Raw genomic sequence first — 494438 nt, forward strand, 5'->3', positions numbered from 1 at the left:
TTTGACAGACCAGAAGAAAAACAACCATTTAGATGCATGAATAGAAATGCTAACACTGTAGAGTACAAGTTAGGGTAAAAATCAAGACAATGACCTATGACACAAGTAACTGAAGTAAGTGCTAAGCTTCAGCACACTTTTTTTTTAATAGGTTTCAAGCCTATTTCAACTACACATAAACTTGAAAGAGACATCAATGCTTTTGGAAAAGATACACGAACTACAGAAGGTAGTTTATTTTGATTACCTCCAGGGGCAGCTAAATACAAACCATTACATCATTAATGCATGTAATCGATCAAAATTTACATGTTCAGAGACATTCATTTAAGGCAGTAGTTGGTGATACTATTGTTCAAAGGATGATCCAAAATGTGTCCAGATAACAGTAGACTAAAATAGTGCTTTCATTATCTTTATTTAGAAATTAAGAGTCAGACATGGATAAATACACCATTTCACCAACAGGAAGGGAGTAAGAGTGCTCTACTCTTATTAGCCAGAAAGAGAAGTACAAACCAGATTCATGCAGACTGTTTATATGATAAAGCAGTGAAAGCTTTTCTGATGTTGGCAACAAATGCAGAAAAATTGTTAGTTTCTCTCAGTTTAAGCTGTAACTCTGCCATACAGTCCAGAGGAGGAGTACAGGAAGTCACTAAAATGACACAAATTTGCCAAAGATTAGACTACTACTAAAAGAATAAATCATTACTAGTGTTTTCCTGCACCTATGAAATACTGACGTACTTTGTTAACTTTCTATGTTTTCATTTCCACCTGCATTATTTTTGAGAAGCCTCATTTTCTTTCAGCAAAGAGAAAGCCTCAAAGAACATAACAGGTTTTTTGATTTACTGACCTCCCACTCAGTGCTGTGCTCCTGCCTGAATTGTTACAGCAATTTCCAGGAATCCATAGCCTGCTCAAAAACTGAAACACATTCCTAAACAGTTTTGTTGCTCTGCTGGCAAGCAGATTGTAAACTGATGTAGCCCAGCGTGTGATAGACTTAACTTCAGCAGTTTAAATCTGAATTAGTAAAATTGGGAATCTGCTCAGTTCATACCAAGGGGCATGGCAGAGCCCCAGTAACACCTGTCTAGAAGCCATCCAGCACTCAAATTCCACAACTGAAGTAAAATCCATATAGCTAAACCAGCTTTGAGATCCAAAAGGCTGTGCCCTTACAGAAGGGGAATGCTGGATTTCAAATTTTATTCTTTCACCTATGTCACCCTTTTTCTGCCCTCTAGGCTTCTGGAACAAGTTGAAATATGCCTATCAGCATACACATCCGCTGTAGCAGAAACAAATTACAAATGAAGCATCCTCATCTTTGTATATGGTCCTTCTCTTGCTTTGCTTGATACAAAGTAAACAGCACCTCCACAAATGGAGGGCAGTGAATATAAGCAGTCATATTTTCATGTAAGTTAACAAGATAAACATAATTAATGAAAAAATATTACCACTGCAAGATTTTTCATTTGGCAATTGGAAGATAAAAAATTACAACTAAACTGCACTTTACTCCCCCCCTTTTTTCAAACAGAGGTGTCAGATTCAATTCTCTTACTTAAGTATTCAAAATTCACATACCTTCATAGTCCCCTTGTTCATTTATGGAAAGGGTACAAATGTACGGCTTATCAGGATCTTTGCGGTCAATGTGTCTGAATATGAACTGTAATTGCTCATCTAAAATAAACACAAACAGAATTAATTAATACCACTAACCTCTGCTGCAGAGTCACAGTGATGACTAAAAATCACAATACAAAGTTAGTTTCAATTAATATTCCTAGAACACTTAGAACTTCTTAGACAAATTAAGCAACCCTGGCCTTTTTGCAAGACAAATGCATTTTAGCATATTTTGCCATTTGAGGGACAAATGTAGCAGCTGGACTAAGCCAACTGATCAAGTGTGTAAGCTGTGTGCTCTTCACTGCACAATCCAACATGAACCATATTGTATCAGTGCACACAGAAACTACGGAAAATACAGAAACCTACCCGGAATTCTACGCATCTCCAACGCAAGATGCTCTTTAAACAATGCTTTAATCTTGCTCACTTTTTCCACTTTCTCCTCGGCAGCTTTATTTTTTGAAGCTTTTACTAGAATTTAAAAGTCCATTGTAAGTAACAAAGGTAAAACAACCACATAAAAAACCATTTAGAACAGCAGAAAAGCCACAAAGACCAAATGTTAAAAACAACCCCTCCTTCAATTAAGAAAATTACTTATCCTTTTCTTACTTACTTTCCATTTTCTTCATCAACTCTTCTTCAAGCTCTTGGATGCTGTCAGTCAATTTCTTCTGCTGCTCTTGTTCTTGATTTAGCTTTGATTTTATTTCTGACAATTGCTGTTCCTTTTCTGCTATATATTTGCTTTGCTGGAGAATCTCTGAAAGGAGGCAAGAAAATATGAACATATACAGTTGATTAAGTATGTCCCTGCTATTTAAAACTTAAGTAGTTTGAAATTATTTATATTAATAAAACACAGTGGAATGCATGCTACCACAGCTGCAGAGTGAAGTCAGCTTAACTATACCAAGAGCCTCAAATGAAAACTTAAAATGAAAGTTATTCCTAAAAAGCTATGAAGTATGGAGCTGCTCTGAGACTTTAATGAGATTAAATTTGTTTCTGGTGCCAACACTATACACATCTTCAAAGCAGGAAGATGGTGGCTCCTGCCCACAGGTAATGACAGAATGCCAAGAATGGAAACACTGACTGATATGAGAGTTGCAATCATTTTTACCTGATATTCTGAAGTTTACAAAATTCAGCTAAGTTAACCCTAGACTGATGAGCTGACAGTATTCTCTTACTAATTCGGAAAAGACATAACTACACAGTACTTAGCTTTATTAAGCAATTTAATTTACTTTTCCTACTGCAGTCAGAAAATTCTGATACTCTATTGTTTTAAATACTTATGCTCTATGCAGAAAACATATTTTTGCATCATCAAGGAAATTTTTCAACGAATTGCTTTTGACTTGAAATTTACATTGTAAATTCATATTGTAATCAACCCATTATGTTTGGGTTTAATTCTGTCTTCACATTCAAAAAGGTAAGTAATAACATCAGAATGAAGTTAAACATACATACTATTCAGGTGTATTAAGTTAATTTTATAAAGGTTGGACATAATAAATAACTGTACCATTTTCACACTCGTGAATTTTGTCAATCATCAGGTCCTCTTCTTTCAGCTTCTTGGACCATTTCGCTGTAAGGGAAAGTTACTTCAGTTATCTGAAGAAGATTGACGACAAGTCGCAAAAAGCAGAGTTAACAGGAGCATAGAGCCTTTGTACCTGCAAGAGCTTCTAAAGTCTCCTTGCACAAATCTTTCAGCGCTGAAGTCTGATTGTTCTGTTCAGTGCCATAACTGATTTTAAACTGGACCCAAAACTCTTTCATATCTCTTTCAAAGAGTGCCACTTCATCTTCCGCCGGTGCGTTACCCATAGCGCCGTACCGAACCTGGGGGAGAGCAGACGTCAGGACACGGGAGGCAGAGACAAACGCTCGGGCCGGTTTTACCGCCTCGCTGGTTGTTCAAACCTCTTCGCGCAAGTGGTTTTGTTGTCACCGTGGGCTCCGTGGGAGCCGCGTTTCCCGCGCTCGGTTCCCGCGCTCGGTTCCCGCGCTCGGTTCCCGCGCTCGGTTCCCGCCGCCCCTGGGCGCCCCCGGCCCGCGGCCGCCCCCGCGCCGGGCCCGGCCCGCACCCACCGCGTCCGCGCGCGCCGCTGCCCGCCGCCAACGGCCGCGCCCGCCCGCCCGCAGCAAGCGCGCCGCTGATTGGCTGAGCGCCGCCGGGCCGGCCGGCCGTTGCTGCGGTAACGGGCGCGAGGCGTGGCCGGCGTGAGGGGCGCGGCCGCCATGGTGGCGCGGGCGGCGCCGGGGCCGCTGCGGGGCCGCTGCGGGGCCGCCCCTTCCCTCGGGGCTGGTTGGGATGGCTTGTCGGGGTCTGCTGGTGGGGCGGTGGAGGCGAACAGCCTGTTCCCTGCTGAAAAAACAGCGGCTCATTTACGCTCCTCTGAAGCCACAGTTCATGGAACCCATTTGCGGTAACTGGTCATAAATTTTGTGAGTTTCCGATTTGCCTTCTAATTTTCCCGGCTTACATTCTCTCAAGAATGTGGATGAAGCTCGTTGCGACGGGAGAATGACGCGCAGGGGTGATTGCAGTCCTTTTTGGTGCGAACAAAACCAGCATACAGTAGCCCTGCCTGTACCCAGTCAAACATTGCCATAAACGTCTGTCATAGCGAGTTTGCTCTTTATGGCAGTGTGACTGGTTTTTCTCCAGTTGTTTATAGTCCCTTTTAGCTCCTGATAAGCACTAGTTTGTGGTCTAAGATAGCAGCCTTCAGTTTACTATGAAAGCTACTTTTAATAATTTTGTTACCATAGCTAATGAATTTGCCCTAATTTTAGTTTATGCTAGTGGTATTTAATCCCAGAATAAGGTATATTTAGGATAGCTTTGAGGATTGCTGTCTCATTACTATCTTCCACCTGTGCCATGCTTAGTAAAGTCTGAGCCGGGACCACCAACTGTTAGTTCCACTACTCTTACATTAACTTTTACCCCACTGTATTCCTGTCTTGTTTGATTTGGACACACTGTTCTCCAGATTTCACAGTTTCCTCAGCATTGTTCCTAAAGCTAACAGATCCCTGTTTCTTACCTACTTCACACTTAAATGTACTGAAGTTGGGCTGGTCCAAGGATGATTATCTAGCCAGGTATGAATTTGGGCACTATGGAGCTATACCTTATGGCTTTTTTTTATTTAGGAACATTTCTTGCCTAGCCAATTGTGTACTATTGATATAAAGTTTCAGTGTTGCTCCTGACATTATTAGCCTTTATTATTTGAGCTCATAACTTTATGAATACACAATTTTCCCAGGCCCTGGAGTTTAGTAAATACAAATTAAACTAATCTAAACAAGTCCCATTTTCTAATCCATAATCTTTTGGTGGGTTCTACAGCTGGTTAACACAGATAATGGGTTCACCCCACACTAGCAGGCACTAGCTCAAAAATGTTAGGTGTCTTTTCTTCATCAGTGAAGTTCTTCTAGACTCATTGGTCCTATTCCTTTGTTTTACACTTTCACTGTTTCAGACTAAATATAGTCTGTGACATTTACTGGCAGAATCCATACCTTAATTGATCTCTTTTCTCATTCATTTAGAGGTTTTGAGAGACATGAACTGTACTATAACCTATCTTCAACCTTTCCCACAACTGTCCACCATCAGTTTACCAAGTGTGTGTTTCAGAGAAGCACAGTGATTTTAGCAAGTCCTAATTTTCAGTTCAAACTGATGGTTTTTGCCAGCTACAAACAGGAATATGGCCTCATGGCCCAAACTAGTGCAGGTCAGATGCTTCTTCAGTCCTCTTCTGGGTCTGATCCAAGAGGCTCCATAGACAGAAATGCTGGCAGCCAGCCCACCATAACTCTAGGTCAGACAATTGTTCTGCAGTGTTGTTTTCTAAATGTCTGTCCTAGGAAGGCATGGAGTAGTCACGGATGGAAAAAAGTTTCAACAATGGTTTACCCTATTTAACAGTATGAGCTTGGCTGGAGACCACTAATTGTGCTATTTCTGCATTTTCCAGCTCTTCTTGGGTGTCATTTTAACCTCAGGCTACTTGGTTAAATTCAAGTTGCCAAGGGGCACAGCAGCAGCCACAGAGTGACAGTTCCCTGCAGTCAAACTGTAGGGCAGAATGTTGCCAACAAAAATCTGCTGCTTTATTTTATTGGTAACAGAATAGCAGTCCTGGCCAGTTGAGTGCTGGGTTAAAAGGCAGCTGAAAAGTCTAGCTCAGGGTTGGAGAGCTACTGCAGCTTATGAGGACATTCTAAAGGAGCACAAAATTGACAATCTGGTACTAATGAACTGACTCAGCTACTTCTTGTGGCAGGTTTCTGAGTCCCTGGGCTATGGTTGGCATAGGGCTAGTTTTAAGAATTGGAGCAGGCTAGTTTCAGGGATTAGAAAATTACAGACAACAATCTCATTGGAAAGGAAATTGAATAAATGGGTTGGAGATTGTTGCCCTGATGGGTTCAGTTCCATTTCTGCCTGCAGTTCATGGAACTTGAAGGAATTTTATCCTAAGTTGCTTCTAATTTCTAAAAGGTAGTTCTTCATACTTAAAATAAGTAAAATTCCTTAGATGTGACTTTTTCATAGACTTGCCAGATTTGTATTCCATGCATGGTTTGCACTTATAAACACAATGTAATTACATTACTAATTACATTACTAATGTAAACAAATATTAAGGTCTGGCAGGTCTGGTTATTGTTATAGTGCACAGATTAGTTTTGTTGGCTTTGTGTGCTTGCATAGTTAACTTTATAGCAAAGAGTAATGACTGTACTAACTAGGAAAGATCAGATTAAGGTGGCAGAATAAAGAGAAGGAGACTGGGCCACGTTAACTATTGCTAAACCTCTATTGGTCAACCCAACCCTAAAAAAGCCTGGTCCAATGAGGAATGCTTGAGGACATGGGATAAGAAAGAAAGTAAAAAATGAGAGAGAGAGTGCAAGCTTCTTGAAATATTCTTCTCTTCCTAATTAAAAAATTAAGGTGTATCTTCTCAGTGTTCTACTTGGAAAACATTCCCACCTGAGAAAATACCTGTCAGCTGTTGTATACAGTGTCTGTGGTGAACTTAGTAAATTGCTTGTTAATCCTTGTAGTTGTTCCAGTGTTGATGGAAATACTGGTGTGGAAATTCATGTTATTGTTCAATTAACTAAGCATAATGTACCAGAAAGTTAGGCCCATTACATAGGCCTCCATTAACAGTGGTTCAAAAAATGTTTGCTTTGGTCATTTTTCCATGCCTTGCAAACATTTACTTAAAAGCATCTGTTGACTGTTATGTAATATTTGCTCTTATATGTAGGTGCAAGGCAGCTGTAAACATTTTATCCTCCCTTCAGTGGATCATCAGCATGACTCTTGCTTTTACATTTTATGTGTGTTTTTATTTATATATATATATATATACACACACACACACACACGTATATATGAAGTCTTCGGTTTTGTTTGTCTTGGAAGACACGGTAAATCAATAAATTATCAATAAATTTAAAAATATATGAACACATAGCATTTGAAAGGTTTTTGCTTTGAACTAAGAACTTATTTATGTGGAGGCCAAACCTTGACTCTCCAATATCAAAATAAGAGAAAGCTTCAATGTAAAAACTTCATTGCTTACATTTTCTGACCATTTTGTATAGCTTATTAGGTTTCCCTGCAATTCCCCACACTAAAGGATAGAAAATAGTTTTATTTCATGTATTATCTCGAGTGACTTTAAAGCACTAGGGGGATTACAGAAGCTTTTTGCAGTGCTTTGCATAGAGGAGTGAGGGAGAGTCTATTGAGGAAGTGATTTTCCTTTGTCAAACAAGTTATTAAATATAGTATATCAAGTCATGTTTCACCATCTTTGTTGGTTATTACAGCTTGGAAGGTCTTTAGTGTCTCAGACATTTATTGATTGTGTAATATGACAGGCAGGACAAGAGATTATGTCAGTTACTGATTTTCTCTTGGATGGAGCAGGATCATGACTGATTCTAGGCACAGTGAGACCTGCCTCTCCAACAGAAACCACATACCTGTTCCAAAACTTCCATGGTATCTGTTTTGTAAATTGTGGATTTGTTGAGGTTTTTTAAACATCCTTTATAAATATGACTCCTCTGGTATCTCTAAGGTGAGGATGTAGGAACTTCTGAAAAACTCAGAAAGAATGTAGGAGAAAATGAAAGCCTTTTCTCTTGCTGTTAGTCTTTATTATGTCAAAGGTTCTTATCTTTATCTGAGCATAAGAATCAGCAGCAAAATCCTGAAAGTTAGTATCAAGAGGTCTTCAGCATTTATACTAAAAGAGGTTACTTTGCTGAAACATTGCCAAGATATGTCTTCAAACACTAAATTCACAAGGTTTCTGGAGAGCCAGTGTGCCTGAGGGGTTCTGTCTGAAGACTAGTTCAGCCTAAGCAGATGCATCAATGTCCTAGTGCATAGATAATATGGATGGGTGGGTTTGAATTTATAAATAAAGCAAACACCCAAGAAGTTATTGCAATTATTGCAGTGCCTCTGCACATCCTGTGTCAGAGGCAATTTTTCAAATACCACTGGCTGAGTGGTGCCATTAAAGAGAGACTGTAAAATGACCTATTTTATTACTTGGTAGACTCTCCTGAGGACATAAAATTGTATCTTGATGGAAACTAAGGTACTGCAAAGTATTTTTTCCTAATAGAAAAATAATTATTTTGACTTAACCTCATAATTGTTGCTCTTTTAACCAAGTACTAGAAGTAAGATGTCTGTTATTCAGTTGCCGACTGACTTGGTGTTTGCACTCATGTTTAAAGCTAAGTGTTCTTGCTAAATTAGATTGGAAAACAGAAGAAGACCTCAGATTTTCTACATTTCTGCATACTACACCCAGACATGTCTAAAAGAGTAGGTTTTTTTATTGTTATATTGTGTTGCTTATCTTTAAAGGCAAGATACTTTTGCAGTAAAAAATGTAGCAAAAGAACATTTTCTTTAGCAATAATGTACAAAGAGTTATTAGAGAGAAATTTGAATTTGGAAGGGTTTCCCTTGAAATCAGATAACACTAGTTAAAGTGAATAATTTGGTCAGTATATAGAGAAATATTGTAGTTATTGAGAAGCATCGCATAGAAACTTTTAACTTTAAAGTTTTCTATATGGCTAGTGCAATTGGTAGCAATAAACATGTAGGATTTAAATGTGCTAAAAAATGTCTGAAACGAGGCTATTATTAGCTAAAATAAATGGGAGTAGTTAAAGTAAATGTGAGATTGTGTCAGGAAGAGAAATCTTCTACATCCATTTAATTGTCATGCCTTATTTGTTTTATCTACTTAATGTTTCCATGTGATTTCCCTGATCACACATCATGAAGCTCTCTTAAGCCATTAAACCCCTCTTCAGCAAAAACAGTTAAGTAGTTCATATCTTTGCCTCCACAGCTTGTGCAGTTTAGCTTGAAGTGCATGGAAAGAGTTTTTGGGAAGTGTGCAGTCTATATATAGAGCTGCTTTTGTCTTCTAACTTACACTGTTTCAGATATACAGATAATAATTTGATATAAGATATGAATACATCAGAATATTAGAGCCTGATAAAGAGCTTAAAGTTTTCCTCTGATGGTATCAGAACTTGGTATCATCAGGCTTTTAGTATCCATTTAATCACTTGTAGAAAAATTTCTTTTCATGAAGCCACCTCAAATGAACATGCTATACTACAGTTATTAGTACTAATATTGATAAATCTGATATGCCAATATATTGTCTGCTGTAATCTTTTAAACTCCTGCTGTGTGGCAGAATCTGTTTGCTCTTGGCTGTTGGCTCTGGAGAACTGCTGTGCTTCACTTTGGAATAGTTCAGGGAAATTCTCCTGATTATCTGCTCCCAAGCTTGCTCTGGTTTGTACAGCAGGTGCCATTTCTGTCAGGCTGGGCAGCACGAAGGGGGGCTGCAGCTCCTGCAGGCAGAGGGGCACAGGACTGGCCTCAGGTAAGCAATGCCTGCGAATGGCAGTACCAAAAGATGACTCAGAGACTGAGTGTCATCTGCTTTGGGCCCTGGGTTAACAGGCCTCTTATAGGAAGGAAACAATTGTTTTTCAGTATTTTAAGAATATTGGTGCTTTAAATATAAATCTAGAGCTCAACAGCATGGTTGATATATGGATACTGGTTGCATTTTCCCTGACTGAAAAAATGTGTTTTGCAAAGTATTAGTTAGAGCCAAGTTCTGTTTCAAAATGAAATGTACAGTTTCAGTGACAGTTCTGTGAAGATCAGTAATTTGTGTATTCTTTCTATGCTTTATACAGGCAACACTTAATGAAGTACACACATTAGTAAGATGTCCATCCTGCTGAGAAATGAACTGTGAAAAAGTTTAAGCAAATATATTCCAACTGTTCCTACAAAGGATTGCACGAGTCACACATTTTATTTCCACAAAACTTTCCCCACAATTTGCTGCTGCTCAGCATGTACTTCACTTAGCTTCCCACAATTAAAATTTGCAAACAAAAAAGCTTTCCAGTGCTAAGAGACTCACATGCTTTCCCAGAGATGTGGAGCCACGTGTTTTGGGAATGGCTGGGTACACCACGCCAATATAATATAAAGGCAATGTCAATCACCTTCTCTCACTTTTTAATAGCTCCCCTCTATGATTCTCATTCTCTGTCACTAGAAACTTAAGATTAAAGGAACTTTACTATATTTCAAGTACAGTTTAATCCATTAATATGGATCTCCTTCACAGCAATGGAGTGCTTATCATTCAGCATTTACAGAGGGACTACAGGGCTTACCAGGATTTCCTTAATTTTATGTCATATGTTGGTGATCCTCGGAATATATTTTCAATTTATTTTCCTCTTTGGTTTCAGCTCAACCAAGTGGTTGGTACTAAAATGATATGGGTGGCTGTCATTGGTGATTGGTTCAACCTCATATTTAAATGGTAAGAAGTTGGATTTGTTTTAAAATTTGGTATTTTTAATAATAGTTACTATATGTACCTCAAGTTCAGAAAACTTTCTGTGAATAATGTATTAGTAGATTTTCCCTGGTAATTATAAAATAGGAATTCAGAATGAAGATATTTAAGATATTTGAAATAACATTGTAATAAGATGAGAAGAACCTGTAGAACTATTATAGAATAGCTTTGCAAATATAACTCTTCTTCATATTCTTTGTATGATTATTAATTATGCTTTGCTGAGGCCTTCTTAAGTAAAAATATTTTCATTTAATGTTGTTTTGGTTTTTTTTTGGGTCAGGATTTTATTTGGCCATCGCCCTTACTGGTGGGTGCAAGAAACAATGATTTATCCTAATCAGTCAAGCCCATGCCTTGAACAGTTTCCTATAACATGTGAAACTGGACCAGGTAAGAAATGCTGGAGATTTCCTTGGTGCATTTGATAGGTATAACTGCTTCAAGCGGGAGAGAATGGGACTTAGGAAGGTCTTATATGATATAGAAATCTCAGAGCTTATGTATACAATAGAATACCAAAACAAGTAGAGGAAAAGGAATAAATACAATAGATATTTGCTGTATGACAAAAGTATTTCTTTCATTGCCTTTAAAAGATGCAAGGGAGGGGGACTTGCTTTAAAAAAAAATACTACTAGAATATGAACTGGCATATTGAAAATAAATTTTCACAAAATTTGTGAAATATATTGTTTCATGTGTTCCAGAGCCCAGGGCTGCTGAGTTTGAGGGCGTGTTTGCTGTTGCAGCAAATATTCAAACCCCATAAACTAAGTAGAAGATTCAGGGTAAATGACAATAGTCTCAGCAAGTGGTTACATAATGTATCACAAGTGGAAAAGAACCAGAACCAGACACTGCCACTGAATGTGTGTGTGTGGGAGTATGTGTATAAATATATGGGGAAAAATTATTTTTTAAATGTACCTTTTCGATATATTTTCACTTTTTATGTCTCATTATCTTCTCTGTGGAAATAAAATGCAATACTTATGAAGCTAAATGAATTTGTGCAACCCTAATTATGTGCAATAAGATGAACTTGCATTGAGCTAACTGAATTTAGTTTAATTTATTGTGCAAGAAAATACTGACTGTGGAAATTATGTGCTTTGCATCTTGTCAATGCCACTGAAAGCTTTTAAGCAGTTTGCATAGCTGAATTCTGTTAATAGTACCCTGCATTGCATCCTATTTTAATTGTGAACAAGTAGCTTAAGCCCCTGTATTAGGCACATTTTAATAATGCCTGGTCTTTATGTAATCTGCAGTCTCTTTCAAGTTTCTTCATTTGGGACTTAGCACAAAATATTGAAGTCCTTCAGATCTTATCAAAAGCCTTCAGAACTGAGCCCATTTAGTGCTGTGTAGATCCGAGCCCTGGCTCAGGAGACAGTCAGTGTGTTTCATTTTGATTCATTGAACTAGAAGGCATTTCTCCTTGTCACCGTCTTTCTGAAAGGTCATTCCTATTTCTGTCCAGTGAGTACAACTGTCATATTGATTCCTTCTTTGCACTTCTAATGACTTTGAGAATTATGCTGGACCATTAAGAGTGTCACTGAGCTGTTTCTCATTAGCAAGAGGAGGTGCTGTCGGTGCTGGTGTTATGTGCATACAGTCATTGTATGAGCTTACGTGGTACTTCACACACTTTGAAAATAGCAATTTATATTAAAAGATAAGAGAAGCAGCCATAGACATGAGAAAAGCAGATCCAAATACTGCTAGGATAGCCTGAACCCCAAACTCCATGTCTCAGCAAAAGGGAAGCTGAGGGAACTGTTCACGTGACTACACAGCAAACAGTTGAGGACCTGAATTTGGTTTGTACTTCTGGAATTAACTGAACTAAAACCTGGCAGCCATTTGTTTTCTGGTATTTGTAAAACTTTAAGAATATAAATCTTAAGGTGGAATTTATGCTGTTTCAAGTAGGTAATTTGCAGATAAACTATGAAATACTATTCCTAGGTGACATTTTCCCAGATGAAAACAAAGAGAAGCTTTTCCACTGCTGACATACAATGTTACTGCAGTGACATTTGTTCCACTGTGAAGTTTAGGAGTGTACATCTGATAGGAAATTAACAAAAGAGCTGATAGAGTGACTCTAAATGTACTGCCAAGCAGAACAGCAAAAATGAATGCAGGGAGTCAGAAATCATTGTGCTTGTTCTGCCTAAACATTTGCTTTACTACTTCACTGAGATATTCTTTTACTCTGTGCACTACTAGATAGTGCTGGCTCATATCACATTCTTGAGCCAAAATTATGTCTTCTGATAGTGAAATAACCCTGTCCTTTCTTTTTTGTCTCCACAGAAAGCCAAGATGTAAAGGTCCCAGATTTACAGATTCAAATTATTTAATTTTTTCTTCCCTATTTTGATTTGTGGAATGTAAATCTGGTGAACATGAGAAAGGAAGTGACAGAGTGATTTTAGGAATCACTTCCCTTGCATCATGCCAGCATACCTTGTTTTATGGTGATTTTCACAGTTGTAGGAATTTCTCTGTAGCTTCATATTGCTTCCAGTAAAATTAAAATTTTACTTTTTTAATTAAAACAAGTGACAGATATATTATTCTATCTTGGACTAAAAAGAAATCACTGTTGTTCTCTATATGAGAGAGTGTTCCCTGTTATAGACTGCTGTAGGTAGACTACTGTGTGCTGTACTTGTGGGTACAGCAATTAGAGCATCATATCATGTGCCAGTTTCATTGGCAATCTGCTTTTAATCTGGTTGGTATTTTACAGCACCTTAAAATTTATAAAATTTCTCAAAGTAAAGCATAAAGACACATTGTTTCCATGCTTCAGATACATTTCTAAAATTATTACAAAACTACTCAAAATGTTAATTACCTGCACTGTAATATTGCTAATGAGACACAGCTCACAATTGTTAACACCATGGTAATTGCAGAAGCAATATAAGATAAAAAACAGCTTGGAAGTGCAATCTAAAGTTATACTAGTACTTTAGTTTAGAATGTTACAAAGAGCTAAATTTCTGTTGCTCCTGTTAATTATGGGGAGGTTCATTCAAAACTTTTCTTATGTGATCCTCATACATAATTTCTACATTCCATGCTACAGCTCTACGACAGTCCTAGGTGATTTTTAAAATTTTTAAATCCAAGTAATGGGAAAATAATATACTTTCCTTTCAAGATTCCAACTTACAGCAGCATAAAATGAGTAAGCTATTACCTTTTCTGTTTCAGACAAGTATTATGGATTCCTTATAGGTGGACCTTCTGAAAAATTCATGTGGCAAAATTAACTTTTGGGAAACAGTTCACATTCTTTCAGCCTTTGTTAGCCATTTCCCTTCTAAATTATTAGGTGCCTGAGTAACTACCAGTAGACATTTTCTGTATGACAGATGTCACAGTCTTCATTCTTGAGTTGAATATTTCCTTTTTGTTTTTACTAGGAAGCCCATCTGGACATGCCATGGGATCATCCTGTGTCTGGTATGTAATGGTCACAGCAGCACTTAGCTACACTGTTAGGTGGAAAGATAAATCAGCTGTTACCCTTCACAGGTTAGTGTCTTTCCTTGATTCCAACTCATTATATTCAGATATTTCTTTAAATACATGCTATGTTTTTAATGGACTTAATTTAAAGAAATACTCACAATTTGTGTGTTTTCTGTAAAAACCAACAACCCTTTGTTATTATCTACTTCAACTGAAGAAAAAGTATATTAAGAGGATTTATCTGTTTTTATAGTCTGGTATTTATTTACAGACATTGCATACAACATCTCTGAATCAGTCCTAAATCTTAAGTGCTGGAAAGTTTTAATTCTATAATTGTCACTATGTGTTGGATTTTTTTGGTTAGTACATGAATGTACTGCTTTGGTAGTCATCCTTCACCCATTTAAAGCAAATGCACATAATGTTGACAAAATTCACTGTAATGTGTTGCTCAGCTCTGTGGGAAAGTCCTGCAATTGCTTTGGTGGCTGTTCTTTCTAAGGCTTCAAGGTTGTTTTCACACTGTGTGAATTTTGTCATGAAATAATTGAGTTTTGCATATAGCAATAATTGAGTTGCATATAGCTATGACTTCACAATGAGAGATATGTTTAAGATATTAGTCCTAATTTAATCTGCCACTGATGACTTCCATCACTTAAACTGCAGAGGTGTCTTGGACCTAAAACTTCTGAGATCTGTTCATGGAACCGCTCTTGATAATGTTTTAGTACTGACTTCTAGTTTTTAATGATCTGATTCTAAACTACTCTACTTAGTAAACCTCTGCTGGTAAAAGCATGAGCCTTACATGATGGGTCTTGGGATAAATAAGTAGATGAAATATCTTGTCTTAATTTTTAAGCATCTTCCTTTTACCTCTTAGACTAACATGGTCATTCCTCTGGAGTATTTTTTGGATTATCCAGATCAGTGTGTGCATCTCAAGAGTATTCATAGCAACACATTTCCCTCATCAAGTTGTTCTTGGAGTATTTGCTGGTAATGCTGCTATTTTTTCTTTCCTTTTTAACCTATATGCAATTTTTTTTAAAATATGAGATAAGAGATTTTTAGTAGTTGGACTTGTCTTTCAGCCCCAGTGTTGCCCTCCACTCTCTGGAAAGTCTGGGGTTTGATAATAGTCCGAAGGTAAAATTTCTGAGGTAGAATGTACCTGCTGCCTATGTAATTCACAGTGACGGGAGTGAGCCCTTGTGCACCTGCCAGTTGATGCTGACTTTATTATAGTGTCCACACTGCCTCAGACTAGCTCTGACTGCTTTGTACTGGCTGCATCTGATCTTTAATTGTGCTACCTGTGTGGAGGAGATCAGAGAGGAAGTTGCTCCTACATGGCTCTGACCTTTCCTCAGAGGAGGAAGCTATTTGGGTCGCTTCAAATGGTGTCTAGTTGCAAAATAGCATGTGTGTAATGTGGACAAACACAGAACCATGGGACAAAATGGAAAAAAAATTGTAAATAGCAGGACAAACTCCCCTGGGTGATTTAAGATGCTTAAGTACATTTTAATTGGTATTCAGGGAGTCCAAACTATAAGCTGTATCTCTGGTATCTATCTGATTTTTAAGGAGGGTGACCAGTGCATTTAGCAGGGGCTTCCTGCTCATGTTCTCTCTCATGGATGCAGTGCACCTGGGCAGTGCTGGTTAACAGCTTTCCCTCTTCACAACCAGGATAAAATGAGTACAAGAGAAGATAAGTGTGTTCTGTGTCTTTTCCTTCAACACTCAAAGCCTGTGTGGGAACTGGTGTTGAATTCTGCATTGCTGGAGCCAGTCTTTGAGTGAGGGACTCTTTTGGAAAAGGAATGTTCCAGTTTACATCTAATATTTGATAGGTTGTCATCTGGGAGATGCAGTCAGGCCTTAAGGTATGCCTCATATCAAAACCATGTAGTGCTTGGTATTTTTTTTTTCCAAAGTGGCAGTTTTGAGTGGGAGGAAAGGTTTTGTAATGTACTGCAAAAGTGGTAAATTGTGTGTGTATATGTGTATGTATAAATATATAACTATATAAATATATAGATAGATAGATATAGACACACGCGTAGATATTTATTACATATTCTTCTGTCTTGAAAAGTCAAATTCTATAGGGACACTGTAGAAAATACTTCTTCAAAGTACAAGTGTGTTGTTCTCTCTAACACTGGGTTTCTAATCCACAGGCATTCTTGTGGCAGAAGCATTTGAGCATACCCCTGCTATTCAGACAGCAAGCTTCAGAATGTACATCAAGACAAATTTGTTTCTTTTCGTCTTTGCCCTTGGCTTTTATCTATCCCTCAAGCTTCTTGATATTGACTTGCTATGGTCTGTTCCAAAGGCCAAGAAGTGGTGTGCCAACCCAGACTGGATAAACATTGACACAACTCCATTTGCTGGACTGGTGAGGAATTTAGGTGCACTCTTTGGTTTAGGTCTTGGAATTAATTCTGAAATGTTCATCACAAGCTGCAAAGGTAAAAATAGCTGCAAGATAAGTTTCCGCATATTGTGTATAGCTGCTTCTTTAGCTACCCTGCAGCTGTATAATTTTGTTAAGATACCTACTCATACTGAGTATTTGTTCTACATTCTCTCTTTTTGTAAGAGTGCAGCTATGCCTCTGACTGTAGTTGCCTTGGTTCCATACTGTGTCCACTCGTTAATGGGGACAACTGAAAAGAAACTGAATTAGGTGAAGTTTCAAAATGGTTAGCAATGTAGGGATGGATGTGAACTGTTTGAGAACCCTCTGCAAAGGCAGTTTTGCTAATTCATTTAAAACAAGAGGATGCCACTGCATCTTTGATGTATTCCTGGTAAGTAACCAGTACATCCAAAATCAGTACACTTAAGCAGCTGAGAAATATTAGTTGCTGATTTTATTCCTAGAAATATTGCAAGCGCGCTGCAGTATGGTTAGAAATGGCCTAATACTCTGGGTCATAATGAAGTTTTAAAGTATAACCAACCATCTTTATTTAGCTATATGGTGGTATTTTAGTTCTGCCCATCTCTAGCTAGATAATGCTTCAAGCATGAGTTGTACATAGTGATACTCAATATTTCATTTTTTTATAAATAGATACTGTGTGTTATACTGCTACATAATGGTGTGACAGTATCATTCCACCTATTGTACGGCTGTATCCAGACACTGTGAAAAAGGCCAGCATAGTTATAAACAAGGCTTTATATTTAATTTATTGAGCTTCCTGAGCAAACCAGCTTCTGATTAAGTCAGATGATAAAAAGAAAGTTTGGACTCTGTAGAATATATTTTTGCATTACTGTGTGTTTTTTGTTACTTTTACTTTTTGAAAGTGGTCACATGAATCATGAATGTTACAGATCACACCTTCAATAGGGAAAATGCTTAAATATGGTGTAAAAAACCTTTGGTTTCTGTACATCTACACAGAGCAACAAATGAAAAAAGTTGTCAATAATTAAATTATCTCAGTATATGACCTCAAGGATGTTGTTCATGCTCCTGTATTCCAAAGGTAATTCCCTGCTAGTTCTCTCAGATCCACAGTCACAAGCCTGAATCATTGTTAGTAGTTGAGTAAATCATGAAAATATAGTTGCAGACTGTCACTTCAAGTTTCTATTCTTTGTTTAACTAAGCACACAAGTAACTAATATGTTGACTATATGTTTCTTATATAAAATGGATTTTCTAAAGGACTATTTTCCATTTTATTCATTATTTGGCATCTATTATTGTATATTCCCTTTCAGTGCACAATCTTTAAGCAGTATTTTGCTGATACCATCTTATAAAACTCTCTTTCTCTGCCTCTCTCTACATATGTGTGTGTGTGTGTGTGTGTATATATATATATATATATATATATATATATATATATATATATAGTCTTAGTATGCCTGGCTATTATATGAGGAATGAGGGTGCATATATATGATCTGAAAGCAATAAGGCTTAGAAGATGTAAACATGATATTGCTTCTAGACTTCCAATTAGGTAGGAGGTAATTGAAAGAATCTTATTTAATTGGGTAAACAAGGTGAATAGTTTGATGTTGGCCTTTGGGAATGAACAAGATAAAAATTACAGAAGCAAATCTGAAACAGGCATCCTTAATTAAGAGCCTAGTAAGACTACCATGACTTAAGAAAATTAGTAATCTACTTTAAGTCTGAGGAGTATTCTGCTTTGTGCATTTCCTGATATCTTCTCTAATGGTTCTCTGAACTTTTTCCTACAGCAGCTGACCTGAAACCATTCTTTTCTATAATTGTGACTCCTTAAACAAAATCACTAAATTCATGGGTCTAGACACAAACAATGAAGAACAAAGACAGCTATGACAAAGATTTTGTCTGTGTTCAAGTTACTGTGTGCTTTGTTATTCCCTACTAGTGAGACGACCTACAGCGGCATTGAAGAGCAGTAGCAGGTTGATTGAGGTGTTGTTCTGTTCCTGGCTCCTCCTAGCCAACGGTAGGGGATTCTTCATGCACAACTGTGCAAAGTTCTCACAGGCAGCATTTGCATTTAGTGGCAGTTTTAACCTGGGAGTTATGGGTAGAGATTACATTTCTTGGCTTCTAATCATGTGAGAGTCTCTGTTTCCCAACACTTACAAAGATTCTTGGTGCTTCTGTTGGGGTAGACACAACCATAAATGTAGAATGACAACTGGCATTCTGCAGTATTCTTCTAAGCTCTGTAAAGACAGGTAGGAAGATGTGAGCTCTCAGTCACTTTCTTGGAGTGTCCTCTTAGTTCATTATGTAATTTCAGTGCTTCAGGGAAAAGGACATAGAACATCTTCCTGTCTGAACCACCTCTTAATTTTTCTTCAACTATTAAGACATTATTAAATCAAAGAATGGTGATATTAATATGAATAATATCAAATGAATAAATTTAGTGTAATGTTGCTAGTAACTTCAGAAATTAACTGACTGATAATGCAATGGCTATAGGATGCTTTCTAAGCAGCTGTGTTGTTGTGGTATGGAGATTTGTGTAAGTGCTTGCAGAATCTCCAAAGAGGGCTCCTGAATCCTCAAACAGAATTAGCATTTTCAAGAGACGGGGGAAAGCGTCAAGGTAATTGTGATCTTTTGAAAGAATTAGAATTGAAAATCAGGAGCCAGTTGTTGCAGTGAAATAAACCTGCATGTCCCTTACTCAGGTTTCAGTAAATTTATTGCAGTCAAAAATTTTTGTCCAGCCCTTATTTAAATAGACTGTATGACCTTACTAAGAGCTCAAATTGTTAAAAATTTAAGCTGTAATTCCACCAGGCCTCTGCAGGTTTTTGAATTGTTAATATTTGGAACAGATACAGCACATATACGCTTGCAGGATGAGCTGGTGACTCAGCTTAGTTTGAGCCACAAACCTTTTGAATTAAGGTTTTCCTGTTAATAAAGAGAGTGGAAAGTGTAGGACTGATCCCCTTGCTCCCACTAGTGGGATCCGAGGAGAAATTTAACCTTTTATTCTTGACTTAGAGATGCCAAATAATTCCTCACTTAGAGATGCTCATAATAGTCTTGGGAAAATGCTATTCCGAAAGTACTTCCACCTCTCTGCAGAAAGATCTCATGAGGCAGGAGTTATATGAAGTGAAGCTGTCCCTTGCTTCTCATACAAATTAGCTGACAAGTTGTCATTATATTCAGTTCACAACACTTGCTACTATGCAGCTTTTCTTTTTATCCTCCCCTTTCCCTGTTTAGCCTTCTTGGTGGAGGGACTCTGGGCCCAGACACACTCCTACCCAGAGCAGTCTAGTTGGAGCAGGAGCTGTATTTATTATAGCAGTACAACAGAGCAGTCACTCAGGTGCTATCCCAAAACCGTATCATGGTTATAGCCACCTAGAGGAATAGGGTGTTGGAAAATGCAGCTGCTGTGGACCATGCAGAGAAGCATACAGCAGGAGATACCAAATCACACTGTCTACTGTCAAGAGTAGTAACTCCGGTCTGCTTGAAAGATGTAAGCAAATTACTTGGGAATGGTTCGGAAATATTGTCACCAAGACCCAGGGCTGGGACCTTTTACCACTGAGGCAGCTGCAGCAGCAAGACCAGTCCAGCTCTGCACTGAGCATTCCATCTAGGCTTACTGCTCATGCCCACGCACCATGTAGTGCCACCTGCAATGCAATCCCTTTGCCCAGGTACCAGAGGTTTTTCAACAGCACATAGGAACAACATGGCAGAACATGGTATCCAATTACACAGTGAGTGTATTCTGTTGGAGTAGCACCCTTCCCAAAATTTCTGTTTCCCAGCTACCTGGAAAGAGGATACTGTTACACTGAAGAGCAGCAGCACAATCACCCAGCTTGGGCTGTGGCCCTGTGCTGCTGCAGGCAGCCAGCAGACCCCTGCACAGGCAGGAGTTGGCCTTCTCAGCAGCTCCATCCTGAACAGCTAACCCTTGTCGCAGACATGATACTTCCTGGCTGTTGCCACATACTCATGTGCTTGGCTGAAGGGTAAGAGAAGAAATGCTAGAGCACAAAAGTCATTAAAAAAATACAATCTATTGATTTAATTTGGTTACAAAGTTATTGCCCCTTATGAAAAAGAATTATGAAATAAGTTTACATAGTCATTGTAATTTTTAATGAAGAGTAATTATTTTTCCATGGCCTTAAATAATAATATTAATTAAATATCACATACACATGTGTGCAGGTTATTGATAGTCAGTCTGCCAATAGTTTCCTGAGCCATCAAACTACTTAGTGCTTAAAAGATTAAAAAGATTAAAGAAAATAATGTAGCTTTTACTTTTCCATTTAAAATACAGACTTTCTTAGAGAGATAGCCATTTCAGTGCTGGCTGTGTGATTTCAGTAGGGTATGTGGCAGTGATTCTGTTAATGGACTTGTATAAAAGTTGAAATTGGATTTTGCTGCCTGGAATTAATGGATGTATCCTAATAAACTTTTTACACTTACAGCTCTATTTATGTACTGCTACTGTTGCAGTATTTTATAAGAAGTGGTGTGACTTACCCACCCAGCCCAGATGCAGATTTTAGGACATGGAGAATGACTTTTCCAGTTGATACACTGTTGTTTAAAATCAATATTTAAATACTGAAACTGTAGTCTAGACTTTCTTTCTATCTGCTTTTCTCCAAGATCCTAGTCACTAAAGGAAACAGTCCTGCTCTGCTGCAGACAATAACACATTTCAATGAAACGTGTGGTAGATACTACAATAAACTGTGACAGATACAAGTTTCTCCCAAATGAAGCTCCTTCCTGACCTTTTTCATTTCTGAACATATTGTTACTCTGTTTATCAACTGTATTTAATACAAAGAACTAACTATTTTTTCCACCTTCACTCATGATTGTATTACCTTCTGAAGAAAAGAACATATCTATCACCATTTCAGTAGAAGTGGTTTAAATAACTGATGATTAACCATAGAATTTTACATTAATTTAACCAAGGCATTTATTCCTATTCAAAAATATTTCTGACAGCTGATTAGAATGTGCTAGGTGGAGAATGGTGGGCTAGGAAATTATGCTCACCAGCTTCTGTTCCTTACCTTGGTTGCTTTCCTTTAGTGAAGCTGCCTTCTTTGTAAGTACTGACTGTTTGTTGAAGGGGCACAGCTGTGTCAGTGCTGCAGGTGCACACAAGGGAAGCCCAGCCTCCCCCAACAGCACCACTGATGTGTGTGGTACAATGGGTGAAAGAGTGGGACTTCTGCATGCACAGGAAAGGCCTCTGCTGAAATTGTCTGCAGACCAAATGTTAGGACAGATTTGACCCCTTCAGATGTACAACAGCATTTGAGGAGTTGTTTTCATTCATTTAGCTTACCTAGAGAAAGGGCAGTTTCCTGAACACCAGTGTCTTCCTTGATCACTAGCTGAGGCATGACAGAACTGTGCAGTCTGACTGCAGGTAGTGGCAACTCCCCAGATCACCAGGAAAGATCTTTCCCAGTTTCAGGCTTTTTTTCCCTTATCAGTGGGCTAAGATACTTCCTGAATGCATCAGCCTGTGCTTAGTGCCTTGCATGTGCTGGACAAGTGTGCTTGATGCAGACAGCTACATACATTCAGTGTTCTACAGATTTCACTGTATTGTAGAGCACTCCCTCTGTAGTGCAATGGAGCACCAACATACACGTACCTACCACAAAGTATTTGCTTACAGAAATCTTACAAAGTTAGAATCACAGTAATTCAGCTAATTGGGGCTCCAGTAGTAACAAGCTTCCAGTAGGCTCCTTCCATAGCCATCAGTTCATCATGAGTGCCCCTTTCAATGATGAGTCCCTGTGACATTACAGCAATGATATCAGCATTCTGGATGGTGGACAAGCGGTGGGCAATGACAATGCAGGTGCGCCCTTCTCTGGCTTTATCCAGTGCTGCCTGCACAGTCTAAAGGCAAAAGACAAAGTGTCAGAATAAAAATGTGCAAATACAACAGAGCTCAGAGCTAGAGGAACCCAATTGCTTTAGATTAATTGATCATATTGCGTAAGACTTGTAAAAGGAACAGAGACTAAATCACAGGTTTTGATATTGATGTGCTTAGCTGGGACATGCACTCTGTTTACCAGTAGTACAAACAAGGGACAGCTAAACATAGAGGTAGAAATTAAGGCCTTTACTCTGCTGCCATACTAAATGTCAACTGAATGCCTTGAAATCCAGGCAATTAAGACATTTCTGAAGAAGTGGTAGTTTAAGAGCATTTGGGGCTGGCTGCATTTTCTTACAGCTGTTCCTCCTGCACTTCTTGGAAAGATCATTAAAGGAGAAAGTGCTGAATTCACATTGTGGAATAATGTTCAATCATGCAGCAGAGTATGCATCTCTATAGAACAGAAAAGGTATTGTATGTTGTAGGCCATTGTGTTAACTTTCCCTTATTGATTATCACTGTGCATTTACCTTTTCACTTTCCGTGTCTAAGGCAGATGTAGCTTCATCCAGTAATAAAATTTTTGGGTCTCGTATGATGGCCCTTGCTATGGCAATGCGTTGCTTTTGCCCACGAGACAGCTGGGATCCCTGAGCCCCAACATTGGTTTCGTATTTCTGAAAAATATACAAAATGAGTATTTTATTCAGGTGTAATTTAACACACCAGTACACAGCTAAAGGAAAAGCAGGAGAGAGGAAAGAAAACCACTGCTGACCACTTGCAGAACCTGGGAATGCAGAAACAATGTACAGCAGCAAACATGTTTGGGGTGAGGTTTCCAAGCTGTGCTTTGTTTGCACGTGGCCCTGAGGCTCAGGCAGCACAAGAATGAGCTTGGAAGGAAAATGTGATAGCAAAATGTTGGCTATTTGTCTGAGGCAAAAAGAATTCTCCCTGCCCTAGATTTAGGAGAAGAGGCTGAAAGTGATTTAAGAGCTTTCTAGAAAAGTGCTTTGTGTGGGTGCCTAAATTGTATCCATACCTTATATGTTCTTTTTATATTCGTATTATTTTAGTGCATTTAAATACTTCTCAAGTGTACACAAGCAGCCAGCCACCTTCAAATATTTTTGTCTAAGTATCATGTCCTACTCACAAGGCAAATCTCCCACAGCTATGAACAGGATTTATGTATTTGCCTACTGTGTAAGAATTCAGTAGTAACTCACACCCAGACTCTAAGGAACACAACAAATGGTCACAGCACCCTCTTGCACCTACTGTCACAGCTGTAAAAGGACATAAAAGGTGCATGCATGTAGCAACTTCAGCTGGTTTCAGAGCAACTCCTGCAATGAACACTGAGCAGCCAAGGTCTCGCAGGTACTTACGTTAGGCAGAGACATGATAAAATCATGCAGTTGAGCCTTCTGGGCTGCTTCTATGACTTTTTCCATCGTTGCTTCTTTTGTGTTACTGCCATATTTGATATTATCAGCAATGCTGCAGTCAAATAGCACAGGCTCCTGTGACACTATTCCGATTTTTGATCTAAGAAACTGCACATTTACGTTCTTAGAGTCATGTCCATCTATTAACTATGAGAAAATGGGAGAAAACTTGAAACATCATTACAAAACAACAGCTTGCAATACCCAAATAGTTTATCGCAAAACTAGATTATTTAACCATGTCATTAAAACACAAACACAACTGTTTTAAAGTGACTGGTTGAATTGCTTGTCTCTGACACCTTTGTACATGATGTGTATTTTGTGGTATGGCTTTGATCCATACCACAAAATACACTAGACCATTTGCTCAACAGAAGTCCTAGTGAACTATTTAATTACTTAAGTTTAGGCATATGCTTTATTGCCTTTCTGACATAGTGATCACCACACAGATTTTTTCCAGAGAAAGATAAATCAATCTAGATGGGTAAGTATTTACGTTAGGAAAACAAAAAAACATTCTAAGCTATCAGTAATTGAATAACTGGAAGTTAAATCTAGGCAAGTTCCGGGCACTTTGTTGCTCCATTCAGACTTGATTTTGCTTGTGCTCTCACAATTCACAGCATACATTTGTATGTTTCATACAGAAGCTACCAAGGCAAATTCCTAATGCATGGGAGTGCACCTGAGGCATGGAGTTCTCTTATCTTGTCTGAATATGTCTGAGACAATACTTGGGAACTGTCCAAATAGTCCACATCTGTCCTTTTGAGAAGGAGAGGAAGCCTCCAACTGTACCTGTATGAGCCACCACTGCTAGGCTGCACAGTAGGACTCAGGCAGAAGGCCCTTGGAGCACTGCTGAAAACCAGAGCACAGAAACCACTTTTTCTTTGCTTACCACACTTCCTTTCTCAGGGTCATAGAAACGCTCCAGAAGTTGGACACTGGTGCTCTTACCACAGCCACTACTTCCAACAAATGCCAAAGTCTGTCCAGGCTTAACAGATATAGAGAGTCCTTTTAGGACCTGAATATCAGGCCGAGAAGGGTATGTGAATTTACAGTTAAGAAATTCAATGCTTCCCTTGAAATCATCCTGGTGAAAAGAAATAGGAGAAAGATGTTACAGTGAGCTCAAGCTCAATCCTGAATTGTAAAATACAACTCTTCTTCAGATCCATTCCTGCCTCTTTTGCTTAAAATTTGACATTTGTACTTATGAAATTATCTCAGAAAAAGTGAAAAAAACCATACTGGAGTAGCTGTCCTAGAGGTGAAGCTATTAGTCATAACACTGTTACTCTGCTCATGCTTCCCTGCCTGGCACTGGTCAGAGACATAAATTGGAAATGCCATTGCCTTGCAAATGGGCACATTTTTCATTTTAATAAAGACATTATGTATAAAATAAGTAATTTCAATATTCTGGGTCTGACTTTCCAATTCACCAGAAACTGAGCATTTTCATTTTGTCTGACTCAACAATTCTTTGCCTCCTTATGAACACCCCTCACCAGTTTTATGTGAATGGAAAAACCTCCATTATAATCAGTAATAGTAAGGTTTGTCATGTAAAGCAGTAAATAAAGCTTGCTGTTCTTTGAGTCATACGAATCAGTTCCATTCCAATTTACAGGACTTTTACACTGATAAATTCCTAATGCCTGACTTTACACTACACTTTCTGTCTAGTACAGAGCTTGCTTCCAAAACAGCAAAGAAAAATAAAAATTTTACAATAACCTTCTTGTAAAGCATTGATCCTCATCGACTGCTAAGTCACTAGTGCAACATCTATGCCTGTAGTGAGCTGACTGACATCACAAATTACACATCTCCACTCTTACCCATTTTTCCCCTTTTTCACTGTAAACACTGATTTTAGGCTGTCGATCAACCAGTTGAAAAAAGCGTGCGGCAGATGTTTTGGCTTTGGCATAGTTTGGGGTATAGGAAGAAGCTCTTCCCAAAGCAGTTCCACTGGTGACAATTGCAGAGATCACCCTGTGGGGAAGGGGGAAATGGTCATTCTTGGGAAGCCATCAGGAAACAGAACACCACACCAAGTCCAGAACTTTTAGAGACCTGTTTGTGGCTCTGAGCCAGCTCTCACCTGAACACAAAGCTGTAATGGAGCCCCTCAGCGTTAACCAGAAATCCCCCATATCGGTAAGAGACGGAGTTGGCAATGAACACAATGCTCTGGGCAAAGCCAAAGCAGAGTCCGTACACATGTGCTTTTTTGATTGCAGCTCTGTAGGGCAAATCCAGGTGCTTCTCAAAATTGTCAATAAACATCTTCTCTTTTCCTATCCCAGCTACTGTTCTGATATTAGAGAGAGCTTCACTGGCAATCTGGAAGAGGATAGAAAATTGGGTAAAAGCTCCTAATTTTTACTTGGAAAAGTAGAGTGTGGCCTCACAAGTGCATGATTCTTTCATGAACTTAGGACACTGATGCAATCTATAAATTCATTCAGACATGATACAGACTGGCCAAAACATCAGATGGCCTAAAGAGAACTTTTCCTACAAGCAATTACCTATTGATTTCCTCAAGATCATTGCTCTGCCTGCTCCACTGGAGCTGTTACTGTAAGCACTTTCAGGGAATCAGGCATGTGCTCTCACTTGTGACTTATTTCTCATAATGTGAATAAATATGACATCCACAAAAGGAAAAATTGTTTTAGGAACTTCTTTGATTGCATGGATTTATTAATTAAATATGTTTATTTCAATTGGTTTGTGTTACTTTTAGCAATAGTCAGAGAAAGAGTTAAAAGGGATAGCATCCCCAACTTCCAATTCATCAATTGTATCCACTTGAATTTACTAAGTTTCCTCACCTGGTCACCCTCCCTCCCCCTCTGATATCCAAAAGGCTGATGAAATGGAGCATATATATCTTTAGTGATACAATTTCCAAGATTTTTATCTTGTACATAGGCAAAGAGTAAGCAAATGCTTGCCTATGCACATAGAAAAATGCAACAGAGGAAATTATGAGATAATCCCCACAGAAACTTGTGTGGAACTTTTTTTAGTTGTAGGCTTCATAATGTAATTTATTGCCAGTCAGAATTTGGGTTTATATCCCAATAAGAGAGTACCACAGTTTCATTTACAGAAGTAAATTGACAGCTTGTTTGGTCCTAATTTCACCCTTTTAATAGCAAATAATTTTACTAAGAAATTGTTTTAAAATACTGTAGTTTACTTGGACTTTGATAGTAGATTCATAATGTAACACATTCCTTTGGGAGGCAGCTTTGGTATTATAGCTTATGAAAGTTTTCAGCTTGTAGGAAAAGATCTGAATGTAGACAATCAGAACTCCAGCTTCAGGGTTTTTTTTTTTCCTGGCCAAAATTGAGAGTCAATGTCTTGCATTATCGTTCAATGTAAAGATAATAGGTTTGAGCAGATAATAGTTATTGTGGATTGGATTGTGCAGATTTTCCAATGTTTAGCATGGCTCATGAGCATTCACTTTGGAAGAATTCGGTGTTTTTAGCATTTGAATGCAGTGCTGGCAAATAAATTAGAAAATAACACCAGACACAATCAGTCATTACCGAAACTGCTGAAACATTGCTTAAAATATTACTTCATCATAGCCTCTGGGTTGTTCTATTGAGAGCTGTTGCCTTGACTCATTAGTGAAGTTTCTCTCCTTGTCAAGAAGTATTTTAAGAACTTTGTAAATAACTAATTATTCTGGGTGCAGGCAATTGGTCAGGTCCTAATTCTTAAGATGGAAGGACTAAGAGCTTAATTCTTAAGCTGGTGCGACCCACCAAAGGAACAGCTGTAACTGTCCTCTCTTAAATCTGCATACTGATTTGTGGTTCAGTACCAGATTCTCAGGTGTGAGCATTTCTAGGTGAACGGCTATCACTGCTTTCTGAGGGCAGCTTAATCACAGGTCATCAGCAAATGGGAGTTTAAATAAAAACCAACAAAGGTGAACTGGACTGCTGAGAGATCTGTGTCTACCACTTCAGTCCAATAACTTTTGCAAGGTCAGTCACATTCCATGCAGCAAGTGCTGCATGGTTTAACAAGCTGAAATATTGCAACTTATTCACAAAGCATTGCCAGTTTCATGACATTTGAATTACTGATGGTCCCTAAAGACTGATTTTTCATCTACCTGCAACTGAAAATATAAATTAGTCTTTAAACAGCATTACCCGTCCAGTAGCTTCCAGTGCTTTCTTGTCCTGTGAGGCAAATCCTGTCAGCATTTTAGCCTGCACAGCTCCAGATAAAGCCAAAAATGGCAGGAAACACATTATTACTAAACTCAGTTTCCAGCTGAAGTAGAAGGCAATGACCACGGCCACCCCAATGTTAGTAAAGGAATTGACAATCATTCCTATCTGCGATCCAGTTGCCTTTGAAGAAAAGGAACAGACATCATTGTTTGTACTTCAAAAACAAATTAAACAAATTGTCCTATAAAATTTTAGAAAACTGTAAATTAAAATAACATAAGACACTATCAGCTAGACTGCACTGGAATTTATCCAGTCTGGATATACTGTTTCCAGTTTATCGGATCAAGAGAGGGACTGCAAATGTCCTTTGATCCACCAAATTTTCCATTGAGAATTCAGAAGATTGTTTCTACTGTTTGTGGGAAAGATAATGTAACTACTGAAATCTGTTACCTTGGTTCCCTGGAGAATCACTAATCTGAATACATTTTTTAGCCTCTACATTTATCCATGAAGATATAAATAATCAACAGGACCATTTTATAGCTTAGCTATTAACAACAAAGCCTCAGCAGTAAGCAAAAATCAGTAAGCAACATCACTGAAAAGGAATGAAACCAAGTTGTATTTCTGCCTACCCCTTTATTAAGGAAAAAAGTTAAATATAGCTTTGACATCATCTTTATTGAATATATTGAATTTGTCTGCTCCTTATATACTTCAACAATGCTATTCTTTCTAATAGACTTATTTACTCAAAAGTAATATTCTTTCATAGCAGTAAACAGCACCCTGAATAGGAACAATATTGCTATGTGTTAGAATAAAAATGTACATTTGATATGCTTGATGATTTTCAGTCAAACTCATTTGCAGGGTATGAACTTGCCAGCACAAAATGCTCATCATCTCCTCCTCCTCTGACCTGCAGCAAGGTCTGCGTCAGGCAGCGAAAGGTTCAGGGCAATGCTGCACAAGTAGCTCTGGTCTCCCTCACCCCCTGCAAGCTGTGGCTTGGATGGCTGTGCCTCACTGCTTTGCCTCACTGTTTTTGCTTCAAACAAAGATGACTCTTAGGACATTAAATGGTTCAGTCAGAGTTTTGCAAGTTTATTTATTTCAATTAAAATATATCCTGTAAGTGCCTGTGAGGTTTGCAGGAGGTTTCTCTGATTCTGTAGAAATTGGTGCTGACAGGGCTTTTGGAAACCTCTTCTCCAAAACCCCCATTTAAAGTTTTTTAAAACTAACTTACAATCTTCAGTCAAGCTGAAACATGACAATTTTTGCAACAAAAGAAATGTATATATCTTCCTTGTTTCTAGGAAATTGCCTGCATTGCAGCCCAGCAAAATGGCATCTGACTCACTTTTACCTAAATTCAGATAGGGAGCATGCATAGCTCAGCATTATTTAACCCTCAGCCACTGAGGAACACTGTGCATGCAGCTAGTGTCTCACTTTCCCAAACACTGAAAACTGGCTGCAGGATTCCCAGCTGGAGCACCAGCCAGTACTGCAGATTGGTTTTTCAAGTGGGTTGTCAGTTTAGATCAATATTGCCACAACATGCACAATACCATGATGGAAACTGGAAAACATGGGTATTAATGACTGTCAATAACATACTATTTTGATGTGTTTTTGAAATAAACACTCTAACATTGTGGCAAAAAGCTAATTAATCTCCAGGAAAAAAAAAGAAAATCAAACTTCTACATTGGGTGTTTCTTCCTATCCCATTGTTTGTTGGTATTTTATTAATTTTTGAGTCCATTTTTGTACTTTTATGGTATACTACTATTGGTTCCTCAGTGGCAGTCTATTAATAGAATCAGCTTAATTGGCTTACCAAGAACTGATCTACACTGATCTGGCTGGTTGCATGGTAGCTAATTTCTGTGACAACATGCCAAAATAAGGCTTCAATCAGTGTCTATAGTAAAATGATTCATAAAGTGCCAGGTCTTACCCCTTGGACCTGTGAGGCATCTGTTGCAAGCCTGGTAGTCAAAGCACCAGGGCTGTTCTTCCGGTCATCAAACCAACCAATGTCTTGCCCAAGCATAGCCTGGAAACCAATTTTCCTTAACCGTCTTGTAAGCAGCTCACCAGATTTGGCAAAGGTGTATCCCTGGGGTACATGAGAATAAAAACAGACTGTACAAAGAGACACCCACCAAGAAAGGGTGCAAAACCAAAAGTATGTATTGCTAAATTGGACTATTACCTGGAGAAACTGTGTGAAAAGTGAAAGAACTCCAACTAAGACAAAGAGCACACAGACACCATTGATCTGGTTTTTTTGGTCTTCTTCATCAAGAATGGAGAAGGTCTTTGAAAAGAAATAAACAGAAATGTCAGTTTTGCTGTGTGACATATGTACTTGACTCCCAGTTGCCAAGTGCAGAAACCCATCCTGCAACCAAAGCCAGAACACAGAGATCTCCCTCACCCCCTGCAAAGGTCAGATTCCTTGTTTTTCCTAAGGTGAGCCTGGGTTAAAACATAATGGGTTTTACTCCTGTTAACAAGTTCAACAAGTGCTTGGTGTCTGCATGCACTACTCCTATTTGTGACCTATTCCTGGTTATAATTAACCACTCACCTCCCACTGTAAATAATGATAACCAGAGAATAGCAATGTAATAAACAGCATAGCAACAAAGCAACAGTAAAATCTGTCCTGTAAAATCAAACTATCCCATTCTGCAGCTATCCTAACATGGTCAGTTATGTTTTTAATCTGTGCTCTTCATTAAAAAAATAACACTGATCATGCCAACATGCAGCATGGATAATAACAGCAGGTTTATAAAAAAGAAAGATTTGTTGCTGAGGTGTCCATATTCAAATCATGTAAGTCTCATCAGTTTTAGTGTGGACTATCTTTTATCTGGAGCCATGGACTCCATGCCCAATAGGAGTAAGAGCACACCTTTCAGTTGTGTTTCACTGGAAAGATTCCATACTCTGAGACAATTCTACAGGGAGAACCAAAGCATAAGTAAAAGAAACTACTGAAAACTTTGTTCAAAAGGTACATACACAGTATTATCTAGTTCTTCATTGCGTTTTTGGGACTTATTTCTGAAAACCTTCAGGGCAGACTTAGCTAAATTTATCCTTTCACTTCATAGATATGGGGATTTTTCCCTCACTTCCCCAGCATATTTGTCCCAGAGTACAAGCCCACGTGTCTGACACAACAACATTGCAGATAATTTGGGCAGATCTGAAAGCAGATGTATATTCCATCTGCCTGACTGCCTTGTCATCAGGCAGAAATATTTTAAGTTTATGAATAATAAAACACAGATATTGGACTTCCCTCATGTTAATTATGGCTTGCTTTTTCTTGCAGCCTCTCTCCTTTGATAGACTGAGGCCTTCAAAACCAGGAATTCATCCTTGGCAATGAAAGTGTTTAGCATTGTTAGCCCCAGACCTCCCAAGGTCTAGAAGGCTCCTCTCCAAAGGAATCAAAGGTTAGATTCACTGTGGAATGTGTAAAGTAGTGTCTCACCTGCTGTCTAGTGAAAGCCACAGTCCTTGACATGAAGTCTGGACACACAAAAAGTGTTTGGAGGTGGCACACCTATGCCTAAAGGCCAAGGACATCGGGCAGAAATGTTAAGTGGATCAACAGTTCCTGGAACATCCTTTTTTCTCCTGCTCATGGGATCTCACTTAAATGCAAAACTGCTAGTAAATGTAATTCAAAGTTCTAAGCAACTTTCTAGAGAGAAATGTCTAAGCCAAAACAATACCCCAAAAAACCAAGCAACAGAATGTCAAACTTTCTTTTCATAGATTGCTGACATTGCTCTTAGAATCCTTTTCTACCAGGAGCTCAAATGCTGGGTCATTCATTCGTCCGTTCATTCATTTGCTTTTTCTCGCCTGTAAGGTTCTTGATCTCCAACATCTGTTTACATTTTAGGGCATATAGTTTTGCACCCATGTGTCCCAACCATGACCTATGCAAGTGAGTGGAAACCACAAGTTTTATCCTACATCAGATGGGTACCAAAACCACAAAAAACCTGTGGCATTCCCATTTTGTTCCCAGTGAATGTGTTGTTGCTTTACTTAAAAAGATACAGCATGAACAGATGGGATTTCTCTAGCCTAATTCTTGAAAATTCAAGACACTTTCCTAGGCACCAGTTAGAGCAGCACCGAGTATCATCAGGCAGCCCTCCAGTTTCCCACCAACTTGGCAAGCATTTCCCTAGAAAGCTTTTACACAAAAGATGAAACATCCTTTTTTCTATCACCACAAGTTTTTGAAGAAATAAACACTCATGGCTCAACTTGGCAAGTTTCAAGAGAGGTGGTGGTGGTGGATTTTGATAATATTGTTATCTTTTAGTGAATGTTAAAGTTTAAAGCATATTCCTGCTTCCTGCTTCCAAACCTATTGATGTAAGCCTACTCTTTGCTGCTGGCTGTGAACCCAGGTATAATTACCTACCTCTCCCTAGGCATTCTGCAGGGAGCAGGCAGCAAAAAGGTGCCTGAAATATGTAAACAAAAAAAGTGAAGTATTTTTTAGATCTGATCCAAAGCTTTCTCAAAGGCTTTCCAAGTCTGTATAATAAAATTCTGCAGAGAATGACCTTTGGATGTGTCTCTCTCCAGTGTACCTGCATGTGAGGTACTTTTTGTCTCATCTAAAATAAACTCTATGCAAGTATAGAAACCCATTCCCAACAGTTCCTGGAAAATGAACAAAAGAGATAATGAAGAGCACATGACAAATGCTGATAAGCTTACCCCTTCAAAGAGCTCTAATTATAGTTTGATGACAGTGATATAAATATATCTACTGAATAATTGTTTATAAGCAAGAAGGTTAACCCCATTTTCACAATGACATCTAAAAGATTTGCCAAAACATGTCAAGTTGTGCATCATATATTCACTCTCCTCAGTTTCAGAGCTAAAATACACTTTAAAATGTTACCATAACATACCCCAAGAATCTGACTGAATAACAAAGCATAGAGTGGATTGACGGCTCCATTCACAGCTGCTGCCAGAGATCCAAGCACCAGGTAGGGCCATTCAGAGGCATTGTATTTCAAAATTCTGGTAAATGGTACAGGCTTGGCATCTTCCTCCACAATAGGTTCCTAAAAAAAACCAGGTTGGATTTCTGAAGTGAATGCATTCCATCAGTGATTCTTTGCCTTTGACAGTGAGATAAAATAGTTAGCCTAGTTTTTTAAGCTAGTGGCCCACACAGCTGCTCTAGCTCCGGACAGGAGGAGCAGAGATGGTTGCTGTCTGGAGCTCTTTTGCAGCCCTAATAAGTCAAGTTTACTTAAAAACAACTTAAATAAACATCAACCTTTAACCATACCTGGGGAAAAAAGAGATTATTGTCTTTTGCAGCTCTAATTGTTCCAGCTGCAGAGGTTATTTACAACCAGTTTGAGATTTTCTGCCACTGAAACTCAGGTTATTCCCTTTCAGCTGTCTCCAGACAAGGTGTGATGAAATACCCAGTGCCAACTCTTAAATTCCTTCCTCACAAGCAGCCTGTTTCTGTCACTTATTCAATCTCTTAAATATTATTTTAAAGTATTGTGAGTGACCACACTGATCAGACTGCATCAAATTAACAGGTATGTGATATCATTAAAACAAGAGATATTTCAGACTGACAGCTGGATTCAGGCTTTTTACATTGTAATTATGCCTCCCTTCTGTGAAACATCCTCAGCCTGTATGCTGAATTCCCATAATTATGCCCAGTAAGGGCAGAATATTCATCATCAAATTATAACTTATCCTTCAGTTTGATTTGTGCAGAATTTTTCTAACACTGTGTGCTCAGCCCTGCTCCTCTTCCTAAATTCATATGACTGGAAACAGCCAGACAAAAAAGACACCATGAAGACTTGTCTTTTGGAAATATGCAGGGAGGAGTGGGTGGAAACATCTTGTATTTTTTCTTTTTTTCTGAGCTGTTGCCAGAATGACAGCACTCAAGCCCTCTATTTATCCACAGAATAGACTTGGCAATAGCAAGAAGGGTAACTTCTATCTGCTGCTCTCTGTACTGAACATGCAAGTTGATGCAGGGAGCTTCATAGGCACTTTGGAAACCCACTGTGCTTCTACATATTCTATATAATTTTAAGGCATGCTGGCTGGCCTTTATTTTCTATTCCAGTTGATTGCATGAGGACACTGAAGCAAAAGGATTTTGGGTTAGGTTGCAGTGAGGGTGTCTCTCTGCTCAAGTCTCCAGATGATTTTTAGATGAAAGTGAATTTATTCTTTACTGAACAAGAAGCAGTGCCATTTGTACCACTGAGTGCCCATTAATTACATTTTGCAGACTGAGCCGTTTGCTTTTTGTCACTTAATTCAGCTTTTATGATGTATGTTTTTCAACTAAATCTACAACATAGATCAATTTACCAACAGGTAGAGAGCAAATGGCAAAATTTCTCTGCTAGAAATTTTATATTTTATAACAATAATCAAAACAGCCATCAAAACACAGCCTAGGGTTTACAAAGAGATAAGAATTGAAGCTGTGGTTTTGTTTAGGGGGGAGAAAAGGATCAAGCCAAGATGTACCTGCCAAGAGCTCCTAAGCTACAAGCACATAGGTACAAATGATCATTAATGAGTAATATAATATATTCAGTTGAAAATTTCATAACAAACCATTGGACCTGACCTTTTTTGCTTTTCCATCATCTTCTCCGTAAGGTGTAAGATAGGTAGACTCTGCAGGATCTCCTCCAATAGACAGTGGAGGGTCAGGGACCACATTTGAGAGCTGGGATCTTGAGCGCTGCCGAAGTGAAGCTCTGCAAAGAGAACAGCAATTGCCTGTTCTTTACAGCTTAGTAAAAACAATAATTGCTTGCAAAGCAGGTGCAGTTTTCATGTCAATTAAATCAGAATGCGCTGAAGCAATTCATAGGAATCCCACAGACTTTTTCTTTCTTGAGTATGTTCTCTCAACTTCTTCGGAAGAAAATAGCTCACCAACTGGGACAAATACTTTTCAAAATCATATTCCACGCACACCACTCAGACATTGTCTTAGATGAACCATGTACTGTGTATTTGTTAAGTAAAACTGGTGTGTCCTACTGCATTTGCACAAGTTATTAAGACACCAAGTAAAATCACTGATACCACTACCAGTAATTCAGTCCAGCAAAACAGGATGCTGAAACAAAGCACCTCTCTCTCTGTCAAAACATAACTCTGTAATGTAGGAGATGTATTCATTTGCACATGCCTGACAAAGGCTTGCCTGGAAGAAGTAAGAAGTGTCCAGCTACAAGACAGTCTGGCTGTAAAATGCTTTAACTTTCATCAAGTAGAAGCCATAATAAAAGTGTGCTTGTGGATTGCACAGCAAGTAATTTTTCAAACAACTGGACAGAAAGTGCAGTAGATATTACAGCTAAGGCTGTATGTTAGTAATATCAAAACCAGAACATTAACAGAGTAGATCAAAATTGAAGAGAAGGTACTGTGGATAGAAAGGACCAAAATTAAGAGCCTTGCTACTTATCCATGCATTTCAATCAGTAACATTATCACTCAAGCTATTTCTTTGCAAGAGAACTCTATCTCAATAAAATGCTTGCAGCCCCTCGACCCTCTTTTACACAGTACACAGAAAAAGGATTTATTAGCACTATTAGGATTTTGGAATAGTGGGATGAAGTAGAAACAATGAGAGTAGTCTGGAAACATTGAGATTTACAACCATTTTTAAGACTCACCGCAAACTGGCCTGATAGCTTCCTCTGCTGAATGACTGGACATTCTCAAGATTTGGCTCAACCACGTTATTCTCTGCTGCTGCAAAATACAGTATATAGAGCTCTGAAGTTAGTGCCAAAATCGAATACAACCTAAATACACTGTGGTTCTGCGAAAAAGTGTATAGCCTCCAAGTTATAAATTGAATACTTCATAGAAGGAAAGGGGTATAATATAACCTTGCTACTCAACCTACATGTCTCACAAGTTTTATATTTGTATTTGACATAATGAAGTTAACTGAATATTAGCCCAAGGACCCTCTCACTTTGGATGTGACTTCTAAAGCATTTTTACCTATTTTAACCCTGCAATTGCTCTCTTATTTCAAGCTAATCATATCTAATGTATGCTTCACAAAAATACAACAGATCATCAGATCATTCTATTGAACCTTAATTTCCAGAGGCTTTGATTCAAATCTACCTCCATCAAAACAAATGTGATGATTTTAGCAAAATCTGTCATGTGCCTGAATTCCAAAAGCAGGAGAACTCGACTTTTGGCACTCAGTGGAGTTATCAAATTATGGATATTGCAGGTCAGAACTAATATTTCAGGGCAGACTTATATTAGGAAGGTCTTTCAGTGCATATGCAGCAAAACCAGTCTGGCCAGGGCTATCAGTGTATTACTTCTATGAATGATAAAATTCAGCCATAAAAGCAGAAGAAAAACACAAAAAAGCAGATACTAACCCTTATAAAAAGAAAAAAAAAAAAAAAAAAACGAAAAAGAAAGAAAATCTGCATTCTGTGGGATTTTACATGATTTTATAAAAGAAAACAAAATGCTTACTTTGTGTTTCTTCTGTGTTAGGTGCAGTATCTCCTTTGCTTTGTAAGGTCACCAGCATGAAATAAACCCCTTTCCTCTGCAAGAGCTCCTCGTGAGTTCCTCTCTCTACAGCCCTGCCGTGCTCAAACCCAACGATGACGTCGGCTGCTCGGATGGCTGACAGGCGGTGAGCGATGGAGATCGCGGTGCGGCCGAGGCGAGCCTGAGGGAGACAGCAACAGCCACACTCCCAGCACAGCACACTGAAATGCTGGCAATGAGCTGTGCAACCTAAAGCCTCATCAAATTAACTGGAGTCCTTCTAGTGGGCTCACTTTGACTTTAGCTCCACCCACAGCCCACAGAGAAGTATCTGTTTCTGGGCAAAGGGAGCTATAGGTTTCTGTTGATGTCCCAATGAAAGTAAAAATTATTCTCAGTCCATAATACTAAGGTTCTACTTGTACTTATAAAACAGTTATTAAGAAACCCTTCTGAATGATTTGTTGCAATTCAGGAGCACCATCTGCAGAGTGCATTAGAAATAATTTCTGCCCTTTTGAGTTTGATTTTTGCTATACTATAGCAAACCTTATGAAGTGCTTCTTGGACAATTGCTTCACTTTCATTATCCAGTGCTGACGTAGCCATATCCAGGAGCAGGATTTTGGGATTTCGCACCAAAGCTCGAGCAATAGCTATCCTCTGTTTTTGACCTCCACTCATCTGGCTTCCACCCTCTCCAACATGAGTGTCAAATTTCTGTGTGAAGGAAAAAAGTTAAAATTAAAAAGGTAAGAAAAAAGCCTGTTAAGATCCTGGTGAAGGTATTGGCAAAATGTCTGAGATTTGTCCTTGGAGTAGACTTTAAACAAAAACATAGTTAATGCAGCAGATTCAAAGAGCAACAGGTGAAATAACTTTCTTCATAATGTACAAGATCATTTAACCTGAATCAGGTTTTCAACCCCATGCCAAAAGTATGCACTGGTTAAAAAGGTGAGACATTCTGGTTCAGCTTGAAACAGCTATGTCAGCAGAAGCTGAAATGAAGAGGAATCACCCACCCACTCTCCATCAGATGACTCACAAGCAAAATTTTCCTGGCCTTGTCTGCTGATGACCTGTGACTCGTGAACACTGTGTCTGTGATTCATGGACACCATACTCTGGTGGCATTGGGTTCAGGTAGAGAATTAAATAAATACACAAAGTCTGGCATATTGAGAGACAGAATAATTATTTTCACTTAGAGCTAAATATTTTTTATTATTCCATTTCCATGAAATAAATAGGGGCCTTTGAACAGCCTTTCAGTAAATAGTTTCCTGGAAGCCTCAAAGTGCATAGATGAAGGATAAAGACAATGTACTAATATTAGTTAATGGTACTTGAATCTTGTCAATAACATTCACTGTTGTTACATGTCATTTTCAGAAGCTACTTGGCAAAATAAAATTCTAGAAAAGTAGAGAGCTTGATACTACCCAGTTTGGGCTTTGTAAGGAGGAATGATTTAAGCCCTGTCATCATTAGGAAAGAAACTGCAGAAGAAGGAACCTCCAGCTGGCTTACAGAGCTCATACAAGGAAGTGAGGTCATGAGTATCAGTACAGACAGATGAAAAAATTAACGCTGGCTAGTGAGAGGCTGAGCTCTACATTGCTTTTGGCCTGAACAGAAACAGATCTCCAAAACATGAAAAATAGAAATTTTTAAACCATGCTATGATTATTACCATGATATTGAATGTTGTGTATATGATTCCTGAGAACTAATTCTTCTCGGGGTTGTATTTTGGGGTGGGGAGATGTTTGCTTTAATAACTTCATGGCATACATGTAGTAAGACCTAAATAACTGTAGTCAAAGGAAAGGTTGTTGCCTCCTATCTGTATTAATCTTCTGCCCTTCCACTTGAGCACAAATTGCTGCAGGCTAGGAAGGACAAAGGGACAAAAAGATTCCTTTTTCTTATCAAATTCTGCCAAACACTTTCCAAGGCAGAGCATACCTGTGGTAAGTCCATGATGAAATTGTAAGCATTGGCCTGTTTGGCTGCTTTGATTATGTCTTCCATGGTAGCCTCGTCCCGCCCGTAGCGAATGTTCTCTGCAATCGTGGTGGCAAAGAGCACCGGCTCTTGTTCAACTACGCCAATCTGTGAGCGCAGCCACTGGATATTCAGGGAACGAATGTCATGGCCATCCAGGGTAATCTACAATGAGAACATGGACACAAAATCAGACATTATGCCCTCCACTTGAGAGACAAAGAAGGACACACAGGAAGTGCAGGGCCTGTGATGCTGTGTTTCCATGACCAGCATAAATATCAGCTTTCAGATATAGAAGGAGGCAAAGCAATGGTGGTAGTATTGGCTCTTGGAGTTGTGCTATTTGATTTCATTTCCCATTTCTGCTTGGCACCAGAAATAAAACCAGGTGAAAAGTAATCATGAAAGTGATTATTATGTTATTTACAATAATTTGTTTCTTTGTTTTTTTATATATTCAAATACCGGTCAACATGTATGTGATTATGTGTTCCTATTTGATATAGGAATACATAAATGGATTGAGAATTTGGATAGTTATAATTCATATTCCTAGCCAAGCCATTACTAAGTGGTAATTGCATATACTTAAGTGATATTATGGGTTAATGCTTAAATGTTCAATACTGTGTTTTCCAGAAAATGATAATTCAGTAGTGACAAATGTTTTTATAGGTATAGTTTTTACACAGATTTAGCACTGAATTTTTATTTTCTCCTAACAGTTTCCTCTTTCACATAATTGTTTTTATAAGACTATTAAGCACAGTTTTATAAAAGAAATGTGCAGGAAGATATTTCACTCATTTGAAAAATAATTGGGGAAAAAAAAGAAGACATGAAAAGGAAGTTAATAGTCTTCCTTCCCACCTTGGAGAAGAAACCATGCCATTCTTTCAGTTTCTGGGGCCAGAGAATCACATTCTAGGCTGGGACACTCACCATGCCATCAGTGGGGTCATAGAAACGCTGGATGAGCTGTATTGTTGTACTTTTCCCAGCTCCACTAGCTCCAACAAAAGCTGTCGTCTCTCCTGCTTTAATCACCATATTAAGATTATCCAAAATCTGGATAGGAAAAAAATCAGAAACAGAATCTATCTATTTTAATTCTCCCACAGTCATACAGCCAAATGAGTATATTCTGTACCTTAAACTAAAGATTCAAAACAATTTTACAAAATTCAGAAAAGTATTATGAAGGAAGAGGATAAAGCAATCCACATATTTTTATACTGTTTTAAAACTTTGCAGATGTAGAGCACTCATTTCTACAACAGGGAGGCAGATTTTGACCTTTCATTGTTCCTGTTAATCATTAAGAACTAGTCAAGTTAATACACTAGAGAAATTACTAAATTGTATTTCATTTTAAAGAACACTGTGTGTGTATTGCAAATGTATGCTACAGCATAAATATTAAGAATATAACCATGAAATTTTATAGAAAAATCCGATACAACATGTACTTCCATCTTTAGAAGTAATAGCACCAATATGTTTGTCCAAAAACATGCTTTTCCAAGAATTTGTCAATTTAAACACAGGAGTAAAGAAATAGTGGAATATACAGCCTACAATCCTGCCCCTTTCCTAGCCTTTTAATGGGTCACATGGTGCATCCTAGGGTAATGGAAGAGTTTTATAAAAGCTCCTTGCACCATTCAGTTTAATACTTTGTGTTCTATCTCGTACACATTGATACAAGGGCATCACTGATTGCAAGAGAAGCTGTACGCAGGTGAATTTGCCCAGAATTACTGGGATTTTATGTTCAGCAGCAAGGAATATGCAGATATGGCAATGGATATGTCAGAATGGTAAAATAAGCTAACAGTAAGCAGAAGAACAGTTTAATGGAAGAATTATTCAGTCTACTTTTAAGCAAAGAGTCTGAACTTCTGGAAAATCTAGAGATTGCTGACAGAACCAGGATATTTTTCTTGTTTACAATAATTGTGTTCAGAGGATGGGTGATGAATAATTACCTTTATGTCTGGTCTGGATGGATAATTGAATGTTACATTATGAAATTCAATTTCACCTCGTACTTTATCCAGCTTGTAGCCATCTTCTGACATGCAGTCAATGGTGGGTTTCTAGGATTAAATTTATTGGGTTATTTATTTGGTGTTAAACAGTCAACAGTGCTGCAGTAGATAAATACAATACCATACGAAGCTGTGGCACTTCAGTTAGAACAGAACTTAGCTGCATGGAGCCAGCTGCAGGCTCTGCCCCAGGGACAGCAGGCAAGGGACATGGAATTGAGGGCCAGAGTGATGGGGGAGTTGTCACTGGTGGGTAGCACAGACAAGAAGGCTGCACCTCTTCTCATTGTAGGCTTACTGCAAATATCACAGCCAACCATTCAGGCAGTTTTTGCTGGAACTGAGTAGATGACTGACAGAAGCATTTTGACCAAGCTAATTTAGCCAGCTCCTCAGCGATAAAATGGCATTACCACACTCCAAAACTGCTGCAAATCTTCAGGTCTCACCACTTGGCAATTAAAACATCCATCCTTGTACAGCCAGTCCTAAGAGCTGAAATACTGAAGTTTTCCTAATAAATGCTTTGAGTCTCGCATAGTTTTGGTCAGGTCTAGGGTATTGTGGACTGCTAGACATGAGCAGAGAACTAAGAGAAATTTGACGAATTACAAAGAAATAAAATTTTCTAAGGGTGGATTTCTGAAGCATGGAATATAGACAGTAAATTAAAATCATAGCAATGAATACTTGATAACTGAAATGTACATGCTTTTTTAATATAGCCTAACAGATTGAAAGGAAAGTTAAAATGAGAAATATGTATGGTCTGAGATGTTAAGAACAACTACAAGATTGGTTCCACTTTAGGAATATAACTTACTTAAATTTCAATACTCATCTATGAAGAAGTTTCACTGATCCTGCAAATGGGAACCTCAACATGACTAGTTTTAGTGCCAGGGCAGAGCTGTGCTTGTACTGTCTAATCACAAATCTACAAATGTGGCAAGCGGATGGATCCAATTTTGTCACCCTTTCTCTAGATAGATGAAATGTGACGTTGGTCTGCTTTTTTTACCCTAAGGTTATGTGACTCAGCCTTATCCTGAATATTGTGATTAATCCTTACTGTTGCAACCCTTATGATTTTAAATTTTGTCTCAGAAAAGCACATTCCTAATCCATCTCTATTTTCAGTTCATTTTAGAGCTTTAGCTTCTGAAGTGTATATGTTTTATCATTATTACAGAGGTTTGAAGGGTTACTAAAAACCGTCAGCATTACCATAGCCTTATGTGCTCTGTAGAAGAAAAGCAGCATTTTAATGTGTTTACACAGCTTTCAGCATAGTAAAGCTTGTCAGAGATAGTACATATGTTAAGAAATCAACAGTACATTTCCAACCACTAAATTTATAAAGCTATAGAAAGGAATCCTCAAGAAAGGAATCAATAAATTTCTGTGGCATCTCACAGTCTCTTATACAATTATTTCAAGCATCTGTTTAGATAGTATTGTGATTAACATTTGTGACAGCTGCATAACCAGTGCCTGTGCTCGTTTGATCCCATTTTTGCTCAGGGTAGCTCTGGGACAGGTGACAGAGGCCACCTTCACCACTAATGCCAACAGAGCCACAGCTTGTGATGCCATCTGGAGGCTGGGAGCTATGGGATGGCTGCTGCAAGTCTGGTTGCAGAATGGCTATTACTGCCTGCGTACACCTTCCATGGGCCAGCACTGGTAAGTAATTGCATGTAAGGAGAAGTGGGAAGAAGGAACAGCAGCAGCTGTGGTAAAGCTTCAGAACTCAGAACCAGGCCACTTAAGAAACCTGTTCAATGTGTTCTTTGAGCCCATGTGTATCCCACTAGACTTTTCTATTGCACAGTCAGTTTTTCTTTAACTGGACTCATTTTTCCTCATTTACACAGCAGATAAAACTAGTACCACTTCAGACTTATTTAATTATTTTTGCACTACAAAGTAACACAGCTTAGAAATGCATTACTTACTTTATCTATTGTCTCAAAAATGTTTGTTGCAGCCCCACGACCAGTGGCAAAGGCTTCCAGACAGGGAGATGCCTGGCCAAGATTTAATGCTCCTATTAAAACACCAAAGAAAACCTGAAGAAGTGGAAAAAGAAGTTAACAAAACATGACATCACATTTTTATTGTAGTTTACAGCTTAGACAGGCAAACCCAACTACAGTAGCTTCATGACTTCTCATGCATCTACTGAACTGAAGTGATTCACTATATGAGCATTATTAGCCAACAAGAAGGCAGATAAATGCATTTCAGAAGGTATTTTTGCTATCTTTAACAGCTCTATTTGAGGCTGAAGTAAATCAACTCATACTTGTCTTTGCCTAAAAAGTATGCATCTAGGTATTTACTGAGATGCCACTGATGTATTTTTAAGCCATCTCACGTTTGACTGGGTGCCTTTTCCTTGAAACAAGTTCTGGAACAGGACATTGGTGGGAAGTAGATTATTTCAGGGATGCCTTTTACCAGTAAGCAAAATAGAAAAGAGCTTAAAACACTGTATTACAGCTCCTGTCTCATCCGGTACCCACAAAACTTACTTTTGAAGGAGGTACCAGCTATAGATAATATTTTTTCTCTGTCTCACAGAGAAATGAACTGTAAGCGTTGCTACCAACACTATATAAGCCACTTTTTGAGGTGAAATTATTCTATTAGTGCTACAGGTAGCACATTACCAAGTGGGTTCACAGTTTTAAATCCTTTTCTAAGAACCAAAATGAAGAGTTACTCACTAATGACCATTTTCTGAAAGCCCACGGATCCCCTTTTTGCCTAAGCCTAGGACAACATGAGAGAAAATGAGCAACAGCATCTGCTCTTCCTGGGAAGACTGACAGACAATAAAGGCAGCTGGATACAGTACTGAATATCAAAGTACTCTTGAGTCCAAGAATTCACCCTTGGTGTGAGGCCTTGCGATCAGAAGTAAGTGAAGCTGTAGCATATCAACTAAAATACAAAAGTGTTTGCTCCAAATTTCCTAAGAGCTGCCAATACTTTATTTCTATGAAAAGTTTTTCTGAAGGTTCTTAAATATAGACAGGAACTAAGACTGCAAATGCTGTCAGGGGCTTCAAAGAACAGGACACTGGAAGGTGGTGAACATAAAGAAGGTAGAGGCTTATTTAGCACTTTTATACGACATAGATGCAAATTATTTCATTGTCTGTTTCTGCATTGTATTGTAAATATAGCTTATTCTTCTCAATGCTACTATATGGGTGTGCTTTTGAACACTTTTTGACAGGTTTTTTCCTAGAATTTACACTGTTTTACTTCTTATAATTTCAATTACAGAGGTGTTTTGGCAGAACAGATTATAAGGGTTGGACAATGTCTTTGATGTAGGCTTTTGATCCATTTTGTTGCTTTATTGTGGGTGCTAGTTTGAACATTCACCCTGAACATAAGGAGACATGGAATGTTGTGTCTGGTATGTAACCATTTCCTCTAGCTTGGCCTGCAAATTCTGCTAAGAAGCAATTGAGGACCCAGCTAAGCTGTTGGATACAACACAAACAGAACTCAGGATAAATGGGGCAAACTGTATAAGGAAACACTACTGTTGAGAAAGAAATAAAAGTACAAAGGACTAGTTCTCCTTTACAGTATAATGATGTCTACTGGGAATATCCCTATAGCTAAAGTGGAGGAAGCTACTGAATGCATACTGTGCACTGCAAATATCTGGGATGTGAAGTCATGCCTTACATTTACACTCAGCTTCACTACTAGCTAATTTCCTTGTGGGAATGAGTCTTAAAGCAAGGGGTTTCTATGCCTGTCAAAGTCCATCATGAACATGAAGGAGCACGTTCTGTACACCTGGCAGAAGAAGAAGGGAAGGCAACACTTAGTACATCTCAATGCAGTATGGCAGGTGTATGACTTTTTGAGAGAGCAGGAAAAGCATATTTCAATGTTTTGTATCTAGAAATTCCCCCTCCTGCCCCCTGCCAAACTAGGAGTGTATGGTAGACAATACGAAGTAGAAGAAAGATGACTGTAAGCTGTGAGGAAGGGCATAAGGGAGACTCTCTCCATTGACAGCTACAGTTTTTCAGCTACAGAGTAGCTCCACACTCTTTGCCATTTGTCATTTGGAAGCACTGGACTATAGTTACTATGAACAAGGCAAAGAAATTGCTCACTGTTTTTCACAGCACTACCTCATATCAACTATGGTATTGAGAGCAGGTGCAAATTATTTCCTCCTTAAACAGAATGACTTAGGTTTACAATGTTCTCAGAGTAATGTGTTGAGTTCCACTTACTCTTGCACTGCATGCAGCAGGTGGTTGAAAACTCTTATGGAGTGCAACAGGCAGAGAAGGAGCAAAAGATGTCTCATCAGAATACTCAGAACTTACTATGGTTCAGGAAAAGTTGTTCTGAGTTTGGACTGGAGTCTGCCATTTGGGCAGTCCTGGCTTAAGCAGCTAACCAAAATACCTGTAGATGTTGGCTTCTTTGCATTGAGGCCAAAAGTGTCTAAAGCACCTACTGTGCAGAAGTGAAGTGCCATGCAGGTTAATATAGTTTTTGTACATGCTGTGGGAGCCACAGCCAGATGTGCTTTTATCTGCATACATGTTTACATGGCCTTTTAAAAAACAAAATAACAACAGGAAATGGCTTCTCAAAGGAACACAAAGTGTTCATGAGACATTAGATATGACAAGACTTTCTTGAGTTAGGTATCTCTTTACCACAACATTTTTCATCATAAAATTCTTCAGAAAGCAAACATCCCAGAAGCCCCATGCTGACCCACAAAATGGAAAAGCTAGTTTCAGACTTCTGATAACTGTGTAGGCTGTCAAATGAAGGCATTATTCTGATAACCATATGTATTATTCAAAATATTTAAAATAAACATTTTTTTTATATTATCCAGTTGTGTCATACATATAGTGAGTAATGATCTTTAAAAGACATAAATAATGTTTGTTACCATGGAACCATCAGATACCAGAACAGATATGTGTTCCAGAATTATTATTTTAAAGAACAGTCTAGAAAAGTTGCATCAAGCTAAAATGAGTACCTGCAGAAGAGTGCCGGGTGAATATTCTTCTTCCTCAAGGACAAGTTTAGAGCCATACCAAAAGGCTAATGCATAACTTAGAAAAACTATAAACCACATGTAACCACTGAATAATCCCATTATAATTCCTTTTCGAATTCCCCAGTGCTGAGCAAACACCAAGTTCTTATCATATCTGTAGAAAGAGAGAAAAATAAGAGGTAATTAAATATATTTGGCAGAAATTTCAAAATTAGGAAAGATCATATGAGGCACCTTTGATGACTCAGCAGAATGTCCACACATAGGTCGAAACAGAATCGCTCTGAAATGAGAGAGCACTGCTGAAACCAGCAATGTTCCCAGATCATTAAATCCTTGTATATTCCAGTGTAATAAGCACAAGAAGAGTGACACTCATTGCAGATACCTCATCATGGGGTTTGGAATTTTAGCAGATTAACACAGGATTTGAGAATTCGGCCAACACTCCAGAGCACATTGTATAGCCATGTTATGTTTTCATAGAATTTAAGAGAAATTTGCAGAAGAAAACCCTGATGTTTTTGTGATGAAAAATGATGCCATGATTGAATGTCATCATGATGATGTCCTGATGAAACTAATTCTCCTACTTAGCTTGAAAATACTCAGAGTTTTCAGATATGCTGCAAAAGTGATACATCAGACAGCATCAAGGGAAAAATTTGATAGAATGTTCCTACAAGTAAGCATGAATTGAAGATAGTATTGCTGATGTTTTATTTCACTGATATTAAATTGCTTCAGGAAAAAGAAAACAGAGACCTTAGAGTTTGTTCAAACAAACCTTTCAACTTCTTTCTTCTCCCCACCAAAAGCAGCCACTGTTCTGATGGATGAGAGCACTTCATCAGCCACAGCTCCAGCTTTTGCATAAGCCTTTAATTCTCGGCCTGTTAGTTTTGCCACAGCCTACAAAAACATAAGCAGTTCTGGTTACACCTGAACTCCAGGTACAGAAAAGGACAGTGATGAGCAATGCTGGCTATCACCCTGTGCTGGCTGCTCTGCACTGGATCACCTCCTGCACTCCAAGCAGGCTTTTATTAGGCATGCTGCACACTCGAAGACTTAAGTCTTCTAGTGCCAGGGCATACACCTTTGTATGTTTTGCAACAGCTCTGCTCCAAGAGGCTAGAAAGGGCAGCTAACTCCTGCTTTCCCTGTTTCCCTCCCTCTCTCTCTCCTCTCACTAGGCTGAAGCAGATTGCACACTGAGGGTTTGTGCACAGTGGGAGGAAGGGAGAGCTTAAGTGTCAGGAGCAGCCCTTTAACCACTGTGGCAGACCCAACTTCAGGAAGAAGAGGTAACTGTAATGGTGGGAGAGGATAAAAACAGATGTTGCCCTCCAATGTGCTTTGTTTTGTGGGCTAGTAGCAAACAGATCCCTACACAGCAACCAAGAGCTCACTGGATGCCAAAAGCTTACATAAGACTCAAAAAATATTCAAATCAATGGAAGAAAATTTACTGATTTACAATTCTACACAGAGATACCACATTGACTTAGGAATGAGATATCATTAGAAAGTGTAATGTGTCAGTCTTTCCTTTCTCTTTCCAAATACCCTACCCCTTGCATCTATTAGTCCTTTTTGAAGACAGGAACCAGGCAGATTGACTTTGGGCCTATTTTCTTCATGGTGTAAAACAAAGACTTGGGCTGGAAAGGCTCATAATGAGGAAAAGCTTAACAGTAGGTATGTGACTGGAAAGAGATGGGTACAGAAAAGCAAGAATGTAAAGGGAGAAAATTACAAACATAAAGGGGAATAAGGTGGAACAAATGAAGGAAAAACATTTTGGGTTTTATTTCATTCCCTGCCAAGCTTTTGCTCTCCCACTTCACATAAGTCATTATTCATATCAGCTACTTGCAGCCAGCACAAGGTGCTAAAGGAGAGCTGGAAGACAAGAAATTAGTCACAGTTACATTAGATGTTTGATAGCAAAATGATAGCAAGCTGTTCCTGACGTGAAAGAAATGAGATTGCCAGAGGAATGAACCCAAGAAGAATGAAGAGGATGAGCAGGAATTACCCAGCTCTGCTGAGTGTGGGAGAGGACATGAGAGGGCAGAGGATCCTGCAGTTCCCCTTTTCACTGTCCTTTGTATAGTGAAAGTTTGTAGGAAGTGGATGGAGAAGCAGAACAGGAACAACTGGAGGAGGTGCAGCAGCTTCTGGGAGCAGGGACAGTTTGAGGTAACTCTGAGAAGTTGTTTTCAACCATTTTATGTTTCTGAAACTTAGCACCCATAAAAGTCACTAATTTACATAGAGAAATCATGTCCTTTATCTTGTAGCCATCTAAAGTAGGTGTGCAGTAATTGAGAAAGGTAAGGGCTAGCTTCTGATCTCAGCATTAATACCCATCCACAGGACCCACAAGAAGGTAAGCTTACACTCCCCTCTTAGCAGCAGGATTTATTATTCTGGGAATCAGAAAAAACAAAGTGAGAGCGAAGCCCACCTCCCCTCTACCACACCTCTCCCTCCATCCCTCAGTGCTACTGGGACCATAATCTGTCTCTCTTGACTTTAAAGGAGTTTAATCAACTTCCCCAATCCTCACAGCTTTCTGGCCAGATCTTTCCTGTTCATTATTGCTCAATGTGAACCTTTCACAGTTCACTTACCAAGCCATAGAGAGCTGCTCCAACCCCAAGCAGAGGGCTGACTGCAATGATAACCAAGGTCAATTTCCAGCCACTGACAAATCCCAATAGGAATCCACCTACAAAGGTGGTTATGCGCTGGATGAAGATTGCTGCTTGATCAGCAATAGCCTCATTAATTTTGTTAACATCACTGGAAAACAATAACAACAGCAACAAAAATCAACACAAGAGTGGTGAGCATAACTTTTGTTTGCGTTGCAGGTCTTGGCCTCATTTGGGTTACTTGCTTTTCACTGGAGAGAGCCCATTCTCATCCCTGTTCTTTCACCGTTACCCCATACAAAGACCCTGGAGTACAATGAGAAAACCTGATGCCTTTGCAATGGAGAAGCCTTTAAGGCATGAATATTGCAGAGAATATACTGTCCTTTCCCAGGAAATGTTCTGGCAGCAGACTCATTCACTAGCTGGCTCTTACTACTGTGCACCAGCTGATTCAGGAAGTGTGCACTGGCAGCCAAATTATGGATCACTCTGAAAGGACTGGGCACAAAAGGAGAAGAGAGGAGAGGACAAACTGGAAAAAAAAACCCACCCCAAAACCAATCTGACACATTCACTCACACACACACACGCATTTGCTGTCAGACAAGGCATGAAAGGGAAATAATATGGTTCAACAGTTATGGTACTTAGTACAAAGATGGGAGAGTCTGGTTGCTGCTCCCACGAACATAGCTGTAATTTTACTAAAAGGTGTTTGTCACATGCCTGATTATTGGCATTCTGCAGTGTTTGGAAGGAATTACAAAATGTTTTCTGTAGCATATGGGTTTCTTAAATTACTTACTCAGAAAGTCGGGTGTTCAGTTCTCCTACAGATGTACAGTCAAACCAGCCTATATCCATTCGCATTATTTTCCTGAAATAAGCTTTCCTGATTTTCTGTATCTGACGAGCTGCAGACATAACCCAAAAGCAGATCTGGGAAAAACACAAAACAGCTGATAATTGCAGTAAAATTATTTCTACTCCAATCAAATCAGAAAAAGCAATTTGGCTATTATGGGAAAGGTTATTTATAAAATTACTATTCAGGTAAAATATATTCTGACTACATAGACATGATAGCTCTTTTGATCTTTAAATAATGCAACAATTTTATATAGGCTCTGGATCAGGCATTTGTCTCAGTTCTGATAAGATGGGAGGAGAGGCAAGTTAAATTACTTATGCTGTTGCATGAATGCCATATGGACAACATTTTTTCCATCTACAAATATAAGTAATACAGGGATGGCAGCCATCCTACCTCTGCAAAATTCTTGGGTTGTTTTCAGGAAGGAGATTGAAAAGTGATTTTTGTGATAAAAAAGCTTCAAAAGCCATGGGCCCTTCAGCAGACTATGCAGGAATCATCCAAGCTTTTGACTCACTTCAGTCGTAAGAACTGAAAAATTACTAAAGAATATGTAGGGTACAATTCTTCTCCAACGTTAGTTTTACACTAATATTGCTCTGTAACCTCTCTGTAACAGAAACAGGGCTCAACACAGTTGAGATGCCTACTGGGAATCTGCATGCCCTTCAGCTGTTTTGGAGGGCATGTGGATTCCATAGTAGCAACACTTGATCAAGTATTGCTTGTGGTGTGGGTAAAATGCATCCTTTTGCAAAGGTATCCATGTGCAAATCCAAGGAGCTCTCAGATTGCCAGAGCTAACATATTTCAGCAATGGAATGAGAAAGGAAAGCATCTGTTCTGCTAAGTAGTTAAAACCAACATAATAATTATAAACTTAATTATTTAGTGATTTAAACTTTGAAATCAAAATGGAAAGCAAAATACTGACTTGGAGGTATCCTAATATAAGTATGGCACAACCAATTCCTGCATAGTATCCTGCAAACTTGGTCATTTCATGTTCAATGTCCAGCAGCCTGAAAAAAGAAAAAGGAAACAAAAAGGCAAAAAGAAGTGAGTAATACTTTTTAAAGTTTCTCACACGTTTCTAATCTGATGCTTCTTCAAGTTATATTCAGACCAGGGGGCAGTCAGCTTGTTTTGCATTGTGTCCCAATACCAAGGCTATTGCTAGTGGCTGGCTTCCTTTTTCTGGCTGTTGCACAGGGGGTGGGAGCTGGCAGGTACCAAAAAAAGCTCCATGATCATGGAGCACCCCTGTAGTCTCCAGGAAATGCCCCCAGACTGCCTGCTCCAAAACAGCACAGGTGAGAGGGTGTTTCAGAGAAGAGGTACCCAACAAGTTCTCATTAGATATTGAATGTGCTTGCTTTGCACCATTATAGCAACTAATAACACTGGGATTTCAACTACATTTTACAGGGAGAAGTGAGGGCTGCTGAAGTCAAATAAAATAAAATTTGTACCATAAGCTTGCTAACCTAAAATGATCATTGTTCTGTTACACAAGTAGTAGTGATAATTACTCTTAACATCAGTGAAGGGCACTGAATTGCTGCTTTAGCATTTAATCTACTTTGAAATAGGTTGTTCTAAGTTATGCCTTTAGATAGCTTTTTAAAAAAACATTTGCAGAACAGCAAATTTTATTTAATTTACCAAAAATTTTGTATCCTGAAATTTTAAGCCACAAGGGGACATTCTGCACCTGAATTGATCTCTGACAAAAAAAGTCATGGAAAGAACTTAGGTTGTTAACCTAAGCTATCTGACACAGATCTCCAGAACAATTTTACATGATAATTAAGAATGTGGAGCAGATCTTTCTAGACACTGTGCCAAGACACATGATAAATAAGGAGGTGACTGGTGACAGCCAGTGTGACTTCAATAAGGGCAACTCATGCTGGACAAATTTGGTGGCCTTCTATGAAAGCATTACAGCATTGATGGATGAGGGAGGAGTGACTGACATCATCTACTAACTGGATTTGTGCAAAGCATTTGTTATTATCCTTGTCTCTAAACTGGAGAGACATGGTAGATGGACCATTAGGTGGATAAGGAATTGACTGGATGGTTGCACTCAAAGAGTTGCAGTCAAGGGCTCAATGTCCAAGTAGAGACCAGTGGCAGATGAGGTTTCTCAAGGGCTGGTATTGGGAGCAGTGCTGTTTCACATCTTTGTCAATGACAAAGTAGACAGTGGGTTTGAGCGCACCCTCAGCAGGTTTGTTGATGACACCAAGCTGTGTGGTGCAGTTGATACACTGGAGAGAAGAGATGCCATCCAGAGAGACTTTGACAGGCTTGAGAGTTGGGACTGTGTGAACCTCATGAAATTCAACAAGGCCAAGTGCAAAGTCCTGCCCCTGAGTCAGGGTAATCCCAAGCACAAACAGAGGTTGGGTGGAGAATGGATTGTGAGCAGCCCTGGGGAGACAACTGGGGGATGCTGGTGGACAAAGTTCAGTGTAACCTAGTAATGTGTGCTCTCAGCCTAGAAAGCCAGCCATGTCCCTGGCTGCATCCAGAGCAGAGTGGCCAGCAGATCAAGGGAGGGGACTTTGCCTCTATATCTGCTCTGGTGACACCTGGAGAGCTGCAATCCAGCTCTGGGGGCCCCAACATAAGGAGGACATGGACCAGCTGAAGCACATCCAGAAGAAGGCCATGAAGATGATGAGCAGACTGGAGCAGGCTGAGAGAGTTGGACTTGTCAGCCTGGAGAAGAGAAAGATGTGGGGAGACCTTAGAGCAGCTTCCAGTGCATTGAGGGATTCTACAAGAAAGCAGGAGAGAGATGTTTTACCAGGGCATGGAGGGGAAATTACTTTAAACTAGAGCAGTTTTAGATTATAAAGAAATTCTTCACTGTGAGGATGGTGAGACACTAAAACAGGTTATCCAGAGAGGCTGTGGCTTCTTCATCCACAGAACTGTTCAAGGCTAGTTTGAATAAGGATTTGAGCAACCTGATATAGTGGAAAGTGTCCCTATCCATAGCAAGTGGATTGAAACAAGGGTATGATCCCTAAAGTCTCCTCTAACTCAAACTATTCTATGGTTTTGTGAATGTGTCCTGCCAGGTCTGTAGTTTCTGCTTCAGAGGTACAGAGGTCAGTATTCTATCTGCCAGCCCATCTCCAAAGGCTGGCTTGGATGTCCTGGAGCAAAATAATTATAGTTTGTCCCTGGTCAAATCTACACCTACATCTAAGAATATGAATAGCTTCTCATGTGCCCTGAATTTCAGAGACCTTTAACAAGTAACTTTTAATTCCAATTGAGTATGTAATGAAACATCACTTAGGGATTAGAAAACTCTTGCAATGATGCACCAAGAAATGATTCTTAGGAAAGGTTACAGGTTCAAATTTGGCCTTATCAAATATCTCTATCTGAATGAATTATCTAGACTCCATTTATTATATTTAATGGAAAGAAACACCCAGTCTTATGGGGCAATTCTTTTGAACTGCCTCAGACATCCCCCATAAGCTAAGGTGAATTGCATTCTAGAAATGCTCATTTCTCTCAGTGACAAAAGTTTAGCTAACTTGCTCAGCAGGCACTTACAGGTAATTAAGCTCTGACCAAAATGACCAGAAGTCATTACTACCTACAGTGTAATCAGAGAAAATAATGAACTCAGCTATGTAATAGATATATCTGTTATCTGAACAATCATAATCGAAATATAATCTTGCTAACAACTGTAAATGAAAGACAAAGATCCAAGCTGACCTGTCCCTTCAGATAATGCCAGCTCAGAAACAGGACTATGTAACAAGAACCATGCCTCTTTTCTACCTTATGATGAACAGAAAATATAAGATTTAGAGGCTGAACAGGACCTTCAATAGCAATGCATTCTCTGACAAGCTATGATAACAATGGGAAAGAAACAAATACATCCATACTTACCCACATCTTATTGTGGCGTTCTTTTCATTCTGATGAATAGTACCATTAATCCACACTATGGTGTTATTTATACATGTCTTGTTTGGGTCTTTAAGCTCTTGCATTTCAATGTCATATTCGATAAATGTGTCTGCCATTGCACCAAATACAAGCAACACAGCTGGTTGGGCTACTCCATGAACAATAGCACACAAACTACCAGCAGCCATCATTAAAATCTCCATAGATGACGAAAAACGAAACTAAAGAGGGAAGAAAAAAATACAGTCTCTACTGAGAGGCAGTCTTCATACCAGTTGTGTAGTGATAAGTTGTTAATTGGGTGGATCAGATTAAAAAAAAATCTCTTTAAATTTCAGAATTGTCTTCAATATAGAAAGAAGACAAATCTCTCTGTCCAATCTAATCTAATTACATCTGTGATTACAGCCTTATAAATTATTACAAGCTTCCTTTTAACACGTGAATGAATGTATTATCAGATAACATTAATAGCTCAATATCGTTCTGCATTATCATCATTCCAGAAACTAGGTAAGAGAATAAGAATAGTAACTATAATTCATATATATAGTCTTCTTTGCAGACTTCCAGTGGAGAGAGTGGGAGAGAAGGAAAAAGCCTTAGGGCATTATGTAGAGCCTCTGAACAGAGTTTGACAATTTCTCAAAAGTATGCAGTGCTACGGTAGGAAGCCAAACATCTCAGAGCAAGTTTTCATAGCTAAAATTCTAAAATGCTTTGGCTGAGCCACACAGTTGTGGATTGGCTCTTCATGAGAGAGAAATGTGTAAAAAAGTGTTTGCACACACGTAGCTTGGCAAAGATACAGTGATTTAAGTTGCCTTTGTCATGATTGTATGAAATCTGATTCTCAGGGTGAAGTCAGGTGCAAATATATAGATTAAATTGTCCATAGAGAATATCAGTATCAAATGCTATACATTTTAAAATAGGAGTGTCAAGAGGAATCATAGCCTGCTGAAGAACCAGTCCAGGTTCTGTAGGTGCTATAATGTGCCCTAGAGAAGAAAGGGTGGGAATTGACAGCATATATGGAAAGGGACATTAGGGCAAAGACAATATAAAGGGAAACCAGTTAACACAAAAGATAAATAAATAAAACATCCTTCTACAAAAAAAAGAAGAAAACAAAAAAAAAAAAAAAAAAAAGAGCAGAAAACTGTAACTCTACCACTGTTTCACAAACCTTGCTCATAAGAAGCCTAGGAGTTCACTTGATTAAAAAAAAGGCAAACAGAAAATGCACAGATATATGGTATCTGATCTCTCAGCACATCTGAAGCAAACATACTGTATTTACCAACTGCACTTCAGAAGTTAAATATCTGTGCAAAAGAAGTCACAGATTTCAAACCTCTCTGCTTGCCCTCTGTGGGAACAGACTGTTCTCTCCACCCTGCCAGGATTGGAGATACTTAGGCAGGTACATCATTGCAAGGGATATTGCTGTACTAGCATTTGGACATATTACAGACTGACTGGGCTGTGTGCAAACCAGGAGTAGTGAGATCTCTTAGCTGCATGCTGCTGGGTTGGATATCTCTTGACTACATTTATTTTAAAATTTATATGAACCCAATGGAATTACATCAAAGGCTAGATGCAACTTATACCATTGAGTATTGTGCATCCACAAGCTGCCACTGCAACACTGCAACCAAATTTTCTAAAACCCATGGAACAATTATGAGGAAGCTAAATTATCTGCCAAATATCACACAGCAAATTCTTGGCAGAAATAAGAATGAACCAAGGTCACCTAGCTCCCTGCTATGCAACTTAACCTCATTTCCATATATGTACCTGTAGCTTAAATATAATGTGTTTAATAGACATTTTTGACACTAAACTGACAAGACAACAAGGGGTTCTAGTGAATTCCCACTGAATTTTATTGATAGGATTTCAGGCCAAAAGATTTAATCCTTAAAAGTTCAGGTCACATCTATACCCCAAAACAACGTTATTGGTTATTGTCACATTAAATATTTACAGACATTGCTTTCATTACCAGCTGAAAGAAGCCAACACGAACACTGTTTTCTTTCTTCTCTGATGACCTTCAACAAGAGAAAACACAAAATCATAAACTTGTAATTTAGTACTTATTTTATTTTACATACAAAGTATAAATAATTGAATTTAACTCACATTTCACTTTTCTTCTCTAAAAAAGGTTCTTCATATGCGTAGAAATTTCTGGCACAAAGGATAAAATTTTTCATTATTACTTTTACTTTCTTGGTTGCTTCTCTGAAATTACATTTTACTTGAGTCATTTTGCCCAGAATTTTCAGAGACAAGCTATTTCTTTCAGATTTCTTTGAAACCAGTGATTTAATGGTTCTTTGAAACTTTAGACAGAGACTAGAAAGGAGGGTAGGTTAAACATCTCTAATGGTTTATTCTTTGTTCCATAAGCAGCTCCTCAATGCATTGTTCCTATAATGTGGATTGTGGGTTCTTTGAGGTCAGCTAAAGAAAAACCTACTGCCCAAATTGTTGGTTAATCCTTCCTTTAAGACAGAGAAAGTTCCTGTTGCCATAGCAAGGAATCATCATCAGCTCTGTACACTCAGTGATGAACGAGTAGGGATATTCTGTTTGTTGTGGGTTGTTTTGGTTTGGTTTTTAATGAAGCAAACTATTCAAGCTATATTTGTCATAAACTATTTTCAGAAACCAGACCCTAGAAAGCCTAAAGGAAACTTTCCTTCAGGTATGTATATATCACATGCATTTTTCCATGTGAAAGTCCAATAGAACTTGCATTTCAAGGTGGAGAGATGTAGTAGACTTCTAATAGTGGGCTGGTGCTCTCTTAGATAGGCAACCTGACAATGGGAAAGATTAAGAGATACTCTGGTTTTCCTGTTCTAGAGGTAGCTCCAAGACTGGGTACACTGTGTCAGAAAGAGTTGGCTCAAATTATAGTACTGTTATTGTCCAGCCTGCTACAGCATTGTCCAAAAGTCTGGGAAGGAGGCTCTTAATTCCAATCAGACCTCTAATAATAGCTGAAGGCCAAATTCTCTAAATAGTCCCAAATTTTAACTATTCCGAATTCTACACTTAAATCTTAGTATCTGAGATAATTCCTTTTGTTTTAAAATCTCACAGTTAAGTTTAAGAGAAATTAATCAAGTCTGATTAAAATTCCTGAAAAAGTGATTTCTCAAACTAAAAACACAAAAGAAAGATAAATTTGAATATCAAAACCATTTTCAGAAAAAAGATCAGATTGCTGGCATTTATGTTTTTAAAATTTCTAGGACTGCTTTGGTCTACCTGTTACAGTTGTATCAAATAAGGGAGGTCAATCACTAGAGAACAGCTTTTTTTTTTAAAAAAAAATATTCCATCAACTTCCTTGAATAGTCATAAAAATATTGATTGTTTCAATCATGTACATGACTTACTCTGATTTCTTGAAGCTGTTACCTGTGAGGGAAAATAAATGCAGTCTAGTGAGTGATTATTGTTAAAGTACATAACCTTCTATAGACATGTGAAACATAAAATCTAGAACTCCATGGGACCTGATTATTCCTGAGTTATAAAAATCTTGTTCCCACTAATACATAAGCCAGGATGTGGTTTAAACTAAGAACATTATTCAGGACATTTACCAAAAGTAATTTTCATTGCCAACTCTTTGCTAATATTCAACAAGTCATCTTGGACACTGCCTCCTTAAGGATACTAAGCTAATACTCCATGCATGCTCCCTGAAAGGAGTGGTAGCTCTTCACTCTTGTCTTCACAACTTAGAGACTGCAAATCCTGTGGAAGATGAGCAGTTGTGGTCTTGGAGGGTAGGATTAACTTTCCACACTGATGTCTGCTCTTGAGATATAGTCTAAGGAACCATAGCTTAGAGAAATGGAATCATTACTACAAGATATAATCAAGCTGTAGGACAATTCCTTAGTCCTCAGAAAAGGTCAGGATTTAGCCCCCTTTCAAAAGATGTTGTGAAAGACATAATAAAGCACAGCTTGTGTAATCAGGGGCCCAAAGAAGGGTCATCTAAAGGTTTGATGTAGAAAATATTTGTTGTACATCACTTAAGATGACAATGAATAAAGAGTTAGTGGGGTTTTTTTTACATTTTTTTAACCATTTATTTATTTATTTATATTTTTTGTACTTATTTTTTATTTTTATTTTTACATCAAAATTTGGATAACCTAAGGGCACTGAGCATATGCACTTTGCTCAATTACGATGCATTTGCCAGTTCAACATTAAGTTCAGAACTACAGTTTGCATTTCAAGCACTGCCTTCCTTTCTTCACATCCAGAGACTCATCACTGAGCATGCACAGCGCTGTTTCACAGAGCAGTCACAGAGGAAGTTTGCATCACAATTCACAGAGGGTACAAAGAAGTCGCTGCAATAACAAATTTTATCTCTTTCATTTTTCTACCCAGGGAAAGAAGACTTTTCCATTACCTCCATTACAATGTTAGATGGCGACAGTCTGACTTTGGGACTGAGGGAACAGCTGATGCATCTCCTTTTTAGGGTTAATAAGATAACTTTATTTGGCTTTAGTTAACAATTACTCTAGTGGCTGTATTTTGCTCTCTGTTACTTTGAGATGGTAAAAAATATTATTTCAGTAAGGGCACACATATCCCAAGAATCCCAGACATTTCCCAGGAAAGTTCTAATTTATAAAACTATTATTACAAAGGATCATTTGGTGTGAGAAAACCTTTCTTTTGTGAAGAAAGAATATATCTGGTTATTTGAAATTTGGCAGCAGGTAACAACAGTAGTGGTTTGAAATAATTTCTGGAGAAATCTTTAAGGTTTATCAGAAAAGTCAAGGTTTAGAGAAAGCTCCTTCTATGGGCTGGTAATGCAAAATATTTTGCAAGAAATAAAGGAAATGGCTAGTAGAAGGAAATTGGGAAAAACAAGAGCCAAGTGTAAAACTCTCTGAGTCATGAATTTAGAGAACAAAACAAGCACTCTCCAAATGTGAAAAATCCCTAATCTATGAATTTGAAGAGGGAAACAAGAGCTTATAAATGCTATTCAATAGTGGAAGAAATTGCAGGCCAGCTCCTGTGGGCCAGCAGTTTTTAGGCAAAGAATTTATAAGAGAAGAATTTGGAATTATATTAATTTGAAAGAAAAAATAGATGAATAATAGTTCACACTGAGTACTGAAAAAGTAGAAAAAGAAGATAGACCATGATGTTAATAGAAAAGAAAAGAATGCAGGGAAGATAAAAGGAAAAAAGCCATAGTTATCTTTGAATGCCCAAATAAATGTTGAAAGAGGAATTAAGGCATTTAAGAAAGAAATTTTACAATTTGAAAAAACAAAACCAAAAAAACAGCAGAGACTCAATGAAAAGCTGAAAAACACCAGCAAGAATTTGAGTGTTTACTGTTAAAGTGAGAACACACAAAGAAGAAGTTCTGTGAGAGTCAAGTGATGAGAAATTGTACTCAAAGAGTTCCCAAATAAATCTCTCTCTTAACTACACTTACATGTGTGGTGTTCAAGGGTTGATCCAGAGAGGGCTAATCCTAACAAATTTGTACAAAAGGTGGTTATTGAAGAAAGCCTCACTGGAGATGAAATCAATTAGCAGAATCCCAGTGGGGTTTTGAAGCTTTATCTGCTTTGGGAATGGTGTTCTAGCAGTTTAACAACCTTCTCCTTACATTAAGCAGAAAACAGGGTGTATTTCCAAGGAAACCAAGAAACCAGAGGCAACCTCACTTGATAGCCCAAAAGAACAACCCAATTGTCAAAAGAATAGTCTTTTGCCAGTAGATGGCCTTTTGCCAAAATCTTATAACAAGTAAAAGCAACAAGTGTGTAAAACAAACAGGCAGACAAAAAGCAACTCCTCAAACCAGCAAGATAAGTCTAAGCAGCCTGGGAGTTCCAAGTAAGTGTCTGGAAGAGATGAACAGTTTTCTGTCCCAGAAGTTGGCCAAATCCCATTAATCTGTATTGCAATTTAGCTTCCATTACAGACTACTGTTTTGCTTTCCTTTATAATTTAAGATCTGTATAAATATTTAACATCCTCTATTTTTTTTTTTTTTTTTGCTTTTCTCAGGTCTTAGAAAGAGAATTCAAAATATTTAGCAGCTTCTCTTCATGTTTCTCCTTGACTCTTTCTGCATTTGGGCTGACAAAATGGAAAAATGCATATTGCAAAGGAAAAATGGAAAAAAGGACAAACTGATAGAAGGAATGCAGATCTTAGCTTTAGCTAATATCTTAGAATTAGCTCTCAAGAATTCTGCCAAATATATGTATGACTACAAATATGAGTATTTGATGGACTAAAGCGTGTGAGACAGCACTTTTTACTTTTTACTTTTTTTTCTTCACTAGAACCCTTTTACTTATACAATGAAGTACTGAGTGTAAAAACCTATGTACATACCTTGAACTTGTCAGTTGACTCATAAAGATTGTTCATGAGTAGGGATTATTATATTTTTTACAGAAAAGTTTTGGGGGCAGCATACTTATGACAGCAGGTACCATATAACACTATTTATTCCACAGACTATTTGCTTGTATTCATTCTGTAGACTACATCCTTCACTTAAGGCCACCCACCACCTATTTTACATGCTTTATAACATAAGGAGGTGACAGAGGAATAAACTTCTTACATTTGCCATCCGAGTCAAAAGCATAATTATCCTCTCCTAATCTCTTGATGCTGCGCAGAACTACTGGGTCAGACATGATTGTTTACTTCAATCAAAAGTCCTGAAAAGAGATGGGGTGTGGGGATGGGGAGAAGAGTATCAGCTTACATTTGTCCGTGAACATATAACAACATCATGTTAAACTCCCCCTTTGCCTTCATGATCCCAGGTCAGCACCACTGATTACAGCAAAAGTTGTAACAGGACAGATGTTACAGATTCAGTGAAACCACGGAGCAGAAAAACACCTTGGAGAGTGCCCAAGCCACCCCTGTCAGGCCTCTGAGGCTTCGGTGCTTCCTGCCTGGAGCAGAGGCTGCCCTGCGGGGCTAGCAGATCCTGGCAAACAGCCCTGTCCCCAGGGATGGCTCTGCTGGAGTGAACTACTGCCTCTGTGAGGGTGGCATCTGGGAGGGTAGCTTAGAGGCTGAGACCATACCAGGACAGATCCTGCCTCAGTTGCAAGGGAGCAGCAGGACCTGCCCCTGCCTTGTGCTGTCCCAACTGGCAAAAGCTGGGAGAACCATGACAGGGGGCAGCTGGGGCTCAAGAAGGGAGAATGGTGGAAGCCCCAGGGCTACATTGACATCTGCATCATCACCACCAGCTGCACTCCCACGGCTCTTGGCTACCAGAGCTGCTCCTCTGGACAGTTTTATTCCTGTAATCACACTGACATGCTGAGCAGCTATCATATATAAAAAGAAATAAGAAGACAAACTTAACACCTTTTTGTTAAAGAACTGCTTTTATAAGGAAAAATCTGCCAGGAAAGCCTGGCATCCAAGATGCACCTAGGGGGAAATGCTGCAGAAGTCATCCCCAAAATATGCCCTTTCACAACCAATATTATCTCATCTACATATTTGCTTAATGTAATGTACCCCAAGCCACAGTTAGTGCACCTTCTTCCAGTCTTTAAGTATCAACACTTACATGATTATACATCTATATAAAACGCTCACAACCTCTCATTTTAAGCATATTAAGCATTTAGATAGCATAGTACAGTAGTTCTTATTTCATTTTAACAAAGATTTATCAATTTTGTAATTGATAATTTTAACTTTTTTTAAGCCTGAATGCTGATACAGTTTTAAGTAACAGGAAAAGTGGAAAACCCCAATGATTGACTGACTCAAGTGTCCCACATTTCTGAACATTTTTCCTACTTTTTCTAAAGCTCAACACATCAACTACTGTCCTGTTCCATAGGCATCATTCATTAGCTCACTTAAACAGATTAGCAATCTGTATAGCAGATTAATGTGTTGCACTTGATTATTAAAATAACCTTCCTCAGCGTCTGAATGTTTAATAGGGATCACTTAGAACATTTTGAAAAATACTGTTGCAATTTAAAATCAAGATAATAGAAATTAGAGAAAATAGAAAGCAGTAGATCTACCCATGTGTGTGTAGAATACAATCTAGTAGCAGAGAATAACTCAAACTGCACTCAAATGAAATAGCATCTTATTCTAGCTAGTTACAGTGCAGTTGCTGGATTTTTGAGAAACAAAAATCTTTGAGGAACTCAAAATCCAGATTCAAATAAGTAATACTGGAAAATGCTAACAAAGGAACACATCCTGTAAATGGAGTAACATTAGAACCTGATCCAAATCCCATTGAAATCTATTTCAAATCACCTCTTTATTCAGATCAGATCTTTATTTAACATAAATGGGAGTGGAGGGGTGGAGAAAAAAAAAACAATTAAAATTGGACCTGAAAGCACTATCCTTCATGTTTCTCTGAAGTTAGGTTCCTCACATATTGGTGATAGCATTTATGCAGAAAGATATATATTGCTTCAAAACAGAACTTAAATGTCTTATTCTTCAAACAGTCCCATTAAAAAATAATAAATTAAAAAAAAAAAAAAAAAAACCAAACAAAAACCAATAAAAACCACCAGTATTAACTGTGCACAGGAAATGCGGCATTTAGGTTAAATTGTCCCAAAGGAAAAAAATACAAATACCTATCAACTCAGGAAATGTCATCAGTTAACTCTGAAATAACAAACAGGATAAGTTTGTTACTCACCTGTGGCTGTGAAAAATCATAGGGTCATAAACAAATTGCAAGGACTCTGTTCAATTAGTCAGTGAAGCACTCAAGCATTTTCCAGCATATTTTCATTATTTTAACCCATTTGTCAGAACTGAATCTTTTAATTGGGCACTGGCTATTTGCACCTGGGTCAATAACCTTGCGGTCACAAAGTATTCGGTTCATTGACATCTAATGGAGGGTTTAAATTTGACTAATGCAATCTCAAAACAAAGTTAGTGCACTTGGAAAACAATTATACATGAGGAGACCAGACAGTTCTCTGGAAAACAACTCACAGTTGAATGCACAGGAAGAATTATTATAGCATAATTTTATCAGCAACTTTATTTGCCAGACAATAATTGTGTATGCTCTTGTCCCCACTGTACATTGCAACATCAGCTGAATAACATGATAATTGGTTCAGAGATTAAGCTGAATTCAGATTAAAAACTTGCTCAAAAGCTTGGTTTTCTAACTAAGATTGCCCATCTCCACATGGCTTCTAGCTTTTTCCAGTTTTTCCTTTCAAATGAAGATTTTACAGCCTGGAAGTTCCTGAGTAGTAGTGAATTCTCATTGGATACAACTCCTCCATGGATTTTTCAATAAGGGACACTGATGAGGACAGACAGTGCTATGACCTCAGACAATATCACCACATAGCTTAGAGGGAAATGGCAAACAGGGGTAGTTCCTCTCTGAAATCAGTTCTCACTACAGAGGGCCCTGACTGACAGGACAAGATAGAAAGACTATGTCTCAATCACAGTGATTGTCAGTTCTCTTAAAGTCTTCTGTGCTCTCTCACTCCCTGTGATAAAGCCTCATGCCCAAAAGCGTGTCACAATTAAACGTAGGTAAGCAGAAATAAAGTTTTCCTTGGTTAGCATCATTACTGTGTTTACAACAACAGCACAACTAAGTGCAAACCCAGTGTCTCCTCCAACTATTTTATAAAAAGAAGTCTCCAGCTATACCACTGTACACAGCACAAATTTGAGAATAACACTATTGGAGATAACATCACAGTGATAATAATCTAGTCCACCACGGCACAGAAGCAGAGTAAAACAGTTACTTGCAATACAGGGACAGTTTCCTTCATGGTAGTGTAAAGCTGGAAGAAAAATTGTATGATGAGCAGAACTCTGCTTTATTTCAATCCCCACTGACAGCTTCTTCAGGAGCAACATGACCAAAGGCAATGCAAGGCTTTTGGTATTCAAGGTACTTTAGCAGAGTTCACAGGCACACTCTTGAGGAGTACTTTGGTTTTTTGGGGTTTTTTTTTGTTTTGTTTTGGTTTTTTGTTTGTTTGGTTTTTTGTGGCCTCTATTAAAAAATGCATGTAGATCTTTACATTGCAAAATCTAAAGGTCCAGTCTGTCTGCAGTCATCTGTGTCTAAAAACATATAGTGCCATTTGAGACACCAGAACATTTACACAGGACTGATAGACACCAGATGGGCCAGAAGAAACCCTACCACCAGCCAGAGGTCTTCCCTAAAGAAGGGATTTTCTAAGATATGTAAATTGGTTCTACATACTTGCATTTAGGCAGCCAGACAGCCTTTCAGACAAGTCAGATAACTAATGACCTATTGCATTGAGAACTAGGATCTGAATTACACTGTCAGCTACTGTACATGCACATTCTCACTCTGGGAAGCAGGTAAAATAGCTCACCCCTCTTTCATTTATGGATAACAAGCTGAAAATTCAAACGAATCATGAATGAACCTTGCAGTATTTGTGGGGCTGAGTGCCATATAAAGACAGAAGTGTGAGTACAGCAAAAAGTCCAACAGTATAAATATTAATAATGTCTAAAGCAATGAAATCATAGGGCAGCCTTCAGGAAAGATATGAAAGCTTTTGGAGTAAAGGTTTGTTGTGTTCAACCCAGACTGTTCAAAACAGCATTATGTAATCCAGCAAAGATTACAAAAGAGAAAGAAATTATTTGAAGTAAGCTTCTCCATGATATTAAAATGTAATATGGAAAGGAGTACTTTCAAAAAGGTGAGGCAATTTCCAGACATTTTTGTCAAAAAAAGCAATACCTATCTCACTGAGAAAGCCTTGCAAAGTCACATTATATCTCCTCATAATTCTGACTTTTTGGAAATACTGTCATACGAAAGGCTAACATTACATGCACCTGCACCACAATATGACTATCCACACATATTTGGTCTATAAAGATTTATTCAAATTTCAGTTAAAAATTAATTATTCATGTTGGCATGTAGTTTTGAGTGAACTCCCAAACAGAAAAACTTTTATCTGCTGATGTAGTCTATGTGCTCAATGTGTTTTTCCTGTCATTATTGTTTGCTTATTTATTTAGAAATCAAACAAAAATCAAGTCCCTTTCTTCTACTAGCCCCAGTGATGGACCAGCTATTCAGGACCTGTCAAATAGACACTTGCCAAGCCTGTTGGAGCAAGGGCTGTTTGTCTTTTGATCCTTGGACTTTCTTGTTTCACACAGAAGCTTTTTAGAAGCTAAAGCTTTTTATCTTTTCTACACCAAGATTACTCAGTTAAAAGGATTGATTAAGGAAACAAAGAAATTGTGAAATTAAGCCATCTACTCAGATCTTTATCTTTAGGAATTAAAGTTTGGTTGATTGAATTCAATCCCTGTCAGACCACAATGCTGTGAGACACTACCACTGCAAATGTTAACATTTGTAAGAAAATATAAACAGGATTGGAGACAGGGCACACTAGCTGTAAATACATTAATTAAATTATAAATGGAGGAAAAAATATTACTTGCCTAATGTATTCTTCCTCCACTGCAAGGAGAACCAGACTGTGCTGACATTTACTCTCCTGGGACCACACATCTCATTTCCTCAAATGCTAGCAAAAGAACCCAGTGACTTCTGGAAAGAAGCAAACCATGGTATGCTGTGCTATGAGCAGCAAAATCTGACCTGTTCACAAGGCTGTATGAGGCAGGTGAAGACATATTTAGACATATGTTTTTAAGGACTAGAAGGGACATCTCATGGGGGAATATCCATAAGGTCCACAAGGTCAGAACGTCCTGGGGGACTGCATCCAAAGAACCTGGATTTGTTTACTTGTTAGAGTCAGCACAGTGTGTGTTTCAACACCTTCACCTGTCCAACAGGAATAACTCCAGCTTCTTGCTTTTCCCTGGAGAATAAAATTTCCTTCCCCAGTGTTATGGTTCAAGAATGGCAATTTTTCCTTTCTAAGAGTCGGAGATTTCATTACAAAATACACCTAAGGAATCAATAGGAAATCAATCAAGGTCTGCTTTCTGCAGAAAAAAGCCTGTCTCATGTCAAGCTAACAGAAAACTATGAACAGAGTTCAGATTTTCCTTATGTGATTTCTTTTCCAGTAAGGTCCTCCACATGCTGTGTTCTGAGAGAGTTGGAGGAAACTCTGTGAAGGAGGGAACTTATTGGGAAAATTGCCCATTTTAATATCTTCTAAGATTCTAAGCAGGTTCTATTCAGCTTTCTGAAATTACTTTCTGCAGATCAAAAGCAGTTTACTGAGAAAAAAAAACAAAAACAAAAATCACAAGAGAAGAGAGAAACTCCTTTTATGCTTTTCTCTTCTACCATTGCATGGCAAAGGATTGCTACCCACAATAGCAGGATCCCTAACCTGACACTGATTGAGCAGTGTTTCCCTGCAACAGGCTTTGCATGCTGGTGGAGTGCTCTTCTGTGGTCATTCCAACCACCCTGTAGAGCCTATCATTAGAATCAGGCCAGACAGGGCTATGCAGGCACTTCAGGCAGGCTTGCCCTGGAGAGGAAATTTTTGCCAGCTATCTGTTGAGCTCCATGTCTCCAGCGAGACGCATGCAACTCCTGGCTGCCCCAAGAGTGCTGAAAGTACAACCAATACTGCAGTTTGTGGCACTCATGAGTGGGAAAAGAAGAAAGAATTTTCAGGCCCAAGCCAAAGGGAGCTGGGAGAGAAACTGGGGGGGAAAAGCTGCCCAACATGTAGAGGATGAACTAAGAACTCTGCAGCTCTTTCAGGGACCAGCCAGACCACATGTCACCAGGTAATCTGGGACAGTCTGCCATTACCATCATCCACTCAAATGTATGGGCAAGATCATTTCCAGCTCCATCCTACCACTTTACTTGGTTTCCTCAGTTTTAATTTCCTACTCATTCAGTAAGTTTCAAATCAATTTTCACAAGAAAGCTTATTCATCAATTTGCTGTTGAGAATGGTTTTTGCCCAAGCCTCCTCGCTGACTGCAGCACCTGGCACCACAGAGCACTGTGAGTGAAGAGGTATGTGAAGGGAAAAGAAATTCTGCTGCTATGTTTATGCAGTAGCACTCAGAGCTGGATCAGAAGTGCCCACCAGATTCTGGGCCAAAGATTAAGTAAACAAGACGCCCAGCAATCATATGTTAGCATCTGTGCTCATTCAAACTGTAGAGATTCTGTTTGTACTATCTGAACATTTATGTGAGAAATGTTGAAATTGGTTTGTTCCTAGTATCAAAAAACTGCCCCTAGACTAGTAAAAATCATTTAATCCATTACAGTTTTCATACATAAAGAGGTATTTTAATAGATTAAGTCACATCAACAATAACATGATTCACATGCAAAAGCGGGAGGTCTGAAGCAAGCTCTATTAAATCAACAGAAGGACTCCTGCTGATTTCAGCACAAAGCACAGATCAGTCCTTTCAGCTCAGTAGATTAGTTCTCCTTAATGAGCCTTGACAGTCCCCCAGGCTCTTTAAATCACTATATATAGCCAGCAATGCTTATACAACATAGGTAAGTGAGGCAGGCATAGAGCATGGCCAGAAGATTAATACCAAGTACATCCCTAAAATAGACAGATCACGGTACAAGTCATTAGCAATAGCAGGGGGAGGGGCCCTGTTGATGTGCTGATTAGGAAAGTACCACCAGACAGAATTTATGAGATTTTTTTTTTTAAGGTCTTGGTGCACAAGTTTATGAGCAAATTGGGCTGTTTTTACATTCTGACACTGGAAATAACTGGTGAAGGCAACTCATGAGCACGTGGAGGTATATACTGAGCTTGCAGATGTCTCCCCAGAATGTGAGTAGAATTTACAGCTACTGTTATAGTAAGCTGTACTTATTACATGCATTTGCAGGATATCAAAGAGAGCTAAACATTTGTTTTCTAGTGCACAGAAAAGAGAATATGCAATCCCTTCCTTTCTAGAGTAATTTTAACAATTGTTGCTTATCTTAGTACCTACAGGGTCTGAATAAAATGCTGAGAAACGCTCTTCCCAATATGTGGAATCTTTCCCTACTTCAATTGTCAAATAGTAGGTTGATGACCTAAGATTTTAAATGGTTTTGTTTTCCTAGGGCTTTTATGATGCTGTGGTAAAAATGTGAAGTGCAAGCCATACAAAGAAGATACAATCACAGAGTTTTCATCAGCTGAAAACTCACTGCAACAGACTACATTCATTTCCCTACAAAATGCTGTGTAGGAGAGTTTGGAGGTGTATTTCTTTTCAGGTAACATATTAATAAGGATCCTAAATTATTTGTTGACCACCAAACCAAATTATCACATATTTACACAGCTTACCAAAAAGTACTGCTTTTCCATGGAATGGAAGGGAAAAGCTCTGCATGTGCAGGAATAGCTCACCTAAGAGATCTGATGTTTTGTGCCTGCCAGTTTGTTCAATTGATTAACTGAAAACTAGAGGTTTGTAGCTATGGAAGAGTGATTCTGGAGAGTTGCAGGATGATCTTTCAGTGGGCTGCCTGATATATAGAAACCTTCTACTGTGTTTTGTGTGAGTGCTCATTCTGAAGAACCACAGTACCTAAATTTCCCATTGGCAGCTCTTCCTCAGGATGCCTGGCAGGTCATTCTACCCATTGCAGAGCACTGACTTCTGGAGTTTTGCACTGCCTGCACAGTGAGGGGTGAAGGAATCCAAAGCACACACAGGCCCCACTCTTCACCCCAGCCTGAAATTCTTTGGCATAAGCAAATTCCTGTGTGAGTAAATTAACACCCTCCTTCGATATGGGGTCTATGTGCTTCAGTTTCCTTTAGTGCAGAGCAGCAGAGGGATGCTGTACTTTGCAGTCATCTAGAGATCTTAGAGGGCTCTCAAGGCAGTCATGCTGCTTTTCTCTAAAATCAATTGCTTTTATAATGGCACAAGAAGCCAAGCACTATCACACAAGTTCTCAATTTGCCAGGCAAATATCAAAGTTTGATGGAAAATAGAATTTGCCTTTAGTAATTTACTGGCTACATTATTAATCCAAATGCAATATTTATGAAGACAGATCAATACTCTTGAAATATCATGCTGACATTTTCTCTGGAAATGCACTGTTTGCCACTCCATGCAGCTATTTCAAAATCAATATGATCTTGGGAAGCCAAGTGGGGTTTTTTGGCTTTTGTAGAACTTCACAATTCTCAAACAAGAGATTTTGGATTACATTGTACATTCACAGAATTAGAGGATTTTCTTTTAAGAAAACTTTAACAGAGACTTTTTCTCTTGGTTCTGACCCCAGGCTCCTTCCAGTAATGACATCATCTAGCAGAATACATAATGGCAGAAGGCTCCAGCAAAGCAAAACCTACCAGGATGCCCAGGTCACTGTGTTGCTGGAGAAGGAGTGCTAGTATGTGGCAAGAACTAGGCAGTTAGGAAATACAGACTTAATAACACTGGCCCAGGGCTGTCAGGGAAAAGAACAGTGGAGACTCCACAGTGCTGCCCTCTCAGCTGTCTCCCCTAGAGTCTTTTGTCTTACAGAGCTTCTGTGCCAGTTATTGCTACATAAACAGAGTGGCTAACACTAACCAGAGCAATTCCAGGCGTTTACCTTACTAAAACCAGGTTGGCATCCTGGTCAAACACTCCAGAACTTATCTACAGAACTCAGTTTCAAATTTAACTTGCTTTCCAGTAGTGCAAGCTCACTGACCACTGCTTCTTCCGTACAGCATAGCCAAGAAAGAAAAATATGATTCACAAGTCCTGTTTTCAATTAATTAACTGTGCACAACTTGAAATCTTTTGTTTCATTTTGTACTGAAAAGAAGGAAACTTAAGTCCTAAAGTTGTGTATATATCTCAGTGCACTAGCTTGCCAAATAACTTACTGTGATTTAGTGGCACAAGGATACCAGAGGCTGTTGACAGCAGCTGCTCTCTTTTTGTGTCTAGAACTGAATTCTAAATGGGCAAAGGAAATGTCATTGCCTAGAACATCACTGCACTGGGGGATCCATGATCAGCTGCTGCAACATTCTGTTTTCAGACTTTATTTTACATTACAAAAGCCTTCATTAGCCTGAGTGCTTTCACATAGTTGTAGTGGCACTTTGTCAGATCACTCTCTGAGTCCTCAGAAAATAAATGTCACCAACACACGGAAAAATCACACATATTATTTCAAAGTGCACACATTCAGGAACACTGCAATCTTTGTCAAATTTAACAAGGGCATTCACAACAAGAAAGCCAAGTGTCTAATCAAAGTACCTGAGTTAAAGGGCTGATTACATCAACCTCAAAACAACAGTGAGATGAGCCACTAAAATAAGCAGTGCAAACATCCCAAAAATTCACTGAAAGCCCTTCTGCAAACTGCAGTAGAAGGAGAAGAAAACTCTTACTTGCATATATTTGCTTAATGATTTAAAATCAGAGATCATTAGTCAATAGCTCAGAAGTTCATATTGATGGATACTGAGGGACTCAAATATCATTAAGTGGTAATGAATGTTGCCATTTGTTATACTTTATTAGCTTTGAAACTGATTTAATTATTTAATGACAGTTCAACATCCATTCACTATCAGATTCTGAGATTTCTTCCATACCTACATGGTGATGTGACAGAAAAATTTAGGATCTGAATAAATGCAAATCAGTTCATGAACTCAGTAGGAACAAGAACAACAGATAGGCTCTAGCAAACAGGCCTAATACATTGAGCTTTCTTTAACATTCATGTCTTGAGATAGAAATAATGTAACACAGAAGACAGCCTTTAAGAATGTCATTTTAAAGGTGAGATGTCTGCACATTCCACTTATGTAGGTAAGTAGAACCTAGGTGACTGCTTAGAACCTGTAAAAAAGTTTCTCTTAACAGGATGTCTGGAATATGCTTATTTGATGTCCTATAAATATTTACTTTAATTAATTAATTTGGTTTCATTATTGAAAAAACCAAAATACAAATAGAAAACTAGTAATCAGATTACCAAGGTTAGGAAACCTTGAGTTTTCTTAGTGGCCTTTTTTTTTTAGGCAACATCTCCATGCATTTCCACATTTCTTTATACAAACACACTTTCTATATAGTATGTTCTGCTGTGCTTTGTATTGCTGCTAAACAGGCAACAAGTGACAGAAGATTCAGGCACTGCCCTAAAGACTACCTTGTCTAAGGGGCAGAGAGCAAATCACTCACTGACACACAACGCAAATCACATAACAAATTAGTCATCAGATCCACCACTGCAGCTTACACTTCTCTTGGGTTGTTCTTGGGTTCAATCAGCTTCCGTGTTACAGATAAGAAAAGCAATCTTGGTAGCGTCATACAAGTGGTCAAAGAAGATTATCCTTTTCCCCAGGGGAATTCCTCTCTCTGGCATCAGCAAAAATAATGACCAATGTCCACCAAAAAACCTTTCAGAACAGGCAAGGTCATTCCTTTCAGTCTGAAATGTCCTTAAAGGACAGAGTTGACTAGAAAGTTTGGTCAGCAAAGCTTGAAAACAGCGAAAATATATTGAAAAGAAAAATACAGAAGGTTTTGTCGAGGTGCACATTATTCATGGTTCCCGATCACATTGTGCCAAAGCTCCTATTCCTGCTCTCCTCTAACACAGAGTGGTCTGGAAGGGTTGCAACCAGAAACAAAGTCCCTTAGAGGAGTTGCCTCAGCAAATAGTTGAGCACATTTGCTTCATTACACTTCTACATCATTAATTTACTTGCTTGTAGCTCTCACTTTCAGACTCGCTGCACATAGCAGTTTTGGCTTCCATACTTTCTCCTATCATTTACTGGATCATCAGGGACAGATGCAGAGTGAGAAACCTCAATGGAGAGCATGTCTTCATAACAGGCTGTGACACTGGACTTGGAAACTCACTGGCTAAATGGCTTGACAAAAAGGGATTTTGTGTCATTGCTGCATGTGCCACAGAAAAAGGAAGCCAAGAGCTACGGCGCTGCTCTTCGCTCTCATTGAAGACAGTGAATCTGAACTTGGCAGACTCCAACAGCATTGCCAGGGCTGTGGTGTTTGTGACTGAACAGACAGCTGGCAAGGGTAAGTGACAATGCAACGTCTCAGAAAGATGATTCAATATAACCAAATCTGGTCTAGCTAAAAGGTCTGTTGCCTCTCTACTCACTGCAGAGGCATTTTTAATCTCACTGATGAAACACATTCACTCCTCAGCTCTGTTATTTCTCTCAGTTCAAAGATATTCTCTCCATTGCTTTCACCAATGGGATACCTAAAAATCTACTTCCTTGGTCTGCTAAAACCAGTTTGTTCCCAGGTGTGTTATTTAAACTCCTTCTGGTGTTTAGTACCAGTGGAAGGAAGGTAATAACTGGTAGAAGAAAATTTTCTTGACAAATTCAGCTCACTCAACTAAAAATGGTTAATTCAGGGCCTCTGCAGTACTCCTCTAGTAAAGAGAAGAGTATATTTTTGCATGCCTGGATAAGTCTGATATTTGCATTGTACTCAACAATTGCACTGACTGCAACAGTTAAACACTTGCAATTTCAGCCAGTTTTGTCGGAGTTGTTACAGAGGTAACTCACTATCCCTATCATACACCTCTGAACACTCCTGTAATAGAGGAAGAGTTTAGCTTTGGTTACCTATGAGACTTCAGTGATGGGTTTGGCAAAGGCTAAAAAGATCTGCATGGTAAATATATTCAACTGTGGCAATACACATTTATCACATTGATAGCTCAGACTAAAAGGTTACCAAAGGGCATCACAGCATTTTAAGTACCAGCTGTAACACACAGTTATACCAACTATTCAATAGGCTTATTAATAAATTAAGTACCTAAAACAACAAAACATGGTCTTCTACCGTGAGATTTCTTCCTCAAAACTTGTAAAAGGCTTTTGGCCTTATCACGAGTATTCCAAACCATTCTTGAATGCAGAGATTGAGAGCATGTTTAACAAAAGTATTAGCACTTACCCCCTCCAGCAGGCTCTTGCTTCCAACTTGTAGAAAGCTACACATTCTCAGCCAGGACAGCCACTACTAAGGCTTTCACCTCAGTGTGTACGACTGTTTATGGAGGCTGAGTGCTGGACTTTCAGCCTCTCCCCTCAGCCACAGGCTGTCCTCAGCAAACTCTTGGAAACGTCACTATTTATCTAAAGTTCCTCGAGTAATTTCTAAAGGTAGTAAAGCAGTATTATCAATACACAGGGCTAAACTAGTATCTTTAGAAGCATTGACTAATTCTACACATTTGGTTCAGACCTTTAGACCCCAAACCAGAAAATCAGTCTCTCCACTTCTATGCAGACTATTTGATTTTCACAAGAATACAAATGCATATTAGGAGCCTACATACCTCAGTGGATCTCGATAATAAAGCCCAGCATGGTGGCCCACATCTCCAAACAAAATAGTTTTCCTTTAACACTTTACCCATGCTCTTCAGCAATTTTAACGTGTAAAAAGTAGACCATCCAAGCAAACCCCAGGTAATTGTATTCATCTCACTGAAGCTTTTGCAGACTGTGTGCACACATGATATTCCAGGGTAAGATATTGCCATATACTGAAATAAATAGCTTTGCATTCCTCCTAGGGCTTTTTGGCTTGGTGAGCAATCCTGAAGGAACAGCACCTGTAGGACCCACCGACTGGCTGAGGATTGAAGACTTCCATTCTGTCCTGGATGTTAGCCTGCTGGGATTGATTGAAATCACACTCAAGCTTCTGCCACTTCTGAAAAAAGCTGAGGGAAGAGTTGTCAATCTAATTAATGCCAAAGGTCTTATGGCTTTTGTAGGGGGTGGCTACAGTCTGTCCAAATGGGGAATGGAAGCTTTCTCTGACACCCTACGGTGAGTAGCCATGAATGCATGAATCCAAGAACAGATTCCAGACATGCTGAGGAAGGGTGACTGCATGTTTGCCCATTTTTATTCCTCTCTGGAAATCTTGCCTAAAGGGGAAAAGAAAAATAAGAGGACTGGTCACTTTTTTAAGATTTCAGTCTCCAGTACTATGGACAGACCCAGAAAGAAATTACACTTGGAAATTTTTCATGTCCCAGACAAGTTGTTAGTGTGCAGATTTCAGGCGTGTAAATCCAGTGCATACCTGAAAGTAAATAAAAAATATAGCCTGGTGAGACATCCAGTTTCTCGGGCAAGTTATACTTGCCTGTATATTTTGCTCTCATTCTCCAAAACAATCTGAGCTGGGCAATTCTAGACAGCAACCACACTACCAAAGGTAATTGTAACTTCAGAAAATTAGGCTGAACACCCTTTGCTGAAACAGTTGTACTGCACTGCTTCTAGAAAGCTAAGGCCCAGCCCAGTGAATCAAGTCTTCAGAAGTCAGAATGACTAGGAAAGCTGGTTTCAAACCATTATGAGTACTTACTTAAAAAAAGCATATACCCCAAAGAAATAGAAACTAATGGCTAATGTACATGTGTTCCATTCCTTTATACACTGTAGAACATCACTGCCTGGGTCTCTTGAGCTGCCCAGCAAGACAAAGATGTAATTTTCACCCCAAAGGAGTTGCACTGCAACTTGAAATTACATAGAGGGAGCTATACTATGAGGAACCTTTATTGCATTAACATTTAATAATTTAACTATAGCCATTTAGCCATAGAATAAAGAATAAGTTCTAATCCAATTGAAAACTTTTTCACTTTTACTTTTTCTCAGACACCTAAATAATCTGCTGTTTCTGTGAACTAAAAGGATGCAACTATATATGAAATTGTCAAACGTTTTAGTATGTTAATCCATGACTAAGATGCACCTGTTTGTTACACCCTTTGCAAGAGTCCAACACAAACCACACAGAGAATTGTGAATCTACTTGACACTGCTTTTTTTTCCTCAGTTGTCTGTTCTGTTTACAGAACAAATACACTGCTATGAATCTAATTTGAACCTTTCAAAATAATTCTGATATAAGAAGATAATAATCAAATTCTCAAATATTCATGTGACAGATTTTCAACTTACTTATGATTCATAGTTGTGCCATTATTGAGTGGTCAGGGAGATTACTGGGGTTTTTTTCTTCTAGGATAGAAATACGGCATTTTGGAGTGAAAGTAAGCATTGTTGAGCATGGTTTCTTTAAGGCAGAAGATGTTAATTCAGATGCCATTGAGAAATACCTCCTCAGACTTTGGAACAGACTGACTCCTGAGATCAGGGACTCCTATGGAGAAGAATACTTAGTTGAATGTAAGTAGAAAAAGGATTGTATGAAAGCTCATAGGGGATATTATCAACATATATAAATACCTGAATTGAAGCTGTAAAGACAAAAGAGACAAGCCCTTTGTAGTGTTGTTCAGGAACAGAACTCAAGGCAAAGGGCGCACACTGAAACACAGGATATTCCAGCTGAACATTTCAGTGTGAGGGTGACTGAGGAGTAGCACAAGTTGCCCAGGGCAGTTGCGGAAACCCCCTCTTTGGAGATACTCAAAACCATCTGGATATGTCCTGTGCAGCAGGATATCTAGGACAGGTCTAGGTGACTCAGCTTAAGTAGTGGGGCTTGGTGCCAGCAGTCCCTTTCAACTTCAACCTATTTATGATTCTGTGAACATTTACTAGACATCATTAATGCTCATTAAGGACCCATCACTGACTGTTCTTCACTATGTGTATGCTTTGTTTATTGCTTATTGGCATCTGAAAAGTTAGTGCAGTGTGATACAGAACATACTGTATGGAACTTCTGGCTGATAGTATGGGACAGGGAGGTTTTTGCTTATTGGACTTGTGGGTTTCACAGCCTATATTGTCTCTGCTTTGCTGTAGCTATACTGCTCTCAGCACTTGAGGCAGTTGTTTAAAGCAAGCCTGAAGCTGCAGCCAAACCTTTGGATATAAAGAACGCTCTTGCAGAGATGTTGCATATAAATGCTTTCAGGATTATTTTTTTTGTTTACAGATATAAAAGCCCAAAGATCATCAGTGAAAAGACTGTGTGACTATGATATTTCTAATGTCATAAAATGCATGGAACACGCCCTGATAGCAAAGTACCCCAGGACACGATACAGAGCTGGATGGGATGCAAAGTTCTTCTGGCTGTTTCTCTCCTATGCCCCAAGCTGTCTGTCTGACATGCTGTTGCGTATTACACTTCCAGTTCCAGCAGAGAGCAAGAGACCTGTTCATGGAGTTCTAATGAATGTCTAGTATTAACACAGTATCAGCTGTGCAGAAATAAATATCTACCCTATCAAAACTAGATGTCCTCTTCTTTACCACTTACTAGATTGTTAAAATTCTTTTCAGAAGACACTTTCTCCATCCCTCACCCCACCTTACCTGAAATTTTGAGTTCATAGGTAGGCTTGTAAATCCAGCACGTTTTTGAAGGCTGTTGCTCAGATATGATACCTCTATAGGATCTGCATTCATAAAATTTTCAGCTACAAACCTAATTAATACTATTCACACAAGACATGAACTCGAATAATAATAAAGTCCAGCTATTGCAGCATATTCCAGAAATTACAGTTATAGTATCTGGCCCCTTGATTATTCAACTCTGCAGGAAAAAAACCACAAGCAATTTTACAGATATGCAATTCTAGGAAAAATCATAACTCAACTGCTTTATACAAACAGAATATTGAAATGCAAACTTTGTCTTCCTAATATTAGTATAGTTAATGGGGAAAATACAAAAACAATGTGTATTTGTATTTCCTTCATCCTCAGTGTTCTGCAAATTAAAATTATTATTATTTAACTTATCAGATGAAATAGGTCATTAGAGTAGGCTATAGCAAATTCTTTCAGTTGTACAGAGTCTGTTCAGAATGGCAAAATGTTAGCTGACATTACTGTGCCTTTTGTACACTATTTCTATCTCTTAATCTGTTGGCCAGAGGCTCACCAACTGGTGCTCCTAGAGATATTAAAATTGAAGGGGTAAAGGTTTTATTTGCTGAAGTGCTGTGCTGGTGATTAATCATTAATGTGCAATTCAATTAAGCTTAAAAAAATACCATGTGCAGGTCAGAACTCCAAACGAAGAAGTTTCATCACTGTGTGTGAGAGGGCATGCTTGTGTGTTTGCAATGAGCAAAAAAAGGACAGTATGTAAAAAGTGCTACTAACCTTTAAGTATTTAATTGAAATTCTATTCTCTAGCAAATGACTTCAAGAATAAATTTATTTTACTTCATTTCACAATAAATACCTGCAGAGAGAAATCTTTCTATCTGGTCTGGCAGCTCTAAAGAGAATGTACATGAAAAAATTAATAGTATAATTTATCAGCATAGTTGCAGCATACAGACAGTTGTTAAAAATCTCTAAAGGTCAGCTTTCTTTGAAACAGAATGAGTCCAAAATTTAAGACTTCAAGCAGGGACTGTCCTGATGATGGAAAAAGAATACAAGTGAAAAATGAAGTTATCAGTATAATCTAAAACTTCTGTTGTACAAAGTACCAAAGCCTAAATTTTACATAATCAGAAGGGTACACTGATGAAGAGTACATAATCAGAAGGGTACTCAGTAGCTATGCTACTGAGAGGAGGAGTCCCAGTTGAAGCTTAGGAATCTTCACCATCAGATATGCTAAACAACTAAACCTACATACTACCTAACTGCAGAGTAACCCAGGGACTGTTTTCTTCCATATCTGAAAAGTTAAAACTATTACAGAGAAAAAAAAGTATTTCTGATACATGGTTCACATATTAGCAGTTTTCACCACACTGGTTCCAAATCTTTGACAAAAACTATTCCCAAAACTGACACTACTTATTCTCGTGGCATGCAACTGCAGGCAAGTCTTCTAGAAGAGTCAGCCCTGCCTTCTCCCTTTAAAACCCTGTGAATTCTTTCTTTAAGAACAGCACCTTGCATCTCAAATAAATCCTTACTGATGTGTCTGCTGTGTTGCAGACTCTAGGGAATTTTCTACATTAATGCACTCAGAAAAAAACTCTTTTAAAAACACATAATGTGCTTAAAAAAAAAATCAAAGCATCAGATTCTGATATCAGATATGAAAGGTAATTGAAATAAGGTTTTAATCACTTATGTCGATACTACCTTGATTGTCAGTCCCTCAATAGTAAGTTTCCTGTTTCAAGGGCCAGTTTACTGAATGTGTGTAATAGGGCAGCTTTCACACTTACAGACATACAATGTCAAAGACAGCATCTTACAGGAAGAACTTTAGACAGTTATGTGAAGCAGTAAGCACTATTCTTGTTTTACTATATCTAAAGCATTGTTGTTTTCATCTCAGAGTGCACGGAAGTCTCCATAACTGAAAAAAGTACATAGAGCCTTGACACAAATTATGGAATAGGAATATGATAAAATAATATGTTTATTAGACTTATTCAGCAGCATAATTTTCCAGTTGTCTTTTCTAATCAAAGTATGTTACAATGTAATTACAAGCATTCTAATTAGAAATAGTATATATTTTGAGAATTTATATATAAAACAATCAAAAGCAATCAAATAGCAAAAGTCTCAATCATTATAAATTCAGGAATCTTTTGTATGAGTAGCTAGCCTGGAATGCTGAAGAACATGGTCCTGTAATTGGAGTTTTCTCAAATGGTTCATGTTGTAGAAACTATCTTGGCTAATTAATAAAAGTGCTAAAAATATTAACAGTATATTCTGATAGAAGGTTAGAAGAACAACCAGATAACCACAAAGACTGCATTAGTAAAAATTGTTTCCCTTTCTATTAATATCCACCTCATGAAATAAATAGTCAATAAAATTAAATTTTCACATTTAAAAAAAACCTGAAGAATTTCTGAAATGAACCAGTATCTTTCATATTTTGCTGTTTGGAAATAAACTGTTACAGAAACCTAGCTACTTCATAGTACAAATTAGTTCCAGAGACTTCAGCCAAGAACAGAGGTATTCCATTGATGAGCAAGAGAAAAGCTCATTAAGTAGTTGTGGCACTAAAATCTAAATATATCCAGTCTTCATAGGAACACTATTAATGGAATTGTGTTAATTGGAACCTAAAGGAAAAGTATGTGTCTTATAGATTAAGAGGAAATTACATCAGGCAATTAAAATATTGTAAGAACAACATTTTGCACAGGTAACTAATCAGCATAATAATGCTGCATTGACTCTTTCATCTTTTGTTTAACACAAGATGAAGAGATACCCATTTTTATATACAGTACTATATAAAATAGGTGGCAAAGATGCCCAGAGCACCATCAGAATTTTCAAAAGGTGCTGTTATATAAGGTACACTCTAAAGACCCTGTAAATCAGTAATGTTCCTTTATGTGCCTTGTTTGGTTCTCTTTTTTTTTCAGTTTTAAGCATTTATATAATTAATTTAATTCTAAATATATGACAAATTCCATACAAATTTCTATTAGCAACATCACTGAACAAGATAATCTTAGAAAAATTTACAAATGTACAATATATTTATAACATTACTTTCAGACAGCTTCAGTGCAAAGATATACATATAGTACATCACGATAATTGTTCATAAAAATAGAAATTGGCATTTGTCAAAAAAACAAGGCATAGTTTCAATGTACGTCTCCAGCCACTGGCTAAGAGATGTAGATATTTTTATAAAGCATTTGAATGTGAACCTTAGACTTCTGTTTATAAAAAATATATGTGCAAATGGATGTGTCTAATTTTCCCTAAATGAGTTACCTAGTTACACCACAGAGTCCTCTTTAACAAGGTTGGCGGTGTCTTTAAATGTATCCTCTGTTGCCGTGTAAGCTATTGGTTGGTCTCTCTTCAGAATAATCTTGGGAGGCAGTGAAGGAGAATGGGTAGGGACATTTTCTGTGTTCTGTTGCTGCTCCTTTTCCATCTGCAACATGAAAATAAAGCCTTACATTCTAATGCACCATACATCCAACATTAGCTTTCAGAAACGGTAAATAAATATTCCTAAAGTTAAATATCATGCTATAAATTATTTCTGCAAAACACCACCTGTAACAAAATGAAATGCTAATTTCACCTTAGATAGTACAGCTGAGTAAAAACAATACTAGAAACTTACTCCATACACTAGAACTTCTACTTTAATGCTTAATGACAGGAGCAGCTGTGCCACCTGAGCTGAGCCTGCTCAACACCTCATTGTGCATGACATTTAGTAACCTCTGACAACCACTTCAGTCCCTAACCTGAACTGGAATTTCTGTGCTGTCCCACATAGCAGCAGAATCTACCAAAATTCTTTATCCTGAAAGCAAGAACAAAGTTCATCAGTACATTAGCTGAAAATAGAATTATATAATATAAACAATACCTCTGCATATATTGGGTTTTCAAAATTAGTGTTTTGTTTCTTTTTTCTCTTGAAGAAACTCCACTTTGATTCCTGAAACACAAAAATTATTAGAACACCACACATTTTTCTTGAAACTTCTCTGGAAACTGCCATTACAGTGTTGGATTCCACTTGCACTGACTGCTACCCCAGTGACTTCAGATGGATGTTCTTATATCACTATGTTGTAATTCTAAGCATGGAGCCCAAATTACTTTTTTCGTTAGATTACCAAGTTATTTCACCTAAAGAAGTATTCACAAAAGATTAGGCAACAAGAATTACTGAATTACTTCATGAAAGCCTATATTCCAGACAAGTACATCAAAAAGGAAAAAACTGTCTTGAAAACAACATAAGGGAAATCATTGAGGGACATGAAACTACAATAAATTGACTGCATCAGCCTAGCAATTCAATTTTTCTGATCTGGAGCAGAAAACAAACAAGGCAGTCTTAGAGCATTTTTATTTCCTACCGGAGGTGCATCTGTACTTTGAGGGGTTTCGTTTGGGCTGGTCCTTCCTGTGGTAGAGATCACAGAGGAATACACAGGATTTTCAAAATTTTCATTCTCCTCACTTCCAGCTGCTGCTACCTGCAGGAGAAGAAAGAAAATCAACATTCTTCAAAGAAGAAAAGGTGGACATAAGGGAAAATGAAAGGTAAAAGTCAAGCAAAAATTTATCTTACAAGTGTTGGCCGAATGACTGTAACTGCTCCAGCTGTGCTGGCTCCACTATCTCTGGTTGTATACATTGGATTTTCAAATGTGATTGGTTGTTTCCCCGACTCCACTGCAAAGTTTTCATTCTGTGGAGGAAAAAAAACCAACAACTACAGTGCAATAAACACCTCCATACTCCTAGGAATTAATATGTAGTCAAACTCTACATCTTGAGAACACATGTTTACTTTCACATAGGCTTAGACAAAACCTTTATCCATTAAAATCACAACATCAATTTACTTCTACTCCCTGACTTGGCAGTTTGGATTACTGATTGTTCCAATATTATCCCATTTTCTGGATGGACAAAAATCCCCACACACATTTTAATACTTGATTCAAAGTATTTTATGATGAGGAAAGATGACTTTCACAAATCATCCCTTCAACAGGGAAAAGATATCAAAGGAAAAAAAAATCCAAATAAATATTTTAATTTAGAGACTTCAACATGTCATACAAATTAATAAGCAGTAACTGATATACAAAATAATAGGATTCATTCATTTTGTCCCAGCAAGGAGATTACTGTATTTTTTGAGACAAAGCAGTGTGTCCCCTCAGTTATGTCAGATGGGTTACAGCAGGTAGGAGGATAATGAAAACCAAACCCCATCCAGATGCACTTGTCCTGCTCTTTGACACAGCTTCATGACAGAACCAGCAAGGAATAGCACAGGAACAGTACAGCACCTAATTCCTTAAACCTGCTTCATTTTCATAAACCACTGCTTCATGCACAATGGACTCATACTTTTTGCTACCAGAATATAGCTTTTTAGAACACAGTAAACTCTTGTCAGCTCCCTCAAACTAGATTGACTAAGAATAGCCTCACGGAAAAATATTCAACATCTACTCATGCATATATGATGTTAAAATTTTAGGAGGCACATGCCACAGTTCTTCACTGCTGCACACTAAACCCTTTGAATCCTTTCCCAGTGAACATAACATTTTTTTTGTTTATACTCTGATTACATAGGGAGAACCAACACCACATATGTAGAGATAGTCTGTATCCAGATCTGTTATTGGCAACGTATTAACTGCATTGCTTGAGCTTTAGTATGTCAATATCAAGCCAGAAAATGTCAAGTACAGCCAAGTTTTTTGTGCATGAAGAAGATTTGGGGTAATATACAAGCCTAAAGCTATTTTTCTAGTATTTGCCAAAATGCTCATGTGGATGTTTTGTTACACAAGCTGCCTAATTTTAACAATTACTGTGTTTCTTCATCTAGACAAAGGTCATACTAGGAGGTTATCTTCTTTAGCTGTTTCATTTCATATCTATTCACCACCAGTTTAGGGAGTTTCCACCTTATACTTGGCAGCAAGTGCTTACTATTCAAACATATCCATGATCTGTTTCCTAAAAGTAAAAGTCGTTTGTACATTGTACTTCTTATGGTAAATGGGAATAACACAGGAATCTGCTGTTTCTCAGATGTGTATAACAAAATATGGATGAAGTAGAGTTACACTTTATGATGTCCCCATAACTGTTAAACGTTATTTGTTTAAACTTTATAAATTAAGAAATTTCCAAATCTATACTGTATTGCATAAAATAGTAAATAGTGGTTAGGAGCGAGTTTTACCTCCGAATGCTCTAACATACCATCTGGTTTTGAAAACTACACATTTTAAACTGTTCTATGGAGCACAAAGGTCCCAAAAAATTCCAAGTTACAATGCTGTCATTTGTCTACTCATTCTCTTTATATCCCATGAACGTACTAAAGACAAAAGAGGATAATTTACTTCATTTATGCTGTATAAATCTTGGAAAATTGCACATTATTTTAAAGAACATTGTATATTTGTCCTTGCCTTCAAATTACGAAAATCTATTTCAGGAAACTATCAATCATTATTCACTTCTTTTTTTAGAACACATTTATCATCCCACTATCATTTTATATATAAAAGGCTTCCTTCTATAAGCTACTAATTACATTAAAGAAGACAATTAAAAAAATTATTTGAGAGCTAAACCTTACCATTTGCATTGCTCTGTCTATAGCAGAATCTCCCCTAAAGCCAGAGACTCCTATGTCCATAGTCACATCTGCTCCAGATCGGAAAGTTACCCCATTGCCATTTTCATTAGATTTTACAAGACTGCTTAAACTATAAAAAACCCAAAACAAACAAATAAAAATAAAACAAAAGTAGAAGAGATTACACAAGAAAGAGAGTTTATAATACAGGTTTTTTACTTGCTCTTCTAAGCATAATTATCACTTTGAATTTTGGCAAGCTAGCATCAGAAGTTGTTCTGATCAGAAGTTCATCTCAAATACCTTTGTGTGGTCATGTAGACATCAAATGATGTCAATGAAATAAAATTTCACAAAATGTACCTATATTTTGACCACTCTTACTTCAGTGCTCATTTAAAGACAAATGCATGGACTCAGTTATATACACGGATCTACTCAGTAACAAAGGATGACAATAATGATCAGCTATGGTATTGCTTGGAATGAAAAATACACTGGAGTTTCTGCAACACTGCACTGCCCATATTCCACAAGAATGGGCACACAGCAAAAAAAATTGATTTTTCAGAAATACTTAGAAACAAATATACATTTCCAGTTCACATGTCCACAGCCATTCCTGTTCTGAAAGTCTTCAAAACATACCTTGGTAGTTTGGGAAGCGCTGGTAAAAGGGAGCCTGTTCGTCTGTAGTTAAAAAAGCCTCCAACTGCTAACACTCCAATTATTATGATTAGTATGACTGTCAGCAATACTGCTACTGCTGCTGTCAAAGACAGAAGTATAAGAAAACATTCAAGCAAGCATAGTTCAGTGCAAAAAAAAGAGCCCAGAGAATTAGAAGCCTGACCCTGAACAGGTATCATGGTGAGGTATTACACATTCTTTAGCTCAAATGTCAAGTGCAATATATTCTTGAAGCTTACTTGTTCCAGGAGGGACTCCTTTTGACAATCCTATTTCACAATAATTCCCAGTGTATCCATAAAAACATCTGTAAATGTAAGAAGGATAGCTGACTGAATGCTTTTATTAAGTTTGAGATCTCAGCTTTATGATTATATTGTGAAATGTATATCTACAACCCAGAAATTTTAACTCCATGCACAATAATTATATATTGCACTGACTATATGTAAATATATTATGTCTCCTATATTCAGAGAACTAAAAGTGAAAATAAAAAGTGCTGAGTCAGAAGATCTGGTTTCAGTGGAGCATTGGTGGCACCTGCTGGCTGTTCCAAGCTACAGTTATTGAGAGTTACTTTTCCATTGTTATAATTTTGGGGTATAGCATTTTATTAGAATCTTCAGAGGTTTGCCTTTTTTGGGTTTTGGTTTTGTTTGGGCTTTTTCCCCCCAAACTGATACATTTACATTACTTATTGATTGATATTTTTATGCATATGTTTTTTCACAGTTGTTATAAAAATGCTACTGCAGATGCATGACACCTTCTGAAGTGTTTCCAATCAATTTCAGAGTTTAATTTTTTCCTGAGACTAAACCAGCACAGTCTGAATGAGGACTACCCTAACAACATACAGACTTACTTGCATTTGGGAAGACTGCTTTCATCTATATAGCATGTTCCACCATTCATGCACCTGCAAGCTGGTGGCATTGTGGGAGGGGATTCAATAGCTGCAAAATTCAGAAGCCATATATGCATTATCAAGACATCTTCAACAGACAAAATAATATCAATAATGCATTTTCTTTGTCTCTATAGATCTTGCATATGCAAACTCACAGGCTGCTTTTCAGAATTTTTTGGTTTTGATAGCACATGTGCTTGCTGCTATTTTTTTCTCCAAATTGGCTTAAATTAATTGAAGCAAAACCTCTTCTCAGAACATAACAACTTCGTAGAGTGTAGGCACAGTCAGCTCAAGAGCTGTGTGTCTGCTCACTTTCTTTTTGTCACACAATACAGCCCAACACCCTTCTAACCTCTGCATTCAGAAAGCACCAATGCTTTCTCTCTTTTGTCCAGGCCCTTCCATTCTACCAGCAGGAAGTTGTACAGAGAAGGCTAAACTGGAATGCAATTACTTATGAAGAAAAGCAATGGATAGATATACACATAGAGTAAGAGCGTTATTCTAATGCTGAATCAAATGGGGGAAAATAATCATACTAGTATTCAGTAAGAGCTCTGGATATCCTGTCAGAAAAGTGTACTTAACAAGGAAAAGCCCTGGATCTGAGCCATTATTATAGGCTATAGACTGAGGATGGACATAGATCATAGTATTTTGTCACAAAATTTTTATCAGCCAGAGGAAGGAAGTATGTTGCTACAATGTTTCTTACAGGTAAAACGCCCTTCAAGTAAATGGGGCACAAAAACCAGGAAAGGCAGAGGTTATACAGGCTGTCTCTCAGTAGCTGCAATAGAACCAAATAAACTAAATATATGTACAAAAGCTGTTTGGTCACCACACAAGCACAGTTTTCTTAATTCCCAAACATTTTATATATATATATACATATATACATATATATACATATACATATATATATACATATATATACATATATATATATACATATATATACATATATATAGTAGTGTGAGTAAAGAATATCAAATTCAGTGTCCCCAGAGCAATAAGCAACCATTAGCAAATGCAATCAAACACAGTTATTGATCCCTAACTTAAATATAAATACATATTGCATACATTCATTCACTATTACATATTATCATAACCTCAAATTCAGTGTCCCCAGAATAATAAGCAGCCATTAGCAAATGCAATCAACACACTTATTGATACCGAATCTAAATACATATTGCATACATTCATTCACTATTACATATTACTATCACCTCTTTCTGCAGATCACATGGCAATAGGAACAAACACTAATAATTATTAAGAAAAATGTAATTTAGAGGTAAGGCAGGGTAAAATTGATGCCATTTTCTCTTTCAGTGCAATTAGAATATAATTCAGAGAAGATTAACCATAGGAAAGATGCTACAAATCATAATACAATAAAGATATGTTACAAGGACAAGTATGAGAACATCTGGCTACCACCCACACCACTGAAAGGTAAAGTGGGAGAAATAGAAATTCTGCAGTGATATTTTCACTATTTTCAGTGAAGGCTGAGAAATTCTATTTGATTTGTGCTCCTGGAAGCTCTGTGAGGGTTTTTGCTACAATGCAACAACGAAGCATGAAATTTTAGTGCCTAAAAGGCTTTCCAGATTATAATTATCCAGAAGTTATCTCCATCTACAATCTTGCGTTCTGTAAACTTTAAGTTTCTATGACACTGATTAAGCAAGAGATTTTACAGAATTGTAAATAAAATTGTTAACATTATTTTGTCAGAAATTCTTGGTTCTGAAATCAAGGCATTCTTAAAAAAATATTTTGGTATTTTAAAACAAAAATCAGAAAGTGTGACCAGTTTTGTAACTGGGTCTTCTCTGGTTGGACTGACAGACGTATATCCATTTTACAAATGGCATGCAAAGACATTAAAGAAAACATACAAGATGACCACAAATCAGTGATGACCGAGAATAAAAGCCAGATATTCTGACTTACCAATATCTATTACATCAGTTAGCTTATCTTTACATACTTCTAATTCAGTAATGCATTTGTATTCCTAAAGAAAAGCTTCTGTTGCTTTCATTTCCAGTTTGACAAATTATTCTACCTGCATCACAGTCCGTGCTGCTGCCTTCTAGGAACCGAGTCCCTTGAGGACATGAGCAGGTGTATCCTCCTGGTCTCAGCAAGCAGAGGTGGCTGCAGACATCTTTACAAGGATTAGGCACTGAAAAAGTAATAAAGTGATAAAAATTTGAAGAAGCAATGCAGCATATTCCTGAGGTAAGGCAGCGCAATTCCATAGTCAATTGTGTCAACACACCACATTTTCTCTCTGCCTTTTCTTACACCCTTACATTCTAAAGGGAGTGATAATGGCTGCTGAGAGCCCATATAGCACCAGGAACAAACCACTCCAAGTATTAAATGACCAGCACTTTACCAGGATAAATATATATTATGACTGTCCTCATGAGGGAGGGGGAAAAGAGAAATGACAGGGTCATTTTCAGAGACTCAAAAGACCTGTGTATTATGTTCCACTGTTGATTTCATTTTGGCTGTGCAGAAAATACTTGTCAGTCTCTATTTAATTTTTACGTTTTCAGAAACTAATATTATCATTTACTAATAGACATGTTATCAAAAGTTTACTAAGCTCTTTGCAGATATCAATACCAACTTCAGTTTCATAGCAGGAAATGGCTTACTGGGATCCTGATTACCCACCTGATTGATTGTATCTGTGCTGGTGATAGATGCGCACTTGGGTAAGCCATGGATTTACGGTCAGCACTTTCACTTTTTCTCCACTTCCAAATTTATCCTTCTTCCAGACTTCTCCTCGTTCTTTAGCTATCCAATATAAATGGCCTTCAAAGACATCAAGGCTGTATGGACTGCCCACTTCTCAAAGGAACCAAATAACAGACTGTAAGCAAGCAAATCTCCAGTAAAACAGACAAAACTTCTGTTCTTCAGCTTAAATACATGATTTATTGCTTTCATTTTAAGACACATGCCATCATATATTTATATCCTCATGTGCCAGACCTCTTCATGTCTCAGTGTCCACACGGACGATACTGATTAATAGTAACCATAAAAAAGCAAGAATCTAGTTTTCCACATTGTTTCCTATTTGGGTCACAAACTCCACTCTGGGAGTCCAGTTACCAGACATCCCTGAGCCTGATGTGTCATTGATCATTTTATAAAGGAGAAACTACTATCAAGACTTACTGTTTGAAAAGCTCCCAAATGTAGCCCCACTTGTGAAGCCCAAGTGCTTGTTAGCACACACCTTGCTTACTATTAATTGCATAGTACATTCTTACCTCCATGTAGTACAACGGTTCTGTCTGTCCCATCAGGTTTCATGGATTCAATTATGTTTTCTTTAGAATCACTCCAATAGATCCTATCATTGTTCAAATAATCAATAGAAAGTCCAGTTGGCCAGCCAAGGTCTTCCGAGACCAGCATTTGTCTCTGTTGTCCATCCATCCAGGCACATTCAATCTTTGGTTGCCTTCCCCAGTCAGTCCAATACATGAGCCTAAAAGGACAGAATGAGAAATGGATACAGTTCAGAATTTGGTCACTTTGGAGTATCCTTTGGAGTTTCATGGAAAAGGTCAGCAATGGTAAAAAAAGCTGTTCAGCAACTTATGTTTTACTGATGTGACTGGGACGGTCACAGAGATCTCACTGAAAAATAAATACCAAAAAAACATCCATCAGTCACAATAAAGCTGTAGCATCCATGTCACTTCACGGAGTTATGCTGCTGTACTCCAACTGAGAGAAGCACATACCAAAATATCTCATGATCTACCATTTAATCCAAATTGCAGCAAGCCCAGCTATTGAATCTACAAGTGCATTTACATTGCTTTCCCCCATGGAGGAGGCTATGACTGTCCTGCTTGGAGCTGGTGAACAGACACTCTCATCTATTTCCCTATTTCAATAGTAACAGAAATTTGCTGGGCACATAATAATGTAGAAAAGCGATTTTTATTTGAACCATCTGGCCTTATCACCAACACAAGCATCCATGTTAAACCTAACCCTAAAATGCTTTCTCATGCTCACAAATGTTGCAATGTTAGTAAAAGGAAGTTCCAGAAAACATTCCCTTAGTCTTTCCTGAAAAATTTACCACAGTGGGTTTTTTTTTGTTTCAGATAGTTTTGAAAATAATTCTGGTAAAACCTGCAATACTCACCCACGTTTTGGATTGACAGCAATAGCTGCTGGTTGATCGAGGTGAGAAAAAATAAGCCATTTTCTATATCGTCCATCTAATTTTGCCACCTCTATGCGATTAGTCCCTGAATCAGTCCAGTAAAGATGTCTGAATTACATAAAACAAAACATTCCAAAAGTAAATAGTTTATACTTGGAAGAGGAATAAAAAAAAAACTTAAGAAGAAACTCTAGCAAACTTGAAGAAAATTAATATAATGAACCTGCACTGATTATTGAACTTGTATAGAATATACAAACCCTTAATATAGGTAAATTTAGCAAATGTCTATGATCTGTTGGCTCACTTGTTTTTTTCCTGTGAAAAAGTTTCTGCAGCTACCTCTGGTCCCTGTCAAATAATCATCACAAAGGGGCTACTGAAAACTTTCATTGTTACTTTTAAGCAGCAGAAGTGGCTAATAAGCATCTTTAAAGACTCTTGTTTTTCAGGAGAAGCTGATGTTCATTACAAGTAAAAATTAATTAACCATGTAATTTATGCAGCAGCTCTGGAGATATGCAGCTTATTAGTTCACAGCTCCTCTCCAGACTTTTGTCTTCTGACAGAGATACTAATGAATAAATTGTTCCCACATCAGATAAAAATGCTTTTAGTCCTAATAAACAGGGTGCTCAGTCTACTCTTTCTTGAATTTTGTTTGTCTTTATCATCATGCCTTTATAATTTTTTGACCTTAGATAATAAACAAACTCATTATTATGCACTCACTAATCACACAGTGCCTTCTGCTTGAATAAATTATCTCCTAGCTGGCCTGGGAATGTGAAAAAATACTGTAATTTCTATTTGGCAGATGAGCAGCAAGACTAAGTGTCTCAAACCATGTGTAGCATTTTATATAATGTGCAGATAATGAAATGTTTTTTAAAATACCTTTCAACATTGTTCTGAAATCAGTGCAGCACTATGTTTGAAGTGCTGAAGTTGCTCACCAAGATGAAGTTGAAGCCTCACAAGGATGCTTGTGATATATATCCTGGATGCTTGCTCTCATGACCATATAAATTTCTGAACAGAATTCACACACTCCCTTTTTGCCTTCAGAGACATTTTGTTTTCTAGGTGCCTCCAGCTTATGAAGCAAACAGCAAAATAACCTGAGGGCTAGCCCAGACCCTAAAATTTATATCTCTAAACTGCTGGAAGGAAAGATACAATTTTTCACTCCTTCTCATCATTTTGTATCCAAAATCTGGCAATAGCATTCAGAAGGTTGACTAATCTCTGTAATTTCTGCCCACTCAGCTTCAAACAGAACCCTGACTACATTTCATAGTGTTCATCTACAAACATCAGGTTCCTCTCAACATTAATACCACATGAGCTACAGCTATGCCTGTCCATCACATCCTTTAACAGTTATATTGCAAGATGAAATGACACCATAAACATCAAACTCCCATGAGTCAGGCCCAACTTTGTCCCAGCTCTTCTCCAAGCTAGTAAAAAAGAGAGTGATCTCATGATTTCTATGATTAAATTTAAAAAATTAATCATAGAAAATTAATCATTAGCCCATGTTTTAGGCTAAAAAAATCCACAGTCAGTAGAAGAGACAAAGACCTCTGAAACACACTTACAAAAACCTAACCATTTTCTGAGAAAATGCATCTATTCATCAAACTTCAGAGCTACTTCTGTTTTGGGGTTGCTCATATAGCACAGGGTTGGTAAGGAATGGGCAAAGATAAATATAAAATTCCACTGTGGGTTGGGGATCTTTCCTTCCAACAGCAAAGAAAACTTGGTCCCTGGAGCGTACCTGAGTCATTGAAGAAGAATCCACCTGACATGGACGCTCATGTATTATTTCTTTACTGATGAACAACTGATCTGGCAGTCGCACAGAATATGTGATGCAGTCAGCCACATGCACATCTATTAACCTGCTGTCTGGGCAAGGACAGCTTACTACATTGTTCTGAACTACCTTCAGACTAGACATATTCAGAGACAATTCATAAGGAAGAAAAAAGTGGATTTTGCACAGCCAGATCAAATTCACAAACTGACACATTGAAGGTACAGCATTTTTCTAGTTTTTCAGTATACTTACCTTCCAACCCAGTCAACAGCTAACCCATCAGGATTAACTATATATTTGAGATTCAAGTCAACTTCCTTTGTTGGATTGTTCCTACTGCTGTCAAATGTGGGGAGATAAGCACGTTTGATGGCTCCAAACTCAGAACCTTGTCCCAGAATGCTGAAGTACACAATACCTTAAAAAAAAGATGAGAAATGTCTAGTTAATTGTAAATTTGTTGAAAATTCCAATTTTTCTGAGGCTCTTATATAAAGTTACCAGCCCCATTTATTTATGAGTAAGGTTGTGTTAATGTGTAAATTTTAAAGTCATCCATCATATGCAAGATACACATCTAAAGTCATCCTGAGCTAGATTATGAAGGAATATATATCACATTTTTCAAGAGCAGATCTTAGCTCTGAAAACTTTACACATGACTTTGAGAGAAATTCAGACTCTCATAACCCTAGGGAATAAGTATGGCCCAGAACAGTGGCCCTGTGGAAATAGCAAAAAAAGGGAACCTGAGGAAGAAGCAGAAATATAAGTTAATACAGGGATGTATTGGTCATTCCTGCTTAGTTTAAGTTCTTGCAAGACTTGGGCCAGGTTTGGGAACTGCAGAGGCTTCTATTGCAGCATAATCCTAAAGAGCCACAATTCTACAGCTAAATTCAAACTAAAATGAAAGGCAAACCAGATCAAAATCCAGCTAAACTAAATTAAAGCTTCAAAAGAAACCACAGTGATGCTGGAGAATGAGTAGAGGGGAGGGGTACATTCAACAGAGACCTGGCCAGTTGATCTAATTTGATTTTGCTTTCCAGTGTAAATTAAACAGCCATGCTGCAGAAATGCATCTTCTTAAACCAGCCATTGCATGGCTGACTATTAGCATACTCACTCAAGCCCATCCCTTCAGGGTCCCAGTCATAATCCAGAGCTTGGATGCGCTCCTGGTTATCAATATAGTCAGAGTACTGCTCTGATGAGATATTGTACCTTCGAATCCGCACATTATCTGGCAGCAGTAACAGTGGAGGATTACCTGGTAAACAATCATGAATTTATTCTAATGTATTTCTCATTTTAGAAAAAACAGATGAAAGTCATTTCTAATTAAAACTAAATGGGATTTTCACACGTTGCATTTGTACAAGAAGCAGAGGGAACCTAGGGCCTCTTCTAAAGCTTCAGAGCTATTCAAACTTCATGGCTTCCCAAAATTAATAAAAATTTAAATGTTTACCACTTAGGGTAGTATTAGCCCTTTCACCATAGACCTTGAATAGAGGTCTTACAATTCCTTAAAAATTTTTAAACATTACATTGTTGGCATATCACCACATCTCAAAACCAGAATGCCACTACACACTACGTGGTTCCACTCTCCCCCTCAAAGTACAGCAAACTATTTTGAAAATACAAATAAATCGTCAATCCCTTAAGCCATAATATGTCCAAGTTCTACCTTATAGTTTGTGACTTCTAATATCTCCATATTCAGATTAATGTTCTCATGGCCTCAATTTAATTTTGGGTTAGCCTGATAACATCTCATCAGGCCCTCATTTATGAGGTCTGTGAGATTGTATGACAAAGAAGGTCAGAGTTCTACTCTACAGAAATAGGACGTAGGCACAACAAATTTCATTGTTACCAGCTACAATTATATTATCTTCTATCACTTAGCCTTCAACACTCTGTGTGTCTAGATGAACAAAATCTGTGAAGAAGGTTATCAAAGAACTGGATTTCTGACACAGACACAAACAGGCAGCCAAGCAGAAACTGAAGTGTAAACGTCCTTTGCATTTTCAGGCTAACACTCAGCAGTAAACATTTGCTGAACTAGGCCCCTGGATGGGCAACCTGGAGACCTCATTTTCTTGTAGTATTTTTCATATTACAAATAATTTCTAAGTTTCAAAACCTCCAGTAGCATGTAGGTTTGGTCACAGGCATTCTGTTCTGAAGATTTTACCATTTGACTAGGCATACCATATTTCTATCATTTAGCTCTTAAAGCTGCTAAAGTGTAACTACTTTTCTATATACAGTACTGCTTTTGGTTTTTATATAACACTGCTCCATTGTCACTTTTTTCTATTACCTTCATCTCTTTATTTTTATTATTAATGATCTATTACTATAATTTTCTGAGTCTCCTCTACCTATTCAAGGACTGCCACACATGGTAGTCACTGCATTGAGGTATGATAAAAAGTCAATGACTGATTTGAAACATTGGCCAAAGTCCTTCTGTTTGTGTGCATCAGTCCATGAACAATGAATGGCAGCCTGTCATTGAACTGCCTTTGATTTATGCCAGTTGAATGCAACTTTTTTCAGATGCATTATTTTGCTGAAAAAATCTAAACTTCAGGAATAGGCAACATTAATTTCCTTCTGACAACAGGTTTTTGTTTGCAGAAAATTTCAGGAGAAATGAAGGCAGGCATACAAATCAAGGTATCATTTCAAATGTTTACAATTGGAAACAGAAATGAGCACTTTCATTCCTAATTATGGAATAGGTGGAATACACAGATAGTATTATCTTACAGAATAAGGTTTGGCTTTCATTATCCTCTTCTTATAAAAGACAGGATTACATTCATGAAGTTGCTATATTGCATTTGCTCTTTATAGGTTGCAGTCAATCTCGCTATCAGTTAACATACCATCAGCTGCACACTGTTTCCCTTGTTGATCACCCACAGACTTGAAGCCATCTGCACAGAAACATTCATAGCTTCCTTTGGAATTCTTGCAGTCCTGGGTGCATGTTCCAAAGATCTCACACTCATTGATATCTAGACATAAGAAGATAAAAGATCCCTAAAACTTGATTTATTTCTTGTTTAGTCTTTAGGAGTCTCAGGGGTGACCTCATCACTCTATTCCCTGAAGGGAGGCTGTAGTGAGGTGGGGGCCAGACTCTTTTATGCTGCCTGCAGTGAGAGGAGCTGAGGAAATAGCCTTGAGACAGGGGAAATTCAGATTAGATATTAGAAAAAAAAAATTCACTCTTGGGTGGTCAGGCATCAGAGCAGGCTGCCCAGGGAGGTGGGAGAGTCATCTTCCCTGGAGGTGTCTCAGAGGCATCCACATCTGGTGCTGGGTAACTGTTTAGTGATTTAGGGGTTACAGTGGTGGTGCTGGGTTGATGGTTGGACTGCATATTCTTAAAGACCTCTTCCAACCTTGATGCTGGTCATCTTTACTCCATGAAATGGTAGGTTTTTGCCTTCCCCACATACTTTAAAAGACCAGTGACCTGATCTAAGTGACCCTTAAAATCAGCAGCTGTTATCAAACAGAACTCCTCATCACTCATCTGCTGTTTACCATGTCTTAACTACAGATTGCCATTAATTACTGCAATCCTGCTTAACAGGTTTTATTTTCAGAGATGCATTTTTGATCATGTATTTTTGTGTTGAATCAATAAGGAAAGATGAGGTATGACGAAAATGAGATGCAAAAGCAAAGCTTTCTTGAAATGACAAGACACATAGTCCTCAGAAACAATATCAGCAGGCAGGAAAGGGAGGAGTGGCCTTGGATTGTGTTTAATAAAGCTACACAAATTATCCACAGCAGCTGGGAGAACTAAACAGACGGGTTCTCATGAAAACATACTGAAACACCAAGTGGGAAGGTACTATATCGCATGACCACAAACCATGGCCTTTGAGTAGACTCCTCACCACATCTTATCTGCATAAAATTCAGGACAAAAATATGGCACAACACACCTTTCCTGTAGGTCTGTTCGAGAACAGAACAGAAGGAGAGTATAACCTGCAATAAGTTTGTTTTCAATAAGGAAAAAAAAACCTATCACATTTCTATCACTCAGATTGCACAGATATGACAAAACTTATGTGCTGTAAAACAAAAACATATCTACCAGCCACCAAAAGCTTAAAGGAAGTCTTAACTGTGGAGGCAATTTTTTGTTGAATGAGGAGGCATACATGTTAGAAAACATGATTCAGCAGCAGACCATTTTAGGAAGCATCTGATAAATGTATAAAAATCCTGCTAGAATGTGAAAATGAGTGATCACATTAGAATGATGAAGGGACAGGTCACTGAACACTTGTGAGACAACATTTTTAAGATTAGAAATACCTTCACAGGAGTTGCGATTAGTTTCACTGGCCTTGTACCCTGGCCTACAGGAACAGATAAAGCCTCCTTCATTCAGATTGGTACAGTTGTGTTCACAGATATTTTCTGCACAAGTTCGCTCTGTTCCAGGATCTGAAAGAACGAAAAAGAAAGCAAGCAAATAATACAATTATAGCCAAAAAATGAAGTGATAAGGGGGAGGTATAATAATTTTGATTATTGTTACAATTAAAAATAGTTTTCAGATAGATTAAGTTAGTTTGCTTTCTTTTTTTTCCTAATTAAGATTAGAAGACAATGGTAACCAGTGGTTAAGAGAGCTGTCAATTAGTGGAGAGAGTCAGGAAAAGAGCCATAATCACCAAAGCACACCTTCCTTAACAGAAATTACATTCTAAAGTACCACCAAACTGCAGAAACTGCAGAACTTAAAAGATTTGGATCTAATGCCTAACTTTGACAACAGGGCACATTCTTATCCAGTGCTTTCTTATCAGCTGAACAAGAAATATTCTCAATTGACATCATGCATAATACAGGCTCTACATTATTAACATCTGGAAACTAGAGAGAAGGTGATATGTAGTTCATGCCAAACCAAATCTAAAGTCTACTGCAGTCAGTACATGTCATTGTACAGAAAGCACTGCCCTTTAAAACATTCCTATAATGGAAAAGCCAAGTCAGGGATAATAGTCTGTAACAGATAATGAAAATTACACGTCTGAAAGTACATATAGAATTCTATTGGTTCATATATACTCTATATATGCATAAACTACTTGAGTACAAATGCAAATCTGTTATATAATCAGAAAAGATAAATAGTATGCTCATTGAAAGATCATGAGGAAAAGATACAGATATAGGGCAAAAACTTTACATTAAGTTGATTATCTCATTTTTACGTATGCATTCAAGTGCTGATTAAATTTAAACAGCTCAATTTCATACACATGTAGAAGTATAAATTCGTTGTACACATACACACACAAATATTCCACTTTCATTATAGCAGGTATTTGATGTTGGAAAGGCTCCAAATGCTACTATCTGATCCGTATTCACAATTATCCCCAAAGAGCTGAACACAGACATCAGAAGGTGTCTGTTTCACACTGCTTCATTGCCTTTTTATACTTCTATATTTTCATCGAGTCATTGCATTGGGCTATATTACCTAAAGACCACTGGGATGGAAGTTGCCTGTTTCACACTGCTTCATTGCCTTTTTATACTTCTATATGTTCATCGAGTCATTGCATTGGGCTATATTACCTAAAGACCACTGGGATGGTAACTGAAACAGAGAAATCAGCTGCTTCAAAATGGACTACACTATAGGCTTCCAAGTTATTTGTGTTTTGGAAGTCTGCTGGATTGTAAATCACCAGTGTAGCATCTGGCACACTTTCACTTGATGCCATCACAGCCTGACAAATTGAAATTACAAGTGTATGCTCATATTAACAACTCTGCAGCTGTATGCTCATGTTACCACTCTGTATATTACCACTCTGCATCTTTTTATTGACATAAAAAGTTAGGGATTTGGTTTGAGTTTTTTTGAGATTCATGGAATACCTCTCATCTCAAAGTTCAACTCAAAGGTTTTACATTTAAATAGTTGCTGGGAAATATATAATAAGTAGTTCATAAAAGCTGTATGGAGAATCTGAGGGGGCCAACAGACAAAGGACTAGTGGTGCTTGGAAAATTCTGTGGTCATTTCTGTAAAAATTATAAAGAAGCATCTCGGTATATTTTTATTTTTAACAGGGCTAGAGCAACATATATCAGTTCAGAGTCTGCCCACTAATGACTCCATAGGTCAGTCTATTGCAATTATGGTTGAAGTAGATGGATGTTCTTGCCTCTGTAACACAACCTATTTAAAAACAAGATCAAAACCAAGATAAAATATTTTATTTTTTTGTGATGCATAAACACTCTAAGCTAAAAAAGACTGTGTTCAGAGCACTGAATTTCATGGAATAATGGAATCATTCAAGCTGGAAAAGGTCTTTAAGATCATCAGGTTGTACTATAAACCAAGAGCCACTAAGCCATGTCTCTAAGCAGCACATCTATACGTTTTTGGAAGACATTTACAAAAAATGAAAACGGAAAAGAATTAAAACAAAATAAACTAAAATAATGAAAAAATGAAAACAGTAAATATTGTCCTTGCTAACTAGATAATCCTAGAACAGGCTTATTAAAAAACAGTAAGGAAATTCACACAGGCTACTTAAAAAACAATACTTCTTAGTATGGTATTCAAGAAAAAATATTCATTGCTTTCAGTTTCAGAAATATCTATTTCAACAGCATTGTAATTTTGTATTTCATTGATATTATTACTTACTGCAGCCTATTTCATCAAAATGGTCTCCACAGTCATCGTAATTGTCACAGACATAATGTAGGGGAATGCAATTTCCATTACTGCACTTGAATTCTTCAGTTTTACAAGGTCTTGGTGTTGGCTCTCTACCTACAATCAAGAAGAGAAATATTCCTCTGTCACAGTTTAAACTACGAGGTACCAACCAACAGCCGTATTCCCCATTGCTAATGGGGAAGTTGATGCCATCTGGTAAAACAGTGGCAAGACTACTTTAGAAGTCTGTATAAAGTAAAAACCATAAACAGGATGCAACATCCTGGTTTCTAGTCACACTTCCATAAACTGAAAGAAGTCCTGCTGTTTTATAAAAAAAGACAGAAGGAAAATTCTTCTGTCTGTTAATAGTTAACAGTAGACTAAACTTTCCTTTTAATAGTGCAAACTTACGAATATCCTTTAATGATATACTTCATATACCTAGTGCAGACTTCAAGAAATTATAGAGATATTAGTAAACTATTAGCATTTAGAATATTGTACAATAAAGCCAGCCTATAAAATCATTAAGCAACCAAAAATATGATGACACTTTAAAATGTACAGCACAGTCAGCGAAAATGATGTAAGATATCTGAGGGCAAAAACTTAGTGAACATTAACAGAGCTGCTGCAGGGTCTAGGCCTAAATATCACGACTGTTAATATGTGCCTCAACTTCAGGAAGTATTACCATTTGTTTATTTTAAAAGTCCCACCTGGCCATCCCATCCAATTTTATGATACAGCCAAACTCTTTCCTCTTCCTCCTTTTAGGTACAGTCCATAATAAAATGAGCAAATATGTAGCTGGTGCTTATAATAAAATCTAGTATTGTTTTGAAAATCATGCTCTTTACTTTTCAGACAAATGTTTGACTATTTTTGCTACTTGTACAGAGAGCTATAAACACATAGTACCAATAATCATAGTTAAAATTATTTCACAGTGAGCTCTTGTTTTCATTATCTAAGGTAAACTGTGACATCCCTTTGGTATTATTAATTATTAAGCACATCAAAATTACTGAATTTCATGCTCAATTTTTATAAACGTACAGTGCTCCTCTTTCTCGTCACTTCCATCTCCACAGTCATCCTCCTGGTTGCACAGCTCATGACTGTATATACAGCGATTGTTCTCACACCGGAAACGGAACGGAGATTCACAAGCAATATCCACTAAAAGCATAGAGGTCAATCAGTCACACTTTGATACTTTAGGCCATTGGGTCACAAATTATTCATATCACTTTTCTCTTGGAATATTTTATATGTTTTGTATATTTCAAAAGGTGAGTCAGACAAAAAATATTTTCTGAATATTTTGGTGATTGTATGTTAGGATGTTACATGTTTTTTTTATCAGAACACAGTACCTCATCTTTGGCCAAAGACAAATTCTTTAACTACATATAAAACTGAGGTTTCTAAATTTGTTTATGAAGAAAATTGACTGGAAATCCAACATACTATTTAAGTACATAACTGACAAAACCAGTTTAAGTAGTACCTCCAACACCTAATTATTAGACCTCAAGTCAGGACTTCTCAGTCATATTTACAAAGATGTCCTGACAACACTAATAGTTTTGAAAGTTCAGCACCTGTGACAATATACATTATCTGAATTAATCTTTTATTTCAAGCTGAGGTTCTTATTTGTGATAACCAACTTAAAAAACATTAAATAGTGACCTTATCTCTCTGATATGTTTCCTCTCTCTGCTTTCATAACCACATACACAAACATCTGCAAAGTGGTGAGAAATATTGTCACAGAATTAAATGAACATGCATGTAAAGCAAAATTCTTAGCACTTCTCCCAAGTAATTACAATTTATTTTCTAATTGATCTATCATATGTAGAGATTAAGCATATTGTTCATTTTAATATAATTCCTCTCTCTTACAGCAAAGGTGAAGTTCTTCATCAGAGTCATCTCCACAATCATTATCCCCATCACATTTCCAGTATGGCTGAATACAGACATGGTTTTTGCATTCAAACAGCATGGGTGGACAGTATGTACCATTAGGATACCGTGTTGCTGAAAAAAAAGAAAATTATGACATTTTCATTTACAATAAAAACTTTACATTTTCATGAAAAATATTCAGTTCAACCCCATATTAGTCTTAAAAACACTTATCTCCATAATAGGAGATACTATGAGGTGCTTCAAAGATGTAGAGCAACAACAGGCTGCAAGGACTGAAGACTTCTTCACAGCTACAAGTAATTAATTCAGGTTTAAATGAAGAGTGAAACAACTTATGTTATAAAGCTTTTGAAAATAAATTAATTTAGCAAATGCTACTTGAATTTTTTATTGACAAATCTAGTTCAATGAAAAAGATAATTAACCTCACTTGCACCAAACAGGAATGATAGAAGAAGCACATAAGCTATGTAATTTCAAAAGGAGTCACGTTGATATAGCAAGAAAACCCCACTCATATTCTGTAAACTGTGAAAGGAACTTAACTAAACCAAAGAAAAACCAAAAATATTATTCTACCACCCTATATAAATAAACCATACCCTCGCCCTTTCAATGGCTTCTCATACATTTTGTCCTCCATTTAAGAACAGTCAATTGTTTTATAACTCAGGTTCTGAAAGACAACTGCTGCTATGTATGTTGCAGGATGTGGCAACCATCAGAAAAATAAAGATAGTACTGTGCAAATGCCTTTCTTACTTAAAGCACAGGTGTCAAAATTAAATAAATAGCAAAATGTACAGAACTAGCCTGATACCAACATAAAGAGAAAGGAATTCTCCCAAGTACTGAAGCCTAAGATCATGGAAACATGTAAGTCAGAACCAACACAATCACCCAAAAAGCCGATGTCAGTCAATGCAGATAGAGCACAGAGGAAATATTTTCATTACAACTGGGAACAATACTTTCTGGGTAAACAGCTGCAGCTGTAGATCCAGGCAAGCTACAGATATTTATTTCACAGTAGATCAATATACCAAAGGAAAACAGAAATAGAAAAGTATATTATTTCCTTGGGTTCACTGATACTTTAGGACACTTTACACTACTTTGAGTATTATAGAAAACAATCACATTACAAACCTTGTTAGAATTTGGTACAACTGAAACAGTTTGGTTCTTGCAGTGCTTATGGGATAGTGAAAATTTTTAATTAAATCACATGTGTATCTTCTCCTGGACTTAGTAAACACATTAATTTCCTACCTTCAAGAATGTTTTTACAATCAGTGTAAGATATGGCAACCCATTATTATATTACAAAACTGATTCAAAATATTATGCTTATCCTGAATTTTTACTGAAATCACTGAGCATTGCAGAATTCTATATCTCTAAAGAGTCATCTCATTAAAAACAGGGAAAAGTGCAAATCTTTCTGAAAGTGAGCACAATGAGCATCGATTGTAAAACTTATAACTCACGGCAAATTGCTTCATCAGAGAAATCAAGGCAGTCTGCATTTCCATCACATCTGAAGCGCTCTGCAACACAGTGTCCACTATCACACTGGAAATAACCTGGGTGGCAGGTTCTTAGCTCTGTAAAGATTCAGAAGTAACTGTTGGAATGTCTTCTTGTCCAAAGACAGAAAAACTTTTTATGTTTTGAGAACAATCTTCTAAAAATGCTGGAAAATCCCAGACTACTAAAACTGTGGTATTCTCTACTTTTGGTGGAGTGACTAACGAGACAGGGTGAACATTACTTCTGTAAAGACGCTTCCCATAAAAGATCATTTTGCAGAATAATTTATTATTAGAAACATTAAAAACAACAGTGTGAACAACTAAGAGGTAGCAGTGAGATAATACACACCACAGTCACGTTCATCTGAATTGTCTTCACAGTCGTCATCGTGGTCGCAGATCCACCGGGAAGGGATGCAGCGCAGATTGTCACAACGGTATTCACTTTCTGTGCACTCACGAGGACCTTCATTTAAAATCAATGTACAAATAGGAAAAGTTTCCCAGATGTAGAGTTAAACATCCATGCCTGTCTCATTGAACCAGACAAAAGTAATGTGGGCAGAGGTAAAATCTTAAAAATTAAATTATGTTGAAACATCATTACCCCCAAGTACTCCTTAAATATGTTAGATATTCCATGTCCCTCTTGACACAGAAAAAAGGAAAATCACTGCAGACTTTGTTTCAACACAGAATTACACAGAAGCTTTTAACTCAAATAAGAGAAAAAAGATCCACTATTATTGTTTAAGAAACTATACATTTACACACAGGATAAAATTCAAATGTCACTTCTCAGTGGAAAACAGTAATTTGTGTTACTGTGATGACTGGATGAATTAGTGTTTTTATGTAACCAGAATGCATCCTTGTGATATCAGTGTGGTATTTCAGCAAATAAAAGAGAGACTACCATATAAAACAAAGAAGGATTGTATTTTAGAGCTGTCTTGTTCTCATAAAAAATAGAAGGATACCTAAGTCACAAGTGAGACTATATAATTATGAACAAAACAAGAACTCACTGCAGTTATGCTCATCAGAGTTGTCTCCACAGTCATTATCTCCATCACACTTCCAGCGCAGCGGGATACATCGATGATTGTCACAGCGGAAATCTCCAGAAGGACTGCAAGTCATCTCCTCTGAAGTGTAGACAGTTCGCCAACAAAACAGCACACATTAGCATAGTCTTTGCCAGGTACAGTATTACTGAGGACTTTCAGCAAATCTGGGTGTTTGCAAATTGAAGAAATATTTTAAGCACAAAGTTACATTGAAATTACCTTCTCCAAACTTACCACAGCCTTGTTCATCACTGTTGTCTCTACAGTCATCATTGCCATTGCACACTGCCCACAATGGTACACAACGGTAGTTGGTTCTACAGCTGAACTGCGTGTGATTGTCACATCGATAAGCAGGTCCCACTGAAAGAGGCAGTTGTCAGAATTAATGGTGTTACTTAGCCACTAACTGTCCTCCTTGCTTTTCTTCCTCTCCTAATCTTTTATGACTTATAGTCAATTATTTTGACTAAAAAGAGCTGTCTGATAATTTTAGTGTTGTAAAAGAGAAAGCATTAAATGTATCTGATTTTACTATCTTTTCCAATCTATGTTGCTTGTACTCTGCATATGCTACAAATCCATCACAGGATGAAACCACACTCATTGGGTTTTCACTAAACTATTCAGAGCTGGTGGCACAGGCAATAGCCCCAAATGTGGAAGCCAGAGGAGGCAGCTTCTCCTCAGATGGCAAAAACTTGGTCACAAGTTCTTGAAGATGCCCATTCGTTCAGAGAGATTTGCTACACCATATAGGAAAAATCCTAGCATCAAGAAAGTCAGAGTGAGATGCTGCCAGTTTCTGATAATCTGGCCAGCATAAATAGGCTTTCTCTCCTTCAAGAATAAGTAAATAGTAAATTATCACATAGTCTCTGTGTTTTCTAACACTCTTTACTACATGAATGCAATTAGGTTGCAGAAAATACTCCTTTCCAATAAACTTTCAATCTCAGGAAAATTAAATTATATGGCTCAACCTGCTTTTAGTACACTTTAATGTAGGCATTTTACTACAGCTATGTACTTACTGCATTCATGGAATGGCTCATCAGAGTTATCACCACAATCATCATCCACATCACACTTCCAGGACTGTGGGATACAGCGGCCATTGTCACATTTAAATTGGCCTGGGGGACAGGTCCTACTGGCACAGTGAGCACTATCTTCATCCGAGTTGTCACCACAGTCATCCTCTCTATCACACTGCCAGGCTTCTGGGATACATCGTTTGTTGGCACACTGCCACTGATGAGTTTCACACTGGTGATTAGCTGAAAGAATACAGATCAGCTGTTAGGATACTGAAATTTACAGAAATTATCTGCTGCTGCTGTATCAATTGAGCCCTTATGCTTACATCAACAGTTAAAAACAAAGCCAGAAAGAAATTTAAAATTTCACATACACTTGCCCAGTTAAAGCAGTTAAAGTACACATTTCTAACTTCACATCACATTTTCAGCCAAGCTCACTAAGGCTCTACAGTTTTCTAGGAGCAAGACATATACTACCTTCCCCTAAAGCAGAGGAAAGTAAACCCAGCATTCAACATGATTTGAGGCAGGGGCTCCCACTCACTTCACAGAGGGGCTAAGTGGCATTTTGCCTCTGGCCATGCTATCAGCTTAGCTGTGTATTGCCTGATAAGCCTGTTTCTCTATAAATGAACATGACAGAAGACATAAGAGAAGACCATGCTAATATCAGCTGCACAACCTACAAAAATATAACCTCTATTCCCAAAGGGCAAAGCACTGAAAGGTGGTATCAGCAGTGCTGGCAAACTGGGGTAGCTCTGAAAACAGAAGTCAAAACTTTACTTTCAGAATTTCTTACCATACTCCACTCTACTAACTTCTTTTACCTACATTGCCAAACTGTTCAAGAGAAAACAGTGTATTACAATTTCCATTGATGTTCTAGGCCAAAGGATTCTGTTACCATGCACAAGATAACAAGTGAAAGCAATTACATAGACCTAAACAGATTTTTATTGTACCCAGTATGTTATGCTGTACCCAGCATTACACAGCTGCCATACTTCTATTTTTAAACTCCCTTGTGGCGCACTTAAAATCTTAGCTATATGAAACTCAGTTAAAATGGACATTTCATTTAATTCTGTCATTCTTAGAACCACATTGGAATGGAAGACAATGACCCTATCAGTTATATAACAACACTGCTTTCCCCTTGCTTTATATTACTTGCTTGCAACTGCCAGACCTACATTATTTACAAAAAGAGAAGGAAGGATATGCTTTTTAAATTAGACATAAGTATGTAGAATAGCATAGGTTTTTAAGGAGCTAACATTATTCCACAAGCATAATTATCTTACATTTCTAACAAAACTGCTATCACAAACCACTCTACAAAACCAATCTTCCCACATGAATTGGATTTTGTGCAATGCAATGTAAAAATTTTGTCCCGTCACACAAAGTAGAACAGAGGGAAAATTAGACTGACCTGGGCATTGGGAAGCCCTAGATACTTCATAATCACCATATTTTTACTCAAAGCAAAACAAAGTGAGTCCTGTTTCTAATATTTTATACCTCAGATTGTAATTTACCTCAGTGCAAATCTGTCTTGGAGGTACAGGGACTGTTTATGTTTTGATATAGTACATTTCTGCTCTCCTTTACCCTGCTTTCACAGAGGTAAATTGCTCCAGCAGGTGCAAGACTACCGAATACTGCATCTATCTCACTTTTTTATCTTTGAAAAAGGGATAGTGATTATAAAATTTACATGTTGATTACATGTTTTATACTGGCAAAACAGCTTGATTTATTTGTTGGAACATACCACAAAGTACAGGATCTTCATCTGATCTGTCATGGCAATCCGGCTGGGTATTGCATAAGAAATGTGAACTTGTGCAGTTCCCATCATTACACTGGAACTGCCCCACAGGACAGTACCGGTGCGGACAGGTTGGGGGCTCATCAGAGCCATCTCGACAGTCCCTCTGCCCGTCACATTTCCACCAGATGGGAATACACCTACAGAGAGAAAAGTGTGTTCTTTATTGAGGATATGGCTTTACAGATGTGCAACCATTCTTTTACAGCACAAAAGACAGTCTTGTCTTAGTGATATTTCTTGAAACATCCAACACATCTTAAATTTTATGTCTTCTATTTCATATGTCAAATGCTAATAAAAACATGCCAGAATACTGTCACCAGAAACAGATGATAAACATATTGTATTGGTGGACCTGTAGAAGGAAGTTCACAGAAAATAACTAAAATCTAATTTTTATGTTCATTTGTGGTAATCCTCACTGATATTTTTTAGATCAATCATTTAATGAGGTAATATTTCAATAATTCACCCAAACTTTAGCACAAAAATTTTCACTAGGGATTATCATTATAACACTGCTTCAAAAAGCAACCCAATAAGCACACCTGACTCATAGGCTCCAGGGCAATACATCAGTATAAGAGCTCTTATACCACCATTCCTCTCCCTCCACTGCTGTCTCAGTAAAAGGGGTTAGAAATGTGCCCTTACATCAGCTAAATGGTTTTCCTGGGCCACTGGCAGACAGTATATATTTGGTAGAAACAAAAACATTGTAAAATATGTTAAAAAAAAAAATAAATCCGGGTTTGAGAATTCAACAATAAATTGTTTCTGGAGGTACATGCTTCTAACATCCCAAACTTTGCTACATCAGTAATGCCTATAACAGAAAGAAAAGTTTAAAAGTATTACTTAAGGAACCAGCCTAGAAGTATTTTTCCAAAATGAAAGCCTGTCTTCCTGTATTTTCCTGGTTTTCTCTCTGCAATGTCACAAATTCATAATGCGAACAGAAGGAAGCCCTAATTTCCTGCCCTTTTGAACAGACTAAACTGTAAAATATATCCTTAAAAACACATGGAAAAAGCAATGGTGAGCAGAGGACTTACCTCTCAGTGTCTGCACAGAGAAACTGGGTGCTAGAGCACATTGGAAGGCAGTGGGCTGTATTGCCGAACTGTATGACCATGAAGTTATCGGGACATTCACAGGAAAACCCCTGACCACCAGCTTTTATTAGGCAAAGATGGGAACAACCACCATTATTTGTGCCACAGGGATTATTAACTGGTTAAAAAGAAGAATAAATATTACCATACTTTGTAAATTCCAGAACACAAAGGTTTCAATCTATGGTAGATTCCTCTAATACTGTTTTGAAACCTTAAATATAAGAGATTGAGAACCAAAACCTAGATAAGTAGGCATTTCACAAGAGAAATATATGTTGTTTCATGTACACCAAATCTATGCTATCAAGCCATGATGTTTTAGAAACTAATTTAAAATTATGCATTAGCAGTCACTGCTTTTCAAAGAAGAAGCAATTTATAAATGTAAACTAGATGCCTACATTTACTCTGTGCATTTTATTCCACTCAGCAAAAGCAAAAGTTGAGTGCACTCAGAATCCTTTACAACTAGTCCCCAAATAACACCTGACCTTCTAAATACAAATCTAATTCTGTTTTCTCACCAAATGGTTGTCTGTATGGATGGTAAACATGGATGTCAAATGGTCTGTGCGTGGTATTCACAAGAACAGTCCTTTCTGATCCATCATATTTATTTCCTTTTTCAACTGTCCTTGTGTTCCAGTCAGTCCAATATATTGTGTCTTCAAAAATTGTTATTGCAAATGGATGAGGTAGAGTCCCATCATATACTGTGTGACGATGATGTCCATCCAGGTCAGAGTACCTCCACAAAGAAAAGTTTGCGCAAAACATTCAGATAAATGCTTAAACTTCTTTCCACCTTTTCTCTTCACATATTACACATGCTTATGGTCTTTCATTACTGGTGACCAGAAACATGCAATGTAGAATTGCAGCTTCTTTATGCCCTGAAGACAGATCACCATCCTTAGCAAATTCATTTTAATATATGGAGGAAAGAAAAACAGGCTATTTCAGGAAAATACATGGAATAGAGTAACATCCACTGATATGTATAGTCCTCCAGAAGCACATTAGCTAGAGCAATGAAATTTTGCACATTTATTGCCTTAAGAGTGAGTTATTTTTGTCACAAAAGAGACTAGCTTGCCTAGATAATTCAGACTGCTAATAATGAAACACTAGAGACAATAATAGGCTTCCCATATTCTTAATTTTACGTCTTTCTGATTTAGAGTCTCCTTTGCTGAATTATCTTTGACAAGATTTTACATTTTTCTATCACCTTGCCCATATATGGGGAAATTATGAAATACAAGAGAAGAGAGAGAGAAACATACATATAATTAACTTATATTTTTAAAAAGACATCTCTAATACTTTATCATAGAAAAGGCTGCCAGAAGAATTAATGTAGAGAAGAATAAAATACAAATATAAATCTAAATGTGCAGGTATGTATGAATACAAATATGAACACTAACATAAATACAAGTTATTAGTTTCAAAATATTTCAGTATTGTGAGGTTTTAAAATCATTTAAATAGTCAGATAACTATTGCTCATTTTTACTGCTATTTAGATGGGAATTTTCTAGTACTAGAAGCAATGTATAGATTTTTCTTGATTGACAAAAAATCCCATTTGCCAACAGGAAATTCCATATCATACTTATGGATATTCAGACACCTTCTAAAGGTTTGTATACAACTTACTAGCACATAACTAGCTTAGTTACAGCTCAGTTCTCATCTATAAGCAAAAACAAGAGAATCAAAAAATAGGGAATTTATAGTAAATTTTGCTTTGGTTCAGGTTGTATAACTAGACACAGAGAAGTTGTAGATTTTAGTACAGCATGTGAACTTTTTCACTGTAATTTTTGGACAATTTTCACTACATGTAGCAACTCGGTTACTGTGTATCATCTACTACTCCAGACATTTTGACTCCAGTTTTCTATAGAGTCAGTGGACAGAATTATGTATTCTTTTTACAGCACCAATAGTCTCCCACCACAATCTGACATGAGTGATCATTCAGTCGTTTTAATATTTTCTGTGTACATACTCAATATAATTTAGATGGGCATCTGTCCAGTATAGCTTGTCATTGGTGTAATCTATGGTAAGTCCATTGGGCCACTCTAACTTTGTAGAGATGATTACAGTCTTCTCCTTGCCATCCATGCCAGCTCGTCCAATATAAGCTCGATCTGCCCAGTCTGTCCAATAAATCTGTCTGTTCAAATGAATACTTAGAGTTAGGATTGTTGAAGTAAATACTAGAAGCCATGCCTCAAATTTAGTATCTCCTGCCACAGAAGTAAAGCAGAGATCGAGGAAGAAAAAAGCTAACATTTTTTTTAGTTTAATTGCTACAGCAGACACTTGTGCAATTACAATTTAATTCAGTCAGCCCCAACACTTACCAAATCATACACATTTCTATCAACCTTTTTAGCCTTGCAATCAAAACTTCCTAGTCCATATGGAGCCAACTTCCACTTCCAATGGTAGCTGACAGCCATGCATATACACCCACAACAGGAAAGCTACTATTTCTCCTAAGCTGCAAATAAGTACTAATGCCACAGAAATCTAAATGCAAGCAGCCCAGATGTACTTCAGATTTTCAGAATAGTGCAAGATTATTTGCAAAATAAAGGAAAAGGACTCTTGGAAGGTCATACCCATATTTTGGATGAACAACAATTGCTCTGGGATACTGAAAACAGAAAGTATTGTTGGCATCCACACACCGATCCACCAGTTTTTTCCGGAATCTTCCGTCAAGTTCAGAGACGTAGACACAATCTCGGTAGGCATCCACCCAGTACAATTTTCTGAAATATTTTAGAGTTAATTTATTAAATATTATTTTTCCCCCTTTATTTCGCTTCACAGCATCTTTTTTTTTTTCTCCTAGAAGCAATGTATCCACTGTAAAGAAACACATACTTCATTGACATCTCTTGTACACCATGCTCCAGGCTGCCCTTTTCACTTCTGTTTTCCTTGTAACCACAATCAGTGGCACCAAATTTAAACTTGCAGGTGCCCAGTTGAGTAATAATATACCATTTGCCTACAAATTCCTAAACCTCTCTTCCCTTTCTGTCCTACCAACAATGGCCAGGAGCAGGAAAACAGACAAGCAGTGCAATGGACTGTGACCAGGGCTGTAAGGCATTGTAGACAATCCTCAACTATTCCATGTTGCCACCACTCTCTCATCAAACAGGTAGACAAGCCCTAAATAGTTTGACACCCTAATTTAAACTTCGCCTCGAATTTTCTAACACTTCTATTACTTTGCCTGGGAATTACACGCAGCTGTAAGCCAAGAAATCATACAAGCAGAAGTAATGATTTTTTTAAAAGCCTGCATCAAAGCAAAGCATTAAATTCAATTAGAACTACAGCAGGACACTTTCAAATTCTTTGCAGAGCTGGTCAGCTCCAGCATTCACAGTGTCATTCCAGAAACAGCCTGACAGATATAATTCTGCCTATATTACTCTAAGTAGCACCATTCCCACCAGGGAGGAGGAGAAAACAGTCTTCTCCAACCTGCATCTCATGGCATCCTTTAATCCTCTATCTGCACAGAAAACAACTAGGAAAATTCAACCATTGTACTGTTCTTCAGCCTGCCTAGAACACCTAAACAAGAACTGACTGAAGACATAACTAATGGTAGCTGAAATAATTCAAAAGCTGTATTAGAAATGAAGCTGTAGGACCAGTTCAGCTAAAATTTGCCTTTTGTTTCATCATCCCTACATGATTCATGAAGCATTTGGGGCTGCTGGCAACATTAATTATCATTAGGTTTAGAGACAAAGCGGCTTAAAAATTATTATATGGACATATTCATATATAAACATATAAGCACACTCATATAGGTTCCAAACATGTCATTTTGAGCATTTCTTATAGGCTTACAGTCTGATCTATGTTATTTAAACTAGTCATACTTATATCACTGCACTTGAAAAGCAAGATGAAACACAGCAACACCACTGTCAGAGAGGCCACAACATGACAGAGGTTCTATGGCAGTAAATCAGACTACTTTTTGAAACACAAAATTTTTAGGCAACCAAAAATTTACCATAATGAGATGTAATTGTAAAACACATCATCCATATGCTGGCCTCCTGACAGAAAATTATTTGGATCATGTTGTTTGAATGTGTCAGTTAAAGGTGCATTTTTCAAGAGCCAAAGACACACACTCTTAACATTGGTACAGGAGCTAAGTTTCATTAAGGCTTACTATTACTTACTTCACTAGTTAGCTTTCTAGTTACCTGTTAATTTTGTTTATGCAGAGCAAAACCTGCATGCCAATCCCAACAACTGCTAGCAAACATGACAGAGCAAGTTTGACAGAACTGCAGTATACTACATATCAGAGTAATTTAAGTGTTATGTATTAGATGCTGATAAACTATTTCAGCGAAGTTGTGTGGCACTGCATCCACAATCCAAACTATTTCACTACTCATCAGGAATTTCACATGGAGTAGGGAAAAACCCCTAGGATAAACTCCTTCACACATGATTTCTTCAGTAGCTCAGAAAGACAAAAAATGTATTTTCTTACCTGCCAACCCAGTCAACAGCGATACCTTCCCCGTTGGGCACATCATCACTTATCACTGTCTCCTTATTTGTCCCATTTAGGAACATACGTTCAATGACATTCCTCCCCACATCAATCCAGTATAACCTCTTTTCCACCCTGTCAAAGTCCAGTGCCACCACATTTCTCAGTCCTTGCAAAATGAGAGAGTAAGACTGGCCATCTGCTGTGAGATTTCTCAGATAGTAACGGTTGCTAAAAATAAGGTATGGGGAGATATTACTATTTTGACGGCAACTTTTTCCATCAGGCTCCCGGATATAGCCTGGGGCACACTTACAGATGTAGGAGCCAGCTGTGTTCTCACAAATCTGGCTACATACTGATGGAGTTTCATTGCACTCATCAATATCATCACAAGTCCGTTTATCAGACATAAGTTTGTATCCGGGATGACAAGTACAGTAGAAACTTGTCTGTGTGTCTGTACAGTCATGATCACATCCACTGATTGAAGGGTCACTGCATTCATTTACACCTGGGGAAGGAAACGAGTTCTATTCAAGGAGCCAGCTAGCAGAGTAATAGTGCAGTCACTTTCCAATGCATTCTGTTTCTCTCTCCTTGCTACCCCCTGAAAATGCTGAACGTGGATGTGGGCTGCTGTAATAAAGGAAAAAACTAAACAACATAATCTAATATAAAATTATTCTACCACCTCTGAAGTCTGTCACAAAACACCAAGTTCAAAGTATGGACTATGGCATATTTTGGAAATGCAAGGGCAATGCATAACAATGTATGAGATACAGTTTGTTTATATCATTAGCTTATCGACATAGTCAGTTAAAGCAGTACATGTTAAGCATGACTTAATTAAAGCAAGAAATTTAAAAGTTACATTTATTATTATTTTAATTTCTGAGGGACAGCCATGGAATAGATATGATTGGAATTAAGGAATTGTATTTTTTCAAAGGCGCCTAAGATTTTTAAATCAGACAGTACAAATAAATCTATACATACCACATCCTTTTTCATCACTGTTATCTAAGCAATCATCCAACCGATTGCAGACTTTAACCAGCTCAATGCAGTTTCCATTGTCACATTTAAAATGATGGGGAGAGCAGGTTGCTTCTGGTGTACTACAGAGATGTTCCAGCTCATCAGACTCATCACCACAGTCATTATCCCCATCACAGATGTAGGCTTTGGAAATGCAGCGCCCATTCTGACAAGTAAACTGGTGCTGTTGACATGGTTCATAGATGCATCCTCTTTCATCACTGCTGTCACCACAGTCATTCCGCCTATCACACCTGAAGAAGAATGAACACTCTCTTCAAATATAAGAAGACAATCACGGTCTTCAGGGAAGATGGATACGAACACTCTTCCACTTTCCAAAGAAGGTTGATATTTTTGACTCCAATAGAAGAGACTTTCAGAAATTGAGGTAATATTGTATAGTCTGATCTTGTGAGTCCTGCTAATATTCTCTGTGTGCATTACAGGCTAGACAGAATCACTCCAGGAGAGGTTACTAGTGACAATAGGAAGGATTAAATCCTAATGGTGAGCAATAGGAATATTAACAGAAAATTCTAAAGCATTTTCAAGCCAAAGCTAACGTACAAATGCAGAGCAGATAGTTTCATTACAATATGTAGATCTAATTACAACTAAATGGTGTGAAAAAAAAAGAGGTTGAATTAGCTCCTTCACAATAAGCAATTTTGGGAATTTCTACAGCTGCTTGGGTAGTTACAAACCTGTATGTGTTACGGATGCACAAGCCATTACTACAGGTAAATTCATTTTCTGTGCAAGATCTTCGTGTGCAGTTCTGGTGTTCATCAAGAGCATCACTGCAGTCAGCATCACCATCACAGACCCATGCCCGAGGAATGCACCTCCTGAGCGGGGGTCGGTTGTTGGCACAAGTGAACTCTGCTGCTGTGCAATTGCGATTTGCTGAAGGAAAAGCACATTCACTATGTGAATTATATTCTGTGTATATGACACCTTCCTCCACCACCCACACAAACAGCCTGTATATCTATCCACCCATAATCCACAATACAGCCATGTCCTCCAGCACATGGAGAGATAGATACCACTGTACCTTCTCAGTTACAAAACAGCACATTGTTCTTCGTGGAGGCTGACTGGGAGCCAAAGCATTCCTTAGGCAATGCTGACACGTGCAGAAATCTGCATCCTACTGGATTCTCAAATAAGCTTTTTCAGCCAGATTTTCTGGGAGCTGAATAGCCTCTATTCCCTATTTTGTTCAAGGTATTCTGTGCTCCAGGAAGCAAGCAGAGGTAGAAATATTACAGCTAATAAGGGCAAGGACTACAAGTATAACCAGCTGTTCTCATAAGAATCAAGGAGCAGGACCAGTCCTGGTGAACCTCCTTCCCTTTCTTCACCCTCTGAACAGATATGCTTATTTTGTTCACTAGCTTTTAAAGATATTAAGCCACAAACACGTGGTAATTAATATGCACAAGATGCAGTGCATGACTACTAGAGAGCACCTCCACTGAAGCTGCTCTAGGTGCCCAGATCATACACACAACCCAGGTTAATTATATCTCCATTTCAACTCAACAATTCAAAGAAGAATAATTGCAAAATTAGAACAATGTTTTGTTGGGGTTTTTTTACCAGTAAAATATTCAATTTCCATTCAATATAATGAAAATGAAGGCATAGGAAGATTGTACCTCATGCTTAATGTGCATCTTTATGGGGTAGAAAAATTGGCAACGAGTGAGAGTTTGGGGGTTGGTTGATTTTTAAAAAATATTTGCAGGACAAAGTGGAGTATCTACTTGCATTAACCACGTACCACAATTATGTCTTTGATCCTCATCGCTCATATCCCCACAGTCATTATCACCATCACAGATCCACGTTGCTGGGATACATCTGCCATCATCACATCTGAACTGGTCATTTGAACAAGTCCGCATTTGGGGCACTTAAAAATGAACACGATCACTGTGCTTGTTAAACTAACCTGCACTGCCATGAAATCTAGTGGTGAGTATTTCAGGGAGAAGCTTAGGACAGTGAAATGTAAAATTAAAGCTTAATTGTAAAACAGTTGATGTATAAGATGCAAAACATTTTCTTAAGCTGAAGATGCAACTTCAAAAATGTGCAAAGTGAACTACCAGCCCTGCTGAAACCACACAAGAATCTTGCCTTGGTTTATTCTTACTTTTACAGTGAAATTAATAACTATGTTATAATACCAATTGTCACCAACTTCAGTTAGCTCCTTTTCTTTTTCCCTGGAGACTGCTGTCCTTTTTTTCACCTCCTACCCTAGTCCTCTGCTTATTCCCAACAGTTTCTATTGTATATACAGGATTTGTTTACTGTAATACTATGATACCCATATACTGTGTCAACACTGTTCCCCTCTGCATCCCACATTTCCTTTTTCCCCAAATGTAATACTGCATCCACACTTTCTGTACAGCATGACATCAGCTTTTACATGGAAAACAATACCAAAATGCTTGCTCTTTTTTGCCATTTGATTCACTACCATCATAGTCTTATAAGGATAGAAGGTTATATATTAAGAGTAATCACATTACAAGCAATCAGTTGTTGCAACTAAAACCTTCATATTCCATACACAGCTTTAAATATTTAAAACTCAAATTACTCAGTGACTCAGATTAGAGAGAGTGAATAAAATCCTGAAGATAATTATTTTCCACCTAGTCTGGATTAAAGCTTTTGCCTATAAGACAAATTACTGATTTGCCATAGCCCATCATGTTGTATCTTCTGAGTACAGACTTACCACAAGAGGCAGGTTCATCAGAGCCATCAGCACAGTCTATCCCTTGATCACAGTACCAATGAGCAGGAATACAACGTCCCGATGTACAACGAAACTCACTATTTGTGCAAGTCAGAGAGACTGGAAAAAAAAAACCTATGTATTACTTTGTTTTTTTCTGCTACCTTTCCAACTGTTTAAAGATGCTTTTGAGTCCATGTTATGCAAAAAATATTCCCCAAATAGTCCCCAAAAAAGAAAGAGAAAAAATTATGCTAGGAAGGATGTTTTTACCCAGGCTCTCTGGAAAGAGTTCATTGTACAACTAGCTTGATATTTGTATGCAAAAAAACCCAAAAAAAAACAAAAACAAAAAAAAAAAAAAAAGCACTTGATTTTACTTGATTTTCTCTCTGGGCATACGTATCAGCTAGTAATTATACAGAATTTGTCCTGGAAATAGGATTGCATGCAGCAACTGTACATATATTCTACATTTATACTCAAGATCTGTGCATGGGAAAATGACCACATTCCGGTGTACTCATTTCTCCAGTGCTCAAATCAGACATAACAGACTCCATGCTTTACAGAAAATCAAAATGTGCACTAAGGAAGCAGTATCTTATGGTAGGAAATTTTCCTCCAACCAATTTTTCGTCACTTGCTGGTAGGAATCTTTCCTTGCTGGCAGTGAAGAACAAATCATAATACTGAGTAGATCCATCTCAGCATGCTGCAAGTACTCTCTGCACTTTAGCCAAGCCCCTTGAACCTGGCATGTATAATGGGTTTTGGCAATTTCTTCAGTAGTTACCAATACTTTCCTGTACCTTCTGATAGTTTCAAAATAACAGAAGGATTAAGTCTGGCCTTTTAACTTGCTCTTCCTTGTGCCTTTAATGATGGAAATCAAAGAGTTAACTATTGCTCATTAACATCTTAGTGTTTCTTTCACCTCTCATTCTCTCTTCCCCTCTTCCTTGCCCTTCACCACTTCTCAATTTATATAATTTAGCAGGATGTAAACAGTAGAAGGGACAAAGCACATCTTTGACAAGCAGAACAAGGCTCACAATAGCCACATAGTCTTGACACATTGGTGTCCATAGATAAAAGTGGCCACATTTTGGCTACAAAAATGGAACTCATATTTTAGAAAAACTGTAGCAGTTAGTTCAAGGAATGTATCTTTAGAAAAAATAGTGAAAGCAACAATAATCTACTCAGGCAATATTAAAACTAAATCACAACCTGAAAATATCCATTATGTTTTACAAATTGATCAATAGTATTTCATATGGGAAAAGTACTACCTAACTTCTACCTAATAAAAATGTCCTAGCAAAGTTAATGTGGTTTGTAATTAAGGCTGATTCAAAACTAGGCACTTCTATATCCTAACTGGAAGATACAATAAAGAATGAATAAAATGCTAAAGCATAAGCACATAAAAGAGCTGAAAGAAATTTGAGACCATAGGAAAATTCAGTCAGTTCAAAGGAAGAATAATCTAATGTTAAAATTATGGAAAAAGACAACTCTGTATAACACTTAAGTGCGAAACACCTTGTAAAACAATAAAAAATACAGACCAAAATAAGCAAAAGGAACAATCCTCAAATGCTCATGCATATATAACTTCAGTATTACAAAAGTAGATGTTTTGAGAATAGTTGGAGTTATATTAAAAGAAAAGAGCAGTGGAATAAATTACAGAAGTATGAGAAAGTAACAAAGGCCCTTCAACTCTCTAAACTTACCACAGTGAGTAGGACTCTCATCACTCATATCTCCACAGTCATTATCACCATCACACAAGTACGTTCGAGGAATGCAAATATTTGTGCTTTGACATTTTGTAAAACCAGACTGGCACGTACGCTCCGCTTTAAGGAGGAGGGAAAAAGCAAAAGTGCTTTAGAGATGTTTTAAACACTGTTATGCTGTTATTTTCTTGAACTGAAAAGTAACCAGTATTGAACTAATCACAGTTTACATCATAAAGAAAACAAACATAACTGTTAACTTTTATAAGGCATATAATTTTTAACTGTGCCATGATGGCATCACAATATACACTCCTGATTATTAAATATAGTATAATTAATAGAGCATGACAGAAAATAAAAGGCCATTGTCAAATTCCAGCTAATGCTGCAAAAACATAAACCCTGAATCCAAGTTATCCAAAACAATAGTTTTGAAATGCATGGAATTAATCACAAGAAGTAACATTACATACTGCATGAGCATTTGTTGCTTCAAGACAAACTATTTACAGCAATATTTATTATGTAATATCTTAGGTTGTTTCAGAACACGATTTAGCAACTCTATCTGCTTCAAACAGCCCTAAACAGTACCTGTAATGCAAATTTTATAAACTTTTATCCTTCTTGTTGATTTTGCCAGATTTCTTCACATAAAACCACATTTCCCTCTTTCTTCATCTAGAGAGTCGGATACAAATAGGCACTATGTACTAAGGCTCAACTTACGACAATTCCTCTCATCTGATGTGCCATTGTCATAACAGTTGTTTACTCCATTGCAGACATACTGAAGGGATATACACCTTCCATTATTGCAAGTAAATTCTGTGTGGGAGTCACAGGTTCGGAACAAGCAGCCAAGCTCATCACTGTTATCTCCACAGTCATTGTAGTGATCACAGCGGTAATGATAGGGTACGCATCGCCCATTGCCACAGGTGAAAGCTGTTGGCTGACAAGTATGGAAAGCTGCACAAAATAAAAAAGAAGAAAAGTAGGTAAAATGTAATCTTAAGTTCTCTGACAAAGTAACAAGTAAAATCACAATATTTTTACCTGCCAGGGCAAACACAGCTGCAAAACGGACTGCATGAAAAGTAAAATACATATTTAAATTAAAAAATTAGAAATTGGCTATACATGACAAAAATTCAATACTACAGTGCTTCTGGATTCTAAAGCAAACCACTAGTCTTTCAGACCTCAAAACTGTGAGCAAGCAAGGGATTGTTTCTAAACTACAGGCACAAGATCCATGATCATAAAGTGACAGAGACTACAGAACAGGCAAGACAGAGTGTATTTTCTAGAGCAGTTATTTTAAATGCTTACCACACACACTTTCCAACTCATCACTGCCATCGCCACAATCATTGTCATTGTCACACTTCCACCGCTCAGAGATACAATGTCCATTAAGGCATGTGAAGAAACCAGTATCACACCTGGTACCATTATCCACAATACAGTGCTTGTTGTTATTAGCTAAATACCAGCGACCTTCAGAGGGGCACTGACATTCTGCACCAGCTGGACCTAAATTTATGTTTGAAATTTAATTTAAAAAATAAAAATAGGACACAACAAAAAGGAAACAAATTTAACATTAATGTTTTATATAGGTTTCCATGAAAGTGTTTGCAGTTGTAACACTGGAAAAGGCAAAGAAATTTTCATAATTCCTATATGATCAATTTACTTAGATAGTAGTGTGGTGAAGCCAGATTGTTATGTCAGTTAAGCATATTGAAACCCACAAAAGTTATTTCAGGTTTCCTTAGAGGAACTGAGATCAGAATTTGGAGTATCTCAGTAGTTGCTTGCTGTCCAAATGCCTTTTTGGCAGCAAGATGCCATGTGATGCTTTCAAGTATCACAGCTATATCCACAGAGACTATATCCCTCAAAATCCAAACAAGTGTTCAAAATTTCTTGCAATAGACAAACTGCTCTTCTCAAAATTAATGAGAAGTTTGAGCTGTTTTCAGGCAAGATAGATCTTTAATGGTATTTAATATGCTACAAAAGAAAACAGGCACTGAATGACTTTTGCAAAGTCAAAGATCATAACTTTGAAAAATCTACAACACATGAAACAGCTCTGTAACATTTATGTAAAGAAATAGTGAACATAGATTTTTAGAATGTCTTGTAGGAATCATCTGATCAGTAAGACCATGTACTCTTAAGGTAAGCATATCCTGCAGCACACACTTTATGTCTCATCCAAGGAAGGTTTAAACCCCAGAAAACAATGCTTTGGTTTAAGTTAGAGAAACCCATAATTTTCACCTGTGAGGATTCTCAGACACAACCCCTAGGTGTGTTGGTGGAGTACCATGATCTTAAATGGCAATTATTTTGATTGCATTTATAAATAAAATAGATATTAAATATTTGTGAACACTAAGAAATATTTCAGCTGTCCTATGTGACTAGAATTGTAATAGTGTAAACTCTAATACAGGCAAGAGTAATTGCTTGCAGTCATCAAGTATAACAGTTTACCTGGTGCACAGATGTGACTGCAGCCACCATTGAACTGGTTGCAAGGGTTCACACACTGCTGCTGCTTACTTTTTGCCCAGACATGAATATCCATTGGTCTTTGTGGAAGATTCATGATCATCACAATCTGATCTGAACCATCATACTTATTAGCTCTATAAATGCTTCGTGTGTTCCAGTCTGTCCAATATATGTGCTGATCGAACACTGTCATTGCAAATGGATGCAGAGCAGTGCTAACAATCACCTCACGATTTGTACCAGTGAGAGTGCATCTCTCAATCTTCTGCCTACAATAACAAAGAAATTATTACATCTTAAAGAAGTCTTTTAACTTATGCATAAAACTATGCCCTAATTAGTCTGGCAACTAACATCCAGCATTTCAGTAGTGTTCACCAATATCTCAGGTGCTGCTATGCTCCCCCAACTCCATTAACTAGAGTTTGAAACAGAAAAGTGTCTGTTCCATTTGACATCCTGAATTCCTCTTGAAATAGACATTCCAAGTGCCTTGCCCTCCTGCATGCAGATAAATCCAAACAGCCACCTTCTTCCCAGAAGAATCCATAGAGACACAGGCCACAGGATTTATTACACGACAGAGAAAACTCTTTTGATACAACAAAAAAGTCTGAAAAATAACTTCTATGCTGAAGGAATCAGAAGGGAAATGTCTGATTGCTGTAGTGGTTTCTCGGAGACCATGGGTAAATTTGAATGCTTAGAAAATGAAACAATTTTTTAAAACTTTCCTGCTGATGGAAATTCTGTGGCATAAATTCAAGGGTAGAACTCTGTCTGGTAGGCAACAGCAAGAATATCAGACCAAATTCCACAGGTGATAGACATGAACCATGAGCAATGATTACTGTAAAATGTGTACTGTGATTGTATTTGTTGGAGAAGACACTTATGAAAGTCCTGAACTGCATGTAAGGCAAGCTGACAGTGGGTACAAGTGTATAAGGGACAGAACAAAATCTACACTGTGACAGAATATAACTTCTTATTGCACACTAGTTTCAACATTAAAATTTGAGATTGCATTTCTATTAAGTAACTCATTCTATAATGTCAAGTACCAAATCCAACTGAAATGCTGAAAACCAGCCAAGAAATGAGGAAAAATAAATAGAGCTATTAAAATATTAACTAAATGTAAACCAACAAATGTGTTATCAATACATACAGATTTGCATCGGCCCAGTACAGCTGCTGTTCTTCATAGTCCAGGGTGAGTCCATTTGGCCATACCAAGTTTGTGCTCACAATGGGTGTTCTGAAGTTTCCTCCAAGTGTAGCTCGTTCAATCTTTGCATTTGAACTCCAGTCAGTCCAGTACATATACCTGTCAATAACATAATTATATTTTCATAAAACAAAACTCACAAACTCTGCTTTTGCTGGTATTTCCACCCTCATGTCCCTCACTGAAGTGTGCATTGCAAAACTACAGGAAAAGATCTTCTTCCTCTATTTTGGCTCACACTGACAAGGGAGTCTTTTAGAGCGATCACTGGGGTCCACTGCAGTGAACTTGAGAAAATTTTTTCCAGCTCCTATGTGAATCCAGTGAAGTCAGTTAATCTCTTCCTTTTAATTATATCACGGCAATGAAATTAAAAGCACACTATCATACAGTAATGCCCCATCATCTCAGGAAATGTTCTGATACTGAAACAAGAATTCTTCTGAAGCATTCAAGGAATACAACAGCAAAAGGGTTAGGGTTATAGAAGTCTCTGGCAGTCTTTGTCAAAGTCTAAATTGTAGTTTCACCTGCAGTCAAAACACAGTGCAACACCTACCCTCTGCAGGGATCTAATACAATGGCTCTCGGCCGTGGCACCCGGGCGATCACTGTGCGGTTTGATCCATCTTCAGCCATTGAGCTGATGGTCTGATTGAGGTAGTCACTGTAGTAAATTCTGTTGTTGATCCAGTCAAAGGCTATGCCATCCGGAGTCCCCAGGTCTTAGGCACATGCAAGCAAACACATGCAAGCTCAGCACGGTTTCCTGAGATACTTCAGCACTCTTCATCTATTACAATTTGGCTACACCAAAGACTTTGAAATGCCATTGGTACCAGTGCAAATCTGTCCATTTAAAAACCTAGACTATTAGTACTTGGGAATCAGGCAGGTCTAGGTATACAATAGTGCTACAAAGACCTTTCTCTCACATAGATTTAAGTTCTGGTTGCTATTCTTCAAGTAGCAGGAATCCTCCCTCACTCCATTATATTAATTTATCACATATAATTTTAATTTATTATGTATCATTTTATATACAAAATAATAACTATCCAGTTTTATATTTCCATTTCATTGGGATTAAGTTGAAATAAGAATCCCAGAAAATGAAAAAATGAGAAAGAAAAAAGAGCATTTTACTAGGTATCTTAACTAAGTGGTTGACCTTGACCCTTGGCATAAAAATACCTGTTGAGCTAGTGGTAGGTGCTGCAGGTAATTTTTTTTTTTAATCTCTGATTACTTTGTACCATATTTCAGTGCACTTACCAGATGCAACTACAGTTGGAGAGCTAATTCCTGAGTAAATACTAACATAACTGATTCTTCCTGTTCCTGAAGGATAACTTTGTGTAAAATATATTCGGTTGTTTATGCTGTCAAAATCCAGGGCCACAGCAGTTCTTAACACACTGACTGTGCGGAAGGGAGGACTGTGGTTTTCAGGATCTAGGTGGATACTTCTGAGGGCATTTTCAAGAGCAAAAATCAGGTAATCATCTGTTGAAATGGAACATCTCTTGCCATCACTGCCTAGTGTTCCAAAGGCACAACCACATTTCGGTGTCTGAATGTCAGGGAGGGCAAAACAGAGGTGAGAACAACCTCCATTGTTGTCCAAACAAGGATTGCTGTTGACATCAAGGGGAGAACGTGACTGAAAATTACTGTTGTAAATTGTAACATCCCTTAGCCAATTAATGTTATCTCTTATTACTGTTGGCTGATCAGTATTGCCTGGCTGCTTGCTGGCTTGAAAGATTTTTTTCAGGTTTCGATCCACCCAGATCATGGAGTTGCCGAAGATAGTGATACCATACGGAGTTGGATAGCGACTGCCATAACGTACTATTTCAACATCACCACCATCAGGCTGAATTCTTGCAATCATATCTAAGGAATCATCCACCCAGTAAATGTAACCATTGCTGTGATCTATGGCTAACCCACGAGGTGTGACAATGCCCTCAGACACAAGAACTGTTCTGTTGGTGCAGTCAAGAAAAGCGCGTTCGATCTTCGGATTTTGCCCATAATCTGCCCAGAAGAGATATCTGTTTTTTGGGTCAACTACTATGTGTCTTGGCATGTCTATGGTAGTTTTCAGAAGCACACGGCGATAAGTTGTGTTTAAACGCAAAACTTCTATAAAAGTCTCTGTCAGGAAGGCATTTGTAAAATAGAGATTTCCTGTATACAAAAAAAACAAAAAACAAAAAAATCAGAAAAGCAAAAGAGAAAGTTAATATTAGCACCAATACCTGAGAAACACAAGTTGCTAAAATACCAAACCACAAAATGAACAGCCATCATAAATATGTTAGTAGTTGGAAGCATAAAGTATTTGTCTACCATCTGATGAATTAGAAAGAAGACAGCCAAACTGACAGTAGTCAATTAATCTCTAAATTCTCATGGATGGTCATAGGTATCAGTAGTACAGTTGCCTTTTAAAACACACAACTATGTAATCCATGTTATGGCACAAGACTGTACACAGGAACTAAATTGAGTGTTTACAGCAGATGATTATCCTAAAACACATCCCAACAAGCCTATCAATCAACTGAAGAACTTTTGCAAAACATATATACAGTACATATATATACAAAACTAAATTATTAATGGCAATTGTTGATTAATACTTTCTGAAGAGTTAATATTTTAATTAATCCTTAATATGTTTAAATAGGAACAGGAAGTGCACATGTGGAAATTATAGTTCAAAGATAAAAATTTCTTCTGCTTTTTTTACTTTTCATTATAACGTATGTGTACACAGCAATCTGAGGGTAGATAAAAAGTCTTTTCTTATTTACAATGTCATAACAGAGGTTTTGTGCATTCTTCTTTGGTACATGTTTTCACAATGGTAGTTCACAGCTATGTACAAACAAGAACAGAGGCCTAAGAAATACTAAAGCACCAGGAGGGAAAAGGCTTTATACATCTGCTCTGACAAACTACACATTTACATATATATATACATACACATAAACATAAGAGCCATTTACTTCCTCTTTTTTTAAAATCAGTCCATTAAACCACAAATTGAACCATAGTACTTCCATTCAAAATAGTTCCATTAGAATCTGCTTATGTTAGTCTAAAAATTTTATAATATGTAAATAATAACATTCTCCTAAATTCAGCTGTGCTTACCTGCTACCCAGTCAATTGCAATGCCACGGATCCCATTTCGTCCTATTCCATTTGTAACAACATTTCTAAAATAAGAACCATCAGGTTTAATTTTACGTATTGCATTCTGAGAAGAAACTGTGCTACTGAAGTCACACCAGTAAATGAAACCAGAAGGCATGTGAACATCCACATGAAGTGCATTTCGTCCTGAAATATTTTGAAAAGTATTAATTAATGATTTTTATATAAACAAAATTATTTAAAATATGTGCTGTGCTAGAAAGAAATGCCAAAATACTAGGCATGACAAGATTTTTTCCTATTATAATATTCACATACCTCTTCCTGCCAGTGGTACCATGGCTTCAGAGTGATCTGATGTCTCTAAACTAAATCCTTTAATTGCAGAGAGCATAGAAACAACTACAAATGAACTGTATGGGGAACAGGTTCTGTTGTCAGGATTTAGCTGAAAGCCAGTAGCACAGGCACAGGTGAATAATCCACCAGGTACAGGCAGGCAAAGCTGCTGGCAAACTCCAATATTATTACTGCAGCCATTTGTGGAACCAGCAGAATCTGCAAAAGACATACATGGCAAAACAAAAATCTCAGCTGTATCATTACAAATGCCCGTGGATATACACTCAAATACATACACTTATATAGTATTAACAATCAGCTGTCAAAAAAAAAATCTTAATCAGAATAAATTTTAGCACAGATGTGATAGCAATGAGTTTACTGGTCTCTTGTCATCTAAAATCAATGGGGCCAACAATCAGATAAAACAAATTAGAAGCTAAAGTAACAAAATTTCTTTGTCAACATGACTTTAGTAAAACTACATGAGCCAATGGATGCCTTAACTAGATGGTGAAGCATGTCTTTACCAAAACCAGGCAAAATGCTTTTGACACTTTTCCTGTAAGCCAAATCAAAGTGTATCCTTTGAAAGAGCAACCATTCTGTCTTTAAGGAAAGTTTGAGTTTTTGCAAGTTGAATATCCTGAAACATCTCTCTAGCAAATACTCACTGTCTCTGTAATACACACGCAGGCTCTTCAGTCTTGGGACATTATCTCTCAGTACTACTTTGTTTGCACCAGTGGCCTTGTCAACTCGTTCAATTACTTCATAATCTCGATCAGTATAGTACAGAAAGGTACCGTACACAGCAACTCCCCAGGGATGAGAAAGATGAACCACCAGAGTCACACGATTTGTACCATCCATATTGCCTCTCTCAATCTAAGAAATAATTTTAAAGATGAAGATTATATTTCCTATAGCAACAGTTCAGTGTTATAACATAAAACTAAAATGCAATGCATGATACTAAAATCTCTTTTGTGCATGAAATCTTTAGGTACAAGGTAGGAAGAAAAGGCAGGCAGTATATGATTTCTGATGTTGTACTTTTGAGCTATCCAGATTTCACTTGGTCCTGCAACTCCCACTTATAAGAGAAAGCTGAAGTAACTGAATCACTCATGCGAACCATAGATGCAGAGACAGGTAAAGAAGCAATTATTAAAAAGCATCTCCTACCATTCCTGTACTTGTAACAGCCCAGTACAACTTTTGTTCCTTAATGTCAATGGTAAGGAATTCTACATGGTCCAGGTTGCCAGTGAAGAGAGTTTGTATGCCTGAGCCATCCATGTTTGCACTGGCAATCTTTGCTGGGACTCCACTGTCAGTTCCCTGGTCTGTCCAGTACAACTTCCTATAACAGACATTTTCAGATCTGTTAGCAAAACTGGCAAAAGAAATCAGTGGACCAGAGTTGCTTGAGCATATGATTAAAACCAATTCCTCTGTCAGTCTAATACTTCAGCACATGCTGAACAGAGTTCATGTTGAATCAAACCACAATGAAAACAAGCTTATTTGAGAAAGAGAAGAATGTAGGCTCTCTCAACAAAGAGAAACACCTGCTTCTCTTGAAAGAGAGGAATGCCTCTTTAGAAATTTTTAGAAATCCATAACCTCACCTATTTCATCCCACCATACTATCAGCAGGTAAATACACTAGAGTATTATGACAATAGCATAAAAGGAGAAAAATAATAATTCTGTTTCACAGATGGCTGCAACATTTCAGAGTGAGTTTGGTTTCAATTATCAATTAAAACTACAGAATCAGAAAAAATATAGATGAAACAGAAAAAGGCAATTCATTCTTTTTGGGAAAAAGCAGCAAAATTATATTTAGTGTTATGCTTTTTGACATGACAATTTTCTCATATAATATGTCTGTCTACTAGGCTCAAGTCAGACATCACAAGATATTTTACAGAAAGGCTTTGGAGTACTCTTTATTCTTGGTTCCCATTTTTCAGGGATTTTTTCACAATCATAATATTCTGAGATTTTTAAATTAAAAAATGGTACTATACAAGCATATTAAATTAAAGAGGATGAACATCTATGTAATAATTTAGGAAGCTATGCACTTATTTTTTACAGCTTAAAAAGAGTAAATAAATTCTGCACAAATATGAAACAAACAAAACCATGTCAAATCCAGGATGAAACCTGAAAACCCTAAAAAACAAGAAAAATATGGAGAATACACTCATGAGCAAATACAATAGCAGTTTTGGAAATTTACCCTCTTGCTGGATCAACTGCCAAGCCAATTGGTGTGCCAGCTCCCAGAGAGGTGCCATCATTGGTAATCAGTGTTTTCCTGTACATTATGTCACCATTCAGCTTCAGGACCTATGCAAACATTGAACTTATCAGACCATACAATAATAGAACTTAGAATACATCTTCAAATTACAGGAATGAAGCCTAAATCATCACAGAGTTGAAATTTCAGAAGATTTTCTCGAATACCATGAAGCAAAAGCACATTGTTCTGTGCTCTAATCACATCCCTTTTCTATCACGAACCCTTGAAGAAGCTGTTTGCAGCTGAGGACCTGCCTTTGATAACAAGGGAGGATCCTAGGTATAGAAACAGTTCATCTTTCAGTTTCCATAATATCTTCAAGGCCTGAATGGGTTGATGAAATTCTGATTTAAGAAGTATCCCATTTCATTTGCTCAAATTGCCTTTTAATTTAATAGTAGGCATTTATATCTTGGAACAAGAGCACTAATTACTGAGTTTATTCACAGTCATTACTGTATTATATATTACTTATCCTCCATTTCCCTACTCTGAATGACAATTTTATCCTTCACATACCATGAGAATGCTTGTCTCTAGGAAGCTACATGGTATGTTATCAAAGCATTTGGGAATGGATCTTACTGCGTTCAATGGCAGTATTCCTTTACTATCAGAGGCATTGCATTGGGATCATTGTTTGAAGTAAGGATAGTAACAGCAGTAACTCTAGTAATCATAGATGCTGGGTGTTAAACACCAGAAGCCTAACACGTAGGGAGAAAAAGAGAGATTTATATGTAAATAAAGTTTGCAGGCTAGATCTATGCACAAATAAAGTGTCCAGAATATACTGCTTTCAATCTTTTTGACTATGTTTAAATTTAAGTTTCTGTTCAAGTTTGTAAAGTATTTTTCTACAAACAGATTACACTATAAAATAAATCTAGTTGAAGTTTTTAATGAAATAAATATTATTAATTTCAATCTGTATACGTAGCAGTGAAAAGTCTAGACTCTTATTTTCCAATTGTCCCTGTTAAATAACTACCTCAATTGACTGTGTCCCTGGGTTACTGTAATACAGGTTTGCAGATATCCAGTCTAGTGCCAGACCAACAGGAGCACCAATAACAGCTGCTGGAGCAAAAACTGTCCTGTTGGCTCCATCTGACCTCACTCTGTGAATTTCACCCTTAGGGGAAAAAAAAAAAAAAAAAAAAGTTAAAAAAATGTCAAGAGCAGAAAACAGTCCTCTATTCCAACTGCACTAGCACTTCGTTTATACTGCAATCTTTTCTCATGCTATCCCAATTCTAGGAGGAAGAAGGCAGAGTTAGAGATAGGGCAGACCCAGGAACATAAAATGGAGCACAGAAACTAGAGAAGTATCTTTTTGGCAGAGGGTGACCCATGACTGACACAGGTGTCTCAGCTCTGTTTGGGAGCAACAGAAGCCAGAAGCCTGAAGCCTACAGGTCAGGGATACAGCTGGGGGGCACAGCCCAGACACATTTCTCAGGCTTTGTCAAGAACATCCTAAAGCAGACATAACACCTAACACTTGGTCTGCAAAGGCACCCGCCATTCCACTTCCCAGGATTTAACTTGCTGTTAATGTATCTATCAGCTCTGGACCTCCTACACTATTGTATATGTCAGCTGTATCTGCTGGCTGACATCTGTAAAGAGTAGTTTTTCAGACTGCAGGGAGGATGAAACACATTCGTAAGTACTTAAGTAGTTTCTCAGGCAAAGATTTGCTTAAATAGGTCTATTTAAGTACTTCATTGAACTAAACATTCTAACTTTAAAAGAACAAATAATTAAACAAATTGTAATTTCTTTATTAGTGGCATAGAATACACTTTAAAATTAGTTATTTTTAAAACTGTATTTACTTCAGAGCTGCAAAATGCAAAGAAAGCAGGTTGGGGAAAAAAACAAAAATCTTGTGTGGATGAAACATAACGAGTTTGTGTGAATTCTGTTCAAACATAATTACAGAAATATCCTTATCATACTTCTCCAATACCTAATTATTGCTTTTCTTGACAAAAAGAATTGGTTTTAAGTTTCCAAGAGGGAAAGGGACAAAGCTTCTTTGCTTGTCCTAGGAAAACAACCAAGCAAGTAAGAAAAACTTAAAAAAAAAAAATCAGACAAACAAAAAACCCACCACACCAACAAAAAACATGCTAACATATTTCAGTCCAAAACACTTTTCAAAAATAAAAAAAGGTTTTAATTTAGTGCATATTTTGAAAACAAATACTAACTTACTGGATTTTCAACCCAATAAATCATCTGTTCAGAGTCATCAAAGTCAACATCAACGCCATTTTGAACTCCTGCTATTGGAACCATAGCATCATTTGTCTTCTCCTCAGGGTTCAGAGAAATTCCATAAATTATATTATCTCTTACAGCAATAAGGAAAGGGTGTTCAACTGTGAAAACAGTTAAAGAGTAATTCAGAGTTGCTCCTGGTCAAGAAAAGGGCATTATGATATGCTTTCCCCCTCCCACTGAAAAGTTCCCTGATGCTAAGAATGGCTCAATATTACCAGTGATGTTTTGAAACCACTTACCTTGTTCCCTCACTAGGAACAAGGTTATCAGCTACTTAAACTGCTGTAACATTTTAAGTTTCAGCATTGTGTAATCATAATGCAAATTCTGAGCAGAAGGAAGTAAATAAGGCAGGATCACTCACTGTCAGACAAAAGAAGGACATTTGTGCAGCTGCTCTAAGCTGCTTTTTCAAATTTCTGAGAAGAAGAATCAGCCAAAGCTCTGAGGATTCTGCAGGATCTGCCTGTGGTAGGTTCTAATGCATATTAAGCAGGACCCACAAGCACGGAACAACATCACAGTGGCAACTGTTGATCATTATTATGAAATATAAATGCAGTACTATTTTCTTGGTTTATCCCTAAGGGAACAGACATACTCATTATGGTATATTTTCCTTTGGGTAAATTTGTACCTTTATGCTTAAATCTTACTAACAAAGGGCAATGCATCATGTGATCTGAGAAAATGCATCAGAGAGCTGCCGAGTGAGAGTCAGAAACTGCATTTCTCATCTGCTAGGGACTAGGGGAAGAGAATCTCCTGAACACAGATTCCCTCCACTCTTCCTTTAGCTTTGGTATTTGGAGAACAAATCCTAGCCTCTTCTTCCCATAGGCACAAACTACCACTTAACAGGGAACTGGGCTGCTGTAGAAGTAACCCATTTCCTCTTTTATAATAGATCAAAGACTTGGTTGGATGGTTTGATTTTTATTTTCTTTACTGGCTGCTTAACACATTTATATAAATTTTTCAGTAGAAATTCTAGCATGAAAAACCATAAAACAGCATCACTGCACCTCTCAAAAATTATTCTCCATACTTCTCTCTGGCTTTGTGAAGTATTTGTCAAATCTAATTTACTGCTTCAAGTTTTATACCTATGCAAATCTATACAATCTGATGATTCCTCATTCTTATGATAGAAAACAGAGCAAATTTGCTGAGCTATAGAGACATAAAAACTGATGTAGGTTCATCAACTTGGTATTAATATTAATATATTAATAACTTCTGCAATTCTTAAACTTAATAGAATTTGCAAGAAAAATTATAGTTCACATAATATTTGTGTATTGTTATATTAAATATGCACATGTACCATGTTAATACAATATTTTAATATACAAAAATTCCATTGTTTCCAAGCCAGCTTGCTACCATCTTTTATATCAACCCAAAATGTAGTTTAAAATAAAGTAAGTACAAAGGCAAGTTTTCTTCATCTTATATAAAGCTAAAAATGGTGCAATCCTGGAATCAATGAAGTTGGTACTATTTAATGTGCAAAATAAGCAGAGACCAGCAATATCACTCTTTGTAGAGACACTGGGCAATCAAACATCTGCAGTGAAAGATTGTGCTGACCTATTACAGTAAACAATGACAGCAAGGATAACAGTAAATATTAGTAAAGAAATTACAAATATCCATTTGTGTGTAATATTATCATAAAATAGCCTGAGTTGGAAGGGATTTTAAAATCATTTAGTTCAAACCCTTCTGCCATTGGCAGGGACATTAATCATTAGCAATTATTAAAATACTTTACAATTAAAAGAATTGGTATATTTTTTAAAACTTTTTCTGGTGTGCTGACCTTCATCAAATACATTTTTTTAAATTACCCAAATCGATAGCTATTTTCTACATACTGTTTTAACTGTATAAATTAAATCTAAATAGAAAAAAAATAAGCCCATATAGTTTAAAAGAATTGTGCTTCACAGAAAGATACTGCTGTTTCTCTCTTACAGAACACTTATGCCAGCAAAAGGCCCACACTTGTACCTAATCAGACACAGAGAAATTTGAAACGTGAAAAACAGAGATAAGAAATGTCAATAGCTGAATTCAGTGGCAGAATTGGGTCAACCTCTACATGCACATGTGCTTCATCACTGTCATGTTTCATTTTTTTTATCATGATCCCTCTATAAGCCTGCACATAATCAAAAAAGTGCAGATTTCTAAAAGAATCCCTCTTTTTTGTAACAGATTAAATAAATTCACACTTCATTTCAAATTATATAAATTGGTAATTCCCTTGCTGCTGACTAAGAAAACTGTGAATGCAATACAGCCTTTTAAAGAGCACATTGCTAAGTATCAAGCAGGAAATTGTGAGGTTCAGTGAATTTTAGGGCGAAGAACCAAGGTTAATCTAAAACTGGAGCTTGACTAGTGAAAGGCAACATATGATTCACAGTCAGGGGCAACAAAGAAACCAACTTCAGTGACCAAGGAAGTCCCTTTCAGTCCTACATCCTGACACTCTTACAGTTACAACCCATGTTTCCAAGCTGAATACTTACAATGTACACAACGACCTGCCACAGTATGTTTTTATTTTTAACTGACACTAAGCTCCTTTGATTTGTATTTCAACAGCCAAACATTCCACATGGTGAGAAACTTTAAAGTGTGGCTTCTTTAAAAAGTTTGTAAGAAAACTAATTTCACCCATTTTCCCCCAATGAAGAATCTGAATCTCTCATTCAGTCCTTTCCCAAAACTATCTCCAAACCATTAGGCCAAGTATATTCCATGTGTCCTAAATGAAGTCTGTCTGTAGTGGCCCAAACTGATTTCATGAGCAGCAGCCCACAGAAGCATGCATTTTGCCTGGGAAAGGGATGGATTTGACAATATCAGGTCTTTTTTATCATCTCATTAATACTGCCCTACCTCTCATGCAGTTCCTGTTATCAGGAGAAAGGATCCATCCTGAAGGGCAAGCACAAGAAAAAAAAAGTGGTCCAGATGAAGAAAGTAAGCAGAGGTGGCTACAGGGGGATGATGCACAGGAATTAATACCTGAAAATAAGAAAGGAGCTATTAGCAGCTATAACAATATAATCAACTAGAGAAAACATTTTCTCTCCTTGCTACTGACATTAACCCAGAACTAAAACAGTTTTGCTATTTCTTTAAAATTAAAATAATGAAATTATTTCTAAGAACCACAAGCAATACAATGTACTTGTGACAGTATAGAATTTTCTATGGAAAACCAGTATATTATCATAGTGATCTTTGGAATTTTTATACATCACCAAAAATCTTTCAAACTCCATTTCAAGCTTTTCTTAACTGCATGGAAAAACCTGTAGAATTTGCAGTCCTTGATTGTAATAACCCTTCTACATGGGGAATTTAAATTATTTGCTCAAACTTCTTGGAGAAACTAAAGAGAAAATACTTGCGATGTCTTACTCAAAGATAGTGGGAATTGAATGCCAAATTTCTTAACTTACTTTGAAACTGTGAATTAAAAGTTGTAAAATGTAAAAAAAAGGCACTGAAGAGCTCTCCTGACTGCTATTATTACTATACACTAAAATTCAATCTAAACCACTTCCACAAACTTGCTGCTGAAGATTTTTCAGAATGAGTAATCTTCATAAGAAAACAAAAATCAGATTTTGAGTACATCCTTAGCAATGACAGCAGACCTCATTCTAAAAAGCTTGGAAGTTCCAGGAATTTATATTAGTAAAAATATAAAAACTAACAAGAACTGAAAACAAATTAACATGACAATTAAATAATGGTATAAAGTCAGAACTCAAACTGTAAGAAAATTGCTCATATTATCAGTATAAAAAATCCAAACTCTGGTTAGTCTAAGATCTAATGGTTTACAAAATAAGAGAGAGGATGACAGTTTTATTACTGCATCTGGAATTTCAATCAGCATGTAATTATTTCTTCATTTGTCAACACTGGTATGTTTTGCTATTCTGCAAGTACTCTATTCCCTCTTTTTTTGCTTGGCCACATAAAGTACAATAGAATAATTGAGAATGAAAAATTATAAAATGTACTAAATACAATGAAGAAAAAGAAGAAAACGTTCTCCAGGGATCGAAATTTTTTTAAACCTTAGGTTGTAAGATAAAACCTCTCAAACCCTAATTATGATTAATCAATTAATACTATGCCCTGCTAAGTGAACAATTTACAGTGAGAATAGGTGGCTCTAGTTCTGAACATGTCTGAGGAAGGCTCTGTTCTAAAACAAATCTAGCACTCAAAGTACTAGTGCCTTACTCAGATACTCAGGGAAGTCTCCACGTTCCCTGGCATGGCGGTGTATTTTGAGGAAAAAAAAGGAAAAAAAATGTAGTATTTATTAGCTGGAAACACTCCATACAGAAGAAATATAACTAAAGCTTAAAGATAATATTCATATCAACATGCTCCCCCACTCTTCAAGTCATGCCATGAAATAACAAAAAAGTCTGACATGAAAGACCTAACAGAAATAATTTAGGGGTTTTTTTAGTCTTTAAGCTGCAAAAGATCACCTGCACAAGATCTCAGAGAAGGCTGATGACAGTAATCTTTTCAATAAGAATAATTACTGCGCAAGAAATTGAATCTAGTATGCCAGAGAGAGAATTTTTTAAACTTAAAATGCTTTCCAAAAATGCTTCCATTGTCTTGTAAAAACATTCAGAAGTGCAAGAAAATGTCACATACTACCTCCTTATTATTTTTTTTGGCTAGTCATCATCCTGAAATGCTGCCTAGGTGGTTGCTTTCCTTAACACCAGATTGAACAGTTGCAAGTCAATAGTATGAATTATTTGTTTGTTTTAACCCAATCCATTTGCTGAAAAGACTTGGTGTTCCAATGCATGACACAGTGTTGGTGTTCCAACTGCATGCTTCTTTCTGCAATTACCAAAGTTGTGTTGAGGAACTTACCATGAGGCTGCTTTACAGGATGGACTGCCACAAGACCCAAGGGTTGGTGAATGTTATAAATCATAACTGTCTGGTTTCCTCCATGCCATTTGTTGGCCCGAATTACTCGATTAGTATAGCGGTCACTCCAGTACACAAAATCTTCAAATACAGTTAGACCATGTGGATGCTGCAATATCTAAAAAGGAAGGTCAATTACCAATTTACTTCTGGAGATTTGCAGATGTAAAGCTTGCAATGAAGTAACAACAGAGGTGAGCATAATTTTAAAATAAATAAATAATGAAGCAACTGTGTCTCAAAAGACATTTTTCAGAAAAAAATGAACTATCATCTATTGTCTAAAAACATTAATACATTAATAATGAGGAAAATATTTTTTTTAAAAGATGGAATTCTATATAGACCCTGTGAGATGAAGAGAATGAGGAGTTAACAAAGCAGTCTAACTACTTTGGGCAGAACCCACAGATAAAGAGCTAACTGTAGATTTTCAAAAGCACAAGAGGAAATGACTAGTGAGAATTATGGACCTGTCAAGAACCTGCATCCTTGATAAGCTCCCCTAAAATTTACCAGAGGATCAAGGAAGGTGATTTACCTAGATTTCAGATAACCAGGAGTGGAAAGATTGCCTTGGCTCCTATATCACACTAATTGTCCCTCCAGCCAAAACTAAAAGCCTCAAGAGCCAATTATTGAAAACATTCACATGGTTATTTATACCAGTTTCTGTATGCCAGCTGAACATCTGCACTATTTGTTGGTACAAGGACAGTGCCACAAGCTGCCAGCAGCACTTTACTGGGAGATAGACTGTAAAAGGAATGATCTTGATGGAGTTGCTGCACACAAGTCATAGCACAAAACCCTTCACTGCTGTCAAGAATAGTAGCAGTAATCAATCACAAAAGACAGGGAAAGTTTTTCCAGGCTTTCTCTACTATATTTGCCTACAGAAAATGCACCACCTAGTAGCAGCAATGTCAGATGTCACCTTCAGATTTCATACAGAACAGATGAGAAAGCTATAAAGCACCAGGTCTACAGCTACAAACTCTGCTGGAGATCTCCTGAGAGACTGAATAGGATATGCAATTTCTCTTTTTACAGCAGCAAGAAGCAGAAAAAATACTTCACATCTGCTTCACTCAATAATTTTGAAGAAAAATACACCCAAGTCTATGAAAATATATTTTTAAGTACTATCAGCGGGGACACAGAAAAAGAACAGTTCCTTATTAATGGCTTACCAGATCACTTGCAACCACCTGTCGTCTGTTGTTTCCATTGTAATCACAGAAATCGATATAATCAAGATAAGCATCCGCAAAATAGAGAAGTTTATTTGGATAATCAATGGAAAGTCCATTGGGCCAGTAGATTTTATTATTAATAATCACTGTGCGCATATTGCCATCCATGCTGGCTTTTTCAATTCGAGGGTTTTGGCCCCAGTCCGTCCAGAACATTACATGAGCACTGAAAAAGCAACTCATGGTTAGCAAACAGGGAAAAACATAGCTGCCTATTAAGAAACATTACATTAAGAATCTTTAGCCAAAAAACAGAAGCAATCTTTCTATGAACAGTCCTACACAATGATACTGAAATAATTTATTTTAGCAACATGCTTACTGAAGATATTACAGTAATTTGTTATAAAAATTCTTTTAATACTTCTAGTGCTGTTTCTATTTGTCAATAATAGCAGCATATAGAAGCTACTGGTGTCACTGGTTTTTAATTTTTATTATAATCTCATTCTCTGGTTGCAACATAGTAATTTAATACAGGTTTATATTCTAAGAGGTATGCATTGATAATGTTAACAGCACTGAAACAGGCAGTAAACAGAGTTCAAGGCATTGCAAACCTTAAAAAAGAGAGTAAAGTTTTGTACATTAACAATTCTAATTATCACATTAACTCTATACTACTTGCTGTCTGAAATGGGAAGGTCCTTTTGTGATAACAATACAATCTAGATAATTATTTTAGACTTGGAACTACAACTTGGAACACATGACATGAAATCACATTAAGTTTATGGTATATCACCAACTGAAGTGATATAATTTTGAACTAATACCTCTTAACTTGGAAGCAAATGTAGAAAAATCTTTTAAGGTAAAAAACCATCTTGTTACACTGAAATAGAGCAACGAATCACCAATAATTACTTCATGACTTGAAATATTAATCAACTCTGTAAACACACTAAATTGTTTTAAGTTCTCTTCCACTAGTCATTTACAACTCCAATACAATTTGGACATGTCTCAAATTTTAATAGTTACATCATAAAATAAGCATCTTACTAAAAATTCACTTGAATAATCTTACTCAGTTCTGGGATCTAACACGAGTCCTCTTGGGTTTGTTATATTTTCACTGATCAGCACTGTCCTGTGGCTCCCATCCATTTTGGAGACTTCAATTGTTTCCAGAACAAAGTCTGTCCAGTAAAGGTTACGGCCCACCCAATCTACTGCTATACTTTCAGTCACAGTGACACCGCTGTCAAACACCTGTTCAAGAACAAAAAAAGCAGGTGGGGGGGAGGAAAAAAAAATTATATTAAATTTTACCCCTTGCATTTCTATAGATATGGAAAATGATTAACCAAGTTTTCAATATCTTCTAGGTCTGTTATGCAGAATGAATCACAATGTACATATTCAAAATGATGGCAAAGCATAAACCCAAACACTCCGACTGACTTCAGCAGGTCTATTGAAGAAGTTAGAATTTACTAATAGGAAATTTACTAATAGGAAAACCAGTTCATATTTTGATGTCTAAAAAAGGACTTCTTGAAAGCATTCAGTTTCCTTTTTCAAACAGCTACATGAAATGTTAGCTTAGCATCTATAAAGTTGTTTCACTTTGCCTCTGTTATCTCTCTTCTTACTATATTTGGATTCCCTCTTCTCCTTTGTGAACTGAAGATACAGGGTCTTCACTTTCTCTCCACAAAAGACAAGAAAACTTACTCAGCAAAACTTACTATTTTTCGGTCAGTCCCATTTTGGTAAGAACTCCAAATTTTATCCTGTGTTGTATCAGACCAAAAGATACGATCTGTGACTGAATCAAAATCAATAGCCACAATATTTGTCCCATCCCGAACCAGAGAATAAATACTGTGTGACTGAGAAGTGATGTTATCCACAACAATTTGGTTACGACTTGCCACCAGCAAAAGAAGATTCCCAGATTCTGTCAGAGGAATAGAAATTAAAATAAACCAATGAGCTATTCAACAGTAACTGGGAGAAAAATAAATACTGAGTAATTTAACATGACTTTATAGCATCAAAACTGTAGTATCTAGACATACATATTGAAATAACAAATTCAAATCAATTCTTAAGCCAAGATACAGTATCATATCCAGTCTGTCCATCCTGACTTTTAAATCTAGCTTCGCTTTTCTCCATAACTCCTTTTACAGATTTCCCTTTCCAGGCTCCTATCAGGACCTTGGGTACCATTCCATCCTGTCTAACCAGTTTGCTGCTGACATCCAACGCTCATTCCTCCATAAACCTCTTTCATCTCCTACTCCTGATTCAACTCCCAAAGTTTTTGGTACCTCCAATTAATCTTCTCAGCCTGGTCTCCCTCCTTTGTAACCTACCTTCTCTTGTTTCCCCCTTTAGACCATGTGGGAACAAGGGAGAAGATACAGATTACAGGAAAGCCATAAACTGCTGTAATTAGGTTGCACAGATAAGATGCTGAAAAACAACTGAAGAATAAAAGCCACAAAGACAGCAAAGTACAAGAAACTCCCTATTAGTAATGGCCAAGCCTATGTGCAGGGAAAATGCAAGTGTCTTCCACAACCTGACTATATCCCTAAACCAGGAAACCTGTAGAGACGAATTCCACTAGGTTTATGGCTCCTTTGCCCTATCAGTGTAGTACAAAAGAGACAGAGAACAACAGGCATCTAGGCTGTATCAGTGATGTTTGCTCCTTACGAATGAGAAAACTATAGAATAGGCACCAGTTAAGTACTGGGATTTAAATACTTTATGAGCATTGAACTTTATGAACAGTTAATTTTGGCCTATGGCTTACAAGTCTCTAGATTTGCTTTTCTTCAAAACATTCTTTTTGACCATTCCAGGCTAAAAATAACAATGTTCATTTAAACATACTATTTCAATGAAATATTAGTTTCTAATTAACCCTACAGCTGACAGTTTCAATTCTCAAGGTAATCTGCTATAAACAGCTCTAAATGGCTGTTTACATCAACTTTTTAAAAGAGAAAATATCATAATGGCAAAGTGTTAGGGGTTAGGACTTTTTGCTTTCTTTCAGGGAATTGCTTTCTTTCAGGGAAATTTCTCCCATTTGTTGCTAAGAGACAGTAACAGCTAGTACTTAAGAGAGACAAAGGACATAGGGAAGGAGAAGGGGGAGAGTGCAGCTGGCTGCCTTATCTAGCTGCGGGGCATTCTCTCGGGAAGGGCAGCTATAGCTGGAGATTTTGGCTGGGGAGTGAGTGGCTGGGTTGGGCTGGGCTCGTCTTGCTCTTGAAGCCCTCAGCATCACAGGAGGACGCTCGTCGAGCTGTTGCCACTGCCACGGCCCAGCCCTGTACTGCTTCTTCCTTACTGTGGGTGAGCCTCTGCTTGTAAGAACAGCTGTTGGACTGGCACCTTATTAACAGCCTACCTCACTAGAAAGGACCCTCACCATGTACCTGAGTGCCTCAGGGGGAAACCCGGGACCCTGAGCCCGCTCCAAAGGAGCCTCTCCTGGCTGCACGGGGCTGGGCTGCCGCTGCCCAGACCTGCCGTTTTTCTGCCATTGCTCCGGGTTTTTGCTACACTCTAACCCCGCACCCCTGCCTGCCGTCAAACCCCTGTGTCTCCTGCTACAGCTGTGAAGTTTCTGATACATTTCGTTCGCTGCTCTGGGGTTCCCGCCGCAGCCGCCTCCCCGCCCAGCCCGCCGCCATCGCCCGTGAGGGAGACGCGGCCGAGCCCGCGCCACAGCGCCCCCTGCCGGCGCAGGGGCAGGCAGCGCCCCTGCCGGGCCGGAGCCAGCAGCGCCCCTGCCGGCCGTGCCCGGAACTGCACCGAAGGGAAGCGCCCGCGGCCGAGCGAAGGCGGCCCCTGGGCCGGGCCGGGCCGGGCCGGGCTGGGCCGGGCCGGGTTCGCTTTGCTTTGGTGCTGCTGCCATTGCTGTTGGTTGCTTGTCTTGTTAAATACATCTACATGTGTATATATATTAATAGAACTATTACTCCTTTTCCCATATCTTTGCCTGAAAGCCCCTTAATTTCAAAGTTAAAATAATTTGGAGGGAAGGGGGTATTATTTTCCATTCCAAGGGAGGTTCCTGCCTTCCTTGGCAGACACCTATCTTTCAAACTGAAACACAAAGCTGGACAGTTTTCAGGTACTGCTGTCATTCTTAGACTGACATCAATGTTTCTCACCTGCTACTTTACAAGTTCTCCCATTGGCTTCTAGAATATATCCTTCATCACAATAACACCTAAAAGATCCTCTCTCATTGTAACAGTGCTGACTACAAAAGCCTGGAGGGTCACATTCATTAATATCTTCACAGGTCTTGGTGTCATTTGCAAGCTGGTATCCAATAGGACAGGTACACTGAGCTCCAAAAGGTCCTTGAATACATTCATGAGTGCAGCCAGCATTATTGTCAGAGCAGCTTTCCTGATCTGAAGTTGGGTTGGGGAAAGACAAAAGCAAATAGTCAACAAATGCTTCCTATGATAAATATAAGTCTTTACAATTGCATTATCAGCCAAAGACTGCTACTAAAATAACTGCAGAATCGTCAGTTATGCAGTGTGAGAATGGACTGTGGTCCTTATGCAAAATGCAAGATACACAGTGCACATTAAGGCAGGTAATAACATCCACTGAATCCCATCAAATGAATGCCAAACAGAAGGCTGTCTAATTATATACAACTTTGTCAAAAATAGCTAGAATTATATGAAAATTCACTTTACCACTCACTCCAATCCTAAAGCTGTATAAATAATAATTTAAAATATTTTATAATCATACCTGGCTGGGGTTCATCTGAGAATGTGCATTGATTAAAGAGAAGAAGGAGGAAAGAAGGAAAGAAAAAGATTATGTTTAAATCAATTAATAATCAACATAAAAACAAATTCTGGCTACACATTAACTTATTGATTTTAATCATGATTCTTGAAGTTAAAAAATTAAAAGAGAATATTAAAGACTGAATCACATTTCATCTGAATATAAAGCATATTATGCTTTAGTGAATGTGTCCAGGAACACAAATTCCCATGTAGTTAAAGAAAAATCTAAAATCAGTGGAAGTTACACTAGAATTCAGAGCACAAGATTGGACATAGCAAATTAATTCCTCAGTCATCATTGTAGTCTCTTTTCATTGAAAACAAGTTCCACTTAGAAATTTGAGCTCAAATTACACTGTTCTTACATTTCTTCCAGAAACATAGTGATATTAAATAGAGCATGCTGAATATTCCATTTATTTCTGAAGACATGACACATAGTCTATAGTAGATGCTTGAAGAGTAACTTACTGCACAACGGGGATTCATCAGCTCCATTAGGACAATCAGCAGAATTATCACATACTTTGCTGAGATTCACACAGATACTGTGACCTGGACACTGCCATTGCCAGCTGGGGCACCGGAAAGGTTGAGTTGGACAATCTCTCTCATCGCTCATGTCCCTGCAGTCATTATCACCATCACAGATCCACGCTCGATACACACAATTGCCATTATCACAGCGGAAAAGCGATGGAGGACATGTTCTGGCAGGACACCTGTGATGTTCATCTGAGCCATCTGCACAATCAACGTGGCCATCACATTCCCAGTTATGAGGAACACAACTGCCATCTGATTGACACTGGAATTCATTCTGGTGGCACATCCCTGGTGGTCTTGTAGCTAGAATAGTGACATTCAACAGTTCAGAAGCTGTTTCAATTTTAGACAGAGAAGCAAAACCACTGTGTTCAGTTCATCTCTTATATAACTCATTACAGTGCTATTAAGAAATGCATTGCTTTCAGATCAGGACATAGAATCACAGTCAGTCAATCTATATGACATTTCAAAATGTGACTAATTTAACTCCTACTTTATAATGTGGTCAATAAGGCAATTCAATTGTTATACTTTGAACAAGCACATATTTATACCTATGTACCTGCCCAAAGCTACAGAAAATCAGTTTCTCTTTTACCACCATGTGTTGTAACATTTTAACTCATTTAAGTGTAAAAAATTACCCAAAAAGAAGTTTTAATCTAACTCTCATGAATACCAGGTTTTCCAGATTAATAGACTTTATTTTACTTTAAACTGAAATGCCAAGTATAACAAAATGTTATAGCTAAAAGGAACTGTCCTCTTTGCTTGGACCAACTACTCTTGCCAGCATAATCTGCTTAGTCTGCTCCAAGATGATTAGAGGGATGAAGCACCTCTCCTACAAGAAAAGACTAAAAGAATTGAAATTGTTCAGCCTGGAAAACAGCAAGCTTGGGGGTGACCTAATTGTGGCCTTTCTTATAGACTCCCTTCAAATACTGAAAGACGGGGAGAAAATTTTTAAAAGGGCATGTAGTTAGAGGACAAAGAGGAATGGCTTCATACCAAAAGAAAACAAGTTTAGATTAGATATTAGGAATAAATTCTTTACTGTGAGGATGGTGAAGCACTGGAACAAGTTTTCCAGAGAAGTTGTGGATGCCATATCCCTGGAAATGTTCAAGACCAGGTGGGATGGGGCTTTGAGCAACCTGGTCTAGTGAAAGGTGTCTCTACCCATGGCAGGGGAATTGAAATTAGATGACCTTTAAGGTTCCTTCCAACCCAAGCCATTCTATGATTCTATGACATTCTTGCACTGGAACCCGTGTTTGAAATTCCAGCTCAGGAAGATGATGTAATGACAAGTTTCCCTGAAAAGAATATTAAGATTTCATAGACAGTATTTGACATAGCAGATTAAAGGAAAGTTCTAGAAGCACCACTTAATAATTGAAGTCTTTCTTTCAGCATCAATATACTTACGGCAATCAGCCTCGTCTGAGTGATCGTTACAGTCAAAGACACCATCACACTGGTAGTAGGTGCTGATACACTGGTCTCCACTTAGACATTTAAACTCTGTGGCACTGCAGTTATATACTACAAAATTTAAAAATATTGAATGTTATTTATTTCTTTTACAGAGCTAGACTGCATCAGATTTACCCTACAGATGCTTAAGTCTGATATGGTATGAATTCCACTGAAGAACTTAATTTCCCTGAGACACAGAAAATGCAGTGACTTTGTAATTCGCAGAAAACGGAGGAAACATATTTTCAGCCCTCCACAAGCAGCTCAGAGATCAAAAGCATCACAAACAGGATTAATTTATGGATAGGTTTATTATGCATTCTGCTGTCTTGGAGCTGGTAATATGAGATCTCCAAAGTCTCCTTTAGGGGCAAGTGTGAGGAAACAATAAAGAGGCATTCAACAAAGAAAGTTACACTTACTGCAGTCATGCTCATCAGCACCATCTATACAATCTTTGTCTCCATCGCAGACATAGAATGGGTCAATACAGCGATGGTCTGGACACTGGAATTGCCTGGGCTCACAAGTACCTGTGAAAGCTATTAAGAATGACAATAAATGCAAATGTGTTTCTTCCCTCTCTTTTGAAATCAGCATATTGCTGAGAAAGTAGAAGAACATTATCCCTAACTTGCAGCATATAATACAGCAATAGCAATCATATAAATTATAAGTACTAATAAATTAATATCAGTTAATTATTCATTTATATGTAGGCTTGGGCTCATGGAAAAAAACCAAAAGATTCCACATAGTGATAAATAGAAAGCATATGCAAAAGCTACTATCTTACTTCTGGTAAAAACTTCCAGCCTAGGTTAGCTGACTACACCACTAGCCATCAGTGAGATCACTTATGAAGCAGGTGTTTAGAATATCTCAGTTTTAACTGCTTTTTGGTAATTACAGGGGATGACATTATGCAGCACCATGATATGATTATCACATTTGCCCCTTTTTATTTGTTTTATTATTTTTCTGCATTCTACTTGGCCTTTGGATCTTCAAATTAGACAAGTTTTCCATATCTTAAGGACTACAAAATATCAATCTAAATTAGATACTAGCCCTTTTTTCCCAGTTTCATTTATCATCCTTATACCAGCAGATATGTCTGTGAAAATATGCACAGTTGACTATAAAAACAGATAATCATGATACTCACTGCAGTTTTTTTCATCTGAGCCATCACCACAGTCATTATCAGTATCACATAGCCAGATTCTTGGAATACATCTTCTATTATCACAGGTGAAGTGGGTTGCAGGGCATGAAGAGGATCCTTGTGTAGGACAATGCAATTCATCACTGCCATCAAAACAGTCATTATGTGTATCACAGTGCCAGTGACCTGGAATACACTGTCCGTTGGCACAGGTAAAAGCTGAAGAAGCACAAGTATTGTCTGAAAAAAAAAAAAAAAAAAAAAAAGTCTTTATAAAGATCTCCAAAACTTGCCTTTCCTGCAACAGTTATCAGTACATTTATTACACTTACAGAATGCCAAAAATATGCATCAAATTCTGAAGTGCACATTGCTTAGAATTAAAATGCGTTATGCAACATGCTGCAGAACTGAATACTTACAAACTTTCTTAAACTGCAAGAAACAATAAAAAATTACACAGTTAAGCACTCCACAACCTAATGAACAAGAAACGTAACTTCTTCTAGCAACCATTTGCTCTATAACTTTCCCCAAAAGATATTCTAGTTATGCTAAAATGGCCCATTAATAAGAAACAGTTTATACCTCAGTCATACTAGTTAGTCCTGTGCATTAGGGAGCAGATTTTACTACTGTGTCCTATTTTCTTGTTTGTGATTTAAAATAATTAACTCTGAAGAAGTACCAGATACGCCATAAAAGCCTCTTCAATATATTCAGTATCTTATCCTCTCTTCAATGCCTTATCAACTGTGATTATCTCACTGTTCTCTCAGTTTACTTGAACAACAAAATATTTTGTGTGAGACATCTTATTGTAAAACTAGGAAATGAACCACTGTGCTTTTAATTTACTTAACTGTTAAAATCCAGATGTAACGAATGGATTGACATTGCCCAAATATTAAGAAAAATAAATATTTTATTCTGATGTTAAGTGAAATAAAAGGTGCTTTAATCTTAGAGGAAGGTTAGGCAATTCATATGGTTTTGCTATTTTTCTTATAGTGCTATAAGTATCTTCATCTTTACCAAATGGCTTGATCCTCTCCATGCATCCAAAGTAGGCAAGTTATTAATATTCCAATATCTTTCAAAATTTACAAAAAAAATAATAAAGACAACATTTTTCTTTAGAAAATAAATTTTTGTTTCTCTGTAAATTGAATTTTGAGAATAGCGAGATATGAATATTTTCATGCATTGTTTAGGTGGCTGGTACTGAATCCTGTATTACTTTGATATAATTTTCAAAGTAGTTTTATTCCAAGTAATTTCTAAAGTAACTATTTTCCCAGGAAGATTTCAGGATTTATTCATAGATGCAACCCTAAAAAATTGTAGTTTATGAATGAAGCCATATTGACTCATTACATTTCCTGAACTGCAAACAAGGAACACTAACTGCAGATTACAGGGATTACTTACTTAAAGAACCACAGTTTTGTTCATCACTGTTATCATGGCAATCATCAACACCATCACACTGATAGTATCGAGGCACACATCTTCCATTACCACAGGAAAATGAGTAAGAGCCACACTGCAAAGTGGGTGGCTCATTGGATGGATCTTCAACACATGCCAGTTGATTTGGAGCCAGCTTCATGCCATAAGGACACCCACAAACTCTCTGAAAGTTTGGCACGGGGAAGCAGAAATGGCTGCAGTCTCCATTGGGATTTGTTCCTCTATTACAGTAGTTAGAGCCTTAAAAAGTGATAGAGAAGATCAATGCACATACTACAGATAACATTTTGGGAACTATTAAAAGTGCACAATAACTGTAAAAAAAAGTGCTGTAGCAAGTCCTGGTTTTGCACACACTGCACAACAAGGTCAAACTCATTGACAGCAATAGTAGCAGTAACATAAAAGAAATGTTGTATTCTATATACTCTTCCTGACACAAATGTTTATGGAAGCTGAAAACATGTTAGTAATTTCATCCAATTTTCTGACTATTTTCAGCAACTGTCTGGAAATAAGTATACTACCACAAAAGACAACCTCTGTCTGACCAAGGCTGCGAGACCAGATGCAATATTTCAATACCAAGTAGTCAGTGAGCCTTCCATTTAATCATGTTTGATGAGTGCATTGGCTGTTTCACAAAATCAACTACAATACTAAATCCTTGGCTTAGATCATAGAATCACATAGAAGTTAAGAAAATACAATTTATAAATCACCATTTTAAAAATTAAAAAATTAAAAATTTAAAATCGTGATTTATACATAGTAATTATTGAAGAATAGTAATTTGATTAGTAAACATTTACCCAATTCCTAAAATAAATAATTTAGTTTAAATAAAACTTCTACCAGAAAAGGAGAAATACAAAATTGTAGTTGGTGATACAATTACACAAAACACAATGAATCATAATTTCATTTTGCTCACTTGTTAAGTACAGTAACAGAAGGGGTAGAGGGAAACTGCATCTAGTCACAAAGCAGTGATATGATAATACAACGGATTTAAACAACTGGAAATAATCAATATGTGATTCCAAGTGCCTGTGCTGCCTCCTTTGCATGTCAGTTATAATTCAGTGAAGCCATTTATAGATTTAAAGCTGGAAATATGCTGTCCTGACATTTTGTCTCTTATTTCCTATTTCATATCCTCCCTCTGTAGAAGAAAGAGGCTCACCTATTTGGGAATGAGCGTCGTATGCCTTAACATGCATAATGTTACTAATGCCCCTCCTAATAATAGTCATTTCTCCTCCATCAGACTTCCTTACTCGAACTATTCCACCAAGTCTCCAATCAGTGAAATAGGCATAACCTGTTTTGAAAAATATTTAACATATTATACAGAAATAGGACATAAAAGATCAAGTATCATAAAAAAAAAACCTAGAGGACTTTTCATGAAAATTTAACCATTTTTCATAACTGTTTCATGAAAAAGACAAAAGGACCTTCACCACTTATAAAGCTGTCAAAGTGAGCCTTCAGTCCCAGGCAGACATAATTTAGGAAAGCCTTCTCAAATTTTACTGAAATTGACATATAACACACCCAACTAGAATTTCAAATTCCAAGGCAATTTTAAGTAATCCATTAAGACTACTTCACAGAAAATTTTAGCGTCTTTTTGAAGATATTTTTATACACAATCAAAAAGGGTCACATACTGAGATCTTTCTTCAGACACAACATAAATTCAGTAATAAACTTTACATATAATTATTAGAAATCCTGAAGTGCTGACCATCTCTGAAGTGGTCATTCACTTTGTCTGTTCAGCATGAATAGCTCACCTTGGAAGCTCTAATTAGAACAGCATATCTGACTTGTTGCACTACATGAATTACCTGACCTATCTAAAACTATTTTAAAATAAATATACATTAAACCAGTTCTAAAAACAAGCAAGAAATACTAAATACATATTTTTAGTAGAAATTTTCAAGAGTGCTTTTTGAGAAAGCCAGTATTGCAAAATCTCTGTCATTTTATGTCACAAGCTCACAGATCACCATATGAAAAGAAAAATCTGTAGTAATGATAGATAGTATTTTTCAGTGCCAGACTTACCTCCAAAAATTGTAAGGCCAAATGGGTGAGTCATCTGAGTAATATGTTCAAGAGTCCGTCTGTCGAGCCCATCAAAAGTGCTGTGCTCAATTTTATCAAAAAAAGCATCCACCCAGTACAACCTCAGAGAACTAGAAATAATGAAAGTGTTATCTCTTTTTGAGTGACATTATATCCATTATGAAGCAGTAGCATCTTCTTAAATAATAATCTTTAACCTACAAGAAGGCAGGTTAAAGGTAAGGTAGGTTAGAAGGTAGAGGTAAGTGGGGATGGATTCTGAGAAAACCTTTTATTTTAAGGCTTTTCAACCAATTGAAAGATGAGATCTTCAAGAAGAGTACCAGCGCGTGCAATCTGACATCATTCCTTTATTTTTACTTCCTAAGAGTTTAAAGGAAGAAACATCTTTGCTCAAAAATAGCCTCTTTGTGTTGCCCATACCTCCAGTCAATGGCGAGGCCATTAGGCCAGCCCAGCGTTGTATTGACAATTGGCAAGGCATGGGATCCATCACTCCAGGCCCTCATGATTTTTGCTGGACGGAACCAATCTGTCCAGAATATATACCTGAAAGGACACATATCAGAAGACATACAAAATAAATTATATAATTTGATTAAACAGAGCAAACATTTGAAACAGCATTAACATTTTTCTTTGTATGACATCTTTCACATAACTTAAAATGATACCATTTCATGTTGTCCTTCTCCTCAACTGGCAGTAGTACCGACAATTCATATATATCCTGTATACAACAACCAGAATATTTTTAAGTATTATATTTGTAAGTATTTGAAAGTCCTTCAGATATAAAATACCCATAACTTGGTTAAAACTGTTAAGATTCTCATGTAATTACTGACAGAGAAATAGAATGAATCAAAAAGGCATCTTCTAGCATGAATGCTACAAAGAATTTTCTCCTGATCCATTTAACTTATGCTTACCATCAAAGAGTTGAAGTTAATGTTAAATAATTTTATAAAGCAGCAGAAAAAAATGTTGGGATATCCAAGGATCCAGGTTCAACATTATTCTTACGAGATTACTTTCAAAATAGTGTATTTGGTTACTCATGAAAAGTCAACATCCAAGAATGAAGAAATTCAGTACAACATTATAAAGCCAAACTATGCAGTGAAAGAAACACTGTCTTGGCATTGGCAAAGAACACAGAATATGGAATTTGAAAGTAAGCATTTCCATCAAAGAAAAGTAGGGCTTTATTTTGTGTATGAGTCACATATTCTAAAGTCTGTATCAAATACAGATACGTGGGTTCAATACAGATATGGTTCAAATAAAGAAATTCAGAGAGATAAAACTACAGAACCAATGTTAGCAGTCTGTGAATTGAAAGTATATTAAAAACAATTGAGCAAACTCCATCTTTCAACAATAAGAATGATACAAAGAAACCAAGTTGTTTTGCCTTTTTATCAATGAACAGGAGTAAAAGGAAAAAAACAGTGCTTTTAAAGAGAATTCTTTCTTCTGTCATGTGGAATCTCTTTCTGTCATGTGGAATGCCCTTTCCTCTGGGTGCTGAATCCTAGGCTGGAATAAAACAAATTAAATAAAGACAAGACAACTGAAAAGAGATGGTATTTTGAAAAGAACAAAAATCCAGAATCAGATGTAAATCTGATCTCAGCAGTTCTGTTTAAACCATGAATTTGTACATATAGTTTAAAATGGGAATTTAAACTTACCCAATAACAGGATGAACCACTATTGAACGAGGGTTATTTAAATTCTGAACAATAGCTCTCCTGGATTTATCTGCCAGCCTCATCACACTAATGCTCCTGTATCGAGGATCTGTCCAGTAGAGGTTCTTTGAGATCCAGTCAAAAGCTAGATCTTCAACACTTTCCACTCTATTAGCAGTCAAGATCTCTCTTCCTAGAATTTATAACACACATAATGATTGCAAATGCTTAGAAACAGGGGAAATAATAAGTACAGTATTCTATTGATGAAACTTGTGGTTCCCTTTGGCAAAAATGCTACCTCTGTGCTACTTAATATAAAGACCAATAACCAAGGAGAGAGTGGAGTGCTCTTTGCTCTAGACAAGGTGTATCTCCACAAGCACAACTGGAAAAGAGGGGAAATAAAGACTAACCAAAGGTCAGAGAAAAATCTGTCATTAAGTTTACACTGAGGGTTTTATAAATGAAAGTCAGTAAGGTGAGTGCAGTAAAACATCTTTCTCAACAGCCAGACTTTACCTGCTCTTTGCATAGTAATGGTCAACTGCAGTCTACCATTAACCTGACCCAAGGCAGCAAGGATGGCAGAAGACTATATGCTGACATTTGATCATCATTATAAATTGGAGAGAAACATTCTTTACACTAGCATAAATAGGATTTCCAAAACTCTCACAAAGTCTATCTTCTTTTTCTGTATTACAGTAGCAAACATCCTGCATTCCAGGTAGGGAAATTAAAATAGAAACACAGTTTCTTACTACTGAATGGCATAGTTGTCTGCATAAACAGACTGGTGAGGGCAAATACCAGTTGTGAGAAGTACTACAAATAGTTCATTCACAAATACATTCAGCAAGTTTGTTAAACAAGAGAATTCAACAAACTTAATATAAGTTCTACAAACATTTTTGAGAAAGATTTTTCAGGTTACTGAGGTCACACTGAGATTTATCTGTACTTCCTCATAATGTGACATTTCATGGGTTTTTTTGAAAAATATATATTAGTCTCCTTACCATAATTACTCTACAATTCCCAAGCATGAGTCTCACCTGAACCATCAGTTTTTTGTTTATAGATCATGTCTTTACTTGTGTCTGAAAAAAAAATTGTGTCATCCTGAGCACTGAAGTCAATTCCAACAAAGTATGAAGGGCTCCCTGTTACAGGTATGATCACATCTTCCTGGGTGGAGAGATTGAATGGGATTCCCCGCACTGCCATCTGGGATGAAAACAGCAGAAACTGTCGCACAGCTGTGAAAGGAAAAATCAGACACAGACTTTACTGATTCACAAGGGGGGACACCTAAGCATTAAGAAAAGCTTTGTTTTATTTTCGTAACACTAATAGCCTGGAAGTGGAAAAAAGGAGAATGAGGAAATAGGGATTTAAATACTGACAAGACATAAAAACTGAGGAAGAAAACCAAAACCCAATCCAGAATATTAGGCGATGTGGTCAGGTGTTCTTCTTTCATTGTTACTGTGGTCCTAATACACTTTAAAAGAAATTATTATGCCTATGGAAGCAGAAATAATCGTCCGTAGTCTTGTTTTTATAATAATATATAAAAAAATAACTTGCAGGCTTTATGGTTGAGCCACCATAAAACTAGACAATATCTGGGGTAGCCAGATAAATGAATGGCCAAATACTAAAATTATACACAATATATGTGACATACATTCTCAGTAGATACTCATAGTAAACATGCACTAGTGATAAATCTGCACTCAAATAAGAAGCAGAAGATTGCTGATAGAAACACACACTCCAAAACAATCTATTATACTTGCCATGTGCTCAAAGGGGGAAGACCAACCTAATCTGCACAATACTGCACAGGAAAGCAGGTTTATTTATGTTCAAACTCATTCAAAATCTGCATATTAGCAAGCATTCATGTTTGATTTCAGGATTAAAAGTTCAATCATACAGCTGTCTACACACATTCCATATTTAACTCAAAATCCTCTCTAAAGGAGGTGAGTTTAAGTTGTGGCTTGTAATGAACAGCAGCAGAAATGATACATTTAAAGCTGTCAAAAAGAGTTGTGGTGAAAAGACAAAAAGTCCTCACTATATTGAAGCTACTGAAGAGAGGAAAGATGTTCTAGAAAAGAGCTCTACAGCTAATGGAGTAGCATTACTTCCAACAATTGTAAGGCATTTTCTTACCAACACAATGGCGTCCATCCACGTGTAGGTCAAAGCCCAGGATACACCTACAGCGATAACCTAGGCCATCATTATCAGTTTTGTGGCTGAGAACACAGACCTGTTCACATCCCCCATTATTACTTCCACAAGGATTTCTTACTGGAAAATAATACAGATAGAATTATAACTTCATCTATTAACCGAATGGCATTATTACCTTGATTTTTCAGGATTTTCTCTAACATCCACAATAAATCATATGGATTATGTGAGAATTACATCACAGGGACAACATACTTCACCAGTTCTACTGTGGAATGCATCGAAGTCACAGAGGTAAACACCATTAAGGAATTCAACTTATACAGACACACTCAGCACACGGCATTAAGGCCATAATTTTGGCTATAGTCTTCTGCACATAGACCTACTTCAGAACTATATCTCACAGAATTGAATAGTAGTAGCCTTTTCACTGCATTCATTGCAGTGCTGAGGAAAAAAATCCTAAGCACCAATAGTACTCAAACCCACAGGTTTGACTCCACCAAGTATCAGACTATTTATAAAGCTCCCCCTCCTCTTGAATGTTGCATTTGACAGTTCATTAGCTACAGAAGTTGGATGAAACAACTGGGTAATAAAATCAGCCCAGTTTTACAATACAAATTTATGTATCATAATTACAGTTCCTTACAGCAAAGTAAAAGTCTCATAATTTTTACCAGTTTTTGGTAACATGCTTCCCAAATCTCCCTTCATAATTTATTTATGGTCTTACCAAATGGCTGCCTGGCAGCGTGGTAAACTGTCACTCCATAAGGTCTCAGAGAAGAGTGGTAGATCACTTGAGGGTTAGACTCCGAAAACTTGTTAGCTTTCACCACTGCCATTTTGGTCCAATCAGTGAAATAAACATTGTGTTCAAATAAAGTGATTCCATATGGATGAGGAATCAGTGAGCCTCCATGAGCTACTGTTCTCCTGTTATAAGAATGATTTAAAATTATTTACTGAATATTACCTAGACAATAACATAATTAACAAAAAAAAAAGAGAATACAGTATTTTTAATTAATTCACTGGGCTTTGTTTTAACAAAAGTACTACTTTTGTTAAAAGTAGTACTAAAGTACAAATCTTCTTTGTAGAAAAAAGAGAAAAGCTATTAAAGTACAAATCAAAAAGATCAAATGAACCGAAGAGACAAAGCTAAACATACAGAGTTCATCAACCTAAAGGATACAGCAGTGAAAATAGAGAAAAAGTGTTAGCAAATTCCAAGAAAATACAGTGAGTAAAGGTGAAAGGGGAAAAGATACAAACATTAATTTTATAATTCAGTAAGTGAAAAAATACATTGAACAATAGACCTGTAAAATGAGCAGAAGACTGTATTTTGAAGTCAATACATAGAAGGTATCCTAAAGGGGACATTTTTTCTTGTTTTGAGTAACTGATACTAATCTGATAAAAGGATAAGCAGACTTGTAAACAACATTATGCTGTAAGACAATCTCATAAAAACTCAAGGACTCCCTTCTTGCATGCTGTGATTTAGTCTCCCCAGCATCATTATAAGGTGAAGGATGACTTAATTTTTGACAGCAAAGATTTATAAAATGTAAGAAAAGCATTTAATACCTACCACACAGATTAGTGTTTTGAAGTGGGATAGTTTATATAAATGCATTCATGAAAAAAATTGCAAAGAAATTATGATGGAAAATAATGAACATAATTGAAAAATAATAAAAAGCAAATGCTCTAAAAAATGTGTACTGTACTGATAGACTATAAAATGTACATTATAAAATAAGGGCAGGAGGCATTCAAGGTCAAAAAAGAGCAAAGAATTAAAGAATGTCTAGAAGTAGCATGACACCATAGAGACAAAGGTGCATCACATTCATTATGCTGTAATTTTCATCCATTGTGTATCTCGTTTTGTTAGATAAATCTTTTTTTGAACTAGACATAAAATAATCAGTGTATCTGTAGCCACCAAGGAATAATATTTCACCTACCTTTGAAGTCCATCATAAGTTACAGTCTCAATGTAATCAAACCGGCTGTCAACCCAGTAAAGCCTCTTTGACACAATATCCAAGGTTATCCCAGCAGGCCAGCCTAATTTTGTTTTTATCAAATCCTGACGATTTGTACCATCCATGAAGGCCCTCTCCACTTTAGGATCACCAGACAGACTGTCCCAGTCTGAGAAAAACAAATAACTATAAAGAGATAAAAAAGAAAAAAAGGTCACATTTCCTTGAGATTTTGTAAGAAACCCCAGAATTTCACATGGAATTTTAAACCAGCACCCTTATGGAACAGAATTTGTTTCTCAGCTGGCATACTATGAAAACATACTTTATACTTTCTACACAAAAAGTAATTTTCATTTTCTTTTATAGAATAAATCCATAAAGAAGCATGCTTTCACCCAAAAGACCTCAGAAGTACTAGTTTTCCTTACACAGAACTAAATTTACTGCCAGAAACATACAAAAGCAGCAGCCATGACTACAAGTTGCATTTGAAATTCCTCTTCCATTCTCTGAAGATCCATGTTTTCATGGTTCACATACACTTTTGAAGCATATGGATTAGGAGACACTAACTTTCCTGGCTTAATTTAGTCTCTTTATTTCGGATAGCGGGAGATCTGTGGGTGGTATCATAACTGAAATCTTTAAGGATAATACTCCTCTGCAGGGCAATTCCACGGGTCCTATTTTCAGTGCAGATCATGCACACACAACTCCAGCCATGAAACAGATTCCACACATCATAAATAAATGCATTGCACAGCCCTCTCATAAATTAAGGTGCAGAATAGGTTAGGATAGAATGCAAATGTTCAAAATATTTTATATCTGTTTCTAAAATGACCACTCTTGCTGTTTCCTAGTTGTTTTCCATTACATGGCGATAAGGGAATTTCTGACATCTTTTGCCATTATCTGATAAGTATCACTTACCCAACAGTTGGATCAAGTGCTATTCCTCTAGGATTTCCAAGATTTTCAGCAATAAGAGTCACACGGTTTGTTCCATCCAAATTAACCATATCTATTCTGTTCACACTGGTCTCAACCACATAGAGTTTATTGTTAATCCAATCCACTGCTAGATTTTCAGGTGTGTCAACTGAAATATTTAAAACTTCTTGGAAATCAGAGCCATCAATATTAATAGAAAAAACCTGAAAACAATGCAAATATTGTCAGTAACCACATGATGTTTTGAAGCACAAGTCACATGTTATTTGTCATTTATCACCTCATTGATCACCATTCCAAAACTATATCTGTATCTGCCAGCAGATACAAGCAAGTTACCATCTAAGTTATTCCTTAGGTTAGGATGTTTTGAAAAGATCTGGAAACCAATGCAAAAAAATTGCAGAAGGCTTGCCTTCAACTACTATTTCTGCAAACTGGACAAGATAAAAGACTAAAACATTCTTGTCTGTTAGCAAGTGGTTTAAAAAAAATAAAGAGGAAAGTGAATTTGCTTTCCTAGAATCTAGCAAAACCCAGTATTTTTATTAATTGAAAACAAATGATCATGCTTTGATAAAGCTCTCAACAGTGGCCAGAAACAAGAGGGGGAGCTCTTACTACAGCTTCCACTAAGGGGAAATAGCAAAATGAAGAAAGTAAGAGAAAGCTGTCCATCCTCACAGTAAGGAGGTCTGAGCTTGTGGTCTCCTTTATCTAAGGCTAATTTTAAGAGCATCCTGCTCAAGAAGAATAATGTTGTTATTTTACAAGCAAGTTCAGAGCTAATGAAATAAACAGTCCAAACACAATAATTTTACATATACAGTAATTGTGTGATTATAACACTGGGTAATATGAAAAGATTTTTTTTTTTTAACAACAGCATGAGATTTGGAATGCATTTAAATGAAAATAGAGATGACCAAGTAAATACATGCAAGAAAAATAAGAGCTGAAAGAGATGTTTAATTTTAAATATTCTTCAGTTCCATGTAACAATAATCAAGATAACCACTCAACTGTGTACTCTGTTCATTGGAAACCCTGTTGATGAAAGAGCTTATGGGCATTAGGTTATCTTGCAGTACACTAAATGAGATAAAGATGACACAAAACACAACCCACAATTTTCTGGTTTAGTTTTGTCTTAACCTTAAAAAAGAAAAAAAAAAAAAAAAGAAAAAAATTCCCTAGTAATATCATTATTTTAAGACATCAGGTGGAAACATTCATCATTTAAGAAAATTCTAAATGCAAATGTTTTCATCTGGATAGTCTAGCTAGAACTTAATTAGATTAATTAATCTTAATTAATTAATTAGGACTAAACTATATTGGCCAGATAAAAATGCAGTCCTGGCCATCTGGGGTGTGCAGCAAAAAAACCCTTATTCTGTTTTATTTATACCTATTACAAAGACTGAATAAATCTCCTGTCTCATAAAAGTGCCGTTTTGACCATGACTACATTCAGCCATTGACAAAGCAATTGCAGCAACAGGAACCTACTGCAGCCGCAATAAAAATGCCAAAAACTGTGAACAAGAGAAAATTGTTCATACAAATCTTGTCTGACTTGAAAGCCACACAGTGAATGTTCTTTCCACAGAACCAGCATGGAACTGTGGTGAGAACTATAGTTTTTATTACATGTCTTAGTAGGTTCAGAATTATGACAGTGACACCAAATTGATCCATCAATGGCATTAGCAGGGGCCAGGTCACAGATTCTCCTTCACTCTGCATGACGATCAACATGAGGACAAAGATTATGAACTTTCACCATTTGATCTAAGAGTTTCTTTGGTTCCCATAAGTTATGCACAGAAAAAAAGAACAAGGGTGCCATCCAACTTCCACAAGAATCTCCGGGCTGTTTTTTTTAAATGACTTTGTGCTGCTGTGTCTGGAAGCTAAAATAATTACTTTAAAAAAAAAGAGAAAAGAGAAAAGTAACACAATATTGGCTCATTACACAAAATACTGTCAATATTTGTTATTCAAGCTCAATTACAGTGCCATTTGAAGTATATGAAGAAGTCTGATTTTTATCATCTTAGAAGGCACACAGCTTTTACATTTTAAATGATCATGTTTCAAAAATTACTGAGAAAAATTTGCTCTGTTTTGAAAGAATGTCTACTATTTCTCTTAATTAGTTTTTTGGACTCAGTCTCAAGTAAAATTAAAAGTTGCTCAAGACATTCCCATATAATAGGATTCTTTGTTTAATATATCACATGTAATAGTATAGTAGAAAAAATGCAGTCATTAACATAAAACATTTCAAGGAGCTTTTTTGTTAGAAAACAAAAATACAGCCAGCTTTGGCTCTCAAAAATCAGGGCCTATCAACACATTCTGCCTCTTGAAGTTCTCTACTTCCAGGTACACAGAATTACAGTCATCTTGAAATTTCTACTAACCTTATCTTGCACTGTGTCAGTCCAAAAGATTCTGTGCAGGTAAAAGTGAAAGTCCACTCCAACTGCAATCCCACGATTCTGTGACTGCACCAAAGTACGAAAATTTCTTCCATAAAGATCTCCAATCAGTAAATCACGGCCATTGGAAAAAATAATCGATGCAACACCAGCTGAAAGCAGGAGGGACAGAGACGGGATTTTTGCAAAGGGGAATTGCAATATATACATTCTGGTTCATACTGGTTCAAACACTGGACACAAAGTCTTAAACAGATGCTCTCACTACAACCTGTATAAATGTTTCTACGTGAGTGCTAACTTACTATGATTTGCCTTTGGTTTGTACACTAGGAGCAAATCAGGCAGTAACATGTATTAAAGCCATACCAGGAAAAACTTTTATAAAACCCCTGTGCAAACACCAAAAGACTATTTCTATTAAAGCTAAAATGAACCCAGTGAAACTGACTTACAGCAAGTACTAAATTCTCCCATTTATAAGAGAGAAATACTTAGAAAATGGTGAGCTGAAGACTGGTCTGCAGATGTGGCTGAAGAAAGAAGGGGGAGGGAACTGAGCAGTTCTTGCTTCTCTAAGAAACAAGACTGCTAATCAGCTATGCCAAGCAGGAACTCCCATTCCCACCAATTTTCCACAGGTAGAAACACCTGCCTTACACAATAGCCTGTTAGGACATTACATCTCCACAAAGCAGAGTTTCCTGAGGCCTGCTTTCAGAAGTGAGCAGGAAGACAGGAGAAGCAGCCTACAGCTGATGAGGAACTACACTCTGAGTTACAAGTATTCTTCAGAGTTCAGACTCTACAGCACGCAAAGCCAAGAGCATGGCTTCTCTCACAGGCAAGTGTTTGATCTCACCATTCAGCAAAACCATCTTCTGGCACAGTTCTAAAAAAAATGAGATTTCCTGATTTCTTGACAACATTAAGTTCTATAAGAGAGCATGACAGAAAACTGTCCCTCACAGAAGTAAGATTTTTTTTTTTTGTTCAGGAGTGCTCTGGCAATAACCTTGCAACTCTGCAGAAGTCAGGGATTCTGAAAAAGCAATGGAGCCTAAAAGACATTTGTTGATTAGAGAAGAAGCAGCCCTGATGAGGCAATCAACACCAACCTACACACACCAGTAGATACAGAGCTCTGACATTTGCTGATATTCTGAAAGCTGTCCTGAGCATAAGTCCTTAAGGGCAGAGTTAAAATCAAAGAGAGCTGTGTGGCACAGACATTAAAACTACCCCATTTTACCTAGCCTTATCTATTTGCTCAACAAGAGACTTGAAGTGCACTAACCTGAAGTGTTGGCCCGACAATGCCGGTGATGCTCTAGGAAATAACCTTCAACACAGTGGCACTGGTGATGTCCCACACGATCTTCACACAGCTGGTCACAGACACCCCACATCTGACAGTCATCGAAATCTGTCAAGTGAATAAGACATATTTATAAAATACACTCTGTAACTTCAGATAAAATTCATGTCGTAATTAAGAAGCTGCAAGTTTGTCCTCTCTGCTTGCTTTATATCTATTTGCAAAACTAAAGCATGAAGAAAGAGTTTTTCCACGGTGTTTCAGTTTTGTATTTCTGGATAACAAAACACCTGTGTTTTCTGTCCAAGGACCTGCCCGTAATTCTGCCCCTTCCCTAAAAACTACTAACCAAAAAAAAAGAAAAACACCACTAAACCACACCTGCCAGGAGAAAAGGAAAAATCATTTGAAGGGATGTCTACTTTCCACAATACAGAATATGTCTATGAAGTATTTTTCCTGCAAAAGATCTCTATATTGGCACACACAAAGACTTGGCAGGATTTAAGCCCACTCTGAAGGTGAGATCCACCTTTATTTCAGTGCAGTACTTAAGCCTTTAATTCCTATTTGAAGGCAGTGTTTATTAGTTCAGATTTAGTACCATGCTAATAGGTATCTGATTTACAATTAAAAGCTCTCTATGCACCAGAACCAGCAAGAAAAAGTTCCTTTTATCATGCAAAATGCCATAAAAGTAGATTACTGGATCTGGAATTATACAGTACTGTCAGCCATTCCTTCATGACAAGTTTTGCTCTGGTCACAAACATATGCCTAGATTTCAGCAAACCAAAATACATTGACTCAGATTTACAAGCCAAAATCTGATACCTAGGTTTACAGGGCAGTCAAAACAACAACAGAAGACTCACTGAGACTGCACCAGGTTTGGGAATGTGCACTTCATTTATTTCCACAAAAGCATGAAAAAATTGCGGAAATTTCATTCCTTATTTCTCTGTCTCTACAAAGAACAACCATTCTGCCATTGCAGCTTATACAGCCTTAGGCCACCCAGAATTCTCAAAAATATAAAAATCTCATTAGAGACTGAAATACTTTCAATGGCACATCTGAAATACTTTTAATGGCACAAACACCATAGCTTGGGTTGAAAACTCTTAATAACAGATATTTACCCCTTCCTTTTATTAGGCAGTGCTAACTTTCATTATTCTGAAGTTACTCATTGCCAGCTACTGAGAGAAGTAATTTGTGCTACCAAGTTACAGCAGCTTTACAGTTATCTTTGCATTCTTGGAAATATTCTTTTTCATGTAAATTACGTATATACTGAAACCCTATAGAAGACACAACCTTTCCACAATGCAAATACAAAACACCCTTTTTGTTTTGAAGTATAATGTTCTGCTGTCTTCATATACAACCACTTTCCAACAGTAACAAACAATTCAACATCATTAACTGTTTTTCAGTGTGTATGCAACACACATTACTGAGGCAGAAACAAACTCTCTCAATGTAAACACTTAAAGACCAGTAAAAATTTTTGATAATAAGCCAGCCACCCAACAGTACATATTTTTAAACCTAATCATGCTGTTACTATGCCTTTAGGTCAAAGTGGAAGAGGCCATTATGGTATCTCTCTGGTTGGTTTCTGTGTCATCATGCTGCCATTGTGCTACTAAAATGTTCATACATTTGCTGACTCCTGAGATTTTTTTATTTGCCAATACATCCACACAATTTGAACTAACTCGCCTTCCTGGAATCTAAACTTTCCCAATGGGTTGTGAGAAGGTACAGGACATGTGTAATCCCTCGACTTTACTCACCAACACAAGTACGACTGTCATTGCTGCTGACTGTATACCCTGCCGGGCAATAGCACATCCCTCCTGATGGAGAGGAATGACAGCGATACTGGCAGCTCAGCACAGCGCAGCGTGATACGTCTGAAAGGCAAACCCAATATTTCAGAAACACACCTATTCCCAGAAGAACAGCTTTCTGCCTTATTAAGAGTTACAAGGCTGAAGTCTTTCCTATGATGAGCCTTAAATTTTAAGTACAGTTTTTTAAAACTAATCTGCAGAGAAAATGATGTATTAAGTTCCATAAAATCACATGTATTTACATACAAGCAAGCAAGAGCATGGAACACAGAAGAGAGGTACTGTTTTTAATAGGTTATTAGAAGTGAGTTAAAGGATAAGCATCAATCTTATATGTACCACCAATAGTAAGTAGTGTATAAAAAGGTGACCAGAGGAAGCCATCTGTAATGCCCCTAAACGTTCCATGGTTCCTCCACAAGACCTACTTATAAGCAGCACATCCTTGAGCTCTATCTATTGGCACATAACCTCATCATTTACTCTTCTATGTGAAAAACCCCTAATATGTAATATTAAGAAGACTATGTATATCCTTCCAATGTGTTTGAATATACTGTTTGCATTGTCTTCATGGACAAATGCTGTTTTATCCTTTCCTTCTCCCTCTTCCTCTTTTTTCCTGCACTACTTCTACTACTATTTAATAAACAATTCAGTGGCAAGTGAGTAAGTTGTGATTGTAAAACACTTGACAAAGAAGGAGGTGAAAGTCAGCATTTTCCTTTTCCTCAAATTCTTCTGTTAAATGCCTTGCTTTGCAGCTCATATCTGCTGTAACTACCAAACTATTCATCAAAGCAAGAGGTGCATTTTTACACTAAAGTTTCATTTCCTCTTATTTTTTCTGTCCTCCTATTCCAAAAGGCTTGGTTTTGTTAATAGGAATTTTTATCTTCCTAAAAATTAAAATACACTGGTCCTTGTCCTCAGAGGGATTTGATATTTGTAAGATTAGAGTGAAATTAACAGGAACTATACTTTCTCATTGCCTCCAACATAAAAAACACAGTGTACCACTAACTGGAGAAACAGACATCCGAGGTAAAAAGACATTTTTTAAAACTATAATCTTTAAAGTGAAGTAATCAAAGTTTAGGATATACTGGATCAATGCTATGTTCTGATCAGCACAAATCATTACTTCTTACACAAAGGGACAAACAGATATTTAAACTAAGAAGGCATATAGCACACCTTTCCCTGACTTCACAAACATATTTTAGGGTATGGAGAGCAAGTTAAAATCCTTATTTGTAAAATTTCATGTACAAATTTTAAAAAAAGAAATTGGCTCTTTGCAGCATATGTGCCTCTTTCCAGTCAAAACGTTGCTAGGGAAAATAGTGAGCTTCCTAAATTTCAGTATTGTTTAGGAGACAAAAAGGTGAATGTAAAAAGATGTCAACGCTGATGTTTCTGCTATTTTGTCTATGTTTTTCATTCTAATACATACTGCAGTGTCTGCCTGCAGTGATGTTAGTTTCATCTTCTCCTTCAGGGCAGTCTGCAGCTCCATCACAGACTTTCCCAATTGGAATGCAATGCCCTGATCCAGGGCAGGCCCACTCTCCGGGGTAGCATTCACGGTGACCACTTTCTGTGGAAAAGAAAAACAAGAATAATTAAGAGTACATTTCAAATACTAAAATTTCTTCTCTAACAGCTTCCCAAAGCACCTCTATCTTTCGATATCCCATTTCCATTTCTTGCACACAGCTGGGAAAGACTATAAAGAAACATTATCTATAATTGTCATGCTTTCTTTTACATTCAAACTACAATGCCATTGATACTTAGGTAGACAACATATGAATCCCTTTATTTTTCTGTTTTGTTAGAAAAGGTAACAGCATTTAGCTTTAAACTAACCAGTGCACCAGAAAGGGAACTATAGTTTTGTGGTTTCAAAACATATAAATGCTATCTGGATAAAAAGAATTATGTTCATCACAGAAATGGCCAATGAAAAAGAAATCTCATTCACACTTTCATTCGTTAAAGCTTCTGTTTCTCACATGACAAATCTTGGCAGGATCTGAGTTAATTTCATTTTGAATCAATGGAGTTTGGTTATTAGAAGCCTCATGTCTCTTAACAGATGACCTGAAAAATTTCTACAGGCAGAAGAACCAAAACAAAACAGAAAAGAGAATATATAAAAGAAAAAAAATATATACTGCTATATGCTAAACTTAGTTTGCATCATACTCAGTATCACAGTAATTCTCACACACAACCAAAAAATATTGCTGAAGTTAAAAAAAGAAATAAAAATGAAGGTGGAATTATAAGGTTTTAAAATAAATTAAAAGTATTTAGAACATCTTGACTGGTCTAAATTTCATAGATGCAGGTTAGTGCCGTCTTCCTCTGAAAATACCATTGGAAGTTAGCAAAAGTATTTACCACATCCTCTTTCATCTTCGTTGTCTTCACAATCATCGTCTCCATCACAAATCCAGCTCTGATGAATGCAACGGCCACTTGGGCAAGTGAAGAAGTTGCCTCTGCAAGTTGCATAAGCTACAGAAAGAAACATAAGAAAATCTAATTGCTCTAAACAGCTAAAGGGTTAAAAATAGCAACATTGCCTCATATACAATCATTTATTATATTGCTTAAAAAATTTAGCCAGTTCCGTATTTTATATGTATTGCAAACACTGCTGGTTTCTTCTCATTTAGGTATGAATTACCTTTGGTTCATGCTAAAATTAAGAAGATGACAACAACAAAAGTGTGACTATATGTATTAAGAACCAGACTCAGAACCAGTGACTCAGTCCAGCAAATTCAAATACTAATGACATACCCAGAACTTAACAGCTTAGGACAAATTCTATCAAAATAGCACTGCAATTTTCATCTTTCTGTACAGAAGACTACTTGTAGAACAGTGATTAGCTTTTGATAGCTGTACAGCCAAGCAATCTGCTTCCTGCTATCTGCTTGAACCAGGTCTCAGTAAAACAGTTAGAGAAAGTGGGAAAAAAAAAGAAACATCATACTGCAAGAGTTTTCATCACTCCTGTCTCCACAGTCATCATCATGGTCACAGAGAAAGGCTTGCGGGATGCACTCTCCATTAGCACACTGGAACTGTGTACTGGCACATCCATGTGCTGAAAAAGATTTTATCACAGAAACACATACAGAAAACCTGTTTAACTCCAAAAGAAGGTCTATAAAGCAAATTTGTTTGGGATCACTCTGCACAGGGGACTTACTGCAATTAGCTTCATCAGAAGAATCTCTGCAATCAACTTTGCCATCACATCGCTGGCTTGCATTAAAACATGCTCCATTTGCACATGATAACTGTTCACATCTTGGGTAGTCTAAAATAAAAAATCCTTTATATTAGCATGAAGTTAGATTATAATTAGTCATATCCATCTAGTGTCAACAGACTATCTTTGTTTAAAGGTAAAAGGGAATACAAAACTCCATTACTAGTAGTCCTGTACTAGTAATCAATTTATACAGTATACTGTCTTCTCCAACAAATATTAAAGAATATCTTCTAAATGGATGCTACAGAACCTTGCAAGCAACAAAAGAAAAATTAAATGCTGTCCCACAGTCCAAAAAGATTTGCAACCCAAGCACTTTATAATATGATAGAAAGCAATGGAACATAAAAGGAGGGCAAGCAGTGAACATTTTATTCTTTATACCTCAGTTTTGCACTATCCCAATCTTAATAAAAGTATTTAGATAGCAAATTATTTCCTGAAATTTACAGTTCCTAGGTCCTCTTCAAGTGTCCTGAGTTCTCAAACTCAGAGACCTCAGGTTTTAATGGTTTTGTACCAATTAGGCCAAAGATATTAAATTTCCAGGTTCCATGAACAATTTTAGAAATGTCGTTTTTTATTACTTGCTTCCCTCTTCACAAAAGAAAACAGATTCTGCAGAAACAATGACTTTTTAGGTTTTGGATAGTCTACTTATATAAATGACTTATATGTAAATACAAGAGATCGTTTCAAATGTTTCAAATTAAAACAAATTCTGAGAACACTTATTCATACAAGCAGTCAGGAAGTTCAGTGGAAGTATCCAACTAATTAAGCATATGCACATGCTAGAGTTGAGTAGGAGAACATGGGCTCATAGTTTATCTTGTTGCTATGTAGACAAAAGTAACATTTTTCAGTCAAATGGCAAGTAAGAAAGCAAAGAATTGTTAATTTTAGAAAGCAGATTTATTGAACCTTTGTCTCTATACAGAAGATAAATTAACTCAAGACACAGAAGAGCCAAATAACATTTGCATCTTTTAAATTTTCAGTTTGAATACTTATCCCATTTTACTTTTCTAAGAGTTAATAAAGCAGATAGAGAAGACTCTCAACTAGGCACATTTTCATTTAATAAAAATAAATAATAAAAAATTGAAATAAAAATTGGGAATGTAATCCTTGGAATATAAAATTGCTTCAAGCAGATATCAAGAAACCTGCAATTTTTCCAAACAGTGGCAAACTGTTTTGCTTGCTTCTGTTGTTCCGTGTATTACCCACAAAACTTCAATTACCTATGGAATAGGCTTATATGATTTTAACTGTTAAATGGTTAAAATGAGAGGATAAGTACTACAAATCTAACCTATCTCCCCAGCTGATTAATTTACATTTCATTTGTTTTCACTGCAGTTAATATAAGGTGGCAGCCTGCACTAGGAACAGTGTGTGGCTAAGCGAAGAACAGTACTTACAGAGTAGCAGGGTTCCAGCTACAGCATTACTGTTTGTGATAGTTCCCAGTCTTCCATTCTGAAAGTCTGACAATGCAAACATGTTCCCTAAGCATTCTCTGGTCCCACTTCTCAACCAATCACCTTTCTAACACATCCTCTTCTTGCTTCAGTTAGGCTCAGATAAAACTCATAACGCTTTGGAAATAGCATGGGTTTTGAAGTGTTACCTCTGCCTACAGAAAGGACTAAAGAAAGGCCTGACCTGGGGCCAAGTTTCAAGTTCACCATGGAATTAATGCTTTTTCCTTGTCTGAAAGCAGAGAAGGCATCAGAGGAGGAACCATCAGGAGTTCTATGGGCCAGCAGAAACAGCTACAGAAGTACATTGTATTACAAGGCAGATGGAAGAAAAGGAAGAATACAAGGTATGTGCTTGTAAACGCACTGAAGTATGAAAGCTTCCACATGTTATATAATGGACAGTTTTGTTATTTTCCTCACTTTTCTTCACATCCCACAGAAATACCTCCAGTAATGTTCCAAACTGTTTCCAATGGACTGATGTCAAGTAAATAAACGACTGAACCCATTGCCTTGCACTGCCTGTTTCTTCAAGAATGACCAGGCAGACTAAGAATCTAGCCAGTATTTTTCTCAAGCTTATATTAAACTCCCTTACAAAAAGGAAAATTTTGTCAAAGTCTCTCCAGCAGCAGGCCTAGAAGTTCCCTCAGCCTAGCAAAATCATTATTATATTATAAAGTCTAGTATATTGTATAAACACAATCACTATAAAAAAATACCAAGAAAAGACATAAATAAAGACGTTTTGAAGATACTTGAAAACATACATTCTGACTAAATTGCTCTTTTGCTAGAATGTGAAAAAATGCTTCTTTTATTCTCTTTTCAAAACTGGTGTACAGATTCTTTATTTTAATTATACTAGCACAAGCAACAACATTTTTGAAAAGCCTGACACAGATTAATGTAAATTTTATCTTTGTATAGGTAATCCCATTTCCAATCCCTTGTCAAAAGACCAAGGTTAGTAAATTATAGTTCTGATCACAGCCTGCTCACTGATCTGAAAGATATTTTTCACTGCATTCTGCACTGCAGATTGTGCTCTTTGTATCTCATAGTATATTATTATAATCAATTGGTTTTTATTAATTATTTGGGGCATTAAGATAACTGGCAAACACCAGCACAAATTACAGATGAAGCATCTTCCTCCTTGTAACTGTTGTGGGGCAACAGTTGTGAACATATTTAAATGGCATCTTTCAATGGCCACATGGAAGATGTTTGAAGCCTATGTCACAGGGACTGCCAAACCCACATTATTTTGCACTCTGCCTAACACTTCTGCTCTGCAAGCTGGAAATAAATCCATACAAAAACAGCAGGAGGAAATAGTTGCAACTAGCATTTGATTCAGTACAAGCTGATTTCTGTCACAGTCAGCAGTGCAAGCTTCTATAACCCTAACCCACGTTACAAGGAGTAGAAATAACAGGAAAAGAAAAAAGGTAATTTCCTACTAACAAGTGTCTTTTTTTGCAACACGTAAAAACATTTTACTAAATAAAGTTAATTAAATCTTTTGGATTCACTGCCATGAGTCACCACCCCACAGTGGGCAAAGCATTGCCCAGACAGCTCACAGCCTACCAGAGACACCAGGAGGGAGACTTACTCCAAGCCCAAGAGTCCTATGAGCTACATGATACCAGGCAGTGTTCATAGCAGAGATGCTTTCAGAGCTGGCAGACAGACCAGACCCTCATTCCTGGCCTTAATTCCTGATTTTGATCCCTGAGACTCTAGTCTTTGGCCAGCTGCCTTAGATTGCTCCAGTTTTGCTACTTCCCTGTCCCAAACTCTTCCTGGTGGAGATACTTCCTTCAGCCTGAACTTCTCCCTCATCCTATAGCTGCTACATGTAATTTTTCCAACATCCAGAATATTAGTCTCTGACTATGACCTTTTTCATCTTTCTTGGACTACATCCCTTATGATGTCCTCAGTTGTTGATCTCTGTTCACTTTCATCTTGGTCTCTGCAAATTAATCCCAGAGCAGGCTGCCCACTTCCTGACCACAACAGCTATTTAGCATAGCAAAAAAGAGGCAGGAATTCACAGGTTAGACAGCTGACCTATGGCAGCAGCTCAACATCAAAATTAGAATCAAAAATCCAGTGTATCTTGGCCCACTCTCACCCTACTAGCTTCCAACATCATGCCTTTAAAGAAGTGCCCCTTTCTCCCTCACAGCCTCAGTGGAGCACTCAGCTGCCACAGCAGTATCCAGAAAGATTATTCTGTAGCAAAGAAAAATGGATATGGCTGGGATTTCCATTTTCAACTATGAAGCTGAGGCAGAAGGAAGAATTCTATCTTGACTGAAAGAAATAAAGTATGTACCAGAAAAATTACATCAGCTGTCTACACCCAAAAGGTGTTTGCTACCCCAAATAATCTGCCATTTCATTCTGTGTTTCTAAAGTTTTAAAATTTAAGTATTTGCTAGCTGGTGACTATTCAAAAAGCTAGAAAATAGTCTGATATGTGTATTCAAAAAAAACTAAAAGCCATAATTTTATGAAATCAAAACAGCTTCAGTGCACTAATTGTATGACCTGTAGCTGAAGCATTTGTTCTGATGTTTATCTTAGTCTCTGCATGGGCAGTTTTCCCTTGCTGTTAATCCCATTAGCAATAAAATGGACTAAGGCTCTGAATTCTTTTGTTCTGGCTTTTTACATGTTTAATTGCAGACTTACTTTATATTGATGACATTTTGCATTTGACTACTTTCTTATATGATGTAACTTCATTCATATTCAAGAATAAAACTATCTTCTTTACAATCTAAAACTGTTTTCAGACAGATGAGTGAATGCAAAGCATAAGTAAAGAGACCTAAGTTTTCATTTTGTTATGCTCCATGAAACACCAAAATCAATTATAAATAGCTTTATTCTTGTGTTGTTCATGGATGTTTCATTTTTATGAAAACTTTTAGTTCAAATTAAATAAGGAGAATTTAGTGACAAAGGAAAAGGCCAAAATAGTACTATTCCTCTTACATTTGTTTATATCAGATAATGTGGAAAAGGAAATACATTAAACACTGGGGAAAATGATCATTCAAAGCAACTATTATAATCTGCTCCAAAACTAATACACTAGTACACTAATCTGTACTATACAGTTAATGATAAAATCCCCAAATTGTAAATTTTATTTTATGGCTTCTGAAAGTTCCAGGCATTGCAAAGACAAAAAGCAAATAAAATTAACCAGCCTTCCTCAAGAGTCTTGTCATTACATTTTTCTTGGATCCTCTTGTCTGCATCACTGTCACATTTCTTTAAACTAGTCTAACTGCTTTCAAGGTTCCAAGTCACAGTAATTCTTCTGTCTCAGAGGGACTGTCAACACATATTCTAATAAACCAGAGTAGAGACTGTTGAATGACAGGAGGCAATCCCTCTCCTTGGGGCTAAACATGCTGCCTCCACAACAGCCATGGGGCCCATTGGCTGATGCAGAAATGACTGGCTTTCCCCCACAGCAGCAGAGTGCTACTGTTAACGTATTTAGAGGGCCCTTTCCTAACTGCCTTCTTAATTTACCTAGAGAATGTTAAACATTAAATTTCAATTTTCAAACATCACAGCAGCTTCTAGTTTGAAAAAAAGAGTTTTAAGTATCATCCTTAGGACTCCACTCCCAGACTGACATAGATTTACTGCATTATAACAATCACACCACAGCACCTGGCTGTTCCACACTATATTCGATGACTATTCACAGGTATCTCAGAGATGCTCAGCAGTTCCAGTTGTTTAATTCACAGATAATATATTTTTAAAACAGATATCTTTTCTTCAGGATGTTTCCATGTGTGACAGATTTGCTAAAGTTACCAACTTCATTTCTTACTCTAAACTTAAAGAGGAAAAAAAGCTTATCTACAGAAGATATTCTTCCAGCAATGAGATGGGTTTTGGCTTTTAGCCATTTGTATTGGTGACTGTGAGTCTATCACATGAAAATTCCAAGCTGGGTGACTTAGCAACATTTTATTCCAGAGTATCATATAGTCCTAAATACCCTTTCATTCTACATAGGGACAATTTCAGCCATTTGTGAGCCAAGAATAAACCATATTAGCAGTCAGATGACCATATAGTCTTATTTTACACAGCATAGGTATATGCCCTTTTTTCCCTTAAGCACAGCCATTAACAAAATTTAATTTCTTACTTCTTTGTCCATCCATTACCATCCCAGCCTCTTGCCCCACCTCCTGCCCTGGGTCTGGTTCTAAGTGGAGTTTACAGGTTTGGCTGTTTCCCAAAGGCACATTATGTTCTCTCAGGTGGAATAGCAACTTGTGTGTTAGAAATCACTCAGGATGTGTGAAGCTTTTCCTTAAGACTAACAATAAACAGACATGCCTGTTACACACTGTTGTGTAGGTATGATACAAAAGCATTTCTGAAAAACATGGCATCTATTGTGCCAGCTTTACTTTCCATCAATATTCAACCTAGGCCAGGATTTAGGGAGACTGTCACCTGACAGGGAGCCTCAACTCTGGGGAAGTTAGGGTGAACAAAAATAAGTGTCCATCTGCATTTTGCTGGCACAATATAAACAACTCATCTGAATACAATATGACTAAATCATTTTCACAGGAAGCTCTAGAATAAAACGCTTTTAAAGGGATCAAATCCCCTCAAAAAAGTAATTTAGAGTCAAATTTTGCTTTTATGTACCAGTTATAACTACTGTTGATTTTATATGGAGTGTGCAAAAACAACTTGGAAAACTTCAGAAAAGTTAGTGCCAAGTGTCCCAAAGCCATAAGACAACTAAACATGATTGCCTTTGTACAGTGCAATATTAATTATCTTTCAGACAATTAGAAAAAATATGGCCTGATCCTGTGGTGGCAGTTTGCACTTGAATTCTGTGGTAACAGATCTGTATCAGAACATCAGCTCTAATACACAGAAGAATCTGAAATGAAACTCTTGTAACAAAAAGCATATTGTGGGCTTCCTGTCTATCAATAAGCCCTTTAATCTTACAAATGTATTAAAATGCCACAGAGAGATGAGATGAAACCAGATCTCATGCTAGGAGTTAAAACTCACGGCAGACTCTTTCATCTGTTCCATCGGTGCAGTCCTCCACTCGATCGCACTGGTACGCGCTGGGGATGCACTGGCCATTGGAGCACGTGAACTGCTGACTTGAGCACGTCCTCCCCGCTGCAACAAACAGGCACACAGTCAGTCTTCCCTACCAACCAAGGCTTTTTATCAGGAAAAATATTTTCCTTCTTCTTTAACTACTTCATCTTTCTCATAAATATCAATATAACATATAACACTTTATCCCCCTATAACTTGGTGTGTTCAAGAGGACTAAAGAACACTTGATGAGCACACAGCTCTGGAAGGGCTCCTGTAGTCTGTAAGGTCACTGCTTTTCTCCACTGAAGAATTGACCTAGGTTAAAAAGTACCCCCCTATTCTGCCTAAAACATTATATTACCAATTCTCACTGATTTAAAGTTTTCTCTTATTTTATTTACTATGTCAAAATCCGTCAGTAACTCTAAGTTATTCAGTCAACTGGAATGTCACAAAGTAAACACCGCAAAGTTGGAGGTAAGGCACCAATTTCTAATATAGCCAGGGCTTCAACAGTCAGAAATAGTTTGTATATATAACTAACGGAGGATTGAGAATGATTATGTCTCTTCTCCTGACAGCTGTCAGGAAAAAGCAACCACATAAAACTGTTCAATTGTACTTTGATTCCACTACAGCTAAATTGTGCTTTCAGTTCTTAGGCAAACTAAGATGAATCTGTGAAGATATGGTTGAAGGACAAGCTAGCTACTAACTTTGCCTTCCTTCTGCCCCCTGCACATTTGTTTCTTTCAAACTCATGTTGTATCTCAACATCATCCCAGTCTATATGTTGGCATCTTGTCATCTGCTGCTCTACAGGGGCTCTCTCTGGCACCTTCTGTCAGCAGTGTTCCCAAACTAAGATCAGCTACTGGGATACTAGTGTCATGAGGAAAAACAAGAGCATGACAGTAAAGTAAAACAAATTTCTGCACTTATGACTTCCAGAGCTGTCAGACAGTTTTCCCATGAAAAAGTTTTAATATTTCAAGGAGGAAAATCTCCCCTAGCTTTCCCAAACACTGAGATAAAAAGTCCCTTTAGAACAACAAGAACAAATACCAGGAAATGTCTCAAAAATGGCAGCAGCACAGTGCCACTGTGTAGATACTGACACTCATGATTAACCAGTACATGGTGAACAATGTTACAGCGACCCAGTTCCAAAGTCAAACTCAGAGCTTGTGCTCATTTTGCATTTTGTATCTACAGATTCTTTAGTTAAAACATAACCAGCAGTTGTGCTGACTCCTTCTCAGAGCAAGAGGGGAGCAAAAGTTATCTATCATTCAAAATTTTCCATCCTAAGTGGGTTAAGATAAAATCAAGATACAAAGGCAAAAACCAAGTCTGTGAGCAAAATCCTTCCAAAATAAGCATTTTAACCTCCCCAGGGGTTGGTGAGTAGCTCCAGAGCTGTTCAGTTCAAAGAAGTTATCAAAAAATTATACACACAATCAAAATGAAAATAAATTCATATTATATTCATCACTTAGAGTAACTTTTAATACTAGAAATGGCAGAAAAACCATCCTTCAGAACACTACATTTCTTCTCTTGTCTTATGCAATAATGCAGAGAATGTAATTTGGTGCAGTAATCAGCTCAATTCACTGTTTACCACTCCAGTATGTCCTTATAGCCCTTCAAATGCTTAGTCATGAAAAGTAACATATTTTATTTGTCTATCAATACTAAGAAAAGAGCAAAGCCTATGGCTGTCACAATGAGGCTGTTAAGCTATTTTCTTGATCTAAACTGTACAAAGAACACTAAATACTTTACTTGGAAACAGCAATTCAGACATGAATAATACACTGTTTAGCACATTTAAAGTGCAATACTAATCAGAATTATGTTCTAAGTTTAAGCTGTACAAATGAGAATGAAAGACTAGACTCCCACCAGCCGCCAAGACCATAGATATTTCTCCTCTCTGAGTGTGAGAAAGAATGGCTCTGTTAATTCCAAATAGTAATGCTACTAATAGCATTGCTGAAAATAATACAAGAATACTGGCTAATGTTTGCTGATTATTGATAATTCCTCCTGTTTTATATATAAATATATTTCAAAGTCATCTAAAATAATTAAATTTTGTTATATATAGTTCTGAGATGCCACTGTGAATTTTTCTAGCCAATGGATACAGCAGATACAGTAATATACATATTTCACCATTTTTTTAATTACTGAACTTCTTATCAAGTATAAAACTGGTATATACTTTGTATTTTTTCTCTTTTTAATTAAAAGAAGCATGAATAATTTTCAGATTCAAGACCTGGAGATATCTTTCTAGACATATTTTCTGTATTTAATCTACTTCAGATTATTTTATTTCTGGAAATACTTTAGAAAGACTTCTGTACTTACAGAGGAGTTGTTTCTGTATGTTCTCAATATGCTGCCATGTAAATTACATTATTTCACAAAGCTGGTATAACACTGGAAGTCAAAATACTTACGACATTGTTGATGTTCATCAGAGCCATCGTCACAATCCTCCTCATCATCACAAACCCATGACTGTGGAATACATTCCCCATCAGTCTGACACTGAAATTGATTTCCTTCACAGGTAGGTTGTGCTAGTGTAAGCAATGAAACAAATTGTCATTTCACAGACATCTGTGGAAGCACTTTCAAAGAAAACAATAGCGTAAGGGAAAAGGAGGTCTAAGATTCAAGTATCAATGAATTGTAATGTCCATGAAACACATGAAGCATTTAACAGATCAAAGAAAATGGACAGACCAGAGGGGTGAAATTGGACCAGCAAAAGGATGCTCAAAGGCAAAATTCAGCTTAATAAACTGCATAGACTCTTCAGCCTTATCTCCTGGAGACACAAGCTCCTCTAGAAGGGACACCCAAAAAAATTTTCAGGTTCTGAACTGCCCTCTAGCAGAGTCCTTTTTTTCACTTTTGTCTAGAGTCACAGTAGCTTCCCCAGTTTCACAGGAGGTCTGTTCAACTGCTCTCACTCCACCTCTTCTGCTTTATCCCTGGTAAGAACATGATCTCCCAAAACAATGCACACAGGAACAAGAACATGATATCCCAAAATAAGGCTCACTATTCTTCCCTGTGAATTCATGAGGCAAAAGTGAGGGTCAAATCAGAACAACTTGAATGCTGTTGCTCCAGCTCCACTCTGTACTCTTCAAATAGACAAACAACAGGGAAACATCAAAGAGAAAGATCAAAATAAGTGTTTGAAACTGTGTCACAGCTTACTCCATTCCTAGTTAATACTCCTGGAAGAATCTCTAGTACAACACAGTCCAGTAAACAGGACTCTGGTCTTTATCATCTCTCTTCTCAGGATTATGTTTTTGCAGAAATACAAGGTCAGCTTTGTGCTCATGGGATGATATGCAAGAACAACTATCAATGTAACCAAAGCACGAGGGAGAAAACTAAAAAAAATTGTAGATTTAGAGTTGAAAAGTAGAAAATAACATCAGTAGTAAACTAATTAGAGGGATAGAATTGATCACATACTACAGACCAGTACTTCATGTATACTTTTTCCCACTTCAAGAACCAAAGAATAATCTTTTAGCATGATTTGAACTTTAGACCAGTTTTAAACAAACTTACTAGGCACTCATGTGCCCCCCTACTTATAGGACATTAACATATTAACTAACTAAAAAAAAAGAAGTTTAATTTTCATTATTGCTGTGGGACACCACTATTTTGTCTTGCTGGTTTAAAGCAGACTTCCAAGCCATGTCAATGGCCTCCAATTAATGACATGGGTCAAGCAGCAAAGGAATAATATCACTGTAAAAAAACATATATAAATTAGTCTTACTCCTTATAAGCTGAGGGGTAAAAATTGGCCTAATCTGTAAGTGGGCTGATAATTGCATTAACCCACAAGACTCAAAGAACACTAGAACTGAGAAGGTGAAATACCAGCAAGTTCCTGAAAACAGACTGGGGAGAGAAATTCTCCAATTTCAAAACTTGTCCATTCATCTTAAGAGAATGTTGGACCATGGATATTACAGTCCATATGAATAAAATTGTTGCCTGTGAGCTGCTGACACAGCATAATCAACTCTAAACAATTAGGCATGACTCTACTTTGGGCACAGTAGGTACAGTTAGTTGTCCAGGGTCTGAAAAATCCAAAGATTTGGAGCACAAGTGATGTTGGTGGTAGCTGTATGTACATCCAATATTCAGGATTACTACACTAACAGAATACAATATATTTCTACCTCTACTCAGAACATTAGTCATAATATGAAACTGCATTATTGGACAGTCAGATTTTTAAGAAATTATTAAAGTCATGTTAGAAGCTGACCACTACTTGATTTTCTGTGTACCAAAGCCAAATGAGCTCATGGAATAAGATTTAAGTAGATTCTGCAGTATCTCATGACAACTTGTCGTTTTCTCCTAATTCAATATTCATTCTTGTACCATAATTAAGTTGAGCACATTGGAATCTCCCAATTTCTTAGACTACAAAGGAGTTGCTGCGTATTTGTTTCACTTACGGCAGCCAGCTTCATCTGTATCATCCGAGCAGTCTCTGGCCCCATCACACCTCCAGTCTGCAGGAATGCAGCGACCGTCGCCGCAGCGGAACTGTCCCCGCTCACACCCTGCGGTGAAACACAGGAACCCAGCTTAGCACTACCAGCACATCCTAACACACAGTGAAATCCAGCAAGAACTCAGATTTATCCACTGCCTGGCAGCATGGAGAATGGAGATAAAATGATAATACAAAAAATAATACAAAAGATAGTACAAAAACATTAAAAAGTATATATATAAAGAAAGAGTTCTATATACCCAGTCAAACAAACTAAAAAGCAAAGAACCATCTTCAAGTATTACAGTAGCCTCCAACCAAATAGTTAGAAAATTCCAGTAATTTTAGCGTTTGTATATTATACAAACAAAACAATTACAAAAAATGAAAAAATAATCCAAAACAAGTCTCAGAGGACTTACACTACAGAAACTTATTTAGCAGGAATGCGTCAATTTTAAATTCGCAAGCAGTATAGATTTTAAATAAAGGTAGGGCATCATTTTTGACATTATATCTAAGGGTTAAAAATTAGTGCTCTCCCAAGTGTATGAGGATTTAAAACACACAATAATAATCCCATTAGCTGATGTGGAAATCTTGTTTCAGTGGTAACTGCTTGAAAGTATAGAAAGGTCTCAGTTTTGTTTTGCTTTTTAATAATGCCTTCATACTTTAAATATTTCCTCTGAAGTACAGGAAAGCATGTCTTGAGTCAAGATCTGAATAGCAAATAATTTTTTAAAAAATTATGCTTTCAGACATTTGCGGCTGATCAAAAGCTATCCTGCTGTCATTCTCTCCTGCTTGATCTACTAAGGATTAAGACCTGATAAAGAAGCATTCATTCCCAGGTGTAAATGCAGCTGGATCAGGCCTTTATTAGAGTCAACTAATGAAATCTCCAGTCTGTAAGAAAGAGAAAAGGCACTGTTTCTGGACTTTCCTTGTGACTACTGGGTCATAAAAAGGGAGTGAACAGTTTTATAGATCCTCAAAACAATAAGCTACAATATAATTAGGTTCAGCAGAGCTCTGTTTCATGTTAACCTGTTGTCAGCACCTCAGAGAGGGGAACACTGAAAAAACCTGAAGTAGTATCAAAATCCAATTCTGAAAAAAAATCCCATTTCCTGATTAAATTAATATCTATACAATAAATTTACATCTTTCAGTTCTTCTGAGTGATCTGTCCAGAGAAGATAACCTCAGTATACATAAAGCACAACCACCTATTTTGTGAATTCATGATGACATAAATAACATGCTACCTAACTTTCATGTAAAACCAGGCATATCAACACTGTCACATAAACACAGTTAAGTGATGTATTCCTCAGGGATATAGGCAAGCTACTTTATGCAAGGAATGTTCAAATCTGATTGTCTGTTAGTGACACCCTGATTTATAATGTATCCTGCAAATGGTCAAAAAATTTCACTTGGATAAATGGTGGTACGGAGTGGTACAGGAGTATGTTCACCTAAATACCTTCTATAGACTAATGCATGATGGTGGTTGGTGGTGCAGGTCTGGGGTTGGTGGTGCAGGTCTCTTATCAACTACCTTTAAAACACAACAACCTCCCTTGCAAAAATGCCCTGAAGGAATGTACAAGTTCACTCTGGAATCCCAGGCCCTCTCCCTGAATTTTGCCCTACAAAGCAACATTTTCATATAAGATTAGCAGTTAAAGCTCTAACAACACTACATATAACCCACCATTTATCAATTGCAACTACAATGCAAAACAAGTACTAAATCTTCTTGTATATTTAGCATATTATGGCTATTGAGAAATATTCATAGTCACTTAAAAAAGGAAGTTACAATATAGAAATATACAAATCTGCATCCACATGATTAGGATTTTTAATGAAACATGCTTATAAACAAGTAATATGAGCAACTTGTATATTGTTTCTAAATAATAACTAGCTAAAAAAATTTAAGCATGATGTAGAACAATAATTTATTTTGCCTATCTTGTATCAAGTTCTTATAGTTAAACATACCTTTATAGTGATTAAAATGAGGTGATAAGACTGATAAACCTTTTTCAAAGCAGTATAAACACAGCAGTCTTTGTACAGTACCAGAAATGGTAACCAAATGTTAACAGAAAACCTGCAAGCCAGAAGTTCTGCTACTCTCTATAATACTCCTCAGAATTATAATTTGAGATGCTCACACCTATAATTCTTCAGCAGACCTGTTACAATTCATTTAATTATGACTTAATCTTTACAATGTTATCTGTTGTGCTTACTTATAACTGAAGGCAAAGAGCTCTGAAACACCTAGAAATGTTATGAAAGACTAATACATCAATTATCACTATTTTATATTACGTTTAGAACAAAGAAAATTACCTAGCAGATAATTATGTAGATGCATTTAAAAAACCCAGCCTTTGAAAATCAGTAATATGAAAGAAGCAAAAGTGATCTGCAGTACTGAGGGCAATTCTCAAAAAGGTTCTAAAAAGCTTGTGTTTCAACTGTGAGCGAAAACAATTCTAACTTTGATAAAGGAGAAAGCAATCAGGGGAAAAATACATGACTGCAAAGTTATGGCTACAAATACCCAGGAGAAAGAACCAGAATGAAAGAAAAATAACCATGTCAGTAATAACCAGATTTGGTATATTCCATGCAATGTCAGCCTGCAGCACCTGGGTTTCAGTAAGAGCAGGGACTCTCAGAAAAAAAGGGGTATTCACTTGTTTATTGATATTATTTGAAGCTTCAAGTCACTGACGAATTAGTAATCAGTAGTTTTACAGAAGGTTTTCCTTTCAATTAATTTTTGTGGGTTTTTTAAGTGGTAAGGTAGCTCATTAATCAGTCAGATATTACTAAAAAATTGATACTAATGAACTAATTGCCATAGAAATTCAGATTTACTCTAACAAATGCTGATAGGAAGGAAATAACCGCTGAGTTTTAAAATGAGCGATAAAGTAATCAGTCTTTGTTTTCATATTTAAAATCTGCTAATAGAACAAAACTTTTGGAAGTTCAAGTTCCAGAAATTATTGAATTTTTGGTGTTGCTATACTATTACTATAATTCAGTTTCAGTGGTGATTAAAGCACTACTGAAATATGGGTTAAAAAATGCATGGCAGATCTTAATAATCACAACAGAACATATAAAGAAGAATCTCTTGGCATTAACAAAAATAATTTTGAAAGGAAAAATTGGTTTCAACTGCTCAATATTAAGGAAAACACCAAAGAATTAACAAATATATTATATCAGCTTTAATATAAATCAGTCTAATACTGAAATTGCAAAGCAAAGATCAGGAGCATCATTGGAAAAATGTTGACCAAAGCACTATTTCTAAACTTCTTGCTATACTTACTATCTTGGGGCTTCATGCTAAATTGGTCACTGGAATTTATATTGTTCTCTGTGTCTGGGATTCTCTTGTAAGAGACTCTCAGTGGATGTTTGAGATTGAGCATTTGCCCAAGTAAAACAAGAAGGCTTATGTTACTACCTCTGGAAAAGCTACTTGCAGAAAGGTTTTGTCAGGTAGTCATTTTCCATTGGAACAGACAACATAGTTGTGATTTTATCAGAGGGAAAATTGAGCTAATTATTAACAAAACACTTTTAATTTATTAAAAATATGTGCATCTTCTACCACTATTTACCTTATTTTTCTGCAACAATTGTTGCCTGCATATGTACCTATAAGTACCCTATGGTAAACCACTGCCAAAGAGAAATCCCACTGCCACTAGGGGATGGTACTCAACATTCACACCACTAATGAAAGTTACTCAATGTCACAGGGAATTCCAGCAGGAGAGAGGTTAATAGCATCACACATTTCACAGCACAATGTTTTAACCCACAGGGCCACAGTCTTCAACAAGAAGGCAGTGCACTTCACCCCTCTCAACCTCCACTGGGCTTCACTTCATGTAGAAACATTTTATTTCAGAATGAAAGCTAAAATTCAATCCTTTTGTATTAAAACCAGAATGCTATGTTTGGCTTATAATAGAACCAAAACAGCCTTATGCTTTGCCCCTCTGTGTTACTTTTGACTCCTTGCAGTACCTCTCTGAACAGTTTTAGTCTTTTGTATTATTTTCATACATTTTCTACCTGCCCATTTAACCTTGAAGTTCCTCACACTTTTAACTCTGACTACACATCTTCTGAATTAAACTCTGACTACACATCTTCTGAATTACATTTGTCATCCACAGATTAAGGGCCATGACTGTTCATTCTGACCACACAGAATAGGCCAAAACCCCTCATTTGTTCTTCCTTCCTTGTGCTTACAATGCCTTTTAAAACTGCTAACAATTCCTTAGCAGTTAAGTCTGAATGAAGAATTTAAAGTAATGAGGAATGTATTAAGCCCAGGGTAGATTGTACCACTCTCAAACTGTCCACTCAGAAATCAAACACTGCTGCAATCAATTTATATTTCAGAAATCAACACTCTCAACAGATTTACTTGCATCTAAAAAAGTATGTTCTTCCAGGCAATATTTTTTCAACTGAGCAATTACACTGGTAATACATCTTCTGGTTTTCAGCAAGTAAATGCAAACAGACTGTGCATTAGAAACCTCTTCCACACAAAATTTACAAATAGAAAAATAAGTGACAAGCTCTTTTTTTCTCCCTTTCTGGCTTCCAAAAAAGGGTACCCATTTGGCCCCCAAATAGAGCAGCCCACTCTAGGGGCCTTACAGGTAAAAGAACCCTCAAGAATCACCACCTTCCATCCACTTTGATGTTAGATTTTTGCCTAGCCTAATTACATGTCAAACAGCCTGAGGTTTTGGAATGCTCAAGGGGGGAAGGCTGAAATTCTGGAATTCCATCTCTGTTCCCCCTCACTAATGTAGAAAGGGGCAAAATTCTAAGTTTAGGAAAAACCTTTAGCTTATTTTCAAATAACTCCCTTTGATACTAAAAAGCAGTATTCTTCTAGCAATTATAATAGGAGAATGCACAAATATTATTTAATAGATAAGGAAAATAGAGTATGATTAAATTATGCTAACTTTCATATATCTCAACATGATACTTAACTTTCAGTCTTTCTACACTCTTTAAACTTTATTACATTTAATACAAACTATTCATATTTTGAAAAAAACAACATAGACCACACAAACACTATTACACAAAGTAACAAAAGGATAATCTGCAATTTTCAAGCCCTTGCAATACAAAACATATTTTGTACCTACATATCTCTAAATTAGATTAAAGAAATAGCTTTTACAGGCAGTATCACCAAAAAGGCAGTATAAATGTGCATCTGCACCCACATCACATGACTGCGAGATCTTTATAGACAGGTTGATAGGCAGACAGGACTAGTCAAGGGACAATTTGAGGTAGAAAAGCTGAAGTGCCATGCATTGTTAAAAGGGAAGTGTAGGATTTCTTTTACTGAATTATCATCCAATTACATATAACAAGATCATTAGTAGTAAAATAGCATCTGTAGACTCAGCAGCTGGCCAAGAACTCCGTGTGCCTTGCACTGTACACTCATGTAACAAAAAGGGCCATGCCCTGGATAGTCTGTATATAATGACAACAGGCTCTTGAACTGCCGTGGGTGCACCAACGTCAAGAGGCCAAATGGGCCTGTTCTTCCTTTCACCAACACAGATTCATATTTTATTTTTAATCTGTTAGCAGTCAAAAAATCAGAATACATGAGTGGCACACTCTGTTTTGCTGGTATGTTTATTAGGCAGTTCAAGAATCAAGGCATATGTCAGATTAATTGGGGGTGGGAGGCAGGGGGCAAAAAAGGACTGAACTTGAAGCAGAAATCTGGTTTTTCACCTGTACTAGCAGGACTTATTTTTGAGTAAACCACATTCTGTGTTCAGCACAATGATGGGCATCAGAAACTATAATGAACAAGTTCTACTCTAATAGGCAAGATCCAATACCTACATTTGAAATTTTTACTCACTGATTTTAAAAGCACTTTAAAATTCAAGACCAAAAGTGAAAATATTGTCTTTCATTATGGACTTAGAAATACCGTGTTTCCTTGCAGCATCAACATATTTTTATGCTTTGCCTTTATTTGTCATGCAGGAAAAAAGCCCAGCAAAATCTACATTATATTCAGGGCTTTGTGTCTGCATGTTCTTGCACACACAGATATTTGTCAACTAAAGTAATTGTTAAAACTAAAGCATCAAATATTTTAATAATGCTCACATGCAAAATCTTTGATAAAAATACTTAAAATCATTGTATTGAATGTTAAACTATTTGTTTTCAGTTAATACAGTTATAAAAGGGCTATAGATTAATTTTTGCTAATGCCCCAACATAAATCCAGGAATTAAAGAAATTCAGGATTTTAATCTACTGAAACTAAGCAGGAAAGCTTTCCTGCAAAGAAAAAAGGGTTCAGATATCCTGCAAACAAGTTCAAACAAATGACACTGTAAATGCTTCCTAGCAACATCAAAGATATTCATAATCCTCATCTCCTATACCTTACTTCAGTTTTATTAATTGAAAAAGCAGCAAATGCAGCCTGATAAAAATGGAAATGGTTTATTAATTTGTTCTTAACAAATCTATTCAATTTTTTTTTTCAATTTTAAGGCTGAACCAATGAAGAGAACAAGCACTCTTTTTTTTTTTTTTTTTTTTTTTTTTTTTTAATATACCACATCCTCCTAGGGAAGAAACATATCACCTCCTAGGATAAAACAAAGAAAAAAAATTAAGTTGTTTTTGTTTTCCTTAAGACTCTGGTATTCAGAACAAAATAACAATGATTTCTACATTACCACTTTCAAACCAATTATTCTGGGAAAAGTAAAAAATAATTAAGATATTTAGTGTTTCAAAGTTATTGACATTGATTCTAAATGTAAAAAACCCAACCTTATGAATTTAAAACCATGACAGTTTATTTATCATACATGCTCACAAAAAGTACATATCCATACTATGTGTCTTTTCCATCATACAGTACTACAAACAAAATAATAAAAATTTGGTTACTTTATAATTTTGTTTCAACTTATTTTGTAAAGCAACAAATGAACGTTTACTATCTTTTCAGTCCTATAACAAGGCAGGAATAAGAAATAATCCTTTTAAGCAAGGACTAATTCTAATAGACAGGAGGCAATACTCCTTTCTACTGATAAAGTAAATATTCTTTATATTGAACAGACCAGGTTCCTTCTTTCACTTAAGTCACTGACAAATTTCTTGTACTTCAGTGATAACTGAGGCTAAGCCATTAATTTTTCTTGGACACCTTTTTTAATCTAAACTGCACATAAAGTACTTTCCAGGAGGACACTAATAAAAACTATTTGTACTCCTTAGAGATTTTAGTATAATTATTATCTGTATGGCCAAATTCAAGAGAACCAGTACTTGCAGTGCTGCTGAAAGATGAACCTTCTCAATATAAAAATGTGTTTCAGATGTTACATGTGAAGAACGTGTTCTGCCTTCAACTGGATAACCCCACCCAGTTGTCTTGACATTAGGTGTCTTAAACCACATAAATCAGTTGTGATTGTGTTAGTTTGGGAAGTGAAGCAAGAACTGTGGATCTCTAGGGAATCATGCACATCCCAGCTCTCCTAAATCTTAGTAGCTTCTTTTCCATGAATGGCACATTAAATATGCAAAAATCTGTTCTAATTTACCATATGACATAAAGAGGAAGAAGAACATGCAAACACCATAGAAATAAAGACAGTCTCAGTTACTCACAGAAGGAAGCATCCCAATCATTTTCATAAGAATGAACCTTGCTAATGGCCCCAAGGCTGCTGTAGAATAACAATTGGGTAAGAGAAGTTGGGAGGGAATATGACCAAAAGAGGAAAATCTTCAAGACTAGGAAGTATTTACAACTACATAGTATGTGGGGGGAAAAAAAGTGCTTAAACAACTTAGACAGAACATGTACAGTATATATCACTGAGAAAGTCAGATACAGTATCAGATGATAAAACAACCGCCTCAGGAAGCTTTTATCATTTTGAAATCCTGTACAATTTTTAAAAGAAATTTGCAAACCTGTGTGCTGTTTTTTCTCAAAATTTGACCCCATGCTGAGATGATGACCTGCATTCAATTCTGTCATGCTCTCCTGAAAGCTGATGAGTCATTGTACCACTAGGAACTGGCCTCAATAAGAGCCTCCCTGGCAGTTCATGACGGTGAGATTTTTTTTTGGTATTTCTTTTCTGCATCATTGCTAGAAGGAAAATGGCTATGCAACAGGTAACATTTTGCCAAATTATAAAGCTTACTATAATTTTATATTGCAAGTTATTAAATGAAAAATTAAAGCTGTCATGCAAAAAATAGTCCACTTTCCCATACACATAATAAACACGGTAAGCATATAAAATGAAAGATATTTCTGTCTTCCCACCATAGAACCCATATCCACAATAAAATTCTTTTGCATCATACGAGTAAGACTCTAGATTTAAAAAAAAAAAGACAATTTAAACTGTGTCCCAAAGCTTCACATGGCACTAGCAATTTTGCACAAATTTTAAAAATTGCAACAGTTACTCATTGCAAACTAAACATGTGGGATCATTGTCAGAAAAGCAGAACTGACGTGTCAGTACTGAATAGATAGACCACATGCTACAAGTATCTAGTGTGCTACAAGTATCTAGACATTCTAATGCTGCTTGCTACTACCCATGACACTGGGAACTACATCTATTCCTTTGGATGCATTGACACATCACATTTCTCCCTTATTCAGTAGTGACTCTGTTTCAGTTAGCACCTAATGGCTAGTCACTCCTTATCAAGCTTCCCCACAAGGAAATTCCATATGTCAAGGCAGACCTGATTAAATGATGGATCATAGAATCATAGAATGGTTTGGGTTTGAAGGGACCTTAAAGATCTAGTTCCACACCTCCTTCCAGGATCACCTGAACTGAAACAACAATGTTGACTGATGTGCTCACACAAAATACAGTTTTATCTCAAAGAACCTGAAAGTGTACAATAAGAATTAAATAAACCTTTGGCTGCTTTGTTTCTAAGTGTAGCATATTTTCTTTCTAGTTTTTGGTTTAAAAAATAATTTAAGAAATCCTTTTACACAAATAGTAATATTAATGAGTGTGCCACATTAAAAAGACAGTCCTGGAATTCATGAGAAGAAGATAGAAATATCATCTTCTCCTGAAATATCTCTTGAAATATCATCTTCTTAAACATTACTCTTCCTGTCAACCCCAGTGGAAGTAATTAATCTATAATTTCCTTTTAAGCATCCAAATCCAAAATCTGTAACTCTCAGATTTACTCACCCATTTTGACTTTTTAAGGATGCTTTATTCTGCTGTGACTTCCCTTCATTAGTGGCTCCTGAGCCACTATATTAAATAATTCTTACTTTAAATAATTCATAAATTATTATGATATAATAATTAATAAATTCATATTTAAAGTAATTCTTTAAATTACATTCACAAGCTACTCTAAGCAGCATTCCAGGCACAGAGGTTAATAGTAGGGAAGAACTTCTCTAGCTTGTATAGCTATATAAACCCTACACTTTCAACATGCTTGGAAACAAAAGCATAGACATACTGCACCCTGTCCTCACATCCAGAAGCAAGCACAAAAAACTACAGGAAAGGCATACAGTGTCTCCCAGGTACCTCAGTGGTGACACCCAACATACAAATCACATTGCTCAGAGGACTGCAGGCATTTGCCTACAGGTCTGCATCCCTTAACTTTTAATCCCCTCCTTGTAGCAATACTTTGCCATCAGTCTTTCACAATGTCTGCTAGAAGATTGCAACCACACCTGTTATATTGCTGTTCAGAGAGTCAGTAACTATCTCCACGCTGCCTGTTTAAAGACAAGATTTTTCCTTTAACAGAGTGATCAATTGGGGCTTTACCTTCTTATACTGTCTTACAGGATTTAAGTCTCTGAAAATTCTTAACTCCTATTAGAAAAAGTTGCATAGCCAAGAACTAAAAAGTTTCGCACCTGTTTCCAGTGATGCTTTAAAGGCTGACTTCACACAGAAAATTAATAAATGCAAGGCTAACAAACACAGCTCAAATATTCTTATGGAAGACACCACAGACTTTGTCACTCATTTCAGACAAACTGGAGTTTATTTCACATTAAAAGGTTTAAAAAAGTATTAGCCCTTGCAGTAGTAAAAGTAATTTTTATTAACACAGCTAGAAGGCCAACAAGAACTGCAGCAACACTCCATGTGCTTGGTTGTGATCCAAATCACTTATTATATTGCAGGTTGAGAACAGCCCTACAACCCTGCTCAAAAGTGAACATGTGAGCAGCCCCATTCAAGTCAAGCCATCTGTTCACTCAGGACAACTTTACAAAATGGTTTCCAGCAGCACTAACACATATTCATTCTAGCCCTGATAAGACTACTCTCATTCCCAGCATGGTAAGGTTTTTAGCAGCAGCATTAGACAGTGGTTGCATGGCCAGCCTGACTTACCATAGGAAAATGGAGTGTCTCTTTCTCACTCTCTTTCCAACACCTCTCCTTATACATGATGCCAAAGTTCCCTTTCTTTTCTAAACTCCAGTAGCTACCAGGCCTTTCTTTCTGCATGCTGCTCAAAATCCCTAAGCCATAATTCCACAGGTCGGGTTTATTTTCCCCACAAGTTTCTAAGTGAAAGCAGTTCAGAAAAGGTCCAATGAGCAGTGGCAAAAAGCAAAAAGTTCTTGGTACTCAAGGTTGTCAGCAACACAAGCACAGTATGTTGGAGAAGAGAAGGAAGATGAGTGGGGACATCCTGCTCCCAGGAGCAGTGAACTATCACTGCTCATCACTTCTCATGAAGCTTAGATGACAAGGGCTTGAGCAGATCAAAATGGGTATTGAATGATATGAACTTGACATAGTAGATTTCCTTCTTTGGGACAAATCCAAGACATGCATGTCTGTATTCCAGTTCTGCAGGCCTGATACTTCCTCAAAGTAAACTGAATTTTCTATGGTATATTTATTTGAGTTGATAATATGCACCATAGTTTCTGAAGATAAAGACCATTATCTAGATTCTAAATACATCAGTGAATATATCAGTTCCTGGGACGTCTTGTGGTCTATGCCAATTTTTTTTTTTTTTTTTTTTTTATAAGATATGCCACGGAACACAACTAAAGCCCCAGCCTTCTTGGTTCACAAAAGCATGACCCAGCAATCCCCATTAAAGGGAGTCCCAATTCCCATTCTCTGACTTGACTCAGCAGGATGTAGTATCATGACCTGGCTGTGCAGGAAAATAATTGGGCAGACATGCTGCTGCTGTAAACTGTGATATTTTGCTGAAGATCTGGCTTCTTGATTGTAAAACAAAGGCAACTCAATCATGTTAAAACTATAAAATAGAACAGGTCATAGAAATAGAACTATTTCAGTCAACTTTTATATGTTGTTTCATTAATCCAAAACAGAAGTTGTAACAGCGATCCTTTGATCTCTAATCCACTTTAAGCATTGCAAAACAAAGAAAACATTAAAACCCCTGAAACCAACAGTAAAAGCTTAAGGAATACGCTAAAGCCTATCCATTTGATTTAACAATTCTATGCTTACTCATTAAACTTTTTTTTTCAGCTGTTCTATAGGTGTACTGAATCAAGGGAGAAAAAAGTTGTTAAAAAAAATTAACACTATCATAACAAAATGGACTTCAAAATGTATCTCATACAATGAAGAGCTATTTAAAGAGATGTTTACTCTTCACTGAATCATATTTTCTGCCTTAGATCAGTACAATTCGGTAATTTCTTTGAAATTAAAGGAATCACACTGGGTTGACTCAGAAGAAACCTTGTTATTCTTTCATCTAGAAACAGCTCAAGGTATTTTTAAGAACAGTGTATTATTATCAAATTATATGAAAAAGCACTTTAGTTTTAAATAATTTTAAAAACAGCTTTTATCTGCCACATTCAGTGTAAGCTATTAAAAAGTAACTGACAAATTATGATTGTCATCACTAATTAGTCAAAGTGGAATAAAAACATCCACTTCTCTTTAAATAGAGGTCAACCTGTAGATCCTTAATTAGAAGAGACTTTTAATGTTTTTCAACAATGACAACGTCAAGAAAGTGTAAGCTCCTTTGAAACATCCAAAGTACTATATAGTTCCAATATGTTTTAAGTAGAGCTCCGAAAGAGAAGATATAACTACTGCTTAAAAAAGTGATAGTACAGTGTGATTTAAGTTACATATTTGTCTATCTGAAAAGTTATCACAACCACTCAAATCTAAAAATAAGTATTGTAGAAGACTGAATGGATCCAACAACCTATATAAAATAAACTACAACTACAGCGTGCCTGCTTACTGCTCAATTGAAAAGAAGAGTATTCAGATTTAGAAGAACCTCCAGGTTCAGTGTTAAAGAAAGAGAAGTTAAGCGTGCAAGAAGGTGCATGGAGGGGAAAGGCTCCGAACAATACAAGTGATTTCATGTCAACCCAGGAAGCCCTAAAGGAAAAAAACTGAAAGGCTGTAATGAAATTGCAGTCTACCTTTACCCCAAATGAATCTTTGCTATTTCCTGCAAAACACATGGCAAGTAAATCTGGATTAAAGTAGGATTTCATTGCTCAAATTTCCAATCAGTTCAATTTATGAAAGAAGGTTTTGGGTTGTCTTACAGGGAAATAGAAGCATCACACACATCACACATTTATCTTACTTGAAATCTCCTTGGATGCTCTGTCTCTGTTTTGTCTTCAATCCTGTAGCTTAATTATTTACTGTAATTCTAGCATTTGGCATAGAACCTAAATCTAACCAGGTGTCATCCAATTACTGCTTTCAATATTTAACTGAAATTCTGGGATTTGACCCATTCTTTGCTTTAGTTGATTACTTTGCAAATACCTGATATGCTTTACTGAACAGAATACAGAAAAAGAGTGAATTATTAAGAAAATTCAAGAGATGTCCTAGAAGTGGGCTATTCATTAAAAAGAACAAAGAAAAAAAAACCCAATACCCCTGTTAGTGCACAGAAAAACTCATTAAAATGTAAGAAGACTATAACGTGTTTCACTGACAGATACTTGCAAATTGTCAGGCCTCACAAAGTAAACCAGTTTAGAAGCCAGGTAGATAGACACTCAGGGCAATTTGTGCTCTTGATTTTGTGTGAGTACATCTCCAAGAGAAACCAAGAAAATTGTACTAGCGCAGGATTATGAACACTGAAATGCACAAAACCCAGCAAATTGCATGTCAGGATTGCATCAGTATATTTATATTTCTTGCCATTCTTTTTCCCTTCCTGTTACTTCCAAATCCTCGGTCCCCAGTCACTCAAGTTTTCAAACTCTAGTTCTTGGCAGAGGTGGAATCTTACAGACAGGCTTCTCTGTCATTTAAAAGTGCACAGTGCTGTACAAGGAAGTATGAATAGTGACTCTGACCTGTCGCCCATAGCAATGTCACTGTACATCATCCTACAGAAAAATTAAATAATTTTGAATGAAAACAATATCTAAAAAACACTGAATTATTGATTTGGAGATTGAACTATTACAATGCCTTATGGAAAACATGTTTCTCCATGACTTCCAGAAAGAACTGCTGTAACTCTTCTCTACTTGGTCTTACCATACCTATTTCTTAATGGCCTGCCACACTTCATGCAAATGTTCATTGTGATTATATATCTTATCACACCATATGCATTCATTCTTAGAATAGTCTTCATTCTCAGATTAATAGAGACCTCATAATGGTAAAAAAATTTTAGCCATATTTGCCTGGGACGTATCAAGCTGATAATTTATCATTGCAGAGGTGCAGGATACAAATCAAATTTGGTGCACTAACATCCATCCATTGTCTGTAGTTTATGGCTGAGTGTGAAGCACTTTGATATTCCCCAAAACAAACATAAGCAATAGTCCCACAATGCTCCTGCTTGACACTGCCTTCACTTAACTACTTTTTAGGTTCCAGCTACACTTTTTTCTGACAACAATTACCCCACAGACAACAAGACCTATAAAGGCAGGAGAAACAGACCCTGTACTGCTGGCAATTACAAAACTTTTTTATTCTGTTTATGAGCACTACAGTTACTCTCAGTAGAACCAGAATTAGGTAAATCGCAAAAGAGTACTACCAATTGAACAAGGTGAATTGTGTAGGTGAAATTCTTCTAGAAACATCCATCTTATATTGGGAACACTCAAAAATTGCCAAAAAAAAAAATCTCAAAAAACATCAGTGAAGTGCCTTTGGAAATACTGAGGATAAGGCAAAATAAGAGATTTTCACCATTTTCCTTCAAAGGCTTGGGATTGCTTTCATGGTTCTTCAAATTTTCTTTTTGAAATAAGAGTCTGACATGATCTTAGCATTCAAGGAACTGTAATTTATGGTTAACAAATATTCCACTGCCATAATCAAAGTGCAGGCAAAATACCTGCTATCCAGGTATTTTCCTAGTATCAGTCACCCATTACTAAAATTATAGTGTTTGATTTCCACAGTTATTCTACTGTGGAGGCAGGGGGGAGGGGAGATTGGGAGAAAGAGCAGAAGGAACATCATAAAAGTAAAAAAAAAAAAAATCTGTATGGATACTACTATGGATGCTAGTTCAAAGCCTATCTCTGCTTGTTCTGTCATGTCTTTTATCAGATATGTTCTGGACAATCAGAAGCAGTTACAGAACAACAACAAAAAAATTTTATCTGTACTGCAAGTTCCATTCTACCCAATGTAAAATAATAGTGCATAGGATTAATTCTGCCCAGTGTGACCTCCTTGGCTGGAGTTTTTGCAGGTCTCCAGCACATTAGCTATCTCTTATTTCCTTGTTCATAAGTGGGAGCTGCTAACAGCAGTTGCTGTATAATTACTTAGTTGATTCTGTCTAAGGAGCTTAAACTAAGAGTTGAGCAAAGAAAGCAGATTAACCATTTGAACACACACGTAATATGCAGACACACACAGAAGCAGCAGAACTGCAGGTCAATAGGCGGGGCGGAGGAAAAATGCACTTTAGCCACTCGTGCTCCAACACGACAGGCTTGATTTTCAGTGCAAGGCAAATAAACAGCTGAAGAAGGGGAGGCAGGGATATCGGCTGCAGAGGCCGGAGGGAGGACTTGGGCACACGGCTGCTCCATCCCCAGCAGCCAGATTAGCACTGGAGGAGCGGCACTCAGCCTGCTCTGCCAGTCACATGCTCCTCCATGTCGCCTAGCAACAGTAAAGCCCAGAGAAAAAGTTCTCCCTCTCTCAACTTCAAATCTGCGTCTGAGACCGACTGAGGGGAGCTTATTGTGCTCCAGACTAAGCATCTGTTTCTTTCTTATAGCTTTCTGTAAATGACTGCATATACCACACGTACGCAAGCATGTCCATGCATAACCCCCTGCCCCCCGACCCAACCTGTCTACGTGCAAGTGCTGTGCACTCCTCAACAAAAACAACTCTAGGTACAATTTTAGTGGTTACCAAACCAGCTCGTGGAATGCAGGTGAACTCTGCTCTGTAAAATCACCCGTATTTCAGTAGCAAGAAAGGCACAAATACCACAAGGAAAAAACGCAAAAAGTCTGGGGTGGTTGGGGTTTTTTTGTTTTGTTTTTGGGGTTTTTTGGTGTTTTTTTTTTTGTTTTTTATTTGTTTGGTTTTTTGTGGGGGTGGTTTGGTTTTTGGGGTGTTTTTGTTTGCTTGTTTTTGGGGTTTTTTTGGCCTTATTCACAGCCAGTAATCAGGACTCGCAGAAAAACCTGCCTGTTGGCATTTCCATAAAACCATGCGTTTAGACCGTGGAATTGCAAAGTCTGAGATGTCCATCAAAAATTAGCCACATTTGTCTGTTGCTTACACACACAACTAGGGAAAAAAAAAGTTTCTACAAACTAGAAAAACAATCAAAGGAAGCATCCTACGATAATCTGAAATCAAGATGAAGTTAAGCTGAAGAATCGGTGATGTTTGCAGTGCTTTTAAGGCGCTACTTACTTTTCCACAACAGAAACCGACTCCATCAAATGACTCCTGGAAAGAGCCAACTGTCTCCCCTAACTATTAGAAAGAACTCCTTGAATCAGTGCCTGTTAACCCTCTACTTTCAGTCACCTTATCTTTCTCTTATAAAAGTCCCCAGAGTAGGGATATGCTCCTTACGGTGCAATTTCTATTCCGGAGAGGCTGGAGCATAGCACTTACCTTGGCAACTGCCCTGCATCAGGCATGCAGTGAATAATATGAGCAGTTTGCAAGCAGTTGTTGCTCTTCCATCCATCCGATGGTGAGGTCCCATCTGGGTTGGGATGCTCCAGCTTTCTCAGAAGCTGGCTTCTGGACTCCGGGGTGCTGATCTGCACAGCACCAGCACAAGGAGCCTGGTATCTTTTTCTTGTCCTGCTAGTTGCAGAAGAAAGGCGTGTTCGCCTGTTGAGACATCGCGTTTTCTATAAACTCCCACCCTCCAGACATTGCATAAAGCTCTTTATACCCGGCGGCCCCGGAACCAGCATGAGGGAATCAGGCAGTGCTCCAGGCCCTGCGGCCACAGGCTCCCTCTGCCCCTCCTTCCACACTTTGCAGGATAGCCAAGATGCTTCCAAGACCCTGCACTTTGCTCACTTCGTATCAGAGTCCATTGGTGCTGTATTTAATGTGCTCATCTATTTTGAGTAGTTCTGGGAACTGCGGGTGGCAAGTAATGAATGTCATAGGTTTTAGTGTCCCAAATAAGAAAAAGTATTTTTGATAACTCTGAAAAAAAATCTAGCATCTACTCACTGATGCAGACAGAGGAAAAGCTTAGAAATTAGTAGTGCTCACAACAAACACTATGAAAGGAAAACTGTGGGGATGAAATTTACTTTTGCACTTTCTTAGCAGATAAAATCAGTTTGGTAAAGTGCTTTAGCTGTGAATTCTCAAGATACCAACTAGAGATATGCTCCTTTAGTTTTAACTCTCCAACAGTGTGTGCAATACACAAAGAAATATCTCCCTGTGTTTTACTGCTGCCATTTCAGGAACCATATACACTAACAAGGGAAGAGTAGTGTGTAGGATCACAGGGAGAAGATAAAGATTAACTTCAGGCTGGAATGCAGCCTTGGTAAAAAGAACAAACTTTTTAGAGGCTTTGCTTGCAGGATCAGAAGCATCATATATAAAATGCGTGGAGTTAAATAATTTTTTAGTAGTCAAAAACAGTCTTTCATGTTGGAAATTTAGTTATGCCAAGCTATACTTTCTTCATATATGTACACATATGCACATGCACGTCAACAGTGACTACTGTGCATACATATCATGAGAGAAGGATAGCTCTATTTGTCTTCCAAGAGGTTCTGTCAGATTAATTTTAATGACACCACCTTTACAGATACCACATATCTTTTGCATTAGCATCATGCCATGCTCATTATACTGCAAGGGCTGTTTGCTGATGCTGCAAAAGAACTTAAGCAATATTTCAAACCTTAATTCTTCTTTTTGCCATGGATTGCAAGTTCAATAAAAAGGTAGAGGTGCCTGTATTGTTCCTGCAGAAGTTGCACAGGAACATGTCGCTGCTTATTAGCAGACTGTGATTTCTCTCCAGGTCCTGTAGGACGCTAATCCCTCTAAACCTTTCCGTAAAGGCTTTCTATCTATCAAGATAGTAAAGAGGGGGGTGGGGAGAGAAGATGTGGAGCATAGGCTTTTGCAAGGTTGTGATTTATGCAGGTTCAGGGCTGTTTGGTGTGGTGGTACGACACAGCACCGGGGTCAAGCCACAAGAAACACTGGGGGCAGATCAGAATATTCAATTAGCTTCCTGGCACCTCTGAATCACAAAGAGAGGATAAGATCTCTCCATCACAAGATCCAGAGCTGCCGGGGGAGGGGGAGACATGCCCTCTTCAAATCTCCCTCCTCCCTCCCACCCTCTCTCCTTTCTCTGTAGGGGAATAGCGCCTGAAACATTCCTTTCTGCACGGAAGGTCTTTTCCTATTGTTGTTTTCTTTGTGTTTCAGTGTTGCCAACTTACTGGAATTCTTGTCGTGGTTTCACAGCAAGGCTCAGGCTGACCAAACGGAACCAGCTGCGTTTGTGTATGGGGCCGCTGCTACTTTAATCTCCCAGCAAGGCCGATGGGGCGGGAACGAAGGGATCCTCAGAGAGAGGAGCAAGCAGATCTGTTCTCTACAGATGGGTGCCTGCAAAGCCAACACAGACTGACCGTACTTCATTAGAAGAGGAATTGTTTAAAGCAGTTCACATCCCAGCAAGAGGCAGAGAGGGTAAACAGTGCTTGGGAGCTGCATCCCCAGGCCAGGAGGTATGTGTAATCTAATGTCACTGTACGCTTGAAGTGACCTGGATGCAAGCTTTGGGAGGCACCTACCTGTTTCACTCCCTCACAGCTGGCAGCCAGAAGGTGTGTTCCTGCCCCATTCACCATCACCATTTCTACACATCTGTTTTTCCCATAGGTGAGAGCCTAGAAGGAGTCTCCAACAGGAATGGTGGCGATGATGTTGACAGTGAGCTGAGATGGTGGGTCATGCCCTTCTCACCCATTATTCTTTGCACTCACAAGACAAAGTTTTCATTTAGAGACATATAAACTGATAGGCCCAGATATTTTACTGCTGAACAATAGTAACAATGGAACCAGCACAGGAGAAGTCTAACCTCTATTTACTTAAACTAAAATTTTCTCCTCTCACTTTACCATGGCACCTCATCATCCAACTAAAGGGACCCTGTCTTGCTGGACACCATTGAATGGAACTTCTTCAAGACTAGATACATCAAGACAAGAATAAAAACTCCTCAAGGCTTTCCCATAACTACACCCAAAATTGCCCACGTAGGTGCAACACATCTCTTTTTCTCATCTTTCTGTTGACTGTTCCTGTTGGCAGCTCATGATTTGTTACTGAACTACACCTACGGATTTTCAGTTGATTATGCATGTTCAAGAAGATGGAGACTAGGTCTGTTCGAAGGTTAGAAGGAGAAAACATAGGCAATGCAGTTGTTCATTGGGCTCTACTTTTGATTTAAAATACAGTTTGGGATGTTTTTGCTTGCCTGGTTTTTAGTGTAAGCAAGCACTCAGAAAAGCAGTTAAAGGTGTAATTTAGAACTAACAACGACACTGCTTACTTATTAAAGATATCTGCTAAGCAAGGAAGTTAAAAATTAAAAGGCTTCATTTTTGACCAAAGTTCAGTCTAAATTAGTGTCCAAACTCGTGCAGTTCTTCACAGACAGAAACATCAGGGTTGATATATGACTAGATAAAGATAGAGAGCTGATGGTTAAGGAAAGTAAAAAACATATATACTTTCACTATAGGAAAATGTGGATCAGATCTGTAAATTTGTCTCTTCTGAACTTCTTGGAGCTAGGGCAGTTTACAGAGGCTAAGGATCTGTCCAGTGCATTATCCAATAAGGCTGTAATTGCCATTGGCATTCAGTAATCTTGTGGTCAATCTGTCCTCAGATAAACCCAGGTGCTTCCACACAGAAAACATTTTAAGTTACAAGCTATGTTTCCAATTCACATTTAAAGTTTAATCATTAAATCCTATGCCTTTATCATTACAAGGTTTTTTTTTGTTTTGTTTTGTTATTTTTGCGCAATCATGCTAAAGCAAGGCTACATTTTAAATATACTAAAGCCATGCTCATTTTTTTGGGAGAACACTGGTAATGACAAATCCTACAAATCTAAACTAAAGACAGTCTCTCTGCCTGGGCAATAACATAAGTACCAAACAGCAGCAATTAACTCTTCAAATTTCATCCACCTTTGCTATTCTACAATCTAAAGTGTCCAGTTTCTTTAACTGAACCTTAGTTTTATAGCAAGCAACAATGTGTGTGTGTTTGAGTGTGTTAGAGTCTTGCTTTCTTAACAGACTATTAAAGGCAGGATGGGCTCTTCAGAGATACTATTTTTGAGACATTTCATTCACCTAAGGCCCTCTTCAGTTTGCATCAAAGACAGACTTCAGGGAAAGCAGATTAAGCTGTTTTCATGGGGATCCACAGTAGCAATGTGTATTTGCACTTCACCATTTATTTTTTTCAAATACATGTGTTGTGAGCAGATGTTTCCTTAAATCATGTTTTAGGGAACATGCATCTTATGCAAAGAACCAGTATTAATTTCAACTTTACAACACACAAAAAAACCCAAACAGACAATGGCCCCAAGTTCACCAAGTTTCTCATATAAGCCACATCACATTTCACAGTATCTAAAACAATGGAAATTGTTTGCCAGGAAAGTATTTTCTTCCAAGGATTTAAAGACAAAAAAAAAAAAAAAAATCCACCTAATCTCAAACTAAGAAAAAGAGAGCCTTAGTTGATATAATACCCAAACATCTAATGCATATTGGTAACTAAAGCACAGATTTCCAGAAGACTAGATCAAAAGTGCATCTCCAGACCACATGAAAGTGAGAAACATTAAGCTGAGGAGAGGTGAATTGGTCCAGAACAGAAATCAGAGTCAGAATTGCACAATGCAGCTAGCACTGTGGTCAAAAGTTTCCTCGAGGTCTTCTGGTTAGTGACATATTATAACTTCTCTCTTTCAACCTGGCATTATATTACTGCATCCTGGAACAAGAAGCAAGAACATGGGAACTTTTTTGGTAACTGCCACTGAACAAGTGAGACTAGTAGAAACACAGTCAGTAAAGGAGCTTCTGAAACACCCCAGGTATATTTCATCTGCAGAAATAGGCCTGTGTTGGAGTTTAACAGTAACCATGTAGAGATGACAGAGGTTTTTTTATTCACCTGGAAGGCAGAAGAAAGTGGAGAAAGATTAAACAGATTACAGTTGTCCTTTGGTCAGAACTGTCTGGTCCACCCTGGAAGTCCCTGTTCCCCATCCTGGAGACACGGTCACAAAGTAAGGGCAAGTATGCTTTACCTCAGCTACATCTCTAACTACCAAAGATCATGGTACTTACCTTACTACAAATAGATTTCTTTGGAACTTTCTGTTTCTAAAGAACAAAGGTCCTTATTTTTGCTCCAATTCACTGGCCCTTCAGTGCCATTCTGCCCTGCAAGGAAGCAACAAATGGGATTTGTACTTGAAAAGGAATGGGAGGTAAAGAAGCATTTACAAATTACTTATCTAAAATCTTTATAGGGAATTCACAAGGAAAAGAGGATAGGCTGGAATAACTCTGAATCTCCTTTACTCTTTTAATTGTTTTACTTTCCTATTAATAACAGGTGTGAGGTCTGTTCAGGATAAACATCTTTGTAATTGAGACTCATACTAAAAACAGTTAGGTCTCATTCCTCCAACAGCTAGGATGAAATGCTTGAGAGATCACAAAAGCAGTCAGTCAAAAGACCTGAGAAAAGATAAAACAATAAGACCACAGCAGTATTAATTAGAATTCCAGGCCAAACCCAGGGTAATAACAGTAAACATATGAGAACATGGTTTAGCAGTATAGGGGTTGCAGTTGACAGATTCTCACAGTTTTGATATGCATTTCAGAACATCAATGTTCACCACTGCTCACTTTATAAAAAGAGTTGAAAATATGGCCTAACTCTGAACTTTCTAAACAAACCTCCACACTTACTGAGAAAGAGAATTAGACATCAATAGGATCAATAGGCCTGTTAAACACCATCTAAGAACAAAGTTACTGAGTGTATGGTGAAAGTATAGCTACTCCGTAACACCCTATGAATGACAACCACTGATTTGTATACAGAAAGATATTTGTAGTATAAATATATTTTTATGTTAAATTAAATGGAAAAACACAAAGAGAATTATAGCTCAATATAAGCCACACTGTAGCAATTCTTAACTGATTGCTAAGGAACAATACCCAAAATATTTGGTTCCAAAATAGCACCTGATTCAGTCAACCTGCAAAACTACTTTGACAAGAAGAGACCAAACTCATGAATGCATGAGGTCAAAAGGATTACAATAATTAAAAAACCTAACCTCTCTCCTCCTTGGGGGACTTGTTCACAGGAATGAGATATAGGACAGTTCAGTGAGCACAAACTTTGGTAAGCAGGGTGACTGGCTTGACTAGTCTACCCTTCCCCCTTTATCCACTTTCCCTCAGAGCTGTAGCACAGCCATTGCCAGTCCCTTTTGTCTCCTCAGTTAGGGGAGCACTGGCAGCTGTGCCCACTCCACAGCACAGCCCCACAAATACACCACAGAGCAGCAAACAGCAGCAGGGACACAACAGCCTCACAGCGGCTGCACTGCTCTGCCGGTGTCTCAACAGCTTGTACCTTACTAGCCAGGAGGAACAGGACAGCATGTCTGGAGAAGCTACCACAAAAAGAGTATATAATAGTGTTTTTATAGTCATTTTATGGAATACAAAATTTTGAGGCAGAAGTTTGCCATTAAAAATAGCTTGATGGCGTGATTTATACTTCGCAAGATAGCTAATTGAATTCCTCCTTCCTTTCTGCATATTTTTTTTGCATTCAGAAGTTATTATTGTATAATCTAGTTTCAAAATTTAAGATTTTTCCTAGTTAGGATTCATCTAAAGACCTCGGAACAGTAAAGGCTACCTCCTGTTCCTTTCCTATTTTGAATACATGGTGATCAGCATTATAAAGGATGAGATCTCAAAAGCCACACGGAAGTTACTTTCCCAGTAAGAAAAAGAACTTTAAGAAATTTCAGATATGCAACACTTGAGTTTCTAGTGCAGCTGCACAGTAGCATAAGCTGAAGAGCATATTCAAGAAACTGAAACACATTCTTGACTCCTTTTGCCCAAGTTCTCACTGGAACAATAGTTTGTGAGTTCTAAAAATACGTATAAGAACAGCTAAACAATATACACATTGTAATTACCAATGTCTTAAAATACTTTGGAGGGGTTGTTTATTGTTTGGGATTTTTTTTTTCTTTAAAATAAATAATTGTGCTTAAGTGTCATTGTAAGCCAGAAGCTATTAAAATGAAATAGGAAGTTACATACCACATCCCCTAGTACTAAAACTTCTTTGTTCCTTAAGAGCAACTTTAATACTTAGCCTTCTAGAAAAATTGAAGCTATGTCACTTTGTGTCAGACACTTGAAGAGATACTAATGAAAATGCCCTTGGTCCCCATAATCCTCTGTGGCTGATTAGGTACAGTACAAGAAGTTGTTTCATTATTTTGAAGGCCATTAGCTTGAGCCCTCATATTGACCTGAAAGTAATGTTTTATTCATATTGTAGTGTTGTAGTCAAAACTCCAGAAATAATTAAAAGGACAAGTCTCAAACCTTAGACCTTTGATTTATGAAGCTGCTTACCCTGTTAATTATTGCATGATGAAAAAAGTGGAGTAGGGAGCCAGCAGCTCTGATATATTATTATTGCCATCTTCCTGTGAAAAACTGATGGATAGTCAAATACATATCAATAAGAATGTCTTCAATTCCACAAACATTCCAGTTATTCCCATGGGTCACAGTTAAAAACCTTCCTTCTAAATTTAAAAAATAAAATAGACATTAGGTTAAATTCAGGCTCCATTAGACTTTGGAGACAAAAGTCCAAAGTTCAATAGTTCCAGCTAAGATTCATCAGCAGTCAGTGAACAGCTACCCATAGCCATTATTCAAATGAAACACAAGTTGGCTGCATCTACTACAGGTAAAAAAGAGCATTTTTTAATAGAAGATGACAAAAACCTATGCCTGACTTTAGAAATTAGGTTTCTAGTTTTCCTAGATGTAAGCAGGAACTCATGGTAGTCAACAATCACTTCTTCTAGTCAACTTTTCAAATAATTAGTCCTCTGAATTTTTATTAGCTGTTATTTGAGTGGTGTTCACGGTTTGATACCTTTTGAATGTAATTAAATTATTCAGCCTGAAGTGCAAAGGTATGTACATTATGAATGAATGGTACATACACATATGAATGGTAAAGTTTTTAAAAAAAATTGTTAAAAATCTGTCATCATCCAAGAAGCAGACAGTGATATTAAGAAATACTGAAATAAAGACTAATGAATAGAAAGTCTGCTGATCCGTCTTTACCTTTTCTGGCAAAAGTATATCTCCTCTCTTTATATCCAGCAAAGAAAAGTAGTGAAAATTCAGGACAAAGATTTATGCCCTCTGTAATCAACAAAGGCATCCCACACCATCCTTGCAGTATAGTTTAGTCATATCTGTTCCTTTATGCACCTTGTTGCCAACAGCCACTGTGGATTCCATCTTGCTAGGGATTTGACAAGTCTCCTAAGTGTGGCAATACATTTTCTTTAGATAATCTTTTTAATATTTTAAATCAAGCGAGATAAGTGAGCTTCAATGAAACTTACAGAATACATGCAAAATATGCAAAACTCTTCTCATGTTTTACTGTCATTCAACTTTTCCATGTCATCAGACTACAACTGCTTCAAATATTGAAGCACTGACTACAGTCAGCAGAGATTCAGATAATATAGTCTTAGTGTCAGCACTCTTCCATTTCTGCACTGAAGTATTTTTAATAAAAAAGAATATTAAACCCACATTTTGCTCTCAGAGCTACAGCACCAATAACCACTTACAGTTCTCTTAAAGGACATCATGGTCTTCCCTTTATTTATGTTGCTATACTTGCACTTATCCCAGTACGGATCACATATTCTTCTACATTGCTTTTTGCTTTTCCTTCATTCCCAGTATATTTTGGTCTTCCTAATATTTCATTGCAGGCATTAATCTGCTTCTTTAAAGATTAAGTTACAAGAGACAGCAAAAAGGAATGCAAGCAAAACCAATATAATCAATAAATGCAGAAGTCCTTACTACTCTCACAGCAAAACATTTGCTTTTTATGTGAACTGACATTGATCAAGTTGCACTAGGAGATACAAGGTCAGATTCACAACTATGAAACTGCTGATTTGAACTAACTTACCAGTATAATAAAAACCATACAAAATTAATATAGTTTAAGATCACCAGAGCAAATCTTACTCCAGCACACAATTAGAACACATAACAGAAAGAGATGAAGGTACAATACTATAACCTCTGTATTTTCCTACTTCACAGGGATCCCTGGAAACTATGTATTTCATTGACTACTTACCATGCCTGTGATGTTTAAATCCCCATAAACCAGGATTAGGAAGGGACAAAAGGTACTTTAAAGACAACCTGTCATTATCTCACTCTCATCCTGAGTTAAACACAGTGAAAAGACTAGGGATTTGTGGGCAGTTTTCCATTTTTGTTTGACCTTTAGGTTTTAACAGTATATGGTTATATTAGAAGAAAATTATGCAAAATATTCTCACTGGGATTCATCTAAGGGCTAGACAAAAAGAATAAAGAAATAAAAAATTAGAACATGTCAGAAATTACTGATTTCCAGGGGGACACAATTGCACTCCATACTCTCAATCATATACTGCAGGAGGTGCCCTTTTTTTCCCTCCATAGCAAAAGGTAGTTTCTTATGGGTCAAATTCCCATATCACCCCAGCTCATGTTTCACTATTTCTAAATACAGAAGGCATAAGGATATTTCAAATAATTTTTTTCATTAAAACCTATAATCTAGGAGACTAATCATATTTTTACAGCGTTCCATCCAATTAACTCTTTATTCTAATTGAACCTTTGTGTGCCACCATCAAATGAGCATGTAAAATTATTTTAACAATTTTTATTAATAAGGCCTGAATAATAGTTGCACTGGAACCCAGTATTTCCAGTATTTTTATGCAGTCTAGATATTAATTTAATCTTTGATTTCTATGTATGGACATGCACAGATGCTAAATACAAATTGTAAATGTTTTCTCTCTATGCAGGAAACACAGTAATATATTAACTGATGCTTGCAACATACTTACACAGATTTATGATAAAACCATTCTGCTACCATAGCAATTGCTAGCTAGCTAAGTTCCATCTATTGCATTCAAAATTTCAAAAGCTTCAACTACATTTTAAAGAACAATTAGCAATGTCTAAAAACCGGATAAGCATTTGTAGGGTAGGAAAATCCAGTTCACACACTATGATTTAATTCTGGTATCAAATCACCAATAGAAAACTAGGTTCCAAAATACAAGATTATAGGTATGATTTACAAGGACTATGGGAGTTAGAAAACCTTCAGCCCGTCCTGCCTCTTGCTACCTCTCTTCCATGGCATTCCCCTCCAGCTGCTGAGCAGGGCTCAATTGTAAGCAGCTCTTAAAATGTGCATTATGGCTACAGACAATACAGGAACACAGCTAAATTTCATGCAGTATAATTGAAAATATCTTCATTGAGTTCAATTTATTGTGTATTTGTGAAGAACAAGAGTAGACAAATAAGATGTTGGCTCAGAATACAAGTTCAGTTATATCCGTACATTTTACAAAGAAGAACAAAGAACTAACCCAGTGATTTGGGGACAGGAGTAAGGAAGAAGAAAAACAATGTGGGTGCATTTTCCAGTGTCTCCAACACAACCTACTCTCCCACATATGGTCAGTCTGAATGTGCTATATATAGCATAGAGACTCTCATACCAGATTCCCTAAACAGAAGTTTTGCCCTCGATTAAAGCACCTACAGAAATAATGAATTTGATAGATTTTTGACACATTGCTGACACATGCTTGTGGAAGCTCAAAATCAGCTGACAGAAGGTATTGAGCCTTCTATATAAAAAAGTTCAATATTAGGGACTTCATCATACACTGTTCCTCTTGTAGCATCCAAAAGTAACTCTGTTCATTTTAGAATCCAATCACAGAACAAAGAGGCCAAAAATACATGCAAACATCTATAAGCAATTTGAATACACTAAATATCAGTTTAGTGGGTTTACCCTAGAAGATAATAAAATATTCCCTCTTAGTTTTAATGTCATTTTTATCTTTATATCTTCATTCCCCTATCTGCAAAACAAAGCAGAGATCGTAACTTTAAACTAATAGTCAGTTTAAATAAGCCAAAACTAAATTAAACAATCTGTAAGAAACCTCTCAGGTTTTTGTTTGCAGCTCTTTTAGTATTTGATTTACACAATTTTGCACAGAGGATGAATGACAAGAAGGAGTCAACAGAATCTTTTCTATCATCTCAAATACAACATCAAAACAAGAGCTCAGTTGCACATACACATTTGCCAAAATGAGCTCTGTTTTCTTTGAATTTGCATTTGCGTATTTGCAATTGTGCACATGTTAATAGTAGACACAAATTCTGCAGCTAGAGTCTGCTCTTTTTCTCAGCAAATTTCTTCAGGTGAAAAAGTGGGAGATGGTTGGAAGGAAGCCTGGTTCTTTTAATCTTATCTAAGCAGTCCTGAAAGGAGCTGCAGCTGAAGATAAGGGATGCCGAGTCACATGCCTTTTCTCCCTTGGAGTTTGTATTGTGTATGGGGAATGATCCCATTTCTGTAGTGCCAATTTGAAGCTACTGCAATTCCAGCATCTTTACAGGAGATGTTCCTGATATGCACAAATATGAAGAGAACTAGGCATGGTCATAACATTTAAATGTGGCAGTAAAATTAGGACTACCATCTACTACCACTGCAATGCCATGTTAAAAAAAAAAAAAAAAAAAAAAAAAGCCATGCTTTGCCTTTGAAGTGATCTTTACTTGGGCTGTCCCTGGCTAAAAGGGTTTAAGAGGAGGAGGTAAAATTTTTTCTCATCTCTGAGGTGACATTTAACAGACCTGGGAAACAGACATCAGCTGAGATGGTCTACTCAGGAAGGACTATGCCATGAATGACTTCTAAAAGCAAATAAAATAGCAATGCATTCAGTATATTTAAAGTATCATTCTTTAACAAAGTACTTCTTCCTTCTTGACTATATCTTCTTCTTGATACTAACTGTTACCAACAGGGGTGAGATGGACCAAATACTTGACACAGTGAACACTGTAGCAAAGAAACACAATACTCAAAGAATGCTACTTCAAAATCCTTATAAACAGCAAATTCCTCCTGCTTGCATTTGACAGAGTAACTCGGAACTATGCACAGCATGCTTCATAATATACAATGATTAGAACCAGGAGCAAACATTCACATTTGAGGCAACATCACCTTTTTTCCCCCCTCAAATTATTTTAAAATCCTTCTACTAAAGCTGCATATATTTAGAGTGGGGTAAGAAGTTCAACTCCAGGATAGAGTTCTCAAGGGGTTCTCAAGCTAAGGAGGCAAAAATATCTAAGATCCACTGTTTTGCATCACAGCACAAGTAACAGGAAGGTTGTGTAAGTGGTTGCTGCTTTGTCTAGGTCAGGCTCCATGAGCATGCAGAAAAAAAATACTGCTGTTTGCGAACCTTACTGCATCATCCATCACTTCCCAGTTCCCAGTTATAGCTTAGAACCATCATCCCAGGACTCAGCAGCCTTTACAGGTATATGGTAGTTGTTATTATATAACTCATGAAAGCAAGTTTTGTACCATATTTTGAGCAGTTCTGTCCCACAGTGCTCCCAGCATGTCTAAGGTGTACAAATCACTGTGAAATAATTAAAGATGCTCCACAAAAAAAAAAAAAAAACAGTCACTAATCTGTAAATTAAATTGAGTTCACATATCCACATAAGAAACTGCCTAGAACAGAAAAATTTCATGAAGATGTTTCAGGATCCTACTCACAGGCACTAAGTCTTTCAATGTTCTCATATGCAGCTAGCATGTATATTTGAAGGTCTCATCTCAACATTTCATCTCAAGAATATAAGAAAATACAAAACAAAGAAGTTTCTTAACTTTAACCTGAAGGAACATTCCCTCCCAGTTAATCAGCACTACCACCTCATTCTTGAAAAATTTTATCAGGGAAAAAAGATTTCCTGAAAATGTGAGCAATGAAAGCAGTTAATTAAAAGAAGTGGAGAAGAAGCAGACTGTTACGTTATCTTTGGATCCAGAAAAAGACAGAAAAGATGAGCTTGTAATCTGCTCACTTTAGATAGCTACTTAAATTAATTTCATTTAACTACAATTATATTTTACACATTCCTTTTAATTTGGTTACTCTTTTTTGAAGGTCTTCATACTCTGAGATGATTCAGAGAGTATGAGAACTCATTTTAATAGCTAAAATATTACAGAATATTAAGTCACAAATAGAGTGTAGCAAAACTATTTTACTACTATTTGATGCTCTGTAAGTAATGTTTTTATTTCCCTGTCCATCAGGTGAAGATATGGCTAACATGAGAAAATGCAATATAGCCTTAGACATTTATTCTGTATGCAGTATCCAAAGCTCAGTACAACACACCTTTGTGAAGAGACTGTAGAAATCATTGTTTAAAAATCCACTTTATCTTGCACAGTACAGAAGAACTGAAGATTTTCAAGAGGTTTTCAGAAAAGAAGGCTGAAGGTCTGTCACGTTACAATAACAGTAAAAAGGTCTAAGTTCTTATAAAAAGGAAAAGTACATGCAATATACTAAGCAGCCTAGGTTACCAACTAACTCTCTCTGCCATTGCAATAGGTGACACTATTCATACAAGAGATCTTTTCCATGCTTCCTTTTTTCTCTACTTCAAGGACACCTCTGGTAGCCCACACCACATTACAGGAGGATAGATCAGCTATTCCCATCCTGATATTTCTAATCCATAGGTAGTACACAATGCCCAAATAGACCATTCAAAAGAATACTATAAAAACATCTCCCATATTATGTGTTTTGGTCTCTTTTTGAACCAAATAGCACTGTAACTCCTGCATTACATACATTTCCTGCAGTTTTAAAGAGGCTGTTAGCTGTAGTACTAAGAGCCTTGCTCTCAGTCATCTCGCAGCCACCCTGTGCACTCAGTAATAACCATGCAACCTTCAAACGTGAATCAAGGCTGACACCCCGTGGACATATCTTGCAACTGATTTGTTTGGTTTTTTCCAACCTGACTTTTTTTAAGAACTGAGATTCCACACTGAAATTTTACTCCAGACCTTCAGGACCCTTCTGAAAAACATTTGAAAATATTCATTTGTTCAATAAGATACACAAGACATAAATAAATCAGCTGAAAAGTCATATTATGTATAAAATTACTTGCTTTCTTAAGAGCCTCTAACAAGTCATTTTGTGTAGCACTACACACAAGCATTTAACAAGTTAGGAATCCTGCAAGCTTTAAAAAATTTAGATAATCTAGTCCCACCTCTATAATCGTTACAGTTAATATATGATAATACCAAAAGCAGAGTAGAAAGATGTTTTGACATTAAAGCTTTGTGGTAGGTAAACTACTTCAGAAATAGACATCTATTTTCTGTATTTCCACATAATCCTTTTTACAAGCATTACAAACTGTAAGCATGGTATTAGATTTGAGTATTAGTGATTATTTAGAAACCACAGTATTAATACACACTTCTAGCCACTGAATTTCAATCTAACACCAAGGGAAGTAATTTTTTGTGGAAATAGAATACACAACACATGTAAAAGGACCCCTTACACATCAAAAAAATAAGTTCACTTTCTCTTTCTCTTGCTTCATTTATTTCAAAAGCACCAATTCTACCAAAGACAAGTCAATTTTGTTTGGGGGAATATCATTAAATCTAACAGAGATAGGTAACCTATGCACATGTTTGCAAAATACTGCAAAACAGAGAAGACATCAGCTATTATGATTTTGTCCATGCCTGGTTCCTAAACCATGTCTTCGCTACAAAAATATGTTATACTGTACTGAATGTGTCACATAGATTTTGTGAATACTTAAGCATTTAAAAACCCAGCTTCACGCTGCAGACTGCACTCCCCTCACTCCTGCAGAGTATTCTATGGCTATCTCAGATGCTTAAGCAACCTTGTAAGTCAACTTCAGTAGGAACCAAGTGTGTAGTTCAGAAAGCCACAAGCCATTTATTGTCTCCACTCTGGGAAAACATTACTCTCAACTTAAATCGACTTCAGCCTTCCGAGCTGAGGAGGTCTTTACAGTAGCTGCCGATAAGAGGCAAGCCGGTTGCACTCGGGAGAGGGTTGGGTTGGTTGTACGCAGAGGTACTGCAGCACTTTCAGCTCGGCGCAGCAGCTCAGCGGCAGCCGGCAGCCAAACGCCGCCCCCGAAAAGCCGCGGACACCGAGCGCAGCCGGCGGCGCAAGGCCGGCACAGCCGCGCGTCCCGGCAGCGCCGCGAGTCCCCGCCTCGGGGCCGCCCACTCGCTTCGCTCGGCAGCTCTGCCGCGATTCAGCTTCCACCGAGCGTCGTTTTATCACCCACGTATCTTAAAGCGCCTTTTTAACCACCTTCTGCTATAAAACAAAAATCAGCAGGCTTGGTGCAGCACATGTTTAACTATAAAGATGATTAAACACTGCCTACTGCCATCAGTTGCACCTGCGCAATGACATTCAATAAAAATTGCATGTCTTTGAGTTCTTAACTCACCAAGCCATACTACAGACTCCCTCAGCCAATGTGTGCCTACACATAAAAACCTATCTATGGGCTGTGCTACAGGTGCACCAAAAGGAAAGAGCCGTTTGAACACCACAAAAATTAATAGATAAGATTTCTTCCTAACACAACTCCACAAAAATGCTGTTTACATTCTACATGTTTTCATTTAGAAATCATAGTATAATTTGCACTGGAAGGGACCTTTAGAAGTCCCCTAGTCCAACCCCCCTGCAGTGTGCAGGGTTACCTTCAACCAAATCAGGTTGTTCAAAGCTCCAGCCAACCTCCATCAAATGTTTCCAGGCATGATATATTTACCACCTCTCTGAACAATCTAGTCCAGTGTTTTATCATCCTCATTGCAAAGAATGTCTTCCTTATATTTAATCTACCGTCTTTTAGTCTAAAACCATTACCCCTTTTCCCATCCCAACAAGCCCTGCTAAAAAGTCTATGCACATTTTTCTCATAGGTCCTCTTCAAGTACTGGAAGGCCAACATGAGATGTCCCTTGAGCCTGCTCCTCTCCAGACCAAAAAACCTCAACTCTCTCAGCCTCTAAACATATGCTTAAATATACCTTTCTTAAAAGCTCTGAACAAAGTAGAGGTTTACTAGTTTATGAGCATGAAGGCCTACCCCTGCCTCCACTAGCACAGCATTTCACCTCAAGCAAATGCTGCCTAATAGGGCTGATGTTTCACTGAGAGCTCTCTGAGGGGTTTGTCAAGAGCTGTAGATACCCACTGACACTGAGATACCTACCAGCACTCATGATGACCTGTAAATAATAGCACCAATTCTGTCAGGAGCAGCAGAACAGCTGCATCCCCAGGGCAGGGGGAACAGGGAGTCCCAAATGGGACAGCAGAGCTGGGCATCTAATCCCATTGCCCACAGCAAGGGACATGGGCTGGGAGCAGCCCCTAGCCCAGGGCATCTGGCACCAACATAGAACAGGACAGTGTGGGACACTGACATACCCAGACAAGGCTGTGGTAGAGCCAGTGACCCACCTGCCCTTGCACCACTGTGGACGAGGTTGATTACCTCAAGCTGAGCTGAAACGGAGCCCTCATGAGCCAGGGGTGGGGGTGTCAGCTCACGCTGGTCAGGATCATAAAAGGATCTGAGAGCTAGTTTACAAACACAATTACTGCTCTGAGCTCAGAGGCTAATGTATGTTACAAACAGTTTAAAAATAGGCCAAAAGATCAAATTCTAATATTTATATAATTTTAGAGTTATATTGACAACAATAGTTGTAAGATAAAAGTGTGCCTCTTTACAACACTATAAATAATCACCTCTCTGAAAGACAAAATCTTTTCCCAGTATGAAAAGGATCACAATTTTAGAACAGTATAGAACATGACTTTTTCTACCAAAACACTGTCATTTGCTAATATGGTGTACCACATACAGCAACATGCTTTAGCTATCTGATTATATTTCTAGCAGAGTTATTCTACTTAAAATTATTGGAAAATATCTTCTCAAAATATGCTAGGTGAGATTAATCATCTGCTATTTATTGCACCTTCCTTAAAAATACATGAGCTTCCACTCCTTAAAAATGTAATTACTGTATTTTAAAGAGTTTTGTATTGCTAATATTAGTTATCAAAATGCAAATCAGGCAGGTGGAGGAAAATAATTATGCAAAGTGTACTGTACAATGAAAAGTAAATGGTGCGTAACAGCAAATTCAAAATAATTACTTGTCAAATACATTTTCATTGGCACCAATGTAGGAAATCAAATGAAATCTTTAAGAAATAATTAATTTAAAAAATATTCTTGATCTAGTTAAATGTTCATGTTTGTACCATCAAATGTTAAGTCAAATATTTAGTACATTAGAACTGTAGCTGAACTATTTTATTAGCATGCTTTCATTCTCTTGTTAGGTTAAATGTTTCAAATACTTTTGAAAATAACTTGTTTATGTATAGATATGCTTACGTACTTAGGCTGCAAGATGGAAAATATCTCTTGGCGAGGGAAACTGAAAATGAAAGGAGAATTATAAGAATAAAAGTAGAAAAAAACCCCAAATACCTTAAACACAAAACAAAAACTTTGATATTGATACTGCATGCAGATTATGAGTATTTAATTACCACTAAAATTCTCAGAGTGAGTTTTTGGCTGTATTGTCTCTAGATACAATAGGATAAAATAGGAAATTACTGAAGACAGCCTCCTCCCTTGTATGCCTTGTTAGAGTCTTTTTCTTGCTGCAACTCCTGAAAAAGATTGCAGAAGAGCAGTATTTAAAAAGAGGAACATGGAGAGCCACATTGATACCAGCTGCAAAAGAAAAAGACATGTTTACTACTCCAGTCTCAATCATTAAATTCTGTTGGGAACTATACAAAGAGCAAGTCTCTGCCATCAAAGCCTTTGCTTATAGCATTTTCTGTGACAACAGGTTCAGAGGAAAACAGCTGATTTGCTTTGATCAGCTCTTTCAGACTACGTGCTCAAGATCTGTACCAAAAAGCAAAGATAAAATTCTGATTACTGAAATCAATAGTTCTGCAACTGCCTTTCTGTACATCAGTATTTCATTACTGGTTTTTATAAGGCTGTGCATTTGATGATCATTTTTCATATAGAATAACGAAGTGAAGTTGCCGAACATAAGTCCATATTAAAAAAAATTAAACTGTAGCCTCAAGTGTTGACAAACTGAAGTCAATTTGTCAAGACTTAACCATTATTAACTGACTGCTCAGTTAAATCCTGGGCTGTCAAATTCACTAGAACACATTTTGTAGTCAAAAGGTGGAATACAGGTTTTTATCTTTCTTGAGATACAATCCTTGGTGAAGTTCTGATTTTTAAAACTTTTCTTGTTCAATTACTTCAAGTATTTGAACTTTTGAACTGTTTTTTCCCAAAATTTGCCTATGTGATACAGGACTATGAATGACATTCTTTATAACATTTCTCTTTAATATCAGGATTCAAAGTGTTGTAAATTATGTACTTTCATTATTTTACAAGTTCAAGTCAGGTAGGTTTTTGTTTCTTCTGGACACTTTGGTCATATACTGACTTGTAAAATATAATAAAATAAATACTCCTGAAATACCATTACACCATGATGCAATCAAGTAAATGGTCAAGACAATCTTGAGGCCATGAAACACCAGAAGAAGTTAATGTGAAGTGTGTGTATTTTTAACAGTTTACAGCAGACTTGATATGTGAATTTTTCACACTGAGGTAGCAAAAAAATGCAAGCATATTTCAGGAACTTCATGTCAAGTTCTTTGGGACCAAAAAAATTACCACTAGAGCAGAGGAAAATCAAAGGCATGGTCTATCTGCTTCATGCTGCTCCCACAAACTGGCCTCCCTGGTGGTTCAGTATTCCTTTAGCATACAGAAATATTCAGATGGCATTTTGCCAGCTGTGCTGGCTCATGATAATTCCATATCCAGTGATGTTGCAGGCTTGTAGGACAGCTGAAGGGCTAGTCAGGACTCTATCACATTCTAGTGACATGATATAATGCTAGAAGACACTAGTTACTCTATCTTAAGAGAAATTACTCAAGGCTTCTCAGTAATGTATTGAGATTTCTTGAACAGTGGGTGAAGGAGTCACAGTTGAGCCAGACCAGGCTCAAGAGAGGTAAAAAAGGCAGGTACCCAGAGACAGAAGGGAGGGGCAGGTAAAGAAGAGAGCTCTGGAAAAGATGTTCGGAACTGTCAGCTTGCTGCTACTTCTGCCCATCACGCAGCAATAGTGAGGGCTACTGCTGACACAAGAGGTCATGCTACACCACAGCAGTGACATCTAAGCCCCAGCTCTTCATTCAGTGCCTCTTCAAAGTGCTCTTGCAACCTCATGTAGCTCTGAAGCTGTCACCACCTATGCAATGGTAATGCCACCAACAAAGGGGTATAAATATCACCTTTTTTTCCTTTCCTAAAAGTGCTTAAACACACTCACTTGCAAAAAAGTCTTGCAGATCCTTCTTCATGATGCCTTTCCTCATGGTTCTAAAACTATAAGGAATTCCCTTTGACTGAGTATAACCTATTTAGATGTGATTTTTAATAGCTCTCATATACCCCTCTATTCTTTGAAAAAAAAGTGTTAGACCTAATTTCAAAGCTTTGAAATACTGGCAGCTGAGAACTGCTGGAGTTTAAAAAGTGATGGAAAAAAATCCAGAGATCTGAATATGCTGCTATATCTGTGATCTCAGCTTCAGTTGGTGCAACCATAACATAACCTTATATTCATGTCAGTCTTTGACTCCTGCAATTACCAGTCTTAATGTTGGAAGCATGTATGAGGTAAGATAGCTGGGCCCAACTTAGTCATCTAAGTACAGGAGTCTGTAGTGTCATCTCCCAGAGATGTAAAAAATACTAAAATATGTTTAAATATGAGAGGAATGGAAATGCAATTGTGTGCAGAAACATCCAATATCTAGATGCCTCAAGAAAAAATAAAACACATTTTTACTCCTTTACAAAAAAATATTAAAATTTAGCAATAAATTTATAACACTTAAATGAAAGCATGAATGTTCTTTAGCATATGTTTTAAAGCATTTAGTTTATTTTAAAAATACATACAGAATAATGCCATGAAAATATTAAATATGCACTTCGTAAAATTTGTGGTACATGAGGCAAGAAGTCTTGCTGTTAATTTTTATTTTTTATCTCAGATGTATCAGGGCATACATATTTTACATTGGTATCATTCAGGTTTTGATAAGCTGTCACTATAAGAACAGTTCAGGTATTGAGATCTTTTAAAAGTTCAGAAGACTGCAAGTCTAGAAGTGTATTGTGTTATGTCACATAGCTGGAATTTTGGACAGAATAATACCATGAAAACAGGTATAAAAATGTGGAGGCCTCACTAAGCTTTTAAAGTAGCACCTGGCCAAGATAAAAAGAGAAAAATTTGTCCCAAAGGTAAACATTATTCACCAATAAAAGGAAATAGCCTGAAGCCAGGAACTTGCTACTAAACATGCAATAGTTTAATAGTTACTTAATTAAGAAAATATTTGCCAGCTATGTTTTGAGGTAGGAATTAGCAGAGAAAATGAAAGAATTACAATGCTTTGCTTATGAGAGGAATACAATCCCAACCATAAATAATGTGCTTTTTCTTGCTAAAATTAGAATTTTTTCTCAGTAAGATTTAGGGGATATGGGAGATTTATTATACCTTTATTTCAGTTAAACACCATACACTTTGTGTTCCTAAATGAGAAGATATAGCCTTTTCATTCCTTGCCTTAATCAAAATCTGAATATGACAGTCTAAGCACAGAAAAACCAAAGTGGATGGAGAGAAATAAACATAAATTCTTTCCAGCCCTGAAAGAAGATTCTTTCTTAGCTGAAATTGTGGCACAAATAGCTGTAGCTGAGTTAGTTTCAGCTTAGGTGAAGATAAGCAGCCATACAATATGTAAAGTTGCATTCAGTCATCCTAGTTCACCCATTTTTGGACTAATTACCGGCAAATATGGAAAATAGAAAATGGGGTTAGAACCATAACAAATGGCTTCAGCATCCAGCTGCATTGTCCTACCAGTCTCTCTCATATATCTAAACTGGAGCCAAAGCTGCATTCTTTCCCCACAATCTCCTCAGCTGCCTTGCCTGTGCCTGTGATAAGTGGGCTGAGCTGGCTGGACACTGAAGATGGAAAAGAGGACAGGAGTTAGCACTGGGTTCTCTTTGTGTGCCTGTTGGTGGAAAATTGAGTCCACTGTAAAAGAAAAAAGGTATTTCTGTGAAAAAAGCTACTTGTTTAATATGTTAATTTGGAATGCAAAGTTGTCTGAGGATTTTTGAAGAACTAAGTGACAAGCTGCAATCACTGGTAAAAGAGATAGCCTTCAGGACCCTTAGCCACCCAGCTTAGATTTTGAAGGCATCATTCTATGTGTCAGTCATTGTTCCCTATTACAGTCTTCAAAAGGAGATGTGTGACAAAGACAAATCTGCAGAAACTGAAACTGGCTTTCAGACTGGCCTACCTATTTTAACCACCTGATGATGGACAGTTTCACCAGGAACTGAAATCTCAATTGGCCAAGTTCATGGGACAGTAAATATCTTTTTAGTTCAGTAGTTAAAAGTAAGCGCTCATTATGAAGAGATCCTTTTAGGTTTGAAAGGGATCCTTCAGCCATCAACTGCTAAGATGATGTTGACAACATGATGCCCATTACAAAACGCTGCCTAGTCACACATGAGAGATGTGCAAAAGTATGAGGGTAAAGTGTGTATCATAGTGATAGGAGAGGGTGAACAGAACTGGGCTGGTGTGTAGGGAAAAGTGTTGGGGCAAGAGCAGCCCTCTTCCATTCATGTCCCCGTTCCAGATGAGGATTTTCGTGTGTAAACGGCTGCGGGTGCTAAACCTAGAATGCATAAGCACAGCCTCGGGGGGAGGAGAGGAGCGGCTGGGTGCGGAGGAGGGGGAGCCAGGGTTGCTGTTTTTTGCCTTTCTCTTTTCTGCTGGCCTCTCCTGACATATGACACCGATTCTCACATGAGCTTGCCGCCTGGCTTCTCCCTCCTTTTCTCACAGAGCACCCATCACTGGGAGGGTAACGCAGCTGCCAGCGAGCCCAGAGCAGCATCCTGAATCTCTGCGCAGTCTTTTGCTTAGGAGCATTGAGGTAAGGACCCCCTGCCCTCTATGTCTGTGTCTGTGGGCACAGGAATTCCCACCCTAACTATCAGAAGCCAAGAAACCCTGCAGCCAAAGCTGTGTTAGGGAATTTTATGAGTGAGATGACTTATGCTCAATCATGGGAGGTTCATTCTTGCCACCAAAGTGCCCTTTGGGTATGCACTGTAGCTATCTGGGGAGAGTTTGCAGGGAGATGGCAATGAAACCGAAGTGCAGCAGGAATAATTTATCAGAACATGAGCAGCCTGTGAGCTACTCTGGGTGTGCATGTGAGTCCAGGACAGACAGTTATAATCCCTTCTGAAGGAAAAAGTCCTATCAGTAGGTAGCTGCTGAACCTAGGCTCAACGCTCTAGGCCCACATCCCCAGGATTGCACAGCAGGTACATTCATGTCTTGACAGCACCCTCAGGCCATGACTGCTCTCCATAGGACTGTTGAGGCCAGGGGCGTGGGATAGTGGGGAGAAATGTGCACAGCCGTCAGTTCTTAAAGTAAAGAGAGCAGGGAAAAACTGAGATTTGCCTCAGTACCTCTTTCTTTCTATCTCAGCCATGGAAAAAGCAGGTTTAGAAAAAAAATACTTCTGTGAATTACACTTGGGGTTCACAGTGCATCCACATGGGTACAGCCATGGCTTGTACAAATGATACCAGGCAATGAGAGAGAACTGAAATGTGTTTGTACAAGTCTGTCTCCAGTGTGTCATGTGCTAGAACAATATGCACTATGCTTGAAAATCATTCTAGTATGTCTCCATTTATTATTTATAGTGTGTTTTTGAAAATATTTTACCCAAAGAGAGTTAAATCAGCTTGTTTTTAGGGATGACAATTTAAAATACAAGACTGCGAAAGCAACTGCTAAGCAACAAGACTGCTAATGCAAGACTGCTAAGTTGAAGAAAAATTGAATCATGTTTTATCATTCTTGTACTGCTGTGCTTCTGTATTTGTGTTTTTTAGGAAACAAACAAATTATGTTTCTCAGATTCTGGTGGCTTTTATGGATAATTGAACATCATGAGTTTTTAGCAGAAAATCTCAGGGAAGAGAAGATATATGGATTGAGAAGATCAAAACCTAAACGCATTCTGTCAAATATTGTAGAAAAATATCCCAGCTCAAATGATCAAGGTGAATATTGTCATTTTAAAATTGGTGTGATTTTAAACATCCTGATTTATTTGGATTTTGGACTACAGGTTAACTTTCCTTTTAGATGCTTATAATCAGCCAGTATAATCAGTACTAACACTCACTCATTCAAAATCCAGCTCTGTCAAATCACATTCCAGTGTCTTGTTCAGTAAAGCCTCATTTTCTTATACATTACTTCCACCTATGTTGGTAGGATATACAGTGAATTACCAGACAAGACGACAGAATGAAATTTAAAAAACACTACAATATTTCTCATTTCATACTACAAGATATCAACACACCTTCAGTTTCTTACTCAGCTCTATGTTCTTGAAAGGTTCACACTGGTGAACACAGATGTCATCAAAACTTTCCATAATCCCAAACCCACTCTTCAATCCTAAAATACATGTAAGGGTAGAATGAGATTTAGAATGAAGTCGCTCCACTCACCTACATATCTGTTTATTCTAGATGAAGATTGCATTCTGGAAATTGCTTTTTTACTGGACAGCTCTGAAAGTGCTAAGGACTATAATCATGAACAGCAGAAAAAATTTGTACTGCAAACAGTGGACAGAATGCAAAGTCTGCAGCTTAGTTCTGGACGTACCCTGCGCTGGAGGATGGCCTTACTTCAATACAGCAGCACTGTTTTTATAGAGCAAACTTTCCATGACTGGAAAGGTCCTGAAGCATTCAAATCCCACATTGCTCCCATCACCCACATAGGTCATGGCACCTACACAACTTATGCTATAACTAATCTTACCCAGCTCTACATGTCTGAAGGGACTTTGGGTAGTGTAAAAGTAGCCGTGCTTTTCACTGATGGAGTGGATCATCCAAGAAACCCAGATATTTTTGCAGCTACAGCTGATGCTAAACACCAAGGAATTGTATTTTTCACAATGGGAATGACCAGAGTGGCTGAGGAGGATAGCAATGCTGCCAAGCTCCGGCTCCTGGCCAGTGTCCCAGCATCCAGGTTCGTTTTCAACCTCCAGGAGAAAGAAACTGTGGAGAAGGTTCTCAAAGAAATGGTAGGTATGAGAAAGAATTTGAAATAGCGTTAGGAACGTATGTAAATCTTATTTCCAATATTTGGAAAATACATTTCTTCAGTATACCATTGAAGAAACTTGTACATTTTACATGTTAAACCAGCCCAATTTTTAATGAGATCACTGTGCCAAAATACAGATTTCCTTTCTCTTCCCACCATTCAGATCTTGTCATCCAAAATATTTGAGACTGCAAACTGAATTAGATTTAAACATTATTTTTATCTTTGTTTTTCCTCTTAAGAAAGGCATTTCAAATCTCTTGTCTTAAAAAAATAATTTTTTTTTAGATCCTAGTGCTTTGTTCTGTAACAAATAGGAAAGTGAAGTTGCCTTTTGTATCAGAAAAAGATGCAGCTCTTGTAGAAGTGAAAATAAATTTGCAGACCATGGAGATAGCTCAATTCAGATGAAATTTGAACTTGATGATAGATATCTTTAAATTTCCATGGAAAATCTACCCTATAATAAAGAGGAGATATGTAAATTGAGCTTGAAGCTTTGTTTTGATACCTTTCTTCTCTATTTAAACTTAATATATAAAAAACATTCCCTGCCAAGTATGGAGAATAGAGCCATATTCTAGCCTATAACCCTGGTGAACAAGCTGTGGATGGAGTCCATAGCTGAGCATGTATAGAGATATAAACTAGAATTATAAATAACAACCAGGGGACTTCTGCAATGAAATGAACACCAAAGTGATCTCACACAGGCCCTAGAACATGCCCGTGTTGGCTTTCCTGTCTTCCTGTCCTTCACTTAGACAGCCTTCTATTTTGCATTGGTTCCCTGAAGAGCACACTTCCCATCTTCTCTGGTACTATTCCTGCTTCCTGTGTCACAGTAATCACCTCTCAAGTAACAAAACACACTTTATTTTACCTCTTCTAAACAGGCAATCATCCTCAGGTGCCTTCTTTCAATAACTTGGCTGCTGTTTGGTTTAAATAATATTCTAGAGATTGCTAGAATGTAAGTTTAATTGATGTTAATCAATATATTTATTGTATAATTTAATTACCTAGTTGCTGAATCTATTTATTTTTACATCTTGCAGTGTCCTTTCTGTAGAGATGGATTAAGATTTAAGTTTCTAATGTTGTTTTCAATATCTGTCTTTTACAGAAAGACCTGTCTGAGGAAGAGGTAAATATTTTAAGTATTTTTTTTCCTGTGTAGACTTACTGCTTTATATAGATATTTACAAATAAATGGAAGCATAATTCAGGAAAACTGATAGCTCAGGAAGGTGGTTAAATGCTGAGTCTAATGGGATTGTCTTCAAGTTAAACATGTTTTTGAATTTGCAGGACAGAGCTTTAATTTGCTATCCTAAGGTAATTTATTAATGTATTTAGAAATTAATAAGTTAATAATTTCCTAATTACTAATGTAATTTGCTAACCTAAAGTATTTAAAAGAAAAGAAAGAAACTGTGTGTGAGTATTCAGGCTAGCAAGAATTTGCTGATACATCTTGACATGTCCTCTGACAAACTCAGTGAAAAAGAAAACATGATGCAGAGCTGAAGACAGGGCAGTTCTAACCCTTAACCCTCTTCCTAGGTAAGAGGGTTTAAAAAAGAGTAAGATCTCAAAGCTCCAGCACTGCTTTTTTTCACTTTGTTCATGCTGTGTCACCCTGACTTCTGGTTTTGATAGGTCTGGTTGGCATTTTGTGGGGAATAAAGTTAGTTTTCCTTTTAAAGATGTTAGGGCTATTTGAGGCAACAGTTATCTCAGACAAAAAGGGTTCTCCTAAGCAGCTCAAGCAAACTGCTAAATAGTATGAGTGTTCGAAAACTTTGAAAAATTCAGTTTTCACTCATTTCCACTGACATGTTAATTTTTCTCCATCAATATAGAAGTATTAAGACAGTCAATGTTAGCCTTGGAAGACATATTGTGACTAATCTGGATATTCAGATAAGAATAATTTTTGAACCCTTCACTTCTAGACATCTTTCAAGATGAGCAGAGGTTTAATAAGTAACTAAACCGAAAATAAAAATTACATTCTTTATCCGTCCTTCAAAAATAACTACAGTATCTGTGATAATTCTGTCATGATCTTAAAGATTCAAAAATATCTTAAAAATCACATAAATGCATATCATAATGATGTTTGACTGTGACACCTGATGGTAGATATGACAGAAGAGAAAGATTATGAAGTGTTATAATGAGTTGTATTAACTAAAAGTATATATCCATACATATTTTGTTTATAGATCTAGCTAGAACTAAACTATGAACTATCCTGCATACAATGGAATTAAGTAAAGGGATGTAAGATGCTTTTTTTACTTCATCTCCTTGGCTATCTCTACAGTTCCTAGTAATGAAAACAAAACAGACACAGCATAAACTGACCTTATGAAGAGTTTGGAGGTAAAGCCATTATCAAGATGATTGAAAATTTAGGAGTAGGAATGATGCAAAATTTTTGATGGAGTGTTGGAGGCCACATTCTGGATCAGTGGTAAACTGATAGTTAAAAGATTTCTGTAAAACATGTAAATATAATTATTGGCAATTACAGGTGTATTTAAACTAGCCATACAGTAACTTAAAGAAAATGTCAATGTGTTTTCTATCTGTTCCATTAAAATGTGCTGATTTTTACTATTTTCATTCAAAGTGTCCCCAGGTTGACACATGTAACTGTGAGAAGGGGGAAAGAGGCCTTCCTGGTCCTGCTGTAAGTGGCTGTTACTCAAATAACTGATAGACAGTATAAGTTAAAATGTAATTCAGTGTTAAAAAAATTTAAAGAAATTATTTGAACCCAAACCTGAGACAACAGTAGTTCAAGGGTCAATACATACTCCTCCATAGTTACATTGTGTGAAGATGCCACAGCAGCAGGAAGTGCAGAGAGAGACCTGAGAACGCCATGAGACACTCCCTCTGTGTGGGAACAGATAGGATGAACACTGCGGTGTGGTGACATTTTAGCCACAGCAGTATGAAAGGCAGAAAGGAGCACCTTTCCTGTTGCAATCAGACAAGACTAGCTGGATCTAACTAGCCTCAGATCAACTATTAATATCCAAAAAACTGTTTGAAAGCAAGAGAGAGAGCAAAATACTGAAGCATTAGGAACAACTGAGACAAGAATAAAATGGACTGGACTTCTTTCAGAATAGTTTTCAAAGAGAACTCCTTAGCAAATCTAGGGGCTTGCTTCATACAAGGCTTGGTGATCTAAACTGCAGGGCTTATATTTCAAAATGATCTGATAATATCAAAATGATCTGATATTATATCCTTGACATTGAAGAAAAAGCACAATAGTACCTTATAGCTCTTGCTCAAGGTGAAGGGACAGTGTCAGAGCTTGAAAGAGAACCCTAGATTTGCCCATCCTCATCCTTTTGACCTGAATATCCTATAAAGATACAAACAGAAAGACACTCTGGGTTTGTGCAGCACAGTACAATGCACTTTAATTGAAAATGTTCCCTCTACTGTGTGCAAGTGGCAGTTTTGTTTGGATTAATATCTACTGTCTTTACTTGGAAAGTGCCGGTATTGCTTACACAGAAGCATACACCCCAAAGAGTTGAGAAGAAAACAAAACATCCACTTAGCAAGATGGGTAGTTACAAAAACAGTTGATCACCTCTTTTCTTCAGAGAAGAACTGAACAAACTAGTTTCGTTTATAACAAAGACAAAAGAGAAAAATTACTGCCTGTTGAGTTGGTCCTGCTGTTCCCAGATATTCAATTTCAATGTTATAGTAAATGCAGAGATTTTGGGAAATAAATCTATAGGAAGAAAATATCTTAAGTTTGAGGAAAACAGCATATATATTGTAAAACACAATTATGCTTACCAACATATATAAGAATTGTATTTTGTTTTTTTCAGGGTAAAAAGGGTCGCACTGGGGACGATGGAGCTCCAGGCCTGAAAGGAGCAAAGGTGATTGGTTTTTCAGATTTAGGAGGAAGATCTGTCTTGTCTTTATTTCACTGTTCTTGATGTTGAATTATTCACAGGGGGACCCAGGTCTGAATGGAATCCCAGGACGAGATGGAATAGAGGTAAAAAATATTTTTTCTCCTTCTCCAGTGAGCAATGTTCCTTTAAGGCAAAATACCCCCTTTTTGTTTTTTTTTTTTTATTGTTATAAGAGCAAATTACAATTCAGGTTTACCATCTAATGATTCATTAACATTAGAAGAACTGAAAACATTCTCACTGCTTAATGAAAAGGAACAATTCCTTCTTATATGTGTGATCTAGAAAATACTTCCCAATAACACATAGTGCTTCCAAAACGTTGTAATGCTCTGATATGATAATCAAAGAACATTACAGAAATTGCCACTCTGCCTGAATAATCTGGGGCTTATTTAAATTTGACAAATAAAGGACTCTGTGTATAATAGCAGTGAAAAACTTGAATGAAATATATATAGGAAGTGTAGGACCAGTCTCTTAGCACGTAATTCTGAATTCATTCACATATTAATCCCTCTACTTTATGCTTTCTTATTTTTTCAGTACATCCTCTTTAATTAGTAACTTTTTCTTGTTTTCTTATTTTAGCATGTTTTTCACTAAGATGGAAATATCAACTCTACTTGATCTGCTTTTACATCACCAGAATCCCAGTCTAAAATGATACATTTATGCAATTTATTTACCCATACAACAGCATCTGTCATCACTAAAAGGCACAGTACTTCAAATCATATTGCCATATTTATCAGAGTCATCCTTTCTATTTGAAATGCTATTTTTCTGAAGAGAGTAGAATATTAAGGAAGCCAATACTCATGTTCCTACTTTTGGATTATATCTCATCACAACCTGCCTTGCTTTTTTGTTTTCCTAGGGGAAAGCTGGACATAAAGGAGAGAAGGTATGTCTTTTAGTCAGAATTGATGCCTACATCTTTGTTGGTATTTATTATATATAGTGCCGTATTTCTTTTAAGTAGTAGTAAGGAACAATAACATCATCTTAGCAGCTGCTCCACAAGCTGTAATAGAAGATGCAACTGTTCCTCCATGAACTTGCCATACAATTGCTATAATATGTCCTGAATAGTATAACATTTAGGTTTTCAACTAAAGTACCTAGAGAATAAGGATGATATGCCAATATAACTCATAAATATTTATTCCTATTCCTTTCCAGGGTGAAAGAGGTGAATGTGGAATCCCAGGAATAAAAGGAGACAGAGTAAGAAGCCACAAAGTTGTTATGTTTCCAAGAAATACAGTTAAACCACAAAAAAATACAATTCCCTGAATAACAACCATGATGATAGATTTAAGGCATATATTAGTTCTAAGGTTGAGGGAAATAGACATCTTATAGTTTTGAAGTATGTAGTAAGCAAGGATACCATTTTTAGCACCTTTCTGAGCTCTTTCTACATTTTTGTATGATTCCTCTTACGGCCCAAGGCTGAGCCTGTTTAAAACAATGGTAAAACTCTAGCAGAGGCAGAAGGCTTGAAATAGTAAGCAAAGGGAATGAGACATAAAAATGAAAACTAGATTTCTAACTCCAATCTTTAAGATTTTGTGCATAATTGCTTTAACTATTTCAAATAGAGCAAATAATAGTTTCATCCTGGATTACTGGTCCTAGATAATTAACTCTGTTCATCATTATGCTGTACTTTGATTACCAGTCAATTTAAAAATATTTATTTAATAGTTTGTGGTTGCTGAGCTTCTCTGAAATTTAATTTTGATTTTAATGTAAAGATATTTAAATAAGATACCTTAGTAAAAATTTTCCTAAAAGTTTTTAACAAAATCTAAATATACAAAAATATATAATCTTTTTTCACTTATCTTTCAGGGTCCTGAAGGTCCAGTAGGCCCCAGAGGAGTAAGAGGGATACAGGTAAAAGAAAGAAAAAAGAAAGAAAGAAAAAAAAACCAAACTAGCTATGAAAACAACTATACCTGGTTCCCTGGGATTCAAAGATCTGAAATAACATCATACTCCTACTGACATGGAATCTTTGAGTTGCTGAGTTCAAGACACTCAAAATCAATCTTCTTAAATAGCAAAATTAATACCATCTAGAAGCAATCTAGACAAATAAATCATCTTTATAAATCATTCAGTCTCAAAGACCACAGCAAACACACTTCCATAAAGACCAAAATCACTCATTTCTCTTTCAGTGTCTTAACTATTTCATTTCTTCAAGAAGTACATGGAAAATCTTTAGTCTCTTATCATCCCAATACTCTCAGACTAATGGCCAAGAAGCTTAGCCCATCATAGATGTTTCAGTACATCTTGAATGTAGATTACCTTTAATTGCATTCAAAAAAAGGGAGAGACAAATTCTCTCCCCAAATATCAGAACCAGCTCCAGCTGGGTTGAGTAGCTAAAAATATACATGCATCACAAAGAAAAGCTTCAGTTCTGATGTTTAAAACTCTTATTTCCATGCAGACTTCAGCAAATAATAGATTGTTTTTCAAGCTGCCATTTTTATGAAAGCTTGAAAAATCTCATTGAAACCACTCCTGTTTTAATAGGGTCTGCAAGGACAATCTGGAGATCAAGGGCCTGAAGGCCTGCAAGGATCAAAGGCAAGAACTGTTTTATTTCTTCTCTTAATTAATGTTAAAAATTATTAATATAGCCTCACAACAATTATGGTTTTATCCTTATATTCAATACTCTTCTTGTAGTGGATACAGCTTAACTTGACACAGATAGCAAATTGTGTACTTTTTGCATGCTACATGGTTCTTAAGAAAGGTATTTATTACTTTGCTCTTTGTATAGAATTCAGGTCCAAATCACACTCCCATCTTTATTAATCAACAGTTAAAATATGGTAGAGTCACAGAGTACTACTTAGCATTGCACTTCTTCTGTTTTCAATGTAAAACTCTTTTTTCCCTAAGTGCCAAATAGGAATCCTGTTTGGCATCTCAAATCAAGCCTTTTCTTGAAACTGAATATTCTCAAGAAGAATTCTGTAGTTCAAAAGGAATATTGTCCTGAAGAAAAACTTGAAAATAAGTGTATAAGGGACATTATTTGTTATCTCTCTTGAAATCTCCTTTGCACCAACTGATCAACAGTGATACACAGAACAGCTGAGTGTCAAAACTTACATGCTATGAAACATTTTTCCTTTCCTTAAATCTCTTATCTTTGTGCATGATTAATTATTACAAGAGAATTTTGAAGCTTTGAAAGGATGAACAGATGAAGTACTGTGTAAGACAATTCCAATGGGCTGAAATTCAGGATGCACTAAAAATTAATCTACAATGTGAATTAAACTGATTTTCCTAGACACCAATTTATAAGCAAGAGTGTTTTCATTCTTTGAAAGGGTGAAAGAGGTCTTCCTGGGCCACCTGGCTTGCCTGGAGAGACTGGAATAGGACTACCAGGCCCAAAGGTATAAAAATCTCATCTTCTGTATTGCCTGTATTGTAAGGATAAGGACCAGGACAACTGAGCTAATAGTCTTGCTGATTCACAAGAAAATTCAAGACCATAAATGCTGGTTTTGTGGTACTAGAAAGGTATTTTGTATGTTACCAAAACTGTTTACAAACAGTTGTGAACAAAATACATTTTCAGTATATACTTTAAAGGATTTTTTTACAGTAGTTGTTATGCCTGACATAAACTCAACCCAAGAAGAGTATGGTTAGGTAAAAACCCATTCATAGTCTTAAACAGAAATTAATCTGTGCAAAACAGGCTTGTTGGTTTAGATGACTGGCATAAAAAGAACGGAAACTCCGTGATAGAAATACTGACTTCTTGGGAAAGGACAGTAAGTGATACATGACTGGGTGTATGAAGGGAATAATTAATCTTTTAGACTCAGCATTGTCTTCTCTCAAATGCAGAATTGATGCTGTCCTCCAAAGCTGTGAAACACCCCAGTTCAATCCTGCTGGGCCTTGTGTGGTGTATGACTCTGAGGACACTCAGATTTTCTCTGCTGTTCCTGTATTCTCCTACATCTAATATTTCAAGCACAAAATTCCTGATGAGTTGTTATATGCTGCACACATAAAAATACCTAAATCAAGTATATATCTTTCTTTGAAGGGTGACACTGGCTTGACAGGAAGACCGGGCCCTGTTGGCCCACCTGGAGTTGGTGAGCCAGGATTTATGGTATGTCTGGTTTTTTATTTGGTAGGAGGAAAGCAGGACAGAAAGCAAGAATTCTCAATGCTTCCCCATAAAAATGGGGAAGATTTAGCACACATAAAAATGTGTGCTAAATTATAGCATCTCTTTTCTTCCTTCTATTTCACACTCTTATAGGTATTATGTTGTCTGACTCTCATTTCCCTCAATAAACTGGAAATGTTTTCAATTTCTTATCTAATTATCATATCTCCAAAACAGGTATGAAAATATAACATCTGATGCAAAACCACACAAATATATAAATAAATCTATCCCCTGATAGATTTAGCAGTGTTAAATCCCTATGTGATAACTTTGAAGTTGACTGCTTTTCAGTATCACTAGAACATTAACATCAGCATGGCTTTGAGGAGGAGACTTTCAGAATTTATAGTAGGTTTGGCTCTGAAATCCCTTCCTGCTTTTCCTTCCTTTCCTCTTCCTGGCAGTTGTAAACTCCATCTCTTTGTAGTAAGAAGAAAACCAGCATGTCAATTTTATGGTCCTTTATTTTTAAATATCAGGCAACACCTTTTACTGAACTATTTACAATACAGCAGACTTAAATTCATTTCTCTTTACCTGGATGAAAGATTTCTAGTGTAACCACAAGGGAAATTTTGTTCCGTTTTTTCACAAGTACCTTGTCCCTGTTAACAAGGCAAAATTTGGAATAAACATTTCATAAGAGGTGTTCCCATGAAAAAGAGAATCATCATTTGGTAGGTGAACTGACTGATTTCAAATACAGTACTGGAGAGCAGTGAGTTCTTGCTGAAGAGCCCAAGGAAAAGAGCATTACAAATAAGGCTGGTGGTAACAGTCAGTCCAAGCACACCAGTAACACTTCCAGTCTCTTCAATAACAGCACAGAGCAAAGACCCACTCTATGGGGGAAGAGGTTCCTGTGATGTGAATCTTCTCTTGCCAAAACAATACTGCTATAACAAGAGATTCTGATTTAAAAAAATATATTCTAAATATGCTTCTTTTATTTATTTTAAAGTGTATTTGCTTCAAAAGAAGTTCATTTTAATGGCTTAATTGAGTCCAAACATCTATACCTCAGGAATTATTCTAAAGCTCTGTTCAGAAGGATAAGCATATTTAGGCTATACAGAGACAAAATCTACCAGCATTCTGTGATGTGTGTGTAACCCCAAGCAATAAATCTGAGAAAAAAACTTTAAAAAACAGATGCAAGAAAACACTGTGAAGCAAGCTCAATATGCAGAGGTGTTGGACATGCATTTTTTTTATTTGCCCCTTGTGCTTCTATCATATGTTTTTTCAGAAAGAGAAGGACGTGCTATTTCTCTCTTTGCCAATTACAGTCACATCTTTCTATAGCTATGTCTCTTTCAGAATTACTCTGTGTGGGCTTTAATCTGGATCTGTAGCTCATGATTATACTGATACATTAATAAGGATTAGTAAGAATTTGTAAAATGGAAATTTAGGGAGTGAAGATTTCCAAAATGTAAGGAATAGAAATTTCATCTATATAATCTGTGATTCCATAGTAACCTGAAGGGTATTGTTACTGCTACAGGCCAAAATACTCATCATTTATTCACTGGGAATGCTGTGTTACTGTATTATTTGTAATAGATTATAACTACAGCAACATCTGAAGACATTACAGACAATGACATAGAATGCACTGCTGTTCATCTGAGTGATTAATATGTATTCTAGGTCATTTTAAACTTATGTTAACAGGGGCCTCAAGGACCACAAGGTGTTCAAGGAGAAAGAGGTCCACCAGGAGAAGGGCTTCCAGGAGCAAAGGTACAACAGTCAAAGGGTTCTAAGACCAGAGCAGCACCATTAAATGAGTGCATGCCAAAAAAAGTCCATAGAAGGCACAGGAATCTGAGAAAGTACCTTGTAAACTTAATTAAAATTTTACATCAAACAATCCAATATATTTTGATGGAATTCACTTGGTCCAAACATGACTTGTAGGCACAGCTAGCCTTTGGGGCCTGTAAGCCAATATTTAATTTACCTGATGCTTGATTTGTGGGATCTGAGCCTGGAATGAATTCAATAATTTTAAAACAGCCTCAAGCATTTGACTTTAAATAAAATACCATTAAAAGGTTCCTAGATGAAAAATTTAGCAGTTTGTTGTTGGCTTTTTTCCTTAGTCCTTATATAGGGATCTTTACTGTCACTATAAAGAGAGGCTTGTAAGCTTCTTACATACCTCAGCCACTGGCTTCTGCATTTTAGCAGAAGTCTGAATTCAGTTTATTGGAAAAGAAGGGTGCTGTTACTAATTTGCAGATCCAGTGGAAGTAATGAGAGTGGTAGTTGTACTTACATGAATGGACTTACTAGAAGATTCTTTTGCTGCCCACTGAAAACCAGTTCCTAGGCTGTTGTTGCCTTTGGTTACAATAACAAAGTGACACAAATTGTATGTGAACAAAATGAACAACTAAACAGTTTTCTCATTTTTATATAATTACCAATTCTGCTTGAGAAAACAAAAAAAATGGTTTCACAGGTGCAGAGACAACTAAAAATCAGATTTTCTCTGAGAGTAGCCCTTTACTAAAAATCTTAGCATTTCTGCTCAGCACAATACTGTTGTCAGCCAGATTGAAATTTAACTGCTGATAGCAACATAATATCTTCAAACATATAGTGTGTATTTTATGATGATGAATTATATAAATTATTTAACCTCATTGTTGATGGCTTGTATCTGCTTAGTAGATCTCATGCATGAAAACTAACAAAAATACAATTTGAAGAAAATGCATTTCAAAATCACTCAATTGCCACTGAAACACCACAACTAATAACTAAAACACAGTAACAGAGCACAGTGGGAACAAGTACAGATGAATGCATAATCTAACTAAAACTATTAAGCAGTAGAGATGGATAGGCAGAATATAATAATCAAAGTGGAATTCTGTCATCATTATTGGAACTCTTCATTCTATAAAAAATGTACTACTTTTTACTGCCAAGTCTGACCTGGAGCCAAGCATGTATCAACAATGTCCATTGTATCTCTAATCCAATCTGTGGCTGCCAAGCATGTCAGTTCTTTGGTTTAAAACACATTTTAAACAGGTGATTTGTTAATCTCATCAAATTTTACAGTTGCTTTCTCCACGACTTCTTACTACAAGTTCACAATTTAGTAAAAAAGATAATGAAGGCAGATGTTCTAAAGCATCAGGAGTAAAGAATGTTATTTTAAACACAAATCCTCATAATGAATTTCTGTCAAAATTAAAATTATGGAATTGGTTACAAAGGATAGAAAAAATCTGTCTGGGGCATAATTTTATTTCTTGGGTGATTTTTTTACAATTTATACAAGCTAACATCTGCCTCTATATGTTTTCTTAAGAGAAGTACAGGAAAGCACAATATTTGTACCTAGTAACTGGCACTTTCCCCAAGACCACTGTTTTGTAAATGAACATTTAGAAAGACAATGACATTTACAAATAGGCTTCTATAACAATACAGTCAACCTAGTCTTCATTCTGGCAAATGCTTAGTGGGAGCCAGATCCTCATTACCCCACTTCAATGAGATTAACCCATGGAAAAAAAAAGTAGAATTCAGTTTTTAGTTAACCTCAATACTCAGCCCTGCAGGCATTTAAACCAGTTGTGGTTTTGCCATTGATTTGAGAGGAAGCAGAACCGGACCTTAAGTAATTGAGGTAGGCAGAAAGATAAAGAAGAAGCTTGTTCAGCTCTTTCCTCAGCAATTTCAAATTGCAGGGCAAACGCTTTTGAAAAGATAATCACTTTGGTATCCTGGAACACAGATCCAGGAGCAGTTTTCTGGTTCTTTTCATTTTGGTTTTCATTATGACAGAGCAAACACTGTCTCTAGTTACTTCAGTGAGAACAGTGTGTCTCCACAGTTAACTTATCTTTTCATGCAGGGAGATCGTGGCTTTGATGGACCAAAAGGCCCTCGTGGACTTCCAGGCATCAGCATAAAAGGTGAAAAGGTGAGCAATAAATACACCAGGGGATTAATGGAGTGCAAATAAATCTAATACAGGGAATACAGGGTTGATACTCACTACAGAAGACACAATGAGGAAAGGAACCCATAAAAGACACTGAAGAATGTGGTATTTAGTTGAGATTTATGCCCAATAAATTCTCCCAACCCATTTTAACATCTCCTCATATTAAAATAGAGGATGTTAGAAAAAGCATCTGATTCTGTGTAAAATTTAAGGTTTAAAAAGGGAAAAGGAGACTAGAGGTTGTTTGCAACTGACCCAGTGGAGAATAAATGCATGTGTGAAAGATAAAAGGTCAGATCCACAGCTTTACTGACTTCTTCAAAAGAAGTCAACGTGTACTGACTAGCATGGGAGGTGTCTCAGATTGTTTCTGTATCTTTGCACAACTAAGCAACTATACTTTGTTTGCCAGGGTGACTGTGGTCCTCCTGGTTTACCAGGATCAGTTGGATTACCTGGAATTGGAATTCAAGGAGAAAAGGTACAATTTCCCCCTCACCCCACACTTTAGTGTATAGTAACAGATATTATTTTATTTTTTTAATAATTACTTAACTACTCTTCCCAGGGAGTGGAGGGCCCAAAAGGACCACCTGGCTCTAGAGGGCTACCAGGACAGGGGATACCTGGACCAAAGGTCAGGGAATTTTCTGAAGTAAAAGCTACTGTGCTGTTTGTATCATTATGTTTCATGATCAAGAAATGGTGTTTGGAATGGAAATTCAAAGTAATTTCCTGAAAGATGTGACAAAGTTCTGGATGACTGATGGCTATTAAAGCATGGTATAAAGGAACTAGAGGTGAAAGTGGGTCAAGCATCCATGACAAGTAAAGAACTTTGCAGAATCAAGTATCACCTCTTACACTTGAAGTGATTGTGCAGGGATATGATCACCACTGCTAAAAAATAAAAAAAAAAATTAAAAATTGTCTTTTAATGTCATATATGCTCCTGAAATATCAGATCTTTGCCAGGAAAGATTCCAGGGGGCATACAAGTGTAGATTTACAGCATTAATAATTTCCACCAACAGCTCTTTGGCGACAGCTCAAAATATGTGGCAAATTCCCAATCTTTGTGACCACAGGTTTAACACTTCTTACTATAGAAAATATTACACTAATCCTTCTTAAAATTTAAGCAATTAAACATATGCTTTTATATTTTCCATAATAATGCTGTTAAAAACTAATATCTGCTTAAGGGTGAACAAGGCTTGCCAGGAGAGACTGGAGTGCCAGGAGAAAGAGGTATTGGAGAACCTGGTTCTAAGGTACATTGTTAATAGAGGAATTATTTAATCTATTTATTCATTTTGATTATAAATTTATAATTCCTGAGTATACTTTCCGAAGCCACATAAAAGCAGGTTTAGAAATAACTTTTAAGTTCTTAATTTTTTGAATGTTTAACACAGACTTCCAATAACCTCCAGATACGGCAGCATTTTAAATACTCCTGTTCTGTAAAAAATAGTAAGACTTATGGTGACAGGAAACTTCCACCTGCCTGGCTCATGCTCAAGTCACTGTTGCACACAGCTCACCTACAGCTCTGTGCATAAAAGCATCCAGAATATTAAACAGCTGCCAGAATTCACAGCCCCAACTGTAAGCTATGCTGTAGCTTACACCAGAGAGGTGAAAAAATGCTCTGAACAGTGGTTATTGTGCTGCTCCTTCCCTTTCCACACAGAATATGGTGGAAACAGAGCAGCTACATCCTCACACCTTCATATGAGAAACAAGCTGTGCTGGTGGACAGAGAGAACAGTTGAGTTGCTAAGAGGAGAGGAAGCTATAACCAGATTATTTTACTGCTGAAGTGCCCAAAATAGTCCCACTCAAGTGCCCAAGATCAGTCCCTATGTCATTAACAGCCAAATTAACACAGAACAGGGGAATTGATGATTTGCTCTTGTTTGTTAGGGATTTGTGACAGGGGCTGGAAAAGAAATTATTCAATTTCTCTCTTTAATTTCACAAAATACAGTAATGCCAATTGAACCCATTTGACCCCAGATTACTCTAAAACCAGGTCAGGCTCCTGAATCTTACATAATAGGGCCATGATAATTCCACTTATATTGTTTTGCATTGATATTAATCAGCAAGATGTCAATCATTGTGTCATAGTAAATTCTATCTGATATTTCCTTCAAATGCTGCCACTTAATGAAATGGTTACAATAATTTTTAAGAATAAGCTGAATAATTAATAGCTAATAATTTTAATTGCATATATAAAATGCACAGTTCAAAACAATCAGATTGTAGGATAGTACCAAGTAATAAGAACTGTCTTTATAAAAAAAAGACAAGACTTCATATGCATAAATGTTTTCTACAAGTGTATTTAAAGTTTAGGAAAAAAATTAAATAGATTTCCTTAATTCAAAGAAGGAATAGTACTGAGTCTTCATTTAATAGAACTTACTTTTTACTGATGTAAGGGTGATCCAGGGCCTTCAGGACTGGCAGGTCTGCCTGGTCTTCCAGGAGAAGATGGAGCCCCTGGACAAAAGGTTGGTTCATCTCTCTCTGTAATCTGTCTCCTTCGCCTCAAGCATTGCTACTGTTCTCCTGTGCTGACACCCAAACCTAGAAGAGAAAGTGTTCATGGACAAGGGGAAAAGTACCACATTTTTTTCAGAAAAAAAAAAATCTCTCTTGAATATACTTTTTTAGGGAAAACTTTACTTTTTCTAATTTTTTGGGGTGGGGCATTGCCTTATCTTGTTTACTCTTGTGTGCTTTGTGTAATTCATTAAATGTCCTGCAGCTCAGGAAGGAAACCACTAAAATGGCTATGGTCAAGCTTTCATGGCTTTCTGACCGTGTTTTTTTCTAAATTCAGAAACTCCATTATTTAAGGTTATATACTCAGAGTACAGCTGTCACTAAGGAAATGTGTTACTTCTCGCATTCCACACGGAGTTGAACAGTGCTTGCTTCCAAATATGGGAAAAAACACCTGGACACACCTGACATCAGTGGGAGTTTTCTCATTGATTCTGAAAGGTCTATGGTTTTAATGAACTTATTCAAGGGAATACAAAGTTCATCTTGCACCATGTCCATGCAGTGTTCTGAAACACTTCTTTGATTTTTCTATTCAAGGGTGAACCAGGGTTGCCTGGTCTTAGAGGTCCTGAAGGTGTTCCAGGGATTGGAATACAGGGGGAAAAGGTGAGGATTTCTTACTAAAGGTGTCACTCAAAATTGTAATGTCCCAGGAATAGGTTTGTCAAAGACGTCTCTTTTTTTTGTCCAATAGAAGTAGCAAAAAAATATTCTGGACTCATAGCCATTTCATTTTTGTTGCAATTATTACAGCCTAGTAATCTGCTTGAACAGCCGTTTTCCCTTTAGAACTTTACACTATTCCTATCTTTTCTTTGTGATCAATTGATTTGCCCTATTTGCCTTCAAATTAAAAAAAAAGTACTAGCAAGTGTATTATATTTTCCTGTTTTGATTATTTTTTAATATATTTTTAATGTAATACTTAACTTGCTTTTCAGCTGCAATTATTCAACCTTTAAAATTCCTTTTGGCTTTTATTTTTCTCACAGTATTCTGTGGTAAACTGGTTTATTTAACTTCGTATGAAATCTATGTCATTTTAATTGTAAAAGTCCAACACTGGACAACTCCTGAGCAGAATTAACTGACTTGCCAATGAAGGCAATAGGAACAACTCATGTGCACCACCTACAAATAGAAGTTTGCTATTTTTCACTGGCATTTACAACTGATTTCAGTTAACACATTTTTAAATTATTTGATGCATTGACATGTGTGACATGTCTTTTCCATTTTTGTAGGGAGATCAAGGACAGAGAGGAATACGTGGATTAACAGGACCAACAGGAGTGCCTGGACCTGTTGGACCTAAAGTGAGTTTATTACTATGTTATATTTATAAAATAGTCTTCCAAAGCTGAACATTGTTCCAGATTTCAGAAACAACTGTTCTAGAGTGAACTCGTTTAATTATAAAATAATTACAAAGAAGTTCACCAAAGGCTTCTCTTATCGAGAATCACCGGGATCCCTACAAACTAGCAGTGTTTTTTAAAAACCTTTGCGTTTACCATATTGCTTCCCTGTTGGTTTGCAAAAAGTAAAGGTATATACTGGTATTTTTATACTGAAATATTTGAGAAAATAGTATGGTGTATGGCATATAAATACATGACAGGACTTTATTTTCCCTTACACTGACTCATGGCTGATATTCTTTTATGGATTTGTGTTTCTGCTAAAATGCTCAGTACTTATTGAAAGTGAGAGAATAGCTACTCCAGGTTTCTCCTCCAGTTTCTTATTTTGCTATTTATACACACAAGAGTATTTCCCCAAAAAAGAGCTAAAAAAGTAAACTTAAAGAGAAATTTTAAGAAAATCTACTGTAACAGAAATATATAAAAGTTTTCAGTATACCTACACAGCTGGGCAGGGAGTCTTGAGCACTGTATGTAGAGGACCACATCTTGAATACACTAAGAAAGGGACTTCTAAAACCATGTTTGTTTAGTGACTGAGAAGAATCTCATTTCAATGGAGAAAACAGAATATTGTTGTTAGCAGTTCTCCAAGCAGTTAGATTGATCTCTGCATAGAATAGCTTATTAGAAGTTCTAATAGAATTTTAATGGAATTAAATGTAAATTGTTGCATAAATGTTTTCTCTATGTGATAGTCATACTCACTTTCAGAAAAATCCATTGTTTTTTTTCTCCTACCTTCACTGCAGGGGGAGCCTGGTGTACCAGGACGTCTTGGGATGCCAGGCCCTCCTGGAAGATCTGTGCCTGGACCAAAGGTACCATCCACATTCCATCTTCTAGTGCTTAGAAACCAAGGGTGAAAACTGAAGTAGGCTATGTTAATATTTGTGTCAACAATTCCAGCCTTATGAAGTCAGCTAAAACTTCTTCTGGATTGCATCCAGTCAAGTTACCACTGTGCCCTAGTATTAAATGTATGGCAGCTTGAAGTGTGGCCTACCTTTGCTCATTTCTTTATTTTGAATAACTCTGGATATCAAAGCACATTTGTTTATTCTTTGTATTTTTTCTATTTATTCTTTCATTTTTATTTATGCTTTTGGTGTTTAATGTTTGCAATAGCAATAAATAAAATTAGCTGTTATGCTTTTTATACATGAATTTGTATAAAAGAAACCCACCGCCTGTGGTGTTTAATAAGATATGTAACAGAGGATTTATTTTCTTCATTGCAGGGTGACATTGGCTTACCTGGTCTTGCTGGACCAATTGGAGAACCAGGTTTTGGTCTTCCAGGGGCAAAGGTAGCTCCTAAATTGTTAAACTGATTTCTGATACAACTGTAAAATAAGGCAGGAGGATTTCAGTGAAGCAACAACAAATCTGCTAGGATGGCCACAGCATTTCACTGACATGTTCCACAGTTAATGTGTGTGTCCTACAACTCTGGCAGATGTATAAGGATTTGCAGAGCTGGAAAACCATGGATGGTCAATGCTCCAGAGTCTGTAACTATAACCTTTCAAATGGTAGAGAACCAGGAGAAGAATGTTTCTAAATGAGGAGGAGTGAGTTCAGAGAGAGCACACGATTAACCCTGCTTAGAACAGCCTACATGTAAATTACAAGCAGTTGATTTCTCTCAGCCAGGCTCCTTTGCTTCATTCATAAGTTCACGGTTAACTTCATAACATTCATAACACAGGGTTTTAGCGTAAGAAGAACATGAATATGTAGCTAATCTCTAATGGCTTCCATATACCACTGCCTCAGTGGTACCTAGATTCAACTTTCATAAGCCATTCTTCATTCCAGGAAAGATCTTGTCTGAAGACCAAGAAACTCAGGACATATAAATCTGTGTTTCTCTAAATATACTGGATTCTTCCTGCCCCTCCCCCACCTTTTTTTCTTAGTGAGTTTGACAGTACTTTTGAATACATCCCTAATCCCTTGTTCTTTCAGGGAACTGAACAGAGTAACAAAAGCATGAGAAACATGTGACAATCACTCTCTCTTTTTGATTAGTCAGTGGTTTTCAAGATTTTTACATTTCTTTTCATCAGGAGGAGATTATGCTGATGGAATCACATCAATTTCTGGTGTAGTCCAGTCAATTCAGAGAACTTCATGTTGTCCCATTTTTGGGGATCTAACAAGAATTAATCAACTGGAAGCACATCTTTTGGTCAGAGTTGCAAGTCTCTCTCCCTCAGCCTTGAACCCCCCAAAAGCTCTTTCAACTGGGCAAAATTGCATGTTTCTGTGACTACATTCTTCACTTTTTGCTGTCTTTGTCAGCACTAGTGGCTCTGCTTTTTCTTAGTTCTTAGACACACAACCATATAGGGTAAAGCCATAGAGGGTCAAGCTTTCTACATCCTATTTAAAAAAAAAATTGCATGTGTCTTTTCTTGATGCTGTTTTAAATGTCCGTATTTTGGATAGCTACAGGAACAAATACAATCTTGATCATCCATTCTATAGCAACTGAGCAAATCACTGCACCCCGCAGTGTGGCTGGGATGGTTAACATCCTGAGTTTTCTTGGTAAATCTGTTCCTGAGATAGTCCAGCTGTCTGGATCCATGAAAGGAGATTGGTTGTACATTTCCCATAGGAAGATCCTCTTATACTCAAAAGGTTTAATGAAGTTCCACAGCACTATAGGAAAATAGAATTCTAGAACAAATGATGATAAATATACGGTAAATACAACTGAAGTAATTTCTTCTTATATGTAGGCCACAAATGACAACAGACAGAGGTCTTAAATATATTAAAATTAGCGAATCAGATGTGTAGATCATGAGCACTATTAAACGTCTCTGGTTTAATCCAAGATTAAATAAACCTAGAATAATAATTCACATAGTAAAACACATTAGCCAATAGACAGAAAAAGTCAAATGACAGTATATTTGCCAAATAAGTTTCACTTTCATGGATAATTTCCTGCTAGCAATTGTATTGGCATTCACTCAGCTGTTTTTCCTGCCTTCATCAGGGTGACCAAGGCCTTCCAGGACCCCCTGGGCCTTTTGGGCAAAAAGGAGATGGTTATCCTGGCCCACCTGTAAGTTTATGGATTTTTCTTTTACGTGAGTTGGGAAGAAATAAGTGCTACACTTAAGGGATTATCCTCCATGTCTGACATGCTAGGAAGTATACATTAGTATATATATGCATAGGCCTAATGCTGGTCTAAAAGCCTAAAAAGCCTAAGACTCCTCAACTGAGGAAATGCAGTTCAACACAGAATAAAATGCAGTATCTCTCTGAAATAGCACAAGATCATCCCTGTTCTTCACTTCTCTTGATTACACCCTGTAGTATATTCCAAGTGGGTTCTTTTTGCCTAAGTATCACTGATGTTTCAATCAGTTCCCTCAAAATCTTCCTGTAGGGTCCTGTCTTCTGCCCAACCATACAAAATTTATTCCCAAACAGGAAAATACAATCTAGCTAAGCAGCTGGATCCATATACATCCTAGAACCACTAAAAAAGCAACTGGTGTGCTAAGAGCCAGAACTAATCTACAGAGGCCTTTATTGGTAGATATAACCAATCCCTGAAAAAAGGATGCAAAGAGAAAAGGTTCCTTCTTCTCCCTTCCCTGCACATGTGTGCATCACTGGCCTCACATATCCAGTCTGCTCATCAGCATGCTCCACCAGCCCTGGCAGTTACCTGCCCGTGCAGCAAGGAAGTCTCAGAAAGATTGCTGGCGACAGTCAGGGAGTTTGGACCACACATATTTGCATTTGCCTATGCTAAAGACAAAAGTAAAAGTACTTGCATTTGCCATGCTGAGGAACCAAAATGAACAAATATTGACATGGAGATTGGAAACTGATTTATAATACTTTCTGATATTTTTGTGCAACCCAGCAAAGAACTGCTTCTGCAACTGCCTCTCCAGATTAGACTCCTCTGCCTTCAAAAACATTCAAGCCCTTGCATGACATGCAACACACATGTAAATGCTACTGACACTACTTCTGGAACATCAGAGTAAAGTTTAACCAGTTGTAGATCACAGTTATCCCATTAAGAGACAATATAGTTAAGATACTACCATATAAATATTAACAAATGCATGTAGTCAATGTAGCTGTAAATTAAATTCATATTTTGTCTGTGCATACAATTTCAGGGCTTGCCAGGCCTCCCTGGGATTCCCGGTGAGCAAGGCCCAGATGGAGTTGGACTGCCAGGGCCTAAGGTAAAGACTTCAAGATCTAGAAAAACAAATGCTTGTGTATACTCTACTTCATAGACATACAATTCCTACCTATAGGTCAAAGTCAGAATACTTATTTAATCCAGCTTTAACTTTCTTCTCGGTATATAAGAGATCTTTTTTGGTTTATGTTTGTTGGGTTTTTTTTGGGTTTTTTTTGGGGGGGAATCTGGAGTTCATTGTATAATATGGGAATTGTAATTCCTGTGTAGTTGTGCATAATTGACTTGAATACATTTAGACCACCAGCCAGTGTTTATCCCAAATAACTTACTTGTCCTGCCAGCAATATCCTTGGGTTAGCCTTGTTTGGACTTGCACAGTGCAGTTCAATAGTTCTCTTCTCTTTATCTCATTTGGGTATAACAGATGCTTAGAGTTCTAGAGATATGTTAAACTTTGGTATTCACCACTTATTTCTTAAAGTATTGACTTTCAGGGTGATCCTGGTAGTAGAGGACCAGTTGGCCCTGCTGGTCCCCCAGGAAAAGGCTTGCCAGGACCAAAAGTAAGAGATTTAAACAATTGTGTCTCTCTTTGTCTAATTTCTAAAATAAGGGGGGGAAAGTATACTATAAAAATGTGTGATTATGTATAGACATCTGCATGTTTTCTGTCTTCACTGGAAGCAACTAATCCAACAAATAATCTTTATTTTGTAGAAGATCAAAACTATTTCTCGTAACTAGCCACAAACCATAGCCTCCTTGTGGACGCATATGATAAATGATAAGGTGATAACCATGCAGTGAAGATCAGTGACAAAACATTTAGCTCCTGGAGACACTAGCAGCAAAAATTTTTTCAGACCTATCATTGGTCAGAATTAAGGGCTGGGCAAGCACTAGTATGTCTTGCTTATACTATTGTTACAGCTATAGGTTAAGTGGGATTAATTCCTCTTTTTTATTGTATAAATCAGATAATCACCTAATAGCCAGTATGAGGATTGATCCCTGCAAAAATGATTATTTTTGTAATTATTTTGTAACCGTTACAAAGCACTGAAAATAACTGTAACTATAAAAAGCAATTTTCACTGTGAAACCTCTCAAATTGGAAACTCTTGTGCTCCTACAGCTATTTCAAAAGTCTACTGAATACAAAAGAACTGGTTTGAATGTAAATAAAAAGGAACTCAAGAACGTCAAATGCAAATATTATGCAACATCATAATGAGTTACCTGCACACTGTGACTGTCCTTGAGATACAGTTCCCATTGGCAGGAAGGTGGGGTCCAGCAAAAAGCAGTGGTGAAGCATCTTCTCAGGCAGCACTAATGCCAAGAAAGCATGTGCATGGGATCCTTACAAATGAGGAAACTGAAAATTTCATGCAGGAATAGTAGAATAGCAGTATAGACATAAAATTAATATGTACTATTTGGGTTTTGATTGCTTCCTGTGAGTAACATGGAAGGGGAACATTTTTTCTTGAGTTCTGTTGAAAACTAGCTTATAAATTAGCAACAAGTGTTTATTTGCAATGCCACATTAGTATATATATATATGCACAGACCTTACTGTATAATGGTGGTAAAAGATAAAAAAACAACAATAATCTTCTCTTAAATTTTAATTCAGTCCTCAATATCCCACCAATACAATCCATCCTTCAATGCAGCATATATCTCTATCAGCAAGGTGATTCACGTTCACTAAGTATTAAGCCAAGTGACTCCTTCAAAGGATAAACTGGATTATTAAAATCTGATAGAGGCCAAAAAGAGTCTTTCTCAGCTAGAGCAATCTTATTACCACTACTTATAAAAAGACATGTTTGGTAGAGGAAGGACAAGAAATTACAGAGTAGTATAACAATTTATTGTGTATTTTTGTTCTGAACATTCTCTAGGGAACCATAGGACGCCCAGGGCCACCTGGCTCTCTGGGACCTCCTGGTGAAGGTATTCAAGGAACTAAGGTAAAAAGACTCAGTGTCTTCAATATTTAACCTGCGCTGAGTGGTCAATCTGACCATCACAGTGTTAAGAAGATTTCACATTGTTTCTTATATGAAGAGAGCCTCAGGCTAGAAAATGAGAAGGATAATGTGAGCATCTGCAGAACATGTTCTGTCTACTGCTGCAAACTAGTCCAAGCATGTGTGTGTTGAGGAAAGAAGAATGAACTTTTATCAGTTAAAGAAACCTTTACAAAATTAAAAATAACACTCCCTCTGCCTCAACTCTCATGCTCACAAAAACAGTCTGAATTAGTTATGATTAGTTATGTGTACTGCCACTCTATTCTATTCAGTAGAGAAAAAGTCTCCATCCTGAATGTGTGTACTAATATTTTTTCCTTGTAATATGCACTTTTACCCAAAGCATCAGTCCGATGAGACAGACTCAAAAGATAGAAATAAGAAAGGTAGAATGAGAAGGACTAAAATGGTATGGAAAGAGGGAAAAATTAAAATTGCAATCAAATTTAAATTAAATCCAATCATGATCATATGGGTTTTCAATACTATGTATCTTTATACTGAAGTACTTGAGAAATATAAATTAGCCACTAAATTGTCTCAAGTGCCTCAAGATCCTTGTTAAAATGCAGTTTGAAAAGCTTTCTCTTTGAACATTTTAAATGACTGTGTGATTAAAGATTACAAAGGGTTAATATCACTACCTGGATTATCATTAGGGGGAACAAGGTATTCAAGGAATGCCAGGACCACGAGGCCCCCCTGGAGAAGGACTTCTGGGAGAGAAGGTATGATATCTAAATCAGAGATAATAGTGAGATAATACCCTAGATGGAAGCCAACACACTCAAAATGCTCTTTTACAGTCAGTTCTTATTGAAGGCATGTGAATTCTGTGTAAAAGGAGTCCCAGACACCAGAAGATTATATTATTATTATTATATTGTTATTATGTTATTGTTATTATATTGTCATTAGAAGTGATATTATTATTTTATTATTAAAATAAATATTAGATTTAATACACTTTCTTTCACCTACCTGCTATGCAAAATTTTGTGACTAAATCAACGTTAAGAAAAAGAGAAAGGGAGGCTGGAATCAGTGTTTAGGTGTGATTATAATGGCTCAGAAAGGCTGTACAAAGTCCCATAGTCTACTAAAAATCAAACCAAGATACACTAATACATCTGTTTGTTATGCCAAACACCTCTTCTGGGCCAAAAAGTTTTTCAGAGTAATATTCTCTTTATTCATTCTAATGAATTAATTAGCCCTTGGATTAATTCATTCTAATGAATGAAACCCTTGGATTTCTTTTCTATTTCTCTAGTGTTATCTTATTTTTCTAAGGCACAGATAATAATTTCCATCATGCAATAGCACATGAAACCCCTTAGTCTGCATGTAGTTGTTTGAGATGCTTCATTGTTCACTTGAGGTATTTTTTCCCATAAAAATGCTTAGCCAATACTACAAGTTATTAATGAAAATCACAAAGTACCAATTTATTTAAATGATCTCTAACAAAGATTTCTAACACACGTCACAAGATTAATGCACATTCAACAAAGACCACAAGAGAGAAATATGAAGGGTAACAAAAACTGACTTACACTTTCTGTCTGCTTACCACCATGGTTTTAAAGGGAGATCGTGGAGCCACAGGTGACAAGGGGAAAAAAGGAGAAAAAGGTGATGTGGGCGACCCTGGTTTATCTGGAGAACCTGTGAGTAACTCAGGTTTATCACAGATGTTTTCGTAAACCACTCAGAAACAAAGCTGGATTGTGTGTTCTTTTTTCTATTTAATTACATATAATCTGAAATATTTAAGAAACTGAAACTATTAAAACTTTAATAGAACAAAGATATTTACTTGATTAATACCCCACTTCCCACTTGGATGTGGTTTCTTCCTTATGGCACTTGTCATGGTTTAACTGCAACCAGCAACTAAATACTGCACAGCCACTCGATCGTCTACTGCCCAGCACAGGTGTGATGGGGAGGAAAATCCAAAAAAAAAAGGTGAAATGAAACCTAAACAACCAGAAGACTCATGGATAGATATAAACTGGTCTAATAATTGAACCAAGAATAATTATAGTCACAATAATAAAAAAGCCAGGTGATGCCAAATAAGATTGCTCAGCACCCGCTGCTGGATGCCCAGCCCACGCCCGAGCAGTGCTGGGCCAGTTTCTGTACTGAGTGTGCCCTCCCATGCTCTGGGATATCCCTTTGGCCTGTCCAGCTCAGCTGTCCTGGCCATGCTCCCGCAGCTCCTTGTGCAGCTTCTCACTGACAGAGCATGGGAAACTGAAAAGTCCTTGACTATGGGTAAGCATCACTTCTAATATCCAAAACAACAGCGTGTTGTCAACATGATTCCCATAATAAATCCAAAATACAGCACTGAACCAGCTACTAAGAAAATGAACTCTATCCCAGCCAAAACCAGGCCAGCAGTGAAAGACAACTGACAGGCAGTGATCCAGTGGGAGACTTGAGGTCATCCACTTCCCATAAACCACCGCAGGAGGTTGCAGGTACTACATGCACGAGGCAGTGCAAGTGCATCAGAAGCACACGTTTTCTAGTTTAACTTTCTACTGGAAAAATATTTTTCTAATAATGGTATTGCTGAAGTAGTGTTCTCAATTACAATGTTACTATGTAATTGCAATAGCTTAATTAGAAATCACTGTTACAGGGCAAAACTGGACCAAAGGGAGACCAAGGCCTAACAGTAAGCAAATTCCATTATTTAAATCCCATTCTAGCAAGATATAAACAACACTCTCAGATGAAACATAGCCTTTTAAAGAGCTTTCTGATTAGAAGCCACCTCAGTAATAATATAGAAAAAAAGCTTTCTGATTTTTTCTTGCATACTTTATGCTGAAATGGAATTAAAAGTTCCTTGTGACTTTAGATGTTTTTCTGCTATATGTTCTTTTATAGCTCATGTTAGATCACCCAGGTGTGTACTTGCTGCAGGAAGGTTTTTTTGAAAGTATTTAAGAGTATAAAGAGCAAAGATCTTCAAATTGTCACGGTCTATCATGCTATGAACTTATTTATATTTCTGCTAAGCCTGTACCACATTTGAGTCAAATTCAGCAAAGTATGTCAGTGAGTATATAAATGCTACTACAGTTTATGATGAAAGCTGAGAAGCAGTAGCAAAAGGTTGTATTTGAAAGACTGACTCAATACCAGATGAGTCCTGTCATGCACTTCAAAAAATATAACAAATGATTGCTCTAATACTGAGAAACACTGTTAACATGTCACATAAGCTATCATTTTTCTGGACAGACAGCACTGAAGGCAGCAGTTTTGGGGTTTTGTGCTGATGAAGTCTGCGTAATAGAGTGGGCCAGGTACCTCAGGGCTGATAATTCCCAATTACATTCTGTTTTGGTGCTCAATTGTTTTAGATAGAGATGTTAATGTGTTGTCAAGTTATTTACTCTTGTATGCATCTTTGTATGAAATAGTTTGTTGCAAAATCTCCCTTTCCCAAGGAGAAGTTTCAAAGTTAAACAGTAAGATTTTTATAAGTCACTGGAGGACACAAATATTAAACAAAATCTTTGTTAGTGTCAATATTATACCTCATTTGAAAGCGGCAGATTGTAAAATACTTTCATATTTTATTTTTTTCACATCCAGAGAGAAGACATAATCAAATTAATTAAAGAGATATGCGGTAAGGACTCGGAAAATCTTTATGTTCAAACTCTATAATTCCTTCATTACATTTGCATTCTTCTCTTTTCCAAAAGCATGCCAAATCAAGTCATTGTGTTCTGGTTTTCTTTTATTTTTCCTTTGTAGGTTGCAGTATTAAATGTAAGGAAATTCCTATGGAGCTTGTATTTGTGATTGACAGCTCTGAGAGTGTGGGACCAGAAAATTTTGAGATTATCAAAGACTTTGTAACTGCTTTAGTAGACAGAGTAACTGTAGGCAGAAATGCTACCAGAATTGGCCTTGTGTTATACAGTTTAGAAGTTCGACTAGAATTTGGTCTCAACAAGTATCCAACCCGCCAGGATGTTAAGAGAGCAATTAGGAAAATGCAATACATGGGAGAAGGCACTTACACAGGAACTGCTATCCGCAAAGCAGCCCAGGAAGGATTTTCTGGTGCTCGAGCAGGCGTGCGGAAAGTAGCTATTGTGCTAACAGATGGTCAAACAGACAGGAGAGAAGCTGTAAAACTAGATCTTGTTGTTCAAGAGGCTCATGCAGCAAACATCGAAATGTATGCAATAGGAATCCTAAATACTTCAGATCCAACACAGGTTGAGTTTGTACGTGAGCTAAATTTGATTGCTTCAGACCCAGATGGAGAACACATGTATCTCATTGATGACTTTAACACTCTCTCAGGTGCGTTCATTGAAGTTTTATTCTGCCTCATATCTGATGCTTCTCACAAGGGTGCAGGGTGGGGAGAAGCATTATCTTTGTGGATATGTTTTGATGCTGCAAAGTAATAGGAATCAAGAGATAGAGATCCCCTTTGTTCATGGTGTTACATTATGGGGCAACATGCCAAAGGGGAAATGTCACCCAGTCTAGCAAAACATCTACTTAAACAAGTTTTCTAAGATGAGTAAGTGCTCATGCACTGAAAATCTGACTGTAAATCAGAATGAAACCCATTGTCATAAATGCCACTTGTTCACTTTCCTGGGGAAATAACCTGCTTTCACATGGTTATTCATAGCAGCAAAATAAGCAGCTATTTTCCCATTAGTAGTAGTTGCAGTAGCAGTAGTAGCAGTTATTTTCCCAACTAGTCGCTGTTACTAAGCTTAGATGAACAGCCTTACGTAGTTCACTGTATTTTCTACCATGTAGATGACTTACATGCTGGCAAATTTGTGACCAAAAATTCCATACTCCAAAGAGTCTAGAATAATCTTCTTAGATGCATGTAAACAATCCGAAGGAGTTCTGGATTACATGTGTATTACTGACATATATAAGTAATCCAAATTTTAAGAATACATTGAATTTCTCAGTATGGTAAGTTTTTTACTTTTTTTTTTTTTTTTAACAGCTCTGGAGTCCAAATTAGTCAATCAATTTTGTGAAGATGAACATGGCACCTTAGTACACAACCATAATGAAAATGGTGCAAGTATAAGTGGGCAATCCTTCCATTCAGTATCTCCAAGTTCTCTACATTACATACTTCAGAAGAATAATATTAATAGACAATCACTTTCAGCACAGACACTTAGAGTATCTACAGTAGAAAGTCCTCTGAATCTTGGCCATCTTCCTCAACCATTAGCTCCGGTATGAAAATTCAGCAGGCTTTAACGAGCAGAAGTTTAATAAATATATATCCTTCTGTGCCACTTAATGTAATTTGTACCATTTCCCTTAATTTTCTGCAGGACAGGTACTTTAACTTGGTATGCTCAGAGCTGGTTGTTCCGAGTAAGAGCTCTGATGTCGCATGAAGGCAATTAACTAATAGCTATAACTTATTCCTGATACTGTGACAAGGATTCTTTTATTTAATACAATAATATTTGTGCCACAGTGTGAATCATAACAATATTAAAAAGCAATTACACTGTTATAATTAAGTCTAAGAACAGTAACTGAACTCAATTGTAGATTATAATTTTAAGTCTATGAATAGATTTCTGTAAAGCTCAACTAAAAAAAAATATTTATCCAACATTTAGATATGACAACTTTCCTGGTAAACCAACCAGAATGTAAAATTCTGATTCTTAACACTGAAATCAGTATAAATGGAAAGGAAAAACACTAGAAAATCTCTAAGTCATGCAGGGCTTGTTCATTTTGAAACACTTCACAGTATCTTGAAAGAAAAAAAAAAAATCAAATGCTTATTTCAGACCAACGTACCTTCTGTAGTCTATGACACCTACAAAGAAGAACAAGATGAAGAACAACAGCCAACCCTGCTAACAGAAAACACTAGAGGTATTTCTATTGTCATTCATTTCTTAATTTTCATTTTTGGCTGATGAAAAATCAATGTCTCATTCTGTTTCCTTTCACCTGCAGCTGTGTTACCATTATTGTCATCTAAACAACCAACATCCACTAAAGTGATGACATCATCACTTTCAACTGCAGGCCCGACACCAAGACCTGGTGGGTAATAGATAATTTTTCATTTTGTTACCTCTTTGCCTGGTACTAACTTTTAATAGAGCTTTAAATCCAAGTAATTTTGTTTCATTCTCCAAAGATTTTGTGAGTCTGTAATGTAGAAGAGAAGTAGTTTCAGGATTTTATAACAGATCTAGTTGCAGTTCTTGTCTTCCCAAGTTCTGGATCCCACCGCTCGACTTAAAAGCAAAAGCAAGGCTGTCTATAAGTGAGAGGGAGCTCCTAAAGGGCATCAACAGGAGAACATAATGCTCACTGAGGGTGGGCCAGTCAGCAGGTCATCCGGCAGCCAAGGAGGGGCAGTCTGCAGAGATGGGAGACTTCATTAAAGACAAAGAGAGTGGTTTCGGAACTGGACAGAAAGGATGTACTTCTCTTTCAGAGGAACAATAGGAAAAAACAGTGCTTAGTCATTTTAAGTACAGTAATTAGCTGAGTGCTTAAAGGATTGATTCTTTTTATATGAAATGTCCAAATGTATTTTGTTAATCATTTGGGGGATTTTCAATTCCAGTAATAGTGTATTATGATGGCAGCAACAGAAAAGAGCGATAGAAACATATTCCCATTGTTTTCTGGGAACAGTGGCATGATTTATTTGGTCTCTGGCACTAATGCTTTTTTTTTAAAAGTGACAAGATAGCAGTTGCAAGAGACAAAATATCAGTCACAACATTAAACTTCACAGAAAACTGCTTTCTATCTCATGGTATTATTAAAGTCAGTGAGACTAGATTAGTATGTCACAGTCCTCTAATCCATATCTGTAGGAGTTCTAAATTCAAACTTATGTACATAATTACTACAATTTTATTAGATAAGTAGCACAAATATCTTACAAAAGCAAGACATGAGTTTTATATTCTTCTCAGTATTTTAATGTCTCTTCTCCCACAGCACAAGGAAAACTAATACACAGCAGGAGGATGCAGCAGATGAAAAAACAGCAGAGGCAACTAGCTTACAGCTCTATGCCTTATATTTGCAGTTTACTCACAAGACTGGTTGCACGTAATCAAATTTCAGAATAATATATTTTAAAATTATCATATTCATATTGTCTGCTCTTTTTGTATGTGAAGTCATAATACTTTTATTTCTGGAATTACTAGAAACATGCCAGTAAAAGAACAGTTTATTTGACTACTAAGATGCACTTGTAACTTGCCTTCAATATTAACATCTTTAGAACTAAAAGTGAATCTTAAACTACTGTATAAGATTAGCAGAAAAAAAATAAAACAAAATAAGAGTTTTAAAAGTAAAATCTGTGGAATACAAATGACTCTTACAAACTGAATAGTTTCTATTTCTCTTTTTATTTTTCTTTTTTTTTCATTTTAGAAAATATTGTGGACCTTCGCTGCAAGCTAAGGCTGGATCAAGGGCCCTGTCGTGTTTACACAATCAGATGGTATTACGATAAACAAGCCAATGCCTGTGCTCAGTTTTGGTATGGTGGCTGCCATGGAAATGCAAACCGCTTTGAGTCTGAACAGGAATGTAGACAGGCTTGTGTATTTTTTTCTGGAGGTAGGAATTAGTCTCTACTTCAAAAGTGATAAGGTTGAACCTCTTGATTGTTTGGCTTTTTTATCAATTATCCATTTGGTAAAATCCAACCAAATAATTTATAGAATGCTAACATTATGAAGTCATATGCCCACTAACTAAAAAAATGGCTACCTATGCAAGCATACTTAAATACTTTTAGCATTTATTATATGACATAGAGATTATAATGAAATAGCAAATTTTCAACAGTATCAAGAGTACAAAATTTCCTTTTTTACTCAGTTATAGTAAGACCAGTGTAGCATTTACCATAGCACTTGCACTTCTTTCACCTAGATCTTTAAATACTACCATTGTACAATCAGTAACTAGTCCTTATTTTAAACTACATCTATTGCTTTGTATGGTCATTATGTAAGTGTTTTTCCCTTTGTTACGGAAATCTGGCATTTGACATGGATTCTGCAATGAAAATTTCACTTCTTTTCAGCAAAACTATTCCCACAGATAGTATTTTACTATTTAAAGAACAAGACATCAACTTCCAAATTACATGCAGAGTACTACTTAATACAGATAAATACAACAAATGCATCACCTTGTGGCCTATGTGTTCTCTGGGTCACAAGACAGGGAGGTGGTTCAGTTGCCTACCTTTCCTAACTACATCACAGGTACATTTCATCCTTTTCTTTCCTTTCAGTGAACTCTCCTCAGTTTTTATTAGCTAGCCAAGATCCATGACAATTACAGTTAAAACACATCCACAGATTTCTATGAGTGAATATACCAATAACTGTGTTGGGTTAATTTGTGTCTAAAATGGTCCTTCCAATGTGAGGCTTCTGAAAGCCAAGTCTAATTTTTAAATGCATTTTAATATTTTCATCTTCCTTAGTTAACTATTTAAACTTATGTTTAAAACATTAAGCGCAGCACCGTTGATTGCCTGCCATTGTGATATCACCTTTTACATTTATGTCTGCCTGTATATGTCGCATTTCCTGTTATTTAATATATTTTAAAGCTTATTTCTAATAAAACATTTTTGGTTTTACTGCCAGAACAGAAAATGGATAATGGTACATTTACAGGATTAAAAACTTACCTCACAGCTAAATGACACAACCGGATTTCTGCCACAGCCCTTAGAAGGCCAGGTTACGCACTCCTGTACATGAAACTCGTTGATCATTTTTAGTTGGATTTGTGTGGTTTGTGGGGTTTCTTTTTTTCCCTGAGCAAGTGGTAACTTCAAGCGTGTAACAAAAGGCGGAGTTTGGCTCAACGAGAACACCGTCCACCCTCTGTGCTTGCAGAGCGCTCCGTCCGTCCTGGCGGGGCCAGCGGCAGGACCGGGCGCTTCCCGCCCAGCGCTTCATTTCATCCAGCCTGTCTCCATTCCCGGATGGGGGCAACCGGGTCCTCGCCAACCCAGGGACCAGCTTGAGGGAAAGAACTATCAAAGGACAAGTTGGTTTTTTTCTTATGATTCTTATTCGGAGTATTATTTTTTTTTTTTTACTTGAAAGTGGTAGGGCACTGCAATTAAAATTTGGATACAGTTTTCAAGTAATTCCGAATTAAAAATGACACTCCTCATCTCTTTTAAAATAAGCCCAAAACCGCCAAACAAACGCCCAGCCCCGCAAATCCCCGGGGCGCAGGGCTGCGTTACCGAGAGCGCGAAGCTCCCTCACGTTCTGCGCCTCAGCCCCTCAGCCGGCAGGGGGCGGAGCCAGCGCGGGCGCGAGTGCGCACGCGCTCCCCGCGTGCGGCGCCGCAGCCAATCCCGGCCGCCGCGGGAGCGCGAGCCACCGCCCATCCTCCCCACCAACCCCGTTGCCAGCGCGGCGCGCGGACTCGTCGGGGTGGGTGGCGGCCATGAGCGGGGTGCTGGACGTGCTGTGGGAGGACAGGGATGTCCGCTTCGACATCTCCCCGCAGTGAGTGTCCGTGTCCCTGCCCTCACTCAGGCCCGCCCGGCGCCGAACGGCGCCTGGCTGAGCGCTGCCTCCGCGGGCTGAGGCCGACCGCTGGTATCGGCGGGAGCGCGGCGGGAGCGGCCCCGCGTGTGCCGAGAGCGCCCCGCTGTGGCGGCGGCGGAAGAGCGACTCACCTGGCGGGGCGGGGCGGGGCGGGGCGGTCAGTGCTTGCTGGGTGGGGTCCGCGCGCCGTTTCCAATCTGTAGAAGAAAATAAAACAGAATATTGGACCCTGGAGGATTGAGGGAAGGGTGTGTACTTTTCCCAGCTGAGCTTTTGTAGCTCTGGGAAGTACAACCGAGCTGAACAAGGCGTGTGTCTGCGGGGACGGTGGCACTCATGGTTACCAGGACTTGGCATACTCCTCACGGAACGGGGCGGCGGCTGTGCAGTATTTCGCGAAATTCGCGTCTTAATAATACGTTTTGTTTCTGTCATGCCATACGTGAAGAGTTTTGGCTGCTTCTGACAGTACGACTAAAATACAGCAAAAGTTCACACAACATTGGTTGTTACGTAATTAAGTTATTAGATCAGTTAAATAAAGCAAAATAATAATATAAACAAACAAATAGAAAACTTCACCAAAAAAAAAGCCAAAAAACCAAACCACACCCTTTGGAAAGATTTAGCAGAGCATTTCACATATCCTTATATGCTATTTCTTTTTGGTGGCATCTCTTTTTTCCTGAGCCTAGCTCCACTCCTTGTGACTTGAATTTACATCAAGAGGCAATAAACTCTATCCCCTAAAAATTACGTGAATGCAAGTGGGTTTTGGGATTTTTTTTGGGTTTTTTTGCTTTTTCCTCCATTTTCCACACACTTTGTCCTTATTTTGGGGTATGGTTTTCATGGTCACACTTGATACATAATTATTTATTTATTTACTGTTTTAAGTTGATAATAAAGATATTAATATTTTTCATCTGTGAGATGTAGTGATAATTTCAGGTATGTAAAGTTGATTTGTGTGTATATATGGATTTTTCATTGCATGATGTACTGAGCAGAAAACTGAGGAAAGCAAAGCAGGGAAATAAAAATAGGCTTATTTTTGGCAAGTAAATAAAATTTTTCCTTTTTTTTTAGACAAATGAAAATGAGGCCTGGAGAGGTACTTATAGACTGCTTAGAGTCTGTTGAAGATACCAAAGGAAACAATGGAGACAGAGGTAACTACATACTCAGGGAAATTGTAAACTTTCTATTCTTTATCATGTGTAGGTTTATGAAAGAAAGCCCTGTCAGGTTCCATTGAACTCTGTATCAGTGCTCTGTTGCACAGAAGAGATCCTGCCTATTTCTCAGATCTGCCTTGGAATGTTTTCATGAAGTTATAGGAAGGTGATTCTTGTCTCAGAGTTTGCTTAGAATTGAAAGCCTTGTAGGAATAATCCATTTATAAACAGTGTAGTGCTGTTCTGCTGTAATCCTCTTTAATGCTTAGTTTGTCCCGCTCTGTTTTTAACTGAGTCAGTAAGGAATATGTAGTGGCCAGGGGCTGAAGCTGCCAGCATGCTGAGATGACCCTTCAGGGGGGCTGGATGTGCTGCTCTACAGTGTCCAGAATGGAATAAATTTGCATATGGCAAAGGGTGAGGTTTTTCATGAATACTGCTGTAACAGTTAACTCACTGCCTTCCACTTCTCCTGCCCAGAGCAGTTCTGCACTAATTGTGTCTACATTTTTACTATAAGGATCTGTATTGGAATCAATAACTCTTCTTGGTTTGATTTTGAGGAATTCTGGTATATATTAGAAGTTGTTTAATTTGTTCCATGTTGGATTTTCTCTGCTAGCATTTAAAGCATTTAAGTGTTTAGTGGTTTAGTGATTTTTCTGGTGGGGTGTCCTGTGATTTCTTCTTTTTCTTGTCAAAGGGAAGGAATATCCGGGTGTTTCAGAATATTTCATTTAATGGAATTCATTTAAAATAAAAATAGCTACACTCTTTATCTCCAGGTAGGCTGCTTGTGACAAATTTGCGGATCATTTGGCGCTCACTGTCATTGCCCAGAGTCAACCTCTGTAAGTATTGCCTTTTGTTCCTTTGTGGTGGCTTGCTATTCTTTCACAAAGTATTGATTTCAGTACAGAATGCTGAAGTATAGTTGTGTTGCTCTGTAAAGTCTGAAGTAAACTATTACTAATGGATCTCTTTATAATATAGGAACTTAGATGGTAATTCATAGCAAAATAGTAATATTGAATATTCTGTGTTAATTTCTCAGAAAAGAAGTTGAAGAGTTCTTCAGACATATTTTTCATTTGGCCGATGTGGGATTCATGTGGTTTTTTAGAAAAAAAGTTTGAGCTTTATCATACATTGTTCTCTATTCATTCCCCACAAGTACCTGCCTTTCCAGTTTTAGTATTGTAAACTCGGGATAAGTTTCTCATTTTAACTGTATGAGTTAAAACTGTATGAGCAGCTAGAGGTTTGCCCATATTTATTTTGAAGTGCTGAAGCAGGGGCAGGATGCAGTTACTTTGTATTCAAATTATTTCCAGTGCTCCGTGTGGAATCCCTTTCTGTGGAAATATTTCTTGGATTGGATGGTACACTGAGCAGCCAGAGTTGGTCCTGATTTGAGAACAGCACTTGACCAAAGAACCTTCCAAGATCCTTTTCAGCTTAAATTAATCTTCAGGGTTGTGATGAGGACCCAGAATATTAACCACAAAGTGTAATTCTCAAAAGTAGCATCCAAAGCTGCGCTAAAAATTTCAGTAATATATACTTTGTAATTTTGACTATTACTTTTCTTGTTCTCAAAACAATGTTTTTTTTCTCCCTTGACTTTTAAGCTGTCGGTTACAACTGTGTTATAAATATAACTACAAGAACTGCCAACTCAGTAAGTTCCAAAAAATACTTTTAAAAATAATAAAAGAAGCTGTAATTAGTTGTCTATAGTTGCTGCACTATATGAGCAGTAGTCTGAAAGTTTATGTACAAGAACAGTAAAGAATAGTAATGAAAGTTTTGTTTTTAAAGTGGAGAGCTCTCAGATACATAGCCTGAATGGAATTGAATGCAACTGTGAAGCTATTGGTTTGACTTGCCACAAAGAGCTAGCAGGAAGATTATGTAGATTACCTGGGCAACGATATGATAACAAAACCAAAAATACAGTTTCAGTCATGATTTTGCAAAGGTAGATCAGACAGGCGGCATTAGTTTTACTATTGATGGAACTGCTACTTGGTCAAAAAGAAAAATAAGTTAAGTAGAAGACAGTGGTAGATTAGTGGTAGAATCAGGATTGCACCTCCATAAACACTGTTTAAAACAATAACTTAGACAATATCTGACGATTATTTATTATTTGTACAATCAAGCTGCTATATTGCCAAAATGTAAAATTCCATTTTTTCCTTACAGAAATTACGAGGGCAGACAGAAGCTCTGTATATATTGACTAAATGTAACAATACTCGGTTTGAGTTCATATTTACCAATGTTGTTCCTGGAAGTCCCAGACTCTTCACTTCAGTTATTGCTGTGCACAGGTAGTGTACTTAAAACAGTGTTTGATCAAGGACTCAAATATGGGCGATTACAACTGCTTATAGACACAGTATATGACTGTCTATATTCAACATTCGGAAAACTTTCCCAAAAGAGAACAATCTCTGGAAGGAAGGGGAAGAATGATCACAAATTTGAGTAGACAGCTGCACATAATGAAAATTAATGTGTATTTATACTAGTTCTTGATTACAGTTTATACACCTTATTTGTATAAACTATCTGAACAAATAAGAGTATAAAGAAACTAATTTCAGTGTGCATTTTCTAGTTTCAATTTCTGTCTGCAATAATTTCCTGTAATTTCAGACCATGTAAAGGAAATTAGTTAAATCCTGGTCAGAGCTCTCATCAGCTACAAAACACTGTATGCTTCCTACCTAAAGACAAGTCATCTGAATTAATGTGTGCATAATACATTACCATGGGTGTCTATTTAAGAGTTATGGAATACTGTCATATATATTGAATGTTTGTGATTTAACTGGCACTGAAAAATAAAGGATTGTTAATGTCCATGTATATCATGAGACCCAGAGAATGTATCCTTTGCAATAGTGGCTGGATGATGACTGTCTTAAAGAAAAGGAAAAAATAGGGTAGACATGAACACTACAGGAGATCAAAAAGTTGTTAAAAACCTGTCCTAAGTTTAAAGATAATTTCATTAAGGAAAGCCATAATATACCTAATCATGTTGAAAAAGTTTTAATAGTGCTCTCACTTTTGTGCAATGTGATGATAAGAAAAGCTGAAAATACACATTTCATATCTGTTCTAAAAGAAAAGGTAAAGATAATAGAAAAAGGGAAGTATGTATGAACTAGTATGTATTTTATATTTTTTGCAGAGCTTATGAAACTTCCAAAATGTATCGTGATCTGAAGCTGAGAAGTGCATTGATTCAAAACAAGCAACTGAGATTGTTACCACAAGAACAAATATATGATAAAGTCAATGGAGTTTGGAATTTATCAAGTGACCAGGTATAGTACAGGAACAGAATACATTGACTACAGGAAAGTTAAAATGTTTCAGCTTTCATCTACTAGTTATACTCCTATGGTTTTGTAAACTCCAAGGAATTATCCTTAATGCTGTTCATCAGCTGATGCGTGCAGAGAAACTGATCCTATGTGTTTGCTGCCCAATACAACAAAATCTCCTTTTGGTAACCTGAAGTCTACATGACCTGCTAATATGCAAGCAACTAGATAGACAATTTCTGTTAAAAATACATATTTAGGAGTCTAAAGTTTTGTATGATACTGACAAAAAATAATGTTTCTGAAGTTCTCTGCTGAATATTTGTGTGTTTACATGCAGCTTTGACTAAACAGTAGTAAGATTATATTGTCTTCTGATTAATGAAATTTGAAAATACTGTCTTAAAAAAGACCCAAACTTTGAGATAAAAATAGAAAACATTTATTTTACAAGGCACTAGTTGCAAGCATTTCCCAGAGCAGTGAAACAAAACAGGAGCTGATATTTCTGTCAGTGCAATTTTAGTCCAGAATAGAAATATGATCCACTCTGACAAGCTAAAAAGTTCTTTCCTCTACATTGCCTTGGCACACATCTCCTCAGTTACCTAAGTTTAACCCACATGCCTTTATACTTACGCTTTGTGCCAATTCCAGATCTGTACAGTTAATAACGCTCTCAGATGCTTCATGTATTCCCATGAGGTTGGCTGGACTGTGACTTGATCCAGCTTTGCTGCAGTAGTAGGTATTCACAGCTATTTTCATTACTGAGGTTCTGGTAGCCTTTAAAGATTGGATCCTGCTTCCTTGAAATCAATAGAAACATTTCAAGTGGGTTTGGTAGGGAAGAATCAAGCTTTTAGTGAATAAAATATGAAGCTGTACCTTGTTTATCTGTAAATAGATAGCAGTAATCATCATATTTGGGAAAAAAAGCTCTGTACTTCAAGCAACTCTAACATAACTTTTCTTTAATAGGGAAATTTGGGAACATTTTTTATTACTAATGTGAGAATAGTTTGGCATGCAAATATGAATGACAGCTTTAATGTCAGCATACCATATCTACAAATTGTAAGTATCTTACAACAACCATTTTCAAAATGAAACAGCATATGCTCAAGTCTTTGGTTAAAACTCCCAACTTATTAAAATTTTATTTCATATCCCTCATTTAGAGAGGAATTTAGCCTTGCCAGCATCACCCACAGGGTATATTTTCTTTTCTGTCCAGATTAGTTGGGGGATTTCCTGGGCAGGTACAGGTGTTGAAAATCGCTTGTATTTCAAACCTTTTAATATTTACTCTGATGCTTCATGCCACCTACATACACTGGGATTAATGATCTGTGAACCTGATGTTCAGATATTTACTGTTACCACTGTTACCACTTCTAATAAAACATTTTTCCCTGAGGTTTCAGGGGTTCAGATTTGTAATGATAAATGGGAGAGAATGCTGGTAGCCAAGCTTCCTGAGTCAGTAATTGTAATTATTACACTGTAAAATTCCAAACTGAAAAAATGGGATTTTTATCCAGTAATTAGAAATATTTTAACAGTGTTATACCTCTTTATCATTAGCGTTCAATAAAAATGAGAGACTCAAAGTTTGGCTTGGCACTTGTGATAGAGAGTTCTCAGCAGGTAAGAAGCTTTAATAACCTTTTTCTATTGATTACATTTTTATTATACATACATACATTATTTTTCTAGATGCAGTATTTTTATACAGAATAGTTCTCTAGTTCTGAAATGTCATGGGTCTATTTTTAAGTTGCATAGAGCATTTCTTCTGTGTGGCCTTTTGAAAACTTTCAGAAAGTTCTCTTTGCCCTGCTTTAAGTGTAATTTATGGTCAATATGGCTATTGGGAGTTACAGTTTCTCTGTAACTGTAGGCAACAATAGGCCTCTGTAAGCAACAACAGGCCAGCATGACTAGTTTATAACTGTCAAATATACTGTCTTCTGACAGATTATCTTTGGCATATAATTAATTCTGTACTTAATTAAGACTACTCTTTTAAATAATTTTCATTATTTCTGTGTATCTAAAAGCTTCTTTAATAACATCAAGACCTAACAGACTCAACATTTGCTTAGTGGCTGGGAATAAATCATTAATTTCACTTCTGAATTTGTCCCACCCTTGTTTGCTTGTGGTTTTCTGTATAAGGAGTTTGTTGCCCTTGTATATAATGGGCTAACGGTTAAAAGCTTATCTACCTCATACAGAAGCATTGTCATTGTTTTTATTTCACCCATGACTCAAGTTTTCTCAGCAAGCTGAAAATTGCTATCATTAAACTGGAAATCACTATCAAGGAGAAAAAATTGTTTAAAAAATAAGACTAATAAACACATGTTGTCTTTTTCCTCTGTTATACAGAGTGGAGGATATGTGCTTGGTTTTAAAATAGACCCTGTAGAGAAACTACAGGAGGCAGTGAAAGAGATTAATTCACTTCACAAAGTTTATTCAGCTAATCCTATCTTTGGAGTGGATTATGAAATGGAAGAAAAGGTACTCCATTTATTTATTTTAAATTAGATACAATACTGTGTTAACAATAATAAAAATATATTAAACATATTAGATATGTGAATTTACTTACTACAGTGTTATAATTTGCAGCCTCAACCCCTTGAAGACCTAACAGTGGAGCAGGTTCCAGATGATGTGGAAATAGAAGCTGATGAACATACAGATGCTTTTGTGGTAAGTGACTCCACCAAAAAAAAAAGAAAAAAAACCCCAAAAAAACCAACCAGAAAAATAGAATAATTTTGTTTGATTATTCAGATTTAAGCAATGTACAGCAGTAATCCTTTGTTAAAGGTATGCTGCAGCTGTACTTTCTATACTTAAAACTTCCTGATTCTTACAGGAATTTATTCTGTATATGAATTTCTAATTTAAGAACAAACCATTATTCAAAATAAATAGTAGTAGATATTTAAAATAATACTTGTATGTAGTTTCTTAACACATTAAAATAGGGAATGGCTTGAAAATCAGCAGTACAATATAATCAGATACATTATATTAAAACAGTAATTTGCCTTCTCTTAAAGCAGATGAATAGATGGTGATATCTGTATACTCAACATTCATCTAAGATTCAAACTTGGAATATTTTTAGAAAGGCAGCAATAATTTTACATTATCATGTCTCGCAGTATTTTGGGAAAAGTTACCTTAAAATGCATTAGGTTGCTTGATTGACCCTCTTTCAATGAATTTCCAAGCTTAAGTGTGCAACCCGGTAACATTTGATTCCATGATTGACTGCAAGGGTAGATGGCACATATTTTCAAGTGTTAGCCTTGATGCATTGACCAATCTCTGAAATTCGGTAAATTAACAGGCCTAGCCACGAGTGTTATTTCCACTCCTTTTAATTTTGCAGCCTCTTATTAACACAGATAAGCTCTTGTTTTTTCCTTTTCCTCTTTCCTAGCTTTTTGGCTTATTTATTTTCTTTTTTGCACATTTTTATTCAGTCTTCAGTAGACTTCAGAAGACATACCTTCTCCTTAAGTGGAGATCTGTTTGCTCTATTGTTGCTTTTGTCACCTGAATTAAATAACTGTGCTTTGTATATTCTCAAACAAAAACTGGAAGCTGTAAATGGTTAGAAGGTTGTTGCTGTAGAGACACAGGTTGCCCAGGACCCAAGGAGAGGCTACACACCAATATTCCACAATACTTGATACCACGGGAAAATGCTTTCTTTGCTGTCCCTCACCAGTGCACAGGAGCAGTTGAAGCAAGACTGGGCTCTTTTTGGTAAAGATCTAGAACCTACTGGTCCAGAGATTTCTAGAGTGTAGATATTTTTGGAGATCTGATATCCCTAGGAGTTTGAGCCTTAATTTCGAACCACACAGAATAGGAAAGATGGTATCTCTTTCCCACATCTCTGTTTATGGAGTTATTCTATTACTCTATGTTCTTGTCTTAGATTAAGTATGATGTCAACTGAATTTTGATATTATACATTTTAAGATAGTTTTTGATGTTGAATAATAGAAGCTGCTGCACATGAGGCAAAAAAATACCAGGATGCTGTCAGTTTGTCTTCATATTAACATTCTCTGTAAAGTGTCAGTGTAACAAATATAATAGAAAAATGTAGCCATTTAAAAAGTCTTTCTTTATTACGATGGAAATGTCAAAGGTTGGTATTTAATGAAAAATACCATAATCCAGTGGTATCTAATCTATTCTTCAAAACAGAAACTCCTGTTAGAGCCCTTTTGTAAATTATTTTAACATAGAAGTAAAGCCCATATAGACTGGATCCTTGTGGAAGACCTACCCAATACAGTTTTGACCCCAAGGAATTATTAGCAGATGTGTTTTTTAGACTTTTGTTTTCAAAGTTCTTTTTTGTTTTCCTTTGCAGGCTTACTTTGCTGATGAAAACAAGGTAAGGAAATAGTTTTTTAGACTATGAAATTCATGTTGATAAAATGGGATAATGAAATTAATCAGTACCTTCTGCTTTATTTTATTTCCTCTCGTATGTCATGTATTCAAAAAGCAACATGATCGGGAGCCTGTTTTTTCAGAAGAACTGGGACTTGCAATAGAGAAGCTAAAGGATGGATTCACACTCCAGGGACTCTGGGAAGTAATGACCTGATTTAGATTGTACATGTTTGTTTCCTAAGCAGGGAAAAACTCGGTTCTTGCTGGATTTAGATCTGTAGAAGATAATTTAGAAATATCGGAGTAGCAGAGAAAGAACATGCTCAAGCTAAAGAGCAGGCAAATATGATATCAAAAGCCCTCAGGCTATGTCATAAAAGCAAGGTTACTCAAAACCCTTATATGCTGAAGAGCTTTGGATTTCCTGTGTTGCGTGTGTCAGTGGGAGAAGAGCCGCTCTGAGGCGGACGGGGCCGGGCGCGCTGCCGCGGGAAGCGCTGCCCCCTGCAGCCCCGGTCACGGCTGCACTGACCTGCGAATTCCCTCTGCCTGTCAGACCGGGAGCACCTGGGAGTGCCATTTGACACACGTGGAAACTCTGCTGCTTTCAGGATTGTCCTTTCTCCCTCCCTTGACAGCACAAATTCGGCCGTGGTGTTTCAGACACCATTGTATGGCAGGTAGCCACCATTTTTTAATAACTTCATGGCTCCTCTGTTTATGTGTTGCCCTTTGGCTGCCAGGACCAGGCACTGCTTGCCATTTTACACAGCACTCTTGTCAGAAAAAGAAGCCTCCTTTTTCTGCATATGGAGACCACTGTCTGAAACAGGGCAATGTGAGGTATGCAGTTTGATGCTCAATTTCAAGTATTCATGTATTTATACAGAGTGATGTACTTTCCCATAATGATTACGTTTGAATTAAATTTCCATAACTTGTTTAATGATTTGCAACACAGAAATACCATCATACATAGAACATTTTGTATGTAGGCACATTGGCTGTATTATTGATAGCTTTAAGCAAAAGCAATTCTGTTCCAAATAATAACTTTTATAGTTCATAACTCTGCTAAATGTTCAGCACGTATTATTCCAAGTATTTAATTGTAATCCAGATATCCTCATACAGTTGTTGTTTGTTTGTTTTTGCTAGAGCACTTTTTAAAGCAATGATCGAGAAAACAGCACATGCAAATAGCTTCTATGTGTGAGTCATTAGACCTTTTATGATGTTATGTGTTATAGAGAAATGAGTCATTTATTGTTTAAAGGGAGACACAGCTGTTATGTTTTCTAGTGAGATAAAACCTCTGTGCTGTTTTCTATAAATGGAAAAAGTCAAATGAGCTATCCTCTCAGCTGTTGTTTCAGCAGCTGACTGTTAAAGTAACTGTGGTCTGAATGTAATACTGCTGTTTGTAGAAAATCTTTCAAAGTACATATTTTAATGAAATATCACTTATATTATCAATAAACTTTGATAATATTATATTTTGTTGTAAATCTTGCATTCAAATAGTTGTATTTTGATTGTGTTTCAATTACATTCGAAGAACATTTTACCATATGGGTGGAGGCTTCAATTTGAATTGTTTTGGAAAGCAAAACTTTACCTGAAATAACACATATTTTATGTCTAAACAGTAGTGTTTGGTTTAAAACCAAATGGATATTAAGAAGCAGCCCAAAATTTCAAGGCCTTAATATCTGAAGAAATTGTATATGTGATATGGTTATGAATAAAAATAATCTTAGAGCAAGGGCAGTTGATACAAAGTTAAGGATTTTTTTACTATCCTTATGACTGCAGCAATGAGCTGTATTAAGCAACTCTGAAAAAGTGAACAGCAGTTAAAACTGACAACTCAATAATATTTCTATTTCAGAATATTTAGTAACATGTATCTGTGCAATCTTGCTCATAGCTGTGTCACTGAGGTTCAGATTCTGCTGTCCTTACTCATGTAAAATTATTTATTACATTGCACATAATCTTACTGATTCAATGTGGAGAATGATGGCAAAACCTGACCATAGTGACTAAGAGCAACAGTTGCTTCTTTCAGTCTTTGACAGCTGCAAGAGCAACTCTGTTTTTCCAAACCGTCCATCCCAAATTCCAACCTGTAACAGTATGTACCTATATTTAGCTAGTGAGATTAAGTTGCAGAGGCTTCAAGCAGGGCAAAAAGCACATTGGTCTGCCTTTTTTACAGACAAACCTTTGGGCAGGCAACAGCTAAAGCTTTCTACTCCCTCCCCTTTTCCAAGTGTTTGCGAAATGGACTCCCAAAGGGAACTCTCTGAGGAGCTAAGACTTTACCAATCCACTCTCCTTCAGGATGGCCTCAAGGAACTCCTTGAAGAGAAAAAGTTTGTAGATTGCTCTTTAAAAGCTGGTGACAGAAGCCTACCTTGCCACAGATTGATTCTGTCGGCATGTAGCCCTTATTTTCGTGAGTATTTCTTATCTGAGCAAAATGAAGAGAAAAAGAAGGAAGTAGTTCTAGATAATGTTGACCCCAACATCCTGGATATGATTGTCAAATACCTTTATTCAGCAAGTATTGATCTCAATGATTCTAATGTGCAAGATATTTTTGCTTTGGCCAGCCGCTTTCAGATCCCTTCTGTATTCACTGTGTGCGTCTCCTACCTTCAGAAGAGGCTGGCTGTTGGTAACTGTCTGGCCATCCTTCGGTTAGGTGTTCTGCTTGATTGCCCAAGACTTGCATTTTCTGCCCGTGATTTTGTTTCAGATCATTTTGTGCAGATCTGCAAAGAAGAGGACTTCATGCAGCTTGCCCCTCATGAACTTATCTCAGTTATTTCACCTGACAGTTTAAATGTGGAGAAGGAAGAACTGGTATTTGAAGCAGTAATGAGATGGGTCCGAACAGACAAGGAGAACAGAGTAAAGAGCCTGGGGGAAATTTTTGACTGCATACGTTTTCGTCTAATGCCAGAAAAATATTTCAAAGAACAGGTTGAGAAAGATGATATAATTAAAAGCAACTCAGACCTTCAGAAAAAAGTTAAGATTATTAAGGATGCTTTTGCTGGAAAACTGCCTGACTCCAGCAAAAGCACAGAAAAGTCAACCAAAGGGGAGGTGAATGGTGATGTAGGAGATGAAGATTTATTGCCTGGCTACCTAAATGACCTTCCCAGGCATGGCATGTTCGTCAAAGACCTGATTCTTCTGGTTAATGACACTGCTGCAGTAGCTTATGATCCTCTTGAAAATGAATGCTACCTAGCAGCCCTTGCAGAACAGATTCCCAGAAATCATTCCAGTATAGTCACCAAACAAAATCAGGTCTATATTGTTGGAGGACTCTATGTGGAAGAGGAGAACAAGGATCAGCCTTTCCAATCATACTTCTTCCAGGTACAAGCTTTATAATTGTTGGTATAATAACAGGTGCTTATAAGGGTTACTGAAAAGTGTTCTGAGTCTGCAAGTGAGTTGTCTAGTGTCTTTGTATGGTGATGGAGAGAAATAGCTAGAGAGAGTTATTTTTGTCTCAGAGACAGAAATGAAACTGAGGGCCTTGCATCTTCAAGATTAACCCCTGGTGAGATCTCAGAAAATATTAAAACAATTAGTATATTCTGTCTAGGTACTGGTTTTCATTAAGGCCCAGATTTTTAATTATACAGATGTCTAAATTTAAGTCTAATAATATTTTTGTAAAATATTTTTTGTGTATTTTTGGTTAACTGATGAAAGTTGGAGTACTTTAGCTGGTTTAGATCTGATGTCTTTCTTTTTTGCATTTGAAATACTTTCATGACAGTGCTAATGTGTGTATTTTAAGTGCAATTTCTGCCATTAAAATTGCAGAAGTCTTTTTTGTTATATCAACATTTGAGAGCCTAAGGACCATATAAATACGTAATTTAGAGGCAGAAGGCTTTTTCTCAGCAAACTGTCAGTGTCAGTACACTAAATACCATGTTTCAACTGGGTGCAATTTTGTATCTTTGTAAATCTCTATAATATAAGGCTGTTTATATAACTCCATTATATATTTCAGGAAAATGAGCAAAAAGGCAGTTTGTCATGCTTATAAACTATATTTATGAACTCATAAACTACGTCTGTTGTGTTTTTAGCTAATGCTTTGGTGTATATTTAAACTATTTTGTGGTGAATTATGCAATATGCTGCTGGCTAAGTCCTCTCTTTACACACACACTGGCCTAGAAGAGTAAAAGTAAGTCCTGTTTCAATATGAAATAAAGCACAGTAATAAGCAGTGACAGAATTTTGAAGCCTTCAGATATTAAAAAATGCAAATATTGTTTATAGGAGTATGGCTCACTCATTCCATACACAATAAGAGACTTAGTTTCAGATATTTGTTACATTGATGAGAGGGAAGTCTTAGTCTGTAGGAGAGGGACTAACACTATTCCATTTCCTTTTGTAGGTGTAAAACACTAATCACTGAAGTGAAAAACTTGTTACAGAAATACTCTTCCAATAGAAATAACACATTGATGTAGTAATGTTATTTAGTCCAGAACTGAGTAAGTCTCAGGCTAGTAGAAAGGAGCCTCTGAGAAACTAAACCTCAAGAGTGATAATAAAAATAGATTAAGTTTTCAAAATTCTACTTTATATGTCGACATCCATTTCCTGAAATCATGTTTGTTTGCTTGTCATCTTTAAGCTTGATTACTGCTGCTATACCCTATAGTTACAATACTTGTCTGCATTACCTATGTGGCTGTTTTGTCTCCAAAATATTAATGCAGTGCCAAACCAGTTTTCACTTGCTGATCTTCTTTCTTCCACCAATGAAGCATGTATTTGGTAGCTTGCAACCTGGCAGAAAACAAAGCTGCCACTGGCTTGAAAATGCATGACAAGTTGATGCCCTGTCAGCAGTAGATCTCATCTTGAAGATTTATGAAGTAAGCTGTGATCTCTGAGAGGTACATCTTCTCATTACCCCACCCAGATACAGCTACTGGAGAAATCCATGTCCACGAACTCCATTTCACTGTTGCAGTAAAACTTTCTGTCCAACAGGGGTGGTCTGTCAAATTTGGGAGATGCATTTAGCATGGAAATCTTGTCTGTGGAACTTACTTCTGGAAGAAGAATGTTACCAAGCTAAATCCTGAACTTTATTTTGACTGAACTTCCTTTTACTTTCCATCAAATGCCTTTACACCCACACAAAATCTTATGTTACCCCCCTTCCTATACCAATGTCCAGCAAATCTATATGCAGTAGGTCTGAGAAAATAGTTCTTTTTCAATGTTAGAGGTAATTCAGGTTCAATCACAAGTTCTCAGATTAAAACAAAAAATAAGCACCACAGTTCTAGGAAAATCCTGGTTTATTTTGCCACCTGTCCTCCTGCTGCTGTCCTCTGCTTCTCCTTAGGTGTTTCCAGCATACTGGATATTAATTAATTGAGAGAGTCCTGAGAGTACTACAGTAGAAATGCCATCAATATTATTGCCAAAGGAGCTGCAGTGATTTCTTATTTTGCTTAAGAGTAATGTGGTTTTTGTGTCTTCAGAGATCCCATGAACTTTTGAGGGAATTTGTGATGAAACACACATCTGTTGCCCTAGGGATTGCAAAAGAAACATCTGTGCCATTTGCCATGTGATGACTCCTGATCAGTAAGAACCATGTAAGCTGTCTGGCACCTCACTGTAGCGATGAGCACAACCAGCTAAACATACAGGTGTGGAGTGGCTGCTCCCTCGGGCAGGAAGAACCACTTGTTCTTTCCAACATGATAGGGAACTGAGAATGAGGGACCTTCGTGTAAGGAAGAAGAGCTTAATAAAGAGGCAAGGAAACGGTGAGGGTGAGCAGACACAAAGAGAGTTGTATGGCATTGACTCTGCTAGATCTCAGCACAATGAAGCATGTGTGGGTAGAAGACAGCATTCATTAGCTGCACTGAGGGAAGGGCATGTTCAGGCAAACAGATTTGCTGTTGAGAGACACTAAGTGCCAGTACATAAATTCCGTGGAACAATATTCATTGTGTGGATTTTTTTTCTTTGCCTTGCCTAACCCTTCTTGTTCTGATGCTCTTTCAGCTGGATAGCATTGCTGGTGAGTGGGTTGCTCTTCCTCCACTGCCGTCAGCCAGGTGTCTCTTCGGACTGGGAGAGTCAGACAACAACATCTATGTAATAGCAGGCAAGGACCTTCGCACTGAGGAGTCACTAGATTCAGTATTGTGCTATGACCCTGTGTATGTTTCAGATTTCATTATGCCCACTGAGGATATATGGATGGCCCATTGTTAGTTGAAAAAACCTAACAGTTATCTTCTTGTTCCAGGGCAATGAAATGGGGTGAGATCAAAAAACTGCCCATCAAAGTATATGGCCATGCAACTATCTCAAACAATGGATTGATATATTGTCTTGGTGGGAAAACTGATGATAAGTGAGTCTCTAAGTCTTTTTATGACAATGAATAACATTATCTTCTTGGTCCTTAATAGATAATATGTCCTCACATTCAGAAATGGGGCTTCCCATTTCTGCATCTCTGGATTAAGGTTGCTAACAACCATAATGTGTTCCCCTGGCAGAGGGGCACACATTATGGTGTGTAAGATATATTTTTTGGTGATAAAGTAAATGACATATAAACTGTAATCCAACTTGCTATTTTAGTAACCATACTTATTTCCAAGGCAAATTTTACTAACACTGCAAACAAATTAGTAATACATAGCTATCAGGACTTTCACTGAAAGTATTCTTTCCTTTCAGATAGAAATACCTAGGTACCTGGGAATTACAGTCTCAGTTTTTCCAATTTTCTGGCCTGTGAAACCTGTTATACCTTACTGCGTATGACATTTGGAAAATAAAAGTTTTCACTCACACTGAAGATGGAGTGGTAATTTTTAAGTGTTTTATAGGGGATATTTAAGATAAAAGTTTATCATAACAGCCAAAACACCATCATAATCTTTCCTTTACATAACCTTTGCTATATATTCCTCTACAAATCCATTTAAATACAATATGCTTGGAAAGGATGTTGTCTTTCTCCTCAAAAGTACAGTGAAATGGCTGTAATGTAAACCACATTTGACTTAGTCCTATGGATATGATTAATACTCTGTAGATATGGCAAGGATTGTCAGATTAGATAAAAGAAAAGGATTCTCCAGGAGAGGGAAGAGGTGGTATAGATAAACCCATACAGCCTACCTCAATTAGATCTACTTGGAGAAAGTCAAAAGTTCATTAGAAATGATCACCAGTTTTCTTTTTGCTCCCCAGGAAATGCACTAATAGATTATTCGTGTACAATCCCAAGAAAGGAGACTGGAGAGATCTGGCTCCAATGAAAGTACCTCGTTCGATGTTTGGAACAGCCATCCATAAGGGCAAGATTGTCATTGCAGGTGGTGTCACTGAGGAAGGCCTTACTGCATCTGTTGAAGCTTTTGATCTGACCACCAATAAGTGAGTGAAATATTCAACCTATTTTAACCAAGTGTTTTATCATCTAGGCTTTGAGGAGCCCTGAGGTAAGAGTCACAAAGCTGTTCAGGTACCTATACTGCCACTGACACATTTGGTGTGCAGTCACATCTTCAGCAGAAACAGCAGCGGTTTACAGAGCAGGTCTCTAGATGTTTTTCCTACACCCAACACACTCCAATTATTACATTAATGCCATCTGAAATAAATATGCATTTTGGAAACTGTAGGGAGAAATGAGAATAACTGAGGAACAATATATCTGTATGAAGCATATGAACAATGAACAATCAGGGAATCTGTAAGTTGTCCCTAAGAAGAGGTAACAGTGTAATTGTGTCCCTTATGAGTTGCACAAGTCCCTGACAGGATGGAGACACTGGAACTAACTGCTTATAAATCTCAGAATTTTTTCCTTTTACTAAACCATGGTCTTGGTACCTGAATTTGTTGCCCAGAGAAGTATTTTAGTGCATTCAGTTTACAATATTTCTTATATATTTAACTTGACTTTTTCTTTTGATTCTTAGATGGGAGATAATGCCTGAATTTCCCCAAGAGAGAAGTTCCATTAGTTTAGTCACTTTAAGTGGAGCTTTGTATGCTATTGGAGGTTTTGCAATGATTCAGCTTGAATCTAAAGAATTTGCACCTAGTGAAGTCACTGACATATGGAAGTAAGTTTAATTTTATTCACTCTTTCCTGATCAAAAGTCTTATCTAAAATTGAGGTTTGTAGACACTGGAGGCTAAGACTATTTTTCTGTTTAATTCTGAAAATTATCCATAGCACAGGCTGTAAAGCATTTGTTGACAGATAAAACAGTTTGTCAGAAAGTAGCAAATAAACATGAGACCTGGATCTAATGATTACTTCCACCTACTAATTATTTGACCAGTCCAAGTCCTGATCTTCCACTTCTTTAGAAGAGTAAATTGCCATCTCTTGGCAGGTTTAGCCTGGCCAATAAAAGCATTCTTTTGTAACACTGTGATGCAGAAAAGCATGCATATATAGAGACCTGTACATAATGATGTGTTGATGGTCAAATGAGTAACTGTTCTAAGAGAATCAGAAGTCCCTATCTTCTAGGGGTTTTTTGAGCTAATCACAGCAACACTGATGAGACATCATATCTCTGCTGCGATTCTTAGTTGCTTATGTAAATTCAGAAGCTTTAGTTTTGTGGCACCCTTCAGCACATGGTTGCTACAAGCCTTTGCAACAGGTGGACTGTCCTCCTTTTCATGTAAGTGTGCTGAAGCATCAAACTTAAATTTAAAGAAGCTATTTCCTAACTTTTTTTTAAATGCAGATACGATGATGAGAAGAAAGAATGGGTTGGCATACTGAAAGAGATTCGATATGCTACTGGAGCCTCCTGCCTGGCCACACGCTTAAACCTCTTCAAGTTATCAAAACTGTAAACAAAATGCTGGAAGATATGATATGGTGAGGGAGTTTTGATAGCTCTTCTGGTTTTGTTGCATGAAAATGTCCCCAAATTGTACAGTTTTATAGCATCATACTAGTCATACTGGGAACTGTTAAATAGTTAATTTGTCTGTCCACTTCTTAAGATACTTTCTAGCTAACCAGCAACCACTGAAGCCAGTGTTTAAACTTCTAAAGGGTTATAATTAATGTTGATTAGATTAAGATTTTGGCAAGAACTCAATTTTCCACTCTGTGAAATTGCAAACAACACTAGTTAACTTTCCTTGCACCCCATACAATCCAGGTATTGGTGGCTTGTCCTCTAAACAATGTGCATGAATTAATTGTTAAGTTAAATACAACTAATAGGTAGCTCATTCTATTCTAACTGGCTGTTTATATGGCCAGATTTCCCCTTTTAGTAATGTATGTAAATCCTTCACTCTTCAGCAATATCTTGGAAATATTCTCATCACAGACCTCAAAAAAATAATTTAGCTTGGAATTTAAATTAATGTTTTAAACAAAAGTGGCTTAATAATATGTGGCCTACTAAATGCCAGTCTCAGCCAAAGCTATACTAGTAAACAGAGGAGAGGGTAGAGAGAGAAATTAATCAAGTTAGTGGCTCTACTATTTTACCTACTATGTTTAGACTTCTGATAACAAGGATTTTCCACTTTTTTAATGCTTTTATATTTATTTCCAAAGCAAATATTTTATGGAAGTTTTTCTTAGAGATCTGAGGCCAATAACAAGCGTTCATGAAAAAGTCCTAAATAACTATCTTTAGTAAATATCTGTGACAGAGAGGACTTTTTCATTTACTATAGAGTTGATGCATTTTGACGTTGAAACTTTTAACAATTAAACTTTGTTTTTAAAACTATAGAAGTATCACTTGATGGCGTCTTTTTTTAGTGATTAGCTCATCATCACTATCATATTGACAGATCTCTTAGTACAGCCTTTGCCCAAAATAGAGCACTCAGTTTCCTTTAGAGCTTGCTTACCATTTCTTTGTTGAGTATCTCTTCAAAGAATTTCTCCATTGCATGAAGAGGGTGTCATCAATCTAAAGAATTTCATAAATTTCAATCTAAACTGGAAAAGAAGGCCACCATATCTGATTGAATAGCAATGCCAACTATCAAATGATCTCTTGCATTGCTCTCCTTTGAGAAAGAACATATGCAGAGGCACAGCCATCATAGTTCATTTCAGTATGTTACTGCCCACTAGTACTTAATCTGTGGGGCATTTTTCCTTTAGTACCCAAATCTGCAGCTGCGCTTACCATCTATTTTTATTGGCTTGTTAGATCACTGGTTTACACCACTCATCTGCTCTAACACTTGCTGATTTAATATAGAAAAATAAGTGCAAAGAATTAAGAACAACACATTTTACTGAATTGCTTTTTTTTTTTTTTTTTCTTCAATGCCCTTTCTGGAGCACTCATAACAAGTTTTAATCCTCTTCCCATTGTGCATACTCATAACTTTATCCATACATAATTTGAAGTAAACTGGCTTGGTACAGTGACTGCTAGAACCCTGAAAAGCAGGGTTCAGCTCAAACACAATCATCCTGACTGATAACTTCAGCCACTGCTGCCTTTCTTACACTCTGAGGCTGTTACTTGAAGGCTGTCTGTACAGAAGCAGAGTCATGTGAGACCTCTTTGATAGGTAGTCCACCTGAAATACTAACCTACATTTATGATTGTCTTCTCCATTTTATACAAAATATAACGCACACAGAATCTATGTGCTGTGCCTTCAATGACCTTTCCTCAAAGCAGTCATTACATCTTGAAGCCATTGTTAATTTGATAACCGTAAGAGTCTAGACTACCATCTAGACTACTAGTTTTGTCAGTCATCCCACAAACACGAGGGCTGCCTCAGGAGGAAAGTACCTTGCAGCTTAGATCAGTTCTGTTGGTTTTTCTTGACTTTCCATTCCTGTCCTGATTTGCATTCAGTTAATAAAGCATTTTTCTTCTGCTACTGAGTAGTAAAAAAAGAGGTGACAGCCAGGTGCATAATGGCCAATTCAGATATGCAGTTACTTATCTCTGCCAAGTTTCAGGTGAAGTGGTAAAAGAATGTGTCCTGTTCCTACTAAATAAGCAAGAAAACATATCCTCATTGCACATGTGAGAAACCTGCAGAGCTGTCAGTCACCCTCTGGTGATGGCAGCTGTAGGTACAACGTGGCTGCCTCTGGAAATGGGATCATTAGTCAAGCATGACGCCCCTGCAATTATTGCTCTACAATGAACATTCTCCTGGCTATTCCACTTCCTCCTTCTACATCTCAGTGTCTTATACCTCCTGCACAAACCCTCGCTGGATTTTCCAGTATGTGAAGGTGTTCCAGGAGTCTCAGTCATTCTTTGGCACACACCAGATCACAGGGTAGGAGAAGCAGCTGGAGGTTCCTCACCACGCAACACTCTCCCCCAGCACAGTCCCCCACAGTACCTCTGTTCTGAGAATGGAAACTGAATGGCTCTAAAAGCAGCCTTATTCTTAGAAAAATCTGTATTTCAGTTTCTTGGTTTCAGAGTACAGATACTGTTTGATTCCTAACTGTTCATTCTGTCACATGCTGGAGGACAGACATAGTTTCCAGTAGATTGCTGACTCCTCCACTCTCCTAGTCAATAGTATTTCCAACTTTTTCCATGGAGTTTTATGTTTGGCTAGCCCTCTGTGCTGTCTATTTAGGAAATAATAATGTAATTTGATTGCAAAACTGCCAGGTTCATATGTTTGTAATAGCTTCCAGATAATGAGAAATTTTAAGCATCCTTATCACAACTTCACAGCCCACTCTGACCTGCCTTTTGCAATCCCTAACGAAATGAGGATTACATCTCTTTATATCTGATGACCTTAGCATGCCTTGACCCAACTGATACAGATAGATTTTTGAAACTTAAATATTCCAGGATTATGAGACATTTGATGGTACATAAACTGTTTTTATAAAAGCACTTTAGACTGCATGTCTGATATCACTGTATTCCATACAGCTGCTGTCTCAGGTATTCCAGCTGTTCACCTTTTGTTGACAGAACCATAGAATTCCATTCAAAGTGAGGAATCTGTGGAACAGAATGGTACAAACTGATTTTTAACATTGGTATAAGCCACATACAACATAAGAGCCAAGAAAACATGTATCTCCAATATATGTTGTTCTTCACTTGAAGATATTTGCCACCTGTGTCCTCCCAAAAGCCTGGCTTACTCTCATACTGAAAAGATCAATTTGTTATTCTCCTTTATGTAAGTACAGTCAGTCTGGTTCCAAAAAGCAGCATAGTTGCAGAGATATGAAAGACATGCCCACACAATATAGACTGTGACAACTCCATTACACCCTCCCCTCTTTTAAAACCCAAATTGACAGAAAAATCCCAGGTCACTGTAGTTTGTAATGCTAATGTAGCAGACTGGAATGGGGTATCAGTGGTATAACATGAAAAAGGATGATTATTCTGTTTAAAAAAGCCCAATCCAACAAAACTTAAGCTTAAAGAAGGATTCTAGCTAAAATTAGGTTAGGTGAGTAATTAAATATATAGGAGCCTCTGCATTAATGAGTCTCCAATTCCCAAATGTTACAGTGCTGATAGTGAATTATATCTGGCCTCTAGTGTTCCCTGTCACAGCACTATCATTGCATCAGACAAACAGCATCCATATCCCATCTGGCAGCTGCCAAATTGTCTTATCATTCAAGAAGAGCATGTTCAATCTTTTTCTACCATATAAATCTTCTGTGAATTGAACTGAAACACTCATTTGACTTTTTCTCCTTTACTGAGGCTACACTGAGATTGCTAGTTTGCTTGCAGTAAGGTCAGACTGGGACTTTTTGACTTCAGTTTTGCTTCACCCTGTTTCAGAGAAGGTGTGAGATGTGTGAAGTCCTTACACCATCTTAAGAACAGCTTAGAGTTTCCCCCCTAACTACAAAAATTGCTCTCTCCCAGTAGGTGCTTTTAACAATAAAACTGTTTCTAAATCTGTTGAGAGGAAAATGGATCATTTTGTACTGCTGATGCAATTCAGAAAGGACACAAAGTATTGCTGACTGCTCACCTGAACAACCTGGTACCCCAGCATTTCCAGGTGTCGCTTTTTCACTGCAGGTTCTCCTTTCAGATGACGTGAATAATCTTTGCTAAAAGCTTTTGAATCAAGAAATTCCAAAGCAATTCTGCAAACAGTAAAAATGTGCATTTACTTCCAGGTCTATTAATAGTTACAGCAAGACTAGATAAACCTGACAATTCTCAGAAAACCAAAATTAAACAACTCCCTGGAATTAGACAAAACATTTTCCTCCTATTTATCTAGAGATACTTGAATTCCGAAAAAGCATTTTCTCCCTGCATCTGTTTTTGTTTCAATGGTAAAAACAGCTAACCAGCATTTTCAAGGCTTGCATTGGAAAAGGTGGGAGGAAAACAGTATTCCAATCTCATGAAACACATATCAATAACCTGTACTGGGTTTGGCTGGGATGGAGGTACTTTTCTTTATACCAGTTCATTTGATGCTGTGTTTTGAACTTGTGACCAGACCTGTCAAAAACACACTGATATCTTGGCTACTGCTGAAAAGCACTTGCACAATATCAAGGCCTTCCCTGTTTCTCTCTCTGCACCCACAGTGCATACAGGCTGCATTGACAAGAGGTTGGACGGGACACAGCTGGGAAGGAACCTCAGCTGCCTGAAGTGGTATTTCACACCATACAATATCATGCTCAGCAGTAAAGCAGAGGGGATTTTTTCCCACACAGCCATTGCTCTGGCACAGGTCTGCTGTAGGTGACTGACTGCATGGCCATTGATTACTTTGTTTCTCCCTTCCCCTATTTTTCCCCCCCCTCCACTTACTAAAATATCTTAATTGCAACCCAGGAGTTTTCTTCCTTGCTGTTACCCTCCACGTTCTCTCCCCCATCACACTGCAGGGCCATGAGCCATGCCATACAAATGGGAGGGAGCAGCTGTGGCTAACCCACCACACCCCAGAAGGCTAAACCTCATTAGACTTTGGAAAAAGTCTAATTAGGAACATTAGGACATGAGCATCAAAAACCTGGTCCAAACTGGATGTAAGCTTGGAAGAGCTAATGTACAAGAATTCAATGTACTGACCTTTGAGCTCCTGGTGGCAGGGCCTTTCTCCCTTTCTCCTTGATGTCATGTCTCAAGTGTATTCCCCCCATTTCACCCAAAGCTATATTCTGTTCCATATAGGAAAGAGGCTTTTTATTTACATCCAGGACACACTCAAAATCTGCCAGAAAACAAAACAAACCTGTTTGATGACAAATAAAAATGAAAGAATTTGATCTGTACAATGTTTACTTTTAGAAAAACTGATAGCCATAATTAGAGATATACAACATTATTTATACTATAAAAAACATTTTGGAAGCTGTATTTTAAACAACAATTTATTCTTTGCAATATCTCATGTTATTTTGGGGCCATATGACCAGGAGCTTCCTAATCTTAGTAATAAGAGTGATATGAAAGGACTCCATAACAATTTTTAGAGTATTAACTCTTCACCTATTTCATAGTAGTATGGTGTGAGAACAGATATTCTTGAGAAATGGCTTCCTCCTAAGATCTCTGTCAGCATTCTGTGAATATGCTGTCGCTGTGGACTTACTTGGCTCATGCCTACAAAGAGGAAATAAAGAATACATACATCAAAACTTCCACAGCCAAAATTCTGAAAATAGTGCCTTGAGACATTGTATTTTTGACAGCCAGGCTACTGAACTAAATCTTTTCTACAAATCCCAAGTCCTATTCCATCATAATTCAGAGACAAGTGATCATATTTTAGCAAGAAAGTGGCAGGTGCATGCTATTAAGTAAATTTCAAATCCAGACTTTAGAGAACCCAGGGTTTTTTCATTCACATACTACAAAACCTCAAGTTTTAGGTTTCACCTGCTGGATTTCGTTTGCTTTTAGTTATGTTTAGACATGTATTTACTCACCGTGGGTTTATTACAGCCATACCACACTATCTGCCACTTCTCTGCCCATTGCAGATTAACACCATGCTTCATTCAACATCTTCAGTCTGAGAGAAAAAGTAGTTGAGTTCTGTAGGTAGCACAGCAGATCTCCCCATGACAATTAGTGGAGGAGATACCATGTTTGCATTAGATGGATTCTGAATTGATCACTATTCTGAAAGATCTCAGCTGCTACACTTGATCACTAGCCTACTTCTCTATCTCTCATCCCTGATGGATCTTGATTCTTGTGAGGAAGAAGGGAGGATCAAGTTCAAAAGGAGGCAGTAAAAATGTTTACCTTGAAAAATTTAAGTCAAATGTTCAGTTTTGTAAGTGAAGCAGGGAGCAAAATGACCCATCTCCTCCAATACAAATGATCATCTTCCTGCCTTTCCATTCTTCATGCCATATACACTGTTGTTGTGTATTTAAATTTTCATTCTTCTTCAGAAATATCCCATCTCTACTACATTAATTCTCACAAGGAAAACCAGTTTGCTCCCAGTTGCACTACTAAGTGGTTGCACAACTAAATGCTCAGCAGAGAGGGGTGTGCCTTCTATTTTGCGCTAGTGTCAGTATGACAGTTTCTAGAAAAATAAGACTATTGTGAGTAACAAGAGCAGTTTTTTCCTGTCCTTAATTACTTACTGTTATGAAAGACACGTTGGCAGTATGGCTCATGAAACCAAGGGACGTGAAACTCTGGGCATTCCAGACAGACTGCTCTGTTCAATTTCAAGAGGCTCGAGTGGACCCTCTGCTTCATTGTATCAGGCAGGACTGATTTTAAAAAACCCAAAAAAACAAAATAAAACAACATAGAAATGTGTGAACTGAAATGTGAAAAATCCAGCAAATTGAACTATGGTAACCTCTGAATTTTATATTAGAAATGCAAATATCTGTATACTATGGCATTTATGTAACTCATGCTGCAGAATTTTAGAAAGGTTCTCAAAATCTCTGAGAAAATAAACTAAAAAAAAATAGTTCTGCTCAACATTAAGAACAACAGCAAGATAGAAGACAGAAATTGCTTCTATTGTGTAAATTTAATTAAGTAGTTGAGGGCAAAATGGCAAGAGTACATTGATAATGAACAACGTAGAGGTAGAGAGGAATTAAACAGTCAAACATTCAGCTTCTTATTTGGAGAGAAGAGACAGGTAGGATACAGCAAGAATCCCACATTTTTCCTTCGGCTTTGTGATACTTCTAGTAATAAACACCACAGACAGGTAATTTTATTTCCAATAAAATTGAAAAATTATTAAATACTGAGTGCAATAAGTTGACTATAAAATTCGTTTTATATTACTTTCTATCATCTGCAATACAGGTTTGTACTTCTAAAACAAAGAACATATTTTTGTTCATTCCTGCCCTTTTAGCACTCCAACTATGACTATATTATAAAGAGGGTGTCTTTCCCAAAAGCAGAATAATTTAAAGAGTAATTCAATATCTCAAGTCATATGTAAGTCCAAATAGCATTTTATGCCAAATGCTATGCAATCAAATTCATCAAAAGGTAGATAGCTACCTTTAAGTTGAGCATCCAGTTTGCGTAGGAAAGAGACATTAAATATCGTCATTATCAGAACTGGAGGAAAATACCCAGCCATTGCCAAAACATGACTGAGCAGTACCAAGTGATAAGTTTCAAGATGACCTTGAAAAACCAGAGAGAAACCCATATTAACACATGACAAAGTTGAAAGGATTTGCAATGCCCTTTCCCTGGCCTCTCAAATCATCTGATTTTCCCTCTTAATGTACAACACAAATCCATACACACTTCCTCTACAATTTTAACTATTTATTTGTCATGAATTACAAAACGTATCCTGTTCCCAAATGATGATTCCTTGGGGAACACAACGATTCTATCCAATAACAGCACAGTGAATTAATCAGATTTTTCACTTACATTTTACTGTGCCAAGAAATCTTTTGCTAGTCTCTTATTAACAGTCATATTTAACAGGTGAAACAAAACTCAAAAGTGAATATTTGTCATGGTTTAACCCCAGTAGCAGAGTATTCGTAGTAGCATACTTACCTTTTCTTTGCTTAACAGAAGTACCCTTCTATTCCCATTTTCATTCAGTAAAAATATTTGTCTATTGCACTTACTCAAGTTAGAAGTAAGATGTTGGATACAACTCTTAAAGAATTCTTCATTGTCAGGAGGGTCATAATTTAAAGCAGAGAAAAGGAAGACAATAAAATAGATTTCAGAGGTGGGAATCTGAAAAAAAAAGACATCCTAAATCAAGTTACTGCAAAATATCATAATACTGCTTTATAATAAAGAACAACTTTATAATTCATCCAGAATTTGGGGATTTAGGAGTAGGTGAACTATTTTCTTTGGTCAACATTTCCTGGAGAATTTTTTTTTCCTTTGGTCAACTTTTCCTGGAGAAAATAATAATAAAATAAAATTGTTGGAATTGCAGCCACAACTAAAACTTCAAATTTATTTCATCTTGGTGATCCAAGTGTTTCTATACACTTAAAGAACCTTTTAAGAAGGTTTTGCATTAAATGTTCTTAAAGAAACTAAACTGCAACAGAATAAAATTGAAGATTTATATGAACACCAGATTGAGAATGAGAAAAAATATAGAAAAAAAGAGTAATTTTGACCAAACAGACAGGCTATTGGGGAAATCCCCACAACAATTAATACTGTTAACATATCCACCATGTGATGTGACTATTTATCAAGAAGTTTAAAAAAAATTAAGATGGTCAAATGTAAAGTTGAATGTAAACAATTATGGCTGACCTAACACTGAGTGAACAATAAAAAAGAAATTAAAATTAATGGTAAGTGCTAATTTATACATATAGAAGTAGAACAACTTTAAGTAAGCACAAAAAAGATGATCTCCAAATCAGCTACACTGAAGAAAACCCTTAAAAACATGTGTGGATTGTGCTCTGAAACACATCAGCTACTAACATGTCCTTTCTTACTGAATAACTCACAGTAGATAGAAAGAAAAACAGGGGCACCTTGTCTATATTTTCAACAGTCACAGATGCTATTCTGTCAAACAATGCAGGACAACGGTGCTCTGATTTTATGAGAAAAAAAGACAAGGGTAAAACATTTTCCCATGTTATTTGATCTATCAAGTGCTGACACATGGCCAGAGCTTCCTCATTCAGGACTTCTTCAAACCACTCTCCATTCACATACGGAAGTTCTTCCAACAGAAGATTTAAGTTGTTGGTTTTCTGAAGCCTCTGAAATCCACAGTCATTTAATTTTTGCAGAAGCTTGGCACATAGCTCAGAACTGTTTTGCCAGTGCAACTGGCCATGATGATGCCACTTGACAAAAGCTGTAGCAATGCAATTCAAATGATGGAGTCTGCACTGAGGCAAAACTGCTGCTGCTTTGTTTATAATCATTTCCTCCATTTGGAAAGAAGGAAGCATGGCCAGAACACGAATTATGGCTGCAGTATCGGCAGGTATCACACTAGATTTTAAGTAACTGGAAGAGAGAAATAAAAAGTCCATCAGTCGTGACAAAATGCAAATATTTAAGCAAAACAAAAATATGCTTGAAACTTCTAATTTGGAACTCAAAAGCTGCACATCAAATATAAAATAAGCAGAATATTAATGACTTGGCAGAAATACGCACATATTTTTTTTTCAGTGAGATTAACTTCTTCCTTCATTTTATTCAAAATGCAAGAAGGGGAAGAAGACAGTGAGCAACACAGTCAGCTGGTGAGACTCCACCTGCTACTGATAAACACAGAAGTTCTTAGTAAGGCCAGAAGGTCCACATTTGTCAAAGTTATTTGTGGGTTTATGGGCCTGTGAGTTATCTGTGGGTTAATTTCTGTGATTTCAGTCCTAGGGAGCACCAGGTTTTGAGGAGTCTGAGGAACACGAAGACATCATCCACCAAAAAAAAAAATGTACAGCCAAGGCATTACATTCCCACAAAGGCTGAGCAATGAAAGCAAGATCTCTTGTCTGGCAATTTTCTGTTGTTCTGTACAAGCCTAAGAACTAACTGGACAGTTCTTCAATCAAAAGAGTACTTCTGTGTCACACTTTCACTTGTCCAAACCAAGGCATTCTGTCTCTTTTTCATTACTTCTTCTGTCAAACATCAAATACAAGATTAATATCTAGCCATCCTATCAAATACCAATCAAAATTTATTGCCATTTCAGTATCATTACAATACAGTGGTCAAAAGAAAAAGGGAAAAAATTCTTTAAAAGTATCATATATATTAGCAGATACTGTTGAGTTTATAGCCAAGACAATACCTACTTTTCCATCATCTGATTTACATGTTTAATAGAATCAAATATTTGCAACAGTTTGTTACTTCTTTGTATTTTATGGGAACAAAACACAAATATCTTAGACTGATATTTAAAATCTTAAGTAGAGAACTGTTTGAAACTCAAATAGCTACTTTTCCAAGAATACACACTTACCCTAATAGTAACATTTTTAGTTTGGCAAACAGCTCCAGATCCTGGCAACGCAACACCACCAAGTACTGTGTCAACTTTACCAACTGCAATACATGATAGCTATCCAAGTGTTTGTGCAGAACAGAAGCCATTCTGAATACAAAAAGGAAAAGATTACATGGTATTAAGCTAATACAAAAGATACTGCAAACTCCAACATGCCACATGAAATAGAGGTGTCTTGTGGTGTACAGTACCTATGTGGAGGTTTTACACACCTGCACTCATCTCCATAGTAATTTTGAAGTTATTCCACTTGGAGCAGCCTCTCTCCACTTATTGAACTGCAAATTAAAGTCCTCATCACAACAAATCAGCTACCTCACACTACTAATTTCTGTTGCAGATTTCACAATTGGTTACATTTAGAGTGGACCAAGAACATAAACTAGAACAGCACCAGCAGATTCAGCACCACAACACTCACAGAACAGTAGTTGCTACAGCTGTGTTGGTCTAAAGCTGCAGAGAGGGATAGATTTGTAGGGAAACATAATACCTAAACACCTTCTTTAGACAGTGAGACTCAGGAAGAAAAGGCATTATTTCACCTGATCTTCCTTTTAGTATCCCTTTGTGCCACAGGACACAAGTATGTCCTTTTTCTTTCAAGGATCTATTTGATTCATACAAGTACCTTCAATCCAATACCCGTTCACAACCTGCACTTCACTCTGCAGTATCTCTGACATATTTAATGCTACATGTTCATCTCCAAGACAGGACACATTCTCTGCAACTACCACATTTCATTTGCACTCTCATGAGTTTACAGCAATTGTTAGAGGCTAAGTTTAGTGCAATAGGACCACATATTTGTAAATTAGACAGATACTATATGACAGTAACTAGGTAAGGGTGAAATGCCTTTCTTTGAAATTCCCAAATTGCTTTAGTTACTTCTGGGTCAAGCTGCAATATTCCAGTATCTGTAATAGCCAATAACTTAGTGTATAAGCACCTGTGTGCAAGTGATACACCCACAGCTCCTAGCTTACTGGATATGTCATAGTTTTCCACCTTAAATGGAAATTTACCTAGAGAATACAACTTCTTAGTAGTATCAAAAATATTACTTTTTGAGTAGATGAGAATTTCTGCATTTCATTTTCCGCATAGTCTTCAGTATCATCAAAACTTGATGACTGCTAAATTCCTCTGCCATGTTTACTGCAGTTACCAGCAACCTAAAGAGGAAAATACATATTTTCCAATGAAAAACAGTTTAAAATCTCTGGCAAACTTTGAAGCCATTTTATTTACCTATGAGGAAAAGAACCAAAGACTATTTCTGGAAGCAAAATTCTCCCAAACTAGAGACTTTTGTTCTGTGGACTTCTAAGGAGTTGGTCTGTCTAGCACAGATAGACAGATACAGGGTGTGAGATATAGGGTGTTGCACCAGTGCATAGTGTCCTGATGTTAAAAAACTAACAATTCTAAAAGTAGATAAGAAGTAGGGAAGGTACTCTAAAACACAAAACAATTCATGGTCGATCAGCGAGCTACAGATAACAGAATCAAATATGAACTGAACTGGTTCTGTGATAATTAAAGACAATGTTTCTCACACACAATATAAATTTAAAAAAAATAATTAAGAAAAACTTCTGGGACTAAATCAGCTATGGCAAAACCAATACAGGCTTGCAGCATGTCCAAAATTCTAAATAAAGAAAATGTTCATGAAGAGAAGTATGAAAATACGATTCATTGTAATTAATACAGAAAATTCTGCCTTAAACTGCAGGCTTTGAGAGACCCATGAGTAATATCACCCCCAAATAGAATTTTGTGGCGCAAGAAAAACAGGCAGAGGAAAAAAAATATCTGATACACAATACTATGCTCTAAATAAATGCTGAAGTGTTCCCTGATGACGATCTTTCATAAAGAATAGGATGTCAGCAATCTAGTATAGGACAAGACTCAGGCTTTTTCAGCTACTGACAGTCTTAAAAAGGAAAAAGCAACACATATCACTGCATATATTTCTCAGGAGAAAGACAGAAAGGTTTTTACTACCACCCAGTGTGAAAGGAAGGATGTAGTCTAAGAGACAGAGCTACAGGATGGCCTTACATAACAGCATTCACACCCGCCTTGAATGATGGATCTGATTCAACTTCTTAATAAAACACACTCCTTTGACAGTGTTTCCATTATGAAATCATCCATTGCTACAACATTACAACTAGGAAACCTAAGACTCAGCTCAAAGATGGACTCACAAATTCCTCCAAACACTGGTACATTTTAAATTTCTGTGTAAGAATGCATGTATCATAAATAAGACAAAATTATTAATAAACTTACCTTTCTCTAACCTTGGATCCTGCCATAGGCCCAAGAGAAAAAAATAATTTTGTAAAAGTTTCAGGATCATAATAATCGTCTATAGTTTCAGATAGCAGCTGTTTAGCAATCAAGCGAAATTCAGCATTGTCAAAACCCAGCTGTTCATACAGTCCAAAAATATGACTAATACTGTGTATATCAAGATGGGAGGCACTTTCAAGGAAAATCCTGTTGCATTTTTCTAGCACCGGATGATATCTCAGTTTAACATTTTGGAGAAACTGAAGTATTCTTCTGGCATAGTTGAAGTGGACCTCATGCTCTTCTTCTAAGAGCTGTTCAGCCTTGTGTAGTAATCGATCTCGAAAACTCTCTGTGATAACTTCAGATATGCTGATCATCAAAACTGACAAGATCCTAAAAAATTCAAAAGGTTTCCTATTTACACGTTGAACATAATAAGCAATACATTTTATATTTATTAAATGAAGTGCACAAAGAAAGGAATGGTAGTTGAGGTGTTGTTGGCTTCTGTGCAAAAAGCATTTTAAATCTAATCCAGAAAACATGGATGTGTAAAAACCATTTATCCTACTAAAGTAAAAATTCTGCTTTCAGTGAACTTTTGAAATTTTTCAAAAATTTCAGCCACCTCTTACAAAGTTACATATGATAAAAGCATTTGCCTAAGGCAAGACCCTAATTTGCCTGATTCATATTTGCAAAAATATCTTTAATGTTCAACAGACACTAAAGAAGCCCAAACAACTCACAAATGACAGGATAGGGAGAAAAGTCATTGTCACTCCTAAAGAAAGAATCCCTTCCTAAGGGAATAAAACTTATTACCACAGAGAAAGTGATTTCAGTAAAGAAATGCAGTCCTGTTCAAGAAGTTTAATAAGCAGGCTCCTCACATCTGAAACAATCAGTGTTGGGACTGCTGACGCTATATAAAGCAGAAAAAAGAAAAAGAAGCCTTTGCTGTAGCAGCCCCAGGGCAACAAAAACAAGAAAAAAAATGAGCTTGGTCTTCTTTGACTAGAGCTGTTTAAAGTAGCTTAAATATTAAGGTAATGTGCTAGACATGCTAACAAGAGAATTTATTAATTCAACTTGACCAGAAAAAACAATGCTCTGAAGATAAATAAACACAATATTGCTTTAAAACCCCTTACTGCTGTTAACAAAGACATGTCATGGTAGAGAAACTATGTATGTCAAGGGAGAAAAAAGGGACAAAAGCATATTCTGGTGAGTCAATAGACTCTAAATTAACAAAAAAGTCCATGTTTAGGATCAGGATAACACTGATTGTAATTATCTGCTGTACTGTAAGCAGAACAGTGGAAATTAATTATAGTTCTATAAACTAAACAATCAAGCTGTATTTTCAATCATTTAGACAGGTTATAAGGAAATTCTTTGTGAAGTCATTGGGAAAATGCATTCTCTTGTCAATCAATGCACAAATACAAAACACTTCTTTCCCACAAACCCCCAACTGAAGCAAAGTAAACTTCAGGTGAGAAAAAGGGAAAGTCTTCAGAAAAGACAGACCAGTAATTGCAACATTTTGCTTCTTCTGCTTCTGACACTTACCTTATATCCTGTATAGACTCCAGTTTCATGTCCACAATATGAGCTACTTGGCCAATTATGGGACTGATGTGCCTGTGTTGCTTGTATAAGCACAGAGCGAATTTAGACAGAGCAGGCAAACTAAGCCTGTCAAGACATTAAAGACATTCAGACAGGATATCTAGCTTTTATTTCTAGTCAATAACTAAAGACAAAACTCTATTTTAACAATTATATAAAAAGGTTACAGTCAAATTACAAAACAAGGAAACAAAGTATCTAATAAAAAAACCTAGGTGTTTGATATTAAAGCATGTTGTGTATATGGAGTTCTACAAGAATTAGTTGTCCTTCACTTAATCAGCCTAAGAAATCTATAAAGATTATATTCTCAGGTAATAATGTCAAATGGATAAAATGAATGTGAGCAATTTATTACTTGAATATAATTTTATTTTCAAGCTACATTGTATTTATTTTTCAAGATGCTCCACATATTAAGAGGCAATTCTGTGACACTGGTGCCAAGACCGGCACTCAGTTCTGCCATTACTCCAAGATTAAAGAATGAAAACTATATTATCCCTCCTCCAGAAATAAATCAAAAGACAGCAAAACACAACAACAAAATGCACAAAGGAAAATGCTGCTGTTTAAATACAAAATGGTTTTATAAAAATTTATATAAGCATGGTTCTAATAACCATGTAGGACCTGGACAGAAAGCACTGAGGTAAAATTGTTTATATGCAACCTGCAATTTCACTTCAATCACATAAATCTACACAGAAAATATGTTTCAAAATCTCAAATGTTTGATCTTGTTGTTGCAGTATCTGAATCTCTCAAGCATTTGTGTACCGAAGTCTGTATGTATAATTTTCAAAACCTTAAAAAATACAACTGACATTAAAAATACTCATATTATGTTTTAAACATAAATACTCTGAGAACTCTTGCATAACCTGACATGAAGCAAATCATGCTTGCAACTTAAACCTTTCACAAAGCACAGCAGGACAATACTTGCCTTTCTAATCTTTTCCATGCTTCTGTAACAAGCACTTTTGCTAGAGAAACATGGTCTTCAACATTGAGCCTTCAAAATAAAGACAGTGCTTTATTTCAATAGTGATAAAGAAATAAGACATACATCCTTTCATTATTTATCATAATGTTTTACTTTTCTATCATTCTCTCTATTCAAACAGATTGTAAACATTTGTGCAAGAATAATCAGAATTCATAATAATTATAAAACATATTTAATGGGACTGCAAAACAGATCTGTTCTGCCTGTACCTCCAAAACTGAGGCACAGTTTTGTGCTGTCTGTGTCACACAGTTAAGAGTACAGAAGCTGTGGCAGGGCAGTCTCATCACAGTCTCCTTATAAGATAGCTCTGTACTCAAAATTCCTTCTCTTTTTATTACCAAATACAAAATGTATTTAATGCTCTTTACCTCAGTAGGCTATATAAGGTGTCCACGATCACCTCATCTTCCATGTGTTCCACCTTGCTTTCTGCCAAAATGCAAAGGGTAAGGAACTGGGAGTGATTTCTTACATAGTCACTAGTCCTTAAGAGAAAGGGCCTCTTTTTTTGCAATTGCCACAGCATGTTCAATGCAATTCCCACATGCTTTTCAGAAAGCCTGGCCTTGTTTCTTCCAACAAGGCTGAACACTTCATCTTCATGGGTGCAGTCATTTATCTGTCTTAAAAGCAGATCACTACACAGGGTCCGAGCTTGGTAACATCTCAGTGTGAACAAGCAAACCTGCCTCAAACAAAGCATTTTGCTATGCCTACCAGCTAGCTTTCAACTGTCCAGAAAGACTCTTGTTTCACTTTTCACAGCAAACCATGCTGTTACACACAAGAAACCCAAGTATTTGGAAAACAGAAATCCATTTTTCTTTAGTCCTGTATGGTCACTGTATTAAGAAGGAGTCAATTCTGAAGTACCTGAAAAGAGAAAGTATCAAAGCACTTAATTTCAGTCACAACAAAGTAAAAATCAGTGACTCTACATTATGATGTTCTAAGTAAGGTAAACTTAAGAAGAACCTACAGCCTGGACTCTTCTCATAGAAAAGCTCCCAACAATGCACAACTGACATGCTCACAAACACTATGAAGTTAGTCCACTGGTAAGTTTTCAAACTTAGAAAACTGCCTTTAAAGGTGCGTGCTATCAGTGCTACTACTGAGAAGGAAAGCTGAAGATTTTAACATGCCAGCACTGCATGACTAAGTGAGGCTTGCTCTCACTAGGCCATAATCCCAAACTGGGGTCCAGGAACTGCCAGAAAATACAATTACTGGTGGTAAAATGAAGTCAGATGGCTTCTAGTCAAGAAGGATCACCTTTGTATTTCAGGATACTGATCAGTCATATGCCATCAGCTGAAATTGCCATTGCACTAAAGAGAAGCAACCTGATTCCAAATTATAATAGAAGTTTCAGCCTTATGCAATGAATGTATTAAGTATTCATTTGTGTTCTTAGAATATACCCAAGTTTGTACAGAGTGCTAACAACTACATATTCTACAACCTATACAATTGATTCCAAGCTGGAGTGCACAAACCACTACAGTGATAAAAATCTTAGTACAACAAAGAAGCTTCATCAAATTCCCTCAACTTAAAGATCATGGAAAAATCTGGAAATTTTGCTTTAGAAGATATAATCATTAACAACTAAAATTATCAATACCTTCAGCAAACTTGAATGATCTTCAACTGTAGCCATGATTCCATCAGTGCGATGTTATCAAGATGATGGCAGCAATACCCACTAGGTCTGTTGAGGAAGAAAAAACCTTATTTGTGCAGCCTGTGCAAGGTACTGAAATCATTCCAGAAAGATGGATATCCAGAAAGGTGAAATTCCTTTGATATCTGTACAATCCTCTTCTTAGAACAAAAAGCTATACAGAATATTTCACTACACTGCTGTCACTGACACTGGGACAGATACAAGCAAAGCTAAACTGAAGTAATTTTAATTTATGATCTGCTATAATAAGAAATATTTTCTTTCCTATTCAAAATAAAAGAATGCAAAAAAAAAAGGTATGAATTCTTCACATACTATATATTAAGTACTTTTTATAATAATTATTTGCTTTACCCTTTTGGATATTGCTTTTATTTTTTCTATATGGTAGTTGTCTTTAGAAAGAATTCACTTCCTACAGAAGTGGCAAGCTAAGATGCTAGAAATCAGGATAAACTAGATACCTGAAGAAAATACAAACACCTTCAAACTCAGTTTCCTGTAAATCCACGTGTCCACGTAAATCTACATTGCACTCCCCATCCTACTGATGGAGAACCAGGATTTCTGTCAAAAACAGCTTGCGAGAAGCTTCCAAATATTTCTCTATTCCATTGAGCAGATGCAAGTGATTTACCACAAACTTTTATACACTTTTAAATCATAGAAAATTCCAGTATCTTTCAAAAAGTTTATCAGTAGAAAACATTGTCTGCTTTCAAGCATCCAATTACATAGAGTAAAACGATAAATTTGGATCTACTTAAAGAACTATTTCTAAGATGTACTACTTTACCAAAACACACACTAGAAGGACAAGGTCTTTAAAATTATTTTCTATGGGTTGAAACACAATAAGCACTTTCAAGACTGCTTTACAAAACACAGTGAGCCAGTAAGTCTCCCAAAAAGGAGAAAATGTGGACACTCACCACTCCCCAAGGATAAGAACTACTAGAGATTTAAGTAACTAAGCCTTAAGAGAGCTGCTTGCGGAGGACAGGCAGCGAGTGGCCCATTCCCGTGAGCCCGGCCGCGGGCAATACAACAGCCCTGTCCCCGGGTAGGCGCGCTAGCGCCGGGCCGCCCGCGGAGAGCCCGCCCGCTCCGCCGCCGCGGGGCTCTGACCCAGAGGGCCCCGGACAGAGCGGGGCAAGCGCCGGGCCGCCCGCGGAGAGCCCGCCCGCTCCGCCGCCGCGGGGCTCTGCCCAGAGGGCCCCGGACAGAGCGGGGCAAGCGCCGGGCCGCCGCAGGAGGGGCGCGGCCCGGCCGCCGGGGGCCGCGGGCTCCGCTGAGGGGCGCTCCCGGCGCGCCGCAGGCACCGGCGGGCGGCACGCAGCGGCAAGCGCCGAGCGGGAGGAATGCACTGGGAGGCACCGAGCGGGCGGCAGGCACCGGGAGGCCGGAGGCACCGAGCGCGGGGATGCACCGGGATCCGAGGAGAAGCTCCCAGATTACCTCTGCCCAGGACCAGTTTTCGAGCCGCAGCCGGACACCGCTCCCTCCAAACGCCGGCTGCCGCCGCAGCGCTCCACGCGCCCGCACTGACATTCACCGCGCGCATGCCCCGGGCGCTGCACTTCCCGTGGGCTGCCAGGAAGCGTAGGGGGAGAGGGAAAGGTCCAGCCAGTTAAGACTTTCCAAAGGAAATAGAAATAATAATTAAAATGTCAGTTCATACTGACTATTGCATATGAAATAAAACAACGTTTTAATAATTCATTCTGAAGGGGGGAAAATGTCTTTCTTGCCTAGGAAAAGCACAAAGGGACTGAAGTTCGGAAGGGTAAAGTTGAAGAAGTAGGCTTTGTTGTACTGCAATTAATGTTATTTCACTTTACATTTTTTTTTTATCCTTTGCAACAACAATAAATTTTAAATGAATGAGTTTTGGGAGACAAAAACATATCTTGCAACAAGTATGTTGCTTATGTGGAATATGCATAGCTCCAGGTCATCTTTCTGGACCTTTTCTCACCACCATTGATAGCAGCAAAGACATGTAGAAAGAATGATAACAATCTCAAATTGCTCTACATTTATCCAAAAAACAGAACTAGAACTATGACCATGACCAATTCTGACCAGCTGTATTGCAGCTGTCTATCAAATGTTTTGGGTTTTTAGTTTTTTGTCTGTCACCTCCTAAATATATTGGACGCCTATGATTATGGAACTCACTCAAACTAATAGAATAGACCTTAAATTATTTATTACAGGTCTGTGGTATTTTAGAAAAAGAGCATGTATTTTTTTAAACTGGATTAGTTACAATTTTTGTAATGGTGGAATTTATAATTTGGACAGGTTCTGTATCATCTTGCTAACAAATTCCAGATTATCCCATTTACAGTTTGCACAGGCATGCAAGTAACAGAGTGAGACCCAAACCCTGTCAGGTGAGTTCAAAGGGTGACACATAAAGTAATTCTTTGAAGAATGTCAAGCCTTGCGCAAACTCACATAACAATTCCAAGGCATCTGAGAGAAAAACTGTAGCAGAAAACAATTCCATGTTCATATAAAGGAGACTTCGGTAAATCATACAGATCTTTCATTTACAAGATGCTGAACTTTTCACTTCTGGCTTGTGAAGTACAGTTGGATAAAATAAAACAATGCCTAAGCCAAATTAAAAATGCTAGATTAAATGATGATAAATTTTAAATTGGAAACATAGGGGAGGAAATAAGACTTAACAAAGCATGCTGTGCTGAAGCCAGTGTTGATTTCTTGAGCAGATGTTCACTCATCTAGTTCTTCAGGATTTCAGAACTCACAGGTGTCAGTTTCACGTTTTAAATTGGTTTTGGGTTTCTCTTTTTTTTTTTCAGAAAACCGTAAGGAGATAATTGGGTTTTCTTCTTCTAACAAACTTCTCATCAACCAGTCACATAACTTCCATTACTTCCCACTATGTATGTGATTACTGACCCAAATGCCTACTGCTTTGAATTAAAACCTATCAAAGGAGATAGATACATCAGTGCCAGTCTTAGTTAATTTAGAAGGTTAGGCATTGTTATAAACTATAATTCCTTAGTTTTAAGACACATTAACTTTGAATTACAATACATGGATATGAGATACTATTATCAGTTACTCGTTTTTTGCACAGCTGGCCGAAATTCCCTTTTTAATACTCCACAAGCCCTAGCGAGGTGCACTGCTGGAGGAACCCTGTGCGCTCCCATCACCGTGCAGGACGGTTCATTTACCAACCCCTGGCCATTTGGCGAGCTCAGCGGCGGGACAGACCAGCGCTACTCGAGCACGTTTGGCCAGAAAAGGCCCGCGTACCTGCCGGCTCCGCCGCTCCGGCTCCTCGCCGCGCCGCCCGCTCGGGCCTGCGGCGGCGGGGCCGCGGGAGGGGCGGGGCGCCGCTGAGGAGCCGAGGAGGCGGGAGTCCCTCCCCCAGCCGCTCCGGCTCCTCGCGAGCGGCCCGCGCCGCCGGGCTGGGCTGTGTCGCTGCCCGCGGCCCCCCGCACCGTGCCCGGGCCGGGAGAACGCCGCTCCCGCCGCCGCACTCCCCCGCCCGCCCCGGCGCGCCGCCCCCGCGCCGCCGCTCCCGCCCTGCCCGCCACTGACGCAGTCCGTGCCGCACCAGCTCCAACATGGCGGCAGCGCGGCGCTGAGCAGCGCGCGGCTACCAGGGCCGCCAGCGGGTGAGTGCCGGCCGCGCCGCCGGGCAGCGCCGGGCGCCGGCGCGGCCGAGGGAGGGCCGTCGCCCGGGCCGCGCCGGGGGCTGGGCGGACGGTGGAGGAGGAGGTCGCGGCACCGCGGGGCCTGAGGCTCGGTCACCGCGCGGGAAGGAGCCCCGGCCCTTCCCGGCCGGCCCGACCGCCGCTTCGGAGCGGGCCTGGGGCGGCCGCCCGCGCCGCCTCCTCGCGCACGCCCCTGGCGCGGCCCGGCCGCCCTTGTGCGGGGGGCAGGCGGACCGCGGCATCCCGGTGAGGGCGGCCCCTGCGAGGGAAGGCGTGTGAGGAGCTGCGAGTGCGGCCCGAGGCAGGCGGCAGCGGCAGGGGCGGGTGAAGCGGCGCCGGGGGCCTGGCGCACATCGCGCCGGGGTCGGGTGTGCCAGGCCGGCTGTGCCTCTCCGCAGCCCGGCTGGCCGCGGGTCTGTGTCCGCAGCGAGCGCCCTGCTCGGGTGCTGGCTGCGGAGTTTGAATGAGTCTTCCCTCCTCCCCTGGACGAGGAAGGAACGGGGCTGTCTGCGTGCCACATGTTCTCCCCTCTGCAGGCCTCTCCTAGGAAAGTGGAGCCTGTAGGAGCTATCCGTGTCTGGCAGGAGACTCCTCTGCCTCTCTCTTTTAAGGATTTCCTAAGACTTCTATGAGTATTGAGTTTTAGGCTCATTTTGTTTGCGGCCATGAGCAAACTCTTAAGTGCTGCGTTTATATGGCTGTACTTTGAGGCCTTGAAGAGGCCTTGAGAGACTTAAGAGAAATAGCTCACTGAAAGTGTGGACAGAACATCTGTTGTAGTGCTAAACATTGCTTTTAAGTTCAGTCACAATTAGAAAACTTATAAATAATGATAAAGTGATTTTGGCCAGTAGTTTCCTAATGTTTGACTGGTTAAGTTAATTCTATTTAGTAGTCATCTGAGACCTGATTTAAGAGAAGTGTCTGAATATTATCTTGCATATATTCTATTTTCTAGGGTGTAGTTTTTCTGAGAAACTATTTTGGAGGTTTCATGTTTTTTTTTCTATATTGTCAGCAGAAGAGGCTGTTCTTTTGACAATGATAAATGTTACTAGTGGTTTTTTTGGTGTGGTTTCATGCTGTTGGGTTTTTTTTAATCTTTTCCCCACCATTTTGTTTCACTATTCCCATTGCATTGGGGTCCAGCATGGCTCAGATTTTTAGGTGCTACCACAATAAAATTATGGTAACAATTTGTACATTAGGCATGATTTATGAAGCATTCATTTGTGTAAACTCACAGAGCTTGATTTATCCATTTATAAAAACTATGTATAAAAATTTCAGAAATAATGTCTTTTCCTGTATGTGCAGTAGATCTGAAGGGTAGCATAAAAAGAATAGCAGCATCAGTAGTTCTGTGAGAGCACCCTTTGGGACTATATTTCTCATTAAGTCTTCCCATTCTTTCAGTCCTCTTCTGTGAAACAAACATTATTGCTTTAATCAGCTAGCAGTCATCAAGCTATGAAGGGAAGATTTGGGTTTTTTTCCTCATAGGATCTCAGAAAATCTGAGGGTTATGAGGGAATTTAGAGTAAAGAATGTGTAATAGAGTGAATAATTTTACTGTGTTGCAGCATGATTTCTCCACTGCTAGTTCACTCCTCCATGCAATTGTAATTTAGGGGCCAGCTTCCATTTGTAAGAGAGTTAGTAAGTGCCAGGGAAAAAATGTGGCCATCTTCTAATGCAGTGAGGTTTAGGTCAGAGGCTGGGATGAAATATAGAAGGGATCTAGAGGAGCAGAGAAATGAGTAGAACATGATACAACAAGTTGGGGTTTTTTTTGTTATGGTTGACAAATATTGGTTGGCATTTAAAGATGTCTCTTACTGTTGCATGGTTGTTCTTGCCTTACTCTCATCTCCAGTAACAGGTAGAAAAGGATTCCACTGCTGAAATTAATTTTGGGATTTGCATGACTTGGAGATTACACCCTGTAAAAGGTTTTTTTCCCTTTCATACAAAGCATAAACTTGCCTTTTCTTAGCACTTTTTTAAGTTTTAAAATAAAAGTTCATGGATTCACACCAACAAGTGCACCTATTTGTGTACAGACCTGACAGAAAACACCTGTATTTTTACACAAATCATAACATAGGAGAAAAAGTCCTTTCCATGTAAATTAGACAATAGAAAATCATGACTAAGACTCGACAACAAAGATTTTTAGTTGCAAGTGACAAGAGCACGACAAGGTTGGATATTTTACCATTTTTTTCATCGTAGATAACCCTTTTCTAGAAAAAAATAAAGGGGATGATCCAGTAGGAGCCTCTATTTCTGTGTAAACAGTTTCAGGATGTTACTACCTTCCCAGCTGAATTTTATGCTCCTCCAGCTGGGGTATTAAAACTGGGTGTGCATTCATTATACTTTAGCACAAGAAGACTAAATTAATGTTCGTAATTGCAAAAAATCATACTGAAAGTGGGCTAAGTGATTTACTGGTGCAGTAGGGTTAGGAATATGTACTGCATATTTAGGCAGGGCCTATCTAAGGGTGATATTTTCTTAAGTCTCCCTTGCCTCATTTCCATGGAAGACAATGGTTGATATTGTCAGGTGTCTGATTTCCTTCTTTAGAGGGAAACAAATCCTATGTCAGTAGTCTAGTAAATACTTCTAACACTGTTGTAGAGAAGAGGCCTGGTGAAAAGTGGTGTGAATCACTTTTTGCCTGCAGAAATATTGAAAGTTTTATTTTATGGGCAGTTTTTCTTTTGAAGGGACTGTCAGATTGAATGCTTGTAATGCATGATTTTTAGTGATGACTTGAAAGTCTTTCTACATAAATTTCATAGAGCTGTGTAGAAAGCAAATATTTTCTTTCTTGTAGGTGTGTTAAATCCATGTGATTGCAAAGACGTCATCCTAAATCTGAAATGTGTTCTAGTGTAGCACATTATTCCTAAATTTGGCAACAAAAATCCTGTGCTGCTGATTAGTGAAATGAAAAAAATTCATTTCCTTAGATGTCATTGCTGCTAATTCAGAGTGTTCAGATAATGAAATATAGAGGAAAAGATGATGGTGTTTAGGGAAAAATGCTAAAGAAATTATGGAGATAGAGGGTTGATCTGTTCAGGTTTTTGTTGTTCACATCTTTGGTATCATGCTAACACAGCTGCAAGCTCTGTCACAGGAATGGATCTATGAACAAATGATGACTTCCATTTCACAATCATAAATTCACTTCCAGTTTAATCCGTACTGGAAAGAACTTGTAACATTTTTAGTCTATGCCTCTGCCATCACTTTAGGCTGATGCGTGCTGCTGCTGTATCTTTCTGTGGAGGGAGGAGGAAAAGTGTGGTTTTTATGCAGCCATGTAGCCACTTGTAGGCAAGCTAAACACATGGATGTAGGAACCTTCTGTTGTATATCAGCCCTCTTTTATATTGTCTTCAAGTGACTGCAGCCACAGCCTTAAAGAATATATGTTCTGTGTTCAGTTTGTGCATTTGCATTTTCTGAATGCAAAGTTTTGCTTTAAAATACATTTCTGGAGATTCTATATGCCTGTCTTTGAAATATAGTATCAATGTAGTTTAGTCTTGCTGCCTTGGTGTGAAACAAAATGGTAGGAATGTGAATTTTTATACTTCATTGTTTACTTCATTTGGACATTGAATAAAGATCAGTGCAGGTACTTGTAAGTTGATGCAAGGAAGCAAGTTCAAAGGCAAGGTAAAGGAGAAATTAAAAATCTGAAAGAACTGGCAAGCAAGTGAAGAAATATGACACAATGAATTCTTTTCCTACCAAAAAGTCTTTGTTTACTATTCTGTCCTGTACTGGGACTGAAACAAATCAGTAGTTCAGCACAATTATAGAGATGGTTGGTTTTTCCCTCCTATGAAACAAGGAAACACTGCTGTATTGCTGCTTGCTGTCACCTTCTTTGGGATGCATGACATGCTGATACAAAGTTGATGTGCATTTGTGAGGGCTTTCTAGCCTGTTCAGTCAAAAGGCTCTAGTGTATGTTAAAAAGTATTATTACTAGATCCCTGCTAGCACAGGTGATTTTGGAAATAAAATTCCTCAAGATGTGTTTTTTAAACACATCAACAAATATAAGTGATAATCCCTGACGGAAATACTTGTGAACAGTTTGGGATAGTTATCTTTTTCCATTGGCACAGATAATTTTGAAGGAGAAGAGCTGCTGGTAGCCTGGCCTTGATCTGGTCAGCTTTATCCTGCAAGTATTTAAACAAAATAATGAGACTGATGGAGGTGTGAAGTAATGTGAACCCTGGGCAACACAGTTGGTGAAATGTTGGTTGTGGATGCAGCTGTTCTGACAAGACTAAGTACTTTGGTTTATTTGTTGACAATATGCTCTAAGCTGAATGTAATTCTACTTTCAGACATAAAAGAAACAAGCCATTTTTTTAGATACACTGAAGTGATATTTTAGGTACTTGGTTGGCTTTGGGTTTTTTTTGGTTATAGATTCTACTTAGACTTAGTAAGAGCCTCTTCAAATGGAAGGTGGTTGAGAATGATGAATAACTTGAAAATTTCAGAGTAGTACTTGGGCTGGTATCTTGTCCTTTCTTAGAGTTTTGGAAGGAAAAAGTGATCTGACTTACCAAGATTGTCCTCCATAGCACATTTTTGAATGTATGTATAGTAAGCATCTTTTGGGTTCACGTAAAATTCATATTCCTTTCACTAGTGAAATTCTATCAAGATCACAATTTAAAAATGCAGGGTATTGAGGATTAAGAATATCCATGTTCTGATGGAAAATAAATTTTGAGAGACAAATAGCGCAAATCAATTAAGCCCTATTGTTATCAGATATATAGTGCTACTGAGCTTGTATTTTCTGACTTCATTGTTGATATTTTCTGACTTTATTCTTGGCATATTTTTTGTGGTTTTCTTTGTTGATTTTGTATTTAACATTCAGACTCCCTGTACTTGTTTTTAATTCGGACAGGTTTTAAATGATCAGTGCGTAGAAGATTGTGTTTGGTGTTACTACATGAATAGCAATTATTAATTTTAAGGACCATTTGTAACTTGGTACTTTGCCCTGTAGCACAGGAAAAGGTCTGGCTGAAATAACAGTGCAAAGAATACTTAAATATATTGGAGAAGAAATGCTAACTTGGCTTGTGAGGTAGGTGGGATAAATGTCACTGATATCTTAGCCTGGTTTTCTGGGCACCATGAGCTCGAGAGTGAGATACATTTGCTTGGCCTGGTGTCCATTCAGGGGGTTCATACTGACCCATTGCCATACCTGTCATTTAGAATCTAGTGCAGCTGGTGTTTAGGGGATATTATTGGAGGATTTAGGGAAAGTGAAGGATACGTTGGAGGTAATGGTTAGAATATGGACTAAATTTGTTTGTTCCACTCTTCATGAAACAATGTAGAGGTAGAAAAACATCAAACTGAGAAAACTTGGTAAGGATAGAGAGTTGGGTAGAATTCTCCTGATTTCTTTCTCCCATAGTCTACAAAACAGAGTTAAACATTGACTGACATAGGTATATTTATATTCATTTCACAACATGGCTTTAGTCATCAGTGTTTGAAATAAAAATTAAGATAGTTGTCATTTATTTTGGCTAAAATGCTGTATATAAATGTTAAGGCATACCTCTACATTTCTCAAGCAAACTGCTAGTAAAGCAAGAAATTCCTTCTCACTTAACCATTAGATACTTAAATTAATTGAATAGTTGAAGTTTGAGAACAAGCAGCCAATCAGTTGTGGTACTGATGCTCCTTAGAAGTCTTAGAAGTTAAAAATGGCAGTTCTAGCACCAAACAATATTTATTGGTGGTATTAAAATAATAATAATAAAACAGTATACATTGGTGCTATTATTAAATGTTGTAATATTTATTACAGCATTTATTGTGAAAGGTTTCCTTGAAAAAAGTATCCCCATGCAGCTGTGTAGTCTGTTCTGCCCCTGACAGTGAGTGGCTGTGCTTTGGCTGTCTCAGTTCTGAAAGCAGCCTGTCCGCTGCCCTGTGTGATCCCTGCCTTGGGCACACCCTGCCTGCCTTGCACTGCTGCAGTCTGTGCAGCGGGGTGGTGACCTGGGCAGCCTCCTGCTGACCTGATGGCATCGGGGCTTTCAGCTATGGGCATCTTCTCTGTTTGCTTCTCTGCCAGCTACTAAATTGGTTGTACTAATAGGAGAGAAATGCTAATTCAATTCAAGCAGACTGAGATAAGCCTGCTGCTTTGGACCAGTGTCTGGCTTGTGTGTATGAATGTATTTGTTACACACGTAGAGAATATCTAGTGAGATTCTGCATTTTTTTTAAATCTTGTCATGCTAAAAATCACATGAATAATGAACTACTGAGCAGTGTTTAAATTTAAACCAGTCATGCATTGTTCTTGGGAATTTTTGCTGTGTAATCTTAGCAAAATGGTAGGAGTGACAGCACAAGTAGGGAGAATATAGGCTAATATGATTACACTGCTGTCTCAATTTTTTATGGCCACTTGTTCATATGCTGCAAGTGGCAGATGGTGACAATGGCATTTTTCAAGGATGTTCTGTGGTACAGCTATGAGTGCAGCTTTAGGAGAGATGTGTGCAGTATGTCATCTAGCTTTGAGCCATGTTTTCTGGCAATAAGAAATAATTAAGACTGAAAATGTATGGATTATAGTCCAAATTCTGGAAAAAGTATTCCTGTCTTACAGATCCTTTTGCAGTCACTGTTTGTTTTTTGTTTTGGTGGTTTTTTTTTTTTTTTTCCCCAGTCTGAAGTAACTCAGAGAGGCTAGGGATTTAGAAAAAGAAAAGAATATGGTTGTACATAATGTTCGGATGTTAGAGACACAAATGGAATTAAGACATAGCTTGTTACACAAAAGTAAAAGGATTTATATAGTCTAGGGCAAAAGCTGCATTAAAATTTTCTATAAGGAATCACAGAATCATTTAGGCTGGAAAAACTCCTTAACATGGAGTGTAATAGTAAATCTAACAGTAGCAAGTCTACAACCAAACCATGTCTTTAAGCAACACTATGCCTCTATACATCTTTTAAATGTTACCAGTGATGGTATCCCAAGATATAAGCAATGGCATGAAAGGAAAAGAGACAATAAAAAAGCAAAATAATTTCACTTAGAAGCAGTTCTGAAACAGCTACACCCTTGTATTTTTTTTATCAAGAACGGTTTGAATCCTAATTGGAGCAATGACTGGTAACTGCCAGCAATTCCTGCCATGACAGAAATGCAGGAAAAGCTGAAATTTGAAAATTGAATGCTAAAGTCTTGCCTGTATCTCACAGGATCTTTTCCTTTTGTATTTCCCCACTTTAACTATGGCACTCAAGTTTAAATTTAATGTTATTGCAGCAAACATGAATAAAATCACTCATCTGGGGCTACAACACATGAAAATGACCTAAAGTACTTGGCATTTTTTGAACTTCAAAAAATGCTAATGTTTGCTCTCTGGGGTTTTTTGTTTGCTTTTCTCCAGTTTTTACTGACTTTTGTATTGACTTACACGTGATTCCAGTGCACAGAAGGAAAAACTAAATTTTATTTTTATTACTTACAGTAGTTAGACTTCTGAAGCCATGGGAGTGAAAGTCCAGAGACCTCGTTGCTTTTTTGATATAGCCATCAACAATGTACCCGGTAAGAAAATTAATGTATCAATTCAGTAGCATGATACTCAGATATGTATAGGAATGCTACAAATACAATTTAGCTTCACAGTAAATATGGTGGTTTTGGTTTTTTTTCTAGCTGGAAGAGTGGTGTTTGAATTGTTTTCAGATGTGTGTCCAAAGACATGTGAGAATTTTCGCTGCCTTTGCACAGGTTTGTGGATTTCACTATTTTATCTGTAATGTTTAATGTAATGCCACGTTAACTAGTTTGATGTCTGTTATTATTAGTGATATTTTCTTGAATATGAAAGTGAGTTCAGCGTTGGTTCTTGTCACCTCTGAATATTTAGCTGATGGCACACATATGATCCTACACATGATGTAGAGTCAAAGCAGTTGTAGCTTTGGCTTAGTATGTTGCAGGGAGTATATACTAACTGACTTTAAATACAGGCACAGTAAGCTGATTTTCTGTTACTAGCACAGATACTACTGTTCACATTATATAACATCATTCAGTCTTGAAAGGTAGCCAACAAAAGGTCAATTGTGTAGATTTACTTTTCAGTCTTATGATACTTTGTGGAATTTGAAAGGTGATCCTTTTATTCATCAGTTGCTTTTTCTGTTATTTTAATTTCTTGATGGACACTGGTCATTTCTACTCCAATTGAAAGTGTAAAATACTCAGTAGATTCTCCCTTCAAAACATTTACAAACAGAATTACTTTCCTGTAGACAGCATGTTTGTTGCAAATACTGACAGTTTAGCAAAACTTGAGTTTATCGTCATAAGAATAACTTTGTGAATACATAAATAGCATATCTGCTTTCTGTCTTCAGCTTTTTCTACTTCCTTTCCTTCCAGCTTTGTGGTTTTTCAGAGCCGGTAGCTGTTAATAGTGAATCCCTCAGCAGTACTAATGTGATCTGAATCAGGTGTGGATACATGATTACAGTCATGCAGTACACCATTCAGGATGTCTGCAGGAATGTAGACATTATCTGATCTGAAAATAGGTTTAATGTCACAAAATCAGATTATCAAAATTTGTTAACAAATTTGAACTTTAATGGATTTTAATGACTGTGACTATGTTAACACATGACTGTGGCATTCTTGATCTGCTGTCAATTGCTCAAAGGTCAGATTATTGAATAAAGGTGTTATTCCCTACTACTGCCTTAGATTTGTGAATTGAAGTCTTCAACAGCATTTCAGGTCAGCAATAAGTGTGACTAAGTTCATCCTCTGTTACTGACATACATAATCAAATTCAGATCCTGAACTAGTTTGCTACCTTAACACATACAGGAACATTGAGAAAAAATACACAGAAAGTTTGATATTGATCATCAGCAAATTATTTAGACTTAATTTTTGTTTTCCTTACTCATCTTTTTTTTCTGGCTGTCTTCATGAAACACAGGTCAACAGCTCCATGTTTTCCTGGCATACTCAGTTAGTGGTACATACACAGCTTCACATTTATCAGAGTTGCTATCAAAATTGGGGCTTTTTCTAGCTCGTCAAATCCATGTGGAGACACCTGTAAGTTTGGAGGAACTGCCCTTGTCAAAACCTGCCAGTTTAATTGGTCAGAATAAGATTATAGGAAGATGCTGTCTAACAGTTTGCCAGCATGAAGAGGAAGTGGTCTTCCCTGAGAAGTCCCACTGATTACTGTTACTTTCAAGGACCCACCACGAGCCATTCATCTTGCTAACTCAGCAGAAATCTTCTCTCTTTGAGCAGGGAGAGGCCATTGTGTTGTAGCTGAAACAGGGTTTGCTTAAACAGCAGATCTGATGCAAGAAGATGGCAGTTGTCAGTCACCATGAGTGGGGGAGGGAATGAGAGTCCTCCTTCTTCCCCTGCCTCTATGGGTTTCTTGCAAGTTTTTATGGTACCTTAACCTTGCTGTCTTCTAACTACAGATCTGATTGTTTCTTGCATGTTTCTGAGCAATACCAGTTGTCATAAATGTAAACTGGATGTTTAGCTTCAGTTAATCTGCATGGAAGTGACCAGAATTGTATCCTAATGCCAGTAAGGAGTTCTTCTAGTATAACTGTAGAGACAGAGACAGTTTCTGCACTGCTTTCTTAAATGCCAGTTTATTACTGGTATTACATGTAAGTGTCTGCCTCAGAAGCCAGAAGATTATTTTGGTTGAGTGCTTTACATAGAACTTTTTTGTAATGAAGATTCTACAGATGCAGAGAGTAATTTTTGGTTTTGTTCATTGTTTTCTTTAGGTGAAAAGGGTACAGGAAAGTCCACCCAAAAGCCATTGCATTACAAGAGTTGTCTGTTTCACCGGGTTGTGAAAGATTTTATGATCCAAGGAGGTGACTTCAGTGAAGGTATGATACAAATCCTTAAAGAAAATTTTGCCACTTATGTAATAAAACATTGCAAAAGTTCTATGTAGAACCATTTACTTAAGTTAATCATTCTCTGGCAGATATCACTGCTTTTTCCCCTTTCTTCTGTGTGAGAACCTGTATAATAAACTTTTGTACACACTTTTGCTCAAGTTATCTCAAGTATTCAGAGAACCAAATACCTACTATTGAAAGGTTAAAGTGTGAGAATAAAGTATTGTATCTGCTGCTGGGAAATAAAATAAAAAGGGAGACTCTTGGTGAATATATGGGAGAATACTTTCTTGTTTTCCACAATTTTTGCTTTTGAATTACAAAGATGCATCTTGATTGTGTTTCAATATCTTGAAGAATTATGTCACTGACCTGGATGCAGTTGCATCAGTATTATGAAGCACCTTCCACATAATATAACTCCTTTAATTACTACTTTTATTGTCACTTTTCATCTTTTAAGGAAATGGCAGAGGAGGAGAATCCATTTATGGTGGCTTTTTTGAAGGTAAGAGTTCTATCAGCCTGTTCGATTTTGATGTTAAAATAAACAATCACCTTTACATTCCGTAGTCTCTGTTCTGTAAACCTGAATTCCATTTTTTTAAAAGATCTTGTCTGGTCTTGAAGGCTTTTGACTGTCCCATTTAAGTTATTTTGCTTCCAAGATATGAACCATTTTAATAAAAGAAAAGCTGAAACTGAATTCCTTTGTATTTGTCCCTTTTACCAGATTTATGTTTTTATTGCTGATTTTAGACATGTACTTTTGGCTCACTCAGCTAGCTAAAAGCTGGGGACGGTTTTCTCTTTGAGGGAAAAGGAGAAAGGTGTGGATGGGGTTGTGTTTCCTTGCAAATTTTTATTTAAAAAATGCACAAAACCCTACTTCCCTGAGCCCAATACGAATTAAAGATAGAGCTTTTCGTTTTCTCACAGTCCTGTTTCTTTCTCAGCCAGTGTTGCAGAGAAAGTTATAGTTGCTGTGTTTCTCAGCCTGTGTTTGTCCAGAACGTAGTGGAGCATCTGTGTTTATTGGAGCAGTTGTGTTACACCTAAGCCCAGGTGCTGGGTAGGTGCCACCCAGGCAAGGTTGAGCCCTTCACCCCTCCAGGATACTTTTTTTTACCATTGGTTGTCTGAGCTTGCAGCACAGCACACACAATAATTATTCACTGCTGTAGTTGGGCCAGGCTGCAAATTTACATTCAGTGGAATGAACAGTTTGCAAATGCCAAAAGAGGGAGGAGGCCTTATCTTGCACAGACTCTCTGATCAAACTTTAGCCTGATTCAGCTTGCTAAAATTCCTAAAGATTATTGCAGCAAAAAAAAATTATATATTCCCATGTTAGTGAGTGGATCCAATTTGGCAAGTATAAGAACCAACACAAATGAGTAGCTGGATTTGAGGAAATGTATGGCTGGGAGAAACGGGAAAATGAGCACAACCTCCACTTATCTTCTGACAATAGCAGGCTGGCTGTCCAACTTGGCTGGATCAATTAACCAATGCACCATAGGATTAGATTGACATTTGATGCTATTGTACAAGTGATTGGAGAGTGAGTGGGACCATCCCTGTCATGGCTAGTGACAGTAGCATTATGAATATTGTACATTTTTCTTTGTTAATACTTCCTCCTGCCATCTGCATCCAAACAATATTGAACAAATGTCCTCATGTCTGCAGTTTCCTTTCCCCAAAAGCCTTTTTGCTGTTTTGGGAAAGAAGGGAGAGGATTATTTCTTACAGGTGTCTTAAATGAAGAATAGTGATTACATTTTACACTTTTTACATTTAATAGTTTCTTTGGGATTTAGTTCGAACTATTAAAAATTCCTTGCTCATAGGAAGGATTCATTGAAGTTAAACTAATTTTCTTAATGACCAGCTTGATAAATTCATCTCTGTCTGTCAGACAAACAAGTTGTTTGGGATTGCTATCAAAATATCTATGTGTACTTAAAAAAAAAAAAAAAAACCAAAAAAACAGAACAACAAAATGCCTGAAAAATAGGGATTTATTAATAGTTAATACACAGCTTCTGTTTCAAAGAAAAACAGAGCAACAACTTAAGCAACTCTGCTAACGTTGGTAGGAGAGAGATCTTTTGTGCGAGAATACTAAATTTTAATTTTTTTCCTCTCAGGCTATAAATGATTTGATTTATATTTCTCCTTGTTACATAGAATGAACAGATTAATTTAACTAGGATTAATTTACTTAGATTATAGCATTTACCTAAGCATATATCGTATGCTTAAAAAGTAACTGAAAACACTTTCTTTAGATGAAAGTTTTGCTGTAAAGCACAACAAAGAATTTCTCCTTTCAATGGCCAACCGAGGGAAAGATACAAATGGTTCACAGTTCTTTATGTAAGTATTGAAATGTCTTGAAATGTATCTATGGTTTGCTATTTGTAAGTTGTAAAGGGAATCCTTTTAAATATTGAAGACTAGCTCCTGTGCAAAGCCAAAATGGATGGTTTTTTACCAGGTTGTCAAGAAGTAGCCATTTTCCTAATGTACTTGTTTTTACCCCTAATGTGCTTATTTGTATTTAATTTTCTGTGCAAAAAGACCTTTGGTAGTTTTCAGTAGCTGTGTTCAAACTTGGACAAAAAAGCAAACCTGTTCGTTTCCTGTAAAATTCTGAGTACTCTAATAAATTCTTTTCAGTGACGTGGTAAAACATCTCTTGGGGTTCTCCAAAGTAGTAGAGGGTTTTTTTAAATCACAAAATAGCTTTCCAGTACAGTCTTACTTATAGGTAAAACTTAAATTCTAAAAATACATTGCAGTAGACCCTTTTAAAATCTAAATTATCTACAGAAAATGTTCTCAAAATACATCACTCTTACCCACGTTTCATGGCCTTAGTTAACATAAAGAGTTGTGGATGTCATCATTAAAACCTGATTTTGGGATTTCTAAATGGTCATTACTCCAATCATCTCAGTTTTCTACTCTTCCATAACTGACATGTATGCCTTAGTAATGCTGGTATAGGGGAAGGTTGAGAGTCAGTTCTGCTTCTATGTCAAGTAATCTCTACATGCAGATACTTTTTCTTCCTGCTTTCTCATTGTTTTCTAATGTATAAAAGGTTATTTGCATTTTTAATACAGATTTTTGTATCGGTTCCTGGTAGTATTTATATAATTCAATAAGTAGAAACTTATTATATCCTGTATGAGGATTCTGTATAGAAGTTTATGTGCAATTTTGGGGTTTTTTCAGTAAAATGTAGCAATCGGTGTTTCATTGAATAGGTAGGTTAACATAGAAAACATTAAATATTTTTACTGTACACAAACATAGACTGATATATATTGGTTTTGTTCAATTTTGTTAGTGCACTCAAAATAATGTTCACCTTCCTATGTGTAGATTACATGCTTTGAATGATGACTGCTTTTCATTAATATTGATTTTGTTTTTTCTCTTCAATTTAAAATCTCGAAACAACAGAACAACTAAACCAACACCTCATTTAGATGGGTAAATATCTCTTATTTTCTTAACACATTTTTTGAGAACTGCCTTGAGAAAATTAAGTACTAAGAATACTTATTTTTTTTTATGTTCTTCAGGCATCATGTTGTTTTTGGACAAGTCATCTCAGGTCAAGAAGTTGTGAGAGAAATAGAAAACCAGAAAACAGATGCATCCAGTAAACCATATGCTGAAGTACGCATACTGAGTTGTGGAGAATTAATTCCAAAATCCAAAGGTAAAGTTTAACTGTACATGTGAGGTAATTTTGCTTGTTTTCTTCCATGCTGGCTTCTTATAAAAATATTTAAAACTAATTTGTGGTAGATGATGTCACAGTTGGTGAAAAGGTGTCTGACATCACAGAGCAGTCTGTCTTCTAAAGAACTTAAAAGTTGTTGATGCAAAAGACATTAAAGAACAGTCATACCTGCTTTTTTCAAAGCTTCTCCTGTACTGAATTTTCTTATACTAACTACATTTTAGTACAAAGCTGGCAAGCACTTGTCATATCAAGTAGAGTGCTATGTTAAGATTGGTGGCAAGTCTGACTTTATTTGATAACTGGTACTTCTTTGGAAGGTATTGAACTTGTTTCAGGTTGCTCTAAGGTAACTCTTCCAAACGGGCACTTAGATTATAAAAGTCTGGGTTTGGATCTTTAGCTCATACACTTTATAAGTTACTATAAACTATTTTTAAAGAGGAATATGATAGAACCTATCTTTCTTTCTGGAAAGGATGTCCTGCTCTGCCATGGCAGAATTGAACATAGTATGAGAGCTTGGATCAAGCCTTATTTTCTGAGAGAAGCAGAATCTAAGATGTTCCTGTCACCACGGAGAATCTCATTAGTGGAAAGCCAAGATGCTTATTTTGATTGCTACTTCATTCTTAGCACATTACATACTGGGAAGGGTTGCACAGCACAAGAAAAACTGTTTGTTTGGGCAAAGGAAAATGTAAGCATTTGAACTTCAGCTTTTGTTTTTTCACCTCCTTTTTGGTAATTTCTTGTGCTATTTGGCAGAATGACTTTGGCAGCTGAGGTGATCTCTTCAATACCACAGAATTCCAAGCAAAGTTATCTTTTAGCTCCTGACTTCTGAAAGGTTCTGGATCATGCCTTGTGTTAGGATACAATTATGGTTTTTTTTGACAGTATTCCGGAGCATGGCATCTCTTAGGAAATGCACAGGTGCTGTAACTAGAAAATAAAACAGTACAGGTACAGGATAGGTGAAACCAGGGGATGAGATACCCACTTGCATAGATGTCTTCATTGGATCATCTCACTCCCTTTGAAGTCCACTCTAGAACTCTTGAATGACTAAATGAAACTTTTGTCACGGAGCAGTTTGATGACCTGCAGCCTTTAGCAGGGCTTTAAAGTGCTTGTCATCCAAACAGTGTGTGAAATAAATACAAAAATTTTGTTTTCTCTGTAGCTTCTCTTAAAAGAGAACAGGCTTCTGGAGAGATTTGACTTGTGTTGCCTTTACCCATTTCTCTGTGTTCTTGTACCTCTGACTCTGTACTGCTTCATTCATTGCAGCTCTGGTTTCTATGGTTGGCTTGGTGTGCCAAGAGGGGAAATTGATGCTGGGGTGATGGGATAGCCCAGTCTCTAAAGCTGTAAGGCTCAGTTGTAGATAATAATGTGCAGTAGGAATGTTTGGAGAACATGAAGCTTTATGCACCAGGATCAGGCATGTGAAGGGCAGAGCAGAATGTGGGGGAAGATGGTGGCCCTGATGGGTACTAATGCACAGCCAGTGTGATAAAGATGCTGTGTGAGAGACCATGGTGGAAATTCTAGTGTGTAGAGAATCCTGTTTTTGAAAGGGGAAGGCTGTGTGTAAGACCTACAGTGGGAACTGGGCCACAACTGTGAAAGATGGCAGCATGGCTTGAACTGTTCACTAAATGCCCAGCATGGAACCTCTGATGAGCTATGCTGCCTGAAGCAGTAGAAAAAGGAGGAACTGTGTGACAGCACATCAGCTGAAGCAAATTTGACAAGCTGCTGTCCAAAGGTCACAAATGAAGCAGGAGAGGTCCTTGGACTTGTCAGTTCCTGGGAGGGGAATCCAGACAGGAGGAGCAGTTTCTGGGATGCAGTCAGTGTCATGCAAGATCATCAACAGAGTCATCTAACAGTTGAACTGTTTGTGGCACAGTACTATGGGAGATAAAAGGGAGCTGATTCTGTAAATTATGAGGCAATTATCAAAGAAGGCTGCTTTTAAGAACTTAATTTTAAGACAAAGGAATAAGGAGATTGCCTGTGAGGGAGCTACAGTGATGAATTTCTGTGGGAGAGTACATTAGGATAGCAAGGGGGTCTTAAATATTTATTGTATGAGCTTGTCTGGTAGGCAACCCAAAGAAAGGGATTAGGTCTCCATGGAATGAAAATAGAACTGATACGTGGGTTTAACATGTAAGATGGCACTAGCAGAAGGAATCACACTAAAAAGCAAGGTGCTTGGTATGAGTGGTTTTGTCATAGTTTGAAGTTGAGGGAAGGTGATCTGATTTTCACAAAGTCAATATCCAGATGAAATGCTTTATCAATTATGCAAATTATCTCCTTAGGTGGAAGAATTGGATTTATTTAGGAATGAGTGGATGATGACAGAGCTATGTTACTGGATTCTATGAATTGAATGATACAATGATCGCAGTTACAATGTTGCAGAGGCCTAGATAAGCTTTTAACATGGGAAGATGATCACCTAGCAAAGTGGAATGTTTGTCATATTTTCCTTTCTTTTTCTTTTTTATTTCCTTAAAGTTGTAGGAATAAGTGAAAAGGAGAAGATTAAAAAATTATAAAATAATTTCTCTGGCCAAGTGGTATAATTTTTAGAAGATCTTAAAGTTCTAGGGAAAATCCTGAGTTCTGGGGAGAAAAAAAAGAAAGCAAAGTATTAACCCAGTATTTAGAAAGATTATTACAGACTAGCTAAGCTAGTACAGCTCACAAGAAAAACTGTGGAACAATAAATGTTCTGTTAATTTTCATAAAGACAGGTGGGAGTTTGGTGCCAGTTTTGTAAAAGAGGTCCTAGTCAACAAGCCTGCTGCACTGTTTGAGGTTATATACCTTTGCTGAGCCAAAGTTATCTGGGACATATATTGACACTGATTCAAAACAAACAAACAAAAAATCAAATGGCTTTGTGCAGTGGGTAGTTTTTTATGAGAGTCTCTAGTCAAGATTCCTCACAAAAAGTGAATTTCTAGGGCATTCTGCACAGAGCAGTGCTAGACTTGATTAATGACTTTCTTTGATGTCACAGATTTCCCTGTAGAATCACTGCTTATAAAAGTGTGCTTTCTGCAATTAAGGTAGATTATGGCTGCATTCATAATTTATAAGGTTATTTGATTTGCTATAAAGTAACTATTTGCTTGTCACTGCTATGAATTACAAGATAGTATAATTTGTTCTTTTATGCCCGAATCCAGCTGTTTTCTGGTCTAGTCACTTCTTAATTTCAAGCCATGTGGCTAATATAAGACTTGCTACTAGTTCTGTGTACCTAAGCCCTTTTCACTCTAAGCAGCTGAGATGCAAAGAGTACTTGTCTGTGTCATGCAGCATGATCAGGGTAGCTCACAAAGTCTGACAAATACTGTAGGTCACAGTGAACAGAGTAGGAAGTGATGTATGTTTCAGACGTGGTCATAAGTTGAAAGCTGATCCTTAAGGTAATGAGCTGAAACATTTAGACTGTACATAGAAGTCTATTGCTTGATGACCTTCATGTTCCAGGATTGGTCTTATTTATTGTAATCTGTAGTTGTACAGTACCAGGTTGGTTCAGTACTCAAAACAGCATTTGCTGCTGCACAGAGATGTCACCAGAAAGTACATCCAAACCCTCTTGCCAGATACTCTGTCTTTGCTGTGTAACTAGCTCTGGACTTTTTAGTTTGGGTCTTTTTTTCCCCTGTGTCATTTTAACTCCCTACCTGCCATAGATTTCCCAAATACATCTCCCATTGACTGCTTGCTGCACGTTAAGAATCACATTATATTTGTTGTAGTAACAGCTCACTAACTTGCCTCCTGTTCTATCTACTACTCTATCTATTACTCATTTTAAAGTAGTAATTTTAACATACTGGAACTTGTTACAAGAATGCAGACAAAACTGTCACATATTTTGACACACTTAAAACATGGCAGGAGGAAGAAAGTACAGGAAATCACTGCATTTAATAATTAAATAATTATGAAAGCATGTAAGAAACACTATGGTGCCATATGAGGATTTTTCCCTTTGAATGGACCAAAACTGAGGGTGTAATACATCAGAAACATTTAACTTTTTTAATACTTATTGTATATTTAATATTTAGAGGTGAGGTGAGATTCTTTTTGTTTCATTGCCACTTGGCCTACATCTGGCTCCTTTGATTGAAATTATTTAGAGAAATGTTTGGTTTTCTTTTATAAATATGTACTCATTACTTTCTGTAAATATGTATGTATTTAGACAATCTAAAACTGATACACAACATTACAGAGACTTTTTATTAAATATAGTGCTAAAATAAGGATGTTGAGCAAAAGTTTGTGAACAGACAGCAATTATCTTGGTCTGGATATACAAGAAAAATCAGAAACGTAGAGAATTGTCTTTTGGAAGCATTTTTCAAGAAGCCCTAAAAACTTCTGATGAGAATGAGCTGGTTCAAATCAGCAGGCTGCTCTAAACTGGTAAGAGTACTTGCTAGTTTATACTGCACCTGGAAGACCAATATATTATGTGAGGGAAAGAAGTTTTTCAGTGCATTGTCAGGCTTTTGTTAGTCTGTATCAAGTGAGGCTTGTGAATAAACACATAGAAAACACCATGTGTAAGTCACAGAATTACAGTGTATTCTGAGTTGGAAGGGGCCCACAAGAATCATTATGTCCAGCTTTTTTGGATTGTGAATTATGGACCAGGTGAATGGTCCGGTCCATACCAGGGTCAAGCCTTGGTGCTCTGACCAAGCTCTGACCAACTGAGCTCATCTCAGCTGTCACACAGCTATGACTTGTGTCTGTGATGCTAAGTTGAAAAATAAATGAGATTTAGTGCAATGGAATTGAATTTCATCCATGCTACCAGTGTGGGGATTTGTTAAGGATATAACATGAAAAAAAGTATCCTTAAAGTGTATGACCATAAAAGAGGGCCAGGATTGTTTCTGTTGGGGTACATGCCACATCTCTGATGCAGTTCTGTGAATTAAGCTCCAGCTAGCTTGTTGTCACCCAGAGTTATTTCAGCCTTAATTGCAAGTGAGTGTTTCCAGCACTGTTTCTGCATCCCTGTGAAGAGGAAACCTTTCACCACTCTTTGTATCACTGCTTTCTGAATGTAAGACCCAATAAATTAGTGAGCTTAAGTCAGCGAGTTCTTGGTTTAACCTGTACCTCTTATTTTCTGTTTCAAAATTTCTCTTATTAGTGATTTGATGAAGTTAATCGAAACCTGAAGCTGAAGAATTTTTTTTATAAACACATGTAAATAAATTTTAAAGAATTCTTTGTATGTAGCTTATGTTGTCTAAAACATTATCAGAAACGTACATGGTTCTGCAAGTGCTTGACAGTATAAATTTCAGTCTTAGTTTCATAAATCCAAATTATGAAAATGTCTTGTTTTTCTAGACATATCCCTTATTGTACTATGGAGAAAGAATGTTTTTCCCAAACGTCAGTTTGTTTTTAAGTTTTTTGATGAAGTAATCTCATGACACATTTACAAGAATCTTAGATACAAAATGGGTGATTTTTCTGAGATTAGTTTAGAAGTGTTTGATGTTAAAGTGTGTCTCTGCTATTCTGATCTAAAGCCAAGAAAGAAGAAAAGAAGAGACACAAGTCATCTTCCTCATCCAGTGACTCGGGAAGTTCAAGCGATTCAGAATCATCTTCTGATTCATCATCAGATTCTGAGAGTGCTTCAGAAGAGAAGTCTAAAAAACGAAAAAAGAAACACAAAAGAAATTCCAAAAAACATAAGAAAGAAAAGAAAAAGAGAAAGAAAAGCAAGAAAAGGTCAGTTTTGAGATTTGTTTTGTTACACGTACACCATAGAGTACCATTCTCTTGTCTTCATAGCTACAGACTATGTTTGTAAAAACTAGCGATGCAGGTTTTGCAAGTCTGGGAGACAGTTGGTTCCCATATACAAGAATAAATTTTCTGGTATGATGGTAAAGAGTCATGTTCATGTTTTAAAACATGCCTATGTACTGCAGCATGTAAAGGAGTGAACGAATGAACTAAGACTTCAGTTGGCTTGAAAAGTTGGAGTGGTAGGTTTGAAATGGGTAGGGATAGTTTGTTGCTCTGTACAATTCAGTTTGAACCATATGCTGTAGAACTTAGAAAAATGTAGTATGCAAGAATATAGCAAAATTAAATATAAAATTAATACATTAACGTACTTCATTTTTTTTTGTCTGATATGCCAAAACTCCTACAGTTTCACTGGAAGATAATAAAATTGAGAAAGCAGTCTTGCTTCTGAGAATGTTAATTTGAATCTAATAGTTATGTCATATTTTAGTGTGAGATAAAAGTTGTGTCAGTTTGTCCTGGTTTAAGGCACTTTTGGGAGGAAACTCCTAAAGGGGTCCCTCTAGAAAAGCAGATTCAAGTGGCCCCTTCCCCGAATTGGTTTGGGAAAATATTTCCTTGGAGAAAAGTGGAAAATTTTTATTTTATTTAACAAGCAAAGTATTCACAAGCATAAAAAATGAATATTTAAACAATAAAACCTCTTGCTGTTGTGAAGAGATGACAAATTCAGAAAGGCCTTGTTGTGGGCTGTAACTCGGCTCATGTTTTCAGTCCCTCTGGTGCTGGAATGCAGCGTCCCAGGCCCCGCTGGCCACAGCTGCAAGCTCCTGGTGGTTTTGTAGGTTTTCAGTCCAGAGCAGGTTTGAACAGTTTCAAGAAAAACAAAAACCATAGCCCAGGGAAGTTCACTGCCTCAGCTAGCTAAAAACTAACTAAAAGCAAAGGACAGCTCTCTCTCACTGTGCTGCAGACAACACAGTCCAGAGGAAGGATGCAGGGGAGCAAGTGCAGCTTCTGGTAACAAATTCTGGGCTTCTTCTCCTCCCCTTTGCTCTTAAAACCATTCTTAAAGGTGCAGAACCTAATATCCAGCATAAACAGAACAGATGATTTGGGTTACAAGCATAATAAATTCACCCCAGGACACAGTGCAAATCACATTTTTCTAAGCTAGCAGTGAAATTTAAGAAACATTCACTTAGGGCAGTGCTACCTAAATACTGTTTTTGTATACCTAAGCCCTTTTTACAGAAGTTTGTAAATTGCTTGGAATTACTATAGTTTGTAGACAGTTATATATGCTTGTGTAAACCCGAGATTGTTTTTAAAAGAAAATAAGTTGAACAAAAAGTTGTATCCAAATGGAGAATATTTATATGTTCAGTGTTGCACCATTGTAATTAGTAGAGAAAAAGTATTGGTTAGAAATCTACTGCTGTTATATATTTTGGAACAAGTATATCATGGAGGGAAAAAAGTTGTTTCTGAAATACTTCTCTTTTCTGAGATTCTTGTGGTATCGTTGTATATTGAATTAAAGTAATTTCTTAATTATTTAAATAGATTGAAGGGTCTTCCCTCATCTAAATAACACATAATGCGTATTTTCTATACAAAAATAAAGCTCATCCAGTGAAAGTGAAGATGAAAATACTGAAGCACAGCCATTATCTACTGTCCGTCCTGAAGAAATTCCTCCTATACCAGAAAACCGGTTCCTGATGAGGAAAAGTCCTCCTAAAGTAGATGAGAAAGAAAAAGAGCAAAAAAGCAGAGAGAAGGAAAGAGAGAGGTAATATATCTGGTTTAAGTCTGACTATGTGCTGGCAATGGTACAGTCACATTACTGGTTTAGAATGTTGAATCTTTTCCATATTGAACAGTTCTATGTTGTAAGCACTGCTGGATGAAAAATAGATTTCTCCATTTATTAGAAACTATTGTCTTTGTCCTAGAAGAAAGGCTTAGTCTTTGAAAATGGTTTTAGTGAGAAAAGAATGTATAATGACTGGCTTAATTTCATTTAGCATCCCTTGGACCTGTCCAGTCTGAGTCTATAATTTATTCTATTTTCAAAATTGAAAAACCTGGAAATCTTGTGAAATTATTGTGTTCACAAACTGTGAAAACACAATTGTGGGTTTTCATTTAGTTTCTGAAGAGGTTTTAATATCAATTTTCCTTCTTTTTGTAATTGTACAAATAATATCATTCTCTTTTCATTATTTTTAGTAATCTATCAAATTCACAGTCAACATACCAGAGAAGACTATTAGTCACCAGATCTGGAAGGAAAATAAAAGGAAGAGGACCAAGGGTAAATGTTTGTAATCTGTTCTTCAAAACAAGCAAGGTGGTAGCAGTCTCACTGCTGGTGTTAATAATCGTATTCATTGGGATAGTTGATCTAAAAAAAGTGCATTGTAAGTGATTCGAGGACTGAGGCTTGAAGGAGGACTGAAAAGAGAAGGGGGTGAGAAAAAACCATTCTTTTTTTTTTTTTTTTTAATTTAATATGGTAATATTTAAATTGGTGAATGGAATTAGCTCAAGGCATATTCTAGTGAGCACAGAACCAGTAACATCGGTGTCAAGAATGTGGGTTAGACTTCTCCCCTTTCTGGTATGGGGGGCTGTCAAATTGGCTCTTTCAGTATTGTGAAGCCATATGCTATGTGCTGCATGTAATAAATATTTTTAATAACTGAAGTCTCTATCAAGTTTTTAGTTAAAATCCTTAACAAGTGTGAAGTACTGTTTTTGCATTGCCCGTCAAAGATAGGAATCTTCATTGTTAGTAAACAAACATTAGCATTTGTGCAAATTAAAAGTAGCAAAAAACCTTACATCAGACTACAAAAATCCTGATGTAGATCTTGCCTTAAAATCAGTTATTTGATCCGACTTTGTGTATTCCCTCTTTAGTTAAATGTCAGATACATTTTCAGTAACTTAGTAACTCGTCATTGGTATATAGATGTGAAGTGTCCTGTTAGATGCTATGTAGAGCCAAGTACCAGGGGTGAAAATCTTACTTAGGTATCACAGCATGTGAAATTCAAACTAACTAAGGCATGATTTTCTCTTTTCTCCTCCAAGCGTTACCGGACACCTTCCAGATCCAGGTCAAGAGATCGCTTCCGGCGCAGTGAAACTCCTCCACATTGGAGGCAAGAAATGCAAAGAGCTCAAAGAATGAGAGTGTCTAGTGGAGAAAGATGGATAAAGGGAGACAAGTAAGACTATTTCTTTATGGAATATATGCACATGATTTTAATTTTTTTTTTTAGTTCTTAATTTTTTTTGTTGTTGTTGCTTATTTAAAAGCAATACCTATTATCTTGGATTTTCAATAACAATTGCTTTCAAGAAGCCAGGGTGATGACTTGATTATTTCATTATTTAATTGTGTGTGAGTTTAACCATGCTATTGCAAATACATAGTTATTAATAAAAATGATCTGATGTGAAGTTTTAGTTGTGAAGCTGTCTCACTTCTGGTTTAATTTTTCAGAGTGGAGGGAAATGAAAACTTTTAAAAAATTGTATCTTTTTCTCTCCAAGGAGTGAAATAAATGAAACCAAGAAAGATAATCAAAAGAGCCCAGGAAGAGGAAGAGAGAGACGAATATCAGACCACAGGCAAGTTTCTGAAAGTCCAAGCCGAAGAGGGGAAAAAGAGAAGAAAAAAGATCACAAATCCAGCAGTAAAGACAGGGAGACAAGAAGAAATTCAGAAAAAGATGACAAGCATAACAAAAGTAAAGCCAAGAAGAGAGCTAAATCTAGAAGCCATAGTAAAAGCAGAGAGAAATCAAAAAGTAAAGAAAGAGACTCCAGGCACAGCAGACATGATGAAAAGAGGCTAAGATCAAGAAGCAAAGAGAGAGACCATGAGAAAGGTAGAGAAAAAGAAAAGCACTATGATTCTAGAGGGAGAGAGAAAGAAAGAAGTAGGAGCAAGGAGAGAAGTAAAAGAGCAGGCTCTAGAAGTAATGATCAAGAGCATAGGAAGAGCAAAGACAGGGAGAAACGCAAGTCGAGAAGCAAAGAGCGTGAGCATACTAGAGGAAAACACAGCTCCAGCAGCAGAACCAGGGATCGAAGCAAAAGCAGAGATAGGGGTAGGAGAGGACGATCAAGAAGCAGGGACAGGGATCGCAGTAGAAGTAAGGACTATTCAAGGAATAGGGATAGAGAAACAAGAAGGAGAGGAAGATCAAGAAGTAGAGAAAGGAGAGGTACACCAGATAAATACAGAGGAAGAGAAAATAGGAGGAGGAGAGAATCAAGGAGTTCAGAGAGGGATGAAAGTCAAAGCAGAAACAGAGAGAGGTATTCAAATAGGGAAAGTAGAAGCTCATATAAGAGGAATGATAGTGAAAGCCAAAGGAAGAGGCGTTCAAAAAGCCGTGAAAGTAGTAGTCCTGAATCTAGCAGAGATAAGAAATCTAGTAGAGATCAGGATAGAAGTCCAGACTCAAAAAAGAGACCAAGTAGCAAAGAGAGAGAATCAAAAAAATCATACTCACGCAGCAGTAAAGAAAAGGAAAAGACCAGATCCTCAGCAGATAAAGAAATAAACCAAAAATCAAAGAGTCAGGAGAGAGATCATGCCCCTAGTAAGGATAAAAAGTCTGATCGTGAAACAAGTCCTGGAACAGATGATGACAGGCATGGATGAGTTTGTGGACTTAATGTTTCCGTTGTCTCAAAGTTTTAGAGACGTTTTGGGGAACGCCTTTTTTAAAGATGTGGACTTCAGTTTGGTCTTTTGATAATCTATAATCTGGATCATTTGTACTGCTAAAGTTTTAATAAACTTGAAATGAAAAACAAATTACATGTGTAATACAGTGTGCTGTGTTTTAAATATTTCATTGGATTATGTATCCTTCTTGTGTGTTGTCAGCTAGGAAGGTAACTTCCATGCCACTTATTTTTTACCTGATGAATATAGTTCAATGCAAACAATGGCTGCCTGTGAAGAGGCTTGTTCCATATATGAAGAAGAAAGCTGCAGATAAACTACATGTCATCTTAAAGCTAGGAGAATATTACAAGGTGTCCATTACTCCAGTCTTGCTGCATCTGTTTTTCAGTAGGTATAAATCCTAAGGAAATTTATTTGTAGAGGTAAATTATGTTGGTTTTTATTGTAATCACAAAGTGAATTAATTTAAGTAAATCTTTGTACTTCTGTCACTGCCAGCAGTAGAATTCATTCATGTAGTAAGGCAGTCACCTGTGTTTGGGAGTTATTTCCTTGTCCTAAAAAAAACATGTTTAAATGCTCATCAGCATAACTTTTTTCCCCTGTAATCTCTCCATTCCATGCTTTCATGTTGTCTACTGCAGAAGTGAATGCTTCAGACTACCCTTCCTCAGTTGCCTAATAGTGGATGCACAGAGATTAAACAAATTACCAGAATTTACAGTGGGATCAGATAAGGAACAACCAGGAAATCCATTCAACTTTTTGTTTCTTAACAAGTGCATAAGAAAACTCTTGCAGTTCTCCAGTACTGGTTTTTGGAGTAGTTGAAACAGAATTTCAAGTAAGGTTTTAAAACATGCTCTTGAATTTTTTTTAAACTGAAATTTGCTTTCTTCCTTGTTTCCTCTCATTCTAAAGAATGTAACTGTGGATTCCTTCTCATTCTCTACTATGTCCCTCAAACCAATTCCCTCCCTTTTCTGCTTTCCTCTCCTGCCTCTAGGTCCCACCCCAGTTTGTATTTCACCACCACGCCTTCATGTGGAAGAGGAGTTTGGCTTGTGCTGCTGCAGCAGTGCCCCCATATGTGCAATCCCCAAAGAGCAGCTGGTCTGTGGTGACTCAGTGCAGTGGTCTGAAAGGATATTTTCGGTACAAACCCCAGCGCTCCTTTCAGTCCGTGAAACTATTCACATCCAAGACTGGCAGTCTTTGAAAGTCGTAAAGGGAAGTGACAAGTACAATCTTAACCTGTGTCAAAGCAAAACAATATTGTAATCTTTGAAATTTTTGCCAAATCTTTCACTAGATGAAACAACTTGCTTTTACTGTCTTGGTAATGGGTTTGTTAACATTTTCACTTTGTGATCAGCGTTTGTTTACAGCAGATTAGGAGAAAGGCCAAAGTTTGCTTGACAGTTGTGATTCAGGCAGTTGTTTTTCTAAAGAAAAATTGTGTCTTGAAAGCAAAACCTAGGATTGTGAGCAACATAAGCAATGTTATTAAAGGAAGAAAACTGGAAGTGTGTAGAGTGACTTAACAGAATAGTTAGTGGAGCTGCTTTGTTTGTCAAGTGGTTTTTTTTACTGTTTTAAAACACCTCCTATGAATGTTGCATTTCAGTGGTCATTTTATGCAGAAGGTTTAAAAATGTTCCTGGTCCACATGTGGGTGGATGACACAGCAGTTACTTAAGAGAACTCAGAAGAGTAAACCAAAGACCTATATAGTGGATTTCTGAACTTTGTAGGACTTTGGAGAAGTTGTAGTCCTACTTTGGGGGACTGTTGTAAGTGTAACGGTAGGAAGTTAGGCTTCAGAAAATTTTGTGGCAGCTTAACCATGCATTTATACTGTGCTGTGCATGCCATGTGCTTCAGAGTCTCATTTAAAAACTTTGCAATATTGTTTCATTATTTTAAATAGAGCTGACACATGAGCAAGATATTGCTGAAGACGTTTATTTGCACTACTGAGAATAGTTTTGCCAATATCACTGAGGTTGTATAAGCATGTAAACAAAACAATCCACAACTATACTGACTCTGCTGAAGGGAGGAAAATACAGGCAGTCAGCAATACAGCAGTCAATAGAATATATTTTTTTTAATTGTGTTTAGTTTAAAATCTCAAAATGGATATTAAATCCAATTGTAGTTTGCAGTTGTAGCTACTTATTTTAAAATATGCACTTGCATACTCTTCTGTATGGACTTTGTTACAGTTCAGAAAATTTGCAACTTAAATGGACTTTAATTCTTTCACAGCACATTAAAAAGTCATCTGAGTTGGTGGCACAAAGCCCATTTTCTTTTTTTTTTTTTATGTACTTGGGTTTTTTTTTAAAGCTGGCTAGACTAAATTGCAGGTGGTGGGATACAGTTGTTTGTGTTGTATTTGGTGGTAAATTGGTTTAGTGCTGATTACTTTGTTGAAACAGGAACACAACTGCAGTATTATACAAGGGAAGGTTTGCTAGATTTGTGCTTTTCTTTATCAAAGTGGAACTTGAGAATGTTGATCAAGAACTTGGTGGGACTAAAGCCCAATCCCAGGGACAGCTAGATGTCCCCAAGCACTAGTCAGTTCTTGCTGCCTTGGCAGGAGGCACTGACTTGCTTTTGCAGTCCTGAATGTGTTTAGTCCCTCAGTGACAGAGCTTTCCTGTTCCTGGCCTCACAGTAGCCACCTTGTGCTGTAGTCACAGTATAGCTCAGTGCCATCTTTGACATCTGTGTCAGGTGGCTTTTGGCTCAAAGGACTGGTTTGGAAGAATAGAAGTATTCCGGAGGCAGTAAAAACAATGCTCATGATCTTTTATTGTCAATGTGGGGAAAAAAGTAGTAGAGTGCAGCTTTTTCTGCTGATACCCCAGAACGAATTTTATTCCAGGGAATTAGTGAACACCAATACACAATGTAAAGTGAGGGCAGAGATTACTGGACTAAATTTGTAAGTGTATGTTTAAGTGTTCATACAGGCTTGAAATAACTTCCAAAGGTTAGACACGCTTTCTCTTTTGTATCCACAATAGATGCTGAGATTTTACTAATACCATGTAACATAGATACCTGGAATTATGAATTTATAATTGACAGTGGCTTTCCAAACTTTATTAGAAAGACACTTAGTTTATGCTGGATTCTCTGGGTACTGCCATCAACTCAGAAGCAGAAATTGTTGCTGAGGGTGGATAGATAGAATGCACAGTTATGTAGACACTATTACCTGTAAAAAACGTGTTGCTGTCTGCTAATTCTTTAACACGACCATAGTGTTTCAGTTGGTTGTTTTTAAGAAAGAAAAAGGCAATGGTTACATTTTAATGCTTTGTTCTATTTTGTTGTTAGAATTTTAGCCTGAAACTTTGCATTTTGTACTTGAAATCCCAGGCTACAGGCTTTTCTTGCAATGTTCTTTGTCAGATGCATTGAAGAATTTGCAGTGATCCCCAATAATGTCTGATTTGTAATAGTGTCAGCCTGGTAAATGGATTTTAGTTTAATGTAAACAAAAGAAGCAGTCCTTTAGCTGCCTTTTCTGGAACTGTTGATTTATTGAAGCAAATAAAGTATTTTTGGAAACACCTCTGAGGGCATGGTAGACTCATTGTTTTTCTGATAAGCAAAAATGTATATTCCTGCTTTTAGGACTTTCCTTAAAATAGAAAACCTAAAGATATGCATACTATACTTTTATAAAAGCAGCAGCCATTAAAGTGTTTTTTTAGGGGGTTATTAATTTTGTTTTGGTGTTTTGAAGGGGTTTTTTTTTGCGGGGAGGGGGGCAAGGTTGGCTACACTTCTAGAGTCGATGTAATGGAAATGTAAAGAACTGTTATGTACCTTCCCTTTGCTGAAAGTAGTAATTTTCATAATGCAGTATAAATTATTAAAGAAAATGGGTATCAAAAAGTCTGTGAACTGCATTTTGCAAAATTTGAATTTACTACAGTTCTGCAGTTGCCTAACAGAAAACATTAGCTTTCCATTTTGATGCTTATGTACTTCTAGTTTTACTCATACTTCTCACCCTTGAACAATTCATGTCGTTAAGAACACTGTTTCAACAAAACTTTGTAAAGGCCAAAAGTAATGTTCACCTGTTTGTTTGTTTGTTTGTTTTTAATTATCACATGAAAATAAGTTTTCTAGTATTAGTGTGCAATTTCACAAAAGGAGTAGCAGTAATAAAATATTTTAAAAGTGATGAGTGTAGATAGTAAAACTACATAAAGGTACAGGTATATTTTGTAAAAATACTAAATTAGTATCTTTCCTTAATCATACAGTCATTGTTCAAATAAAACTAATAGCACAGTTAACATGCATAAGATCATAGGAGAAATCTCGAACTGCTAAATATGCATATGATTGGTTTGAAATTTGTATTTTTACTCATAGAAGTTCTGAAGCATTAAAGGGACTAAATAAGCTGATTTAATGCAGCACCCTGATTTTGAATTTAAATTTTGCAATATGTAAAGCACTTAAGGAGACTTGCTATTTTTGGCAGGAAGTTAGACATGGCTACATATCCCCATTATAAAAAGCAGTCTCTATGTTGCTTTAGCCATAGCTGCTATTGGAAAGTGGTTGAAAGGACTGGAAAGAATTTAGGCATATTAAATTCTGAACAATGATAAGAGCTGATAACTGTGTTCCTTCAGCTAAAATAATTGTTTATTGTGCCAGCAGTATTGTGCATATAGAATTTAGCAGAGTATTTTGTAATTAATCATAGTCTTTTGGACATTTTGTAATTTGTAGTTCGTAACAGGGAAGATTATTTAGTTGTAAGCCGGGAGCATGAATTCTTGATATGAAATGTACAAGTTGTGTATTAGAAAGAAATGCTTTTTTTGCTTATTTGTTAGTGTATTCCACCTCTGCCACATGTGCTTCTTGCAGTATTAGCATCTTCTGCATTTAGAGAAATAATCATTTCCAAGTCATATTGTGCAACCTGTGCTTGTAAATTCACAGAATATTCCAAGCTGGAAGGGTCCTCAGGTCAAGAGGACTCTCTGACAAGAATCATCAGGTCAGCTCTTAGGTGAGTCAGCCATACAAGATCAAACCCATGAGCTCGGCGTTATTAGCACCATGCTCTGATCAAGTGAGCTCATCTCAGGGTGAATGTGCTTGGCCTGCCTCCAGCCTTCTGATGTGCTGATACTTTGAGTACAGATTTACAGGGCAGAGTGATTTGATCTCATGCTATTACCTCCTCAGTTAAGCCAAGATCAATTAAGTTTTTACTGAAGATGTGAAGTTAGATTTTTATTCCATGTTACATTAGATGATAGTGTCAAATAGTAGGTGCAATTAAGGATTTCTGTGACTGAATGGCAAATGACAGTCTAATATGTCTATATTATAACATATAAAAACGCAGCTATGAAATGAAGCTGATCTAATGTCCAACTGCAAACTGTTTGTTGCCAACTATGGTCTTTTACTTGAAAAATACTAGTGTTTGTGTGTGTGTCTGAATGTTAAGCAGAACAGTTTTCACTAGTTACAGAAGAACTGTCTGTTCAATGTGAATGTAAATGGAATGAACACAGAGTCAGTTTAGAACTAACACCTTCACCTACAGCAGTATCACAGCCTGGCTGGTTGGCAGCAGAGTGCTTAGGAGACAACAGGAAAGTGATTTCCAATCTCCTGTAGTCAGAGTAGCTGGAGTGCTAGATACAATCTTGCTGCAGACATTTCCCATAAAGGATTAAAAGACTCGGCCAATGTCACAACTTCTCAAGATTCTATTTCTATCTTCTGTTGCATTCTCCAAAATAAAAGTAGAAAACTTTCACAAATGAAAGGTATGGTTAACATGGATTTTATTGAGACAGATGTACCCAATCAGAAGGTTTGAGTTAAGCCCGGAGGCCCAGCAATATTCAAGGAGTACAGTACAGATGAATTGATAGTTTACCTTTGGTTGTTACCTCTTGACTTTCTGAAAAGAATGTACTGCTTTGTTCCATAATAAAAGTAGTTACAGTACAGTTGCAAGCTATGGCACTTGTTTCTTGAGCTTGAGTTATAGGCAGGTTCTAGCAATAGCATGTGTCTTGTAACTTGGTCCACAGTTAGCTTCTGCTGTTGGGCACTGATTGGTGTTGCAGGCACACGGAACTTGGAAAGAGAGTGGCTCCTTCTCACTCCTTTGTAGATGCTTTTCTAGTGGTAAAATATATTTCTAAAGAAAAAAAAGAAACAGTTTAAGTGTATAATTAGTAGCTTCTATTAATTGTATATGCACTGATAGATTGTAGCTTAACTAATGCAGAAATACTTAAAAGCTTTACCAAAGATAGTCCCAAAACTTTGCCCTTGTTCACTGTGCCAGTTGTTGTATTTTTCTTGGTCTGCTCAGTAATACATGCTTATTTTCAGTACGTGTTGTTTTTTCTTTCTAGTCTTTACTTACTTTCCTTTTATTCAGAAAAGGAGTCAGACCAGATGGTACTCACTGGGGGCAGGGGGGTGGGGTGGGGTGTGCAATTACTATGTTAACAGAGATGCAATGTTGAATTTTCCTGGACCTGCACTTCTGATGTTTGAGCCCTTCAGAACCCAACAGAACTGTTCATTTCTCTGGATAATGTATTGGAGCTGAGGCAGTCCACAGAAGAACAAAGTGGCATGCTGGTTTATACAAAATAGTGTCAGCAAGCTACAAACAGCTCTGCTTTTAGACTGCTTACTAGAGACTTGTTTACCAGATCAGAGGCCAGATTTGAATCATTCATGTATTCACTTAAATATCTAGTAATAGCATGATATACTAAAACAAAAATTTTTGTTTAAGTGGTGGGAGTGCAGTAGTATGAAGGCAATGACTTCACACATTACAAGCTTAACAAAGCCTATACCACAACTTATTCTAAACAAAGAAATTAAGATAATTCCAAAGAAAACATCTCATATGGTCTCTAATCTCTCACCTCCCTCTACCATCTTACCCTTCACTGATTATGGGGATTTTTGCATGCTATTTAGAGGTAGTAAATGTTCTGTCTCTCAAAAATACACTGCCAGAACAGGAAGGAAGATCAGTATCAGAAACAAGGATGCACTGCCAGAACAAGGAGGAAGATTACAGACTAGTTACAGCACTCTTCCATTCAAGAGATAATGGGAAGGCCTAAGTTAACAGACATTTGAAAGAATTTAGCTGTTGAAACAGAGTTGACCTAACATTACAAGGAAGCTTTGAAAATATTTTTTTCTTTTTCAGAAGTACAGAGCAGTCTGTATTGGGATGTGAAAATGTTCACCCTTAACAGTCCCATGGTGCCAACTCTTCTGTTCATGGGCCATTTGTTTCCAGGTATGTATCCTCTTCAAACTTCCTCAGAGCTAACTGGTAGCAAAGACTCATGCTAGAAGAACTTGCACAGATCTAGTAACTCCAGCCTGGGACACTACCTAACAGTAAAGAGCTGCACAGTTATTTAATTCAAATTCCCTTAGGATATAAGGCATTTTAAAGAGCTGTTCTCTTCCATTTCCTAGGTAGGAGTTGTATTAGATCCATGAGAACAGTACTCTCTTACACGTGTACCACCACACAGGTGTGAGTTGCAATACTGCTGGGAGAGTACCATGTTACACACTGGAGGCCCACATGTTCAAACTAAAACTGCTGTTCTGTTTCCAGAATTGGATCACAAGTGTGGAAAAAATGCAGTTGGATTTAAGGTCTCCATATCAGTCCCTCTGAGAGCTGCCTTGCATGTCTAAGGTCTTGGTCTTCAAATAAGGCTAATACCTATTATGATTCTCACCTGCTGCAATGTCCTGAAGCAGAAGAATATCTGAGAGGATGCATTTTTGAGCAAAACCAATAATTAGTTTACTAGTCAAATTATTTCTCAAAGCATTTTCTGATTTGCTAGCTATTAATTAAAACTTTATAGAATAATTTAGATTGGAGGAGACCTTTAAGGTCAAGTTCAGCTGTTAACCCAGTACTGAAGTCCAACACTAGCTAATCTGTGTCCCTAAGCACCATGTACATATCTAAATAAGTTTGGGAATGATGACTCCAGCTATTAAGTAACGCAAGAGTGGCCCTAGGCATTAAATGAGAGGTACCTCTCAAATGAGTAGATGCTTCCAGGTCAACAATTTCCTTTCCTATCAGCTGCAGTTCATCTCCCTGTATTTTAATCTCCCTATCTTTAAATGGCAGCTGAAAAGGACTCTGGTGAGCAGTTGAACCAGCCTCCTGCCTTACACAGGATACCTTTTAACCAGCAACATTCCACCACCTCTGGCCATTCTGATCTAATGTCATCATACTATGCTTTACAGAGGTTTTACAGAAAATTACTAACTAGAATTATTTATTTAAAACAAATATGCAAAGCATGTGCATGTCAGAGGCAGTCATGACTGCTGCTGGATTTTTTTCATGCTGAATTTGGGTAACTAAATCTATATTTAGCCAACATGCTTTAAAATTACACTAAATTCCCACTTTATTCTAGATGTACTGAAATAAAGAGTTGTTTTATGGTACTGGAGTTTGATGGTTTTCTGTAGATGTTCAAAGAAAAAGGAGTAGAAGCCTGATGGAAGAAGGCTGTAGACTTCAAATGCAGACATACGTAATCTGCAGAAAAAGACATTTTTGGAAGTTGAGTAGGAAATGAGGCTGCAATCCATCTTGTTTCTTGCTGCTGTGGAAGTAGACTAAAAACCCACTTAACTCACCAATTGCATAGTAGTGAGCATGTGCAAATTTGCACTTAGGGATGCATTTGGAGCATTATCGAGCTCTGCAGGTTTCAGCACCACTCCTGCTGTAGTCAGTACTTCTTAAGGTTCCAGCTTCTGCCATCAAAAGGCTTTTATAAAAGTTTCCATTCTTTCTGCTTGCTGAAAAAAAGCTGGATGTAATAAAATGAGCACTGGCTCAGAGAGAAGGGAAATAAATTTTCCATTAGTGACCTAAGGAAAAAAGGGACTGAGGGACAATTTCACAAGTTAATTGCCATGTCTCTTTTTGTAATATGTAATTTTCAAAAGTAACTACTCCAAGATAATTGGAGAGAACTCTGACTTTTAGTTGATAGTGCAGCAATGGTAGTCTCTTACATTAGGTCAGAAGTGAGGTTTTGAAACTAGTCTTCATTGTTTCTACTTACTGTACTTTGGTTCACACTACAGATTAATGGGCCATGCTAATTGACATAGATAAAGATTCAGTCAGCTCCACCCAGCCATGTTCTCCTATCCAAGCAGCCCAGACCACAGCAGGACTGACCAAGACAGTAGCAGTCTGTGCTGGCCCTGAGGAGAGTTCTTGGCCCTGCCCTCAGGCAGAGCTTTGAGGGCCAAAGCAGGCTCCAAAAGTCATGGCAAAATGCCAAGTGTTTTCTTGGTCCTGAGCAAGCTGGGGGCTCATGTACAAGGCAGGAAGGCATTGCATCAACCATCTTTATCCACCCGTCCCCCAGTTTTTACTGTTTTTAATATTGCAGATTATCCACTCCACCATTCTTGCAGTTGTCCTAATTAGGAAGCCCACATCTTGTTCCTTCCTTGAATGTTTGGAGAGAATAGAAGTTACAACCAGTAATGGCACTGATTCAGTTACTCACTGTCTTTATCTCCAAAATGCTCGATCCTGATGAAAAGCAGCCTCTCTCTGAGCACTGTAGTCCAATTCTGCTTGCTTTTCCTGCTCTTTTCTTGCCTGCTTTTCAGCCTGATGAAGAAAAGGGAATAACAAAACTTAGTATTTGGTTCTCAACATCACCATCCTGTAAAGCTGAGAGAGGGTAAAAGCTTACAGGTCTATGGCATCCTTAGCTGACACATGGCACTTTTCATCCCTCTCCACTTCTGTCCCCTGCCTTATTTCCCCAGAAAGGGTACATTAAATAGCTGAGTGAACATCAGCATTAGCTGCTGCTCTCTGGTGACCTGCCCAGAAGATACAAGAGGACAGCAGTGCATGGTTGAAAAAATGTCTTAATTGCACAGGACAGGATGTGATCTGTCATTATTGACCTCTTATTACCAGCCCTCACAGAAATCCTGCCTGACTCACATGGGCCAAGTCCACCTGGAAGAGGCTTCTGTTCTACTCTCTAAGAGGAGGCCCATAAAATTTTGGTGTATCGTGCATCGTCAAGTTTTCAGCAGTAACCTTCTCACTGCACAAACAAACCTCCTGTGGCCCACAGATAACAGTCAGTCACCTCTCCAACATCAGCAGCTGTAGTGGACACAGGTAAAATCCAAACCAAACCAAATATGTACATGACACCCACAGCAACCTCTCTCTTTCCCCTCTTCTGCCTAAGAGGACTAGTACTATGGGTCTAGAGGTGTGTCTCTTTCTGAAGGGGTTGACAGTATACAATTCTTCTATTTACCATTTGCTGCAGCTGAAATTTCTGTACTTCCATGTTTGCATCACGCTGTCTTTGTTTCTTGGCTTTTTCCATTTCCAAGTAGACATCGTTTTCTGTCATCCACTGCTTACGATCCTTCTCGTCCTCTTCTTTTTTCTCTCTCTTCTTTTCCTCTTTCAAATTCATCTGTAGTTTACAAAGCACACAAAAGTTAGCCAAGGAGCTGGCCTGCTAAGCTGGAAGTTGGATCTCTCTGCAGAAGCAGCCCTGAATCAGTGCCCCAATGAGCTCGGTCGCTGTGGCTGGCCAGTGTCCAAGCCCAGGGTTTCAGCAGCCCTGGCAGAGGTGCACCCAACACAGAAGGGAGAAAGGGAGAGGGGACTCCAGGAAAGGCATCAGCAGACTTGCTGAAGCCTGCTGCTGATGGCACCAGAGTCACCGGCTGTGGTCTGGGCCAGGCTCCTGGAGTAAGCAGTGCAGAGTTTGCACAAATTATGAACAATTACAGAGCCTTCCCAGTCTAATTTTTTTGAAGAGAAGATCACCACATATACTGCTTGCACCTTTCTTATGGATTTAGTTCTAAAGCTCTAGATGATAAATGAAAGGCAACTGGTGAGAACCTGCATGTGTGTCTTTTCTTACCACAGTGACTCTGTTTTCTTCAATAGATTCAAGAGCAGCCTTTTTTTTCATTTCTTTCTCTTTGTTTTGCATTTGGTACTCAACTTCTACCTCTGCAGCTCCTCTAGCAAGACGATCATCTTCAATCTTAAATTTCTCATTCATCTGTGCAGTTAATTGTTCAAAAGCTTTGTCTTTATGCTTCTCTATCATCCTGCAGGAGAACATGAGCTACTGTAACATCCCAGAACAGCTCACATCACCAGAGGCAATTGGTACCTTTTGCTTCTAATAACACCAGCCATCCTACCTCCACCCCAACAGCACCAATTACTACTGGAACTGGTAGGCATTTTTTCTGCACTTTCTACTTCAAGTTTTAATTACAGAAGACTTGCTTGCATCAAAGTTCTGATCTTGCTGATGTAACAACTGAGAATAGTATTTGTCACAAAACGAAACTACAAGCCTGAATCTTAACACTGCAAATTATCCCTGGACCCACCTGTTAGTCTCCAAATTTTTTTCTCTTGTCAGATCAGCCATCATTTCTTTTCCTTTAATATAAGCCTTAATCCGATCATCATCTTTGTCTTCTTTTTGTTTGTCTTCAGCTTTAAATATTTTCTGTTCAGCTATGTGTTCCTGTTTAAATGGAAAACTAAGTTTATTTTCATGTAGAAGTAGATTTTGGAAACACAAACTAAAAACAAATTCTAGGAAATACTTCAGGCCTAGCCTGTAACAGGGAGTTCTTTACATCAGTGGAGAAGCTACAGAAAATAGAAACGCAGAGATAAACGTAAATTTTTATTATCTACTTATCACAAATCACAAAGTAAAATTATTACGTGGTTGCAACTCCAGGCTTACAGCATCTCTATATTCTCTCCTCTAGCTTCCCAGTGGCTCCAACTGTACTATTACTATCCTGTGTATCATTCATATGGTGCAGACTCTGAAGGGCTCAAACACTACGTCTGTAGAACCATCAACATGTAGAGCATAAGGCATTTTGTAATGACTCAGAAATGGCACTTGTTGCACATACAACGCTGGGGGGAAATGGGGGAACATTTGTGTACTTGCCATGAAGAGTATGGAAGGAAAAAAAACAAGTAGGGTTTTAGTGGGAATTCTCTCCTTTTACTCCCTCACATGGTAATGAATCATCACAGTACCTCTACTTCAGTTTCCCTGCTCAAGCAGCTAGTGGCAGGGAAACAGTACGTGTGGTAAATAAACTTGGTCATCACCAAGTTTATAAGATATCGTCATGTTCAGGCTATTCCCTCTCCCTAACAAATTAAAATGAACTTAAAACAGAGCAAGTACATGGAACCTAAATCCAGTTCTCAAGTCAAGGACAATCTCTTTGCTGACTCTAGCAGCCTTTTCCATTGTAGATCAGCCCAAGTTCAGGTGCCACATTAAAACTTTCAAGAGGTCTTTCTCAAAAGCACAGAGAAAACAGATGGCCTGCATTTGGTAGGGTAAGCATTTGATCCCAGGCCACTAAAGCTGTCAGCAAAGACCCTGTTACCCACAGTCCTGTTTATTTGTGGGCCAAGGCCAAACATCACAGCCAAGGTGAAATATGCATTTTGAACTGTCTGCGTTCCTGCTACTTACATGATGCTGTCTCTGGAATTCAATTTTTTTCTCCTGTTCCTTTTCTTTATCTCTCTGAATTTCCATTTGATACAATTGGCTTGATCTCTGTATTTGTTCCCCTTCCCTTCTCTTTTCCAGCTTAGCCAGATCTGCTTGATCCTTGTGCTCCTTTATTCTGAATCAGAAAAGGGAAGTTATTAAATCAACTAGGAACAGCATAAAGTAATAATGAACAGATACAGATTATGCACATTTTTGGGTAGCTTACCTGATACTTTGAAGTAAAATATCAGAGATCAAAACCAGAAAAAGTTTCAATAAGCTAGCTCCGAATTCTATGGCCAAAGCTCAGTTCTAGTCTGAGGGTGCTAGGGAAATCTATACCAGTGAAAGTGAACATGAACAATGTATGGACTCAAATGTCAGACTGAATTTGATTTGCCTGTTTCATTGTTATCCCACTCCCTGTACAATCTCGGCCTTTTCCAGCAAGCAGTCTTCTAAGCAGTGCCACAGCACTGTGCAAGACATGCCTGCTGGATGTGTGACGGCTTCTAGGTAGGGAGAAGCAGAATAGTGAGCCAAGCCAGTTGTTCTCGGTGCCAGAATTAAGCCAGTCTTGTTGGATGTGTTAGGAGAAACACAACCCTTGACAGCAAGAGACGTTTCTGAAGCTGGAGAACAGAATTATGGAGGGTGGGGGAACGGTGTCTCTGACCACGAGGCGAGGATGATCTGAAACCCTTGCTCAAAAGCAGTGAGTGATGGAGGCCCGGGCACGGAACACGGGTTAGCGCCCAAGAGCCGCCCCTTTCGGCGGGCCGCGCAGCCGGAACCCGCCCGGGCCGTTTTTAACCCGAACCCGCGGGCCGCACTCCCGGGGCCCGCCGCCGGACTCACTGCGCCAGCTGCTCCTGCGCCACGGCCCGGCGGCTCCGGCAGCGGCCACGCTCCACCGCTGCCTCCTGCCCAGCGGCGTCCGGCCCATCGCGGTCCATCGCCGGCGCTCTTCGCCGCCTCTGTGGACACGGGACGTCTGCCGAAGGAGAAGAGACGCTCACCGACGGCTCTGCTTCCCGGGCAATCGGGGCCCCTTGTCCCGCCCCGCTCAAAGGCGGCGGCCGCAGGAGGGTTCGGGCGGCGGGCGCTGTGCCCAGCCCCGCCCCGCCAGCTGCCGGCGGGCCGCGTCCGGCCCGTCACTCGCGGAGGGAGGGCAGAAGCCAGCCACCCCCCAGTCCCGGGGGCGGACCCTCCTCCGCAGCCGATTCCTGGACATCTCGTTTGCCTGCGGGGCGGCCGTACCCGGTAAGAGGCTGAAATGGCCCCTCCGCCTCCGTGCTGCTGCTGCGGCCGGTGGGCCGGGCCGGGCCGCGGCGCTCGGCCCGGCTCCGTGCGCTGCCGCGCCGCGCCAGAACCTTCGCCCCGCCAGGCCGGCCCGCTGCCGCGGCCCAGAGCCCCGGGCGGCCCTGGGAGCTGCATGAGGAGGTCGGGCCTCCTTCTCCTTCCAGGAATTCATCCTTTGCCTTGCCTGGAAGAGACTCCTCGAGGAGGTGACTGCTGCACCCACCTTACACCCCGCGTTTGTACGGTGTAGGGAGGTGAAGCCAGCTCTGCTTGGCCCTCGGCTCCCGAGAGGGAACTTGCCTCCGGGATAGCCTCACATCTTCCTCGGAGCCCTGTGCTTTTTCCAAGGCCTGCCTGCTTTCGGCAGCTGGGCTGAGGAACTTGAGGACACGGCAAAGACCCACATTCAAAAACTAAAATATTGGCAAGTGTCCTTTTGGTTTTTTTTTTAAGGACTTGTATTATTTTCTGATCTGGCCAGCAGAGACTGGCAGCTGTGGGGTGCAGCAGAGTTTCTTGGACTTCGCTTCCAGCGGACACCAGGATAAAGGATACCCTGTTTAAAGCCCAGGGTACTGGTGCAGGAAGTCATTACAGGAACCCCTAACTTCCAAGGCAAGGAAATTAAAGAAACCTAAGCTTAAGGAGGGAGACGTGTCTGTGCCTTGGGTGTGGGTGAGTAAATCTGCTGAGGAATCTGAGGTACAATTTTAGATCACAACTATTTACCTATTTAATAGATTGTATCTATTTACAGACTGAACTGCTGTTAGTATTTTTGAAAGAACAGTCCAACTATGTTGTCTCTTGTTGATGTGCTGATTTTGTAGGCCCTATTTACAGCTGTATTGGGACCTATTTGCCTCTTTGGTGACCTTTTAAGGGCTGGGATCAAGTTACATTAACATTTTTATGTAATAAAACTGATTTATAGCATGATATTTGTTTTTCAAACACAGTTGCAAAATGCTGCCAAAACTGCACACCCTAAGTTCTAACTTTCACATGTTCTTTTTTTTTGTCCCCTGTAACTGTTTTCATTTGGTCTTTTCTATTATGGGGAGTAATTAACTGGAAATAGACTAGGGAAAAATGTGACTTTCAGCTCTGAGAATTCAAATCATAGACCTGAAAGACCTGAAAAACCTGGGACAGTGAATTTTTAGAACAATGAATATTAAAAATATAACAGAAATAGTGATCTTTTGGCAGGAATTGGTTACAGTGACAGTAAATTATATATTATGAATTCCTGTCTCAAGTTTAATAAACTAACGTTAATGAAATACAAGCTGGGGATGTTTGAGTATAACTGGTTATATGGCAATCTTTTATTTTTTCAAGTGGAAGTCCAGATTCATGGTATATATTTGATATAAATAATTTACAGTTGAACACTGCCTGTATGGTTGAAAAGCATATTTATGTAACTTGAAAATGCCTCTGCCTTTCCTTGGTGGACAGTTTAAACATTATTTTATGTTTTTGTTTTTTGAGCAGCAATACAGCTACAGTAAGGTAACTGGGCCCCAACATAGAATTATATATTTGGAAAGTAGTACTTATTTCTTCTTCTCTCAGAAAAATGGCCCACATCCAAGTCTTCTTCCTTCTTCCCATGCTTTGAGAAGAGGATAAAGATGATGTGTCTTCTTGGATTCTGTTTCAATTATTTCCCTTGCATATTTCTGAAACTCTTGCTCTTTAGAAAGTGCAATAGCCTCTCTCTGAGCACTGTAGTCCAATTCTGCTTGCTTTTCCTGCTCTTTTCTTGCCTGCTTTTCAGCCTGATGAAGAAAAAGGAATAACAAAACTTAGTATTTTCTTCTCAACATCACCATCCTGTAAAGCTGAGAGAGGATAAAAGCTTACAGGTCTATGGCATCCTTAGCTGACACATGGCACTTAGCATCCCTCTCCACTTCTGTCCCCTGCCTTATTTCCCCAGAAAGGGTACATTAAATAGCTGAGTGAACATCAGCATTAGCTGCTGCTCTCTGGTGACCTGCCCAGAAGATACAAGAGCACAGCAGTGCATGGTTGAAAAAATGTCTTAATGGCACAGGACAGGATGTGATCTGTCCTTGCAAACCAGCCTTGACAATGTTCTGAGAATGCTGGTCTCCAACACCAGCATATGCTGAACACATATGATTAAAAACAACCCATGAAACAATAAAATCCAAACAAAACAGCAAACTTCCTCTCTTTCTCTCAGCAGGAGCTAGTGTACTGGTTTAGCTGCAACCTTCTTTCTGAAGGGATTGACAGGGTACAGCTTTCTATTTACCATTTGCTGGAGCTGAATTTTCTGTACTTCTCTGTTTGCCTCATGCCGTCCATGTTTTTTGTTGTTTTCCATTTCCAGGTGGATGCGGGCTTTTTCCATTAACACATCCCGTTCTTTTTCAGCCTCTTCTTTCTCCTGTCTCTCCTTTTCCTCTTTCAACTTCATCTGTAGTTTACAAAGCACACAAAAGTTAACCAAGGAGCTGGCCTGCTAAGCTGGAAGTTGGATCTCTCTGCAGAAGCAGCCCTGAATCAGTGCCCCAATGAGCTCGGTCGCTGTGGCTGGCCAGTGTCCAAGCCCAGGGTTTCAGCAGCCCTGGCAGAGGTGCACCCAACACAGAAGGGAGAAAGGGAGAGGGGACTCCAGGAAAGGCATCAGCAGACTTGCTGAAGCCTGCTGCTGATGGCACCAGAGTCGCTGCCTGTGGTCTGGGCCAGGCTCCTCTGCTGGAGTAAGCAGAAGTAGCCCAAGTTTCTTACCACAGTGGCTCTGTGTTCAGCAATAGATTCAATGGCAGCCTTTCGTTTTGCTTCTCTCTCTTTGCGTTTTTTTTCTTCTTCAGCTTCTATTCTTGCCACATCTCTAGCCAGTCGATGATCTTCCTTCTTTAGTGCCTCACCCATTTGTTCCGCTAATCGACTACTGATTTTGTCCTGTTGTTCCTGTACTTGTCTGCAGAAGAACATGAGCTTCCATAATATACGAGAGCAACACTCCTGGGTCTGCCTGAAGCTACCAAACTCAGCAATTCTGCCTCTAGAGTTCTCTCCTCTTGACCACACAGACTGGCCCACCCACCTAACTCATGATCTCCTTCTGTTCCTCCTGTTTGGTTTATTTTTATATTAACTGATTTAGCAAATAAATGTTCCCAGTGTTCTTGTAGTACTAGTTTCTGCAGCAATAATGAGCTGGATCACTCGGTAACAATTCCAGTGAGCATCTTGCCATCAGGAGGGGAATGTTGGAAGTATTGTCCAGAAGCAGGAAGGGAAGAAAACTCTTAGATTGACTCAGTGGTATCATCATCTAGTACCTGCAATGTTAAACTGATAAAATATTTTCCCCTTTGTAAGAACACAATGTGGTTAATTAATGTATGTGCCTTGTTGAGAAGTCATATCATTTTTCTTGAGCTGACTCAGAGAAATATAGGTTATACTCAATATTTTCATCAAGGATCTTAATTGTCTTTAATTGTTGAGGAGGTGGAGATCTGGTAGGCCATATGGAAAATCTCTCTTCAAAATACACTGGTGCAAAGCTTTGCACTTTCATAAGCCTCTGTACTTTGAAAGGTGGAGAGATTGCTCCCTCACACTTAGTAAGGAGCCTGTGAAAAGAATTCCTTTTTCTCCTGAATTCCCTGCTCTCCCTCTCAGTAGAATTTTGAATAATGTTTTAGAATAACTGTAAATTGTGTTATATCATTAGTCTAAATGATCTGAAAACAACTACAGTATCATTTTTAGATTATTCACAATTTATACCCTAGCATTGTACCTACCTACGCATTTCAGCTTCTTTCTTTTTTCTCATCTGAGCAATAATTTCCTTTGCTTTAAAATGAGCTTTGATCCGATCATCTTCTTCCATTCGGTTTTGTTCCTCTATTGCTTTGATTATTTTCTGGTCATTTACATACTCCTGTATGGGCAAAATGGTCCTGATGTAACAGATGATGTTTAGAATATCTGGACCTGGGGTAGCAGCTTACAGGAATCACTCCCTGTTCCCCCTCCTCAAGTTTCTTTTAAAAACATAAGAGAAAAAAGGGATCCTCAGGAAAGGAGAGAGAAGACAGAAAAGGGATACTTCCACTTACTTCTGCCTCTCTATTCAAACATGCATCAAGAGGAGACAGTAGATGTGAGGGTGGGGAAAAGGAATTGAGCATCAAACAGCTGCTTCTCTGGTGCATTGCACAAATTGCTGTGTGATGCAGAGAGCATTGTCCCATACTCCCACACACAAACAGGCGAGGGGGATGGTCCAACCACCACCCACACGCAGATCATTCTGCTCCTGACCCCACCTCATCCAAAACTACCCCGTCTAAGAGCTTCATCCAAAACACAGTAGGAAAACACAGGGTTTTTATGTAAAAAAACAACTGTCTTTTGCATTCTGGCCAGAACTGCTCTGAGGCACTTCTTGTTTGTACCTTAGTAGGATGCCTTTAAAGATGAAATGAGGTGGCAGCAAGTCTTGACTAAATTCCTAAACCTCTCCAATCATAAATATCTAGTCAAAAACATACATTCAGTCACTATTCCCTCTTTCGAACAAAGAAAAATGGGCTTAAAACACCAGGAATGTGAAACTTAAATCCAGTTCTCAAGTCAAGGAGATATTCCTTGATGTTTTCAGTCAAATCTTTAACCAGAGACCAGTCAAAGGATTAAATGCCAACATCCTGTCAGACAACAGAAAGGAGGGGCCTCCAAGAGGTCTTTCTCAAAAGCACAGAGAAAACAGATGGCCTGCAATTGGCAGGGTAGGCATTTGATACCAGGCTACTAAAACTGTCAGCAAAGACCCTGTTACCCACAATCCTGTTTATTTGTGGGCCAAGTCCAACCATCACAGCCAAGGTGAAAATAGGCATTTTGAACTGTCTGCTTTCCTGCTACTTACATGATACAGCTTCCGGCGTTCAAGTTTTTCCTCGTGTTCCTTTTCTTTTTTTCTCTGAATTTCTAGTTGGTACAGTTGAATTGATCTCTGTAGTTCTTCCTCTTCTCTTTTTTTTTCCTGTTTGGCCAGATCTGCCTGATGCTCATGCTCCTTTATTCTGAATCAGAAAAAGGTGAATAAATTGTCTAGGAACTACATGAAGTAATGAACTGCATAACCATAGGTACCTTGCATTGAAGAATGTGATACTTTGAGTTGAAGGTAGGTAGAATATCAGAGGTGAATGACAGCATGATTGTTTGTAATGGTAACCCTGGTCAGAAATGATCTGCGTGGTATGCTCACAGTTTGCAGTCTTGTGGTGTTAAATTTTAGTTGGATGACTCATTAGCACCACTGCATTGGTAATGCTCTGGCCTATATCTGCAGCATTCTTGGAGAACAAGATTTCCCCAATATGACCCACCATACCTGTGTTTCTTCTGGGCATGCAGGCAGCAGCTCAAACTGGTAATGTTCTATACTAAGTTCTGTAAGAATCTATGTTTTGCACCTGGAATATGTAAGACCAGATTTGAACCCTTCCTCTGCCTTGGGAAGTTTGATTCTTTCTATCAGACCATTAGGGCCAGTCCTATAAATACCACTGGGGACCCCTCCATAAGATTTATGGAAAATCTGAGAGAAGGAATAGAAGTGGCAGTAATGCCTTCTCTTGTTGTGCAGTCTGGAAGCTCATTATGGGTAAATGGAAAATCTAATTTAACCTTTTCCTTGTCTGGAACAAAAACTGAGTAAAGTACACTTAAATTTCATTAACAACATTTTAACAGTGATTTGACTAAAACCTGCTGATGCTTCCCAGAGGCAATTTTGCATACAAACTGTTAGCAACTAAAAACGCATATAGCTTTTCCCTTTTGGGCAAGATCTTCTGTGATCTGCTTTTAAAAGTATGGCATTTGTGAGACAAATTATTAGCAAGTTCTGTAAAAATCTCATGGAGTGTATTTTGAGAAGAGTTTAAATAAATAATGAAGTAGGGTTGCTTTTAATTACTACTTACTGTTGTAACTGATCTTTGCATAGTGCCTGTTGATTCATATAATGCTGATGTGCTTTTTCTTGCTCGCTAATAATGTATTCTTTAAATTGACGTTGCTCTTCTTCATAGTCCCTCTTTTTGTTATCAGCTAATCTTGACTTAAGAAATTCAACTTGAGCATCTCTTTCTTTTAGGACCTTAGTAAGTAGAAGTGCACTCTGCAAGAGAACATTTAAAGTCATTTTCATATTCAGAAGTATTTAGAGACATTCAGTACAATTCCAATGTAAAAAATATAAGCTGTCAACAAACATGGAACTGTCTCATTCTGTCATCCTGATTAGATAGGTAGGTTTTTGCACGGTCAATAGCCTCCTTCCGTTTTGCTGCTTGGAACTTTGCTTCTTCCAAATCAATTAACTTTCTTTCTTCCTCTTCCTTTTCTTCACGTAGTTTTTTGGCTTGAAGTTTCTGTTGTATCAGGTTCTATAGTGCAGACAAAATTAGAAATCACACTTAAATTTTGGATTGGTTTTTTACTTTGCATTTCAGCTTTAAGTAAAAAATAAATGTTTATGTTAGATGTTAAATGTATCTAAATGGCATTTAGCTGAAATAACTATTCAAAAGAAAATGTTGAACAAAGGAAGTATAGCTAGAAATGTTACAATTCTATATATCTTTTGTATATTTGTATATACAAAAGCAGCTACCCTTGTTTTCAAATGTACTTACCAGGGCCGCACTGCGCGGGTCTTCGCCAGCAGCTTTGGACTCCAAGTGCACTTCATCCTGTTCTTTCTTCTCATCGATGTGTGCTGCTTCTCTAGTGCTGCCCTGAATCCTTTCCCATTCTGCTTTTGGCAATATAATGACCTGATGAAGATCTGCTTCATTTGGAAGGAAATACTCATCTAGAACATCCCTTTCTTTCCAATGATGTGCTGTGGAGAGGGAAGATAAAATACAAGGGTTACTTGATACCAGAAAATCCAATAATCAAACATGCATCAGGATTTGAATGCTGGAATGGTAACAATACTAGGTTATTCTTAGCATTACTTAGTCCCTCATCCCCGAACCCCAGAGCTAAGACAGGGTATCTGTATCTGTAGCCTACCTATGACCAGTGCATGTACTTGGATGGGCACTGACTGACTGGGCTGTTTGTGTGTATGTGTGGGTTTGGCTTGTAGTAACACACTTCCCAGGCAGTACTTGGGCATGCTTCTTAGAACAGCAGGGGGCAGAGACCTCCCTAAATGAAGAGGAGAATATTGGTAAAGCCATTCTGCTGGCTGGATGAGGCAGCAGTTTGGACACAGACTGTGCCTTACTACCATGTCCTGCACATACTCATCATATTTACTGAAATAGTTCTGCTGTAGAACAGTTTCTGATTTGTTAGCAAGACTAGGATTTCTTTGTTGCATTACGCTCACATACATATGTGCAGGCATAAATGCAGCTTTTCTAGTTGATGTCTAGGTTTTGTAAAATGCACTTTCAAGTGTCACCACCATTTTTGAAGGAAGTGGCACTCTGTACAGAGTGGTATTCTGCAGAAATTGTGTGATTTGCAGCAGACTGACAGGCCACGTCTGAAAGGTAAGGAGGCTTTCTATTAGAGTGACACCGGTGTCAAAGTCGGCTCTCCAGATGCCGTTGCTGACCGGTTTCCCGACAGGGGTCAAACCCGATCCTCTCCCTCTGTCCTAGGTGAAGACAGCCTCCGCAGAAGTAAAGGCGCCCTGATGCGGCCGTGCCCTGCAGGCAGGACTCTGGCAAGCCCCTCGTTCTTCCCCAGCTGCTGTCCCTGGAGGTTCGGGGGCCTGCGCTGCGTCAGGTCAGTTCTCTCCGCTCGGCTCCAAGGGACAGACAGCCCCTCCTGCGGTCTGCAGCTGGGGGAGCCTTGGGGAGAGTCAGGCTGAGCACCCGCAGCCTCCCGGAGCCCTCCCGCGGGTCCCGCTGCCCGCGGCGCAGCCGCACTCACGGGCGCCGCGCCGCCGCCGCCCCGCCGCCATCTTGGCGGGCCGCGCGCCGTTGCCGGGCGCCCGGCGGCCGCGGTCACGTGAGGGCGCGGCGGGCCGGGCTCCCGGGGCGCTGCGACCGCGCGCGGCCGCGTGGAGCGCGCGGGCTCCGTCCGCTCGAACGACGGTGGGCGTGTCCTTCCGAAACACCGCCACGAGAATCCCGGTTTGCTGGCGCTGGCAAGTGCTGATGGAGAAATTGGTATCTGCTCAAACTGATGGTGTGTGAATATGGAACATTGGTGCTGCGTTAGGAAGTATTAGTAAGCATGAGTTAGATACTGTCACGGTTACTATTTATAACAGAAGTTGGACACTGAAGTTTGGCATTTACAAATTGCATTTTTAGCTACAGCACAACTTTCCCATCTTGGTAATGGCCATAAATGGTTTATTTTGTTCCAGTATTTTCCTCCAGAATTTTTCTCTTCTGAGCACAAGGTCAGGGTAAGAATATAGTACTTCTGCTTATATAAATAATTTTCTTATTTGTTTGTTTTGGAAACTGTTTTCTCACAGCTATGAAATTTCTGTTGGTTTTTGATTTTGACCATACAATCATAGATGAAAATAGTGACACCTGGATTGTGAAATGTGCTCCTGAAAGAAAACTTCCTAATGAATTAAGAAACTCTTACCAACCAGGACATTGGACAGAATATATGGGCAGAGTCTTTGTCTACTTGGGAGATAATGGTGTCAAAGAAGAAGAGATGAAAAGAACTATGACAACAATCCCTTTCACTGCAGGAATGATAGATCTTCTGGGATTTATTGGCGAGAACAAAGAGTTGTTTGATTGTATAATTGTTTCAGATTCTAATACAGTATTTATTGACTGGATTTTGAAAGCTGCTGACTTCCATAAAGTGTTTGATGAAGTGTTTACAAACCCTGCCACATTCAGCAGTACTGGCTATCTTACTGTACAGCATTTCCATGCTCACCATTGTGCAAAGTGCCCTAAAAACCTTTGCAAAAGGAAAGTTTTAAAAGAATTTCTAGATAAACAGTTGGAGCGAGGAGTGAGTTATACACAGATTATATATATAGGTGATGGTGGGAATGACTTATGTCCAGTAATGTTTTTGAAGAAGAATGATATTGCTATGCCCAGGCAGGGATATACCTTGGAGAAAAGGATTTCTCAACTGGCCCAAAGTCTCAGTCCTGTACAGTGTTCTGTTCTGGTTTGGTCATCTGCAATTGACATTATGTCTTACCTGAAACTGCTTATAAAGGAATGATTCAAATGATAAAAGGCAACTGATGCAGTTACATCTTAACTTACTGGGAGAGAAAAACTGCATGTGTATAAAAGCTCAAAATTGTAAAATTGGGCTATTATCTGAAATTATGAGGGTTTTAACCACAACATAAAACTGTTTATGTTCAATCCTGGTGATAATGGGAAAGCTCAGTAAAAAGGCCTTCTAACACAGTACAGATTCCTACATAAGTGGAGAAGGAATGTTGGGACAGGACTTGTCATTAGTTTCTGGCTACTCCCTCCCCTCCAACCCTTTACAAGTATATAACTGATACATACTTGCAATCCCACACACTTAGGGGAAGGAGTAGGATTCCTGTTCAAAAGAATTAAATCCTTTACTTAGGAAACATTAGCTGCCAGGAGCATGGTTCTAGAGCTGTTGGCCTTTATACTTCTTTGATCTGATGGCAAATTATTTGCTTGTAATCTTATTTAATCTGAAGATGCATTTATATTTTCAATCTACTAATTATTTCACCGAACAAAATTACTTCTTAATATTTTGTATTATCTTGTATTGTAAAGACAATAAAAGTTGCTGTCACTGAAAAATGCAACACAACTAATTTGTGTCATGTATTCTGCTGGCCTGTATTTCATCAGGCCTGGAGAGAATAGACACAAGTGTAGGTGTAAGCCTTTAGCTGGTCATACTGTTTCTCTTCTGGAAAGCTGCAAGGATGTTGCTTTTTTGTTTAAAAGAAAAGTCTCACTCCCATTCTGACTACTGCCCCGACAGCATGCTGCTGCCACCCTGTAGAGAGCTGACAGTGGTTTGATCTTCCATGCTGGCAGCTCTGATTCAGCCAGATGCTTTTTTTCCTCCTTGGTTTCTGCTGCAGTGCACAGGCTCACAGAATTGTACATACATATACACGCATACACTGATTTTACCTATTCATTCTCATTTATATCTACAGCACAATCTCTTACAGTCTGGAAGGAAGTATCTATGTCCATTTTAACTTTTAAACAGATGGTTCTAAGTAGTTCTGAAGAATTGTGACCATGCAGTCTTTCCACTGGCAGTGAGGTGAGCCCCAAGTGTTGGACTGTCCATATAAAGGTATTAAAAGCAAGTCTCATTAAAGTTAAATAATGTGTTTTCATGCCAAATGTTTTTATTCTTATATCTCAGAAAAGGTTCAAAATGCTGATGCAATCTGCTGTTAAACTGAGGTCATATTTAGCTTAAGTGCTTTAATAACTGAGAGATTAGGCCAAATTTCACAATACCTCAGTTGCAGATGTCTGAGGAGTAGCTCAGCAGCCTGCAGTTGCCATATCTGTCTTCCTTTGTTTTCTGTGCAAGGTTATTCTTATTTTCTTATTGACATTTCGTACTATCACTGTCTTCTTTTTCCTTAATTGAAGATTTTTGAGTGGTCTTGCCTGTTTTCAGGCTGCTGGTTTACACAAATTTCCCTTGTGCACTTCTTTCCTTGCCTCACCTATTTTACTGTATTGTAAAAAGTTGCTTTGAACAGTCTGTTGCCTGAGATGTCCAAAGCAACATACTTCAGTTCTCAGGAGCCTGGCTTTAGTGATGGATATTTGGTAGGTGTCTGAGATGTTCATATTTGGGATCTTAGCCTAATGTTTTACTCAAAGGCATAAAGACATTGAAGGACTGGTGGGTCTCAGGCTGTGGCAGGTTTAAGTTGTCTGGTTTACAGGTCATACAGAAGAATGGTAATGGCTGTTGCATAGGGCAATTTCATATATTACTTTGAGTTTGAAGTTGTTGCCATCATTTGACCCCAGATGGCAGCTAAGTAGAGCAGCTTGTCCACTCCAATCCCCCACTGAGTGGGGAGGAGAATTGGTGAAAAAATTAAATCCTATGAGTTTAGATAAGAACAATTTAATAATTGAAACAAAATAAAATATAGTAGTACTAAGTTACTATAATTGTAATGAAAAGGAGAGAGAAAGGAATGAAGTGCAGGAGAAACAAGTGATGTAGAATACATTGCTCAGCACCCGCTGCTGGATGCCCAGCCCACGCCCGAGCAGTGCTGGGCCAGTTTCTGTACTGAGTGTGCCCTCCCATGCTCTGGGATATCCCTTTGGCCTGTCCGGCTCAGCTGTCCTGGCCATGCTCCCCCAGCTCCTTGTGCAGCTTCTCACTGACAGAGCATGGGAAACTGAAAAGTCCTTGACTATGGGTAAGCACCACTTAGCAACAACCAAAACAACAGTGTGTGGTCAACATGATTCTCTTAGTAAATCCAAAACAGCACTAACCAGCCACTTAAAAGGAAATGAACTCTATTCCAGCCAAAACCAGGACAGTTGTATGTTTCCTTAATTCTAGATGTGCTTCTGAATGTTCCAGATTCTGTGCTGGTCTCTTCTGTGTTTTTCAGAACTTATGGAATAGCTTGCTTTCAGTTTGTTCACAGATCTTGGTTACTGCTTGCTTAAAAACAAACAGTAAATAGTATATCAGTGATCACTCCGCTTTTTCTTCCACTTACACTATCTATCGTTGTCTTAGCCTTAAGGGTCTGACCTTGTAATTTGCTGTGAGAATAAAATAGTGGTGAGAAATTGTTCTTCATGCTCACAAAAGGGTTTTTCTGTGGTTTTGCTTAAAGTGCTGAAGCAGAAGTTGAGAGTAGATTAAGGAGAGTACTTGAAATATTAGCAGTTATGTTCTAATCACTTCAGGTAGGGGGTAGAGCTGATATTTGCCAAACAAAGTGCATGTTGGAGACAGAAGAAATTTTTCAATTCCAGTAGGCAGACCATTAAGCTATTAATCAGGTCTTGTTTGGGTTTTTTTTCCCCACTTAATAAAAGTGAGGACTTTATTGAAACACTACAATTACCAAAATTTTCCACGTTTGGTTACAATGGAGGGGAGATGAGTATCTCCAAAGAGTGAAGCTGGTTGAAGCTGGTAGCCCAACCAAAAGAAAGGAAAAAGCTCCTTAAAGGGGGATGTTCAGTACTAAATGTTGCTGACCTCCTGATTTGCTCTCTGGGAGAGAAATGAATTAGGTAAAAATGTTTTGGAAAAAAAAATGCATAATGAAAGTGATATATGTATGGGAAATGTTTTCTGTGGTAGCAGGTGTGCTGTCATATGCCACAGCTATGCAAGTACTTAGCCTTAGTTTTGTGTGCTAGTGCAATAGCCAAGACTTGAAAGAAGTTCCTGCTTGTCCACAGGAAGCTGATGAAGTGGAAAATGCAACCAAAACAAAGCTGTTGGCATGGGGATGTATAAAGACTTAAGGCTGCACAAGAGAATTTTCTGGATAAAGAAATGGGAGTCATGTAGCTGAGGGACAGGCCCATGTCAGACAGCAGAGCTGTTGTGATTCCTGGGTTACAGTAGAAAACTCCAATTCTCTGGGTTAACAATGCATCCAGAGGGGTTGAAAAAAATGAAGGCATAGATGTGTATAGGTGTGGGGAAATTTTAGTTTTGTTGGGGTTTTTTTGTCTGTTTGGATATTTTTATTTTTGTCTCATGTTACTGTGTAAAGGCCAAGGGACAGTTTGAATCCTGGTGAAGGGTTAGCATGAGAGGAAGGATGGTAGAGGGTTTAGACCACATACACTTTCCTGTTTGGATTTCCTTAGTTCATACTTCTGCTGGGCTTTGTGGCAGAAATACCACCAGTAAATAAAAGAAAAATACAATGCTTTTTCATCTGTGTTGTATGGGAAATATCAAACTTTCTCCTTTTGGGTATTGCTGGCATTTAGCGAATGATAATATTCACCTCCTTTTGGCTGAAGAAATTACTGGCAGTTCTTTCAATCTAGGAAAGCTTTGGCAGGGCAGGGAGAGCTTGGCTGCTGGATGCAAAGAATCCAAGCCGTGCTGCTGATGAAGGAGGGCCCACAGCTGCTTGAACCCAGAGGATGCTGTGTTTCAAATAAAGAAAATGTGTGCTAGCAGAAAAAAAATTGACTTCTTCAATTGTGAATCACATTTTCAAGAGTTTTAAAAGCCAATATAGCCTTCTTCCTGGAAAATTTACTTATAGTTGAAATCTACTTGTGGGCATCTTTTGTTACTGTCCTTTGCACCCTGCCAGATTCAGGAGTTTGGGGAGAGCTGTGGCTTCTCCTTTCGACTCCTGCTCTCCATTTATGGGGGAGCCCTTGGAGCTTGCTGCCCTTCCCAGTATCGCTCCTCCAAGCGCCCCGGGAGCGCGGGGCGGCCCTGCGAGAAGCGGCTTCAGGTCGCTGACAGCGGCGGCCGAGGCCCCTCGCTTTGTTGTGCGGCTGAGTGACACCGAGCGGGTGACGCTCCCAGGCTTCTGCTCCTGTCCCTAAGGCGGCCGGGCCTTCTGTCACCACCGCAGGCAGCCTTTAAGCCCTGTCCCGGGTGGGGAGCGCTTCGGGCCGGACCTTTCGGAGGCGAGCGGGCGCGGGGGCCGGGCCGGGCGCCGGGGCCCGCCGGCCTGGCGGAGGGGTGCGCGGGGGGGCGGCCGGGGCACCGAAATTGGAGCTGTGGCTGCGGCCCCGCTGCTCCCTCCGGCAGCGGCTCTTCCAAACACGGTCAGGGGCCGCCGCGGGCTCGGCGCCCCCGTACGCGCCGTGCCGGGCGGATCCGCAGCCGGAGCGCGGCCGGGCTGCGCGGAGCGGCGCGGACAAAGCGGCGGGAGCCGCGGGGCGCGGCGATGGCCGCGGCCGGGCAGGAGGAGTACGCGTACCTCTACAAGGACTCCGCGCACCCCGCCGGCTTCTTGGAGGCGTTCCGGGACTTCTACCTGCACGGGCTGTTCACCGACATCACCCTGCAGTGCGCTTCGGGGGTCATCTTCCACTGCCACAGAGCTGCCCTGGCAGCCTGCAGCAGTTATTTTAAAGCCATGTTCACAACCGATATGAAAGAAAAATCCAAAAACCAGATCAGCCTTCCCGAGCTCAGCCATGCAGTACTGGAAGCTCTCGTGAATTACGCATACACATCACAGATCCAGATAACAAAGAGGAATGTTCAAAGCCTACTCCAGGCTGCAGACCTGCTCCAGTTCGTGTCAGTAAAGAAAGCCTGTGAGCAGTTTCTGGTAAGACACTTAGATACTGACAACTGCATTGGGATGCACTCCTTTGCTGAATATCATGATTGCTCGGAGCTGGAGAAAGAGTCCAGAAGGATACTGTTATGGCAGTTTGAAGAAGTATGGAAGCAGGAAGAGTTTCTGGACATTGGCAAGGAGAAGCTCTCTTATATTCTCTCCAGGGAGAATCTCAATGTTCAGAAAGAAGAGGCAGCCATTGAAGCTGTCATTAAGTGGGTGGCACACAACGTGGAAGGAAGAATTGAAGACATCTGTGAAGTGCTGAGCTGCATCAAATTAGACTTAGATATTGTGTATTTGAGGTCAGCTTTAAGCCTGCAAAAAAAATGCCGACTCAATGACAGTAAGATAAGGTCACTCATATATAATGCCCTGAACCTCAATCCCAAAGGTCTTTCCAGAAGATCCACAGCAGCCATGTATGTAATTGGAGGCTATTATTGGCATCCCTTATCTGAAGTTCACGTTTGGGATCCTTTAACCGACGCATGGGTCCAGGGAACAGAGATGCCAGATCACACCAGAGAGAGCTATGGGGTGACTAGTTTGGGACCAGACATATATGTGACAGGAGGTTACAGAACAGAGAGTATTGAAGCTCTTGACACCGTGTGGATATATAACAGCGAGAGAGATGAATGGACAGAAGGCAGCCCCATGCTCGATGCCAGGTATTACCACTGCGCTGTTTCCTTGAGTGGCTGCATTTATGCATTGGGAGGGTACCGAAAGGGAGCTCCAGTCCAAGAAGCTGAGTTTTATGATCCTTTAATACAGAAATGGCTTCCCATTGCAAACATGATCAAAGGTAGGTAAACTTTTGTATGGTGTTTGCCTTCAGTGTAAATTCTTTTGTATTTGTCATTTTTAAGTGCCATGGAAACATTTCGGATTTGATCCAAATTCTAGAGAAGTCCATGGGAAGCTCCTGTTAATGTTAGTGGGCTTTGGCTCAGGTCTTCACTAGCCAAATGACCATAACCATTCAAATGCTATGCTGGGCTGTGCCATAGAACAGCAGGTAGAAAAGTAAGTGGTATTCTCAGTTTAATTTTGCCTTTTTTCATTAGTAAATTTTCTGTTTAAAATAGAAATAAATGAGAAAACTACCCATAAGAGGTAGTTTGGATGGATAAGAGTCCATTCAGTACACAATCAAAGAGCAAGCTCCAATAAAGGGACTGTATTATTTTTATATATGATTTTCCATGCAGTCATTTATAAAGGTGTCATAATTTAAAACTTCTTGCATGGAGTTCCCTCCTATTTCTGTGTATCATCTGTCCAAGATCCTTCATTTAATCTCTAGTGTCAGAATAATGAAAAGCACTAATACCTGTTTCTAGCAGCCAAAGTAGTGATCTGCTAAAAATGTATGAATCACAACCTAACCAAAGGGTATTGACTCTGAGATGAGCTCAGTTGGTCAGAGCCTGGTGCTAAATAATGCCCAGGTCGTAGGTTTTATCTCTGTATTTGCCATTCACTTAAGAGTTGGAATTGATGATCTTTTTGGGTCCATTCCAATTCAGACTATTCTGTGATTATTTTGTAACAATACTACAGTTATACAGTGTATCATACATCTTTATAAATGAATGCAAATATTTATAGTTAGTTATAAAAATTTGCTGTAAGTTAATGCAACATAATATTTTTCTATGTACAAGAGAATTTTTGGATGTATACGTAAAAGAAAAAAGCAGGCTTTTACAACTTTCTCCATTGTTTGTATGTTTTCTCAGACATTGCTACTACTTTTTATTTCCTTCAAAAGTAGAAATGCTATGCTAATCCTATGGGTTACATATTCTACGCAGTTGTTTTACCCACTTTTCATGAGTATGAAACTACTTAGGTGCTCAGATCCTCCCATTGCTTTATTTCATTTTGTTGTCCTAGAGACAGAATTAAAATGGCTCCATTCTGTCTGGGTCCTTGTTTATACAGTAGCCTAATTAGAAATATTATGAGAATGACTGAAAGTATCAGAAAAGATACCCCAAGACACTGAACAGCCTCAACTCCCATTGTCTTTGCTCTTGCCATCTAAGTGATTTTTAACAACTCTAACTTAGTGAAACAGTGAAACTAATTGCCTATTCCAAAATCAATGAGACAATGTAACTTTACTTACTGCCTAAAATTCTGTAAACTATTGGGTGGATGTATTATGTGCAATATACATTGGTTACTGCAGTTTTATTTAGTCATTCTTGACTTATGCTGGTCTCTTGATAAATCTATTTTGTTAACATTCAGTTAAATACACGCAAGCATATAATGTTAATAAATATTAATAAATCATTTGAAATGGAGTTATGGATGGAAGAGACCATGGTTATTGCGTGCAGTCTGAATGCATGTTTGACTTTCACACTGTGAACAGGAGTTGGAAATGCCACTGCCTGTGTCCTGCATGAAGTCATCTATGTCGCTGGAGGTCACTATGGGTACAGGGGAAGCTGCACCTACGATAAAATCCAGAGATACCATTCAGGTAGCAATGAGTGGAGTATAGTCACCACAAGTCCACATCCAGGTAAATAATTTCTCTAATGAACATAGAGCTTGATTTAATTACTTGTACTGGGAGTCCTTAAGCCCAGTTAGGGATTTTTGGCATATTCCTAATAAAAAAATAAATGCCTGTAGGGCAGCAAGGGCTGTTTCCAAACTCTGAAAATGAAAAGAAAGACCTTCTTCAAGCATCTGTTCTATAGAAATCACTATATAAATACTGAATTAAGGACTTTCCACATTCCATTAAATAATATCACTTTCTGTAAAATCTATTCATTGACATTTGGCAAAAATTATTTATATTAATTTAAAATGGGTTTTCTCTATGTTTTACATCTGGTAACAGTAAGTTTTTAAAGGAATTTTCACTGAGTACTGGTGCTGTAGTGTAACAGAAAATCCTGAGGTGTCTTCTAAGTTCAATGAGGATATTCTGCTCAGTGGTGCCTAATGTTTGTCATGTACTTGCAGTTTAAGTTAATGTTATTGTGCTGAGTTGTACCATATTCCTTTCTTTCTGAAGAATATGGATTGTGTTCAATTACATTACAAAACAAGATCTATTTTGTGGGTGGACAGACCACGATCACTGACTGCTATGACCCAGAGCAAAATGAGTGGAAGCAGATGGCTCACATGATGGAGAGAAGGATGGAGTGTGGCACGGTGGTTATGAACGGATGCATCTATGTAACAGGAGGATATTCCTATTCAAAAGGAACATACCTGCAGAGCATTGAGAAATATGACCCTGAACTGAACAAATGGGAAGCAGTAGGTAATCTTCCCAGTGCTATGCGGTCACATGGCTGTGTCTGTGTGTATAATGTATAAGCATTTCATTTACATCTTGCTGTTACAGAAAGCAGCAGATGCACTATTCAAAACAGTACTGATTACCTCATGAGGGGTTGTCTAATACAATCACTTAGTGCACGTTGTTAATAACTAGATATAATTTGTTCTCACTTGAAACAACTCAGAAGCATAAATGTGGTAACAAGATTTCCATATATTTTTCAGTCCAATCATTCTTTGTCATGGAAGTTCTCAAACTGCTCTCTTATAATACTTTGTACAGCAACATAGGAACTACTGTGAAAAATGGATTTGTTTTTGTTAATCACTGGATGAAACTATGACTTGGTGCTAAGATGAGAAAAGCCAAACAAAATACAGTTCTAAGGACTACTGACCTTAAGATGAAATTTTTGTATTCTGAAGGTAGCTGTAGAAATGGATCATTGACACAAGCTATGTGTATGGTATATGCAGAGCAATATCACTGGGATAACTAGGTTATCAGATTCAGAAATGGGCATTTACAGGATGCCTCTACCTTCAAGTGCCAGAGCAAAGAAGAGCTTAGGCTAGGAATGAGGGAAGAAATGTTGGTAGTAGCCCCAGAGCACAGGCAAAAAGCATGCTCTAGTTTTCCAGAAGGAGAAGTAAAAGGGCATTTCTCTCTGCCATTCTCACACTCTCTTTGACATTGCCAACGACAAATTAAAAAATACTCTGCAAGGCTTTGCAATGGGATCTTTGGCTGATGCACAGGTATTTGTAGTTTGGGTGTTTTCGTGGGGGGAGGGCTGTTCAGAGAAAAGCCTTAATGTGTTGACTCTTTTTTAATATCAATTCAAGATGTGTGCCTGTGTGGAATGGAAGGAGGAAATGAGAGAGACTGGAAAATTAACATCTGCCTGAGCTTCAAACTTCTCTATTTTGTTTACTACCATTTTATCTTTCTTAAACTGTATCTTGAGCGAAGGTAACAACTTAAGAAACTTGTCAAAGTGTGTTATGCATGAAGAAAAACATGATCTATGGGATTGATTTATTTATTATTTCTCTCAAAACTTAATATGAGATTTTCAAATTATGTGTAGAAAGTGGATTTTTGTAAAGTGATTTACAGACAAACAGATCACACTCTGTGGCTTGACAGTGGTGATCCAAATGAAGAAGGCTCTTTTAGCACTGATCCCCTAGTCCAGTTTATAAAATGAATGCAGAAACAGCTGTTGGACATTGCTGTGAGAGGCGAGGACAACACAGGGCTGCCATAGGGTGTGGTGGGAATTTCCAACACCAGCACTGCTATCTAAAAAGAAATGTAGGTTTTATTGGATTTCTCACAGGACTTTTCCAAGCAGTAAGCTCTGAGTTTATAATATTTCTTTTGCTTGATCATAAGCATGTTTAGCTTTTTCTAAAAATTCTTTCACATTTTTATGCTGTTTCTGACTTTCATTTGACTGCTGGTAGCAGGTGGCACTCAGCTCTGGCTTTGATGTGAAGTTCTGTGGTGTATATGTACAGTTATTTTTCTGATATTTTCATATGTTGCCCCACTATGTCAGAAGCTTGTGTTCAGTGTTTTGCTTTGTTACCCATCTCACTGAGAACTATTTAGGGATCCGATGTAACTTGTTTAAAGGCTCTAAAGAGGGGTGGAGAATTGAACTGCAAGGCTCTATAAAATGTGTGGGCCAAGCAGATGAGCAAGAGATAAAATGAATTTGTTTTTCCTGGAAATCTCCACAGATGACAGTTGTTCAAGTGTGAGTGGAGATTGAAAGGATAACATCAAGAGAATGTGAAGGTGATCTTTGTATTGAATGAAACCACATTGAACTCAACATGTTTATGTAATTTTTCAGTGCAAATTATGTACCTGTGAAGCTTCATGTTTGTTGAAAACAGCTGCTTGTGGCTGGCCTTGAGGTTCATTCTGGCCTGTATCCTGTCACCAACAATCATGAGTCAGTGAAAGGATCTAACAAGGTGAGGACAACAAAACCAAACCTCTCCGTGTCCCCTTGCCAACTGCTTGCAAACTAGGTGCTTGATGTTGGTGCAAGACAGTGCTGTTCCAGGGCTGGAGCACAGGCACAGGAAGCTGGACTCTGCTTTGTGCCCCTGGGCAACCTGCAGGCAAGCAAATGCTGCTTTTTGGCCCCACTGTTAAGTGCAAAGTGGAAAAAAAGGCTTTACTTCTCCCCTGTCAGGAAAGTGGCATAAATAAAAATCAGAGAAATTACTGCTTAGTACTTCAGTTGAATCCTATTTTCTCAGAGATTTTCAATGCATTTGAATAAATGGAGAGAAGAATAAGTTCAGACTAATGATTAAATTTCAATTGGTGCTATTTTTCACAATAACCTACCATGCCCTTTAAAATTAACTTATGTAGCACATCTCAAAGTGTGTTGCAATCAGGTCTTGGGCACAGGCAGGAAAATTAACGCAGCAAGAGCAATAGGATTCTGACCTCTGGTCAGCAGCCTACAAGGAATCTCTTAGCCATCTGTGTAATATGTTTTTAAAAATGGTTGACTGTAAACACTGAATTATTGTGCTATTGGACCTGTACTATGGTTGTCTCTTTTTTACTGTTTCACCTATAAACAAGAAAATTAAGTAACGTGGAAATCAAATCAATTGTAGAGTCAATACTATTGCTTTTTACTTCTGTGATTCCCGTGTTTGTAGCATATAGATGTCCACAGTACATCTGCAGTGTTAAGTGAATGTTTGCAATAATAAATGTGACTCTACCGGCACTGTACAAACTGAAGTTGTTATTTTCGTTCCCAGTGCACGAAGCCCTCGGCAGGAAGGGCGAGCGGGATCCCGGATCCCGCGCGGGGCGGGGCCGCGCCCTGGCCCCTCCCCTCCCCTCCCCGGAAGTGGCGCGCACGTGAGGGGCGGCGGGCCGCGGGGGCTGCTGGGCCGCGGGGGCTGCTGGGCCGCGCGGCGCGGGCTCGCGGTCTCTGGGGCGCGGCGCGGGCCGAGCGCGCAGGTTCGTACGGAGCCGCTCCCGGGGCCGCCGCCGCTCGGGCGCGCCCCGCCGGCTCCGGCCCTGCCGGGGAGCGCGGGCAGGGCTGGCGGCGGGGCCGGGAGGGAGGCAGGGAGGGCTCCCGGAGCAGGCAGCACGTGCCGAGCGTGCCCCGGCGGAGGCGCGGAGCGGGCCCGGCCGTGCCGCCGCCGCGATCGCTCCCGCCGGAGCGCTTCCCGCGGGCTCGGTGCGCGCCGCGGGGCTCGGGCGCGGCCGGGGAGCGGCGCCGCTCCCGCCGCGGGGAGCCGGGCCCGGCCCGAGGGCAGCGCCGGCCGGCAGTGTCCGCCGGGCGGGAGGCTGCCCGACCAGCGGCGTGTGCCGCTGCAGGCTTGCGAAGTGTCAACAGCCAACTAATGGTCTCTCGGCACAGCTCAGGGCCGACGTTTCAATTACTTAAAGAATAATAATAATTTTTTTCTTACATTGCACTGACTATACTCAAAAAAAATCTGTTAAAGTTAACGTCTGTGAAAATGTGTGGCTGTAATTAAACCTTACCCTTAAATAAAAACCAGGCTCAAACCTCTTATACAGAGGTTCCTGAAGGAGGCATAATATGAATAAGAGATCCACGTTACCTTATCGGGGAAGCCTTTCACTCTATTACAGTAATAATAGAACAATCAGCCTGCAACTAAACTTTGTTTAGAGCTTGAAATTAAATGTCTGGTAAGAGGAAAATCTACGTGAGCGTTCTTTTGGGATGATCTAACTATTACAATGTAGGATCTACTTGTTCTAGTAATGGGTTGACTGTAATTGTGTATCATTTAAACCTAATGACTACTTGCTTTATTTTAACTTGTTTTTTGTTTCATGTGGTACTGATACAGAGTTTCAGCGTATGGAAGGAACAAGTCAGTATAGTTTATTAAGAAACCCCTTAAAATCTTTTGTAGAATTTTGCATGCAGTTCTAACTGCGATTGCTGTTCATTTGTGCTTTTTATCAGTCTTCACTGCTGCACAGCAACTGAAAACCATTGATCTGGAAGCTGTGCCAAATGACTGAGCTAAAGAGTCTGAAGTGAGCATGTGCAAAGGCTAGAATTTCTCTTAAATTAGAAGGCTGCTTCTGCTTTTGTTCTAAATAGGTTAGAGCTCAATCACTGAACTTAATTCCATGCATGGCAAGTTTGAGTCTTTCTTAGTCTTCCCTATTAAGACTACTAAGTTTGTTGCAGCTGAAAGGATGCTTTTTAGAAAAACTTTTCCATGTGTAAGACTTATGCTAAAGAACTTGTCTAAAGTCTTATCCTGGATCATGCTTTTTGATATTAACCTTGACAACACTCCTAAGGAAGTAGACTTTGTTTTTTTCTCTTCTTAACAGTGAAGCTGAGCCTTATGTGGAAATTGAGTTTTTGGTTTTGAGTATTTTGGTACCTGGGCTGAGGCAGATTTGGGACAGCAGTCAGAGACTGCTCTATAGGCTGCTGTTAAATTAGATCAAATTGGGTATAATGTAAAACAGAACACTGATTTCTCTCGCAAGTAGGGTGTGAAGACAGTACCAGCACCTGAATGGTGGTGAAGCATTAGTCTCCTGTAGTCAGGGTGGCTGGCTCATGTGGGACATCTCTGAAGTAACTGCAACTCTCAGCTTGGGTGCTCTGGCCTGAGTTTTGTAAAATGCTTTTTGGATAAATGGATCACGCTCGGCATAGCTGGCAACTAAAGCTTGCTGAAATCATGCTTTGAAGAGTGTTACACTGTTAGGTACAGGTGCAAGCACAGCACCTTTCAAGACTGCAAGTGCTGAAGAATTACAAGTAAGTTTGAAGGATTGAATGTGGCTTTGAGATCAGGAAGAGGAGGAAATGGGAATACTGTAGACTGCAGTAGGCTGAACAGTTATTGGGGAATTAAACTACTAAAATAAGAAGATGAGGCTGCCAGTGGGGCATTCTGATGAAGAACATAATTTCCTGTTACAAGGGCACCTGGGAGAGTTTTCCCTGCTTCTGTGCTGCCAGTCATCTAGATGCTCTGAAAGATGTTACTGCCCTGCAAGTAGCACAAGGTGTATAATCAAATCTCCCAGTAAGGCATTCAAGACATGAGTGCAAAATCTTTGCCAGCAGCCTTTGTGATCACAGATCTATGAACTGGGGTAACACAACAAAGAAACCTCTTTATCTTCTGTAGCTGGATTTAAAAAATGTGTTAGTGCTCCAAGGGAGAAATCTCTGCTTCATAGTTCAAAACCGAATTCAAACTAATTTCTGACAGCTTCATAAGGCTACATTTTTTTTCTCAAGGATTAATCTTCACACTCTATCCTTAAGAGCTACTAGATAGAAAATGTTTGATCCCAGTTAATGTTCTGGCCAGTAGCTGCTTTCGTAGTGACTGTATCTGATGTATGGGGATTATACACTTGCTGCCAGTTAAGTAAAGTTACTTCCAAGTTAAAATGTCTTATGGTATAAAGATACTTGATTCAGTATTCAAGCAGAACTGCAGTGAAGACACATTTGTAAAGGAGAGAACGAGTCATCTTCAGGATATGTCAGTAAATGCAAATATTTTCATTCCATCCTCCAGTAAGTTCTCTAAACTTTCCAAAGATTAAACAGGAGACAGAAACTTCAGAAACATTTTCTCACTATATCTATGTAGGAATTGAACATTTTTGTTATTGATTGTTTTGCCTAGTGATGAGAGGTTCGATTTGACTTAAAAAAACAAATGTTGTTTTTCTAAACTGAGGATCTATGTCTGGAGAAAGATAAATAACAAACAAGTCTGAGAAGTGCCAGCATTTACTAAATTTTATCTTGACTGTTGAATGCCAAATGCTGCACTAACAACCAAAGTGAGGGGATTTTTTTTCCCCCAAGTTGTTTCATAGTTTCCCCTTGGAGTTCTGCAGTCATGTTAATAGTTGCTTCACAAACATAAATGTATGGCTAGTTAACTTGGCTGTTACCTTATTTAGATGAGGCTGCAGTGATATGCAATGCTACGTGAATGTAAGTTTGTAGGAAGTACTATTCAAAACTTAGTGCTTTTGCTCTGTGTTCTCTTCAAAACAGCTGGTGAAAATGGCTGAAAATGGTAATGGTGAAAACATGTCTATCTTGGAAAGCAAAATCTGTCAGCAAATTGAGGTGAGTTCAGTTTATAGTTTAGGATGTGGACTGAGGTATCTTGGTGTTCATTGGCAGGGGCTTGGCTAAATGGAAGTCAACTTTATTGGAAGTTAATTCAGCTCTTGAAAAAATGTCACAAGTCTGTAACATGTATTTAAAACTTTAGGATAGTCATAACTGTAGTTTAAATTGGAAGCTATACTTGTCTGGAGTTGCTTGTAAGAACGCCATTTCGTAACAGAAAAAGTTTATTTGCTAGCGTTTTAGGTGCTATAGCAAGTGAATAATTAAACAATTTACTACCATGTTTGCTGGGGTTATTCTACCCGTGCAGATAGGAGGAGAAGAGTGCATTTTAATTCTATGTGCCTTAATTTTTGTGGCAAAAATAATCCTCCTCCTTGGGAATCTCTGCTGGTCTAAGTATTAGTACATTGCATAACTTGCTACTATGATTTACTGCTTTGTAATTTATTGCTACAAATTCCAACTAAATTTACATCCCTATTTTGGATTGATTCTTTGTCTCTCTAGAGGCTTGGAGGGTTACCCTACAACAAAAAACCTGAGCCCATTGCTTTAAATGGCATGTAGAACAAAACCACCTTCCTGAAGGACAAAACTGGAGCTGCATGTGAATGCCCATTACCATATGGAGCCATTATTTATATATGATAAACAAACAAAATGTGGAGATTCCTCAACCTCTATATTTTGTTGGTTTGTTATATATTAATAGTTGACAAAACTAGACTTTTGGTAATGTGAGTTTGAGATGTACTAGAGGAAGAGGTATTGTTGTAAAACCTGCACTGATTTTTCAAAGCACCACAATATTGGTGAAAATATTACAACTTACCTTATGCTAGATGACTGCTAGTCAGGTAAAGAATCTGATTAACTTATCTGTCTTGAACTGAATTGTCTTCCCATGCCGGACAAGAAATTTCAGTCTGTGTGTATGATTTTTCAGTGTGCAAATACAATATTCTTGCATATATACTCCTTAAATAAGGAGTACAACCTGGATCTGCTGGTGACAAATTTGACTTTTGGTTCTGCAGAGCTTGATCAAGGTGATGAATGCTTATCATATTAACAGAATAAGCTTTGCTCCTTTCTTAAACAAAATTGCAATCTATATTTGCCTCATCAATTTCATTGGATGAAGCACTGTTTAGGTATGGGGTTGGTTTGTTTGGGTTTTTGTGGGATTTTTCTGGTGGTTTTTACAGCTTACACATTGCAGCTAACTTTTTACAAATTATCACATCAAAGCAGGAAGTAATAATTTCAGAATTCCCAATTGTTCAGATTAATTAATTTTGTTATGTCTCAGTCTACTGCAGTAAGCTGTTCGATGAACAGATGTGAGCGTATAAGACTGAAAATTTAAGGACTCATCCCTCTTTCCTCCCCTTCCTTTTTGCAGTACTATTTTGGCAATCACAATCTACCAAGAGACAAGTTTCTAAAGGAACAGATCAAACTAGATGATGGCTGGGTACCTTTAGAAGTAATGATCAAATTCAACAGGTAAAGCAAAATACAACTAATATGGATAAAAGAGTAACTTTCAGCTACCGATCTCTGTTTGGGGCCAAGTGTTCCTGATGTGCATTTACATTCCCCATCTCTTTTTTAACATCTGGCTTCAGTTTTGCCTGTGTATTTGTAATAACTTCTGTCTGCTTACTCAATAGGTTAAGTCGCCTTTCAAAAGATTTTGGTGTTATTGTAGAAGCACTGAGAAAATCCAAGACTGGTTTAATGGAAATAAATGAAGACAAAACTAAAATCAGAAGATCTCCAAATAAACCCCTTCCTGAATTAAATGACCAGTATAAGGCTGCAATTAAAAACAGATCTGTATATGTTGTAAGTAAATTTTTCTTTACTTTGTGTTGTCCTGCATGACTTTAACTGATAACCATTTGAGAATAAAGCTTGAATTAACTTGTACTACAGAGGTTATAATTTTTAAGAGTCACTTTGTGGCATAAAATTGAAGCTCATTGCTGTCTTGCAGAAAGGCTTTCCACTAGATGCTACTCTTGATGATATCAAAGAATGGCTTGAGGATAAAGGTCCAGTTGAAAATATTCAAATGAGGAGAACATTGCAGAGAACATTTAAGGTAATGATGAGCATTTAGACCAGGGGCAGGGATCCCTCCTGGACAACATTCTGTTCAATTACTCTAACAATATCTCTTATCATTTAACAGGGTTCAATATTTGCAGTTTTTGATAGTGTTGAATCTGCTAAGAAGTTCACAGAAATACCAAATCAAAAATACAAAGACACAGAGCTGATAGTACTTTTCAAGTAAGTCCACTTAACTGATACATGAACTAACAGTAGTTGGGGTGGATTTACACAAGAACCTGGCTTGACCTCTGAAGTGAGTTTTTCATGTTGTACATTGATAGATTCACCTTTCAGAGACTGAGACTTAGCATCTCAACTTGGAAAAATAATTTCAACTGTTTCACGTCTACTGCTGTCTTACAAAGTTATTATAACAATATTTTAAATTAACTTATATTCTATTGAAGGGAGGAGTATTGTACAAAGAAGAATGAAGAAAGGAAACAAAACAAAGTAGAAGCGAAAGCAAGAGCTAAACAGTAAGTCATTGCCAATCAAAGTCTGTGTCTTGCTTGCCTAACCATGCTTGAACTGACTCATAACTAATTTAACTTTTTTTCAGGGAAAAAGAAGAAAAGCAGAAACAAGCAGCAGATGCTGAAATGGTATGGGTTTCTTAAATCACCTACATTTTATAAAGCTAACATGGAATAGTCTTTGAAATGCTGTAGTATAGAGCACTTTCTAGAAAGTGACTTCAGCATTCCCAACTAACTTAGACTGTTTTGTCATGGTGTTTTAATATTATCTTCAATAGACTCATTTTGTTTAAAGGCTCATGTCCTGAATTTACATTATTGGGCATGTTTGCCTGTTCAGAGTGTTCCTGGATGCATCATTGAGATGATGGTTCTTCTATGGTATTTAAAGGATCCATTAAGGATTTCATCAATATTATATAAATTTTCCAACTATCAGCCTTCAGAAGGCTGTTTTGTAAAATTTAAAGAGTGTAATTAATATGGGGAGTCCTAAGTTCCATATAAGTGTATCACAGTAAGCAAAGAAAACTCCAAGGAGGGGACCTGCATTGTACAAGACTTGGACATCAGCAGAACTAGGTTATGTAGGAAAAATGCTTGAATTACTGTAACTTCAACTGCTTATTTATTGCTCTCATGTTTAATAGGATTGAGGGGGGGAATATGAATATTCAAACTTGACTCTTCAATGATAATGTGGAGGTTTTTAATTTAATTTAGAAATCTCTGGAAGAAAAGACAGGATGTCTTTTGAAGTTTTCTGGTGATCTAGATGACCAAACGTGCAGAGAAGACCTCCATGATGTGTTTTCTGGTCACGGAGAAATCAAGTGGATACACTTTGTTAGAGGTGCAAAGGAGGTCAGTAGTCTTAGAAAAGAACTTAAGATCTTTGTATTGAAGTTTGAAAGGAATGATTAAATGTTTGGTATGTTAACACAAGTCAGTTATTGTTTTGTGAAATTGTGGAATATTTAGAGACTTAATTTTAAATTTAAGTTCTTTCAGAAGAAGAGAGGTTCCAGCCTTGTTAGGGGGTAAGGTCAAAACAAAGAATGTTCATTAGCACAGTCTGTGGGCTTTGCTTCAGTCTAGACATGTTTTACAATCATACAAGAGTAATGAATTTGCTGAGGCACTCAACAGGATATATTCTTCATTGTTCTAGCTGAATGTTTTTGCAGTAAGATTAAAATGCAAATGCCACTCTTCTTTTAAAGGGAATTATCCTATTTAAGGATATTGCCAAAGAAGCTCTGGAAAAAGCCAAAGCAGCACATAATGGGAACTTGCAGCTTCGGAACAAGGATGTTGCATGGGAATTGCTAGAAGGAGATGCAGAGAAAGAAGCTCTGAAAAAAATCCTGGATGATCAGCAGGAATTGCTGAAACAGAAAACAAAAGGTTCTCCCTCCTCTTATGAATTTAATCCCTTATAATGTCCTAGAATTGGTGGATAAAATTCACTCTTAAATAGTCGATATGTACTACATACTGACCTTAAGTGGAAAGCAGTCTCTGCAGCTGGCCAGTTAAAAGACAAATGATACAAAGTTCCTGATCTTGTATCTCCACAGGGCGCAAAATTAAAGGAAAAGGAAGAGGGGGAAAGATACCTCAGGGTGCACAAAAAGGAAAAGTACAGTTTCAGGGCAAGAAAATAAAGTTTGAGAATGACGAAGAAGATGGTGAAAATGATACTGTAACAGGTTTGTCATTCTGTGCACTTGATGTAGCTTATTCAGTACTTTTACAGAAAGTAGCTCCATATACTCATGTTTCTTACAATGTTTCAGATTTGGCTCTGCTTTGTAGCATTTCTGCCCTCCTGGCTGTATCTGCTTTAGGAGTCTTCTGCTCAATTCCTTCCACAACTGTCCAAAAAGCCTATTAAGATAACTACTAGATAGATAGTAATTCTCAGTATAGTAGTATATAGATAAGGCTATTCTGCACAGTTGTTTAAAACATTATGCATTGACACATGGTGATTGTCAGCAGCATTACACAACTGTACAGATTCAGTCTCTTGAGTGGTGGGTTTTTTTTTTCCTTTAAGGATATGAGAAGATTTAATAGTTCGGCCTGTCAGTATTTAGCTTGGAGCAGAGGAAGAGCTAAGCTTCTGTTCATTACATATAACACCTGCTTAAGTAAAACCCAGTGACCCCTACTCCTGGTAGACTGTACTTCATTTTCTTACCTGCCTTCCTGCTGTGGAGTTAGGGGTGAAGAGGGGCATTTTAGAACCTCTAAAAGCTTTAGTCACAGTAATAAACAAACCTTCTAGTGTAGCTGTGGCTTTAGATAACTGGAACTGAAACTTAGATGGTGGGAAGAGTTTGGGTTTTTTCAGATTTTACGCAAAGCTTTCCTTTACCCTAAATTACTACATATTCAATCTTGCAGAACCAGCAAGTCCCAAGAAGAGACCACTAGAGGAAACAGAAAAGGAAGAACCTGCACCAAAACAACTGAAAACAGAAAATGGAGATGGCAATCAGTAATACTCAAAAGAATTAAAAAAAAAATGGTTTTATTATTCCATTTTCAATACATTTTAAATACATGCCTCAGTTCAGGACTTTTTTGGCAGAAAATCTAATGAAATCCACTTCAATGTCAACCTACAATTAGAAAAAAGCGATATTTTATTGGGTTACAGCTGTTTTTTGTTCAAGCATGCTTATTGCTAACATAAAACCCTGGAAAGCTTTTCTATTTATAGTTTTGTTTATTCTGTCAGATCTCAATTTTTCTGGCACCTCATTCAAATGTAAAAGGTTTTGGACTTTGTAATCTTGTGGTTATGTTTAATAGCAGCTGGCAATAAATTCAGAACTTAAAACTGCTTTCTACTGAAGCCTGGTTAATACAGTATGTTTCAACTGTGAAGTAGCAAAGATAAGAACAGACTTAAGTAATTTAAAGTTCAAGTCACTAAGAACGTAGCAGCTGATTAAAGCTCATGTTCAACTATTGCTCACTCTCCTCTCTATTTTCCTTATGGTAAAGGATGGGGATACATGGCTTCCAGGCCAGCACTCAGTAGCAAGGAACTCGCTGTGGGCTTAGGCTGCCATACTGTAGTGTCTTGACTGTATCTTTTAACCGTGGGATGAAGTGCATGAGTTCCTCCTGCTGCCTCCAGGCTGGCTCTGAAATAATGCTACTGCTGTAACATCCTTGTTACTGTGGCCTTCAGCATGCATTCACTCAAGTCTGAGCTGCAGATAGGGCTGAGCGAAGAGCTATTAGGAGTCAAGGAGGCTACCCTTAGCTTTATCACATCTAACTGCAGTGCTGGCTTTAGTCTTTGTGTATAGCTTTGACTGGAATGATCATGATGCTTTTCCCTGTTCAGCCACAAAATGGAGTAACAGCAGTGATGTGACTAAATGCTGTGACCATTCTTCATCCAGTACATACAGCCCTAAAACTTAAGTTCCATTAAGGAGAATTTATTTACCTCAGCATTTTCTCAGTTATGTCACGTTTTATACTTACTGATTTCTTCTTATGGAACTTGTACGATGCTGGTAAGTCAAACCTAAGTTCTGTGAACAGTATAAAAGATACATGTTAGACTAGGATGGTAATCAAGTCACTTAAGCCCAACAACCATGTACTTCTGTTTCTCATGCCTGCATCTGTTGTGGCCTGTCATACTTGTTTTATCTCTGCACTACATGATGACTAAACATTGAAGCTGTCCACATCAGACAGTTAAGTGGATTGCTGAAATGCAGTTGTGTTTCGAGCACTTGTGCAACTTCATATCTCAAGTTTTATGACTGTAAAAGCATCAGGCATCTGCTTAGCAGAAGAACTGGGAAGATACTTAAATGGCAAAAATATTTAGGTGGCTAAGGACAGGATGCTTTTTTTGTGTGTGAGAACTGACCTGTGCTTCATTTTTCTTTTTCAGCAACACTCCCTTTGAAGCAGGAAGAGAGGTAACTTGTGCTTGAAGACAAAATCTAGTACAGGAACAAACCTAATTCTGCACAGAATATGTATTTCTCAGAGCTTTATTAAGTGCCTGCTTGTATTCTAGCCAGGTGGCAAAAAATTAAAAAAAATAATTTAAAAAGTCTGCTAAAAAGAGAAAGACCTGTGTCATTTCTGTCCTAAAGCACACTTAAATTTCTCTTGGGCTGTTATGTCTGCCTGGTAGTGTTAGAAATATTTTTTTTTTTTCTGTTAAAAATAAGTATTACCTGCTAAGACTTCCATCTTCACTTCCCATTCTGCTGCTTTCTTTTGGATGTGCTACAATAGTAGATAGTGTAAAAATGAGCTTTTTAAATTATCTTTTATAAACATCTACACCTTTGGACTTAATCAGTCTCCTGTGCTTTTAATTTTCAAGCCAAAGCATTAAATCATGTAATTATCTTGATGTATGTGAGATTGTAGTTACTTGATGTAAATAGTATTTATCCCAAACATAACCCACAAAGTAGCTGGCAAATCAGTGAAGCTACAGACCTCTATATAGCCAAATATTTTGTTGTCTGGTTAGTTCTTGCCCTACTAAAATGAAGAACTTACCTGTCGTGTTGAAGTTTTGTGAAGGGAATATACAGCTGTTTTTGCCATTTGTAGAGCAGTTTTCAGAAAAATCATATCAATTCCTAAAAGAATAATGAAACTATTAGAATTGTTAAATGAAAGCTCAAAGACCTGCTTAATTTTTTCTGGAATAATAGCTACTTGAGAAACAGCACTGAATACATTAAGGTACAGGAAATATTTCTAAAATATACTCAATTGCTTTTAATAAAATAAAAATGATAGGGATTCAAAATACCTAGTATTGTTTATTTCAAGCCCCAGTGACTGTTAGTTACAATGCTGAAGTTGCTAATCTTAGGAAGCCAATTCCAGATAAACAAAACATTAAGAAATTAGAATATGCAACTAATAAAGAAGGGAGATGTTTCACTGAAAGCATTTCCCTTGCTGTTTCATTTGTGTTGATTTCTAACTGAGCTTCACAATTACCAACCTTTGTTATGCTTGGTACCAAAAGGAGGATTCATAATAACTGTGTCAAAAGTATCTGACATGCTGTCAGATAAAGAACAGATGTCACACTGAACCATGTTGACATTTGTGAGATCAAAGTCTTCAATATTGCTATTAAATGTTTCCAGTGCATCTCCATCTATGTCAAGCCCCACACAGAATCTATTAAGAAAAGTGTCACATATTAGTCTACTACAAACTACAATGGCGTTAAAATTCTACAGTAAGTAAACACAACTTGTTTTATCTAGGAAATGTAACAAGTATACGTAATAAATTCAGTGCTGATAAAAATTCAAGTACTTCTGTTGCCCTTTCCCAAGTATATATCTAAATTTGTTAAGGAAGTTTAATGTGTTCATGTAATGCTTATGGGGAAGCAAATGACTTCCAAATTCATGACAGATGTCCATCACTTTCATGGTATGAATGGTGATTGATGGTTGAAACTTGGTACCACATAATAAACCGGAAATATTTTAGTTCAGCATTGCTACTCTTTAATCTTACTTTCTACTTTTCTATGACAGAAAGAAATATAACCAGAACTTAATATTAAATACTTACCCTGCTCCTAACATTGCACTTCCAATGCTGAGCATGCCACAACCACATCCTAAATCTGCAATTGTTTTGTTTTCAATATCGTCAAAAGTATTGTGAATTGTATAAAGCATACATGCTGGGGGAAAAAAATCCCAAATAAAACAGGTCAATAATGCCAAATATGTACATGATTAGTCAAGAAAAACTGTTTCTACCTTCAGAAAACTTAATTTTGCATTATAAACCCCCTTTACTTAAACTGATATTCTCTCTTTTCCATTTATATGTGAAGAATCAAAAACATTTTTATGAGTTACAGACTATGGATCTTTGGTGGAGAGATAGAACTCTGAGTATTGCTTGTGGAAAAAGTATGCCTCTAAATGTTTTGGGGGAAAAACAATATAAGGATTTAAAATATGGAAAAGAGCATGATTAAGGTATAGATGAGTGTATAGTGTATATACCCTAAAGTGACTATACACTTTTACTAGTTTTGCAGGCCATGACATAACTCCATTTCAGCTTCAGATTGGTTCTATCACAACATTATCTATTAGATTAATTTATTTTATTTTTGGATTGGACATTGTCCTAGGTTGCATTTTTCATACAAAGACAGGCATTACCAGAATACTACTATACACATTCCTGTTGGATATACTTTCTTAACTACTTTTAGTATAAAGCCTGCAAAGGAGACAATGCAGTAGAAAAAACTTTTTGAATGAAAAGTGATGAACTAGTAAAAGAGAAAACAATGGTGTGGATCACCTCTACCTGCAATATGAGGTCTTGTTGGATACTGTTCAAGGAGTAGTTTTGGACTTTCAAAAGTATCAACTTGTTGAAGACAGCTTTCCAGTTCTTTAAGCTTTAATTTCTTCATGTTTATGTTTTAACTGAAGAAAATAACGTGTAATCAGTTACAGCAATATAAATAAACTACGTATAATATTAAATTATTTCATACTTAAAATCCCCTGGTACTCTTCAGCCTCTCCCGGGCGTTTTCACGGTGCCGTTTCTCGGGACGCAGCTGGCGGGGCATCGATGATGGGGAACGAGGGCAGCCCTTCTCCTCACCGGCTGCCGGAGTTCGGGCCCTGGGCTCCGTTTCTACCGCTCAGGCCCGCCCGCCGCTCAGCCCTAAGCGGGGCAGGAGCCGAGCCCCAGCGACCGCCACCACCCGCACCGTCGGCTCGCCCACAGCGCCGTCTCCCCGCCGGCGCCCGCTCGGTACCGCGCCACTCACCGCGGCTCGGCCGGGCCGCTCCGAGCTCCGGCCGCCGCCGCGCACTTCCGACGCGCCGCCCGCCCCCGGCGCGCCCCGCCCCCGGCGCGCCCCGCCCCGGCGCGCCCCGCCCCGGCGCGCCCCGCCCCGGCGCGCCCCGCCCCGGCGCGCCCCGCCCCGGCGCGCCCCGCCCCGGCGCGCCCCGCCCCGGCGCGCCCCGCCCCGGCGCGCCCCGCCCCGGCGCGCCCCGCCCCGGCGCGCCCCGCCCCGGCGCGCCCCGCCCCGGCGCGCCCCGCCCCGGCGCGCCCCGCCCCGGCGCGCCCCGCCCCGGCGCGCCCCGCCCCGGCGCGCCCCGCCCCGCCCCTTCCCGGGCTGATGGGCACCCGCGGGAACCAAACGCCAGCGAGCTTCCCCGCGTCTCGTTAAAATTTAAGAGCTTTGGTCTCATATGTTATAAACACCAGACATTTTATTGCAGCCTTACGTGTCACGGCTGAGCGGTGCCTGAAAAAGCGCCGGGGGACACACCTGGCAGACCGGGCTTTCTCGGTGGTCCCACTCCCGAGTGCCCTTAGGGACACAACAAGGAACTGGAATTTTGCTGGTGGGCTGGGAAAAGCGGTCGTGCCGAGAAGAGTAACATTCACCTGGAACCGCAACGCGACACAAGCCGCCAGCAGACGGGCAGCCATAGGAAACGCAGGCAAAGCCAGAAGAGAGGCAGCTGCCTTGAGGCCCGTAGCTGTCGGGTTACTCTCATTTAGGAATAGATTTTTTCGTATAAGGCTTTCCGTTGCACTGTTGAAAATCTATTTATCGAGGTTTAAAACCGCCGATCGTTGTACGAAACACGGTAACTCGCATCCACGTGCGTTCTCTCCTGGTAGCAGGACGCCGGTACCTCGGGGCGCGGCTCCGCAGACACCCCGGGGTGCGGTGCTGCTGCTCGGCACCCCCGGCACCCCGCTCGATGGCAGCGAGGGCAGAACCGCCGGCCCGAAGCCTCAGAGGTGCCTTCCACACTCCCCGCAGTTGCTCCTGCCCTCAAAGCCGCCGCCACCACCTGAGCCCGGCGAGATCCTTGTGGCCAGGATACCCGGGCGGCCGCAGGGCGTCTCCCGGCAGCCGCTTCGCTGCAGGCACGGCTCGGTAACAAACGAGCTCCGCTGCCCTCGGGGCCGCCGCCCGGCCCAGGTGTACCCCCCGCGCTCCCCGCGGCTGCCGGGACCGCGAAGTTCCGGGGCGGCGGGCGGCGGCATTCCGCGCGGCGGCGGCGCGGGGCGCGCACCTGCGCGCTGGGAGGGCGGCGGGAGGGCAGGGGCGGAGGAAGAGGAGGGTGGTGTCAGGGGAGGGGAGAGGCGGTGTCGGGAGGGGGGCGCGGGCGGCGGGCAGGGCGCCGGTGCCGCGGCTATCGCGAGAGGGCGGCGCCGCGGGGCGGGGAGCGAGGGCGGCGGAGGGATCGCGGAGCCGGGGCCCGGCGCGGCCGTGACGGCCCCTCGGTGTCCCGTCATGGCGGGGGCCGGCGCCAGCAGCAGGGACAAGCGGGCGACGGCGGCGCGGCTGAAGGCGGCGCTGGGCGGCGAGAGCGGCGCGGCGGCGGCGGCGGAGCTGCGGGCGCTGCTGGAGCGGGTGCTGGCTCCGGCGGCGGGCCCTGGCGGCGGCGAGGCGGCGGGCGAGGCGCTGGAGTGGTGCCGCTGCCTGCTGTCGGGCGGGGAGCCCTGGGACAGCTTCGTGCAAGCCGTGCGGGCCTACGACCCCGCCACGCTGTGCGGCCTGGTTTGGACCGCCAACTTCGTGGCCTACCGGTGCCGGACGTGCGGGATCTCGCCTTGCATGAGCCTGTGCGCCGAGTGCTTCCACCAGGGCGAGCACGCCGGGCACGACTACAACATGTTCCGGAGCCAGGCGGGGGGCGCCTGCGACTGCGGCGACAGCAACGTCATGCGGGAGGCCGGGTGAGCGCGGGGCGGGCGGCGGGCACCTGCCGGAGGGGGCGGCCCGCGGGCGGCAGAGCTGTGCCCGGGCCGTGCCGGAGCGGCCCCGGGCCGCGGCCGCCCCGAGGGAGGCAGTAAGTGCGGCCCCTGCCGCCTCCTGGGCCGCCTGCCTCCGTCCCTGGCTGCGGCTCGGACCGCGGGCTGAGACGAGTCCGCCGCGGTTGGGCACGGTGGCTTTGTTGATGTGGGTGCGCCTTTTTTGTAGGACGCTCATGTGAATCTTTTTGCCCTTGCGCCGAGTGCCAGCCTTCAGGGAAGTTGATAAGGCACAGTGCATGGGAGGCAGTACCTGTCAGCTTCCAGCTAGCAGCCTTGGCCTAACGCAGCTAGCCGGGAAGTCAAAATGCTTTGGGACGGCATGTGAGCAGATAAGCCAAAGTGAACAGATTGAGCAAGAGGGACGCATTTTTTATGTGATTTCCCGGTCTGCAGTTCATTTTGCCACCTTAGCTTTAGAACGAGGGATGTGGTAGTGCTTGGATGAATACAACAGGGCAGGGTTTTGTGAAAGTCAAAGGTCTTTTGTATTCTGACCTACTGGAGGCAAGACTGAAGTGCCTGGTCAGAAGAGGAAGAATCCGGTACCTCATTAAACCCTCCTTTGTTCTCATATGTACTCAATGGTGAAAGGAAAGATCAGTTCAACCACTTACTGGATGAAGGTGATACCTAGCCAGAAAACTTCAAATTTTACTTCAAAATTGACTGTTTTCTGGAGCTCCTTGTGTTCCTGTTGGTTCACCAGGTAGCTAAAGGCTTCACTAGATGACAGTTTGGAGTGCTTGACTGAGGATTCTCTTCTGACAAACTTCCTAGCAGAAAACACTAGGAAAAGAAGCTCTAAAACGTTTTCCTTGGTTATTTTCTTGTTTTTGCAGATTTACAGGCTAAAACTCTGTATCAGCATATTAAGATTCCTTCTCTTTTTGCATTCCTGCTCAGAGATTTAATTAATTCTGCTTTTTCTGTTTCTTGAATGTTGTTGCCTTGACTCCAATTTTTTGTGTCTCTAATCACCCTTCTCCTGCTGCAGGCCTTGAGGTGGCTTCAGTTCTTGTTTCTTATGCTTTTCTCGCCTTTTCTTTCTTTTGCAATCTGCCTTCATCATTTATTCATTCTTTTTTGGTGGACTCTTTTATTGATAGACTTACTCCAATGTCAGATTTTTTTTCCTCCTTTTGTTTTCAGTAATCTTCAGTGGTTTCAAGTTGCTACTGCTGAAGTGATTCTTTATCAGTTCTTCTTCAGCTTGTGGTGATTCTGCTTTCCTCAGCATCACTGAAGTAAGAGTTTCCCATGATCTTGAGAAATAGGAAAAAAATTAATACTACTACTTCCACTGTTCATTGTGGACTAGACTTAGAGCTCCTCTTAGTGGCAGGATTTTAACAGAGCACACACAGATTGAGCTACTTTAGGGTGAATATTAAAAGACTCGTGATGCTGCACTCATCTCAGACTGTATAGCTTTCACAGGTGTCTTTCCTTATTTTAAACAGTTTTCTTCTTGAGGAAATCTGGTTTAATAAAGAAGAAATAAAAAGTGCTGTTTAATTTGCAATATAAGCAGATGTAAGCCCCGAGGGAGTAACAATCTCATTTCTATGTACCTTACTTACTACTTTTAATGGTAGAATTTGAGAGTAAATTGTCTTGTTTGTAAGTTAGGTCCCTGTAGGAGTTTTGGTCACTAAAGGTAAAGAATTGCATATTTGTTCATAAGCAACACTTGACATTGAGCAGTGGATTTTCCAGTCCTCTTGGACATATAAGGAAGGCAAAACATGGCAGCATATGGGGTGTCTGCATTTAATATAAGGTCATTTCTGCTTATATAGGCAAGAACTGATGTTAAGCCATTGCAATTAGGCTTGCTGTGCAAGACAAAGTAAAATAAGCTTAAACTAATATAAAAAACAGTAATGTGTGCAAACAGAGTTTGGCCTAGTGACTTGAATTGCTGCAATGTAGCATATTTAGGTAGTGTTTTAACTTTGTGTACACAAATCAACTGCACAATTACAAAGGTAATGCTTTGCATGTCAAAGTTAGGAGGCCTTCATGGTGGACTTAGGAAACTGGGGTGTGTCTAGCCTGATATAACCTTGGCCACTACAGCCTAGGCTTCTATTAATAGCAAGGGAATCAAATGTGGAGCCTACTTACAAACTTTATCTACCATCTGTCTGTTCAGATACAATTTTATGTAGATGCTGTATATGAATATTATAGTAACATGCTTTTGTTTCTGTTCTTGTTATCTGGTCTTCATATTCATATTATTTATTTGATGCAGCTCAAAAATACTGCTCATGAGGTCTTAGTTGTCTGATCTGCTATAAAGGAAAACTCTCCAGTTTAGAATCTTTTCATTGCCTTTAAGGTGGTTAATGTAAATCTAGAGATAGTTTGCCCCAGAGTATGAGTGTGTGTTGATCTTGTAGTACTAATTAAATATATAATTTGCTTTATGGGGATACCTGAGTGTTAGTTTTTTATTTCTGGTGCCTTTATAAAAAGAAGCTGGAATACAGCATAATAGATGAATATGGATTTGCCTTAGGTACCTTGATTTGCTTTAAGTACCTTGTGTAATTGGAAAAATCAGATTGTCACATTTTTGAACCTTTTGATTTCCATGCAGATTACAGTGTTTTTGATGTTTAAGTTAATTGCAGTTGGCCTGATCTACTAGACTGCAATGTAGACTTTAGAAAATATCCAAGTTTGTAAATGTAGCTGCATGTGAAAGTATTAAAAATTCTTCCTGTGGTAAAGTTGAATAGATTTTAAAATCCATTGATATGTCAGGAGGCGGAAATAGTTTGTAGTAGTCTCCCATATGGTATCTAGCTATTAGCAAATGAAATTTAGCAAGTCCTTCAGAGGTAATCAATAATGTTCTGAAGAAGTAGAAGTCTTTGGTTCTAAAGCATTTTGACATATGCTTATAGTTCAAATGAGTTCATCTGTTGGATTAAAAAAATCCCATGCAGTTGAATAGGGGAAAATTCAGACTGGAGTATTTTTTGGTTGGTAGATGGTCTTGTATTATAATGAAAGTGATAGTTTATGAAATAAGCTGGAAGAAAGCAATATGCTATATGGTTATTATAAAAGTATAACTAGTCAGTAATCTGTTACTATTGAGTACCATCTTGTTTCTATGGCTCTCTTGTTCTGATTCCCCTCTGAGTTTGTAGACAATAACCTGACATACTAGAGAGCCTCAACACTTTGGCTATTGTGGGCTGCCGTGTCCTGATTCAGAGTCTATCAGTGAGTTGACTTATTTGTTAAATTAATCATGTGGAAAACAGATGTTTTAGTACTGCATTACAGTACAACACAAATTTCAAATTCCATTAAGGGCTGCTGCATATCCTGAAAGGTGAAAAGCCAGGTTAAGAATTTTTTTAATAGGCTTTTGCAGTGATGTTTTTTGTTTATTTCTTGGTAGTTACGGCAGCCAATGGCTCCGTTGACATAGTGTTGTCTCCTCTTATGACTTACATCAAAGGGACTCAGGTGTTAACCATTTCCACTTGCAACAGTGGGCCATTTCTTTATTAAGTAAAAAATCCTGTAGTTGTAGGAAAGGTAACTCTCACAGATTGGTATGCTGCGTGTTCAAAAGCATCTTCAGGTACCTAGCTCTAATCTTTCTGCAGTTCTGTCTTTACTGATCTCTGCTTATCTTTCCACAATAGATGAGACTTCTCTCTGATTTCTTTTTTTTTTCATCATTATGTCTCTTTTGGAGACAAATGTATCTGTTGGTTCTGCTGTGATCCCCTTATGAAAAGGCTGGACAATTCTCTTTGCCTCCCCTTGTTGGCAAGTATGAGAAGTATATTCTGTTTCTAAATGGCTTGGGTTTTTGTGCTTTAATTTATTTAGAAGTGGCTCTGATTTTTTCAGTGTTTTAAAATGTTTGCATCTGGCAAGGATTGTTGAATGTTTTTGTTAAATTTTGGGTATCTAACAGGTAGATACTTAATTTTGATGACCTTTGCTATTCTGTCCCCATAAAATTCTATCCTTTCTTTTATTTTTTTTAAGAGATACTTCAGAGATTGAGAGCTATGGAATATTTATATTCTTAGAAATAGAATTATATTCTATTTCTTTTACATTCTGTAGCTAAGTAAGAGTAAAGGAACTTCTTCATATTCTAGACTTTTAGAAAATTAAAATCTTAGAAAGTGAAAATTTTAACAAATACAGTGACCATAAAGAAGGAAGATTGCTCTTGAGAAAGCTACTATTACTACTACTTATCTTTGGATGCATTCTGTGCATGTTTATCAGAAATGGTCTCTTTTACCATCTTGGGTTGTGGCAATGGGATCCACTTAAGATCAGAGAAGTCAGATCTGCCTGTGGCTGCGTTTTGGGACATACAGGCAATTATTGTTTTGCTGGCACAAAGTGGATTACTTGGCTATCTTATGGAGTGTCTTGCAACAGCAAATCACCTGCTTAGCATATATATAGCATGTTGCTGCATCAAGGTCATCCCTTCCAGTGTGACTCTATCAATTGTCTTGTTTAGCAATTTCCAAGGAGTTTTCAGTTCTCCAGGACCTAGGCTAGGTTTGGTAATGCAGCCTCAAAGAGATAAAGGTGCTGTTCTGGAACTTTCTTCAAGAGGTTGGTAAAACAGATGCTTTATCAACAGGCTGAGAGCCTCCAAGTAGCCAATTTTAGCTTAGTCTCTGAGTTTCATGAAACCTTGTTAAAATGCCTGTGTGTTCAGGATTGTTGAACTGGTGCAAATGGTGTTTTGTAGGGTCTATGTCAAGTCCATGCAGCTGTTCTGCAACTGAAGTCCTTTGGGCTGCCAGGGAGGGACTGATGAGTAGTCTGAGCTGTAGTGGCTGTTAGCTTAGTGTGAGGGTTTGGATAAATCCATAGTACATATGATGGATGTGACTCTTCAGAGCAAAACCTCCCCATGTTCATCCCCCCATACAAAGTACAGGAATTCATACTGGCATTTACAAGGACCACAGAATTAGAATTTACCATGCATTTATAAATAACTGATTTCCTGTGTCCTCCTTCATGCCTCCCCCAGACATAAAGCTCAAGATAATATATTGCTTCTTAGGATCCCACAGTAACACTGAGTAGTTTACAGAGAGCATCGTGTTAGGCCTTATCCTTGGAAAGCAAAAGACATTGCAGTTAAGTCTATAATAGCTCTCAAACCTGCCTGACTTGATTCCTTTTAAGAACGTCTCTAATTAGGACTACATCAGCCTCTAAATTACTTGCTAAGATGTATTCCAAATGGTTAACAGCCCAGTGCTAGTTGTATTACTACCTTTAGAGCTATGACCTGTCTAGATGCATTGTTACTTTATACATACCTCTGGAATAATGTGTAATTGTTTCAAAGTCATCAGTAAGATGACTTTGAAAACTATAAATATTTAGAAGCCTGAACTGTTGCTGTGTTAGTTACTGAACAAACTTAAATGATTGTTTTATCCCAAAGGTTTGCTGATAGGACCAGTCTGATTTGAAGAACGCAGCAGTACTGTGAAGGCTGAGCTCAAAAGATACGACTGCTATAAATCTTGCCTTGCCTGAAATTTGGCTTATTTATTGTATCACTTGTCTATTGCTTTATAATTTGCCTTGATATATATTCAGTTTAAGAAAAGCTGTGTTGTAGAGCTCTCTGAAACAGTCTTGTTTAGATTTGGGCTAACCAGTGTTGGTTTTCAGTTCCTTTACATTGATCCCACCAAATTGTAAAGCTACTTTTATACCTTTCATGGTCATATGCCCAGATTCTCAGTTCACTACATCAGAGTGGAGTGTTATTTGTCTGGTATATATCTGATCTATATGGAGCTGTCAATGAATCTGTTGGCAATGGAGCAAATGTGATTTTGGGAGTATATTTAGGGAACACATTCCTAAAGAGCTATTGTTTCTTTGATCTTTCTTAATGACCATATAGGTTGATAAAGATTTAAGGCCATACTTCCTTATTGCTTGTACAGCATCAGGAATTTTATATTTTTCAAATATCCTGGAATAGTATCTGACAGCTGCAGGTGATTTTAAATAATAGTATCTCGGGTGCCTTTCTCTGTAGAGGGTTCTGGTACTAAGTTTTGAAAACAATGAATTTTCTTTGCATTTAATTAATAGAATGGCTCTTACAGTAACAAGGACTAAATGAACTCCTGCCCTCTTTAGGATGCACCTCTTTGTTTCTGCACACTAATAATGCTCCAGCATGAAACACATAAATGCTTTCCAAGAAAACTGCAAATTACGTATTACTACACCTTGTCTGTTGGAGGCCTGGCCAAAGCTTAAGTTGATAACTCTTACTAAAATTCACACATCTTACTCAAATCCTGAATAAATTAAGGTTGTTTTTGCATTTGTCTAGCACTGTGTAGTCACTTAAAACTTTGTCATATGAAGTATTTGGGTCAAAATATTGCATGCTATATGTTGGACCTGTTTAAATTATCTTGGAGGAACTTTCTTAACATGAAAATGTTTTTGTCAACTTTATTTTGAAAACTTTTTTTTTTTTTTCTCTTTAAAGTAGATGTACTGTCCATGTACTTCAAGGTCTCAGAAGCCCATTCCTTCTCATTCTTAATTTTTCTTTATAAAGGCCTTATGACTGAAACTGCCAAATCTACTGTTTCTGATTGATAATGGGTACATGTGTACTAATAAAAATAATTGTCATTTTGTCTACTATACAGGATGTTTATGTCTCAGGACTAACAGAGAATACTAGAAATGCTCTGCAGAGCAGCTTTGTCTGCTTTTTCTTTCAACTGGTGTGCTTCATCACTTAATGTAGCACTGAGCACCAAGACAGCTTCTATGAGTCATTGCTTCTCTTCCTGCTGTTCTGCAAGGATTGGAATAATTTCTTCGTGTCTAATCTCTGATTTCTAGCCTCCTAACCTGGCCAGTCAGCTTTGTCATGAAAGCTAAAAGCCTGAAAAGATATCTTTTAAAGTTGTTGGGTTTTTTCCTTGAGAAGCCATTAGTTATTCTGCTGTGTTTCACTGTCCTCCACTATTCACTCTGCTGTTGTCTCTATTTTGGAAATTTTCTGGTTAGAAGAGTTAGACTGCCATCTTTTCAGTTGGCTTTGCCCCTAATAGCAGAAATGCAAATATTCAGTTTTGCCTATGAACTCTGTAGATTGCAGTTTTCATAATGAACAGAAGAGTGCTGATTCCTTGGGTCTTGAAGTCAGTACTACTTTGATTCACTTTTGGAAGCTTGTTTTGAAGGTGAAAGAAATTTAATTAATGAAATGTAGTTAGTAGGGTGTGAGGGAGAAACACGATAAACTTAATTTTAATAGGAACAGTAGGTTTATTTCTCTGCATTTCTTCGGAGTTACTATTGTACTTTTTATTGTTAGGGACAGTGGATTTACATAAAGCAACCTACAATATATTAAAGCCCTTTTTCATCCAGATAATCTTCTAATCCTGATTAGAAGTTTTATTTTGTTCTGAATAAGATTTGGTTTGCTATTTGAACTGCAAAAGCAGGAAAAAATATTTAAACACGTAAGAAATAATACTTTTGTAACAACTCAGAAACAATTGTAGCATTCAAAAAGTACTTTGAATCTATTTTGTAAAGTCAGAGAATGTAAGTGTAGTATTTGTGTGTTAGTTTTTCAGTGGAGACAGAATGCATGCTTTTTAAAAAACTTGTGTTAAATTCATATTTATAAAACATCATTTGAATACTTTATGAAACATTACATGATGTCAGTAATGAGGCATGCAGCATGAATATGTATTATACCATATATGTACATATGAAATGTATATTATGTTTTAAATAATAACTCAGTTTAGGTATGACTTACTGAATTGAAGAATCAAGCAGAGTTTTACTTAATTGAATTCCAGCAGGTTCCATTTGGATTCTGTCACTTGGGTTCCAGATCCTCATCTCTAAAAGCTTCTGTCAGAGTCAGGTACTCATAGTGCTGTAGTACTATTAAGAATGTGAAATACAGATGCCTTCTTTTGGCAGTCTTATAATCTGGTTTAAAAACAAATTACTTTTAGACGCTGGGAGGCAGGGGACAAAATAGTGAGTGAAAAGTGAGGGTGGAAATAGTCCATCTGTGTATTCTGGAATGCAGCTGCAACTTGAGACACTGAGGGATGTAGTGGATGAAGGACTGATCCAATGCTGTAAAGGTGTGGTCTGGCTGGTACTGAAGGCATTTATCAGCTGCTGTCATAACTGCGGAGTTTAAAAACTCTCCTTTGAAGTGATGGAATTGCCTCCACAGTGAGCATTGTATCTACTTCTTGTGCTGGTTGGTCAGGATGGCATTTTCCTGCATGCCTTTGTTTGAGATTTTGGTTTATTTTGTTCTCTGTGCTTTGCTGCCTGTCAGGTTAACAAGGAAAGGGATGATGACAAAATAATTTGGGGATTTCAGTGTGATTTCCAAGGAGACTAGTCTGTGAGTTTTGGTGGATTTAAACTGGCCCAGTGAGATTTTTCATATATTCTTTTAAGTAAATAACTTCTGCTGACTTAGCTTCTGAGCTGGTTTAACATAGGATCAGTCAGTTGCTAGTGCTAGAACAAGTAAGAGGGCTGAAGACACAGTTGTGGCAGGACTGATCTAGTTTGACTAGCCTGTGAAGCTGTAGCCTAAAGGATTTATTTTACCTGAAGCCACTTGTAAAATACGTTTTTGAAATTCACAGTAGAATTACTAAAAATGGAAATAGTAGGAAAGAATGGAATAAATCTGGAAAGTTTTATATTGAAGTTGTTCAGAAGATATTAATGCTGCTTATGTTTATAACAAGTGGTATTGCTTACTCATGTAGATGTCAGCAATGGACTGCATTTCATAAATAAGATATTAATGCAGTGTAAGAAATGTCAGAATTTTATTTGAAGCCATATGAAGAAGATTCTTTGTTAAACCTAAGTTTTCATTTAATTGCAAGTTTACTGCTTTTTCTCTCCTTTTGCTAAAATTAGCTTCATCTTTTTGTGAAAAAGTGATTTCAAAAGTAGTAAAATACATAGAAACTCAAAACCAGAATATAGTTCTGAATCAGAGAAAAGAATATGGAATAAAGTTTATATTTTTTGTCTTCATGTGGACCTGTATTTTAATACTTTCATGCTAGACATTCAGATAGATAGGGCTTGAATATTTCAGTCTATTGAATTGACATTCTAACTGATATACTCATTCTTAAGCATCATTCTGGTATAATAGTAAAAATATTTGAAGACTGTATAGTACAAGAAATATGAACTGCTAAAAGATTGGATAAGAACTACAGTCTTGTTTGAAGAAGTATTTTGCAATATTGGAATCAAGTTAAGAGGCTTAGATCAAAGTGATCTGTCAGCTACCTTGTAAGTCTTCCTCTTGGTCATTATTTTTGAGCTTCTTTAGAACAAAAACATTTCTTGTCTAGATTGTAGTCACCTTTCGTTGCCTCCCATTAGACATTTCTACCTGCCTGAAGTGGTGGATTTTTGGGGCTTGATGGTACCAGGAGAGATCTGGGCAGTGCTCTTATTTGTTACTTATTAAGGCCAGTTTTGATAGTCTCAGAAGCATTTTGAAACACTCACTTATGTAGATGTCCAATTCTTTAGCTGATGCTATAGTAAGGAAGTTCTTTCAGAAGTATATAAGGAACTGATAATGGAATAGCTTTGGCTGCTGCTTGTCCAGTGACCATGTAACCCATTGAGGAGTTTGTCCAGGTGTCCCTTTTGGCCCGTATGAGAAATCCTGGCTTGTTTCTTCCTATGTATAGCTTGGGGTTCAGTCTCTTCTTTAGTTAAAACAGATGTTGTCCTAACTCTGAAGATCTTCCAAGTCATTGTCTGGCACTTTTTTCAATATTTATAGAGGAATTAATATAACACTCTGCAATAGACCTTTGGGTAATTCTGGGCTTACTACTTTAACACTGTAGCCTTTGAACCATAAATACAGAGTAAGGTGCCTTTTAAAAATTACTTTGGTGTTCCTACTTTAAGGTTTAGGGCCTCATATCTAGAAATTGTTTCCTGTTTGAACTGCTGTGGTTTTTGCATGTTGTGACAGTGAAAGAACTTTTCCTTACAGGGAATTGAATCTGGAGTCCTTTTCTAGTCTATAGGATCCGTGTTAATATAATAACACCTTATAATTCAATAATACTTTCTTGTGGCTCTCCAGAGACAACATATTAATAATTTCCATTTTCAGGATATGTAAAATTTGGGCTCATTAGTCCATGACCCTGAGATTGGTTCAGTTGGTTAGGGCATGGTGTTAGTAATGCCAAAGTCGTGGGATTGGTTCCCGTGGGCTCCATTCCCTTCAGAGCTGCACGCAGTGATCCTCCTGGGTCCCTTCGAACACCGGCTCTGTTGTGATGGGTTCAGAACTGGCACGTTGACATGGACCTCATGGGGAGCAGAGCTTACCTTCTGTGGAAGGAAGCCTTGTGCTTAGCAGAAACTGGGATTCAAAATTGCCCTGTTTGTTTTGGTACAGTGGCTTCCTTAGCTTGCGATCATAACCAGTGAAAAACATCTTTTGACAGAATGTAAAATATATGCCGGGGTGGCGTGCTGTGAAAGATTTTAGAGTGCGCTGTGTAGTAGTTCCTTCCTTTTGTGTCTTTTAGATCTTTATTTACTTTTGATCCCTTCTTATAAGGACAGTGGTGAAAGGAAAGTCAATTACTTTAAAAGCATGAAATACCATATTTAGCATAGATGAAGCCACATTTGTGATTTTTAGCAGTTCAGGTTTTTGTATGTGGAAAAGATAAATTTTGGATGAGTAAAGAGAGAAAGTGAATGATTTTTACAAGCCCCTTTGAATTCCCTGCAGTTGCAAATTGTGTTGTTTATCCATACTTGAACAATTAACATGAAATGACTTTTCATAACTTCTGTGAATGTAATATGGAAAGCAAAAGTGAACACTATTTATTTGGACATTAATTAATAGGAAGTTGTCAGTCACCACTGAGCTCTTTCTGTTCCAAGGATTTATTTGGTGTATATACAAATAGCAAATCAACTGGCTAGTACTGTCCTTCCATAGCATTTCTTAATAAAAAGTCTCGTTCCTAAAGTGCAAAAGCAAAGGAGAAGCTCTTAATCTTTAGTCTTGTGAATTTTCTAGCCATTTTTGTGAATTGCCGTTTTCACTGTTGGACTGGTATTGTCTTTTTTTTTTTTTTCTTTATCTTTTTTTCTTGATTCACCTACTTTCTTTGTGCCTTTCTTCTATTTTCTTCTTCTCTTGAAGATGATTCTTCAGTGGTCCTCAGAGAAGAAAGGCTTAAGTTTTAGAAAGTAACAGGCTGCTCCTGGAAGCCATGGTATAAACTGGGAAACAGTTTTGATAGTCAAATAAAGCTGTATTTTTTTCTCAATTTTTGTGTTGAAAAATTATTAGTAAAATCTAGTGAATCTTTTCAGTAAAAGTTTATTCTTGTGTGATTTATTTTTAGACTATTCTTTGTTTAGTGTGGTTTTTGATGTGGGTAAATAACTCTTTGATGTTGGTATAGGTCCTTTCTAAAAATAGCTTAGGAGTTGAAAAGTATTCAGTGTCTCTTGAGTCAGGCTCATGTTAAACGAGTAGGAAATCATTCTGTCTGCTCTAATGGGGTTTGGCTCGACGTCATGTTGCTGTGCATTAGCCAGGCCTCAGCTACTACCATGCAGGAATTTTCCAAAGAATAAATGTTTTCTTTTCTTTTTAAATGAAAGATTTTTGTAAGGATTTTGTAAATTGTAGTTGCTGTACATTTGAAATACACACTGATTCTGCCTTTTTAAGTTGTTTTTATTGTCAAAAGACATTTTTGAAAGTCATTATCTGAATGGGGACTTGAAAAATCAGTCAAACCTCTAATTATGTCACAGAAAGGAGAAGGAAGTCAGTTGTTCACTAGAAAGTACTTCTGATACATATGGGAATAAGCTGAGATGTTAGATATGTGAACTTTGAGCAGCAGAAAAAAAAACCTGGCAGCTTTATAATTCTCTGGCCTCAGAATCGGAATGGGCTTGAACAGAGTAGTTGGAATTTCAGAATACCATTTCCATACCATCTTTAATGTAAAAGTATCTACTCTCTGAAAAAATGGAAAAAGGAATGCTTTTCTTAGTATATGTTAACACTGCTGAGCTGTGCTTGGCTAACATTTCTCTCATGTGTTTTATAGGTTTTGTAAAAGACACCGGATTAAATCAAATTCAAATGTTCCATGTGTTCCGAAGGACTTATTGATGATGTCAGAATTAGTTCTTCCACAGTTCATCTTTAGTCTGATTCAGCATTTAAGAGAGGGATATAATGAGCCTGGTATGTTTTGAATTTGCATATATCTAGCATATTTTACCATGCTGTTAGCTCTTGCTTTGCAGTCTATGAAGACACAGTATACAAATGCTATCCATAGTTTGTAATTTTATTTCCCTCTCTTTCTAACAAAATTACAGACTGGCTAAGTGGCTTGATTTTGTTACCTGCTTAAAACATAAAAATATGTTTTAAGGGTTACTTAGCATTGTGCTGAGCTCTTCTAGAAAATGAAATGAAATATAGATTGAAATTAATATGTGTGAATTTTAGAGCATTATGAATATATACATTATTTGCATTTGCAGTTATTGTAACTGTTCTGCTTGTGACAGTTTTGACTGAATTATATTACATCAACACCAGAAGTTCTTCTTATGTGGTTTTCAGCTGTTGATCTGCCTTCAGAGAAGGACCTTCATAAAATCCTGCAGGTTTTGGAGCCTCATGTTTCCTTCCTAGAAGACTTGACCAAAATGGGAGGTGCAATGAGATCTGTTCTTACCCAGGTTTTAACTAGCCAACAGTTCTACAAAGATCTCAGCTCTGGTATGTTTGTGTTATTTCTAACTATGAAGAACTAAGGGTATATGTTTTGTTATAACTTCAGTTATTGCATGTTTTTGACATCTCAAAACATAGAAAAAAGTGTATTTTTAAGGCTATTACGTTGATAGGAGGGTGAGCTTCCGGAGTGACTAGAAACATTTATTATTAAGATCTGTAAGAGCAAATATCTGATGTGTGTCCCAGATAAATGTATAAATAAACATCTTTTGAAAAACGTTTTTGTAAGAAATCCATTCTAGCTTAGTACTTCCAAACTAGTAATAACAAGGTTATTTGAAGTAAAATATGTCTAACTCATTTTGGGATCTGCTCTCACAGAGGTTAGACCTGAAGAGACCTAAATGTCAAAAGGCCATTGTCTGTACTGCTGTTCTGTGCAAAGCCTTTTTCATTTTTTTTTCTTAAACTTTGCCTGTCCTGCCCCCTCCTTCATTATTTATTCAATTCTGTACTAAATCACAATGAATCTGAAAATGTTAGCCAGTCACAACTAACCCCAAACCCCTAACATAAATTAACTCCATGTTATTTTCTTGTGATTAAGAGTCCTTTGCATAGGTACAGAGCAAATAGTAATTACTGTAGTTTTAAGTTGCCATAACTGGCTTGGGCAGCAGCTAGTTAAAGAACAGACAATTCCTAAATCTTTATATGAAAGGAGGAACACTTAGTAAAGTTGCCTCAGGGGCAGTTCTCTTTATTATTTCCTTCCTTTTTCTCTACTCTTATAGTATTCCAATGAGAGTAATATAATTCTCTTTCCTATATGTGATGGATTTCCTGATACAGAATTACAGAAAGGGAATGGAAAGCAAGACATGCTTATCTGAACTCTTGAAATGGAGAATATGTGTTATTAAATTGAAACATTGTAGGCCATTTTTTAGATTGCTTGCATAGAGTGTGAAGCCAAGGAGCTGCTTTTGTACTTTAATACTGTTTTATGTATTTATTCAAGGTGTTGGAGAGAATGCATGTGCAAAGAAAAGTCATGAAAAGTACCTCATTGCTTTGAAAGGCTCTGGGTTGGCATTTCCTGAGGATAAAATTGCATGTAATATGCAGGAACAAGGAGCTGGAACTAGCACATTATCTGTTCAAGGTTTGTGTGGAAAAATATTTTAAGAGAAGACTTGATTAGTGATTGTTTTTTAAAAGAAAATTAATGTAGTGTTCCATTTCATACTGGCTTAAATTTCTTAAAATACTGTATTTTCAATATAAGACTTATGAAAAGAATCTCTGAACTCTTTTATTTCAAAAGGTTTGGCAGGTGGTACGGCAACATCAGGACAAGGGGATTCTTCAGATGAGGTGAGACTTTTTAAAGACTGTAATGAACTGCAACAGAATATTGAAGGGAGAGAATGATTGCAGCCAAATCCCACAGATCTTACATCTTATATCTGCCGTGCAGTATCCCAATTTAATAATTAGGACTAATGGAGGTATAGAGGAATAGATCTCATGCCTTTGATTTACTAATCCTGAGGTTTGCTAATGCTGTTCCAGTTTAATTTATGTATGTAATGGAGAAGAAGCCTGTGTAGGTATTCCAGAAATCAGTATCAAGTAAATTGGGCTTGATTAAAGCAAACTTAGAGCAGATATTGCCATGAGTGGTGTTAGCAGTTTTTGGCACTTGAGAATCCAGCTGAACTGGTGATAGCAGCAGTGAGAATTTCTCTGTAGATAAATTCCCATGTGTAGACTCGACCTTACTTACGAAACATATGGAGTGGGAGTAGAAAGGAGGGAATCTCATTTTAGGTCCAGCTTTAATAAATAAGTGGAAGACAGTTAAATTCTGGTAGAGCAACTTTATCAATTTTCTCAACTATTTAAAACCTAATTTCAACTAGTAAGCTTTAGCAGACATTTTGGTAAGGTAACATAACAGACTTTAAATAATGTTAAGCGATATCCCATATAAAAATATTAATCCCTCAGTGTGGCAAAAGTATTCATGGACTGTGTTTTATTTGATTCCTTGGAACATAAAATCCTAAATAGGAGGACAGGTTTAGAGAGGGCTTTTTTTCTCCTTTTGCAGAAAGGAAAACATGAGAAGTAACAGCCATCCTTCAGATTAATTTTTTGCTTAGAACCATCTACTATTGCAGAAGTAAACCTAAATACTGAACTGTGCGAAACTTTCCAAGCTGTTTAGTTCCCTGCTGAAGTACTGCTCTGATTAGTTGTCTCTATGTAAATTTTGTAATCTAGTGTTCCATCTGTGAAACAATGCTACCATTAGATCTCGGTAAGAAAGAACATTTTTAACCTATCTACATACATTTTAAATATTGGAGGAAGAAAATCCTGTTAAAAGTGTACTCTTCCCACATTTCTTAATTATTACGTAGTTTACTCTTCTCTAAGAGACTATAATCAGATATTAAAAACAAACTAAATGCCCTATGTAACTTATATAGGAGTACAGAGGAGAGGAATGTTATTTTTCTGATAAACATTTCAGCTTTCCACCTTCACAGTCTATTTTGACTTTTGGATGACAGGAGTGAACTTCCTTTTCAGTAATTTGTATTTGTAAAGCAGCTCATGATTAAGAAAAAGATTATAAAACAAATAATTAACTTTTTTTACTGATGGTTTTTTCAGGGTGGGAGACTTGAGTTGTAGAATCCTGCAGTTCATAGTAATATGCCAGCAAGTCTGATATTTTCTTGAGAATACATGACCCCTCTGACTGGGGACTGAGCAGTGGCAACATCCTGAGAACTTATTGATTCATTCCTGATGGAAGTACCAAAGGTACCCTGTGTTCACAAAGACCACAGGATGCCTAAGTGTTCAAATGTGTGTCCATCTTAAAATGAATTTTCAGATGGAGGAAATGAAAAGGTAGACAAAATCAGACCTTTCATTTACACCATACTTGTGGTCAGTCTTTAAAGTGTGAATAATCTTCTTCCTCAAGGAAGGATAGTAACTTCTTGAGATTCAGGTTCTTTATCATTCCAGAGAAGTTTGGAAGTAAAACATGGCATTTGCTTAGAGGATAAGGATATTGAGTACTTATTTTTAACAGTAAATATCTGCATTAATTTTATCTCATTTTATTAGCTCCAGTAAGAATCTTTATTTCTAGTTTCATTAGGGCTACCAGAGTTGGCAAAGATCCATGCAACATTTAATATACTTCTGTAATGTCACATGCTTTTTTAAGATGCAGTGTTAGATTTTGTGAAGGGGTGGTGGAGATGCTTTTAACATGTATTACATTTTGGAACCTTTGCTGTTTAGTTTGTGGAGTATATTGAAAGCTTCAGATGACAAGTGCCTGTGTAAAATGTTTCTGTTATTCTGTAGGAAAGAAGCAGTTAGAATTGGCATCTTAAAGGTGTCAAAAATATTTTATTCCTACATCAAAAGTTTATATTGATTAGAAAGTATGTAAGTAATTATATACGATGCCAACTTTGATATGCAATATGTAAGTTGATATTTTATAAGTTTGCTATTAAAAGGGGATATGGTAAAATCTTAGCTGTGCAAAGGTTAGAAATTTTGTAGTGTTAAATTTTTGCAGCAACCAGTTTTAGAAATCAAAGCAACTAACCTTACAAAATAAATGAAATAAACCTGGATGATAACACTGCCTGTTTGGGGTAAAAGAATTTTTAAAATTATGTTTTTCTCTAAAGAGTTGCACACAATGCGTCATTCCTGTAAGCAGTAAACTTGTAAGAATATATTGAAGACTTCTCCATTTTAGTTTGGTAGTTAAACCAGAATTTTGAGAGCATACCATCTCTTGGCAGTAAGGTTCTAAGCATATGATTGTCAATTTTTAAAACTCTTCCTCTACCCCAGGAGGACCAGGATGGTAGCCAAGGTGTGGGAAAACGCAAGAGGGTGAAATTAAGCAGCACCACCAAAGGTATTTATTTATAAAGTACTGATCTCAGTTTATCATGTTTGCTTTATGTCTGTCTTAAAATTATCCAGGGATACTCAATTCACTTCCCAAGCACTGTAGTGCTGCACGTGACAGGTATTAAATATAGCAAAGTCTAAAAATGAGTTGCAAGTGAAAATGTGGTAATTGGCAGGTTAGATTTCCCTTGATTGAGTACCACTGTCTGGGACTCTGACCATTTTGTCACTTCTGTGTTGTAAGCTGTTTTGTAACTGAATGAATGTAATTCATTCAGTTTTCACCGTGTGCCTATCAAGGCTGCAATATAGCTTTACAAAACAGGTGTTTGATGTATTTACTATTAACAAATTTTTTTGATTGTGCCACTGTACATTATGATTATGTTTGTAGCCAGGCAAGAATGGTTCTCTCTGGTCCTGGTTGGTCTTTTTGTACTGTTTATTGATGTTTAAGATAAAGTACTTGAATAAAGTGTTTCTTGAAACTACTCCATTCTTTTTCTAGCTTGAAATTAGTCCCTTTTGCAGTTTCTAGTCCAACAGAGTAACATTCACATTGAGGTCAGTGCAAGTTTTATCAAGAATAACCATAGACTAGACAAGGTGGTTCTATCTTGTGCTTGACATGTTTCTGTGCTAAAAAGTGCTTAATAATATTTAAATACTCTGTTAAATAAAGAAGACTTTTTTGGTTGTGGTTTTTTTTTAATGAGTGTGAGGAGACTGATAAAGGATGTACAAAGAATTGCAAGCCTTGAGAAAAGAATATTTGGGTAGCAGAATTGTAGTAAAAGTTGGACTAAAGTTTCTGGAAGGTCTCTGGAATGAAGGTTTGGAGCCTGAGTTTTAAATGCAGAGGTTAATGAATCAATGAAACATTATGATGTGAGAAGTATGGGAAAGTAAGATTGATTGATTGTTTGTAGTGTTTCCAGATTGAAGGAAAAACTATGAGGAAGCGGAAAAAGCAGAAAGCTAAATGTTCTGGCAACAGTGTTGTTTAGAGGTGATCTCAAAAATGGTGTAAGAAAGATTGTGGCAGAGATGTGGAAGAGGCAGTAGTTTTGGAGAAATGCAGGAAACAGAGGCATCCAAAGAAAGTTCTCTTAAACTTGGATTTAAGAGGCTGTTAGCTTGTCCAAAAGATGAGTTAGAGTCAGGTGACACAACAAAAAAATGCTGTTCTGATGCATAATAACTAATTAGGGAAAAGGCAAGGAGGAAGCCCAGATTTAAAAGCTTCCATTTCAGGATAAGTGATTCTTGAATTCAACATTTCATTTTCCGCCAGGATTGTAGTCTTCCCCCTCTGAGGCATCCCAACATGGACTATGATCATGATGTTGATAGCTCCTAATATCTGCCCCAGAGGAGGGAGTCTGCCAATGGGGGAAGGGTAAGTATCTGTTTTTATTAAATATCAAATAGTTTTCTGAAGTTTTCAGTATTCATATTTTATGTCCAATAGGGTATAAAATAAGAGTATGAAAAGAAAATTTTGGAAAACTGAGTATTGAATAAAAACAGATTTACCTTTTCCATATAAGTAGACTCCCTGTCCCATCCTAGCTCTGCAATGATACTGTCTTCATCCATGGTTATATACCGGGGATATATTGGAATGCTAAGTCTTATATTCCAGAGAGATATTTACAACACTCTGTGAGGTGTTTTGTGGCACAAAGAAAGAATAAAATATACTTTAAAGAAAGTACAGTTTTTAAGCTGACGTTCTCTCATACAGGTATGGGACTGAGTGCTGAGATTTTTTTTTTTTTTTAACTCTGTTTTAAAACCTCATCCTACAACCATCTGAAATACAGATTTTTTTAAAACCCAGAGGCACTTTTTTTTTTTAAAGAAATTTAAAATCTGGTGATGCTTTTCAAAAGAGTGGAAACATTAGTTCCAGTGTTCTTGACAAATTTTCCAGGCTTGCTAAGAGCATTCTGCCTACTCAAATTATATAGCAGGTGTAAGCAGATATGTATTGTTGGGTCCCTGCTTGAAACTGCTGCATGAAATATTGGGTATGCACTGTTCACCTATGTTGTGTGTCAGAGAAAGCTGCACGCTCAGTGACAGATACAGTGTTGTTTGTCTCCATGCCTGCTCACTCAGAAGCATTTGGCATGTACCTGAACTTGTGTTCTCTGTTCTGTGGACAGAGGACTCCAGTTTTGCATAAATACCAAGCTTTCATGGGCAATCAAATCACACATGCAACTTCATAAAAAGAGATGAGGAAGAGAACATAAATGAGCATCATATATTTGTAGGTGATGTGTAATACCTTACAAAACAGTTTAATATTAATTAATATCACAAAATACTATAATTTTAATATATGTTGTGATTTTGTGAAGGTAGTGTTTTATATTAATGCTTGTCAAATATATTGAATAAAACATATGCTTTTTTTTTTTTTTTTGTGACTTGCTTGAATCTTGAGGAGAACCTTAAAATTTAAGTCTGGGAAAACTGGTTACTTGCCTGGGGAGCTCTGACATTTGATAATGGTGGAAAATTGAGGTAATTGTTGCTTATGGAGAGCAAAAATGTCTTATCTTGCTTAGAATAGGCACAAAGCTATCCAGTGCAGTCTCTAAAGCTGCCAGTGAAGATGTGAGTCTTCAAGGCCAGATGATTTTCTGTGTAAGTGTTTTTGGATGTGTGCAGATGGGAGCACTCCTGTTGAATTATGTAATTTTCTGTGGAGTTACATATCCTCAGGTGTAGTTGATTTCTAGGTGTGGAGAAATAGTAGTATAATTACTTTCTTCTTTAGTCCTCCTATGTTATGGGAGTGAACACCACCTGTTGTAAAGCATAAATAATCAACCTCTTAAAAAATGGTGAAGAATCTTTAGTTTTTTTAAAAACAGAGTTAACATGATTTATGCTCTATCAAGTGATCATTTCATGAACAGTTTTTTCTAGCAAAGGTCAGTTTGCAGCTTTACAATCACAAAACTGATCTGCTTGAAAACACAGCTGACAAAATGGAAAGATCCTGGACTTGATTCCTATGTAGATCCCCCACAGGGATCTACTATCAGTATGAGTAAAGGGGCAGAGTGAATGGACAGGAAAGGGGAAAGATGGGACCGTCTCTCCTGCTATTATCAGGAGTTAGTGCCTCCTATTATCTAGTTATGGTAATTTTCATATGAAAAGACCCCAGCAAGCAACTTAGTGGTTGGCCACTCAGTGCATGTATTGCTTTGAAAGTAAGAATAAAGGATACATTATTGCTTCTATTTATTTTGTTTAGAGCTTGGTAAAGTGTTGCTTAGGTAATAGATTTCATCACTTAATAATGAATTGTATTTTGTTGTTTTGGTATTTTAACTTCAGTTAAGTAGTAGTCTGCAGTGTTTCCCTTGGTTAAGTAGCTGTGTAAATATTGTGCAATTTGCTGTCATGCATTATAATCAGTGCAGCTATTACAGTAAGGTGATGTGATTCAATGCAATCAATGAAGATTGTACTCTGTGGTAGAATTGTATCGAAAACTTTCACTGGCTTTTCTGGGAGGTTCTTTTTATAGTTACAGATTCTGACACTCTGCAGTATTGGTGAGCTTCATTTTCCCAGTGTTTAAAAATAAATTATTTACAGAATGTGCTAAGATGTTTTTAAATTTTTGTTCCTGAATTTTTATATGGGTGCAACCACACTATTATTGTTCTTAGTTTTAACACTTTCTGCATTACACATGCCCTGCTTTGACTTTTTATGCAGATCAGTCTATCATGGATGTTTTGAAGCATAAATGTTTTCTAGAAGAATTATTATTTTGGACAATAAAATATGAGTTTCCACAGAAGATGGTGACTTTCTTACTCAACATGCTACCAGATCAAGATTATAAGGTACTTGGTCTTACTTTATTCAAACCTACGTATCTTTTTATATTCACATAATTTTTGTGTATTATCCCTTGCATGACACCATATATGCTTATGTTTGAATAATAAGCAGTAAAATAATGCAGATCTTTTACCTCATTTTGAGGATTTTATAAGAAATTCCTAGTATTCGAAATTTAGTATTTGAAAACCAATGTGGACAAAACAAGATGGATAAATTTGGAGCAGCACTATTAATTTTGATTTCATAGTTTATTTTCCTTTTTGTCTGTTAGTGCATGCGTGCATCTGTTGATTTTGTTTCATTTTATTTTACTTTGTAAATTGTTTTTCATCACTTAAAACATGTGGATCAACACTCAATGATTCTGTAGCGTGGTATGACAAGGGAATAATTGCAGTGATTTCATTCCTGTTTCAATTATTGTAGTAGGCAGTGGTTTTTCTATATAGGCCATTACAGTGTGACTGTTCTTGCTGCAGCAATGCCCTAGGTGATTTTGGCAGCCTTCCAGGTGCTTCCTTACAGAGTTTTGCAGTTGTTCCTATGAAGTATCTCCTGGCCCAGAGTTGTGGAGACTGGATGTCATCTTCCTGTTTTAAATCTTGGTGTTCAGCCAGGTTTGGTTGTTTGCTTCACATGTTCCCAAGACCTGGTATACATAGCAATCAGGCCTAACATTTTGCTCTGATCATGCCATACTCTTGAGCCATGCAGATATTTTGGACCTTCTCAGTGCCTGCTGGGAGGAAAAAATCAAGAAATGTTGAAGTCCAGGCATGCAGATTTCTTCCAAAATGTCTGTTTATAATGGGACAACCCTGTATTTGTGCCTCCTTACAACCTTGCTGCATCAAAACAAAGGACATGAAGATAACTTGCAAGGAAGAAAAAGCCAAGATATGGGCCTTGAGCACTACTGTGTCCATCTCAAGGTACCATTTTGATTTGCGATACCAGCATAGATTCGTCTTGGTCAGATCCAGCTAATACATGAGAAGACATTAGGACTTTTTAACTGATGATCCATTGCTATGAAGCTTGAATTCTTCTTGGTATCTGGACACGCACATGGATATCCAGTTCTCCTGGTCCATTGCCAGCTAAATTCCTGCCTGTAAAAACACCCAACTGCTAGCATCATGCAGAAGAATCTGGTAAGTGTTCCTGTGTTTCCCTTACAACTGTACCATGTAATAACATCAACTTGTAATGATTGTGGGATCTTTCTTCCTTTGACAATGAGCCATAGTCCTCAGTGACATTCTTTATTCTATTAATTATCTTTCTTCACTCAGAATGGAGATCATGGTGTATTTGGTCTCTCTACTGATTGCCACCTTTAACTGCAAGTAATCCATTTTTCTGCCCACCAATACTGCATGCTCAGATTGAAAGGCTTTTATAAACTTTTTTGTTGGTTGTTTTTTTTTTTACCAATTTCATACTGTTTTTTATTAAGAAGTGAATTCCTATGTTAAAGCTTTAGTAGAAGCACAAATACCAAATGTTCAAACTTTTTTTGGAATCTGTGTTTAATCGTTGTGATGGTCTAAATGGCATTTTTAAATATTAAGGAAACTCAGGGCAGGAAATACATCTTGTAGCAGTAAACTATTTTGTTGCCAGATACCTTTGCTTTGTTGCAAAACTGTCAATGCTGCATGGATTTTAAACATGTTTATGAGGCCTATTGTTAATTTACATGGAAAAGAGAGAACATAGCATTTTGGGATGAGTTAGAAGAATGTTTTATCTTATATGCTTCCATTTAGCTTTCTTGAAAGAAAAGCTTGTTTTCTGATTAATTATACCACATTCTCAAACAACGGGGATACCTCTAGGGATTTAAACTGTTCCAAATGTCTCACAGCTTTCTGCTACTTTCTCTCATCTACACTACATGTACTGTTCTAATTTTTCTATATCTGCTGTTGCACAATTTAGCTGATTCTTTGTGAGGCGATTTAGCTCATTAAATCAGCAGAGTTCTGCTAGGTTGGATTCCTGATAAACTGTGGGAGCTAGCTGGACACAGAGCACAGAGCTGGATATCTGTATATGCTTTGAAATTGTTGAAATCTGACCTCCAGCATAAGCATATGAAAATCCATCATTACCCTGTGTAGCAGTCACTAAACAACTAGCAATCTCAAGTTACAGATTTTTTTTTTTTAATAGGAAAACAAACTTCCCTTTAAGGATTCCCAGTACTGAAAAGAGGTGTTGAAAGTGGGGGGACTAAAACTGGGGTAGCTAGCTCTTCCCTCTTTCCCCACTGTGGCGAATGAGAGAGATAGCACAACAAAAAGTGTGGTCTTTGCCTTACAGATGTGTGCTTGAGGCATCCCTTCCATCACTCTGACATTTGAAGCTTGGAAGACTTACAAGTGAAGAAAAAGAAAGCAGAAGAAAAATTTATTGAAGCTTCCAAGAAATTAAAGGTGTTATCATGTGGACAAGAGGAAAAACAAAAGACCCAAGAAAGAAACTTCAATGTGACTGAGGAGAAGGCAAAGAATATGTTGGCAGTAAACAGGAAGATGGTGGAAGAGTGTAAATCCAAGAGCAGAGCCTTGCTGAAATCTTGCTGAAAAATGCAAAAGCATCTGGTGGACATAATGAATCAACAAACATAATTAACAGAAGTGCTGTACTGTGTCAGGCACTTCCCATAGTGACCCTTGGGGCAGCTATTAGAGCAGTAGGACTTTACTAAATCCTGGCTATGCTGTTCTACAAATTCTGTAGAACAGTTTTTCTATTGGAACCTTAATTGTAGTGCAGCATTCAGCTGGCAGAAATACTTTCCATCTTAGCATTGAGATTATAAACATAGGAGATTTAAGTTCTAACTGAAGCATGGGGGTTGGTGTTAGTCTCCAGAGGGTTCTGGGATTGAAGTTGAGTGGTCACCAAGAGGAATGGATAGCTGAAAAAGCTAACTTTGTTTTTCTATTGGTAGAAATTTAAAAGCTGCTCAAGATCATAGAAAGTTAAGTCAGTGAAGATAATTAGATGCACAGGAAGCATGTCTGTCTTAGGAATAATTTCTTGCAGAAGGTTGAAAGCTGAGTATTTGGAAATGTGTTATGACAGAAATTGCATTCTTGCTGCATGCTATATATTTCCTTAGTTGTGTACTTAGCTTTGGCCACTGAAAGAACAGATATGTGGATGGACTAATTTGGCCTACTATGGCTGGTTTTATGTACTGACTGCAGTTTGCCACAGTATTTCAGCTTAACCTCTGGAATGAGTTTAGTTTCTTCCTCTCAAAATTGGAAAGGGTTGTTTTGTTTAACTTGCAAGTGAATGTAGGAGTAAAGCTTCTGTCTTTCAGAAGTTAAGTGTTTTCTAGAGTCCTTACCATTATACTGTAGTGAGGGCAATTTTACAGTACTTTCTGAAGTTCATTATTGTAAATGAGTGAGGCACAAAAAATTTTCATGCATATTGATATAAAGTAAATAAAATCCAAAATTTGTCCTTAGAGAAGGACCTTGTTTTTGCAGTCAACTTCAATTGAGCTTGCTGTGTAAAACAAGTAAAACATAGTTTCTTCATCATCACAGAACCCAAAAATCCTATTTAAACATAATACAGTGTGAACAAGTAATGTATAAATAAATATAAATATATAAATAAAGTATAGATTTTTACTAGCAAACTAGAGTTAATATACTAACTTCTTAAAATACCTGCTACATAATTTCTGTCTGAGGCTTAATGTGAATTAGTGTGTAATTAACAGTAGTGTGAATGTCTTGATAAGTGCTAATGCCAGTGATGAAAATTGTTTCAAACCTCTAATGTAAAGGAAATCACGTGATGGGAATATCTCTAATACCAGAATGGTACTGTATTAACTTTGCTCAAGTATTGAGAATACGCTGTGCCAAAAATGCTTTAGCTGAAAATAGTTACCATTGTTGTGTGCTATATGTGGAACATACTTTCAGTTATTATACAGGTTTCCTTCACTGTGGACCAGGTATAGGAAGGCAGGTTAGGTACTCCTGCAGTGTTTTCTGCAATGATATGCCCTTTTTCTCACCCTGGTTCAGTTTCTTGCTTCAGCAATTTTATCTTTGGGGTTATTTGCTGGGAGAAGCTGTTTCTCTACCTAACAGCACAATTATGTCATCATGGTTTTGGAAGTATTTTTAGGTGATAATAACATGGTAGTGCCATAATAAAAATATGGGAGCACTGAATCTAAGGCAGATCAAATAAAGTAGTGATCTCTATATGGTCTGGTGAAAGCATGGCTGCTGAGGGTGGTTTTAAAATTTCTAATTCTATGCTTATGAAAGTTTAATACTTCCAGAAGGAATGGGCAAGGGATTTTTAGACTTTGGATTTTTATCACTACACAGCTTGTCTTCTTACTAAGCCAAGCAAGTCCAGATGGTGTTAATTCAGAACCTAAAGTACTAAGTGAGAAGTGATTTCAAAGCTAGCAGATATGTTCATGTATGTGTAGTGAAAAGGCTGATTCATTAATGCATTTTGAGGTTAATGGAGTGGATCACAGAACTGTACTAGGATTTATAGATATATGTACAATACTTTTAAATAATGATCTGGTTAAAAAAAAACACTAGAGGTTTATTTTAAAAGTATAGGATACTGTGACAGTAGAAATGAAAAACAGTGAAAAAATGTCTTGCTTGAAAATGAATTAAAACTTAATTGAATGAATTAAAACTTTGCTACTCAGCTTCATGGTTAGATGGCTGCAAGTGATAAGGCAGCTTTATAAGGCACTAATTGTTCATAGTGTATAATTTTTGGACATCCTGTTGTAGGATGTACAAATTTAGGATAAATTAATTATTAGAACTTTGCTACTTTCATGAGCATGCTGAGACATTATATTCCTTGTTTAAACATTTATGGGTTATCTTTCTTTAGTGTGGAAAATATAGAAAGGTAATGAAATTAGCAGCCTAAGATACCCCTCCCTATAAATAGGTCTTTTCATTTGGTCTGTTTCTAGAAAACAGTCATTGCTTTTGGTCATTGGTTTGTCATAGTATCTGGTGTTTCCCAGGGTATGTGGATTGTGCATTAGTAAGGGAATATTTTATAATGAAAGAAAGCTATAGGTTTTGTATGATGCTTATTAATGTCAACATTTCTTTATAATTCGCAGATTGCTTTCACAAAAACATTTGTTCAGCATTATGCTTTTATTATGAAAACACTGAAGAAAAGCCATGAATCAGACACCATGTCTAACAGAATTGTGCATATCAGTGTTCAGTTGTTCAGCAATGAAGAACTAGCACGCCAAGTAACAGAAGAATGCCAGCTGCTGGATATTATGGTCACTGTTCTGTTGTACATGATGGAAAGTTGCCTTATTAAAAGTGAATTGCAAGGTAGGTTTAGTTGTTTGTTTCTTTCTTTCCATGAATAATAAATTGATTATAAAGGAAATATAATCTTTGGAGGTCAATCCACCCCTCTGATGACTTTCCAAAAAGGTACAGCTTCTAGCAATATATGGTAGAGGATGAGTCTCAAAATTCCCTGGAAATATAAATATAAAGGTATCTATCAGGAGTGATATTAATATTTTATCCTTTGGTTTGTATGTTTTTTCTTTTTTTGGGAATATTAGATGGTTTAGAATGAAGGTTATTACCTTGCTACTACTTAATTTGTTGCGTGAAGTGCATAAGCAACTTTTTGAATGAAAAATTATATGCACAAATTGGGACCTGTATGAATTTAAAAAATATTTTCAAAGAATTTCATAAGCTATTTGCAGTATTTAAAATTGTTTTAATTTTTAAAACTTGTGATTGCCTTAATAAAATTTGATATAATTAGAGGAGAATAATTTAATAATTTGTCAATATAGCAATTTGAGCAACCTTTTGTTTGACAAAGTGGCATTTTGAATTTGAGCTATTGTAGGCTGTAACTTCTTTAGTGAAAACAGCTGTTATATTTTTACCCTCCTTATTTTACCTGTCCTTATATGAAAATGGCACAACTGAATCTTGCTGACTTCTGTCATTCACTTTTACATGCCTAACAGACTGGAGACCTCTCAGTCTGAATCTGAGAGTAGCCCCTAGACAGGCTGAGTGCTGCTGATAAATAAGTATCACAAACTTCTGCATGAAATTGTATTTTTTTTCCCAAAGTATCGTTGTCTCAGAGTCCAATCTATGTATAGCCTGAACCAAAATGGCTGTACAGAAATGGGAAATCCTCACTCATCTAGCTATCAGGAGTGCCCTCATTCAGCAAGCACTTCAATATGAAAATTTTTTCTGTTGCCCTACATAGACTGCTCTACAATATTAAAAGGAAAATGCTGAATATTTAACAGTTTGTATATCAGGTGATTTTTGCTAAATCAATGCCATATTGCTGGAATGTAATTTAAAACTATTTCTAAGCATCTTTTGAATGTTACCTTTTGGTCAGTATGGGATGCTGGTAGCATGGTGGTAAGGTTCTGTAATGGGTCAGAAGTGCATTACAGTAGGAAAAGTCTGTGACTATGATTAGTCATTTTCTGGAGAATCTTCCTGGTAATTAATAGGTGTAAATTTGAGCTGGTAAGCTAAATATTGTTAGATATATTTGTGATATATGCATGAGAAAAGACTTACCCTTGGAACAGTTATTCCACTGTTCTATTACTCTTTTCCCAGCACCAGTGATTTCACTAAGCTAAGATACCATTATAGAATTATAGAATCTTTTATGTTGGTTGTTGAGTCCAACAGTAAACCTAGTACTGCCAGGTCTACCTCTGGGATATGTCTGGTTCTTTTCAGTGTTTTCACTACATTTCCCCCTCACTGCTTTATATGTGAGGGGTTTGGCATACTGTAAATGGACAGAAAAGAAATAATAAAATTTGTTATTGTGTTTTTGCCCCCTCATATTCTCAATGGCCTTCTTTTGCATTCTTTGGGTTTGTTTTTTGTGTTTAGTTCAAGTTATATTTTATAATGCTGGAAATAGTGAGAAGTCTATGCAGATGAGATAAATTAAGAATTTTGTTTGTGCAGCTACTGTAAACCATAGGTTGTTTAGTATCTGAATGAGGCAAAATTTATAAATCCAGCCAATGGATAGATGGAGAAAGCATGTTTGAAAGGAGCAAGGAAAATATGGAGCAGGACTTGTGTGTGCTGCAGCATGTTTAATTTGCCTTGCTCACGGAAACTACTTGTCTTTGGAACAGCTGACAGCTATTTAAAATGTACAGTTCACTAAGGGTATTTGTGGACAAACTGTTTTAATGAACCAGTTGGCCTGTGTTGATACCAACTTTGTAAGTGTTGCCAACTCAGCTTGCCTCTCTCACACCTGGTGTGAAAGGATGAGGGGTAGAAACATAGATGCAGGTAATAAAATTGACTCCCTAAGGAGATTTATGTCCATATGTTCTTAGAGAATTTTTTCCTCTGTATCAGCACTTTCCTTCTAATGGACTTTGTATGGGAAAAGGATTTTTATAGCCCCAGTGAAAATGTTTTGATAATATCCTTTGGTAATAAATGTTTTGGTTTATCCTTTGAAAATCTCTGAGTGACTTTACATTAACCCTGGCTGGTAGAGCACTCTGAATAAGAGGCAGTGCTAGTGTCCATTTGAAGTAATTTTGGATTTGTCTTATCTGTACTGGAATAGATGTAATTGTTGGTCCTTTGCAAAATCCTTCAGCAGATTCAGTCAGAGATGTTACCCTGTTCTTGGACAGGCTAAAGAGAGCCACTCTACATACATGTTTACCTCACCATCCAGAGACTGGAGTCTCTTAATAAGGATATTAACTGACATGGGTACTGGAAGTTGTTTTGCTTGGATCATGAATCCAGAACCAATTCTGTTTCCCTTCTGATCTTTCCAGGAGTCCCTCTTCTCAAAAGGAAACAAAGAGATTTATTTGACAGATGTAGAGAATGAACTTCTGTGATTTGGGGTGGGAGGGAAAGAAACACCCCACCCCGGCCCCACTTCGATTTCTTATCCTCCTCTTCTAAGAACTTTCTCCTGCTTCTCCTGCCCCAGTCTTGGACAGGCTGCATAAACCCTCTCTCTGTCCCAAATTCAGAGTGGAAATGTTTTGCTCTGCTCTTTTCATACTCAACATGCCAGTGTAGGTTTCAATCACCAGATTTCTTCTTGAATGCTGTAAGGTACTTTGCTCACTGGGGTCATGTCAAATTCAAAGTAGAATTCAGGTGTTTCTAATAGGAATTGTGTTGTTTGGTTTTTTAATAATTAAAACTACTGGAAGAGCCATAGCTGTGATGGTTTTCCTAATATGCTACTTTCCAGAGGTTGTGATACTGTTCAAAGTTTAAGTGACACTTGCTAAGTGGGATCTCTGTAAGTCAGTCCATGATGAAAAAACAGCCTCAGCTACCATGAAAGAACCATTTTAGTTTCCTGCAGTTTTCTCTGTGTGTCTCTGACCCCAGCATTACAGTGCATCCTAATTGATATTTTTGCATTCTTTTGTAACTTTATTAATAAGCAAAGAAATTACTTTGTCTTCACCTTTTGTTTTGTTTTTTTCTTTTTTAAATCTAGATGAAGAGAATAGTTTACATGTTGTGGTGAATTGTGGGGAAGCACTACTGAAGAATAATACTTATTGGCCCCTGGTTAGTGATTTTATAAACATACTTTCGCACCAAAGTGTGGCAAAGAAGTTTTTGGAAGATCATGGTCTTTTGGTAACATGGATGAATTTTGTATCATTTTTTCAAGGTATGTGACTTTAATAATCAGTCACTAATACAAGGATGTTAAGACAGTTAATGTTCACTGTAGCAATATCCCTACAGTGCTGTATGTATATATTTAATCTATTAGTATTCCCCCAAGATTGAAAAGAACAGTATATTCTAGAAAACAGATTACAAAAATTATCTAATGGATCTTTTTCTTGTGTGAAGTAGTTGAAGAGCAGTCACATCACACTTAGTTGACTGAGATCTGTGGTGCAAGAATTCTGAGGCTGTACTTAAAGTACAGATCACAACAGTAAACCAAACTGTTTTACTGGTGAAGTTCTAAATTTAAATATACAGGAAATTAATCTCATAAATATGGATCTTTTTCTAAGTGTTGCTGTAAATAAATTTTTTTTTATTATATAAAAAAAAATTTAAGATGGTGTATCTCAATGCTGATAAATGTTTTGCTTAGAAAGAGGACCAGCATTCAGATGTTCTAATTGACTGAGTAACATTCAAAGTAGAAGTTAATGTCCCCTGAACAGCAAAGACTGCAGTTATTAGCCAGTCTTTTATCTTTTCTGGTATATTTCTGTTCAAACTTTGTTTTATCAAGTATTCTTCCACTAGATAAAATAAATTCTTATATTTTGTGGATTTGTTTTTAGAGGTGTGTAAATGCATAATACTAACAAGACTGCATTTCATTTAGCCCTAGTTAAAGCTTGGGTTGTATAACTCTGCTTAAATCTTTGAAGGTATGAATTTAAATAAACGGGAGTTAAATGAGCACGTGGAGTTTGAATCACAGACATACTATGCTGCCTTTGCTGCTGAGCTGGAAGCCTGTGCCCAGCCAATGTGGGGTCTGCTGTCACACTGCAAAGTTAGGGTAAGGCTAACATTTCCCTGTCATAATTCTTGCTTTTATTCATGATTTATTCTAGAATCCTCAAACCTGATAAGGCTGTCTTTTGTGTTTGGAAAGACTTTGGTTTGGATGTCTTTGTCTATTTAAATAACATAAAACTGCAATCAACTCAAATTCTGTGTATAGTGAGTGTAGAATTCATGCTTGTAAACCATTTATTGTCTCTGGGGCTACAAGTTCAGGATGTGTGCAGTCATTTCATATGACTGTACATATGGAGTAACTTCTAATCTAATGAAGAACTTGATAAATGTCTCTGAGTCATTCTGCCTTTGTTCAGTGGGAACAGAGATACATAAGTCATCCTAATGTTATTCTAATGTTGGCTGTGTCTGTGAACAGACACTTCATTATGATGGGAGATTGCCGCGCTCCCACCCCGGTTCCCTTTGTCTCAGCTCCGGCTAGCTCTCATCCTGGGGCGAGGGCGGGCGATGGAGGCACCCTCCGCCGCTCCCAGCTGGGGTTTGGAGAGTGCCTTTGTGGGTTCCGGGCAGCGCTAGCAAGCCTCGCGGTGGTAAATGAAGAGCGGATCCTGCTGGGGGCTAAGTCCGAGTTTATTGTAGCCCAACGGGGCCAAATGTCCTAGAACGGTGCCAGCCAACAGGAACAAGCACAAGGTGCTTGCACTGGCTTATAAACTGTAAGGGAGGGGTATCCAACGACCAATGGGGATAGGGATAGGGGGTGGCTCCGGGATGGGGGGATATGGTGGGGTCCAATGGGGGAAGGATATGGGGGGAGCCCCAGGTCCTCGCCCAATCACCCGGTGCCCTGAGTAGAAGCTTCTGGATGGATGGGAAGGGGCACCGAGTGATAGACAAGGCACCCGGGGGGGGTAAAATGCCTCTTTCAGGGTGATGGATAGATACTGGGAAGGCGGGAAGGGCGGACAAGGCGGGAAAACTGGGGATAAACCAAGTTGCACACGGGGGTACAAAGGAATAATACAGGGATAATAAAACATATACATAACGCAACTCCACAGGAGATGGAGTAACTTATGGGTTTTTGTGGTTCTATTAGAGGTGAAAACCACTTGGGTTCCAACATCAAATGGTCTCCAAACTAGAGCAAAGACTTGTTGCTATTTGCTAGACTGTAAATTATATTAAGTTACAGCAAAAATAGAATCCATCAGCTTTTAGGAACACTTAACATATGAAAAATACTTTTTACTGCTTTTCTGTGAAATAAATACTTGTATTCAAAATTAGCTTATTAAGATTAGTGTCAGTGAGACACTGCTGATTGGATGGAACTGCACACTGAGAAACTGCACAAGCAGTCCATAGGATTTTAGTTTGAATCAGGCAGTTGTAAAAGCCTTTCTGTGATGTAAATTACACTGATACATTATGAATTTGTCAATTTATGAGTCTACATTGGTTTTTGAAAACCGAATTACAGCTTCTGGCTGTTTGAAGTGTTCCTTTCACTTTTGCTTAGGGATCAGATGTTCTTTTTTGAAAGGCCATGTTCCTTCCCTAGTTGTCTTGACAGTCATGTCTTCAGCCACGTTTGAACCTTTTGGTCATTATCAATAGTGCTAAAGTGCTGAAAGTACTAAAGAAATTTCATAGCTTAGTTGTTGTATGTACTTAGTGAAACCTGGTGGGTTGGAAGCTCATGTCTCACAGGATAGGGAAAGCCAGCAGAGCAACAGGATGGGAGTGTGGCTGTTGTATTTCCTGACGAGAAAAGGTGCTTGACTGAAATAGTTGCCACTTGTGCAACTTTTGGCTGGCCTGAGCACTGCTGCCTTTTGCATGAGATGTGTCATTGGATATCCTGAGAGTGTGAGGCAAGTCTGGAGTCCGTGTTTAGGGGGAAGTGAAGATTAAAGGAAAAATCTATTAAGAAAAGAGGCTTTGCAAGTTCTGCTGATCACAGAGCAATTTAGTTGAGCTTCTTTTCTACATTTTCTTCTTGCACATGACTACTTCTCTCCTGGAAGACAATGTACAGCTCTACTCCTGAAACATGATTTAACCTAAAATATAGTGTAGTTTTATGCCATTGTTACACAGTTATATAATATAATCATAACAAGGCTTGCTTACTATTGAAATCTATGCAGTATTGTGGTATCATATAATTTAGGGTGTTTTGTGTTAGTCAACTGTAAGTATCACTTAAGTACATAGAACTTGTAGGCCATTAGCTATTCTTTTTTGTTACATGAAAAGATTTTCTTTTATGCTTACAGCTCTAGATTATGAGTAAAAGTAAATGGATAAACTAAACAACAGTAGGCACTGGGTCCACCTAGAGAGCGAGTCCTATGAGGAGCAGCTGGGGTTGTTTAGCCTGGAGAAGGCTCAGGAGTGACCTTATCATTCTCTATAAGTCCCTGTAAGTAGCCAGGTGGGAGCTTGCCTCTTCTCACAGGCAACCAGCAACAGTACAAGAGAAAATGGCATCAAGCTCCAGCAGAGGAGGTTCAGGTTGGGCAACAGGAAGAATTTCTTCATGGAGAGAGTGGTTAAGCATTGGAGTGGGCTATCCAGGAGTAGTGGAGTGGAGTCCCAATCCCTGAAAATATTCAAGAAACAGCCAGACCTGGCACTTGGTGGTTTAGTTGACAACTTACTGTTCAGTCAATGATCTTGGAGGTGTTTTCCAACCTCAATGTTTCTATGTACTGTAAAAATATTCTTGAAATAACTGTATTTACTTGTAGTAGGAAAACAATAGCACTTAAAAGTGTTTTGGCTCATATATATGTGCTGGTTTCTCTTAACTGCAGGAAACACAAGAATACACACGCAATGTTGTCAGATACTGCCTTGAAGCTCTTCAAGACTGGTTTGATGCTATCAACTTTGTAGATGAGGTAAATATCCTTAAATATCCTTAGTGAATTTAAACAAAGCACTGTGGAAATCTGATTGAATTTAAAAGGTGATACACTCCCTACACCCAGCCCCCTCTCCTTTTTTTAAGTGACTATTCAAGCTAGTGGTCAAAAAAGGGTTGCCTTGCTGAAATCAGAGTTTGTAGTTAATACTTACAAGGTTATGTCCTAGGACCCTTTTTTTTCTGTAGTCTTTGTGATTTAGATTTGCTAGTACAAGCTTAAGCTGTGAGTTTTAAAAGCAGTGCTCTGGATACACTACTGTTATGCTGTTTGAAGAGCCAAATTAAGTAGGGGCAAAACAGAAGTCCTCTTCTGCTTTGGCAACTGGGGAGCAGCTTTATCACTTAGCAAGCAATACTTAGTCAACTCAGAGTGCCATTAGCTTCAGTAAGAGAGAAACTCCCTGAATAGTCAGACAGGGGAGTGAAGTAGTGTTATATTAGTCGAAAGTAAGTCTATCAAATGAAGATGTATAAGATACTGTCTTTGATGGTTGTGTCAAAGATATTTGTATGTTTGTTTTTTCCAATATATTATAGTAAAGACTTTTATTTTACTTTCAGCCAGCACCTAACCAAGTCACTTTTCATTTGCCACTGCACCGTTACTTTGCCATGTTTTTAAGTAAGGTAAGCACATGTTGTAATTTCACAAAAGATGGTAATTCCCTGATGAATGTAATCATTCAATACAACATATGCTTCTTTTGTTTCTAGGCTGTTAAATGCCAAGAACTAGATCTGGATACTATCCTGCCAGATCAGGAGATGCTGATGAAACTAATGATTCACCCACTTCAGATTCAGGTACAGGCACACTTCTAACTTAACCATAGGAAGTATGTCTTAATTGTGGAAGATAAAATAAGCAGTACGTGACAATAATAACTACAATATACCAAGTAGTTAGGGTAACATCATTTTTTCCCCTTCCTATTTCTAAAATTAAAAATGGGACATTAGGTATCATACTCTGAGAAGCTCATAATAATAGTAGTCACTATAGCCCTTCCAAAATGGTAGGAAGGACCAATCCTTTGAAAACATAGAATTGTTGTGTGAACAGAACAGAGTGCAGGTTGACAAGAAACCCAGATCTGAAAATTCTGTATTTTGAATTGAGAGTGAGTTCCAGAATGGATGCACAACATTTTTATTTGCAAATTTGGACTTAATTGTGCATAAGTGGCAGTGAGTAGTATTTGTAATCACTGCATTTAGATCTAATCTCTTTTTAATCATAGTGCTTTAATTTTTGGTTCATTTTGGTACCACAATACCTTAATTTTGAGTTAGTTTCAAGATTTTAAGGAATAACTACATGTATAAATCATGTAATTTGTGTTTGATTACCTTCATTATCTGAAATATGCTCTCATATGAAAATATGGTATCTTGTTTCACCAACTTGGAGTGGTTCTTTTTATCTCTTACTCTCCAGGAGAATTAAATTAATATTAAAAAAGTCTGTAAAGTTGTAGTAGGTATGGATGTATATTTGTGATGATAGTGAATAAAATGATGAGAGGGCTGGAGCACCTCTGTTATGAAGACAGACTGAAAGAACTGGTGTCATTCACCCTGGAGAAGAGAAGGCTCTGGGGAGACCTTAGAGTGCTGCTGGGGGCAAACCTTCTAGCAGAGCCTGTTGCAATAGAACAAGGCTAGTAGGTTTAAACTGAAGCAAGGTTGATTTGGATTACCTGTACAACCTTTCTTGCTATGAGGGTGTCCAACACTGCAACAAGTTGTCCATGGAAGTGGTAGATGCCCCATCCCTGGGAACATCCCAGGTTAGATTGGATGGGGCTCTGAACCACCTGACCTAGTCGAAGATGCCCCTGATCATTGTAGGAGGATTGGACTAGATGACCTTTAAAGGCCCCTTCCAACCAAAACTATTCTGTGACTCTCCAAGGAAGCCCCAGAGGGACTTCTTGCAATGACATGTAGTGACAGGACAAGGGGCAATGGCTTTAAGCTGAGAGAGAGTAGTTTAGATGAGACATCACAAAGACATTCTTTGCTGTGAAGGTGGTGAGACATTGGAACAGGTTGCCCAGAAAAGTCAAGGATACCCCATCCCTGGGAAGTGTTTGAGGCCAGGATGAATGGGGCTTTAAATACCTGGAAAATGTCCCTGTCTGTGGCATAAGGGTCAGAAATCTTTAAGGTCCCTTCCAATTCAAACTGTTCTATGATTTCTGTTTTTCTATCATAATATACTGATGATTTGCTAACATTGAACTGAGTAGCTAACAATCTCTGAAATGTTTATAACATTTTATGTTCCCTGAACAGGCAAGTCTTTCTGAAATTCACAGCAATATGTGGGTTAGAAATGGTCTACAAATTAAAGGACAGGCCATGACTTACGTGCAGTCGCATTTCTGCAATTCAATGATTGATCCTGACATTTATCTGCTGCAAGTAAGTTATGTTTTCTGAGAAGCCAAGCCAATATTATTTACCTACAAACTATTGAATAGAATTAATTTCATAGAATTAATTTACTATCTTTCAACAGGTTTGTGCCTCTAGACTGGATCCAGATTATTTTATTTCATCTGTTTTTGAAAGGTAGGACTAAAAGATGAATGCTCTTGTTCAGTGTTATGCTAGCTGTTGTGCTAATTTACAGTGTGTAATAGAAAAATCGCATATCTGATACATACCTTCAGTGGTAACAACTCTGCCTAGCCAAAACTAATACCTAAGGGCTCTACTGAAAGAGGTATCTCTTGATGTTAAATAGCATTGGCTTTTGATTTAGAGGGCAGTAGTGAAGCTTCAGATATTTGCTTTCTGAGCATTTTTAGGATTTTTAAAGTTTCATATGTGTTCATATGAAGAAGTAGATAAGTAGAACTGCAATTTTAAGAGACACAGAATGTTTACTTTTCTGGAAAAAAAATCGGGGTTTGAACACCAATTAATATGCATTAGTTTTTATATGTTGATTAATATAAGGTGTTTTCATGTGAAGTGAATGTCACTATTGCACATTCCATCAATAGTTAAATAAAAAAATAAAATTTAAAAAGACTACAGTTTTCATGTATGTTTGTACTTTGGGTTTTCAATTGGGCTTTTGTATTTAATTTTAGGTTGTTGTGAGTGCTATCCTGAGTTTATCACTATATTTCACATTGGTGTTTTAATGTTGGAGAATGCTTAATTATTGTTTCTGACTTTCCTGTTTGCTATATAGATTTAAGGTGGTAGATCTGTTAACAATGGCTTCCCAGCATCAAAATACAGTTCTTGACTCAGAGCATGAAAGGTCCATGCTGGAAGGAGCCTTAACATTTTTGGTCCTTTTGTTAAGTCTTCGTTTACATTTAGGTAAGAGTCACTACTTAAGGAATCTCTGTATGTAAATAACATGATTACACCTTCATTTATATTTAGCACTTAGTAGGTGCCTTAAAGCTGTTTAACCATATAGTACCTTAAAGCATCCAGTACTTGTTTTCATCTTTGCCAGTTACTGAATTTTAATCTCTTACGAAATAGAAATACATATAATATATAAAAGTGGAGAAAAATGGCTTTAATGGAAGTGGATGATTTGTGTAGGTGATGACATGAGGATTCTGTATCTTTTCCAGAAAGACAGCATTTTGAGTTTATACTGGTATTTTCTGATAGCGATTGTGTCTTTCATAATATTTGCATGCCCCCTTTTTTTCCCCCCTGTATTTTTATGGCACTGTATCATTACTTAATATTAATTTGTATCATGTTTGATGTGCTTTTAATGTCAAATGAAAACAGAATGTGTGTCTTAAAATCGTGCTGTTTTAACAGCTTTTTACGTTTCATTATTCTAGGAATGACAGATGATGAGATCCTCAGAGCGGAGATGGTAGCCCAGCTGTGTATGAATGACAGGACACACAGTTCATTACTGGATCTCATATCCTTGGAATATATTCACTAATGTGCCTGAATGAGAATGACAGGTGCCTGGGTAGTAGTGAGGCTTAAACAACATGTTTTCAGGTTACATAATTAAAAAACTGTGTGAAGGTGTGTTTGTAAATACTTGCTATGTATATATATACACAGAGAGTATATGCTGTATATACTTACTAAAAAAAGGCTTTTGCTCCAGTTTTGGTTTTTCTTACAATAAACACAATACTTTTCAGTAGTTTAGTTTTGGTAAAAAATGCTGTATTGGTCTTTAGCAGTCTTTTAGGTGTGAGGTAAAAGATGTTTTCCAATGATGTTGTAGAAAGTTTAGCAAAGCATCACATTTATATGGATTTGAACCTTTGATTTTTTTCTAAGTTTATGCCAATATAAAAAGAAGACATTCTACATTATATTGGCTATTGCTATCAATAGCTGAAAATGCAAATAATAGCAATCCTGTATGTTTCTTTGACATTAGAATGAAGTGCATGTGTTACAGGGAGAGAATAGCAAACTCTAAGTCCTTCTGCACAGCATAGGGTTCATGTCCATAGACAGGTGACTATAAATACACAGGTTTTCCTGCTATCACTCGTAAGCTGTGTAGGAAAATTAAATAGCTTGTTGTGGTTGCATAGAAGAGCTTGCAATCCAGGGATAGGCAATGAGAAAAATATTAGGAATGGGAAGATAGGAAAGGATGAGATTGAGACTAACAAATGCATAATAAGAATTATTATTATAATATGCTCTAGTAACTCAGTCAAGTATGTAAAATAAGTGATTACTTGAACAAGTCACTTAAGTGAATGACTTAATTATGTAAAATACGTGAATTATGTCTATAAGCAATCACTTACCACTGAGCAGAACTGTTGCTTGTGTTTTAGGGTAATGTCAGTAGGTCAATTAAGTATTGCTACCAAAAATGAGAATTATGGATTCCAAGATGCAGAATTATTTATTGTGTTTATGGATCCTGAACTATTTGCTTGCTTTTTCTGCACTTGAGTGTAAATGCAAAATATTCTTCCTATGAAGAGAGACAAAGTATTTGTAAATAAAGACAATAACAGAAACTTTAGATACACTACAGGCAGTGGTTTCTGTTTCTTATTAAGTACTAGCAGCTAGAGTCAGATATGTAGCAAGTCTTCTTTAAAAAGTTTAAGGTCCTAGCTGATTCTAGGACCTAGATTCTCTTCAGTACCAGTTACTGTTCTTGGCTGCTGGAGCATACAGACCTCTTGTGGTAAGCACAGAGCACTGCTGAGGTGCGGTCTGAAATGACTGATGGAAAATAGCAAGAGGGGAGTGAAATTCTGTGTCTTGCAACTGAATTAACTTTGCTTTCCTTAACATAAGCATTACATTCCTGAAAATCCTAATCCTAAAAGTGGTATTATTCCAGGAAGTTTAAGCTTTGAATCAGTCCTGTCAGCAGTTGCTGACTTTAAAGCCCCTGTTTTTGAACCTGGAGGTTCCATGCAACAAGGAATGTACACACCTAAAGGTATGGTAATCGGCGTTCTCTTGCAGCATAGTAATTGGTAAGATGCCTAACCAGGGTTTGTTTGGTTTTGTTGTAGTGGGCTTTTTTTCCTTAAAAAAACCAAAAAGCAAACCCAACCGGTGTTGAAAACTCTACCCCATCCTCCCTAAAAAAAAGCCAAACCTACCACAGCCACCAAAACCCCACAAAACCTGACTTTTTCGTTATTGTCCATTGCTTATATTTAAGAGCATTGCTAAAGACTATTAGTATTCTTAAATTGATTTTGATCCAGAGTGAAAATGAGCTTCTCATACTAATCAGGTACGCTCAGAAAGCAAAGGAAAATATAGAAAAGAAAAATTATCTTATTTGTATTTTACTAATCTGCATACTTAATTATTCCTATGTTTTAAATAAATATTATGTATATTTAGTAGAGTTTGGAACTGTTTGCACTAGTGAAAGACATTGTCTTTGAACTTCTCCATCTTTTGACTATTAAAGATACCATGATAAATAATTCTTCATTTTATGTTGCTTAACTGTATTAGTATCCTGTAACACTTTTTGCAGTCAGTAGTGAGGGCCTAGAAAAAAGTTCAGGCTAGACTTGTTATAGAATATTGTTCTGTAATTCTACAATGCATACTGTGCAAAAATGACAAGTTTCTTTCCCTGACCAGCTTGTCATCTAAATTGGACCCAACACAGCATTGGTATATCAAAGGAGAGAAATAATTTAAGAACTCGGTGTTCCATTACTGTGTCATGTCACTAAGCAGATAAGCCTGTAGAAATCTGAAATGCTCCATGTGCTCTGGTTGTGCTTCAGGCTAATGGCAAAGCTGAAGAGAGATTAACTCCTTCCTCCCCCACATACTTCCCTTGAGAACTGGGAAGGTTAGACTCTGGCAATTTTGAAACCATTTGGTTTTGTGGTTTTTTTGTGGGGAGTGGTGGTTAATGTAGGTACTGGTATTGTAATAACTTGTTTGCCAGTTTTTGTACTGGAAGATTGAAGTGTCAGTAAAGCTCTTTTATACAAATTAACAACTAGTGAAGTAATTTTGTGATACCAGAGTTTTGGGAATTGATTCGTCTTGGTTCTTTGATGTGTAATTAGGCAGCTTAACACTCATGTATCTAAAATAACTTAGTTTTAAAGTAACATAAACTACATTTCCTTATGTCCTGTCTGGTTTCTGGAGCTCATTACGTGCTGGTCTTTTTCATAACACAATGTGAAGGAAAAAGAGATGTATTATGCTGTTTTTAATTATAACAGTTCATACATAGGGAATCTATTACTAGATTACAGTGTTAGGAGGTTTTTTGTATTTTCTTTAACCTAGGTAAACTATTTATTCCAGAGGTAACCTGTCCTAAGTATCTCACCTATAGCATTGAATAATGAAGTGATTTATAACACTGTACAAATTCTCAAAGTAATAAAAGCTGAAAAATCTTCTGCAGGGATTAAAGCTGACATGGCTTTCTTTACCCTCTTAAGTGTTCATATTCCCTGTAAGATTATATAGGTTCCCAAACTCTTTGCTTTTAAGAATTGTATTTTGTGGCCTGTCATAGTTAAAGCAAGTCACAATCAGATCAATTCCCTCTAATCCTCTAATCCCTAGTTTCCCTAAATTTGAGGGGATGGAATCTACTTTATATTCACAGATTCCTAGATTTTGCATCCATTAGCCATCATTTTAAAAAACCAAAATCAACCCAAACCAACTTCCAGAGCCAGGTTCTTTCTACACACTGTAGATTTATGTGCTGAAGATGAGCTGTATGTACATTCCCAATATTCACTGTATGGCTCACTCAGTCCTTTTTTCTCATTATGCATTAGCAGCCCAAACAAGCTTGGTGTGTGTTTCAGACTGCAATACTAAATTCTGTTCAGAAAAAAAGTGGGCTTTTTTCACAAGCTAAATTTGATTGTATTTAGTACATAATGGAAACTTTGCTAGGTGTTCTCCCTCAGCAGTCTGTGAGGATGTGTTCAGAGCTGTTAGCCATAGCAGGGGTTAATATATAGATGATAGACCGCTAGGTGTGAGTATAGGCACTTGTCTTCCTGCCTGGGGAAAATGAATCTCAGAGGTGTGGTAAAGCTGCTTATTTCTGCCTGTGGAAACTTTGAAAAATGTTGTAAGTACTTGTGTTATGTTACGCCTGCTGGTGGAGCTACAATTCTGTATCCACTGGGTTTCTTTCTCATTTTGGGGTCATTGAATCTTGCCTTCGTTTTTGTGTTATGAGAGCTAAATACTTCAAAACAATTCATAGAAATAATGTCTTCATTTGGCTTTAGATTGGAACTTAGTTTTGTTTTTTAATAACGTGTGAATAGAAAAAAAAAGACTATCAAATGGGATATTTTTATAGACTGTTTAGACTTTTCTGTTTGTGATTGCTCTGAACAGCCACTCTGGATGTCCCTTTAGAGCTACTAAATTAAATGGATGCAACTAAGATTTTAATGATGGAATAATGCATAGATACTAGTTATAAAACAAAGATGTATTTATAAAGGATTGATCACAAATATAATTTGATATTAAGCTTGACCATTTTTGATACTGAACAAGAAATGGTGTTGATGCAGCAATTTTGTTCACTACACTTAATGCTAACACCTCCACAGTCTTCAGTTCCTACTTTGAAGAGGCTTGTGCTTATCATGTATGAAGTGAAAAATAATGTAAGCCTTTTCTCACAAGTACTGGGAAATGAAAAAGAGCAAAGAAACATACAGAAATGATGTTTTGGGGGTTGCTTAATAGAATGTTATTTTTTTATTTTTGAAAACAATCAAAATTTTGCAAAAAATATTTTTCTATTTTGTTAACAAGTGGTAATTATTAGTATAGAAAGTATTGTTAGTAAGAATCATTACAAATTCCTACAGTTTGCCAGGAAAAATTATGTAACAGAAGTGACATAATTAAAGCTAGTTAAGAAGACAATCTAAAATAAGTGTTAAGGACTTTAAAGAGAATGTTAATGTGTAATTTCTTTTAAACAACAGCTGAAGTTTGGGATAAGGAATTTGACCCTGTCATGGTAATACTTCGAACAGTTTACCGTAGAGATGTGCAGTCTGCAATGGACAGATACACAGCATTGTAAGTTGAATCATTTTTAGAAATGCAATGTCTTATTCTTGCTCATTCCACAACGAAATTTTTGTTTTCACTGCCTGGTAATGCTAATCACTTCATCTGTTTTCAAGACCCAGATTTCTTCTTCAGTAAATAGTCTATAAATTGACAAGCAATATCAGAATTTTGGTTATCTTAGTCTGTTACTCTTCCATAAATATTTAAAAATACCCCTGGAGGGCCACAAGCATAGTAGTGAATATCATCACAGATAAAATACTTAACCAGAGATATTGTTTAAAAATAATTTACAATTTACTTGAAGGAGTCTTATATATTTTTATTTAGTTTACTCTTAGGTACACAAAGCAAAGTTTATCTATAGCATTGGCAGATTTCTACATTATTGCAGTGTTTAACAGTAGTTTCAATATTTAACATTTGTTTCAACAGCTTAAAGCAAAGTGGCAAATTCCCTGGAAACCCATGGCCTCCTTACAAGAAGAGAACACCACTACATCCAAGTTACAGAGGTCTCATAAAGCTTTTGCACTGTAAAACTCTTCACATTGTGCTTTTCACACTTCTTTACAAGGTACAGTCGTGATTTGCATTAAGTGCATTGGTTTACTTCCACATATTTTACAGAAGTTTTTAGAAGCATGATTTTTTAAAGTTTATTTGGAATAGTCAGGTTCCATTTTATATAGTAATTTTGGTTTTGGATTTGTTTTTCAAGTCTAGTACGAATTTTTATCTTACCACTTTGATTATTTAATGAATGATTGTTTCATATGTACACACACTAAGTCAGTGCCCCAGTGGATAAAACATCCTGTTCTATTTTGAGGAACACTGTATTAACCATCAGAGTTGCCCTTCAGATGGTTCTTCCATGATGTTTTCAGGGAGCACAGTGGCATGAGTGGTGTTCCTCTGGCTCCTATTTCAGAATTTTAAGGCATCAGCAGTGGCTGTTCAAAAATATACAATTTTAATGGCTTTAAATCCTCAATGTCAAATAAGTCTTATAACTTCATTTGTTTCTAATATGATTTCCCAAATACATTCTGACTTTTGATAGTGTTATAGCAACTGTTTTTCAGGGTTAATTGGTGCCTTTAAGTTATGTTTGGTTTTATCTTTGATAATTTGCTGTTGTCTTTAAGAGAAGCACATCTGTTTTGAAGAGTCATTTAATGAGAAAATGGACTTTGAATCTGTACTCAGAAAGTGTTTTCAAAGCAGTGTGCTGCAGAGGCAATGAGGGACTATAAAAAATGTTTTGTTTGAGTAGCAGTTTTCCTGGGCAAACTTTTCTATTTGTGCTCTTCTAAGGGCTTCCAGCTTACCTAAAACTCATATTTCGTTTCACTGTTAAATTTCTGTTGAATAGAAAATATCTGTTGTACTACAGGAAGGCTGGTGAAAGGAGAGCTTGGGACTACATAGAAGATCGAATAGTGTTTTGACATGGAACAAAAATGGAGACTATAGGGAAGGAATGCATCCTCTTTAACTGTCTTGCTTGGGCATCTTTGGCCACCTTTTCTCTTAATCCATTAAGAACCTTCAAGGGCTTAAATCTTGAGAATCTTAGCCATTACTGGGTTGCTGTTTTATCTGGAATATCAAATACTTTCCCACCAGATTTATGGATGGTAGAAAATACATAGTAGTCGATTTTGTAGGTTGGCTTAAATAATGCCTGCTCTCTTTGTGAAATTTTGCCAATTGATGACAGCCTTTATTATATCTCTTGGCTTTTGCGACTTTCTGTGGAAGAACAGTAAATTGTATTTGGTGATGTAACTTTTCAGAAGCGTTGGTCAATATGACTTTTGATTCCAAATGGTACAATTACATGTGCTCTTCATATTAACAGAATACCAAGTCCTCTTTTTAATTAAATAACCTCTATCATCTCAGATTTGTTTGGGCTTGATTAAATCAGCTCCTCAGTCACTTTTTAGAAAAGCTGTTGTAAAGCAATATTATTTTTAAGAACTTTGTCTCTCTGATGTTTCTAATGGCTTTATCTACTTAGAAAATTCATCAATTCAAAATGAAGTAATATTTAAAACTTTACTTGGCTACACTCTAAAAATACTAATTTATATAGTCACCTGTCTACAATGAAATTTTAAACTTTTTTTTTCTCACCCGCTTTTTTGGTAACTTGCATTTTTTTGCCATTTTCTTTTGTTTAGTTCAGAGCATTCTCAAGAGGAAAGTTGTCCTGGTTTTTAATTTTAGCAGTACTGGTTCTCTCAATGCAATGAAAGCTATGTTAGAAGAAAGATATGGGCATTTTTTAATTTAAAGATAAGGTAGTTTATTATTTGTAACTAAAAAAAAAAATATGTGAAGGTGGTTATGAGCTGAATTGATGTTAACCTTTGTGGTATTCCCAGTTATGCCAGCATTGATGATAGGACTGGGACCTTGTGAGGCCTTTGGTGATTGATCACATGAGAAGGGGAGGGAAGGCTGGGAGCAGATTGGCAGTAGTGGTGTCTGTGCAGCTGTACCTGTCACTCTGATGTTAAAGTAAATTGCAGCTTGAACTAGTAATAGCTTTAAAGTACAAATCTCTTTGACTGGAAAGACATTGTGGTGATGATCAAAGATTAGGTTTTTTCGAAATCTCAAAATAATTTAAAATCAAATTTCAAACAAACAAACAAAAAAAAAATCCACAAATTGAAGAGTTCAAAATGTGTTATCCAGAATATACTCTTTCTTAAGTTTAGATGTACTGAAGCCTTAATCTTCTATGATGTGTCTCTTTTCCTACCTAGATATTAATGGATCATCAGAATTTATCAGAGCATGTGCTTTGTATGGTTTTATATTTGATTGAGCTAGGGTTGGAAAATTCTCCTGAACAAGAATCAGATGAAGAGGTAAGAATAAATACCATCATTTTCTTCAAAATACAAAGGTAATTTTTAATCACTCAGTATTCTTTAAAATGAGATTTTACCATAGGAGTTAGAATAAAGCATCTTTATTAACTTATATGGGGAACAACTAATAAAAAAATAAAAACCATACTGTTGTGAGGAAGAGTACAGTATCTTATTGTGTTTTTCAGCAATTTCTGTATATGTAGTCTGACAACACAGATTGATTAGATCTTTACCACTGTGTAAATTAGTACTAGAAATTGTGCAAAAAGATTTAAATCATTGAGTCAAAAAATCTCTAAATTTTCACCTGAGACCCTTATCACTGAGCATTTTATTGATATAGATCTGTATATTCAGAAATACATAAGTCAGAATTTAAATTCTACTTTTAATGATATTTGAATATAAAGAGTAATTATTTTTGTGATTCCAGATTCCCTTCTATTACCATAGTTTTTTTAGCTGATCAGCACTGCTTTTTTGACTAAGAATTTGCCACATTTTTTCCCAGAGATTGACTTCTCCCTAATTCTGATTTTTTTATATTAATCTTTGATTGTACAGCTTAGGATGACTCTCTGGAGTTTCTTTTACTTCTGCTAGCTAGCACTAATGGCTGTATTTGATTATATTCCAATAAAATACTTAGACCTATGTATTTATCAGCCCTGTGGTCCTCATGGGTCTCACATTAGTTATCAAAATTTTTAAAAGGTACATTAGCTTTGTTGAGGTACATAATGTTCAACATACCGTTCCTAGCTCATGGAGGTATTATGGCCTCTGTAATACAGTTACAAAAGCAGCACAAATTATTTTAATACAGGAAATTAGATAAGAGAAAATATACCACAGTTTTGTTAATTTTTTAGGAATCTGCAGGTGGACAGGAGCGTTGCCACGATAGTTGGTTTCCAGGTAGTAATTTGGTTTCTAACATGCGGCACTTCATTAACTATGTCCGAGTAAGAGTACCAGAAACTGCTCCTGAGGTCAAGAGAGAACCACCTGCAAGTACAAGTTCTGATGGTTTAGCTTCATCACAAGTAAGTAGATACAAATACCAGATTCTCTAGGTTAGTTCAGATTGTTGCCTGTGTTGGCATTTTTGTTAGTTTTGTTACTGTTTTTATGAATTCCTCAGGATATTTTTTCCTTTGGATATTTTTCCTATATCTACTGATAGCAGAAATAGAAATTATTTCAAATGATACCTCCTTCCAAATGATGTATTTAATGACTTTTTTTGTCCTCAATCTCCCAGAGTTCAAGGCGGAAGAGCCTCCAGAGAGAGGTAGATCTGTGTGCAGTTTGTTCTCCTAAGCGATTAACTAGCAACATGCTTTAATTGTGCTCACCTTAATGTTCAGTGGAAGCTTCTAATTTTCCTAAATTTCCTTTTAATTCATACTGCAAGGGCTTATGCTCTTTTCATGTTCTTGATGGTAATCTTAGGTGGTAGACTTATATGTATTTGGAAATAAAAGCTTCCTATCAAATATAAAATGCCATTGGTAGCTTACTGCTTGAGCTTTGTGTTTAGGCCTGTTTGATCTTGCCAAGATACTACTAACATTTAATAATGTAGAATAGTCTTAGCTTTCTTGAGTCTAGGTAAGTTTAACCTTATATTGAAAGTGTTTTTGAAATTATTAACAGCAAATTTTTGTTGTTGTTGTGAAAACAAACAATGAAGTCATGGAAACGGAAAGATTTATGGCCAGTAGATGATACAGTCTCTGTGTCAGCATTGGTTTTGTATCTGTTGTAGACAGCACATCAGATTGCTGTGTGCCAGATGTGGCATGTTCAGTGGATGTTTCTTTCGCATTCATGTCGGAAAAACAGACAAAATCTAAAGTAGGGAGATAGCATGAAATAGATTAAAACATAAAGAAGGTAGGTGAAATGATGGTCAGAATTCCATTTTTATATTTGGTATCTCTTAAAAATGTCCAGCCTTCTGAGGAGGAGAGGGTAAGATGTTAGTGTGCTGAATTTCATGGTTAAAACCTTGGAGAAATATCTTTCTGCTGTGGATTTGGTATATGTATCCTTAATTTGGTACTGCAAGTGAGAGTAAGATAGATCTAAATGGGCTCTGTCATTAGTATAACTGCACTCATATGCTCACATGTCCTGGATAGCGAGTTCTGCTGGCAAACTGGTTATGTGGCTTCTGGATCTTACCTAATAAAATCCAGATAAAATGCACAATGTCCATGGGCATGTGTGGGCTCACCTGTATTCACCTGTGTGATGTAATGAGTTACGTTGTGCCACAGTGTTCTGTAGATGTGAATGAAGGCATTTCAATAACATAAAGATACTGAAATGATTACTATTCTAGAAAAACTAAGGAAATATTACTTGCATAACAGAATTGTAAGTTAGACTAGAGTAAAACCAGTAGTTAGTTGTTTTGGTGTGGATATTTTCCTTTGTTACTTGGCTTTTTGTGCAGTTGCATATAACAGACTTGTACAAAAATACAATATGCAGGGTTAGTATTTTGCTATCCTAATTTTCAATAAATTTTTGGAGTGGAAAAGAATCTTTAAGTTTCATGTTTTTCTTCCTAGCTTCAAATATTTTCCATAGTTTTAGAAATGTGTGTTCTTTATACTTGTATATATACTTGTATATTTTTGCAAATTAATCATGATAATTTTTTCCCAAGAACTCAGGGACAGCTCAAGTGTTCAGCTTGGTCGCAGAACGCAGAAAGAAATTTCAGGAGATCATCAATCGGAACACCAGCGAGGCAAATCAGGTGGTTCGGCCCAAAACGTCGATGAAATGGTCAGCACCTGGCGCAACTCCACAGTTAACCACAGCCATCCTAGAAGTCAAGGAAAGCATACTGTCTTTGCTGATTAAATTGCATCACAAACTCTCAGGAAAACAAAACTCTTACTATCCCCCATGGCTGGATGATGTGGATGTTTTAATCCACCCAGAAATTCCAAGATATTCTCACGGAGATGGAATGACGGCAGTAGAAAGAATTTTACTGAAAGCTGCTGTACAGAGCAGATTGAATAAACGTATAATTGAAGAGATATGCAGGAAGGTGACACCTCCTGTACCACCAAAAAAGATCAGTTCTGCAGAGAAGAAAACTTTGGATAAAGAAGAAAGGTAACCTTAATAACAAGATAAAGGGGCAGTAGAAGGACAGTGTATGATGTGCATCTATTGTACAATATACACTTTAGGATTTTGTATGAATTACATATTAAAAGAATAAGTCTTAATTCTACAGTTCTCTTTATCTGATTTGAATATACATATTTACATGGTTATTGAGGAAAAATCTGTACCTTGCTACTTTAAGTCTTTAAATTGGAAAATTTAAATAACAATTTTATGTGATATACATACTCACCCTTTATGTTGCCATTTTATAAAACTCATACATAAAAAGGTGTAGAATTAAGATTGTGTTAGCTTTTGTGGTTTAACCTGAAGATAAGTTAGAATTTTATTTGTGTTGTCTGTTCACTCACATCGCACATGATTGTTTTGGGGTTTTGTTTACTATATATGGGTTTAATAATTTTGCCTTTTTTTTTTTTTTGCTTGTCTGGCCCATTCAATTTTAAAAGTACATTCTCATTTTTTTAAGAATTCATATTTTAAAAAAATATAATTTGTATTTTCTTATTCTGTGGCCTGAAAACTCATGTGCCAGGTATATGTTCTGGGTTTTTTTTTTAAGTTTGGACAGTTTTGAATCTCATTTGGGACATAATGAGTCCTGAAAGTCCCCAGAATACTGGCAGTTTTGAAACTGAATGCAGAGACCCTGCTTCTCGTAGGCTTTCAGTGTTGTGAGAGTCCTGTGGAAGAGGAATCAGCTAGGGGATGGCAGCTAGAGCTGACAAAGAGGTGAAAGCTAGAAATGCCAGGAGTAGTTTTGACTGGGATGGAAGGAGAAACCTTGTGGTCAGTGTACCAGTGGAAAAAAGAGAAGGCACCAGGGCAAGTGATCAGTTGATGTGGGAAGACTCAAGCTGGCAAGTGATCTTATGAAGATAGATGAAGAACTGTGTTGTCAGGACAAAAATACTTGGAGAAGAGTAGCAAATGAAAACACGCGGATTTTAGAGAAAACCTCAGTGGGGACCAATGAGAGTCTTGAGAGCTGGTAGGAGAAGGAGAATGTGGAATAGGAATGCAAATGTCTGGAGGGTATGAGAGACAGAGATTGCTGTTTGGGGGATGTCATAGACACAGCTGCAAGGAAGAGTTGGCTAAAGTGGGAAGAGACTGACGCTTGGCTGGTGCAAAAGGGTGGAGCATGGGATTTGAAGTGGCAAGTGCACAGTTCTAGAAGGTTAGGGCATACAAAGTGGGGAATTCAGGTCACTACAGTTACCACAGTAGTTGAAGTAGAGAACACAGGCTGGAGTGGACAAGAAGACAACTGAGTACTTGTTCATGTAGTATTTTGAAGGGTTTCTGTAACCCAAATATGTAGTTACGGTTCTAGAAATTTGTGTAGAGAAGTGCAGTCATCTACACTAGTTGGTTTCTGGATTACTTTTATTTTTCTGCTATTTTATTTGCGGGAAAATAAACTTCTCATTAAAATCTCTCTGATACGTCCAAGGCCTACGCTGTACTGGAAAATAACACATAAGAATATGGCAAGTAGATTTAATATATTTGTATGTTGCATACTTTACAAAGTAAAATTATTTTTGTCTTACTAGTGTTTATTTAATAGTTTAATTTTCAACATTGCTTGTAATGGTTCATTTAATGAGAGAAATAATCAAAGTTTAGCATGTAAAATTGCTAATCAGAAAAAGCCAGAATGAATAGCTGCTTTAGATAAAACACAGCTACATCTTGGACACCTAATCATTAATGTGGTACTTAATAATGTTAGATTTATGCACAGGAGAAGCAGGGGCATGGATGAAACAAGTAACTTTTCATATAGTAAAGGGTAAGGTCATTCCTTTCCCTCTATAAAAGGATCCCTCCCACAAGGATCTGTTGGAGGCCCACTAAATTTTCAGTTAAATTTGGAGGCTAAAACAGTGGTTAAAAAGAATGTTTCTCATTTTTTGTTGTTCTGAGTGATTATTATTTTCTTCTCAAATTTCTAATGGTATTGGTGGACCCATGTTTATTGAAGGACACTGTGGTAACCGAAATGACTAAACCCATAGAGGGACAATGTTCATAAAGCCAGGCTGAAATTTTTACTGTTTCAATTGTTTTAATTTTCCCTCCAATTCCACTTTTGTGTCAGTGAAGACTGAGCAGACTGTGAACGTTAAGCAATCACCCTTTTTAGCTTCAACATATAATGACATCACTCAGGCAATGGATTGTTGCCATAGAAACTGAAATGCAGAACTGGAACCAAGCTTGAGCTGCTTGCAGTATTTTTTCAGTTGCAGTGTCATATTCCCATGGGCCATCATGGAAAATTACTGAGCTGTACTGAATCTGTCAGAGTTTGTTTATGTCTTCTTATTAAATGCATCTATTTACAGTCACTCTGCTTTTAGTTGAGGTGTTGAGAAATTTCCAGGGAGAAATAAATAAAATCAAGTCTAATGAATGCTCTGGTCTGATCGTCAGAATAATGAATCTTAGTGATGTCATAAATAGAAGTTATTTTGAGAAATGGTGACTGTAAAATGTAGCAGACAAATGGGCAGAGATATTTGGGTCTTTCAGGTGCCTTTAAGAAAACAAATTAGTAGCTTTGACTTACAAACAAGTCATTTCAGGATGGCAGGCTACACTAAATGAGCTGCCTTGGGCCTGTGCATGCCAGTTCCTGTGCCAGGACACTGATAATCAGACAATGCTTGAGACTTGAAGGACTCACCCATCAGGGTATCAGACACCAAGTGATGGTTTTAAAGCCCATGTTAGTTATCTGAATCATCTCTGAGCAGTGGAAAAATTGCATTGTAAATGCTGATGCACAGAATTTGTAGCTATGCTAGAACTTCTGTAGCTGCACTGTAGAGGTGCTGTGTAAACCCCCTCAGCTGAGGGCATTTTCTGTGTGGTGAGCAGCTGTGGTATAGGGCTTTTGTTTGGTTTTCCCACTTCCACTTTTACCATTTTCTCTATTTTTAAACTCATGTCAAAGTAAGAAAAATTAATGTCTATTTTCTTTATCTTTTTACATCCATCAATACTCTTCCACCCACTGCTGTTATATTTATATAGGGAGTTATATAGCTGGTCATACACCCTTGTACAGGTCACTGCAACAGTTTAAACAGAAGGATAGACAAGAGTAAGTCTCTGATGTTTTCCATTTATAAATCCAGGGTTGTGACAAACAATGACGAAAAGTTAGTGAAGTCAGCTTGGCTTCAGGGAGATAAGGGTTTTTAATCTGGATGCAATCTCAAGGTTCTTTAAATCCCAGTATAAAAGCTGTTGGTGGCCAGTATTTTGGGTGTAAGTGAGGCAGAAGGAACCACTGTGAGGATGCTTAGCTGGAAAATAAATTGTTCATAATTGTTTCCTGTGCCATCAAAAGCTTGATGTCAAAAGGGAGTGAGGTAGGCTTTTATTATTATTGTTATTATTAACTTGCAGATGTTGATTTCTCACAGAAGTACCCATTTTTGTACAAATGACACTGTTCTCTGGTTTTCATCCCATGTGCTTAATCCCAGATTAAAAAATGTCAAGATAATTGTCTTGAGTTCCTTTTCTTGCGATGTTATGGCCTAATCTGTCAAAAGATCCTGTGGTGAACACCTTTGAAGGGTGTTTTAGGACAGGATTTTATTCTGTTTTTTTCAGACTCAAAAGAAAGTAACACTAATTTTTTAAAATACTTTTTAAGTATTTAAAGAAATACTTAATTTCTTTAAATTAGAAAGAAAAGCAAAAGATTCCTTTTTTGGCTTGGTAATTATTCCTTTATATCAACCTTAATTTGGAATGATACTATTTAAGTTGGTAATTGTAATGAGCTTGACATTTTCAAGGGTTTTTTTTGCTCCATTATGTATGTTTCTTTTTTCTTCCCCCTTCTTCCACACAGGCGACAGAAGGCGAGAGAAAGGCAACAGAAACTCTTGGCTGAATTTGCCTCGAGGCAGAAAAGCTTCATGGAAACTGCCATGGATGTTGGTGAGTTTTTGTGTGGTTGACTGGTTGCTTTTATGTCTTTTCCCACATGTTAGTATTAAGGTTTCTACTCAGTTTAAAAAACAAAGACACACACAAAAAAACCCCAACCATCTAACCAAACAGGAAACCCTCCCCTGAACAGATTCTGATTTTGTATCCACCTGTTAACTTTACACTTCTTAGGGAGCTTAACTTTGTTTATAGTACAGATATTACTGAATACATAATTACTAAAGAATAGATTAAATCTGTAGGACATAAATTTATTCATGGTTTTTGAAATGGTAAATGTGTGACATGTTTTAAAGTATTTACCCTTAATATAAAATGTCCTCAACTTAGTTTGTCTTTTTAAAATGTTATTTTTCTTTAATATCTAGTAATAAAATTTAAGATTATTTCTCCATAGAACCTTAAAGTTTAATATGGTGAAAATTTTTGCTTTTAAATGTGTTTGTGGATCTAAGGAAAACTTAATTTTTACATCACCTCAGTTCCTCTAAGTAATAACATTGTATTCTATTTCAAATACTGTCTTTACACACAATCAGGTGTCTTGTTTTTCTTGAGGTTGAGTTCTTTCAGGTTCTGCTGTATAGAAGTGCATAATCACGATTAGTTTGTGTTCAGCTGAGGAATGTAAAATATTTTTGTCATTTGGGTCACTTGATAGAAAATTAGCACTTCTGAGAGATAAGAAAAAGCTGGAATCTTCCCCCACCTTCCCTAAAGTATCATCTGCTGTGAAGTTTTGATTTGAGTTTAAGCATTGGTTAGAAATATTTTGACAACTTTATTTGCTGAAAAAGTCTGTCTTTTGAAATTGTTAATTTCCCTTCAGTTCATAGGTTGCTGAGAAGATTTATTCATTTATACATATTATTAGCAATCTTAAATGAAATCAGATTTTATATATATAGATGTAGATGTACCTGTCAATTGCCATCTAGCAATATTTGCATATATACATAAATATGCATAAATATTCCATGCATAGGTTTTGTAAGCTATGTTTTAAAATAATTGCTTTGATTTGTGAATTAATCATGGTAGCTAAATCAGTAAGTTACACAGCATTTATTTTTGTGAAGGACTGTGAATAGTTAGCTTTTATTTAATTCATATTAAATTCTCAGGTAGGCAGACCTGGGCCTTTTTTTTTATGATTGTGCATTAAAAAGTTCTTGGGCATGCAAGATTTAAATCACTTGCCTCTTAGTATTTAAAGAATTAGTAACTTCAGCTGCTCAATGTAAAATGCAGTGTCTATTGTCAGTTATACCAGATCATGCACAGCACCAGATAGAATCAGCTTAATTAACTACATTTTCATAAAGTTAATTCTTCATAAAGACATTTGGCAATAACTTAATAGAATTGCAGGCATTGTGTTAACTAATAATTACTCTGCCTTTTCACTAACTGTTTTCAGTGTCTTCTACATTGTTATTCCATTTTCTGACTTCATTATGAAAATACATTGATGTAGTACTGTTGTCCAGTACTAGCTTTTATGTTCTGACTGGCATTAAAATAGCTCTCAGAAAGTAAATTCATATACCATTATAGTGCATGGAGTTTGTTTAAGAATCTAGCTTAATTTTTGCCAGAAATATTTTCTTCAGTTTGTTGAATCTAAGTGGTCTGTTTAGCTGTGAATTCAATCTCTACATGATACAGAAAATTACTGAAAATGTTGCAGAAACTATTGTTGCTCTATTTTTAAAGCACAGAACAGAGTAAGAATTTTGAAACTAGTCTTTCTTGAGTGATTCAATTTAAAACTATTCTTATGTAATTCATAGGTTTACCCTGAACTGTAGCATAACAGTGCAGAAATAGCTGTTTGAAAGTAAAAAAAAATCCTTTCATACTAAAATCAGTAGTAATTTACTCCCCTCTCACACAAAGTTTGTTACCTGTTACTTTTCTTAACGATTGAAGCCCAGCAGTAGATTTATTTCTTAATTTTGTTCTCTTGTTGTAACAGTAATACTGTCAAAAATGCAGGGATGGTGAGGCCTCAGCTCTCTTGCTTTGTGACTATTTCAGTTGGTGTCATTTGGGCAAATTTATATTGTTATCACTGGTAAAATGTGAGAACTGTTGTAATTGGTTTGGGGTATAGTACTTAAAAACTTCATAATATATTTCTATTGACAGTGTAGAATATTGGAAATACTCTGAAAATAAATGTGCCTAGGAAGAGATAGGAATAATGGAGAATAGCCAAAGCTTAAAGGTTATTTTATTATAACCCATATACTTCTTAGTTTCTGAAGTGTTTAATAAACTGCACAGAGGCACTGTTAATCCCCTGAGGTATTCCTCTTTGGTTGTTGGGATGCTGCAATGAAACATGGCTTAAAAGTAAGTTACCTAATTGCATGTTAATTATTCAATATTAAATGTGTCTTATTTTACTAGTAGAATTTATTTGTGTTCACACAAATTCATCTAAGATTCTGAAAACAGAGGTTGGCACTTTTCTTTCACATAGTTAATGCAGAAAAAAATCCAATTACGTAGCACTTTCCATTTGTGCCCCCTGTTACTTTCTATTTATATTCTGTGACATCTGCAGAACTTGAATTACCATTCAAGCTTGCCTGGAAGTAATTAGGTGAAATTTAGAAACAGTTATGTTAATGAACTAGGCTAGAACAGCATCCGCTGTGCTGTCTTTAGCTGTTTGACTGCAGGATAAACAAAAAAAAAAAAAAAGGAGAAAAACCAAGGAAAGTGTTCTAAGAACAGCATACAGAGCTCTTAATGTGTCTGAGGGACTGTCCAGAGAGTCAAAAATGTGGTGTTGGTTTCAGCTCCAGAGGTCTTCCTGCTCCTGTTTATAGCTCCTGGTTACAGCTCCTCTGAGCTCTTTGCCAGCACTGCCCCAGGGTGAGACCATGCTTTATCTTGTGATGTGGAACTCTGTGCAAGAGATTTCTGAAACTTCATAACCTTCAGAAGGAACTTAATAAGAACAAAACTAAACCACTCAGTACTAGGTTAACAGTAGCCTTTTACAAATTACAGTTATACTTGTAAAGATCTCTCTGCCTAAATTTTATAAAAACAAAATATGATCTGTTCCAGGCAAGCTGCCGAACTACTTACTGTAATGAAGGTTTGTAAAGTGGTTAGGTTAATTATAAATGCTAAGATTAACTTCTTCAATAGTTTTCACGTCTCTGAAGTGGCTGGCGTGATTTTTAAATTTTTTTAATGCATCCTGATAAGTATGCAGATGGTATTTTGTGTCTTTTTTACAGTGTGTGTCTTAGCAGGATGCCATTTTGTCCTTCACGAAACATTCCTTAGACTTAAATGAAGCGCAGAGTCTTAATGCAAGGTGACATATATTTCCTAACACTCAATCTTCTGAACCCAGATAGAAAAATAAATTAGGTACTGATCTCTTGAGAATGTCTATGCTGGGTCAGGGCAAAGAATATTAGCATACTAATGGTTGCTTTGATACCAAGGGGCCTCTTTGACACAATGTGTGCAGCAGGACAAATGTTGACTACAGTCAGTGCAGATTATGAACTATATTGACTGTGTTTACAAAGCCCTTTTGCTTTGGGGGTTTTGCTGGGTAGAGGAAATAATGGAATGCATCTCTAGCTCTGGAGAGTAGAAATGAAATTAAATTCAAGTAGCAATGCATTCTGCAGTACATCAGTGTGCTAGTTTTTAGCAGATTGATCAGTAATTGGTTAGGAGGCAGAAAGTGCTAGGTTTTTGTGTCTCTACTTCTGTTGGTACAAAACTAAACAAAGAGCTAAATAATTAACTTTTTAAAAACTCTTGGCAGCTACAGGGTTTGTCTCTTTCCTGGATTTCTGTCACAGTTTAAATTTGGCCATTCTCCTTCAGTGTTTTCAGGTTCATATTTATTCAGATTTGTGAAATAACTCCTAAGGACAAAGAAAAGTTCCAGAACCCAGTGGAAGGGGATGAGGTATACTACAACATAAGACAAATCTCCTGACAGAAATCTGGTGATCTGATAGCAGTAACATGTGTCTTAACTTGTATTTTTCATTGGCTCCTTCTTCACACATTGTCATCATTAGGACAAGTCTGTGAAATCAATTAGGTTAAATCTTTGGAGCTAGTTTAAGTGAGTAATTGAGGTTTATCAAAGTCCATTGAAAAGAAGCGAGGGGTTTTGTTTGGTTACAGTTTTTCTGGTATGCCTTCTTACTTGAAATTTTAATTTCTTGCCAAAATCCCTTTGTTTTCTTTTATTAGCTCAGGTGCAAATTACTTAATTAGGAAGTCTTCCTTGGTGCTAGTAGCTTACTTTCCTTTAAAGTTTATTTTTTGCCAGAGTAGCCTAGCTACATCCATCTAAGTAGTTGTGAAGGAAGCATGCACTTCATCATTGAGTTCTAAAATTAAATTAGCCTGATTTTTGTGTACCTGTTCCCCATAAGCAATAAAAGTATAAATTGCATATATTGAACTGATTTTAAACACCTTTAAAATCCTAAGTTCTGGGGTTTTTTTTCCCTTCAAGTTAAAAAATAGGCGATTTGTGATGAATTAATGGTATTTTGTAAATTAAATATTGACAGATTTTGATGACTTCCATTGAATTACTCTAAATCAGATTGATGGATTGTATTCTCTTTCTACACTTCTGAAAAATATTGAATAGTTGCATATTTTCTGTTGTATTGACAATATTTTAGAAAAAGAGGGAAAAGAAAGCTGAAACTCTAGTCCTTGTCATTTCTTGCATTTCATACATAGGTGTACATGATTGTACATCACACAATTATGAGGTGATGCTGAGTATTAAAAATAGCATTTTTATGCTATTTATGCTCCCTTCTCCGCTACCATTTGCTTCTAAGTTTCCTGGATGTTTTGGACATTTGCAGTTGATGCATTGTGCTTTTTATTTCATTGTACATCTGGCTGCCACTAGATGGTGATAGACATGTGCACAATGTTAACAACTGCATGTCAGTGAAGATCAGGGCTCATTTTCATATGACCCTCAATAACTGACTAGGAAATCAGTACTTAGTAGAACAGTGTAATTTTGATTCAGCCCTGTGAGCAAGAGCATTGCATAGAGCTTTTTATAGCAGAGAAATATTCTGCCTGGCACCTACCACGCCTCTCCTTATGGCAGCAGCCTCCCGTGCCAAACTTGTAGTAGACTTTCAGAAGACAGCAGTTCTCCTAAGAACAATTCTGCATGAGGACTGTTGCTGTACTCAAGGTTTTTGGATTCTCTAATCAGTGCCTCAGCCTATTTAATCAGAGGAATAAAAGGTATGGTTGAAGTTAGGGAGGAAGTGTTTTCCTTTAAAAAAATGTTGTTCTAGGAAAGATGCTAAGAACCCACATATTCTAGGTCAAGAGGCTGACTGTATGTGTTTCTGAGCAGCTACAAATGGATCATTTAGTCCTAAGGTGCTTTTCTTTCAAATCAATAAAGAATTCTTAACTTTGATTGTAACACGATGGCTTGCCCTGAAGTCAGCACCACCAACTGACATGTGATCAAAGCTATGTGAAGTGCAGTAGCTTTGATACTTCAGAGCTGGGCCTTAGCCTTGAACATTTCTGTTGGAAGGAGCAATGTGGACCATGAAGAAAACAGATAGTCATTTTTCCTTCAAATAGTTGTTTTAGTCAGCTATGAGCAAATCTGGTTTTACTAGAGAGTCACTTTGTTGCCCGTCATCTCTCTATGTCCAAAGTTTTCAGTATAATATCTAATGAGATAGAAGTTAGATCGCTGTTTTATAGACGTTTTTAAGAGATCAAGTTTAACATGAAGCATTTAATTCCACAGGGAATAATTTTGCCTATGGAAAAAACATGGACTTCATTTTGTAGGTGTCTTTCTTGGAAGCAGAAAGGTTTGTTTCAAGCAACTGACAATGTTTTAGTTGCAGATAAACTAGAGAAATTATTTTGTAGTTTTCCCATCACCACCTCAATGCAGATGGATTGGCCATATGCAGATGGAAATCCTCAATTGGATTTCTTTACTTCTGTTTAATACAAATTTTCATATTTGTTTTTAGAATCACCGGATGCTGACATTGCCATGGAGGTAGCTACATCAGAACAGCATGTTTCTGAGGCAATATATGACTGTGTTATTTGTGGACAAAGTGGCCCTTCTACTGAAGACAGACCTACAGGGCTAGTTGTACTATTACAGGCATCCTCAGGTATGAATGTGTGCCTTGTAGGAAAAGTCATGTTTCTGCAGCTTTTAGCATGTGTGCATAAATCCTGTTGTGTCTCAAGAAGTCTGGAAGAACTGCGTTTCCTATTTTTTTTTCTGGATGGTCCTCTGTGAGACACATAATGAATTGAAGAATTTGGGGAAAGAACAAACGATTTAATTCTCTGCTACTTTCTATTAGCTTTTGCAAATGCAGCAGTGCATTACAGACCTGCAGGAAAAAACAGTACTGGAAGGAAAAGAAAATTAAACAGCCATCAGTGTGTCTGCATGTAGATACAAATGTTACTGGATATAGGTGTTTGTGTGTGTATATATATGTATGTATATGTACAAGTGCAAAAGAACAATTTTCAGTATTTAGATTTAGTAAGTTTTTACTTTTTAACATCAACAAAGCACGTTATAGTTACAAACCAAAATTGCCTGATTGTTTTCTGGGTTGTTTAGCCTGCTGTCACCCATGGCATTGTGTGTTGCTGCTGTTCTTCTCGCAGTGTTGGGGCAGTGCCGCAACAGCCCTGAGCCGAGGAGACTCCCGACGAGCGAGGAGGAGCAGATCTACCCCTGGGATACCTGCGCCGCTCTGCACGACGTCAGGCTGACCACGCTGCAGCGCTACTTCAAAGATGTAAGGGTTGCATGTGGCCTCGACTAGCACTTCAGAACACTTTGTATGCAAAAATATAAATGAATTTGCAACTCGGAGTTATCCTAGTTTCATTTCTACATTTAGCGAACGCTTTGTCATGTTGCAGTCATTCTGAAGCGTTTACATGTGATAGGGTCCTTATTTCAAAACAGTTTCTGGCTTTCTGCCATTGTATTTTTGGCAATAGGCATCTAGTATATCTACAGGCTACACAGTTGTTAAACATCCACACGGAAACTCTCTAGAAGAAGGTATTTCACAATCCAATGTGACCATACAATTGAAATTTGGGTTCACTGTCTAAGCAAATACCAGTTCTCTTGTAGCCATTCAGAAAATCAGTCAAGGAATTGCTCTTAATCAAGTAAAAGTATTTTGGAAGCACAAAGGAAGTGGAAAGAGCTGTTTTAATCTAGAGAAGGGGAGTATGAGTGGATGGGAAGGAGAAACCAATAAAATGCATCCTTTTCTACTGAATCCTCAACTCTGCACAACATCTGAATTTCAATTTTACGTTAATTGATAGCAAATGTGTGCTTTTCAGTTCTGTTAGCTGTTCCAAACAGCTTTATATTACTTCACTAAGCCAATTTACAGCTTTTCACATTTAATTTTGAGAACCAATTCTTGTTGCTTGTGGAAGGGCTGCCTATGACTTTCCCTTGCTAGTGCCTAAAAGAGCTATATAAGATAATACACAACTATTCTGAGAAATCATTTTTGTAGAGAAAAATATGGAGCCTGTGATCCTACTTTAGCTTCTATAGACTAGTCCTAGGTGAGATGCCAGCTTTTCTGTGTATCTAACTAAATAATTAGCCTTCAGAAGCTTAAAGATTGTCTTTAAAGTGGAAAACCAGGCAATCTTTATTCTAACACAGTTGCTAGCTTTTTCAGAATGACATCCACAGATAATTAAAATTTGCCAAATGCAGCCAAGCTTGCTTATGTAATTTAATGTAGAGTAAAATTCATAATTGTTTTGACACAGTCCTAAAAATTGGTCAATCTTTTCAGAAAGCATCTTATTCTAAGGAAAATATCATGCATTTCTTTGCTAGGAAGTGAAACTCTGAAAGATCTAAGCAAAAAATTATTTTTTAACAAACTGTTTTTTAGCTGAGAAAGCTTTGTGGACAAGCTTTTCTTTTGACATTGATGATACTGGTTTATTGTATCAGATGTTAATTAGTATTTTTTCCTATTGAAGTGATAAAAAGCTCTGAAGTGGAGCTTTATTTTTACATGTTTGCATACTACAAGTGGAAGGAGTTCCAAGCAAAATGTTACTAAAACCTTGATCTTACTAAAGCCTATATTTCCCTTTCTGTGCAGGCACACTACAAACAGATTAGTCTGTTTGTAACATGCACTGTAATGCAATGAGCAAAGGCATCCTACTTTCAAATATTCCAGTCCTGATTCAAATATCAGTTGAACTAGCTTTTGTTTTGCTTTTTCTTTTTGCAATTGCTACTCAGTAGCTTCATTAGATATATGCAGTAAATAAATGTTTTTTCTGAATGAAATATTGGTCCTATGGGGCTTAGCCAAGTATATCATACAACCTTATTAATACTGCAATCTACTAAATCATGTAGCAACCAGCAGGAGAAAGTCTTTCTTATTTTATGGCCTGAGAGGTTTACAGCACTTTATGAATGACAGGTTGAGGCATGGTAAACCGGAGCATGTCCCATAGCTAAAATTTGTAATTTTCTTTTGATTTCCTGCTCATATGCGGGAAAAAAAAAAAAGAAACTAGGACACCCTTAGAAAATATAAGTGTCAAGAGTTATTCATGGTAGTCTGATTTTGCATCATACATTGAGACTGTTTTAGGGTCAGTCCACACTAAAAATTATTTTCCAATTATGGTAGCCATAAATCTTTTTCTGTTCTTTAAATGTATAACCAGAATGTACATTTCAGTCTGTGTATGAAATTTTTGAGAAATGGAAATTTAATACTTAGACTGACTATAGCTTGATATTCTGCGAGATAATTTCCTAGAATTCTTTATAAATTTGCCAGAGGTGATTGTTTCTTCAGTTCATTATTTTCTAGGAAAAAATACCAGCGGGGTAACTTTTTTTGGACTTGTGGGCTGTAAGTGCAGTCTTCCAATAAGGCCTATGTTTTAAAAACTAACTTACTATACTTTAAGGAACTAAGTTCCCTAAACAAGTATTTGTTCTCTTTTCTAATTTTGATGAGTAATATATAATGCTGTTCAGTAACTCATTAAAACCTCTAAGTGTTTACACTGAATTTTAATAACAGATTGTGGTTTAATTATATAACTATGGTATTGTTATTTTGGTTATCTACAAAACTGAATGAAATGTGTTGCAACAGTATATTGCCCTTGTAAATGGGCTAACTTCTGCTATTGGAAAGGTGCTGGAGTTAGACCCACCTTCATGCAGTAATACAAGAGATTCCTTAAAGAAGTTACCTTAAGTGGCAAGAACTGCAGATGAACTATTGGAAAGAATAGCATAATAGTTGCCATGTCAGTCAGCATAAATAAGCACTTTCTATAAATTTTTTTTCTTTATTTCCTCAGGATATCTTTAATTAGGTAGCATGCAAATAGAAATCTGTCTATCATGTAAATCTTGAAGTTTCAGTAAATACTTTATAGCTTTGTACATAATCGTTGGTGGTTTTCCTGACTGTTGTTGCTTTGATTTAGAGTTCCTGCCTACAAGCAGTGTCAATAGGCTGGGAAGGAGGTGTTTATGTACAAACTTGTGGTCACACTTTACACATAGATTGTCACAAATCTTACATGGAATCCTTACGGGTAAGTAAAACTGAAGATCATAGTTATTTATTTGATCTGAACTGCTTTTACTGAAATCAATGGGATTTATGCTGTTCAAATCAGATCAATCCAATGTTTTGTATGACTGTACAGAATAGTTTCATTATGTTTCGAGAACTTAATAACTGAATCTTATTGCGTCTTGACATTATTAACAAAAGTACTTAATTTTCTGTTATTCTGATATATCAGAAAAAATCTTGTGCAAAATTAACCAGCACAAAAAAATAAAGACTAAGTGATGACTTCTTGTTTCATATGAACCAGCACTTTTGTTCAAGTTTACTTTGCAAGATATTTCTTCAGGTTTTGGGTTGGGTGGGTCTTTGGTGTGGTTTTGTTTGTTTGGGGGAGGGTAAATGGTTGGTGGAGGAGGGTATTTGTGGTTTTTGTTAGTGTGTTTTTCTGGTTTATGATTTTTTTTTTGTAATTTTTTTCTTTTCATTTTGAGAAAAAACTGTGAGCAGTTCCTTGTATTTTCAGTATCAGCATTGTTCCTACTGTGTGAAATTTAACCTCTAAAGATGCTAGAAGGTGTGCAACCTTTCTTGGATCCCATGATGAATTCTTTTCCATATTAATTTAAATTTTCTTGCAGCAATAATTATGTCATCAAGATAAATAAATAACACAAAAATCACACACACACACACACACACACACACACACACACATATATATATATATATATATCAGCAAAATCTAGACTTTGATGGTAGAGTCTTACTTTATAGAATTTTGGAACAGTGATTTTTTGCATCATAAATTCTGAAGTAATTTTTCAGGTGAAGTCTCTATTAAACTTGAAACAAACTGTTACTCTATGTAATTGTATTCTTGAAGATTCTAGATTATTTAAGTGAACTTCTGATCCTAGTATGTTTCACTAGTACGTAGATGAGTGCATAATAATTTTGACTATTTACTACCATTTTAGGTCTGAAATAATTTATGTAGACCTGTGTTCATCTGGATAAAACATTTATTTTTGCATAATACAGTTAGATATCAACATAGGAAACTATGGAGGCAATTAATGAAGCTGAAGCAAGGTTTCTTGCCAGTTAACAGGAGTACTGAGGGCACGTTCTCACTTTCCAAATGTGTACTTCTGTGCCCATTCTTTCATCCTTCATGTGATACAAGAAATAATCAGAGGTCTTCTCACACTGCCTACCAGTGACTACTTGTTTAGGTTTTTTTCAGCCTGTACTTGGAGTCTCACAGTTTATGGGAATTGTCAGAAAGAGACAACACACATGAAATGTTGGAAATACTCCATTGAAATCTTTCTATGTTATTATGGGGATATTGTTGACAATGGAGAGTGTTTAAAAATCGGGAAAATTAATTGAGTTGGAGGATTGTAAGACAGTCTCTAGTAGCTAAGAGCTTTGTCTGTATAATAGATAACTATTCTAATTATTCTTTCTTTACAGTTTTAGGTTTTTGACTTCATTTTTTCAGCTATACATGTGAAATATCATGCTAAAAAACCAATAATCATTCACAAATTTCAGCTCCATCTTCCTTATTTTCTTTTAGAATGACCAAGTCCTCCAGGGTTTTTCAGTGGATAAAGGAGAATTTACCTGTCCCCTGTGTAGGCAGTTTGCCAACAGCGTTCTTCCTTGTTATCCTGGGAACAACATGGAAAGAAGCGTTTGGCCAAGTCACAGTAACAAGTGTATGCAAGACCTTGTGCAAGAGGTGGAAGACCTTCAAGAACAGCTGGGAACTTTCCCAGTAAGCATCAGTGTAAGGCAGAAAGATCCTTGTTAATTTGCCTCTACCTTTCAGTTTTTACATTATCTTGCATTTTGTGATCTCTTAGAATCCTGGCAACCTCGGAAAGTTCATTTTCTTCTGATATTGAAAGCAACATACTATTGTTTTCTTATCAAGAAACTTAGAGTATTTACTGCGTTACCTACTAAAAATAAACAGTTGAAAGCTGTGACAAAATGTGATTAATATAATTTTTTTTATTGAGTACATTTTCAGTTTTCTCCATAGTAATTTACATAGAATGAAGTAATGTAATATGAAATATAATTTCCATGCAATGAAAAACAGCAATAGTCTTGTAACTGGAAGCTATTTAAACAATATCTCTTAAGAACTTTTTAAGGTATGGACTATTCATTTTACAGAAAGAGTCATTTGCAGATGTTCTTGTGTTAATAAGCTTCATGAGGTCCTCTGAATTACAGAATATATTAAATTTTGTTACCTTCAAGTCTCGATGGAGATGCTTTGTGTTTTTGTGTACCTGTGCAGTGCAAATATACTTCAAAATAGGACAAGTACTGAGATTCTTAAATTTAGGAGATGGGCAAACCAGTTACATTTTTATATTCAGAACAAATCAGATTAACTTTCCAAAATATCTTGACATTTCTGAGAGACAGAATACTGACTTTTAATACATATTTTTCCATAACCTGCAAATGTATTTTACAAATATCGAAGTGCTGCACTTTACAATCGGCTACTACATTTCTTCAGGTAAAATTAACTAGTCTTCTTTTGTGTCTTTGTTCATAGTCTGAAACCAACCTCAGTAAAGAAATGGAATCTGTAATGAAAGATATAAAAAGTACCACACAGAAGAAGTATACAGATTATAGTAAAACTCCTGGATCACCTGACAATGATTTCCTGTTTATGTATTCTGTAGCCAGGTGGGTATGTTTTTCTTTTTATATTTTTTTCTTTTGTATTTCTCACTAATGGTATTAGTCACTAGGCAGCTTTCTTACTAAAAAAAAAAAAAAAACATTTAAAAATATTTAATCATCCCCCAAATTGACTTTTTGCATACTCAGTACATCAAGGTTACATTTTCTGATTTTCATATTACAGGCATTATGCAAGATGAAAACATGTACCTCTCAGTTCATTTTTGCTATGTGTAGAAGTGGTACAAAACCCAGACAACGTTGTTGTATGCTTATTTAGTTTTCTCCTTAATTCAAGGTTTTGCTTCCCATAAATCAAAATTTTACATTGCATTTCTTGTTTTGCTTTTTTTTCCCAAATTGTCAAATCTACTTTATCTGTCTTCTACAGAATGAGATTTTTTTCTGCATCACTGCCATATTGCTAGTTTTTATAAATCACAAGATGTTTTTTATCTCTCTGCCACACATTAGTTTTATTTACTTAAAAGATGATCACAAGAAGGAGCTTTTTTATTACATCAGCAACCAGGAACTTCTCTTCATATAGTGTTTAGACTTCTAAAAAACTGTTGAAACCAGCAGTATTTTTGGTGATGTTTGATTGTAATTTTAGAGCTGTCGGTGTCACATCACTTTCCAAGAAAATCAGCCCCTCTTTCTGCACCATTAATGTTAAGGTAGTCTGAATGGTTAATCTATTCAGAGTTACTGTTATACCAAGTTTGCCCATAAGAACTTAATATACTCACTAAGCAAATAATTTTCTAAACTCTAACTTAGTAAGGCCTGCAGGGAAGGTGCTGACTGCAGAGAAACTGCAAGCATAGAATCAATGCCATTAAGTAGCATTTTTTTATTGCAGTTTCATAAATTCTCATTGCTGAGTGTCTTTAGTATATAAGCAGTGGAAATATTTAAGGCTTGGTTCAGCAGGACTCTGAGGTTCCACTCAGCAGGACTCACCAAGGTTCCACTTTTCGCAGGAGGTTAGACCATCTAATATCTCTAGAATTCTCCTCCAACTCACGTTATTGTATTATTCTATTAAAAGAAGTACTATCTGTATTCTTTCAGAGTATTTTGACTGATACAGAAGAGCTGTGAAATTCTATACATAGCAAGTTAAAGGATTATTCTGTATTTTTAAGTGCTATATTCTAGACAAGGACAAGTAACCTTGGGATTTTTAGCAATTACATGTTAGATCAATACAATTAAATACCCTTCCAAAAATACAAAGGACTCAAAGCTAGTATTTCATGTGTCAAAGTATGATTACTTATAACCATAACTTGACACGCCATTTAAGATACAAAAATGGTGTTAAAATACATTTCTGGGTGCAATGTTATATAACTTCTAAAATGCTAGCTAAACATATTTGCAATGTATCTGTGTATTACTCTTATATATACACACAGAGCTCAAGATTTGTTTTCACTCAAAGAGTTAAAAATACCTCAAACCAGAACAACATTTCATTGCTGCTTGCCCTGCTGGGGAGAGAAATCATGGTTGACCACTAAGATTAGGATATGTCATTTGTACTCTTTGTGACCTCTTCCTGTTAGGGTTAGACTTGTGTCACAGATTTTCCATTTATCCATGTTTGAGGAATTTCAGGTGTTGGATCCAGCCTTCTGTCTTGGTACTATAATTCATAAAATCACATATGAGGGAATCTGTTAGATCAGCTTCAAGGTGGTTAACTTTTCTTGCTTTTCAGTGCAGAAATCCAGATTTACATCCTTCTACTACTTGATAATTGCATAAGAACTATAGGGTTAAAAAACTTTAAACTTTTAAATAGACATTTTAATACAACTTTACAGTTTGTATTTATGGAAATAAATCTGTACATCATCTTCCAAACTGGAAGAGTTTGCTTTGTATGATTTTATTATGTGTTTAATTTCAAATAATCAAACAACAGACTATCCACAATTAAAATTACATACTGAATTAATTTTACTTTCTGTAAATTATTCCTGTCATTCGACCTCTTTCTTCCTTGTTTCCATCCAGAGTTTTTCTTGAGATAATGATACCTTTGTATTTCTTGCCAACCAGTAACCTTTGAGCATTTCTAGTTGTAGGTGTTCTGATGCATTTAATTGTTTTTGGTCAGACCATCTACAACTGTTTCACAGTTTTTCCTTGTATTTAACTCTTGTTTAGATGAGCATTTGAATACAATGAGATTTTTATTAATATCTGCAAACTTAGGGATAGGAATATTCAGAAATGTTGCTGTTTTAAAAACATAGGAAAATATCTTAACAAACACTGTATATCACAATGTGAATTAAACGCTCTTAATCATCTTATAAGTCATGTTCCATTTTTAATCAGAAAATGACATCATCTCCTGTACTAAAAGATTCTGGTTTACAGCTGAATGCCAGCTTTGCAGTGGGTTACTGCATGCTGGAATGGGAATGTGAAACAATATTGAACCAGTTGCTGCAGGTTATTCTTTCTCCTTCAGGATAAAAGGAACTTACTTTTCTTCATTTTGGTTTACCCAGGTATATGTTGCTGGTATATTAAAAAAAAAAATACAAAAGAAATCTCTACCACCTTGCTTGTAGCTGCTGTCTGTTTTCCTAGCAAAAGAGGCATTCTGGGTCTTGGCATCCTGATTTGCATGCACAGCTGCAACAGCAGTTCTTTGGCTATCTCCAGCTTTTCCAAGAGTCATATCTTGTTAAATTTGTACACTTTTCATGCATTCCTCCTTGTCTTTGCTGACATTTATGAGATGAGTGTAGGTGTGCCTAGCTTTAATAGTTCCCCATTCAAAGCATTGAAGACTGTCATTTGTAGTGATATCTTGGAGGACTGTTTATGCATTGCCCAGCAGTAGGTTTCATGCTTTTGTTGGCTGTGCAAACAAACCTTTTGGTTTTTCTGTCAGCTATGTATAGACTAATGTAATAGCCATGTGTTCTTTCCTTCTGAGTCTGTGTCTCAGTATCTGGAGTTTTTCCTTGTATGTGTTGTGTTTGTAAATTGAAGTGAGAAAAATGATAGTGCTCGATATGCTTCTTCTGTCCCAATAGGAAGAGCAAGTCCATCCAAATATATTCCCTCTCTGGAAGGGACATTGCGTTTTTACTTCCCTCTACTCTGTCCTGGTTTGAATTCTCAGAAATATGAAATCACCCTTCCCACCCAATACGTTCCTTTAACAAAAGCCCTGAAGAAGGCATGAAGGAGGTCTGGTTTTAATCAACAGTCAGGACAGCTGAGCAAAATCCATTTCCTCAGGATTTTTTCTGTGAGTGAGGAGGATAAAGGCAGTGTTCTACAAAATGTTTTCCTCCAGTGAATGGCACTGAGATTTCTAGATAGGAAAAGAAGACACTCCTATAGATTTTCTTTCTCATTCTCTTTCCTTTATGTTGAGGATTCTGAGATAGCAAAGAATTCTTTCAGAGACCACTCTGTGTTCCATGCTTCTATCAGATGCCCTCAGTTTTTCTTCATTGGTCTTCTTCAGTAAAGGGCAGAGGGTACACAGCTCCTCAAGGCAGAAGGGAGCTCAAATTAGGGAGGGGATACACTGGTCTCCTTCAAAAATGATTGAGGTCTGTACGTGATGTAGGATATTTTCTGAAGGATAAATGATCATTTTTACAGCAGATGCTTTCTCTACTCTGCATTTTTATGCCAAGTTACAGATATGTTTTCAAAGAGACATATTGAAGGAAAAGGTTAATACATTTCCAAGAAAATTGAGCTATAAGGTGCTGCCTTTGAGGAGCTGGGGACAATGAAAAAGGTAGTATTGGATATGTGAACAGAGTATATGATTACAGAAATAACTTTCCTTACATTCCTTATAGTAAAAAGTACTATATGACATCTCATATTTACCAGCAAGAGGTATTTTTCAGAATTGTCTCTGAGGTTTTTTTTGTGAAATGGCACATACGCCTTGGTGAAAGGGAAATTTAAAATTGTAGATCTAGAAAATTATTCTTAAATATTCAGGTAGTCTTTTTGATTTAAATCTTAATTATCTTAGTTTTAATGGAAGACTGTCATTGATTTTGTTCTACAAATTAGTTATCAGAATGTTCGTGGAAATAAAACGTACTGATTTCCTTCATATTCCCATGATGAACTAGCACATGCTGATCTACAGTTGCTATTCTGTCCACTAATATGAAATCCCTGTCCCTGCTTCCTTTCTGGTAGATTTTTAGAAGTTCAGTGAGCACTGCAAATCGCCTGAAGAGTGGAAAATTCCCCTGTCACACAGATGCCCTTATCAGCAGCAACCAGATGGAGCTCTGAGCAGGCACATTATCAATGTTAAATTGCCTTTTCTGAGTAGAGAGGATTAAAGCATTCCTTCAGAAATGGATGGCATAAGCTGCAAACTTAGGGATAGGAATATTCAGAAATGTTGCTATTTTAAAAACATAGGCAAATATCTTAACAAACACTGCATATCAAAATGTATTATTCTTTCAAGTTGATGAAGCTAACAATTCTTGAAAATAATTTGTTTTGAATAAAAGTCATCTAGTTTCTTCTTAAATGTGGGGAGGGGGATGTTCTTAGCTTGGATATGCTATGTGCCTAAAATTCTAGAATGGATTTTAATATGGATTCAGCTACATTATATCAGACCTTAAATTGTTTCATTTTTCATTAAAGGACAAAATATGTTCAGAATGAGATTTGCAGTTTGGATTGAATTAGCAAAACAACACTTCAGAATAATAGAATTATATTCCTTTATTCTAATTTTTTAAATGTATGTTGACTTACTAAAACAGACTCTCAGAGAATATAACATAAATTGTTTGCTCCACATCTTGAAAGTAAAAGGTAATGCAGCAGTTAAACATCCAATTCCAAAATTAAACAAAATTATCAAATTTGGCCTAAACAATTGGTGCCTAAGTATCAGATTACAGTAATACTAAGAAAGAAAGCATCTGTGTGGCATGCAGAGATTCAGTGACACAACTACTGGTTCATACTAATGAGCTGCAGAGAATAGCTTTTCATTCAGAATTAACCTCCAAGGCTCTTATTAACTAACTTATCTATAAAGGGCAGTACTTTAATTATAATTTAGACTATATTCATATTTAGTTGATGCCATATCCATTGTACTCTCTGATTGTCTGAAGTGAAACAAAAGCTCTGCCAATGGAGAAAACAGTTTTTAGATGTAGGTGATTGACTGAAAGTTAGCCAATCTGTATATTGTCTTTCCAGATTTGCACATAAATTCCCTTATTATGCTGTGTGTGCATACAGAAGAAAGCCACAGAATTGACAATTTTTAATTCTTCTCTCACAACTCAATATAGTACTGTGTTAATATAGTACTTAAAATCTTATATAACAATATCTTAATAAAGTTTGTTTTGTTCTGAGCTGTATTTTGGCAGTATTTTACACTAAAGATTAGTTCACATTATTATTTTATTTAGTATATGCTGGGAGTTTGTCATGATTCATTTGTGTCTGTAGAAGCTTGAATAATGTTGTTCCATTCAATACTGTTGTTTTTCTTACAGAACAAATTTGGAACTTGAGCTGGTCCACCGAGGAGGAAATTTGTGTTCAGGAGGTGCAAGCACAGCTGGGAAAAGATCATGTTTAAGTAAGTTCCATGTTATTAAATGCAGTATAAATTATCAGAATATTGAATAAAGATGTCTGGTTCTTTCTGTTATTTTCTAAATTACATTAACTTTTTCCTTTTAAAACCTATTTGGTTTTTTCTGACATAAGGGGTCTTTGGTACCATTTTTTGTTTCTGTTAGAGAAATCTGAAAACTAATTTGCACAAATTCTTCCTTAGAGCTGTTCAGGTCTTGCAAGTACAAGGATTTAGAAATCAATTGTCAGACTGTGCCTGTAAGATTTTTTAATAAGATTGCATTTTTGTGAGTAACACTAGAAGTATTTTAAGGGTGAAGCAGGAAAGCTTTGTTTCACCCTGGTTGTTGCTAGCAATAGGAAAGAAGTTTGTTTTCTGAATGCTAATAAAGCTCATGACTTGGTGTCATACTTAGAAATCTGCAGCTACAAAATCCTATGTCTTTGTTTTGCCTAGTTCTTCCACAAAGGTTTGCAAATTTTCTTTCACAGAAATTTTCCAATTTTGTTGTTCTGAAATCTTTAATAATTGCCAAATAAAGCAACTTCTTGCTGCCAGAAGTGTTTTTTTTCTTAAAAGAAAATATTTTAATCTTTTACTGGAATACAAACAGTTACAAGTGGACATTTTCTTTTGTCGGGAAAAACTGGAAAGCCTGCCAGAATACTGCTACTGCCACTAAAGCTTATTGAAGTCAAGCTTATGTAGCAATAGCAGCAGATTCTGTAGGAGAAAAGAAAGTTTAGGCCTACCTCTGTCTTTTGGTACACAGTTTCTGGGGGATGCTATGCACATCCTTTGAAGTGACAAGCCACCAACAAAGTCTTACCAGGTTCTGTGCTGTCCACATGCCCTCTAGGACACAAGTCTTCTGTTACTGCCCAACTAATTTCATTCATATGTTGTTCATTTTAAAAGTATTTTTAACCTGTACTGCACATTGTCTTTCTCCTCCATCATTACCCACCTTTCTCAGCTGACCAAAGTACCTGAAAAGTGCATGTGTTAAAAGAACATCTCTTGATCACTGTGTGCAAATGTAGTCAGCCAGGGTTCTGCAGGTAATTTATACTTAGATTACAATGTATTTTTAATTGTGTGCTCACCTAGTAAGATGGACATTTTCTCCTTGAATTTTAGTTTCTTACTAATGTGTTACCTATTTCACAGGAATGCATTTGAAAGAACATGGATGAGCAGATTAGGGTGAAGATTTCAGCTTAAAATGGAAAAATTTTGGAAAGTGAAAAAATTTATCATGATGTTACGCATGATGAGAGTGTATCTTTGTTTTCACATGGCTTTGCTGCTAATAAAATTTCTTGACATTTTAGTTTAGAAGAAGGTGTGCAGGAAAGTGGCCAGTAATTTGCAAGTTCATATTTTTATCTCACTGAGTTTTTTAAAATCAGGACATCACAGTTTTTAGGTGTGATTTATATTTTAAGATAAGTGAAATGAAAGACATTCATTGCATCTTAAAACACTATAAAATGTTTGACATCACATCAAATTTTGTTACACATACCTATTTAAAAGCTAGCAAGCTAGATAAATACCTCTAAAAGAGAATGGATTTTCTGATGGTGCCTCACCAACTAATGTCCCTAAGTGCTGGACGATTGTGATTTTGCAGAGACTGCTTGAACCACTGTGTTGGTGGGCAGCTTCCTTTGTGTACATCTCTGCAGCTTCACTGCACCACAGCAGTTAATACAAAGGGAGAAATGACCTCAAAGGTTTTTCTCATTCTCTGGTGTTATTTGCAGAAAAAAAGAAAGAAAAATAATGCTACCAAGCTAAGGCCTGGTAGCTGACACGAGGTAGTTTGTATAACACATTGTTAAATTTTTTCTTAGTCTTACCACACCATCCCTTCAACACGTTTTGCATAAAGAAGGACTTAGATTCTTAGGACCTGGCTTTGCAAGAAAGCATACCTTTTGCTGACAGTCTGTGAAAAGAGTTGTCAGGAATTTTAATACATATTTCTCAAGCCTTGAAACACATGGGAAATACTTTAATCACTGGAGAAATTTCTTTTTGGAGAATTACAAAATTAGAAATGATACATGGAGGATGTATTTTCACTGAAGAATTGTCTTATGCTGGATGGATACTTCAGCTAGGCATGACAGTTTTAAATCCTGTTTAAATTCATATGTCATATTTACTTATTTTTCCAGCCTTTTTAATATTTTGTCCTTGACTCTGTATGTTTCATAAAATGAACAGGTTTTTTCCTTTCATCAAAATATATTACTGGAACAAACTAAACTTACTAAAAGTTAGAGATCCTTCTCACACATGAGAAGTAAAGATATTGTCTTTTTAAAGAGAAGCTTTAAGATCACATCAACTCTTGCTTTTAAAAATACGTGCTAATTTACAAAATATAAAATGTGCATAAAATACATCTTTTTTGGTTGGAAATCCACTGTGAAACTGTGCATTAATTATCTGTAGGAAAAGTAAAATAGCCCAGTGAGAAAAGCTTTGTTTTCATGGAATCACAGAGGCTTAGGTTGGAAGGGATGTTAAAGATTATCCCCTCTGTATTCAGAATCGTGCATATGTTTAGGAAGAAGAAATCTTTTTCCCCGTGATTTGACTTGTTTAAATATACTTGCACACAGGGGTTTTCTGAATCTGAAATTGCTAGAATATTGATTAAAAAGCACAATGACAATTTTTTTGAACCTGATAACATTTTTTGATTTTATTGTCTTGTTCTACTTATAATACATTGCACTTTGTTTACAATAATATTTTTCTGTTCCTTTCTTAACCTGTTGTATAATTTTGAGTGTGTTGTACTAGTGCTTTTTCCTTTAGCAGTTGCTAAAAGGACTGTAGTCATATTTCTGATAAAGGGGTGTGGACAGCATCTTACCACAATGCACTTGGTTTTTTCCACAGTTTTGGGTAGAATGGTAAATTCTACCCAAATAAGTAAATAAAGTCAGTCATATTGTTGTTTTTAATATTTATCTTGCACTCCAGAAACATTCAAGGCCTTCCAGGTAATGGCACCACGTATATTAGTGTATTGTTGTGTTAAGCAGCACAGAGAGGTGAATGTCTTCTATTCATTGTTAAAATGTCCACATGTTGTTTATGTTCTGTATTGCTACTTCAAAAAATTATGTAGCAATCTAGTCATATGTAATCTTGCATTAAAACAGACTTTCTTTTTAATGTAAGGTAATGGGATTCTCCTAGAACAGACCTGTATAGTATTTCCATTTAATATTATTATATTTAGGTGTGGACATTAGGGTAAATATGACTAGTGGGAGCAGAGTTAGCTTTACATATATAGCAGGGTTTGTTTTTATTAAACTGTTATATAATTGTTTGTTTCCTTCATTGCCCCGTCCATATCCATGCGCTTAAGTTATGAAAAATTGCAGTTCTGTAGATTCATATTCTGAGGTATGTTTTATCATCCTTCCATAGTAATTTATTTTTCCAAGCTCAATCCTGTTTTTGAAGCTTCGTTTAAAATGTACCTTCTGTAAGGAAAGAATGGTTTTTAAAATCCATACCCCATCTAAAACTTGAGTACTGTTTCATTTAAGTCTTTCTTGCACAGTATTGTAATGGCTTTTGTTTTTAAATATCTTTCATGTCAGGTTCAGCAGAAGTAATCTGAAACACAGCCTGGTTTGGCTTTTTCTGTGTGTGAGATACTGAGGGGTTTCTTTTGCTATTAAGCATACCACTCTGTAGTAGTCTTGTAACAACTGTGAAGTCTGGTGATTAGATATTGTGGAAAATGGAATATATTGTCTCAGGTGAGCTGTTACAGGAGCAAACATCAGGGAAGATGGTGGGAACAAATAGGTCAAGAGCTGTTTAAGTAGGTTGCACCATGAGGGCAGCTACTCTTGGGGAGTAAAATTAAGAGTGATTAATGTAGCTTTCAGTATCAGTGACCAAGTGTGTGTGAGAAGAATGGTGAAGAAAATTTGCCTGCAAAATTACCATTTTAAGGCTTAAAGTTTTGTATGTGTGTGCAACCAAAAAATGCATAATATCCTATTATTTTTTACACAAAAATCAAGCCCTATTTGAAGGACTACATTACAGTTTTACAGTCTATGGCCTTGCAAATTCTCATGGGTTTAGAGAAAATTGTGGTACATAACAACTGCACTTCTTTCAACAACAATCTTTTTTCTCTGTTTTATAAAGTGTAATAGACCTGTTTGTCTTCATTATTCTGTATTTATTGAACAGGGTCCCAACACAGCATTAAGGCTCAATAATTATGATTTCTATGTATGGTTTTTATATAAGGCCTTGAGCAACCCGGTCTGTTGGAATATGGCAGGGGTCTGGGGCGTTGGGACTAGATGATCTTTAAGGTCCATTCCAATCCTAAGCACTCTGACTCTGTGATCTCTCTTTAACTTGTGTAGATATTTTTATTTGCTATTCATACTCTGGTAATCTTGCGCTAGTTGATGAACAGTTCCACAAAATTTAAAAAGTTACATATAAATGAATTTATAATCTTCCTTTTTTAACTTTTAAATAGTAATTTTCTTTCTGTCTGTTTAGACTTGTTTTGTTTTGTTTTTTCCCCTTTATGAGAAGGATAGGATTAGGATTTTGGGTAAAGATTAAATATTTTATCCTCTTGTCCTCTGGCTTCAGTTTCTCTGTAAATGAGCTCCTTATCCTTATGCTTCCCACAAATAGCTGTCTGGCATTGCACCAGCAACTGCATTAATTGGAAAGCATGTTATTTACATGCTTACAGTTGGACATTCAAAAAATTATTTAAGAGTTGTTTAAACTTATTATAGTAGACCATCTAGCACCTTTGTAAATTCTGGAATGGCTCTAAACATTGAGAAACAGTATTGCTTCGTGGGAGTTTTGTTGGTTGCTTTGTTTTGGTTTTCTTTTTTATTCATGCATCTTGATTATTATGTTAGTATCGGTGCTTTTAGTGTTTTGGTGAGCACTTATTGTTTCTCTTCATGATTCTTCTGATCAATATGGATAGTGACACTTAGAGCCACTTAGTATTTCCTGTTGGGAGAAAAACCTAGTTCTTTTATGAGTTGCAGCTGTCTCTTTCTTATAGTCGTTGATGTGGATATGGTTGCAAAGAGTTCTATGCAGCTCTCTGCAGCCACTGAAAATAAAGAGAATAAAAGAAGTTTTTAGCAATGCCTTGGTAGAGTGGGGTTCTGTGGTTGGTTGGGTTTTTTGGTGTTGCAGGATTTGGGTTTCTGGATTTGTTTGCTTGGTTTAGAGTTTTTTACAGTTAGAAGCTGTCAGTTTGTAGATCCTTGGTGCCAATTCATGCTAATTTGGAAAAAGCAGTTTTTGTCACTAGCAGATGATCTTAAGTATTTTATAAAACACTTGGTATGCCACTAATATCTAGTATGGGAGAAGCAAAAATAGGTAATGTTAGAATTCTGTTGTTAAAGTTGATTTTATACACTGGTGAGTTTGGTGTAGAGGGTTATTAGCTGCTTAATCAGCAATTAAGACTTAGTGAAGATGTTAGAGATTTTGTAAAGTCTATCCAATCTTAATGCCTTAATAGGCTTTTCCTGACCTTCATGGTGTTTTTATTGATTCAAGTCTACTGGATCAGTGATGAATGGGAAGATGGTGTCAGCAGGTCTTTGCAGCTGCTGTTGCTAAGTGGACTATGTAAATCTCTACCAGGAGAAAAATATTTCTCAATCTCCTTATTGAAAATCAAGTCCCATCTGGTTGTATCAAGTAGTTTTAGTTATAATCTACATTCTTCTTGATAATCCCAGGAAACTTTGGGAGAAGAAGGGGGAAGCATCCCTGGTCTGGTAAGATCCTCACAGCTGAGGCAAGGATGTTTTCAATTCCCCCTGCAGTGAACTGCTGTATCACTTTGTGATGTTTTCACATTGTAAATATGAATACCAATTTAGGGAGTGTAAAAAGGGAAATCTGAATCAAAACAGAAAACTCTGACAGCAGAATATGTCCTAAATAAAGAGAGGGAGTAGAAACACAATATCTAGACTGTTGCAAGCAAGACAAAGGCAACCAATTCCTTAATTTGTTTTCATTATGCCGGTACATTGCTCTACATTGTGGAATAGGAATTAATAACAGAAAACATCATCTGATTTGAACTCTGGTAATTTGAGAGTTTACTTTACCAGTCAAGAGACCAGAAAAAAACATGTAGGAAAAAAGGCAGCAAAAGTTATGTAGAAATTTGGGATCACTTTGGCAGAGATCAAACCAAGATTACAAGACCAAAACTTAAATCTGAATGCAACTTCCTGAATTACTCAGTTTTTGTCAATTGAGCACAGCATTTTTAGAATTTATACCATTCATCTATCAAATTGCTGTCTTTTTATGTCTTGTATTTATTCTTCTTTTGTGATGTGCATATCACACTAAACCTGAAAAGGGCTGTGAAACTGCCTTTGTGGACTCCTGCTTTTTGCACTGTAACACAGCAGAATATTTTTAAGAGCTTTGTCAACTAAAATGAGTATGCTTTATTATTAAAAGCAGTAAAGAATGCAGCTGCAGGTGCTGGTACAGTGTGGATATATAGACAAAATACCCATGATCTTTGGGGTTTGTGAGAGGAGCAATATTACAGTGCTTCTTCTTATAGCTTCAGTGTCACTGCAAAGACTGCTCCAGCTCCTGCTCCTGCTCCTGCTCCTGCTCGCTGCTGAGCAGCATCTTCCAGGCACATCCCGGCACTCTTGGAGTGTGCCTCCCCATTCCATAGATGTTACACATTTGGAGATTACAAATAAATTCTCCAGGGCTAGAATTTGATGCTTGCCTGCTTAATTTCATATTAGTTAAAGCTCTGGAGAGTAGCTGGTAAAGGAACAGGGGATGAATTAATTACCCTGAAACAATTTTATCTTTTTTTTTTTTCCCCCCCTTTCTTTTCCACTTTGCATATTTGCCTGTTTCTGTTTAAAGCAAGGAGCAGCTGAGGGGGAAAAAAGCCTTCATTTTAGTGAACAGGCAGGAGGGGAGGCTAGGATATTTCTATGGGTTTCATTCCAAATAACACCATGTTTGAGGGTTTTTTTATTATTTCAGTGGAATGTAAGTATATTTTCAGACTTTATATTTTCAACTTTATCAGCAAAGCAGTGTTTTGCTAAGAATCTCTTACCAGGAGAAAAGATGACTTATTTTGTCCTCAGTGACTGTTTTTATTCAGAAAGCAGGTGGCAGCTATCAATTCCAATGCCATCCACAGCTCCAATTATTTTACAAACCCCAGGAGCTAATTACAGCCCTCAGGCTCTGGCAGTCAGCTGATTTCATCATGCGACTCTTTTGGCCATTGCATACCTCTGAGTACTTGTCTATTTATGGAAAATAAATTAATAGCTGCTATTTCTACTTGAAAAGGAAGACCTGTGAGTGTGTAGGTTGAGCAAGTGGGTTTTAAAAAGAGGTAGAGGAATTTAGAGAGAAAGATGCAAGGGGATCAGTTGAAAGAATAAGGGGTGGAGAGGAAAGATGATGTCAGAATACTAAGAGAAAAAGTTAAAATGAAAGGGAGAAAGAAAGCAGGGTCCTAGAAAATTGAACAGGAGCAAAGCATGACACCAAATAGCAAAATATAGTGTGACAGGAAGAAAAAAGTAAGCAAAATTGTAGGAAATGATACTTTAATTATTTCAGTATAAACCTGCAAAGATAAAAGAAGGTTCATTGAAAAGGTGAAGTCTGAATCCTGAATAGTCCCTGATCTAGTTGAAGATGTCCCTGGTCATTGTAGGGTGCTTGGACTAGACGACCTTTAAAGGTCACTTCTAACTCCAACCATTCTGTGCTTTTTGTTGTATGTACCTTTCTGAAAATGCTCTTGATCTAAATGGTGCTTGCCTTCTTGGGTAGCTTAATGGAAGGAAGGGTTATATGTTGTTTTAGTGTAATCATATGATTCATAGATAAATATAAAATGTGCATTTTAATATAAAATTCTGCAGTAAATCACCATGAGTAATTATGCATCCTCTGTTCAAAAAATTCTACAAGTGTTTTGCAAATAATCTTTTTGATACAGTGGCAGTACAGAAAGTTTTGAAATTATGAATATCAGCAAACTCTGCCTGTAGGCTGTACAGACAAATCTCTGACATTATAAAGACTGTTGCTACTTTAGTGTCATTGATGTGTAGTCAGACTTTTGTGGGTTTGGGGATTTTTTCTTATAAAAGTTACCTACAAAATAACCATATGAAGGCAGAAGGAATAATAAACCTTTTAAAGATGAAGAACAAAATGATCCTTCCATAGGCCAAGACTTATTACAACTTTAGATTAAATTTCAAATACATGGTGCACAGAACTTAACAGTAAGAGAGAGGAATGAAAACTAAAAGTGTATCAATTAAAAGTATATCAGTCTCTGCTAAGAATAATTGTTTAAGAAATCATCACTTGTGGCATCAACTGGAGAGGCAAGTGAAGTGAGCATGGAACCTTGGCAACATAACAGCATATGAAACAGGATTTTTTTTTAAAAGGCCTGTAATTAAATACATGGAGCACCAAAACAACTGAGATCTGGTAAAAACTTTCTTAACAGCCTTTCTCTAAAACACTTTTCTATATATATGCATGTTTTCACTGCCTTCTGTTGAAATCTTACTTATCTTCAGATTATTTAAAAAAAAAAAAATAAATCAATCCTTAATAAAAATATGCCTGTTAGGGGGTTACCAGCTTATTTGGAATGATGTGACAGGCTTCTCAGACTCTTGTGAAATACATGATGGCAATTTAATGTCAAACAGTTCATATCACTGTGTGTAATACTCAGCAATCTGTCTTCTTCCCCTTTCAGATCAGCTGTTTCACGTGTTGGCCATGCACATGCGCCTCTACAGTATAGACTCTGCATACAATCCCTGGAGGAAACTAACCCAGCCCTCGCAGGATAAAAATTCAGAGCAAGTATTTTAATTTACCCAATATCAGTTTTCCCTGGTGAAAGAAACATCCTTACAGAGGGATTTTGGGTAATTTTGTCTTAATTTAAATTCTCTGTGAGGTATGCTGGTGGACATAACATCTAAAAATTGTATGTATGAATTTGTAAAAATATGTTTTCCGATTTCTTTTACATAAAAATCTGACAAATACCAGTTTTGAGCTAAAGTTTAAATACACCTTTTGCAGGCTTAAGCACATGCAAATTAAATAGTATTGGGTAAGTGGATAGGGCACTGCTGTTCTTGATATGGATGCTCAACAAAATTTACGTTGAGATAAGCTGGTAGTTTATTGAAAGTTGAGTAATGATTAAGAGCTGTAAATAAGTCTCATATATGTGAGAAATAATTATATTTTAGGTTAAAAATTTTCATCAAGCTTATTATTTCAAGCTTACTTACCTGAGTTTGCTTTTAAAACATGAACCTTACATGTGCAGCTGTACAAGCATTAAAAACATAATGAATTAAACCATGTACTTTGTTCTGCAAGGACTCATCTCCTTATTGACTTAAGACCCATCACTTTTCAGATCCTACATTGATGATGAGGAGAAATGTTATTTGCCTAAAACCAGATTTTGAATTTTCCTCATAAGAGGAAAACAGTACATTTTTTTCCTCTTAGCACCCTAAGCATCTTCTTCATACTAAGCTCTACATTTTGTAGCTTGCAATTACGTCAGAAGACTGTCCTTTTAGTGCCTCTCCAGCTGTGTGTTTGTCAGTGCTTCTAGGAGCCTGAGGTAGAAAGCATTGTGCAATTTCAAAAACTGATCTAGAACTGTGATACCAGAATCCTCACTGCAAACTGGGGAAGACTGTTAAAACAATTGTTCTTGTTTCTAGTTTAAGATTTTACTGTTCTCTTGGACCCAGACTTCTCTTTGCAATGAACATTAGGTTATTAGATTAATTAAACTGTATTAAGAAATTAATTTATAAACTATTAGCAGATGAAAGCATCATGCATTTTATAACCTGAAAACATGTTCAGCATGCATTCAAACTGCTTTGAGGATGTGTTTTCATGTGACTCTGACTGAGCCCTGACCTAGACTGAGCAGTGGGATGATGTTAATAAATTTGGTGTATCGTTGGCTGAGTTATATGTGGCAGAATTAAGATCATGTGGCCAGAATGGCTGTGGGACAGATCATGTGTTTCTCATTTTGGCATTTGAAGAGCTTGCTGGCTTTGGAAGCAGCTGTTAATAGAGGGGGCTTACAGAGCTGATGGAATTCACCATGCATTGGTCATGTCAGGGCTAAAGTGCAGTCTGTTAGATTTCATTAGGCAATATTTTGTATCACTTAGATATTAATGGTACTGTAGGTGAGTAACGCCTTGCTTTGCAGAAAGGGGTGCATGCTGGGAATGTATTTGAGCAATTCTTGTGGTTTTGGCACTGGTTTTCAATATTTCATGGTAGACTTGATGATACTGGTTTGGCACAAAGTCCTAAATGGTTTGTAGGAAGGTACAACTGAAATAGCATCCATTTTGCCATGAAATAATTTACTGGTGAGAAGCACAGATGCTTTTGAGCTGGAACATTTTTGCTCGCTCCTTGGAATGTTTTTCCTTCCTTACTCTGCAGGCACCAGAACACTATAAAGGAGGCAATTTGACGACATATTTTTCATGTATAAATTGGAGCATAAAATTAGTATCTGTAATTATACTGCAGAAATTTGAAGTGGTAGTTTGACTGAGGATGGCATTCATAGGATTGGTGTGTATGGTCTGATTGCACACTTCTTAGAGTCACACAGCCTTTTGAGAGATACAGAATAGCAGATTTTTTTAGGTACAGGAAAGACTGCTCAGAGCAATTAAAAGGTGACATACTGCTGAAAACTGAAAAAGCTTAAGAGGATGGTGGAGAAATAATCATTGCAGATTTTAGATGTGAATGGCATTCTGCTGCTTTGAAGTTAACCAAGTCATCTAAATCATCAGCCTGACCTGCCCATGAGTCTTCAAGCAAAGATTTGTAGGGAAAAAAAAGTCAGTGAGAGAAAAAGTTCTATATTCTTTGACTGTATTTCTGTGATTCCAAACAATTTAAGTTCAGGGAAGTCACAGAGCAAAATAACTTCAAACCAATATGCCGTCTTTTTCTATTTAATTTTCATTTTAAATTATTATTTGAGTTGAAAGCAGTTTTCCAGAGAAGCTAGTTTAATCTTCATTTATTTAAAAGGCTAATTTTCAAAATGGAAAGAAAAAAGCCCCACACACATGCAAAAATCCCTGGAATGCAAGTCCCCATTACATTGTATTCTCATTCTCATTTAATTATAACTATTGTCTTTAAATATACATAAATATTTACAAATAGAACTACCCAGATGTAGAACCCACAGTTTTTATCTTAGTTTTCTACAACTCAGCTGTCATTCTTCATAAATAATGCCTTAGATTTCCTGTGTCTGGGAGAACTGATCAAAGTAACTTGTAAAGAGTCTCACAGAATTGCTTCACTGTACTTCCCAAAACCACCAGTTTTGTCCAGTGTTTTCTGCAATTGTATTTAGATGTCCTTGTAGCTGAAAATGGCAACTGAAAGGAAAGATAGTGAGAAGCTCAAGCAGCCACAGCAAGGTTAGGTAGAAATAAGGAAATCTTGAGCAAAAAGGGCCTAAATAATGTGAGCTGTTTGAGAGGGGGAAAAATAAGAAGCTAAGTCTGATGAACTGTGAATGGTTTAGTAGACTATTTCCCCTGTGCAGTTTATGTTGCAAAATTCAATGTACGCTTGGTCCCACAGGCTGTACTTAAGCAAATTGTTCTTCTGGGGCAGATCTGGTTTCAGTAGTGATCAAATAAACAATTATTGTGGTGCAAAGGGGGAATAATAGCTTCTGGCAGGGGGCAGGCAAGGAGCAGCTGGAGTCAATAATTACTAAACCTAGATGTAAATTTAATGGACTAGTCCAAATAGTCACAGTTTCAGGAGCAACAAACATGAAATGAAAGGATATTTAAAATTTGAATCTCTATGAAAGCTGAAATTTTTGTGTCTATTTTGATAGACAGAATATGCCAGCAAAGAATGGATTGATAAAACATTAAGGATCTTTCAGTAGAAGCATTTGGAGGGAAGAACTGCATGATGAACTGAAATGTTGGGTTATTTTTTCTACAGTGTTTTGCTGATGTTTCATTCTAAGCTAGAGCACTTCAGAGACTGTTTATGGTGTCATACTGGGGCAGCAAACTGCGACTCAGGGATAAGCTTAAGGAGCTGTGTGCAGGAACTCCTTAAGTCGCATCTCCATCTCAGAAACTGTTGTGAAATGGGGAAAAACCCCACAGTTTTTCTGAAGATACTCTGAGACAGAGAGGGGGATGGTGGGACAGCGGGGTCTAGTTAAGGTTTATGCGAGAGGCGGTCTGTACGTACACGGGCTGCAGCAGAACTTATTCCATGCAACAGAAACCCTGCCTGAAACAGCTGTGTCTCTGTAACATGACATATGTTACAGTACATAGGTTTTCACACTAGTGCCAGCTTTTGCTCTTGGCTGTTTCTTCCTTCCCCTGCACTATAGCTCACCATCTCCCTTGGCTGTGCTGATGTAACTTGGGCAGGCTGCATGAGCAAAGTCAAGCAACAAATCTACATTTTAAAAAGCTTAAATGGAATGAGTTTGGGAATGGGTGACAAGGGATTCTGGGGGCACCCTAGTAAAGGAGAACAGGAGATGCCCAGTGTTAGTACTGTCAGTGAATGTATGATGAGAAACTGACCTGCTGTAAAATCTGCTGTGACACAATGAAGAGCAAATATGAAATTGTGATTATGTCCGAAGATGCAGCCAGAATAAATAGTAGAATTCTGCTTTCTTGCAGTGAATATCAGAAGCTGTATATTAGTTTGACCTCTCTGCCATCTGGGATTTTTGTGCTTTACTTCTTATCCTATGAATAAAATACAAGTTTGCCCTAGTTGATGAAGCCTTAATTTAGGTGTACCTATATCCCTGTGTCTCAAATTTTATGTGTCTGACAGTTTAAAGTGGTGTGAGGCTCAGAACTTTTACTTTACTTACTGAATTTCTACCTTTATAATTAGTTGGAGTTTCATCAACCAAAAACTTTTAAGTGTCTCTGGTTGAGAGAAGAGGGAATGGGGAGCATAAATATAAGGAACCACCATAAGCAAAATGCTGCTTATTTCAAAATACAACAGAATTTCCCATGTCTCTGTATTCATTCCGAAAGAAGTGATTCCTGCGTAACAGCTCTCAGGAGGAGGATGCAGAATACTGAGGCAGACTTTCTCAGGTGATAGGCAGCCCTGGTGTTGGCACAGAGAGAGGTGCAGCCCAATTACCTTGGGCTGGAGGAGAGTTCATTTCCATAGGGAAGGCTGAGGTTTGCATTTTTCATCTTAAGACATGTTCATTTTGCACTGTATAGTTTATTTTCACCACCAACTCCCTTTTAAAAATTGATTCAGCATACAACTGTTACACATTTGAATAATTTTGTATTACTTTAGTCCTATTTGCTGTTGTAGTTGCTTTCTTTTCATTAAGTGCTCCTGTGGCACAAGTTTTTGTAGTCAGATTTATCAAGCTTGCGTCTATGCGTTAGGGATTAGTAGAATGACAATTTCCATAAAACACATTTCTAAACACATTTTGTAATTTGTTTCATTGTCATAATGAAAAAGTTTCTGATGCTTTTAACAAATGACAGAGCAATTTTTAAGTGCTTCATGTGCTACAGTACTTGATGTAAGCAAAAGCTGCTTATCTAAACCCCTGACATTTAATGTAGCTTTGCTTCTTAATTCTTACGAACTGAATAAATTAGAAAAGTAATTCAGTTGGTCCTGCATGTGCAAATGAGTTCATTTATGTGTGATGTTGATGCCAGTCAATTATGGTATTATTTGTGTATATATATGTAGTAATTTCGACAGAACTGGTATTTGACCTAATTGTTACATGAATTTTAAACAATATTGGAAAGAAGTATTCAGCTAAATGTGACCAGAGGGAGTCAGATTTTTTGATGTTATTCCAAATTTAAATTTTCCCAAGTTTATATATAAATTAAAAACTAAAGAAGAGAAGTAATTTAAGGGATGTCCACGGTTTTAAAGGCATTACACAATGAAGATAATTTTAAAAGTCAGTGTTGTAGATAACAAAGTAGAACTAGATATGGATAAAAGTAGAATTAGGGAGACATACTGAGATGAGTATTTTCATGGCCTATATATGTATATATTTATGTATATTACAGTTCTTTGAAACAATTTTATTAAATGATTGATTATAGCAAAAGGGTTATGGATGGTGTTTATTCTGTAGCTGTCTGGGTTCATTAATTCAAAAGGACCAGTTAGACCATGTTTTCTCTCCCTTCATTTTACAAGACAAGTCAGCCATGTGACCATATATGTTCTTTTAATCCTCCTCTTGTATGACCGCTTCCCTGTTTTAAACTTCATATCACAGATGACTCCTGGACATGCCTTCTGTAGAGAGATGCCTGAGTTTTTAGGAAATCAGTAATTATGTAGTCTTTTTTCCAAAGCAGGATCGTGTTTATAGGCCTCACAGATGGTAAACTGGTTGAATCCCCAAAGCTGTTAGAGGACACTAAAGATGCCATGCATGCATCCACATGCCACCACATGTGGGCAGCCTTCTGCAGTACACAGACTGCAGCAGCTCAGTCGGTTCCTTTGCAGCACTGGTGGCATTGGCAAAGGGCTGCTTTGCTTGGGAGATTCAGGGTCAGTGAGACCAGGAGTTCAGTGTGGCTCCTGCAGCACAGATCAGCAGCACCTCTGCTTGCCAAGGGCAGTAAGAGCCCACCCAGCTCTTTGCACCTGTGCGTGTTGCAGAGGGGGAAAGCTCAGGGGGAGGGTGTGTATCATATTTTATCTCAAGCTGCTCCTGCTTGATATATCCAGCATGCCACATATCAGTTAAAAGTGGAGAGAATGATTTTTCACAATTTGATTTTTTTTTTGCCATTTGACTCAGCTGTTGTACTTGAAAAATACTGTCAGTTCTAATTTTGTTGAATATTGCTACAGAAAGCTGGAAACTACCTCCTATCTGCAAGCATTTTTTGCTTTTTAGTATAAAAAGTATATCCAGGGAGTTTAATAAAGACTATGTGTAAGATTGCATAATTCCACCTGTCATGGCTGCTTGAGCCTTCATTTCTTTACCTGAAGGAAAGAAAGAGCTTTTCTAAGGTCTCTGTTTTCTAACAGGGGCATTCCCTGTAACATGAAATGTATTTTGAGGATTTTTTATTGTCACAGCCTGATTACTTGTATCCATGCGAAATGCCATGCTTTGGAAACCAACTGAACTGAGTATTCCTTGACTCTCTACATAAATATAATGAGTTCAGGCAGTTTTGAATGTTTTAAAACATTTCAACAGAATCAGGTACCCAAATGATAATTTCCTCATGAGTTATTGTATGAATAAAATTAAATTTTTGAATTGAGTTAAATTTTTAAATTGAGATCAGTTAGCAAATTGTCAAGTATTAGATTTCTGTAAGCTTGATATCAAATGTAATACTATTTAAAATAAATATAAAATAAAATATGAAAATGGATTTATAGTATCAGAAGTGATTTTCCTTTGGTTTTATTTCCAGGCTGGTAAGTGAAGAACTGCCAGAAGTCCCTGTGCTTTACAGAGATGTCTCATCGCTTTTGCTGATCCAGATTTTAACCATGCCTCAACCATTGCACAAAGGTATGTTACAGAAATATGAATATATAAATTATTACATAGATGATGCTGCTTTCATGGATGGTCAATCATAGCTGATCTACTGTGTATTCTAAAATAATGTTTCTGCCTTATCTACAAAAGGTGGCATTGAACAGAAGTTTTTGTTCTGGCTTGGCAGGTTTATCTGTGTTCCCTGTCTTTTTACCTTATCAGTCAACTATTCATTAAAGATACAAGAGCTGAGCGGAACCTATTAAGTATTTCTACTGAAAGAAGTGTCCTTTGTTTGACCTTCATCTTTTGCTTAGAGGGACAGCTCAATACTTTAAGTTGAACTGAGTGCCTAAAGGCGAAAAATTAGAAAGATTGTAATTTAATTTGAATTTCAGAGCTTAAATTGCAGCAGTCTTATGTGAGAGTTCATATATAAAGATAATAATTGCTGTAATGCAGCAATTTCAATAGAGACAGTATACAGTATAATAGATATTAAAAATTAAATATTTTATTAATAAAATCAGAACTGTCTTTAAACCTAAATTTCTTTTTTTGTGTAAAAGGAACAGCTGAACCTGGTCCCTCTTGCTGATAGGTGGTGTATGTTCCAGAATAGGGGTTCAGACCCTCTGGTCTCTGGCTTGATTATTTGTAATTGTACCTCAATTTGAAAATGAGGACAGTAAAAACAAGTATCACTTTACTCTTTCATTGACAATGAACAGAATATCTCCCATGGAATCTGTGTGGCAATTTTGATATCTGCTAAATTTTGATAGTTTTGTAATAGGTGAATTCGGCTCTTGATGCTTACACCTTAGTAGAAACTGTTTCCCCATAAGAGGTGCTCAGTCCTCAGTATTGAATGTTTAAATTCAGCTAAAGTGACTCTATATGTATCTGTTAACATTGTGGGTTTGTTTTTTCAATTCAATACACTTAAAATCATAGAATCATTTAGGTTGGAAAAGACCTTTAGTGTCATCAAATCAAATTGTTAAGTACATGCTTTTGTATAGGAAGACTATTGTCAAAAATGTACTTTTGTTTTTAAACTACAGTTTTACTTAAATTAACTCTATTGGAAGGACTTAATCAAACTAGTATAAAAACAGCAAATAAAAGTTTAATGAGACTAACATCTGAAATTCAGGGAAGGAAGTGTTGAAGATAAAGTACAAACCAGTGATGTCTTTGTAGTCAATATCCAAGCACTGAATACCACCATTTAAGAAAGTATATTTTATTCTAGAAAAGACAACATTAAATTAATAGTAAGGCATTCTGTGGAGAATTCTGTGAAATGCCTCATATCGGCATGTGTTGTCTTTGCTCTTAGGTTTATTGTAGATTGCAGTTGAGAGGGAAATGGCAAGTGGCAGATAGAAAATAAATGTATCTATTTCAAATCTGTGAAGCATTAAATTGGAAATAAATTCCCATTTATCTTCCTAATTTTTATTTCATCAAAATGGTTAGGCAGAACGAAAAGAAAGTCTTTCATAATTCTGTTTGGAGATGTAGATTTGGGTTCACAAAAGTAAATTATAACAAATTTGTTTGGTACTTTTACCATGGGTGTGTAGGTCACAGAGTCAAATTTGCTGTTATTAATTCTTTGTAGAGGGCTGAGGTGTTACTAAGGTAAAATGGCTTGTGAAGTTTCTCATGGTAAGCACAAGGTCAGTGATAGGGGTGAACAAAATCTCTGTTTGACCCTACTGCTTCCTGAATTGTCTGTGCTGCTTTGCCCTTGTCCTGGGGTGCAGGAGCTGTGCACTTAGCTGTGCACCGGGATACACACAGGAGGCTGATGCCTGTGTGTGCTGACAGATATTTCCAGTATATTCCTTTAACAAAAGACTTAAGTAAGTTGTATTGTGTCCTTCATCAAATATGACATATTTTTTCAAATTTGTACTTAAAATCCTTTTTGTTTACACCATGGTTTTTTTTTAAATAGAGAGTGCTTTTTAAGGAGAACTCAAAATCTCATCTCTTGCCCTTCAGATGGCAATTGTATTAACTTCCCTATTAACTGTTAATTTTGAATTCGGACTGGGAATTGCATTAACTTCCCTATTAACTGCTGGATTGGTGTTGGTATCTTTTTCAATCTGACATAGATTAAAGCAATAAAAATGTCATTACTGTTCGGCCTCTTCATTCAGAAGAAAAATTGATCTGAACCGATCAGAAAGAAAGAAGACTGCTACAGAAAAAATTTAATGGTGGAGGTCAGAGCATTTACAAGCATTAAGCAATTTGCAGAGAAGGGAATGAGACTGATATGTGTACCTCTGTGTAGTGTAGCAAGCAAAATAAACACTGTGTTTAGGATACTAAAACCATTGGTGAAACTTCTTTTTTCTTTTGAGTTTCATACTAGGACATGGGCAGAACTTTTAAAGACTTCAAATGTTTAGCATTTTGCATAGGAGCTTTCTGGTTCAGTTCTGTGGCAGTTGTTGTACAGAGGATGGAGTGTTGTGAATTGGGACTCCATACAAAATAAAGATTTTGCTTCCAGCTCCTTTCTTACAGAAACTGCAAATGATGGTGTGTGTACAGAAATGGAAAGAGTGGCTTGGTGGTTATCAAAACCTAAATCTGTCTTTGTAAATTGAATTCAAATCCCCAACACCCCCTGCCCCCCTCCCCCCTCAGTCCTTTCTGCAACAGTTTTTGAATGTTGGAGCAATTTAATTGAAATTGGACATCTTTCTTGTTACCATCAATTGTAAAAGGTTTTATTTTCCCACCACCTGACTTGGGACTCCATGTACGCATTTCTAGAAATACAGAGTGTAGCTTCTAGTGATTTCAGTTTCTGCATTGCACTGGATGTAAAAAGCAGCATACTGATCCAGAGTGTTTAGAACACTCTAATGTGTGTGAGCAGCAGGGCCCCAGGCTGTAGGTGCAGGTGTTTAGAACACTGTAGTGTGTGTGAGCAGCAGGGGCCCAGGGCTGTAGGTGCAGGTGTTTAGAACACTCTGTAGTGTGTGTGAGCAGCAGGGCCCCAGGCTGTAGGTGCAGGTGTTTAGAACACTCTGTAGTGTGTGTGAGCAGCAGGGCCCCAGGCTGTAGGTGCAGGTGTTTAGAACACTGTAGTGTGTGTGAGCAGCAGGGCCCAGGCTGTAGGTGCAGGTGTTTAGAACACTCTAGTGTGTATGAGCAGCAGGGCCCAGGCTGTAGGTGCAGGTGTTTAGAACACTGTAGTGTGTGTGAGCAGCAGGGCCCAGGCTGTAGGTGCAGGTGTTTAGAACACTGTAGTGTGTGTGAGCAGCAGGGCCCAGGCTGTAGGTGCAGGTGTTTAGAACACTCTAGTGTGTGTGAGCAGCAGGGCCCAGGCTGTAGGTGCAGGTGTTTAGAACACTCTGTAGTGTGTGTGAGCAGCAGGCCCCAGGCTGTAGGTGCAGGTGTTTAGAACACTGTAGTGTGTGTGAGCAGCAGGGCCCAGGCTGTAGGTGCAGGTGTTTAGAACACTCTGTAGTGTGTGTGAGCAGCAGGCCCCAGGCTGTAGGTGCAGGTGTTTAGAACACTGTAGTGTGTGTGAGCAGCAGGGCCCAGGCTGTAGGTGCAGGTGTTTAGAACACTGTAGTGTGTGTGAGCAGCAGGCCCCAGGCTGTAGGTGCATGGCGCGGGGTCAGTGGCCCGGGCCGCGCGCGGTGCCGGCTGCGGGCAGGGCCGAGCCGCGCTTGCCGCAGCCCTGGTGCACAGCCTGGCGCTGCTGTGCCCGGCTGCAGGGGCACAGCTGTGCTGTGGGAGTGCTGCATCTGTTCCAACCTCAAGTTCCTTTTGGGAGTTGAGCCTCTGTGGACTCCAGGGAAGGTTTCCTTCTCTGGTGTGTAAAAGCTCAATTCAACGCCTTTTACTGTAATACTGGTTAGGCTCAGCTGCTGAAGAGGCTGACCTGGATCTTCTAACAGTTTTTTTTTTTTATTTATTAAGTTTGAATGACATGCAACAAAAGCTCAGCAAGCAGCTTTCAGGCAAACACTAACGCTTTTTTTTAGTTATTGGATAAGGCTCTTGACTAAATGTAGCATGGATATAATCAGCTTGAATACTATCCAGTTTCAATGTGGAACCTCAGATATTTATCTGTACCTTGGAACTTTAATACACCTTTCATGGTTTATCTGAAGTTCAGTGCTGTCTCCCTTTGTTGTGAAGTTGTGTTTTCAAAGAAGTGTTCAAGATTTTGATCAAGAAGAATATTAAAAAGTTATTTATGCAAAGATCTCCTTCTAAATTTAGTAAAAAACGCCCTATATCCTTAATTTTGCATTTGGTTCTCTTTGTGGATTCCTTCTGTCATAGGGTATATAATCTAATTTGATATTGAAAACATTTAAATTGTTGGTAATATGCTTATTCATCTGCGCATTTCTTGCACTAATGTTTAAATTAGAGTTCTAGAAGTGTTGCCTGTTTAAACTTAGTTTTTAAGGATGTTGGTTGATGCATATAATGGGATGAAATGCTTTGAAATTATTTGGTTCCAAAAAGCTTTAAAAATAGGAATGTAAGAGAATTTCTCAGTATTAATAAAAAATAATTACAAAACTTCTGGATCAGGATGTTTTGATTAGATTTGCCTAGCCATAGTAATAATACTTTCAGCCTGTCAGGCTATCAGATATGGGGTAGGAGTCCTAAATGCATTTTAGTGCAGAACTTTGCTCAGTGGTTTACTTCACATACTTGCAAGGTTTAGAATTATTAAATTGAAAAGATGATGTAGCAAAAGCACAGCCTGCCTAAGGGGGCAGCAGGAAAACATCACACAGCCCCCACAAGCACACTGCAGGAAGTCAAAGAAAGTTGCTCTTTGCAGCAGACAAGAATGCAGCAGCTCTAGCATTACAGGTACCTACAGCTGTCAAAATATATGGTATTTAAAGAGGTAACATAGTAATGAAGTGATAATTGATGTAGTGACTGATGTTTCAGTATATTTCCCATGGGATGTTTCTATGACTATAAAAAAGCCTTGTTGCTCATTACACAACATGTGGCCTCTGAGCTGCTCCTGAGATATTTTCCTAAGGGGGGGAGGGGGCGGTGGAAATACAAAGTTTGTGCAGAATTCAGGACTTCTCAAGGGCGATCCGGATGTGGGAGTGTGCAGTTTTTGTCCAATTCTGGATTCTCCAAAAATGTAATTCATGGTAATTTATGAGTCACATACATGTAAGTAAGTACAAGATAATTCATTTGATTGAACCATAATATGGGATAGACATATTTCTGGTTAATTGAACAATTAGTATTAAGGGAGGGAGAAAATCTGACTTGATACAATTAGTACTAAGGGGGGAAAAATACAATTACTATTGAGGGGCGGGGGAAAATCTCATTTTTTAAAATGTGCAATTGATGCACTGCAACCACCTGAGCAGAGCTACAAGATGGAGCAAGCTGTGGTGGGCTGGTGCCTGTTGACAGCAGTCTGCCTTTGCTGCTCTGCATGCAGGGGATTTGTTCATGCTTTCAGTGTACAATCGATTTGGATTGCTTGTATCTGCTGCTGAGGGGTTAGAACTCAGTACCTGAGTTCTAACTCTTAACAAATTCTTAACTCAGGCCAAAGAGGCAATTTTTACAGTTCTCTGAATGTGTGTGGTTTCATCTTGTAGATTTCCGTCCCAGAAAATTTCCTGCAAGCTTGCCTGCTTTTATTCCTCAGGGGTAGAATTGCTAAGAAAATGGTGGTTTCAGCAGAGATAAAAAATACAGCTTCAAGATCTAGTGGGATCTGGTAAATCCTCCTCTTGGGGACATGTGAAGAGGAAGTATCAATATAATGCTGCCTGCTCTAGAAAGGAGGATAAAGTATAGGACAATTCATTGTCATGTTTAACAGAAGCTCCATAAGAAGATAAATAGAAAAGTTAATTTTTAATTGTGTAATAAGAAATGATCTTTTAGATTCTTAAACAGTGCTTATAGTTGATACTCACATAAGCTTATACTCAGAGACATTAAAAAGTTTCAAAATCCACATCTGCATTTATTTGTGAACATTTGTTACAAGTACACACAATTGCTATTTCACAAATTTAATTATGTACTCAAGTCTTACCTGTGTATATTTTATAATCTAGTAGTGGGTTTTGATATTAGATGCAGGCAAGGAGAAGCAAGGTGTTTAATTTTCCTGGACTCCTCATTTTCACATATGAAACTCATTTAAATCCTTTGGGAAGAAAGAATGAATTTAACCCAGTTTTGTGAAGTGCTTATGTAAATTGTTTTGCTTGACTTCAAAGCCTGAGAGCACTTTTTAAACCCCTCATTTTTGTCTACATTTTTTTAGATATATATTAGTTATGTTTATGCTTAAGGAGTGGTGTAAGTGATGATAGAAACATCTTTGATCTGACTAGATTTGAAAACAAAGTAGATAATTTGGGACTGGGAATAGAGCCTAAAGTAAAAAGATAAAAAAAGGAGTGCTTCATTTCAGTGAATTATCTTTTTTTTTTCTGTTTCCATTTTAGGAGGTCTTATTTTGCTTCTGTTGCTAGCGTCCCCAAAAAAATTTCAAAACCTTTCTCCTGCAGCCTATCTGTGGGAAATAATAGTCCTTTAAATATAAAAAAAGTCATCAGAATATTTGAAAATACAGTAAATGCCAGTCTGCCTTTCGTCTTCCTTCTGTATTTATGTGAGGTACTCACTTGAGTGTTTTGCAGCAAGTGTTTTATGGTGGGATCCATATCTGGAAGTGAAGGGTTAGAAACTGATACACTAGATATTCTTGTGGTGATCTTTTAAAATTTAATTCTTCCAATATTTGTATGTGTCACCCTTGATTGGAGCCAGCAGAAGAGATGGTAGGATATGCATTTGCTTACATCTACATTAACCAGTAGCTTAATTTAGGTAACCCTTGGACAAAATATAATCTTGTATTATCACCAGGCCACTAGGATGAAGTCACTGCTAACCAGGATTAAGATGAAAATAAGGAGCAGTGGAAAATTACTTGCCCTGTACTTGTTCTGTTCGCTGTGGCTGCCAAGTCATTTCTGAAAGCCAGTAAATATATGTTGTTTTGTATGTTTTGAGGGGCTGTTCTTTGTGTAGCAGAATTATCATTTCCATAACTAGAGACTCTATAATCATATTTGCTAAAAACATTAAATGTTTAAAAATTACTTTCTTTGTTTTACAGAACACTTCACTTGCATTATAAAAGTGCTGTTCACTTTATTGTATACTCAAGCCTTGGCAGCACTTTCTGTTAAATGCAGTGCTGAAGATAGGATGGCATGGAAAGAGTCAGGAGCTCTCAAAAAGGTTGGTTAGTTTATGAAAACATTTATGAAATTCTACTTAAGTATTTCTAGTATGAATGTAACAGATACTTCTGCTTTGCATGTAATAATCTGTTTCTACTTCAAAATCCAGTTATTTGCTTCTGTATGTGCAATTTCTGCAGGTTTGTGTACATGATGAGACTTAAAAGTTTCACAATCTGTATCTTTATCGTTTCAGTCTCTACTTTGTTGCAGTGATTGTAATCAGTAAATGCAGCTTTCCTTCCAGTGAAATTGAAGCATTCCTATATAAACCATGGGCATTGATCTGATGCATTTCTCTACAGAAAAAGCAGGCAGCCTTGTTGGAGAAAAAGCCCTCTTGACTTTTCCAACTTGCTTGTGCTATTTGTGGCTAGCTATATAAATTTCTCTCACTATGTGGTCGAGAGTGCTCATGTGATGAAGAGACAGAGGAGGAGATTTGACACTATTGTTTCCTTGACTTTTGGTAGTATTTACAAGTAAAGAGACAATGCATCTTTCTATTTCAGTTCACCTGATTGAAAGCCAGTTGCCACCAAAGACAAAGTTCTCTGCACTAGCACCAGCATTCATTTAATCTTTCAGTTAACTTTTTGCTCCACAGATTGCTTTTCCCAGAAGGTCAGAAGAATGCCAATGTCAGACCAAAGGAAAGGATACAAGTGTTGGAACCAGGAGAAGAAATGGGTATTACCTCTTTATACAACAGCTGGGCCTTAGATGTAAAATGAAATGAAAACTGAGAATCATGGCCTGCCTGTTCACATGTAACTTAAATTTGTCATACTATTCAGTCAGAATTCCAAGCTCTTAAGGACAAATTATCTACTGGCCTGCTACTATGAGAATTTTTTTTACATTGGGATCACTGGACAGTACTTCATTTTTTTAGGTCCCTAGCCAGACCTTCTTTCAGTATAATGTCATTTTCTTAGAAATACAATGACATTTGCTTGATGTTTTTGCTAGTGATCAGGTTGTTTCCTTAAGTGATTCTCAGGAGATACACATCTTTGCAATTTAAAGCACTCAGGATTGTCCAGTGGTAATCACACACTCCCTGTTACTCTCTCCCAGATCATTGTCCTTCTCTTCCTGAGCATATCCCTCATCCTCATGCATCACAAGGGAAGCTAGTTTTTAATTTAGAAACCCAAGTTCTTTCTTTAAAGTCTCTTTAAGCCCCAGTGGTTAAAAACATATGGTTCAGGTTGGCTTTTTCTTCTCTTCTAGTAAGATTGACATTTTAATCCTGGGATGACTACACAGATGACACCTCACTTAACTTTTGTCTATGGATAATGCCAAGTGAATCTATTGCAGTTTGGTATTCCAGACATTAAACAAGGGCTGAAAACTTTGCCCTATATTTATGTAAAATGATCAAACGGCATGAAGAGTTTAATTTCCCAGCAGGGCTGAAAGGTGGATATTGTACTTTTGAAACCCAAATTCACCCTCATTATCTTTGCAAGGTGTGTAATGGTGTCATAGGAAGCACACAGTAAATGGCCATGGAGTAAACTTCCAGGAATAACATAAAAGGTTTGTCTTAGCTGCTGAATTAAGTGTATGTTGCCTTCTGGTTCTTTGACTATAAGCATAAACAGTAAGTGTATGGTCCCAGTATGAAAGGTGAAGACCCCATCTAAAATGGAGAATGAAAGTTGATGTCAAAATGCACTAAAGAAACCAATTTGTGAATTATATACATAACTATGTACTGAAGTATTTGGTTTCTTTAAAGAATCACAGTAATGTTCCACTCCCTTGTTTGTTGTGTTGATAATATACTAACAGAACTCCAAATTCATATCCAGTCATCTTTTTCCAAGTAGAATTCATTCTGACTTGGAAAAATACTTATGAGAATACTGCCTTCTATTTCTTAAGGCTTTCTGTGTTGCCTTTTAAATGTAATTGCTATGGCAAAAGCTAAGTGGCTATTTATTCTTTACACTAAATATATTTTCCACCTGTAGTAGACATTGTTCATTCCAAACGCAACTTTGTACTTTCTGATAGATTCATTTTAACTTAAAATACATAGCAAGTGTTTTGTCATTCATTCTGGTAGGTACGTTTTCGAAAATTACTTTTTAAAATGAAGATTTTGTATTGGAATTAAAATTATGTCAGAACAAGGTGTATCTGTGAAGTGATTCTTTCTAGTTTTAAAGTAAACATTTATATACTCACAGAGAAGATATGAAATGCAAATGTTACACAACAGCTTTCATAAAGCACTCAGTTTAGAACATAAGTAATTCAAGTAGCAGTTCACATTTGACTCTTGAGCTAAATGCAGTCCCTTTCTGAAAAATTATGTAGTTGTTCTTAATTTTTTAAGTATTGTATATCTTTGTAGGTCAATATTCGCGTGTTGATCAAAAGGAAATATTCTTCATTGCTCCTGCTATTACAGAAACACTTGATTCTTTTTATAATCAATTCTTTTTGGATTTCCTTTCTTCTCATTTGCAGAATACATCCAGTGGAGAAAAGTCTTGGGAAGTGTTGCTGGGTCATGTGATTAGTGAACTGTCTAAGGGGAAGATATATGAAGAAGAAGAGACTGAAGAACTAGCAGTGGTACTGGCAAATTTCTGGAAAATTTATCCAGAACATCCCCTTGAAGTTTTTTTGCCTCGTTGTTATAATGATTTTTCTCTGATCTTGCTAAAGACTTGCAGTACAGCTCTTTATTTTCTAGATCAAAGCATATCCCTTTGGGACAGTTCGCCTCTGCAAATACCTCTGTCTCTTTTAATAATATCAGATGTGGTCAGTGCCACATTGAGAAAAGTTATTGACAAATACTTCTTATAATTGCAGGTTTAATAATATATATGGGTTTTAATCATAAATATGAAAGACCATTCAGAAACTTGAAAAAGTGAATATTTAAGTAGAAAATCCATTTGTCAAGGGGGAAGAAAACTGACAGAGGTATTTCAGATTATTAGTGAAATGTTGGCCTTTGGAATGTATGTTTGATGCAGTCATTTATATAATATGCTTAAAAAAATACTTGGTTCATGTTGGACTTTCCCTGCTAGGGGATAATTTACCTGGGACAGAATTTAGTAATAGCTTCCTCCTGTCTAGGTAAATCCGGATTCTGTAGAGTGCTATCTGCAGCAGTTCTGCCTGCCTTTCCTCAGGATCACAAGCCTTCTTCAACACCACCTCTTTGGAGGGGATTTGCCTAGTTGTCAGGTACAGAATGAGAAGGACACACTCAAATGTTTTCATATAAAAGCTAGAGATCAAAAACTAGAACTTTAAGGTTGTCTTTTTCATGGTATACATTTTCTATCCTAAGATTTTTTTTTTAAATCATATATTATAGCACTGCAGTTTTCAAAATATGGTATTATATTCTTAAACTTCAGCAGTCATGCTTATTTAATTAGGTCATAGGTAATTGTCTCGTAAAATACCCACATACTTTAAAAACTTGTCCAGCATTTGCAGAGATGGTGTAATTCCACACACAATGGAATTCAGTACTGATTTTCTTAATGCCGCTGAATACTTCATTCTTATAGACATTGCATCAGCAGACAATTATGTTTAAGTTCTATGACTAATTAGTTTACTTCAGGTCAGCTCCCTCTTTTCCTTGCCTCAACATCAGCTCCTTTGTAAAACAGCTGTTAGCTAGTTTGGGATGCTAAACAGAAAACAAATTATTGTGGAGTTTGGGGCTTTCTTGTTTTGTTTCTGGTTTTTTTTGGATTTGTGGTTTTTCTGGGGGAGTTGTGTTTTGTTTGTGGGGTTTGCTTTGGGTGGAGGTTTTAAATTTGGTTGGTTGGTTTTGGAGTTTTTTTATGACAATTTTTTTGTTTCAAGAGTCCAGTTTGATGTTACCTGGTGAAATTGAACCTTCCTGTGTCACTAAGCATGACTATTTGCATCTTAATACTACAATACTTTTTTATTGAAATATATCTATTTTTAATAAACTACTTAAAAATTTAAGAGTCTAGGTATTAATTTAAACCTCTCTGATTTCATGACTAAAAGGAAGATGAAGAATTCACCGTTCTTGCAAGCTGCCTGGGTCTATTACCATCTTTTCAGTCAGCTCATCAGTTCACCAGTGCCTCTTGTCTTGATTGGCCAGTGCCAGCATTTGACATGATATCACAGTGGTGCTCAGAACTGGCTTCATTTGCAGGTAGACATCCAGATCAAGTAAAGGTATGTAGCAATATTATTTTTTCCAAAATATTCATTATATGGAAGCAGCTATTTATTGCTTGATTCATTATGTGCATATACTGTTGCTTTGGCTAAGGATCAGAAAATGTAACTTGCAAGTGAGAGAGAAATTGTAATGGGAATTATTAAGAGGTGGATGTGGGTTGAATTGGCTAAAAACAGGAATAAGAAGACCTGTGTGATTTTTATAACTGCTGGAGACAAAATATAGAAACACCATCCTTAGGTGATGCTAAGTGTGCATCTATCTTCTGCACCTGCAGCCAAAAAAGGGTAATAGAAACTTTTAAGAAAAATAGGTATCAGAACTTTTCCTTGCATGTTTTAATTTACTGTAAAACATTGCATCTTCAGTTGCAAAACTGAAAAAGATGAAAAGGTTAAAATCTGTTTAATAGTTACTGATGAAAGATGGTACCTTTTTTCTGAAGGTTAAAGAAATAATACCAAGACTTGAGTTAGTGCAACTGAAATAATCAGTTGTGAAATGGAAATGTTTCAACATGAGTGCATTGTTTTGATTACAAAGCTGCATCCCAAATTCAAGTCCCCCTCTCCTAAATCTGTGGTGTCAGGGGAAAGCCAGATGCATTCCTCACTCTGCAACATGATTATTCCTATGAAAATTTGAATACCCATATTAATCTCAAAATACAGTTTCTGATAATCTGTTAGACATTATAGATTGCAGTGAAATTTATAGCATTCTTCCCATGGTTGGAAAGTAACCAGGTTCAACTGCAATATTTCTTTCTCTTTTTTTTCTTTTTTTGCAATTTAGGTTTCAAGGTCATGCACTCGTAAAAAAATTTTTGGACCTTACAAAAAAGATCCCATCTGACAACTGTTCCCATCAGTTATAAACACAGAAAAAAATTGCTATGTTGAAGGAAAACGTGTTTCTCTTTAACCCCCACCCCCCAACAGCCAACCAAGAAAAAACCCAACATAAAATTGGACAGTGATTTTAAGAGCAAATGAGAAGAGTTAAGCTTTTCAGAGTAGTATTTAAGACAGGTAGTGCCTGTCTTATCAAAAATTGTGAGTTCTGGTAACTTCTTAATGGCGTGTGTCCAGTACAGTTTTGAAAAATGGGCAGATATCTTCAAATATCATTTACAGAGATTAACTTCAGTTCTGTTTTTGAAAATTTGAGTCTAAATTTTACCTGGGAGACAGCTTTCATAGTCAGTGCCAGAGTTTGGGAGTAACACCTTGATACTGCCAAGCAAACTTAGTGCAGGGATTAAGAGTCTTTCCTGTAGGTGACTCTTAATCCTCTTGTTTTAGCTGTGAAGGTTTTTGCACTTAAAATATGTCACATTTAGAAAACATCCTGGGGAAAAGGCTAGTGCCATTTTGTACCTGTTACAAAGAATGAAACATGACTGCAGTTGGGTAGGATAATCATCCAGGAGCAGGTGACTATTACAAGGCTACATTTGACTACTAAATCTGTGAAATGCAAAAGAAATGAGCTATTTTTAAACTGCATGTTTCTTTTATTTGGTAATCTCTTTTTTTTAAGAAAATATGAATGTTTTAAAAAATTGTCTGAACTGATACATATTCTTACCTTATTTGTAGGCTTTGCTTATCCAGGAACCTAAGTGGGACTTGCCACGTCTCCTTCAGTTGCCTGAGAATTACAATACCATTTTTCAGTATTATCACAGAAAAACTTGTTCTGTTTGTACCAAGGTTCCTAAAGATCCTGCTGTTTGTTTAGTTTGTGGTACTTTTGTATGCTTGAAAGGACTATGCTGTAAACAACAGAGTTACTGTGAATGTGTACTGGTAAGAGAGAGTTAATTCAAATTCTGTAATTGATTCTCACACTCACTGATTTTTTTTTTCTTAGTTTTGATGGTTTTCTTTTCAAAATGTGTTTATGTAATCTTAGAGTAGTTTTGAGACCCTTCAAGGAACCCTTGAAGGGTCATCTAGTCTAACTCCCCGTTGTAGAGTTTAGTGCTTATTTCTGAGGGATACACCTAGATTAGATTCTGGAGGACAATTTAATTGCATAGCAACCTATTTCTCCTTTTTGTGAAAGTCCTAGAAAGCCACTGTGTGTAATGTTGACACGTGGTTTTCATTCACAGCCAGTTGAAATTTATTTACACTCGGGTTGTTCATATATTATTTTAATTTTCCTCTGTTTTTTTTCTTGCTTTCCAAGTACCTAAATAACCAGTCTGTTGTTGATTTGAGTATTTTCTGATACCCAACCACCTACTAGAGATCTACAGACTGTACGTAGGTGCTGATTTAAGGTCTTTGACTTTTTCAGTAGCAAAGTTTTCTAGTCAGCATATAAGGAGCCTGAGTTGGATGACATCTATTATTGTTTTTCAGACTGTAATAAAGGTTTGCTTTGATAGGTTTTCTTTTTACTTCCATTGAACAGTTAGGGGAAGACTGGAACTATATGGACTTGACAGAACTGTGAGAGCAGTTTGTTAGAGAGATATTTACAAATGGGGCATAAAATGTCAGAGAGATTTTGGACTGTTTTGAAATTGTTTGAACTCTCCTTTCTCTCTCATTATGCTAATATGGTAGAAGAATAAAGGGTGGGCAAAATTTACAGTAGAATTTATAGTTACATTTAAGGTTTCAAGCTTCATGAAAACACAATGTTATTTAAAAAGTAATTAAAAATTCATATAGTTAAATAATTCTTGTTGTAGTTCATGGGATTATAGCTTGTAGTTGTAATTAAACCATATAGGAAGGGTGCATTTTTAATTGCTAAAATGAATTGATGAATATAGATTGTGGTAGTCAGAGATAAATGACACATTCAACAAAACAAGAATTGCTAAAAGAAAAATTTTATTAGATTTTCAGAGCCATAGACTAGATCTGTGAACATGGATAGAGAAAGCACATGTTTAACAATATAGACTGTTGTAAAAGAGGTAATACTAAGTTCTTCTAAATACTTTCTCCTGTTTTTGCCATCTGTGAAAAATATTTGCTAATCCTCTACAGTTTGCTGTACAACAACAAATTCAAAATATTGTACATAATATTTTTGCTTATTTTTTGTAATTCAGTTTTTTACATTGTAACAAATATCCTCCCTTGCTGTGCAGGGAAACATTTTTATATGCAGGTGGTGTTATGGCAGCACAAGACACTGAATTCTAGTTTGGGTGGAAAATTTTGGGGCAGGCTATCCTTTGGCAAACTCTTAATAATGTCTGCATGGTATTTGAAGGAAAACAAAGTATATTTTTAAAAATTTCTTCTGTTACGAAGTTGACAGATATTAACAGAATCTTTGCACTCTTGCCTTTCTACACCCATAACTACAGCATTCTCAAAACTGTGGAGCTGGGACAGGAATATTCCTTTTGATTAACGCATCCGTAATCATCATCATACGAGGCCATCGTTTCTGCCTTTGGGGTTCTGTTTATCTCGATGCACATGGTGAAGAAGACAGAGATCTTAGGTAATGTTTTCATTACAGCTGTGTTTCATTGTTGGTGCCTCTTTGTAGATCAACTTTGTCTTGTAACATGCAATAGCTGATAATAATAGATCTTAACCTTCCTTGTGTGGAAAAATGGAACAAGCACTTATACTTTTTCTAGACATTTTTTCTGACTTTTGTTGGCTTGGGTTTTTGAGGATTTTTTGACCCAGAGGTGCTGTAGTCATGATCACTGGAGTTATACCAGGAGCCCAGCAGACAGATTTCTATGTTGCCATTCCCAGCTGTGGTTAATTCTGTTATGTTGCGAAACACTTATCTCCCAATGTTATCGTATGGCCTTTTATCAAACAATACAGCTGGATTTTGGTGTAGGGATGGAGCATGACTTCCAAGCTACACCTGACTGAGAGAACAAGTGATTGTTTCTGGATTCTGCTATCCAATGTAAGGAAGGAAAGTCCTGGCAGTTACACTACCAGAAGCAAAAATGAAAACCCCTCACTAATAAAAATGCATGTTTACCCTGCAAGAAAGTTGTATGAGTATTGTGTTGATTATGTAATGAAGCATCTTTCCATTTACTTGGCGTATTAACCATTTATTTTCTTCTTTCCTTTTTTTTTCCTCCACAGACGTGGTAAACCCCTGTACATATGCAAGGAAAGATACAAAGTGCTTGAACAGCAGTGGGTGTCTCATACTTTTGATCATATCAATAAAAGATGGGGGCCACATTATAATGGCTTGTAAATCATCGTCATCATCATCTGCACACCATATAACTGCTGTTACCATGAATGAATGCATTTTGACTGACATAGCTTTAACTGAATGGGAGTTTAGCTCCTTGGCTCGAGGTGGAAGTGGTTATGGGCATAAAAGGGAAATGGAACTTTGTCAACATGTGAAATCTGTGCAAAATGAGCTGTTGTTGCTACAAAAGAATGATACAATAATTGAAATTAAATCCTCAAAATGGTGTGAGCAATCTTACTGCACTCAGTAGTCGATTTTTCTTGTGTTTTTTAAAGTCCATTATTGTTAAGAAGCACAAATTTACTTGGAGTTGTTTAGAAGCTCCAGGGGTAGCTCTCTGGGTTTTACTTTTCTTTGCATGGAGTTGAGTTTTTAGCAATTTTTGCTGAAACGGTGCATATGTCTATTACATCTACTAAATATGTTGGATAAAATTTCTTTGCCTTTTTTGTGTTGGCTTGAGGTTTTGACTTGATAGGCATTTGTAATTAGGTCTGTAAAACGACTGTGAGACTGCATGGTAATAATTCGTCTGGAAGGTGAATTTTAAAGAGTATTTCACTTATAGAGGTCTATTGAAATATTTCAGGCATTACTGAAAACTTACACATTCTCAGGAACTTCATTTTTTTTTCTCCATAAGTAAATGAAATAACTGTAAATTAGGTATCTTACTGCTCTTCATGTAATCCAGAACACACATTCTGTCTTCATTTTTTTTTTCCAGGAAGGAGCTTTTCTTTTTTTCATATCATTTGAATAAATTGTTAATGATAACTTACAGAAATTGCTGTATATAGGGAATTTGTATGGTGCCCAACATAGCAGATCCCAGTTACAAGAGTAATAACCATAAGCCTGCCTATCATTCCAAACCAGATGTATGTTTCAGAATGATTGCATTAGGAATGTGCAGGCTATTCTAGAAATGAAACATAATTTACTGCCATTTCAGGAGGTTCCTCAATATTGTATTTGTTTAAAGTAATCACTGTTCTTTCTGCTTGGTTTCCTAAAAAGGAAAAATAAAAAAAAAAAAAAAGAAAATTCAACAGAGGTAGCCAAGATGAGCTACCAGTGCATGTGCAGCCTCACTGGATGGATGCCAGAACAGTTTATGCTTAGAGGACTAAAACATTCTTGAGAAGAGGCATAACTGGGCTAAAACCCAGAGCGTAAGTAGGTAGGAAAGATTATAGTCAAAATACTAGTATGTAATATATTGCTACTGTTGTTTTTCACAAGTCTTGGACATTTGTGGGCTATTTCATACAGTACTACCAAGCAGTTCCTGGTAGTTTTGACTCCCACAGCTTGTGTGTAAAATAAACTTTGTATGTGTAAAATAAAAACATCTTATGATAAAGCCACATATACAAAGAAAACAATTCCCCAGTGGAAATCATTATCTAGTGAAAAGTGTATAGGGGAAATAAAATTACTGTATAGCAATCAAGAACACACCGAAGGAAAAGGATGAGTTTTTCTGGATACCTGCAATTTGAAAAACCCTACAATAAAGGATACTGTTTTTTATACATACATATAAATATATATATATATATATTTCAAAAGTATTACAGTACTTCCTATAAGATTAGAATTACTCTGTTTCACTGACTAAATGGCTGTGTCTTTTCCAAAATATTACTTTTTTGATACTGTATTATAAGTTCTGCCTGTGATATTTTTGCATTGCCCATTAAGAATATCAGGCCATTTTGTAAGTGTGGTTAAAGAGCAAAAAGATTCTGTACGTTGCCAGCATAACATTATTACAGGGCTCATGAACTTGAGTGATCTTTAGTTTGAAGCTCCAATGCTTTATTTACAAGAGATAATGTGTCCAGAATTTGATTACTGTGTTTTATTTAAAACAGAATGATCTCTGATTGTGCATATGGATGTGAAGTAAAACTATTAGCCTTAACTTCAACATTTGGGTATTTCATAGTGGTTATTATAGTACTGGTGAATTAGTCACCAGTCCATTTAAAAACAACAAAAAATTTCTTGGTTGAAAAATTGTACTTGAATATCCTTGCATGCTGCTAAACAAGGATTTTTATTTCCCCCATAACTTTTTAAATCCTACTTTATTAAGCTAACCTTGAAAAATAACAGGTCCAAACTAGAGTGGTGTGTGTGTCTCAAATGTTCTGGTGTGATATCCTGTATGAATGATCATTTAAGTACAGTACATTACTGTAGACTCTAAATCAATCTTTATAACACATCAGAAGAGTACAAAACTAGGAATACAATAATTGGCATTGTAAGATATGTTAATAAAAGTCTACTGTCAATCTGTGTGTTCATGAAATTTTTTCTCTGCCCCAGTAATCCAGAATGACAATGAATTCCACCCAATAGCCAGGCAGTTATTTAAATGTTAAAACCTTATGCATGCAAAGTTTTTTGCATAGAGAGTAAACCTGGTATGTATTTTAATTTGTTGCTTACAGTCATGTATTTTGCAATAGTAATTTGGATTATTTTACTCATAACTATAGCACTTAAAATAGTGCTTAAGTGTATTCCCACTATTACAGCATTGCTGCTGCAAACTGCTAAAGTTAAATTGCTGAGTTGAGAAACTACTTTTGGGAAAAATACTTGATCTTTTCTGTCAAGTCTTATTATGGAATAACTGTTACTTCAAGTTGATGAATGTAATATTTATGTATTAGGTTTTTTCTTTTCTTTTGACCTTTGAGAGATTTGGTGGAACAGTCTTCTTTTGGCCTTGACCTTTGGATAACAGCATATTTCCTTTTTCAGTGGTGACCTGCATTTTTTTATTAATATTTTCATCACCTCTGCAATGGAATCTTCTATAACTTACAGTATTTCACAATGAAGTTACATTTTTCTTTTAAAAATAGGATCTTTTTGTACCGTATCTGACAAATGTAATTGCTTACTTCAGAATCACATTAGATCAGTTCACATTGTGTACATAGCTGCCAGAGGAGACTTGAGTTTTGTGGTGATCTTGATATGATTTCTATCTAATTTTTATCTAACCCAGATTCTGCTGTCCTGTTTTTCAATTTCTTTCCTCGGAGGTGTGGACAGTGATGAATGGGCCCTGTCTGACTATTAGCATAGATGAGAATGAAATTATGCTGTTTGCAAAGAAACCCACAGGAATAACCTGTGCCAGTGTGTGGAGGTTCACAGTTCTAAATTACAACCACAGGATATAAGGAAGTGCACCTAATCGGATGAGGCTGGCTCCGTGTGACAATTTGTGTTGAGTTTGTTTTTGTTTGAGCGAGATTGCTCACTGCAGTAAGTGAGATCTGTACTGCTGGGCTGATCAATGTCTCCTTTTGGTAGGGCAGAGTGCCCAAAGCCCCTACTTGCATTTTTCTCAGATGGACAGTAGTTTCCCTGCAAATTCTCTTAGGCTGAGAAGCTGCTGTGACTTCAGCCTTGTAGCTTACCCTGCTTCTTCTCATACTGCAATGTCTAATGCATTTCCCATTACAGGGTACCTTTGACTCATTACTACTATGTTTTTTAATAATTTTGATTGAAAACAATGATGCTGGACTTATTACTCATGGATGGATTTATTTTTTAATGTTAAAACAAAGCAAGATAACCTAATTAGAGCTGGAAAAAAAAAACAAGCATTCTTCATGCCCAATACTGAGAAAAGTATAGGTCAGATATTTATTGTCCCTACATTTTGGCCTTAAATCTGGTGACCAGATATGCACAGGTCACATTTGAATGTAGAACACGAGTGTATACTGAAGCACTTGCCAAATCAGAACATGTTCTCAGGGATTACTTGTAATACTGGCAAATACCTAAAGTAGATAATGAGTCTTTGTTTTTCAGGTGTCAAGGAATATACTTTGCACCTTGCAGTTGAAGCCACTAATACTGTTTGCTGCGTAGAGTTACTTTCCTTCTGCTTCCTTGAAAGACTGGAGCTCTCCTTTCTGTCATGCCTTTGTTGTCTCCATGTTGTATATGCAACTGCTTTGTGTAGTACTACACAAAAAAAGAAACCTAAACCAGCTGCAGAGTCCTCTGCAACTGTACAGCAACACTTTGCAAATAAATTGGATTTTCTCAGGGTACTTAAAGCAGAGATAGCCACGGGGGTGCAGCTTGAAAATTAGTTTGTAGAGATTGGCTGCTTTTGTGCTCTATGGTGCTGGTCATTTTAGGTTTGTCACACATCAGCTTTGAAAATTTAACTGCATTTTTTCCAGTTTTCTCCACAGGCCCTAAAAGAAACTGCCTTTGTTCTAGGACAATTTCCCATTGTTCTCAAGAGAGTTTAGTATGGAGCTGGTATTGTAATCTCAGCTCTGCAACAAGGTACTTTGTGACAATGCTGGTGTAAACATACACATGATATAAAATACAGACATGTAGGCTTTGTTAAACTAAGATCTTCAGGACAATTGAAGGGACTGTTAAGTATTCTTTTAGGTTCTGTAGCTGTCTGCTTTATCCTGCTTGTTTTGTCTCAACTTGTAAGGTCCTTTATCCAACAGGAGCACCTCCTGTTTGAATCAGTAAGTTCTGCTCTATAATGTTGTATCAACTGGTATTCAAGCAAATCCAGGCAGCAGGGTTTTCTATTGTCAATAAATATAAATGTGCACTCAGAATTCAAGTGAGATATGGCCCTTGCATGTCTCATGTTCCTGCTTTTTGCATTTTTTCAAACTTTGCTGCCTTCAACCTCAAATCTCCCTCCTCACACAGATATGTTGGCAGTAATCAAAATCAACAGGAAACTAAAATGGGGTTGTTTCCCATAGTCAGACATGATCCTGGACAGAATAATACCTCTTCAATATCTCTGTATCATCTTTTTTGTCCTGCCAAAAGCTGTTATCTCAAGAAATAAGTATTTCTGAGAGTTAAAGAAGCTTATTGCCTTTCAATACTTAGTGCAGTATTTGTATGACTAATACTTACAGCAGGTGACTGATGTAATTCAACTAACCTCCAGATACCTGGCTACTCAGAAATAGGGTCACACTTCCACTTTCTCCCTACTTGGATTGGGTATTTTTTTATTACATAACTTAATAGCAAGACTTCTTACAGACATTTCCCTTATACAAGAGTATTTTTTTTTAAATTTTGAAGGATGCTATTTTAGCAACAATTAATTCACAGACTAGCATTCTTTCTCTTTTAATCCTGGGCAAAATTAGGGACTATTAATCAAATTACTGCATGCAATTTTACAATTCCAGTCTGTCTAAACAGACAAGAAATCCACAGCAATCAGAAGCTAAGGTACAGTAGCAGTGCTCTTCTGCGGGAGAGCATTTCCAAGAATACTGCAGTACATTTTTTCACTGTATATTGCAGAGCTGTGTTGCATCTTGTCCTCTGAAACATATGTCAAAAGACATGTCTGTGAATACCAAGGTGGTTCCCTAGCAACAATAAATAGAAGAAAGCTCAGCCCATTCAAGTGATTTACGTTTGTGTGGCAGCAAAGATGGATTTCAAATACTAAGGGAACTCATTAGCTGGAAGAAGAAAAACAGCAAATAAAGAACTGTAGATACATCTTCCCCAGCACTCCTATTGTGTACAGCATAATTGGGAATTTACATAAGATATTCTTAATGTGAAATACCATCTCATTTTACTCTTTCCTCTGCAGCTTTTTATTTTCTGTACTATAGTGGGGGGTAAAATGTTGCCTGTGGGAAAGTGTAAGGAGAAGGCGCTTTGGTTATTTGGGTAAGTTCACCTTCCAGCTGACTGTTAATGTCCTATGTGCTCAGATGTAGCATTGAGTGATACCGGACACTCACTTGCTCAGATGTTCATTCACTAAGGGTAAATGTATAGATTTACATGTAACAACAGGCACATGGTGTGACTCTTGGGGATGGTCCATGTAGATCTAAGAGTTGGACTCCATGATATTTGTGGGCCCCTTCCAAGTCAGGTTATTATGTGATTCTGCAATAATAATTAAAAAATAAGAATTAGCTATGAGATGTTGTAATGGCATTCCCAGTTACACTACTTCTGCCTCTGTGAAGAAAGCTTCACAAAGTAAGAGTAAGGATTACTCTTGGAGCATCACACTCCAGCTCTGCAGAATAAAGAGTAATTTTACAGTACTTGGGTAATGTTACAGAACAGATTACAGAATCACTAGGTTGGAAGAGACACCTTCAGGATCATCAAGTCCCACCCATGCCCTCATACCTCAACTAAACCATGACACCAAGTGCCACATCCAGTCTTGTTTTAAATACATCCAGGGATGGTGACTCCACCACCTCCCTGGACAGACCATTCCAGTACTTTATCACTCCTTCTGTAAAAGACTTTCTCCTAACATCCAACCTATATTTTTCTTGATGCAGCTTAGGACTCTGTCCTGGCATTCTGTCAGTTGTTGCCTGGAGAAAGAGACCAACCCCCACCTGACTACAGCTACCTTTCAGGAAGTTATAGAGAATGAAAAGGTTGCCTCTGAGTCTCCTCCAGGCTAAACAAACCCAGCTCCCTCAGTTGTTCCTCATAGGATTTGTGGTACACATTTCCAGCTGGACTCTGTGGCTATTGGTACCTAGAGTATACACTGTGTAGGCTCTTCTAGGTGTATTTCTGTTGGTGGCTTTTAAAAAAGTAATTTGAGTCACCTTCATCTGGAGTTTAGTTAGGAATGAATCCAATATAATTCCAAGTCACTTCAGTTCAGCAATGCTATTTACATTTCACTGCTATCCCTACACCAGACATTGCATCTCCCCTGCTTCTGTTTCCAGGTGTCTGCCTGAAGTCTGCAGTTTGTGCTTGTGATTTTTAAGGGCTGAACTGCTTCCATTGATTTCAGAGACAGTGGAACCCACTCCTACATTAATATTGCTGATACTTAATTTCCTTCACTATTGAAGAATTTTTGAATGGAGGTTTTCTCCTTTTCAGTTTCCTTTGCTGTTTTTTGTTTTGATTCATGCAGCAGAACTCAGTTGTTTTGCCTTTTCTGTCCTCAGTATTCAGGTAATGCAGTAGTTTCCTAGTCAGGATTTTTCTTCGACTGGTTCAAAAGAAAAGAAAGCTAGATGTCTCAGCTAGGGCAACAGTCTTTGCATACAGGTATGCACAGACACATTAAAGGTAGATAAAGCCATTTCAGATGTCAGTTTAAAAACATAACTGCCACAAGATCTTGGCTACCCACCTTCTTGCACAGTTTCTTTTCTTCAAAATGGTGGCAACCTTTAAACAAAGTGCATTTGCATTTATTTAAAAGCTAAAAAAGGAAAACTGGAGCAGCACCTGTGTGATCTGGTAGGATAAGACAATAAAACACAATACACAGTAACTTGGCTGCTTAAGAGTTCACATATGGGTGCAGTTATCTGCATACCCAAAATTCAGAACTGCCTCAAGATATTAATGAAAGCAGTACGCATTTCAGCAGTGTCCTTAAAGTCTTCAGCACTCTCTTTTTCCCTTCCAGCAAACCTGTTTGGTATAATTACGTTAAATTCTGATTCACCAGTGTATATGATGTCTGTAGCTTAATGCAATCATGCATTCTCTTTGTAATGGCAACTCCATCTCTGGGCAAAGAAAAATGTACAGAGATGAACAGGTATTTAAAAAGCAAGAAATCCTAACTTTTAAAGGGATTTACTGTAGTGAATAATGTTTGTGTATATCCATTTAGATAAGGAGATTTTAAGATTATAAATCAGAGTAAGACACTGCATCACAACTTTTTACTTACAGAAAGCATAGATTCCACTGTACTGATATGTTTTATGATTAAAGTGTTTCCATTTATAATTTGTTGGTTACATATTTTTCTACAAGTCAGTATTGTATGACAATTTAAAACTTAATAGATTGTCAAAAAATCCTAGTATTGCAACTGAAATCTTTTGTGGACTACACTTTGGATAAGCTCATCAGTTAAATTTTGTAAATTATTTACTGCTTATGAAATACATTGTTTCCATTCAGTTCTTGAGGCTATAGCATTTTAGAACATTTAATTTAATAATAGCTTTTCACCTTTTGGCATCTAGCCATGACCATATAAATGACACTTTATTTAATTTTCTAATGCAGTCTAAAGTAAGGCTAAGAAGGACTTGCATTAGTGTAGGAATTGTATAACAGATCTATCAATATTGCACTTATAATCAGAAGTACTACAACAATTAAGAGCTGTTCTTTTTCTACCTGAGATCTGCTAGCAACAACAGAAAGTAACAGCTGCACTTTAACATTACTTGTTTCTGCCTGGCTTTAGAATAAGCAATGTTCCTATAAATGGTAGTTTAGGATGGACAAGTTTTCCCATTACTGCAAACACTAACGTTACTTTGTATAACATTACAAAAATCAAAGGGTTTAGAGATCCAATAATTCTTCCTGCTGAAATGCAGAAGTCTGGATTAAGATAAGGGGGGGTTGGGCTGGGTTTGGAGGTTTTTTAATTGTTTTAAATTGCAATAAATTTAGCTCTCTTTTCAAGTTTGGTATTATGGTATTTCAGTGATTCATGGATGACTCTACTGGCAAGGTGTAAAGTTCAGTTATACTTACAAAGCCACTACAATGCAGATTGCTGCATCTTGGAAGAACCACTGTGTGTTTGGAAATCCAGTGGGGATGTAAACATGGCACTTATGTAGCTCCAACCCAGTTTAGTCACCCATTGTGACTGTACCTTGACTGTAAATGGGTATGTTGAACAGGCAATGTTTGGAAACATGATTCTAGCTGGACAGCAAGGGCCCAGTGAAAATGGATAAAAAACTATCAGCATCAGAACAAAACAAGTAGGTACAGGGAGATAAATAAAGAAAATTATGAAACAAATTAGTTTTGTAACAGAACTCACAAGTTCTAGATTCCATGAGCCAAAATTATGTAGCAATATATGAGGAAATTCCTATGGTTAAAAAACTAACATAAGAATCTGGGAGAAATGTGGGAATACTTAGAGCTTCTGGTTTTGATTATCAATGAATTCTTGAGAATAATGAGGAACACTTAAGGCATACATGCAGAATACTGCACGAATATGTTAATTTTGCTGAATCTTGATGCTTCTTATACTGTAAGAAATATTCACATTTCAGAACCTCATGCATAGCTAATGTTTTAAAGTATAACTTTAAACTCCAGGCATATAGGATTAAACATATGGATCTACCTTGAACAACCTTCTAATGGTCAGATTCATGTCTTATATTACTATTTTCTGTCTATATTTGTTGTCACACTGTCTACATAATTCTGTATACAACAGGGCTGTTCACTTAAGAGTTGGGCTTAATGATCCTTCTGGGACCCTTTGAACTTTGATTCTGTGATTTTACAATTGCTGACAAAATTTCAACAAAACAGTAGTGTGACATGCTCAGCAAAACTTTAGAGACTCTTGTATCACCTAGATTCTTTCTAATGCTGTGATGGGCTAAACTCAGAAAATGCTTAGGATTCACATTTTCTACTGACCATCTGAATCAAGTTTTTTACATCAGTTATTTTCAGTTTTGATAAAGGATTATCTTGACATAATTTACTAGAATGTGGATGGTACAGGCAAAAAGTGTATCTATAAGATTACAAAGCACAGAATTCACTAATCAAAAGATGGTAAAATAAATTTCTGCACCTTGGTCACAATGGTAGTTTCACTTAAAGGTAGTACTGAAAGAGTTTTGCAGAGAAATCCACTGGTCCTCAGTCTTTAAAGTTTGCATCTTAAATAAATATGAAAAGATTTATGGATATAAAGCTCTCCTACGTTTTTTTTATTCTTTTATTTTTTTTTAATTTGTCATGAAGCTTACAGCGTACTTGTGAAATGCAGATGAGAACGACCACCACGTTCGAAGCGGTACTGGAAGCTGTGCAGCGAGTCGGCCCGTGTCGGAGCTGGTGTTGGAGCGGCCGCTCTCTAACACTGAACGGGGCGGGTCCCGTCACAGCCGCGGCGCAGGAGGCGCACGATGGGCTGGCAAAAGGCAAAGAACTGGTGCAGGAAGCTGAGCGAGAGGGAGCGTACGTGATGTGCTCGCTTGGAAAAAGCATCGGCATATCGAGCAAAAGAATAGCCTCCCGATATTCTAAGATTTTTTGTAAACAAAGAAAAATCTCAAAGATAAATACATACCTGAATTTCTTCTCATCAATCAACCTGAAAATTGGGTATGACCGAACTCAAATCAAAGAGGTAGAAAAGGAGAAGCCCAAAGACGGGAGTTCTCTCCCGTCCTCACACCTTAAGGGGAAGAAATGCTTTATAAAACTGTTTCCTTCACCAGGACCCATTTCTCAGAGCACAGACGGAGCTGTGCTCGCAATTCATTGTTTTCCACAATTAACTGAATGCTCAGAGGGGACTGAGGCGTTTACTCCCAGCGATGTTGCTAGCTATACCCATCCACGCATGGGTTTTATTTCCGTCAAAGCTCACTAACCTCACCCTTCCCTCCGGGCAGCCCCCGCCCTGAGGGCCGGCACGCGCTGCCTCAGGGGCCGGGCACCGCTCCCGCCGCCCCGAGCGGGGCCCGGCGCTCGGCCCGGGCTGCGGGCGGCGGGGCCGGCTCCTCGGGCGGCGGGGCCGGCCCCTCGGGCGGCGGGGCCGGCCCCTCGGGCGGCGGGGCGGCCCCTCGGGCGGCGGGGCGGCTCCTCGGGCGGCGGGGCCGGCCCCTCGGGCGGCGGGGCGGCTCCTCGGGCGGCGGGGCCGGCTCCTCGGGCGGCGGGGCCGGCCCCTCGGGCGGCGGGGCCGGCCCCTCGGGCGGCGGGGCGGCCCCTCGGGCGGCGGGGCGGCTCCTCGGGCGGCGGGGCCGGCTCCTCGGCCCGGGCTGCGGGCGGCGGGGCGGCTCCTCGGGCGGCGGGGCCGGCCCCTCGGCCGCGCCGGCAGAGCGAGCCCCGCCTGCCCGCTGTGCCCGGCTCCGGCAGCCTCCCGCCAAATAAAGAGCCAAATAAAAGCCTCCCGCCAGGCCCTGCGGGGTCGCCCGCCGCCGGCTGGGGGGGAGTCGCGCCTCAGCCGAGAAGGGCTTCGAAATGGCGTTCGCCATCCGCCTTGCAGTCCTCTGGCGCTCAGAGCGGGGCAGGGGCTGTCACCTCCTCAGCGAGTCGCTGCTGGCGGGGCCTGTCGCTGTCGCCGGGAGCCGGTCTGGCCCCTGCGAAGTCCGCTGTCACCCCGCGGACTGTGGCGGGGAAGGGAGGTGGGCTCAGCCCCGCTGAGCCGGGTCGGGCACGCGGGCGCAGCGCGGTTAGGAGCGCTGTGCTGAGGCTGTGCGCGTACCCCGCCTCCGAGGGGGCGCACAGCTGTACCTGGTTTTCCACAATCATAGGTAAGGAATGCTCAGGGAAACAAAATCTCCATGATTAAAAATGGCAGAAGATACTACAAGGCAAGAAGTAACTAGGCGTGACACGGGATTCAGGCCCATCGGGACAAGGCCGTGAATAACTGAAGAAAAGTTTCTGTAAGTTCCCTAAATAGATCTGGCTCTAGTATATAGTTTTTCCTTAAGCAACCTATAGTAACTAGCGGACCATTATATACATTGCAAATACTATGATAACACTTTGATAAATTCATTTGAGCAAATTTTCCTCCTGGGTACATACAGGTATGCAATTATTAGTAAAAGAAAGGAAAGGTACTGTTATCCATAAACAATGCTGCACACAGATTGAGATAAGGTTAACTTAAAATGTCTTCCTATTTATTTCTCTGAAGTAGTGCATTTAGTTTTGTGAATACAAAATGGTTTTTAGTTTTCATTTTTAAAAGCTAGGTTTTCTTACTTCATCTGCCCCTTCAAAAGCTGCACTCTGTAATTTCAATTTATTTGTCCTGAAAGCCAAGGATCGGTGTTTTGAGGTTTTCTGGAATTATTAGGTGGAAAGTTATGTTCTTGTACAGAAATTTCAGCATGATGTATGGTAATAGAGGTCACTGTCAGCAAGTTAGATGCAGTTACTGAATTTTTTTCTATCAAAAGCAGTAAATTGTATCTTAACCTACTGTGGCGTCTTGCAGAATACGTTCTGAAAACACATAAAATCCTTTTTCAAGACCCTTTTTATATTCCTAAATTGAAGTCCAGCTCATTCTTAGTGTCAAGTTCAAATTGTAATGCAGTTAATATTCCAGCTTTATATAATTTAATCCTTCAACTGTTAATCCAAGTTGGTGTTAATTATTGACATTGTAACACAAAAATGAAAATAGAATTCACCCAAGTTTTATTCAAACAATAAAATCGTGGCTTGAACCAAGCAAAGCTATTTTTCCTTTGGGCTAAGGTTTTCATCTAGTAATCGGCTAGGAGTCAAGGTGGTTATAGATTTCTAATAGCCATTTCAGACCCTTTTAAAAATGGAAAGTCAGTTTAAGTGCAAATTTATTGTTTTAGAAACAGGGAAAAGATGAACTTCTGTTCTGATATGTGCTGCTCCATGCTGTTCCATGGTTAGGAGGCTGTAGGAACATTATCTCCAGCCCTGTGTTTGTGCACAATGGAGAGAGGGCCACTGGGTGATTCCTTCTTCAGCATTATGTGCTGCCCTGTAGGTGTATGTGCAGGGTAAGAGAATTCTCCAGTACCATCCAAAATTCTTGATTAGAAGAAATATTGTATCTATATTATTGACTTTCTAACTACAGAGAAGAGGGATTCAGTTAGCAGTGCAGTAGCTATTTGGTTGCTTTAAGAACTTGCAGGACTGGTTTTGTAGTGTTTTTGCCAAATGCTTTCCTAATAAAAAGTTCATTGGACAAAGACAATGATTCTTGCTGTGCTAATGCCTGGGAAGGCTCACTAACAAGGGACTCCTGAGTGCAGGCTTGTCTGGGGAAGAGAAACATTTTGTGTTACAAAGACAGAAGTTACTGTCATTACCAGCCTTCTGGCCACTGAGAAACTGGAGAAGAGGAGGGTGATGAATTAAGTGCTGATGCACTGTGCCGTGCTGTGAGAGTAATCAAAGAACATTTGTGTATAGGAAGGGAGTTTGAAGTCCTCAAAGTTATCATAGTGGTTTACTTTTGTTCTGCTTAAAGATTTGGTTTTTGTTTGGGGTTTTTTTAACCTAGCCCTAGTTTTAAGTTGTCATCTGGACGCACATAGTGAGATATATTCTGTGCCTGTAGCTGTCTTTCATTAGTTTCCCCAAACTTCCTGCCCCTAGAAGTGAATTTTCATTATCCAAGGATATACAAGGGAGGAGGGCATATGGATCAGTAACAGAAAAGGAGAAGGAAGAAAAAAGCCTCCTACAAACCCTGAGCATAACTGGACAGATGAACACTCAACTTTTTACCAGACTATTCTATACCTGAACTTCAGTAATATAGAGCCAGGGAAAAGAAAGATGTCTGGGGCTTGATTGCTGTAGGGAAGTTGGGAATGCTCTGCACCTCCAGGAAGAATCAGCACTTCATTCAGTAGGATTTTTTCTTTTATTGTTAGTGTTCTAATTTTTGTGAGCAGCAGAATAAACAAGCTGCAGTGGCACTAGCATTCATCCAGGATACAAGTTCAGAGTGGCATTTTTAGTAAAGACTCCTGTATTACATATGAAATTATGGAGGCGTATTCCTCATAATGCTAACCTGAGGAATCCAACATGAGGATTCATTTGCTGTGATGGATTATGTCTCTGTTGTTTGACAAAGCCATGTAGTTCCTACAATGGAGAGGGGTGATGGGAAGAAATTAAGGGAGCTGCAGCAGGAAAATCTAAAAGGACACAGTGAGGGTGATGTCACACTGCAGGGGTTACAGCGTGCAGCTGAGGGAAACATCCATTCCTCTGTGGTCAGTGGGGTGACTGCTCTTCAGGTAGAAATGAAGATGGATAAATAAAATGCATTAAATCACTCTTTTACTAGTTTCTTCCTAACTTGTTCTGCTTTTCATACATCTTTCACATCTCTGCACAGCTTTTGTTTTGAGAATTGAACATGTGACATAAATAGTGAAGAAACACAGCACCACATCAGAAATCTGGAAGATAATTTGAGAAACTTCTGTTGTTTATTTGTGCAAAATTGCTGCAAGGAATTTTTCCCTCTCTGGGAAAGAGAATTTCTCTGAATAATGTATTGTATAAGGGCATACATGCTTTCCTGTTGCCAAAGCTGAAAAGCTGTATGGCTGTAGCCAGAATGGCAGTGCTCTGGGATAAATGACTGACAGTGTAAGGCTGAGCTTTTTCATCTGAATGCTATACAGTAGAGAAAAGCTCTGCTGAACACAGCTGAGAATTGACCTGTGGTAATGGCATGTGCTGAGGGGAGAGGAAGTACCACATTTTTCATTCACTGGTGCTGCTGCTTTGTAAGGAACAAGTGGTGTCATAGCTTCTTGCTGACTGGTCCTCTTTTCCTCCACCCCTCATCTAGTCTCTTCTTCAGACATGGCCTCTATCCTGCTGTGTGGAGAGGGAGTACTGATGCTGTATGTGGAAAAAGTAGACATTTGCAGAACTACATTTATGAAAACAGTGGGCTAAGCTAATTTTATAATATATCTTATGCAATAGATGAAAATTCAGGAAACTTTATTCATCTCCTGAAGCATGGTAGCATACTGACTGTGGAGAGAGGAGCATTGAGTACACTGGGGAGTGTGGGATTTGTTCAGCCCACTTGAAATAATGGCATAATTACTGCTATCAGTCTCTTCAGCTGTTTTCCTAATATTCTGCATGGACTTCTTTTTTTGTTTGTTTTGCTTTGATCTTTCACATATCACATATGCTTTCCAGAATTTACAAGAAAATTTCATCTCCTTCAGTCTCATGCCACTGCTGTGGCAGAAATAATAGTGATTTGTTTACCCCTCCAATTCCCAGAGCAATGTTTGCAGTAACCTCTGGAGATTTCTGTAGTAAGCAACCTGAAACACTTGAAAGGGATATAATTTCCAGAGGGGTCAGTGTTCATGGCTGAAAGCTTCAACAATACATTAAATACATTGGGCATTTTGGTGAGAAAAAAAAATCTGGTTGTATTTAATCTGAGCTGAATTATATTCCCACCTTGTGTGCAATGACTGAAAATAGTGTATTAAATAGTAAGGTAGACTGTATAAAGCAGATAGTATCTCTGTTAATAAACACATGCTTCCTGCCTTGTATGTACCTGGAACTAATATTAATCTTTGTAATTCAGGAACTAAATGTCTATCTTCCTTTGTGTCTAAAGGTGGGAACCAGCCACTTTACTTGTGGCTGCCTGTGATTCAAACCTGGAGGGAGTTGAGATTAAGGTATAAGAAAGAAAGGGGAATTCCAAGTAAGGGGAGATATTTAAGTAAGGAAGTTAAATCTCATGGTCCCAGTTTCCCAGAGGCACTATGAAGACAAGGACTTTCTTTTCCTGAGTGATGCTCCCCTCCAGGCTCCATATGCTGGTACTATTTTCTCATTGTTGTGAATGTCAGTTTAAATGTCCAACTTCCATGTAGATATTCACATTTGTATACTTAAGATGATTCCTGTGTCTTCCACCCCTAGAATTAGGAACTTAACATCTAGATGGAACAGTATGAAATGCCTGGACAGATAATGTAATTTTTCCTGAATGCTGTCCTAATCATTAGTGTCTGCTTCAGGGCATTGAAAGTAATAAGAATTCTGCCGAACAGAATACAGAGGAACTAGAAAATTCTCTCTTGAGAGGATAAATGGTGTCAATATCTCCATTTGTCCTGGCAAGGTTTCTTATGTTGGTACTTTCTAGCTGCTATCAGCAGTATCCAAAGTTACGTAAAAGAAGTTCTGTAAGAGAAGTTGTTACGTAAAAGAAGTTCCAGCCTTTGCCCAGATATCTGTAGCTTTCGTTCCTGCTGTGCCATATTAAAAGTTAATTGGATGACCCAATTTTAAACCTGAAATACAGAATGAACCTAGAGACCGTATCAGTGCAGTTGTAAGTTGCTTGAAGAGCATATCTACAATGTTTGGTACAAGAAGCTGGAGGCCAGAATAGAGTGTTGGAAGTACATTAGCAGTTAATGACTGAAAAGAGAGATGACCAGTGGAATGGGAATGTATACGACCACCATATAATAAAAATCATATTTTTCTATTTTAGTCAAATTCTACATCATGAGAGACTGGTATGAAGACAGTTTAAAGGACTGTGTTCACCATTCCCCAGCATTACAATAAAGCACCATCCTACTTCTTTCCGTATGCCATTTGGTGTTCAAAACAGATCAACTGAGTTAAGTTTCCTTTACAAACTAAATCAGACTGTAAGCTTTGTATTTCTGTTTCATTCATCATGTGCTTCTAAGGCCTCCTCATGTTCTTGTTAATAATTCAGCCTTTGCCTATTGTAGGTTTATTGCTCAGAGAGACAGTACATTTTTCTGGGTTGAGCATATGGCTAACAGGAGCTATGTCAGGTAAGGAATTCAACCTTTAGTTTTTCACCTGTTGTCTTTTGTTGTTAGTCAGCTTTGGAATAGAATTATAATGCAGTCAGGTTTGTAACAATTGCTAGCTTGGGTAGTCTGTTACTTTGAAATATCTGGAAAAATGCCAGAGATCTCAAGTGTCTTGAAGACTGTCAAGCTTTTGCTTTTTCTGTTTCTTGTTGCAACAGATGAGAACACAGCAAGTCCTGAAGCAAACCAGTTTAGGTAAGAAAGTTTTTACATGTCATCATCTGTGGCACCCCGGAGAAAAACTAAATGTGTTCTGGCTTACTTCCACAAAATGGACAAATCCTTGTCTCATTATGCTAACATAATTGTCTTAGAGATGTCAGCTGGTAGCTGGTGATTGTTCCTCTGTTTGGAGCTGTATTTATTAATATTTTTTCTTTCTCATGTAATGAAATCAAGCTAGTGAGCTGGGCAAGATAGCTGATTCCTCATTTCATTTTAATGCCAAGAACACTGTGAAAGTTACGGAGAACATGTAATAAAATGTAACAGTTGCTGACAGTTGTTGCTTTGCAATGAGGCCTTCATACTTTTCTGTAGCTATAACTTCAACTATACTTGATAGGTTGCACTAGAGGTGTACTTCCATTTGTGAATATTCCCTAGGGGTAGAACTGCCCATGCAATTTTGGCTTTTCCAGCCCCTTCTGTTTCTAGTGCTGTTCAGAAACTACTTGCTGGAGAGAGACTTTTGAACTGAGCGGTATGTGGCATGATGAAATACAAATCTCTGTGACTGGGAAAATTCTTAGATACAGTTTTTAGGTAACTCTTTGCTTAGTTTCTACAGACCTTACCTGTTAGCTTCCTTCAAAAGAGTGATTGTTATAAACCACACCTTAAAGGCTATTAGTTTTGACTTACGATTTTGTAGTGTTGATAGTTATGATGTGGGGCAGTGCCTAGAGTATTGGAGGAGGAATAAGCTTTTACAACCTTGCTACAATAAGAAAGGATGGATTGTGAATAGTACAGGCTGTACTGCTTTCATTATAACTCCTGTCTGAAGAATTGACTCATGGTATACCTTTTCCTGCTTGGGTTCTTTGCCAAAGAAATAAAATGGTAGCTTTCTTTCTCATCAAGATTCATGCCCCTGTCAGTGTCAACCTATTGTGAAATGAAACGTGGGGATTTCATTATGAAAAATTTTAAAAAGCAAAATCAATTCACTGAAAATATTAATGTTGTAGGTAACAATTTCCAGCTAAGGATTTGCAAATTGTAAGTGTTAGCTCTTTTTAAAAAGCCCAAAATTCTTGCATGGAATACCTATGTATGTGTATAGTAACAAGAATAGCCCTTTTTAAGTCATTGTGATAATGGAGCTAATGACAAGACAGTTGGCACTGTCGCACTAAGGTGATCTTCACCCTTGCAAGACAAAATGTAGTTAGATTAGCACAGTTTTTGCAGAGATATGCAGTTATCCATGTGTATAAAAGATTTGACTCCTGTTAACTAGCAGATGCCTGTGTCCTTGACAAAGCTGTTTTTGCAAGACAGATATATCTATAGAATGCACAGTGATTTGTATTATATGCCACAGCTTCTTCTCCAAAATGCTTTGTGACTTGTAAACGTAGGAATGTTTTTTGGGGACTATATGGAGGATCTTGTGGAGTGCAGTGATGATACCTTTACTGGTAAGGCTGCTCTAAGCCCAGGGTGTATCAGATTGTCATGGTACTAAGTAAATCTTCTACTCTATCCTTGACACAGTTCTGACTCTATGATGGAGGCTGTACTGCAGTTGTGCCTTACCTTTGCTGCCTTCCCAGCCTTTTCTCTTTCTTACATTTGGACCCAGGTGTGCATGTCTCAAATAGAGCTTTTTAACTGCATCTCCTTGTTCCAGGTGTTGTGTTTTCTACTTGTGACTTTAAGGAGATAGATGTTTTTTGCAGAAGAGTTTTTTAGGAGGACTCTGTGTTACTAATAAGCAGCATATTGTGAATGTTTTGGTAAAGGATTTATAATATCCTACAGTGGGGGAGGTATCTTGCAATTAGGAAGTCACTTGTTTTACCATGGGCAGCTTAAGTACAGCTGTAAGCAGACTCTAGGTAGAGATTTGAGATTCATATGGAAATGATATGTTGTGTGTAAAAATAGGTACAAGAAGGTAGAGGCATCTCTGACACTTTTTGTGGATAATAAAGGAAAATGTAGAAATATTTAAGGAATATTTTCTCCTGGCACTGGAATTTGAAACAACAGAAAATGCTGCTTAAAAGAGTTTGGAAGTGCTGTCTCCACTCATTATTTTCTGGGTAGGTATAGAACTAGAAGAGTGGTCCTGATCCCAAAGGGAAACTTGTCTTTACATTTGACTACTTAGAAAAAGAAAAATCCCATCCACTGTTTTGTTTCCTAAACACTTCCATGCACAAGCAGAATTTACTGAACTCTTCCAGGTGAAAAGTTTTCTGATTTCTGGTGGTGTTCTCTGCTACTTCAACCCTCAGCTTAGGCATTGTGCAAATATGTGACAGAAGGAGGGAAATGGTTCATGGTAGTTCACTGTAAGAATAATTTGTTCTATTAGTCTTTGGTGACCAACACTGTTGAGAGTTCTAAATCTCTTCCATGGTCTTCCTTTTCTACTATTCTCTGTTACCCAGCTTGGCATGGACAGAAGGGTAGAAATGAACTGTGATTAATTTGGGCCTGAAAGACAGGACAAACATTTTCAGTAATTCTGTCCCCCTCTCTCTTTCCCTCTCTTTCTCCCTCTCTCTTTCACTCTCTCTCATTTTTTTATTGTTTGTAAGTATGTACAGAATATATACAAAATTTTAACACAAAGTAAGAATTACTATGAACAAGAAAAAATGGAAATGGAGAAGTAGCTTAGTGTAGTACAATGATTTTTCAGAGTAAAGTTTGCCCATAGAATTAAGGTATCCTGAAGGTCAGTCCTCTGAACATACCAAGACTCTGGCTGATGGTAGAAAATTATTTTTGTGCAAATGCCTAGCAGCTCACTGCAGATTTTGCAGAATCTGTCATCCTACTGAGGCATTTGTTTTAAAAAACATTTTTAAAATCTGTTATTCCATATAGGTGAAGTATTTTTTTCAGAATAAAGAAAAATTGTTGCAAAATTCCCTGTCCCAGTTACTGCATTTTTTTTAATACCTTAAAAAGTATTAAAACCTGGAGGTATAGGGAGAGCAGAAGCTGTTCTGCTTCAGGGTTCTTCAAGATTCTGATCTGTAAATGTGTTACTGGACAGTCTTGGATGTGAGTAATATTCACTGACCTCCTCTCTGCCATGGGACAATCCTGTCACTTCGTAGTATGTCCATACAACTTGTCACTGAGCTAATTGATACATGATTCTGCTCTACAGAATTGGTATAAAATCTGTTCTGAAAGAAAAAAAAAATTAAATCCTTATTTCTGATATTGAAAGAGTGCAATATTGCCTTTGATAGCAGTTTTCATGCATAAAGCAGGAGGAGTTATAAAATATATAGAGTGGGATGGCCATTTTCATGTCTCCTGGTGTATTTTTTACACTGTTACATTAAACAGTGGAAGGATGAATGGTAGATGTGATTAATTCAAATTCACTTGAACAAAGAGGGCATGTTTGGTGCACTTCTTGTCGTCTCCACTTGTTCTCTTATCATTTCTGTCATAGTTACATGAATGATCTTTATAACTTATGTTTAGCCTGTGAAATGATCTGTCTGACTACCTTTTCCAATATATTTTCTTCTGAGGAAACAAACCTAATGTAAATGTCATCTGCCCTATGAGCAATGTAGCAGATGGAGCATTGAATTAATGGCTCTGAGAGGTCAGCCAGGAGAGATGATGAGATAAATACAGTAGATATAGTACATAATTCAGAAAACTTCCTTTTAATTAATTTTAAATTCATTAAAAATGAATTCAAGGAAAAAGAGTGTATCTTCAAAAGTTAAGAGTATTTAAAAATCACTTTATCTTCTTTACTTTCGGAAAATCATTAAAAATTATTTGCAACTATGTTAATGAGGAAAATTCCCCATTAGTTAAATTAAAAGGATGTTTTCAGCTGTTCACCTTCCATTGTTTTGTAATGAACATATTATATATGCCAAAAGGTAAGCAATTTGCTTATAAGCTATATCTAGTATGATGCCTCATGGTTTGTAGCAAGACACTGTCCTAGTGAAGAATGAGTATAAAACTAAACTGATTGCTGTATTGAACATCGTGTATATTGTCATCAATTGAGGAGGAAGGACTGGTGTTAGATTAAGTGACTTGAATTTAACAACTGCTAATATGTAGGAAAGTGATGTCAGTGCAACTCCCTTGCTGATGTTTGTTTTATAGCTCCAGAAGCAATTTGTATGCTGGCATGTTTGGAGGCTCTGCAGAAGTCAGCTAACGATAAACTAAAGAAATATGTGGATGATTAATGTAAGGCTAAGTTGCTTCTCACTTGGGATAGTTTGACTTCTTTCCAGTTTCAAGAGTGAAGAACTATGGTGACTGACCATAATAATAGATATTGTAATGCAGAGAAACAAACTGATTTAATAGCTGGGCAAAAAGTGGTAATATGGTGATTTCTGATGGCTTGAGGCTGCTCAGCTGGGAACTTGACAGAATTCAGCAGCACTTCCAAGAAAACATGTTTGATTTCATGTTCCCTCATAGCAACAAATTGGCTGCTGTGAAAAGAACACATGTTGACCAATCTGCCAGAAGACCTTCAGAATAGAAAATTCATCTACTGAGCTGGAAAGTGAGTGCTCTTTGTGACAGGTTGAAAGACTGGGGATGAAACATACAAGGAACACCTGAGCATGCAATTTTATCTATTTGTTAAATCAGATAAAGTGCTTTCCCTGGAAACTGTTGTGGTGAAGAATCCACTCCCCACTTTCCCCATCTTAAATTAGGGTGATTTTTTTAACTTGTATAAATGCTGTGTCCAGGGGCACATCTTTTGCTATGTGATTAGTTCCACAAGAACTGAAATGAAAAAACAGCATTTTAGGCTTCAAGATTATACTGTCGGCAAGGAGGCTGCAATGATGTTATTTCCTCAAGGTATGGTTCTTGATAAAGCAGTCTTAAAGTTTTGTTGTATTTGTCTCCCCATGCTGTAGTGTAGCTTTTATTCTTTATTTAATCTGATTTTTCTGATCTTAGTAATGCATCTAGAGAGATGCAGAAAACATAGTGGTAGTGTGAAGTTTTAATAGTAAAAAACTACTGGAAGTTTTGGGTGATGCACATATATAAACTTTATTTTTCTACCTGAAATATGGAGTCATCTTTCTAAGTAAATTTTAAATATCCCTAGTACTGTGTTATACAGGAAAAGGAAATTATTAGGAGTGGTTCAGGAGACATACAGACTTAAATGAAGGAAAGATCTTTGCTAGTACTTTATTGACAGAGGTGAGAAGGCTGTATTCCTGCTTATTAAAGTCTTGATGACAAATGAGTATGAATATTTTATTAGGCAAAAGAATACTTTGTTAGCATTCAAACTTGGTCTTACTCTTGCATGAATTCCAGAGACATACAAATCAGAATAATTTTATCATTTGCAGCAAAGACTAATTTTGTTAAATAATACATACTGAATTGCCAGGATTCTGCAGGAGCTGTCTATTTAATAGAAGAAAGAAAATTATTAAATTTGAAATTAGGTTTTAGGAGAGAGGATTTTTTAAAAGCTGTCTCTGAAATAAGATTCTACTTTACAGTGTGGCTTTTTGTGTAATTAAATATTGGTTGTCTAAAAAATTACTTAACTAAGAACAGAATGTCCTTATGGCCTCAAATAGTTGCTTATTCTATATGAAGGAGGAAAAGAAAAAAATACAAAAAAGAGTTTGCTTGCCTTAAAATATTTGCATAACAAGTTCCACACTACATTCCTTTTTATTTCAATGAATTTTTTTCTATAGAAACAGTGTTAACATAAAGAATGGACAATAAACATTTGTTTAAGAGTCTGTGAACCCTAGCAGTTATAACCAGCTAATGCTGTAGCATGTGCATCTTCATTTGTCTTCCTTTTTAGAAGGTGAAAATAGTGATCATGAGAAAAATGTATCTGGCTCATGTGTCAATCAGGTTCTTCGATCTCACTAGTTTTGCATCTTGATACACATTCAGGGATCTGTGGATCTGCAGGTTTCACTATTCACTATTAGCAGGATTTTCAATATTTTCCATAAGTTCTCTACCAGTGACCTGTTTTAACTTTTAAATTTGCATAATTGTCTCTTCATCTTTTGACAGTCACATTTTTAGAGTATTTTCTTTGTACATGTAGTGAAACTGAACCCTGTAATGGATTTTGTTTTTCTGGGAGTACCATATGGCTTCTGATTTTGTGACATTGCACTGCAGTTCCTGCACTGTACTTCCTTTCTGCATCTTCTGCATCTGAATTAGCAAATACATCAACTGCTTTAGAATATGTCATATGAAAGATTTTTTCTTCCTTTTTCTTCCAACTACAAGCAGTAGTTGAAGGTACAGAATGAACTATGGCTTATGTCTCCTTATTTTTTCTCCTCCCTTTTTATTCCTGGAAGCTAGGAGGCCTGTGAATAATTTCTGAAATCACTGTAGATTTGAGGTCCTTGAAAGAGTTATTGTTCAGAGAACAAGTCCAGCAGAACATAGCTTTCCCTATCCTGTCTCTGTCAGATGGGTTGGTTTTTTCCCCCCCTAAAGCTAAGATACAAAATCACAGTTTCAAAATAATTTTTCATTTGCGGCTGACCTTTCTCAGTAGTGATGAGAGCGCAGCAGGATGGATAGTCTGTAACATTGTTCCCTAATCCTTGCAATAGTACCTTTGCTTTGTTACAGCATCCTTCAAAAATAGAATTGCATGCTAAACTACTAACTTCAGCAACATTCATTATTATCACATGCAGCTTCTGTTAAAAGACTTGTTTAATTATGAGACATGTCTTGATTCCATTTATGTGTCTGCTTAAAGGATGGTTGTGAATTTACAACATAACAAATGTATCAAAGGTAAACGTTACCATTTAGAGAGGTTTTTTTTCCCTGAGGTTTGGCCGTTTTCCAGCTAATGTTATCCTTCACAATGGACTAATAGATTGTAAGAATTTGAGCCAAATGAGAATAATAGTGTGTTACAGGGTAGATGAGATTTTTCACATGAGACCTAAAGCAGTCAACTTCTCCAGAATGTGGAAAGCAATTATTTGATGGACAAACAGATTACTGTCTTCTTAGATAAATGACTTGTACTTGGTGTTTTAGAGGTACAGACATAGGTGAACTGCCCCAGAGACAGGGATGGCTTATGAAGGGGGATACGAGCTGAAAAAGAGCTGCAAGTTTATTAGATAAGATGTTTCAGGAATGATCTGAGTCTATGTGGATGCAGATTTTTTTCCCCCCCAATTTTCTATTGTCTTTTGGCTTTACAAACCTTGGTAAACTGCATTGTCTTCTTATGAATGCAGTAAATAAACTCTTTTTCTAGCTGTTTGTGTTGACCTGGTTTGGGTGCGGGGTGATATCAGTACAGCCAACTAACTTGAAGGAATTTGTGCCTGTAGACTTGCAATACATAGGTGGTACTGAACTACTTTCAGTCAGCCAGCAACCCAAAATATTTCTTTGATGCTATAAAGATAGTGGAGTTGCACAAGTCAATAATTCCTTGTCTAAGAAGAGATCTTTCTGTTGCTGAAGAGGAATCTCTCTGGAACGCTAGTTAGAAGCCCAGGGATTGCAAAGGAGTATAGTTAGAGGATATTACCACACATTTTACAAATTGGAAGAACAGAGATAGAGGCAAGTGAGAATTTTTTTCTGGGTTACACACAGAAGTATTCTATCTTGATACCTTAGACTATTGCTGTACCATGCTCCCAGGAGCAGGTTTCTTCCACCTCCTGTTGCTTCCCACATATGTAAAAGTTGAGCAGACTGTTAGGTCCCCATGCCTCTTTGATAACATCCCATATTAGAATTACTTGAGTTTTCATTAGTGAATTAACTGAACATATAAATATTTATGACTATCTCAGGTGTCTATTACTACAGGAAATAAATAATTCATTATCGAGAATTACCTTTATATAATTGATAACACAAGGATATAAATCAGATATGGCAATTTCCAGAAATGCAGCACAATCTATTGTTTTTGCTGAAACACCCTCAAGTGAATATGTTGTTGATGCAACCATTGTTTTTCTAAGCTGGGTAACAAACCTTCCATTATGTGAAGAGTAGTGATGGGAGAAAGTCCATTTACAGAAATGTGAATATAGAAAAATATATTGACAGCTGGGACAATTCAAGGAATCTATCTACAATATGTAATTTCTGTTTGACATTGGGAAAGTTTTTGTGTAAATCTGTCAGACTACAAGCATCATTTTGAATGTGGTTTTATTTGCCTTATTTGTTATGCTTCTGTAGATTGGTTGAAATAAACTTTGCATCTGCCAAAAGCTAGAGGAAAAAAAGAACAAAAGGAAAACAAGGAGGAAAAATTAAATTTTGATGACTGAGGACTGAGTAGCATTAAATAAAGGATTAGAAACTCAGTGTGACAAATACTTAGTGTGTTTGAAGAGGAATGATCTAGCAAGGCAGGCCAGAAGAGTAAGGGAAGGGGATTCTTCTCAGCCATTTAGAAGGAAAATCAGCCTCTCTTTTCACAAAAAGCTAGCATGCTACAGAGATCAGGAGGAGGGATTTAGAAAAGAAGAGCAAATGTGTTTCAGAGTAAATGAAACAAGCTTGAAATGAGAGACTGGGAACTCCTGGTTATACTGAGAAGCTGAAAGAGTTTGAGATGTCAGGGAGCTGAGACTGAAGTCAAAACAAGATGTCTGGTTTTTTTATTGTTTGTTTATGTTCCTTGCAATAGCTGAAGGGGTTTTCAGAAACCCTGTTAAGTTTGTGTATATATTTATTTCACCGCACACATATATTTAAAAATACCCTTGCTGTGGAGCTGAGATTTCAGGGCATGGAAGGAAGAAGCTGCCAACATGCTTCTGTGGCTAACTGAGCTAGTCTACAAAGTCATGTGTCTGATGAGAGAAGCAAAAATGTACCTGCTTTGAGCTTCAAGGGACACTTACATTAAACCATGGGGCTGCCTCTGCCCTCGTACCTGGCAACAGCTGAGGAGACTTCTGAGAGGGCTGTTGCAATGGGACATTGCTGTTATGTGTAGAGAGTTGTAGCTTGAGGTGTCTGTGTAGGAGACACCTTTCAATACAAGGTATTACTGTTGAAAAGTAGTAGTCTGTCCAATTTGTTAATAGAACCTGAAGCATATATAAAATATACTTTCTGCAGCATATTCTAGTCAAGAGTATCTCATGAGTTCTCCAAACTCCTGGGACTGTATTTGAAATTTAGGCTCTGTTTGTAATGCTATCTTGTAAAATGAGCATCCTCATTACACCACATCACTCACACATATAAAGATAACCTTCTTAATTGGATAATGTCAGTTTCTGTTTTGCTCATCATGCTTTTATGGTGCTTCAAACTTTGTTATTTTAGCAGGTACTCCTTTGGTTAAACAGTAAGTTAGGAGCTGGGGCTATTTGCAAAGGGTATCCTTACTAAAAGGGAAATGACCCACTGTCATATGAAGTGATAGAAAATGGCTGAAGGTGAAACATTGTTAAATATGTAATACAGTAGATCCTGTTTCATATTGTCTGTGCAATCTAATCTACTTTTAGTCTACCTTAACTGATAGTTCAGTGCTGCTTGTGGTGACATACAACTATTTTATCTATTCTCTTGTTCTGTTTTTTAAATGGTATCACAAAGTGTTTTTCTCTTTTGAGTTCTGAAACTGAAGTATTGAACACAGAGCTGTTACATAAACTGAACAGTGCGTATAAAAGAAAACAAAATAGCTGCTAATGAATTGCTAAAGGCTGATTATTCCAGGTTATAGTTACTGTACCCAGTGTATGATACAACATTCTTACCTGTCATATTTTCTCTTTGTAAATTAAGTTCAGGAATTCTCTTAATTCCTGACTATCTGCAGCAACCCGAGAGTTAATCTGGGGGAGAGGCCAGTTTTGGTACTTTATTGTGTTTAAGTTCTGAAAGTTTGTGGGCAATTTTGTTGTTATTAAATTGTTTCTCTTCAAGATATCAGCTCTTGGAGGCGTTAATCTCCTTCAAATCCCCTGAATCAGTAGGAATTGAAATTGATTAGTGCTCCTCAGTGTGAAATAGCTGACAGGAGCAAGCTCTGAGAATTTTTGTTCTTGTCGGAATTGGCATCTATTGTTTCTCCTGGGGTGCTTTTATCTTTTCACTTAACGGGATAGCTGAGTATTTTAGTGATGTGTTTTTGTATTAGTGGACATCAGGCCTAAATGTCAATAGTGTAGACTTGTGTGATAAATATAAATCAGATCTTTTTTATTGATGATCATATATCAGAATGTGTAGTAAAAGTCTAAATTACTATGCAAATTTATAAAGCCAGACATTGTACTGGATTACTATCTGAGAGCCTGTCTGTACATCCAGGGCTGCCCAATCCCAGGTGCAGAAGCTGTCATTTTCCCTTGCTGAACTTTATATGATTGGTGATTGCCCAGCCCTCTGATTTGTTGACATCTCTCTGCAGGGCCTCCCTGCCTTTGAGGGAGTCAGCAGCTCTTCCCAGTTTTGTGTCATCTGCAAACTTGCTTGTATCCCAGTCCTGCCTCTTGTCTGGGAAGACATCAAGCCAATTGCTTTGTGGTTTTGCCATGGTCTTTGTTACAGAGTTCGATGTACATGACTATAGGCCCAGAAAGCATAACCCAAATAATACATTTATAATTTATTAAACTTAATTCTATAGAGGTTTTTCTGATAACTGCTCCTTGAAGATAGCTGCTGAAATAAGTTTAAAATAATGGATTCTATCTCATATGCCTATTATTATTTTTGAAGCCTGTTAGAAGAAAGAAATTATGCAAATTGGTGTCACGCTAGGCTACTGCACACAAGCTGGTAATGCATAACAACTAGCTCACTGATGAAAATGCTTCATCTTAGGCAAGAAGTCATTGTCAGCGCTTAGAGAGATTCTTCATATCATGATTAATAGTTTTTTTTTTTTTTATGGATAAAAGAGGGTATATCTTCTTATTAAAATCTGCGTTAGAATAAAACTACTGTAAAATAAATACTGGAGAATTGTGGTGATGAATTATGATTGATTGCATTATACAATTAAGGTATATTGTGAAACAGTAGGAAGATCCCTTCAAAATATTAAGTAGTTATTGCTCACTCTATGTGAATGACGAAGTGGCTTTAATTCTCCAGCTCCTGCTTGTAAAAGACTTGATAAATAGATCAAGCTCAGTATCAATTAGTGTCACAACTATCTTTAGCATTAATGAAGCACAACTGCTAGGATTGAACCAGTTTATTTGTAGCTCCATGACTACATCTTAAGGTAGCAGATACTACACACACTACTGTTGTCTAATACTGGGCATGAAACTGGTACATGGAGCACACAGTTGTGTGCAGCACTGGCTGAAACAAGCTCTCCCTGTGAGGAAGCTATCTTGGTGCTGAAGAATTCTGATATGCTTAGCAGGGCAGAAATCCAATATAAGATAAGCTGGTTTCAGAAAATAGGTCACTAATGTAAGGTTGCAGTTATTTTCTTCCAAAGTTTATACTGCATCTCTCTGTTTTCTTCTTCCTCATCCATACAACAAAGCTTATCAAACTTTCTGATTAAGACTGCGGTGAAGAGCCTTGTCTTGGTCTGTGGGTCATCATTTTGTTGCAGCCCTTCAGCCTTCCATTTTAGCACTAACACATGCATTTTGTTTGCCCTGTTAAATTGCTACCAAAGGAGGCAGAGAAAACCTTCTCAGGTATTGATCCTTCACACATGGGGAGTGCACCTGGTAGCCACCTGATTTGCCACCTGCAGTTTATAACTGAATGGGGTCATGGGATTATAAGATTTATTTTAGTGCCGAGTTCACAATTTAAGGTGGAACTGATGTGTTAGATGTTAGTCATTGGCTTTAGTGTATTCTGCTTGTTGGAATTCTATTTCAGTAGCTAATATAAATGGCATTCCTGCAATAGGAATACCACTGATCAGAATTGATTGTTTGACCTGTTCTTTTTAACAGTCTTTCAGCTCTTTGGATCTGGTCTTGAAAAATAATTTCTGCTTAGTAATATGTAATTAATTTAATAATCATGGTAACTGACTAGGTACATTATTTTATTTAGCATTTGGTCCTTGTAGTTGAAGATATGGAACTGATTACATTTCAGTCAAATAAATGTAACGTATTTTAGTTCTGTGTGAATGATTGGGGCTTTATTTTCAGTGGTACTCAAAATTTCAATAGAAGTTTTTGTTGATTTCTCTTTAGTAGCAAGATACTTTTTACCTCACAGGATAAGATGACTCTCAAAAATACTTGGCTTACCATGTGCAGGAAATGATGTTTTACAATAATTTGATTCTCAACAAAGCATTCAGTCTTCCATCACTGAATATAATTTTCTGTTTTAGTCACAGTTATTTTCTTAAATACACCATGACTACCAGAAAACCTTGGAAGTATTATTTTCCATTAATAATACATTGTGTTAATTTTGTGAAAACAAAATGAAAATATATTTTTTGCATACTGGCAAGAAGTGCAAATCTGTTGCACTACTCATCTCTGTGAATTATGCAGATGCTTTCACCTTTTTTTTTTCTTTTGCTTAACATTCAGTGTCAACAGTGATGTTAGGATATTTATGTTGAACCTGAGTGAAACGGTCTTGAGGTTTTGTGAGAAAGTCCTTTCTCACAGAAGACTGTATCCAGTTTTGACCAAGTAGATATCCCCCAAATAAAATGTTCCTACATTTTTCATAAAAATCTTTGTCAGACGAGAGGAATCAGTCCCTTCTGAGAAGTGGTATAAGTTGAATTTTGTTTTTGGTACATTCTGATTGGTTGTTTTACACATGTGCTAACAGTGCCAGCTACAGTAGATACTTTCTTTTGGAGATACCAGAGAAAAGAAAGAATGAAAGTTATTATGTTGGTATCTTGGGTAAAAGATGCAGACTAATCAAATTCACTAGTTTAACTTCATGAAAAAAGTTGCTTTTTACCTTTCTTTTTCTGAGTTACTGTCTACAAACCTTTCCATTCTAGTCAGATTTCAGCTGTTGTGTATATTCAGTTAAAGAAATTCAGCTATGGAGACCAGAATAAAGCATATTGTATCTCTAAAATCCTATGTAAATGAATGGGATTGGATAATTCTAACAGAAAGAGATTTGATTGTTAATATAATACCACTGACATGAGTAAAAATTAGATATAAGAATCAAAGCACCAAGAAACTTCCTGAAGTATTAACGAATATGTACAGGAAAAATGTGGAGTGACTAGACTTTACCCTCACCTTTAAGACCTTCCTACTCTAGGAAATCCTGTTGGTTTGCTTGTTCTGTTCTTGATTCTACAGTAGATTGAGGGAGTGTTTAATTTATCTCAATGTGTACTCTGTGCGTGTTAAGCAGATCTCTAAGACCATTATTACACTGCTGGCAAGTACCATTCATCTAGAAAATGGGTTGAGGTGAAGCAAACTGGTATGACTGTTACATTTACACAGAGATTACTTGGAGCCATGGGTCTGTGGTAAGAGGGAAGCAAATTCAGAATTAATTTCTGGGAAGCATAAGAAATCTGACTTTTATGGGAGATGCAGTTATGAAGGATCCAAGATGCAATGTTACCTGGACCCCTTGAAAGATGGAAGTTCCTCAAGAGTATTGTGGCTTGGGAGTCACAGGACGAAGTACTAAATAGTTCTGGAGTAAAATAACTTTGTGACTCAGCAATGGAGTCAGGAGTTCTTCCTGATGTGACACAGTCCTGTGAAAAGACTGAAAATGCACACCCAGTCAGAATATTGCAGGGGAGCTGGTCAGGGCCAAAGCTGTACTTTACCTTTATGCAGCCTGGATCTGTTTGCTTATCCAACTGGCTGATCAGGATAATGTATTCACCCCTTGCCCTGAGTAGTTTGATTTATATGGACAATACAAAAATGATCAAACATTATTGGACAAAGGTTAATGTTCTCATAAATATAAGGGTCCAACAAGAGTTTACTTACAAACATTTATAGTGCAATGCATTATTATGCAATGAATCTACATGAAAACATGTAGTGGATTGCCTGAACTAGGAACATACCTCTTTCCTACTATACATTTTCCAGGATATTAATTGAGAGTTTTCTGGTTTAGTTTCCAATCTTTGATCCAAAAATTTGAGTTAAGGTTATGATCTTAGAAGTACCTTTAATTCAGTACTGATTTAGGAGTAGTGGTGTGAAATTTTTACCATTTGACTAGAGTGTTCTTTGCTCTCATTATTTCTAGAGAACTAGGTGACATTTAGATTTCTGTGCCATGATGGTCAGTAGCTGGTTTTGTAGTCAGGTTATTATGGTTGATACTGGGAATGTAGTTGTGATTCATACTGTGATGAACTGGAAACATAGACAAGACAAGAGAGCAAATAATCACAATGCTTTCATCAGAGCTGGCATCCAGACACAATCCATTGCCACTGGTTATCACTCAGCTCTGGCCCTGTGGCTAATAATGTAAGTCTAAAAGCCTAGAGTATCTAGTCCATCCATATAAAGGAACCAAAATAAAAGAAAATAATGAAGATACTCCTGAATTTAAAGAACTTCATGGAGACAAAGAGAGTGTACGTAAGCACAAATAATAAAAACTTTAGGTTAGACGACTATGTGGAAAGAGAGAACATGTTTCCCACTTAATGTTCTTTCTGTTTCCAATTTGAACACCCAGAGTTAATTTCATGGCTTGTATATTCAAGTAAGACTTGTTCTGTGAACTGAATTTATTTAGCGTGTTCTCAGGGATCTACCTTTCATCTATAAATAAACAACCAGTTCTGTTCTGGTTGTCTTGTTTTGTCCCTTATGTTTGCCTAGTGAAAATATGTGATCAGCTAAAGTATGGCTCTTTTTTTGTTTGTAAGTGTTATAGCATCAATAATAGCTTTTGAACATGCTTTTATCCTTCTCCTTCATCTTCTTCCATCGCTAACTTTTATCTCAAAAAAACTATCCACAGCACATTCTGCAGTTCTGCAGTCTCTCTCTCTCTGGGTCCAACTGAGAACAGTTACAGGATGGTGTCTTGATAGATTTTTTTGGTATGCTTCATTTCAAGATATTGACATTCTCTTTGTTTTAACCTGGCCAGTGAGAAATAGCGGAGGAGAGTAGCAGAGGATGCTGTTCTGACTATTGATTTTCTTGTGCCTTTTATTGGTTCATTAATTCCTCTAACAATTGCTTCTGTTGCTTCTGAGGTAGCTGTCTGTGACCACTACTAGCCAGCAGAATAGGGTTTGTCATGGCTAGGTGAGGCCATAGCTGATAACGTCAATTTTACCTTCTGAATTCTTCTACCAAAGAGTTAAATTTAGTGTGGAACCAATATGGAGTTCTCTACAAATAGTGAACTACCTTACTTTTGAATACTTCATTCTTACTCTTCCACAGTGTTTGTAAATGCCAGAAGTGCATAAGCCAGCTGTTTCACAAGACAGACAAGAGGGCTAAGACAAATGGAGCATTGCAGAAAGGAGCTTTGTTAATGGATTATTTGTATGGAAGCAGTATTTTCACTACTTTCATTGGTATGGGCTGGTATTGCTATCATGTCCCTACCAGCTATAAGAGAACTCAAAACTGGTTAGTAATGGGTATTGTTAGAAAGCACCAGGCTGAAGTGAGACTCTAATTCTAAAATCTCTACAGACAATGCATCTTGCTGTAAGGTAGAAGAGGGTGCATTTTGGAATGCAGAAGGGAATCACTGTTGTGTAGGAGTTGAGTGAGGTGGTAGTGAAAATAGAACAATAATTGTAAATCTGTTTCTCTGGCTTATGAGTCCCTTTTCTTCCAATAATTTTTGAGGAAGAGAGCTAATAAATTAGGGAAGAGAGATAAAAATTGATAGATAATAATTGAGGAAGAGAGATAATAAATTTGTGAGGAAAAGCTGCTGATTTTATTCCATTTGTAATTATTTCATTAGCAATATCTGCATGTTCTATATGAGTTTGGATTTTTTTGTTTTGTTTTCACAACCTAGGTGAGTATCACAGTAGAACTTCTGGGACACCAGGTATTTTTCCACATGGCTTTTGTGAGACTGTTTAGAGCCATGGAAAACAGTCAAAAGGCTGTGGTTCACAGATGGAAAAGTGATTTGTGCACTGTCTGTAACCTATACTTCTTTTATGATATCTTATATGACATACATAATACATGTAGTCTGTTTATCCTGGGGATACTGTTAAGGGATGATAATATGCAGTCATTGATTCTAATGATGATTTTGAGAGACATATTTTCTTTCAAAGTATAAAAATATTGCTTGCACATTTGTCTGACTGCCATTTAAGTTAGTCTATCATCCCTCGGATTTAATTTGTCCTGACAGTAAAAGTTTACAAAATAGAAGAAGTCAGGTATTATGAGAGAATAATGAAATTTACTTTGATGGGGAATATTTCTTTTTGTGGATAAAGGAAAGAAACTGTGTCAGTGGCTGAAGCCTCTGAATAAATATTTGTCTTATCGTATTATTTGTCTTGGTTGGTCAGCTTTTTCAAGATTTAAGTTACTATCTCTTAGAGGAAACTATCATGCTCTTTGTCCCTATTCCAGCCTCAGAGCAGCTTGATTAGACACCATCAGTTGGCCTTGTGCTTTCATTCTGTCTTTTCCCAAGTACACAAAACAGGGTAGAGTGCTAGGGGTATGATGATGGCATGTAGTCATGCCTCTAATTGCATAAATATGTGCAGTCCCAAATAGCTTTCTGTAATGTGTTCCCTAGCCAGTAGAGTTAATTGCCAAAGTGTAATTTTTCAGCATCTGGTGTTGTCTGTTTTGCTTGCCTACAAGAAACAAATTTAACCACTAAGAAGTTTTCTCCAACTGATGGCAGAAATATTTATAATTGGTAGGTCTCTAATATGTTGAGGCTTCTTCTGGGGAGAGCTCTGCTAAGTTTTTACAGCTAGAAGCCACTCTCTGTGCATCATTTCAAGGCCCAGAGATGTGTGAGGCCTTACATGAGGGGAGTAAAAGGAGAAGTTTCTTCCTAAGTAAAATTCAGCTGCAGTATTTTAGTGTTAAGATCTTCTGAATGTGTGGTTGTTGCAGAAGTGGTTGGGTTCATACATAACTTTTCACTGTATAAATTAAAAGCCTTTGTTAAAACAAGGATGTTTTAATTTCTGAAGCTTAACAAATCAGGAAATAGAAAAAGAAAGACACAAACTTAGTTCACAACTTCAGCCATTCCCCATAATATTTACATTTTGTGGTGGTTTCAGGTTTTTTAAGTCCAGATTTTACATTATTGAAGATATAGCAGATACTGTTCTTTTGCTATTTTGAACTGTAAAATAATGACTTATGTTGTAGGAATGTAATGATGTCATAGATGCAAAAGGTACTTTCACTGATGACAGGTGTAGAACCTTATTTCGATAGGCATTACTTGACTTCAAGAGGAGTTTGTTTTGGTTTAAACAGAAGAGGTTTATGGTACAAATTTCACATCTCTGATTCCATGTAATGTATAAATATGCCATCTGTAAATGTTGCCATGTTATCACAATGCACAGAAATGCTCACAAAAGTTTTTTTTTTTCCCAGTCATCCGTCATGACTCCATCTGTAAAAATTTTTCATTACATTTTATTTTGCCAACATTGTCTTCTGGTACAAAGAAATGTAAATGTAAATGCAATGTTTGAAGTGAAATGTTCGTAAATTAAATGTTTGGATATACCATTTTAAGGGTTATAATTTTCAGTACAAGAGCAGGCAATGGCATCGGATTTTTTTTTTTTAAGAAAAAAAATGTATTTATCCACAACAGTTGCTTAGGAAGGACACATCATAATATTGTGTTGGTACAAAGAGTGCTATGCATAATTTTCTGGCAAATCTGTGTGATAGGGTAGTTGTTATAGTGACAGAGAACTTAATGTCAATCTGTCGTTTTCCTTGTAAGGTTGTATCAAAGCTATTTCCAGACTATTCTCCTCTCTTTCTTTACCCATGAGTATCTCTAGCATTTTACTTAAACCATTAAAACCACATGTTCAATACGTTGTTGTGTTGTTTTTTGTTGTGAGGTGCAACTGTTCCCATGTTTGTATTCTCCACCACACCCACCCTGCAAACCTTGTTCTTGAGGTTGGCTTATCAGGAGTTCCATATCTGTAGCTGCTGTTTCAGTGCATGTAGTACACTTTGTTCATTGATTTCACAGAAGTCTTTCACCTCACCTCCTTCTCTGTTGATGTACTAAGTTTATGTGTTCAGCATACTGTTCTTTATTTGCAGCATGCTGGATTGGATCAAGTATTGAAGAAGTGTCCTAATAACTTACATTATTGTAGCACATAAATTATATTGACTCTGACTTTTTTTTTTTTTAACTCATTCCCATCTTTTTTTTTTTTTTTTTTCCTTCTTTTGGTGAAGAGACCAAAGCAATTTCATACATTATTTGGTACCAGCTTTGGTGCAAATACAGGTTTACCAAGGAGGGAAATAAAGGTTTTCTCTGGTTATCACTGATGTTAGAAATGGTAAAGAGGTAAGACAGCAAGTTTTTAAAATTATTATATCTGCAACTGTCAGGTGTGCTTAAAAAGAAATGGCTCAAACCTTAAAGTGTAAATGTATGTTTGAGGTACTTGTTGATCCATCTCCAAAAATTGGGAACTTTTGCAGTCAAATGATGGTGTTGTCTTCAATTGCCTTTGTAACAATCACACTCCTGTGATCACACATTTGGACTTTACATCTCCTGGTTAAGCATACAGATAGCTAATATACCTACTGAGAGCCACCAAATGAGCAAAAAATGAAATCCTAAAATGGTATTGTCATTTTCCTAATCACCAGAATTTACCATGTATGTAATTTCAGAGTGAAAAGGAACCCTGTGCATAGGCTGCAATGGTCTGTTTGCTGCAGGATCCATTCAGGAGTGTCTGGGGAAGCAAGTCCCCTCACATGAAGATCTTCGGGAGGTGTTCAGCCAGTGTGACAGACCATAACACACTTTGGCTGGCATGCAGAGAGAGAGCCAAGTGCAGTTGTTGAGAAACAACCCAACAGTGATAGATCACCCACCCCAGTGATGTACCTGTTGCTCATTTTCAAGTTGGCTTGTATTTTGATGCCAACCAGCCCAGTCTTAACTTTTGTTAGCTGTATGTAGGCCTGTTGTATATGTATCAGATATAATGAGGCTATACCTAATGAATGCCTGTCTGGCAATCTGCAGGGAGGATTACACAAATTTATGGGAAAACCCTGATACATGTTTTTAAAACCAGAAATAAGACCACACTTATGAGCTGTGTTAATTTATTTGTGTAAAATGTCTGTTAAAAGAGTGTGCAGTAGAGGGAGGGGTAGGTTTTGTCAGAACTTGTTAAAATGTGTTTGGAATGGTGCTGTGTA

At 37.5% G+C, this 494438-nt stretch overlaps 17 protein-coding genes across 34 annotated transcripts; 10 read left to right on the forward strand and 7 right to left on the reverse strand.

Annotated features, from left to right (window-relative positions):
• Positions 1-402: 402 nt before the first annotated feature.
• On the reverse strand, positions 403-3819 carry SPC25 (SPC25 component of NDC80 kinetochore complex). 2 transcript variants are annotated; one of them, XM_021534755.2, is made up of 7 exons: positions 3763-3819; positions 3345-3513; positions 3191-3256; positions 2270-2416; positions 2020-2124; positions 1603-1701; positions 403-658 (listed from the first exon to the last, which is right to left on the reverse strand). In XM_021534755.2, the coding sequence occupies exons 2-7, from the start codon at positions 3496-3498 to the stop codon at positions 525-527; spliced, it is 705 nt and encodes a 234-aa protein (XP_021390430.1). In that variant the 5' UTR covers positions 3499-3513; positions 3763-3819; the 3' UTR covers positions 403-524. The 2 variants fall into 2 exon arrangements, with proteins under 2 accessions (XP_021390430.1, XP_031361280.1); XM_031505420.2 differs by lacking the exon at positions 3763-3819 and adding an exon at positions 3595-3677.
• Positions 3820-3893: 74 nt separating this feature from the next.
• On the forward strand, positions 3894-17421 carry G6PC2 (glucose-6-phosphatase catalytic subunit 2). Of its 4 annotated transcripts, none has more exons than XM_021534763.2 (6): positions 3894-4119; positions 10543-10616; positions 10939-11048; positions 14105-14216; positions 15043-15158; positions 16349-17421. In XM_021534763.2, the coding sequence occupies exons 2-6, from the start codon at positions 10567-10569 to the stop codon at positions 16858-16860; spliced, it is 900 nt and encodes a 299-aa protein (XP_021390438.2). In that variant the 5' UTR covers positions 3894-4119; positions 10543-10566; the 3' UTR covers positions 16861-17421. The 4 variants fall into 4 exon arrangements, with proteins under 4 accessions (XP_021390438.2, XP_021390439.2, XP_021390437.2 ...); XM_021534764.2 differs by having other exon boundaries at positions 3894-4100; XM_021534762.2 differs by lacking the exon at positions 3894-4119 and having other exon boundaries at positions 10397-10616.
• A 729-nt stretch (positions 17422-18150) lies between these two features.
• Positions 18151-62369, reverse strand: ABCB11 (ATP binding cassette subfamily B member 11). 6 transcript variants are annotated; one of them, XR_002465764.2, is made up of 30 exons: positions 62248-62369; positions 60157-60256; positions 56918-56939; positions 55650-55697; positions 55510-55558; positions 53475-53716; positions 50476-50563; positions 49473-49606; positions 48641-48812; positions 46789-46913; positions 45981-46155; positions 42892-43005; positions 40871-40981; positions 39825-39950; positions 38841-39044; positions 37419-37589; positions 36849-37050; positions 36011-36089; positions 34945-35077; positions 33224-33382; positions 30475-30579; positions 30217-30378; positions 28218-28421; positions 26135-26376; positions 25869-26025; positions 24920-25117; positions 23953-24159; positions 23089-23235; positions 22319-22572; positions 18151-18860 (listed from the first exon to the last, which is right to left on the reverse strand). XR_002465764.2 is itself a non-coding variant. In XM_021534760.2 (30 exons), exons 2-29 carry the CDS (start codon positions 60230-60232, stop codon positions 22372-22374), a joined length of 4053 nt encoding a protein of 1350 aa, XP_021390435.2. In that variant the 5' UTR covers positions 60233-60256; positions 62248-62369; the 3' UTR covers positions 18151-18860; positions 22352-22371. The 6 variants fall into 6 exon arrangements, 5 of the variants coding, with proteins under 5 accessions (XP_021390435.2, XP_021390434.2, XP_021390433.2 ...); XM_021534760.2 differs by having other exon boundaries at positions 22352-22572; XM_021534759.2 differs by having other exon boundaries at positions 22341-22572.
• Positions 62370-67306: 4937 nt separating this feature from the next.
• DHRS9 (dehydrogenase/reductase 9) lies at positions 67307-75736 on the forward strand. Its single transcript, XM_077784822.1, has 5 exons — positions 67307-67354; positions 71273-71603; positions 73132-73390; positions 74604-74767; positions 75486-75736. The coding sequence occupies exons 1-5, from the start codon at positions 67307-67309 to the stop codon at positions 75734-75736; spliced, it is 1053 nt and encodes a 350-aa protein (XP_077640948.1).
• Positions 75737-77862: 2126 nt separating this feature from the next.
• On the reverse strand, positions 77863-188882 carry LRP2 (LDL receptor related protein 2). The gene is made up of 80 exons (XM_077785031.1): positions 188616-188882; positions 172331-172438; positions 170279-170401; positions 167766-167882; positions 161116-161226; positions 160897-161010; positions 160296-160412; positions 159343-159486; positions 157827-157946; positions 156004-156132; positions 154689-154858; positions 152239-152462; positions 151282-151488; positions 150036-150238; positions 149273-149413; positions 148144-148347; positions 147086-147278; positions 145812-145937; positions 145368-145498; positions 144475-144612; positions 143247-143528; positions 141816-142055; positions 141070-141189; positions 140597-140713; positions 139088-139465; positions 138573-138587; positions 137969-138217; positions 135518-135729; positions 134854-135038; positions 133761-133989; positions 132508-132685; positions 130483-130611; positions 127501-127667; positions 126269-126412; positions 125212-125321; positions 124146-124323; positions 123632-123845; positions 122934-123173; positions 122613-122801; positions 120720-121640; positions 120004-120169; positions 119385-119543; positions 118193-118482; positions 117017-117220; positions 116411-116653; positions 115673-115798; positions 113931-114050; positions 112959-113090; positions 111874-112075; positions 111125-111420; positions 110120-110636; positions 108201-108353; positions 107579-107749; positions 106086-106309; positions 105499-105676; positions 104384-104580; positions 102595-102840; positions 101767-101923; positions 101519-101655; positions 100840-100956; positions 100446-100562; positions 98926-99063; positions 98071-98193; positions 96994-97122; positions 94626-94757; positions 93170-93301; positions 91390-91533; positions 90513-90678; positions 88412-88540; positions 87519-87739; positions 86911-87087; positions 86288-86407; positions 84157-84247; positions 83528-83595; positions 83247-83367; positions 82599-82728; positions 80556-80675; positions 80341-80460; positions 79842-79913; positions 77863-79394 (listed from the first exon to the last, which is right to left on the reverse strand). Exons 1-80 carry the CDS (start codon positions 188707-188709, stop codon positions 79233-79235), a joined length of 14058 nt encoding a protein of 4685 aa, XP_077641157.1. The 5' UTR covers positions 188710-188882; the 3' UTR covers positions 77863-79232.
• Positions 188883-211503: 22621 nt separating this feature from the next.
• Positions 211504-242917, forward strand: LOC110472785 (uncharacterized). Its single transcript, XM_077784823.1, has 35 exons — positions 211504-211660; positions 212141-212709; positions 213859-213879; positions 215374-215433; positions 216608-216661; positions 216739-216783; positions 217581-217607; positions 217886-217930; positions 218561-218605; positions 219257-219310; positions 220069-220137; positions 220803-220871; positions 222612-222680; positions 224815-224883; positions 225320-225388; positions 225476-225544; positions 226113-226181; positions 227361-227432; positions 228028-228096; positions 228735-228806; positions 229667-229735; positions 230156-230224; positions 231928-231996; positions 233078-233146; positions 233604-233672; positions 235020-235088; positions 235811-235879; positions 236741-236821; positions 237808-237843; positions 238773-238809; positions 238938-239495; positions 240172-240365; positions 240989-241076; positions 241161-241250; positions 242613-242917. Exons 1-35 carry the CDS (start codon positions 211504-211506, stop codon positions 242810-242812), a joined length of 3540 nt encoding a protein of 1179 aa, XP_077640949.1. The 3' UTR covers positions 242813-242917.
• A 1682-nt stretch (positions 242918-244599) lies between these two features.
• On the forward strand, positions 244600-254646 carry BBS5 (Bardet-Biedl syndrome 5). Its single transcript, XM_021534770.3, has 12 exons — positions 244600-244729; positions 245861-245943; positions 246735-246800; positions 247581-247630; positions 248158-248285; positions 249155-249290; positions 250272-250367; positions 250878-250940; positions 251685-251819; positions 251931-252014; positions 253705-253728; positions 253843-254646. Exons 1-12 carry the CDS (start codon positions 244668-244670, stop codon positions 253942-253944), a joined length of 1029 nt encoding a protein of 342 aa, XP_021390445.1. The 5' UTR covers positions 244600-244667; the 3' UTR covers positions 253945-254646.
• A 1228-nt stretch (positions 254647-255874) lies between these two features.
• KLHL41 (kelch like family member 41) lies at positions 255875-263553 on the forward strand. The gene is made up of 6 exons (XM_021534769.3): positions 255875-257126; positions 259812-259969; positions 260059-260166; positions 261018-261203; positions 261752-261898; positions 262538-263553. The coding sequence occupies exons 1-6, from the start codon at positions 256017-256019 to the stop codon at positions 262647-262649; spliced, it is 1821 nt and encodes a 606-aa protein (XP_021390444.1). The 5' UTR covers positions 255875-256016; the 3' UTR covers positions 262650-263553.
• A 2077-nt stretch (positions 263554-265630) lies between these two features.
• On the reverse strand, positions 265631-283279 carry FASTKD1 (FAST kinase domains 1). The gene is made up of 17 exons (XM_021534768.3): positions 283217-283279; positions 281375-281552; positions 279854-279940; positions 278595-279099; positions 278161-278229; positions 277152-277277; positions 275568-275966; positions 274328-274438; positions 273213-273344; positions 271756-272242; positions 270868-270982; positions 270275-270403; positions 269380-269511; positions 268265-268378; positions 267845-267986; positions 266778-266895; positions 265631-265774 (listed from the first exon to the last, which is right to left on the reverse strand). The coding sequence occupies exons 4-17, from the start codon at positions 278927-278929 to the stop codon at positions 265685-265687; spliced, it is 2499 nt and encodes an 832-aa protein (XP_021390443.2). The 5' UTR covers positions 278930-279099; positions 279854-279940; positions 281375-281552; positions 283217-283279; the 3' UTR covers positions 265631-265684.
• A 183-nt stretch (positions 283280-283462) lies between these two features.
• On the forward strand, positions 283463-308060 carry PPIG (peptidylprolyl isomerase G). The gene is made up of 13 exons (XM_021534772.2): positions 283463-283581; positions 291192-291271; positions 291383-291457; positions 293506-293613; positions 294092-294136; positions 295923-296010; positions 297106-297135; positions 297228-297367; positions 302989-303193; positions 304845-305012; positions 305453-305537; positions 306320-306456; positions 306785-308060. The coding sequence occupies exons 2-13, from the start codon at positions 291211-291213 to the stop codon at positions 307902-307904; spliced, it is 2262 nt and encodes a 753-aa protein (XP_021390447.2). The 5' UTR covers positions 283463-283581; positions 291192-291210; the 3' UTR covers positions 307905-308060.
• Positions 308061-313766: 5706 nt separating this feature from the next.
• Positions 313767-321746, reverse strand: LOC110472777 (cilia- and flagella- associated protein 210). The gene is made up of 7 exons (XM_077785033.1): positions 321455-321746; positions 320573-320729; positions 319446-319585; positions 318962-319154; positions 318338-318502; positions 317558-317664; positions 313767-314145 (listed from the first exon to the last, which is right to left on the reverse strand). The coding sequence occupies exons 1-6, from the start codon at positions 321550-321552 to the stop codon at positions 317563-317565; spliced, it is 855 nt and encodes a 284-aa protein (XP_077641159.1). The 5' UTR covers positions 321553-321746; the 3' UTR covers positions 313767-314145; positions 317558-317562.
• A 1453-nt stretch (positions 321747-323199) lies between these two features.
• On the reverse strand, positions 323200-329919 carry CFAP210 (cilia and flagella associated protein 210). Its single transcript, XM_077785032.1, has 9 exons — positions 329864-329919; positions 328606-328814; positions 328183-328356; positions 327892-328088; positions 326826-326982; positions 325696-325835; positions 324668-324860; positions 324189-324353; positions 323200-323685 (listed from the first exon to the last, which is right to left on the reverse strand). Exons 1-9 carry the CDS (start codon positions 329892-329894, stop codon positions 323476-323478), a joined length of 1476 nt encoding a protein of 491 aa, XP_077641158.1. The 5' UTR covers positions 329895-329919; the 3' UTR covers positions 323200-323475.
• Positions 329605-334831, forward strand: PHOSPHO2 (phosphatase, orphan 2). Its single transcript, XM_021534780.2, has 2 exons — positions 329605-329716; positions 330420-334831. Exon 2 carries the CDS (start codon positions 330422-330424, stop codon positions 331145-331147), a length of 726 nt encoding a protein of 241 aa, XP_021390455.1. The 5' UTR covers positions 329605-329716; positions 330420-330421; the 3' UTR covers positions 331148-334831.
• On the forward strand, positions 329606-351164 carry SSB (small RNA binding exonuclease protection factor La). 3 transcript variants are annotated; one of them, XM_021534777.3, is made up of 13 exons: positions 342473-342549; positions 343419-343442; positions 345623-345697; positions 347112-347215; positions 347383-347557; positions 347709-347816; positions 347907-348007; positions 348238-348309; positions 348393-348435; positions 349033-349173; positions 349533-349716; positions 349890-350021; positions 350722-351164. In XM_021534777.3, exons 3-13 carry the CDS (start codon positions 345632-345634, stop codon positions 350817-350819), a joined length of 1224 nt encoding a protein of 407 aa, XP_021390452.1. In that variant the 5' UTR covers positions 342473-342549; positions 343419-343442; positions 345623-345631; the 3' UTR covers positions 350820-351164. The 3 variants fall into 3 exon arrangements, with proteins under 3 accessions (XP_021390451.1, XP_021390450.1, XP_021390452.1); XM_021534776.2 differs by lacking the exons at positions 342473-342549; positions 343419-343442 and adding an exon at positions 329606-329716; XM_021534775.2 differs by lacking the exon at positions 343419-343442 and having other exon boundaries at positions 342467-342549.
• Positions 335783-341531, forward strand: KLHL23 (kelch like family member 23). Of its 2 annotated transcripts, none has more exons than XM_021534773.3 (3): positions 335783-337029; positions 338611-338763; positions 339268-341531. In XM_021534773.3, the coding sequence occupies exons 1-3, from the start codon at positions 335817-335819 to the stop codon at positions 339576-339578; spliced, it is 1677 nt and encodes a 558-aa protein (XP_021390448.1). In that variant the 5' UTR covers positions 335783-335816; the 3' UTR covers positions 339579-341531. The 2 variants fall into 2 exon arrangements, with proteins under 2 accessions (XP_021390448.1, XP_021390449.1); XM_021534774.2 differs by having other exon boundaries at positions 339324-339444.
• On the reverse strand, positions 350832-355222 carry METTL5 (methyltransferase 5, N6-adenosine). 2 transcript variants are annotated; one of them, XM_021534781.2, is made up of 8 exons: positions 355145-355222; positions 354670-354791; positions 353911-354025; positions 353324-353505; positions 352867-352949; positions 352533-352584; positions 351820-351869; positions 350832-350939 (listed from the first exon to the last, which is right to left on the reverse strand). In XM_021534781.2, the coding sequence occupies exons 2-8, from the start codon at positions 354776-354778 to the stop codon at positions 350886-350888; spliced, it is 645 nt and encodes a 214-aa protein (XP_021390456.1). In that variant the 5' UTR covers positions 354779-354791; positions 355145-355222; the 3' UTR covers positions 350832-350885. The 2 variants fall into 2 exon arrangements, with proteins under 2 accessions (XP_021390456.1, XP_021390457.1); XM_021534782.3 differs by lacking the exon at positions 355145-355222 and having other exon boundaries at positions 354670-355112.
• A 1410-nt stretch (positions 355223-356632) lies between these two features.
• Positions 356633-460704, forward strand: UBR3 (ubiquitin protein ligase E3 component n-recognin 3). 5 transcript variants are annotated; one of them, XM_077785034.1, is made up of 40 exons: positions 356633-357078; positions 369357-369496; positions 369884-370042; positions 371022-371165; positions 371328-371377; positions 373901-373967; positions 377711-377841; positions 382998-383226; positions 386411-386590; positions 387318-387451; positions 390240-390326; positions 390914-390979; positions 391067-391156; positions 392651-392779; positions 392877-392929; positions 393561-393694; positions 394183-394267; positions 395641-395783; positions 398806-398902; positions 399332-399473; positions 401680-401784; positions 402663-402836; positions 403055-403084; positions 404471-404931; positions 408827-408915; positions 414969-415118; positions 415633-415766; positions 418486-418596; positions 420163-420375; positions 421165-421301; positions 426845-426930; positions 435782-435887; positions 442575-442675; positions 449838-449962; positions 452452-452559; positions 453076-453186; positions 453997-454173; positions 455782-455991; positions 457518-457657; positions 458275-460704. In XM_077785034.1, exons 1-40 carry the CDS (start codon positions 356633-356635, stop codon positions 458390-458392), a joined length of 5592 nt encoding a protein of 1863 aa, XP_077641160.1. In that variant the 3' UTR covers positions 458393-460704. The 5 variants fall into 5 exon arrangements, with proteins under 5 accessions (XP_077641160.1, XP_077641161.1, XP_077641162.1 ...); XM_077785035.1 differs by having other exon boundaries at positions 420163-420363; XM_077785036.1 differs by lacking the exon at positions 403055-403084.
• The last annotated feature ends 33734 nt before the right edge of the window (positions 460705-494438 follow it).

This window comes from Lonchura striata, chromosome 8 (genome assembly GCF_046129695.1).
Source record: "Lonchura striata isolate bLonStr1 chromosome 8, bLonStr1.mat, whole genome shotgun sequence".
Lineage (NCBI taxonomy): Eukaryota > Metazoa > Chordata > Aves > Passeriformes > Estrildidae > Lonchura > Lonchura striata.

Coding starts and splice junctions, on each gene's coding strand:
- SPC25 (XM_021534755.2), bottom strand. CDS start 3,498: ATGGGTAACGCACCGGCGGAAGATGAAGTGGCACTCTTTGAAAGAGAT. Junction 2,417..3,190: donor AATTCACGAGTGTGAAAATG/GTACAGTTATTT, acceptor GCCTCCTTTCAG/AGATTCTCCAGCAAAGCAAA. Junction 2,125..2,269: donor GTTGATGAAGAAAATGGAAA/GTAAGTAAGAAA, acceptor TTTAAATTCTAG/TAAAAGCTTCAAAAAATAAA.
- G6PC2 (XM_021534762.2), top strand. CDS start 10,399: ATGGATCTCCTTCACAGCAATGGAGTGCTTATCATTCAGCATTTACAG. Junction 10,617..10,938: donor TTCAACCTCATATTTAAATG/GTAAGAAGTTGG, acceptor TTTTTGGGTCAG/GATTTTATTTGGCCATCGCC. Junction 11,049..14,104: donor AACATGTGAAACTGGACCAG/GTAAGAAATGCT, acceptor TGTTTTTACTAG/GAAGCCCATCTGGACATGCC.
- ABCB11 (XM_021534760.2), bottom strand. CDS start 60,232: ATGTCTGACCCAGTAGTTCTGCGCAGCATCAAGAGATTAGGAGAGGAT. Junction 48,813..49,472: donor CTGAACACCCGACTTTCTGA/GTAAGTAATTTA, acceptor ATTGTTTTCCAG/TGATGTTAACAAAATTAATG. Junction 22,573..23,088: donor TAGACACGGAAAGTGAAAAG/GTAAATGCACAG, acceptor TTTTGCCTTTAG/ACTGTGCAGGCAGCACTGGA.
- DHRS9 (XM_077784822.1), top strand. CDS start 67,307: ATGAGCACGTGGAGGTATATACTGAGCTTGCAGATGTCTCCCCAGAAT. Junction 67,355..71,272: donor TGCAGATGTCTCCCCAGAAT/GTGAGTAGAATT, acceptor ACTTGCTTGTAG/CTCTCACTTTCAGACTCGCT. Junction 71,604..73,131: donor TGAACAGACAGCTGGCAAGG/GTAAGTGACAAT, acceptor CATTCCTCCTAG/GGCTTTTTGGCTTGGTGAGC.
- LRP2 (XM_077785031.1), bottom strand. CDS start 188,709: ATGGGACCTCACCATCGGATGGATGGAAGAGCAACAACTGCTTGCAAA. Junction 135,730..137,968: donor GAGAACTTGTAAAGTAGCAG/GTGAGAAACATT, acceptor TTCCTCTGACAG/AATCTGGGAATCTTCTTTTG. Junction 127,668..130,482: donor TAACAGGAACTGCATGAGAG/GTAGGGCAGTAT, acceptor CTGTTTTCACAG/TTGAACACCCTTTCCTTATT.
- LOC110472785 (XM_077784823.1), top strand. CDS start 211,504: ATGTTTCTCAGATTCTGGTGGCTTTTATGGATAATTGAACATCATGAG. Junction 235,880..236,740: donor AAGGACTTCTGGGAGAGAAG/GTATGATATCTA, acceptor ATGGTTTTAAAG/GGAGATCGTGGAGCCACAGG. Junction 237,844..238,772: donor AGGGAGACCAAGGCCTAACA/GTAAGCAAATTC, acceptor TTTCACATCCAG/AGAGAAGACATAATCAAATT.
- BBS5 (XM_021534770.3), top strand. CDS start 244,668: ATGAGCGGGGTGCTGGACGTGCTGTGGGAGGACAGGGATGTCCGCTTC. Junction 250,368..250,877: donor GCATACCATATCTACAAATT/GTAAGTATCTTA, acceptor CTTTATCATTAG/CGTTCAATAAAAATGAGAGA. Junction 253,729..253,842: donor ACTTTGCTGATGAAAACAAG/GTAAGGAAATAG, acceptor GTATTCAAAAAG/CAACATGATCGGGAGCCTGT.
- KLHL41 (XM_021534769.3), top strand. CDS start 256,017: ATGGACTCCCAAAGGGAACTCTCTGAGGAGCTAAGACTTTACCAATCC. Junction 261,204..261,751: donor TTTGATCTGACCACCAATAA/GTGAGTGAAATA, acceptor TTTGATTCTTAG/ATGGGAGATAATGCCTGAAT. Junction 261,899..262,537: donor GAAGTCACTGACATATGGAA/GTAAGTTTAATT, acceptor TTTTAAATGCAG/ATACGATGATGAGAAGAAAG.
- FASTKD1 (XM_021534768.3), bottom strand. CDS start 278,929: ATGCTTTGTTTGAGGCAGGTTTGCTTGTTCACACTGAGATGTTACCAA. Junction 278,230..278,594: donor ACCTTATATAGCCTACTGAG/GTAAAGAGCATT, acceptor TTTATTTTGAAG/GCTCAATGTTGAAGACCATG. Junction 277,278..278,160: donor GCATGGAAAAGATTAGAAAG/GCAAGTATTGTC, acceptor ATGTCTTGACAG/GCTTAGTTTGCCTGCTCTGT.
- PPIG (XM_021534772.2), top strand. CDS start 291,211: ATGGGAGTGAAAGTCCAGAGACCTCGTTGCTTTTTTGATATAGCCATC. Junction 297,136..297,227: donor CCAACACCTCATTTAGATGG/GTAAATATCTCT, acceptor TATGTTCTTCAG/GCATCATGTTGTTTTTGGAC. Junction 297,368..302,988: donor ATTAATTCCAAAATCCAAAG/GTAAAGTTTAAC, acceptor TCTGATCTAAAG/CCAAGAAAGAAGAAAAGAAG.
- LOC110472777 (XM_077785033.1), bottom strand. CDS start 321,552: ATGGACCGCGATGGGCCGGACGCCGCTGGGCAGGAGGCAGCGGTGGAG. Junction 320,730..321,454: donor GCGCAGGAGCAGCTGGCGCA/GTGAGTCCGGCG, acceptor TTTCTGATTCAG/AATAAAGGAGCACAAGGATC. Junction 318,503..318,961: donor AAGAAAACAGAGTCACTGTG/GTAAGAAAAGAC, acceptor TGTAAACTACAG/ATGAATTTGAAAGAGGAAAA.
- CFAP210 (XM_077785032.1), bottom strand. CDS start 329,894: ATGGCGGCGGGGCGGCGGCGGCGCGGCGCCC. Junction 328,815..329,863: donor GCGGCGGCGGCGCGGCGCCC/GTGAGTGCGGCT, acceptor CCCTCTCCACAG/CACATCATTGGAAAGAAAGG. Junction 325,836..326,825: donor AACGCCGGAAGCTGTATCAT/GTAAGTAGCAGG, acceptor TTGCCCATACAG/GAGTATGTAAATGACCAGAA.
- PHOSPHO2 (XM_021534780.2), top strand. CDS start 330,422: ATGAAATTTCTGTTGGTTTTTGATTTTGACCATACAATCATAGATGAA.
- KLHL23 (XM_021534773.3), top strand. CDS start 335,817: ATGGCCGCGGCCGGGCAGGAGGAGTACGCGTACCTCTACAAGGACTCC. Junction 337,030..338,610: donor CATTGCAAACATGATCAAAG/GTAGGTAAACTT, acceptor CACTGTGAACAG/GAGTTGGAAATGCCACTGCC. Junction 338,764..339,267: donor CACCACAAGTCCACATCCAG/GTAAATAATTTC, acceptor TTCTTTCTGAAG/AATATGGATTGTGTTCAATT.
- SSB (XM_021534776.2), top strand. CDS start 345,632: ATGGCTGAAAATGGTAATGGTGAAAACATGTCTATCTTGGAAAGCAAA. Junction 348,008..348,237: donor GAGCTGATAGTACTTTTCAA/GTAAGTCCACTT, acceptor ATTCTATTGAAG/GGAGGAGTATTGTACAAAGA. Junction 349,717..349,889: donor GCTGAAACAGAAAACAAAAG/GTTCTCCCTCCT, acceptor GTATCTCCACAG/GGCGCAAAATTAAAGGAAAA.
- METTL5 (XM_021534781.2), bottom strand. CDS start 354,778: ATGAAGAAATTAAAGCTTAAAGAACTGGAAAGCTGTCTTCAACAAGTT. Junction 353,506..353,910: donor AGTGCAATGTTAGGAGCAGG/GTAAGTATTTAA, acceptor TTTTCTTAATAG/ATTCTGTGTGGGGCTTGACA. Junction 351,870..352,532: donor GAAGATGGAAGTCTTAGCAG/GTAATACTTATT, acceptor TACTGTTCACAG/AACTTAGGTTTGACTTACCA.
- UBR3 (XM_077785034.1), top strand. CDS start 356,633: ATGGCGGGGGCCGGCGCCAGCAGCAGGGACAAGCGGGCGACGGCGGCG. Junction 387,452..390,239: donor TGTCACACTGCAAAGTTAGG/GTAAGGCTAACA, acceptor TCTTAACTGCAG/GAAACACAAGAATACACACG. Junction 457,658..458,274: donor GAAGAAGACAGAGATCTTAG/GTAATGTTTTCA, acceptor TTTCCTCCACAG/ACGTGGTAAACCCCTGTACA.